This window comes from Protopterus annectens, chromosome 1.part1 (genome assembly GCF_019279795.1).
Source record: "Protopterus annectens isolate FY-2018-M chromosome 1.part1, PAN1.0, whole genome shotgun sequence".
Classification (NCBI taxonomy): domain Eukaryota; kingdom Metazoa; phylum Chordata; order Ceratodontiformes; family Protopteridae; genus Protopterus; species Protopterus annectens.
This window is the reverse complement of record NC_056726.1, coordinates 432,062,846-432,592,845: the sequence shown is the minus strand read 5'-3', so window position 1 is coordinate 432,592,845 and position 530,000 is coordinate 432,062,846. Positions and strand designations below refer to the sequence as shown.

General features: G+C 43.1%; 2 protein-coding genes across 2 annotated transcripts; both read left to right on the top strand.

Moving 5' to 3' along the window:
• The first annotated feature begins 62,183 nt into the window (after nt 1–62,183).
• Nucleotides 62,184–198,808, top strand: LOC122805527 (transcription factor VBP-like). Its single transcript, XM_044075736.1, has 2 exons — nt 62,184–62,553; nt 198,327–198,808. Exons 1-2 carry the CDS (start codon nt 62,436–62,438, stop codon nt 198,653–198,655), a joined length of 447 nt encoding a protein of 148 aa, XP_043931671.1. The 5' UTR covers nt 62,184–62,435; the 3' UTR covers nt 198,656–198,808.
• Nucleotides 198,809–204,943: 6,135 nt separating this feature from the next.
• On the top strand, nt 204,944–463,687 carry LOC122814564 (thyrotroph embryonic factor-like). Its single transcript, XM_044087096.1, has 4 exons — nt 204,944–204,968; nt 205,652–205,960; nt 368,078–368,295; nt 463,176–463,687. The coding sequence occupies exons 1-4, from the start codon at nt 204,944–204,946 to the stop codon at nt 463,389–463,391; spliced, it is 768 nt and encodes a 255-aa protein (XP_043943031.1). The 3' UTR covers nt 463,392–463,687.
• The last annotated feature ends 66,313 nt before the right edge of the window (nt 463,688–530,000 follow it).

Sequence of the window (530,000 nt, the reverse complement as noted above, 5' to 3'; positions counted from 1 at the left end):
CCTAGTTGCTCCAGATCTCATTTGCTGTGTTCCTAGTCAGATGTGCTAGCCATCTTTCTCAAAGCTAAGTAGAAAACTGTTAATTTTAAGATAGTTTCTCTTCAAAATTATTTTTAGTCAAGTTAACCTTTTCTTACTGTCGCCTATTTCCTACCCTTTTCCTTGGTAATTTAATTTTTTACCTTTATTGGCACTGTTCCTCTGTCCTGTCTTTGACATGTCTTTCCTTTCTACTAGTGGCATTTTTTAAAATAACATTACTGGTATTTTCTCCCTTATTTTTTCTATAGGATAGCCTTGTTGCCTTGCTATGTCAGAAAAAGCTAAGTTGGGATTTAAACAGTGTGACAAGTGTGGACGTAAGATGCCTAAATCAGATACACATGTTCGTTGTGTCTACTGTTTGAGTGTGGATCATATTTGAGCTGACTGTGACTTTTGTGCTAGTTTTAGTAATTGTACACTAGCAGAATGTAATAATAAACTTATCTTAAAAGGTTTACTCAAGGCACTTTTTATTTGGAGGCTCTATCAAGGTTAGAGGCCTCACCCCCTCCAAAGACCAAAAAACATAAGGAAAAACATATTACTTAAGGCACCTTTTTCAAAGGCTCTTTGGGTTGGGGGTCTCTCCAAAGACCATAAAACATAAGGACGAACGGATTACTCAAGGCACCCTTTTTGGAGGCTCTGTCTGGGTCGGAGCCCCCCCCCCTCCAAAGACTAAAAAACATAAGGACAAATGGAGTCACTTGGTTCCTGCATCTCCGTCAGTTGTGGAACAGAGTCGGCTCCGTGCTTCCTCTGCGGAGACCTCATCGGCACCAGGCTTTGTGTCTTCTCCCTTGGTGCAGTCCATGATATTCACCCCTATTTCGGCTCCGACCTCGGCACCACTGACGTCGGTGCCGTCCTTGGATCTGATATCTGCTCCGATGACACTACCTGCTTTGGTACCATCACCAGCCATGGTGCCGACAGTTTCTTCGGCTCCATCTGCTCCAAAACTCGAATACCTGCCAAGGACAAGATACCTCCAGTGCAAACTGACACGGTTCTGACAGCAATGTTTTCTCTGTCGGCACCATCCACCCTTGCTGCATCGGCTCCGGTGGAACCGATGCTGTCCTGAAGCAGTGCTTGGACCGTCTGTACCTTGGTATCTAGCCCGGTGCCTGTTTTCTTGCTGGCACCGTCAGTCCACGGCTCCGATGGCTTCCAGTTCTCTTGATCCTCTCCCAACCCTCTGTTTCGGGACCCTGGGCACGGGAATCACAAGAACCCTCTTTTAAGGGAACCCCTTCTCCAGAGTCATCCTCAGAAGATCCCACTGGGGAGCCACCTCGGAAGAAATGGTGCAAGGGGAAGCACCTTGATTCACCGGAGGAATCTATCACTGAAGACACTGATTGTGATGAGGAGGAAGGGTCCCTACGGTCTCCCCCAGATGACATCTCATTCGGAGACCTTCTCAAAATCCTCAAGCAGCAGGGAGACTGGAAGTCCTATAACCCTTCTGAGGAATCGGTGTTCCTGCAGGCCTTCCGTGCCCGGCCATCCACTTCCTAGGTGATCCCACCAGCAGATGACCTTGTTAAAATCATTGTGCAGTGTGCCTGGAAGGCCCCGGACAACGCAGAACCTGTTCCTCGGAGGCCAGACAAAAATTTTTTTCTACACCTGAAGACTAGCCCCACTGGTCCTAGCAGTTGACAGTTGATTTAATGGTCGTGGTGGCGGCCACCAAGAGGGAACTGGCATAAGATATTTACACCGTCCATCCTCCAAACAGAGAGTCCCATACCATGGACAGACTAGGGAAATGGACCTATGCTTCAGCGACATTTGCCATTCAGTCGCTGAACTATCTGACACACTTTACTCGTCTCCAAAGAGACCTAATTTCCGAAATGTCTTCCTCTTTGGTGGGGTACTGATGAGGTGCGTGATACTGTCGCCTCGCAGCTAGCTACCCTTGAATCCATCTCAAACCCCTCGATGCGTTTGATATGTCACACCACCGAGGGGGCAGCTCGAGCTGCCGCATCAGGTGTTGTCATGAGATGTAATGCTTGGATGCGGTTGTGTGAGTTCACATACCCCGTTAAATCTTCCTTCGTCAATGCACCTGTTGCCGAATCTGCAGTTTTTGGACCCAAAGTATGAGACACACTTACACGTCGTGAGAAAGACTGAAAGACCTTGTCTGCTGTGGGCATACACCTTTCCAACCCCCAGAGGTGCTACTCCAGGAAGCAGAAGGCATGAAAATGTGGTTCAAGAAATCCCAAGGACCTTTTTGTGACACTCATGGTGAACAATCCCCCCGGGGCAGAGGGGGCAACTCATAAAGAAGACTTCCCTTTTCGGGGTAGAGGGGGTCTGCATAACCAGGATGCTAGAGATTCTTTTCTCTGGCAGACCTTACCAGCGCTCTTGAGCAGCGACCCGATTGCTTCCCTCTGGAAGCTGTCAGGGGTCGTTTTTCTGTGCATCTACCAGCCTGACCTCTTATTACTACCAATGTTTGGGTGCAGAGAATAATATACAGAGGCTACCAAATACCTTTCGACTTAACTCCCAAACCCGTCAAACGAATCCCTGATGTACCACCCAATCCAATCAGAGGGAATTAGCAGCCTTAGAGATAGAAAAGCTGCTAAGGAAAAGAGTCATCCAACCAGTCCCACCAGACCCGACAGGATCCGGGTTTTAGAAACAATACACCACTGGAAACCAAAATTCAAAGTTCTTCAAAAACACCACAAGGTTCAAAGGAAGACACAGAAATAGCTTATATCCATCTTTATTCTTTCCGTCCTGGTACCTCAGCTGTTCGCCTTCAATGGGATCCGGGTTTTACTCCGGGTCCTTTTTTAGTGCCAAAAATTACAGGGGACTGGAGACCAATCCTGGATCTCAGCCTATTGAACAAATTCATCAAACCTCAAAAATTCCGGATGGTCACAATACAGTCCATTCTTCCCTTCCTAGGGAGGGATAACTGGATGTGCTTTATAGACCTCCAGGATGCTTACTACCATATAAAGATGGATCACTGCTCCCGGAGGTTTCTCCGCCTCTGGCTGGGAGCCAATCGCTACCAGTTCAGGGCACTGCCATTTCGTCTCTTGACAGCCCCCGAGTGTTCACCAAATGTATGGCAGTTGTGGTAGCTCATCTTCTACTACAAGGATTCCAGGTGTTTTCCCTATCTAGATGATTGGCTCCTTACTGCTCCGAACAGGAATCTTCTAGTCTGCAGCCTCTCTTACACTCAAGCTCTCGCTCTCCGCTTGGGGATTACAATCTGCAAAGACAAAATCTCAAATGTCCCCAACAAAGGCACTGGAATTTATTGGAGTGGTCTTTGATACAACATCCTGTCAAGCTTCTCTTCCCCCCTCACAGGCTTTTGAAAATAAGACACCAAATCCAAGACCTTTCTCAGACCTGTGTACCAGCACGTCTTGTCCTGCAACTCTTGGGCTCCATGGCAGCTGCCATTACGTTAGTACCACTGGTGAGACTGCACATGAAAATCCTGCAGTGGCTCCTTTCCGCACAGTGGTCTTTGTTAACTGAACCACATTATACGTCTCGCAAACCGTTGCAAGGAAGAAATGCTATGGTGGATGAAGCCTCAAACGAATCTTTGGTGTCGACCTTTGCAAGGAAGAAATGCTATGGTGGATGAAGCCTCAAACGAATCTTTGGTGTCTACCTTTCTGTTTTCACCAGCCCACGGCCACGGTGACCACGGACACTTCACTGTTAGGGTACGGGGGCATTTCCAGGGAAAGACTGTCCAAGGCACCTGGTCCCCCATGGAAGCCAACTTGCACATAAATGTCCTGGAACTGAGGGCAGTTCTCTTAGTGTTGCAAGCGCTCCATGCATCCCTTCCCTCTGGAACCATTGCAATTCAGTCAGACAACATGTCAGTCGTCTGGTATATCCAACAAGCAAGGCGGAACCAGGTCTTATACCCTGTGTTGGGAAGCCATGAGGATTTGGCACTGGGCAGTAGTTTCCAACTGCTTTGTTATAGCAATGCACATTCCTGGGAGTTCCAAACTTATTTGCGGACAATCTGAGCAGGAATATCCTGATGCCTCACGAGTGGTCTCTCCACCCTGTAACAGCAGATCGGCTCTTCCAGCGTTGGGACAAGCCTTGCTGTGACCTGTTTGCTTCCCCTCTAAACTACAAATGCAGAAGCTATTTTGCCCTGATCCCCCCCCTTCAGGGGAACCACCGAGGGACGCTCTAATGCATGATTGGCCCCCTTGTCTTCTGTATGTCTTTTCCCCCCTCATCCCAAAATTTCTCCAGAAAGCTCAGAGGTTGAGAAGCAAAAAAATCCTTGCCCCCTACTGGCCATGTCAGGTCTGGTTCCCGTTTCTTTGGCCTCGTATGATTCACAACCCGTGGATTCTGGATCATTCCCAAGACCCTGTTATCTCATCCTCAGAGACTGATTCATCTGAACCTGCACAGTCTCAAGCTCACAGCTTGGTTCTTCCACTTCCAATGATTGCCTGACATCCCGTCTCCTGTTCGTGAAATTCTTCTGGCCTTGCACAAACCTTCCGCTAGAAAAGTTTATTCTAGTAAATGGACTAGGTTCTCTATTTGGGCCAAAGACCAGAACTTAGACCCTTTCTCTATGCCTATTCAAAAGATCCTACAATACCAGACTACTCTTTTACATGCAGGAGCCTCAGCTTCGATCATTGTACATTTAGCAGCTGTTGCCAATTCTCATAATGGTTGTGATAATTCTTCAGTTATGTCACACCGCCTATGCAAGACCTTTTTGAAGGGAGTATTAAATGTTAAATCTCCAGTAAAGCCTGCCTTAGAAGCCTGGGACTTGACTCTGGTGCTTCAGTCTCTCACAGGTTCTCCCTTCGAACCCCTTGAAATTTTTGTCATGGAAAACCATACGTCTAGTAGCACTTACCTCAGCGAGAAGAGTATCTGAGCTGCAGGCCTTGAGTGTCGAGTCCTTAGTTGATCTTCCACACAGATAAGGTGTCCCTTCGTACTGACCCTTCTTTCTTGCCCAAGGTAATGTCTGGCTTTTCCATTAACCAATCTATTGACCTGCCGGTTTTCTTCCCTCTGCATTCTAATAGAGGGGAGTACCTTTTGCACATCCTTGATGTGCATAGTCAGCTTCGTTGTTATTTGGACAGGACTAAATCTTTCAGGAAAACAGATCAGTTGTTTGTGGCCTTTGCAGGACCCAGATTGGGTAAACCTGTTTCCAAAGTGACTTTATCCTCTTGGCTTAGAAATGTCATTACCTTTATCTACCAACAGAATAAGCTGTCCTTACCTTCCAGAATAAAGGCTCATTCTACCCGATCTGTGGCTGCTTCTGTAGCTTTTCATTTCAGAGCCTCTATGGATGATATATGTGCAGCAACCACTTGGGCAAGACCTCATACCTTTATATCTCCTTGCAAATTGGATTTGACCTCCAGAGGATGAGCATCTTTTGGTTCTATGGTGTTCAGGAATATCCTTCCTTAGGGCCACCCAGGACTCGGGTAGCTGGGGACTCTATCCTAACTGTAATGAAAGAAAGATTTACAACATCCGATAAAGGAACGTTATGGTAAGATATAACTTCATCTGTGTTGTAGATCTTTGTTCATTCATTACTTTCCACCCTCCTTCCCCCTGCCTGGACTCCTGGTGTACTTTAGGAACTCCTGGTTAGGGTATTTGCTCAGACAGAGCCTCCTACTATCTTTTTTTATTAGTACATCTTTTATCTAGGGTGGACAAACTCTATCTGGAGTAACTAGGAGTGGGGCATTATGAGTAGGACTTAGCTGAGAGTTTTTGGCTTGTGCGAGCTGAGAAATGGCCGTATCAGTTCTGAGGACAGAACCGAGGTCCAAACTGTAATGAATGAACAAATATCTACAACACAGATGGAATGGTATGGTAAGGCATAACTTCTTTTTTCCAACATCAGCATTCACGCCGAACCACTTGCTTTCCCTGAGGGGGGAAAAAGAGACTTGTTGAGCCGTAAGTCAGACAATATAAAATGGGGGAACTGGGGAACACCTTTCAGAGATGCAAGACAATGATTTTAATGTGTTAATACTTTTTTGTAACCGCATCGCAACCTTCAGGTACAGTCTTTCGTTGCTCCAAGTCTACATACCCTGACAACAGAATAGTCTGCCCTTCTTCGACATAGTGACCTTTGTCATCAAAACAAAAAGCCCATATAACATAATATGGGGCACAGTCTGTCCTTGTTCCAAAATTCTGAGCACTCTCATCAAAACGAAATCCTACCACCCCTAATACATAACACAACCTTTGCTCCACAGTTGGACTTAAAAAGTTCTGCAATGCCTTCGTCTCTTCACCCTAAATGGTGCACAACAGCAGACTTTTAAGTGTGGACTGAAGTACAGAATATATATTAAGAGTTATTTCTTTTTATAAGACAGACTCGATTGCTATTTTAAGGGTAAGTAAATTTTATTTTTCAGTTTGTGTCAAAAAACTGCATAACGCACTGGGTCCCATTGCCTAAAACGACTACATAAACCCAGCAAAACTAATTACCAGATTCATCAACCTTAACATACTTTGACAGATTATGTACTTGGTTGAAGGTTCATTTCCTTCTGTAATCTCACATGGAGAGAAGGAGGTTTTGGAAGTGGGTTATTTAACTAGGGAGCAAGTAAATCCTACTGACATTCCATAGAGAAACCCAAACCATTCCATTAAATAACACAATGGTAATTACTTGGAAGCATATGGCTGGACTGCAGGGGTAAGATCCTGTGCATGGTTCCATGTGCAGGGGTAATTTCCATATGTGTCAATCAGTATCCGATGTATGCATGATATCACTGGCATATCTGCATGTCAGTCATTCATCATTTGCATATGACATCACTGCTGTTTGGCACGTCAATCGCACAGTCCATGCCCACTTCAGTCTGACAGTTTTGGGTACTACAATACAATAATGCCGATCAGAAGGTCCGGTGAAAGAGAAAATAGATTGTAGGATGGGACTGGTCTGATGTGAAGCATAAGCATAGCCAGGAATTAGGAATGTTTTAAAGAATTTTTGAACATATGGAGGTTGGTTGATGACTAGGCCTGTCACCTTTCATTGTGGCTAAAATTGAACTTGGCCACACTCCTTACACCCCACATTTTGCCCATTTTTGTCATGTCATATTGCCACGTCAGCTGAAGGCATAGTAAATCTGCCAATTTAAAAACACCTATAGTCTGTTTCTTTTTTGAAATAGAATACCAGAGTTCGCACAGTGTTTTCCAGATTACCAGACAGTCAGTTTGATTTCTGGATAGTCTGGAAAAAAAATGGATAGGTGACAACGGTAGTGATGACCTGATGTTTAGGAAGCGATTTTTCCAGATTTTTGCTATGTGGTTACAGTTCAAGGGAGTGTCTTGCATATGCATATATATATATATATATATATATATATATATATATATATAAATTCTTTGGCTTGTGTATGATAAGGAGTTGTTTATACATTGTGGGGTGTTATTTTCAACACTTGTACTAAAAGCTGAACAGGCTGAAGGATTGTGTATTATTTTGTGTGCTGTGTTAATTGGGTGTATATAAGATGGTGAGAGAGTTCTAAATAATTTAGCTATTTTAGTGTGGTACAGTGGTGGTGTTGATTGGGTTTGTTTGCAGCAATGCATGCAGTCTTGTAACATTGTTCGTGTAGTTTTAGAGAGGTTTGAAGGCTTGTAAGGATGAATGATCCATGTAGGAGTGATGGAGATTATGATATTCTCTTGAGACTTCCATTCTTTGGCAATGTTTGCTCTTAGCTACAGAGGACAGCTGAAGGAGCCATGATCCCCATATATGACTATCCATTTTAATTTAGGGATTTTGCAGAAAAATGTACCTTTGAGCACATTAGCTAATCCTGACATGTCTTATTTATTTACATTAGGAGGGGTTTGTATAGCTGAAAAACATGGGAGCATTCCTGAGGTTTGTGCTAGAGAGTTTAACTGTTCTATAGCCAGAAACTCAAGGTTGATTCTCAAAGCTCTAACCCAAAATGGACTATATAGGATGTGACTTGCCTTTTGTGGAGCCCTTTGCTTGTGATGCAGGCAGAGAAGCATTTTCTCAAAAATGTAAGTAAAGCACCTAATGCTCCTAAGGTTTTTCCAGAAATCCAGTATAGCTCTGTCATCAGGAGGGTCAAGGCCTATTGTTCACAACCAAGTGGTAATCTGCTCATTAGTGCAATGTGTATGATCTCCAAATATATTAACCGGGTATCTGAGTTGCAAGCTCTTATGGTAAATCAACAGTGTCTCGTTTTCCACAGGGACAGTGTTTGTTTGAGAACTAGTCCTTTTACGTCTAAAATAGTATTCAAGTGTATTTTAAGCTGAGCTATCCATCTCCCCTTTTTTCTTAACTGAACCTAAAAATGTGGGAGAAAGGATACTTCATGCCTTTGATGTCCGTAGACAACTCTGATACTGTCTTGACAGAGTTAAGTATTTCAGATCTTCGGATTAATTTCTTCATTTCTTATGAAGGTTAGAAGGGACAAACAGGGTCAAAACGGACTATTTCCATATGGTTGTCTAAGGCTATTACCTTTTCTTTTAATCGCCACAACAAAACTATTCCAGGCAGAGTCAAGGCCCACTCTACCAGGGCCTTTGATTCGTGTATAGCTTTTTGGTAAAGGATGTGTTTTAGAATCTGCATCTTGGTCCTATGTAGAGACGTTTACAAAGCACTATTAAGCTTGATTCTTCTCCAAGTCTAGATCAGGGTTTGTAAGGACCATTCTCCAGGGGATCCTGTACTCTTCACCTTTTACCTTTCAAATGTAGTAAGCTAGTGTAATCTACTCGTATATAGTTATGGCTAGTGCAGCATTGATCAATGTGATGAACATAGTACAGCTGTGTAAGTAAACTTAGCTGTTCAGATGATCACTGCTGCAATAGCTGCTCCCTTCCTCTACCCCCTCTTTTTTGGTGTTTTGTTTATGCCAGGGTGTGGCTGTTTATTTTGTTTTTCCTGGCATAGTCATTCTGGGGCTGAGCCTCCCTCTGTCTATTGGCAGGAAAGCTCTGAAGGACTTGGTGCCCAAACTTGTCTTTTAGTCAGCTCACCTCAAGCTGTCTGACCGTTTTGGTGGCGTTGAAGGTGCCTTGAAGCTTTGGAAGCTGGTTGGCTGTTATATCCTTGGCAGGATGCAACCTTTATAGCTAAGGCTACTGCAGCAGTGATCATTCAAACATCCACTGTTATGGTAAGTTTTCTTAAACTAGTGTACTTTTCTCATGTTGTATCGTATGCTCAGATGGTAATGCGATGGCAGACTGGTTCATAGGTTTATACTAAGCTATCTGCCCTAAGGCATTTATAAGCCTAGCCCAAATTTTTGTGGCTTACGCCACCCCTTATATGAAAAAATACTGTGCCCATTAGTTTGTTGTGCCTCTGTCCAGCAGTGACACAGAGATGATTCCCAGGGTAAACCTACGATCTCCCATCCACAGGTCTAGATTTCTCTTGAACAGAGTCAGCGAGGTGCTCTGCCTCACATGGACCGGGATTTTATTCCACAGCATAGGGAGTCTCTGAGTGATAAATCTATCCCTCCAGCACGTTCTATTTATATCCGTGCTAAGGTTTAAGTCGCTTGCTCTAGTGGTTTTGGTGGATTTGGATTTTTTGAGGTGGAGCATGTCCATTAATTCCGGGTTGGACATGGCCTTGTATGTCAGGCACATGTCACCTCTGAGCAGACGGTATGCGACTGAATAGAGCTGGAGTTTCTTCAATCTGGCAGCATATGACAGATTTTGGAGTCCCTTTATCCTTTTGGTGAGGAACTTTTGGGGTCTCTCCAATTGCTGCAGATGTCGGTGAGATACATCCCGAATGGGGCATTGTACTCGATCATTGGTCTGATAAGTGAAGAGTACAGGGAACAATGACCTCACTAGATCTGGATGTGAATCCCTTCATGATCAGGTGGGCAATGTAGAAGGTCTTTCTAACCACTTTAGCAATGTGAGTGTCAAAAGAAAGGCCACTGTCAACCTGGGTCCCCAGGTCCCTGATAACCTCTTCTGTGCTTAGTGGATTGCCACCTATATGGTAGCTTGGGGTTACCTTGTTTTTCCCAAAGGGTATGACTATACATTTTTGGCGTTTAACTTCAGGCCATGGCTCTGGCACCAGCTATCTGTTTCCATGAGTCCCTTCTGAAGGATATCCGTGTCCGATGCACTTTCCACTATGGCCCAGTTTGCAGTCGTCTGCAAACTTTGTCAGCCAAAGTCCTCCCATGTTGGCCTGTACTTCTGAGAAGTAGATGCCAAACAATAGGGGCCAAGGACCGAGCCCTGTGGGACACCACTTGTGACCGGCTTGGAGTCTGACACAGCGCCAGCAACTCTAACCCTGTGGGTTCTGTCCTTAAGCCAGTTTGCAACCCATCTTGTGACATATGGGTTTACATTTAAGCTGGTAAGTTTTTCTACAATACCCGAGTGGGGTATTGTGTTGAAAGCCTTTGCAAGGTCAAGGTAGGCTGTATGGACTGCCTTTCCCTCATCAATGGCCTTGGTGACTGTTTCGAAGAAGTCGACCAAGTTCAAAAGGCATGATCTTCCCTTGACAAAGCCAAACTGGGTCGGGTCCAGTGTCTGCAAGTCACCTATATCTTTGTTTATGAGCTCCATTATGATCCTCTCCATAGCTTTGCAGACTAGACTTGTTAAGCTTATGGGGTGGTAATTACCAGGGTCCGTAGAGGCGCCGCCTTTGTGGAGTGGGACACAGTTGCCGTACGCCACTCCTTGGCCACGTATCCTGTGGTAAGGCTGAGATTAAACAGCTGCCTTATGTGCGGGTTTAATTCCTCATTTAGCTCGTGTAGCACACAGCCGGGGACACCATCCGGTCCCATTGATGCTGTGTTTTTAGCTTTAGAGAGAGCAGCTTTCACCTGTGCATTTGAGATGTCCGGGAGGCTACACTCGGCTGGGATAGTTATCTCTCCTTTAGGGGGGGGGGAAGAGGGGGGTGAAGTTTGCACTGAACCTGTCTGCCAAGTATGTTGGCAATGTCTGTGGGTTCAGTGATTTTTGTATCTTTTTGGGCTAATTCTGAGCATATCTGGGAGTTTCCACCCAGGTTCCTAACATAGCTGAAAAAGGCCTTATGATTGTCCTTTGAATCCATGGCAATTTTTCTCTCAAAATTGGCCTTAGTTGATTTTATGAGTGCTCGTATTTTTTTACTAATAATGATCAGGGGTGACTTCCCTTTTATGGATTTTGTTCTATCATGTAATAGCTTTCTCCTCTTATTGTAAAGTTTGTTAATGGCTGGGGTCCACCAGACTGGACGTTTGCCCTTTGTGGAAAGAGTCTTGGTTTTATTTGGGATTGCCTGATCCATGCAGTCCTGGAGGTGTTCATAGAAGGCATTTGTAAGGGCTTCCGCAGCTTGGGTTGTGGTTTCCACTGGCTCAGGGGCCTTGAAGGATACCACACCAGTCTTGAGTAGTGTGAAGTTTGCTTTAGAGAAGTTCTTCACTATGGTCTTTTTGTTTGGGGTGGGGGGATGTGGATTTCCAGTGAGATTAGTTTATGATCAGATCTCACCAATGAGGGATATACTTCGGTGTGGAGCATTTTGTCCCCATGTTTGTGACAATGAGATCTAGTATATTTTCTCCTCGTGGGAACAGTGACTAGCTGTTCCATGGCATTTGAATTTATGAACTCCAGGAACCGTTGGGCTAGAAAGTTAGGGCTTGAGTAATGTTCCCAGTCTATATTCGGGTAGTTGAAGTCACCCAATATGATGGTGTTTGGAGATACATTTATACCCTCCAGTGTCTTCAGGAAGGCTGTGTGGGGTTCCTGAGTTTGAGAGGGTGGCCTGTAGCATGCTACAATTTGTAGAGCAGTTTTGCCTATGGTTAGTTGCACCTGGATGGTTTCCGAAGCTTCGTGCGTTGCCACCAACCTGGAGGTGTGGGTATCCTTTATGAATATGGATACACCCCCTCCTTTTGTGGTGTGGTCCGGGTTTTATGACAAGGTTGCGTAGCACTATTGTTTCTTTTCTTTATTTACTACCTCTTTGTTTGTGTTTGTTGTAATAATAAAACTCCTCTCAAAGTAAAATGAATTGTGTCCTTTAGATGACTCTTTAAACATCCCTTTGCTGTTTTAATCATGGCATGACAACACAAGCATTTGCCCTTGTATTTAATGTCCTTACATTCACCGCTGCAGTATTCCTTACTAATGGGTTTCCTTCCATGAAGCCCTCTGTATGGCCAGTTTACAAAAGTTTACCATTGCTTTATGGTACGCTGAACATCGCCTGCACACTCTTTGCGGAAGGTAGGGCATAAAGGTGACATCCAGGCATACCATCCTCAGAACTTTGACACCAGTCTGCATGCTGTTTTAACCGCCGGTCTGTTGCATACATCTGTTTTTCTGTTTATTGGCTTTTCTGTACTCATTGTTTGCTGGAGTCCATACAATTGCGGATAAGTACCCAGTTGGGTTTTTGGTTACTTTTTCCGTTTGTTTAGTGCTGTTTGGGGTTAATGTCATCCAGGAAGGGTATATGCCAGTGTGGGAGACTGATTCCCGATAAAGACCGCAACGATAAGTGTCTTTTTTGCCTTGGTGCTGCTCACGACCATATGTCTTGTTCAATTTGTCAGGTGTTTGTCCCAAAAACTCTTCATAGTAGACTTTCTTCCCTTTCCGTGTACCTTGAGAACCAGCGACTTAAGCTTCTTGCTACGGGTATTATGGATGGCACTTCCTGCCCCGAGGATCAGTCATCTGGGAAGAAGGTGCATAAGGTAAGACCAGAATCTTCACTGTCCAACCTTTGCTGGGAGTTTCTCCTGAGGTTATTATGCACCCGGAGGCTCACCCGGTTGTTTTGTCAGATTCTTCTACTGCAACTGGGTTGGAGGCCGGTGAGGATCTGGCGGGCAGCACGTTCAATGAGGCTTTGCAGGCGTCTGTTGTGGGCATTCAGAGGGAACCACTGTTGACTATTTCCGAGGGGTCTAGTAGGGTTCTGCAGTTTATCTTTAGGGAAGAGGTTCCTACTGCAATTGTGGAATGCTGTCCTGAGTCTGGCCCTTCTCAGGTTTCCAGGACATTTGTCCCTTTGAAGAAGAAACAGAAAATTAACCATGTTTCTTCCACTCCTTGGGATCCACAAAGTGAGTGGCGGGCCTTTACTCAGGGGTTATTTAATTCTTTACTGTCGTTGCGGCCTCCTCAAGGGATTTCAGTTCCTGCTCCTCCTTGGTCCGCCTCTTCCCCTAAAAGGCCCAGAGAATTCCATTCGTCTGAGGTGGATTCTGATGACTCCCCCCTTACTTATTCTGGACAGATTCCTTTTCCTTTAAACTATGGGTCTAAGGAGGAGGACTCTCATACTCTTAATAATCCCTCTGAGGAAATTTCCTTTGGGGACACTATCTCTAGGATGATGAACTTTTTTAAGTGGGATTGTGCCCAGGTTTCAGATATCCATAAGAGGTACTATGAGTTTCTGCAAATGGAATCTCCTAAACCTGCAGCCATTCCTCCTGTCCTGCCTACTTTATTGGATGTTTTTTCCACAGCCTCTAAAGCGCCGGATTCTCTGCCCCTGCTCCCAGAAAGTCTGATAGGTTTTACAGGGTGCCTGATGATTGTTCCTTTTTGTTTAAATGTCCTGCTGCTGACCTCTCTGTGGTTTCTGTAGTCTCTGATAAGCCATCTCATTTGCTTTCTTTGTCCAAGTTATTGCTTTCTGACAAGGACAGTAGGACCATGGATAGGCTGGGTAAGAAAGTTTATACTTCATCTACCCTAGCTTTTAGGGCTATTAATTATCAGACCCATATCTCTAGGTATGCCTTGGCTTTCTCAGGCCTGTCAGGTTCTTTCTGATCTTCCTGACTCTGAGAGTAAATCTTCTGCTCTTTCCTTACTTGGGACTTCCTCTCAGGTAGTTCGTCTTTCTATAAAATGTAGTTATGATGCTGCAGATGCCTCTTCAAGGGCTTCTGCTTCTAGTTTGGTTCTGAGGAGATATTCATGGCTTCAGCTTCAGCCTTTGCCTGATATTAAGACTAAGTTGCTGGATGCTTCTCTGGATAATACTCTTTAGTTTGGTGAAGCAGCTGCTGGTTTATTTAAGTCTCTTCAGGACAAGGGAAGGCTGTACAGGAGCTTAGGCATGTCTTTGTTTCTCCTGTGCCTAAATTTCAATGGAACTACCCTTCTAAGCCAGCCTTTATTCGCAAACAGTCTCCCCCTCTTTCTGAAGGTAAAAACGGTAGTAAATGGGCTCAGACTGCAGGGATTCTTAAGCCTTCCTTTCCTGACAATCCAGGTACTGTCTGACTATCCACCCATTCCCAGCTACATTCCTCTGTCTTTTTGCTTTTCTCTTCCTGTTTGGCTCCAGATAACTTGGGATTCTTGAGTTTTGTCAGTCATTCACCAAGGGTACTTAATGTTCTGGATTTCCAATCCTGCTTTTATGGGCATTCCTCAGCCTCCTCGGGAACAGCTTCCTTTTCTTCCCAGAGGTTTTTCGGGACCTCTTGTCTTAGGGTACTATTCAAGAAGTGCCTGTGTCCCAAAGGGGAAAAGGGTTTTATTCAAGAATATTTCTAGTGCCCAGAAAAGAAGGTACTTGGAGACCTGTTCTAGACCTCTGCCATCTGAACACCTTTCTAAAGGTGCATTCCTTCCGTATGTTATCCCTTCAGTCCCTTTTTCCTCTCTTGCTCCATCAGGCCTTTTTGGTGTCTCTGGACCTCAAGGATGCTTATCTCCATATTCTGATTCTTACTCTTTTTTTTCAGGAAATGTTTGCATTTCTCTGTTGCGTCCTGACAATGTTTGCATTTCTCTGTTGCGTCCTGGCATTTTCAGTTCTGTGCTTTGCCCTTTGGCCTTTCTACTGCCCCAAGGGTGTTCAGCAAATGCCTTGCTCCTGTGATTGCCTTTTGCAGGCTTCAAGGGATCCAAATTTTTTCCTTATTTGGATGACCTGCTTATTCAGGCATCTTGTCCAGTGTTCCTTTTGCAAAATCTTCATTTTACCATTTCTCTTCTTCAGAGCCTGGGGTTCACAAGAAACTTCAACAAGTCTTCCCTAACTCCTTCTCAGGGTCATGTCTTTCTGGGTTGTAGGTTTCAAACGGTCCCAATGCTGGCATCCCTACCTCCTCCAAAGGCATTAACTCTCATTTCTTTCAAACTCTTCTTCCCCTGGGCTCCATTACAGCCAGGGAGTTTCTGAGAGCTCTGAGGTTCAAGGCTTCCACCATTCTGATGCTTCCTCTGGCCAGACTCCACATGAAGAAGTTCCAGTGGTTTTGGAAGTCAGTGTGGTTTCAGCACGTGCATCCATAGGTTCATAGATTAGTACTAAGCTAACTGCCCTTGTGAGCCATTTTAAGCCTAGCCAATTATCCCTTGTGAGACTCAAACCCTGCACCTTGTGTTTGTAAGACAAACACCTTAACCATTAGGTCACCCTCCCAACCCCTCCTCTAGACTTTCCTGTTCCTCTTCTCCCATGTATCAAAGTCGAACTTCTGTGGTGGATTCACCAATTGTCTCTGAATCCAGGACTCCCATTTCAGCCTCTGCTTCCTCTCATTATCTGTTCACAGACACTTCAGATGTGGGATGGGGAGCAACGTTTGGCTCCCTGAGGGTTCAGGGAATGTGATCGCCTCATCAGCAGAAAGAGCACATCAACATCAAAGAGATGAGGGCTCTTCTGCTGGCTCTTCAGGCCTTTCATGTGCTCCTCTTCTCTGCAGGGCCTCTCAAGGTATTCATGGACAATACCACAGTCATGTGGTATATCAACAAACGGGGGTACGGGATCCTACCATCTTTGCCGGTTGGCATTTCTGGTATGGGATCTGGCTATGCAATATCGTGTGACTCTTGAGGCAGTTTACATTCCTTCAGATCAGAACGTTGTGGCAGACATTCTGAGCAGGTCCTTCACTCAATCCCATGAATGGATGCTTCACAAGGATGTGTTTCAACACATTGTTCACCAGTGGGGTACTCCGCAAGTAGATGTCTTTGCCTCCCATCTGAACAGACAACTTCCTCTGTTTTGTGCCAGGTCCCACGTCTGGTATGGAAGGTGGACGCCTGCTCATTTTCTTGGAAGAAGATTTTTCTTTATGCATTCCCTCCCCTTCCTCTCATTCTGAGAGTCCTGTTCAAGATTCAACAAGATGCTCCCAAAATCTTGTTGTTGTCTCCCTTTTGGCCGTGACAGCCCTGATTCCCTCTACTTCTGCATTTTGCCAGGGGCAGTCATCACAAGTTACCTCACAGGATGGATCTCCTCACACAAGACGGGGTGTCTCTCCTCCATCCCCACCTGTCCACGCTTGAACTGACTCTGTGGGTGATAAAGTTTTGATTCCTCATAGACACCTTTTTTTCTGAGGACGTGCTGCAGGTCCTGCAGGAGGCCAGGAAACCTACTACTAGGAAATCCTTCTTATCTAAATGGAAGAGGTTTTCTATTTGGTGTCTTTCTCGTGACCTGGACCCACTTTCTGTGGATGTTTCTTTGATTCTTTCTTATTTGTGTGAGTTGCTCAATGCTGGTTTGGCCTGTTCCTCTGTTAAGGCCCACTTATCAGCTCTTTCTGCTTGTCTGCCTTTAATTCCCCTGTTAGCTTCTAGATTTGAGGCTAAGCAGTTTCTTAAATGCATCCTTAATATTAAACCTCCCAGGAAGCCTATTCCTCCTCCCTAGGATCTTAATTTTGTTCTGAAAAAAATTGACTCTGGCTCCTTTTGAGCCTGCTGTTTCAGTTTTTTTTTGCAACATTGCTCTTGGAAGACAGTTCTTTTGTTAGCTCTTACTTCTGCCAGACGGGTGTCTGAGTTGCAAACCCTTATGGCTTGTCCACCTTTTTTGATATTTCATGAGGACAGGGTGTCCTTGCGTACTAATCCTTCTTTTATGGCCAAGGTGGTTAATGAGTTGTCACTTAATCAGTCCATTAATTTGCCTACGTTGTTTTCCTCTCTCCACAGTCTGACAATGAGAGGGTGCTACATACCTTAGATGTGCATAGACAGCTCAGATTTTATTTGGATAAAACCAAAGCTATCTGGAAGTCTGACCAATTTGTTTCCTTTCATCCTAGGTCTTCAGGTTTGGCTGCTTCCAAGCAAACTATTTCCACTTGGATTTTAAAGGCTATTTCCTTTTGTTACACTTTTTTCATGGCGAGAGCCTTCCTTCTGTAAAGGCTCCTTCCACTAGAGCTGTCGTTTCTTCTGGTGCTTTTCTCGAAGGCTTAGATGCTAATTCTGTTATTGAAGCTGCTACCTGGACTTCTGTGCATACCTTTACCAAACATTACTAGTTGGATGGTGTATCCAGCGCTAGAGCTGGTTTTGCTGCTGTCATTCGTCATGGCTTCTTGGGGGGGGCTCTGCTGCTTCCTCCTCCCAGATTTCTTCTTGAGCTTTTGCATTCTCCCATTAGTAAGGAGTACTGCAGCGGTGAATGTAAGGACATAGTACAGTTGTGTAAAGTGTTACCATAACGGTGTATGTCCTTGCCTTCACCTCTCCAGTATTCACACCCTGTCTCCATCCCCTTAGTCTTTTTACTTTCCTGGCTGTGCAGGTTCTCCTTGGTTTTCCTTGGACTGCTGCTCCTTCTGGGCAATCTGTTCTGAGGGGGGTACGCTTGAATGTCACCTTAATGCCCTACCTTACGCAAGGAATGCGCAAGTGACGTTCAGCATACCTTAAAGGAACGGTAAACTTTTGTAAATTGGCCAGACGGAGGGCTTCATGGCAGGGAATCCCATTAGGAAGGAATACTGCAGTGGTGAAGGTAAGGACATCTACTGTTATGGAAAGATTTTACACAGCTTTACTTTCTTTGTTGTGACACCTGAGGGTGCTACCCTGTAGCTAGTAACATATTACAGTACTGTATGTTTGCCATTCACAACAAGGTAGTTGACTTACTTCAGCTACCATTAGTCTGTATTAACTTCCTGGGAGTTAACTGCACACCTTGTATCTCACTGTCAGCATTTGTACCGAACAGATACATTAATAACTTGTATTCTCTTGTCATACAAAGACTTGTACAACCCAGTCTGAGGAGGCGGTGGTGGTGGACACTTCCTATTGACGGTTCCATTTCAGCTGTAATATCAATTCTCATTTTACTTATTCATGTCAAAAACTTGTTTTTTTTTTGTATTTTATTCAGTTGTGATGTGGGGTGAAATGTGTTGTCTGTAGATACCATTATCTCATGGACGCAGCAGTGAATGTGGTCTTAGCCTAGTATGAACCTAACTGCCCTGGGCAGTTATAAGCCTAGCCCAATTCTGCATGGCTTATGCCACCCCTTGATTTGAGTATACTGTGCCCTTTTTAAGGTTTAGTTTACTGTGCCTCTGTCTAATAGTGACACGGGAGTAATCCCTGGGACAAACCTACGATCCCCCATCCACCTATCGAGATTCTTCTTGAAGAGATTCAGTGAGGTGCTCTGCCTCACATGAACTGGAATTCTATTCCAGAGCGAAGGGAGCCTCTGGGTTATGAACCTGTCCCTCCAGCAAGTTCTGTTTATTTCTGTGCTGAGGTTCAAGTCCCTCGATCGTGTGGCTCTAAGGGGATTTAGATTTACTGAGGTGGAGCATGTCCATTAATTCTGGATTTGACATAGCTTTGTATGTCAGGCATAGATCGCCTCTAAGTAGGCGGTATGCAACTGAGTAGAGCTGGAGTTTTTTTAACCGAGCAGCATATGGCATCTGTTTGAGGCCCTTGATCCTCTTGGTGAGATACTTTTGGGGGTTGTTCTAATTGCTGCAGGTGTCGGGTAAGGTACATCCCAAAAGGGGCATTGTATTCTATGATGGGCCTGATGAGGGATGAATAAAGGGGCACGATTACCTCTCTTGATCTAGATGTGAAACCCTTTGTGATGAGGTGGGCTATGTAGAAGGTCTTTCTAACCACTTTGGCAATGTGGTTTTCAAAGGAGAGATTGCTATCAACTTGGGTCTCCAGGTCCCTAATAACTTTCTCTGTACTTAATGGGTTTCCGCCTATGTGGTAATTTGTGGGCACATTGTTTTTGCCAAAGGGTATGACTATACATTTTTTGGCATTTAGCTTTAAACCATGGCGCTGTCACCTGTTATCTGTCTCTGTGAGACCTTTTTGAAGGATGTTTGTGTCAGCTGGAGAGTTGATTATGGCGCCCAGTTTGCAGTCGCTATAACTTGGTGAGCCATAGTCCTCCCACGTTTGCTTGTACCTCGGAAAAGTATATACCAAACAAGAGTGGTCCCAGGACAGAACCCTGTGGGACGCCACTTGTGACCGGTTTCGAGTCTGACATGGCTCCAGCAACTCTCACTCTGTGGGTTCTGTCTTTGAGCCAGTTTGCGACCCATCTCGTGACATAGGGGTTTATATTTAAGCTGGATAGCTTATCTATGATGCCAGAGTGGGGTATTGTGTCAAATGCTTTTGCAAGGTCCAGATAGGCTGTGTGGACTACCTTCCCTTCATCTATGGCTTTGGTGACTGTTTTGAAGAAGTCAACCAGGTTCAAAAGGCAGGATCTGCCCTTGACAAAGCCGAACTGGGTAGGATCTAGTGTCTGTAGGTCCCCAATGTCTTTGTTTATGAGCTCCATGATGATCCTCTCCATAGCCTTGCAGACTAAACAAGTCAGGCTTATGGGGCGATAGTTTCCAGGGTCCGTAGAGGCTCCACCTTTGTGGAGTGGGATCACTGTTGCTGTACGCCATTCTGCGGGTACATATCCTGTAGTGAGGCTGAGATTGTATAGCGGTTTTATTTGAGGGATTAGTTCCTCTTGGAGTTCATATAGGACGCAACCTGGGACGCCATCTGGTCCCATGGAAGCGGTGTTTTTTGCTTTGGAGAGGGCAGCCTTCACCTGAGCATCGGAGATGTTTGGGAGGCAGCCCACTGCCGTTATAGATAATTGCTCTTTTGGAAGGTGGGGGGGTGGAGAAGTTTGCACTGAACCTGTCTGCCAGGATATTGGCGATGTCTGTGGGTTCAGTGTATTTTTTGTCGTTTAGAATCGACTCAGAACAAGTCTGGGAGTTGCATCCCAGGTTTCTAACATAACTGAAAAAAGCCTTATGATTGTCTTTGGTGTGCTGTGCAATTTTTCTCTCGAAGCTGGCCTTGGAGGATTTTATGAGGGATCGTAATTTTTTGCTAGTACTGATCAGAGATGCCTTCCCTATTAGGGATTTTGCTCTATCATGTAGTAGCTTCCTCCTTCTGTTGTACAGTTTATGGCAGGGGTCCACCAGACTGGATGCCTGCCTTTGGATGATTGGGTCTTGGTTTTGTTTGGGATAGCATGATCCATGCATTCCTGGAGATGTCCGTAGAATGCGTTTATATAGGATTCTGCAGTTTGGGCCGTAGTTTCCACTGGCCCTGGGGCCTTGAAGGATTCCACTTCGGTTTTGAGAAGTTCGCTTTTGAGAAGTTTTTCACTGTGGTTTTCTGGGCTGGGGGTGGGGTCGGAATGTGGACATCCAGTGAAATTAATTTATGGTCTGATCTTACCAATGAGGGATATACTTCTCGTGTGGAGCATAGAGTCCCCATGTTGGTAATGATCAGGTCTAGTATGTTGTCCCCTCTTGTGGGAGTGGTGACTAGTTGTTCCATAGCATTTGAGTTTATAATTTCCAGGAACCTTTGGGCTAAGGTGCTGGGGCTTTGAGTAGTGCTCCCAGTCAATGTTTGGGTAGTTGAAGTCGCCCAATATAATGGTGTTCGGAGAGATCTTCATGTTCTCCAATGTTTTCAGGAAAGCCGAGTGGGATTCCTGACTTTGAGAGGGTGATCTGTAGGATGCTATAAACTGAAAAGCAGTCTTGCCCACTGTTAGTTGCACATGGATGGTCTCCGATGCCGTGCAATGCCACTAACCTGGAGGTGTGGATATCCTTGATAAATATGGAAACTCCCCCTCCTTTTGTGGTTCGGTCCGGGTTTTTGGGCTGAAACGCATGATATGAGGTATAGCCTGGTAGTGCTGGGGTGCTCTCTGGAGCCTTGAACCAGGTTTCTGTCACTGCACATATATTGATGTTCTCCATACTGAGGAGAGCTTCGAGTGCGTGCATCTTGAGGTTAAGACTTCTGGCGTTTAGCAGCATTACCCTTAGTTTCTTGTTCCTTGTGCTGTCTATGGGGGAGGGTTTGACTTTTGAGCCTTGCCTAAAAAAGGCACTATGGGGGCGGCAAGAGCCTTTGCCAATATCCGAAAGGCCAGTGGTGACAGGTGCAAGCCGTCCCTAGCGAAGCAACGTGGCTTGTCGAGCATGTCATCCCAGGCTGACAGACACTGGAACCCCTTTTATTGACACCAAAATTTTAGCCAATTGTTAAAATCGATCATTTTGTCTTTGTACTGTGGCATCATTCTAGGTGAGGGTAAGATGCTGTTCAAGGTCAGGGTCATACCAGCCTGGGCTACATGATCAGAGAGCTCCTCTGTCTCTCTTCATGTAGTTCAGGGAGGTACGTCTCGGGTCATTCACACCAGCATGTACAATGACCGAGACATATTTGTATTTGCTTTGGAGTGACTGGAGTGCTTGCGTTTTGTGGCGGATCCTAGCACCCGACAGGCAGCTCACTGTGACCTTTTCTTTATTCAGCCTGGTGAGCGGGACGTCAGTGTGTCTGGCAATAGAGTCCCCTATTACAAGAGTATCAGGTGTGTTATTCAGCCTTAAGGGCTGTGGCTGCCTGGCACAATGACTTTGTGGGCTATGTGTTGTGCGTGTTTTGTTTTGAGGTAGCATTTGCTTGGATGTCTGCTTTGGAGGTCTCTGTTGCTTAGGTAGATTTTTATTTAGAGCCTCCGAGTATGTTTTTGTGTATTTATGTGTTTGGTTCGCTGATGTGGTGGGACTATGTGATACTGGAATTGTGTTGTGTGAGGTTACCTTCTCCTCCTGACTGGTTACACCAGTTTTGAGATGAGAGAGCTCAGCCTCCAGTTTGGCTAAATAGTTGCATCTCTCACATATATTTGAACCTGTTTGGAGGAGGAGAGGGTTGTCCGTGTACCTGAGACAGTTGTAACATTGCCTCAAAATTCCCAGATTCACTAGCTGGACTGGAGAGGAAACCATTGACTGACCTTTGGACATGCTAGAGTAACATAGGGAAACTGAATTTAAGATGGACCAATAGAGTACAGGGTAATCGTACAGAGTATAAGAGTAAGTAGTGCTTATGGTTTAATAGTGCTAACTTGTAGGATTACTTAATTGGACCAGTGAAGGGCCTTAGGATGAGAATATGGTGTTTAAATTGAGAGAGAGAGCAGTTCTAAGGGAAAAAGTGAAGAGCAGACTTTGTGGAGCCAGGAATAGTTTAAACCCAATTAGGTGGCGCTGCCCGCTGTTGCGCTATGCACAAAAACGTGCAAAAACGCGCACAAGAGGGTTTTAAGAGAGGAAGATGAAGGAGTTTTGGAATTGACCCAAAATGGCCAATAAAACTACAGTTTCAAGTCAGTAACCACTCCCACAGGGGCAGGCAGGCTGCTCAATGTTTTTCACTGCCACTGATTAACAGAGAGACTTCCCTTTAGCCCAAGCAGAAAATGGCCTCACAGAAACTTACAAACAGTTCAAGAACAGCAAGCCTGTAACTGAACTTTTTTAAATCTCAGAAAAGTGGGGAAAAAGCAAGATTTTTTTTGTTTTTTCTTTTTTTCAGAGATAGCAGAGGTTCACAATTATCAACAAGTTATAACAGTGCAGTAAATGACCTCACACAAGAGTGCTAGGCCAAAGACAGATAAAATGCAAGTTTTGAGAAAAAAACTATTTTAAAAATAAGTGCAAACAGGAAATTCAGTAAACAGCTCTAGGTTGTGCTCTAAATACAGTTACTAATGCAGAAATCAAGTTTAACAAGCCAGAAAATGCTCAAAATAGGCGGCTATGCAGAAAAACGTAGCAAATAAACAGAGGAAAAATACTTAATCTCAAAAGTGGCTCCTTTCTTCTCTCAGCGTTTTCTCCACTTGGTGGGTGCTCCACCAACAGCCAACAAGCCTGAAAAGACGCCAAAACCACGAGGCAACCAGATTTTAAGAGAGGAAGATGAAGGAGTTTTGGAATTGACCCAAAATGGCCAATAAAACTACAGTTTCAAGTCAGTAACCACTCCCACAGGGGCAGGCAGGCTGCTCAATGTTTTTCACTGCCACTGATCAACAGAGAGACTTCCCTTTAGCCCAAGCAAAACATGGCCTCACAGAAACTTACAAACAGTTCAAGAACAGCAAGCATGTAACTGAACTTTTTTAATCTCAGAAAAGTTGGAAAAAAGCAAGATTTTTTTTTTTTTTCAGAGATGGCAGAGGTGCACAAGTATCAACAAGTTATAACAGTGCAGTAAATGACCCCACACAAGAGTGCTAGGCCAAAGACAGATAAAATGCAAGTTTTGAGGAAAAAAACGATTTTAGAAATAAGTGCAAACAGGAAATTCAGTAAACGGCTCTAGGTTGTGCTCTAAATACAGCTACTAATGCAAATTATACTAAATGGTTACATCTGACAGACATTGAGGTGCCATGAGTCTAAGCAGTCTGGTTACAATTAGCACTCACTTGTACACACACACATCATGAGTAGAAAGATAGCAGTATAACTACTGATTAACTTGCTGCCTGTCTTCTTTCAGAACCATATTAATTTTGCTTCTCTTTGGAGCCCAGCCTTTATACTTTTCTGTGTTCCTTGCCTTTTTAGTGCAGTAATGTGTGAATGGAGAAATACCCCACATAAATGTATGTAGCCTTTACATTAATTCAAACCCAGTTCTCTGCACTCCTTTCCCTCCAGGATGTGTTTTAATTATTTTTCCATCATTTCAAAACTACTGTTTTAGAAGTACAGTACTCTGCAAAGACATGGTGTTGGGTGAGCCAGTGCTGCTGCTAATCACCCTAGGGAGTGCATGCATATGTGTGGGTGTGCATATGTGTGTCTTGCAATGGGCTGACATCCCATCCAGGACTGATATGCACTCATCATTTGCTGAGACAAGGTCTAGCTGACTGTGACCCTGAATTGGGTAAAGTCATTGTGATAAGAAGTGACGGACTTGCTGTTCATCCATGATTATTCATTTCCCACTCTTGATGTACTGATCGGTGAGGTAATTTCTTACTGTAATATGTCATGTTTTTTTCTTACTAATCGGTACTTTATTACAGAATGTTTGAAGGAGTGTCTCCAGAAAGTGCTTACTTGAATCAGATTTGCATAAGTGCTGCATAGATTTCAGGATTAGCCAAAAGTGAAGGAGTGATGTCAGCAGTCATTCTTTCAAACCTGATTTCCCTAGTTTTGGTGTTTTCCTTTATTCAGATTAAAAAAAACACAAGTAGTAAAATAAAATACACTTCAGCTTCTTCTGGTTTTCTTTGTTCATAGGTTCATTGGTTAGTGCCAAGCTTTTAGGCTTGGCCATTTACTACATTTGAAAATCAAATCCTGCACCTTGTGTCTGTGAGGTAAACACCTTAACCATATATCAAACTCCTGAACTTTTCTTTTTTTTTTTCCCATTGGAAAGTATTTGTTTTATTCAAACTGCTAGGGGTTATCATAGACAATAATCTCAGATTTGACCTACAGGTCAACAAAACCATACAGACCATCAATAAGAAGCTTGGATCACTGTATAGAGACAAACGTTTTTAACCCCACTGGCTAGGACTGCAATTGCCCGATCACACGTACTCTCTACTCTCTTATATGCCTCGCCTGTACTCTCAAACCTCAACAAATCCGAACTAGGTAAGCTGTCCCATAGCTACAATTATATTGCCAGATTCGCCACTGGCTCCACCTATAGAACCCACCACTGCCAGAACCTTAAACAACTAGAGTGGCTAAAACTACCCAGCTTAATTCAATTCAATCAACTCTTAACAGCGGAAAAAATTTTGTACCACCCTGAGGATACCCCCTCACTTAAAAATATTATTATTAAGCGATATAGCAATCTAAGATCCCTACGGTCAGCCGATAAACTACTGGTCCAAACCCACAAAGCTAATAACTCTGCTGGTGAATCCCTGTTTGCCAGCTTCATTGGCAAAACCTGGAATTTGTTGCCAAACTATATAACCCTACAGTCCTCCAAACGTCTCTTCAAAAAAACCTCAACTGTATCTCAAAGTGAATTGGCTATGCCTATGTACCAACCCTGATTAAGTTATAAACTAAAAGCATATTCTGCAATTATCATAACTTGTAACTACATCACCAAGCTGTGCTTCCAATCTGATGTCTCTTACTTTTAATTCTCTGTCCATGACAATTGTGAGTCCCTACTAGGAAATCACTACAAACCCATTGTATATAATCACTTTGTTTTTATAATTGTTTGCTAACTTCTGTGTAATCTATGTAAGTTTATCTTTATGGAGCTTTTCTCCCCGGGCCTCCGCTGAAAATGGACATGTATCCAGTTTGACTATCCCGAAACAAATGTAAAATAAATAAATAAATAATTTAGATCCCTATGCACCGACTGTAAACTTGAAGTTATACATGTCCGTCTGCCTTTAGGAAGAGTAAATGTGTAAAATCAAAGAAAAAATGAATTTTTATTGTTCGTATTTGCAGTCCGGAATTTACATTTGATCCTGGAACATAATTTATTTAATAATTATTTATTTGAATTATGTTAAATTAAAATTCAAAGCCTTTAAGTTTTTTGATCTGAACATAATTTATTTAATAATTATTTATTTGAATTATGTTAAATTATATAAAATTCCAAGCGCTTTAAGTTGATGCGATGTAAAGGAAAGTAAAATCTATCAGCCATCTATCCACAAAACTGCTTCCATAAGAGAATGTTTTTTTCTGCTACCACCATTTTGAGAGTCCTTAATGTGGACTACAGGGGTGACACTTTGGCTCCCATTCCTGAGTTTGGTGTTTGTTTTCCAGGTAATGTTGAATTCTGTTCACTCCTACAGCTTTGTTTTGAAGTAAGAAGAGATCTTCCTCATGAGGCTTTGGAGAGCTGTGGGTTGGGGAGATGTCTTGCTGCTTTGCCACTTGACATCTTGTGCCAGAACTCCTTGAGGTTGGGCAAGGAGTATTAACTGAGCGTGAAGATGCCAGCCACTTGTCAGTCCTCACCTTCTCAGCCATGGCTGCTAACCATTTCCTCTGTGTTGGTGAGTTCTCCTTATCCTGTGCTTCAGTCCATGAGCTACAGTGCAGTTTGAAGGGAAGCGGTCGCTTGCATGGCACTGAAAGGGAGAGGCCTTCAAAGATGGTAAATTCCCTTTAGACTGAGGACAAGCATTTCTGTTCTGCTTGTCAATGCAGAAATGTCTTCAGTCAGAAAGAGCAGGATTTTCTAACTCGGCAAGGCAACACAAGTTTGTTTTTGAGATATGAATTACATCAGACTTTCTGAGCTGTGCCCATAGAATCTTCATGTAATTGTATTTTTTCTGTGAAATGCCTGATTAGGGAGTTTCGAGTAAGGCATATAAACATTTAAACTTATGGCACTTTTGTTTTTGAAACTGTAACAAGAGCAGCATTCTCCTGTTTTAACTGTATTTGCTGTGAATGTAATTATGCAGTTTTAGAGTAGTAAATAGTATCCCATCACAGCATCTCCTTGAGAGATGTACAAAAATATATTACTCAGAGGTGACCAACATGGCATGAGTGCACTCATTCACGTATTCCGGAAGTACGCTCCTCCGTAAACAGCACAATTAACAAAAAACTGAGTGTTATGCAACTCAACGCCAGGAGTTTAAATCTCAAAATGCACACACTTGAAGCACTCCTCAGTATGGAGAACGTCGACATCTGTGCAGTAGCTGAAACCTGGTTCCAAGGCTGCAGAGAGCACCCCAGCACTACTGGGCTACAACTCATACCACATGTTTCGGCCACAGAACACTGACCAAAACACAAAAGGAGGGGGTGTATCCATATTCATCAAGGATACCTACGCCTCCAGGTTAGTGGCACAGCATGATACCTCTGAGATCATCCATGTACAAGTCCACACAGGATGCGCGAAAGACCGCTGCACGGCAAAAGCACATATAAATCCACACAAATGAAGCCAGCAGCCCTGGGTGTCAGCATAAAAATAATTTAATACATAAATCTGGAGGGAAAAATCCCTCAGATAACAAATATACAGACCGGTTTCGGCTCAGCAGAGCCTTCCTCAGTGACACAAGTTTTTTTGTAAAAATCAGCTCACAAAAGTTTCAAACACCATGTATATATATAAACGAAAACCAAAAGCACTGCATGATCAGCCTATCAAAATTGGCAGATCATAATTGGTCATTAAGACCAGGTGGAAACATTGCCCCAAGTTTAATTATCCACTTCCTCTCTTTGGAAGTAAGCAATTCATGCCATTTTGTTTTATCCTGACATTACCAAGAAAAAACAAATAAATATTTGGTCATTAATTTACCAGGTTTGAAACAATTGCCCCAATGCAGTAAAATTTTTTGGAAGAAAGCCTTTCCATTTTGATTTGTTTCTGTTTTTGAAAATTTGACTCAGAACAAGTCTGGGAGTTGCATCCCAGGTTTCTAACATAACTGAAAAGCCTTATGATTGTCTTTGGTGTCCTGTGCAATTTTTTCTCTCGAAGCTGGCCTTGGAGGATTTTATGAGGGATCGTAATTTTTTGCTAGTACTGATCAGAGATGCCTTCCCTATTAGGGATTTTGCTCTATCATGTAGTAGCTTCCTCCTTCTGTTGTACAGTTTATGGCAGGGGTCCACCAGACTGGACGCCTGCCTTTGGATGATTGGGTCTTGGTTTTGTTTGGGATAGCATGATCCATGCATTCCTGGAGATGTCCGTAGAATGCGTTTATATAGGATTCTGCAGTTTGGGCCAGAGTTTCCACTGGCCCTGGGGCCTTGAAGGATTCCACTCGTTTTGAGAAGTTCGCTTTGAGAAGTTTTTCACTGTGGTTTTCTGGGCTGGGGTGGGGTCGGAATGTGGACATTCAGTGAAATTAATTTATGGTCTGATCTTACCAATGAGGGATATATTTCTCGTGTGGAGCATAGAGTCCCCATGTTGGTAATGATCAGGTCTAGTATGTTGTCCCTCTTGTGGGAGTGGTGACTAGTTGTTCCATAGCATTTGAGTTTATAATTTCCAGGAACCTTTGGGCTAAGGTGCTGGGGCTTTGAGTAGTGCTCCCAGTCAATGTTTGGGTAGTTGAAGTCTTCAATATAATGGTGTTCGGAGAGATCTTCATGTTCTCCAATGTTTTCAGGAAAGCCGAAAGGGATTCCTGACTTTGAGAGGGTGATCTGTAGGATGCTATAAACTGAAAAGCAGTCTTGCCCACTGTTAGTTGCACATGGATGGTCTCCGATACTTCGTGCAATGCCACTAACCTGGAGGTGTGGATATCCTTGATAAATATGGAAACTCCCCCTCCTTTTGTGGTTCGGTCCGGGTTTTTGGGCTGAAACGCATGATATGAGGTATAGCCTGGTAGTGCTGGGGTGCTCTCTGGAGCCTTGAACCAGGTTTCTGTCACTGCACATATATTGATGTTCTCCATACTGAGGAGAGCTTCGAGTGCGTGCATCTTGAGGTTAAGACTTCTGGCGTTTAGCAGCATTACCCTTAGTTTCTTGTTCCTTGTGCTGTCTATGGGGAGGGTTTGACTTTGAGCCTTGCCTAAAAGGCACTATGGGGGAAGTGCAAGAGCCTTTGCCAATATCCAAAGGCCAGTGGTGACAGGTGCAAGCCGCCCCTAGCGGCTAACGCGGGCTTGTCGAGCATGTCATCCCAGGCTGACAGACACTGGAACCCCTTTTATTGACACCAAAATTTTAGCCAATTGTTAAAATCGATCATTTTGTCTTTGTACTGTGGCATCATTCTAGGTGAGGGTAAGATGCTGTTCAAGGTCAGGGTCATACCAGCCTGGGCTACATGATCAGAGAGCCCTCTGTCTCTCTTCATGTAGTTCAGGGAGGTATCGCCTCGGGTCATTCACACCAGCATGTACAATGACCGAGACATATTTGTATTTGCTTTGGAGTGACAGGAGTGCTTATGCTTTGTGGCGGATCCTAGCACCCGACAGGCAGCTCACTGTGACCTTTTCTTTATTCAGCCTGGTGAGCTGGACGTCAGTGTGTCTGGCAATAGAGTCCCCTATTACAAGAGTATCAGGTGTGTTATTCAGCCTTAAGGGCTGTGGCTGCCTGGCACAATGACTTTGTGGGCTATGTGTTGTGCGTGTTTTGTTTTGAGGTAGCATTTGCTTGGATGTCTGCTTTGGAGGTCTCTGTTGCTTAGGTAGATTTTTATTTAGAGCCTCCGAGTATGTTTTTGTGTATTTATGTGTTTGGTTCGCTGATGTGGTGGGACTATGTGATACTGGAATTGTGTTGTGTGAGGTTACCTTCTCCTCCTGACTGGTTACACCAGTTTTGAGATGAGAGAGCTCAGCCTCCAGTTTGGCTAAATAGTTGCATCTCTCACATATATTTGAACCTGTTTGGAGGAGGAGAGGGTTGTCCGTGTACCTGAGACAGTTGTAACATTGCCTCAAAATTCCCAGATTCACTAGCTGGACTGGAGAGGAAACCATTGACTGACCTTTGGACATGCTAGAGTAATATAGGGAAACTGAATTTAAGATGGACCAATAGAGTACAGGGTAATCGCAGAGTATAAGAGTAAGTAGTGCTTATGGTTTAATAGTGCTAACTTGTAGGATTACTTAATTGGACCAGTGAAGGGCCTTAGGATGAGAATATGGTGTTTAAATTGAGAGAGAGAGCAGTTCTAAGGGAAAAAGTGAAGAGCAGACTTTGTGGAGCCAGGAATAGTTTAAACCCAATTAGGTGGCGCTGCCCGCTGTTGCGCTATGCACAAAAACGTGCAAAAACGCGCACAAGAGGGTTTTAAGAGAGGAAGATGAAGGAGTTTTGGAATTGACCCAAAATGGCCAATAAAACTACAGTTTCAAGTCAGTAACCACTCCCACAGGGGCAGGCAGGCTGCTCAATGTTTTTCACTGCCACTGATTAACAGAGAGACTTCCCTTTAGCCCAAGCAGAAAATGGCCTCACAGAAACTTACAAACAGTTCAAGAACAGCAAGCCTGTAACTGAACTTTTTTAAATCTCAGAAAAGTGGGGAAAAAGCAAGATTTTTGTTTTTCTTTTTTCAGAGATAGCAGAGGTTCACAATTATCAACAAGTTATAATAGTGCAGAAAATGACCTCACACAAGAGTGCTAGGCCAAAGACAGATAAAATGCAAGTTTTGAGAAAAAAACTATTTTAAAAATAAGTGCAAACAGGAAATTCAGTAAACAGCTCTAGGTTGTGCTCTAAATACAGTTACTAATGCAGAAATCAAGTTTAACAAGCCAGAAAATGCTCAAAATAGGCGGCTATGCAGAAAAACGTAGCAAATAAACAGAGGAAAAATACTTAAAATCTCAAAAGTGGCTCCTTTCTTCTCTCAGCGTTTTCTCCACTTGGTGGGTGCTCCACCAACAGCCAACAAGCCTGAAAAGACGCCAAAACCACGAGGCAACCAGATTTTAAGAGAGGAAGATGAAGGAGTTTTGGAATTGACCCAAAATGGCCAATAAAACTACAGTTTCAAGTCAGTAACCACTCCCACAGGGGCAGGCAGGCTGCTCAATGTTTTTCACTGCCACTGATCAACAGAGAGACTTCCCTTTAGCCCAAGCAAAACATGGCCTCACAGAAACTTACAAACAGTTCAAGAACAGCAAGCATGTAACTGAACTTTTTTAATCTCAGAAAAGTTGGAAAAAAGCAAGATTTTTTTTTTTCAGAGATGGCAGAGGTGCACAAGTATCAACAAGTTATAACAGTGCAGTAAATGACCCCACACGAGTGCTAGGCCAAAGACAGATAAAATGCAAGTTTTGAGGAAAAAAACGATTTTAGAAATAAGTGCAAACAGGAAATTCAGTAAACGGCTCTAGGTTGTGCTCTAAATACAGCTACTAATGCAAATTATACTAAATGGTTACATCTGACAGACATTGAGGTGCCATGAGTCTAAGCAGTCTGGTTACAATTAGCACTCACTTGTACACACACACATCATGAGTAGAAAGATAGCAGTATAACTACTGATTAACTTGCTGCCTGTCTTCTTTCAGAACCATATTAATTTTGCTTCTCTTTGGAGCCCAGCCTTTATACTTTTCTGTGTTCCTTGCCTTTTTAGTGCAGTAATGTGTGAATGGAGAAATACCCCACATAAATGTATGTAGCCTTTACATTAATTCAAACCCAGTTCTCTGCACTCCTTTCCCTCCAGGATGTGTTTTAATTATTTTTCCATCATTTCAAAACTACTGTTTTAGAAGTACAGTACTCTGCAAAGACATGGTGTTGGGTGAGCCAGTGCTGCTGCTAATCACCCTAGGGAGTGCATGCATATGTGTGGGTGTGCATATGTGTGTCTTGCAATGGGCTGACATCCCATCCAGGACTGATATGCACTCATCATTTGCTGAGACAAGGTCTAGCTGACTGTGACCCTGAATTGGGTAAAGTCATTGTGATAAGAAGTGACGGACTTGCTGTTCATCCATGATTATTCATTTCCCACTCTTGATGTACTGATCGGTGAGGTAATTTCTTACTGTAATATGTCATGTTTTTTTCTTACTAATCGGTACTTTATTACAGAATGTTTGAAGGAGTGTCTCCAGAAAGTGCTTACTTGAATCAGATTTGCATAAGTGCTGCATAGATTTCAGGATTAGCCAAAAGTGAAGGAGTGATGTCAGCAGTCATTCTTTCAAACCTGATTTCCCTAGTTTTGGTGTTTTCCTTTATTCAGATTAAAAAAAACACAAGTAGTAAAATAAAATACACTTCAGCTTCTTCTGGTTTTCTTTGTTCATAGGTTCATTGGTTAGTGCCAAGCTTTTAGGCTTGGCCATTTACTACATTTGAAAATCAAATCCTGCACCTTGTGTCTGTGAGGTAAACACCTTAACCATATATCAAACTCCTGAACTTTTCTTTTTTTTTTTCCCATTGGAAAGTATTTATTGTTTTATTCAAACTGCTAGGGGTTATCATAGACAATAATCTCAGATTTGACCTACAGGTCAACAAAACCATACAGACCATCAATAAGAAGCTTGGATCACTGTATAGAGACAAACGTTTTTAACCCCACTGGCTAGGACTGCAATTGCCCGATCACACGTACTCTCTACTCTCTTATATGCCTCGCCTGTACTCTCAAACCTCAACAAATCCGAACTAGGTAAGCTGTCCCATAGCTACAATTATATTGCCAGATTCGCCACTGGCTCCACCTATAGAACCCACCACTGCCAGAACCTTAAACAACTAGAGTGGCTAAAACTACCCAGCTTAATTCAATTCAATCAACTCTTAACAGCGGAAAAAATTTTGTACCACCCTGAGGATACCCCCTCACTTAAAAATATTATTATTAAGCGATATAGCAATCTAAGATCCCTACGGTCAGCCGATAAACTACTGGTCCAAACCCACAAAGCTAATAACTCTGCTGGTGAATCCCTGTTTGCCAGCTTCATTGGCAAAACCTGGAATTTGTTGCCAAACTATATAACCCTACAGTCCTCCAAACGTCTCTTCAAAAACCTCAACTGTATCTCAAAGTGAATTGGCTATGCCTATGTACCAACCCTGATTAAGTTATAAACTAAAAGCATATTCTGCAATTATCATAACTTGTAACTACATCACCAAGCTGTGCTTCCAATCTGATGTCTCTTACTTTTAATTATCTGTCCATGACAATTGTGAGTCCCTACTAGGAAATCACTACAAACCCATTGTATATAATCACTTTGTTTTTATAATTGTTTGCTAACTTCTGTGTAATCTATGTAAGTTTATCTTTATGGAGCTTTTCTCCCCGGGCCTCCGCTGAAAATGGACATGTATCCAGTTTGACTATCCCGAAACAAATGTAAAATAAATAAATAAATAATTTAGATCCCTATGCACCGACTGTAAACTTGAAGTTATACATGTCCGTCTGCCTTTAGGAAGAGTAAATGTGTAAAATCAAAGAAAAAATGAATTTTTATTGTTCGTATTTGCAGTCCGGAATTTACATTTGATCCTGGAACATAATTTATTTAATAATTATTTATTTGAATTATGTTAAATTATATAAAATTCCAAGCGCTTTAAGTTTTGATCCTGGAACATAATTTATTTAATAATTATTTATTTGAATTATGTTAAATTATATAAAATTCCAAGCGCTTTAAGTTGATGCGATGTAAAGGAAAGTAAAATCTATCAGCCATCTATCCACAAATTGCTTCCATAAGAGAATGTTTTTTTCTGCTACCACCATTTTGAGAGTCCTTAATGTGGACTACAGGGGTGACACTTTGGCTCCCATTCCTGAGTTTGGTGTTTGTTTTCCAGGTAATGTTGAATTCTGTTCACTCCTACAGCTTTGTTTTGAAGTAAGAAGAGATCTTCCTCATGAGGCTTTGGAGAGCTGTGGGTTGGGGAGATGTCTTGCTGCTTTGCCACTTGACATCTTGTGCCAGAACTCCTTGAGGTTGGGCAAGGAGTATTAACTGAGCGTGAAGATGCCAGCCACTTGTCAGTCCTCACCTTCTCAGCCATGGCTGCTAACCATTTCCTCTGTGTTGGTGAGTTCTCCTTATCCTGTGCTTCAGTCCATGAGCTACAGTGCAGTTTGAAGGGAAGCGGTCGCTGCATGGCACTGAAAGGAGAGGCCTTCAAAGATGGTAAATTCCCTTTAGACTGAGGACAAGCATTTCTGTTCTGCTTGTCAATGCAGAAATGTCTTCAGTCAGAAAGAGCAGGATTTTCTAACTCGGCAAGGCAACACAAGTTTGTTTTTGAGATATGAATTACATCAGACTTTCTGAGCTGTGCCCATAGAATCTTCATGTAATTGTATTTTTTCTGTGAAATGCCTGATTAGGGAGTTTCGAGTAAGGCATATAAACATTTAAACTTATGGCACTTTTGTTTTTGAAACTGTAACAAGAGCAGCATTCTCCTGTTTTAACTGTATTTGCTGTGAATGTAATTATGCAGTTTTAGAGTAGTAAATAGTATCCCATCACAGCATCTCCTTGAGAGATGTACAAAAATATATTACTCAGAGGTGACCAACATGGCATGAGTGCACTCATTCACGTATTCCGGAAGTACGCTCCTCCGTAAACAGCACAATTAACAAAAAACTGAGGGTTATGCAACTCAACGCCAGGAGTTTAAATCTCAAAATGCACACACTTGAAGCACTCCTCAGTATGGAGAACGTCGACATCTGTGCAGTAGCTGAAACTGGTTCCAAGGCTGCAGAGAGCACCCCAGCACTAGGGCTACAACTCATACCACATGTTTCGGCCACAGAACACTGACCAAAACACAAAAGGAGGGGGTGTATCCATATTCATCAAGGATACCTACGCCTCCAGGTTAGTGGCACAGCATGATACCTCTGAGATCATCCATGTACAACCAACATCAGGCAAATCTGCAATGCAAATTGTGGCCTGCTACAGATCACCCTCCATAACCCAGGACCACCACTCCACCTTTCTAGAGACACTGGAAAACATGACGGTCCTTCCGAACACCCTGATAGTGGGCGATTTCAGTTACCCTACCATTCACTGGGAAAACTACTTGAGTACAAATTCCCAGGCCCAGCGCTTCCTGGAATTCATCAACTCAAAACGCCCTGGATCCAGCTGGTAAACTCCCCTACCAGAGGTGAAAACATATTGGACCTGGTCATCACCAACATGGGTGACAGGTGTTCCACACCGGAGGTCAACCCGTCACTGGTTAGATCAGACCATAAACTAATCGCTCTGGATGTCCACACCCCACCACCACCCCCAACTAAGGAAAACACAGTAAAAAAAACTTTTCTAAACCAAACTTCACCTTATTTAAGACAGAGGTGGTAAGTTTCACAGCCCCCACGCTAAAGGATAACGCTGCCCAATATGCAGAAACCTTTACAAATGCACTCTATGAGCACCTACAAGGTTGCATGGGTCGTGCCATCCCTAGCAAAACTAAGACTCACTCCTCTAAGAGAAGGAAACCAGTTTGGTGGACCCCTGCAATAAACAGGCTATACAATGGAAGGAGGAAACTAGTTCAGAAAAAAGCAAATCCCAAGAAGGAAATATATCCCTGATCAGTATCGGTAAGAAACTTAAGGTCCCTCATGAAATCATCCAAGGCTAACTTTGAAAGAAAAATAGCCAAGGATCAAAAGGTAACCACAAAGCCTTCTTTAGCCATGTTAAGAATCTAAGTGGCAACTCATAGATATGCAGTAAACTACTGCAAAATAGCACAAAATATACTGAACCCACTAATATTGCCAACATCCTGGCAGCCAGATTCAGTGCAAACTTCACCCCCCTCCCCACCTCCAAAAGGGCCCACAACAATACCCGAAAAGTGTAGTGTCCCAAAAATCACAGATACACAGGTGAAAACAGCCCTTTCAAAATCCAAAAACACAGCGGCAATGGGACCAGATGGTGTCCCAGGCTGCGTCTTGCACGAACTACAGAACAAACTAACACCCCACCTAAACACGCTGTTCAAGCTCAGCCTCTCCACAGGCTCCGTGCCCATAGACTGGAGCACAGCAACGGTTATTCCTCTCCACAAAGGAGGGGCCACAACTGATCCTGGTAACTATCGCCCCATAAGCCTGACTAGCCTGGTCTGCAAGGCTGTGGAGCGCATCATCATGGAACTCAATAACAAAGATATTGGGAACCTCCAAACCCTTGACCCGACCCAGTTCGGCTTTAAGGGCAGATCATACCTACTAAACCTGGTTGACTTCTTCAAGACAGTCACCAAGGCCATAGACGAGGGAAAGGTGGTTCACACAGCCTACCTTGACCTCGCCAAGGCTTTTGACACCATTCCCAACACTGGTATTACAGAAAAACTCTCCAGCCTGAACATAAACCCGTACGTCACGAGATGGGTTGCCAACTGGCTTACAGACAGAACTCACACGGTAAGAATAGTGGGCTCCAGGTCCGACTCTAAACCAGTCACAAGTGGTGTCCCGCAAGGCTCAGTCCTGGGACCCCTACTGTTCGGCATATACTTCTCAGAAGTACAGGCAAACACAGGAGGACTATGGCTAACCAAGTTCGCTGGTGACTGCAAACTGGGAGCCACAATTGACTCTCCGGCTGACACGGACATCCTCCAAAAGGGCCTTACTGAGACGGGCACCTGGTGTCAAAGTCATGGCCTTAAGCTAAATGCCAAAAAATGCATAGTCATCCCATTTGGGAAAAACAAAACACCCATGAATTTACCACATAGGTGGCAGCCCCTTAATACAGAAGAGGTAATAAGAGATCTGGGGACAGAGGTAGATAGTAATCTCTCCTTTGACGATGATATTGCCAAAGTAGTTAGGAAATCCTTCTATGTGGCCCATCTAATTACTAAAGGGTTCGCATCTAGAAATAGAGGTTATAGTGCCCCTCTACTAGTCACTCCATTAGACCCATCATAGAGTACAATGCCCTATTTGGGATGTACCTCACAAGATCCCTCCAACAGCTGGAAAGACCACAAAAGTACCTCACCAAGAGGATTGCTGGCCTCAGACATATGTCCTATGCAGCCCAATTGAAAAAACCTCCAGCTGTACTCAAGTGGCATGTCGCTTACCCAGAGGTGATCTGTGCCTGACATACAAAGCCATGTCCAACTCAGAATTGATGGACATGCTCCACCTAAAGAAATCCAAGTCACTGCTAGCCACGCGCTCCAGTGAGCTAAACCTCGCCAAAACAATAAATAGAACATGCTGGAGGGATAGATTCCTGTCACGGAGACTCCCCATGCTTTGGAACAAAATTCCAAATTACATCAGGTAGAGCCCCTCACTAACACTCTCTTCAAGAGAAACCTTGACGAGTGGATGGGTAACAGAAAATACACCCCTGGGATCACTTCATTGGCTCTGCTTGACAAGAGGATCAGTTAATCAATGGGGCGGTGAAAGCTGACACACTCTGGCTCGGTTTATAAATGCCCTCGGGCAGATAGCCTAGTACCTACCTATGTACCTAAATATTACCAACAAATCAAAGCTCTGACCTCATATGAAGTATTTCAGTCTTTCCTGAAGAAATTCTGTGCACTGACCCATTACCTCCCCCCACCTTTCTGCCCTTTTTTTCTACTTCCTTAAAGAAGTAACGCCACTAAAATTGAAATGGTTACAATATTCTGCTACTTAGCCACAGAATCCTAGCCAACCAACTGCTCTTACTCCACCAAGGTTTAGTAATGTGGGTAGTTAGCAGGTAAAATAAACAACAAATAAATCCACAGGGTTATCAAACGTAAGCATTGACTTTGCTGTCCTGAACAAAAGAGTTTCCACTTTTTGCCAAACCTTTCTATCCACAGTTACCCAATGTACTCATTTACAACCTGTAAATGGCTGTAAATTCCATAAGACCTAGATTAACTTTAATGACCTACTCAGCTGAATTATGTAGTATTATCATTTTTATTTATTAATTTCATTTTATTTGCTAAGAAATTAACCAGACATGATTTATTTGCATTACGTACTACAAGTTAGCGAACCAAACATGATTTATGTTGTATTAAGCATGCTAGCAGGCCCCAACTCCCTAGCCTTGCCATGTGATTCTTCACTGACCCCAGCCATCTAATTAATTGCAGGCCACCACTATTGTTTGCTATGTTGCTAAGAAAAACAATTTCAGCTTTTGCTAAAACATTTTGCATCTCATCCCTAAACCCCAGACCTACTTAGGCATGTGTGCCGTTGTTTCATGCCTTAAATGAGCCTTAATTCCATAGCAAACCCTACTTGAAGTATTAACCTATCTGTCATTTAAATTTAGTCTACCTTCAAGTACATATTTTACCCTCTAGCCTGTTTGCAAACTAATTTCCAGGCATTTCAAAAATCTAACTGATTTGAGTTACAAAATTACACAAATTAAAGCCATTACATCAAATAGTAACTTAAGCAGTCTGCCTACATGTTCTTAAACCAAAATGTCTTTAAACATCAACAATATCATAACTAGCAGTTTCTCTGATACAAACTTGTTGTCCCATGTAAATAAAATAGTTTAGTTTAAGGCAAACTGCCCTTGAGTGCCCTCAACTATTTCTGATCCTCTCCAAATGCTCTGCCTTGTGGCTACTTTCCAGCCTCAGCTCCCCAGGCTCTGCCATGTGGCTACTTATAGGCCTCAGTTCACAGGCCAGGCCCCAAATGGCTACCTACAGGCTTCAGTTTCCAGACTTTGCTGTGTGGCTAACTGCAGGCCTTGGTTCCCAGGCCCTGCCATGTGGCTAATTGCATGCCTCAGTTCCTAGGCCCTGCCCTGTGGCTAGCTGCAGGCCTCAGCTCACATGCCCTGCCATGTGATTAACTGTAGGTCTCAGCTGCTAGCAACTAAGCCTCAACCATATCACCACCCTGTGTATAATAATTTTTTTTTTTAACTTGTACAACACTTCCTGTGTTTCATGTATAACCCCAGGCCTTCCAAGGGGCATGCGCCCTAGTTATTTCACCTCCTCCCTCCCCACACTGAAACCGGAGTCCGAGCTGACGTGCCTCAGACAAATGACAGCTTGCTGCGATTGGCTTGCCAGCTGTTGTTTTCAGTCTGTCCACTCCTACTTGAGCTGTTTCTACCATGAATTTTTCCCCCTGTGGGGCAGCATGTCCTCTATTCTGCTGCCTGAGCTGTGACACAGTATGTCTGCTGGGATGGGTCAGGAACTAGGGTTAAGACACTAGAAGTAATGCTCAGTATATATAGATTTTTGAGTAGAAGTAGCAGATGAATGCAGGTCTTTGCCAGATGAAAACAGTTACTGTGGACTAATGACAGACTTGGCTTGCTTTTTTTGGTGTCTTGTTGCAGTATACAGAGATCCAAGAGGAAGGTCATTCAATAGCATGTGGTTTTACAAATGTTGCCAGTATGGCAGTTCTTGGATCCCTGTAGCAACCCAGAGCAAAGCAGCCTCTTTGCTGTTGCACAGTAATTTAATGTATTTGGTCTGCTAGCCACATGTATTCCTTTCTTCGTCTCACTTTAGTGTAGTGTCTTGCACAGTTTATACTCCATCTGCCTTCACCATCTTAATATTGGTATGGTTTTGTCTGCTCCTTATATTCACTGTTTACTTCCAGTGTCTCACCAAAGATTGTGCTGCAAGTATTTTATCACCTTGCCCTTGTTGCTTTTATGCTCGTCTTTGGATTTTTTGCTTAGATGTCATTTTTTTGAAGGAAGCTCACTTTTTTCGCACTCTTTCTCTAGAACAATTGAAAGTGTGTGTCTCTTGTGTTTCCCTTCAGAGTATGTGTTTTTTTTTTTTTTTCATTTTCTTTAGTGGTTTAGTTGGTCAACAGAGTGCCTCAAGAAACTATAGTTGTGTATTCATCCCCTATTTACATAATCTCTGGGTCCCCAATGGGCTGAATTTTATCATGGCACTCATTGAGTTTAAGGTAGAAGAACTAATCCTGACCAGGATGCCCGCCTATTGCAGGTTGTATTGCACTTTCATGGAGCACTTCCACCTGCAAGCAGTTTGGTGGAATGCCAGTTCACCTGTATCCTGCCTTTTGGATGTCTGAAGAAACAGGGATGCTTGGTGAAAAACAACATGGAGAGACAGAAGTTGTGCAGAGTCTACAAAGAAGACACCACAGACAAGAAATGAACAGAAGAAACAAGGGCTGTTAAGAAGGGAACACTAATCGTTCAAGCTGAAAGTCATCCGTAGTAATGTTGCAGCTGTCTTTGAATGATGCTAAGTGTATTAATACAGTAGATAGATATCCGAGCACAAATAGGAAGATGTGTGAAGTATTCCAATAAAGTGGAAAATGTATGCACTTCAGATACAGGAAGGTAGTAACTGATGGTCATAGTGCATGGAAGAGCGTCAAAGAATGATAACATGATATAACCTAGAATCACAGAACAAGGAAGAGATTCAAAGGATAGTCGTGCGAGATAACCAGGAAGCAGACAAATGAAGTGCCAAGGCTTTATGGAGAAACCAGTAGAGTGTTTTGGTTCCACAGCAGAAGGCAGAATGCTGAAAGGCCAAATGCAACTTGTCTGGAGCTAAATGATTAAAGTTGTATGACTGAAACTGTTTTGCGCCCCCCTCCCGCCATTACTCCCAACACCTTCTACAAATGTATCCTCACTCTGAGGTTTCACACACAAATAACATTTTAGTAAGTGAATAGATACTTGTATCACCTTGGAGTAAGAATGTTTTAATAAGGGTGGGGACAAAGGCCAGCTCCAGAAATATGTATTGATGCATATTTTTGGCCTGCTGATGCTATCTTTTGGCTGAGTAATTGCCCCACCCTTATTTATCCATCCTCATGGCTCCCAGTAGGCATACCTGTGCTTGTTAAAGCAATATCCGTTGAGCAGCTTTTCTTTAATTTTTGTCTTGTTGCAGTTTGTCAAAAAAACACCTTGACTTGTATGTAGCGAGCTGGCAGCACACCGCATTTTATTTTTTTTTAATTTTTCCCCACTGTAGTCCAACTGTAGAGGAGTTGTATTTGTAAGTTAGGATGAGATGCGGTGTCCCTCACTTGGAGGATGCATGAACAGATTTTGATTATATAGTTAATCAGCTGTGAGAACACCCCGATAGAGTGATTTAGTACTTAGGGAAGTAGGCCACATATATTTTGTCCTCCTAGAGATAGCTTGTTCAGTATGGGTACTGACTGTCAAGACGAGATATCACTGTCTGTCTCTTCTGCAGTTTTAAAGGGAAACTCTACACACCATTCTTCAGTCATCAGTCTTTCAGAGACTTTGTGAAATTTGGGAAGGAGACTGCAGTCTCCATCTTGTTTGTGCACATTTAATGTCCAGACATTCATGATATGCCTTCATTGTGAGCTTCTGCATGATATACAGCAGTCTTCTGAGGAGAGACTTGAGGGGGGGACTCTAGGGGAAGCTCAAGACTCAGGCTTCCATCTAACAACTGGCTCTGTCATGGTGGCAGGATTTGATATTGCTCTGTATCAACACTTTTGGCTGCACCCTTACCACTTACCATTTGTGCAGGATATCAAAATGTCCTTTATGGATTCACCTTTTAGAGGTCCTCACTGCTAATTTGTCTCAGAAGCTATTTGCTAAGATCAGTGCAGGGGAGGGCAGGCCTTTCATTTATGGTTGTAGGATTTTGCCCTGCACGGTAGTCTGTGTTAGAAGCAGTGGAGACCTTGATTCCTCCAGAACTTGCAACTTTGATGTCTGAAAAATGAATGGAGCTAGTAGAATTATTGAACCATTTCCTCACAAGGACACTGACCCAAATATTTAGGTTATCGGCAATTTGTAGGGAGGCTGCAGGCAGCCACAGGGCATTAAGCAGCAATCCTGATTTCCCACCCTGACCATCCCAAGATGCAGATGATAGGGGGAGATGTAGATCAGGGAGAGATGTCATCTGTGCACAAGCTTAGTTCACTGTTGCATCTAATGTGTGGGTCAGAGAGTTAGTAGACCATATGTTCTCTTCTCTTTCCCCTGCCCTTTCACTGCCCTGGCCAGGCATTCCCTTCAGTTAGAATTAATAGCATGGAAGGGAGGTGCCCATGCTACTCAAGAAAAGAGCCTGCCAAGAGGTCTTATTAGACTAGGAAAGATTCAAGTATTTCTTCATTTTTTTTTTTGTTTTAAGAAAAAAAATACTCTAATCTAAGGTAAATCTTAGACTCAAGCGACTTCAACATATTCATTCAGTTAAATGACACACATTCGTAGTAGATTCAGGGCTGTGCCAGCACTGCAAGTGTGAGGAATTCACACTGTACCAGGAACATGAAATGGTATTTAATTGTATTCTGTTTAAATATTCTTGGTATGATCCAGCAAACCCATAAGCCTGCAGCATAACTCTCGAGACCCCAGAGCTGTCCATTGGCATACAGCCATAACACTTCATACATGACCAGGAAATCTTTGTCATGCATACATTTACAGCCTTAGATACAGAGCTAGTGCGTTTATATCACGTTATCGAAAGATGAAAATAGCAAACGCTATTTCATTGGCCCCAAAACATCTAAACATAAAAATATCGAACATTCAGAACAGCAAATTTTTTCCCATGGAAAAAATTCACTGCTCCGACACACATACACACAACACATACACACAACACAAGCACATCAAACAAACAGCAACCACACACATACACTTAAATTCCTACATCTAATGCTACACTAAACTAGACGTACACTACTATCTACCCACTTACCTTAACCCAAACCCTAACCCTAAGGTCCTATTGCACACTCACCTAACCCGTGCCCTAACCCTAACTCACTTAAACCGCCCCTAACCCTAGTCTGTCACCATTGCACACACGCCTAACCCGCGCCCTAACCCTAACTCACTTAACCTGCCCCTAACCCTAACGTACAAACAATTGCACACTTACCTGAACCCAACCCATAACTTTCCACCACAGCGCTAAGAATAGCGAAGCCACAGAAACGGCCAACCAAATTCTTTCCCGAGGAAATAATTTGCTGTTCTGCAGCTTCGCTATTCTTAGCGTTTGCTGAATAGTGTTCGATATCAGAACATTCAAAGTTTTAATACTTCGATGTTCTGATATAGACCCGAGCTAGCATGCTCTGGGGCTGATGTAATAAACGGCTGTCCTCTTTCATCCAGTTAATATAATTTGAGACAACCACAAATGGCAAAGGGGATTTCTTACAAAAGAACACTACTGCTCAGGAATACAGTTTCTTCCATTTCCACCAGGCTTGCAGTACACTGGAGTATTCTGCCAAGATTTGGGCCGTCCACCACTTAATGCTTGTAGTACCAGTGCTGTCTAACAGCCCCAGACTTTAATTGATAACTCTGATACATTGAAGTTACCAAGTTTTGCTTTGTGTTTCACTGTTGCAGTCATCACATTAGGGTTATCCCTGCCAGGGTAGCCTTCGGCAGGCCCGAATACCAGGGACTTAGTATTTCTGCTTTGGTTGCTGTCGCTTTAGGACTGATGTCAGGAGGATAAAGTAAGGCAGCTGACACCATTACATCAGACTTTCTTGTCTTGGAGCCCAAAGCAGAAGCAGTTCGCATGAGTGCCGGTCGGCCGCTACCTGCGTTTTCGTCTACCGAAATGAAGTTGAAGTCTTCTAAAGCTAAATACCCCACTGGGGATCCTTTTTTCTTGCACTAAACTATGTCGAAAAAAGTTAATTGTCTCGCCTATGGAAAGCAAATACCACACGAGACTTTCACTCTTGCTGCATCACTTGTTTAGGCTCAGACCATGACGTCCCCCATTGTCGCTTCTGTGTTTGTTCAATGCCAGAACTATCCGTCGTCGGGCCCTTATTGTAGCCAGATATTTTCGTTTTCAGTCCTCAAATTCGTCCTCGAATATGGCTTCGGTAAACCATCCGACTGCAGATCACCCAAAAAAGGTAAAGATAAAGACAGAAACAGACCTCACAGGTTCAAGCCTACCGACGACGCTTCCATTAAGCTAGTCGTCAGATCTCGGGTACTCAGGCGCTTTCGCAGCCCCTGATGCTCGCTTCAGTTAATTCACAGGCTGCTACCAAGACCCTTTCGGAGTCCAGTATGCTGCAAAACTCTCCTTTGACTAAGGATCCTGTGGTTGTCTCCACCTTGGATGGGTCTGGAGCCGCTGAGCAGGCATCAGTTTTAGAGGACGTCCTTTGCACTACCGAATCTCAACACAAGCCGACGTCTTCTTTTGTTACTACCGTTCTTTCAAAAACGACCACGTTTCTTAGGCCCATGGTTCGAACCCCACCCAAAAAAATGACGACCCACTCTCAGGTGCTTGAATCCTTGCCTCACTCTCAAATGCTTAAAATGCCGGAAGACCTTATGCTCATCGGGGGAAGCCAAGCTACCTCCTCCAAAAGGAAATTGTATTTGTCCCCTGTAGTTTTGTCTGAACAAGAGTCAGATGATTCTGATGCATCCGAGTATGAAGACATGCAACCCCTTTACACTTATGAGGATTCTGATGCAGAGGACTCCATTCCTTCAGCCTCTCCCCCAGAGGATTTTTCCTTTGGGGAAACTCTGCATACTTTAAGGGACCATTTCCAATGGGAGAGTCAGGACTACCCTCAGTCTAAAAAGAGACTCGGGGAATTTCTAGATCTTCCACAGCACAGACCCTTGGCCATCCCCCCAGTCCTGGATGTTGTGGAGGATGTTTTCCTCAAATCCAGCTTGACTCCTGACGCCCTACCTCCTGCTCCCAGAAAACCACACAGGTACTATAGAGTCCCTGACTCTCACAAATAAATATCTTTTTAAAAATACAACAGCTGACCCTGAGGTCATTTCTGAAGGGCCAAAAGGGATTAAAGCAACCTCTGCTAAGAATCTCACCTCCCCCAGACAGGGATTCCCGAGCTTTGTGCAGGACTAAATCCTTCAGTAAGTCTGATCAATTGCTGGTTAGCTTTACTACAGTGGCAGAAGGCAAAGCCATCTCCAAGCAAACCATTTCCAAATGCATAGCACACTGCATCCATTCTGCTACAAACAACATGGCAAGCATTCCCCCAAGGGGGTCATGACATATTCCACCAGAGCAGCCTTCCTCAGAGGGGTCCCCACCAGAGACATCCTGGAAACTGCCACCTGGACATCTTTTTCACACTTTTTCCAAGCATTACCACCTGCCTCTCTTCTCCAAATCCAGGCCAGGGTTTGCCACCTGCCTCTCTTCTCCAAATCCAGGCCAGGGTTTGCCTCTGCAGTCTTGCAGGGCATCCTAGCCAGCCCCTAGTTTCCTTGACTGCCTCCACCCATTTCCTCAGCTTTTGGAATCTACCCAAATGTGATGACTGCAACAGTGAAACACGAAGAACATAGTACAGTTGTGTGTACACTTACTATGAATGTAGATGTTCGAGTGTCTTCACTGTTGCAGTCCTGGTTTCCCTCCCTCCATCCCCCCTTGTTTCTTTTCGTTACCTTCTTCCCTGTTGTTCCCCTTTCCTTACAAGGGACATATTGGTATTTATATTCCACTGCTGGGGTTCTTCCACCAGAACCTGGCCTCCTGCCTTGGGGGCTCCTGACAGGTTAAGGCAAGAAAAAACTGATGTAATGGCGTCGGCTGCCTTACTTTATACTCCTGACGTCAGTCCTCAAGCGACAGCAACCAATGCAGAAATACTACGTTTCTGATATTTGGGCCGGCCGAGGGCTACCCTGGCAGGGATAACTCTAATGTGATGACTGCAACAAGGAATGCACTCTGACATCTACATTTATGGTAAGTGTACACAACTAAACTTTTTGAAGTTGGGCATAGTGCTTCCAGAGCTCTAATTAGCCCATGTGGCTTGAAGCCTTCCAGAGCCAACTTTTGAACTTTGGCATGGAATTACTGCATGGCAGTTAATCTGCAGAAGTAAGATCTGAAAGTGAAATGTGGACCAGGCAAAAACACTGAGTAGAGCATATTTACTAAAGATGCATGAAGAACTTGCAGAATGTATAAAGATTCTTTGGGTAATATCGTAGTAACCAGTAAGGGAAAAATGCAAAATAGAGATGTGCTATTGCTGACTTGGAAAAGCAGTTACAATACTGAAAAGATTTTGCACCAAAAGGCTGTATGAGCAGTAGTCATAAGTAAGAAATTCCTTCATGGTTTACTTCCAAGTAAGAAACCACAAGGTTTAATGTTCAAAGCTGATAAAACAGTTAATTCCCAATCAACTGAGAAAATGAATAGTTGCTAGGATATAAATCATACCTGCTATTAGTAAAATACAAATAAAGAGCAATAGATGCATTGTTTTTTTCTAGCAGTGTTGACTCAACTCGAACTAGTAATACAAAGTTGTACCACCTGCGTTTTGTGGTATAACAGTTCAAAAGATGAAAGGTTAACTGATTTGCTTCACAGTCATCCTGGTATTGAAGTGCATGTCCTTCCATTGAATGGTTTGGAAATTAACATGTTTAATTACAAACAGGCCATGTGTCTCATATGTGAAGATAATTATTTCAGTACCTCTCAAAAAAAAAAAATAAATAAATAAATAAAAAATAAGACCGACTAACTGCAATAAATTCAAGTGTTGTAGCTGCAATAAGACTTGTATTTTTGAGATGGGGTGCTTGGTGGTGTTCTGTCCAGCAATGGTCTACAATATGAAAGTCATGAATACCGGAAAAAGTGAATGAATGGGAATTCAGATCTATAATGTCCTGTTTACAGCCCACTGGCAGGTAGATAAAATTGTTCGGTGGTGAAGCATGTCATGTAGGAGAGTAGCCAAAGGTTAAGGATGGTCATTTTTAGTTTTTGAATGTAGCAGTACTTCATGCCAGGGATTCACTGCCTTACCATTTCTATAGTTAATGGGTAAGAAGGTTGAAAAAACATTACCTTTATTTCCAAGCATCAGTAATGTTGTTTTTTTCTTTCGGCTTTTCCCGGTTAGGGGTCGCCACAGTGGAACTCCGGTCCGCTAATGATTGGCAGTAGATTTTTACGGTGCCAGCTCAACGCCCAACCTTCAACGAAGGCATGCCCATTCACGCATGTCTTTCGAACGCTACTTGACCGCAGGGAGGACATGCAGACTCCACACAGAAGGCGCTCCAGCCGAGAATCAAATGGGAGAACCTCTTGCTGTGAGGTGACAACGCTACCGCTACACCACCGTGGCTTATTCCAAGCATCAGTAGTTTAACTCTTCATTCCAAGCATCAGTAATGAAGAGTTAAAAATAATTGAAAGAAATTGGCATAAATAGAAATAAACTGCATGAGACTATTAGATTTATAGCTTGGAAACGGAGTAAATATATAAAAGCCGTGGGAATGTATGTAGTCTGAAGCTTATTAGCTGGTCGAGTCATTGAATGAAGATTCTGTGTTTGGTCATGGGGAAGATGGAAACTACTGAATCTCTGATATTTAACACAAAATCTCTGATATTTAACACAAATAACATTGAAGTTCTAGGTCTGAACAGTATACAAAACTGCCAACAGCAGTACAGTCTCAGACCATGAAAATTGACAACGGAGTTGCACAGACAGAGTCTTCACAGTCTGTCACTAAAGTTTAGCTGATATCTTGCAACTGCTGTCCCAAAAGGATGATACAATGCGACATGTAAATAGTCCTGTTAATATTCTAAGTGTAGAACACTATTGAAGGAACTAGAGAGAGCTATATGGACTGCTTGAAAGTTAAAAATAGTTTCTGAATGTGTTTGCATTATTATTATTGTGGTGCAAGTGGTCCATTGTATGCTTAGCAACATAATGTATGCCATCTATCTGTTTGGTCTGTTTATATCTGACATTTCTTTGAACAACCACACACTCAAATTGCAAAACATTGAAAGTTGGTTAAAAGAAAACCAATATAAAAACAAGCGACTTCAAGACAGTATATTAGGGGAATGAGCAAATTCTCGGTCTTTGCTGTACTGTGATCTACCACATACAAATGCTGGCAAGCTTCAATTTTGTTAGAATTAAGTCTCATAAGCGAACAGTAAAAACATTCCAGAGTCTGAATGTTTGGCAAAATGAACGACTGTTTATAAATGGGACCTTTCCTTTTGTTGAACATTTGGAATCGTGAAGGTTTTTGTAATTTGTGTGTGTGTACAAGCTATATATGCAGTAAGGCACTTTAGGGCTTGCATATACAAATATTACCACATATCTAGGAATGCTATGAGGCACGAGATTAAAGCACTTATAAAAATGGATGCCTGTATTTTTTTCCCAGTATGAATTTTTCTAAGTTATGTGTGATAATTATGTTTTTTTGTGTATTTTAACAGTTCCTCTGTCCATTTTGTCTGATAGATAGCTCTGCAGGATTTTAACTTTGTGCAATTTTGATGTGAAATGGGTATCATTTAAGAGATTATTGTTGTGTGCAGTTTAGAAATGGATGGTAACATTACGAGTACTTCACCTGAGTTCTGACAGGTGAATGAGTCCATATGAAGAGACTTGCATATCAGCACAGTGTTTAACTGAAATGCATACTGTTTTCCAGGTAACCCAGCTTCAAAAAGTCTCCGATTAATCATTTTTAGTACTCCAAGAACTGAAAGACACACATGTAAACAGTACTGCTCACTATCATTTTGAAAGTTATTTTAGCCAATGACATGTTTGTTGCAACCCAAAAATATTCCCAAGGGTAATTATTTTGGTGGCAATTCGCAAGAACTGAAAAAAAAACGTGCAAGCAGTGATGCTTCACCCATCATTTTTTTCTTGTTGATTTATCTGATGGTATACTTATTGCCTTTATTTAATTGTGTTTCTTTGACAGTTGATATGTTTTGCATCTATGTTAGTACTCTGTTCATGCAGTGTATACCTTTCATGCACTGTATGTTCAGATTTACGTCTTGGGTCAGAGGTTTTCTACTGCATTTGTGTGTTTGTGTGCTGTAGAACTGCTGATTAAAATGGTTGACATTTTGCTTCATGCTATGCACTTCCTTTCTTTTCCACACTGCTGCTTTTTCTGTTTTGAGGCTTTCGCTTTACTATGGAGTTTAAATTTCATCTTTTTGGATGTAATTTAATATTCCTTATCAGGTAATGCACTTAACATGATTTTTAGTGCTTTTATTACTGTAAAAGTCTTTTCATTTTGTCACGGACTTCATTCCTGTTTTGCTGTGTTCCTTTTTATTATTTTGTATGCAGACTTAATAATTTGAGTTGGGGTTTGTATGTCTGGTGTTTTGGAGTTTTTATTTACTGGCTTGCTTTTTGTTTTTGGATTATTTCTGTGTTTGACAGTTTTTTTTTTCTTGCTAAATCACTTCTCAAGATGGTGGCTCCATGGATGGGACTTCCCGTATGGCTGCACACTGATGAACAGCTTAATTGCAGCTTCTTCAGTGCGAAAAAAACTGAGAAACATCAGCCAGTGATATTGCCAGCTTCTGTAAAATTCAGTTACTGGCTAGTTAGTACACTGCCGGCAATCCAGCAAAGAAATTTAGAGAACCTGAAAGAAAATCAACCAGCAAAGGTGAAGCTAAAATACTGTGTGTTCAGCAAAAAGCAGTTCAGGCTTCAGCTTTGGTATAAGAGATGGCTTCAAGTTTGTTTGTTTATGTCTTTCGGCTTTTCCCGGTTAGGGGTCGCCACAGTGGAACTCCGGTCCGCTAATGATTGGCAGTTGATTTTTATGTACAGGCTTGCCAGGTCTGACGCACAACCTTCAACGAAGGTACGCCCGTTCACGCATGTCTCCACGCAGAAGACGCTCTAGCTGAGAATCGAACCGGATAGCGTCTTACAGTGAGGCGACAACGCTACAGTAGCACCACCACCGCGGGAGATGGCTTCAAGTAATTTAGAGAAAAAAAATAAATCATATGTACTCGGAGGGGATTACAGTATGAAACATTGATGAAGTATGTTTGTTTGTGTCTTTCGGCTTTTCCCGGTTAGGGTCGCCACAGCGGAACTCCGGTCCGCTAATGATTGGTAGTGGATTTTTACGTGACTGGTTACCAGCCCTGATGCACAACCTTCAATGAAGGCATGCCCATTCACGTATGCCTCCACACAGAAGACGCTCTGGCTGAGAATCGAACGGGGCAACGTCTTGCTATGAGACTACAACGCTACCGCAGCACCACCACCGCAGTGTATGAAACATTGATGGAGTATATCAACTCAAATAATATAAGGATGGAAAAATAGAAGATGTTTTTACTAGCTATTTAGATGAACTGATAAAACTGCAAAAATCAGAGGTCAAAATGGAGAAAAGGCTGAGTATGAGATTTCTCAAGAGGAGCTGTTTCAAAAAAAATGGTAGATTTAGAAGATAGGGTGTGCAGAAAAAAAACTGAGATCTGCTGTACCAGAGAAACTGGAAGGAACAACCTATTAATTTTATGAAAGCACAAATAAGCAGGTATGCTGGTATTCCACAACAGGATTTATTTGAAAGGGTACATTATGTATAAGCTAAACCTAACCATGAGAAAGCAGCTAAGACTTGTATTAATAAAGATGCAATCCTACAAGCATTAAGAATTGATTCTAACAAAGCTGCGGCAGAAGGACAAAGTATTAAAAATTGGAAGCTGTAAAGTATTTATGGAAAATGATTATTCACTGTACACCAGGCATAAACAAAGAAAATGATCTTGTCTATCAGGCAGGAACGGCCTTAGGTCAACTGGTGCCCTAGGCAAAAGGGCTCCACGGCGCCCTCCCCACACAACCTGGTGCCCCCGTCTTGGTCTACATGCACCTAATGAATACTGGAAAAGTGCCCCTGATAAAGCAGCGCCCTAGGCAGCCGCTCAGTTGGCTTATGACTAAGGCCGACTATGCTATCAGGGAATGTTGAGAAGCAGGTATGAGATCCTGTTGTCTTGCAGATATTTTTTTTCCTGGACGATTAAAGGCATTTTTGGATGCACAACATGCTTTGAAGGAAAATAAAAAGTTTATCCAACAAAAAGTGAGCCAGTAAACAGGGATTCTGCTTTTCATTCTCCTGACAATAAAGCTCGAAGAGGGACTTTACCAGTGAAACTTTTTTCCAGTGTTCTGAAGGAAATACTTGAGAAATGGTAAAAAACCACAGGAGCTGACTAGAAGAATCAGGTGTACCTTAGACTTGAACCAGAGTCTAGTGTTGGGAGACAGAGGTGAACGGGTATAAGACCAACAACAGTGAAACTAATGAATAAATGAGAGACTATAAAGCATAAATCATGCTTGTGAAACTTGGCTTTGCAAGAAAAAGTGGCTGAGAAAGACTGGACTTTTGCTGACTTTGTTAAACTTGTAGGTTGATTATAAAGCATAAACCCCACCTTATGTCATTAATGTTTAGAAGGATACTAAAAGGGGAAACTAGCTGTTAAGTAAAACAATTTGTTCTTTTTAGTATTTGTATAAAACATTTCATGCTATAAACTGCATGCTATATATAGTAAAGCAGTTTTCTGCAGTTTGTAGTCAGGGGTATTTTAAATGTGGGGGTCTTTTGGTGACTGCCGTATGTGTTAAAGATGTTAAACAAATACTTTTTAGTTGTAAGAAATATAGGCTTTACAGTATAACAGTAGTAGATGGACATGACAAAAGCAAGTTTACTGTGAATTTGCTGCGATCTTGGGCTGCTGAGGTGGTGGTAGGAGTAAAACTACACTGATTTATATTACATGTAGAATTAATTTTGTTTTATGTCTACAAGGGTGAACTTCTAGATTAATGCTGTTAGCTTTAGTTATAAACAAGTAGGCTTGAAAAATAAGACAAAATGATGAAAGCTATGAAAAATGTTAAGTTTCTTACACTTACAAAGATATTGCCCCCCCCCCCCCCCCCCAATTAGCAGATACTCAGTGGGAATTGAAGTCTGCAGCTGTAGGCAGGTGCACATTCTGTTTTGACTGAAATTGGCAAAATAAATCAGACCAGCTTGCACGTGCAGGCAATTAATTTTGACTGTTCTGAACATTCTTTGCTGAGGGCAAATGCAAAAACAAAAGTTACAAAGGCAAGCATTTCCGTGAAAAATAGTTTGAAATTATGGGAAGTGAATAAGATATAGCAGCCTCCCTACCATCTTTAATACTTTAATGCATGTTAATGGAAGGGTGTGCAATTTACTTTTTAGCCAGTGTTTTTTTTTTCCCTTAGGGCTAAAATGTAATGTTTTCTGAAAGCATACAAGGTATTTATCACATGTGGGAGGGGATAGATACTAAAACAGACTGCAGACGGCAATCATTGTAAGTGGGAACACAGGCTGTAATCATGAGCTTTATTGTGGTTAACCATAATTTTAGGTTATGTAATGCCTGTGGGTGATGGTGCACCTGTCAATTTAGGGTAATTGTATTTGGAAGGTTAAACTTCATTTTTGAAGATGTACACAGTTTTTTTTTTTAATTTGTTCTAAATTAATAGGGGATGGGGGTGTTCTAAAAATGAATTTTTCGTTGTTTTAAATAAATAAAAAAAAAAAAAAAAAAAAAAAAATACGTTTTGAAAAATGTGACCGGCTCAAATGGAGATGAGAAGAAACCACTGTTTAAAAGATCAGCCTGCCAAATAGTGTGTGCGTGTAACACAAAAGTTGGAAATACACACATTCAAAAGACTGTCATGTATAATAATAGCTGAGAATAACTTATCATAATGGCTATGCTATCTGTATCATCCTGGAACTTAAATGGCATTACAGATATAGACAAAAGAAGAGTATTGACTAATAGTAAGAAATGCAGAGTGTAAATAGTGCTGTATGACTCCCATTTTGGGGCGAGCACGTAGGGTTGACAAAAGGGCTTTCATAATGGATATTCAGCAGAATATCAGGAACAAAGGAAAAGGAGAGCAATTGAAATAACTGCTAGAGGGAGTCCAATATTGATAGAAAAAGAGAAAAAAGATGATAATGAAAGATTTGTGGTAGTAAGAGGTTGTTGGCAATGGAGGAGGATTACATTGGTATATATTTATATTTCTCCAAAAACTGCTATTAGCAAGCTTAATTTTGGGAGAAATCAGCTTTTATCAGGGAATATTAGTTGTAGGCAAGGACTGCAATTTGATTTGTAATCGTGATGATATATTAGGGGAACCAGGAAGGAAAAATGTAACCAAAAATGGTAGATTTCTGAAGAAATTTATGAAAATATTGGGTATGGAAGATGTGAATTCAGTAGTAGAAACTCTGGCAGAATGTACGTATTTCCCAAGGTACAATAACTGGGCAAGACTAGATAGAAATTATATTTCAGTAGAGCATGTGCATTTAATTGAAAGCTTCAGCACACATCCAATATCTATTTTAGGTTATGCACTGGTAAAAATTAAGATAAAAATGCAGAGTAGTGAAGTAAAAAATGAAACCCTGGCTATTTCCCACCAACCTGTTAAAAAGAGAGGCATTTAAAGAATGAGTAGTAGAATTCATTTGAGAGTTATTTAGGAAGATAGAAGGTTTTATCTAGTGAGTGGGATAAAATGAAAATGGAGTTTAAAAATGTTAGAAATAAAAGATAAAAAGATATGGTTAAGAAGTAATAGGAATTACTTAGTGGGGCTTGTAGATCAATGTACGTGTATTTACCTTCAAGAAGCTATCCAAGTGCTTGCACAAGTGTATAAATATGGAGCACATGCAAGTCTGACTGCCATTTTGTAGTATGCTGTTGAGATGTAAGCATGTATTTATATAAAGTCTGTTTGTTAACCAGTTTGTTTATATTTTATGATGCTGCTATCCATCCTGATGTGTTTCTATGTATTAAAGCATCTAAATGAAATACCCTGCCAGTTTGTCATTTGTGTTAGAGAGGGACATAAAGTAATGGAGAATAAGGGGAATCTCAAAGAACTAGAAGAGGCACAGTACACTGCAGAGTGCTAAAGTGAAAATAAGGTAGTATCTGGATAATATGTGTGAATTTAGAAAGATTGCTGTTAAGCAACTGTTTTTTGAGAATTCCAGAGCATAAAACTTAGCACAATGACTTAGGCAACAGAAAGTTTAAAAAAAAAAAAAAGGAAAAGGGTTGCTACCAAACTTGAGGAGCCTGTAACAAGAAAAATTATCAGAGATCCTGTAGAGGTTTTAAAATATTCTGAAAATGTTATGAAGATTTGCATAAAGCAGAGAAATGTGGAAATCAGGAAAGAGCATGAATGGAAATATTAATGAAAGATTTAATAATGCCAAGATTAGAGTCAGTTGAGACTCCATGGCTAACGGTTAATATAAGAAAGTGTCTAGGAACAGATGGCATTCATGTGGAATTTTGGAAGTTAAGAGGGAAGAAAGTGATAGAAGATCTGGAAACTTTTGTTCAAAGGTATTTTAAAAGGAGGAGAAACACCAGCATCATGGAAGAAAGCTGTGGTTGCAGCATTGCTTAAAGACTGTTAAAAACCCATCAGACCCAGCTTTATATAGACCCTTTTCAATTTTAAACCATGATTATAAAGTGTTACCTTTTCCATTCTTTTAGCTACTATAAACGTGCCCAAAATTGATAGATATGGATCAGTGTGGTTTTGTGGAAGGGAGGCACACATTTGACAACATTAATAAAACAGTAATGATTCAGAGAGAAGTAGAATGTAAGAAGATACTTCTGTTGGTGGATCTCGATGAAGAGAAAGCATTCAGAGGAGTAAACTGAGGATTTTATAGGTTCGTGGGTAAGTATTTGGCTAGGCTTAGGCTAACTGAGGTTAACAGTGTGTTTGATCGGTTCCAGAACTACTTCCATTATGCAAGTAGAATGCATTTTGGTTTATGAAGCTTCTGTGTAAACATGTATTTGGTCAACATTTCTCTCTCCATTTTGTATGCCATACTTTTTAAGCAAATTCATGTTCTTCATCAATGAGAGCATGTAACTGCTGGCAATTAGGGTTACCACCTGTCCCACTTTGCGCGGGACAAGTCCCTCTTTGGGCAGTTATGTCCTGCAAAAAAACTGTAAAAATGGCAAATGTCCTGAGATTTTAGGACAAAATTATTTCCTATATTTTATGTAATAGTTGCATAAAACAGTTATTCTGTATCTGAAACACCTACATGTTATAAGAAACAGAATAAGCAACTAAAATTCTACAAGAATAAGCTTTTATTTAGGCAAAAAAGTGAAGTTCTGTCCTTTGTACTGGCCGTGGGTGTGTTTCAGCCTGCAAAATCTGACGTTTGTACCAAAAATGTCTCACATTGGGCATTTGAAAAGGTGGGCAACCCTACTGGCAATTAACAGTGTTACAATTTGCCCCCCACTCCCTCCATTTTTCTTGTGGTAAACGTTAACTATGACAGATACGTCCAGAAGATTTTTTTTCAATCAGTTCTGCAGATTTTCTTTGTCAAACTCTTAGATCAAGAATCGGGTACAAAGGCCAGAAATCATGAGCAGATTTTAAATATTGCAGTTAAGAATCTTAGAAAGTCGACAGAACAACATGTTTTGCAGCACACATGTCAAGTGTACCTCATTACGAGGAACGTACCTCATTTGACGTCTTAAAAAGTTCATGTTCCTTGAAGTTCCACATTGAAAGGGTCTGTCACACATTCAATGTTAGGAATTTAAGTGAAATCTATGGTAAATGAAAGTGAATTGTATTAATTCATTAAAAGATCGTCTTTATAAGTAAAGCCAGCATATTTTAGCCTCCCTATGACCAAGGGCGTCCGCAGGCAGGTGCAAAGGGGTGCACTTGCACCCCCCTGGAACCGGGCTGGCTGAGAAATTTATTTTAATTAAAAAAAAAAACAAAAAAAAAACGTAGTTTTGTTTTTTTTTTAAAGGGCGTTCCTCTTTAAGAATGCCCTTTGCATCCTGTCCAGTCGCACAGATGCAACAGGTGCTTGCGACCTGTTTTCGTCTTTTGTGTCTGTGCTACTAGTGTGTCAAGTGTAGGTGCGTTTCATTCAGTGTGCTCTGGTACCTAGAGCCGGTTTTCTGCTCTTGGAAATAAAAAATCTCGACCTGCGGATCGCACAGCTCAAGTTCTTGTTAACCGTGTCGGCCCTCGGCAGGATGTAAAAGTGAAGACGAGTTAATGGAAGCTGTTAAAGAAAACAGTGTGTGTTCTAATTTGCGGAAAGATCCTATCTGCATAGTCATGAGGTCTGACCAGAGCCTGCCATTTGAGTAAAGTGTGCATGCTTGTCTGGTGAGTTTAATGAGACCTTGAGACCAACAACAGGGTGAGAGATGGGCAGTTGTAAGAAAGGGATACAAGCTCTGGGCATTTTAAAATCGAATTTGTGTAAAATAAATGCAGTTATGCATTGTTAATGTTGACATGTAGTCTGCTAGCTTTTTAACTTGTGTAAGTTATTCATTACTTGATCTTTCAAGAAAGGACATTAAACTATCCCAACTGATCGCTTCTATGTGTTGCTGATGAAGGATATGTAAATTAAGATACATAAATAGCTTAAAATGTATTTTATGCATATTCCACTTTTGCTCAGTGTACTTTAAGATGTTTGTTTACTGTTAAAATAAGTACTGTTAAACTAAGCACAGCCATAGAATATCTGACTAAAGGTGTTGGAGGTATGTGTAGTTTTTTTTTATGGAGATAGCAAGGCAGGAAGGGCAGTACTCTGTAAACTGCATTACGTTTCACTTGATAGTGACATATGGACGGTGTTTACAAAATAACACTGCTGGGTGAGCTGCTGGTTACTTCCAAAACAAATCACAAAGCTTTAGGTCATTGTATGAAGTAAAAACTAATTAAATGCATATATCTAGTACTTTACTGTAGCTTTCCACTTGAATTGTCTTTTTTTTTTTTTTTGGTACTATTAGTGGTTGAATAAGTTAGCTCTTATTTATAGTGGTTAAAATGATTAGGTGATGCAGACATTAACGTATGCATCTGAATATATGATAAAACTGGTTTTCTGATTAAACATATATATATATAATCTACTTGTGTGCGTACCTTGTCTGTAAAGTAAGTGCTTCGAGATTTCCATTACTATAGTGACCTTATGCATTTTTCCCGACTATAGCTACAAACAAGGCATTTTCGAAGTGTCTCATTGTTAACATGTGTTTTGTAGTGTGACTATGTAACATGCGTGGAAGGCCTAAAAGTGTACAAGTACTGACTACTCAATGCTATTTATGCATTTTTAAATATTCTTTAAATGCAGTAAAAATGCTGCTCTCTTGGTCCATGTATAGCTTTGAGTGGTGGTTTTTAATTTCTGTACTTGCGCTATATTAGAATTTGTGTTGTAGGCCGTGTACACTGCTTTTTGTATTTATTCCTTTTAACAACCTAGATTGTTACATCAGTCAAAACTCAGTGCAAATTATACTACAGCTTTTAAGGCTGTTACGTTTCCAACTCTGTTCTGTGGTGCTGCTGTTGAAACTTTTTTATGTGAGGCTAGAGCATAGTAGCACTGATCAATGCTTAACACAGAGGATTACGATTGGATTTCGGATAATAACTAGCTTGCTATTTGAGGCATGTACCCTATGGCATATACCTCCCTAAGCATCTAAAGCAACTTGAGAGCCCTCAATGTTTCCTCTCTAAAAAGATCTCAGGTCTGTGTACCCTTAGCCATTCTGATAGACTAAATGCTTTGCCCCTCTCTTCAATGTCATACAGACTCCTGAGGGGTGATTTCAGCTTAGACTTCTATACTACAAATGACGCAGCACTCTTTGAACTCCTTCACTTAAAGACAACTAGTGGTAAAGCAAACACCTGCTCTACAGAGAGGGAGGTAGGTATGTGTGTGTGTGTAAGTAAGGGGGGGGTCATACCTCACAATTAACCAGATTTTTGCCTCATATTTTTGGTTTGTTTCTCATAAAATTGTTTTTTTTTCTTGCAAATCACTAAGGATTGAAGTCAAAATATTGGCAGACATTTGAGTTCTAGACTTCATATCCTCAGAAAATGCATACTAATACAAAACGTGTTCTATCCACTTTCTATGGAGGTAGGGGTGTGTATTTGTGTGTGTCATACCTTAGAACTGTAATGATTTTCACAGAATGTCCACATTTTTGCCTCATATTGTTGGTCTGTTCCTCATAAAAATTATTTTTTTAGACAAATCACTGGGATGAGCTAAGGATTAAAGTTGCTAAATAATGACATTTGTTTGAGCTTTAGACTTCATCCTTTAGAAAACACATTCTAACAAATCCTGTTACTGCAGCAACTTTCTAAATGGGTCCCTAGTTTTGGGCCCTTGTCCCAGCATTATAACTAGCTTTGTCCAGATCTCTTGTGCTAAGAGATTGAGAGGTAGTGTGTGTATGTTTGTATGAGTGAGGTAGCATATCCCTCAGCTGTCCGGGTTTTTGCCCCATATTCCCCCTAAAAGGATTGAAGTTGCTAAATAATAACTAGCATTTGAGTTTTAGACGTCATATCTTTTAGAAAAATGCATACTAACAAATTCTGTTATTTTTAGCAATTTTCTAAGTTCATGAGGGCAATATTTATAATCTGTCCCTGTTTGTTTATTTTAGGCTTTGTCCAGATTTCTTGCACTAAGATGAGGGAGGTGTGTGTGAGAGAGAGTGAAATGCCCTAGTTAGAGTTAGCAGGTGGAATTCATTTTTCAAGTGCATTTTTAAGGAATTGTGAGCTTCAAGGGAAGAAAAATTTACTGCTGCTCATGCTGAGTTTGCTTTAAATGTACAACTGTTTTGTTCAGCAAATGGTATCACTATTTTCATCTTGATGTAGAAGGCTATAGGTTCTACTTCCACAGCATGTAGATTTGTATTTTAAGGAGATGGGGTGCTGCAGTCCTGAGTTTATCCTCCTTTAGAGGAAATGCCTAATAACTATGAACTTGTTTTTCAGCTTGCCACCCATTCCCTATTGCAATATAATTGCTTAACATTTTTTTTAATGTAGCATGGGCAATTTATTCTTTAAGGGCAGTAGGCACTGAATTTGTAGATGAAACACTGAAAATAAAGTTTGTTTTCTAGCATCAACCTCTTCATTAGTTTCAGATCTCTTTAATGTGGAATTATTCAGATGAATTTTACTTCTGCAGATATTGTGCATACTGACTGACATTGGTGGATTGTAATGACAGAAGTTTGTGACCTTTTATGGTTGAAATGTTCTGAATTGGGCAGTTTGTCATTATTGGTTCATATGTTTTGTTTCATTGCTTGCTGGAAAAACATTCAAAACTATAAATTTAAAACACACTAACAAGTGGTGATGTATAATAGAATGGATATAATTAAAACAATCTATATATTATAATCATATGTACACTTCTTATGCATGGCTAATCTGGTTTATCACAGTAACAGGAAGGATACTGTAATGTATGAGTCAAGAAATAAAGTCTAAAGCTTTGAGTTAAGCATATAATGAAGTTGTTCACATCACTGATAACAGACCCAGTTAAATATAACTAAGGGTCAACCACACACAAGCAGAAAACACCCAGAATTTCCCTGGCCCACTCAGTAAAACTAATCTTGAAAAAAGAATTAATAATGTGCATATATTAGGGCTGTTGGAATTATCTTTAAAAAGATGACTTGCAACTGTGTCAATGTTGGGATTATAAAGAAATGCTTGATTAAGCATTAATTAAAATATATGCATAATTTAGTGACTGCACACAGTTTAAGTTAAATACAGCTATAATGTGCCATGCATTCAGAGCACAGAATGCCATCTTTCATTTAAACAGATTGTGTTACTGAGAGCTAATCTTGGAAGCCAAGTAACACTAGTGTTATAAACTAATCTGTTTAAATCTATATAATCTGAACACGTTTATGGGACTCAGTTTAGTGCCCTACATGAGAAATACTGAGCTAATAAATACTATTCCCCAGTAGTTGTTTCTAAGTCACTTATAAATAAATAAAACAAGGGGAAGTATTTTGAGATAAAACAAATAGTCTTTATGGTAGGTAAAAAGGAAAACTAGTACCCAAGTAAATAAAAATGATTATTAGCAATGAATGAGAAATTATTTCCAGTATAGAGAACTGAACAGCCAAGCCTTCTTGATCAAATTTCAAAAGGGCTGGCAGCTGAAAGTTCTCTTGAGTTAGTTGCAATGTACATGGAGTATGTAAAAAAACTTATCATGGATTCTTATTAAATCTAGATATCTGTAATCATTGTAGAAGTAAAGCATAAAACAGTATGCATACTGAAAATACTGAACAGTGTTTATGACAACTGGGGAGAAGTAGTGAAGTAATGGGACGCTGTAATGGCTGCGTGGGCAGAGGGGTTGGGGCTACATGGGTGGAGGGGTGGGGCTGCATAGGCGGGGCTCTGGGTTTGCACTCCCCCTGCAAAAAATCCTGCGGGCTCCCTTGCCTATGACCTTCTTAGCTGAAGTCCGTAAGCCATTAGAATGTGTTTCACATTTTGTCCATTTGTTCTACATTATGAGGGCTAGTGTTCCTCATTTTGGAGATGGAAGGTTGAGAGCTATGGCATTAATGCATTTTTTTTTTTTTGAAGCTCAAATGCTTGTCGTTATTTAGTGACTGCAACCGTCAACAATTTGATAGAAAGCCACAAATAAAAAAAAATAGACTTTCTGGGAAAACAGATTTCAGAGTGGTGGGGAAAGCTGTAATGCTCCCATCTGAAATTACAAATCTCTGGATATATGGAGGAGAGAAATATTTTTATTTTACATATTTACATGAGAAACATATGATACTTCGTCCAGTATACTTTTAGCATGGTATTTTTAAAACCGCTATGACTGAAAAGAGTCTTCTGCATTATTTACAACTGTTTTCCTTATTTTGCTGGTAGTAAAGATGCCCCTTCCCCAAAACTTGTTTTGATTAGGTATGTTTGTGCGACAGTAATTATAATTTCGGCGAAACTGAAGTGTATTAACCCACCAGATGCGCAGTAGCAAGCCCCTCCCAAACCCCGCCTGCGAGCATGTTGACTACTCCACCCACCGCTTGGAGCTGTTGACTACTACGCCCACCGCTTGATTAAAGCACAAGGTAATGTAGACCTTGTGCATTATACTCGTATTAAAAAATAAGCAAATAACAGGTAATTGCACAAAAAAGATTACATTATAACATAAAAATGCAGATGTTAGGGTTTATTTTGCAAATTGGGACAAAAGTACAAAGACAGGTACTGTTTGCACAGTTACATGTGAACTTAGGCTAAAAACAGGCAGTTCGTTTTCCTTGTCAGAGCCTTCATCCGGATCCACTGCTTGAGCTTCCTGGTACTCTTTTTGATATGACACTAAAAGTTCAGAAACAAAGTGTCAAAGTCATGTCCGGACTTCGATCGCCACATATACTTGTCTAGGTAACTGGGCACCATAATGAGTGCGCCTGTTAATACAGTATTCGATTATTAAGTTGTTTGTCTTTTCGGCTTTTCCCGGATAGGGGTCGCCTTACTAAGTATTAGTATTAAATGGTAAACGGGTCAAATAAGCACAAGTAATATAGGACACTCTACACTATCTATTCCTTGCAGATGAGTAGAGAACACTCGTTATCATCTTAAGCCAAGAAACTGAACAATTCAGAAAAAAAGATCTTTCTTCTAGTTTCTGAGAAAAACGGTTGTACGAATAAACAACTGGCCCTGCTCCCGAACACAACCGCAGTCTTATCTCTCTGTAGACTGCCGTACTGATATCCATCTGTCTACCATCATCTGCCTGCATTTGTTCCAGTTTAAACTAAATAAAAACAGACAGTTCAGTAACCACTTTTTCAGACCAGACGCACAAAGTGAAACGTATAGTCTGGCGCTTTTGGCTAAAAGGAATGAAAACATTTTAAGAAAAGTGTCCTATATTACTATACACAAAAATTTGGGCTAGGCTTATAAATGCCTTAGGGCAGATAGCCTAGTATAAACCTATGCACTATTATTTGCCCGTTACATTTGCATTGCCGTTGTTAATACCCGCCCTCCGGCATATCAATCACGACAGGCACGCCCATTCCTACGCGAACTAGGAGGTCGGTTAATTCAATTTCGCCATAATTTCTATACATAAAAATGAGGGCGGTGGTTATTTTAAGCAGGGCGTGACTACATAGGTATGCCCCCCCACCCCCCACTTTGCTTCGGCTGCAATACGTGGTTTAAAGTAAAATATTTGTTTCACTCCTTTGTCAGCTTATCTTAAGTGTTGCATGGCTTGATGCGCTTGAAATCAAGCCCTGTTTTTGAATGCTTAATTGAGCCCACCTTCCTCTACACGTGCAATGAATTAAGTTAATGAAGCAGTTTGTCTAATCATTTTCTTGATGCATATTCTGTTACAGTTGCGTTTTGGAATAGTGGGCCAATCAGAAGTCTCGGTACATATATCCGCCCTACGACATATCGGAGGGTGTGCATGTCTAATGAATAATTAAAAAGGTCATTTCGAGGAATATAAGATTGGGCACTGGTAATCGTGTTTATAGATGCTCATTTTCCTATAAATCGATCATTGTGTGATAAGTGCAAGCCTTTTAACACTGGAGTTGTTGATCTTGTAAAGGATTAGTGGACTTCGTTGTGTGAGGATGTTTGGTAGCCAAGGAGAGCAACCGAAAGAGCGGTGTTTGGTGCCTGATAATTTTCCGGTGGTACTGAAGAAGCTGATCGAGAATAACAATATGAAATTTCTGGAAAGCAACCGCGGTGAGAACTGTATTATTATTTTTGAAATTAGTATGGGCGTATTGGCTCTGTAGTGCAGACTGATTGTTGATTTTTTTATAAGGTAGATAGTTTCATTAGGAGTTGCTGACTGCTCTGAGCTGTTAAAACTTGCAGAGCACGGAAACAGGACAGATTCGTGCAGCTGTCCTCGGTTTACCTTCCTGTTTTACGCAAAATGGACGACATAAGCCCTGGAATAAAGATCGTAGAATAATTCTTGTTGCTGTCCCTGGATTCAGCTTTGGAGGCGCACTCAGTCACTCTTGGTAAAACTGAACCATTGTACTTGATATTGGAAACAACCACCAGTTTACTTAGTATTGGAATTTTCAGCTTTGTCAGTGTTTGTATAATATTTAGCGGTTAATTATTCCATAGTACTTACGTTGTTGTTCCTGTCATCATCCCAAGTGTTTTGAGAATGCTTCCAAGAACTGTAGTAAACATTTTTGTGCATAAAGACTTCACCATTAATAACTCAGAGCAACTGCATCACAGTGTTAGGGATCTTGGCTCTCAATCTTCCATCCCCAAAATGAGGAGCACTGCTTCTCATAATGTGGAACAAATGGGCAAAGCTTAAAGCTTACTAACAACTTAAACTAGGAAGGTCAGGGGATGGTTAAAAATGTGCTGCTTCAAATGTAGAAAATGTTATTTTGATGAATTGGGTTCAGTACTGTTTACCATGGATATCAGTTAATAAGTCCCTAACACTCAATGTATGACAGACCCTTCAATGTGGAACTAACATTAACTTTTTAGACGAACGTCCGTCGTAGTGGGGTATGTTAGGGATGGCAGAAAGTGTGCCATAACAGTGACATAGGTTGCAGAATATCTACTTACTGATTTTTTTGGGTTAAAATGTGCTGGAGTGGATGTATTTCCTCTCGTATGCCTATTTATGCAAGTGTGTGTGTTTGTATTTAATGTGTGTTTGTCATATATACATGTGCATGGAAATGCCCATGTATGTATTACACACACATGTATGTGTTAGGAAGGCTTTACCGATCAAATAACTTGTTTTCTTACTAACAACAATGTGATTATGATGTAGGCATCATGCAGTTTGTGTTGAAACAAAGACTTAGATTCTTTGTAACATACTCCTCTTTTACCAAGATTCGGTGCCTGGCACACATTCAGACTAGCTCAGTTTTATAATTCTCCTAGTCAGTGCTGGATGCAAGACTTCTTTATTCACTGGAAATGGATCTTCACATTCAGACTAGATTGGAGTCCCAGGGCGCTATTGATATTTATACAGACATAATTTGCTCTAGCATTTCTTGTTTCTCTGCAGAAAAAAAGAGGTCTTGCACCTAGTTGGACTTTCCAGTTAGTAGAAGCAGTAATTATCTCTACTTCTCATTATCGACAAATGGAAGTTAAATTGAACTTACAAATTATCTGTTTATAGCTTGCTATAGGTCATGTTCCATCTTCTTGAAGGACCATACCTACACCACAGTGCTTTGGTGTGGTCAAAGGTTTGCAGCTTTAGTAATAGTTTTCTTGCACAAATAGTTAACCTGCCAACTATGGGTCAAAATTTTGTTGATCCTGTTTTCATGAACATCAGACTACTTGCACTACTCCTGTAGTATTCTCATACCTGGTTGCATCGTGACACAAATTAGTAGTAATGTCCTTTGTTACCTAAACAAACCACAACAGACACACCTGGATTCAAGGACATAAAAAAAACAAAGCTATTTAAACTGTTAGAACTTTCGAAATTCAACTGCATAATTTTCAGTCCCTGTGTAGCCACAGCTGACTCACCCAATGACTTTTGCTTCTGTGATGCCTCTTCCCTGGCCCAGTAATCATGGAGCCTCATTCCTCACCACTGGCGATAGCTAGGGGACATGTGCACTGGGAGGATGACAAATACACACACAGTAAAGTGCTATTTCCCTTAAGAGCAAAGAGATCAGTCAGTCTGGGGCTGGCTTCTGCCTCTTTCTCCAGATCCCTAGTAAGAATCCCCACTGGCACAGCTATAGGATTGAGATCTCAGCCGAGTGGCCAAGCTAAGACCTCCAGCACCCTCTCTGTCTAACCAGTGCTTTGTGTCCCTGCCCAAGTAGCTCACACACACGCGCACACACACACTTTGCGATTTGATTTGTATACAAGCACAGACACACACATCTGGGAAAGGCTGGCACAGGTTTACTAGCTAGGCCTTCTTTTGCCCAGACTATAAGGTAGTTACAGCTGCCACCAGCCAGCTCTTACTTATCCGCTACTATAAGGTCCTTACAAAGGGTGTCCAGTCCTACTGTGTAATGTTACTATATTCAAATGGTTTGACCAAGTACCAGGCTATTAGGAGAGTGTTGTACAGTGTCACCAAATAGCTACGCAATTACTCTAAGAACTTAAATATGTCTCACAAATATCAGCCACAAAGATTTAAATATATTTAATAATAAATAAAAGAACAAGACAATACTCAGAAAAGAAACACAGTTACTTCAGGGTTCAAAATCATTGGAAATATTTTAAAACAACATTGCAGGACAGTCTCAAATAAATACAGAAAACATCTAAACTAATATTTACTATATTCTTATCTATAACAGAGCTACTATGCCCTAAGTCTTGCTTATAGCAAGTGCAGATGGTGATGATGAGCGGATGTTCTTGCTAGGTCCAAGACAAAATACAAAATGTTTAGTTTCTGTGTGAGAGAGTTTCCAAATTAATATGAAACATTACTGCTGGGCCAGCCTGGATGACATCACTCTGCCACCTGACTTCAGTTCCCAGGCTAAACAGAAACTTAACAAAATTTTCATATCTCTGTGTTAAAAATACATATCTCTCAGATGTTTGCCAGCTCTTGGAAGTCTCAAAACAGTAAAACACTTTACATTTTAAACCTAGTAATTACTTTTCTTTCCAGACAATAGAAAAACTACTAGCTCTAGACATTGTGTCTGCTTCTGCATTGAAACTGAGAGATAACCTCTTCTGTTTATGGCCCAGTTGTAAAATAACTTAACCTCAACCATTCTTAAGTTTTGCAAGCTAGTCTTCTGTGTTCCAGCAGGGTATGCTGTGGTTGCATTCTTGAAGCTCAGTACATAAGGTACAATTATAAATCTTACCAATATTTACAAATGACATAGAATTATTTACAACATTCCAGATAGCTGGGCTGGTAGTGTGACAGCTTCAGCTAATAAGTAGCATAAACCAAGTAGCCTTAGTCAGAACCAAATCTGTTGGAGAATGTAAAAATAATTCACTAGATGCCAACACCAAAATGAAATTATTTTAGTTTGCCAGTGTGACAAAATTCTTTTTACGTCTTCTGTATTCAAGGGAAGTGTATTTTCTGAAAATAACCCAGGAAAGTGAAAATCACACAACTTGTGATCCTTTTTCTCCCTGTTATAAAATATTTATTATAAACCCATTTCAAATAACATTCCATTAATGTACAGTTGTCTTTTTATTAACGACATTTGGTTACCTGGAAAGTCCGACTGGGCATGTACCCAGATCCACAGGAGGCCTGGGGAGAAAAGAGCCAGAAGTACAATAGTAAATTTCAAAACAATAAAATACATAAATTACAGAGACTGTCAGACTAACAAAGAAGTACAGTTTGTATGCATGAATAAAAAAATGAAAACATGAAACAGTGTAATTGACAAGGAGTGTGTAGGTGTGATTAAGAAGTAAGTTGAGCTACTAAATGAGTTGGTAGCATATTTTATTATTGTGAAACCACACACGATGTGTATATGTGTTGGTCCACAAGGTCTTAATAAAGCTCTAAGAGATGAGTGCTACATCTTTTGTGCAGTTAAAGAAGTGGTGTCTGCCATGCCAGTAGTTGTATACTTGTATGCTTAATGCAAACCTTGTTTTATCTCCAGTATGTCTGATATATGTAGGTTATTAAGGAAATTATTGAAGTAGTATAGAATATGAAACGATATTAAACACTGAGTGCATTAAAATATTTTACCATGTGTAAACCTCTTGTGTTCATAGCTGACAAAATGAAGCTGGTGTGGTTGTTCTCCAGCAAGATAAGACAGTTACTTATGGGTCTGTAGTCAGCATGGAATTGGATATCCTTGTGTAAATGGATACAAAAGGAGATGCTTTCATTTGTATATGTCTGTGAAACGTTTCATGAGTTATATTTGAGAAAAGTGTTTTCTTACAGCTCATAGTTTCTAAGTAGTAGCAGTTTGTTTCAGGCAGTACTAAAACTACAGAGAATGTTGTTGTGACTCCACAAGGTTTTTTTTTTTTTTTTTTTTTTTTTTTAATAATGCCCCCCCCTCCTTTGTGTACTGACCATCAATCTTTCCCATATTCAGATTGAGATATTGCTGGGGCAAGAACCATCTGAAGGGGCCATCATCCAGGCATTCATTAGGGAGTTTGTACTGGCATTTCTGCAATGAGAGCATTTTGTTTAAATCCCTAACTTTACCACTGGGTGGGAGGTAAGCTACCCATGTCATGGCAGGGGCTTGTAATGTCCTTCCACTGAGAATTGCATGTTTTGCTACTCTTGTTAATGAGGGCTACCACCAGACAGTAGCTTAGTGAGCCGTTAGCCTCCCCTGACATGCCCACTGCAGTATTGCTCTTCCTAGGGATTATGGCTGTTTGTGTCCTGCTCTGCTGTGCCCCCCGAGGTGCCTAGCCAGTGCCATCAACCACCTGAGCCATTAATCAACCTCAGTTTATCTGGGCTGTAGTAAGGGGCTTATGTCTGTGTACTGGCCGAGACTACAGATGTATGACCTTGTTGTACTGGGGGGATTATTTTTGATATTACTTGGGATGGCGGTAAAATTGGAGCTGAATTTGTTGGCCAGATATTTTGTTATATCTTCTGGCTCTGTGTAAGTGGCTCCATTAACAATCCGTTCTACAGACTGTTGTGTACTGCCTTTGAGGTTTTGGACATGGCTAAAGAAAGCCTTGTGGGTGTCCTTAGCTTTGGAGATTTTCTTTGCCTCAAAATTGGTAGACTTAATTTGCCCTCTTGTTTGTTTAGCCTGATGAGAGAGTTTTTTTTATGTTGCAGGTGTTGTACTTCCTAATTTTTATCTATGACTTTTTTTCCTTTTGTTGTACAATCTTGTCTGGATTCCATCACGGTAGTTTGTTTTTGGTAGGCACACCTGTCTGTATGCATCTGTTAACTTGATTGTACAGGATTTGTTTGCATAGTTCGCATAGACAACTGCGTTATCTGGGTTTGGAAGGACCTGACATTTTATCAGGTAATTACTTGATAATAGGTAGGGTTTAGTTGCGTCACTGCATTGATTTTTATTTTGAAGGAGACTTTCTTATGGTCTGATCTTAACAGAAAGTTACTACACTGGGGAGTTCAGCTTTCTCTCATATTTGTGAGAAATAGATCCAGTAGGTTTGCACCTCTAGTAAGCATATGGACCAACTGGTCCAGGATGTCTGTGTTTTCAAAGTCCAGGAATCTCAACCTGCAAATTTGGGGTCATATAGGATTCCCAGTTTATAGATATAGGTTATAGGCATAGTTATAAGCCCCTTATGAATATAGTATTGGGTTGAATGGTAAATGTCTGCAGTAGATCGGAGTATGAGCTATGGGTTTCATGGGTCATAGAGGGTGATCTGTATCTTAGAAGGATATGATATGGGACTCTACCAGTAATGATTTGGACATGGAGAAGCTGTGCTTCATCCAGTTTGACCAACCTCCACCTTGTATTCCATGCCTGCGTAGTAGCTGGTCTAAATGTGTAGAAGGCATTTTATTCCTGCACAGCTGGGAAGCTCTGTGTAGCTTTAAACCATTTATCTGTAACTGCATAGATGTCTGTGTTCTCCAAGGTGAAGAGTGCTTGGAGGGAGTGGAGTTTCTTGTTTAGGCTGCTGGCATCGAGCAGTAATTCCTTTTAGATTCCCTTGGGTTGATTTTTGCTAAGTTGGAAGGTTTGACAGTTTGGCATTGCCTGAAAAAAGGCACTGTGGGGGAGGGCAGTACTTTAACCAAAATTTGAAAGCCTGGAGGAGACAGGTGCAGGCCATCCTTGGCAAATCAGTGTGTTCTGTTGGCCATGTCTTCCCATGCTGAGAGATATTGTACCCCCTCTGAATGATATCACAAGCTAAGCCAGTTATTAGTCACTCATCTTCGGTCCATATGCAGGCATCATCCTTTGTGAAGGTAGAATGCTTCTCAATGCTGGGCTCATACCAGCTTGGGACAGACAGTCTTGAGAGCTCCATATTGTCTCACTCTCTTTGTATGGACATGTAAGGTATGTCTCTGGTCATTTGTACCTTCAAGGACTGTGATTGAGTCATATTGGTACTTGTGGTTCAATGACATGACTGTGAGTGACCTGGTGGATCATGGCCCCTGATAGGCAGCTGACTGATTTTTTTTTTTTTTTTTTTTCTTGTTCAGCCAGGTGAGCGGGGCATTAATATGTATCACAATGGAGTCTCCTATGACTAGAGTATTGAGTATTGTGTTGGCTTGCCTTATGGGCTTTGTAGTGGAGGCTCCATGGGTGTGGCTGTATGTATGGTGTTTGGTATTTCAGCATAGCGCTTTTGGGTTTGCTGAGAATAATTGAAACATGTTGAGTGTCTGGGACGTCTTTTGGATTTAGGAAGATTTGTTTTTGTGGTGTTGGATTATATATTGGGTGTATATGTGTGGTGGGTGTAGCATGTGCTACTGATAAACCTGATTGCTATTTTGAGTGCTTGTATGTATGTTGTTTTGAGTGTTCTTTTTCTCTACAGGTTTTCATAGACAGACTCAAACACTTCTTCCTGATTCTTCTTTCTAGGCTTCTGAAATTCAAACAGAAAAAAAAAATAAAAACTGTTAATTCAAGAATTTAATAAGAGTTCAAAATAAATAAATAACAGAAGTATTTTAAGTCCATTACGTAATTATGTGAAAAGGTACAACAACCTAAGATAAAGATTAAACTACATTTTAGTTAACCACGATTTTGTAGCAAACATCACCATAATGTAGAATAAAAAAAAATCCTCCAACAAAGAGCTAGACAGACAGACAGACACACATACAAACATTACAATCAAATAATGTAAGCAGTCATGATCTCAACTACAGCTGCTTAAATGAATGCTGCTTGCAGATGTGTAATTACATCTGTCTCATACTATGTTGGTTTATTTAAAGATTAGTTGGTTCTGTGCACATGAGCCAACTGACTGTTTTAGTATGCTGATATCCACCTAAGTGGCAATGGGGGAAGTGCATATCCATGATGTCCGGTCCTTCTAGCTAAACTACAAGGGTGTGGTACAGGAGGGGTTCATATCTGGCTAGGTTGGGTGCTTTTGAGGCTGGAAACAAAAAGTAGGCTATTTAGGGGTCGATTCATGAGGCAAGTACTCCTCTGTGCACAAACTGCTTGCTCTTTGTACATCTGAGTTACTGGGTACAGTGTAGTTTTATTGGGACAATTTAGTTTTTAAAAGCTTGCATCTATATGAGGCCCTGCCAAATTCCAGTAGCCCTCTAGCCAGTAAAACAAACTCACTTTTAACTTTTTCTGTGCGATTCCCATTTCTGGCAGACCAGGCAACTCCCAAGTCTTCTTGATGTAAAAACATACAAAGTTTGGCTAAAATAAAAAGCTTAACAGAAGCCAATTCAACAACTAGCTAAGACAAAGCTGTTACTTGATTTTTTTCAAGCAATTTGTTCAGCAGCAGGGGCACTGTAAAACAAGTGCATTTTGTAGTCTTAAAATTGCAGATAATTGTAGTAAATAATTTGAGAAGCCAACAGCAGTGTACTTAAATGGAATTTTAAAAGTGTTTATTTTAGCCTGAATGGCACTAGATGAAGCAAAAACATTTTGAGTACACAGGCGAGGATGCCAGGCGTTGATGCTCTGTGGGAGTGAACCAAGAGATTCACAAACACACCAAATTTGTAGAGGCAGTGTATTAGTGGGGGTCTGTGGCAATCACACGAATAGGGGAAAACAACACTGTAACAAATAGACATTGAAATACAGCTTTAATTGGGTAAATGATATATGAATATATTAGTAAAACTAAAATGTAAATAGCTGTAGAAGCACAGAAGCACAAATTCAGCAGCAAAAATTACAATACTGCCACTATTGCAGTCCTAATAGTGTAAGGTACCAGATTAGGCAGAAACTTTGCAGTAACGGTGTTTATGGAAAAATGCAGTTGTTGTTTTGTCTTTTCGGATTTTCCCGGTAAGGTGTCGTCACTGCAGAACTCCAGTCCGCTAATGATTGGCAGTAGATTTTTATGGTGCCGAGTTGCCAGCCCGACGCCCAACCTTCAGTGAAGGCATGCCCATTCACGCATGTCTTTCGGAGGCCACTCGACCGCGGGGAGGACATGCAAACTCCACTCAGAAGGCACTCCCCGCACACTAGCTGAGAATCGAACGGGAGAACCTCTTGCTGTGAGGCAACAACGCAACCGCTGTACCACCGCTGCGTAAACCTGTGGAGAAAAATGCAGTTATAAATGAATAAACAACTGCGAATGAAACTAAAAGACAAATGTCCCAGACCAGGTTCAAAATACAGTCAGCTTTTTCAACTAACTCTACTTGTGTAGATAGAAGTGCAGTGCAGTGTATAAATGAGGATTTGATTTTGCAGTTCTCCTAAAATTGCAAATGAAGCTACAAGACTAAGGTCCCAGAATCATTCGAAAACAAGCTAAGAATGCAAACGGATATATTATATATACATTTTTTTTTTAATGCAGAATAGCACAAAAATATTACCACACGGGTCACTGTACGTCCAACTAAAAATATTTAAGCAGAATTGAAACAAAAGCCTGTTTTCTTTCCTTTTGATGAAAAGCTCATGCTCACAGTTCAGACTCTTGAATAAAAGAGCCTGTGTGGGCGTAGCTATCTACTGGTAGGTCAATGACTTTGGGTAAGTTAGAATTTCAGAAACTTTAGCTTTTTTATTTTACAGCGGGTGCAAGGAAAACTGGTTCCATGACAATGTCAGTAAAAAGGGAGGAAACTGCTTACATTTTAAGCAGATTTGCAGGATTGGATACTTACTTTATGGCAAACACTAGTATGGAGGGAATACATTTTGATGATATGGAACAGTTCAGAATGCTTGAGAAGTTGTTTACTGAAATTTAGACAGTTCTTAGCAAACTGGAAAATGTCATGGCTAATAAATTACTCAGAGTTGGTGCAGTCCTGTCCCTGCAACAAGTAAATAAAATGTTGAAAGAGTAGTATTTGACTTTAGAAGTCAGAATGGAGGAAATGGAAGAGAGTCAAATAGATAAGGTAGACAGGGCTAGGAGGGACATCTGAAAGTTCATGGAAAAAATCTGAAGCATTGAGCTTCTGGCAGTCCGATCTCCCTCATAGCTTCATAATGTCAGCATTAAAACAGCCAAGGCGTGTATTTGTGAGATTTGAATTGTATGACCAGAAGGAACAAATTCCATCTTAGTATGCAAGCTCAAGCTCAAGAAGACAAGAGGAAGACATTGAGTATTTTTTGAGCGACTTCTCATTGGCTGCATGCAGGAAGAGAGTGCAGTTTGTAGCATAATTAAATTGGTACAAAGAGAAGAAAAAATGAAATTTGGGTTACCTTTTCCTTGCATTCTTTTAAAGAAAGAGCAGGAAACAAGACTGTTGCAGATGTGTACAAGGGATTATGCAGCAGGAGGAACAACACAGGAGACTGTGACAGAGGAGATCACTTCCTAGGGCAAGACCCTAGTAATGCTGCAAACAATGTACTACATTGGAGCAGTTCGCTGCCTTTAGACAAAGGATGCAGCAGTGGAGAGGGCTGCCTTAAAGGCTAGTAAAGTGCTGTAGACCAGGGGTGTCCAACCTTTTGGCTTGCCAGGGCTGCATTGAGTGAACAGAAATCGTCTTCGGGCTGCATATAAAATATATCCTATAGTTAACTCTTTCGCTGCTGCGGGCAACCAAAGTTGACCTCCTGGCTGTACTGTAGGTGCATTCGAACAATGAGTAAATGTTGATGCTTGGAGCACAACACATTTGTACAGCATATGACAGCAGTTTTCAGGGCGTGAAAAGATTGGAATTTTGTCTTTAAAAAAGATTAAAAAAAACAACATACAGTGAAATGGGTAATAAGGGTTCTCACCCAACAAAAGTAAAGCAAGCTAAAGCAAAATCTCATTTTTCATCAGATCTTTCACTGTCTTTACCCCCCCCCCCAATCTTATTCCATTGATTTAAGGAAGGATTTAAACTCAGAACACAAAGGCTGTTTAATATTAATGGAGAAAGAAAGGTAGTCTGCTAATTTGCTACAGTTTTTATAGTTTGTGAAATTTCTCTCTCTCTCTCTACCAATACCAGTGCTGAATAAAAAGACATAAAACCATCAGTTGACATTGCAATCCAATGTACAATGACTCCTTTCAAATGTTATTTTCTCAGCATCCTATTGTTGTAAAAAATATATTTTAAAAAATAAAAGTCCTGCCCCCTCTATGCTATGGTATTCTCACAATGATCCGTGGTATGGAGTCGGGTGCGTTATATTCCATTTTGCTCAGAGCATTTTGGGCTTTGTCATCAAAACCAAACCTTGCTGATCAACAAGGAAACACCATGATAAGTCAGACACATGCCAATTCTTACAACTTAAATAATATTAGGTAAAGTAGTGAAAAATCATCTCAACTCTTCCTGGCTATGTTTCTGCTCTATAACCTAACCTCTTCACTCTCCTTATATGATTACTAAACTCCTGTGTCTTTTGCTACTAGTGACTGATGATATTTTCTCCTTATCTGTTTTATCTTCACTTTGTTGATACTGGTACAGTAATACTGATCTCTGTTTATACCACTCTGATTGAATTAATTGAATTCTGCTTTAATGTATATTTCCTGCATATATTACTGTAATCAAACAAACTAGATTCCTGATTTTATGTATATATTTTGTGTATGTTACTATATTTACTATCTGTAACACTGTTTCTGCTTCTGTACTAATTAATGTTTATATTTTTTCTGTATCTTGTTGGAGCTTTTCTCCCCGGGCCTCCACTGAAAATGGGCTCTTTTAGGCCCAGTGGACTTATCCCAGTAAACAAATGCATTGCGTACTGACTGTACTTATTTCCTTGCTTCGCTTGAAAGAAAGTTACTGTTTGTCGTTTTTGCATGTAAGTTACCTGTAACACATTGCACTTGTTACCTGACACTTGCTCACTAAAGCAAATATAAGTCAGCACTAAAAATTAAAAGCACTACACCCTCGCTCCCCATTGGCCCTTGTTTTCAATTATAAAGGAATTCCCAGTATTATTCTAGCATGTCCAAAGGTCAGTTGTCAATCTCCTGTCCGGTCCAGCTGGTGAATCTGGGAATCTTGAGGCAATGTTACAACTGCCTCATGTACACAGACAACCCTCTCCTCCTCCCAACAAATTCCAACACATGTGAGAGATGCAACCATATAGCCAAACTGGAGGCTAAGCTCTCTCAACTCAGTACTGGCATAACCAGTCAGGAGGAGAAGGAAACCACACTCACTACAATTCCAGTCTCACATAGACTTACCACGACAGCAAACCAAACACATAACGCACAAAAACATACTCGGAGGCTCTAAATAAAGATCTGCCTAAGCAGCAGAGACCTCCAAATCAGACACCCAAGCAACCGCTACCCCAAAACAAAACACGTGCAACACATATCTCACAAAGCCAGTGTGCCGAACAGTCACAGCCCTTAAGGCTAAACAACACACCTGATACACTTGTAATAGGTGACTCTATCGTCAGGCACACTGACGTCCTGCTCACCAGGCTGAACAATGAGAAGGTCACGGTGAGCAGCCTGTCTGGTGCTAGGATCCGCCACATAACACAAGCACTCAGGTCACTCCAAGGCAAGTACAAATATGACTCTGTCATTGTCCATGCTGGTGTGAATGACCTGAGACATACCTCCCTGGACTACATGAAAAGAGACATAGAGGAGCTCTCTGAGCATGTAGCCCAGGCTGATATGACCCTGACCTTGAGTAGCATCTTACCCTCACCAAGAATGATGCCACAATATGAAGACAAGATGATCAATTTCAACAATTGGCTTAAGTATTGGTGTCATTCAAAGGGGATCCAATGCCTGTCAGCTTGGGATGATATGCACGACAAGCCACGATGCTTCGCTAGGGACGGCTTGCACCTGTCACCCCTGGGCTTTCGGATATTGGCAAAGGCTCTTGTTACCCCCATAGTGCCTTTTTTAGGCAAGGCTCAAAAGACAAACCCACCTCCATAGGTATCACAAGGGATAAGAAACTAAGAGTAATGCTACTCAACGCTAGAAGTCTAAACCTCAAGATGCACGCACTCGAAACTCTCCTTAGCATGGAGAACATCGATATCTGTGCAGTAACAGAAACCTGGTTCAGGACTCCCGAGAGCACCCCGGCACTACCAGGTTATACCTCATACCATGCTTTTCGGCCCCAAAACTTGGACCGAACCACAAAAGGAGGGGGAGTATCGGTATTCATCAAAGATACCCACACCTCCAGGTTGGTGGCAAAGCACGAAGCATCAGGGACTATCCATGTGCAACTAACAGTGGGTAAAACTGCCTTCCAGTTTATAGCCTGCTACAGACCACCCTCCCAAACCCAGGAACCCCACTCGGCCTTCCTGAGAATACTGGAAAATATGAAGGTCTCTCCAAACACCATTATGTTGGGCGACTTCAACTACCCAAACATAGATTGGGAGCATTACTCTAGCTCCAACACCCTTGCCCAAAGGTTCCTAGAATTCATAAACTCAAATGCTATGGAACAACTTGTTACCACTCCCACAAGAGGGGAAAACATACTGGACCTGATCATCACCAACATGGGGACTCTATGCTCCAGACCAGAAGTGTATCCCTCACTGGTAAGATCAGACCATAAACTGATCTCACTGGATATTCACATCCCGACCCCACCCCCTGCCCAGAAAACCACAGTGAAAAACTTCTCTAAAGCAAATTTCACACTCCTCAAAACCGAGGTGGAATCCTTCAAAGCCCCCGGGCCTGTGGAAAATACGGCCCAGACCGCAGAATCCTTTATAAATGCATTCTATGAACACCTTCAGGAATGCATGGCTCATGCAATCCCAAATAAAACCAAGAACCAATCCTCCAAAGGCAGATGACCTGTCTGGTGGACCCCAGCCATAAACAAACTATACAATAGACGGAGGAAGCTACTACATGATGGAGCAAAATCCCAAAAAGGGAAGGCATCTCTGATCAGTATTAGCAAAAAACTAAGGACACTCATAAAATCGTCAAAGGCCAGCTTCGAGAGAAAAATTGCACAGGGCACTAAGGATAATCACAATGCTTTCTTTAGTTATGTTAGGAACCTGGGTGGGAATTCCCAGATATGCTCAGAATTAGTCCAAAATGACAAAAAATACACTGAACCCACAGACATTGCCAACATCCTAGCTGACAGGTTCAGCGCAAACATCTCCCCCCCCCTCCCCACAAAAAGAAAAATATCTATCCCAGCAGAGTGCTGCCCCCTGACATCTCAGATGCTCAGGTGGGAGCCGCCCTCTCCAAAGCAAAAAACACAGCATCAATGGGACCAGATGGTGTCCCAGGCTGCGTCCTACATGAACTCCAAGAAGAGCTAAACCCAAACATAAAACTACTGTTCAATCTCAGCCTTACTACAGGATATGTACCCAGAGAGTGGCGTACAGCAACAGTGGTCCCTCTCCACAAAGGTGGTGCCTCAATGGACCCTGGAAACTATCGCCCCATAAGCCTGACTAGCTTGGTCTGCAAAGCTATGGAAAGGATCATCATGGACCTCATAAATAAAGATATTGGGGACCTACAGACACTGGATCCTACCCAGTTTGGCTTTGTTAAGGGCAGATCCTGCCTCTTAAACCTGGTTGACTTCTTTGAAACAGTCACCAAGGCCATTGACTAAGGGAAGGTGGTCCACACAGCCTGTCTGGACCTCGCAAAAGCCTTCGATACAATACCCCACTCGGGCATTATAGATAAGCTCACCAGCTTAAATATAAACCCCTATGTCACTAGATGGGTTGCAAACTGGCTCAAGGACAGAACCCACATGGTTAGAATTGCTGGAGCCATGTCAGACTCCAAATCAGTTACAAGTGGCGTCCCACAAGGCTCAGTCCTGGGACCTCTCTTGTTTGGTATATATTTCTCGGAGGTACAGGCCAACACGGAAGGACTGTGGCTGACCAAGTTCGCAGATGACTGCAAACTGGGCGCCATAATCGACTCTCCAGCCGACACAAGCATCCTCCAAAAGGGCCTCATAGAAACAGACAACTGATGCCAGAGCCATGGCCTCAAGCTAAACGCCAAAACGTGTATAGTCATCCCCTTTGGCAAAAACAAAGTGCCCACAAATTGCCACATAGGTGGTAATCCATTAAGTACAGAAGAAGTAATTAGGGACCTGGGGACCCAAGTTGATAGCAATCTCTCATTTGACAACCACATGGCCAAAGTGGTTAGAAAAACATTTTATATAGCCCACCTAATCATGAAGGGATTCACATCTAGATTAGGGGAGGTCATCGTGCCTCTTTACTCATCCCTCATCAGGCCCATAATCGAGTACAATGCCCCTTTTGGGATGTACCTTACCAAACACCTGCAGCAACTGGAAAGACCCCAAAAGTACCTCACCAAGAGGATCAAAGGGCTCAAACAGATGCCATATGCTGCCCGGTTAAAGAAACTCCAGCTCTACTCAGTGGCATACCGCCTGCTCAGAGGTGACCTGTGCCTGACGTATAAGGCCATGTCCAACCCGGAATTAAGGGACATGCTGCACCTCAAAAAATCCAAATCCCATCGAGCTACACGCTCGAGAGACTTGAACCTCAGCACTGAAATAAATAGGACATGCTGGAGGGACAGATTCATAACCCAGAGGCTCCCTTCACTCTGGAATAAAATCCCAGTCCAGGTTAGGCAGAGTCCCTCATTGACTGTCTTCAAGAGGAATCTTGATGAGTGGATGGGAGATTGTAGGTTTACCCCGGGTATAATTTCTGTGTCACTGTTAGACAGTGGCACAGTATACTAACCTCGAAAAAGGGCATAGCAAAATTAATTTAAAATGGGTGGCGAAAGCCAAACATACTCTGGCTAGGCTTATAAATGCCCTAGGGCAGATAGCCTAGTATGAACCTATGAATAAATAAATAGTGGGCTTAGTCAGGGTTACACATTGTGCCATGTGAAGGTGACTCTACCATGCTACAGTCTAAACACCAGGCCATGCATTCCTATGGAAATACCAAAGAAACCTGCATCTCCTGAACAGAGAAGAGGAAGGGCAATTAAATATTTCCTTTATACTTTCAAATAACATACATTTTACCTTGTGCAGTATAAATGATGTGAACCTAGTACACTTCTTAATGTTTTTATTGATGTCATATCTCATGTAAGTCTCAGCATACAAATACATTTTAAGGGCTTACCATTTTCCCCATCACAAAGACTCAAAAACGTCATAGCTTCTTATAAAAAGTCGTAGAGGAGCCTGCAAAGAATACTGAGTCTGGATAAAAAGTATGCCTTTTATATTACTGAATAACAAATCAAGGCTTACTGTATATTTGCCCATTTTTTATTTATTTATTTTTTTTAACTCACCAGTTACGACAAATGCCAGAAGGGATGACAACTGTACTTATTATTTTGGGTGATGCAGTGTTAGGAGTATGAAAGATCAAGTGTACAAGTCAAATAAATTGTCTACTCTGCCTTCATTATGAATATTTTCTTTTGCTAATTGTGGTGTGGTGATGCTTGCAGCCAAATAGGACCAAGCTTAAGCTACTATTCTGTTTATCTAGCTGCTTTCAGTATTTTGTTGTCTCATATTTCTATAACACTGGTTGCTGTGGTGCAGCGAAAGAACGTTCAAGGTTCTGCAGGAAGATCTCTTAAGTGCAAGATTATGGGAGTATCTAAGTATATTTAGATTTTAACAATAAGTTTACATGCACAAGAGCCAGAAAAAAAATACTATTTTTTAAAGTGGAAATAGTAGGGCCCATAAAATGACTGACATCCGTTTTGAAAGCACATACTGCGAGCTAAAGATTCTCAGAAAAGTATACTGTACAAATCACAGAAGCAACAGCAGGACTTTATTTGGTTTTTACCTATTAATATAGTTAATGTCCCTTTCAAAGTCAACGATGGCAAATCTGTATCCTGTTCAGTGCGAACACACACGCTGATTCTTAGGTGCAAACACACAGATCCTACTTTGTCGCGAAAAAAAAAAAACGAAACGGGAAAGATGCTTTGGCGCATGCGCACACCAACGTTGCGGTTACAGGTCACGGGAGCAGAAAAAAGTGTTTTGGCACATGCGTACACTGAAGTTCCAGTTAAAGGTCACGGGCAGCATGGAAGAGCTCTGAGGGCTGCATGTGGCCCACGGTCCACGAGTTGGACAAGTCTGCTATAGACATTGGTAAAGGGAATGAAGTACGTAATACTTGCAAGAGGTGTTCTTATGAATGCAAATGGATGGGAGACACAGTTAGATTTTAAACACTGCATCTTTTATTTTTGTGTAGAGTTATTGTTTCCTCTCTTTTGCTGTAAATTTTAAAATGTTGTAGTAGTTCCTTGAATGGAGTATATGCTGTTAAATCTGTGATGATTGGGAATGGAGATGATTATTTAATTTTTTTTTGTAGTGTCTGTATTTCCAACTCTTTCATTTGGACACATGGCCTGTTTGCAGTCATAGTAAAGATGCGACTGAAAAAAATAAATAAGGGTCTGCTTTTGTCATGTTTCTAATTATGTGAAACAAACTAAACTGTGTGGAAAAGAGGATTGGATGACTGGCATTCTTTTGTTTTGTATATGCCACAGAACAGGAAGTACAGTTTTGGTGTAGTAGAACCCATGAGATTCATGCAAGTAAGACAAATTCCTTGAAGCCTCTACACTGTGTTAAAGTCCAGGAAATTATGTCATATGATATGGCTGTTAAAGTACAGGAGTAGGCTGAACACTGAAAATGCAGTCAAGTTTGTTCAGTAGTGAACTGCTGTATTTACATGTAGATTGTTGAAGGGACGTATTTATGGTTAGGATTACAATAAAACTATATAGTCTCCATTTTATGCACTCCTCGAAGTAGTAGGATTTAAAAAAAAAATGCATTTGTGGTGGTCTTTGAGAGGTCACCTCGTTTACTGTATTTTATTGTGTTTTGCTGCATTATGTAGGAAAGACCACTTATCTATTATAGTCTTTGCTTCTGGCTACCACTACTGCCACAGTATTTTTTATTTATTTATTTTTTCCTATTGTTTATAACAGGCGGGGCGGCAACAGTGGTGCAGTGGTTAGCATTGTCTCCTCACAGCAAGGTGCTTTCCGGTTCAATCGTTGGCTGGGGTACTTTCTGTGAGGAGTGTGCATGTCCTCCCTGTGGTTGCGTGGGTTTCCTCCAGGTGCTCCGGTTTCCTCCCACATCCCAAAGACATGCTGTAGGTGGATTGGACTCTCTAAATTGGCCCTAGGCATGAGCGCGTGCATGCGTGGGCGCCGGGCTGGAAATTCAACACTGTAGAACTCTACTGCCAATCATGAGCGGGCAGGTGATCCGGTGTGGCGACCCCTAACCGGGAAAAGCCGAAAGAAGAAGAAGATTGTTTATAACCGGCATAAGTACCATTGTTAATGTGTTTTTTTTTTTTTTTTTAAATTATCATTGCTTATGGGTGTGTAGGTAGTGTTTGAAAAGTATATGTATTAGAGTGGAAGAAAGACTGTTTAAAGGGTCAGTTTGGAGCCAGTGAGAGAGGATGGAACTTTTGATAATAAAAAGAGAATCTAGGTATTTGAATACATTAGAGGAGAGGGTTGTTGGCCAGCAAAATTGGGAAGAAAGGAACGACTGTGAATGATTTTTAGAATTTGGCTGGTTGTTTGTTAGCTGCTGCTGTTGTTGTTGTGTCTTTCGGCTTTTCCCGGTTAGGGGTCGCCACAGCGGAACTCTGGTCCGCTAATGATTGGTAGTTGACTTTTACATGCTGAGTTACCAGCCCTGACACACAACCTTCAACGAAGGTACTCCCATTCACACATGTCTGCATGCAGAAGACGCTCTAGCTGAGAATCGAACCGGACAGCATCTTACTGTGAGGCGACAACGCTACCGCAGCACCACAGTATACGTATAAAAAATTCTGTTGCTGGAAGCCACTGACACAGTGTCTGCAGATCAGAAGTCCTCTGTTGTGAAGTGAAAAGAGAGTTATTTGTAAGTATGTGTAAAAATAGCTTGTAAATAGTTCACTGTGTAGGTAATGTAGAGTCTATGCTAAAATGTTTAAGGCAGTAGGTGAGTGAAGTTTAGAAAAACATGAAAGATCTGTCTAAAAATGTTAAATATTTTTTAAGAATTATAGCAGTGGAAGTATAATGGGACAAAAGATCAGTAGTGAGAGAAGTTAACTTTGGGTGTTTGAAGTATGAAATTATTTGTGGAAAATTCATTGGTTAACAAACCAAGAGCAGTGTAATACTATGCTGAAGGCAATGTAAACTTTGGATAGGAAGTTGTAAGTGACCCAGCTTGAAGAGACTGCCCATCAGAAATGATAAAGCCACACAACTAAATTAACAAAACAACATAAAGCCAGAAGGACCAACACGATGGCGCCAAAATAAAAAAAAGTTTAGGAACACTGTGGAACCTTACCTTAGAGTAGCCTTCAAGGGGTAAAGCAGAAAGTACAAATGCACAGTATATAACCCTAATCGATTCTGCAATTGTACAATTAACCCGAACCAGTAAAAAAAAATTAAATTAAATCTTTCCAATTACATTTATTATTCAGACTTGTGGGAGATAAGGTATTAAACTTTAAAATAAACAAAAAAAAAATAACAAAGATTCTTTATAAAGCAATTTTTTTAAGAAGAGACTGGAAAAAATTTAGAATATACCGTTTCCAAAATATTTCCTTCCAAACCAGAAGGGTCAAAATTATGAAACCTGCTAAAATGTTGGCAATGGGACTGTCAAACTTACTATGTTTGATATATCTAACATGTTCCTATAGTCTTAATTTAAACTTTCTTTTGCTCTCACCAATATAAAAACAGACCACAATGACATTTCAAAGCATGGATAATGCCCTCAGTGTTACAATCATGTCTGTCCACTTTTTTTGTAAAAAATACTATTAATATGTGGAAAAGAGTTCACAATATACTGACGAGCAACAATTTCCACAGCAAAAGGTACCTAGAGAGATGGTAGTTATAGGTGGCATATTGGATAGTGGAGAGAGAATTCTGAGCTTAACAGATCTTTCAAGCTTCTACCAGGTTTGTAAGAAACACAAGGGGAATTATTTAAAACTGTTGATAAATCTTTAAACTTCAGCAAAAAAATATTTACTAAAGAAATTACTTTATCACTAAAAATATTAAAATTGTCAAGTTATATCCTTCTCATATTATCGTAATTTAACTTCTTACCCCCAATCCTAACAGCTTTTTTCAACATCCTCATTTGAAAAGTATAGCAATCTGCAACCCTTCTGTAATAATAATTCATTAAATTTAGTGAGAGCTGGTTGATATGAGCTGGTTGATAAACATTCAAACCATCAACCTCATAGACATTACTGCCTTCTAAATGATCATAACACATATGTAAATGCTGCACATAATTCACATTTACAGTGCTATTTCCTTTATCTGAGGGTTTAGTAACTGGGTTATGTTGTTCAACTAATAATTTCAAACCCTTCCACTCATACTTAGTCAAATTGTAGTATGTAGCATGCTCGTGTTCCATAAACTTATATGCTTTCTCAACTGCATAATTTAACATACTGGAAAAGTGTTTGATCCCATCATGTAGAAAAGGTGGCATAAAGAAACTTTTGTAAGCAATATTATCAGTGTTTAAAGAGCAGTAAGCATTAACATCAGTAACATCCCTCAAGTCTGAAAAACACAAATAAAAACCATCGGCTGTTGCATTATGTTCATGCAGTAATACATTAGATTCACAGTCATTACTAATACAATAAGAATACATCAAATGCCCATCAGAAATTGTATAAAAGGGGATAAGTTTCATCATCATATAAGGGGGATGAATAGAAGCTGGATTGGTTGTTATTGCCAAGGGCATACCCATTAATGGTAGTGGATAATATTGTAGACCCACATTAGTTATTTGTAGAGAACAGTAAGACGTTGTCCTGTTCGATTCTCAGCTAGAGCGTCTTCTGTGTGGAGACGTGCGTGAATGGGCATACTTTCGTTGAAGGTTGTGCGTCAGGGCCGGCAACTCGGCACGTAAAAAATCTACTGCCAGTCATTAGCAGGCCGGAGTTCCGCTGTGGCGACCCCTAACCGGGAAAAGCCGAAAGACACAACAAGGGAATATCTCTGAGATAAGTGCACATTTTTAATGTTTATGTCCAAAAGGAATTTAGAAAAATAATGGTGTCAAGTTAGCCTTTCAGGAGGGAATATGGTTATGTGGAAATTGGAATTCTGTGACTAATGTTGATGAAAGGAGAGGAGGTCCACGCTCTCCTGGCATCTCATGAGTGTTGCCATGTGGAACAGCTTATGAAGCTATTGGGTGTGGGAAACGTTTGTTTTTGCTGAAGAGATCCTTTGGCTATTCTTTTTCTCTGCAGTATAGACAAGTTCTACACTGGATAGAATTTACATGCTTATAAAATGTGTACAATGATGCAGGGCACTTTTTCCCCTCACAGTGTTATGTCATCAGGGGCCATCAGAAATTACATTTATTACATTTAAAAGTTAAGGAAGGGCAATCACTGGAGATTTTCAACTTATTGGCTAAACAGCAAAATATTGGATATTAGTGTAGTGGTCTGTGGAAGAAAGGATTTATGAGAGAGCATCCCCTGCTAGTTAAATGGAATAGACTATAGGCATTTGTATAGGTAAACAAGCAAGGTTTTGCACACCCAAATTGTGGAAAAGGAACACTAATGGTGGGGGACTACTAATTGTGGAGGGGTCTGTGGCTTGGGAGGGGAAGGGGATCAGAGATATGAAAGGAAATGTTGGAAGTTAAATAGCAAATGGACATGATATTGGATAGGTCTGATTTCCTGAAGGGCTTAGACAAGTTTGATGTATTTTTCCTGGGTATTTGAGGGCTTTGGATGTTAAATTACAACAGAGGACCCTGAGCATAATAAGTGGAATTGGGCCAACTCTGAAAACTTATGATAGGAGCTCTGAGAAAGTTGAAGCAATATTTTAAAGACTACTTGAAAAAAAAACTGTATTCTGCAGAAAATGGAGTTAGTGGAGGAGAAGGCTGCAGTTTTTCTGATGGAGATAAATTAAACTTGGATTAGGCCAATTTGTGTGTTTTGTCTTCAAGTTTATGAAGCAATAATGGACCATGCTCTGAGTAAGAACCCCCCCCCCCAAAAAAAAAAAATAAAAATAAAAAAAGATTAGATAGCCTACCCACAGAATTAACAAAAAATGGTTTAGTTTATATGGTGAAAGCTAGGGTAAAGTGTATCAAACACTTAGAAACAAGCAATTGCAGTGTTTGTACCTACGGAGGGAAACGACCAGAGTCTGCCCTCCTGCTATATATAGACTTGTATTGGTTCTTAAATTATCTGTGTGTGTGTTTTGGCACCTAGATTAATGAAATGTTTTCCTAAAATTATATTAGCTAGGGATTGGTATGTGTTGGGGAGAGTGGAGTGGGGCTCTCTATAACATTTTGAAATTTTTGAAGAGGTCCCAACATATCCTGTCAACCTCTTAGATCAAGAAATCTGGACAAAAGCCCCCAAAATAGTGACCATTTTTAAATACTGCTCTGACAAACTTAAAAAGTTGATAGAATAGCAGGTGTTGCATAAGCATTAATTTCCTGAAGTGTGTGAAGTCTGAAACTCAAATGTCTGTCTTTTCTGACTTTAATCTTCAGTGACATGCCAATAATTTGCCAGAAAACCACAATTTTATGAAAAATGGACTAAAATATGAGGCAGAAATCTGTACAGTTGAGAGGTATGTGAAAGAAATTAGGTGGTAGTTATGAGCACAGCTCTCAAAAAAAAAAATTAACATTGTGTGGTTTTATCTATCAAAAAATTTAAATAATTTAGGCTGTTGAAAGACCTTATTAAGTTGTAATGATAATATAGGATTGCTCAGAGGCAGTAAGTAAGACGCACATGGCTCTGTGACCACCTTTCAGGTTAATTAGAAGGATGTAGCAGGGATGTGCCACATTACGTGTTCTGTTTGCTTTCCATTTTTTGTTTTGACGTTTTTATCTCCAGTGTTGCCTGCTGTCCGTTAGCCCACTTTGGGCCAACTGTTCCATTTGCTATCATTCACCAGGATGAGTGGTGACTGGGGGGTGTTGCATCATTTAGGCCACAATCGGGGTTTTTTTTTTCTTTATACACACCCCCTAAAGGGATATGAGTCAGCAAAGCCAGATCACTCTCTTCCCCACACCAGCTGCAGCAAGTGCCTGAACTGCTGATTTCAACCCAGGTGACCAAAGTTCAGTTTGTGCTCTGTGTACACTGGTGGTGTCGGCTCTTTGCTTTATAATTGAGTACTGTGGCAGTCATGGTAAGGAGGAGGAAGATTTCACAAATTTAAGTGGTATGGGGAATTCTGTGGGTGTAAATTTAAACATTGTGCCTTTTTCAGGGATTCCTCAACCTTCTCTCTAACAACTTTCTCATTTCCCAGATGTCCTAGGGTTCCTGGTGAATCAAGGAGCCATTCAACCTATTCCCCCTTCCCAAGTGGGAAAATATTTTTATTCCAGGATATTCGTGGTTCCTTGAAAGGAGAGCACTTGGAGACCTATTCTGGATCTCTCCCTACTCAAGACCTTTATCAAGGTCCCCTCTTTTTGGATGCTCACTCTTCAAACCTTGTTTTCTCTTTTACTACCCCAGGCTTTTCTGGTGTCTGGATTTGAAGGATGCTTATGTTCATATCCATATTCACCCTCTTTTCAGGAAGTTGTTTCTTGGTTTCTTCCTTTCATTTTCACTTCTCTGCTTTGCCCTTTGGACTCTACTGCCCCTGTGGTATTCACAAAATGCCTAGCTCCTGTGATTGTTTTCTGCAGGTTCAGAGGCATTTAGATTTTTCCTTATCTGTGCGACCTATCGCTTCTGGCACCTACTTCCAGTCACCTGGTACATGATCTGGAGTTCACCTCTCTCCTTTAAAGTCTGGGGTTCACCATCAACTTTCAAAAGTCCGTCCTGACTCCCACTCAGGATCATGTGTATTTGGTGTGCGGGATTCAGACAGTACCAATGTTGGCCTCTCTTCCACCTTCAGAAGTTTTGTCAGTGACAACCTTCTCTCAATCTCCTCTTCCTTTGACTGCCATTCCAGACAGAGAGTTTCTTCGGGCCTTGGGATTCATGTCCTCTTCTAGTCTAGTGTTCCTTCTTGCCAGACTAGCTATGCTGAAGCTTTGGTGGTACCTCAAGTCAGTTTGGCTGCAGCGTCGCCATCCTGGATTTCAGTGTACCTCTCATTCCTTGCCTAAGTAAGGAATATGAGTGGTGGATTCAACAGTTTGCTCTCAAACCCGGCCTGCCCTTTCAGCCTCCAGTCCCTTCCCAAGATCTTTTCCCCGATGCCTCATATATGTAATGGGGCATCATGTGATCACCTGAAAGTTCAGGATGTTCATCATGTTACACTGCTGCAGTCATCACACTTGGGTTATCCTGCCGTCAGGCAGTCCCGCAGTCGGCCCGAGTTCCAAAGTCTTGGTCCGGCGTTGGTTGCTTTCTCTTCTTACCTGACGTCAGTGCACCAGGGGTATATAAGATGCAGCCGACGCCATTTTCTTCAGTCTTTCTTACTGCGCGGTGCCCGATGCAAAAGCAGTTCGCAAGTGCCGGTCGGCCGACTCCTGAGATTTTCATTCCGAATCCAGAACCGAAGTCTTCTATAAAGCTAAGTACCCCGTTGGGGAAACTTTTTCTTGTCTCAGACCGATGTCAGTAAAAGTTAATAATTGTATTTCTTGTGGGAAGCAAATAATCATAAGTATTTCCATCCCTGTTGTATCCCATGCCTAGGCCCAGACCACGACGTCACTGGTTGTCGGTTTTGTGCTAGGTTTAACGAGCGCACTATTAAACGTCGGTTTGATTTTGCCCGACATTATTTTGGCAGAAAATTCAATTACACCATGCCCTCGGAACAACCGACGACCGGAATACACAAAAAGCGCAAAGACAAGGACAGGCATCCGAGGCCCAAAACTGACGATGAAGCCTCTTCTAGGCCAGTCACCGGTTCTCCGGTTTTCGGTGAGGCGCCTTCGCAGCCCCTGACGACTGCTTCTTTGGAACCACAGGCCGCCTCTGACTCCCACGTGGAGATGGCTGGGCCTTCGGATACACCAGACTTGAGACCTACCGAGACTAACCCTTCTGAGGGCTCCAGAGTAGCTGAACAACCCGCAGTTTCAGAGGGTGTTTTCAGGCCTACTCAGTTAACCATTAAATCTTCTGCTAAATCTAAACCAAAGAAACAACTTCAGCATTCACCAGCACAGGCCTCCATGCCTAAGAAACAGATGCTCAAAATGGCCGGAAGACCTAATTACTCTGATCAGGGGGTCCCACCGTCCTCCTGATAAAAGGCCTAGACAGGATGCAGACTATGACTCATCCAACCAGGTGTCCATCTCCTCAGATACATCCTCAGACCTAGGATACTCTTTACCCACTTATGAAGATTCTGATGCTGAGGAATCCATTCCTTCAGCCTCTCCACCAGAGGACTACTCCTTTGGGGAAACCTTACATACCATGCGGGAGCATTTCCATTGGGAGGGCCAGGATTACTCAGAATCCAAGAAAAGGCTCAGAGATTTCCTTTTATTACCTCAGCACAGACCCCTTGCTATTCTGTCAGTGTTAGATATTGTGGATGATGTGTATGCTGAATCCAGCTTAAATCCTGATTCTTTACCTCCAGCTCCAGTTAAGCCAGACAGATATTACAGAGTCCCTGACTCTCACAAATTCCTTTATAAAACCCTGTTGCTGACCCTGAAACTATTTCCCAGGGTCCCAAAGGGGTAAAGGCCTCTACAGCAAAAAATCCAGTCCCCTCTGATAGAGATTCCAGGGCATTAGACAGATGGGGAAAGAAAGTATACACATCTGCAACTTTAGCAATGAGAGCACTAAATTGCCAGTTTCACATGCTTAAATGTCAGCAATATTTGATGTCTCAGTTGAAACAAAAAAATGCTTCCAAATTCAGATCTTCCTAACTATAAGGAAATGCAGGATTTATTGCATACAGCTGAACAAGTGGGAAAACGTACTTTGCAATGTGGTTTTGATTCCTTAGAATCCTCCTGTAGAGCAGGGTCCGTCATTAGAAGACATGCTTGGTTAAAAGAACAGACTTTACCAGATCATGTTAAAGCAAAGTTATTGGATGCATCCTTGCAGCAGGATGTTTCATTTGGAGTTGAGGCAGAAGAGGTATTAAAGAAAATGGAGGATAAAGCAAAATCTATGCAAACAGTGAAGGATTTCTTACAGGTTCAGCCACCTCGATTTAGCAGAAATTGGCCAACAAAGAATTGGTCCTTTCCAGTTTGACAGACCTCAAAGGGGCAGATACAGACGTCCAAGAGGCAGAGGTCAACCACAAGGTACTTACAGGCTTCGACAATGCGGTACTTCTACCCAGAAAGAAGGGGAAGACAGGCCTCAACCTTATAAAAAGCAGACCCAATGACTTCCCACTACAGCTGCCAAACATCTCTCTCTTGGCAGCCCCCTTGGGGGAAAAACTGACACTTTTCAGTCACAATTGGCAATTAATCACCAAAGACAAATGGGTACTCAATATTGTGTCTCAAGGTTACAGGTTCCACTTTCACACTCTGCCAAGGTTAAAAGGAATGCCAAATCTGCAACCAAATCAATGGGCAGAGGCTCAAAGGCAAATTACAGCACTCATGGACATGAGAGCTATTCAAAAGGTACCAATACAGGAGCAAGGACAAGGATTTTACTCAAGACTCTTTCTGGTTCCCAGAAAGGACAAAGCCTGGAGGCCCATTCTGGATCTTTCTTCTCTAAATACTTACCTGGATGTTCCAAAATTCAAAATGTTGACACTACAGCAGCTTTTTCCCATGCTGGGCAAGAAAGCTTGGCTCGTAACATTGGACCTCAAGGAGGCATACCTGTATGTCCCTATCAGACAAAATTGCAGAAGATACCTCAGATTCTTAGCAGGTTCAATGCACTGCCAATTCTCTGCACTGCCCTTTGGCTTATCTACTGCGCCCAGTGTCTTTACAAAATGCCTGGCACCAGTAATTGCATTTTGCAGGCAAAAAGGAATTCAAATTTACCCATATTTGGACGACTGCCTTATTCAAGCAGAGAGCAAAGACATTCTTCTAAAGCATCTGGCGTTTGTAAAAAGACTGCTAATTTGCCTAGGGTACACAGTAAACGAAAATAAATCAAAACTAGTGCCCTCACAAGAGATAATATTCCTGGGTGCCAGCTTAAATACAATGGCCCAGATGGCTTATCTCACGCCAGACAAGCAAGAACAACTGACTCAATATTTCCAATTGTTGGCAACAAAGACTCAACTCCCTGCAAGAAAAATTCTGCAGGCCTTGGGTTACATGACATCTTGCATACTACTAATTCCATATGCAAAACTGCATATGAGGAAACTACAATGGTACCTAAAGAGTGTTTGGTCTCAACACTGTCACAGTTTGGAAACAGTAATACCACTTATTCCTTGCCTTCAACAGGAGTTTCGATGGTGGGCTCAAGCCTGTCACCTCAACAAGGGACAGCCTTTCACTCAACCCACAGCCAGGCAAACACTGACAACAGATGCTTCTGATTACGCTTGGGGAGCACACATGGCAGGAAAATGTATTCAGGGCAAGTGGACCACAGAAGAAAGGCATCTTCACATCAATCAAAAAGAGATGCTAGCTGTACAAAATGCCCTTATAGCTTTCAAGGACCTTCTGCATCCAGGACAACTACTACTAAAGACAGGCAACACCACAGTTATGTGGTACATAAACAAGCAAGGGGGCACTCATTCATATCCCCTCTGCAGACAAGCCATGACCTTGTGGAACACAGCTATAACCTATCAAGTTCATCTGCAAGCACAATTCCTGCCAGGAGAGAAAAACACAGTGGCAGACTACTTAAGCAGAAACATCATGGATCCGCACGAGTGGAAATTAAATCCACAAATGTTCAGGATGATAACACAGAAATGGTGGAGTCCGGACATAGATCTGTTCGCATCCCCAATGAATTGCCAGCTACAGAAGTTCTGCACAAGGACTTGCCACCCACAAGCATGGAAAGTGGATGCCCTCTCATTCAGCTGGAAAAACCTACAAGTATACGCTTTCCCACCACTGCCTCTCCTTTCAAAGGTACTCGTAAAAGCCAGACAAAAAAGGGCAAAGATGATCCTGATTGCCCCAGACTGGCCACGCCAGCACTGGTACCCAATCTTAAAGAACTTGGCACAAGGGCCACCATGGATTTTGCCTCAAATCTCACAACTTCTGACTCAGCAAAACAATCAGATACTTCACGGCCAGCTCAAGACTTTAAAGCTGGCTGCATGGCAGATTCCTTACTCAAGCAAACAATGCATCTCTCCAAAGCTGTTATGGATGTCATTCTGGAGGCCAGGAGGCCTAGTACCAGGAAAACCTATTCGGATAAATGGAAGAGATTCTGTGCCTGGAACCAGGTTCACAGCATTGACCCTCTTGTTCCAAATATTCCTCAGATACTACAATACTTGACTGAGATGCTGGACAAGGGCCTCTCTTTTTCATCCATTAAGATCTCTGCCATCTCTGTTCATTACAACACAGCTCCACCAATTTTTTCTCATGCTTTGGTAAAACAGTACCTCAGAGGGGCTAAAAACATAAGACCGCCCCGTAGAGCACCAACTCCAACTTGGGACCTCAACTTTGTCCTGGAAAAATTAACTTTACCTCCTTTTGAGCCAGCTAACTCAGCAGACTTAAAATATGTCTCTTGGAAAAGTGCTCTGCTCCTGGCAATAACCTCAGCACGAAGAATTTCAGAATTACAGGCATTAATGGCAGTGGAACCTTTCATCATTTTCCACCAAGACAGGGTGTCTTTAAGAACAAACCCTACTTTATGCCAAAGGTGGTATCAAGTGTGGCTCTAAACCAAACTATTCACTTGCCAACTTTTTATCCAAATCCACAGAATAAAGGGGAGAGACTACTGCATTCCTTGGACATACACAGGCAGTTACGCTTCTAATTGGACAAAACTAAAGCTTTCAGGAAAACTGAGCAATTGTTTGTATCATATGCTGCAGGAACATAGGGAAAAGCTATTTCAAAACAGACCATTTCAAAATGAATAGGGCATTGCATACGTTTCTGCTATACACATCATGGGAAAACTGCACCTACCAGCATTAGGTCTCATTCCACCAGGGCAACAGCCACTTCAACTGCCTACCTCAGAGGAGTGCCTACCAAGGACATTTTGGAAGCAGCAACTTGGAGTTATGTACATACCTTCACCAAACATTGCCATCTGCCTCTTTACTCTAAATCCAGAGCTGGCTTTGCCACTGCAGTTCTGCAGGGCTTTATAGCCACCCCTGATGCCTTATAGAACCAGCCACCCTACCTCTGCTTTGGGATTCTACCCAAGTGTGATGACTGCAGCAGTGTAACACGATGAACATAGTACAGTTTTGTACCTACCATAAATGTAGATGTTTGAGTGTAAACACTGCTGCAGTCCAGGTTACCCTCCCTCCTCCCCCTCTTACTTACTGTTACTTATCCCTTTGCTGCCTATGGGAAGTATTTGCTGGTAACAAAGTATTTTATTGCTTTCCTTATGTTCATAGGTTCATACTAGGCTATCTGCCCTAGGGCATTTATAAGCCTAGCCAGTATGTGTTTGGCTTTCGCCACCCATTTTAAATTTATTTTGCTGTGCCCTTTTTCGAGGTTAGTATACTGTGCCACTGTCTAACAGTGACACAGAAGTATGTTTTATTAGCAATTTACATTGCCTACCTTTTTGGGGGCACCTGACATCTGGGGCAAGAAAAACTGAAGAAAATGGCGTCGGCTGCATCTTGTATACCCCTGGCGCACTGACGTCAGGGAAGAAGTGACAGCAACTGACGCCGGACCAAGACTTTGGAACTCAGGCTGACTGCGGGACCGCCTGACGGCAGGATAACCCAAGTGTGATGACTGCAGCAGTGTATACACTCTAACATCGACATTTATGGTAGGTACAAAACTGTACTGTCTCTGCACCCCCCCCCCCCCCCCATCAGAGGTCAGGCCATATCAGCATCAAAGAGATGAGAGCTCTAATTCTTGCTATTTTCAAGCTTTTCTCCCCATGTTCTCTTCATGCCCCTTGAAGTTGTACACGGGCAACACTATAGTGATGCAGAATGTCAACAAGCAGGGAGGCACAACATTTTACCTCCTGTGCAGGATGTCTCTTCAGGTTTGGGAGGTGGCTATCCAGTTTTCACACTTTAGGCAGTTTACATTCCTTCAGATCACAGTCTAGTGGCAGACTTTGAACAGGTCCACAACACAGGTTCACGAGTGGATGCTTCACAGAGGTGTATTTCTACCAATTGTCCATCGGTGGTGTAGTCATCAGATCGTTTTGCCTCCCCTATGAGCAGGCAGCTTCCTCTCTTCTGTTCCAGAGTGCCAGAAATTGGCTCGCGCTCCTTTTGAGCTTGCAGATTCTGCTTCTTTGCAATTCCTGGAAGACTTTTTTTTTTTTTTTTTTTTCTGGCTCTTCTGTTCAAAGGGTTTCTGAGCTCCAGGGCCCCATGGCCATTCCTTCTCCTTAGTTTTTTCTCCATGGCTAGGGTGTCCCTTTATACTAATCCTTTCTCTGTGCCGAGAGTGGTGAATGAATTGTCCATGAATCACAGTACTACATCCTTCCTTTTTCCCTTCTCAGTCTGCTAGTGAGAGGATTTTGCATACCTTGGATTTGCACAGACAGCTGAAGTACTGATTGGATAAAACTAAGGCCATTTGTAAGTATGGCCAGCTTTGTTTCCTTTCACCCCATGACATTGGGTTTGGCAGTTTTTAAGCAAACCATCTCCTCCTTGGATATCTTTGGCTATTTTTTTTTTTTTTTTTTGTTATTCTTTTCATGGCAAATCTTTGTCTGCTTCTGTTAGGGCTCATTCCACTAGGGTTGTTGAATCTCTTCTGGTGTTTTCTTCAAGGGATTGGACATGAGTTCATTCTTGAAACTGGTACTTGGTGTTCAGTGCATACCTTTATTAAACGGTATAAGTTCGGTATAGTTTGTAGAGCCAGAACAGGTTTTGCTAGAACCGTGTTATATGGGTCAGTTGAGGTCTGCTCTTAGCCTTCCACCTCCCATTCTGTTTTTTGAGCTTATTTACTTTCTCTAGTAAAGAATATTACAGCAGTGATGTAGAAGGACATAGTATAGTTGTATAAAATCTTTACCATAACAGCATATGTTCTTCCCTTCACTGTTGCAGTATTTTCTCCCTCCATCCCCATCTTGTTCTGGTTTTTGTTTTGGATTTCCTTTTGACTGAGGGTCTCCCCTTTCTCTTCTGCATGTTCTCCTTCTGGATGTGCATGGACTTCTATGTCCTGTAAAGACTGTTCTGTACTGAGGCAGTTCAGTTGTGGGTGACTGTGTCCATATATCACTTTTATGCCCAGTGCAAGAAGTTTTTTGTGATGTACAGTGCATAAAAGATCATAAGGCTGGCCAAATGTCGGGTTGCCTTAAATGGGAAATCCCTTTAGTAAAGAATACTGGAACATTGAAGAGAAGGACATCTACTCTTTTTTATGGTAAGATTTTACACAGCTGTGCTTTCTCCATCTGGAAGGGTCTGTGGTAAGAATATTTCACCAAAATCATTTTATTTTTGCAAACATCAGTCTTTTGCATTGGGGAACAACCCCTACATTGCTCTATGTGAAAGGGACATCCTCTTAACTGTAATATACATTCTCTGAAGTCACACAACAGTGAAGAAAAGGGGATTCTCCACTATTGCCTAAAGTGATTTTGACAAAATATTTTAGCTTTATTGGCGTTCGACTGGTGTGTGTGTGCGCATGCATCCGGATGGCCACAGAAGGAGGGTTAGTTAGGGTGTAGGTGGGATAGCTCATGAATGGATCAGTTGGTGAGTGCCATCAAATGAGTGTGTGGATCTGTGCTCCAAGTATGGGGTGTGTGTGTGTGTGTGTGTGTGTGTGTGTGTGTGTGTATGTCCAGATGGCCACAAAGGAGGGTTGATTAGGGGATAGATGGGATAGCTCATGAATGGGTCAGTTGGTGAGTGTGTTTGCGAGTGCCATCAGATGAGTGTATGTGGGCTCCGCATATGCTGTGTGTGTGCCTGTGTTCTACATATGCTGTGTGCGCATGCGTACCATATTTATGCCGTGTGTGCACTCCACATTTGCCTGTGTGTGTGTGTGTGTGTGTGTGCGCACTCCACATAGGCCTTGTGTGTGTGTGTGTGTGTGTGTGTGCGCGCTCCATGCATGCCGAGCGTGTGCACACACTCCACATATGCCTTGTGTGTGTGTGCACTCGCTGCACGTATGACGTGTGTGCGTGCATTCGCTCGCTCCATGTATGCCGAGTGTGTGTGTGCGCTTGCTCCACATATGCAGAGTGTATGCGTGCCCTTGCTCCACGTATGCCAAGTGTGTGAGTGCGCTTGCTCCACGTATGCGGAGTGTGTGCGCTCTCGCTCCGCGTGTGCCGAGTGTGTGTGCGCTCTCGGTCCGCGTGTGCCGAGTGTGTGTGCGCTCGCTCGCGTGTGCGAGTGTGTGCGCTCGCTCGCGTGTGCCGAGTGTGTGCGTGTGCCGAGTGTGTGCGCTCGCTCAGCGTGTGCAGTGTGTGTGCGCTCGCTCGCGTGCCGAGTGTGCGCTCCGCGTGTGCCGAGTGTGTGTGCGCTCTCGCTCCGCGTGTGCCGAGTGTGTGTGCGCTCTCGCTCCGCGTGTGCCGAGTGTGTGTGCGCTCTCGCTCCGCGTGTGCCGAGTGTGTGTGCGCTCGCGTGTGCGAGTGTGCGCGCTCGCTGCGTGTGCCGAGTGTGTGCGCCCGCTGCCGTGTGCCGAGTGTGTGCGCGCTCTCGCTCCGCGTGTGCCGAGTGTGTGCGCGCTCTCGCTCCGCGTGTGCCGAGTGTGTGCGCGCGCTCTCGCTCCGCGTGTGCCGAGTGTGTGCGCGCTCTCGCTGCAGTGTGTGTGTGCGCTCTCCGCTGCGTGTGCCGAGTGTGTGCGCTCGCTTGCGCTGCCCGCTGCGGTGCCGAGTGTGTGCGCGCGCTCTCGCTCCGCGTGTGCCGAGTGTGCGCGCTCTCGCTCCGCGTGTGCCGAGTGTGTGCGCGCGCTCTCGCTCCGCGTGTGCGTTTGTTTTTGTGCACTCAATGTATGCTAAGTTTGTACTTGAGTATGTGGGTGTGTGTGACTGCAATACCTCTAAACTCCCCTTAATTAACAAACAAATCCTGCAGTACTTGGGGGAACACTAGATACCAAGAACTTTTAAAACATCACTCTTGAGTCACATCAGAAGTTAATAGAACAACAGGGTTTGTAGCACAGAAGACTTTGACATGCTTTAATATTACTCCACTCCATTTAAAAAAGTTAATAGGCTTCTGCTTTTGCAGCACAAAGTATATAATGGACACAGTAGTATGAAACTCTGGCTGGCATTATTCAATGACTTAATGGACTGTGATGTATGCGGGCCATGCTCAAGACTTCTGACAAAGCCGGGGGAACACTAGTTGACACCAGATAGTCTTTTTTTAAATGTTACTCTAATTCACTTTAAAATTTAATATAGCAGTGGGTCTTTCATCATAATGCGTTTTCTAAACAATATCAGGAATGAAACTCTGGCAGTGTTCATTGACTGTAATCACTTGTGATTTACAAGGGAAAGTGCAAAATGAGTAACATCATGGTCATTCGTTTAACTCTGGGATGGATAAAAGGTATGGAGGTGCGTGTCTGTATGTGTTTGGGTGTGTGTGTTGAGGGTACTGAGTGAGGGGGTTGCATGTGCTAATGAAGTGCATTGGGCCCCAGCAATGATTACTGGAAGGGCTTCAGAAAAGACGTGCTTTAAATAGTGAGTGAATGATTTAGATGTGCAGATTAGATGGTAATGTGCTCTTGCCTTGTTGTGGCTATTGCATCTCTGAATTGCTGGTTTCTGAGATTTTGCTGAAGGCCTTTTTTGCTGCAGCCTTAGTGCTCACTGCAGAGCCTGTTTCTGAATCTTGGCTTTGATACTTAAAGGGAATTTAGGGAATTATGCTACTGAGCTGAAAAGTAGAGCAAAAGGCCGCAGATTGGGCAAGCTGCACGGTTTTCTACCAAAAAGTAGACTACTCTGTGTTAAATGAAACAAGAAGCAGGGGTTTGAGAAGCAGACCTGACATTATCAGAAGATGGGAGTGTGCAGAACTAGTGAAGTCATACATATTTATTTGTTTTTACAGTTTGTGTAAATTAAAATGTAAGCCAAATAGGAAGGCAGAAATGAGACTCAAGTGTTGTAAAAGCAGTAGGTATTTGAAGAGTTATGAGGATCCGTGGTACAGGCCAGGCTGCACATATCGTGTATTTGAGTCTTGAAGTAGATGTGGCTGTAAGCCATGTGAGAATTTGTGATGGAAGCAAGACTGAGCATATTGTTTTGTCTAGGGCTTGCAGTGGGTGGGATCATAAACAAGAAAATATTGCCCTGCCTTTAATCCCTTCTGCAGATGTGTTCTGGAAAAGGCAAATCTGTCTGAACATGTAATAAGAACAAGTCTGTTCAAAAGAATTGCACATTGAACAGAATTATGGAAGTGGACTGCTTGTGGAGCTGTTAAATATGAAAATGTATCAGAACTATTGAGATAAGCCCTTGGGACAGATTTTTTTTTGCAAGGAATACAAAGATTTAATGGACAGATTGTAGGATTTAAACTTTGTGAATTGCAAAATGGAATACTTTCAGGGAAACAGCTTGGTCTAGATGGATATGCACAGAAAGCTTTATGCACAGTATTAACTGGGTACCAGGTGGCACCGTTATTTCAGTACAAATGTCTAGCTACCAGGTGGCATCATTATTTCAGTACAAATCTATGAAGTTCAGTCTTTAAGTGTTGCACTTGATGGAGTGAGTTGTCTTAATATTTTAAGATGCTCATGTTTTCCAGTTTAGGAATAGTAAAAAAATAAATAATCCATAGGACACTTGCCATAAGAATAGGACATACAAATAAAACCTGGTGCATTGCCATTGATTCATGCTTCTCCAAGGGAAGTACAAGTACTTGGACATTGAACAGAAGAGGAAGGGAATGGAGAGCTTGGGTGTCTGTAATAAGCAGTTAGAGCAGTATGAGTGAAATGAGTAGTATGGCTTTGCAAAGAAAAACAGTTTGCACTTGCATTGCTTCTTAAAATCTAAAAAATGTGATTGAGAGAACATTTTCCATTACCTTTCCTTACTTCTTACCAGCCGAAGAAGTGTCAAAAGTTTCTTTTAGTAATAGATGCAAATCAGTGTTTCTGGCAAATATATTTAGAGGAAACAAATTGCAATGGTCTGGTTGTTTCTGTTTTGTTTATTGCAGCAACTTTGTAGTAGAATGTTTTGTCATTTGAGTACTAGCTCCCTTTGCTGTGCTGTTTTGGGATTATGTGTAAATCTTCTGCCCTTTTCTGGATACTTTGCATCCTGTTTGATTTGGGAGCATGTTGGACTAGGTATTTACATTGAGTGGAGGTCACAAGAATTGTATTAAGTAGTAGATTTATTGTGTAGTTTGTCGAGTATACTAATCAATAGATCAATCCAAGAGTATTACATACCCAATATCTGGAAAAAAGCTTGCATTCTGCCCCTGCACAAAGGTGGCAAAAATTCCAACATCTCAAACTTTTGGCCAATATCCATTCTCTCCTCCATCTCTAAAATACTTGAAAAATGTGTCCACACCCAACTAATCAACCATTTAATAACATGAACCTACTCACCTCTACCCAACATGGCTTTAGACCAGGCCTTAGCACAAATACAGCCCTCATCTCCTTTATGGGTACAGTAAATCGAGCACGTGATTCAGGTCTGATCGTCTCTTCACTCTTCCTCGACCTTTCAAAGGCATTTGATACAATTTCTCACCCCATTTTACTCTCTCAACTTAATAACCTAGGTGTCTCATTCCCAGCCCTAAATTGGTTCTCTAGCTACCTTTCTGACAGATACCAATCAACCAAATGGCAGCAATCCTCTTCCACCTTCTTAAAAAATCTCCACAGGTGTCCCCCAAGGCTCAATATTGGTCCCCCTACTATTCAACTTATTCATCAACAATTTACATGAGTCACTAATACAGGCTGACATAATACAATATGCAGATGATTCAGCAATTATCTGCACTGCAAAATCCCCTTCTGAGCTTCAACTACTAACCCAAAATGCCTTCACATCCACCAAAAAATGTATGTCAAATCACCTCACTCTCAACCCAAACAAGACCAAGCCGATTCTGTTCATTCCCAAAAAACAACACCCCTGAACAGGGCTGAATTCTCTATCCTCTCCCAAAATAATACCTCCATAGAAGTTGTCCCCAGTACTAAACTGTTAGGAGTCACTATCAATGAAACTCTAACTTTTGAACCCCACATACTCAATAACATCAAAAAGACACACCAGAAACTAGGTACCCTCTACAGACATAGCTATTACCTAAATAACGCCAAAAGAACACTAGCCCCTGCCTTCCTACTTCCATCCCTCCTATATGGTGCCCCCATCCTCACTAATGTACACTCTTCACTAAAAAAACAAACTTGATATGTGCTACAATAAAATTGCTAAATTTGCTACAAATGCTAGATCCTCATCACACCACTGTTCCTCACTGCAACAACTAAACTGGCTTGAACTTCCACTCTATCTCAACTACCTCCACTTAATTACTGCACATAAAATAATATATAAACCAACAGCTTGTCCAGCTGTCTCCTCTGTATTCATTTTGTACCATCCAAACAGGCACCTTAGATCTGAAAACAAAATTTTACTTAGTCAATAAACCTCAACTTCCAGCTGGCCAAATGTTTTACTCCTTCACTACCTCCATACTTTGGAATAACCTCCCAACCTCAATAAACTCCATCTCATACCCTGCTCTCTTTAAAAAGTCCCTCAGGCAACACCTCTCTACCTGATGGTTATGCCCATGCCAAAAATAACTCTTCTTCTCTTCTCACGACTCCCACTCTCTGGGGCTACAGGTATGCACTCTTAGCAGGTCTGCAGCCATACCTATGACTGTTACTACACTGCCTACACAGATTTAAATGCATATAAATAATTATGTATGAAGATACTGGTTTTTTCTGCCTCCCAACCAGTAATGTCTATGGCATCTATATGACATGTTAATATCATTGATGGACTACCATAAAACTGCAATGGAATTGCTAAAAAACTGTAAATAGTGCCACATTTTTGATATTTGTATTTTTATTTCTGTAATGTGGATTTTATGTGGAACTTTTCTCCCTGGGCCTCCACTGAAAATGGGCTCACCTAGGCCCAGTGGACTTTCCCGGTAAACAAATACAATAAATAAATAATAAATAAATTTTAAAATTCTCTGTAATTATAAAATATTAGTTCTTTTGCATGTGTACCAGTTGTAAAGTTGGTATTTGTCCGTGTACATGTTCTATGTAATTGCATCTTTTCCATATACAGTTAAGTGTTTTTATTTCTTTAAAAGAGCTTGGGTTGTAAGATCTGTAATAAAGTTGAAATTAAAGTTAAAGTAGAAGCAACCTCCTGATTGCTTGTTTAATACACCATTATGAAGATGCTGATTCCTTAGGATGTTCTTCGTGTTTCACTGTTGCAGTCATTACATTTGGGTAATCAGCTGGCAGGTTGCCCTCAGTCGGCCTGAATTCCAAAGTCTTGGGTACTGTGTCTGTTGCTGTCTCCTCTTCCATGACATCAGGTCGTCAGGGGTATAAAACATGCAGCCAACGCCATTTTCTTTAGTCTTTCTTGCTGTGCAGTTCCCGAAGCAGAAGTATTTTGCAAGTGCCGGTCGGCCGACTACTGAAATATTCGAGTTTGAGTTTCAGAACCGAAGTCTTCACTAAAGCCAAGTACCCTGTTGGGGAAACTTTTTTTCTTGCTTTTTACCGATGTCAGAAAAAGTTAATAATTGTATTACTTGTGGAAAGCAAATACCTCACAAGTATTTTCATTTATACTGTATTCCTTGCCTAGGCCCTGATCACAACTTGCCTGGCTGTTAGTTTTGTGCTAGATTTAACCAACGCACTATTAAGCGCCGGTATATTTTTGCATCAAAGTATTTTGGAAACTGATTTAACTATGCAGAAGTGTCATTGGATAGCAATCCGACTACCGGAGTACATAAAAAAACACAAAGAAAAGGACAGAGAAAGGCAGTTGAGATCCGAAACCGACGAAGCTTCTCCTAAGCCAGTCGCCGGTTCACTGGTATTCAGTGAGGTGCTTTCGCAGCCCGATACCCGCTACCTGCGAGTCGCAGGCCTCTACCGACACCCATGTGGAGTCCAGCATGCCGCAAGATACTCAAGGTATTGCACTGATGGATATATCTCCCTTGGATGCGTCTGGAGCCATTGAGCTGGCACTGGCTTCTGAGGGTGTATTCAGACCTCAACATTTGTATATCAAACCGATGAAAGCTGCAAAATCAAAGACAAAAGCAACTTCTAAAACCAAACGACATATGAGCCATGTGCACAGGCCTCTATGCCTAAAAAACAGATGATCAAAATGGCTGAAGACCTTATTACCTTGATCAGGGGTACCCATCCCCCTCCTGATAAGAGGCCTAGGCAAGACTCCGATTATGAATCTTCAGATCAGGTTTCTGTTTCTTCAGATTCCTCTTCTGATCAGGAATTCTCTATACCTCCCTATGAGGATTCTGATGCTGAGGAGTCTATTCCATCTGCATCTCCTCCTGAGGATTATTCATTTGGAGAAACCTTGCATACTTTGAGGGAGCATTTTCACTGGGAGAGTCAAGACTTCTCAGAATCTAAAAAGAGGCTCAGGGATTTCCTCCTTCTTCCTCAGCACAGGCCTTTAGCCATTCCCCCTGTTTTAGACATTGTGGATGATGTGTTTTCAGAGTCTAGCTTGACCCCTGACTCCTTACCTCTGTCTCCCAGTAAGCCTGACAGATATTACAGGGTCCCTGACTCACATAAATTTTTATTTATAAACCCTGCTGCTGATCCTGAAACTATTTCACAGGGTCCAAAGCGGGTTAAGGCCTCAACAGCAAATAATCCTACCCCCTCTGACAGAGATTCAAGGGCACTAGACAGATAGGGAAAAAAGGTTTATACATCTGCAACCTTGGCAATCAGGGCCTTAAACTGTTAATTTCATATGCTTAAGTGCCAACAACATGTTATGGGATTGCTGAAACAGAAAATGATGTTGTTTACAGAATGTGCAGAAAATTAAAGAATTGCAGGAATTAGTGCTTGCAGCTGAACAAGTTGGAAAGCGTACTTTGCAATGTGGTTTTGCTTCCTTAGAGGCCTCCTGCAGGGCCGCAGTTACTGGATCTGTGATTAGGAGGCATGCCTGGTTAAAGGAACAGAATTTGCCTGATCATAAAATTGCTAGATGCACCTTTACAGCATGATTCTCTAGTATTAAGGCAGAAGAGGTTTTAAAGAAAATGGAAGATAAAGCTAAGTCTATGCAAACTGTTAAAGACTTCTTACAAGTGCAGCCACCAAGATTCAGTAGACACCGGCTTACAAAAAAACTGGTCCTTTCCTGTGTCAGACAGAGCTCAAAGGGACAAATCCAGACGCCCTAAGGGTTCCAGGTACCATGCGCAAGATTCATACAGGCCAAAGCAATGGGGCACTTCCACCTCCAAATCTGGAGGAGATAAAGCGCAAACCTACAGAAAGCAATCCCAATGACTTCCCTCTGCCTACACCAAGAACGTATCTTTTGACAGCACCCATAGGGGGAAAACTAGCACTTTTTGCTCAAAATTGGCAGTTAATAACCCAGGACAAGTGGGTTCTAAACATCGTATCACAGGGATACAGATTTCATTTCTACACTCTGCCAATGGCAAATGGTTGGCTAGATTTGCCAAAAAATCAATGGGCAGAGGCACAGAAACAAGTTACGTCCCTTCTGGATATGGGGGCCATTCAGACAGTACCAGAACAGGAAAAAGGACAAGGTTTTTACTCAAGACTGTTCTTGGTACCCAGAAAGGACAAGGCCTGGCGGCCAATAATGGATTTAATGATTTTGAACACATTCCAAAATTCAAAATGCTGACTTTGCAGCAGCTTCTGCCCATGCTGGGCAAGAATGCTTGGCTGGTGACTTTAGACCTAAAAGAGGCATACCTGCATGTCCCAATAAGGCAATCGTGCAGAAGATATCTCAGATTCAAGGCTGACTTAATGCATTACCAGATGTTCATCGTGTTACCCTGCTGCAGTCATCACACTTGGGTTATCCTGTCGTCAGGCGGTCCCACAGTCGGACGGAATTCCAAAGTCTTGGGCTGGCGTCGGTTGCTGTCGCTTCTTCCCTGACGTCAGTGCGCCAGGGGTATATATAATGCATCCAACACCATTTTCCTCAGTCTTTCTTGCCGCACTGTGCCCGAAGCAGAAGCAGTTTGCAAGTGCCGGTCAGCCGACTCCTGAGATTTTCAAAGTCGAATTTCAGATACGAAGTCTTCAATAAAGCGAAGTACCCCTTTGGGGAAACTTTTCTTGCCTCAGGCCGATGTCAGAAAAAGTTAACAATTGTATTTCTTGTGGGAAGCAAATACCTCATAAGTATTTTCTTTCTTACTGCATACCTTGCCTAGGCCCAGACCACGACATCACTGGTTGTCATTTTTGTGCTAGGTTTAATAAGCGTACAATAACAAGACGCTTTGATTTCACACAACACTACTTCGGTAGAAAATTTAACTACACAATGGCGTCGGAGCAACAGACTACCGGCGTGCACAAAAAAACGCAAGGATAAGGACAGGCAGCTTAGACCCAAGCCAGACTCCAAGGCCTCTGCTGGACCGGTCTCCGGTGAGGCTCCGATGCAGCCCCTGACTACTGCAGATTTGGAACCAGAGACCGCTTCGGAGCCTTTGGCGGAGAGTGCTAGGCTGACGCAGCCATTTTGTTTAGCCCCTACCGACGACGCTGCAGAAAGAGATGTTGGTGCTGCAGAAACACCTTCGGTTTCTGAAGGCGTCTTCAGACCGACGCTCACCATAAAAACGTATCCTAAGCTTAAGACTCCTATTAAACCTAAAAAGACTGCACTTCAGTCTCCAGTTCAAGGCCCCATGCATAAGAAACAGATGCTTGAAATGGCTGAAGATTTGATCTCTTTAATCAGGGGTTCTCAACCCCCACCCGACAAAAGGCCTAGACAAGAGGAAGATTATGCCTCCTCTGATCAAGTGTCTATTTCCTCAGGCTCCTCTGAGGACCAAGATTACTCCTTTTCCCCTTATGAAGATTCTGATGCTGAGGATTCCATTCCCTCAGCTTCTCCCCCTGAAGACTTCTCCTTTGGGGAAACTGTACACACTATGAGGGAACATTTTCACTGGGAAGGTCAGGACTACTCTGACTCAAAGAAAAGGCTCAGAGAGTTTCTTTTACTCCCCCAGCACAGACCACTTGCCATCCCCCCAGTTTTAGACATTGTGGATGATGTTTACTTAGAATCTAGTTTGAACCCAGATTCTCTGCCTCCTGCTCCAGCCAAACCAGGCAGATACTATAGAGTGCCTGACTCCCACAAATTCCTTTATAAAAGCCCTGTTGCTGACTGATCCAGAGACTATCTCCCAAGGTCCCAAAGGGGCTAAGGCTTCTATGGCAAAAAAATCCTGTACCCTCTGAAAGGGACTCCAGAGCACTAGACAGGTGGGGGGAAAAAGGTTTACACCTCAGCCACTCTAGCTATGAGAGCACTAAATTGCCAATTTCACATGCTAAAATATCAGCAATTTCTAATGTCTCAGTTAAAACAAAAAATGAACACACTCCCTCAACAGTCTGAATTAAAAGAAATGCAGGATCTGTTGCATGCAACTGAACAGGTGGGCAAACATACTGTACAATGTGGGTTTGACTCTTTGGAGGCTTCCTGCAGAGCAGCTGTCACTGGGTCTGTTATACGTAGGCATGCTTGGTTAAAGGAACACTCTGCCTGATCATGTTAAAGCAAAGCTTCTAAATGCTCCCTTACAGCAGGATGTTCTATTTTGAGTTAAAGCAGAAGAAGTCTTAAAGAAAATGGAGGATAAGGCAAAATCTATGCAGGCAAAGATTTTCTACAGGTACAGCCCCCTCACGTCAGCAGAAATTGGCCAACAAAAAATTGGTCCTTTCCAGCTACTGACAGACCACAGAGGGGTAAATACAGACGTCCAAGAGGCAGAGGACAACCACAAGCCCAATACAAAGCTCGACAATGGGGCACTGCAACACACAAGGGAGGAGAAGACAGGCCCCAAACTACCAGAAGGCAAACTCAATGACTTACACCTCATCTGGCCAAGCAACACTCTCTTGGCAGCTCCCTTGGGAGGAAAACTCACACTTTTTTCAGACAACTGGCACATTGTCACAAAGGACAAATGGGTCCTAGACATAATTTCACGAGGATACAGATTCATTTTCCACACCTTGCCAGTGAAAAGAGGAATGCCAAACCTGACAAAAAATCAATGGGCAGAGGCACAAAAACAAATTACAGCTCTCGTGGACATGAGAGCCATTCAACTGGTACCTACACGGGAGCAAGGCCAAGGATTTTACTCAAGACTCTTTCTAGTCCCCAGAAAGCACAATGCATGGAGACCAATTCTGGACCTTTCAATTCTAAATACCTTCTTACAAGTACCCAAATTCAAGATGCCAACACTACAGCAGCTTCTTCCCATGTTGGGCAAAAAAGCATGGCTAGTAACGTTGGACCTCAAGGAGGCATACCTGCATGTCCCTATCAGACATAGTTGCAGAAGATACCTCCGTTTCATTGCAGGTTCAACCCATTACCAATTCTCTGCACTGCCCTTTGGCTTATCCACTGCGCCCAGGGTCTTCACAAAATGCCTGGCACCTGTAATTGCATACTGCAGACAAAGAGGAATTCAAATATACCCATACCTGGACGACTGCCTCATCCAAGCAGAAAGCAAGGACATCCTCTTACAACATCTGGGTTTTGTAAAACATCTTCTAAGTTGCCTGGGGTACACAGTAAATGAAAAGAAATCAAAACTAGTACCCTCACAAAATATGACATTCCTGGGTGCCAGCTTTAATACAACGGCCCAGAAGGCTTATCTGACGCCAGACAAACAACTACAACTGACTCAATATTTCAAAACAATGACAACAAAGACCCAACTCCCTGCAAGAAAAATTCTGCAGGCCTTTGGCTTCATGGCATCTTGCATACTACTAATACCATTTGCAAAGCTGCATATGAGGAAATTACAGTGGTACCTAAAAAGCGTATGGTCTCAACACAGCCACAGCTTGGACACAATGATATCCCTCATTCCCTGCCTACAACAGGAGTTTCTATGGTGGTCACAGGCATGTCACCTCAACAAGGGTCAGCCTTTCACCTTGTCCCCAGCCAGGCAAACTATGACAACAGATGCATCGGACTACGCCTGGGGGGCACACATGGCAGAACAGTGCGTTCAAAGCATATGGACTGCAGATCAAAGGAATCTGCACATCAATCAAAAAGAGATGCTAGCTGTACAGAATGCTCTGACAGCCTTCAAGTACCTATTACATCTGGGACAACTTACAATAAGGACGGACAACACCACAGTAATGTGGTACATAAAAAAACAAGGGGGTACAGACTCCTACCCTTTATGCAGGCAAGCAATGACCTTGTGGAACACAGCACTGGCTTACCAAGTTCAGTTACAAGCTCAATTCCTGCCAGGAAAAAAGAACACATTGGCAGACTACCTCAGCAGAAACATCATGGATCCCCAAGAGTGGAAACTGGATCCACAAGTATTTGCAATGATAACTCAAAAATGGGGCCTTCCAGACATAGACCTGTTTGCCAGCCCCCAAAACTATCCGCTAACAAAACTTTGTACAAGGACATTTCACCATCAAGCTTGGAAAGTGGATGCACTCTCATTCAGTTGGAAAAACCTGACAGTATATGCCTTCCCTCCATTGCCTCTCCTCACAAAGGTGCTTCTGAAAGTCAGAAAGGAGAGACCACAACTGATACTCATGGCCCCAGACTGGCCACGCCAGCACTGGTACCCACTATTAAGGAATATGGCCCAGGGCTCACCTTGGATTTTACCACAAATTGCCCATTTGCTCACACAGCAAAACAATCAGATTCTACACAGCCAGCTCAAAACCTTAAATCTGGCTGCATGGCAAATCACCTAAGCATCCAGCCAGCTCCTCTTTCCCAAGCAGTTATAGATGTTATTCTGGAAGCTAGGAGGCCCAGCACCAGGAAGGCCTACTCGGACAAATGGAAAAGGTTTTGCGCCTGGAACCAAGCTAAAGGCCAAAATACACTTCAGCATCACATGCCTCAGATTCTACAGTATTTAACTGAGATGTTGCACAAAGGACTTTCTTTTTCTTCCATTAAAATCCATGCATCAGCTATTTCAGCCCACTACAACATGGATCCACCCTTATTTTCACATCCACTTTTAAGGCAGTTCCTCAGAGGGGCAAAAAACATTAGGCCCCCCAGGAGAGCACCTACACCAACATGGGACCTCAATTTTGTTCTGGAAAAACTTGCGCTACCTCCTTTGAACCAGCTTTCTCTGCAGATCTACAGTTTTAATCATGGAAGACTGCCCTGCTGCTAGCAATAACTTCAGCCAGAAGAGTCTCCGAGCTGCAGGCACTAATGACAGTGGAACCTTTCCTCATTTTCCATCAAGACAGAGTTTCACTACAAACTAATCCTTCCTTCATGCCTAAGGTGGTTTCCAGTGTGGCTTTAAATCAAACCGTCCACTTGCCCACCTTCTTCCCAAATCCACAGAACAAAGGAGAAAGACTCCTGCATTCCTTGGACATTCACAGGCAACTTTGTTACTACTTGGATAAAACTAAGGTTTTCAGAAAATCTGACCAGCTCTTTGTATCCTATGCTACAGCTTCACAAGGGAAGGCTGTATCAAAACAAACCATTTCCAAATGGATAGGACATTGCATTAGTTTTTGCTATACCCATCATGGAAAACCAGTTCCTGCTACCATTAGGCCCCACTCTACCAGGTCAACAGCTACATCTAAAGCCTTCCTCAGGAGGGTTCCAACCAAGGAGATTTTGGAAGCTGCAACTTGGAGTTCAGTACACACCTTTACCAAACACTATCACTTACCACTTTACTCTAAGACTAGAGCTGGCTTCGCCACTGCAGTTCTGCATGGCTTTCTAGCCTCCTCTAACCCTCTGACTCCTCCACCCATCCTTAGCTTTGGGATTCTACCCAAGTGTGATGACTGCAGCAGGGTAACACGATGAACATAGTACAGTTTTGTACCTACCATAAATGTAGATGTTAGAGTGTACACCCTGCTGCAGTCCAGGTTACCCTCCCTCCATCCCCTCTGATCTAACTGGCTAAATCTCTACAATACCTTCCTGATGTATTTGCTTATAGCTGGAGGGATTTTGTGTTTGTGCAAAAATTTCTTAAATTGGTACTAATTACTGACCACCTTTTTGGGGGCACCTGACATCTGGGGCAAGAAAAATTGAGGAAAATGGCGTTGGATGCATTATATATACCCCTAGCGCACTGACGTCAGGGAAGAAGTGACAGCAACCGACGCCAGACCAAGACTTTGGAATTCCGGCCGACTGCGGGACCGCCTGACGACAGGATAACCCAAGTGTGATGACTGCAGCAGGGTGTACACTCGAACATCTACATTTATGGTAGGTACAAAACTGTACTTTCTCTGCACTTCCCTTTGGCCTATCTACTGTGCAGAGGGTCTTAAAGTGCCTGGCACCAGTAATTGCATTTTGCAGACAAAAAAGTATACATATATATCCTTACTTGGACGACTGTCTCATTCAAGAAGAGAACAAGGACACTCTTCTTTGACACCTGGCGTTTGTGAAAAGGCTTATAACATGTCTAGGGTGCACAATAAACGAAAAGAAGTCACAACTGGTACCCTCTCAAAAGACAACATTCCTGGGTGCAAGCTTGAATACAACTGCCCAGATGGCTTACCTCACGCCAGACAAACAAAGGCAACTGACTACTTAATTCAAACAGATGGTAACCAAAACCCAATTATCTGCAAGACAAATTCTGCAGGCTCTGGCTTCATGGCGTCCTGCATCCTACTGATTCCATATGCAAGACTGCATATGAGGAAACGTCAATGGTACATAAAGAGTTTATGGAGTCAACATTCTGACCATCTGGAAGCAATGATTCCTCATTCCCTGCCTACAACAGGAGTTTCTATGGTGGGCAAAGGCATGTCATCAAAACATGGGATGGGCCTTCACTCTCCCCCCTGCCAGCCAGACCTTAACAGATGTATCAGATTATGCCTGGGGGGCCCACATGGCAGGAAGATGCATTCAGGGCATATGGACCCCAAAACAAATGCATCTGCATATCAACCAGAAAGAGATGCTAGCTGTTCAAAATGCCCTAACAGCCTTCAAGGACTTACTTCATCCAGGACAACTACTGATAAAGAAGGACAACACCACAGTCATGTGGTATATAAACAAGCAAGGGGGCACACACTCATACCTCCTTTGCAGAGTAGCCATGATACTGTGGAACACAGCTTTGACCTACCAAATACATCTTCAAGCTCAATTCCTGCCAGGAAAACAAAATACACAGGCAGACTATTTAAGCAGAAACCTTATGGGTCCTCACGAGTGGAAACTAAATCCACAAGTCTTCAGCATGATAACAGAGAAATGGGGGAGCCCTGACATACATCTATTTGCCTGTCCTCAAAGTTATCAATTGAAAAGATTCTGCACAAGGACTTATCACAGACGAGCATGGAAAGTGAACGCCCTTTCCTTCAGTTGGAAAAACCTATCAGTTTACGCCTTTCCTCCTCTGACTCTTCTCCCCAACGTCCTCCTAAAAGTCAGACAAGAAAAACCAAAGATGATACTAATTGCCCCGGACTGGCCCCGCCAGTACTGGTACCCAATCCTAAGGAACTTGTCTCAATACCCAGCTTGGACCTTACCTCAAAGACCTCAACTACTGTCCCAGCAAAACAATCAGATCCTGCACAATCAACTACAGACACTGAACCTGGCAGCATGGCTGATCATGTAGGTATACAAACACCACCTCTCAGTAAAGCTGTGATGGATGTCATTTTGGAAGCCAGAAGGCCTAGTACTAGAAAATCTTATGCTGACAAATGGAAGAGATTCTGTACTTGGAATCAAGCACAAGGAACTGATACAGCAGAACCAAATATTCCTCAGATATTACAATACTTTAACTGAGATGATTGACAAAGGCCTATCTTTCTCATCGATTAAAATCCATGCCTCTGCCATTTCGGCTCATTACAATACAGAGCCACCAGTTTTTTCTCATCTTTTACTAAAGCAGTATCTTAGAGGAGCCAAAAATTTAAGGCCTCCTAGATCATCACCATTACCTGCATGGGACCTCATTTATGTGTTGGAAAAGCTCACCCTGCATCCATTTGAACCAGCTGCTACTGCTGATATAAAGTTCTTATCATGGAAAACGGCTCTGCTTCTAGCAAATACTTCAGCAAGAAGAGTATCAGAACTACAGGCCCTCATGGCTGTAGAGCCTTTTATCATATTTTACCCAGACAGGGTGTCTCTGAGGACAAATCCTACTTTTATGCCTAAGGTGGTTTCCAGTGTGGGTCTTGACTAAACAATTAATCTGCCAACCTTTTATCCAAGTCCGCAGAACAAGGGGGAGAGATTTCTGAATTCCTTGGAAGTACACGGGCAGCTAAGATTCTACTTGAGCAGGACTAAAGCTCTAAGAAAAACTGAGCAATTACTAATGTCATATGCTGCAGGATCAGAAGGGAAGGGCTATTGCGAAGCGGACAGTTTCAAAGTGGATAAGCCACTGCATCTGTTTCTGCTACTTACACCATGATAAACCTGTGCCCAAGGGCATTAGGTCTCATTCCACCAGAGCTGCAGCTACTTCAGCAGCCTTTCTCAGAGGAGTACCAACCAAAGACATTCTAGAGGCTGCTACTTGGAGTTCTGTTCACACCTTTACAAAGCATTATCATTTGCCTCTCTACTCTAGGTCCAGGGCAGGCTTTGCCACTGCAGTGCTGTAGGGCCTTATCGCTGCACCTAATGCTGTTTAGCTCCAGCCCCCCAACCATAGCTTTGGGATTCTACCAAAATGTAATGACTTGCTGCAACAGTGAAACATGAAGAACATAGTACAGTTGTGTACACTTACCATAAATGTAGATGTTCGAGTGTATTCACTGTTGCAGAACAGGTTACCCTCCGTCATTGATGCATATGTGATATGTGTATGTATGTATGTATGTATATATATATATATATACCCCTATACATTTGTTCTACCTTTTTGGGGGCACTTGACATTGGGGGCAAGAAAAACTAAAGAAAATGGCGTCGGCTGCATGTTTTATACCCCTGACGACCTGACGTCATGGAAGAGGAGACATCAACTGACGCAGGACCCAAGACTTTGGAGTTCAGGCCGACTGAGGGCAACCTGCCAGCAGATTACTCAAATGTAATGACTGCAACAGTTAATACAGTCGAACATCTACATTTATGGTAAGTGTACACAACTGTACTATCTCAATCACTATTTTGTCTGCACCAAAAGTATTAAATGAGCTGTTGCCAAGCAACTGAAGCCTTGAAAGGTACTGCAAAACACATTAGATATGATCGCGTGGGGTTCAGACTTGAATCCTATGTGACAAGAGATTGATAGGCTGTTTCAGTTTAATGAATTGCTTTAATTTCAAGGAATATAATGGAAATTGTTAAGTTCAGGATGATTAGTCTGAAGTATGTGTGCTGTATTCCAACATCAGAAGGCCTGAGACCAAATGCTAAGGCTATAAGACTAAGAATCATTACTAACAGTTATCTTGCAGAATTAGTATCTGAGATAACTATGTCTCTTAAGAAAGCAGTAAAAGCATAATATTCCATTGTAAAGGAGCTTTGAACAGGTAGAGTTTTGAAATGCTTAGTAAACTTGTTACAGGTGTACTGGCATTAAAAATATTAAGATGCATATAAGCAGTTAGACTGGTATAGGAGCTGTCACCTCTTTTGTGTCTATATCATTTACAGATGCACAAAAAGAGGTATACTCAAAATAGAAGAATACATTTAAGGACTTTCTCACATCTTAAAAGTTATCTGTTCTTTAAATTCAGCTGGAAATAGATCACAGAACTTCCCAAAGCTTAATCAGAACGTCTTGGTGCAAGACAACAAAAGTGGAACACAGATAATATAAGGAAATGCCTGTAACAATTGCTCTGTGTAACACATATAGCATAGAAAAGATGCTAAAAGAAGTCAAGATTTGATATGTGAGGAGGTCTGGTTTTGTCAGCATTCAGGACTAAGGCTTGGAAGCACCTTTAGTCAGCTTAGAACCTTAAACTTTCCCAAGCTAGTAGCTCTTCTGCCTTTACTCATAATAAAGTGAAGATATGAGAAGATGCATTTCTCATTTTTGGAAATATTTACGAAATTTTAAAGAATTAAAAAATATTCATGATAAAATGTTAAAATTTAGTTATAGAAGAGGGAGAAATGTAAAAGATATAGTAGTACATACAAAATTTGAGCTACCTGTGCAGAAATTGGTTAAATCTGTACGAAATATAGGCACAGGGGCATGTGGAAAATGCAAAATTTGTATCTAGAATTATTTTCCTGTTATTAATGAAATTCATTATGTCCCAAAGAGAGATTTTTGTTGTACTACAGAAAAAGTGATCTACATTATTAAATGTGGATGTGAAAAATATTATGTGGGCCAAACAAAAAGGATGTTAAAAATAAGAATTATGGAGCACTTGAGAGACATAAAAAACAAAAAAATAGAAAGTCCTTTAGCACAACATTTTATTGAGCATCATAACTCTGAATGCAATAGCATCAGAGTATCTGTTTTAGAACAAGTTATGTTGCAAGAAGCTGGTGATGATAAATTGAGATATGAATTGTTGAAAAAGGAATTAATTTTATTCTGAAATATCAGACCTTAATTCCTACAGGTTTGAATACTGAATGCTGCTGGAAGAGTGTGATTTGAATGCATAATTGTTTGGTACATTGTTAGTATGTAATTGTTTTATTTAATTGATTAATGAATTAATTAAGGTGTGTATAAAAGTTACTTGTTTTTTACTGTGAGATACTCCTTGAAGGCTTTTTGAAGCCGAGGCGCTAGAGAGAGAGAAGCAAGTGGAATAAACGGTTGGATTTACTGGCAGTTGTCTTTTTTCCTGTTGGATTTATACTTCTTTTGGTTCCTGTGTTGTTTTCATCTTTACTCATAATACTCTGCTAACGAGCTTCCTCTGTAGATCTAGTTTGCTGTGCTTACAACTAGCACATGAGAAACTGCCCCGGGCTATGTTTTTGCTATATATTATTCATGTGGGTAAGTTATGAAATTGTAAGCCCTTATTCATTTTTCTTTTTACTCCTTTGAATCAGTTTTTCTTGTCTTGATGCCCAAGTTGGATCCAGCTACAGTTTTGTCTGTTTTTGGCTTTTTTGTCCTGGATTCCTTGGCCTTGGCATCGTTTTGCCACACCTTTCTTATTCTTAGAAGTCTTCTGTTGTTGTTTTCAGTTTCATTGCTGTTATTACCATTATTTTTTGTGTTATGGTTTGTTGTTGTTCTACTTTATATTCTGCTCAAATTGTCTGTTTACAGTCCTTTCTGTATAACTTCTTTTTGAGTTTCATGCTGTTGTTGGCCTGATCAGTCAGATATTTTCTGTACGGTTTATCGTTACTTGATTGATTTCTATATAGGTAGGTGCAAGTGTGAGCACAAAATGTCACCTCAGGGTAAGCATTCTGTCTGTGTATTTTGTTTAAATATTCAAAGTAGCCTTTTTGTGTGTTCTGCTATCGGTGACAGAGAAACCGTTCTGCCATTGGTGAAACAAAAAACTGGATAGTCCCCAGTCCTGATTCTCTGGGCTATTGCTGAGCTTGGCATTTCAGTCTTCAGGGTTTCATAGGTATATACTAGGCTAACAACCAACTGCGGTGGTGGTGCTGCGGTAGCGTTGTCACCTCACAGTAAGACGTCCGGTTCGATTCTCAGCTAGAGCGTCTTCTGTGTGGAGACCTGTGTGAATGGGCATACCTTCGTTGAAGGTTGTGCGTCAGGGCCGGCAACTCGGCACGTAAAAATCTACTGCCAGTCATTAGTGGACCGCAGTTCCGCTGTGGTGACCCCTAACCGGGAAAAGCCAAAAGACACAACATACTAGGCTAACAACCACCAAAGCCGTTATAAGCCTAGCTGTGCAGTCCAACCCAGTTGTGTCCATATGTATCAAGGGCATTTATGGGGAAAGTAGATTAGGAAATTTCTAGAGGTTATGTGTGTGGGGTATGTTAGTTTGGACAGTACTGTTCTTCTGCCTCTGTCAGAGATGTGGTAGGTCAGACCCAGAGTGAATTTCTGATTTCCCATCCACTGGTCAGGGTTGCCCTTAAATAGGGTTAGGGATAGACTGTGTTTCACGTGGATAGGGAGCCATGTTTTATGCCACAAGCAAAATTTAAGTCCTTGGATGTAGTGGTTCTGATGCTGTTTGTTTTGTGGATATGCAAAAGGTCCGTCAGACCTGGATCCGAGGATGCCTTGTATGTTGGGTGTAGATCACCTCTGAGTAACTTGTGTGAGACCGAGTATAGAAATAGGGTGCTAAGATGATCTATATAGGACATTGTGCTTATACTTGATAAGGAACCTTTGTGGGCATTCTGTTGCATATGTCTGGTTAAGTACATGCTGTAGAGAGCATTAAACTCAGTGGGTCTGAGAATGGTTGAATAAAGTGGTACTGTGACTTCCTTAGATCCGGATGCAATGCTCTTACTTAAAAGTTTGGCAACTTAAAATGATTTTCTTTCTACCTTGGCCACATGTTGGTCAAAGGTCAGATTACTGTCTACATTCCTGAATCCCTTACTATTGGATCATCTCTTAAGGTTGTCTTATTGATGGAGTAATTGGCTTGGATGGCATTTTTCTCAAAAGACACTGTAATACATTTCTTGACATTGAGTTTTAGTCAGTGACTTTGCCAGGAGTCATTTGTCTGTATTAGACCCTCTTGTAAAATGTTTGTGTCATGAGGAAATCTATGGTTGTTCCCAATTTGCAGTCATCTGTGAACTTGATCAGCCAAAGACCCTTCACTTTAGCCTTTATCTCCGAGAAATAGATGCCAAATAGGAGCAGCACCAGCATGGAGCCCAGAGGTACCCTGCTGGTGACCAGTCTCTTACTGGAGGTGGTATCACCAGTCCTGACTTCCTGGGTCCTGTGTGTGAGCCAGCTGACAATACAGCAAGTTATGTAGGGGTATATGCCCAGCTTGGTGAGTTTGTCAACTGTACCAGAGTGGAATATTATACTGAGCTCCTTAGCCAGGACCAGGTAGGGAGTAGCTGCCACTTTCTCTTCATGCATTGCCTTGGTGATCTTCTTAAAGAAGTCCACTAGGTTTAATAGGCATGACCTTCCCTTGCAAAACCAAACTGGGTTGGATCTAGTATCTGAAGGTTGCCTATTTCTTTATTGATTACTTCCAAGATAATTCATTCCATGGATTTGCATATTAGGCTGGTCAGACTAATAGGCCTGTAGTTTCCGGGTACCAGGTGGATGCTTCAGTTGGCCAAATATATTGACAGATATTTTGGCTTCAGTGATCAGTCGTGGGAGCTGATTCTTTCAGCTTACCACTCAAAATTGATGCCATCAAATGTAGGAATAGTACTGGAGTCACCCTTGATGTAGGCACTGTAGCCACATTTGCTGCCCTTATTGCCTAGATAGTCTTTGATTTCCATCTGAGACATGCCTTTTTCTAGTACTTTAACCATCCACTATCTTTCTTATTAAGCTAGAGAGGGTTGTTGCTCCCCTTGCAGCATAATTGTCATAGTTCTGGTGCAGTATTCTCTCCATCATCCTTGGACCAATGTTTTCTTAGGCTTACTAGGAAACACATGAGAAGGCACGTGGACTCCAATACCAGAAGATGATGTGGAAGAGATGTTGACTCTCCACCCCCTGGATGACCCCAACTTCAGGGGGGTCTAGAAATGAGGCAAGACCTTTCTCCAGTGCATGCTGAAAAAGGCTTTCCATAGCCCCATTTTTTTCCATAGTGGTCCTCCCCATTCAACAGGATAGTGTGTATGGCGATTTAGGAAAGTGTAAGAAAACCCAGATGTTTTGGTATTTGTCTTGGCTACACTAGATCCTTTGGTCTTCCAAAGATTGGACCTGTTGAACAGAGACTGCCAGGTCAGATTTCATAGTGGTAGCAGCAATCCTTTAACAGGCTCCTACTCTGTACAGTCTTGCTGCCCATCTCTAGGTAAAGACTGGTGATTTTGGAAGCAAGTTTACATGTCCTCTTGAGTATACTGTGAGGGTAGTTAACTGTGTCTCATGCTGTGGCGCTTTGTATCCCTTGCTTGGGACCCGAGCACCACGTAGTTTGGTGGTTTTTTTTGCAGCATATGCTTAAAATGGCAGAAGATTTGATTACTTTAGGTTCCATGCCCCTCCTGATATGAGCCTGCAGCTACTGCGAGTTAAATTCAAAGTATTGAAACTGGCTTTTTTTGTTGGCCACTTCTTGCAAGAAGGGTTTAGGGTTTCACAATTTATGGCCCTGGAGCTCCTCTCTTTTTTCATAAGATAGGGTATCTTTTATCTTAATCCTCCTTCCTTTATTGCTTCCTTAGTGTGGCCTAGTGTGGCCTTAAACCACCAAACTATTCATTTGCCTTTTGCCTAAATACAAAAAATAAAGGGAAAATAATTTGGATTAGATTTACTATACTTTGGATATTCACAGGCAGTTCAGAGAGAGCAGAGAGAGGGACAGAGAGTCAGGACAGTCTTTTTTTTTTTTTGTTGGGTTCACCTGGTTTAGACCTGTAAACCAACAAACTATTTAAAAATTTTTTTCTTTTTTTTTTTTTTTGTTATTCCCATCATGGTAGGAGATTTAGGAGACCTCATTTCTCATTCCACTAGAGCTACTGCAACTACTACTGCCTTTCTAGGGGGTAGCTACAGGAGATATTTTGGAAGCAACCACTTGGGCCACTTGGAGTTTTTCTAAACATTTTCACCTTCCTTCCTCTTTCCTCTAAGTCTAGGGCTGGATTTATATTAATACACATAGCCACAGCAGCTTTATGCAGCCCTAATGCTTTTGCTGCTTGCTTTTTTGCCCTTGTCCAAGTAAGGACTGCAGCAACATAAAGGAGATGAAGAACATAGTATAGAATTGAACATATAACATAATACAGTTTAAGATCCACCATGCTGCGATCCCCTCCCTTCCCCTTCCCTCCCCCCTCCTTCCCCACTATAGTAGTGGTGGGGGTGTTATGGGGTTGGTATGGTTTGGGAGTTGGGCGCCCTTTTTGGGGAAGGTACTCTTTAGGGCCTTCTGACTTTGTTTTAGAAAAATTCTAGGATAGGTTTCTGACATCTGGGGCGCTTTTGGTGGTCATGTCTTGATATGGCGACGGCCATGTGGCTACTTTTGGCGCTCCTTGACCCGGGCAGGGACGACGGGACAGTGGCGACGCTAATATGTGGGACTTCATCAATGTGGACTGCATGGATGGTACATTTAGAACATCTACAAAACTGTACTTTACAAAGAGAGCTGTCTGAGGAGTTGAGCCAGTCACTAGAGTGTCTCCTAATTAGAGACTTGATATTTAAGCTGGAGTCTTGAATGGCAACCATGTCATCTGTTACTAATCTTGCCTTCTTGTTATCTGATAATTTTATTGCTGGTGCAGTGACAGCAGCAGGCTCCTAAAACAGCTTTTTGCCATCATGCCTGGCCATGTGCCACAGATTTTGCCAGTGTTGCCTGTGGTGCCCCTGCACTGGCCCAATAATGGAGTCTCAATCCTCACCACTAGCACCAGTGAGGGACGTGCACATTGGGAGGATGACAAGTACACACACAGTAAAGTACAATTTCCCTTAAGAGCACACCGAGATCACAGCCAGTCTGGGGCTGGTTTCTCCCTCTCTCCAGATCTCCAGGAAGACTCCCGACTGGCACAGCTATAGGGTCAAGGTCTAAGCCGAGCAGTCAAGCCAAAACCTCCAGCACCCTCTCTGTCCAACCAGTGCTTCATGTCCCTGCCCAAGTAGCTGACACACACACACTTTGAAATTTGATTTATATACGAACACATATGCTCCTGGGAAAGGCTGGCACAGGTTCACTAGCTATGCCCTCCTCTGCCCAGACTAAAAGGTAGTTAGCACTTCCATTAGCCAGCTCTTATCAGCTACTATAGGGCCCTTCCCAAAGGGTGACCAATTCTGCTGCATAATGTTACTATTATCCAAATGTCAAGTGTGACCAAACCTAAGGCTATTTAGGAGTGGCCTATACATTGTCCCCAGGTACATATGCAAGTACTCCGTTGTTGTGTCTTTCGGCTTTTCCCAGTTAGGGGTCGCCACAGCGGAACTCCGGTCCGCTAATGATTGGCAGTTGATTTTTACGTGCCGAGTTGCCAGCCCTGACGCACAACCTTCAACGAAGGTACGCCCATTCATGCATGTCTCCACACAGAAGATGCTCTAGCTGAGAATCGAACCGGACAGCGTCTTACTGTGAGGCGACAATGCTACCGCAGCACCACCACCACGGATTCATATGCAAGTACTCTAAGAGCTTGAATATCTCTAAACAAACCAGCCACAATTAAAATGTTTAAATATATTTAATAATAAATAGCAAAAGCACAAGACAATACTCCAATAACTCAACAGTGACAACAAACTTCAGAATCACAGGAAATATTTTAAAACAACATTGCAGGACAGTCTCATATAAATACAGAAAGCATCTAGACTAATCTTACTTTTTTCCTATCTCTCTCTAAGAGAAATCGCTGTACCTAAATCTTACTTAGAGCCAGGCAAATGCAAGTGCTGAATGGATATTTAAAGGTCCAGAGATGAATACAAAATGCACACTCACTCTCTCAGATAGTTCTTAAATTAATATCAAACATTTTTGCTGGGTTATCTCTGTTTACATCATTCTTGTCACCTCTGCCTTTAGTTTCCAGGCTAACAGAAATTTAAAAGTTGGCACCTGTATGGCAAAAATACTTACCTCTTAGAAGCTTGCCTGGAATTGGAAGCCTAAAAACAGATGTTATGTTGTCTATTTCACCTTTGTTCTTGCTGGTTGGGATCGGAGCCTTTCCTCGGCTCCGACTCTGCCATCTTCTATAGCTTGAGAGCTGTTTACTGGCTCGAGGCTACCCCTTATCCCATGATGCCTAACGATAGCTACCCAGATCTCGTTTGCCGCTTCAGCTGCGAGGTGTCTTTTTTCTGGCTCAGGCTCGTATAAAGTTTTTTTTGTATAACTTTCTTACTCTAGAATTCTATATTTTCAGTGTTTTGTTAACGTTTAGTCTTGTTTTTCGTGCTAGCTAGTGTTTAATTGTAGTATCCCTTCCTCTCCTTGTAGAACTCGTTTAACTTAGAGGGTTCTCCCCGCCCCTCCCCCATCCTGTTCTTGTTAGGTTAGCCGTTTAGGTTAGAGGCTTTCCTTCTACCTTTCTTTCATAGGCTAGCCGTTTAAGTTAGAGGCTTTCCTATTTAAAAAAAAAAATCTTTAGCTATAGTCTTGTAGTACAGTGTGTTTTTTGTGTAGACTATAATTTGCTTTGGTAGCTGTTGTATTTGTTGTTTCCTTCTTTCAGGATGTCAATGGAATCCAAAGTGTTTGGATTCAAGAAGTGTGACTCATGCTGTCAGAAAATGTCTCTGACAGATGGGCACACTTCTTGGCGTCTATTGTTTAGGCGCTGTGCACCTGCAGGACTCTTGTTCTATCTGTCATGCCTTTAGTCCAAGAGCCCTGCAGGAGTGTAAGAATAAGCTTATTCTTAGGGGTCTTCTAAAACCCCAGGATTCACCGGCCAAGAGCTCTCAGCCTGTGAAATCCCCTAAATCTACCAAGCCGTCTCCAAGTTCGGAGCCGTCCTCGGTTCAGACTCTACCATCTACTTTGGTACCAGCTGGCACCGATTTCCCCATCGGCTCCATCAGAAACTTCGGAGCCTTCGCGGTGCCACAAGCGGCTGAGGTCCCCTTCATTGGAATCGGTACATTCGGCTCCTCGGTCTCCTTTGCTTCAGAGCGAGCGCAGTCACTGATCCTCTCACTCCTCTCGATCCTTTAGGCTGTCGGATCACGATGAGAGAGTGGTCAGTAGGTTGCTAAAGTCGCAGGCACTTGACAAGATGTTGTCCAGCCCTCCTCAACAGGTGTCGGCTCCATCCACTTCTATCGATGTTCCTCCTCCGACTCCAATGAGTTCGGAGCCGGAGTTCGTTGGGGTTCGAGTAGTGGAACAGTCCGCTCCGATAACTCTATCTTCTTCGGTTCCGACGTCCGCTTCGATCCCCTCGATGGTGCTGTCCGAGGGATCTGGGCGCCGTGGTTCTCGTCTGCTCCGAGGGGGCGAGTGGCATCTGACCCTTGTCCGACCCCGTTCTCCCTCTCGGAGCTTCGGCGCAGGTGAGCTCGGCTCCTACATCGGCCTCGGAGCCGTCTCCCTTGGCGTGGAGAAAGATTCCGATTTCCTTGGAACCGGAACTTTCTCTGCATCGTGGCAGGGACGCCTTCGATGTCATGAGGAGTGTGCTGGCCACCGAGTCAGCTCCACTATTGACCCCACCGGCTCCGTCCCCTGTAGTACCTGTGCCAACCTCTGCTCCTCCTCCAGACCACAAGCGTAGGGAACCGGCGCTCCAGGGCCACCCCATTGGGTGTTTCCTCTTCTTCTGAGAACCTCCCCTGATCATTCCGAGGAGCCCCCTCGTAAAAAGAAGTGCAAGAGGAAGCACATTGACTCCCCTGAGTCTGTCACTTCTGATACAGACTTAGATGATTCGAAAGGGTCCCCGAGATACCCCTCTGAAGATGTTTCCTTCTCGGACATCCTAGAATTGCTTAAGCAAAGGGGGAACTGGAATCCCCTAGCCCCTACCGAGGATGAGTCTGTATTTCTGGATGCGTTCGGTTTCCGACCTTCTACCTCCTGGGTTTCTCCGCCTTTCGATCCACTTATGGCAGTGGTGGCTTGAAAGGCTTGGTCAGCTCCGGATACAGTGGAACCAACTCTGAGGAGACCTGGCAAATTCATCACAGCACCCCAGGATAAGCAGTTCCTTACCAAAGGTGTTCCTGTTGATGCCATGGTGGTAACAGCAGCCACCAAAAAAGAGTTAGCGGAGACCTCTTCGTCTGTCCATCCTCCTAACAAGGAGTCTAGGACCATGGATAGATATAGGAAGCGAATGTTCGCTTCAGCGATCTTTTCTGAGGTCACCGAACTACTTATGTCATTTTACCCGGCTACAGAGGGATCTCCTTAAAGAGCTCGGAGATACCCTTCAAGATCCATCAGCTTAGGGGGCTCAAGCTAAAGTAGCTTCCCAGTTGGCGATGCTTAATTCTGTAGTTAACTCCTCCATGAGGCTCATTTCCTATGCAGCCGATGGTGCGATTAGAGCCGCAGGTACTGGTGTGGCCCTTAGGAGGCATGCATGGATGCGGCTGTGTAATGTTGCGGAACCCTTTCAAGCATCATTCACCAACACCCCATTTGAGGGTTCCTTTCTTTTTGGACTACAGGTAAAAGACACTTTGACTAGGTGTGAGCAAGAAGGCAAGAGACTCTCTGCCGCGGGAGTCCGTTTTTCCACTCCTAGACCGTACCCCAAAGGTCAGAGAGTGGCAAAATGTGGTTCCAAAAATCCCAGGGAGCCTTGCCTGGCACACGTAGCGATTTTTCCTTCAGCGGCAGAGGGGGAAACAATAACAACAGACGCCGCCCTCGTGGCAGAGGGGGTCCGCAGAACCAGGGCAACAGAGAATCTTTCTCTGATGAGCCTTTTCAGCATCCCTGAAGGGTTGTCCGGCTGCTCACCTCTGGAGGCAGTCGGGGGAAGACTTTCACTGTACCCAAAAGCCTGGCAAAATTTAACGCGAGACAGATGGGTACGGTCCATTGTATTTGGAGGTTACAAAATTCCCTTCTGTCAACCCCCCTTACCGTCAAGGAAATCCCTTCCAGATGTTCCACCCAATCTGAAGGACCAAGCAGTAATAGAAGTTTCAAAACTGCTAGAAAAAAGAGTCATCCAGGAAGTCCCAGCAGACCAGCACGGATCCGGAACTTACTCAAGGTTCTTTTTGGTACCAAAAAAAGACAGGGAACTGGAGACCGATTCTGGATCACAGCAGAATAAACGGGTATGTACAAAGAACAAAGTTTCTGATGGTCATGCTATAGTCCATTCTACCCTTTCTGGGTCAGGACAATTGGATGTGCTGGATAGATCTTCAGGACGTGTACTAACATATCAAGATGGATAGGTGCTCCAGGAGATTTCTTCGCTTCTGGCTGGGAGACTGTCATTACCAGTTCAGAGCTCTGCCCTTTGGTCTCACCACAGCCCCCAGGGTGTTTACCAAATGTATGGCAGTGGTCACGGCTCACCTGAGACGTTGAGGATTCCAGGTGTTTCCATATCTAGATGACTGGCTCCTCACTGCTACTACCAGGCATCAACTTCTACAAGCCAGGGACTACACAATCACAATCTGCTCCCAGCTAGGCATTACAGTAAACTTTGAAAAATCTGCCTTGTTGCCCTGTCAATCTATCACTTACATAGGAGCAGACTTAGATGCAAGGCTGCCTCCAGAAAGGGTGTCTACAGTTCGTCAGCAAGTACAAATTCTAATGCAGAGCAAAAGAATCCAAGTCAGGTTCGTCCTTCAAACTCTGGGTTCCATGGCAGCAGCCATTCTTCTAATCCCATTGGCCCGCTTTTACATGAGGATCCTTCAGTGGCTTCTGTTCACACAGTGGTCTTTCCAACAGTTGCCCATGTCTCACATGATCATGATTACAGAAGCATGCAAAAGGCAACTTTCCTGGTGGATGGTCTCCCCACTAGTGTCTCAGGACAAACCCTTCATTCAGCCCCCTCCGGTAGCCACAGTGACCACAGACGCTTCCCTGATAGGGTGGGGGGGGGGGCATTATGGCATTATCAGGGCAGGACAGTCCAAGGCACTTGGCAGCCTCATGAGTACCATCTGCACATAAATGTCCTAGAAATGAGAGCCGTGCTCCTAGCGTTGCAAGCCCTTCAGGACTCTTTTCCTTCTGGGACCATTGCAATTCAAACAGACAACATGTCAGTGGTGTGGTACATCAACCAGCAGGGCGGAACCAGGTCCTACCCCCTGTGTCGAGAAGCACTCAGACTGTGGCAGTGGGCGATTTTCCTCCCAACGTTTTCTGATTGCGACGCATATCCCTGGGAGGTCCAATGTCATAGTGGACAGGCTCAGCAGAGCTATCCTCATACCTCATGAGTGGTCTCTGAATCAGGAAGTTGCGGATCTTATCTTATGCAAATGGGGACAGCCTTGCTGCGATCTTTTTGCCACCCCCTTCAACAGCAAATGCAGCAACTACTTCTCCCTTCTGCTTCCAGCTCACTCACCCAGAGACGCTGTAGTCCACGATTGGCCTCAGGGACTTCTTTATGCCTTTCCTCCGTTTCCAAAACTCATACAGAAAGCAATATCGTTGGAGTGCAAAATGATCCTCATTGCCCCTTACTGGCCTCGACAGATATGGTTCCCATTCCTGCACCATTACCTTCTCGATAAGCCTTGGACTCTGGATCCGATAGCAGACCCACTGATTTCATCAATCAGGCGGGTTGCATTAATCCCTCCAAACTCTCCAGCTCACAGCTTGGTTACCCCACTTCCAACCTTAGCCAGGCTTCCCAGCATTTCCCCGGCTGTACGTGAGATTATCGTCTCCTCTCACAAGTCCACAACCAGAAAAACTTATGCTAGTAAATGGAAACGTTTTTCTTGTTGGGCAGAGGCTAGGAAAGTAGATCCCTTTTCAGCCCCTGTCCACGAAATTCTGGAATTCCTAGCACAACTTTTTCATTCCGGGTCCACTTCTGCTACAATCAGGGTTCAGTTAGCAGCCATTTCTAACTTTCATGTTGGTTTGTCAAATTCAAACATTATGTCTCATAAGCCCTGTAAAGCTTTTTTGAGAGGGACCACTCTCCTTATGCCTCCAGTGAGAGACCCCCTCCTCCTTGGGACCTTAATTTGGTACGTACTACTGTAACTCTGCCCCCTTATGAACCAGCAGCATCCTGCTCCATTAAATTTCTATCTTGGAAGACACTCTTTCTGGTAGCTATTACTTCAGGCACTATGTGTTCGTCCTCCATACTTGGTTTTTCATAAGGACAGGGTTGCTCTGAGGACTAATCCTTCGTTTCTTCCAAAAGTCTGCTCAGAAAATAATTTAAACCAATCTATTTTTCCAGTTTCCAAGGTGACCTTATCCAGGTGGTTGTCTCCACACTATTACTTTCATTTATCAATTAAGGAACAAAGAGTTACCTATCAAACCGAAAGTCATTCTACTAGGGCCTTGGCCACCTCTGTAGCCTTCCAATCTAGGTTGCCCATGGATTCTATCTGTGCAGCTGCTACTTGGGCAAATCCTCTGCCTTTATTTCTCATTACAAGCTAGATATGGTCTCCAGGAGCAGAGCTGACTTTGGTTCCACTGTTCTGAAGAGTCTGTTCCAATGAGCCGCCCAGGACTGTAGGTGCTAGGGACGCTGTCCCAACTAGCAAGAACGAAGGCGAGATAGACAACTTAACACAAAGAAGTTATGTACCTACCATAACGTTCCATGTTAGTTGTCTTCATCTCGCCTTCTTTCTTGCGTCCCACCCTCCGTCCCCCTGTCCTATTGGACTGAGAGGAATTCTGGTTTCACTGGCTGAGTGTTCTCTGGTTTGTTTCCTTTACTGACTTGGAGAGTATGACAGGTATACTCAACCTATTTGTTTGGACAGGTTTATTCCCTGGCTATGTCTGGGGTTAGCTATTTCAAATGAGATCTGGGTAGCTATCGCTAGGCATCATGGGATAAGGGGTAGCCTCGAGCCAGTAAACCGCTATAGAAGATGGCCGAGTCGGAGCCAAGGATCGGCTCCGATCCCATCTAGCAAGAAGGAAGACGAGATGAAGACAACTAACATGGAACGTTATAGTAGGTACATAACTTCTTTTCACACACTTTCAACTTTGAAACCTGTAGTTATTTCTGTTTCCAGACAATAGAAAGACTTTCTAGCTGCAGACATTTTGTCTTCTAGCTGTGGTAAACAAAATTGTAAAACTCTTTACTTGTCAACTTATTTTCTTAGAGTTGTGCAAGTTAACTCTGTTATTTTCCAGTAGGGTACACTCTGGTTACAGTCTTGAAGCTCAACACATAGCATACAGTTTTCTTACATTTGTAGGACAAGCATACAAATCATATCACTATTCACAAATGACATAGAATTTACAAAATTCTAGCTAGCTGGGCTGGTAGCCTTCACAATGCCAACATGACATCTGTCACTCCTTTTGATGAGTTGGTGCTCTTTGACCCAGCTTTTGACTGAACTAGTGAAAATGGAGAAGGAGAGCAAGACCTTTGCAAATGTACTTGTAAAATGTGAAAATACTCCATGTCTGTTCTTGAGAATGTAGAAGAATCTGTGTCAAATTTTAGTTCCGAGCAAACTTTGTTAAAAAAATAAAGGTTCTGGTAGGGATGCCATGCCCACGTCAGCTTTCAGATCAGTTGTTAGCTCAGGGGAAGAAAAATAATCAGCAACACTAGGGATACTGGTACTGTATTTTGGGGGGATCACTCATATCTTTGAAGCCTTGACTGACTGTTGCATTTTGAAAGCAGTCTGGGGCAATCTGCCCCTTTGCTTGCCTGCATGGTTATCCGTCATATGTAGCAGCAAGTGGATCTGGACAGCAGTATGAAAGGCTGTACAACTCCCTTCCACACTTCTCCCTAACCTCAGTGTTTCTTGCCAGACATCTCTCCCTGTCATAAGAGTGCAGCAGGAAAGAGGTGTGAATGACCTGAGACGTACCTCCCTGGACTACATGAAAAGAGACATGGAGGAGCTCTCTGATTGTGGCCCAGGCAGGTTTGACCCTAGCCCTGAGCCGCATCCTCCCATTGCCCAGAATGATACCAAAGTCAAGCAGAAAATTATTGATTTCAACAATTTTTTTTAAGGGATCCACTATCTGTCTGCTTGGGATGACATGATTGACAGACCTCGATGCTTTGCCAGAAATGGCCTGCATCTGTCACCCCTAGGTTTCTGGATACTGGCTAAGGCTCTTGCCACCCCTATAGTGCCTTTTTTAGGTGGTGTTCCAAAGACCAAATTACCACCGTAACTGCTATAAATAAATGCAGTCTGAGGGTCATGCTGCTCAATGCTAGAAGTCTAAATCTCAAGATGCACTCGCTCAAAGCACTCCTTAAAATGGAGAACATCGACATTTGTGCTGTAACTGAGACCTGGTTTTAAATTGGCAGAAAGCACCACTGGGCTACCAGGCATCTGCGCATCATTCCACACCTTTCAGCCCCAGAAAATGGACCGAAGCTCCAAAGGCGGTGACGTCTCCATATTCATAAAGGATATGTACACCTCCAGACTAGTAGCCCAGCATAGCTCATTGGAGGTGCTTCAGGTACAACCAACAGTGGGTAAGACAGCAGTTCAGGTCGTAGCCTGCTATAGGTCCCCGACCATGTCCCAAGACTCTCATTCCACGTTCCTAAGCACTCTGGAAAGTATTAGGGTCCAACCCAACCCTCTCATACTGGGTGACTTCAACTACCCCTCCATCAACTGGGAAAACTACTCATGCACCAGTACACTTGCCCAGCACTTCCTGGAATTCATTAATTCCAATGCACTGGGCCAGCTCATTCTTACCCCTAGAGGAAGCAACATCCTTGACCTGGTTATTACTGACATGGGCAACTGTTGCTTAACACCAATAGTCAAGTCCTCAGTGGTTAGGTCCGACCACAGACTAATTACCATGGAAATACATATCTCACCCACACCACAAGCAAAGGTAATCACCATGAAAAACTTCTCTAAAGCTGACTTTGGGCTCCTAAAAACAGAGGTGGCTCTCTTCACGGCACCCATGCAAATGGAAAATAGGTGCATGACCGCCGATTTATACACTAATGCCCTGTACGAACATGTACATAAATGCATGAAACTAGCCATACCCAACAGAACCAAGATGCTTTCCTCCAAAAAAAAGGAAGATAATCTGGTGGTCCCCTGCCATTAACAAACTCTACAACAGAAGGAAAAAACTGTTGCAGAAAAAGAAGTTCCAAGGTGGGGAAAACTCCCTTATTAGCCTCAACAAAAAGATGAGATCCCTCATCAAAACTTCTAAAGCTAGCTATGAAGGCAGAATTGTGGCAGACACTAAAAACAGCCACAAAGCCTTCCACAGTTATATCAAGAATCTCCACGGCAGTACTCAGATTTGCTCTGAGTTACTATACAATGGTACCTCCTATACTGAGCTAACGGATATTGCCAACATACTGGCCGACAGATTCAGTGCCAACTTTACCCCCCCCCCCCAAAGGACCAATCACAGTACCAGAAGAATGTCAGGCACCCAGCATTACTGCAGCACAGGTTAAAGCTGCATTGTCCAAGGCCAAGAATACAGCTTCCATGGGACCTGGCAATATCCCTGGCTGTGTTCTACAAGAACTACAAAGTGAACTGGCACCACATCTGTGTGCCCTGTTCAATAACAGCCTCACCGCAGGCTTTGTCCCTACAGAATGGCGCACTGCTACAGTCATCTCTGTCCATAAAGGGGGAGCAACTGCAGACCCTGGGAATTATCGCCCCATTAGCCTGATGAGTCTGATATGCAAGGCTATGGAGCGCATCGTCATGGACCTAATTAACAAGGATATAGGGACTCTCCAAACTCTGGATCCCACGCAATTTGGTTTTGTGAAAGGTAGAGCATGCCTGCTCAACCTGGTTGACTTCTGTTGAGTCAGTCACCAGAGCTGTGGATGAGGGCAGGGCAGTTCATACAGCCTACCTTGATCTGGCCAAGGCCTTTGATACCATTCCCCACTCAGGAATTATTGATTGACTCACCAAACTAGGCATCAACCCCTATATCACTAGGTGGGTTGCAAATTGGCTCACAGTACCCACAGTGTGAAAGTATCAGACTCCAAGTCAGACTGCCGACCAGTCATGAGTGGAGTCCCACAGGGATCGGTCCTGGGTCCTCTCCCGTTTGGCATCAACTTCTCATAAGTCCAGGCCAACATGGAGGGACTCTGGCTGACCACGCTCACTGACTATTGCAAGCTGGGAGCATTATTAACTCCCCAAGTGCTGTAGACATCCTACGGAAAGGCCTCATTGAGACCAACGACTGGTGTCGGAACCATGGCCTTAAGCTTAATGCCAAAAAATGTGTTGTCATTCCCTTTGGGAAAAACTCAGTTCCCACTAATTACCACATTGACGGTAGCCCACTGAACACTGAAGGCGTTGTAAGAGATCTAGGGACACAGGTTGACAGCAACCTCTCCTTCGACCACCGCATTACCACTGTGGTCAGAAAGTCTTTCTATGTGGCACATCTCATTACCAAGGGCTTTGCATCCAGGAAGAAAGAGGTAATCATCTCTCGCTACTCTTCCCTCATTAAACCAGTCATTGAGTATAATGCCCCATTTGGCATGTACCTCACTAAACACCTACAACAGCTGGAAAGGCCACAAAAGTACCTCACAAAGAGGATCCTAGGCCTTAAACACATGCCCTACATCGACAGACTCAAACTCCAGTTTTTCTCTGTTTCATATAGTCTGTTAAGAGGTGATCTTTGCTTGACTTACAAAGCCATGTCTGACCCATGCTTGTTAGAAATGTTACACCCAAAGAAATCCCAATCCCTCCACACCAGAATCAACAGAACATGCTGGAGGAACAGGTTCATAACCCGGAGACTGCCCGTGCTTTGGAATAGTCTTCCCATACATGTCAAGCAAAGCATCTCACTGGCCTTTTTCAAGAGAAATCTTGAGTGGGTGGGAAATAGAAAGCTCACCCCAGGGATCACTCCAGTGGCTCTGTGTGATAAAGATGCTGGGAACTAATGGCGGCATGATGCCAGGGCACTTCTGTGGGCTAGGCTTGTAAAGGTTCAGGGCCGTTGGCCTAGTACACACCTATGAACCTAAATGTCTTAAAGAAATAAGCCATCCAAAAGCTCTGACAAAACCAGAAAGGATAAGTTTCTCTAGTTATTTTTAGCTTCAAATAAAGCAGACAACCTTAAACGTATTCTCAACCTCTGTAGTCTAAACCAGTTATCCCCATAGTCCTTCTACATGTGCCTGGTACAGTCCATCCATCTCTGTCTGTAAGGAGGAGAACAGGATGTGATCTTTGGACATGCAGCTTATGTGTTCTCACTTAAAAAATCACCAAGGATTCCTGGAGAGCTCTACACTTCTGAGTGGGAGGCATTCATTATTTGGACTCGTATCCCTAAGTTGTTTTTCAAATGCATGTCTTTCATTGCAGAGAACCAGGGGGCTGCAAGTGGTGAAATATTTCCTTCCCTAGATGGTTGAATGCTAGCAGCTACAACTCAAAACAGTTGGTCCTTGCAAGGGAGTATCTCTCAGTCTTTGGGAATCACAGTGAACACTGTTAAGTTTCCAGTTGGAGCTCTTTCCAGTGCTGGTGATCATCAGGGGTACAGTGGACCCATTATCCTGCACAGCACATCTTCCTTTGAACCATATCCTTCCTTTGTGAAATGTTATGATTAAAGTTCTGCAGGCCCCTTCCATTCTCCCTCGGTATGTCTCAAAGCTTTGGGAGTCATGGCAGCTAGCACTGAAAGTTTGGTGGTGTTAGCAGTCCCATTCTATCCTGACTGAAGGTTTTTATTTTTTTTTAAATCCTCACTTCTATGGTGCCCATTACCAGTTAGGATTGCCACCATCTAAGCTGGCTAAAGTGGGACATAGGGGTGTGGCCAAATGCAACTGCCCACAGTCCCTACCATAACATCACCACAGGAGTGGTGAAGGAGGTGCAGTTTTGGGTACAAAGTTATTACAGCATACTGAAATCTCACAAGCCATTTAAATTATGCAACTTTAACAGTAAAAGTGAAGCATTACTGCAGAAACACACACTTTACTCAGTTGTAACGGTAAGTAAACTTTACAGAAAAAAACACTACTCATATTAAAGTTATGTTTGTTTAAAAAGTAAAAACTCATAAATTCTACTCATTATACTAACCATAACTATTCTGAAACAAGAAAACTAAAAAAATCTACATACCGCTCAAAAGCACACTAATTTTTTTAAACATGTGTAATTGAGTAGGTTTATTGTAAATTAAAGCAAAAAAAAATGCACAAGAACAAAACTACATACTACAAGAAAACTAAACTAAATCATTTGTTTTTAAATGTGTACTTTGTATTTGATTTGATGGTCTGAAGAAGTGCCTGGTTTGAAATATTTGAATAAAAGGCACTTCATTTCATCCAGTAATTTATAGTCATTAGCTCAGCTTTTAACAAGTCCATACTGCGATGGTTTCACACATTTGTCCATTTATTTTTCACCAAAGAAAACTCTTTCCACAAATGCTTTTGATGTTGGCATAAATAATATCCTAGCAATTACTGGATATAGTGCGGTCAGCTGAGGCCCTTCTCTGAAAAGCTTTTCTCTTGGAGATGAGCTTGTGGTACATAATTCTTGCTAAATAGTGCAAATTATGGTCTTCATCTATGTCCCGCAGACTCTGAGCAGTGGTCACACTAAAAACAAACTGCTCAGTTAAAGATAACAAGTGTAAACAAGTAGTTCAGTAAGATCAAACCACTGTTCTAAGTACTTAACTGCTGTCTCCAAGAACACAAAGTCTCTCTCCATTTTGTTAAAGGAAGTGCTGTCTAATGTGTTCATAAGTGCCCTACATTTTCAACCACAGAACGCATCTGCCTGCAATTTTTCCAAGAGAAGAGACCATTACTGAAAATGTTTCCTTGGCTGTAAGTGCTACTTTTGCTAATATACTTGTGTGTCCATTGAAGTCCACAAGAACAACACTGTGAAAGTGCAGATAGTACTGGGACAGTGTAGGCAATGCATTCTTGCCATGCTCATTACCTGAAAAGTACTGCCACGTCTGCTGGGGGGGGGGGGTCTTGTCTTCTCCGTGGAAGAGGAAATGTAACTGGAGCACTGGGAGACTTTTCACTACTGTCAGTGGCTGGTAGCAGTGACAACCACCTTGTTGGCATATGCCTTGAGACTGTCAAATTCCATGTCGACTTTTTCGAAACAGTCACTAGAGCCATTGATGAGGGCAAAGCAGTCCATACAGCCTACCTGGACTTGGCTAAGGCCTTCGACACAATACCCCACTCAGGCATCATAGATAAGCTCAACAGCTTAAATGTAAACCCTTATGTCACTAGATGGGTTGCAAACTGGCTAAAGGACAGAACCCATAAAGTTAAAATCACTGGAGAAATGTCAGACTCAAAGCCAGTCACAAGTGGTGTCCCACAGGGATCTGTCCTGGGACCCCTCTTGTTCAGCATTTATTTCTCAGATGTTAAAGCAAACATGGGAGGGTTGTGGCTGACAAAGTTCGCAGATGACTGCAAACTAGGCGCCATAGTCAATACACCAGCGGACACATACATCCTACAAAAAGACCTCACAGAAACGGACAACTGGTGCCGGAGTCATGGCCTTAAACTAAATGCCAAAAAATGTATATTCATCCCCTTTGGGAAAAACAAAGTACCCACAAATTATCACATAGACAGCAACCCACTGAGTACGGAAAAAGTAATCAGAGACCTAGGGACCCAAGTTGACAGCGACCTCTCATTTGACACCCACTTGCCAAAGTGTTTAGAAAAACATTCTACCTTGCACACCTCATCATGAAGGGATTCACATCCAGATCCAAGGATGTCATTGTACCCCTATACTCCTCCCTCATCAGACTCATGATTGAGTACAATGCCCCATTTGGTATGTACCTCACCTGGCATTTGCAACAGCTGGAGAGACCACAAAAGTACCTCACCAAGAGGATCAAGGGTCTCCAACATATGTCTTATTCTGCCAGACTAAAGAAACTCCAGCTCTATTCAGTAGCATACCGCCTGCTCAGAGGTGATCTCTGCCTGACGTACAAGGCCATGTCCAATTAGGAACTGATGGACATGCTCCACCTCAAAAAATCCAAATCCATCAGAACCACGAGAGCTAAAGACTTAAAAACCACGGCACAAGTATGAATAGGACATGCTGGAGGGATAGATTCATAACCCAGAGGCTTCCCATGCTCTGGAACAAGATCCCAGTCCATGTTAGGAAGAGCCCCTCACCGACTCTCTTCAAGAGAAATCTTGAGTGGATGGGAGATCGTAAGTTTACCCCAGGGGTCACATCTGTGTCACTACTAGACAGGAGCACAGTAAACTACTTCTATTATATAGGGGGACCTTCACTGTGTCACTACTAGACAGAGGCACAGTATTCTAAATCTATTCTGTGCATTTTGTATCATTTTATGGGGTGGCGAAAGCCACATCACTATGGCTTGGCTTACAAATGCCCCAGGGCAGATAGCCTAGTACTAAACTATGAAACTATAAAACTTAGTCTTTCAAGTCTCTTGTCCTTGTAGCAGAACCTGAAAAATTGCTGAAAAGTTTTATCACAAACACTTGCACATCATAAGGTAGTTGTGCTGCAGCTTTTTTGACTGCATTATTAATGTGGGCAGCACAGGTAGCCTTCTGCAGTGATGGGCACTTCTCTTTCAATCACACTGACATTATCCCCATATAGGTTCATAGGTAGGTACTTGGCTCTTGGCCCTAGGGCCTATATAAGCCTAGTGAAAAATGTACCCTGGCTTTCGCCACCCAAGAAAATTATTTTCCTGTGCCCCTGTCGAGCAGAGCCACAAAAGTGATCCCCGGGGTGAATTTCCTATTTCCCATCCAATCATCAAGATTTTTCTTGGAGTGCTAATGAAGAGCTTTGTTTGATATAGATAGGTAGTTTGTTCCAGAGTGTGGGAAGTCTCTGGGACAGCAATCTATACCTCCAACATGTTCTGTTTATTGTGGTGACAAGGTTGAGGTCCCTAGAGCATGTAGCTTGGAGGGATTGGGATTTCTTTAAGTGGAGCATGTCCAACAGCTCTGGGTTTGACATAGCTTTGTATGTTAGGCAGAGATTGCCTCTGAGTAGGCGATATGCGATGGAGTAAAGCTGGAGTTTTTTGAGACGGTCTATGTAGGGCATCTGTTTGAGGCCTGTAATCCTCTTTGTGAGGTATTTCTGCGGCCTTTCCAGTTGTTGTAGATGTCTTGTGAGGTACATACCAAAAGGGGCATTGTACTCAAAAATGGGTCTAATGAGTGCTGAGTAGAGGGGAACAATGACCTCGTTTTTCCTGGATGAGAAACCTTTTGTAATGAGGTGTGCCACGTAGAAGGATTTCCTGACTAATGTGGCAATGTGATTATCAAAGGAGAGACTGCTGTCCACCTGTGTCCCAAGGTCTCTTATTACACTTTCGGTGTTAAGTAGACTACCGCCTATGTGGTAATTCATGGGTACAGAGTTTTTACCAAAGGTGATGACAGTGCACTCCTTGGCATTGAGCTTGAAGCCATGGCTTTGACACCAGGCATCTGTCTGAGTAAGGGCCTTTTGTGGGATGTCCACATCATTAGGAGTTTCGATTTTGGCTCCTAGTTTGCAGTCATCTGTGAAGTTTGTTAGCCAAAGACCTTCTGTGTTAGCCTGTACTTCAGAGAAGTAGATACCAAGTAGGAGAGGACCCAGGACTGAACCCTGTGGTACTACTGGTCACTGGTCTGAAGTCAGTTTTGGAGTCTGCTGCTTTCACAGTGTGGGTTCTGTCAGTGAGCCAGCTGGCAACCCATCTTGTGACATAGGGATTTATACCTAGTTTAGTGAGTTTATCTATAATTCCAGAGTGGGGGATGGTGTTGAAAGCCTTGGCGAGATCTAGATAGGCTGTGTGAACCACCTTAACCTCATCTATGGCTTTGGTGACTGCTTCAAAGAAGTCTGTCAGGTTTAGGAGACATAATTTGCCTTTTACATACCCAACCTGGGTGGGGTCCAGAGTTTGGAGATTACCAATGTCTTTGTTTATAAGTTCCATGATGAGGTGTTCCATGGCCTTGCAGACCAGAATTGTCAGGCTAATGGGGCTGTAGTTCCTGGGGTCCATGGTGACTTCCCCTTTATGGAGTGGGATAACCGTCGCTGTGTGCAATTTACTGGACACAAAGCCTGAGGTGAGGCTATGATTGAACATTGTACTTGGGGTGAGGTGCTAGTTCGTTCTGTAGTTCGTGTAGAACGCAGCCTGGGATGTTGTCAGGTCCCATGGATGCTGTGTTCTTGGCTTTGGAGAGAGTTTTTTTTTTTACCTGTGCAGCCGTGATTAAGGAACTTTGCATTCTTCCGGTATAGAGATGGGCCCTTTAGGGGGTGAGAGGGGGGTTAAGTTAGCACTGAACCTATCTGCCAGGATGTTTGCAATATCTGTTGGTTTTGTTATATTTAGTGCCATTGTGCTGTAACTCCGAGCACATCTGAGTGTTGCCATTGAGATTCTTGACATAGCTAAAGAATGCTTTGTGGTTGTCCTTGGAAACAGTGGCAATTTTGTTTTCGTAACTAGCTTTGGAGGATTTTATAAGGGATCTCAGCTTTTTACTGAGACTGACCAGGGAGTTCCTCCAGTCATGGGATTTTGCTCTTTTTTGCAACAGTTTCTTTCTTCTGTTGTAGAGTTTGTTTATGGCAGGGGACTGCCAGATTGGCTTCCTTTTTTGGAGGATAGCATATTGATTCTGTTAGGGATAGCACGATCCATGCATTTGTGTAAGTGCTTATAAAGTGCATAGGATTCAGCAGTTGTACCTCAGTTGTCCATCTGCATGGGTGTCGTGAAGTTTGCCACTTCTGTTTTAATAAGCGTGAAGTTGGTTTTGGAGAAATTTTTTATGGTGGTTTCCGTAATGGGGGTTGGGGGTGGGATGTGGATGTCTAGGGTGATTAGCTTGTGGTCAGATCTGACCAACGAGGAATTGACCTCTTGTGTGGAACACCGGTCGCCCATGTTGGTAATGACCAGGTCTAGGATATTGCTGCCCCTGGTGGGGGTGTGGATAAGTTGATCCAAGGTGTTGGAATTTATGAATTCCAGAAAACATTGAGCAAAAGAGTTGGTACACGAGTAGTTTCTCCAGTTAATGGTGGGGTAATTGAAATCACCCATTATTAGGGTGTTGGGTTGTACCCTAATATTTTCCAGTGTATCAAGAAGTTAGGAGTGGGAATCCTGGGGCATGGTGGGGGATCTGTAGCAAGCTTACAATTTGGATTGCAGTCTTGCCCAGCGTTAGTTGCACTTGGATAATCTAGGATGCATTATGTTGAGCAACTAGCCTGGAGGTGTGGATAGCCTTAATGAATATGGACATGCCTCTGCCTTTAGTGTTTCGGTCCAGGTTAGGTGGCCGAAAGGTGTGATATGAATTATAGCCTGGTAATGTAGGGGGTGCTCTCTGGAGCCTTGAACCAGGTCTCTGTTACCGCACAAATTTCGATGTTCTCCATTTTAAGGAGTGCCTCGAGTGAGTGCATTTTGAGGTTTAGGCTTCTAGCATTGAGTAGCATTACCCTCAGATTTTGCTTGCTTGTACCTGTTATGGTGGTGAATTTGTCATTTGAACCTTGCCTAAAAAAGGCACTATAAGGGTGGCAAGAGCCTTCGTCAGTATCTGGAATCCCAAGAGCGACAGGTGCAGCCCATCTCTGCAAAGCATCGTGGCCGGTCAATCATATCATCCCAGGCAGACAGGTACTGGATCCTCTTAGAATGACACCAGAAGCTTAGCCAATTGTTAAAGCCAATCATTTTGTCCTTGTACTGTGGTATCATTCTGGGTGATGACAGGATGCTATTCAGGGCTAGTGTCATACCTGCCTGGGCTACAAGATCGGAGAGCTCCTCCTTGTCTCTTTTCATGTAGTCCAGGGAGGTACTTCTCAGGTCATTCACACCAACATGGGCAATGACAAAGTCATATTTGTATTTGTTGTGGAGTGACCTGAGTGCATGCGTTATGTGGCGGATCCTGGCACTAGACAGGCAGCTGACAGTAACTTTTTCCTTGTGCAGTCTGGTGAGTGGAACATCAGTGTGCCTGACTATAGAGTCACCTATGACTAGAGTGTTGGGTACATTATTGTGCCTTATGGGCTGTGGTTGAGTGGCACACTGAGTTTGTGGGCTATATGTCATTTGGGTTGTGTTGGGGGTGGAGGTTGCTTGCGTTTCTGCTTTGGAGGTCTCTGTTGCTTGGGCAGATTTGTATCGAGAGCCTCCGTGAATGTAGGTGTGTGTTTTGTGTTTGTGTGTGTTTTGGTGGTGTAGGTTTTGAGGGACTATGTGATGAGTGTGGTGTGGTGCAAGTGTTTACCTTCTCCTCTTGACTGTCTTGTCCAGTCTTGGGTGAAGAGAGCTTTGCTTCCAGTTTGGCTATATAAGTGCATCTCTCACAGGTTCTGGTGTTGGATGGCAGGAGGAGATGGTAGTCTGTGTACATGAGGTAATTGCTGCATTGCCCCAAGATGCCCAGATTCATCAGGTAGACAGGAGAAAACACTAGGAGCTGACCCTTGGACATGCCTGGATAGGTGCTTATTTATTAAGTACTAAAAATTGTTTTCCTCTAGACAAGTGAGGAAAGTTGAGTGCTGTAGTAATTTGTTGATTTAGTGCTTACGACGAGTTCTGAACAAGTACTGAGCTTAAAGAAACATATTTGAGTGCTAAAACTAAAGAACTGGCTAGTTCTAAGGGAAAATTTGAAGAGCAGACTTTATGGCACTGGGAGTAGTTTAACCCTAGCTAAGTGGCAATGCATAAAGTGTGTGTGTGTATATGTGTGTGTGTGTATATATATATATATATATATATATATATATATATATATATATATATATAAAACAGTAGCAAATGAGCAAACTGATTTAAACAAATAGTTAACCAACAAAAAGCTAAAAACTGCCTCGTTTCTGCAGTCGTCGATCAGACAAGTTCTAACTGCACACTCCAACCGCTAGGGTGCAGGGAAACCTTCTCCAAAAAAAGATAGCCTGGATTAGTGCTTAAGTTATACAAACAAAGCTAGATTCAGCAGGTCTGAATCTAGTCTATCCTACAGAAAACAAGGCGTACCAATTTCAGAAATAAACCGTTCAAACAGGCAGAATAAGCCTTTAACCGGAAACTCCCAACTCAGAAGGGCAGAATCTACTCCCTCCTCCCACAAGAGTGCAGACCACACCTTCTTAATGTAAAATAACTAGCCCGAAGCCCAAGTGCTTAAACCAGAACTAATACACTTTTAGAATAACCAACACTAAGCCTTTAGTCAGCAACTCCCAACTTAGAGGGATGTACGCTACCTGTCCTACCACAACAGTGCAGACTGCAACCTTCTTAATGTAAAACAACTAGTCTGAAGCCCAAGTGCTTAAATCAAAGGCTTAGAATAACAGTTACAATTTAATCAGGCTACTAACAAGCAGTAATAAGTGCAGCAGAATAAATACAATTTAGTACTTTTAAGGACAGGCAGCAAAAGCAAAATAAAGTAGGAAGAAACACAAATACAGTAAAAGCAGATGAATAAAGTGCAATTTTTTATATAACAATAGAAAACGAGCAAAACTGATTTAAACAAATTACCCAATTGACCAGTTAGACGTTGCACATTCGATTCTCACTTAGAGCGTCTTCTGTGTGTCGACATGCGTGAATGGGCGTTCCTTCATTGAAGGTTGTGCGTTAGGCCCGGCAAGCCAGCACGTAAAAATCTACTGCAAATCATTAGCTGACCGGAGTTCTGCTGTGGCGACCCCTAACCGGGAAAAGCCAAAAGACAGAAGAAGACACAATTGACCAGTTAAACTCAAAACTGAGCCCTAATCCAGCTGTCTTCAATCAGACAGGTTCTAACTGCACACTCCTACCACTAGGGTGCAGAGAAACCTTCTCCAAAAAAGATGGCCCGGATCAGTGCTCAAGTTATTAAAACAAAGCTAGATTCAGCAGGTCTGAATCTAGTCTATGCTACAGCAAACAAGGTGGACCGATTTCAGAAAGAAACCGTTCAAATAAGCCTATAACCAGAAATTCCCAGTTCAGAAGGGCAGAATCTAGCCTCTCATCCCACAAGAGTGCAAACCACCTTAATGTAAAATAACTGGGCTGGAGCCCAAGTGCTTAAACCAGAACTAATACACTTTGAGTAACAGACACTGAGCCTTCAATCAGCAGTTCCCAACTTAGAAGGATGCAAGCTACTTGTCCTGCCACAACAGGGCAGACCACAGACCTTCTTAATGTAAAACAACTGGTTTGAAGTCCAAGTGCTTAAACCAAAAGGCTTAGAATAATAGTTACAATTTAATCGGACTACTACCAAGCAGTAATAAATGCATCAGAATAAATTCAATTGAGTACTTTTAAGAAGAGGCAAAAGCAAAATACAGTAATAAAGTAAGAAGAAATGCAAATACAGTAAGAGCAGATGAAGTGCAATTTTTTTTTTGTTTGTAGAGCGGGAGGGAACAGAGCAGATTAAGATACTATAGGGGATGTGCTTCCCAAATGCGCTCTCTGTACACAGCAGAGGAGATGGGACTGGTAGGAGTATCTGAAATCAAAATATGATCTCACTGTTCTCAGTTGAGTGAGCAAATGAGATGGGCCCAGGAGGAGTGTCCAAAAACCGATTTACAGCAGGGGTGGGCAATTCCAAAGCCACCAAAATTAACACCACAACAGGAACAGGGTGGGAGACTAACTGCAGCTAGAGAGCACAATATTTAATGAATCAAATATCTGCAAATATCTAATCTTAAATAAGTGCAAAGAAAGGTATACTTAAAATCAGCTTGTGTCCAGTTGATGTTAGCAGGCAAATCTCAGCAGCCAACAACTCAGCAGATGAGCAAAAATGATTACTAGAAATGTGACCAGCATAGATTTTAATGCAAGCAGAAACCCCAGGCTAAGCTCCAGGGCAAGGAGTGCTTTTCCATAATGTTCGAAATATGTTGTGATATAGCCTGGGCAGATTCATCAGTGTCTTCAGAGAAGTCCAAAAGACCACTCACCACCCCTTCTTCTTTGGAAAAGTACCTCACAACCAGTACAAATAATTTTTATGTTCCCCTTTGTTAGAAGCATCCGATGATGCAAATAAAATGCCTGGTTTCTGAAGATCATGCAGGAGGCATTCCAGTGAGTGTGGTCCCAAAATATTTTCAACAATAGCTTCAGCCTTGGTTCTTCTGCAAGGTAGTTTGTCATGTCTGAGTCGCTGTACAACTGGCTGACCAGTTTTACTGCACAGTCCAATCTGTTTATAGGAAATATTGTGCTTAACTGCATGAAACACCTCTGAGGCTTCTGCTGCAATGATCTTAAGTTCTGGTCCCTCAAGGTTTGTGTTCCTTGTCCACTTTCTCTTTAGGTGACTTGATTTTGCTTGCAGAATAGCAGTCTTATGTTGTTCAGTTGCCTAATGTCATGCGACAATTTCTTCTACCATGGGTCACTAGGAATTCCTTTTTGCATTACCTGCAGAATGCTTTTACTTCATTGCAGTTCTCGATCCAGTCGAATTCTATTTTCCAAACATCCTGCCACTTGCACATTCTCTTGTTGATGGTAAACTGTGCTGAAGCTGTTGCAGTCATCATTATTAAACATATACTTACCTGATATACAACATATTTAGCAAAACTGTGTTAGTAAGGTGCAGTAATATAATGGTACACACAAGAACTGGCTAGACACGCTGGTTCATGAAAGAACTGGTTTGAAAAGCATTGCAGCTGTAAATTGTCATAAAAACACTGGCATGTAGATTCATTGAAGGCATGAGGAGTGGAGCAGAAGGGAGTTAACATTACAAACTAGTAAAAAGGTAGAATAATTAATGATGTAATGGGGAGGACATTTTTGCCATTGAAACTTGACATTAACACAGCTGGTAGAACACCAAATGCATTATGTTTACCACTGAACATCCCCCACCCCTCTGAAAAATAGTTATACACATTTTCACTTCACGGTACTTCTTGCAAATCATCACTAAAAAACAGTCTAAAAATGAATTAGAATGCACAGCAGACCCCCATTTACCTCCAAACACGACAATTAAGAAAAAAAGAAACAGTAAACCTATAGCAGTAATTTATCCAGCACAACAGTGAAATAAAGAACAGGCCCAACAGCAGAATGGCCATATTTGCATTATAATCAAAGCTGTACAATTTAAACTTATTGAAGACAACATAAAAAATAAAATGCACACATTTCTGCAAATTATCCTGAAACAGCAATGACTTGTTTAGGCTCAATTCCAAATGCAACTTCTGAACATGCTCCACCCCCCAAAAAAAAAATAAAGTTGAGCAAAATTTTCCCTTTTAAAAGTACTTCTTGCAAGACATCACTAAACAACTAGTGTAAAATAAATTACAATGCACAGCAGACCTCATGGACCCCATTTACCTCCAAACACCGCATTTAAGAAAAATAGAAGTAAACCTATGGCAGTAATATAACCAGGACAATGATGCAATAAAGAACAGGCCTACACTTTTCCATTTATAAAAGGAAACTATCGTGAAACAGCCACGACAGCATGTACCTAGTAGAGTACAGTAAACTCTCAGTTAACCAGAACTCAAGCAACCAGCAAAAAAAAAAAAAATCGAAGAAATACAGTACAAGATTCATGTGTTGCACTTTCTGGTCCCCTCCCCCCCGCAGAAACATACCTTATGCTTTTATAGTTTGAGTTTTAAAAAGGAAGATAGGAATGAATTCCTGTCACCCCAACCTGAGAACAAATCAAACCAAACAAATAGTATATTAGTCAGGCCTATTTTTAATAGTAACTGTCAAACAACTGGAAACTACACACACACGTTTTATACCTTTTAAAACTGCTACGAGCGGATCTCAAAATAACCACTACACAGATTTAAATACTGCACAGTGCACCCCATTTACTTCTAAACATTAAAAAGTTGAATTGAAATAAAGCACAATATGTCCATTTTTAAAAAGCTACAGGCATAAAATACTACTTGTACTTACTTACCATTACTATCGCAGTCTTTGCTGGGCTAGCTGGCTTCCTTGCTTGAGTAGCTGTCTGTCTTCCCCGGCCCTGCTGGAGTGGCTGGCTTGTCAGCTTCCCTGGGCCTGTTGGAGTGGCTGGCTGGCTGGCTTTCCTGGCCCTGTTGGAGTGGCTGGCTGGCTTCCGTGGCCCAGCTGGAATGGCTGGCTTCCCTGGCCCTGCTGGAGTTGTTAGCTGCCTGTTTGTGGCTGCTAGCATGGCTGGTTGGCTGGCTGTCTCTAGCTGCTGGAGTGGCTGGCATGATGGTTTGGGCTGCTGGAATAGCTGGCTTGCTTACTGACTAGATGGCTGTCTGTATCTGGCAACAAAAAATAAAAAAAGACACATCCCAGTCCTCTATTAACATCTGTAGAACCGCTAATAAAAAAAATGCTCTACAGCCATGACCTTTGTGCAGGGCTCTTCCTGCGTCATGAGTTGTAGTCAATTTCTGTACGATTTACAACACCTGGAGCTAACAAAGAATAGCTGTGCCAGCAGGTCCAGGGTGGTGATATAATCGAATTGCTGTGGAAAAATGGAAGTATTTGTGGCTTTTCCACGGTGACGTGGTGTGACTGAAAAGACTTTGTCCCACTGCTTTAGACAGTGGGCAATGGGATGCGGTAGCTCAACTCGTGAGTGTCCCGCTGATTAACTGGGCATGTGGCAACCATATAACAAGTGGATGGCTGTTCCTTAGAAATTGTGGGGAGAGCAATCAAGGGCAGATGTTCCGAGCAGTCTGGTCCCAGAGACCAGTTTGCACAACTGCATTTTAGAGCCGAGGGTAGTTTTTCTCAATTAATAGGCTTTTCAGGGTCTTGTACCTTGAGGTGCCATTGTAATTTACACTCACAACTTGAGTGTGGTTTGATAAAAGAAGTGGGAATGGTTTTGTTGCTCCCTCCTCTGTTGAGAAGCAGTGAGGGTATGGGGAAAAATCTGTGTCCATGAACAGATTTCTGTTGTTGAACCATTTCCTTACCAGACCGGCTTAGTTGCTGTCTTTCCTCAAAACTCTTGGCTTCTTTTACACAATGCATGACTTCAAGCAAAGTTTAGACACTTATAAAAACGCCATAAGCACTGTTACAAACATTGTGGATGCCACCTGATGTTCATCGTGTTTCACTGTTGCAGTCATTACTCTTGGGTTATCCTGCTGGCAGGCTACCCGCAGTCGGCCTGAATTCCAAAGTCTAGGTCCGGCGTCGGTTGCTGTCGCCTCCTCCCTGATGTCAGTGCGCCAGGGGTATAAAAGATGCAGCCAACGCCATTTTCTTCAGTCTTTCTTGCCGCGTTTTGCCCGAAGCAAAAGCAGTTCACAAGTACTGGTCGGCCGACTGAGATTTTCAAAGATGAATTTCAGATCCGAAGTCTTCATTAAAGCTAAGTACCCCATTGGGGAAACTGTTTTTTCTTGCTCCAGACCGATGTCGGAAAAAGTTAACAATTGTATTTCTTGTGGGAAGCAAATACCTCATAAGGATTTTCACTCTTACTGTATTCCTTGCCTAGGCCCTGATCACAACATTGCTAGCTGTCGGTTTTGTGCTAGATTTAACCAACGCACTGTTAAGCATCGGTTTGATTTTACTTTCCATTACTTTGGCCGAAGATTCAGTTATATAATGCCATCAGAACAGCCGACGACCGGAGTTTCTAAAAAATGCAAGGAGAAAGAAAAGGACAGGCATCCGAGATCCAAAACCAGTGACGAGGCTTACAGAAAGCCAGTTGCCGGTTCGCTGGTTCTCAGTGAGGCGCTTTCGCAGTCCCTTACCTCAGAGCCACAGGCCGCTGACGACTCCCACATAGAGCCAGCTAGGCCTCTGGATACTCGAGGTATTGGACACTCTGAAATCATTCCCTCAGATGGGTCCGGAGCCACTGAGCAGGCATCGGCTTCTGAGGGTGTTTTCAGACCTAAGTTGTATGTAAAACCTACTTCAGCTTCTAAAGCGAAAACTAAAGCAGCTCTTAAGACAAAGAAACAAGTACAGCATTCTCCAGGACAGACTTCCATGCCTAAAAAACAGATGCTCAAAATGGCCGAAGACCTAATTACCATAATCAGGGGTTCCCATCCCCCTCCTGACAAAAGGCCTAGGCAAGAGACAGACTGATTCCTCAGAGCAGGTTTCCATTTCCTCTGACTCCTCTTCTGTACAGGAATACTCTCTTCCTTTCTTTGAGGATTCTGATGCTGAAGAATCTATCCCTTCCGCCTCTCCTCCTGAGGTTTTTTCTTTTGGGGAATCCTTGCATACCATGAGGGAGCACTTCCATTGGGAGAGCCAAGACTATTCAGAATCAAAGAAAAGGCTTAGAGATTTCCTTTTACTACCTCAACACAGGTCTCTGGCTATTCCCCCTGTGTTAGACATTGTAGATGATGTATTTTCAGAGTCTGGCCTTTCTCCTGACTCATTACCTCCAGCCCCTGTTAAACCAGACAGATATTACAGGGTTCCAAATTCACATAAATTTCTTTATAAAAACCCTGCTGCTGACCCAGAAACTATTTCTCAGGGTCCCAAAGGGTTCAAGGCTTCTACTGCAAAAAACCCTATCCCCTCTGACAGGGATTCAAGGGTACTAGACAGATGGGGCAAAAAGGTTTACACTTCTGCTACTTTGGCTATGAGGGCTTTAAATTGTCAATTTCAGATGATTAAATATCAGCAATACTTAATGTCACTGCTAAAACAGAAAATGTTGGCAAATTCTGATTGTGGAGAAAATAAGGAAATGCAGGATTTATTGCATGCAGCTGAACAAGTGGGAAAGCATACATTGCAATGTGGTTTTGATTCTCTGGAGGCCTCTTGCAGGGCCGCAGTTACGGGTTCTGTCATTAGGAGGCATGCTTGGTTAAAGGAACAGGATCTGCCTGATCATGTTAAAGCAAAATTATTAGATGCTCCATTACAGCATGATACCTTATTTGGTGTTAAAGCAGAGGAGGTGTTGAAGAAAATGGAGGACAAAGCGAAATCTATGCAAACAGTAAAGGATTTCTTACAGGTACAGCCACCAAGATCCAGCAGGATCTGGCCTACAAAGAATTGGTCTTTCCAGTGTCAGACAGGCCACAAAGAGGCAGATACAGACGCCCCAGAGGCAGATCCCAGCCCCAGGGCTCATACAGGCCTAAACAGTGGGGCGCTTCTACCTCCAAACGCGGAGAAGACAAATCACAACCATACAGGAAACAGTCCCAATGACTTGCCTGTGCCAGCACCAAGCACTTATCTTTTGGCAGCCCCCTTAGGGAGAAAACTAGCATTTTTCTCTCAAAATTGGCACACGATCACCCAGGACAAATGGGTCCTGAATATAGTGTCTCAGGGATACAGGTTCCATTTTCACACCCTGCCAAAGACAAAAGGAATGCCAGACCTGCCACAAAATCAATGGGCAGAGGCACAAAAACAAATTTCGTCCCTCATGGACATGAGGGCCATTCAGCAAGTACCACAGCAAGAGCAGGGACAAGGATTTTACTCAAGATTTTTCTTGGTACCCAGAAAGGACAAAGCCTGGAGACCAATACTGGACCTGTCTATTCTAAACACATTTCTGGACGTTCCAAAATTCAAAATGTTAACTCTGCAGCAGCTTCTGCCCATGCTAGGCAATAAGGCTTGGCTTGTAACTTTGGACCTAAAAGAGGCATACCTGCTTTTCCCATTCAGAAAATCTTGCAGAAGATGCCTCAGATTCATAGCTGGCTCAATGCACTACCAATTCTCTACACTGCCCTTTGGCTTAACTACTGCGCCCAGGGTCTTCACAAAATGCCTGTCACCAGTAATTGCATTTTGCAGACAAAGAGGAATTCACATATACCCTTACTTGGATGACTGCCTTATACAAGCAGAGAACAAGGACATTCTACTAAAGCATCTGGCGTTCGTAAAAAGATTATTAATCTGCCTAGGGTGCACAGTAAACGAAAAGAAATCAAAACTAGTGCCCTCTCAAGAGATAATATTCCTGGGTGCAAACTTAAATACAACTGCCCAGATGGCTTATCTTATGCCAGACAAAGTGTTGGCAACAAAGACCCAGTTATCTGCAAGAAAAATTCTGCAGGCTTTGGGCTTCATGGCAATCCTGCATTCTGTTAATTCCATATGCCAGACTGCATATGAGGAAACTTAAATGGTACCTGAAAAGTGTTTGGACTCAATATTGTCACAACCTGGAAACAGCAATTGCCCTCATTCCTTGCCTGCAACAGGAGTTTCGATGGTGGGCACAGGCCTGTCACCTCAACAAGGGACAGCCATTCACTCTACCTACAGCCAGGCAATCAATAACAACAGATGCATCAGATTATGCCGGGGGGGCCCACATGGCAGGAAAGTGTATTCAGGGCACATGGCCCACAAGCCAAATGCATCTACATATCAATCAAAAAGAGATGCTAGCTTTTCAGAATGCCCTGACAGTTTTCAAGGACCTACTTCATCCAGGACAACTACTGATAAGGACAGACAATACAACAGTCATGTGGTACATAAACTAGCAGGGAGGCACACATTCCTATCCCCTCTGCAGACAAGCCATGACTTTGTGGGACACAGCATTGACTTTTCAAGTACACCTGCAAACACAATTCCTGCCAGGAAAGAAAAATACTCTGGCAGGTGAACTAAGCAGAAACCTCACGGATCCCCACGAGTGGAAACTGGATCCTCAAGTCTTCAGCATGATGATAAAGGAATTGGGATGCCTAGACATAGATCTATTTGCCTCCCCTCACAACTGTCAACTACAGAGATTCTGCACAAGGACTTCTCACAAGCAAGCATGGAAAAGTGGATGCTCTATCATTCAACTGGAAAAGCCTAACAGTATATGCCTTTTCTCCTCTGCCTCTTCTCCCCAAGGTACTTCTAAAGGTCAGACAAGAGAAGCCAAAAAGTTATTCTGATTGCCTCAGACTGGCCACGCTAGCACTGGTACCCAATCCTAAAAAGCTTGTCTCAAGGCCCAGCCTGGGCATTGCCTCTCATTCCTCACTTACTGACCCAACGAAACAATCAGATCCTCCACAGCCAACTCAGGACCTTAAATCTGGCAGCATGGTGGATAATGTAGCCATTCAGAACACACCTCTCTCTAAATCAGTGATGGATGGCATTTTGGAGGCCAGGAGGCCCAGTACCAGAAAATCGTACGCAGAAAAATGGAAAAGATTCTGTGCTTGGAACCAGGCACAAGGAATTGACACGGCACCAAATATTCCTCCGATTTTACAATACCTAACTGAGATACTGGACAAAGGCCTACCCTTTTCATCAACTAAAATCCATGCCTCTGCCATTTCAGCTCATTACAATACGGAACCACCTATTTTTTCTCATCCATTGCTAAGGCAGTACCTCAAGGGGGCCAAAAACATAAGACCACCAAGGAGAGCCCCAATACCTGCATGGGACCTCAATTATGTCTTGGAAAAACTCACACTACCACCTTTTGAGCCATCCAGTACAGCTGATATAAAGTTCTTATCTTGGAAAACAGCTCTGCTCTTAGCAATAACCACTGCAAGACGAGTCTCAGAGTTACAGGCACTCATGGCTGTGGAACCTTTCATCATTTTCCATCCAGACAGAGCATCTCTAAGGACGAACCCAACATTTATGCCTAAGGTAGTGTCCAGTGTGGCCCTTAACCAAACCATTCATTTGCCTACTTTTTATCCAAACCCACAGAATAAGGGTGAGAGACTCCTGCATTCTTTGGACATACACAGACAACTACGCTTCTACTTGGACAGAACTGAAGCTTTCAGAAAGACTGAGCAACTCTTAGTGGCATATGCTGCAGGATCTCAAGGAAAGCCTATCTCAAAGCAGACTATTTCAAAATGGATAGGCCACTGCATTTGTTTTTGCTACTCACAACATGGCAAATCAGTGCCTAAGGGCATTAGGCCACGTTCAGCCAGGACAGCAGCCACTTCAGCAGCCTTTCTCAGAGGAGTACCAACCAAAGATTTTTTAGAGGCTGCAACTTGCAGTTCAGTGCACACTTTTTTATCAAGCACTACCATTTACCTCTACTCTAAATCCAGAGCAGGCTTTGCCACTGCAGTTCTGCAGGGCCTTATAGCCTCTCCTAATCCTATTTAGGCCCAGCCACCCAATCTCAGCTTTGGGATTCAACCCAAGAGTAATGACTGCAACAGTGAAACACGATGAACATAGTACAGTTGTGTACGTACCATAAATGTAGATGTTCGAGTGTATTCACTGTTGCAGTCCAGGTTACCCACCCACCATCCCCGTTGTCTTTGCTAGGACTTATCTATACTTCTCTATCCTATACAACCTATGTGGTGCATTTGCTTGTAGGTGAAGGAAATGTTTATTTTACTGCATGCATAATTTTTAGCCTACCATTTTGGGGGCACCTGACATCTGGGGCAAGAAAAACTGAAGAAAATGGCGTTGGCTGCATATTTTTACCCCTGGCGCACTGACGTCGGGGAGGAGGCGACAGCAACCGACGCCAGACCTAGACTTTGGAATTCAGGCCGACTGCGGGTAGCTTGCCAGCAGGATAACCCAAGAGTAATGACTGCAACAGTGAATACACTCGAACATCTACATTTATGGTAGGTACACAACTGTACTTTGTGCCTGCGCCCATTCCTTAATTAAACATTCATTAGTCTAATACACCATTGGTTGCACAAACGCCCGCAACCTTTATTCCACCAATGAATAAATGTTTGTTTTTAACAAAAAGTAATGAAAGATTTACATTTTAATTTTGATTACAAGTTGTTTCCCAGGAGAAATTTAACCTGTGAACAATGTTGAACACTAAAGTCCTTAAAAAAATAATCCTAAAGTGGTCATAAGTAATGCAGACAAGGGAGGTGCAGTGGTCCTGAGATTGGGAAATGTATGTGCAGGAAGCGGAGTCAATTATCAGATGCACAATTGTATAAAAAAATGGTGTTTGACCCTACTTTACATTTCAAAAAATATATAGATTCTTTTTTGTCTTTAGCTTTTGAAGAAGGTATTATTACTCAAAGTTGTTGATCTAAACCACAACAGTTTTATATACTTTCTAAAATTCATAAAATCTCAACCCCCCCGGAAGACGCATTGTGTCTGCTTTTATAACTATCTTAAGCCTTTATTAGTAGGAGTTCTTGCCAGGATACGAGACAGTATGGAGTTTCTTAATATAGGTTCATAGGTAGGTATTAGGCTATCGGCCCAAGGGCCTACGTAAGCCTAGCCAACAAGGTTCCCTGGCTTGCGCCACCCAAGAAAGTTATTTTCCTGTGCCACTGTCAAGCAGACACACAGAAGTGACCCCCGGGGTGTATTTCCTATTTCTCATCCACTCATCAAGATTTTTCTTGAAGAGTGCTAATGAAGAACTTTGCTTGACATAGATGGGTAGCCTGTTCCAGACTGTGGGAAGTCTCTGGGACATGAGTCTGTCCTACCAGCATGTCCTGTTTATTGTGGTGACAAGGTTTAGGTCCCTAGAGTGTGTAGCTCGGAGGGATTGAGATTTCTTTAGGTGTGTAGCATGCCCAACAGCTCTGGGTTTGACATAGCTCTATATGTTGGGCAGAGATCACCTCGGAGTAGGCGATGTGCTATGGAGTAAAGCTGGAGGAGGGCATTTGTTTGAGGCCAGTAATCCTCTTTGTGAGGTACTTCTGTGGCCATTCCAGCTGCTGCAGATGTCTTGTGAGGTACATTCCAAAAGGGGCGTTGTACTCTATATAATGGGTCTAATGAGTGTCGAGTAGAAGGGAACAATGACCTCTTTTTCCTGGATGGAGAACCCTTTTAAGATGAACCCTTATATATTATCTGACATGCAATTAGATCAGACTTTGTATACGTGTACTTTAGATATAAAGGCTTTATACACAAATATATCCCATTGGGCTGGTTTACAAGCGGTAGATTTTTGGTTAAATCGAATGGGTATTTATGAACCTGGGTTTAATAACCTTCCTATTATGTTTAACTGAACAGGTTTTGACCAAGAATGTCATATTTTAATGGAGACTGCTATTTACAATTGAAAGGCACTGCAATGGAGGCATCTTTTGCCCCCATCCATGTCGAACTTTTTATGGGATTTGTAGATGAACAATTGACATATGATGACACACACAATATTTTTTTTGCCAGAGATGGATATTTGGAGACGTTGTTTAGATTGCTTGTTAGTATGGAAATCCGATGTTATGTATTTGAAAGAATTTGTCCACTATTTAAATGATAATAAATTATGCTTACTTTTACTATTCTCTATGATGTCCAGCAAGTGTCTTTCCTTGATGTTAAGGTTATTAAACAACTTGATGGTACATTGAATTTCCTTTCAAAATAATGTAGTTTTCAATGTAACACTCTATTGGAGGAAGATAGCTGCCATCCATCTCATATTGCGAATAACATTCCCAAGTCACAATTTCTAAGGGGCAAAAGAATATGTTCTTCTGAAGATGTTACAAAAACATGATAAAGAACTGATGGGACAGATTTCGAGCCAGGAGGTATAATGTTGCAACTATACACCAGGCACAGTGTTTTGCACACTGTGGATAGAACCACTCTATTAAAATATACGACACATTCTAGAAAGGATCATCGGGTTCGATTTATTACCAGTTTTGGAGCCAATACTAGACAGTTTTGTAATTTAATTGATAAATATTGGGACATCCTTTTGACGGACAAAAACTTAGTGAAAATGTTGCCTGCATGATGTTCTTCGTGTTTCACTGTTGCAGTCATTACATTTGGGGTAATCTGCAGGCAGATTGCCCTCAGTTGGCCTGAATTCCAAAGTCTTGGGTCCTGCGTCGGTTGCGGTCTCCTCTTCCATGATGTCAGGTCATCAGGGGTATAAAACATGCAGCCAACGCCATTTTCTTTAGTCTTTCTTGCCGGGCAGTGCCCGAAGCAAAAGCATTTCGCAAGTGCCGGTCCGCCGACTACTGAAATATTCGAGTTTGAATTTCGTAACCGAAGTCTTCACTAAAGCTAAGTACCCCGTTGGGAAAACTTTTTTCTTGCTTTTTACCGATGTCAGAAAAAGTTAATAATTGTACTACTTGTGGGAAGCAAATACCTCATAAGGATTTCCATTTATACTGTATTTCTTGCCTACGCCCTGATCACAATGTGCCTGGCTGTCGGTTTTGTGCTAGATTTAACCAACGCACTATGAAGCGTCGGTATATTTTTGCATCAAAGTATTTTGGAAACAGATTTAACTACCCAGAAATGTCGTCGGAGTACATAAAAAACGCAAAGAAAAGGACAGAGAAAGGCAGTCGAGATCCAAAATCGACGACAAAGCTTCTCCTAAGACAATCACCGGTACTCAGTGAGGCGCTTTCGCGGCCCCTGATATCCGCTACCTTCGAGTCGCAGGCCTATACCGACACCCATGTGGAGTCCGGCATGCCCCAAGATACTCAAGGTGTTGGACCGATGGATGCATCTCCCTCGGACGGGTCCGGAGCCACTGAGCAGGCACCGGCTTCTGAGGGTGTATTAGACCTCAACATTTGTATATCAAACAGACGACAGCTGCAAGACCAAAGACAAAACCAACTTCTACAACTTAAAAAAAAATGACGCATGAGCCATGTGCACAGGCCTCTTTGCCTAAAAAACATTTGATCAAAATGGCTGAAGACCTTATTACCTTGATCAGGGGTACCCATCCCCCTCCAGATAAGAGGCCTAGGCAAGACACTGATTATAAATCTTCAGATCAGGTTTCTATTTCTTCTGATTCCTCTTCTGATCAGGAATTATCTATGCCTCCCTGTGAGGATTCTGATGCTGAGGAGTCTATTCCATCTGCATCTCCTCCTGAGGATTATTCATTTGGAGAAACCTTGCATACTTTGAGGGAGCATTTTCACTGGGAGAGTCAAGACTTCTCAGAATCAAAAAAGAGGCTCAGGAATTTCCTTTTCCCTCAGCACAGGCCTTTAGCCATTCCCCCTGTTTTAGACATTGTGGATGATGTGTTTTCGGAGTCAAGCTTGACCCCTGACTCCTTACCTCCGGCTCCCAGTAAGCCTGACGGATACTACAGGGTCCCTGACTCACATAAATTTTTATTTAGAAACCCTGCTGCTGACCCTGAAACCATTTCACAGGGCCCAAAGGGAGTTAAGGCCGCAACAGCAAAAAATCCCACCCCCTCTGACAGAGATTCAAGGGCACTGGACAGATGGGGAAAAAAGGTTTATACATCTGCAACCTTGGCAATCGGGGCCTTAAACTGTCAATTTCATATGCTTAAGTACCAACAACATGTTATGGGATTGCTAAAACAGAAAATGATGTTGATTTCAGAATGTGCAGAAAATAAAGAACTGCAGGAATTATTGCATGCAGCTGAGCAAGTTGGAAAGCATACTTTGCAATGTGGTTTTGCTTCCTTAGAGGCCTCCTGCAGGGCTGCAGTTACTGGATCTGCTATTAGGAGGCATGCCTGGTTAAAGGAACAAAATTTGCCTGATCATGTTGAAACTAAATTGCTAGATGCACCTTTACAGCATGATTCTCTGTTTGGTATTAAGGCAGAAGAGGTTTTAAAGAAAATGGAAGACAAAGCTAAGTCTATGCAAACTGTTAAAGATTTCTTGCAAGTACAGCCACCAAGATTCAGTAGACAGTGGCCTACAAAAAATTGGTCCTTTCCTGTGTCAGACAGAGCTCAAAGGGGCAAATCAAGACTCCATAAGGGTTCCAGATACCAGGCGCAAGATTCATACAGGTCAAAGCAATGGGGGCTCTTCCACCTCCAAATCTAGAGGAGATAAAGCGCAAACCTACAGAAAGCAATCCCAATGACTTCCCTCTGCCTACACCAAGCAGTTATCTTTTGGCAGCACCCACAGGGGGAAAAATAGCACTTTTTGCTCAAAATTGGCAGTTAATAACCCAGGACAAGTGGGTACTAAACATCGTATCACAGGGATACAGATTCCATTTCCACACTCTGCCAATGGCAAATGGTTGGCCAGAGGCACAAAAATAGGTTACGTTCCTCATGGATATGGGGGCCATTCAGAAAGTACCAGAACAGGAAAAAGGTCAAGGTTTTTACTCGACTGTTCTTGGTACCCAGAAAGGACATGGCCTGGCGGCTATTAGTGGATTTATTGATTTTGAACACATACCTGGACATTCCAAAATTCAAAATGCTGACTTTGCAGCAGCTTCTGCCCATGCTGGGCAAGAATGCTTGGCTGGTGACTTTAGACCTAAAAGAGGCATACCTGCATGTCCCAATAAGACAATCGTGCAGAAGATACCTCAGATTCAAGGCTGGCTTAATGCATTACCAGTTGTCTGCACTGCCCTTTAGCTTATCTACTGCGCCCAGGGTCTTTACAAGTTCCTGGCACCAGTAATTGCATTTTGCAGACAAAGAAGTATACAAATATATCCTTACTTGGACGACTGTCTCATTCAAGCAGAGAACATGGACACTCTTCTTAGACACCTGGCATTTGTGAAAAGGCTTCTAACATGCCTAGGGTACACAATAAATGAAAACACAGCTGGTACCCTCTCAAAAGATAGCATTCCTGGGTGCAAACTTGAATACAACTGCCCAGATGGCTTACCTCCCGCCAGACAAGCAAAGGCAACTGACTACGTACTTCAAACTGATGGCAACAAAAACCCATTCTTCTGCAAGACAAATTCTGCAGGCTCTGGGCTTCAGGGCATCCTGCATCCTCCTGATTCCATATGCAAGACTGCATATGAGGAAACTTCAATGGTATCTAAAGAGTTTATGGAGTCTACATTCTCACAGTATGGAAACAATGATTCCTCTCATTCCCTGCCTGCAACAGGAGTTTCTATGGTGGGCAAAGGCATGTCACCAAAACATGGGATGGCCATTCACTCACCCCCTGCCAGCCAAACCTTAACAACAAACGCATCAGATTATGCCTGGGGGGCCCACATGGCAGGAAGATGCATTCAGGGCATATGGACACCAAAACAAATGCATCTACATATCAACCAGAAAGAGATGCTAGCTGTTCAAAATGCCCTAACAGCCTTCAAAGACTTGATTCATCCAGGACAACTACTGATAAAGACGGACAACACCACAGTCATGTGGTATATAAACAAGCAAGGGGGCACACACTCATACCCCTTTGCAGATTAGCCATGGCACTGTGGGACACAACTTTGACCTACAAAATACATCTTCAAGCTCAATTCCTGCCAGGAAAACAAAATACACCGGCAGACGATTTAAGCAGAAACCTTATGGATCCTCACGAGTGGAAACTAAATCCACAAGTATTCAACATGGTAACAGAGAAATGGGGGAGCCCAGACATAGATCTATTTGCCTCTCCTCAAAATTATCAATTGAAAAGATTCTGCGCAAGGACTTATCACAGACAAGCATGGAAAGTGGACACCCTATCCTTCAGTTGGAAAAACCTATCCATTTACGCCTTTCCTCCTCTGCCTCTTCTCCCCAAGGTCCTCCTAAAAGTCAGACAAGAAAAAACAAAGATGAGACTAATTGCCCCGGACTGGCCCCGCCAGTACTGGTACCCAATCCTAAGGAACTTGTCTCAATACCCAGCTTGTACCTTACCTCAAAGACTACAACTGCTGTCCCAGCAAAACAGTCAGATCCTGCACAGTCAACTACAGACTCTGAACCTGGCAGCATGGCTGATCATGTAGTCATACAAACAACACCTGTCAGTAAAGCTGTGATGGGTGTCATTTTGGAAGCCAGAAGGCCTCATACTAGAAAATCTTATGCTAACAAATTTAAGAGATTCTGTGAATCGAGCACAAGGGACTGATACAGCAGAACCAAATATTCCTCGGATATTGCAATATTTAACCGAGATGCTTGACAAAGGCCTATCTTTCTCATCAATTAAAATCCATGCCTCTGCCATTTTGGCTCATTACAATATAGAGCCACCAATCTTTTCTCATCCTTTACTAAAACAGTATCTTAGAGGAGCCAAAAAATTAAGGCCTCCTAGAAGATCACCATTACCTGCATGGGACCTCAATTATGTTTTGGAAAAGCTCATCCTGCCTCCATTTGAACCAGCTGCTACCGCTGATATAAAGTTCTTATCATGGAAAACAGCTCTGCTACTAGCAATTACTTCGGCAAGAAGAGTTTCAGAGCTACAGGCCCTCATGGCTATAGAGCCTTTCATCATATTTTACCCAGACAGGGTATCTCTGAAGACAAATCCTACTTTTATGCCTGAGGTGGTTTCCAGTGTGGCTCTTAACCAAACAATTCATCTGCCAACCTTTTATCCAAATCCGCAGAACAAGGGGGGAGAGAATTCTACATTCTTTGGACGTACACAGACAGCTAAGAGTTTACTTGAGCAGGACTAAAGCTCTGAGAAAAACTGAGCAGTTACTAGTGACACATGCTGCAGGATCAGAAGGAAAGGCTATCTCAAAGCAGACTATTTCAAAGTGGATAAGCCACTGCATCCGTTTCTGCTACTTACACCATGGTAAACCTGTGCCCAAGGGCATTGGGTCTCATTCCACCAGAGCTGCAGCTACTTCAGCAGCCTTTCTCAGGGGAGTACCAACCAAAGACGTTCTAGAGGCTGCTACTTGGAGTTTTGTTCACACCTTTACAAAGCATTATCATTTGCCTCTCTACTCTAAACCCAGGGCAGACTTTGTCACTGCAGTTCTGCAGGGCCTTATAGCCGCTCCTAATGCTGTTTAGCTCCAGCCTCCCAACCATAACTTTGGGATTCTACCCAAATGTAATGACTGCAACAGTGAAACACGAAGAACATAGTACAGTTGTGTACACTTACCATAAATGTAGATGTTCGAATGTATTCACTGTTGCAGTCCAGATTACCCTCCTGCCATCCCCATGTCATTCTGGAGTTTATCTTTCCTTCTGTATCTTCTACAGCCTATGTGGTGTATTTGCTTGTAGATGAAAGTAAAGTTTATATTGATGTGTGTGTGTGTGTGTGTGTGTGTGTGTGTGTGTGTGTGTGTGTGTGTGTGTGTGTGTGTGTGTGTGTGTATATATGTATATATATCTAATATTTTTGCTACCTTTTTTGGGGGCACCTGACATCGGGGGCAAGAAAAACTAAAGAAAATGGTGTCTGCTGCATGTTTTATACCCCTGACAACCTGACGTCATGGAAGAGGAGACAGCAACCGACGCAGGACCCAAGACTTTGGAATTCAGGCCAACTGAGGGCAACCTGCCAGCAGATTACCCCAATTGTAATGACTGCAACAGTGAATACACTCAAACATCTACATTTATGGTAAGTGTACACAACTGTACTTCTTCAGTTTACTTAAGAAAAGGGAAAAGTGTTGAAAATTTTTTGAATCATTTTAAGAAGTCTTTGTCAACTGTTAATAGGGAACAACAATATATTGAAGGTGTTCCCTTTGTTGGATGTTTCCCATGTGGGCACTGTACTGCTTGTCAACATGTTGTTAACATTTTTTCTGCTAATACATCTATGGTGTTTGATATTAGATGTTTTTCCAATTGTATTTATGAATGGATTACCTATTTGGTTGAATGTCATTGTTTTGCATTTTATGTGGGACAAACATTTAGAGTTTAGACAGTTTAAGATTCGCATTTCTGAGCATCTTAGTGATATTCATGGTTGTAGAATGTCCAATGCTGTGTATAAACATGCTTTGCAACATCCTATTGCTAAATGTAGATTTACTGCTATTGATCGTATTAGCATCAAAGGAAGTAATACACTAGGTTAGCATGATGTTTTGGATTATTAAATTAGGGGCTTTATTTTCTCCTATGTTAAATGATGTGATTAGTGTAAGACAGGAGGTGTGTCTTATCTTTGGTATTTGAGTGAGGATGGGGTTTGTGTTTCATTTTAATGCTTGTGTTTGCAGTGAAGAAGGCTTATGCCAAAACTGATTTGCATTTTTTGTTTAGTTATTGTTTTTACAATAACTAGAGCTTGATATATCACCTATTTTGTGCTGGCCATTTTTATTGTGATTTTTGGCTTTGTTCTTTGGCCAAGAACAGATGCTGTATTTGCATACCTCTGCAGGTTTGTAAATCCAACATTACGCACACACTAGTGAATAGTGCTATTATACAAAAAATAAAAGTGCTTGTCTTGTTAAGTAGTAGCATTGTATGGTTAAACTTCATTGAGTTTCTGGTATCTTCCCTAGAGTATGGTTTCTTAATACAGTGCACATGCATGGAACATGTCCTTACCAGACAGTATACAAATTGAGGGAGTTATGCATCCTACTGTATACATGCACGTGTTTATGCATTGCTATGAGCTAATGGTGAGAAATTATTCTTGAAAAAATTGTTGGTTTATTTATTCATTATTTATTCATTTATAGTGTGTGCTTTTGCAGAGGATACCTGCTTAGGTTCTCCGTTTATCAGAGCACATATTATGATGGCTGCAGTTTTTTTGCAGTTACAGCTGCTGGGATTTTTTTTTCCTCCTCACCTACTGGACTTTTCAATTTGGGGATTCTGGGAATGATGTTCTTCGTGTTCCACTGTTGCAGTCATTACATTTGGGTAATCTGCTGAAAGGTTGCCTTCAGTCGGCCTGATTAACAAAGTCTTGGGTCCTGCGTCAGTTGCTATCCCTTCTTCCATGACGTCAGGTCGTCAGGGGTATAAAACATGCAGCTGACGCCATTAAATCAGTCTTTCTTGCCGAGCGGTGCCCGAAGCAGAAGCAGTTCTCAAGTGCCGGTCGGCCAACTCCTGAAATTTTTGTTTTTGAGTTTCAGAACCAAAGTCTTCAACTAAAAGCTAAGTACCCCGTTGGGGAACCTTTTTCTTGCTCCTTGCCGATGTCAGTAAAAGTTAATAATTGTATTACTTGTGGGAAGCAAATACCTCATAAGGATTTTCATTTGTACTGCATTCCTTGCCTAGGCCCTGACCATGATGTACCTTGCTGTCGGTTTTGTGCTTTATTTAATCAGCGCACTGTCCGCCATCGGTACATTTTTGCTTCTAAATATTTCGGTTCTCGCTTTAATTATCCAGAAATGATGTCAGTTAGCCATCCAACTACCGGAATACCAAAAAAACGCAAAGAAAAAGGCAGAGACAGGCCGTTGAGGTCCAAAACTGCCTACGGCGCTTCTCCTAAGCCAGTTCGCCGGTACTCAGGCACTTTCACAGCCACTGATACCCGCTACTTCTGATTTGCAGGCCTCTACTGAGACCCATTCAGAGTCCGGTATGCCACGAGATGCTTCACATATGGAACCTGCAGATGTCTCTACCTTGGATGGGTCCGGAGCCGCTGAGCAGGCACCTGCTTCTGAGGGTGTATTCAGGCCTACAGACTTGCATATTAAACCGACTCCAGCTTCAATACTAAGGCCTAAATCTCGTTCCATGTCTAACGAACTGACACACAGGCCCCTGTGCCAAAAAAACAAATGATCAAAAATGGCTGAAGATTTAATTACTCTAATTAGGGGTAGTCACCCCCTCCCCCTCCAAAAGGCCTAGGATTGAACTTGACTATGAATCTTCTGAACAGGACTCTATTTCTTCTGACTCTTCTAATGATCTGGATTTGTCCATACCTACTTATGAGGACGCTGATGCAGAGGATTCCATTCCCTCTGCTTCTCCACCTGAGGATTTCTCTTTTGGGGAAACTTTACATAAGCGAGCATTTCCACTGGGAAAGTCAGGATTTCTCTGAATCCAAAAAGCGGCTTGGGGATTTCCTTCTTCCTCAGCATAGGCCTTTGGCTATACCTCCTGTACTAGACATTGTTGATGTGTATTCGGAATCCAGTATGGCTCCTGATTCCTTGCCTCCAGCCCCTAGCAAACCAGACAGCTACTACAGGGTTCTTGAGTCCCACAAATTCCTTTAAAAAAATCCTATTGCAGACCCTGAAACCATTTCTCAGGGCCCCAAGAGCATTAAGGCTTCTAATGCTAAAAATCCTACCCCTTCTGATGGAGACTCTAGGGTGCTGGATTGATGGGGTAAAAAGGTTTATACTTCTGCAACTTTAGCAATCAGGGCTTTAAACTGTCAATTCCATATGCTAAAATATCAACAGCATATCATGGGACTGCTTAAACAGAAAATGATGTTGATTTCTGACTGTGTGGAGAATAAAGATTTACAGGATTTATTGCATTCAGCTGAACAAGTTGGCAAACATACTTTGCAATATGGTTTTGATTCTTTATAGGCCTCTTGCAGGGCTGCTGTTACTGGGTCTGTGCTTAGAAGGCATGCTTGGCTTAAGGAGCAATCTCTGCCTGATCATGTTAAAGCAAAACTTTTGGATGCTCCTTTACAGCAGAACCGCCTGTTTGGCAATAAGGCTGAAGAAGTTCTAACAAAAGATGGAAGGTAAAGCATAATCTATGCAAACTGTGAAAGATTTCTTACAAGTACAACCTCCTAGATTTAGTAGGCACTGGCCTACTAAGAACTGGTCCTTTCCAGCTCCTTCCAGAGACACTCCAGCCAAACCCAGACGTTTCAAAAGCACCAGGTTTCGGTCCCAGGTGTCTTTCAGAACTAAGCAATGGGGTGCTTCCACTTCCAAATTTGGAAACAACAAGGCACCACCCTATGGTAAACAGTCTCAATGACTTCCCTTTAAAATTACCAAGCACTTACCTCTTAGCCGCCCCTTTGGGGGGAAAACTGTCTCTTCATTCCAGAAACTGGCAACTTATAACCCAGAACAAATGGGTGTTAAATATAGTGTCCCAGGGATACAGATTTAATTTCCACACACTGCCAACCCCAAACGGGTGGCCAGACCTGCCCCCAAATCAGTGGGCAGAGGCTCAGAAACAAGTACTTTCCCCCCTAAACATGGGGGCTATTCTACTAGTACCAGAAGAGGAAAAGGGACAAGGTTTCTATTCCAGACTTTTTTCCTGGTACCCAGAAAAGACAAATCATAACACCTTTCAAAATGCTAACTCTTCACCAGTTACTTTCTATGCTAGGCAAGGATGCCTGGTTGGCAACTCTAGGTTTAAGAGGCTTGCCTGCATATCCCAATCAGGGAGTCTTGCAGAAGGTACCTACGCTTCAAAGCAGGCTGCATGCATTATCAGTTCTCTGCACTGCCCTTTGGCTTTTCTACTGCACCCAGGGTATTCACAAAGTGCCTGGCTCCAGTAATTGCATTTTGCAGGCAAAGAAATATTCAAATATATCCATACCTGGACGATTGTCTAATTCAGGCAGAAAACCAGGCCATTCTTCTAAAACATCTGGCGTTTGTAACTAACTTGTCTAGGGTACACCATAAACGAAAATAAATCACAACTGGTCCCCTATCAAAAAATTACATTCCTGGGTGCAAGCTTGAATACAACTGCCCAGATGGCTTTCCTTATGCCAGAAAAACAAATTCATTTGGTGACTTACTTCAAACAGGTGGCCACAAAAACCCTGCTATCTGCAAAGCAAATACTGCAAGACTTTGGGTACATGACCGCATGCATTCTTCTAATTCCATATGCAAGACTGCATATGAGGAAACTTCAGTAGTACTTAAAGTTTATGGAGTCAACATTGTCACAGCCTGGAAACAATGAATCCTATCATACCTTGTCTGTGCCTACAGTTCCTATGGTGGGCAGAGGCCTGCCACCAAAACAAGGGTCTGCCATTCACACCACCCCCTGCTGCACAAACAGTAACTACAGACTCATCAGACTATGCATGGGGTGCTCATCTGGCAGGGAAGTGCATTCAGGGCAAATGGAGCCCAAATCAAATGCACCTTCATATCAATCAAAAAGATATGCTAGCTGTAAAGAGACAGCCTTCAAGGACTACCTTCATCCAGGACAATTACTGATAAAGACGGACAACACCACAGTTATGTGGTATATAAACAAGCAGAGGGGTACACATTCCTGCCCCCTCTGCAGACTAGCCATGGCATTGTGGAACACAGATACCAAGCACAACTACAAGCTCAATTCCTGCCAGGAAAGCTGAATGTTCTGGCAGACGAACCAAGCAGAAATCTCATGGACCCACATGAATGGAAACTGGAGCCATGGATTTTCAACATGTTGACACGCAAATGGGGGAGCCCAGACATAGATCTTTTTGCTTCACCCCAGAACTACCAGTTGACAAATTTTGCACAAGAACTCATCACAAAAAAGCCTGGAAAGTGGATGCTCTGTCCTTCAGCTGTGAAAAGCCTTTCAGTCTATGCCTTTCCCCCTCTGCCTCTGCTCTCCAAAGTTCTACTAAAAGTCAAACAGGACAAACCAAAATTGATTTTGATTGCTCTAGACTGGCCCCGCCAACACTGGTACCCACTCCTGTGCAGTGTATCACACATTTCACCGTGGCACCTGCCTCAGACACCTTCCTTACTGTTTCTGCAGGTGAACCAAAATTCTGCACCCTCGGCTCTAAACACTGAATCTTGCAGCTTGGCTAATCACTTAAATTCCCCTTTAGCATCCCTCAGCAAACCTGTGATGGATGTCATTTTGGAGGCGAGAAGACCTAGTACTAGAAAATCTTATGCTGACAAATGGAAAAGATTCTGTGCCTGGAATCATTCTCAAGGGATGAGCACAGCAATGCCCAGTTTACCTCAGATTTTGCAATACTTAACCGAGATGCTTCACAACGGCCTGTCTTTTTTTCTTCCATAAAAATCCATGCCTCAGCCATTTCAGCTCATTACAACACAGAACCCCCCCCCCTTCTCATACTCTTCTAAAGCAGTATCTCAGAGGGGCCAAAAACTTGAGACCACCCAGGAGAGCTCCAACCCCTGCCTGGGACCTTAACTTTGTTTTGGAGAAACTCACTCTACCTCCTTTCGAGCCAGGTACTACTGCAGACTTAAAATTTCTTTCCTGGAAAACAGCTTTCCTTTTAGCAATCACTTCAGCTAGAAGTACATCTGAATTACAGGCCCTTGGGTGCAGTGGTTAGCATTGTTGCCTTACAGCAAGAGTTTCTCCGGTTCGATTCTGGGCTGGGTGCCTTCTGTGCGGAGTCTGCATGTCCTCCCTGTGGTCGCGTAGGTTTCCTCCGGGTGCTCCGGTTTCCTCCCACATCTCAAAGACATGCGGGTGGATTGGACACTCTAAATTGGCCCTAGGTGTGAGTGCGTGCGTCTTCTGTGGAAGGTTGGGCGCTGGGCTGGCAACTCGACTCCGTAAAACTCCACTGCCAATCATGAGCGGACAAGGTGATCCGCTGTGGTGACCCCTAACCAGGAAAAGCCGAAAGAAGAAGATGGCAGTGGAGCCTTTCATCATCTTTCATGCAAACAGGGTGTCATTCAGGACCAATCCATCATTCATGCCCAAAGTGGTATCCACTGTGGCTCTAAATCAGTCCATTTATTTGACAACTTTCTTTCCCAATCCACAGAACAAGGGGGAGCGGATTCTGCTTTCTTTGGATGTACACAGACAACTTAGATGCTACTTGGACAGGACTAAATCTCAAAGAAAATCTGAACAACGGCTGGTGCATTTGCTGCAGGGGCAGAGGGGAAGGCTATTTCAAAGCAAACCATTTCTAAACGGATAAGCCATTTTATTCATTTCTGTTAAGTACCATGGAAAACCTATCCCCCAGGGGATCAGATCTTATTCCACCAGGGCTGCATCTACTTCAACAGCCTTTCTCAGAGGTGTTCCTACCAGGGATATTCTAGAAGCTGCTACCTGGAGTTCAGCTCATACTTTCACCAAGCATGATCACTTACCAATTTTCTTTAAATCCAGAGCTGGCTTTGCCACTGCTGTTTTGCAGGGCCTTATAGCTGGTCCTAATGCTGTATAAATCCATCCACCCAACCATAGCTTTGTGAATCTACCCAAATGTAATGACTGCAACAGTGAAACACAAAGAACATAGTACAGTTGTGTACACTTACCATAAATGTAGTTGTTAAAGAGTGTTTTCACTGTTGCAGTCCTGTTACCCTCCCACCAGCCCTCTGTTTCTCTTACTATACCTGTACTTCCTTTTACTATGCTTAAAAGCCTTTTTGGTGTATTTGCTTTTGTTTGGAGGTATATTTTTGTGTTTTTAATTATATTTTGCTCCTCATTTGGGGGGAACCTGACATCTGGGGCAAGAAAAACTGATATAATGGCGTCAGCTGCATGTTTTATACCCCTCACGACCTGACGTCATGGAAGAAGGGACAGCAACCGATGCAGGACCCAAGACTTTGTTAATCAGGCCGACTGAGGGCAATCTGCCAGCAGATTACCCAAATGTAATGACTGCAACCGTGAATACACTCGACCATCTACATTTATGGTAAGTGTACACAACTGTACTTTTTGAGTACAGTGAACATGTTGATTGCATACTCATGATTTTGAATGGAAATGAGTTTTTATTGTATAATTGATACTCTCATATCTTACACTACTTCACAGTTTAAGTATTAAGAATGCAGAAATTTGGGGGGGCGTGGCCAAGATGTGCTCAGAATAGCAGCAGTTCTCTTCAGCTCTGTCAGTTTAAAATTTGTATGACAGGAATTTTACAGTAAATCTTATCAGAGAAAGTTACTATCTTCAGTAATAAATTCGTCTCGACTAGCTCTATAACAGCATATAAAAATTCTGAAGAAATTCTGCGTTTTTCCTGTCAATAATACCTTGGATACTTTATCTGTCTTCACTGGCAACAGAATGGCTACCTCAAAAACACTACATCAAGAATCTTCTCTAAAAAAGGACTTACACTCTTTACTCACCAATGTACAAGAATTATCTACCAAACTAGATAAAATGGATTTAAAGATTGAGATCTTTAAAAAAGACTGCACTAAACAAATGGAAAAGATACACGAAGATCTGCAACTTAAAAAATCACAAATTTCAGGTATTGAATTGCACTAAATGACATTGACAGTAGAGTACATAAAGATGAAAATAATATAGACTTCTTAATGAAGCAAAATACATATTTGCAGTCCAAAGTAGATGATTTAAAAAAAAACGGTCACGAAGGAGTAACATTAGAATATTTGGCTTACCAGAAAATATAGAGGGGAAACAATCTGTCAGAGTTCCTGACAACCTGGATCCAAGAAGTACTAGACCTGCCAGAAGCTTTATCCTATGGTATCGAAAGGGCGCACAGATCTTTTGCTTCATCTAAAACAAGTAAGAATAACTCTACTAAATCTGCAATTGTGAAATTCTTATCTTCACGTGACAAAGAACTAGTGCTAAAAACAGCCTGGGCAAAAGCTCCCATTAAATTAAATGACAATACCATTTGTTTCGATAATGATTATTCTCCAAAAGTAATAGCAAAAAGAAAACTTTTCTACCCTTAATCAAAGAACTCAAAAAGGCACAAAGAAAAACCTATCTGTTGTTCCAGGCCAGACTCAAAATTTTTCTACAGGATGGTTTCAAAACCTTTGATGATCTGGGCACAGCTCGTACTTTTATTAAATCCAACAAAATAATTAAAAAGCTAGAAGATATGGAATGGGCAAGTGCAAGTCTTAAAAGATTAGCTGAAAATGACAACTGGAAATCAGTCGAAAGAAATAAAGAAATGCACCATTAATGTGGGACTTTCAATCTAAACATAAAGACTTTAAAGTAAACTCATGGTTGCAACTGCATGTAAGTGTAACATTTTCTCCCTTTTTTTTATTCAGTATTAAATGTTTGTGTGTTCCTGTACTTTATCTTGGTAGTATAAATATGGTATGTTTGGTTATATTCTAGTTCTCTTTTTGTTTTCTTTCTTTTCTTTCTCTTTCTCTTTACTTTGAATGTATTTAAAAATTAATAAGATTGAAAATGTATTTAAAAATTAATAAGATTGAAAATAATCATCTGGTTTAAATGAAAGACAAGGGGAAATGAAAAGCTATTTGTATGATGAGAGAAATAGAGGGGCTTGATTGTGGCTGTTAATGTGATATGTACAATATTAAAGTCGCTGAGCTAGGGTGTGTGAAGGAGGCAAACAGAATCAAATGCAATAGTTGTAACTTTGCAGGATTAATGGGATTGTTTTGTTTAGCGATTGAACATACAAGCGTGAAGGACATTAAAATGTTGCATCTACACTTTAATTTATTGCAGTTAGTCCCTGTGCGATTTGCGCACTTTTTAGCCTTTTTTTTCACTCACCAGCTTTGTCAGATGTTTCACGCGGACCCAAGAGACTAATAATAAAAAAAAAAAGTCCAGCACTGACTGTTCCCACTTTTACTCTGGACAGCATTGAAAACCAGCTCGACAGGCTCCGTTCACTAAAAAAGAAGAAACACCCTGATGACATCATCCTTGATTGTGCGAGACTCTTTTCGTGAACTTTAACCTTCTGGGAAAGTCGCACTGACATTTTAGAACGTTGAAACACGGTTTTCTTCGCAAAAGTGTATGTAAGCACATATAAACAATTTAAGCACTCCCATACATATAACCACATATATAAAACGCAATTAATTTACAGTTATCACCATTTTGTAATTCCCTACTTGCATTTGTAACTATATTTATTATAAAAACTACTTTTAATTACAGAACACAAACCAGATGACGTTTATATGCAATGCTAAAGCATACTGTATATTATAAAGCATATTATAGAAGGATAACATATATAATTATATAAGGATAATATTAATATTAAAGAAATAATACCCCCCTTTTTAACTTCTATCTAATGATTATAATTTAAAGAAACAGTTCTTGTATCCTATCTGGGTTCAAGATAACCAGATTTAAATAGCATAAATGCACACTACAAAACATTAATTGATTTGTAAATGTACTTCCTATAATCTGTACATATACAAAATTACTAAATGTTATAAAAAAATACTAGCATATGACAACCCTGTCTGAAATACTATGTTAAATAGATATATGTATTGTTTTAGTTATGTTTAATGTCTGATGTAATTGCTTAACATCAATTAAACCTCAAGCACAGATCTAGTAATTGAATATACTATACTAAATGTAAAAGTGTATCAATTTAATGAATAGTTTAAAAACAGTGAAGAATATATAATTTTTTACAGACAATAACACTGTTTGACAGTAGCTGAGATATTGTCGCTATTTGAAAGGAGGATAATTTGAGTGGTATATGCTACTTAGATTAGGAGTTTACAACTCCAGGAAGGATACGGGTAGACTTGTTATTATTGATCTTCTGTTATAATGCAGTGTTCGTTTTTTATGACGTTCAAAATAGCAACATATTTTGAGACTCAACAGTTTGTTTATGAATTGATAAATATGTTTTCTAGCATTAGTGGTTACCAGAATGGAATACAAGTGATTTACCTTGTATATCATTTATAACACATAATATAAATGTTTCTTTTAAAGGGTATTTCAGTAAATATTCATGATCTAAATAATCCCTGCAAGAGAGGCAGTTTGCTCAAATATCTCAAAATCCATAAATCACATCTTGCCTTTTTACAAGAAACACATCTGATATCTACAGATACTGATAAGCTAAATAGGGTATTATTCAATTTTAACAAGCTCGGAACATAGTGAAAAGAAAAGAGCAGTAGCGATATTATGGAGTAAATCACTTCCCATGCCTAAAATACTAGATGTATACAAAGATAACAAAGGTATGTCTTGTTTTGTCACAATAGAACTAAATAAAAAATATATACTTTAATAAACATATATTGGATTCCAGGTATTGGTTCAAACACTGTCAAACAGCATTTAAATAAGATAGTCTAGCCAAAGGTAATTTAATAATAGCAGGTGATTTTAATTGTATATGAAATAATGTAGATACTAACACTTCAGTTAAAAGAAAAAAATTCAACTTCAGCTGAATTACTATTGGACTTCATGCAATCGTTTATATCAAAAGATATAAATAGCTTTGCAGATTTAGACTCACTCCTTTACACTCATTACTTCCACAGATATAAAACAAACTCTAGAATAGATAAAATCCTAATATCAAAAGCATTAACAGATGACTTAATAGGTTATTCCATGCCCCTTGTCTGATCACAACTCAATAACTTTTACTAACCAAGACAACTCACACTGTTATAATTAAAATAATACCAGAGGCCTTAAAAGACTTTCTATATGGGAGAATTCTCCTGTGGTATAATAATAAAAGAAAATCCTGGGACAAACAACTATTAGATATACAGTGTAAATTAGATGAGCTAAAACTTAACTTCAACAGTAATATTGATATAATAAACAAAGAGAAAGAGATAAGTAAACTTAAATACAAAATACCTAGAGATATTAAACCACAAAGCAAAGATCAGAACAGAGAAATTTAAATTTATAACCTTCTCAACAAATCCTAGATCTTTAAATATCTTGGCAAGTAAAACTAAAAGACTTTTAAAAAACTCAGCCATATTAAGGAGATTTATTCCTCAAAAAAGAAGAAACTTGTATGTAATATACTCTCTCTTACTGGAATTCAAAGAATTCTTTCATAAGGTAAATCAGAACTCCCAGATAGTAGATTATAAAGATCTGATTAAGGCGTTTATAACAAAGTGTACACAATATAGATTATTAAGAGATCAAACTAATAACATAGATAAACCTTTTTCTTTACAAGATGTACAAAACCAGATAACAAAACTCAAATTATACAAAGCCCCCGGGAATGATGGCATTATCCCAGAAATATATAAATTATTACCAAAATTTGCTTTAAATATTCTTCATAAAGTATTTAACATTTCCCAAAACAACACTGTCATACCCCCTTCTTGGAAATATACCCTTATCTCACCAATAATCAAATCAAATAGAGATCCCATTAAGTGTTCTTCATATAGACCAATCTCTTTATTAAATATCGATTTACAAAATGTTTATGTCCATATATGCTGAGAGATTAAAAAGTTTTTTGCTACTATTAGTAAATGATGATCAAACCGGTTTTATTGTAAATAGAACTACTTATGACAATATAAAAAGAACAATTACTGATAGATTCAACAAAAACCTCAAACAAAACTTTAACTTTAATAGGTTTAGATATAAATTGTGCCTTTGACTCCGTTAACTGGGACTACTTATTTATATTGCTAGAAGAATTGAATTTCTCTGAAAATGTTATAAATCTTATAATAAACCTATATAAAGGGAGTCAGGCATATGTCAAAATTGACACTGCCATATCAGAAAAAAATTCCTATTACAAGAGGGACTAAACAGGGATGTCCGTTATCCCCCCTTTTATTTACATTGATTATGGAACCATGGGCCAGTTTAGTAAGAGATGATGAAAACATTGAAGTTAAATTCAGATATTTCATCTAAAATTCAATTATTTGCTGGTGATATTTTGGTAACAGTGGGAGAAAATTACAAATCTATTCCTGCCATATTTAAAATATTAATAATTTTCAAAAAATATCAGGCTTAAGTTTTAATAACAATAAAACTCAGATCATCCCCATTAATCTAAAACAAAACACAATTCAGCAAAAGTATAAAAAAATGTATACCTCAGAATAATCAGATAACATATTTAGGAATAGTGATTACCAATAATATAAAATATATCATCCAATTAAACTTTAATAATTGCTCAAGTAAAACTGAAGATTCTATAAAAAAATTGAATAGTTTACTCTTTTCCATGGATGAAAGACTTTCTATTATAAAAATGACTATCCTTCCCAAAATACTTTATATTATTCAATCACTTTCATTAATTCCCCCTAAAACAATAATTAAAAGATTTAATTCCTTGATATTGAAATGTTTATGGTATCCTAATAAATCCAGAATCGCCTTACAACATCATATGAATAACTGGACAAATGGTGGCATAAGATTTGCTAATTTGGAATTATAAATGTTATCCTCTATTATTAACAGTCTCTCTTTCTAATCAATAATACATATTCTTCTAAATGGAAACAATACTTAATCTCATTAGCTTGGGACTCTTCTAACAAACTAAACATTCAAAAACACTAATATTAAATAATCCTATTTTTGTGGATATAAAAATATATCTTTACAATACATTCATATAAGTTAAATAAATCAAATTATTTGCTACTCATTTTAAAAACATTTAGGAACTTTATTTTTAAATTTGCTAATTATAAAACATGGATTTTCTTTCTTTTTCCAATTGCATTTACTCAAGGTATATTAACCACAACAGATAATACAAAACTGCTATTATTCAAAGAAAAATAAATCTTATTTATTGGTCTCAATTAATAGAAAAAGATAGACTAAAGTCTATTGACCTAAAACTTGAATATGACATAGACTCAAACTTATGGCTATGCATACAGGAATGTAGACAATATATCATAAACAATTTGGATTCAATGCCCTTACATTTAATATATCCATAACCTAAAATAATTTTATTTCTGACTGCACTTATTCAAAAATATAAACTCTGACAAATGCAAATTAACACATATCTACAGAATACTTAGAATACTTAGAAATTATAGAAGTTTTCACACTGAGAAATATTGGGAGTATTTCAATACAATTAATAACTATGCTCCTAATGATCAAGACAAACAAAATATATTAGAATCAGTCTACTACACTACATCTTCCCTGAAGTGGAAATTATACACTTGGAAATGTATGCATAGATCCTTTATTACATCACACATTCTAAATAAATTCAGTAAGAACATCAATAATTTTTGGAGATGCAAAGAAGTATTGAAAGTTGACTGGTATCATATGTTCTATGACTGCATACTTCTAAAAAAATATTGGGAAGATATAAATAGTTTTCTTCAAGGTTTATTTACAGATAATTTTTTGATTTCTAAATCTTTAATTATATTTAATACTCCAATACATCAGTGTTAAAAAATACAAATATACATTAATATGGACCATATTGACAGTAGCAAGAAAAATAATAATTAACTGGAAATCGGAAACTTCCCCTACATTTCAAGAATTTAAAGTACTTCTTACTGAAGTCTGCGGTCTAGAACTTTTGACCATTAAGTCGAGAACTAATAGAAATATGTGTAGAATTAATGTGTGGAAAAATCTATCAAGACTTGCTAGAAAAATATTGATTGTATATGAACAAATCTATAATTGTTTGATATTTATGTGAACGTCATTTGTAGATAGTTATGTTAGATATAGAATGATGGTTTTCTTTTTTTTATATGGTTAAAAATGGAACATTTTATGTAACTCATTTCTTTATTCAAATTTTAATAAAAAATTTTTATAAAAAAAATGCAGAATTTTTGTACATATAATCCACACAGTTCTCATTCTAGTGAATAAGAGAAAGGGCTATCCAAACAGCAAATAATTTATTGAGAAAGGGAATGTAAGAATATTTCGTTGCCATTTCAAGGAATGTATCTTTCACTAGTTCAACTGTTAATAGCTAAGGGTTGTGAAATAGATTTCCTACTTCAGCTGCATTTTTGTATCACTTTGTATATGCAACCTGTCAGTTATCAGCTTCCTCCTGACTAAATGGCCCATTCGATTTCCATTACCATGGTGAGGATTGACTGGGAGGGGGCCATAATTCAGACAACTGTCAGGGACGGTTTATGATTTTTTTTTCTTTTTACAGTCCTAACATCCTCACGTGAAGTTGGCATTAACATGAGGAAGGGAATGCAGTGGGCTGACAAGGAGGGATGCCCCCTTGCTTGTCCAAGGGGTGTTCTCTTCATGCAGCTGTACCCTCCCTGAAGCAGGGAAGGTGGTCTCTCTCCTGTCTGGGAAAACCACACAGAACCAGAGTTCTCCCAAGTGCACAATATCCATCTTCTACAGGAGAGGCGAGCAGGACATGACCCTTCAGTCCTCTCCATCCCTGCCTGGTTCCCTCCAGTGCAGGGGCTAATTTCATCTGCATTGTTGATGTTGGGAATTGGAAAAGATCTGTGTCACAGTCCAATCCTGACATCTGGTTCCATTTCCAGTGAAGTTTTTTTTCCATGCTTTCCCTTGTCTGTGTTTGTTCTCCATGTGCGGTGGTTTCCTTCCACCTCCCAGTGGCATGGTGATTGAGTGGCTACACTAAGTTTTCTGTATTTGTAAATGTATTTAACCTTTCCTCAGTGGCCTGGTTAATGTCTGTGGACTTGTTCACTTACTAGCTAACCAGCAGGGCCAGGGAAGCCAGCCAGCAAGGTAATTTAAATGCCTAAAAGTCAAAATGTTGATGCAGAAGTAACTGTGATGTAAGTTACAGGAGGCTACAGTATTTACAGGTTATAGAAGAAGTAAGTCTAAACAATGGTAGTCTGCAGCCTGAAGCTGAAATTGTTTCAAAAGGAAGACTGATGTCAAGTTGTGAATAGACTTGTTAGATTCTTCAAATATGAGAATTTAGAAACCCGACAAATTGTTGAAAAGCATTGCATGGACAACAAAGTTGTATTATTAATAATGTCTTTTTCTCATTGTGTATTGAAATAATTGTTTTCATGTAAGCAACCCATAACCTGCTTAGTAGCATTAAGGTAAATTTTAGCAATCTGTGTAGTAAAATATAATTGTTTTTCTAAACTTAAAGTGAAGGCATTTTATATGGATCTATAGCTTTAAGGCTGATGATTAAGCAACAGATTTGCATGTCCTGTGGTATACTTTTTCTGCATTCTGTAGTTTGAATACAGACTTGCAGCAGAGTAGTCCACATTTACTGCATCAGCATGCTGTGTGTCAAGCCGCTTCATGTGACAGTGAGTACATTTGTGCTTATTTGAGACCAGTGCATCTTGGTGGATCCTCTGATGAGCAGCTAACCTAGTATATTCGCATCTGAATTCAGGCCACCGACTTAGACAAATGTTCTAAGTTTAGAAAATTACTTATAAGGTTGGTTTGGCATGTTGATCAAGGGACTGGAATGTGTTACATTTTGTTTATTAAAAGGCTGCTGTTATAACAGTAGTGTTGTTTTTGTTTTTTGAGCAAAGGGTATTAAAGGTGCTTTTTAGAACTTTCCCTCACCTGCTCAGAGCAGTCCACACTTTTATAGGAGAAAACTATTCTGTTTGATTTTCGAGGTGCCAATCCCAGCTGCTTCTCACTCAGCAGCAACTTGCTCCAGTGTATTCTAGAAAATTTCAGTCCCTTATGGCTAAGAGGACTACATCATTAGTAAACAACAAAAAAGTACTGTTCACATCTTCAAACTACTTTCTAAGAGCTTGTTTGTATTTATGTCCGGTTCATGAAAATCACAAACAGGACGTATAGTAAGACATGTCCTTGGCAGAGTCTTGCTCCCACTTTGAGTGTATTTGACTGAGAGTTTTGTCACAGCTCTCTCTCATCCTTCAAGTAGGGGAATTGAGTGGCACTTGGGACCCCCCTATTACTGTAGCATGTCCTAGAATATGTATGCTTTCTCCAAGTCTGCCAAACCCCCCTCCAGTAGCTGTGCAAAAACAGAGAGCTGAAGTTGCCTTTCCAGCATCCTGGCATATAGTCTCCTAAGGTGAAACTGGTATGTATGACTTGTCTGTAGCTGGAACTCACCCCCTCTTTTAAAAATGAAGACCCCCCCATTATTAAAAAATCATGTTAAATGTGACACCCCAGCAGTATTTAGCACCATTTCCAACCATATTTCAGATACTTCCCTGCCTTTCCACAGTGGAATGTCAGTGACATCTGTTGAAATGGATCCAGTTCCACCATCTGCTTCTTTCGCTGTCTAGTCAGAAGAATGCATGTTTATCAGGTTTAGGAGTTCCTTCAAAGTATCCTTTCCACCTTTTGACAGAGTCCCCTGCTGAGATCAGTATTTCTCCCTTTGCTTGAGAACAACATTGGCAGCATCCTTATCCCCTCTTTCTAAGTCTTCTGATGGTTTGCCTGAACTTCTTAAGGCTATCTAAATGTCATTCTGTTATGTCAGTAAACTCCTGTGTCACCTAGATCTTCATTTTGGTGAAAGCTGCAGCTACTCCCAAACTAGCCTGTTATCAGTCAGATCGAAACCCCTCCCCCAAGCAAACACTGTTAGAAAGCCCTTTCCTTTAACCTTACTGCTTCTTTTTTTGCTGCTGTTCCATCAGCTGGTCATAGTTTTACCACTCCTATGTGCACCTGATCTCCTTTTGGCTGCATATTTTTTCCGCAGGAGGGTAACCTGGACTGCAACAGTGAATACACTCGGAACATCTACATTTATAAGTGTACACAACTGTACTATGTTCTTCGTGTTTCACTGTTGCAGTCATTACACTTGGGTAGAATCCCAAAGCTATGGTTGGGAGGCTGGAGCTAAACAGCAATTAGGTGTGGCTAGAAGGCCCTGCAGAACTGCAGTGGCAAAGCCTGCCCTGGACTTAGAGTAGAGGGGCAAATGATAACGCTTTGTGAAGGTGTGAGCAGAACTCAAAGTAGCAGCCTCTGGAATGTCTACTCCTGTACTCCTCTGAGAAAGGCTGCTGAAGTAGCAGCAGCTCTGGTGGAATGAGACCTAATGCCCTTGGGCACAGGTTTACCATGGTGTAGGAAGCAGAAACGGATGCAGTGGCTTATCCACTTTGAAATTGTCTGCTTTGAAATAGCCTATCCTTCTGATCCTGCACCATATACCAGTAATTGCTCAGTTTTTCTTAGAGCTTTAGTCCTGCTCAAGTAGAATCTTAGCTGTCTGTGTACGTCCAAGGAATGCAGAATTCTCTCCCCCTTGTTCTGCGGATTTGAATAAAAGGTTGGCAGATGAATTGTTTGGTTAAGAACCACACTGGAAACCACCTTAGGCATAAAAGAAGGATTTGTCCTCAGAGACACCCTGTCTGGGTAAAATATGATAAAAGGCTCTACAGCCATGAGGGCCTGTAGCTCTGAAACTCTTCTTGCTGAAGTAATTGCTAGTAGCAGAGCTGTTTTCCATGATAAGAACTTTATATCAGCGGTAGCAGCTGGTTCAAATGGAGGCAGGATGAGCTTTTCCAACACATAATTGAGGTCCCATGCAGGTAATGGTGATCTTCTAGGAGGCCTTAAATTTTTGGCTCCTCTAAGATACTGCTTTAGTAAAGGATGAGAAAAGATTGGTGGATGTCCTTCAAGGATGCATCTGCAGTCCTAACAAATGGGTTGCCCTGCCTCAGGCAGCCCTTCAGTCGGCCGGATTCCAAAGTCTGGGTCTGGCCTCGGCTGATGTCGCACTTCACCCGACATCATAGCTGCTAGGGTATAAAGGTATCAGCCGACGCCATTTTCCACAGTCTTTCTTGCCGCGCGGTGCCCGAAGCAGAAGCTGTTCGCAAGTGCCGGTCGGTCAGATCCAGAGATTTCAGCTTACCGAAGAATTCTAAAAAGCTAAGTACCCCGTTGGGGACTCTGTCTTGCCTCAGCCGATGTCAGACAAAGTAAATAATTGTTTAACTTGTGGGAAACAAATACCTCATAAGGATTTCCACTCTTACTGCCTACCTTGCTTAGGCCCAGACCACGACGTATCAGCCTGTTTAGCCTGTGCTTCCTTCAACCGACGGACTCGACGTCGGTCGGAGTTTGCTGAAGAGTTTTTTTGGCTCCACTTTTGCATATAAAATGCCGTCGGAGACTCCGACTACTCATTTAGCTAAAAAACGCAAAGAAAAAGACCGACACTCGCGGCCCGCGGTTTCGGCTGAAACCACGGTTAGGCCTACTGCGAGTGTCTCAGTTTCGGCTGAAACAGAGACCTCGGTTCTCCCTTCGACCGAAAGCATGCCTCCGATTACCAAGGCCACACAGGCCATGGCTGAGTCGGCTACAGAAATTCCTGCTGATGCAGGCACACAAGAGTTGTCTGACACTATTCCGTTGGACATCTCTACTCCTGCACGTGGGGCAGCTAGACCCCCTGCTTCTATGTCTATCAAGGCCTTTTCCAGGGCTAAAGCAGCCAAACTTTCCAAGGCCTTACCTTCAAAAGCTCCCTCTCACAGGCCTACCTCTAGTTCCCAGATTCTCAGCCTTGCTGAGGACCTTATTTCTTTGATCCCATCCTCACCCAGATAGGGCCTCTCAACCCCCTCCTGATAAGAGGCCTAGGACTGAACCCCCTGAACCTCTGACTACTCCTCGGATGGTTCAGATGTATCGGACCATCAGGAAGGCCTGTACTCTCCTTATGAGGATTCTGATGCAGAAGACTCCATTCCTTCTGCCTCACCTCCAGAAGAATTTTCTTTTGGGGAAACCCTACACTGTATGAGGGAACACTTCCAATGGCAGGGTCAGGATTTTTCTGATTCTAGGAAAAGGCTAAGGACTTTTTTACACTTACCACAGCATAGGCCTTTAGCCATTCCACCTGTACTTTCAGTTGTTGATGATGCATACAATGATGCCAGTACTGCCCCTGATTCTCTTCCCCCGGCCCCTGCAAAGCCTGACAGATACTACAGGGTCCCGGATTCTCACTACCACTTGTATAAAGCTCATGCTGCAGACCCAGAAACCATTTCTCAGGGCCCTAAAGGTGTTGCAGCTGCCTCTGCCAAAAACCCACTTCCATCTGAAAGAGAATCTAGAGCATTAGAGAGATGGGGAAAAAGGTTTATACATCTGCTACTCTTTCTGCCAGGGCTTTAAACTGTCAATTTCACATGATTCAGTACCAGGAATTTTTGTTAGATCAACTGAATAAAAAGCTGGCCTCTCCTGAACCTTTAGACCGTAAGTCCCTTCAGGATTTGGTACACAATTCTCAGCAGGTCAGTAATCATTTCTTAAAATGTGGCTATGATGCACTGGAGGCTTCATTTAGATCAGCTATGACTGGAGCAGTGATTCAAGGCATGCCTGGTTAAAGAACAATCCTTACCAGACCATGTTAAGTCTAAGCTCCTGGATGCCCCTATGGAGAAGCGAAGTTTGTTTGGCTCCCCTGCACAGGAGGTTCTAAAGAAAGTGGAAGAGAAAGCAAAATCTGTCCAAACAGTCAAGGATTTTTTGCAGGTCCAACCTCCAAGGTTTAGCAGAAATTGGCCTTCAAAGAATTGGTCCTTTCCAGACACCTCCAGACCACAGAGAGGCAGAAATAGATGCCCAAGAGGCAGAGGTCAATCTAGGGGTGCCTACAGGGGTCATCAGTGGCAACCTGCCAACCAAAGAAGTGCCGCCACAGATGCGACTGCAACCACTTCTACAGGACAAACACAATGACTTGGCTCTGATTCCGCCTACCAGGGAACAACTGGAAGCACCCTTGGGCGGAAAGCTAGCCTTATTCTCAAGAAACTGGCATTGTATTACAGGAGACAAATGGACTTTACAAACAATAGACAAGGGCTACAGGTTTCACTTCCACACTCTACCAAAAAAGAGAGGAATGCCAAACCTTCCACCAAGCCAGACATCAGAGGCTCTAAAACAAATCAACAGTTTACTAAGGATGAGAGCAATAGAAAAGGTACCATCTATGGAACAAGGCCAAGGATTTTACTCCAGACTATTCCTTGTACCAAGAAAAGAAAATCAATGGGGGCCTATTCTCGATTTGTCCGCACTGAACACATACCTCATTGTTCCAAAATTCAAAATGCTGACCCTACAGCAACTTCTTCCCATGTTGGGCAAGGAGTCTTGGCTGGTGACTCTAGATCTCAAGGAGGCATACCTGCACGTCCCTATACGACCAGATTGCAGAAGACACCTCAGATTTCTTGCAGGATCAGAGCATTATCAATTCTCAGCATTGCCCTTTGGCTTATCTACTGCGCCCAGAGTATTCACGAAATGCCTGGCATCAGTTATTGCTCATTGCAGGCTTCAGGGAATTCAAATCTACCCATACCTGGACGACTGCCTAATACAAGCGGGCAACAAGACAAAATTAATAAAGGATTTGGCCAATGTCATACAACTGCTGCAAGCCCTGGGATACACAGTCAACATACAAAAATCAAGACTAGTGCCATCCCAAAGGATAACATTTTTGGGTGCAGAACTGGACACAATAACTCAGATGGCTTTTCTCACAGAGGAAAAACAAAAGCAGCTACCAGTCTATTTCATGGCCTTAACAAGACAAACTCAGCTTACTGCAAGGAAAGTCCTGCAGGCCCTGGGTTACATGGCATCCTGCATAATATTGATCCCACATGCCAGGCTGCATATGAGAAAGTTACAATGGTACCTAAAGAATGTATGGTCTCAACACAGACACAGTCTAGAAGCCCAGATACCAATCATTCCATGCCTGAAAAAAGAATTCCTGTGGTGGGCCCAGGCCTGTCAGATAAACAGAGGACTGCCTTTCCACAAACCACATCCAAGACAGACCATCACCACGGACGCCTCAGACCTAGGCTGGGGGGCACACATGGAAGACAAGTGCATCCAAGGCCTATGGTCACAAGACCAGCTAAATCTACACATAAATCTAAAGGAGATGCTGGCAGTGAAACATGCAATTGAGGCATTCAGACCATTCATCCAGCAAGGACACCTGCTGATAAGGACGGACAATACCACAGTCATGTGGTACATCAACAAACAGGGAGGCACACATTCATACCCTCTATGCCGGACGGCAATGGACCTGTGGAACTTGGCCCTGAATCTCAACATCCAACTGCAGGCCAGATTTGTACCAGGAAAAGAGAATTCACTAGCAGACAGCTTAAGCAGGACTACCACGGATGCTCACGAATGGATGCTGCATCCGGATATTTTCAAAACCATAACAGAGAAATGGGGAAGGCCAGAGATAGACCTGTTTGCCTCCCCACACAACCACCAACTGAAGAAATTTTGCTCAAGAGTATACCACCCACTTGCCTGGAGGGTGGACTCCCTTTCTTTCAGCTGGAAGGACCTGACAGTATATGCCTTTCCACCTCTTCCTTTGATGTACAAAGTTCTACTGAAGATCAGAGAGGAACAGCCAAAGGCAATTCTGATAGCTCCAGACTGGCCAAGGCAACATTGGTACCCGCTACTGAGAAGCATGTCTCGGACGCATTCATGGCATCTACCTCTATGTCCTTTACTTCTAACGCAGAACAATTACAAGACCCTGAATCCAAACTTAAAAACACTGCAGCTAACTGCTTGGAAAATTGCATAAAACAAAATCAACTTGATTTATCTCAGAGGGTCAAGGACATTATCCTGGAGGCTTGCAGACCTTCCACAAGGAAAACATATTCAGCCAAATGGAAAAGATTCCTCATTTGGAGTGCCAAAAAGGGGGAAAATGTCACACTGGCAAACCTAGCACACATCCTGGAATATTTAGCAGAACTGTTCCACAATGGCCTGTCCTACTCTTCCATTAAGATGCATGCATCAGCAATTTCAGCAGAGTACAACATGGATCCTCTGGTCTTCTCTCATCCTCTCCTCAGACAATTTTTGAGAGGGATCAAAAATGTAAAGCCTCCAAGAAAAGCACCTTTACCTGCATGGGATCTCAATTTTGTGCTAGAAAAGTTAACACTTCCCCCTTTTGAACCAGCAGCAACAGCAGACTTACAGTTCTTATCTTGGAAAACTGCTTTCCTTTTAGCAATCACTTCAGCAAGAAGGGTATCTGAGTTACAGGCATTAATGGCAGTGCAGCCTTTCCTTATCTTCCATCAGGATAGAGTGTCTCTGAGAACCAATCCTACTTTTATGCCAAAGGTGGTATCCAGGGTATCCTTGAATCAAGCCATACATTTACCTACATTCTTCCCCAACCCACATAACAGGGGGGAAAAACTACTACACACCTTGGATGTACACAGACAACTGCGCTACTATCTGGACAGAACCAAGAACAGCAGAAAAACTGACCAGCTTCTGGTAGCATATGCAACAGGAGTGCAAGGAAAAGCAATTTCAAAACGGACAATTTCAAAATGGATAGGAAATTGCATTCGATTCTGTTACTCGTTTCATGGAAAGACAACTCCTGAAAATATCAAGCCTCACTCCACAAGAGCTACAGCCACCACTACAGCTTTCCTACGAGGAGTGGCTACCAAAGACATTCTAGAAGCTGCTACTTGGAGCTCCGTGCATACATTTGCCAAGCATTATAATCTTCCTTTATACTCCAGATCCCGAGCAGGTTTTGCAACTGCTGTTTTACAAGGGATCTTAACTACACCATCATTATCTTAGTGCCTCCTCCCCCAGATTAGCTATGGTATTCTACCCATTTGTTAGGACTGCAGATGCATCCTTGAAGGACATAGTACAGTTTTGTACCTACCATAAATGTAGATGTCCGATAGGTATGCATCTGCAGTCAGGATTACCCACCCTCCTTTCCCCTCTGTGGTATTCCTAGGGTACTTACCCCTCTTTTAGCTAGCTGGGGGAATCTATTATGGTGTATTTGTTTGTATGTATATATGTGTGTATATATATATATATATATATATATATATATATATATATTTTGCTTTCTTCTGTTTGGAATTATCTGCATTTATCCAAATTTAGCCTTCCTAGAGGGCACCTGGCATCTGGGGCAAGAAACACTGAGGAAAATGGCGTCGGCTGATGCCTTTATACCCTAGCAGCTATGACGTCAGGTGAAGTGCGACATCAGCCGAGGCCAGACCCAGACTTTGGAATCCGGCCGACCGAAGGGCTGCCTGAGGCAGGACAACCCATTTGTTAGGACTGCAGAAGCATACCTATCGGACATCTACATTTATGGTAGGTACAAAACTGTACTTTCTATATTGTAATGAGCTGAATTGGCAGAGGCATGGATTTTAATTGATGAGAAAGATAGGCCTTTGTCAAGCATCTCAGTTAAGTATTGTAATATCTGAGGAATATTTGGTTCTGCTGTATCAGTTCCTTGTGCTTGATAACAAGCACAAAATCTCTTCCATTTGTCAGCATAAGATTTTCTAGTACTAGGCCTTCTGACTTCTAAAATGACATCATCACAGCTTTACTGAGAGGTGGTGTTTGTATAACTACATGATCAGCCATGCTGCCAGGTTCAGTGTCTGTAGTTGATTGTTCAGGATCAGATTGTTTTGCTGGGACAGTAGTTGAGGTCATTGAGGGTAAGGTCTAAGCTGGGTTTTGAGACAAGTTCCTTAGGATTGGGTACCAGTACTGGCGGGGCCAGTCCGGGGCAATTAGTATCATCTTTGGTTTCACTTGTCTGACTTTTAGGAGGATCTTGGAGAGAAGAGGCAGAGGAGGAAAGGCGTAAACTGATAGGTTTTTCCAACTGAAGGAAAGGGTGTTCACTTTCCATGCTTGTCTGTGATAAGTCCTTGTGCAGAATCTTTTCAATTGATAATTTTGAGGAGAGGCAAATAGATATATGTCTGGGCTCCCCCATTTCTCTGTTATGCTGAAGACTTGTGGATTTAGTTTACACTCGTGAGGATCCATAAGGTTTCTGCTTAAATCGTCTGCCGGTGTATTTTGTTTTCCTGGCAGGAATTGAGCTTGAAGATGTATTTGGTAGGTCAAAGCTGTGTCCCACAGTGCCATGGCTAATCTGCAAAGGGGGTATGAGTGTGTGCCCCCTTGCTTGTTTATATACCACATGACTGTGGTGTTGTCAGTCTTTATCAGTAGTTGTCCTGGATGAAGTAGGTCCTTGAAGGCTGTTAGGGCATTTTGAACAGCTAGCATCTCTTTCTGGTTGATATGTAGATGCATCTGTTTTGGGGTCCATATGCCCTGAATGCATCTTCCTGCCATGTGGGCCCCTCAGGCATAATCCGAGGTGTCTGTTGTTAAGGTTTGGCTGGCAGGGGGGAGAGTGAAGGCCCGTCCCATGTTTTGATGACATGCCTTTGCCCACCATAGAAACTCCTGTTGTAGGCAGGGAATGAGTGGAATCATTGCTTCCAAACTGTGAGAATGTTGACTCCATAAGCTTTTCAGGTACCATTGAAGTTTCCTCATATGCAGTCTTGCATATGGAATCAGTAGGATGCAGGATGTCATGAAGCCCAGAAACTGCAGAATTTGTCTTGCAGATAACTGGGTTTTTGTTGCCATCAGTTTGAAGTAAGTAGTCAGTTGCCTTTGCTTGTCTGGCGTGAGGTAAGCCATCTGGGCAGTTGCATTCAAGCTTGCACCCAGGAATGTTATCTTTTGAGAAGGTACCAGTTGTGATTTCTTTTTGTTTATTGTGTACCCTAGGCATATTAGAAGTCTTTTCACAAACGCCAGGTGTTGAAGAAGAATGTCCTTGTTCTCTGCTTGAATGAGACAGTTGTCTAAGTAAGGATGTATTTGTATACTTCTTTGTCTGCAAAATGTAATTATTGGTGCCAGGCACTTTGTAAAGACCCTGTGTGCAGTAGGTAAGCCAAAAGGCAGTGCAGAGAATTGGTAATGCATTTAAGCCAGCCTTGAATCTGAGGTTTCTTCTGCATGGTTGTCTTATTGGGACATGTAGGTATGCCTCTTTTAGATCTAGTGTCACCAGCCAAGCATTCTTACCCAGCATGGGCAGAAGCTGCTGCAAAGTCAGCATTTTGAATTTTGGAATGTCCAGGTGTGTGTTTAAAATCGATAAATCCAGTATTGGGCACCAGGCCTTGTCCTTTCTGGGTACCAAGAACAGTCTTGAGTAAAAACTTGTCCTTTTTCCTGTTCTGGTACTGGCTGAATGGCCCTCATATCCATGAGGGACGTAACCTGATGTTCTTCATCTCACATTGCTGCAGTCCTTACACTTGGGTAGTCCGCTGTCCTCGGTCGGCCCGAATATCAAAGTATAAGGCTGACGTCGGTCAAGGCGCATTTGACTGACATCAGGACGTCAGGGTACAAATGCGCATGACCGACGTCATATCCTCAGTCTTTTTTGCCGCATGGTCCGATGCAGAAGCAGCATTGCAAGTGCCGGTTGGCGTTCTGAGATTTTTCGATTTCGAAGTTTCAGACCGAGTTCAAAGTTGGCTAAATACCCGTTGAGGAATATTTTAGTTTTTCTTGCCTCAGTGATTTACCGGATGTCAGAAAAAGTCAATAATTGCATTTCTTGTGGGAAACAGATACCATAGAGATTATCATACTTTGTGTATTCCTTGCTTAGGGCCTGAGCACGACGTTGTTGGCTGTCGCTCTTGTGCTAGATTTAATAAACGCACTATAAAGAGAAGGTTGGATTGTGCAAGGTTAGTCTTTGGGAAGCGGTGCAATTATAAAATGCCGTCGGATGCTCCGACGCCCGCTTCTTCGAAGAAGCGCAAGGACAAAGCAGTTAAGTCTAGGCTAGAAGAACCGTCTGTACTGGACGCCGGTTCTTTAGAGGTGTCGGTGGAGCCGGTGGCTCCACCGGAGGTTTCTTTATGTTCCCAGGGTGAGACTTTATTATTGCAAGATGTGGCCTCTCAGGAGGCAAGTCAGGCTGAGGGGGCTTCTCAGGTTACTATACTCCCCTCCCTTCCTAGGGTGGCTAGGCCCTCTCCTTCTGTTTCTAAGGCTTCTCCCAGGGGCAGGCCAGGTTTAGCTTCAGTTGGTGTTACCCCTAGCTCTTCAGGAACCGTGCCCAAGAAGCATATGCTTAAAATGGCAGAAGATTTGATTACTTTGATTAGGGTTCTATGCCCCTCCTGATAAGAGACCTAGGATGGAGCCTGAGCTGGGGGGTTTTGAGCAGGCTTCAGATGTTTCAGAGTCTTCGGCTGAAGACTTGCAGGAGTACTCTCCTTATTCTGATTCTGATGTGGATGATTCTACTCCTCCTGCTTCTCCTCCTGAGGATTTTTCTTTTTCAGAAACTCTTCATTCCATGAGGGAGCATTTTAAGTGGGAAGGTAAAGACGTCTCTGATTCCAGGAAAAGGCTTAGGGAATTTTTGTTTTTACCCCAGCATAGGCCTTTGGCTATACCTCCTGTTTTGGATGTAGTGGAAGATGTTTTTTCAGAGGCTTCTCTTAATCCTGATTCTTTGCCTCCTGCTCCTGTTAAGCCGGATAGGTATTACAGGGTGCCTGAAGCTCGTAAGTATCTTTTTAGGGTCCTAGGGCGGACCCAGAAACTGTTAGCCAGGGGCCTAAAGGTGTTAAGGCTTCTGTTGTAAAGAATCCGGTTCCTGCAGACAAAGAGGCTAGGGCCTTGGATAGATGGGGAAAGAAAGTTTATACTTCTTCCACTCTTGCTATGAGGGCTTTGAATTGCCAGTTTCACATGTTGAAATACCAAAACTATCTCCTTTCACAATTGAAGTCTAAGGTTGATGCTCTGGCAGTAGGTATTGATTGTAAAGAGTTGCAAGATTTAGTACATGTTTCTGAACAGGTGGGTAAGCATTCTTTGCAATGTGGTTTTGATGCTGTACAGGCCTCGTCTAGGGTGGCTGCCACTGGGTCAGTTCTTTGCAGGCACGCCTGGCTAAGGGATCAAAATTTGTCTGAGCATGTTAAAACAAGGATTTTAGATGCTCCTTTACAATCTGACGTGTTGTTTGGTCCTCCTGTTGAGGCAGTTTTAAAGAAAATGGAAGACAAGGCTAAGTCTATGCAGATTGTTAAAGATTTTTTGCAGGTCCAGCCTCCAAAGTTTAGTAGAAATTGGCCTACTAAGGGGTGGACGTATCCTTCTTATGATTCCCAGTCTAGGGGTAGATCTAGACGTGGTAGGGGCAGAGCTCAGGGCTCTTTCAGGCCTAGAACAGGGAGTTCTCCTGCACAGTTATCGGGTGAGGGCAGGGGTCAGTCCTTTCGTAAACAGACCCAATGACCTACCTTTTCAGCTGCCAGAGCCTTCTCGTCTGGCAGCACCTTTGGGAGGAAGGTTGGCACTTTTCAAAGAAAATTGGAGTTTAATTACCCAAGACAGATGGGTATTGGATATCATACACCATGGTTACAGGTTTTATTTCCATACCTTGCCTCCTTTCAAAGGCATGCCAGACGTTCCTCCTCAACAAAGAATAGAGGCTCACAAGCAAGTTTCTCTGTTACTCCAAATAGGGGCCATACAGCCGGTTCCTATGCCAGAAATGGGCCTAGGATTTTATTCTCGCCTGTTCCTAGTACCAAAGAAGGGGAACACGTGGAGACCAATTTTGGATTTATCTACCCTCAACACTTATCTGGACATTCCCAAGTTCAAAATGTTGACGTTACAGCAGCTTTTACCTCTGCTGGGCAAAGATCATTGGATGGTAACTTTGGATCTCAAGGAGGCTTACCTTCATGTTCCTATCAGACTAAGTTGCAGGAAGTATCTGCGCCGAGCTGGGACTTCTCACTATCAGTTCTCTGCATTGCCCTTTGGCTTATCTACTGCGCCCAGAGTGTTCACGAAAGTTCTGGCTCCAGTGATAGCTTTCTTCAGGCTAAAAGGAATACAGATCTATCCTTATTTGGACGACTGCCTGATTCTGGCTCAAGGAAGGGAAGAGCTTCTTCATCATTTGGAATATGTGATGGCAGTGCTAAGATGCCTGGGGTATTCTGTGAACGAAATAAAGTCCAGTCTAGTACCCTCTCAGGACATGTGCTTTCTGGGTGTGAGACTGAATACAGCATCCCAGATGGCCTTTTTAACCCCGGACAAACAAAAGAGTCTATCCCTTTACTTCCATCAGCTATCTCTTCGGTCCGGGCTGACTGCAAGGACAGTCCTTCAAGCCTTAGGGTTCATGGCATCTTGTATTCTGGTGCTTCCCAATGCCAAACTGCATATGAGGAAGCTGCAATGGTATCTCGAAAATGTATGGACACAGCACTGCCAGGATCTAGACACTGTCATTCAAATAATACCTTGCATTCAAAAGGAATTTTTGTGGTGGGCTCAGGAATGTCACCTAAACAAGGGACTCTCTGTGACCCGGCCAGAGGCGAGTCAGATTTTAACGACAGATGCCTCAGACAAAGCTTGGGGAGCTCATCTAAATGGAAAGTGGATACAAGACAAGTGGCCTGCCAGACTACAACATCTACATATCAACCTGAAGGAGATGTTAGCAGTCCAGTTTGCATTAATAGCTTTCAAGGATTTACTTCTTCCAGGGCAGGTGTTGATTCTAACAGACAACACAACTGTCATGTGGTACATCAACAAGCAAGGGGAACGATTCTTATCCTCTATGCAGGCAAGCAATGATTTTGTGGGAGACTGCTCTCAGTTTACAGCTCAATCTTCAGGCAAGGTTTCTGCCAGGAGCACAGAACTCCTTAGCAGATGTGTTGAGCAGACGAATTATGGATCCCCACAGTGGAAATTGGATCCTCATGTATTTCAGAAATTGACAGTGTCATGGGGAACTCCAGACATAGATCTGTTCGCTTCTCCACTAAACCATCAGCTGCCAAAGTTTTGCACAAAAAGGTTTCATCCCACAGCTTGGAAAGTGGACGCTCTTTCTTTCAATTGGAGCAATCTTCATGTGTGTGCCTTTCCTCCTCTGCCTCTCCTCCCAAAGGTACTTCTAAAGGTCAGACAGGACAAGCCAAGGATGATTTTAATAGCTCCAGATTGGCCTCGACAGCACTGGTACCCATTACTGAGAAGTCTGGTACGGAAGCCTCCATGGCCTTTGCCTTCGATTCCACACCTGTTGTCACAGGAGGACAGCCATCTGCTGAATGTCAAACTTCACTCTCTTCACCTAACGGCCTGGCATATTCTGTTTTGAACCATAGAGGGTCTCAACTTCCACAACAAGTTTTGAATGTGATTTTGGAAGCTAGAAGGCCTAGTACAAGGAAAGTGTACGCAGATAAATGGAAGAGATTTTTATTTTGGAGTGCAGCAAAAGATTTTGATGTTTCTGAGCCTAATTTGAGTGTGGCTCTTCAATATCTTACTGAGTTACTGGACAAAGGTTTGTCTTTCTCTTCTATTAAGGTTCATGCTGCAGCAATTTCTGCTCACTATGATTGTGACCCACCATTGTTTTCTCATCCTCTGTCCAAGCAATTGCTTAGAGGGCAAAGAATATAAGACCCCCAAGAGCTCCTACTCCTGCTTGGGATCTCAATTTTGTGTTGGAGAAACTCACTCTACAACCTTTTGAGCCTGCAGCTACTTCTGAGTTGAAATATTTATCATGGAAGACTGCTTTTTGTTGGCAATTACCTCTGCAAGAAGGGTTTCTGAATTGCAGGCCCTTATGGCGGTTGAGCCTTTCTTGATTTTCCATAAGGATAGGTATCATTACGTACTAATCCTTCCTTTATGCCTAAGGTGGTTTCTAGTGTGGCTTTAAACCAAACTATTCATTTGCCTACTTTTTATGCAAATCCCCAAAATAAAGGGGAAAAGATTTTGCACACTTTAGATGTACACAGGCAGTTGCGTTATTATTTGGACAGAACTAAAGGGTTCAGGCAGTCTCAGCAGTTTGTTTCTTTTGCTTTGAGTTCTCAGGGCAAGCCTGTGTCAAAGCAAACTATTTCTAAGTGGATTGGGTTTTGCATTGCTTTCTGTTATTCCCATCATGGCAAGGAGATTCCAGCTGGGATTAGGCCTCATTCCACTAGGGCTACTGCCACATCAACAGCTTTTTTGAGGAGAGTGGCAACCAAGGATATTTTGGAGGCAGGTACTTGGAGTTCAGTGCATACTTTCTCTAGGCATTATCACCTGCCACTTTACTCTAAATCCAGGGCTGGTTTTGCCACTGCTGTTTTGCAGGGCATTTTGGCAGCTCCTGCTTCCTTGTAGTTAGCCATCCTCCCTTACCTCTGCTTTGGGATTCTACCCAAGTGTAAGGACTGCAGCAATGTGAGATGAAGAACATAGTACAGTTTTGTACCTACCATAAATGTAGATGTTCAAGATCCACATTGCTGCAGTCCAATTTACCTCCTCCTTCCCTCTGTAGTTAGAGGCGGTTGTGTGGGTTGGGTTGTACATATTGTGTATATTGTATATATTGTACATATAGTTAGTGCAAGGGTGGTTGGTTGGTTGTTTGCTGTCTTTTGGTTTTGACCTTTATTTTAGGGTCTTCTGACATCTGGGGCAAGAAAAGACTGAGGATATGACGTCGGTCATGCGCATTTGTACCCTGACGTCCTGATGTCAGTCAAATGCGCCTTGACCGACGTCAGCCTTATACTTTGATATTCGGGCCGACCGAGGACAGCGGACTACCCAAGTGTAAGGACTGCAGCAATGTGGATCTTCGAACATCTACATTTATGGTAGGTACAAAACTGTACTTTTTTGTGCCTCTGCCCATTGATTTTTTTGGCAGATCTGGCCAACCATTTGCCATTGGCAGAGTGTGGAAATGGAATTTGTGATACTAAGTTTAGTACCTACTTGTCCTGGGCTATAAACTGCCAATTTTGAGCAAAAAGTACTAACTTTCCCCTTATGAGTGCTGCCAAAAGATAAGTGCTTGGTGTAGGCAGAGGGAAGTCATTGGGATTGTTTTCTGTAGGTTTGCGCTTTATCTCCTCCAGATTTGGAGGTAGAACTGCCCCATTGCTTTGACCTATATGAATCTTGCGCCTGGTATCTTTAACCCTTAGGGCGTCTGGATTTGCCCCTTTGAGCTCTGTCTGACACAGGAAAGGACCAATTTTTGTAGGCCAGTGTCTACTGAATCTTGGTGGCTGCACTTGTAAGAAGTCTTTAACAGTTTGCATAGACTTAGCTTTGTCTTCCATTTTCTTTAAAACCTCTTCTGCCTTAATACCAAACAGAGAATCATGCTGCAAAGATGCATCTAGCAATTTAGCTTTAACATGATCAGGCAAATTTTGTTCCTTTAACCAGGCATGCCTTCTAAGCACAGATCCAGTAACTGCGGCCCTGCAGAAGGCCTCTAAGGATCAAAACCACATTGCAAAGTATTCTTTCCAGCTTGTTCAGCTGCATGCAATAATTCCTGCAATTCTTTATTTTCTGAAATCGACATCATTTTCTGTTTCAGCAATCCCATAACATGTTGTTGGTACTTTAGCATATGAAATCCACAGTTTAAGGCCCTGATTGCCAAGGTTGCAGATGTATAAACCTTTTTCCCCCCATCTGTCTAGTGCCCTTGAATCTCTGTCAGAGGGGCTAGGATTTTTTGCTGTTGAGGCCTTAACTCACTTTAGACCCTGTGAAATAGTTTCAGGATCAGCAGCAGGGTTTCTAAATAAAGATGTATGTGAGTCGGGGACCCTGTAATGTCTGTCAGGCTTACTGGGAGCCGGAGGTAAGGAGTCAGGGGTCAAGCTTGACTCCGAAAACACATCATCCACAATGTCTAAAACAGGAGGAATGGCTAAAGGCTTGTGCTGAGGGAGAAGAAGGAAATCCCTGAGCCTCTTCTTTGATTCTGAGAAGTCTTGACTCTCCCAGTGAAAATGTTCCCTCAAAGTATGCAAGGTTTCTCCAAATGAATAATCCTCAGGAGGAGATGCAGATGGAATAGGTTCATAGGTTCATACTAGGCTATCTGCCCGAGGGCATTTACAAGCCTAGCCCATAGTTTTAATGGCTTCACCTTTATTAGGGAACTATACTATATTTATTATTTTGCTGTGCCTCTGTCGACTGAGTGACACCCCTGGGTATATCTGCGATCTCCCATCCATTGGTCAAGATTTCTTGAAAGGAAGGCTCTTAGGTGCTCTGCCTCAGGTGCTCTGCGATTTTATTCCACAGCATAGGGAGTCTTTGGGTGATGAATCTATCCCTCCAGCATGTCCTATTAATAGCCGTGTCGAGGTTTAAGTCTCTCGCCCTTGTGGCTCTGATGGATCTAGATTTTTTGAGGTGAATAGACTCCTGAGCATCAGAATCCTCATAGGGAGGTATAGATGATTCCTGATCAGAAGAGGAATCAGAAGAAATAGAAACTTGATCTGAATATTCATAATCAGTGTCTTGCCTAGGCCTCTTATCTGGAGTAGGATGGGTACCCCTGATCAAGGTAGTAAGGTCTTCAGCTATTTTGATCTGCTTTTTAGGCTTAGAGGCCTGTGCACATGGCTCATGCGTCAGTTTTTTGGTTTTAGAAGTTGCTTTTGTCTTTGGTTTTGCAGCTGTTGTCGGTTTGATATACAAATGTTGAGATCTGAATACACCCTCAGAAGCCGGTGCCTGCTCAGCAGCTCTGGACCTATCCGAGGGAGATACATCCGTCGGTCCAATACCTTGAGTATATTGCGGCATGCCAGACTCCACATGGGTGTCAGTAGAGGCCTGCGATTTGAAGGTAGCGAGGATCAGGGGCTGTGAAAGCGCCTCACTGAGTACCGGCGACTAGCGTAGGAGAAGCTTCTTCGTCGGTTTTTGATCTCGACTGCGTTTCTCTGTCCTTTTCTCTGCATTTTTTATGTACTCCGGTAGTCAGATTGCTATCCGACGACATTTCTGGGTAGTTAAGTCTGTTTACAAAATACTTTGATGCAAAAATATACTGAGGCTTAATAGTGTGTTGGTTAAATCTAGCACAAAACCGACAGCCAGGCACGTTGTGATCAGGGCCTAGGCAAGGAGTACAGTATAAATGGAAATCCTTATGAGCTATTTGCTTCCTACAAGTAATACAATTATTAACTTTTAATGACATTGGTAAAAAGCAAGAAAAAAGTTTCCCCAGCGGGGTACTTAGCTTTAGTGAAGACTTTGGTCTGAAACTCAAACTCGAATATTTCAGTAGTCGGCAGACCGGCACTTGCGAAATGCTTCTGCTTCGGGCACTGCACGGTAAGAAAGACTAAAGAAAATGGCGTTGGCTGCATGTTTTATACCCCTGATGACCTGATGTCATGGAAGAAAAGACAGCAACCAACGCAGGACCTAAGACTTTGGAATTCAGGCCGACTGAGGGCAACCTGCCAGCAGATTACCCAAATGTAATGACTGCAACATTGAATACACTCGAACATCTACATTTATGGTAAATGTACACAACTGTACTTTAATGAATCCAATAATTTCCTTTGAAAAGAGCATCAGGATTCACTTCCAGTTCCAGATCGAGGGTAGTGTGTGCTCAGCAAATGCCTTATGACCAAGTGACCCATGTAGCCCAGCCTTTCTAAGCCTGATAAAGTTGCACGGAGCCACTTGTAAGATGACTGTCATGCACCTTACCCCTACTCCTAGAGTGGCAGGTATGTATGACTAGACCCTGCCAGTCAAAATTGCTTTTGGGATTTGAAATGTCACCTTACTGTTGGGAGGGAATGTGCATGCAAGATCACATGTTTGAAGTTGACAGGTACCAGTTTGATGAGTCTCCTCTGCACATAGCCCTGACTCTGGAATCAGATTTCTGGAGCAAGGATGTTCTTGTCTGTTTTTTGTAACTGATCTTCAAGAGAGTTGGGGTTAGAATATTCACCAAGCCTCCTGGCTGGATGCCATTCACCTGGAGTTTGTGCTGGTAAGCAAGAGGGCCATCTCAGAGTGACTTGAGATTTGCAGAAAGGAAAATGTTTGTGCATATACTTCTAACAGCCTTTCTGAATATTTAGGCTTCTGAAAGACTGGGAGTCCTGTGCTTGATAGCGTTCCACTTACGGATTATGTTGCTCTGCTGTGAGACTTTAGTGTCATGATGATATTTTATCCCCTCCCCCCACGCACACACACATGTGCTTGTTGTCCTGTAGATGTTTATAGACAGTTTGTTTACTGCACAAATACCATTTCCCCTCAGGAAAATTCCTTAGCCTTGTGTTTCGTTTACTAAGTATAGGAAAGGCAAAAAGGTGTCAAAGCAGTGCTTGTCTAACTGGTTTGCAATGCATAGTGTTTTGTTACAACAAATATGGTCAAACCTCCCTTATCCAAACTACTGTGGTGAGCAGTCTAGATTGGATAACTGGTTAAGTGAATTTCTCATTCTTCAGGTGTGACAGCTCAGTTCAGGAATTATATACTTTTATGAAAAGTACTGCTAAATTGTACGTTTAACTTGCAATTAAAAGCTGAACACAGAAGTGTGAATTAGTTCAAAGAAACATTAATTTGCATAATTTTGTTTGCTAAAATTTGGATTTCTTTAACATTTGGAGTACTAATTACATATCACACATTTGCTGACTAATTGTGTGAATTGCGATTACTGTCAGTTTGAGTGCAGACTCCACCTTGTTTTTAACTGTTCACACAAAGTACAGAATGTGGTAGAATTAGTTGTAGTATGTGTTTTCAACTAGAAGACAAAACACTAATTTTAAGGCCTGTATCACAGTTTAAATTACAGTGGCATTGTTTAACCATAAAATTGCATTTGATATAAAACTTGTTATTTGCTTCTAGTGCAAAAAGAGAGGCATGACATGCAATTATATTACATGCTCCATTTCTGCATTTCAGAGCTGCCTTTAAAGCTGCCACCTTTATATCTCAAGACCTGTTGTTGCCAGTAATATATGTGCAGAGTTGAGACTAACTGAAACCTGCTTGAAGTAACAACATAGAAACTAAAGTCATTGCAAGTGCAGTTTTATATTTAGGATGAATGCTCGACAGAACTGACATTATCGTTCTCCATAGACTGTTATTGAGAAATATCTTTTCTTAGTAAACCTCAACTGAGAAGTGTATTTTCTCAGTAAACCTTGACAAGAAGGTGTTTTGTACATCACTGCTGTATTGAAGAGAACAGAATATTGGTAAGTAAATGTATTCCTTTGAATTACGTTTTTTATCTAACATACCAGAATTCATGCTGATTGTTCTGTCTGGGAATGTAATAGTATGTGGACAGGTTTGTGGTTTAGTTAAAGCCGAAAACTTGATTAATGAGGATTGAGTAAATGAAGCTTTACTGTATTGCAACCTTTTTTCTACATCCATCCACATCAAATGACAAAAGCCTCGCTGTGTAAGAAAAACTGCTAGTTCTGCTATCTTTTTTTTCTGCCTGGTTGAGATGAAATTTGTGCCAGTGCGATTTAATCGGTGGTGCACCTACTTTCCTGGGGCAGGATTTTACTATTGTTGTGATGAAAAGTACCACATTTTAAAGAATTTCTTGCATCAGCAGTATCTTGTAAAAACTTTTTGGATGTATTTATGTGCAGTACTCATTGTATGCTGAACCTTCAGGTGTATGCTTTGTCTGAAGGACATTCCCTCCATGTACTTCTGGTATAGTCATGTATACATGCTGGGAGATTAAATTGTTTCTTCATGGTACATGAGAAGATAGCTGAAGAGATTGTAGGTACTGCCCAGACAGAGAAACTAAAAAGGCAGCCCATTGGCAGAGGTGATGCTTGGAAAAGTACTTGTTGAGTGGTCCCAGCACTACTGGGGCGGAGGGGGGGCAAGTCCTAGGATTATGCTAAGTACCTGATATAATTAATGATCTGATGATATTAATTTTGTTTCCATTCATCACTGATGGGGTTCAGTTCTGAGCCCTCGGAACCGAGTCGGCCTTTTTACCAAGCTCGCACTACCAAAAAAAACTTCTCAAGCTAAGTCTCTACCTAGAATGCCCTTCTCCCTGTTACCTCAGATCTCATTTGCCGCATAGCCGTAAAGCTGGGTTTCAGCCGAGCTCTCAGCTAAGTGGAACTTTATTTGATATTTGTGTGGAAAATTATTTCCTCTCTACTGTACCCATTGTTACCCTTGGTAAACTTTTAAGTACCATTGTTGGTACGGCCTTTCCTCCCTTACCCTTGTGGTATTCCTTCAATACCATAGCTAGTTTTGTCTTTCCTGTCTAATCTATTAGTTTTGGTATTTAGTAAGGTGTTTTCCGTTTTCTCTCCTACATATCACTGTATTGGTACAATTGTGACTTCTTTGAACAGTGTTTGATTTTTGTTCGAATTGGATTATACTGCTGGCCTGTGGTGTCTCTCTATCAAGATGTCTGATAAGAAGGGTACTTCAGGTTTTAAGCATTGTGCTTCATGCAATAGGAAGTTACCTAATAGTGATTCTCACAATGACTGTATATACTGTTTGGGAGTGCCGTACCTTTCGGTGCAGCCTCCGTGTGACATTTGTCAGAGTTTCAGTCAACGCAGTCTTAATGAGCACAAAAATAAACTGATACTGAAAGGGTTATTCAAGTCTCCCTTTTCAGAGGTTGTTTCTGTGATGGAGGTCTCAACTCCTTCTAAAGACAAAAAGAAAGTCCCACTCTGTTCCCTCCTCATCATCGGGTGATCAGGGCAAGCCTGTGAAATCAGAGGTCCCAAAGTTGTCTTCGGAGCATAATTCTACCTCTACAGCTCCGTCTTCCTCTGCTCCAAGCATTTCGTAACCTTCGATACCGGCACCAGTTTTGGCACCGATTGTAGACTTTTACTATGCCTATTTTGACTTTGGCACCTTCATCTTAGGGCACACCTTTGACTCCTTCTTTAGTTACCATTTTGGAACCGACCATTTTGGCTCCGAGTGCTACATCGGCATTGTGCGTTGTACCAACTACATTGGATTTGACTCCTTTACTCCCGGTCTCGAAACTAGAGACTTCGTTGCCAGCAGACCTTGCACCACGGACCCGATACTCCCCTTCCGTAGATCCATTTCTGGGCCAAGCATATAGCCCGTTCATTGAAAGTCCTGACTCTCCGTCCGGAGTATCCACTAGATCCACCAGGAGCCTGTCGGAACAAGACGTGGTGCATTTTGTGGACCAGTTGTTGTTAGCCAGGGGGATACCCACACTTTCTAAGACCCATCCACCTGCAGGACTTGGGTTGGCTTATCCTCAGACTCCATCTTACACTTCTTCAACCATCTCTGTTCCGAAGCCTTCAGCTCCGACATCCTTCTTGGAACCCATCACCTCGGCGCCTAGAGTGCATCTCATTCCTGCTCCAAGTTTACCCCTTTGGCCTTCGGTTCGCACGGAACCGGTCCTTCCTCAGTCTGGGGATTGGGGGATGGGCGCTTCAGCCCGGGGCATGAAGCAGTCTTTCTCCTCCGTTCCATCCTTGGCGCCGACAGCCGCGTCTGCACCGATCCTGCTTGAGGCTGCATCTGTGGGGGCAAGTTCGTCGGAGCGGGGTGTGATGGAGAGGGCTCTTGTTTTTTGTAACATGCCTTTGATGTTGTAACCCCAGTTATCGCCCCCTGAGCTACAGCTGGCACAGACCCCCCCCCGGAATACCGGGCAGAGAAGCCGCAGGACACCCCTGTTCAGGATACCCACTCTTTAGTCCTCCTCAGAGACCCCCACTGTGAAGCCCCCTCGAAAGAGGATGTGCAAGAGGAAGCACATGGACTCACCTGAGGAGTCCTTAACTGAAGACACGGATTACGATGATAGTGAAAGGTCCCCGTGGTCACCTCCTGATGATGTCTCCTTTGGAGACATCCTGGAAATGCTAAAGCAGAGAGGTGACTGGAAGCCCTCCAACCCTTCGTCTGAGGAGTCCGTGTTCCTGCAGGCTTTCCGCGCCTGGCCTTCTACCTCTTGGGTGACCCCACCTGCCAATGAGCTCATCTAGCTCGTCGTGCAGTGCGCTTGGAGGAACCCTGATTCCATTGAGGCGATCCTTTGGAGACCAAACAAAATTCTTTTCCCTCCCGGGGAGAACCCGCATTGGTCCAAAGGGTTACTAGTCAATGCTATGGTGGTGGTGGCGGTGGCCATGAAAAAGGACTTGGCTGAGGAAAGTTCCACTGTCCATCCACCCAACAGGGAGTCCTGGGTGGTGGACAGACTTGGGAAGCAAGTTTTTGTATCGGGGACCCTTGCTTATACGGTCCCTGAACTATTTGGCACATTTTATGAGGCTCCAGAGGGACTTGATCTCTGAACTGTCTGGGACGCTCGCAGGACAGTTGTCTGATGAGGTCAGGGACAAAGTGGCCTTGCAGCTCGCAACCTTGGAATCTATATCTAACTGGTCCATGAGGTTGCTTTCACATGCGACCAAAGGGGCCACTAGAGCAGCGGGTTCGAGCATTGTCATGAGGCATCATGCTTGGATGTGCTTTTGTGACCTCACGGACCCCTTAAAGTCTCCCTTTCTGAATGCTCCCATCAAAGCTTTGTCCCTTTTTGGCTCCAAAGTGAAGGACACGCTAGCCATGTGCGAGCAAGATGGAAAGACCCTGTCTGCCATAGGCCTACGGTTTTCCAATCCTCAACGTACCTTCTCCAGGAATCAGAGGAGTGGAAAAATGTGGCACAAAAAATCTGTGTCCTTTCTGTGCCACATGTGGTGATGATACCCCCAGGGGCAGTGGGGGTAACAATTCTGGAAGATGCCCCTATAGAGGCAGAGGGGGTCCTCGTAACCAGGGCGCCAGGGATTCCTTTTTTGGTCAGTCTTACCAGTGCTCCTGAGGAGCAGCCCGATTGCTTACCTCTGGTTATTTCTCTCTGCACCAAGGTGCCTGGCAATCTATTACCACTGATCGTTGGGTGCAGAGTATCATCACCAGAGGTTACACCATTCCCCTTTCTTGTCAACCAAACCTTCCAAAAAAACTTCCGAATGTTCCACCCAGTCAAAGGGAAGAAGCAGCTTCAGAGATTATAAAGCTGCCTCAAAAGAGTCATCCAACCAGTTCCACCAGACCAGCGTGGATCCAGATTTTACTCCAGATTCTTTTTAGTGCCAAAAAAGACAGGGGACTGGAGACCCATTTTGGATCTCAGCAGCTTAAACAAGAATGTCACCAGAAACCAAATTCCGGATGGCCACGGTTCAGTCCATTCTTCCCTTTTTAAGAGAAAGCGATTGGATGTGCTCGATAAGATTTCCAGGATGTGTATTACCACATCAAAATGGACAAATGCTCCAGGAGTCTGCTTTGCTTCTGGCTAGGGCCAGTCATTATCAGTTTTGTGCCCTGCCGTTCAGTCTTTCTGCAGACCCCAGAGTGTTCACAAAATGCATGGCAGTGGTCACAGCTCACTTGAGACTACAAGGATTCTGGGTGTTTCCATATCTGGATGACTGGCTCCTTACCGCCCCCACCGAGCATCTTCTAGTAACAGCACTGCATTATACTCTCTCTCTCTGGCAGAATTGTTGGGAATAACGACACATTGAGAGAGATCAAACTTTACTCCTACACAACAAATATAATTCATTGAAGCAGTGTTCAATACCCAGTCCTGTCTGATATCCCTCCCAATTCACACACTCCACTGATTGAGAATTCAGCTCTAAGTGATACTCTCTCAAACAAAAGTTTCAGCAAGGGAAGTTCTTCAAGCTCCAGGCTCTATGGCAGCTTCAATTCCAATAGTGCCTCTAGCAAAGCTACATATGTGTATCCTGCAATGGCTCCTTCTTTGTCAGTGGTTCCCAAACTGTCACCCCCTCTGTTACCTGATTCGAATAACCAACTCCTGCAAACAGGACCTCCTTTGTTGGATGAGGTCAGATGTAGAACTGTTGTCGCTCATTTCAATCCCCTCAGCCCAGAGCCATTGTGACCACGGATGCTGATCGGGTGGGGGTGGGCCATATCCAGGGAAAGACTGTCCAAGGCACATGATCCACCTCAGTGGCCAAATTGCATATCATGTTCTGGAACTGAGAGCAGTGCTGTTTGCTTTGCAGGCCTTTCATTTGGCTCTCTCTTCCGGGACAATTGCAATTCAGTCAGACAATGTCACTGGTCTGGTATATCAACAAGCAAGGAGGAACCAAGTCCTACCCCATATGTTGAAAAGCCATGAGAATTTGGCAGTGAATGACTGCTTCCAACCACTTTCTGATAGCAACTCATATCCCGGAGCGCTCCAGCATGATTGTGGACAAACTGAGCAGATGCATCCCTCCTGCCTCATGAGTGGTCCCTTAACCCCGAGGTGGCGACAGAAATCTTCAGCCATTGGGGTCAGCCTTGCTGTGATCTTTTTGCTTCCCCATCGAACAACAAGTGCAGCAGCTATTTCGTCCTACTTCCCCTAGAGGGTGAGTCACTGAGGGACGCTCTAATCCATGTTTGGCCCACGGGACCTTTCTACGCTTATCCTCCCATCCCCCTGATTCCACGATTTCTAAAGAAAGCTCTTTGGTTGAGATGCAAGTTGATCCTCATAGCTCTGTTCTGGCCTCGACAAGTTCCTTCGGCCTCACCTAGTATACCCGCCATGGATTCTGGACCCTCTACCAGATTTGATTACTCACCCCCAAGGGTTGAGTCGCCTAAATCTGTCCAGTCTCAAGCTGACAGCTTGGTTTCTCCACTTCTATTAGTCGCCAGGCAAGCTAATCTCTCCTCGCCTGTTCGAGACATCATTCTGGCCTCTCATAAACCATCCACCAGAAGACTATATCAGGATAAATGGAAAAGGTTCTCCATCTGGTCCAAGGATAGCATGCTAGACCCATATTCAGCTCCAGTAACTGCAGTGTGTCAATACTTGGCTAAGTTTTTTGATAATGGAGCCTCTGTCTCTACCGTCCGAGTACATCTAGCGCCAATTTCTAATTTCCACAATGGTATAGATGGCACCTCTCATTTCTTTACTCCTATGCAAAGCCTTCCTCAAGGGGTCCTTTCATATCAGGCCTTCTGTCAGACAGCCCATGGAACCTCAGTTTAGTCCTTTAGTCTTTGACTCAAAAACCTTTTGAACCTGCTGCGAAGTGTGACTTGAAGTTTTTGTCTTGGAAATCCTTGTTCTTGGTAGCCTTCATGTCTGCCAGAAGGGTCTTGGAGCTGCAGGCATTGTGTATCAAGAAGCCCTAGCTGGTCTTTCATAAAGACAGAGTATCACTTCGGACGAGTTCATCCTTCCTTTCCAAAGTTGTTTCTGAATTCTCCATAAACCAGACCATTGATCTACCTGGGTTCTTTCCGAATTTTGCCAATAGAGGAGAGTACTGCCTTCACATCTTAGACATACATAGGCAACTGAAATTTTACCTAGACAGGACCAAACCTCTACATAAATCTGAACAGCTTTTCATCTCTTTTTCTGGGCCCAGAATGGGAGAGGCGGTTTCCAAGGTTGCATTATCAAAATGACTAAGGGACTGCATATGTTTCATCTATTCCCTTGGTAACGAACCTGTGCCATAACTTAAAGCTCACTCCACTAGATCTATGGCAACATTGGTAGCTTTCTATTCCAGGGGCTTCTATGGATGACATCTGCACAGCAGCTACTTGGGCTAAGCCTCATACCTTTTATCAATCATTACAAATTGGACTTTGTCTCCAGAGGGAGATCTGCCTTTGGCTCAGTGGTACTCAGGAATGTTCTTCCATAAGGGCCACCCATGGACCTCAAAGTAGCTTGGGATTCTGTCCCATCAGTGATGAATGGAAAGAAGATTAACAACATCAGATAAAGAAGTTATGTCTTACCATAATGTTCCATCTATGTTATTCATCTTCTTTCATTCATCACTTCCCGCCCTCCTTCCCCCTCCAAAGGCTCATGGGGATGCTTTGGGTGTAAGTGGTGTCCTAGGGTATTTGCGCAGAAGTGGCCTCGGTTTTACTGCTCTTTCTCTTGCAAACTTGATCTGAGGTAACGGGGAGAAGGGCATTCTGGGTACAGACTTAGCTTGAGAGTTTTTTTTGGCTGACGCAAGCTTGGTAAAAAGGCCGACTCAGTTCCGAGGGCTCAGAACTGAACCCCATCAGTGATGAATGAAAGAAGATAAACAACACAGATGGAACATTATGGTAAGACATAACTTCCTATAAAAAAAAAAAAAAAAAAAAAAAGAAGTGTGTCCCTGTCAGGATTGTGAAGAGTTTCATTGTGTAATACAATGGGAAGTCTATCTGACTTGTCTACAATTAGTGTGGCCTCAAATGTTAGGAAAATAAACAATTTTTTAATTGCTTTTGTTTAGGCATGAAGCAGAGATTTATTAAAACTTGGTATTTCTTGTATTTCTTTCATACACCATTCTTTGTCGCATTGAATCCATGCCATTGCCATGGTTGATGAGTGCCATCATTTCCAACCCTGTTAGTGCCTTCATTCTCACTGTAACTCTCCTGATAGAGCTATGCCATACAGGACAACCTTTTGGTGTGTCTCCATACGCTCCCTAGGGTAGGAATATCTTCTTGGGAATATGATCTCAATCAGCCTTTGATCTGTTAGCTGGCTTAGGGTGTTGATACATAGTGGACTTTGTACCATTTTTGAGAAACGTGACCCCTTTCTAGAGCCTGTTACTTCCTCATGTTACTAACTTATCTTACATATCAGTTTTGTTAGTTTAAATGTCTTTATTTGTCTTCAGGGATGGTAAATTATAACTGCATTTTAGTTTGATTGCTACTTGAGGAGGCTTTGAAACTGTGCCACTACTCATTTTTAAAGTGGAAATACTGCAGACTTTGTGTGAACTTGGGCATACCAGTATTAAGAGATGCCTTCTCTGACATGCATATATACTGTTCTTTATTGTCCTTTCCTGAAAGTAACTTTTATTTAAAGGTAGCTAATGTTTGTGGTACTGATTCCAGGATTTTAAAGTACTTGCTTGTCCAGTTGATTTTTTTCTTTTTCTGTAGTGCTGGTTAAGTTCTAGTTTGTTTTATGTGAGTAAATAGCTGGACTGGCAAACATAATTTCATTCAGTCATTCTATTTACCTACTTCAGTGTTGTGGGGGAGCTGTAGCCTGTCTTTACAGTTGGTTGGCACTTGGTAGAAAAACAATCTTTGCATACATGCACTTCCCCATATACTGTACACACACTACGACATGTCTTGGGGTTGTGGGAGGACACTAGCATTGACATATGGAGGACATGTGCACCCAGTTTGAAAACCAGGCTGAAGAACAAAGCTTTGTAATGCAGTGATGCTAACTATAGCGCCACCTTAATACCCTGTACTGGCAAATGCCTGTAAATACAGAGTGATCTGTTTTGCATTCTTCTAAGATACAGAAAGTGGAATAACTTTTACATTTTTATATTGCAGGGAAAAATGATAAAAAGAAACTAGTGGATGCTGAAGAGGCTGGTAGTCCATTAGAGGCATCTGCGTCTCTCACACCTGCTATATGGGACAAGACTATACCTTATGATGGAGAAACTTTCCATTTGGAGTACATGGACTTGGATGAATTTCTGTTGGAGAATGGAATCCCAGCAAGTCCTTCACAACTTGAGCTAAACCAGTCCGTCGAAAACTCACTTGTTCCTGTTGTGGAACTCGAGAAGAATGAAAGGGTCAGCACACCATCATCTCCTGCCATGTGCACTGCTACTGAAGACCCTCCAAAGGACGGTAGGTCAAATCCGCAATAAAAATGCATTGTGATCGATACTATAATGTTTTTGCTCCTGGCAAATGTTTCCACTGAATAGTTTTAATGTAGATGTAAATAATCGCTTTCCTTTTGAAAGATGTTTCTAGTGTGTACCTCTCACCTCTACATATCCTTTCCACTTTGAGTAATAAAGCAGTCAGAAATAAAGTGAGTATTAAACGATTTTATTCATACAGGTAAAGGCATTAGTGTGTTTGTACTTGTGTCCTTATTCAGACATGGAATGCATAGCAAGCTGGTAATGTACAGTGTCACACACTCGTCAGTTTAACAACCATAGCTTATGTTTGTATTGGCTTGTTCTAAAGTTTGTTTTAAGGATGGATTTTCATTTGGGCTAGAGTACCTATTTAAGAAATACATTTGTATTCCAGTAGGTCCCCACCCCTGTCATCTGAATAAGCTATTTAGAGTAGTTCGATTTGTATCCAGATAAAATGCCTATCTGTACATGCCACTCCATCAGTAGGTACAGATGAGGAAGGAAATACAACAGCTCATCTAGAAAATAGCCATCTAGGCTGTCTTAGCAGACCAGTGAAGATAATTAAATTATTCTAGATTCGCTTTGATCCTCATGGAACCTTGGGACCTCAAGCCCATATTGGAACTTGGTAGTCAGAACATCTTTGTTCCAGAGCACTCCCTTTGCATTGCCATTTTGTGGTCTGTCTTCTGTGTCTATCAAGAAGAATCTGAAAAGGTTTTTTTTTTTTTTCAGTCATCAGGATGCATATTTACATGTGAAAATTTACAGTGCACTCAGGAAATTAATCTACTTCAAAATATGGGCTAGCCAGTGCCTGTTCCAATCCCTGCCATTTCACATCAACCATCTTGGATGTTTACATAATGCTAAGCAGGGCATCCTAGTCATTCTGTATTTGGTCAGTTGGCTTATAGTGTCACATACGTGAACAGTTTCATCTGGCAAAGGAATCTTCTGGTCAGTTTGTTCTCCTGATGGGTGTCATGGGCAGTCTGACAAAGTCTCAGCTTAATCCCGACAGGAAGTTTACTTCATAGGAGTTGTGCTCTTTACCAAAACTTGCAAGACTGGTTTTTACCCTTTGTCAAGTACTTTGTGGATGTTTGCCTCAATGCACTTCTGCTCATGGAAGTCTCAGTTTTGTAATGCTTTTCACCAGGTTACATGAGGATCTTAAAATGAGCATTTTGGTCCTGCTGGTGTCAGCATCAGACTTTCAAGAACAGTCTGGCTGGATTTCCAAACTTGCCCTACCAGCCTGCATTGGTTGTTAGAGCTGTGTAGTCTTCCTCAGTGTATTCTCTTCATTATTCCTACTTAGTCAATACAGATTATTCTGCTCAGCAGGCAGACTGTCTGTAGGATGTCTTCACAGGAATCATTCTTGCACATATAAATGTTCTGGAAATCAATATTTCTGTCCCTTCCAGGCACTCTCAAGATATTTTGTTGTGCAGATGGTCATTGTGTTTTGCCAAAGGTAAGTAAAATGACGCCTGTTCTAAAGGATATCAGGGTGTCGATACAAAAGGAGGCAGCCGACATCACTTCCTCAGTCTTCCTTGCCGCAGAGCCCGAAGCAGAAGCTTTTCATGCACGAGTGTCGGTCGCCAGTTTACCTTTTGCTGGTTTCCGACTACAGGAGTTGAAGTCTACTACAGCTAAGTACACCATTGGGGATCCTCTCTTCTTGACTTAATCGAATGTCAGAAAAAGTTAATAATTGCTTTACCGTGGAAAGCAGATTCCCATAGAGATTTTCATTCCTATTGCATTATTTGTTTAGGCCTTGACTTCTGACCATCGTTCCCAGTGGTGTGATCTCTGTGCCTCCTTTAATCTGGGCGTACGCCCGTCATTAAAATGTCACAGGCCGGGCTGAAGATCTTTGGCTAGGCATTTTGGAGTTTGGCATAAGTTTGTTGAAGTACATGGTGTCCGCACGGTCTTCAGGCTCAGATGTTCGAAGAAACGTAAGTGATAAGGACCATGACAGGCCTTAGAAAGCTTAGTCCCTCAGATGATAATGAGAGGTTAAGTTGGTCGGTCAGTCAAGCGGTAGCCAGTGAGACAATTACCCGTTGCAGTCCCTGCAGTCTGCAGGTGTACAACTGCAGGCCTTGATTGATCTGAGTCCTTAGACCTTTGGCCTTCGTTTTGCCTTCCTGGACCTGTCACTGTCAGCCTCTTCTGCCTGCCGCTAAGCTGACTCCAAAGTGTCCAAGGCCTCCATTTTGTAATTCTGACAGTAAACTTCTTCCTCAACCTCTACTGCAACTTCTTATGGCGTTGCCAGGCCTCCCGAGTCCTTCAGGCCTGCAGGTAAATCTTCCATTCATAACCCTGTGAAAGGCAGGCTCCAGCTTCTTCGTTCCTCTCAATCCCAAATGGTTAAAATGGCTAATGACTTTGTTGACTCTTATTAGGAGTTCTCAGCCTCCTCCTTCTAAAAGGAGTAGGGATGTTTCTCATGAGGTTCCTTTGTCCTGCTCAGGTTCTGATTCTTCCACCATTCTCTAAGCTGATGAAGAGGAATGCTCTGTGGCTTTCTTTCCTTTGAGGATTCAGGCAGAGGAGTCCATCCCTCTGGGCAGCCTCTCCTCAGAGGATTTCTCTTTTTGGTGATACTTAAATACCCCTCAGAGAATATTTTAAGTGGTGAAAGTCAGGAGTTATCCCAATCAAAGAAACGGATTAGGGAGTTTCTGGATTTACCTCAGCATAAGCCTCTTTGCTATTCCTGTGTTGGGAAGTTGATGATGTTTTTCTGGAAAATTCCTGTGGACTCCAAAATTCGGTTCCTCTTTGCTCCCAGAAACCTGACAGTAGATACCTACAGAGTCCCTGATTCTCATCTGGGAGCCTTTCTTTCAGGAATCCATTGGCGGATCCCACAGAGGTAATTTCAGGGCCCTAAAGGAGTTAAGGCCACTGTTACCAGGAACCCTGTTTCCTCTGATAGGAGTCTAGGAACCTAGATAGGTGGGGCAAGAAGGTTTATACCTCCGCCACCCTAGCTGTCAGGGCTACCAATTGTCTATTCTATGCTGAAGTACCACCAGTACACCTTTGAGGCTATTAAGTCTAGGATAGTAAGTGTACCCTATTTCTGGCAGAGAATAAATGCTGACATGTGCAGGATTTTCCACTGAATTCTGCCAGTCTGGTCAGCAAAGCATTCTTTGCATTGTGGTTTTGACTTCCTTGAGGCCTCCAGCAAGACCACACAGCCACTGGGTCCTGTTATTAGAAGGCACGCTTGGCTCCCAGAGAACAGCCTCTTCAGGAACATGCCCAAGGCTAAGCCTTTTGGATGTACTTTGCATAAAGACTGTTATCTTTTTGGCAGCAAAGCAGAGGAGGTACCTAAAGAAGATGGAGGATAAGGCCAAGTCCATGCAAACTGTTAAGGATTTTCTGCAAGTTTGATCCCTAAACTTTAGCAGGAATTACCCTTCAAAGAGTTGGACCTTTCCCTCTGATACCCGCAGACAGAACGCTCCAGGACTCAGGCAACGGGGTTACAAGTCTCTAGGGGTAGGAGGCTAAATCTCCTCTTAAAGGTCTAGGGCGCTTGACAGCCTTCCCACTTCTACAGGGGAAAGCTCCAAGCCTTCATCTCAGTCATCAAACACTCTCAATGACATTTTACAACTTCCACCTGTTCTTGCTTGCGAGAGAGTCCTTTACTTCTCAGCGGCAATTGCAGTTGCAATTTGAAATTTCGTGTTGAAAAATCTTCCTTGCGCTTGCAATCATCACTTATAGCGATAAACAGAATTGCACCAATAACTCGGAATTTGACACAAAAAGCAATTATTGAGCACAGGCCGCCAGTTGTTCTAATCTGGTCTTATGGCTGCGCATGTTCTTCTCCACTGGTCGTTCCACTCTCGTGGAGATATCTGTCCACAGTCTCAACATGAATTGTCCCATCTCAATCATCGGCGTTTTCCCCTCCTCACGGGCCGCCTTGTCCCTCTCGGGGGGCATCACATGGATGCCCGCGGGTGGGATACAGCAATGTCCCGGGGAGCAGTCTTACTAAGCCTGGATACGGTTTAGCGTCAAGCCAACATTCCCAGGACATCAGTAGACGGACACTTCCGTGTCGACATCCAATGGGGCATCCTATCCGTTGTGTCGAGAAGCTCTCAGACTTTGGCAATGGGCAATCTCCTCTCATCGGTTTCTGATAGCAACGCACATCCCGGCTGGTCCAACCTCTTGGCATGGACAGGCTGAGCAGAGCCATTCTCATGCCTCACGAGTGGTCTCTCAATCAATCTATTGTGGACCAGATTTTTTCTGAAGTGGGGCACACCTTTGTTGCGATCTTTTGCTACTCCCCAAAACAACAAGTGCCCGACATTTTCACCCTCTTTCCCTTCCAGGCCAACCCTGAGAGACTCTCTAACCCAGGATTGGCCCCGGGACTTCTTACGCTTTTCCTCCCTTTCCCTTGATTCCACAAGTCATTCAGAAAGCCACCGTTTTGAGGGCCAAGTTGATTCTCATTGCCCCTTACTGGCCTCGACAAATTTGGTTCCCGACTCTGCATCGTCACCTCCTGGTGCGGCCTTGGCATTTGGACCCAGTTCGATCCTTTGATCCACCAGTCGGGTCAGCAGCACTGGGCCATTCATTCTCTCAACCTCACTGCTTGGTTGCTCCACTTCCTTCCCTAGCCAGGCTTCCTATGATCTCTGATCCTGTCAGAGATATTTTAGTAGCTTCTTTGAGAAGTCGTCCACCAGAACCGTATGCTAGCAAGTGGCGGCGTTTTCCATTTGGGCAAACTCCAGGCATATTGATCCCTTTACTGCTCCTGTGCATTCTGTTTTAGATTTCCTGGCTGAAGTTTTTCAGTCAGGATCCTCTTCAACAGTCAAAGTTCAACTGGCGGCTATTTCCAAATATCATGTTGGATTACAAGATCATAACATTATGTCACATAGGCTATGCAAAGCCTTTCTGAGAGGAGTTTTTCTTCTGAAGCCGCCAATAAAACATCCTCCTCCACAATGGGATCTGAATTTAATGTTAGCATCCTTGATTTTACCACCCTTCGAACCGTCTGCATCATGTTCCTTGAAGTTATTGACCTGGAAAACTATATTCTTACTGGCTGTCACTTCAGCAAGAAGGGTTTCCGAAATTCAAGCTCTCTGCATCCGTTCCCCTTACTTGGTTTTTCACAAGGACAGGGTATCCTTAAGAACTAACCCGTCCTTTCTCCCCAAAGTTGTTTCTCAAACTAATACTAATCAATCCATCGATCTACCAGTCTTTTTCCCCAAATTATTCTGACAGAGCTGAAAAAAAGCTACATTTCTTGGATGTCCATCGTCAGCTCAGGTACTATTTGCATAGAACTAAACAATTCAGGAAATCGGACCAATTATTTGTCTCCTATGCAGAAAACAGGAAAGGTCTCCCAGTTTCTAAAGTGACCTTATCCAGATGGTTGTCTTCCACCATTTCTTATGTTTATTCGCTTAGAGGCAAGCAACTACCTTCTAAACCGAAAGCACACTCAACCAGGAGTCTATCCACTTCTGCAGCCTTTCAGGATAGACTACCCATTGATACCATTTGTGCAGCAGCTACTTGGGCCACTCCTCATACCTTTGTCTCTCATTACAAGTTAGATTTGGCGTCCAGAGACAGGGCCAGTTTTGGTTCCACAGTTCTCAAGAGTCTGTTCCATTGAGCCACCCGGGATACAGGTGCTAGATGCAGCGGTCCCATTCAGCAAGAATGAAGGCGAGATTGACAACTTAACATTTAGAAGTTATGTACCTACCATAACGTTCCATGTTAGTTGTCTTCTCTTGCCTTCTTTCTTGCGTCCCTCCCTCCTTCCCCCTGGCCTGGACAGATCTTGAAGAAGTTTCCTGTTCTCAGGTTGTTCCCTCCTGAGTCTTCATTAGAAGTATCCTTTGTTAGGAATTTTTGTTTCCTAGTTCTACTAGGTTACTCTTTAGCAGGGTAGGTTAGCTACCAAACGAGATCTGAGGTAGTCCCGCCCTGCATCATGGGATATAGGGTTGCCACGAGCTGGTAAAAGGAGTTCTCAAGCTAAGAAAGTGCCGATTCGGAGCCGAGGATCGGCTCCGAACCCATCCAGCAAGAAAGAAGGCGAGAGAAGACAACTAACATGGAACGTTATGGTAGGTACATAACTTCTAATTTTTGAGAAACGTGACCCCTTTCTAGAGCCTGTTACTTCCTCATGTTACTAACTTATCTTACATATCAGTTTTGTTAGTTTAAATGTCTTTATTTGTCTTCAGGGATGGTAAATTATAACTGCATTTTAGTCTGATTGCTACTTGAGGAGGCTTTGAAACTGTGCCACTACTCCTTTTTAAAGTGGAAATACTGCAGACTTTGTGTGAACTTGGGCATACCAGTATTAAGAGATGCCTTCTCTGACATGCATGTATACTGTTCTTTATTGTCCTTTCCTGAAAGTAACTTTTATTTAAAGGTAGCTAATGTTTGTGGTACTGATTCCAGGATTTTAAAGTACTTGCTTGTCCAGTTGATTTTTTTCTTTTTCTGTAGTGCTGGTTAAGTTCTAGTTTGTTTTATGTGAGTAAATAGCTGAACTGGCAAACATAATTTCATTCAGTCATTCTAGTTACCTACTTCAGTGTTGTGGTGGAGCTGTAGCCTGTCTTTACAGTTGGTTGGCACTTGGTAGAAAAACAATCTTTGCATACATGCACTTCCCCATATACTGTACACACACTACGACATGTGTTGGGGTTGTGGGAGGACACTAGCATTGACATATGGAGGACATGTGCACCCAGTTTGAAAACCAGGCTGAAGAACAAAGCTTTGTAAGGCAGTGATGCTAACTATAGCACCACCTTAATACCCTGCACTGGCAAATGCCTGTAAATACAGAGTGATCTGTTTTGCATTCTTCTAAGATACAGAAAGTGGAATAACTTTTACATTTTTATATTGCAGGGAAAAATGATAAAAAGAAACTAGTGGATGCTGAAGAGGCTGGTAGTCCATTAGAGGCATCTGCGTCTCTCACACCTGCTATATGGGACAAGACTATACCTTATGATGGAGAAACTTTCCATTTGGAGTACATGGACTTGGATGAATTTCTGTTGGAGAATGGAATCCCAGCAAGTCCTTCACAACTTGAGCTAAACCAGTCCGTCGAAAACTCACTTGTTCCTGTTGTGGAACTCGAGAAGAATGAAAGGGTCAGCACACCATCATCTCCTGCCATGTGCACTGCTACTGAAGACCCTCCAAAGGACGGTAGGTCAAATCCGCAATAAAAATGCATTGTGATCGATACTATAATGTTTTTGCTCCTGGCAAATGTTTCCACTAAATCAGTTTTAATGTAGATGTAAATAATCGCTTTCCTTTTGAAAGATGTTTCTAGTGTGTACCTCTCACCTCTACATATCCTTTCCACTTTGAGTAATAAAGCAGTCAGAAATAAAGTGAGTATTAAACGATTTTATTCATACAGGTAAAGGCATTAGTGTGTTTGTACTTGTGTCCTTATTCAGACATGGAATGCATAGCAAGCTGATAATGTACGGTGTCACACACTCGTCAGTTTAACAACCATAGCTTATGTTTGTATTGGCTTGTTCTAAAGTTTGTTTTAAGGATGGATTTTCATTTGGGCTAGACTAGCTATTTAAGAAATACATTTGTATTCCAGTAGGTCCCCACCCTTGTCATCTGAATAAGCTATTTAGAGTAGTTCGATTTGTATCCAGATAAAATGCCTATCTGTACATGCCACTCCATCAGTAGGTACAGATGAAGAAGGAAATACAACAGCTCATCTAGAAAATAGCCATCTAGGCTGTCTTAGCAGACCAGTGAAGATAATTAAATTATTCTAGATTCGCTTTGATCCTCATGGAACCTTGGGACCTCAAGCCCATATTGGAACTTGGTAGTCAGAACATCTTTGTTCCAGAGCACTCCCTTTGCATTGCCATTTTGTGGTCTGTCTTCTGTGTCTATCAAGAAGAATCTGAAAAGGTTTTTTTTTTTTTTTTCAGTCATCAGGATGCATATTTACATGTGAAAATTTACAGTGCACTCAAGAAATTAATCTACTTCAAAATATGGGCTAGCCAGTGCCTGTTCCAATCCCTGCCATTTCACATCAACCATCTTGGATGTTTACATAATGCTAAGCAGGGCATCCTAGTCATTCTGTATTTGGTCAGTTGGCTTATAGTGTCACATACGTGAACAGTTTCATCTGGCAAAGGAATCTTCTGGTCAGTTTGTTCTCCTGATGGGTGTCATGGGCAGTCTGACAAAGTCTCAGCTTAATCCCGCACAGGAAGTTTACTTCATAGGAGTTGTGCTCTTTACCAAAACTTGCAAGACTGGTTTTACCCTTTTGTCAAGTACTTTGTGGATGTTTGCCTCAATGCACTTCTGCTCATGGAAGTCTCAGTTTTTGTAATGCTTTTCACCAGGTTATATATGAGGATCTTAAAATGAGCATTTTGGTCCTGCTGGTGTCAGCATCAGGACTTTCAAGAACAGTCTGCCTGGATTTCCAAAACTTGCCCTACCAGCCTGCGTTGGTTGCTAGAGCTGTGTAGTCTTCCTCAGTGTATTCTCTTCATTATTCCTACTTAGTCAATACAGATTATTCTGCTCTAGCAGGCAGACTGTCTGTAGGATGTCTTCACAGGAATCATTCTTGCACATATAAATGTTCTGGAAATCAATATTTCTGTCCTTCCAGGCACTCTCAAGATATTTTGTTGTGCAGATGGTCATTGTGTTTTGCCAAAGGTAAGTAAAAATGACGTCTGTTCTAAAGGATGTCAGGGTGTCCGATACAAAAGGAGGCAGCCGACATCACTTCCTCAGTCTTCCTTGCCGCAGAGCCCGAAGCAGAAGCTTTTCATGCACGAGTGCCGGTCGCCAGTTTACCTTTGCTGGTTTCCGACTACAGGAGTTGAAGTCTACTACAGCTAAGTACACCATTGGGGATCCTCTCTTCTTGACTTAACGAATGTCAGAAAAAGTTAATAATTGCTTTACCTGTGGAAAGCAGATTCCCCATAGAGATTTTCATTCCTATTGCATTATTTGTTTAGGCCTTGACCACGACGTTCCCAGGTGTGATCTCTGTGCCTCCTTTAATCTGCGTACTATTCGTCGTCGGGCTAAGATTTTGGCTAGGCATTTTGGAGTTTGGCATAAGTTTGTTGGTATGGTGTCCGCCGGTCTTCAGGCTTCAGATGTTCCGAAGAAACGTAAGGATAAGGACCATGACAGGCCTTAGAAAGCTTAGTCCTCAGATGAGGTTAAGTTGGTCGTCAGTCAGGCGGTAGCCAGTGAGACACCTTTGCAGTCCCTGCAGTCTGCAGGTGTACAACTGCAGGCCTTGATTGAGTCTGAGTCCCTTAGACCTTTGGCCTTCGTTTTGCCTTCCGACCTGTCACCGGTCGCCTCTTCTGCCGAAACCGCTAAGCTGACTCCGGTGTCCAAGGCCTCCATTTTGCATTCTGACAGTAAACTTCTTCCTTCAACCTCTACTGCAACTTCGGCGGTTGCCAGGCCTCCCGAGTCCTTCAGGCCTGCAGGTAAATCTTCCATTCGTAACCCTGTGAAAGGGCAGGCTCCAGCTTCTTCTCGTTCCCCTCAATCCCAAATGGTTAAAATGGCTAATGATTTGTTGACTCTTATTAGGAGTTCTCAGCCTCCTCCTTCTAAAAGGAGTAGGGATGTTTCTCATGAGGTTTTGTCCTGCTCAGGTTCTGATTCTTCCACCATTTCTGCTGATGAAGAGGAATGCTCTCAGGCTTTCTTTCCTTTTGAGGATTCGGGTGCAGAGGAGTCCATCCCTTCAGCCTCTCCTCCAGAGGATTTCTCTTTTGGTGATACTTTAAATACCCTCAGAGAATATTTTAAGTGGGAAAGTCAGGATTATCCCCAATCAAAGAAACGGATTAGGGAGTTTCTGGATTTACCTCAGCATAAGCCTTTTGCTATTCCCCCTGTGTTGGAAGTTGATGATGTTTTTCTGGAAAATTCCTGGACTCCAAATTCGGTTCCTCTTGCTCCCAGGAAACCTGACAGATACTACAGAGTCCCTGATTCTCATCTGTTTCTTTTCAGGAATCCATTGGCGGATCCAGAGGTAATTTCTCAGGGCCCTAAAGGAGTTAAGGCCACTGTTACCAGGAATCCTGTTTCCTCTGATAGGGAGTCTAGGAACCTAGATAGGTGGGGCAAGAAGGTTTATACCTCTGCCACCCTAGCTGTCAGGGCTACCAATTGTCTATTTCATATGCTGAAGTACCACCAGTACACCTTGGAGGCTATTAAGTCTAGGATAGTAAGTGTACCTCTTTTGGCAGAGAGTAAAGACATGCAGGATTTACTGAATTCTGCCAGTCTGATCAGCAAGCATTCTTTGCATTGTGGTTTTGACTTCCTTGAGGCCTCCAGCAAGACTACAGCTACTGGGTCTGTTATTAGAAGGCACGCTTGGCTCAGAGAACAGCCTCTTCCAGAACATGTCAAGGCTAAGCTTTTGGATGTACTTTTGCATAAAGACTGTCTTTTTGGCAGCAAAGCAGAGGAGGTACTAAAGAAGATGGAGGATAAGGCCAAGTCCATGCAAACTGTTAAGGATTTTCTGCAAGTTTGATCCCCTCGCTTTAGCAGGAATTACCCTTCCAAGAGTTGGACCTTTCCTGATACCAGCAGACAGAACGTTCCAGGACTAGCGGTTACAAGTCTTCTAGGGGGTAGGAGGCTACCCCTTAAAGGTCTAGGCGTTGACAGCCTTCCACTTCTACAGGGGAAAGCTCCAAGCCTTCATCTCAGTCAAAACACTCTCAATGACATTTTACAACTTCCACCTGTTCTTGCTTGCCGAGAGAGTCCTTTAGGGGGAAGGTTGGCCCTTTTTGCAGATGTCTGGGCCACTATCACAGACGACAAATGGGTGCTCAGAATGGTGTCCCTAGGGCACAAGTTTTCTTTCCGCACCTTTTCAGCTCCCAAGGGATTTTTGGACGTTCCTCCAAACCAAAGGGCAGAAGTAGAAAAACACATTTTGTCTCTGTCTCATCTGGGAGCAATAGAATCAGTTTCTGCTCAGCAGGTAGTCCAGGGATTTTTTCCAGGCTTTTCCTAGTTCCAGAAAAAGAAGGCACCTGGCATCCTATCCTGGATCTTTCCATAAACTCTTTTCTAGTAATTCCAAAGTTCAAAATGCTCACTCTGCATCAGTTGCTACCACTGCTAGAAAAGGATTCCTGGCTGGTAAACTTGGATCTCAAAGAGGCTTATCTGCACATTCCTATCAGGGAAAGTTGCAGGCAGTACCTCGTTTCAGAGTGGGCGAGCAACATTACCAATTCTCTGTGCTGCCCTTTGGCTTATCTACTGCTTCCAGAGTCTTCACAAAGTGCCTTGCCCCAGTCATTGCTTTTTGCAGGCAGAAGAAAATTCAGATTTACCCATACTTGGACAACTGTCTGATTTCAAGCAAATTCTCAGGAACCGCTATTAAAGGATCTGGAATTCATAAAGACTCTTCTCTCTTCCCTGGGTTACACTCTCAATGTGAAAATATCGAAAGTGGTACCAACCAAGGAGATAACATTCCTGGGAGCGAGTCTGAACACAGCCGCCCAGATGATACATCTCACCCAGGAGAAGCAGACTACTATTTCAGTTTACTTCAAGGACTTGGCAAGCCTGTCCTAGCTCCCTGCAAGAAAATACCTGCAAGCTCCGGGATACATGGCATCTTGTATTCTCATGATTCCATATGCAAGACTGCATATGAGGAAATTGCAAAGGTTCCTCAAGAACATTTGGTGTCAACGCACAGAGGACCTGGATATGATGATTCCTCTGCTTCCATCTCTGCAGGTGTAGTTTCTGTGGTGGGCAACAGCCTGTCTACAAAACAAAGGCATGCCTTTTCGGACACCTCTTGCCACTCAAGTTCTGACTACAGACGCTTCGGACTACTCCTGGGGAGCACACCTGGATGCATACAGGGACTTTGGAACACCCAGCAGATGCACCTGCACATAAATCTAAAAGAGTTGATTGCAGTTCAGCAGGCCTTACTAGCTTTGAAGCATCCTCTTTCTTCAGGGACCCTGCTTGTCAGGACATACAACACCACGGTAATGTGGTACATCGACAAGCGGGGAGGGACTCCCCCTGTGCAAGCAAAGCATGAATCATTGGTCCATGGCAGCATCCCTGGACCTGCATCTCCTAGCTCAGTTTCTTCCAGGAATGCTCAATGTTTTGGCAGACCAGCTGAGCAGGCAAACCCTGGATCCTCACGTGTGGCAGCTGAACAGAGCCGTCTTTTACAGCATCATTCAACGTTGGGGCACTCCTCAGCTGGATCTTTTCTCCTCCCCAGACAACCATCTGCTACCTCTCTTTTGCATCAGACAGCAGCACAGCAGAGCCTGGAAAGTGGATGCTCTGTCCTTCCCTTGGATGTTGCTATCAGTGTATGCCTTCCCTTCTCTTCCCAGAGTATTAGTGAAGATCAGGGATGAACGTCCAAGGATTATTCTCATAGCTCCGGACTGGCCCAGACAGCATTGGTATCCTCTTCTTCGCTGTCTCTCCCATCTTCCTCCTTGGCATCTTCCTATGAAGCCAGATCTTTTGGTTCAGGAAAGAGGAAACATTCTGCATCCTCATCTTCAGTCTCTCCATTTGGCAGCATTCCCTCCCTTTCTTCCTCCCTTTCCCAACAGGAGGTTGACGTGCTGAGGAAGGCCAGGAGGCCCAGCACTAGGAAATCCTATGCTGACAAATGGGAAAGGTTCTCTCAATGGATTCAGGCTAGAGGGGAGTCTGCTTCTCAACCTATACTTCTTCTGATCCTGGAATACCTGGCTGTTTTGCTTCAGGGTGGTCTTTCTTTTTCCTCTATCAAGATCCATGCTTCAGCCATCTCTGCTCATTGTTCTCTTGAACAGCCCATTTTCTCTCATCCCCTGATAAAAATGTTTCTCAGAGGTGCTTGCAATTTAAAACCTCCCAGAAGAGCACCTACTCCAGCCTGGGATCTTAATTTTGTTCTGGAGAAACTCACTATTCCTCCTTTTGAACCAGCTGCCTCTACAGATTTAAAGTTTCTCTCTAGGAAGACCGCCTTCCTCTTGGCTATAACTTCAGCAAGGAGGGTTTCGGAGCTGCAAGCTTTGATGGCCGTGGAGCCTTTTCTTATTTTTCATGCAGGTGGAGTCTCTCTGAGGACTAATCCCTCCTTTATGCCTAAGGTGGTTTCCAGCCTGACTCTTAATCAGTCCATACACCTTCCTACCTTCTTTCCTAATCCTCGCAATAGAGGTGAAAGGATCCTACACTTTATTTTATTATTTTTATTTTATTTATCATTTGTTGACCGGGAAAGTCCGACTAGGTTCCACAGAGCCTGTTTTCAGCGCCCGGGAGGAGAAATGCTCCCAGATGCATGTCTTTGGAATGTGAGAGGAAACCGGAGACCGCGGAGAAACCCACACAGACACAGGAAGAACAAACACACCTACCGAGAACCGAGAGGGAATCCACCCGGAACCCGGGAGAACCCTCTTGCTACAAGCGTAACCACTGCACACACTCTCTTGATGTGCACAGACAGCTCAGGTTTTACCTGGACAGGACTAAGGACCTTCGGAAATCAGCACAGTAATTGGTCAGTTTTTCCCCTGGAGCCCAGGGGAAGGCTATTTCTAAGCAAGCCATTTCTAAATGGATTGCACATTGCATTACCTTTTGTTATTCCTTTCATGGCAAAGCTCCGCCTCAGGGGATTAGGACCCACTCGAGCGGCTTCCACTTCTGCAACCTTTCTAAGGGCTGTCCCTACTAAAGACATTGTGGAAGTTGCCACATGGTCTTCTCTTCACACTTTCACAAAGCTAATGAATAATTTGCCTCTGTTTTCTACAGCTAGGGCAGGGTTTGCACTGCGGTTTTGCAGGGCATTATCTCCAACCCTGGATGCTGTTAGGACTGCAACAGTGAAACATGATGAACATAGTACAGTTGTGTACACTTACCGTAAATGTAGATGTTCGAGTGCATTCACTGTTGCAGTCCTGGTTTCCCTCCCTCCTCCTCCCTTTTTGTGGTCCTCTCCTATTCTCTTTTCCTGAGGTACAGGCTTAATTTATTTGTCAAATTGTTTTTTGGTTTAAGCCTTATTTTCTGGAGGCTCTTGACTGTTATGGCAAGGAAGACTGAGGAAGTGACGTCGGCTGCCTCCTTTTGTATCGGACGCCCTGATGTCCTTTACAGCCGATGACAACAGACGTCATTTTTACATACCTTTGGTATTCTGGCCGACTGAGGGCTACCGGGAGCTGGATAACCCATTTGTTAGGACTGCAACAGTGAACACACTCTTAACATCTACATTTATGGTAAGTGTACACAACTGTACTTTCTAACAGTTCATTTAGACAATAGCCAAGGTTTGATGCCTAAACAAATAGGTATGGAATGAGGTTCTACCCATTGTGCCAGGAGGCAATGAGGATTTGTGAGTTGGCAATCTCATCCCACCAATTTTTTTGTTTGCCACACACATTACCAGTGTTGACAACTCTGTTGCAGACATACTTGGCCATTTTCTGTTGATACTGCATGAGTGAACCCTCAGTTTGGCTGTTGCTAGGACATTGTTCTTGAGGTCGTGATCCCCAATCTTTGATATTTTTGCATGCTCAGCAATCATCAGGAGCTAGCGATTCTTCTCCTTAATGCCTTTCACCAGTAGACATAGCATGGATGTTTTGGTCCAGGCTGGCTTCTGTGGTTGTTCTATGCTTTTCTCCTGTTTTCTCTGATGATTGAGATAGGTCCCTACTCCGGGCCAGCAATCAAGGAGTCTCAATACTCACCACTGACTTTGGTGAGGGATGGTCACTAAGAGCAAAGATGGATTTGTACAGTATTTTCAGATGCAGCTCTCTGCACTAAACACAGTTTCCCTTAAGAGCACACAGGGAGCATGCTCCAGACTTGGGGCTGGACTTGCTCTCTCCAGTCTAGACCCACACAAAACTACACACTGGACCACTTTGGAGCTCTGCGTCCCTGATGTTCTTAGTGTTTCACTGTTGCAGTCGTTACATTTGGGTTATCTTCTTTCAGGTAGCCCTCAGTCGGCCTGATTAATAAAGTCTTGGGTCCTGCATTGGTTGCTGTCCCTTCTTCCATGACGTCAGGTCGTCAGGGGTATAAAACATGCAGCCGATGCCATTACATCAGTCTTTCTTGCCGTGCGGTGCCTGAAGCAGAAGCAGTTCGCAAGTGCCGGTCGGCCAACTCCTGAAATTTTCATTTTCGAGTTTCAGAACCCAAGTCTTCAACTAAAGCTAAGTACCCCGTTGGGGAAACTTTTTCTTGCTCCTTACCGACGTCAGTAAAAGTTAATAATTGCATTACTTGTGGAAAGCAAATACCTCATAAAAATTTTGATTCATACTTTATTCCTTGCCTAGGCCCTGACCACGACGTACCTTGCTGTCAGTTTTGTGCTTTATTTAATCAGCGCACTATCCGTCGTCAGTATATTTTCGCCTCTGAATATTTCTGTTCTCTGTTTAATTATCCAGAAATGCATTGGTTAGCCATCTGACTACTGGGATTCCGAAAAAATGCAAAGATAAAGACAGAGACAGGCCGCCTAGGTCCAAAACTGCCGACGATGCTTCTCCTAAGCCAGTCGCCAGTTCGCCGGTACTCTGGTGCTTTTGCAGCCCCTGATACCCGCTACTTTTGATTCGCAGGCCTCTACTGAGACCCATTCGGAGTCCGGTATGCCGCGAGATGCTTCAACTATAGAACCCACAGATGTCTCTACCTTGGATGGGTCTGGAGCCGTTGTGCAGGCACCGGCTTCTGAAGGTGTATTCAGACCTACGGACTTGCATATTAAACCGTCGCCTCTTTCTTTACTTAGGCCTAAATTTCAATCCATGTCTAAAAACTGACGCCCAGGCCACATGCACAGGCCTCTAGGCCTAAAAAAACAAATGATAAGAATGGCTGAAGATCTAATAACTCTAATCAGGGGTAGCCAACCCCCCCCCCCTTCTAAGAGGCCTAGGACTGAAGCTGATTATGAATCTTCTGATCAGGATTCTATTATTCTGACTCTTCTGATGATCTAGATTCACCCTTACCTACTTATGAGGATTCTGATGCAGAGGAGTCTATTCCCTCTGCTTCCCCTCCTGAGGATTTTTCTTTTGGGGAAACCTTACATACTCTAAGGGAGCATTTCCTCTGGGAAAGCCAGTATTTTTCTGATTCAAAAATGAGGCTTAGGGATTTCCTTCTACCTCAGCATAGGCCTTTAGCTATTCCTCCTGTACTAGACATGTTGATGCTTTCTCGGAATCTAGATGTTCGTATTTCACTGCTGCAGTCATTACACTTGGGTTATCCTGCCGTCAGGCATGTCTGCAGTCGGCATGAGTTCCAAAGTCTTGGTCCGGCGTAGGTTGCTGTCGCCTCTTCCCTGACGTCAGTGCGCCAGGGGTATACAAGAAGCAGCCAACGCCATTTTCTTCAGTCTTTTTTGCCACGCGGTGCCCGAAGCAAAAGCAATTCACAAGTGCCGGTCGGCCGACTCCTGAGATTTCAAATTCGATTTCAGAACCGAAGTCTTCAATAAAGCTAAGTACCCCGTTGGGGGAAATTTTTTCTTGCCTCAGACCGATGTCAGAAAAAGTTAATAATTGTATTTCTTGTGGGAAGCAAATACCTCATAAGGATTTTCATTCTTACTATATTCCATGCCTAGGCCCAGACCACGACGTCACTAGTTGTCGGTTTTGTGCTACATTTAACAAACGCACTATTAAATGTCTGTTTGATTTTGCTCGCCATTATTTTGGGCGAAGGTTTAATTGCACAATGCCGTCGGAACAACCGACGACTGTAATGCATAAAAAGCGCAAAGATAAAGATAAGGAAAGGCTTCCGAGGTCCAAAACTGATGACAAAGCCTCTTCTAGGCCAGTCGCCGGTTTTCAGTGAGGCGCTTACGCAGCCCCTGACACCCGCTACCTCAGAACCACAGGCCGCGTCCGACTCCCACGTGGAGGTGCCTAGGCCTCTGGAGCCTCAAGGTGTTGGGCCAACAGAGATTAACCCTTCATATGGGTCTGGAGCTGCTGAGCAGGCATCTGCTTCTGAGGGTGTTTTCAGGGCTACTCAACTTACCATTACAACTACAGCCAAGACTAAGCCTACACTAAAGACAAAGAAGCAAGTGCAGCATTCACCTGGACAGGCCTCCATGCCTAAAAAACAGATGCTCAAGATGGCCGAAGACTTGATAACTTTGATCAGGGGTTCCCATCCTCCTCCTGATAAATGGCCTAGGCAGGATACAGAGTATGATTCCTCTGACCAGGTTTCAATATATTGTGATTCCTCTTCAGACCAGGGATATTCTTTACCCCCCATGAGGATTCTGATGCTGAAGAATCCATTCCTTCAGCCTCTCCTCCTGAGGATTACTCTTATGGGGAAACTTTACATACCATGAGGGAGCATTTCCATTGGGAGGGCCAGGATTACTCAGAATCCAAGAAAAGGCTCAGAGACTTTTTTGCTGCCTCAGCACAGGCCCCTTGCTATTCTGCCAGTGTTGGACATTGTGGATGATGTGTTCTCTGAATCTAGTTTAAACCCTGATTTTTTACCCCCAGCTCCATTCAAGCTAGACAGATACTAAAGAGTCCCTGACTCTCACAAATTTCTTTATAAAAACCCTGTTGCAGACCCAGAAACTATTTCCCAGGGTCCCAAAGGGGTTACGGCTTCCACGGCTAAGAATCCAGTTCCCTCAGATAGGAACTCTAGAGCATTAGACAGATGGGGAAATAAAGTTTACACCTCTGCAACTTTAGCAGTGAGAGCTCTGAATTGCCAGTTTCACATGCTTAAGTATCAACAATATTTACTGTCTCAGTTAAAACAGAAAATGAGTATAAATGCATAACAACCTGACTATAAGGAAATGCAGGATTTATTGCATGCAGCTGAACAAGTGGGAAAGCATATTTTGCAATGTGGTTTTGATTCATTAGAAGCTTCTTGTAGAGCAGCAGTTACAGGATCTGTAATTCGAAGGCATGCTTGGTTAAAAGAACAAAGTTTACCAGATCATGTTAAGGCAAAATTACTGGATGCTCCTTTGCAGCAAGATAATTTATTTGGTATTAAGTCAGAAGAGGTATTAAAGAAAATGGAGGATAAGGCAAAATCTATGCAAACAGTAAAGGATTTCTTGCAGGTACAGCCACCACGATTTAGCAGAAATTGGCCTACTAAGAATTGGTCCTTTACAGTGTCAGACAGGCCACAAAGAGACAGATACAGACACCAAAAGGCAGATCTCAGCCACAAGGTTTTTACAGACCACGACAGTGGGGTGCTTCAAACCCAAAACAAGGTGAGGATAAGTCACAACCTTACAGGAAACAGTCCCAATGACTTCCCCCTTCCAATGCCAAACTCTTACCTTTTGGCAGCTCCCTTAGGGGGGAAACTAGCACTTTTTTCTCAAAACTGGCAAGCAATCACCCAAGACAAATGGGTGCTGAAAATTGTCTCAAGGTTACAGGTTCCACTTTCACACTTTTCCAAGGCTAAAAGGGATGCCAGACCTGCCACAAAATCAATGGGCAGAGGCACAAATATTACAGCTCTCATGGACATGAGAGCTATTCAAAAAGTACCACAGCAGGAAAAAGGACAAGGATTTTACTCGAGACTCTTCCTGGTACCCAGAAAGGACAAAGCCTGGAGACCCATTCTGGACCTTTCCACTCTAAATATTTATCTGGATGTTCCGAAATTCAAAATGCTGACACTACGACAGCTCCTTCCCATGTTGGCCAAGAAGGCTTGGCTTGTTACTTTGGACCTCAAAGAGGCATACCTGCATGTCCCTTTCAGACAAAATTGCAGAAGATACCTCAGATTCATAGCTGGTTCAATACACTACCAATTATCTGCACTGCCCTTTGGCTTATCTACTGCGCCCAGGGTCTTTACCAAGTGCCTGGCACCAGTAATTGCATTTTGCAGACAAAAAGGAATTCAGATATATCCATATCTGGACGACTGCCTGATTCAAGCAGAGAGCAAGGACATTCTTCTACAGCATCTGGCGTTCGTAAAAAGATTAAGTTGCCTAGGGTACACAGTAAACTAAAAGAAATCAAAACTAGTGCCCTCACAAGAGATAATATTCCTGGGTGCCAGCTTAAATACAACGGCCCAGATGGCTTATCTCACTCCAGACAAACAAGGACAACTGACTCAGTATTTTCAATTGATGGCAATAAAGTCCCAACTCCCTGCAAGAAAAATTCTGCAGGCCTTGGGATTCATGGCATCGTGCATTCTACTAATTCCATATGCAAGACTGCATATGAGGAAATTACAATGGTACCTATAAAGTGTTTAGTCTCAACATTCTCACAGCTTGGAGACGGTAATACCTCTAATTCCCTGCCTACAACAGGAGTTTCGATGGTGGGCACAGGCTTGTCACCTCAACAAGGGTCAGCCTTTCACTCTTCCCACAGCCAGGCAGACTATAACAACAGATGTCTCGGATTACGCCTGGGGAGCACACATTGCAGGAAAATGTATTCAGGGCAAATGGACCACAGAACAAATGCCTCTTCACATCAATCAAAAAGAGATGTTGGCTGTACAAAATGCCCTAACAGCTTTCAAGGACCTTCTGCATCCAGGACAATTATTAATAAGGACAGACGACACTACAGTGATGTGGTACATAAACAAGCAAGGGTGCACTCATTCTTACCCCCTATGCAGGCAAGCCATGACATTGTGGAACGCGGCTATAACTTATCAAGTTCATCTGCAAGCACAATTCCTGCCAGGAAAGATAAATACTCTGGCAGACGACCTAAGCAGAAACATCATGGATCCTCACAAGTGGAAATTAGGAAATTAAATCCACAGGTTTTCAGCATGATAATGCAAAAATGGGGATGCCCGGACATAGATCTCTTTGCCTCCCCACTGAATTGCCAACTACAAACCTTCTGCACAAGGACTTATCACACACAAGCATGGAAAGTTGATGCTCTTTCGTTCAGCTGGAAAAACATAAGCGTTTATGCCTTCCCACCACTGCCTCTCCTTTCAAAGGTACTCCTAAAAGCCAGACAAGACAAACCACAGATGATTCTGATTGCTCCAGACTGGCCACGCCAGCACTGGTACCCAATCTTAAAGAACTTAGCTCAAAGTCCACCTTGGATTTTGCCTCAAATTCCACATCTTCTGACTCGGCAAAACAATCAGATACTGCACAGTCGGCTCAAAACTTTAAACCTGGCTGCATGGAAGATTCAGTAGCCAAACAGACAACTTCTCTGTCTAAGTTATGGATGTCATTTTGGAGGCCAGGAGGCCTAGCACCAGGAAATCTTATTCAGAAAAGTGGTGGAGATTCTGTGCCTGGAACCAGTCTCAAAACCTTGATCCTCTGGTCCCTAACATTCCTGAGATACTACAATACTTGACTGAGATGCTGGACAAAGGACTAGCCTTCTCATCCATTAAGATTCACACTTCTGCCATCTTGGCTCATTACAAGACAGATCCTCCTATTTTTTATCACCCTTTGCTAAAGCAGTACCTCAGAGGGGTTAAAAACATAAGACCGCCCCGGGGAGCACCAACACCAACTTGGGACCTCAATTTCATTTTGGAAAAGCTCACTTTGCCTCCTTTTGAACCAGCCATTTCAGCAGAGTTAAAATATATATCATGGAAAACTGCTCTGCTTCTGGCAATAAACTCAGCACGAAGAGTCTCAGAACTGCAGGCGCTAATAGCAGTGGAGCCTTTTATCATTTTCCACCAAGACAGGGTTTCTTTGAGAACAAACCCTTCCTTTATGCCTAAGGTGGTATCCAGTGTGGCTCTTAACCAAACTATTCACTTGCCAACCTTTTTATCCAAATCCCCAGAATAAGGGGGAGAGACTTCTACATTCCTTGGACATACACAGGTAATTACGCTTCTACTTGGACAAAACAAAAGCTTTCAGAAAAACTGAACAATTGTTTGTATCATATGCTGCAGGATCACAGGGAAAGGCTATATCAAAGCAGACCATTTCAAAGTGAATAGGACACTGTATCCAGTTCTGCTACACACTGCATGGGAAACCTGTACCATCTAACATTAGACCACATTCCACCAGGGCTATTTCTACTGCCACCCTTAGAGGAGTACCTACCAAAGATATCTTGGAAGCTGCAACTTGGAGTTCAGTGCACACTTTTACCAAGCATTACCATTTGCCTCTTTATTCTAGATCCAGAGCTGGCTTTGCCACTGCAGTGCTGCAGGGCCTCATAGCCACACCAAATCCTCTATAGAGCCAGCCACCCAAACTCAGCTTTGGGATTCTACCCAAGTGTAATGACTGCAGCAGTGAAACACGATGAACATAGTACAGATGTTCATCGTGTGACACTGCTGCAGTCATTGCACTTGGGTTATCCTGCCGTCGGGCGGTTCCCCAGCTGACCTGAGTTCCAAAGTCTTGGTCCGGCGTCGGTTGCTGTCGCCTCCTCCCTGACGTCAGTGCGACAGGGGTATATAAGATGCAGCCGACGCCATTTTCTTCAGTCTTTCTTGCCGCGGGGTGCCAGAAGCAAAAGCAGTTCGCAAGTGCCAGTCGGCCTACTTCTGAGATTTTCATTCCGAATCCAGAACCAAAGTCTTCTACAAAGCTAAGTAACCCGTTGGGGAAACTTTTTCTTGCCTCATACCAATGTCAGTAAAAGTTAATAACTGTATTTCTTGTGGGAAACCAATACCTCATAAGGATTTCCATTCTTATTGTATCCCATGCTTAGGCCCAGACCACAACGTTAATGGTGGTCGGTTTTGTGCTAGGTTTAATAAGCGCACTATTAAACGTTGATTTGATTTTGCCCGACATTACTTTGGCAGAAAATTTAATTATACCATGCCGTCGGAACTTCCGACGCAAAGACAAGGACAAGCATCTGAGGCCCAAAACTGACAAAGCCTCTTCTAGGCCAGTCACCGATTCTCCGGTTTTCAGTGAGGTGCCTTCGCAGCCCCTGACGAGCGCTTCTGCAGAACCACAGGCCACCCCCGACCCCCACGTGGAGATGGCTGGGCCTTCGGACGCACTAGCTTTTCAGCAGACCGAATCCGATCCTGCAGAGGGATCCGGAGTACCTGAGCTACCCGCAGCTTCAGAGGGTGTCTTCAGACCTACTCAGCTAAGCATTAAACCCTCTTCTAAGTCAAAGCCTCCTTTAAAAACTAAGAAACAAGTACAGCATTCTCCAGGACAGGCCTCCATGCCTAAGAAACAAATGCTCAAAATGGCCGAAGACCTAATTAGTCTGGTCAGACACAGCTCCACGTGGTCCTGTTGAGTCTTCCTGGCTACAGAGAACTGAAAAAAAGCGACTGCTTTCCTGATTAAGTATCCTGCTGGTTTTTATATTTGTTTTACCTTCTACTGCTTACCTAGAGCAAGCTTTAACTGTTTTCATAGTTATTTACTGCATTTTTTATTATCTGCACTTAAAAGTACATTTTAGTCGAAATTAGTCTAATTCAAGTCGGAAAGTGTTTGTTTGCTGTTTAATTTAATTGTTTGGCTGCCCACTAAAGTGTGCTAGCCTGTACTACTGACACTTATTGCCTTTTCTGCATTTAGCCCGGAGTTGCCACTAGAGCACCATCGGGCAGCGCGGGTTAAACAAGGTTAAAGTATTTCTGGCTCCGTAAAGTGTGCTCTTCATTTTTTCCCTTAGAACTGCTCTACTTGTAATCTAAATAGTCTATTCTCTATCTGTAAAGCTCAGCACTTGTTCCTAAAGCATTTTTTAGTCAGGTAAAGCACTTCTATATTATACAAAGTACTTCACTAGCTTAAAACCCGCTTGAGTACCCACTTCCCTATAGGTCCTTTCTGACTCGGTTACACAGCAAACTTTTTCATTTCTTCTAGCATGTCAAAGAGTCAGTTGCTAGCGTCCTCTCCTGCTCAGCTGGTGAATCTAGAATATTGAGGCAATGTTACAATTGCCTCATGTACACAGACAACCCTCTCCTCCTCCCACAAAACACAAATACATGCGAGAGATGCAACTATATAGCCAAACTGGAGGCTGAGCTCTCTCAACTCAGGACTGGCAAAACCAGACAGGAGGAGAAGGTAACCACACACACCATAAACCCAGTCTCACATAGAACTATCACAACTACAAATTAAACACATAAACACACAAAGACATACTCGGAGGCACTGATCAAAAATCTACCAAAACAGCAGAGGCCTCCAAAGCAGACACCCAAACAACTGCCACCTCATGACATAACACAAGCAACACATAGATCACAAAGTCAGTGTGCAAATCAGTCACTGCCCTTAAGGCCAAACACAATGCCAGACACACTTGTCATAGGTGACTCCGTAGTCAGACACACTGACGTCCCACTCACCAGACTGAACAAGGAGAGGGTCACAGTAAGCTGCCTGTCTGGCGCTAGAATCCGCCACATAACACAAGCACTCGGGTCACTCCACAGCAAGTACAAGTATGACTCAGTCATTGTCCATGCCGGTGTGAATGACCTGAGACGTACCTCCCTGGACTACATGAAAAGAGACATAAAGGAGCTCTCAGATTATGTAGCCCAGGCTGGTATGACCCTGACCCTGAGCAGTATCCTACCTTCACCAAGAATCATGCCACAATACAGAGACAAAATGATCAGTTTTAATAATTGGCTTAATTTCTGGTGTCATTCTAAGGGGATCCAATGTCTGTCTGCCTGGAATGACATGCTTGACAAGCCACGCTGCTTCCAAGGGACGGCTTGCACCTGTCACCCTGGGTTTCGGATATTGGCAAAGGCTCTTGCCACCCCATAGTGCCTTTTTAGACAAGGCTCAAATTCTAAACCCACCGCCCTAGAAAACAATAATGGAAAAAACTAAGGGTAATGCTGCTCAATGCCAGAAGTCTAAATCTCAAGATGCACCCTCAAGCCCTCCTCAGTATGGAGAACATCGATGTCTGTGCTGTGACTGAAACCTGGTTCAAGGCTCCTGAGAGCACCCCGGCACTATCAGATTTTACCTCATATCATGCGTTCCGACCCCAAAACCCGGACCGTACCACGAAAGGAGGGGGTGTATCCATATTCATCAAGGATACCCACACCTCCAGGCTGGTGGCAACTCACGAAGCATCAGAGACCATTCAGGTGCAATTAACCATAGGCAAAACTGCTCTACAGTTTGTCGCATGTTACAGGCCACCCTCTCAAACTCAGGAGCCTCACACAGCCTTCCTGAAGACACTGGAGAGTATAAATGTCTCTCCAAACACCATCATATTGGGTGACTTCAACTACCCAAACATAGACTGGGAACATTACTCAAGCCCCAATACCCTAGCCCAAAGGTTCCTGGAGTTCATAAACTCAAATGCTATGGAACAACTTGTCACCATTCCCACAAGAGGTGAAAATATACTAGACCTGATCATCACAAACATGGGGACAAAATGCTCCACACTGGAAGTATATCCCTCATTGGTGAGATCAGACCATAAACTAATCTCACTGGAGATCCACATCCCGCCCCACCCCAACAAAAGACCACAGTGAAGAACTTCTCAAAAGCCAACTTCACACTTCTTAAGACTGGTGTGGTATCCTTCAAGGCCCCTGAGCCATTGGAAACCAAAACCCACGCTGCTGAATCCCTTACAAATGCTTTCTACGAGCACCTCCAGGATTGCATGGATCAAGCAATCCCAAATAAAATCAAGACCCTTTCCACCAAAGGCAAGCGCCCGATCTGGTGGACCCCAGCCATAAACAAACTTTACAACAAGAGGAGAAAGCTACTACAAGATAGAGCAAAATCCCTAAAAGGGAAGACATCTCTGATCAATACTAGTAAAAAACTACGATCACTCATAAAATGATCCAAGGCCAACTTTGAGAGAAAAATCGCCAATGACTCAAAAGACAATCATAAGGCCTCTATGTTAGAAATCTGTGTGGAAACTCCCAGATATGCTCAGAATTAGTCCAAAATGATACAATAATCACTGAACCCACAGACATTGCAAACATACTGGCAGGCAGGTTCAGTGAAAATTTCTCCCCTCCCCTCCCCCAAAGGAGAAATATCTATCCCAGCAGAGTGTAGCCTCCCAATCATCTCAAATGCCCAGGTGAGAGCTGCTCTCTAAAGCTAAAACACAGCATCAATGGGACCGGATGGTGTCCCGGCTGTGTGCTACACGAACTCAATGAGGAACTAAACCCACACATAAGGCTGCTGTTTATTCTCAGCCTCACGACAGGATACGTACCCGAAGAGTGGCGTACGGCAACTGTGGTCCCACTCCACAAAGGCGGTGCTTCTACGGACCCTGGTAATTACCGACCCATAAGCTTAACAAGCCTGGTCTGCAAAGCTATGGAGAGGATTATAATGGAACTCATAAATAAAGACATAGGGGACCTACAGACATTGGATCCTACCCAATTCGGCTTTGTCAAGGGCAGATCATGCCTCTTGAACTTGGTCGACTTTTTTAAAACTGTCACCAATGCCATTGATGAGGGTAAGGCAGTTCACACAGCCTACCTTGACCTTGCAAAAGCTTTCGACACAATACCCCACTCGGGTATCATAGAAAAGCTCACCAGCTTAAATGTAAACCCATATGTCACAAGATGGGTTGCAAACTGGCTCAAGGACAGAACCCACAGGGTTAGAGTTGCTGGTGCCATGTCAGACTCAAGCCGGTCACAAGCGGTGTCCCACAGGGCTCAGTCCTGGGCCCCTCTTGTTCGGCATCTACTTTTCAGAAGTGCAGGCAAACATAGGAGGATTGTGGCTGACAAAGTTTGCAGATGACTGCAAACTGGGCCATAGTTGAAAATCCATCAGACACAGATATCCTTCAGAGAGGTCTCATAGAAGCGGATAACTGGTGCCAGAGCCATGGCCTTAAGCTAAACGCCAAAAATGTATAGTCATACCCTTTAGTAAAAACAAGGTAACCCCAAGTTACCACATAGGTGGCAATCCATTAAGCACAGAAGAGGTTATCAGGGACCTGGGGACCCAAGTTGACAGTAACCTTTCTTTTGACACTCACATTGCCAAAGTGGTTAGGAGGACCTTCTACATTGCCCACCTGATTATGAAGGGATTCACATCCAGATCAAGGGAGGTCATTGTTCCCCTGTACTCTTCACTTATCAGACCAATGATTGAGTACAATGCCCCATTCTATCTTACCTGACACCTGCAGCAATTGGAAAGACCCCAAAAGTTCCTCACCAAAAGGATAAAGGGGCTCAAAAATATGCCATATGCTGCCCGACTGAAGAAACTCCAGCTCTATTCAGTCGCATACCGTCTGCTCAGAGGTGACCTGTGCCTGACATACAAGGCCATGTCCAACCCAGAATTAATGGACATGCTCCACCTCAAAAAATCCAAATCCACCAGAGCCACAAGAGCAAAAGACTTAAACCTCAACACGGATATAAATAGGACGTGCTGGAGGGACAGATTCATCACCCAGAGACTCCCTATGCTGTGGAACAGAATCCCGGTCCATGTGAGACAGAGCACCTCGCTGGCTCTGTTCAAGAGGAATCTTGACCAGTGGATGGGAGATCATAGGTTTACCCCGGGGATCATCTCTGTATCACTGCTGGACAGAGGCACGGCAAACTAATGGGTATAGTATTCTTCAACCTAAGGGGTGGTGAAAGCCACACAACTCTGGCTAGGCTTATAAATGCCCTAGGGCAGATAGCCTAGTATGAACCTATGATCAGGGGTTCCCACCCCCCCACCTGATAAAAGGGCCTAGACAGGATGCAGATTATGATTCATCCGAACAGGGGTCCATTTCCTCAGATTCACCATCAGACCTGTTATATTCTTTACCCCCTTATGATGGTTCTGATGCTGAGGAATCTATTCCATCAACCTCTCCGCCTGAGGACTACTCCTTTGGGGAAACCTTACATACCATGAGGGAGCATTTCCATTGGGAAGGCCAGGATTATTCAGAATCCAAGAAAATGCTCAGAGACGTCCTATTATTACCTCAACACAGACACCTGGCTATTCTGCCAGTGCTAGATATTGTGGATGATGTGTACACTGAATCCAGCTTAAATCCTGATTCCTTACCTCCAGCTCCACTTAAACCGGACAGATATTACAGAGTCCCTGACTCACACAAATTTCTGTATAAAAGCCCTGATGTCCTTCAAGGATGCATCTGCAGTCATAACATATGGGTTGTCCTGCCTCAGGCAGCCCTTCGGTCGGCCGGATTCCAAAGTCTGGGTCTGGCCTCGGCTGATGTCGCACTTTCCCCGACGTCATAGTGCCTGGGGTATAAAAGCATCAGCCGACGCCATTTTCCTCGGTCTTTCTTGCCACGCGGTGCCCAAAGCAGAAGCTGTTCGCAAGTGCCGGTCGGTCAGATCCAGAGATTTCAGCTACCGAAGACTTCGAAAAAAGCTAAGTACCCTGTTGGGGACTCTTTCTTGCCTCAGCCGATGTCAGACAAAGTAAATAACTGTTTAACTTGTGGGAAACAAATACCTCATAAGGATTTCCATTCTTACTGCCTTCCTTGCTTAGGCCCAGACCACGACGTATCAGCTTGTTTAGCCTGTGCCTCCTTCAACCGACGGACTCTTAGACGTCGGTCAGAGTTTGCAGAGGAGTTTTTTGGAACCGCTTTTGCTTATAAAATGCCGTCGGAGACTCCGACTTCGCATATGGTCAAAAAACGCAAGGAAAAGGACCGACACTCGCGGCCCGCGGTTTCAGCTGAAACCACGGCTAGGCCTACCGCGAGTGTCTCGGTTTCGGCTGAAACAAGAGTCCACGGCTATTCCTACTACCGAAACCATACCTCCGACCACCAAGGCCAGAGTGGCCCCGGCTGAGTCGGTTTCAGAACTCCCTACCGAAGCTAGTGTTCAGGATTTGTCCGACACCATACCTTTGGACATTTCTACCCCTGCACGTGGGGCAGCTAGGCCCCCAGCTTCTATGTCTATTAAGGCCTTCTCCAGGGCTAAAGCTGCCAAACGTTCAAAAACTTTGCTTGCCAAATCTACATCCCAGAGGCCTTCCTCCAGCTCTCCGATCCTCAGTCTTGCTGAGGACCTTATCTCCTTAATTAGGGGTTCCCAACCTCACCCAGACAGGGCCTCCCAACCTCCTCCAGACAAAAGGCCCAGGACTGACCCCTCTGAACCTCACTCCTCAGATTACTCCTCGGATGGATCTGATTTGTCAGACCACCAGGAAGGGGCCTACTCGCCTTATGAGGATTCAGATGCAGAAGAATCTATCCCTTCGGCCTCCCCCCCTGAAGAATTTTCCTTTGGGGAGACTTTACACTCCATGAGAGAACACTTTCAATGGCAGGGTCAGGATTTCTCTGATTCTAGAAAAAGATTAAGGACCTTTTTGCATTTGCCCCAGCATAGGCCCTTAGCTATACCTCCGGTTCTAACTGTAATTGATGATGTGTACAATGATGTCAGTACTGCACCTGATTCACTTCCTCCGGACCCCGCCAAACCTGACAGATGTTACAGGGTCCCGGATTTTCACTTCTACCTGTATAAAGCCCATGCTGCAGACCCAGAAACTATTTCTCAGGGCCCTAAAGGGTTGCAGCCGCTACTGCCAAAAATCCCCTACCCTCTGAAAGAGAGTCTAGAGCATTAGAGCGATGGGGAAAAAAGGTTTATACATCTGCTACTCTTTCTGCCAGGGCATTAAACTGTCAATTCCATATGATACAGTACCAAGAATTTTTGTTAGACCAGCTAAATAAGAAACTATCTTCACCTGAACCCTTAGACCATAAATCCCTTCAGGATTTGGTACACAACTCACAACAGGTCAGTAATCATTTCTTAAAATGTGGCTATGATGTATGACTGGGGCAGTAATTCGTAGGCATGCCTGGCTGAAGGAGCAATCTTTGCCAGACCATGTCAAGGCTAAACCCCATCGATTCTCCAATGGAGAAACAACATTTATTTGGCTCCCCTGCACAGGAGATTCTAAAGAAGGTTGAAGAAAAAGCAAAATCTGTGCAAAGAGTTAAAGATTTCCTGCAAGTTCAACCTCCAAGGTTCAGCAGAAACTGGCCTACAAAGAATTGGTCCTTTCCAGATTCCTCCAGAGCACAGAGAGGCAGAAACAGGTGCCCTAGAGGCAGAGGTCAATCCAGGGGCCCCTACAGAGGCCGTCAGTGGCAGCCTGCCAACCAGAGGAGTAGTGCAACAGCTACCACTACGACAGGACAGACCCAATGACTTGACTCTGATTCCACCTACCAGGGATCAACTGGAAGCACCCTTGGGCGGAAAGCTGGCTTTATTCTCGAAAAACTGGCATTGCATTACAAAGGATACATGGACATTGCAAATAATAGACAAAGGATACAGGTTTCACTTCCATACTTTGCCAGAAAGAGGCGGAATGCCAAACCTTCCACCAAACCAGAAGTCAGAGGCTTTAAGGCAAATCAGCAAGTTACTTCAGATGAAAGCTATAGAAAGGGTACCATCTACAGAACAAGGCCAAGGCTTTTACTCCAGACTATTCCTTGTGCCAAGAAAAGAAAACCAATGGAGGCCTATACTCGACCTGTCCGCACTGAACACTTATCTCATTGTGCCAAAATTCAAAATGCTGACCCTACAGCAACTTCTTCCCATGTTGGGCAAGGAGTCTTGGCTGGTGACTCTAGATCTCAAGGAGGCATACCTGCACGTCCCTATCCGACCAGATTACAGAAGACACCTCAGATTTCTTGCAGGATCAGAGCATTATCAATTCTCAGCATTGCCCTTTGGCTTATCTACTGCTCCGAGAGTATTCACGAAATGCCTGGCATCAGTAATTGCACACTGCAGACTTCAGGGAATTCAAATTTATCCATACCTGGACGACTGCCTAATACAAGCGGACAACAAGAAAAAATTGTTAAAGGACTTGGCCTATGCCATACACCTGCTACAAACCTTGGGATACACAGTCAACATCCAAAAGTCAAGACTAGTACCATCCCAAAGGATAACCTTTTTGGGTGCGGATCTGGACACAATCACTCAGATGGCTTTTCTCACAGAAGAAAAACAAAAACAACTTCCAGATTACTTCATGACTCTGACAAGACAAACCCAGCTTACTGCAAGGAAAGTCCTGCAGGCCCTAGGTTACATGGCATCCTGCATAATTTTAATTCCACATGCCAGGTTGCATATGAGGAAATTACAATGGTACCCAAGGAATGTATGGTCTCAACACAGTCACAGTCTAGAAACCATGATACAAATCATTCCATGCCTTCAAAAGGAATTCCTGTGGTGGGCTCAGGCCTGCCAGTCCAACAGAGGGTTGCCTTTCAACAAACCAAAAACAAGGCAAACCATCACCACGGGCGCCTCAGACCGAGGATGGGGAGCACACATGGAGGACAAACGTATCCAAGGCCTATGGCCTCAAGGGCAGCTAAGCATGCACATAAACCAAAAGGAAATGCTGGCAGTAAGGCATACAATCGAGGCATTCAGACCCTTCCTCCAGCAAGGGCATCTGTTAATACGGACAGACAACACCACGGTCATGTGGTACATAAACAAACAGGGAGGCACACATTCCTACCCTCTATGCCAGATGGCTATGAATCTGTGGAACCTATGCCTGAATCTCAATATCCAGCTGCAGGCCAAATTGCACCAGGAAAAGAGAATACACTAGCAGACAGCTTAAGCAGAACTACCATGGATGCACACGAATGGATGCTGCATCCAGACATCTTCAAACTCATAACAAAGAAATGGGGAATCCCAGAGATAGATCTGTTCGCCTCCCACTCAACCACCAACTGAAGAAATTCTGCTCAAGGACATACCACCCACAAGCCTGGAGGGTGGACTCTCTCTCTTTCAGCTGGAATGCCCTAACAGTATATGCCTTTCCACCTCTCCCATTGATGTACAAGGTTCTACTGAAGATCAGGGAGGAACAGCCAAAAGTCATACTAATAGCTCCGGACTGGCCAAGACAACATTGGTACCCGCTATTGAGAAGCATGTCTCAGGCAAACTCATGGCCTCTTCCCCTATGGCCTCTTCTTCTAACGCAGAACAATTTCAAGACCTTGCATCCCAACTTGAAAACATTGCAGCTAACTGCCTGGAAGATTCCTTAAAGCCCAACCAAACTGTTTTATCTCAGAGGGTGAAGGACATTATCCTGGAGGCTCGCAGACCTTCCACAAGAAAGACATACTCAGCTAAATGGAAGAGATTTCTCATTTGGAGTGCATCAAAGGGCACAGATGTCACAGTGGCAAACCTAGCACACATCCTAGAATACTTAGCAGAATTGTTCCACAATGGCCTGTTTTATTCATCCATTAAGATTCATGCTTCAGCAATTTCAGCAGAATACAATATGGATCCACCTATCTTCTCTCACCCTCTTCTCAGACAATTTTTGAGAGGGATCAAAAATGTTAAACCTCCAAGAAGACCCCCCCCTACCTGCATGGGATCTCAATTTTGTACTGGAAAAACTGACACTACCTCCTTTTGAACCAGCAGCATCAGCAGACCTCCAGTTTTTATCTTGGAAAACTGCATTCCTTCTGGCAATCACTTCAGCAAGAAGAGTGTCTGAGTTACAGGCATTAATGGCAGTGCAGCCTTTTCTTATTTTTCACCAGGATAGAGTGTCACTGAGAACCAATCCTACTTTCATGCCAAAGGTGGTATCTAGGGTATCCTTGAACCAAGCTATTCACTTGCCTACGTTCTTCCCTAACCCACAGAACAAAGGGGAAAACTTTTGCACACCTTGGATATACACAGACAACTACGCTACTATTTGGACAGAACTAAAACTAACAGAAAAACTGACCAACTTTTTGTAGCATATGCAACTGGGGTGCAAGGAAGAGCAATTTCCAAACAGACAATTTCAAAATGGATAGGAAATTGCATTCGTTTTTGCTACTCCTTTCATGGAAAGACAGTTCCTGAAAATATCAGGCCTCACTCCACAAGGGCCACAGCCACCACTACAGCTTTCCTACGAGGGTGGCTACCAAGGACATTTTAGAAGCTGCTACTTGGAGCTCCGTGCATACATTTGCCAAGCATTACAATCTACCTTTATACTCCAGATCCCGAGCAGGCTTTGCAACTGCAGTACTGCAGGGGATCTTAACTACACCATAATTCTCTTAGGACCTCCTCCCCCAGATTGGCTATGGTATTCTACCCATATGTTATGACTGCAGATGCATCCTTGAAGGACATAGTACAGTTTTGTACCTACCATAAATGTAGATGTCCGATAGGTATGCATCTGCAGTCAGGATTACCCGCCCTCCTTCCCCTCTGTGGTATTCCTAGGGTGCTTACCCCTCTTTCAGCTAGCTGGGGGAATCTATTATGGTGTATTTGTTTGTTTGTTTATATATGTATATAATTTGCAAATGTTTGGAGCTTTTCAGCCTTTATCCAAATTTAGCCTTCCTAGAGGGCACCTGGCATCTGGGGCAAGAAACACTGAGGAAAATGGCGTCGGCTGATGCTTTTATACCCCAGGCACTATGACGTCGGGGAAAGTGCGACATCAGCCGAGGCCAGACCCAGACTTTGGAATCCGGCCGACCGAAGGACTGCCTGAGGCAGGACAACCCATATGTTATGACTGCAGATGCATACCTATCGGACATCTACATTTATGGTAGGTACAAAACTGTACTTTGCTGATCCTGAAACTATTTCTCAGGGACCCAAAGGGGTTAATGCCTCATCAGCAAAGAACCCAGTTCCCTCTGACAGAGATTCCAGAGCACTAGACAGATGGGGAAAGAAAGTATATATGTCTGCAACTTTAGCAATGAGAGCCTTAAATTGCCAGTTTCACATGCTAAAATATCAGCAATTTTTGATGTCTCAGTTGAAACAAAAGATGCTCCAGATACAGATCCTCCTAATTTTAAAGAAATGCAGGATTTATTGCATGCCGCTGAACAAGTGGGAAAGCATACTTTGCAATGTGGTTTTGATTCTTTAGAGGCCTCATGCAGAGCAGCAGTTACAGGTTCTGTCATTAGAAAACATGCATGGTTAAAAGAACATACATTACCAAATTATGTTAAAGCTAAATTACTGGTTGCACCTTTACAGCAGGATGTTTTATTTGGAGTTAAGGCAGAAGAGGTATTAAAGAAAATGGAGGATAAGGCAAAATCTATGCAAACAGTGAAGGATTTCTTACAGGTTCAGCCTCCTCGATTTAGTAGAAAGTGGCCAACAAAGAATTGGTCCTTTCCAGTTAATGACAGACCTCAAAGGGGCAGATACAGACGGCCAAGAGGCAGAGGTCAACCACAAGGTCCTTACAGGCCTCGACAATGGGGTGCATTAGGCCAGAAAGAAGGGGAAGACAGGCACCAACCATATAAAAAACAGCCCCAATGACTTCCCACTCCAGCTGCCAAATAACTCACTCTTGGCAGCCCCTTTGGGAGGAAAGCTGGCACTTTTTTATCACAATTGGCATATGATCACCCAAGGCAAATGTGTTCTCAATGTTATTTCAAAAGGTTACAGGTTCCACTTTCACACTCTGCCAAGATTGAAAGGAATGCCAAATTTGCCACTAAATCAATGGGCAGAGGCCCAAAAACAAATTATGGCACTCATGAACATGGGAGCTGTTCAAAAGGTACCACCACAGGAACAAGGGCAAGGATTTTACTCAAGACTCTTTCTGGTTCCCAGAAAAGACAAAGCCTGGAGGCCCATTCTGGATCTTTCTTCACTAAACACTTACCTGGATGTTCCACAATTCAAAATGTTGACATTACAGCAGCTTCTTCCCATGCTGGGCAAGCAGGCTTGGCTCATGACTTTGGACCTCAAGGAGGCATACCTGCATGTCCCTATCAGACAAAACTGCAGAAGATACCTCAGGTTCTTAGCTGGTCCAATGCGCTATCAATTCTCTGCACTGCCCTTTAGATTATCTACTGCACCCAGGGTCTTCACAAAGTGCCTGGCACCAGTAATTGCATTTTGCAGACAGAAAGTAATTCAAATTTACCCATACCTGGACGACTGCCTGATTCAAGCAGAGAGCAGGGACATTCTTCTACAGCATCTGGCATTTGTAAAAAAGTTATTAAGTTGTCTGGGGTACACAGTAAACGAAAAGAAATCAAAACTAGTGCCCTCACAAGAGATAATATTCCTGGGTGCCAGCTTGAACACAACTGCCCAGATGGCTTTTCTCACGCCAGACAAGCAAGGACAACTGACGCAATACTTTCAGTTGATGGCAACAAAGACCCAACTCCCTGCAAGAAAAATTCTGCAGACCTTGGGCTTCATGGCATCTTGCATACTACTAATTCCATATGCCAGACTGCATATGAGGAAACTACAATGGTACCTAAAGAATGTATGGCCTCAACACTGTCAACGTTTGGAAACAGTTATACCACTAATACCTTGCCTTCAACAGGAGTTTTGATGGTGGGCTCAAGCTTGTCACCTCAACAAGGGACAGCCTTTCACTCAACCCACAGCCAGGCAAACACTGGCAACAGATGCATCGGATTACGCCTGGGGAGCACACATGGCAGGAAAATGTATTCAGGGCAAGTGGCCCGCAGAACAAAGGCATCTTCACATCAATCAAAAAGAGATGCTAGCTGTACATAATGCCCTTCTAGCTTTCAAGGACCTGTTGCATCCAGGACAACTACTACTAAAGACAGACAACACCACAGTTATGTGGTACATAAGCAAGGGGGCACTCACTCCTACCACCTCTGCAGACAAGCCATGACCTTGTGGAACACAGCTATAAACTATCAAGTTCATCTACAAGCACAATTCCTGCTAGGAGAGAAAAACACACTGGCAGACGACTTAAGCAAAAATATCATGGATCCCCACGAATGGGAATTGAATCCTCAAATATTCAGAATGATAACAAAGAAATGGTGGAGCCCGGACATAGATCGGTTTGCCTCCCCAATGAATTGCCAGCTAAAGAAATTCTGCACAAGGACTTACCATCCACAAGCATGGAAAGTGGATGCCCTCTCATTCAGCTGGACAAACCTACAAGTATATGCTTTTCCACCACTGCCTCTTCTCCCAAAGGTACTCATAAAAACCAGGCAAGAAGAGCCAAAAATGATCCTGATTGCACCAGACTGGCCACGCCAGCACTGGTACCCAATCTTAAAAAACGTAGCACAAGGACCACCCTGGATTTTGCCTCAAATACCACATCTGCTGTCTCAGCACAACAATCAGTTACTCCACAGCCAGATAAAGACACTAAACCTAGCTGCATGGAAGATACTAGCCACGCAAGCAATGCCTCTCTCTCCAAAGCAGTTATGGATGTCATTCTGGAGGCCAGAAGGCCTAGTGCCAGGAAAGCCTACTCGGATAAATGGAAGAGATTCTGTGCCTGGAACCAGGCTCACAGCCTTGATCCTCTTGTGCCAAACATTCCTCAGATACTACAATATTTGACTGAGATGCTGGACAAAGGCCTCTCCTTTTCATTCATCAATATCCACGCCTCTGCCATCTCTGCACATTACAACACGGATCCACCAATTTTCTCTAATCCTTTGCTAAAACAGTACCTCAGAGGGGCTAAAAACATAAGACCACCCCGTAGAGCACCTACTCCAACTTGGGACCTCAACTTTGTTTTGGAAAAATTAACTTTACCTCCTTTTGAACCAGCTAGCATGGCAGAATTAAAATACATTTCTTGGAAAACTGCTCTGCTCCTGGCAATAACTTCTGCAAGAAGAGTTTCAGAATTGCAGACACTAATGGCAGTGGAACCTTTCCTCATTTTCCACCAGGACAGGGTGTCCTTAAGAACTAACCCAACGCTTATGCCTAAGGTGGTTTCAAGTGTGTCTCTAAACCAAACCTTTCACTTGCCTACTTTTTTATCCAAAACCACAGAGTAAAGGGGAAAGACTACTGCATTCATTGGACATTCACAGGCAGTTACGCTTCTACTTAGACAAAACCAAAGCTTTCAGAAAATCTGAGCAATTATTGGTAGCATATGCTGCAGCAGCACAGGGAAAAGCCATTTCAAAACAGACTATTTCCAAATGGATAGGACATTGCATACGTTTCTGCTATACGCACCATGGAAAACCTGGGCCCAACAGCATTAGATCTCACTCCACCAGGGCAACAGCCACTTCAACTGCCTACCTCAGAGGAGTACCTACCAAGGATATTTTGGAAGCAGCAACATGGAGTTCTGTGCATACCTTCACCAAGCATTACCATCTGCCTGTATACTCTAAATCCAGCGCTGGCTTCACCTCTGCAGTGCTGCAGGGCCTTATAGCCACCCCTAATGCCTTATCGAACCAACCACCCTACCTCAGCTTTGGGATTCTACCCAAGTGTAATGACTGCAGCAGTGTCCCACGATGAACATAGTACAGATGTCCTTCAAGAATGCAACTGCAGTCATAACATGTGGGTTGTCCTGCCTCAGGCAGCTCTCGGTCGGCCGGATTCCAAAGTCTGGGTCCGACGTCGGCTGATGTTGCATTTCTATCCGACGTCAGAGCGGCTGGAGTACATAAGCATCAGCCGACGCCATTTTCTTCAGTCTTTCTTGCAGCGGTGCCGAAGCAGAAGCAGTTCGCAAGTGCCGGTCGGTCAGCTCCTGTATTCTACGATACCGTAGTCATCAAAAAAGCTAAGTACCCCATTGGGGACCTTTTCTTGCCTCAGCCAATGTCAGAAATTACTGAAAAAGTTAACAATTGTCTTTCTTGTGGTAAACAAATACCTCATAAGGATTTCCACTCTTACTGTCTCCTTGCCTGGGCCCAGACCACGGCGTCTCGGCCTGTGTAGCCTGTGCTCGCTTCAACAAGCGCACTCTCAGGCCGGGCGGAGTTCGCTGAAGATTTTTCGATAATTTTGCTTACACCATGCCGTCGGATCTCCGACATCGCAAACTCCCAAAAAGCGAAAAGACCGGGACCGACATCCTCGGCCCGCGTCTACTACCGACTCCACGCCAAAACCTAGCACGAGTGCTCCGGTTCCCTCTGAGACTGTCTCTCCACTGCTCCGAACCGAAGACACCGCATTACCGACTCCGATTCCAGACATTGCTCCGACGCCAGTTATAGATTTTCCTCCGGATACCGAATCCGAGGAAATGCCCGAGACCATTGCTGTAGACAAGGTCACTCCTGCACGTGGAGCTGCCAGGCCCCCTATGGCCATGTCTATTAAGGCCTACACTAGGGCTAAGGCAGCCAGCAAAACAAAGCATATTACTTCTAAATCCTTACCTCAGCCGACTCCAGAGACACAAATTATGTCCATGGCTGCTGATTTAATTTCCATGATTAGAGGTTCACAGGCCCATCCTGAGAGAGGATCCCAGCCCCCTCCTGATAAAAGGCCCCGGGTTGAACCCTCTGACCCTACTCCTTCAGATGAAGATTCTGAGGGCTCTGTCCACTCTTATAGCCAGGAAGAGCTCTTTCAGACCTATGAGGACTCGGATGCAGAAGATTCCATCCCCTCGGCCTCCCCTCCTGAGGATATTTCTTTTGGGGAAGTTCTGCACACCATAAGGGAACATTTCAAGTGGCAAGGTCAGGAATATTCTGATTCTAGGAAACGCCTTAGGACTTTCCTTAAGAAGCCTCAGCACAGGCCCTTAGCTATTCCTCCTGTACTTGATGTTCTGGATGATTTGTATTCTGACTCTAGTGCTACCCCTGATTCTCTTCCTCCTGCTCCAGCCAAGCCAGACAGGTATTACAGGGTCCCAGAAACTCATTCCCATTTATTCAGGGCCCATACTGCTGATTTGGAAACTATTTCACAGGGGCCTAAAGGAGTTTCAGCCTCCACCTCAAAACATCCTTTGCCCTCCAACAGGGAAGCTAGGTCATTAGAGTGATGGGGCAAAAAGGTTTACACATCCACTACCTTATCTATGAGAGCTTTAAATTGCCTTTTCATATGTTACAATATCAGGATTATCTGTTAGAAGATTTACAAAAAACATTAGCTACTCCTGATCCTTTAGACAGGAAGACTTTGCAGGAAGCTGTACATAACACTCAGCAAGTAAGCAATCACTTCCTGCAGTGTGGATATGATGCACTGGAAGCTTCATGTAGGGCAGCTATGACAGGGGCAGTCATTCGTAGACATGCTTGGTTAAAAGATCAACCTCTACCAGATCATGTAAAAGCAAAACTTCTGGATGCACCTTTGGAAAAGAACAAGCTTTTGGTGCAAATGCTAAGGATGTGTTAAAGACCATCGAAGAAAAAGCAAAATCAGTTCAGACAGTGAAAGATTTCCTCCAGGTTCAACCCCCCAGATTCAGTAGGAATTGGCCTTCAAAAACTGGTCCTTTCCTAATCCAGAAAAGTTTCAAAGGGGTAAGAACAGGCGTGGCGAGGAAGAGGCCAATACAGAGGCCCTTACAGGGGCGACAATGGCAGCCAGGAAACCAAAGAAGTGACGAGGGGTTTCACCTGCCCCACAACCACAATCTCAATGACTTTCCTCTACTACCGCCTACCAGGGAACAACTAGAAGCTCCCTTGGCTGGGAAATTATCTCTGTTTGCAGAAAACTGGCACAGACTGACAAAGGACAAATGGATTTTGGACATTGTAGACCGAGGGTACAGGTTTCATTTTCATACCTTACCAAGAAAACAAGGCATGCCAAACCTACCACAAAATCAGAGGGCAGAGGCTATCAAGCAAATCACTCTGCTGACTCGGATGAAAGCAATAGAAAGAGTTCCACAACAAGAACAAGACCAGGGGTTTTACTCAAGACTGTTCCTTGTTCCAAGAAAAGAATCTCAATGGAGACCAATACTGGACTTGTCCGCATTAAACACCTTTCTCATAGTACCAAAGTTCAAAATGCTGACTCTACAGCAACTCCTTCCCATGCTGGGCAAGGGGTCGAGGCTGATTACTCTGGACCTCAAGGAGGCATACCTGCATGTCCATCAGACACAGCTGCAGAAGATACCTCAGATTTCTTGCAGGGCCAGAGCATTATCAATTCTCAGCATTGCCATTTGGCTTATCTACTGCGCCCAGAGTATTCACAAAATGCCTGGCTTCAGTAATTGCTCATTGCAGGCTCCAGGATATACAAATTTACCCGTACCTGGACGACTGCCTCATACAAGCGGACGACAAATTGATGTTGACAAAAAACCTGGATTATGTCATACAATTACTTCAAGACCTGGGATACACAGTCAACTTCTAAAGTCAAGACTGCAGCCATCCCAGCAAATAATCTTCTTAGGAGCCAAACTAGACGCAGCCTCTCAGATGGCTTACCTGACAGAAGACAAGCAAGAGAAGTTAACTTATTATTTCAAAGGTTTAGCAAAACTCACCCAGATGACTGCAAGGAGATTCCTACAGGCCCTGGGTTACATGGCATCCTGCATTCTCCTGGTTCCATTAGCAAGACTACACATGAGAAAGCTTCAATGGTACCTAAAAAGCATTTGGTCTCAACACAGCAACAACTTGGAGGCAATCATACCACTCATTCCATGCCTACAAAAGGAATTCCTATGGTGGGCTTCGGTGAGCCAGGCAAACACAGGTATGTCAGTCAAAACCACAGATAATTCAGACCATGACTAGAGACGCCTCAGACCTTGGATGGGGGGTGCACATGGAAGGCAGGTGCATACAAGGACAATGGTCTCCAAAGGAAGCACATCTGCATATAAACCAAAAGGAAATGTTGGCAGTAATGCATGCCATCGTGGCCTTTCAACACCAACTCCAGCAAGGCCATTTACTGATACGGACAGACAACACCACTGTGATGTGGTACATGAACAAGCAAGGAGGCACCCACTCTTACCCCCTTTGCAGACTGACAATGCAGCTTTGGGAGAAATCACTGAGCCTAAACATCCAGTTACAATCCCAGTTTGTTCCAGGAAAAGACAATGTGTTGGCGGACAGCCTAAGCAGGAATTTCACAGATCCACACGAGTGGAGGTTACATCCGAAGGCCTTCAGACAACTCACTTCGACATGGGGCAAGCCAGAAGTGGACCTATTTGCCTCTCACCTCAACCATCTTCTACCAAAATTCTGCACAAGGACATACCATCCAAAAGCTTGGAAAATAGATGCCCTCTCATTCAACTGGAACTCCCTAGCAATCTATGCATTCCCACCTCTGCCACTGATGACCTCAGTATTACTAAAGATCAAAGCAGAGAAACCCAAGGGAATCATAATAACTCCGGACTGGCCAAGACAACACTGGTACCCACTACTACGGAGCATATGTCACACCAGGAGGTGGGCCCTTCCCCAGTGGCCTCTACTTTGACTCAACACAATTTCAAACACTGCATCCAAATCTTCAGACACTGCAGCTAACAGCCTGGGAGATCCCATAAATAAATTCAGCTTATCTCTCTCCAAGGAAGTTCAGTGGATACTAACAGAGGCTCAAGACCATCCACCAGAAAGGTTTACTTAGCAAAGTGGAAAAGATTCAGCAATTGGAATACCAGCAAGGGACATGATGCATCATTGTTGAACATCCCACTCATCTTGGAATGTTTGGCAGATATGTTAAAGAACGGCCTCTCATATTCTTCCATAAAGATACATGCATCTGCTATTTCAGCTAGATACAACACTGATCCTCCTGTTTTTCTCACCCTTTACTAAGGCAATTCCTCAGGGAATCAAGAACATTAAGCCACCAAGAAAGGCCCCAGTGCCAGCCTGGGACCTCAATTTTGTCCTAGAAAACTGACTCTACCTCCATTTGAGCCAGCAGCTTCAGTTGACTTGCAATTTCTCTCATGGAAGACAGCTTTCCTATTGGCAATTACCTCAGCAAGAAGGGTTTGAGTTACAGGCCCTAATGGCAATACCACCCTTTATTATTTTTCACAGAGACAGGGTTTCATTAAGGACCAACCCTACTTTTATGCCAAAGGTGGTATCTAGGGTTTCTTTAAATCAAGCCATTCATCTGCCTGCCTTCTTCCCCAATCCTGAGAATAAGGGGGAAAGACTGTTGCATACCTTGGACATTCACAGACAACTTCGCTACTACCTGGACAGAACCAAGGCCAGTAGGAAGTCTGAACAACTTTTTATAGCTTACGCCCCTGCAGTCCAAGGAAAAGCAATTTCAAAACAGACTATTTCTAAATGGATTGGGCATTGCATCAGATTCTGTTATTCCTTTCATGGAAAGACTGTTCCAGCCAATGTCAGACCACATTCCACTAGAGCTACAGCCACCTCTACAGCATTCTTAAGAGGGGTGCCTACCAAGGACATTCTAGAAGCTGCTACATGGAGCTCCGTGCATACATTCTCCAAACACTACAATCTCCTCTATACTCAGATCTAGAGCAGGCTTTGCTTGGCAGTCCTGCAGGGTTTGATTGCCACACCATCTTTTCCTAGAGCATTCCTCCTCCCCAGCTAAGCTATGGTATTCTACCCACATGTTATGACTGCAGTTGCATTCTTGAAGGACATAGTACAGTTTTGTACCTACCATAAATGTAGATGTCCGATAGACATGCAACTGCAGTCAATTCCCTCCCTCCATACCCTCTATGCCTAGGGTCCACTCCTATCCCTGTTTCTCTTAGCTGGGGATATATGTTATGGTGTATTTGTTTTATTGCTCATTTATTTGTTTGGAATCCTGTTTTTGTCTTCCAATTTGATTACAGCCTTCCTTGGAGGGCACCTGGCATCTGGGGCAAGAAACACTGAAGAAAATGGCGTCGGCTGATGCTTATGTACTCCAGCCGCTCTGACGTCGGAGAGAAATGCGACATCAGCCGACGTCGGACCCAGACTTTGGAATCCGGCCGACCGAGGGCTGCCTGAGGCAGGACAACCCACATGTTATGACTGCAGTTGCATGTCTCTCGGACATCTACATTTATGGTAGGTACAAAACTGTACTTTTTGTACCTACTATAAATGTAGATGTTTGAGTGTAGACACTGCTGCAGTCCAGGTTACCCTCCCTCCTTCCCCTCTTACTGGCTAGTACGTACCTAGTTCCTCTACCTTTTACTACCTATGGGGAGTATTTGCTGGTAGCTGAAAGTATGTTGTTTGCATTTCTTATGTATGTTTTATTAGCAATTTGAATTGCCTACCTATTTGGGGGCACCTGACATCTGGGGCAAGAAAAACTGATGAAAATGGCGTCGGCTGCATGTTATATACCCCTGTCGCACTGACGTCTGGGAGGAGGTGACAGCAACCGACGCTGGACCAAGACTTTGGCACTCAGGCCAGCTGGGGAACCGCCTGACGGCAGGATAACCCAAGTGTAATGACTGCAGCAGTGTCTACACTTGAACATCTACATTTATGGTAGGTACAAAACTGTACTTTCCTATCATTCCTTGCCTGCAACTAGAGTTCTTATGGTGGGCAGAGGCCTGCCACCAAAACAAGGGACTGCCATTCACTCCACCCCCTGCCACCCAGACCCTAACTGCAGGCGCATCAGACTATGCCTGGGGGGGCTCATCTGGCAAGGAAGTGCATTCAGGGCAAATGGAGCCCAAATCAAATGCACCTTCATATCAATCAGAAAGAGATGCTAGCTGTACAGAATGCACTGACAGCCTTCAAGGACTACTTTCATCCAGGACAATTAATGATAGACAGACAACACAACAGTTATGTGGTACATAAACAAGCAGGGGGGTACACATTCCTACCCCCTATGCAGACTAGCCATGGCATTGTGGAACATGGCCTTGACCTACCAAATACAACTACAAGCTCAATTCCTGCCAGGAAAGCTGAATACTCTGGCCGACAAACTAAGCAGAAATCACATGGACCCACATGAATGGAAACTGGAACCACAGATTTTAAACATTTTGACACGCAAATGGGGGAGTCCAGACATAGATCTTTTTGCCTCACCCCAGAACTGTCAGTTGGACAAATTCTGCACAATAATTCTATCATTCAGCTGGAAGAACCTATCAGTCTATGCTTTTCCCCCTCTGCCTCTGCTCTCCAAAGTTCTACTAAAAGTCAAACAGGACAAACCAAAAATTATTCGGATTGCTCCAGACTGACCTCACCAACACTGGTACCCACTCCTGTGCATAGTGTCACACCTTCCACCATGGCACCTGCGTCAGACACCTTACTTACTGTGTCAGCAGAACAACCAAATTCTGCACACACAGCCTCAAACTTTGAATCTTGCAGCGTAGTTAATCACCTAAATTCACCCTTAGCATCCCTAAGCAAACCTGTGATGGATGTCATTTTGGAGATGAGAAGGCCTAGTACTAGAAAATCTTATGCTGACAAATGGAAAATATTCTGTGCCTGGAACTAATCAAAAGGAATGAGCACGGCAGCGCCCAATATTTTTCAGATTTTACAATACTTAACTGAGATGCTTCACAAGGGCCTGACTTTTTCTTCCATAAAAATCCATGCCTCTGCCATTTCAGCTCATTACAACACAGAACCTCCCCTCTTCTCTCATCCTCTGCTAAAGCAGCATCTCAGAGGGGCCAAAAACATAAGACCACCCAGGAGAGCTCCAACCCCTGCCTGGGACCTCAATTTTGTATTGGAAAAACTCACTCTCTCTCCTTTCGAGCCAGCTGCTGCTGCAGACTTAAAATTTCTCTCCTGGAAAACAGCTTTCCTTTTAGCAGTCCCTTCACCTAGAAGGATTTCTGAATTACAGGCTCTTATGGCAGTGGCGCCTTTCATTATTTTTCATGCGGTCAGGGTGTCTCTCAGGACCAATCCATCCTTCATGCCTAAGGTGGTATCCAGTGTGGCGCTTAATCAGACCATTCATTTACCAACTTTCTTTCCCAATCCACAGAACAAGGGGGAGCGAATTCTGCTTTCATTGGATGTACACAGACAACTTAGATTTTATTTAAACAGGACAAAATCGAAAATCTGAACTACTGGTGGCATTTGCTGCAGGGGCAGAGGGAAAGGTGGTTTCAAAGCAGACTATTTCCAAATGGATAAGCCATTGTATTTGTTTCTGCTATATGCACCATGGTAAAACTATCCCCCAGGGGATCAGATCTCACTCCACCAGGGCTGCATCTACTTCTACAGCCTTTCTCAGAGGTGTTCCTACCAGAGACATTCTAGAAGCTGCTACCTGGAGCTCAGTTCATACGTTCACCAAGCATTGCCATTTACCTTTCTTCTCTAAATCCAGAGCTGGCTTTGCCTCTGTTGTCCTGCAGGGCCTTATAGCTGGTCCTAATGCTGTATAAATGCATCCTCCTAACCATAGCTTTGGGAATCTACCCAAATGTAATGACTGCAACAGTGAAACACGAAGAACATAGTACAGTTGTCCTTCAAGAATGCAACTGCAGTCATAACATGTGGGTTGTCCTGCCTCAGGCAGCCCTCGGTCGGCATTCCAAAGTCTGGGTCCGGCGTGGCTGATGTTGCATTTCTATCCGGCGTCAGAGCGGCTGGAGTACATAAGCATCAGCCGCGCCATTTTCTTCAGTCTTTCTTGCGCGGTGCCGAAGCAGAAGCAGTTCGCAAGTGCCGGTCGGTCAGCTCCTGTATTCTACGATACGAGTCATCAAAAGCTAAGTACCCCATTGGGGACCTTTTCTTGCCTCAGCCATGTCAGAAATTACTGAAAAAGTTAACAATTGTCTTTCTTGTGGTAAACAAATACCTCATAAGGATTTCCACTCTTACTGTCTCCTTGCCTGGGCCCAGACCACGGCGTCTCGGCCTGTAGCCTGTGCTCGCTTCAACAAGTGCACTCTCAGGCCGGGCGGAGTTCGCTGAAGATTTTTGTGATAATTTTGCACACCATGCGTCGGATCTCCGACTCGCAAACTCCCAAAAGCGAAAGACCGGGACCGACATCCTCGCCGCGTCTACTACCGACTCCGCCAAAACCTAGCCGAGTGCTCCGGTTCCCTCTGAGACTGTCTCTCCACTGCTCAACCGAAGACACGCATACCGATCCGATTCCAGACATTGCTCCGCGCCAGTTATAGATTTTCCTCCGGATAATCCGAGGAAATGCCGAGACCATTGCTGTAGACAAGGTCACTCCTGCGTGGAGCTGCCAGGCCCCATGGCCATGTCTATTAAGGCCTACACTAGGGCTAAGGCAGCCAGCAAAACAAAGCATATTACTTCTAAATCCTTACCTCAGCCGACTCCAGAGACACAAATTATGTCCATGGCTGCTGATTTAATTTCCATGATTAGAGGTTCACAGGCCCATCCTGAGAGAGGATCCCAGCCCCCTCCTGATAAAAGGCCCGGGTTGAACCCTCTGACCCTACTCCTTCAGATGAAGATTCTGAGGGCTCTGTCCTCTTATAGCCAGGAAGAGCTCTTTCAGACCTATGAGGACTCGGATGCAGAAGATTCCATCCCTCGGCCTCCCTCCTGAGGATATTTCTTTTGGGGAAGTTCTGCACACCATGAGGGAACATTTCAAGTGGCAAGGTCAGGAATATTCTGATTCTAGGAAAGCCTTAGGACTTTCCTTAAGAAGCCTCAGCACAGGCCCTTAGCTATTCCTCCTGTACTTGATGTTCTGGATGATTTGTATTCTGACTCTAGTGCTACCCCTGATTCTCTTCCTCCTGCTCCAGCCAAGCCAGACAGGTATTACAGGGTCCCAGAAACTCATTCCCATTTATTCAGGGCCCATACTGCTGATTTGGAAACGATTTCACAGGGGCCTAAAGGAGTTTCAGCCTCCACCTCAAAATCGTTTGCCCTCCAACAGGGAAGCTAGGTCATTAGAGGATGGGGCAAAAGGTTTACACATCCACTACCTTATCTATGAGAGCTTTAAATTGCCTTTTTCATATGTTACAATATCAGGATTATCTGTTAGAAGATTTACAAAAAACATTAGCTTCTCCTGATCCTTTAGACAGGAAGACTTTGCAGGAAGCTGTACATAACACTCAGCAAGTAAGCAATCACTTCCTGCAGTGTGGATATGATGCACTGGAAGCTTCATGTAGGGCAGCTATGACAGGGGGCAGTCATTCGTAGACATGCTTGGTTAAAAGATCAACCTCTACCAGATCATGTAAAAGCAAAACTTCTGGATGCACCTTTGGAAAAGAACAAGCTTTTTGGTGCAAATGCTAAGGATGTGTTAAAGACCATCAAGAAAAAGCAAAATCAGTTCAGACAGTGAAAGATTTCCTCCAGGTTCAACCCCAGATTCAGTAGGAATTGGCCTTCAAAAACTGGTCCTTTCCTAATCCAGAAAAGTTTCAAAGGGGTAAGAACAGGCGTGGCGAGGAAGAGGCCAATACAGAGGCCCTTACAGGGGCGACAATGGCAGCCAGGAAACCAAAGAAGTGCGAGGGGTTTCACCTGCCCCACAACCACAATCTCAATGACTTTCCTCTACTCACCTACCAGGGAACAACTAGAAGCTCCCTTGGCGGAAATTATCTCTGTTTGCAGAAAACTGGCACAGACTGACAAAGGACAAATGGATTTTGGACATTGTAGACCGAGGTACAGGTTTCATTTTCATACCTTACCAAGAAAACAAGGCATGCCAAACCTACCACAAAATCAGAGGGCAGAGGCTATCAAGCAAATCACTCTGCTGACTGGATGAAAGCAATAGAAAGAGTTCCACAACAAGAACAAGACCAGGGTTTTACTCAAGACTGTTCCTTGTTCCAAGAAAAGAATCTCAATGGAGACCAATACTGGACTTGTCCATTAAACACCTTTCTCATAGTACCAAAGTTCAAAATGCTGACTCTACAGCAACTCCTTCCCATGCTGGGCAAGGGTGGCTGATTACTCTGGACCTCAAGGAGGCATACCTGCATGTCCATCAGACACAGCTGCAGAAGATACCTCAGATTTCTTGCAGGGCCAGAGCATTATCAATTCTCAGCATTGCCATTTGGCTTATCTACTGCCCAGAGTATTCACAAAATGCCTGGCTTCAGTAATTGCTCATTGCAGGCTCCAGGATATACAAATTTACCCGTACCTGGACGACTGCCTCATACAAGCGGACGACAAATTGATGTTGACAAAAACCCTGGATTATGTCATACGATTACTTCAAGCTCTGGGATACACAGTCAACTTCCAAAAGTCAAGACTGCAGCCATCCCAGCAAATAATCTTCTTAGGAGCCAAACTAGACACAGCCTCTCAGATGGCTTACCTGACAGAAGACAAGCAAGAGAAGTTAACTCATTATTTCAAAGGTTTAGCAAAACTCACCCAGATGACTGCAAGGAGATTCCTACAGGCCCTGGGTTACATGGCATCCTGCATTCTCCTGGTTCCATTAGCAAGACTACACATGAGAAAGCTTCAATGGTACCTAAAAAGCATTTGGTCTCAACACAGCAACAACTTGGAGGCAATCATACCACTCATTCCATGCCTACAAAAGGAATTCCTATGGTGGGCTTCGGTGAGCCAGGCAAACACAGGTATGTCAGTCAAAAAAACCACAGATAATTCAGACCATGACTAGAGACGCCTCAGACCTTGGATGGGGGGTGCACATGGAAGGCAGGTGTATACAAGGACAATGGTCTCCAAAGGAAGCACATCTGCATATAAACCAAAAGGAAATGTTGGCAGTAATGCATGCCATCGTGGCCTTTCAACACCAACTCCAGCAAGGCCATTTACTGATACGGACAGACAACACCACTGTGATGTGGTACATAAACAAGCAAGGGGGCACCCACTCTTACCCCCTTTGCAGACTGACAATGCAGCTTTGGGAGAAATCACTGAGCCTAAACATCCAGTTACAATCCCAGTTTGTTCCAGGAAAAGACAATGTGTTGGCGGACAGCCTAAGCAGGAATTTCACAGATCCACAGTGGAGGTTACATCCAAGGCCTTCAGACAACTCACTTCGACATGGGGCAAGCCAGAAGTGGACCTATTTGCCTCTCACCTCAACCATCTTCTACCAAAATTCTGCACAAGGACATACCATCCAAAAGCTTGGAAAATAGATGACCTCTCGTTCAACTGGAACTCCCTAGCAATCTATGCATTCCCACCTCTGCCACTCTTGACCTCAGTATTACTAAAGATCAAAGCAGAGAAACCCAACGGAATCATAATACTCCGGACTGGCCAAGACAACACTGGTACCCACTACTACGGAGCATATGTCACACCAGGAGGTGGGCCCTTCCCAGTGGCCTCTACTTTGACTCAACACAATTTGAAACACTGCATCCAAATCTTCAGACACTGCAGCTAACAGCCTGGGAGATCCCATAAATAAATTCAGCTTATCTCTCCAAGGAAGTTCAGCGGATACTAACAGAGGCTCAAGACCATCCACCAGAAAGGTTTACTTAGCAAAGTGGAAAAGATTCAGCAATTGGAATACCAGCAAGGGACATGATGCATCATTGTTGAACATCCCACTCATCTTGGAATATTTGGCAGATATGTTAAAGAACGGCCTCTCATATTCTTCCATAAAGATACATGCATCTGCTATTTCAGCTAGATACAACACTGATCCTCCTGTTTTTCTCACCTTTACTAAGGCAATTCCTCAGGAATCAAGAACATTAACCAAGAAAGGCCCCAGTGCCAGCCTGGGACCCCAATTTTGTCCTAGAAAAACTGACTCTATTTCCATTTGAGCCAGCAGCTTCAGTTGACTTGCAATTTCTCTCATGGAAGACAGCTTTCCTATTGGCAATTACCTCAGCAAGAAGGGTTTCGGAACTTTCGGAGTTACAGGCCCTAATGGCAATACCACCCTTTATTATTTTTCACAGAGACAGGGTTTCATTAAGGACCAACCCTACTTTTATGCCAAAGGTGGTATCTAGGGTTTCTTTAAATCAAGCCATTCATCTGCCTGTCTTCTTCCCCAATCCTGAGAATAAGGGGGAAAGACTGTTGCATACCTTGGACATTCACAGACAACGCTACTACCTGGACAGAACCAAGGCCAGTAGGAAGTCTGAACAACTTTTTATAGCTTCGCTGCAGACCAAGGAAAAGCAATTTCAAAACAGACTATTTCTAAATGGATTGGACATTGCATCAGATTCTGTTATTCCTTTCATGGAAAGACTGTTCCAGCCAATATCAGACCACATTCCACTAGAGCTACAGCCACACCTCTACAGCATTCTTAAGAGGGGTGCCTACCAAGGACATTCTAGAAGCTGCTACATGGAGCTCCATGCATACATTCTCCAAACACTACAATCTCCCTCTATACTCCAGATCTAGAGCAGGCTGAGCAGGCTTTGCTTCGGCAGTCCTGCAGGGTTTGATTGCCACACCATCTTTTTCCTAGAGCATTCCTCCTCCCCCAGCTAAGCTATGGTATTCTACCCACATGTTATGACTGCAGTTGCATTCTTGAAGGACATAGTACAGTTTTGTACCTACCATAAATGTAGATGTCCGATAGACATGCAACTGCAGTCGATTTTCCTCCTCCATACCCCTCTATGCCTAGGGTCCACTCCTATCCCTGTTTCTCTTAGCTGGGGATATCTGTTATGGTGTATTTGTTTTATTGCTCATTTATTTGTTTGGAATCCTGTTTTTGTCTTCCAATTTGATTGCAGCCTTCCTTGGAGGGCACCTGGCATCTGGGGCAAGAAACACTGAAGAAAATGGCGTCGGCTGATGCTTATGTACTACAGCCGCTCTGACGTTGGAGAGAAATGCGACATCAGCCGACGTCGGACCCAGACTTTGGAATCCGGCCGACCGAGGGCTGCCTGAGGCAGGACAACCCACATGCTATGACTGCAGTTGCATGTCTATCGGACATCTACATCTATGGTAGGTACAAAACTGTACTTTTTGTACCTACCATAAATGTAGATGTAGATGTTTGAGTGTAGACACTGCTGCAGTCCAGGTTACCCTCCTCCTTCCCCTCTTACTGGCTAGTAATGTGCACGTTCTAGTTCCTCTACCTTTTACTACCTATGGGGAGTATTTGCTGGTAGCTGAAAGTATGTTGTTTGCATTTCTTATGTATGTTTTATTAGCAATTTGAATTGCCTACCTATTTGGGGGCACCTGACATCTGGGGCAAGAAAAACTGATGAAAATGGCGTCTGCTGCATGTTATATACCCCTGTCGCACTGACGTCTGGGAGGAGGCGACAGCAACCGACGCTGGACCAAGACTTTGGCACTCAGGCCAGCTGGGGAACCGCCTGACGGCAGGATAACCCAAGTGTAATGACTGCAGCAGTGTCTACACTTGAACATCTACATTTATGGTAGGAACAAAACTGTACTTTCCTATCATTCCTTGCCTGCAACTAGAGTTCTTATGGTGGGCAGAGGCCTGCCACCAAAACAAGGGACTGCCATTCACTCCACCCCCTGCCACCCAGACCCTAACTGCAGGCGCATCAGACTATGCCTGGGGGGGCTCATCTGGCAAGGAAGTGCATTCAGGGCAAATGGAGCCCAAATCAAATGCACCTTCATATCAATCAGAAAGAGATGCTAGCTGTACAGAATGCACTGACAGCCTTCAAGGAGTACTTTCATCCAGGACAATTAATGATAGACAGACAACACAACAGTTATGTGGTACATAAACAAGCAGGGGGGTACACATTCCTACCCCCTATGCAGACTCTAGCCATGGCATTGTGGAACATGGCCTTGACCTACCAAATACAACTACAAGCTCAATTCCTGCCAGGAAAGCTGAATACTCTGGCCGACAAACTAAGCAGAAATCACATGGACCCACATGAATGGAAACTGGAACCACAGATTTTCAACATTTTGACACGCAAATGGGGGAGTCCAGACATAGATCTTTTTGCCTCACCCCAGAACTGTCAGTTGGACAAATTCTGCACAATAATTCTATCATTCAGCTGGAAGAACCTATCAGTCTATGCTTTTCCCCCTCTGCCTCTGCTCTCCAAAGTTCTACTAAAAGTCAAACAGGACAAACCAAAAATGATTCTGATTGCTCCAGACTGACCTCATCAACACTGGTACCCACTCCTGTGCATAGTGTCACACCTTCCACCATGGCACCTGCGTCAGACACCTTACTTACTGTGTCAGCAGAACAACCAAATTCTGCACACACAGCCACTCCTGTGCATAGTGTCACACCTTCCACCATGGCACCTGCGTCAGACACCTTACTTACTGTGTCAGCAGAACAACCAAATTCTGCACACACAGCCTCAAACTTTGAATCTTGCAGCGTAGTTAATCACCTAAATTCACCCTTAGCATCCCTAAGCAAACCTGTGATGGATGTTATTTTGGAGATGAGAAGGCCTAGTACTAGAAAATCTTATGCTGACAAATGGAAAATATTCTGTGCCTGGAACTAATCAAAAGGAATAAGCACAGCAGCGCCCAATATTTTTCAGATTTTACAATACTTAACTGAGATGCTTCACAAGGGCCTGACTTTTTCTTCCATAAAAATCCATGCCTCTGCCATTTCAGCTCATTACAACACAGAACCTCCCCTCTTCTCTCATCCTCTGCTAAAGCAGCATCTCAGAGGGGCCAAAAACATAAGACCACCCAGGAGAGCTCCAACCCCTGCCTGGGACCTCAATTTTGTATTGGAAAAACTCACTCTCTCTCCTTTCGAGCCAGCTGCTGCTGCAGACTTAAAATTTCTCTCCTGGAAAACAGCTTTCCTTTTAGCAGTCCCTTCACCTAGAAGGATTTCTGAATTACAGGCTCTTATGGCAGTGGCGCCTTTCATTATTTTTCATGCGGTCAGGGTGTCTCTCAGGACCAATCCATCCTTCATGCCTAAGGTGGTATCCAGTATGGCGCTTAATCAGACCATTCATTTACCAACTTTCTTTCCCAATCCACAGAACAAGGGGGAGTGAATTCTGCTTTCATTGGATGTACACAGACAACTTAGATTTTATTTAAACAGGACAAAATCGAAAATCTGAACTACTGGTGGCATTTGCTGCAGGGGCAGAGGGAAAGGTGGTTTCAAAGCAGACTATTTCCAAATGGATAAGCCATTGTATTTGTTTCTGCTATATGCACCATGGTAAAACTATCCCCCAGGGGATCAGATCTCACTCCACCAGGGCTGCATCTACTTCTACAGCCTTTCTCAGAGGTGTTCCTACCAGAGACATTCTAGAAGCTGCTACCTGGAGCTCAGTTCATACGTTCACCAAGCATTACCATTTACCTTTCTTCTGTAAATCCAGAGCTGGCTTTGCCTCTGTTGTCCTGCAGGGCCTTATAGCTGATCCTAATGCTGTATAAATGCATCCTCCTAACCATAGCTTTGGGAATCTACCCAAATGTAATGACTGCAACAGTGAAACACGAAGAACATAGTACAGTTGTGTACACTTACCATAAATGTAGATGTTCGAGTGTGTTCACTGTTGCAGTCCTGGTTACCCACCCTTCAGCCCCCTGTTTTTCTTTTACTATACCTCTACTTTCTTTTACTATGCTTAAAAGCCTTGTTGGTGTATTTGCTTTTGTTTGGAGGTATATTTTTTGTGTTTTTAGTGATGTCCTTCAAGGATGCATCTGCAGTTTTTACAAATGGGTTGTCCTGTCGTCAGGCAGCCCTTCGGTCGGCCGGATTCCAAAGTCTGGGTCTGGCTTCGGCTGGTGTCGCACTTCACCCGACGTCATTGCGGCAGTTCTTCGGGTATAAAGGCATCAGCCGACGCCATTTTCCTCGGTCTTTCTTGCCGCTGAAGCAGAAGCTGTTCGCAAGTGCCGGTCGGTCAGATCCAGAGATTACTACTACGAATACTACCAAGACTTCTATAAAGCTAGGTACCCGTTGGGGACTCTTTCTTGCCTCAGCGATGTCAGAGAAAGTTAATAACTGTTTATCTTGTGGGAAACAAATACCTCATAAAGATTTCCACTCTATTGCATACATTGTTTAGGCCCAGACCACACGTAGCAGCTTGTCTAGCCTGTGCTTCTTTAACCGACGGACGCTTAGACGCCGCCGGACTTTGCTGAACAGATTTTCGCCCGATTTTGCTACATTATGCCGTCGGATTCTCCGACTCATAAATAACCAAACAAAGAAAGGACCGACACTGCGTCAGCGGTTTCGGCGAAACCGCTGTTAAGCAAACCACGAGTGTCTCGGTTTCGGCGAAACCGAGCAAAGCGGTTCTTTCTTCAGCCGATAACTTGCCTTCTACCGAGGCCTCTTCTATCCTGGTAAGCGGCTTCTGAAATCCAACCTTCTGTTACGATTTCACAGGATTTATCAGACACCATTCCCTAGATATTTCTACCCCTGCACGGAGCTGCTAGGCCTCCTCCAGCTATGTCTATTAAGGCCTTTGCCAGGGCTAAAGCAGCCAAAGCATCAAAACCTGTGCCTGCCAAGCCCCCTCTCACAGGCCCAGCACCAGCTCCCATGCTTTCTTTGGCAGAGGATCTCATCTCTTTAATTGGGAGCCCAGCCTCATCCAGACAGGGCCTCTCCCTCCTCCAGAAAGAGGCCTAGAGCAGAGCCCCTGAGCCAGTAGCCACAGATGATTCCTCTGATGACTCAGAACATACAGACCCTCCTGAGGCTTCTTATTCTCCTTGAAGACTCTGATGCTGAGGAATCCATCCCTTCAGCCTCTCCTCCTGAGGAATTTTCCTTTGGGGAAACCTTGCATGCTATGAGGAACAATTTCAGTGGCAGGGCCAAGATTTCTCAGACTCTAGAAAAAGGCTTAGGACCTTTCTACACTTGCCACAGCATAGGCCTTTAGCTATACCTACAGTTCTATCTGTTGTTGATGATGCATTTAATGATGCTTGCACTGCTCCTGATACTTTACCTCCGCTCCTGCTAAGCCCGATAGGTACTACAGGGTCCCGGACACTCATCACCATTTATATAAGGCCCTTTGCAGATCCAGAGACTATCTCCCAGGGCCCTAAAGCTGTAGCAGCTACTTCTTCTAAAAACCCTCCCTCTGAAAGGGAATCCAGGTCCTTAGAGATGGGGTAAAAAGTTTACACCTCTGCTACTTTGTCAGCTAGAGCTTTGAACTGCCAATTTCATATGATTCAATATCAAGAGTTTATGCTTGACCAGTTGACTAAAGCTGTCCTCTGAAGAATCTTTAGATAAAAAGTATGTTCAAGAAATGTTACATAACATACAGCAGGTTAGTAACCATTCTTTAAAATGTGGCTATGATGCACTGGAGGCTTCCTTTAGATCAGCCATGACTGGCACAGTTATCAGGAGGCATGCATGGTTGAAAGAACAGGCATTACCAGACCATGTCAAATCTAAACTTTTGGATGCACCTGTGGACAAGGTTAATTTATTTGGTGCCCCCGCACAACAGGTACTAAAAAAGATGGAAGAGAAAGCAAAATCTGTGCAAACAGTAAAAGATTTCTTACAAGTTCAACCTCCAAGGTTTAGCAGGAATTGGCCCTCCAAGAATTGGTCCTTTCCGGACTCCTCTAAGGCACAAAGAGGCAGGAATAGGCGCTGTAGAGGCAGAAACCAATCCAGGAGTGCCTACAGGGGTCGCCAGTGGCAGGGTAACAACCAACGAGGCACGGATACAGCCACCACCACTACAACAACTCAATCACAGTGACTTGGCGGTGGCACATACCAGGGAACAACTAGAAGCACCCTTAGGCGGAAAGCTAACATTATTTTCAAGAAACTGGCACTGCATTACAAGAGAAAAATGGATTTTGCAGACTATAGACAAAGGTTACGGGTTCCATTTCCATACACTACCAGGAAAGAGAGGAATGCCAAACCTACCACCTTCTCAAAGGGCAGAAGCTCTAAAACAAATATCTCAATTATTAAGAATGCGAGCTGTGGAAAAGGTACCATTTATGGAGCAAGGGAAGGGATTTTACTCCAGGCTCTTCCTGGTACCAAGAAAAGAAAACAAATGGAGGCCTATTCTAGACCTGTCCGCTTTAAACACATTCCTCATTGTTCCAAAATTCAAAATTCTGACCCTACAGCAGCTTCTTCCCATGCTGGGCAAGGAGTCTTTGCTGGTAACTCTAGATCTCAAGGAGGCATACCTGCACGTCCCCATAAGACCAATTTGCAGAAGATACCTCCGATTTCTTGCAGGATCAGAGCATTATCAATTCTCAGCATTGCCCTTTGGCTTATCTACTGCGCCCAGAGTGTTCACGAAATGCCTGGCATCAGTAATCGCTCATTGCAGACTTCAGGGAATTCAAATCTATCCCTACCTGGACAACTGCCTGATACAAGCGGACAACAAAAACAAACTAACAGAAGACTTACAAAGAGTCATCTACCTGCTACAAGCCCTGGGATATACAGTCAATACAAAAAAGTCAAGGCTGATTCCATCCCAAAGAATAACCTTTCTGGGTGCAGAACTGGGCACATCAAAACAAATGGCATTTCTAACTGCAGAAAAAAAAGAAAGAGCAACTTCCTCTCTACTTCTTGGCATTAACAAAGCAGAGCCATATAACTGCAAGAAAAGTGCTACAAGCTCTAGGCTTCATGGCATCTTGCATAATACTGGTCCCTCATGCCAGGCTTCATATGAGAAAGCTACAGTGGTACCTAAAGAATTTGTGGTCTCAGCACAAGCACAGCTTAGAAACCAAAATTCCAATGATCCCATGCCTGAAGCAAGAGTTCTTATGGTGGGCTCAGGCCTGTCAATCGAACACAGGGCTGCCCTTCTGCAAAAGTCAACCAAGACAAACCATCACGACAGATGCCTCAGACCTCGGATGGGGGGCACACATGATGGGCAAGTGCATTCAAGGCCTATGGACTCAAGACCAGCTGCATCTGCACATAAATCTAAAAGAAATGATGGCAGTAAAATTGGCAATCCAGGCATTCAGACCTCTTCTCCAAGAAGGCCAGTTGATGATAAGGACAGACAACACCACAGTTATGTGGTACATCAACAAACAGGGAGGCACACTCATACCCTCTATGCCGGCTGGCACTGGACCTATGGGATGTGGCTCTGAGCTACAACATTCAGTTACAGGCAATTTATGTACCAGGGAAGGAAACATTCTAGCAGACATATTAAGCAGAACTACAGATGCTCACGAATGGATGCTGCATCCGACATTTTCAAAACCATCACAAGAGAATGGGGATTACCACAAATAGACTTGTTTGCATCCCCATTCAATCACCAGTTGAAGAAATTCTGCACAAGGACTTACCACCCACTTGCTTGGAAGGTGGACTCCTATCCTTCAGTTGGAAAAGCCTAACAGCATACGCATTCCCACCACTTCCTTTGATGCACAAGGTGCTTCTCAAGATCAAAGAGGAATGTCCGAGGATCATTCTGATAGCCCCAGACTGGCCAAGACAACATTGGTATCCACTGCTGAGGAGCATGTCCCGGGAACAAATATGGACACTGCCCCTGATCCCATTACTGCTGAGACAGAACAACTACAACATTCTGCATCCAAACCTAAAAACTCTGCAGCTAACTGCCTGGAACATTACATAACAGTAATTAACCCAAATTTATCCCAAAGGGTTAAAGACATAATCCTGGAGGCTCGTAGACCTTCAACAAGAAAGAATTATGCAGCAAAATGGAAAAGATATCTCATCTGGAGTACTGCAAAGGGGCAAGATGTGACACTGGTGAACATAGCCAACATCCTGGAGTACTTGGCAGAGCTCTTTCATACAGGCCTGTCCTATTCCTCCATCAAGATACATGCATCAGCTATTTCAGCAGAATACAGCTTTTCTCGCATCCTCTGCTCAGACAGTTTCTGAGAGGAATTAAAAATGTAAAACCTCTCAGGAAACCTCCATTGCCAGCATGGGACTTGAACTTTGTGCTAGAAAAACTGACTCTACCTCCTTTCGAACCAGCAGCCACAGCAGAATTGCAATACTTATCCTGGAAGACTGCTTTCCTGCTGGCAATAACTTCAGCAAGAAGGGTCTCTGAACTACAGGCATTAATGGCAGTACAACCCTTCCTGATCTTCCATCAAGATAGTGTCCATGAGAACAAATCCTACATTTATGCCTAAGGTGGTTTCCAGAGTCTCTTTAAATCAGGCTATCCACCTTCCTACATTCTTCCCCAATCCACAGAACAGGGGAGAAAAGCTCTTACATACCTTGGATGTACACAGACAATTACGCTACTACCTGGACAGGACAAAACAATAGAAAAACTGACCAGCTTCTGGTAGCATATGCAACAGGAAAAGAAGGAAAACCAATTTCTAAACAGACAATCTCCAAATGGATAGGAAATTGCATAAGATTTTGTTACTCCTACCATGGAAGGAAAACTCCAGAGAACATCAGGCCTCACTCCACAAGGGCTACAGCCACTACCACAGCTTTCTTACGAGGAGTGGCTACCAAGGACATTATAGAGGCTGCTACTTGGACCTCCGTGCATACATTTGCCAAGCATTATAACTTACCTCTATACTCTAGATCCCGTGCTGGTTTTGCCACTACTGTTTTGCAAGGGATCCTAACTACACCATAATCTATTCTCATTTCCTCCTCCCCTAGTTTAGCTGTGGTATTCTACCCATTTGTAAAGACTGCAGATGCATCCTTGAAGGACATAGTACAGTTTTGTACCTACCATAAATGTAGATGTCCGAGAGGAATGCATCTGCAGTCAGGATTACCCACCCTCCTTCCCTCTGAGGTACTCCTGGGTATTTACCAATCTTCAGCTAGCTTGGGGATCTATTATGGTGTATTTGTTTGTATATATGTACATACATGTTTATTTTGTGTGTTTGCTCTCTACTATTTGGAAACTTTGGCATTTATCCAAATTTAGCCATCCAAGAGGGCACCTGGCATCTGGGGCAAGAAACACTGAGGAAAATGGCGTCGGCTGATGCCTTTATACCCGAAGAACTGCCGCAATGACGTCGGGTGAAGTGCGACACCAGCCGAAGCCAGACCCAGGCTTTGGAATCCGGCCGACCGAAGGGCTGCCTGACGACAGGACAACCCATTTGTAAAGACTGCAGATGCATTCCTCTCGGACATCTACATTTATGGTAGGTACAAAACTGTACTTTTTATATATATATATATATATATATATATATATATATATATTTATATATATATATATCTAAATATATATATATATATCTATCTATCTATATATATATATATATATATATATATATATATATATATATATTTTGCTCCCCATTTGGGGGGCACCTGACATCTGGGGCAATAAAAACGGATGTAATGGTGTCAGCTGCATGTTTTATACCCCTGACGATGTGACATCATGGAAGAAGGAACAACAACCGACGCAGGACCCAAGACTTTCTTAATCAAGCTGAGGGCAACCTGCCAGCAGATTACCCAAATGTAATGACTGCAACAGTGAATACACTTGAACATCTGCATTTATGGTAAGTATACACAACTGTACTTTCCCTTTAAGGGGGGTGGACTTTAATATTACATTTTTTTTAGTTATTTAAACTTAAGTTTTTGTGAAAAACAAATACAGTAATAAAAAAGTATTTTTATTGATTGTCACATTATTTTTATGTGTTGTGGTAAAAAGTTGTTTGACGAAATTACGTTCAAGTTCCCAGTCCCAAAAGGTACTTTTCCTTCTTTTTTTTTTTTTTTACTTTCCTGTTTTACTGACTATTGCTGCTAAGCTTCCCTGGGAAACAAGTACCATTTTTAGCTTGACCTTTGAAACTACCAGTCCCTTGATTACACCTTCTAGACACAAAAAGAAAAAATTAAGTAAGCAGCCTTTGCCATCACAGCAGGCCGGTAATTTCCCACAGCAGCAGGTGGGTGACTCTGTTGTGGCCAAAGCTGGTTCCTCAGATATACCACTCATCTTTTTCCTTGGATCCCTCTGGTTTTGTCCATACAGCCACCATGAAAGAGGGGTTAGCCACATCCTCCATGGCTGCTGGGTGCCCTTCAGTGGACAAAGGAGAGCTACTTTTGTTAGTCATGGTGAAAAGGGTAGGGGATGTGCCCTTGCTTAACCGTAATGTTATGCCCATCCCTGGGGAAGCTGTTGCTGGCAATAATGGGTCTGTTTGCCCCAACTTTCCTGTCCAAAAGAGACATTATGTAACTTCTCCTGTGTCAGATTATCTGGAAAGGAGTAATTTACTGTTCTTGGCTTAAGGTCTTGAGCAGGCTATTGACCCTTTTTGTAAGGTGGTTTCTGTTAAAAGTAAAAGCCTTACTGTTTTCTCTGAAGAGTTTCAAGATTTGGAATCTGTAGGGGAATGTAAAGGGATAGATGACATTTTTTCCTTCTCAAGTTTTTGATTCAGATTCTGAGGAGAGTATGGTAACTGTAGCTCTCTGTGAGCGATTCACTTTTTCTGAGACTATTTCCAAAATGTACCAGTGTTTTTATTGGGAGAATGTTGAGGATACTCAGCCCCTTAGAAAATACTATGGATTGCTATAACTGTAATTCCCAGAATCTTCACCTCCCCTGCCCCCCAACACACACACACACACACTACTGTAAGTATTAGTGGATGTGTTTGTCACAACCTGTGGTTTCTCTGACAGCCAACCAGTGTCCATAAGTATGTAGACAGAATGTACAAAGTTCCCCAGACTTTCTGTTTGTATACACTAATCCCAGACCTGACCCAGCAGCTATAGCTTTAGTTAATCCAGCTGCTGCTAAACATTTAAATTCTAATCTCTCTTCAGACAAGGATGGTGAAGCTGTTATGCTTCTATATTGCACAGCTTGTTGGCAAAGGCATTGTGTTTAGATCTAGGGATGTCATTTGTTCCCTTTTGCTCAGCCTTCATTAGGTCAGTCAGTGAATATAATGCCCCCTTTGGCACATATCTATCCAGACATGTGCAACAACTGGAACACCCACAGAGATACTGTACTAAAAGGATGCAAGGCCTAAACAACATGTCCTACATAGACTGATCCAAAGCCCTGTAACTATACTCAGTATCATACAGCTGCTAAGAGGTGACCTGTGTCTGCCATGCAAAGCATCCTCCGACCCGGTACTGATGGTTTTACTGCACATAAGGAAGTCCAGTGGCATAAGAAATACCCTGTGTAGGGATCTAAACCTCTTCTGCAACATCAACAGAATGGTTTGGAGGGACAGGTACATCTCACAGAGAATACCACTGCTCTGGAACAGACTCGCCATCCACATTAAACAAAGTTCATCCCTGCCCAAATTCATGCACAACGTGGATCTATGGATGGAGAGCAACAGATTTTTACCCTAGGACTGCCCCTGTACTACTAATGGACAGAGGCAGCTTCTAAATGCTTTATCCCATATACAGATCCCCTCAAATTATCTATGGTGTGATCCTAGTTATTCTCATAGGGGTAATGTCCATGGGATAGGTAAGGCCAATCTCTAGCCAAATATGGTAGGTTAATTCGAGCACAAAAAGGGAAATTGGTTAGGCTTAAAATGGCCCACAAGGGCAGCTAGCATCATACTTAACACCTTTCCCCAAATTTACAGGTTCAAAGGTATTGCTTTTGCAGCTTTGATTTCAGGCTGATATGTTAAAGTTTATTCAAACTAATTGTGAAAGTATGAGGAGTGTTTTAGCTGAAGTTTCCTCTTGGAAAAATCTACTTTGTGTAGTCTAGTTTCTTTTGCTTCTCAGGTTTCATTGTTTGTGTGTATGATTCTGTTGAAGCTGCTTCCAGGACTGTTGCCAGTCATACTCTTTTGAGTGAGGGTTGTCTGGCTGTTTTCTCAACCTCCCAGAAGATATAAAAAAATGAAATAGTAAATTCTCCTTTGGATAGAAATTTAGATGTTCTTTGTGTTTCACTGTTGCAGTCATTACATTTGGGTAATCCTGCTGGCAGATTGCCCTCAGTCGGCCTGAATTCCAAAGTCTTGGGTCCTGCGTCTGCTGTCGTCGATGCAGCCGATGCCATTTTCTTCCATCTTTCTTGCCACGCGGTGCCCGAAGCAGTTCGCAAGTGTCGGTCGGCCGACTACTGAGATTTTCGAGTTCGAATTTCAGATCCGAAGTCTTCTATAAAGCTAAGTACCCCGTTGGGGAAACTTTTTTCTTGCTCCAGACCGATGTCAGAAAAAGTTAATAATTGTATTTCTTGTGGGAAGCAAACACCTCATAAGGACTTTCATTCTTTCTGTATTCCTTGCCTAGGCCCTGATCATAATTTTCTGGGTTGTCGGTTTTGTGCTAGATTTAACCAATGCACTATTAAGCGTCGGTATGATTTTGCTTTAAACTACTTTGGACGCAGATTTAATTGTCCAGAAATGTCGTCTGATAGCCATCCGACTACCGAATTCACAAAAAAAACACAAAAAAGAAAAAGAAAGACAGCCAAGGCCCAAAACCGACGGCGAAGCTTCTCCTAAGCCGTTCGCCGGTTCTCAGTGAGGCGCTTTCACAGCCCCTAATGACTGCTACTTAGAGTTGCAGGCAGCAACCAACTCCCATGTGGAGTTGGCCATGCCGCTGGAAATTCAAGGTATTGGAGCCTCAGACGCTAATCCTTCAGATGGGTCTGGAGCCGCTGAGCAGGCACCGGCTTCTGAGGGTGTATTCATTCAGACCCAAACATTTATACATTAAACCGACTTCAAAGGCAAAGACTAAAGCACCTTCAAAGGCAAAGAAGCAAACTCAAGAGCCACGTGGACAGGCCTCCATGCCCAAATAACAGATGCTCAAAATGGCCGAAGACTTGATTACCTTGATCAGGGGTTCCCATCCCCCTCCTGACAAGAGGCCTAGGCAAGAGACTGACTGTGAATCTTCAGATCAGGTTTCCATTTCTTCAGATTCCTCTTCTGATCAGGAATATTCTTTTCCCCCCTATGAGGATTCTGATGCTGAAGAATCCATACCTTCAGCTTCTCCTCCTGAGGATTATTATTTTGGGGAAACCTTACATACCATGAGGGAGCATTTCCACTGGGAGAGCCAAGATTTTTCAGAGTCTAAAAAGAGGCTCAGGGTTTTCCTGTTACTACCTCAGCACAAGCCACTAGCCATCCCTCCTTTGTTGGACATTGTAGATGATGTGTTTTCGGAGTCTAGCCTTACCTCTGACTTCTTGCCTCCAGCTCCTGTTAAGCCTGACCGATATTCCAGGGTTCCTGACTCGCATAAATTCCTTTTTAAAAACCCTGCTGCAGACCCAGAAATTATTTCTTAGGGTCCCAAGGGAGTTGAGGCTTCCTCTGCAAAAAAACCTACCCCTTCAGACAGGGATTCTAGGGCACTGGATAGATGGGGAAAAATGGTTTACACATCTGCTACCTTGGCTAGAAGGGCCTTAAACTGTCAGTTTCATATGCTCAAATATCAGCAACATGCCATGGCATTACTTAAACAGAAAATGTTGTTAAACTCTGAATGTGCAGAAAACAAGGAAATGCAGGATGTATTGCATGCAGCTGAACATGTTGGAAAACATACTTTGCAATGTGGTTTTGATTCTTTAGAGGCCTCCTGCAGGGCCGCAGTTACAGGTTCTGTAATTAGAAGGCATGCTTGGTTAAAGGAACAAAATCTGCCTAATCTTGTTAAAGTCAAATTATTAGATGCACCTTTATAGCATGATGCTTTGTTTGGTGTTAAGGCAGAAGAGGTGTTAAAGAAAATGGAGGACAAGGTTAAATCTATGCAAACGGTCAAAGATTTCTTACAAGTACAGCCACCTAGGTTTAGTAGACATTGGCCAACAAAGAATTGGTCCTTTCCTGTGTCAGACAGACCCCAAAGGGGCAGACCCAGACGCCCTAGAGGCAGATCCCAGGCCCAAGGTTCATACAGGTCAAAGCAATGGGGTGCTTCTACCTTCAAAAGTGGAGAAGACAAATCACAACCTTACAGGAAACAGTCCCAATGACTTCCCCCTGTCTGCACCAAGCATGTATTTCCTGGCAGCACCCTTAGGGAGAAAATTAGCACTTTTTTCTCAAAATTGGCACATTATAACCCAGGACAAGTGGGTTCTAAATATCGTGTCACAAGGCTACAAGTTCCATTTCCATACCCTGCCAAAGGCAAATGGCTACCCAGATCTGCCAAAAAATCAATGGGCAGAGGCACAAAAACAAGTCTTATCCCTCATGGACATGAGGGCCATTCAACAAGTGCCAGAGCAAGAGTGGGGACAAGGATTTTACTCAAGATTGTACCTGGTACCCAGAAAGGACAAAGCCTGGAGGCCAATACTGGACCTATCGATTCTAAATACATTCCTGGATATACCAAAATTCAAAATGTTAACCTTGCAGCAGCTTCTGCCCATGCTGGGCAAGAACGCTTGGCTTGTAACTTTAGACTTAAGAGGCATACCTGCATGTCCCAATCAGACAAATATGCAGAAGATACCTCAGATTCAAGGCTGGCTCAGTGCATTACCAATTCTCTGCACTGCCCTTTGGCTTATCTACTGCGCCCAGGGTCTTTACAAAGTGCCTGACACCAGTAATTGCATTCTGCAGACAAAGAGGAATACAAATATATCCTTACTTGGACGACTGTCTAATTCAAGCAGAGAACAAGGACATCCTTCTACAGCATCTGGCGTTTGTGAAAAAACTTCTAACATGCCTGGGGTACACAGTCAACGAAAATAAATCAAAACTAGTACCCTCTCAAGAGATAATATTCCTTAGTGCAAGCTTAAATACAACTGCCCAGATGACTTCTCACAAACAAAGGCAACTGACTACCTATTTCAGAATGTTGGCAACAAAGGCCCAGTTATCTGCAAGAAAAATTCTGCAGGCTTTGGGCTTCATGGCATCCTGCATCCTACTAATTCCATATGCAAGACTGCATATGAGGTAACTTCAATGGTACCTAAAAAGTGTTTAGACTCAGCATTGCCACAGCTGGAAACTATAATTACTGTCATTCCCTGCCTGCAACAGGAGTTTCGATGGTGGGCAAAGGCTTGTCACCAAAACAAGGGACAGCTGTTCATATTACCCCCAGCCAGGCAGACACTAACAATGGATGTGTCAGATTATGCCTGGGGGGCCCACATGGCAGGAAAATGCATTCAGGGAACATGGACCTCAAACCAAATGCATCTACATATCAATCTAAAAGAGATGCTAGCTGTTCAAAATGCCCTGACAGCCTTCAAGGACCTACTTCATCCAGGACAACTACTGATAAAGACAGACAACACCACAGTAATGTGGTATATAAACGAGCAGGGGGCACACATACTTACCCCCTTTGCAGGCTAGCCATGACTTTGTGGGACACAGCATTGACTTACCAAGTACACCTGCAGGCACAATTCCTGCCAGGAAGGAAAAATACTCTGGCAGACGAACTAAGCAGAAACCTCATGGATCCCCACGAGTGGCAGCTGGATCCACAAGTCTTCAGCATGATAACAAGGAAATGGGGATGCCTGGACATAGATCTATTTGCCTCCCCTCACAACTACCAACTAAAGACATTCTGCACAAGGATTTATCACAGACAAGCATGGAAAGTGGACGCCCTATCCTTCATCTGGAAAAACCTATCGGTATATGCCTTTCCCCCTCTGCCTCTCCTCCCCAAGGTACTCCTAAAGGTCAGACAGGAGAAGCCAAAGATTATATTGATTGCACCAGACTGGCCCCGCCAGCGCTGGTACCCAACGTTAAGGAACTTGTCTCAATGCCTAGCTTGGACCCTACCTCAAGTACCGCATCTACTGTCTCAGCAAAACAATCCGATCCTGCGCAGCCAGCTCAGGACTTTAAACCTGGCAGCATGGCGGATAATGTAGTCATACTAAACACACCTCTCAGCAAAGCAGTGATCTATGTCATTTTAGAAGCCAGAAGGCCTAGTACTAGAAAATGTTATGCTGGAAAATGGAAGAGATTCTGTGCTTGGAACCAGGCACAAGGAACAGATACAGCTGTGCCAAATATTCCTCAGATTTTACAATACTTAACTGAGATGCTGGACAAAGGCCTATCTTTCTCATCTATTAAAATTCATGCCTTTGCCATTTTGGCTCATTACAATGCAGAGCCACCAATCTTTTCTCATCCCTTATTAAAACAGTACCTCTGAGGAGCCAAAAATGTAAGGCCTCTAAGGAGATCATCGGTGCCTGCATGGGACCTCAACTATGTCTTGGAAAAACTCACCCTGCCTCCTTTTGAGCCACCTGCTACTGCTGATATAAAGCTTTTATCTTGGAAAACAGCTCTGCTCCTAGCAATAACTTCTGCAAGACGAGTTTCAGAGCTTCAGGCACTCATGGCTGTGGAACCTTTTATGATTTTTTATCCGGACAGGGTCTCCCTGAGGACAAACCCAACATTTATGCCTAAGGTGGTGTCTAGTGTGGCTCTTGACCAAACCATTCATCTGCCAGCTTTTTATCCAAATCCACAGAACAAGGGGGAGGGAATTCTGCATTCTTTGGACGTACAAAGACAGCTTTGATTCTACTTGGACAGAACCAAAGTTTTCAGAAAGACAGAGCTATTACTAGTGGCATATGCTGCAGGATCACAAGGAAAGGCAGACTATTTCAAAGTGGATAGGCCACTGCATTCTTTTCTGCTACTTATACCATGGCAAGCCAGTGCCTAAGGGCATTAGGCCACATTCCACCAGAGCTGCAGCCACTTCAGCAGCCTTTCTCAGGGGAGTATCAACCAAGGGCATTTTAGAGGCAGCTACTTGGACTTCAGTACACACATTTACAAAGCACTATCCTCTGCCACTCTACTCTAAATCCAGGGCAGGCTTTGCCACTGCAGTTCTGCAGGGTCTGATAGCCGATGTCCTTCAAGGATGCATCTGCAGTCATAACATATGGGTTGTCCTGCCTCAGGCAGCCCTTCGGTCGGCCGGATTCCAAAGTCTGGGTCTGGCCTCGACTGATGTCGCACTTCACCCGACGTCATAGCTCCTGAGGTATAAAGGCATCAGCCGATGCCATTTTCCCCAGTCTTTCTTGCCGCTCGGTGCCCGAAGCAGAAGCTGTTCACAAGTGCCGGTCGGTCAGATCCAGAGATTTCAGCTACCGAAGACTTCTAAAAAAGCTAAGTACCCCGTTGGGGACTCTTTCTTGCCTCAGCCGATGTCAGACAAAGTAAATAATTGTTTAACTTGTGGGAAACAAATACCTCATAAGGATTTCCACTCTTACTGCCTTCCTTGCTTAGGCCCAGACCACGACGTATCAGCTTGTTTAGCCTGTGCTTCCTTCAACCGACGGACACTTAGACGCCGGTCGGAGTTTGCTGAAGAGTTTTTTGGCTCCGCTTTTGCATATAAAATGCCATCGGAGACTCCGACTACACATTTAGCCAAAAAACGCAAGGAAAAGGACCAACACTCGCGGCCCGTGGTTTCGGCTGAAACCACGGTTAGGCCTACCGCGAGTGTCTTGGTTTCGGCTGAAACCGAGTCCTCTGTTCTTCCTTTGGCCGAAAGCATGCCTCCGACAACCGAGGCCTCAGAGGCCCCGGCTGAGTCCTACCGAAGAAGCAGGCACACAAGATTTGTCCGACACCATTCCGTTGGACATCTTTACTCCTGCACGTGGGGCAGCTAGACCCCCTGCTTCTATGTCTATCAAGGCCTTCTCCGGGGCTAAAGCAGCTAAACTTTCCAAGGCCTTACCTACCAAGGCTCCCTCTCACAGACCTTCCTCAAGTTCTCAGATTCTCAGCCTTGCTGAGGACCTTATTTCTCTGATCAGGGGATCCCAACCTCACCCAGACAGGGCCTCACAACCCCCTCCTGAAAAGAGGCCAAGGCCTGACAGATATTACAGGGTCCCGGATTCTCACTTCCACTTGTATAAGGCCCATGCTGCAGACCCAGAAACCATTTCTCAGGGCCCTAAGGGTGTTGCAGCTGCCTCTGCCAAAAACCCCCTACCCTCTGAAAGAGAATCAAGAGCATTAGAGAGATGGGGTAAAAAGGTTTATACATCTGCTACTCTTTCTGCCAGGGCTTTAAACTGTCAATTTCACATGATACAGTACCAGGAATTTTTGTTAGATCAGCTGAATAAAAAGCTTTCCTCTCCTGAACCTTTAGACCGTAAGTCCCTTCAGGATTTGGTACACAACTCTCAGCAGGTCAGTAATCATTTCTTAAAATGTGGCTATGATGCACTGGAGGCTTCATTTAGATCAGCTATGACTGGAGCAGTAATTTGAAGGCATGCCTGGCTAAAAAGAGCAATCCTTGCCAGACCATGTTAAGTCTAAACTCCTAGATGCCCCTATGGAGAAACAAAGTTTATTTGGCTCCCCTGCACAGGAGGTTCTAAAGAAAGTGGAAGAAAAAGCAAAATCTGTCCAAACAGTCAAGGATTTTCTGCAGGTCCAACCTCCGAGGTTCAGCAGAAATTGGCCTTCAAAGAATTGGTCCTTTCCAGACACCTCCAGAGCACAGAGAGGCAGAAATAGTCACCCAAGAGGCAGAGGTCAATCAAGGGGTGCCTACAGGGGTCGTCAGTGGCAACCTGCCAACCAGAGGAGTGCCGCCACAGCTGCGACTGCAACCACTTCCACAGGACAGACACAATGACTTGGCTCTGATTCCGCCTACCAGGGAACAACTGGAAGCACCCTTGGGCGGAAAGCTAGCTTTATTTTCAAAAAACTGGCATTGCATTACAGGAGACAAATGGACTTTGCAAACAATAGACAAAGGCTACAGGTTTCACTTCCACACTTTACCAAAAAAGAGAGGAATGCCAAACCTTCCACCAAGCCAGAAATCAGAGGCTCTAGAACAAATCATCAACTTACTAAGGATGAGAGCAATAGAAAAGGTACCATCTATGGAACAAGGCCAAGGATTTTACTCCAGACTATTCCTTGTACCAAGAAAAGAAAATCAATGGAGGCCTATTCTCGACTTGTCCGCACTGAACACATATCTCATTGTACCAAAATTCAAGATGCTGACCCTACAGCAACTTCTTCCCATGTTGGGCAAGGAGTCTTGGCTGGTGACTCTAGATCTCAAGGAGGCATACCTGCATGTCCCTATACGACCAGATTGCAGAAGACACCTCAGATTTCTTGCAGGATCAGAGCATTATCAATTCTCAGCATTGCCCTTTGGCTTATCCACTGCGCCCAGAGTATTCACGAAATGCCTGGCATCAGTAATTGCACATTGCAGGCTTCAGGGAATTCAAATCTACCCATACCTGGATGACTGCCTAATACAAGCGGACAACAAGACAAAAATAATAAAGGACTTGGCCTATGTCATACAACTGCTGCAAGCCTTGGGATACACAGTCAACATACAAAAGTCAAGACTAGTGCCATCCCAAAGGATAACATTTTTGGGTGCAGAACTGGACACAATAACTCAGATGGCTTTTCTCACAGAAGAAAAACAAAAGCAACTACCAGTCTACTTCATGGCATTGACAAGACAAACTCAGCTTACTGCAAGGAAAGTCCTGCAGGCCCTGGGTTACATGGCATCCTGCATAATCTTGATCCCACATGCCAGGCTGCATATGAGAAAATTACAATGGTACCTAAGGAATGTATGGTCTCAACACAGACACAGTCTAGAAACCCTGATACCAATCATTCCATGCCTGAAAAAAGAATTCCTGTGGTGGGCTCAGGCCTGCCAGACCAACAGAGGATTGCCTTTCCACAAACCACAACCAAGGCAGACCATCACCACGGACGCCTCAGACCTAGGCTGGGAGGCACACATGGAAGACAAGTGTATCCAAGGCCTATGGTCCCAAGACCAGCTGAATCTACACATAAATCTAAAGGAGATGCTGGCAGTGAAGCATGCAATCGAGGCATTCAAATCATTCCTCCAGCAAGGACACCTGCTGATAAGGACGGACAATACCACAGTCATGTGGTACATCAACAAACAGGGAGGCACACATTCCTACCCTCTATGCCGGATGGCAATGGACCTGTGGAACCTAGGCCTGAATCTCAACATTCAACTACAGGCCAGATTTGTACCAGGAAAAGAGAATTCACTAGCAGACAGCTTAAGCAGAATTACCACGGATGCTCACGAATGGATGCTGCATCCAGACATCTTCAAAACCATAACAAAGAAAATGGGGAATGCCAGATATAGACCTGTTCTCCTCCCCACTCAACCACCAACTGAAGAAATTCTGCTCAAGAGAATACCACCCACAAGCCTGGAGGGTGGACTCCCTTTCTTTCAGCTGGAAGGCCCTGACAGTTTATGCCTTTCCACATCTCCCATTGATGTACAAAGTTCTACTGAAGATCAGGGAGGAACAGCCAAAGGTAATTCTGATAGCTCCAGACTGGCCAAGGCAGCACTGGTACCCGCTACTGAGAAGCATGTCTCGGACAAACTCATGGCCTCTACCTCTATGGCCTTTACTTCTAACGCAGAACAACTACAAGACCCTGCATCCAAACTTGAAAACACTGCAGCTAACTGCCTGGAAAATTGCATAAAACAAAACCAACCTGTTTTATCTCAGAGGGTCAAGGACATTATCCTGGAGGCTCGCAGACCCTCCACAAGGAAAACATATTCAGCCAAATGGAAGAGATTCCTCATTTGGAGTGCATCAAAGGGAACAAATGTCACATTGGCAAACCTAGCACACATCCTAGAATACTTAACAGAACTGTTCCACAATGGCCTGTCCTATTCTGCCATTAAGATTCATGCTTCAGCAATTTCAGCAGAGTACAACATGGATCCTCCTGTCTTCTCTCACCCTCTCCTCAGACAATTTTTGAGAGGGATCAAAAATGTAAAACCTCCAAGGAAACCACCTCTGCCTGCATGGGATCTCAATTTTGTGCTGGAAAAATTAACACTTCCCCCTTTTGAACCAGCAGCAACAGCAGACTTACAGTTCTTATCTTGGAAAACTGCCTTCCTGCTAGCAATCACTTCAGCAAGAAGGGTATCCGAGTTACAGGCATTAATGGCAGTGCAGCCTTTCCTTATCTTTCACCAGGACAGAGTGTCTCTGAGAACCAATCCTACTTTCATGCCAAAGGTGGTATCCAGGGTATCCTTGAACCAAGCTATTCATTTACCTACATTCTTCCCTAACCCACAGAACAGGGGGGGGGGGAACTACTACACACCTTGGATGTACACAGACAACTGCACTACTATCTGGACAGAACTAAGACCAGCAGAATAAACTGACCAGCTTCTGGTAGCATATGCAACAGGAGTGCAAGGAAAAGCAATGTCAAAACAGACAATTTCAAAATGGATAGGAAATTGTATTCGATTCTGCTACTCTTTTCATGGAAAGACAACTCCTGAAAATGTCAGGCCTCACTCCACAAGAGCTACAGCCACCACTACAGCTTTCCTACGAGGAGTGGCTACCAAAGACATTTTAGAAGCTGCTACTTGGAGCTCCGTGCATACATTTGCCAAGCATTACAATCTTCCTTTATACTCCAGATCCCGAGCAGGTTTTGCAACTGCAGTTTTACAAGGGATCTTAAACTACACCATCATTGTCTTAGTGCCTCCTCCCCCAGTTTGGCTATGGTATTCTACCCATATGTTATGAATGCAGATGCATCCTTGAAGGACATAGTACAGTTTTGTACCTACCATAAATGTAGATGTCCGATAGGTATGCAATTGCAGTCAGGATTACCCACCCTCCTTCCCCTCTGTGGTATTCCTAGGGTACTTACCCCTCTTTTAGCTAGCTGGGGGAATCTGTTATGGTGTATTTGTTTGTATGTATATATGTATATATACTTTTTGCTTTCTACTGTTTGGAATTTTCTACTTTTATACAAATTTAGCCTTCCTAGAGGGCACCTGGCATCTGGGGCAAGAAACACTGAGGAAAATGGCGTCGGCTGATGCCTTTATACCCCAGGAGCTATGACGTCGGGTGAAGTGCGACATCAGCTGAGGCCAGACCCAGACTTTGGAATCCGGCCGACCGAAGGGCTGCCTGAGGCAGGACAACCCATATGTTATGACTGCAGATGCATACCTATCGGACATCTACATTTATGGTAGGTACAAAACTGTACTTTCCTAATGCTATTTCGCTCCAGCCTCCCAACCATAGCTTTGGGAATCTACCCAAATGTAATGACTGCAACAGTGAAATATGAAGAACATAGTACAGTTGTGTACACTTGCCATAAATGTAGATGTTTGAGTGTATTCACTGTTGCAATCCAGGTTACCCACCCGCCATCCTCCTTATTTCTGCTGGAACTTATCTTTACTTTTCTGATCTATACAACGTATGTGGTGTATTTGCTTTTAGATGAAGGTAAAGTTTATTTTGGTGCATGTATGTTTTATATATAAAATGGTGTCGGCTGCATCTTTTATACCCCTGATGTCAGGGAAGGGGCTACGACATCCGACGCAGGACCCAAGACTTTGGAATTCAGGCCGACTGAGGGCAACCTGCTAGCAGGATTACCCAAATGTAGTGACTGCAACAGTGAATACACTCGAACATCTACATTTATGGTAAGTGTACACAACTGTACTTTTTTGGACCCTCTGCTTCAGAAGTTATCAAAAAGTATGATGAGAGAGTTAAGCCGATTCAAGGAATCTCAGATTTTTTGCGGCCTTTCTCTCTAAATATTCAATGGGATTTTTCTCTTTTGTCCAGTTTTGACAAATAAAATGAGCAGTCTCTGCGGAATGTTTGTAAGCAGACGTTTAAAAAGCTGTGGTGGGGATGTTCCAAAAAGAAAGCGGGAATCTTTAGAACAGAGGACTGTCAAATAAGGCAGAATGACTGTTTTAAGGGACCCTAAGCCCCCCTCCCACCGTGCTACTCCCTTATCCCTTCCAGAAAGCCTGAATCTGTATTTCTGTCCTTGGCAACAGATTGTTTCAGGCAAATGTGCTCTGAAGTTGATTTGACTGGTCTACTTCAGTCGGTCGACAGATTAAATTCTTGAAACAACCATGGCTGAGACCCACATGATCAACAATTTTGTTCATGGATCAACTTGAACAACCCAAGTAACACCAGCAAACAAAACATTTTTTGGAGGGGAGCAAGCCTCCCTATACTCCACACATGGGGTGCTGTGCCCCCCACACGGCCACACCCTCACACTAATTATATTTATCAATTGCAAGAGCACATTACACTGGGGGAAAGGTGCACTTTCCCCTAATCACCTGTTAAAGTGCAGTTTAAAATATACACAAATAACATGAATTACCTTTTAGTCTTGAGTCAAGAATAACTCTTCAGTATGTGCAAAATATTTTCTTTTTATTTAAATCCATATACGTCCGCTCTGGGAGACTTATCTTCACAGTTTAAAAATCAATCTCACCAAGCAGCAAAAATACACAGTTTTTATTTCCTTTTCTTATCAGTATCATGCATGCAGATTACTGATGTTGACAAATAAGGTCTCTGCAGACCCTCGTACTTCTCGCTTAGTGCTGCACATGAACACTCAGCAATCATGTTTTTAGTAACAGTTATGTTTTAGAAAAACACAAGCCACCTGGCTTGGTAGTCTTGTTTTTCGACCTTGTATATTTCAGTACCAGTAACATTCTAACTCTCCAACATTCCTTGTAACTACTCATCCCAGCCTGGGAAGGTCAGAGCTTACATAAAACAAAATCTTTTACACTGTGTTCTTTTCTGCTTTCAGAAACCAGTCTTTGTAACATCCCTTAAACCCTTTAGCACTTTATTTACCTTCAGTCATCTGTTAATACACTTGCAGCTTGATATTAGAATGCAGTTGTGAAACACAGAACTACAGTAAGTATTTGTGGTTTGCATAACTATGCATCTATACTACATATTTTTAACATGAACAAATATTAAATAATTCATCAAACATATTTTTGAATAAATTGCAAGTTGATATGCATTTTGTGTAGAATAGTCATGAAAGATGCATTTTTCTCTAACAACCCCATTGTACTGCAATCTCCATGAAAACATTTGACAGACTAAATTGTCAATCATGTGGTTTCGACCATGTTTGTTTCAACAATTCAGTTTGTCAGCCAACTGAAATAGATCTGATCCAGGTAGGATGCAGATGGCAGTGGAAGAAAGTTCCTCTTACCCAGGGGATTCCTCCTCATCCACCAGACCAAACCCTTCACTTCTCTCCTGTCCTTCATTACATGCTGGCTCAGGGGGTAATAGAAACAGTTTCTCTTTCCCAGTTTTGGAAAGGATTTTATTAAAGAATGTTTTTGTGCCGGTGAAAGAACTCCTGGAGACTAGTTTTGGAACTTTCTTTCCTAAGTCGGTTTGGGGTAATGCCCAAGTTCAGAATGCTTTCTCTTCAAAAACTGTTACCCCTTCTTCCTCATTTGAGATTTAGTAACCTTAGATTTAAAAGATGCTATCATCACATTCCTATTCATCCAGATTTCAGGCATTTCTTAAAGTTGTGTGTGTCTGGATCACATTATCAGATCTCTGCCTTATCCTTTGAGCTATCCTCTTCTCCAGGTGTGTTTATAAAGTGTCTAGCTGCTGTCATAGCCCATTTTCAGGCTGCAGGGTATCCACATTTTTCCATATTTCGACTTTAAGTGTGAGGAATCTAGGGTTTGCCATCTTTCGTTGTGGCTAAAACTAGACCAAGACTACACCCTACCCCTCTCATCATCCATAACCCTGCCCATTTCCACCTCTCTCCCATCCATGTTCCACCCATTTTAAGCCATTGTCATGACATCAGCTGATGGGGAATGCCTTCTTTTATCCATTCCTGATGCCTGATGTTCATCGTGTTTCACTATTGCAGTCATTACACTTGGGTTATCCTGCTGGCAGGCGACCCGCAGTCGGCCTGAGTTCCAAAGTCTTGGTCCGGCATCAGTTGCTGTCGCCTCTTCCCTGACGTCAGTGCGCCAGGGGTATAAAAGATGCAACCGACACCATTTTCTTCAGTCTTTCTTGCCGCGCGGTGCCCGAAGCAAAAGCAGTTCGCAAGTGCCGGTCGGCCGACTCCTGGGATTTTCAAAATTGAGTTTCAGATCCGAAGTCTTCAAAAAAGCTAAGTACCCCGTTGGGGAAACTTTTTCTTGCTCCAGACCGATGTCAGTAAAAGTTAATAATTGTATTTCTTTTGGGAAGCAAATACCTCATAAGGACTTCCACTCTTACTGTATTCCTTGCCTAGGCCCTGACCACGACATTACCAGTTGTCGGTTTTGTGCTAGATTCAATAAACGCATTATTAAACGTCGGTTTGATTTTGCTTTATATTATTTTGGCCGAAGGTTTAATTACATAATGCCGTCGGAACAACTGATGACCGGTATTTATAAAAAACGCAAAGACAAAGAAAAGTGCAGGCATCCGAGGTCCAAAACCGACGACGAAGCCTCTTCTAGGCCAGTCGCCAGTTCTCAGTGAGGCGCTTTCGCAGCCCCTGACACCCTCTACCTCAGAGCCACAGGCCGTAACCGACAGCCACGTGGAGACACCGAGGCCTGTGGAAACTCAAGGTATTGGGCCTACGGAAACTATTCCCTCAGATGGGTCCGGAGCCACTGAGCAGGCATCGACTTCTGAGGGTGTTTTCAGACCTTCACAGCTTACAATTAAGCCCACTACAGCTGCCAAGACAAAGTCATCAAAGACACCATTAAAGACAAGAAAACAAGTACAGCATTCTCCACAACAGTTATCCATGCCAAAGAAATAGATGCTTAAAATGGACGAAGACCTAATTACTCCAATCAGGGGTTCCCATCCCCCAACTGACAAAAGGCCTAGGCAAGACACTGACTATGATTCCTCTGACCAGGTTTGTATTTCCTCTGATTCTTCTTCTGATCAGGGATATTCTCTCCCTCCCTATGAGGACTCTGATGCAGAAGATTCTATACCTTCAGCCTCTCCGCCTGAGGATTATTCTTTTGGGGAAACCCTGCACACCATGAGGGAGCATTTCCATTGGGAGAGCCAGGATTATTCAGAATCCAAGAAAAGGCTCAGAGACTTCCTTTTATTGCCTCAGCACAGGCCCCTGGCTAGCCCCCCTGTGCTTGATATCGTTGATGATGTTTTCTCTGAATCCAGTCTGTCTCCTGATTCTTTACCCCCTGCACGAGTCAAGCCAGACAGGTACTACAGGGTCCCTGACTCTCATAAATTTCTTTACAAAAACCCCGCTGCAGACCCAGAAACAATTTCCCAGGGTCCTAAAGGAGTTAAGGCTTCCACTGCTAAAAATCCTGTTCCCTCGGATAGGGATTCCAGAGCTCTGGACAGATGGGGGAAAAAGTTTACACTTCTGCTACTTTAGCTGTAAGGGCTTTAAACTGCCAGTTTCACATGCTTAAATATCAACAGTACCTCATGTCATTGTTAAAACAGAAAATGGTTTCAAATTCAGAAAGTCCTGACAATAAGGAAATGCAGGATTTATTGCATGCAGTTGAACAAGTGGGAAAGCATACTCTGCATTCTGGTTTTGATTCATTAGAGGCTTCTTGTAGAGCCGCAGTTACAGGCTCTGTTATTCGAAGGCACGCTTGGTTAAAAGAACAAAGTTTACCTGATCATGTTAAAGTAAAATTATTGGATGCTCCACTACAGCATGATACTTTGTTTGGTGTTAAGGCAGAAGAGGTGTTAAAGAAAATGGAGGATAAAGCAAAATCAATGCAGACATTAAAGGATTTCTTACAGGTTCAACCACCTAGATTTAGCAGAAACTGGCCTTCAAAAAAATTGGTCCTTTCCAGTGTCAGACAGACCACAAAGAGGCAGATACAGATGCCCAAGTGGCAGATCTCAGCCCCAAGGCTCCTACAGACCTAAACAATGGGGTGCCCCCAAAGGAGGAGAAGACAAATCACAGCCTTATAGGAAACGGTCCCAATGACTTACCTCTACAGATGCCAAGCACTTACCTTTTGGCAGCACCCCTAGGTGGAAAGCTAGCACTTTTCTCAAAAAATTTACACATAATCACCCAGAACAAATGGGTACTGAATATTGTTTCTCAGGGTTACAGGTTCCACTTTCACATGCTTCCAAAATCAAAAGGTATGCCAGACCTGCCACAAAACCAATGGGCAGAGGCAGAAAAACAGATTGCTGCTCTTATGGACATGGGAGCTATTCAAAGAGCTCCTCAGCAAGAACAGGGACAAGGATTTTACTCGACTTTTCTTAGTACCCAGAAAGGACAACGCCTGGAGACCAATACTGGACCTGTCAATCCTAAATACTGGATGTTCCAAGATTCAAAATGTTAACACTACAGCAACTTCTGCCCATGCTGGGCAAGAAGGCTTGGCTAGTTACTTTGGACCTCAAGGAGGCATACCTCCATGTCCCAATCAGATAATCTTGCAGAAGATACCTCAGATTCATAGCAGTCTCAATGCATTACCAATTCTCTGCACTGCCCTTTTTCTTATCTACTGCGCCCAGGGTCTTCATAAAATGCCTGACACCAGTAATTGCATTTTGCAGACAAAAAGGAATTCAAATATATCCCTACTTGGACGACTGCCTTATTCAAGCAGAGAGCAAGGACATTCTTCTAAAGCATCTGGCGTTTGTAAAAAGATTACTAATTTGCCTAGGGTACACAGTAAACGAAAATAAATCAAAACTAGTGCCCTCTCAAGAGATAATATTCCTGGGTGCAAGCTTAAATGCAACTGCCCAGATGGCTTATCTCACGCCAGACAAACAAAGGCAACTGACTCATTACTTTCAAATGATGGCAACGAAAACCTAGCTCCCTGCAAGAACAATTCTGCAGGCCGTGGGCTTCATGGCATCCTGCATTCTACTAATTCCATATGCAAAACTGCATATGAGGAAACTACAATGGTATCTAAAAAGTGTTTGGACTCCGCATTGTCACAGCCTGGAGACAGTCATAACTTTAATTCCCTGCCTACAACAGGAGTTTCGATGGTGGTCCCAGGCCTGTCACCACAACAAGGGACAGCCTTTCTCCTTACCCACAGCCAGGCAGACAATAACAACAGATGCATCGGATTATGCCTGGGGGGCACATATGGCAGGAAAATGTATTCAGGGCACGTGGTCCAAGGAACAAATGCATCTTCACATCAATCAAAAAGAGATGCTAGCTGTACAGAATGCCCTAACAGCTTTCAAGGACCTTCTGCATCCAGGAAAACTTTTAATAAAGATGGACAATACCACAGTTATGTGGTACATAAACAAGCAAGGGGGCACACATTCCTACCCCCTATGCAGACAAGCCATGACTTTGTGGAACACGGCACTGACCTATCAAGTACATCTGCAGGCACAATTCCTGCCAGGAACAAAAAATACACTGGCAGACGAACTAAGCAGAAATCTCATGGATCCTCACGAATGGAAACTAAATCCACAAGTGTTCAGCATGATAACAAGGAAATGGGGACGCCCAGACATAGATCTATTTGCCTCCCCTCACAATTACCAAATACAGAAATTCTGCACAAGAATTTATCACTCTCAAGCATGGAAAGTGGATGCTCTATCATTCAGCTGGAAAGGCCTGACAGTCTATGCCTTCCCTCCGATGCCTCTTATTACCAAGGTGCTCCTAAAAGTCAGACAAGAAAGGCCAAAAATGATCCTGATTGCCCCAGACTGGCCACGCCAGCACTGGTACCCAATCCTAAAGAGCTTGTCTGAAGGCCCAGCTTGGCTTCTACCTCAAATTCCTCATCTTCTGACTCAACAAGACAATCAGATTCTGCACAGTCAACTCAGAACCTTAAATCTGGCAACATAGCAGATAATGTAGCCACTCAGACTGCACCTCTCTCTAAAGCTGTTATGGGTGTTATTTTAGAAGTCAGGAGACCCAGCACTAGGAAATATTATGCAGAAAAATGGAAGAGATTCTGTGCTTGGAACCAGGCACAAGGGCTCAAACCACTTGTCCCAAATATACCTCAGATTTTACAATACCTAACTGAGATGCTTGACAAAGGCCTATCTTTCTCATCAATTAAAATCCATGCCTCTGCCATTTCAGCTCATTACAATACGGAACCTCCTATTTTTTCACATCCTCTTCTACGACAGTATCTCAGAGGGGCAAAAAATATAAGACCCCCAAGGAGAGCACCAGTACCAACTTGGGATCTCAATTTTGTTTTAGAAAAACTCACAATGCCTCCTTTTGAACCAGCCAGCACAGCTGATCTAAAATTCGTATCATGGAAAACTGCTCTGCTCCTAGCAATAACTTCAGCAAGAAGAGTCTCAGAGTTACAGGCCTCAGAGTTACAGGCATTAATGGCTGTGGAACCTTTCATCATTTTTCATCAGGTCAGGGTTTCTGTTAGGACAAACCCAACATTCATGCCAAAAGTGGTCTCCAATGTGGCCTTCAACCAAACCATTCATTTGCCAACTTTCTACCCAAATCCCCAGAATAAAGGGGAGAGACATCTGCACGCTTTGGATATACACAGACAGCTGCGATTCTACTTGGACAAAACAAAAGCTTTCAGAAAAACTGAGCAACTGTTTATAGCCTATGCTGCAGGATCACAAGGAAAGCCTATTACAAAGCAGACAGTTTCAAAATGGATAGGACGCTGCATCCGCTTCTGTTATGTAAAACATGGCAAATCCGTGCCTAAGGGCATTAGGCCACATTCTACCAGAGCAGCAGCCACTTCAGCAGCTTTTCTCAGAGGAGTACCAACGAAAGACATTTTAGAAGCTGCAACCTGGAGCTCAGTGCAACTTTCACCAAGCACTACCACTTACCTCTCTACTCTAAATCCAGCGCAGGCTTTGCCACTGCAGTTCTGCAGGGCCTGGTAGCCTCTCCAAATCCAATTTAGACCCAGCCGCCCAACCTCAGCTTTGGGATTCAACCCAAGTGTAATGACTGCAACAGTGAAACACGATGAACATAGTTCAGTTGTGTACCTACCATAAATGTAGATTTTCGAGTGTATTCACTTTTGCAGTCCAGATTACCCTCCCACCATCCCCCTTTCATTGCTGAGACTTATCTGTACTTCTCTATTCTGTGCAACCTATGTGGTGTATTTGCTTGTAGATGAAGGTAATGTTTATGTTATTGCATGCTTTTTTATGAGCAGAATTTTTAGCCTACCCTTTTGGGGGCACCTGACATCTGGGGCAAGAAAAACTGAAGAAAATGGCATCGGCTGCATCTTTTATACCCCTGGCGCACTGATGTCAGGGAAGAGGCGACAGCAACCGACGCCGAACCAGGACTTTGGAATTCAGGCCGACTGCAGGTAGCCTGCCAGCAGAATAACCCAAGTGTAATGACTGCAACAGTGAGTACCCTCTAACATCTACATTTATGGTAGGTACACAACTGTACTTTCTAACTTGTCTAGGGTACATATTAAACAAAAAGAAATCACAACTAGTACCCTCTCAAAAAATTACATTCCTGGTTGCAAGCTTGAATACAGCTGCCCAGGTGGCTTACCTAATGCAGGAGAAGCAAATTCAATTGGTGACTTACTTCAAACAGGTGGCCACAAAAACTCGGCTATCTGCAAGACAAATTCTGCAAGCCTTGGGGTTCATGGCCCCTTGCATTCTTCTAATTCCATATGCACGACTGCATGTGAGGAAACTTCAGTGGTACTTTAAAAAGTTTATGGAGTCAACATTGTCACAGTCTGTAAACAATGATTCCTATCGTACCTTGTTTGAAACTAGAGTTCCTATGGTGGGCAGAGGCCTGCCACCAAAACAAGGGACTGCCATTCACTCCACCCCCCTGCCACCCATACCCTAACTACAGATGCATCAGACTATGCTTGGGGGGGCTCATCTGGCAGGGAAGTGCATTCAAGGCAAATGGAGCCCAAATCAAATGCACCTTCATATCAATCAAAAAGAGATGCTAGCTGTGCACTGACCGCCTTCAAGGACGACCTTTATCCAGGACAATTAATAATAAAGACAGACAACACCACAGTTATTTGGTACATAAACAAGCAGGGGGTACACATTCCTACCCCCTATGCAGCCTAGCCATGGCATTGTGGAACACGGCCTTGACCTACCACATACAACTACAAGCTCAATTCCTGCCAGGAAAGCTGAATACGCTGGCAGACGAACTAAGCAGACATCTCATGGACCCACATGGATGGAAACTGGAACCACGGATTTTCAACATGCTGACACGCAAATGAGGGGAGTCCAGACATAGATATTTTTGCCTAACCCCAGAACTTTCAGTTGGACAAATTCTGCACAAGAACTCATCACAGAAAAGCTTGAAAAGTGCATGCTCTGTCATTCAGCTGGAAAAACCTTTCAGTTTGCTTCTGCTCTCCAAAGTTCTACTAAAAGTCAAACAGGACAAACCAAAAATGATTCTGATTGCTCCAGACTGGCCTCGCCAACACTGGTACCCACTCCTACGCAATGTGTCACACCTTCCACCGTGGCACCTGCCTCAGACCCCTTACTTACTGTCTCAGCAGAACAACCAAATTCTGTACACTCCGCTTCAAACTTTGAATCTTGCAGCGTGGCTAATCACCTAAATTCACCTTTAGCATCCCTCAGCAAGCCTGTGATGGATGTCATTTTGGAGGTGAGAAGGCCTAGTACTAGAAAATCTTATGCTGACAAATGGAAATGATTCTGTGCCTGGAACCAGTCACAAGGAATAAGCACAGCAGCGCCCAATATTCCTCAGATTTTACAATACTTAACTGAGATGCATCACAAGGGCTTGTCCTTTTCTTCCATAAAAATCCATACCTCTGCCATTTCAGCTCATTACAACACAGAACCTCCCCTGCAGTATCTCAGAGGGGCCAAAAACTTAAGACCACCCAGGAGAGCTCCAACCCCTGCCTGGGACCTGAATTTGGTATTGGAAAAACTCACTCTCCCTCCTTTCGAGCCAGTTGCTACTGCATACTTAAAATTTCTCTCCTGGAAAACAGCTTTCCTTTTAGCAGTAACTTCAGCTAGAAGGATTTCTGAATTACAGGCTCTCATGGCAGTGAAGCCTTTCATTATTTTTTATCCGGACAGGGTGTCTCTCAGGACCTCTCCATCTTTCATTTCTAAGGTGGTATCCAGTGTGGCTCTTAATCAGACAATTCATTTACCAACTTTCTTTCCCAATCCACAGAACAAGGGGGAGTGAATTCTGTATTCCTTTACTTAAACAGGATAAAATCTCTAAGAAAATCTGAACAACTACTGGTGGCATTTTCTGCAGGGGCAAAGGGAAAGGCTATTTCAAAGCAGACCATTTCCAAATGGATAAGCCATTGTATTCATTTCTGCTATATGCACCGTGGTAAAAGTATCCCCCAGGGGATCAGATCTCATTCCACGAGGGCTGCATCTACTTCTACTGCCTTTCTCAGAGGTGTTCCTACCAGAGACATTCTAGAAGCTGCTACCTGGAGCTCGGTTCATACGTTCAATAAGCATTACCACATACCTTTCTTCTCTAAATCAAGAGCTGGCTTTGCCACTGCTGTCCTGCAGGCCCTTATAGCTGGGCCTAATGCTGTATAAATCCGTCTTCCCAACCTTAGCTTTGGGAATCTACGCAAATGTAATGACTGCAACAGTGAAACAAGAACGTAGTACAGTTGTGCACACTTACCATAAATGTAGATGTTCGAGTGTATTCACTGTTGCAGTCCTGGATACCCTCCCTCCAGCCACTTGTTTTTCTCTTACTATATCTTTACTTTTTTTACTATGCTTAAAAGCCTTGTTGGTGCATTTGCTTTTGTTTGGAGGTATATTTTTGTGTTTTAAATTATGTCTATATATATATATATATATATATATATATATATATTGCCCCCCATTTGGGGTGCATCTGACATCTGGGGCAAGGAAAACTGATGTAATGGCGTTGGCTGCATGTTTTATACCCCTGACAACCTGACGTCATGGAAGGAGGGACAGCAACCGACACAGGACCCAAGACTTCATTAATCAGGCTGACTGAGGGCAACCTGCCAGCAGATTACCCAAATGTAATGACTGCAACAGTGAATACACTCGAACATCTACATTTATGGTAAGTGTACACAACTGTACTTTTTTTGTGTTTCACTGTTGCAGTCATTACATTTGGGTTATCTGCTTGCAGTAACCCTCCATCGGCCTGATTAGCAAAGTCATGGGTCCTGCGTCGGATGCTGTCCCTTCTTCCATGACGTTAGGTCATCAGGGGTATAAAACATGTAGCTGACATCATTACATTAGTCTTTCTTGCCGTGCGGTGTCCAAAGCAGAAGCAGTTTGCAAGTGCTGGTCGGCCGACTCCTGAAATTTTCATTTTCGAGTTTCAGAACTGAAGTCTTCAACTAAAGCCAAGTACCCCGTTGGGGAAACTTTTTCTTGCTCCTTACTGATGTCAGTAAAAGTTAATAATTGCATTACTTGTGGAAAGCAAATACCTCACAAATATTTTCACATTCGTACTGTATTCCTTGCCTGGGCCCTGACCACGACGCACCTTGCTGTCGGTTTTGTGCTTTATTTAATCAGCACCCTATCCGTAGTCTGTATATTTTTGCCTCTAAATATTTTGGTTCTCGGTTTAGTTATCCAGAAATGTCGTCAGTTAGCCATCCGACTACCGGGATTCCAAAAAAACGCAAAGATAAAGACAGAAACAGGCCACCTAGGTCCAAAGCTGCCGACGACGCTTCTCCTAAGCCAGTCGCCAGTTCGCCGGTACTCAGTGAGGTGCTTTTGCAGCCCCTGATACCCGCTACTTCTGATTTGCAGGCCTCTACTGAGACCCATTTGGAGTCCGGTATGTTGCGAGATGCTTCAGCTGAGGAACCTGCGGATGTCTCTACCTTGGATGGGTCTGGAGCTGCTGTGCAGGCACCGGCTTCTGAGGGTATATTCAGGCCTACGGACTTTCATATTAAACCGACACCTCCTTTTTCATTTAGGCCTAAATCTCGAACCATGCCTAAGAAACTGACGCCCAGGCCGCATGCTCAGGCCTCTATGTCTAAAAAACAAATGATAAGAATGGCTGAAGATCTTATAACTTTAATCAGGGGAAGCCAACCTCCCCCTTCTAAGAGACCTAGGACTGAAGTTGTTTATGAATCTTCTGACCAGGATTCTGATTTTTCTGATTCTTCTGATGATCTGGATTTGCCCTTATCTACTTATGAGGATTCTGATGCAGAGGACTCTATTCCCTCTGCTTCCTCTCCAGAGGATTTTTCTTTTGTTGAAACCTTACATACTCTAAGGGAGCATTTCCACTAGGAAAGCCAGGATTTTTCTGATTCAAAAAAGAGGCTTAGGGATTTCTTACTCCTGCCTCAGCATAAGCCTTTAGCTATACCTCCCGTACTAGACATTGTTGGTGATGCCTTTTTGGAATCTAGTTTGGCCCCTGATTCTTTGTATCCTGCTTCCAGAAAACCTGACAGATATTACAGGATTCCCAATTCACACAAGTTTCTTTTTAAAAACCCTATTGCAGATCCAGAGACTATTTCACAGGGACCCAAGGGCATTAAGGCTTCTACTGCTAAAAATCCTACCCTCTCTGATAGAGACTCCAGGGTGCTGGATAGATGGTGTAAGAAGGTTTACACTTCTGCAACCTTGGCCATTAGGGCTTTAAACTGCCAGTTTCATATCAACAACATGTTACTGGGTTTCTTAATCAGAAAATTATGTTGATTCCTGACTGTGCTGAAAATAAAGAATTACAGGATTTAATGCATTCTGCTGAACAGGTTAGTAAACATACTTTGTAATTTGGATTTGATTCATTAGAGGTCTCTTGCAGGGCTGCTGTTACTGGGTCTGTGCTCAGAAGGCATGCTTGGCTTAAGGAGCAATCATTGCCTGATCGTAGTAAAGCTAAACTGGTTGATGCTCCCTTAAATCAGGACCGCCTGTTTGGCAACAAAGCTGAGGAAGTTCTTCAAAAGATGGAAGGTAAAGCAAAATCTATGCAAATTGTTAAAGATTTCTTGCAAGTTCAGCCTCCTAGATTTAGTAGGCATTGGCCCTCTAAGAATTGGTCCTTTCCAGCCCCTTCCAGGTCTTCTCAAGACAAACCCAGACACAGCAGAAACCCCAGATTTCAGTCCCAGAGGACAAACAAGACTAAGCAGTGAGGGATTTCCGCACCCAAATCTGGAGTAGTAAGTCTTCCCCCTATGGAAAACTGTCTCAATGACTTGCTTTTAAAACTTCCAAGCACTTCCCAACTGAATGCTCCTTTAGGCCAAGTGATTGGTCTGCAGGCCAAAAACTGGGAACTATTACCCAGGACAAATGGGTTTTAAATATAGTGTCCCAAGGATACAGATTTCACTTCCACATGTTACCAACACCAAGCGGGTGGACAGATCTACCCCCAAATCAGTGGGCAGAGGCCCAAAATCAAGTACTCCCTCTCTTAAGCATGGGGGCTATTCAGTTGGTACCAGAAGAGGAAAAGGGACAAGGTTTCTATTCGAGACTTTTCCTGGTTCCCAGAAAAGGCAATACATGGCATCCTATCCTGGACGTTTCTACTCTAAACACCTTTCTGGTGATTCCAAAATTCAAAATGCTGAATCTTCACCATCTGCTTCCTATGCTAGGCAAAGATGCATGGTTGGCAACACTAGACTTACAAGAAGCATACCTGCACATCCCTATCAGGGAGTCTTGCAGAAGATACTTACACTTCAAAGCAGGCTACATGCACTATCAGTTCTCTGCACTGCCCTTTGGCTTATCTACTGCACCCAGGGTATTCGCAAAGTGCCTAGCTCCAGTCATTGCATTTTGCAGGCAAAGAAATATTCAAATATACCCATACATGGACGATTGTCTAATTCTGGCAGAAAGCCAGGACATACTTTTGAATCATCTGGCCTTTGTTCAAAGGGTGTTGACTTGTCTGGGGTACACCATAAACGAAAAGAAATCACACCTGGTACCCTGTCAACAAATTCTATTCCTGGGAGCAAGCTTGAATACAACTTCCCAGATGGCTTTCCTCACGCCAGAGAAACTGATTCATTTGACAACCTACTTCAAACAAGTGGCCACAAAAACTCAGTTATCTGCAAGGCAAATACTGCAAGCCTTGGGGTTCATGGCCTTCTGCATTCTTCTAATTCCATATGCAAGGCTGCATATGAGGAAACTGCAATGGTATCTCAAAAGCCTATGGTGTCAACATTCACAAGATCTAGAAGAAAGGATTCCCATCATACCTTGCTTACGCCTAGAGTTCCTTCGGTGGGCAGAGGCCTGCCACCAAAACAGGGGACTACCATTCACACTACCCCCTGCTGCCCAAACCTTTAACAACAGATGCATCAGACTATGCATGGGGGGCGACGCATCAGACTATGCATGGGGGGTTCACCTGGCAGGGAAGTGCATTCAGGGCAAATGGAACCCAAGTCAAATGCACCTACACATAAATCAAAAGGAAATGTTAGCTGTACAGAATGCTCCGACAGCCTTCAAGGATGACATTCTTCCAGGACAACTAATGGTAAAGACCGACAACACCGCTGTCATGTGGTACATAAACAAGTAGGGGGTGCACATTCACTGTTGGGGATCCTTTTTTCTTGCACTAATCGATGTCAGAAAAAAGTTAATTTTTTCACCTGTGGAAAGGAAATACCACACTGGAACTTCCACTCTTACTGCGTCACTTGTCTAGGCCCAGACCACGATGTCCCTCGTTGTTGCTTCTGTGTTTTGTTTAATGCCAGAATTATTCATCGTCAGGCCTTTATTTTACCCATATATTTCTGTTTATAGTCCTCGAATTCCGATATGGCTTCGGTAAGCCATCCGACAACAGATATTCTGAAAAAACGTAAAGATAAAGACAGAGACAGACTGCACAGGACCAAAACTTCTGATGACGCTTCCATTAAGCTGGTCCTCAGTCCCCTGGAACTCAGTGAGGTGCTTTCGCAGCCCCTGATACCCATTTCAGTTAATTCTCAGGCCGCTACCGAGACCCTTTCAGAGTCCGGTATGCCACACAGTTCTTCTTCGTCTAGGGATCCTGTGGTTGTCTCTACCTTGAATGGATCCAGAGCCGCTGCGCAGGCACTGGCTTCCAAGGAAGTCCTTCACAACACTGAATCCCAACTTAAACCGACACCTTCTTTCACGGCTACCGTTATTGCAAAAACAACAGAGTTCCTTATGCCCAGGGGTCGAACCACACCCAAGAAACAGACTACCCATTCTCAGGCACCTGCTCCCTTGCCTCAGTTTCAAATGCTTAAAATGGCAGAAGACCTTATCATGCTGATTAGGGGAAGCCAAGCCACTCCCTCAAAAAGGAAAAGAGATCTGTCTCCAGTATTTTTGTCTGAACAAGAGTTATATGAATCCAGTACATCTGACTATGAAAACATGCAGCCCCTCTCCACATATGAGGATTCTGATGCAGAGGAATCCATTCCTTCAGCCTCTCCCCCAGAGGATTTTTCCTTTGGGGAAACCCTGCATACCTTAAGGGAGCACTTCCAGTGGAAGAGTCAAGACTACCCACAGTCTAAAAAGAGACTCTGAGAGTTCCTGGACCTTCCACAACACAGGCCCTTAGCCATCCCCCCAGTCCTAGATGTGGTGGATGATGTCTTCCTTGAATCCAACTTGACTCCAGATGCCCTCCCTCCTCCTCCCAGAAAACCAGACTGGTACTACAGAGTCCCTTACCCACACAAATATCTTTTTTTAAAAATCCAACAGCTGACCCTGAGGTCCTTACTCATGGGTCTAAAGGGATTAAAGCAACTTCAGGAAAGAATCCCACCCCCTCAGACAGGGATTCCTGAGCACTGGACAGATGGGATAAAAAAAGTACATCTCAGCTGCTCTTGCTATCAGGGCATTAAATTGTCAGTTCCATATGCTTAAGTATCAGAAACATACTTTGGAACTCCTTAAACAAAGATTGTCCTCCTTTCCTGCATGGGCAGAATCTAAAGATTTACAGGACTTAATGCATTCTGCAGGTGAACTAACTAAACACACTTTGCACTGTGGTTTTGATGTCCTAGAAGCTTCTTGCAGGGCAGCAGTCACAAATCTGTCATTAGAAGACATGCATGGCTTAAGGAACACAACCCCTGCCAGACCATGTCAAATCAAAATTGTTGGATGCACCCTTGCACAAAGATAACTTATTTGGCACTAAAGCAGATGAGGCCTTAAAAAAGATGGAAGAAAAAGCAAAATCTATGCAGACTGTTAAAGATTTCTTACAGGTCCTGCCCTCTAGGTTCAGCAGGCATTTTCCCTCCTAGCACTGGTCCTTTCCTGCTCCGAGTAGACAGGGCCAGCCTAGGCCCCGTGGAAACAGACCCCCAGACAGCAGCCCCAGGGGTTGCAGAGCTCTAAGCAGTGGACTACCTCCACTTCAAAACCAGGGAGTTGTAATCCACCCTCTTATGCTAAGAACTCAGTGACTCACCCCTTCCCAACCTCACCTCTGCCCACCTTCACATACCCCTATGAGGAAAACTCTCCTTTCACTCAAGCACCTGGGCCACCATTACCAAGGACCAGTGGGTTCTGAACATTGTGTCTCAGGGGTACAAATTCTCCTTCCACACCCTTCCAACCCTAAAAGGGTTCCCAGATCTACCACCAAATCAGTGGGCAGAGGCTCAAAAGCAAATCCATTCCCTGCTCTCCTTGGGGGCAGTAGAACACGTTCCTGCAGAGCAGATAGGCCAAGGCTTCTACTCCAGACTTTTTCTGGTGCCCAGAAAATAGGGCACCTGGCACCCCATCCTCAATCTATCCATTCTAAACACCTTTCTGGTGATCCCAAAATTCAAAATGCTCATCCTGCAGCAGCTGCTACCCATGCTGTCCAAGGACGCCTCGTTAGCCACCCTAGACCTAAGAGGCCTACCTCCACATTCCTATCAGGGAGTCCTGCAGAAAATATCCCCGCTTCAGGGCAGGATCTCAACACTTTCAGTTCTCTGCACTTCTCTTTGTCTTATCTACTGCTCCCAGAATTTTCAAAAATGCCTGGCTCCATCCATTGCCTTTTGCAGACAAAGAAATATTCAGATTTACGCCTACTTAGATGACTGCCTTATTCAGGCAGACAGCCAGGAAAAGCTGCTCAAAGACATGGCCTTTGTAAAGGATCTACTAACCTCCCTAGGGTACACAGTCAGCGAAAAGAAATCCAAACAGGTATCCACCAAAAGGATAATCTTCTTGGGAGCAAGTCTGGCCATAGCATCCCAGATGGCATGCCTTACACCAGAGAAACAAATTTCCTATCAGCTTACTTCTCTCAACTAGCCACCAGGCCCCAGTTTTCTGCAAGGCAAATCCTGCAAGCTCTGGGTTCATTGCCTCTTGCATAATCCTCATTCCATATGCCAGACTGCATATGAGGAAACTTCAGTGGTACCTAAAGAGCCTTTGGTGTCAACACTGTCAAGATCTGGAAACTCTTCTGCCTATTATTCCTTGCCTGAGGGAGGAATTTCTTTGGTGGGCAATAGCCTGCTCCCACAACAAGGGACTGCCCTTCTCCCCACACCCCACCGCCCAGATCCTCACCACAGACGCATCAGACTACGCTTGGGGTGCACACCTGGACGGCAGGTGCATACAGGGCCAATGGAACCCCCAGCAACTCCCCCTGCACATCAAGTCAAAAAGAGATGATGGCTGTGCAGCAGGCCTTGATAGCTTTCAAACCCCTTCTCTCCCCAGGGGTTCTCTTGATCAAATCAGACAACACCACTGCGATGTGGTACATCAACAAGCAGGGAGGGACTCGCTCTTACCCGCTGTGCAGGCTGGCCATGACCCCTTGGTTCACAGCCTCTCCCATGCAAATACACCTGTTAGCACAATACCGGCCAGGCTCTCTCAACTCCCTGGCAGACAAATTAAGCAGAAAGCTCTTGGACCCCCACGAGTGGCAGCTCAACAGAAACACCTTGTTCCTAATAACTCAGAAATGGGGAACCCCAGAGGTCGACCTCTTTGCCTCCCACACCAGCCATCAGCTCAGCAAATTCTGCACCAGGGAGCATCACTGTATGGCTTGGAAATTGGGTGCTCGGTCCTTCCCCTGGGAAACCTCTCTGTCTATGCCTTTCCTTCTCTACCTCTCATTTCCAGGGTACTGCTCAAAATAAGGGAGGAAAACCCAAGGACCATTCTTATAGCTCCAGACTGGCCCAGACAGCACTGATGCCCCTTGCTGCGCACCCTGTCCCTGTTGCCTCCATGGAATCTTCCTCAGATTCCAAACCTCTTAACCCAGAGGGAAGGGGAATTCATGCATCCCCAATTGCAGATACTCAAGTTTGGCAGCTTGGCTTATACCCTAACCCCTGACCAATATGCCATCCTCAGTAAACAGGTTCTGGATGTTATCTGAGCAGCCAGACGCCCTAGCACTAGAAAGTCTTATGCAGATAAATGGAAAAGGTTCTGTACCTGGATCCAGGCTAAGGGAGCAAATATGTCACAGCCCTCCATCCCTCTCATCCTGGATTACTTAGCTGACCTACTACACAGTGGTCTCAATTTCTCCTCTCTAAAAATTCATGCCTCTGCTGTTTCTGCTCATTTTCCCACTGAGCAGCCTCTTTTTTCACACCCTCTGATTAAACAGTTCCTCAGAGGGGCTAGCTACTTGTGCCCCCCAGAAGGGCACCAACACCAGCTTGGGACCTTAACTATGTCTTGGAAAAGGTCAACCTCCCCCTTTTGAACCAGCTTCTTCCGCAGAGCTAAAATTTCTCTCCTGGAAGGCCGCCTTCCTCCTGGCCATCACTTCAGCTAGAAGAGTCTCTGGGCTGCAAGCACTCATGGCTGTGGAACCCTTCATCATCTTCCATGCAGACAGGGTATCCTTCAGAACTAATCCATCCTTCATGCCCAAGGTGGTGTCCAGTGTGGCTCTTAACCAATCCATCCATTTACCCACCTTCTTTCCTAACCCCCAAAACAAGGGGAAAAGGATTCTGCACTCTCTAGATGTGCACAGACAGCTCAGGTACTGTCTGGACAGGACTAAACCCTTCAGAAAGTCTGATCAATTGCTGGTTAGCTTTGCTTCAGGGGCAGAAGGCAAAGCCATCTCCAAGTAAACCACTTCCATAAGAATAGCACACTGCATCCATTTCTGCTACAAACAGCATGGCAAGCCTTCCCTCAAGGGGGTCAGGACACACTCCACCAGAGCAGCCTCCACCTCTACAGCTTTCTGCAGAGGAGTCCCGCTAGGGACATTCCGGAGGCTGCCACCTAGACATCTGTTCATACTTTTACCTAGCATTACCACCTGCCTCTCTTCTCCAAATCCAGGTCAGGGTTTGCCTCTGCAGTCTTGCAGGGCATGCTAGCCCAGCCCCTAGCTTCCTGGACTGCCTGTACCCATTTCCTCAGCTTTGGGAATCTACCCAAATGTGATGACTGCAACAGTGAAACACGAAGAACATAGTACAGTTGTGTACACTTACCATAAATATAGATGTTTGAGTGTATTCACTGTTGCAGTCCTGATTTCCCTCTCTCCATCCCCCTTTCTCTTTTTCTCCCCCCCCTCTTGTTCTCCTTTCCTTACAAGAGACCTGTTGGTATTTATTTTCCACGGATGGGGTTCTACCACCAGAGCCTGGTCTCCTACTTTGGGGGCTCCTGACAGGTTAGGGCAAGAAAAACTGATGTAATGGTGTTCGATGCCTTCCTTTATACCACTAACAACCTGACGTCAATCCTCAAGCGACAGCAACCGACACAGAAATACTAAGTCTGTAGTATTCAGGCCGGCCTAGGGGTACCCTGGTAGAGATGAATTTAATGTGATGACTGCAACAGTGAATACACTCAGACATCTACATTTATGGTAAGTGTACACAACTGTACTTTCCTCATGGGGCATTCACATTCCGAGGATGGTACGTGCAGATGTCATTTTATGACTGACGTTGTCAAAGCAGACATGCGATGTCCCACATACTGGCAGTGGCTAGCCGTCCATTCGTAGGGTAGAACACAACCCATATGTAAAGAGTACTGCAATATAGAAGAGAAGGACATCCATGCTTATGGTAAGATCCCCCCCCCTTTTTTTTTTTTTAAATGACCAGGAGCAATTACCACAAGTTCACTCACAGACTGGATCTACTTGCACAAGAACAGGGGTGTTTATTGTGTTCTGATGCAAAACAATTGCAACTACAGCTTGGATGAAAAAGTCTTATTAGCTTTTAGGCATTTGTTTTGTGAGGACATGCAGCAAGTACTATGGTAGTAAGAAAGCCTGCAACTAGAAAATCCTGTATAAGCAAGTGGAAAAGGTTTTCTAGTTGGTGGCAACAAAGCAAATAGCACACACTCAGGGCTGTTTTTTCTCTGGTTTTATACTATTTGTCAGTTGCGTATCTTGTGGCCTATGTTAATCATCTATCAAGGTCATACCTCTCAACCATACCGAATTCCTTGGTATTTACCGGTTTTGAGAGCTAAATAATGTGGTGCCACGAATTCACGAGTTGCCCCCTTTAATTCCCAATTTTTCTTTATAAGGTGTCCTTTTTTTTTTTTTGTTCAAATAGTTGTGGCTGGGTTTACTATCAAAGTACTGAATGACACATGCCTGTAATTAAATATCGCGACGACTAGAACGTCTACATTCACTTTTTGGAATGCTGAAAATACTGCTGATAAAAATATCAAACCGACACTGAATTTCGACCTTATAACTGCCAAAATACTGCCTGCGGTATATTTAAACATGATTACATGCAATCTTGATGTACACGGAACTTTTCTACTATGCATAAGCACCAAGAAAACATGCCGTTGTCTGTATTACTATCTGCAGCCATCACACTGCCATTAATAAGAGGGATTCAGCTAAATCAGAGCACTAGGTGAATAAAGATTATTATTTAATAGTAAACCTTGTGGCTGATGTCATCACGCATTAGCTTCCTGACAATGAGACACTAAGACTGCATTTACAATATATTAGCATGTTGCCGCACTAATGTTTTAATCTGCTGGTCTGGTAATTTGGAAATTTTTTGGAATGTAACTGTATATACAGCAGGTCAGGCAGCAGCGAGCAAGCAAGCAGGTGCAGATTTAGTGTTACAGTTTGTTTAACTTCTCATCTCAATTCTGCCAAGCGATCAAGCCAAACCCAAGTTGCCCAACTTACTTCTGTGGACTGCAATACAGAATCAGGTCCACACTCTCAGTCCCAGGATGGTGGCTCGAGTTCAATCTCTCCGGTTTCAGGTAAGTAAAAAAAAAAAAAAAAAAAAAAAAAAACAACCGCTATGCCTTAAACTGTTAATGCATAATGGAAATTTTGTGTGTGAAGAAAACAGTAACAGACATTTATATATGCATTCCGTAAAGTGGTTGGCCGGACTGCTGCTTATCGGAATGGAATAACTGAGTAGTGTTTAACATTGTTGCCCTTGCCGTAAACACGCTGTTAAATAACAAATTAATACAACAGTGGATTTCTTAGCTACATAAATCCATTTCCACATTACTGCTGTAATTTACAGCTATTCTAGCCACTTCCTAATTAATAGATAAAATGGATTTCTTGAAACACTTCCACCAATAACTGCAAAGCACACACTGTAAACTTACTTCAGAGTAAAGAACATCTACTACACATCCCTGACTTCAGTTTCAGGCCAGATTCGCCAGCCTTCCACAATAATTGGGAAACCTTAAGTGTGCTGTCACATTTTGCTGGAAAGGAGCCATTAAATAAGTGTGTCCTTTAAGCTGGAAGTGTGTGCATACATTTAAGCTGAAACTGTGCTGGAAACAGGCTGTTCAGTGCTTTTTACATGGGGCCGAGTAACTTCAGCTTTTATTCTTTCTTCCGGTCCATGGTATGCATTGAATTCAAGTAAGTGTGCTGAGCCTGTTACATTTTAAGTTGAAAGAGGCCGTTAAGCTGAAACTGCTGTGCTGGGAAAGGGGGGCTGTTAAGCTGAAACTGGTGTGTGTGTGTGTGTGTGTGTGTGTGTGTGTGTGTGTGTGTGTGTGTGTGTGTGTGTGTGTGTGTGTGTGTATGTAAAACAGGTAATTTATTCCTAAAGGACAACAGGCACTTTATTTGTAGATGAAACAATGAAATATAAAGTTGTTTGCGAGCAGCAACCTCTTCATTAGGTACACATCTCTTTAATGTTGAATTATTTAGATGACTTTTACTCCTGCAGAGATTGTGCATATTCATTGATACTGGTGGATTGTAGACGTTTGAGTAGACTTTTGTGATGGAAATGTTCTGAATTGGGCAGTTTTGTCATTATTGGTTCATGCATTTTGTTTCATTGCTTACTGGAAAAAAAATGCTCAAAACAATAAATTTAAAATGCACTCTTAAACAAGCGCGCTGTATTATACAAGGAATATAATCTAATACAGTCAGGAAGGTGTATCAAAGAACACGTGTGTGTTTCATATGCAAGGGGCCTATGATTTGAAAAAAGGCCATAGGTAATCTTTACCTGCAACTGGCCCGATGCATTTTCCTTTGGATGTGGGTTTCAATGCTGTTTCAATGAATGTGAATTTCAAGGGCAGAGAAGTTTTAATGCCAAGTTTATTTTCATTGTGAGACTGTACAACTTTGTTTAGCAGATGTCTTAGTGTTTGTGTTATAAAATGCAAAATAAAATCCACATAATCATTGTAGAAGTAAAGCAGTATGCACATTACAGTGTTTATGGTAAATGGGGCGAAATAGCAAAGTAATGGGACATTGGAATGGCTGCAGGCCGGGGGATTCTGGGGCCATATTTTGGTTGTCTGTTTGCATTTCAAAAAGTTGATATCCCACAATTCCATTGTAGTGGGTGGGGCTGCATAATTATGTATGCAAATGTTATGCTAATCAGCGTACAGATTTGTACCTATTTTTCATCAGGCTTTGTCCAGATTTTTAATATTTCCAGGTTGAGAGGTATGATCAAGGTTTATTTGTCAGCCATTTGTGCATGTCTGTCCAGTGATCCCTCTTCCTTCTCAGACTTTGATCAAACTGTTCTTGAAATGGGTTTTCTTTGTAAGACCACTTAGAAAGGAGGTAACCCCTTCTTGGGGTCTTAATGTTGTGCTACAGAATTTAACTCTGTCTCCCTTTGAACAAACTCATCAGGCTGATTTATGGTTCCTTACTTGGAAGACTTTGTTACATTTTGCTCTGACATCTGCATGAAGAGTGTTTGATTTGCAAGCTTTTGTGGTGGGTGATCCCTGTTTGGTATTCCATAGAGAGAGGATTACTAACATGTCCTTCATTCATGCCTAAGGTAGTTTGAGTTTACTTTGAGTGAAGCCATCAGTCTCCCTGATTTCTATTTCCTGAGTCAGAATTCAAGGAATAAGGATGCTACGTACTCTGAATGTGTTCATACTCTTTTGGTATTCCATAGAGAGAGGGTTACTAACATGTCCCTCATTCATGCCTAAAGTAGTTTGAGTTTACTTTGAGTGAAGCCATCAGTCTCCCTGATTTCTATTTCCTGAGTCAGAATTCAAGGAGGAAGGAATGCTATGTACTCTGAATGTGTTCATACTCTTTTGGTATTATGTTAACAGAACTAAATCCTTCAGGAAAGCTGAGCAGCTGCTTTTTTCCTGTGAAGGGACAAAGAAAAGAGAACTCGTGTCAAAACAGTATTTCTATATGGTTGTCCCTTGCTATTTGTTTGTTATTCCCACTATAATAAAGCACTTATGGCAGAATCAAGACACATTCCACTTAAAGCGTTGTCTTCTTCAATGACATATTGGAAAAGGGTGGAGTCTAGAAGCATGCTAGGGGCAGCTTTTTGGTTCTCTATATGTACTTTTACTAAGCACTACAAACTGGATTCTTTTTCCAGCTCCATAACAGGCTTTGCTAGGACCATTCTCTAGAGGTTTCTGGATCCTAATTCTTCCGCCTTTCAAGATGTGTAAGCTGTGCTAATCTACCCATGTAGCTAAGGCTACTGCAGCACTAATTTATGATGAACATAGTACAGCTGTGTAAAGTGCTCTTACCAAAACAGTACACGTTCGGTTAAATCACTGCTGCAGTAGCTCCATCCTCCCTCCATCCCACTTCATTTGTATACATTTTTAGCAAGATAAAAGTTATATTTCCTAACTTTACTTTGTTTTCAGGATAGCAGTCTCCCACATTTCTCCTGGTGCGAAAGTCCTGAAGTAATGTAGTACCCAGGCTGCTGTTTTCCTTTAGGAGCTCAAGCTAGCAGCAGTCTGGGTGCCATAGGCTTGGAAAAATGGCCATCTGTTATATCCTTGGCAGGATATATAACCCATATAGCTAGGAGTACCGTAGCGATGATTTAATTTAACCACTGGTAAGAGCACTTGCACAACTGTACTTACCTTCATTATCTTTTTAAACATTAATGATAAAGATAGAATTAAGTCCTACCACCAGTTTAACTCTGTTCACCAACTTTGTCTTTTTTCCACTTCTTCCAAAAACTTAGGTCTCATGTCCAAAGTGCAGCTTATGGAAATGGCAATGTATAGTTCATATGTTTGTCCTACCTTTACTTACTTGTTAGCTGCCATCTTCTTGACCACCCGAAATGTCTGTAGTTTAAGTGTGTGGTACTTCTGTTTTTTAAGTCAACTCCTTTGCTTTTTTAGTTGCACAATCATTTTCCTTTGGAATACTGGAAAAGGTTTTACTAGCAGGTTCTGCCTATGGGCTGTGCCATTGAGAGAAATGACTGGCAGAATCCCCTTGAACTTGTTGGCTCACTTTTTGCTGGATAAACTTTTTTTTTTCTTTCTTTCTTTGCCTGTTCTGCATCCAGAACTGTATTTGCTCCTTCTGAAAAAAGTATTCTGAAGGGAATGAAATGTAGCAACTTGAATCTCACACCTGCCTGTCAACACACTCTGATTACAGGGATATATATACTCCCTTAGCTTCTGCCTAATATACAGTGAATAATCAACGTCTGATTTTTGCAGTTCTGTCAGCTCATCTGAATAGTTACTTAAAGCTTCTACTATTCTTTCAAGCAATTTGTCATTTGATTGTATGTAGTTATCCAGTGTCTCATTTTTATTTTATAGGGTCCTAGGTGTTTACTAGGTTAATGACCACAAGGGCCTTTAAGCCTAGCCGTGCATCCTGAATCTCTTAACAGGTTCTCCTACCCTTGGTAAGTGTAAGGCAAGGGCTTGGGAGATGAAACATTTACAGGCAGCCTGTGTCCATTAGAGTCAGAGGTGCCAAACCAGGGATGAATTTCCTGTTCCCCAACCAGTTGTCCAAGTTACACTTTGCTTCATGGATGGGGAGACTCTTCCAGAGAAGGGATAATTTCTGGGATACATACCTGTCTCTCCAGCAGGTCCTATTTATATCACAGGCAAGGTTTAAGTCTTAAGAATGCTCAATTCTGGTGCTGTTTCTTTTGCAGACAGGCAGATGGACCATCAAAGTGGGTTCTGACACTGCCTTGTATGCCAGACATAGATCTCCCCTAAATAGACTGTAGGAGACAGAATACAGGGTAGGGTCTTAAGGCAGTCTGCATAGGACATGCTACTTAAGCCCTTTATTCTTTTACTGAGGAACCTATATGGATGTTACAGTTGTTGGATATGCCTGGTTAGGTACACATACCAAAGGGGGCATTTTACTTGATGATAGGTCTGAATGCTGAGTAAATGGAACAATGGTTTCCTTGGACCTAAATGCCATACCTTTGTTTATTAGTTGCACAATGTAGAATGATTTCCTCACTGTTGTAGACACGTGATTGTCAAAGGCTCGATTACTGTCTGTGTGTGTCCCCAAGTCACTGACTATCCGGTCGTCTCTTAGGAGTGTGTTGTTAATATGATGGTTACCAGGGGTTGATGACTTCCTGAAGATACTGTTATGCATTTCTTGGCATTTAGTTTTAGTCCACTGCTCTGCCACCAGTTACTTGTCTGTGTCAGCCCTTCCTGGAGAACATTTGTGTCAGTGTGGGATTCAGTAATGGCTTGTTATTTGCAGTTATCTGCAGATTTAGTCAGCCAGGGGCCATTGACATTGGCCTTGACTTCAGACAAGTAAATGCCAAAAAGGAGCAGTTTTAAGACCGATCCCTGAAGGATGCTGCTTGTGACTAGCGTCTTTGTAGAGGTAGACTCCCCAATTCAAACTTTCTGGGTCCTGGCTATCCACCAGGTGACAGTAGGGTTCTACCTAACCTCTTCAGTTTGTCAACAATGGCCGAGTGGGGGATTGTGTTAAATGCCCTGGCCAGGTCACGGTAGGTAGTGTGATCCATTTTGCCCTCATCCATTGCTTTGGTGACCACCTCAAAGAAAGAAGTCCACTAGTTTGAGTAGGCATGCCCTTGACACATAACCATATTGGGTTGGTTCCAGTATCTGGAGGATGTTTCACTGTTGCAGTCATTACAGTTGGGTTATCCTGCTGGCAGGCTACCTGCAGTCGGCCCGAGTTCCAAAGTCTAGGTCCGGCGTCAGTTGATGTCGCCTCCTCCCTGACGTCAGTGTGCCAGGGGTATAAAAGATGCAACCAACGCCATTTTCTTCAGTCTTTCTTGCCGCACGGTGCCCGAAGCGAAAGCAGTTCGCAAGTGCCGGTCGGCCGACTCCTGAGATTTTCAAATTCGAATTTCAGATCCGAAGTCTTCATTAAAGCTAAGTACCCCATTGGGGAAACTTTTTTCTTGCTCCAGACTGATGTCAGAAAAAGTTAATTGTATTTCTTGTGGGAAGCAAATACCTCATAAGGATTTTCATTCTTACTGTATTCCTTGCCTAGGCCCTGACCACGACGTTGCTAGTTGTCAGTTTTGTGCTAGATTTAACCAACGCACTATTAAGCATCGGTGCGATTTTGCATTTCATTACTTTGGCAGAAGATTCAATTATATAATGCCATTGGAACAGCCGACTACCGGAGTTTATAAAAAACGCAAAGAAAAAGAAAAGGACAGGCATCCGAGGTCCAAAACCGACGAGGCTTCCTCTAAGCCTGTCGCCGGTTTTCAGTGAGGTGCTTTCGCAGCCCCTGATGCCCGCTATTTCAGAGCCACAGGCCGCTTCCGACTCCCACGTGGAGCTGACTAGGCCGCTGGAAACTCAAGGTATTGGACACTCGGAAACTATTCCCTCAGATGGGTCCGGAGTCGCTGAGCAGGCATCGGCTTCTGAGGGCGTTTTCAGGCCTACACAGTTATATGTGAAATCAATTTCAGCTTCAAAGGCAAAGACTAAAGCAGCTCTAAAGACAAAGAAACAAGTACAGCATTCTCCTGGACAGGCCACCATGCCTAAAAAACAGATGCTTAAAATGGCTGAAGACCTAATTACTTTGATCAGGGGATGTTCATCGTGTTACACTGCTGCAGTCATCACACTTGGGTTATCTTACCGTCAAGCGGTCCCGCAGTCGGCCAGAGTTCCAAAGTCTTGGTCCGGCGTTGGTTGCTGTCGCTTCTTCCCTGACGTTAGTGCGCCGGGGGTATATAAGAGGCATCCGATGCCATTTTCTTCAGTCTTTCTTGCCGCGCGGTGCCTGAAGCAGAAGCAGTTTGCAAGTGCCGGTCGGCCGACTCCTGAGATTTTCAAATCGAATTTCAGACCAAAGTCTTCAATAAAGCTAAGTACCCCGTTGGGAAACCTTTTCTTGCCTCAGTCCCATGTCAGAAAAAGTTAACAATTGCATTTCTTGTGGGAAGCAAATACCTCATAAGGACTTTCATTCTTATTGTATTCCTTGCCTAGGCCCAGACCACGACGTCACAGGTTGTCGGTTTTGTGCTAGGTTTAACAAACTAACTATTAAACGTCTGTTTGATTTCGCCCGACATTATTTTGGTAGGAAATTTAATTATACCATGCCGTCGGAGCAACCGACGACCGGAATGCATAAAAAACGCAAGGATAAGGACAGGCAGCCAAGACCCAAACCAGACTCCGAGGCCCCTGCTAGGCCAGTCGCCGGTTCTCCGGTTTTCGGTGAGGCGCCTGCGCAGCCCCTGACTATCGCTGATTTAGAACCCCAGGCGGCATCCGATTCCCAAGCGGAGATTGCTAGGTCTCCACAACCTTTATCTTTAGGCCCTTCCGACTCCATGGCTGAAGGAGATTCCGGTGCAGTTGAAACGCCTTCAGTTGCAGAAGGTGTCTTCAGACCGACTACACTCGCTATTAAATCCTATGCAAAGCTGAAAACTCTTTTAAAAGCAAAGAAGACTGTACAGCAGTCTCCAGTACAAGGCCCCCTGCCTACGAAACAGATGCTTAAGATGGCTGAAGACTTAATTACCCTAATCAGGGGTTTCCATCCCCCTCCTGATAAAAGGCCTAGACAGGAGGAGGACTACGCTTCCTCTGACCAGGTTTCAATTCCCTCAGATTCTTCTGAGGAACAGGAATACTCTTTTCCCCCTTATGAAGACTCTGATGCTGAAGAGTCTATTCCTTCAGCATCTCCCCCAGAAGACTACTCTTTTGGGGAAACTTTACATACCATGAGGGAACATTTCCACTGGGAAGGCCAGGATTACTCTGATTCTAAGAAAAGGCTCCGAGAGTTCCTTTTACTACCCCAGCACAGACCACTTGCTATTCCACCCATGTTAGACATTGTGGATAATGTCTATTCAGAATTTATTTATTTAACATTTGTTGACCGGGAAAGTCCGACTAGGTTCCACAGATCCTGTTTTCAGCGGAGGCCCGGGAAGAAATGCTCCAGAAGCATGTCTTTAGAATCTAGCCTTAACCCAGATTCACTACCTCCTGCACCAGCCAAACCAGACAGATACTACAGAGTCCCTGACTCACACAAATTCCTATATAAAAGCCCTATTGCTAACCCAGAAACCATTTCCCAGGGTCCCAAAGGAGTTAAAGCCTCTATTGCTAAAAATCCTGTACCCTCTGAAAGGGATTCTAGAGCACTAGACAGATGGGGAAAGAAAGTATATACCTCAGCTACTCTAGCTATGAGGGCCTTAAATTGCCAGTTTCACATGCTGAAATATCAACAATATTTGATGTCTCAATTAAAACAAAAAATGATCACACAAACAGAGCAGCCTGATTACAAGGAAATGCAAGATTTGTTGCATGCAGCTGAACAAGTGGGAAAACATACTTTGCAGTGTGGATCTGATTCATTGGAAGCTTCTTGTAGAGCAGCAGTGACAGGGTCCGTCATACGTAGGCGTGCTTGGTTAAAAGAACAAACTTTACCTGATCATGTTAAAGCAAAGTTATTGGATGCACCTTTACAGCAGGATGTTTTATTTGGTGTAAAAGCAGAAGAGGTTTTAAAGAAAATGGAGGATAAGGCAAAATCTATGTAGACGGTCAAGGATTTTTTACAGGTTCAACCCCCACGTTTCAGCAGAAATTGGCCAACCAAAAACTGGTGCTTTCCAGCTTCTGACAGACCACAGTGGGGCAAATACAGACACCCAAGGGGCAGAGGTCAGTCACAAGGCTCTTACAAGCCTCGACAATGGGGTGCCGCAACCCAGAAAGGAGGAGAAGACAGGTCTCAAACTATCAGAAGACAAACACAATGACTTACCCCTCAGACTGCCAAGCAAATCCCTGTTGGCAGCTCCCTTGGGAGGAAAACTAGCACTTTTTGCAGACAACTGGCACATCACAAAAGACAAATGGGTCCTAAATATTGTATCTCAAGGATACAGATTCCACTTTCACACTTTACCAAGGATAAAAGGAATGCCAAACCTGCCACCAAATCAATGGGCAGAGGCTCAAAAACAAATTACAGCTCTCATGGACATGAGAGCCATTCAACAGGTTCCTACACAGGAGCAAGGACAAGGATTTTACTCAAGACTCTTTCTAGTTCCCCGAAAGGACAAAGCCTGGAGACCCATTCTGGACCTCTCAGTTCTAAACACATATCTGGAAGTACCCAAATTCAAGATGCTAACACTACAGCAACTTCTTCCTATGCTGGGCAAGAAGGCTTGGCTAGTAACGTTGGACCTTAAGGAGGCATACCTGCATGTCCCTATCAGACAAAATTGCAGAACATACCTCCGATTTATAGCAGGTTCAACCCATTACCAATTCTCTGCACTGCCCATTGGCTTATCTACTGTGTCCAGGGTCTTCACAAAATGCCTGGCACCAGTAATTGTATACTGCAGACAAAGAGGAATTCAAATATATCCATACCTGGACGACTGCCTTATTCAAGCAGAAAGCAAGGACATTCTTTTAAAGCATCTGGCGTTTGTCAAAAACCTATTAAGTTGCCTCGGGTACACAGTAAACGAAAAGAAGTCAAAACTAGTGCCCTCACAAGACATAATATTCCTGGGTGCCAGCTTAAATACAACGGCGCAGATGGCTTATCTCACACCAGACAAGCAAGGACAACTGACTCAATACTTCAAAATGATGGCAGCAAAGACCCAACTCCCTGCAAGAAAAATTCTGCAGGCCTTGGGATTCATGGCATCTTGCATACTACTAATACCATATGCAAAACTGCATATGAGGAAATTACAGTGGTACCTGAAAAGTGTATGGACTCAACACAGCCACAGGTTGGAAACAATGATACCACTCATTCCCTGCCTTCAACAGGAGTTTCTATGGTGGGCTCAGGCATGTCACCTCAGCAAGGGTCAGCCTTTTACCTTACCCACAGCCAGGCAAACTATAACAACAGATGCATCGGATTATGCCTGGGGAGCAAACATGGCAGGACAGTGTATTCAGGGTAAATGGTCTGTAGATCAAAGGCTTCTACATATCAATCAAAAAGAGATGCTAGCTGTACAAAATGCCCTAACAGCTTTCAAGGACCTCCTACATCGAGGACAACTAATAAAGATGGACAACACCACAGTGATGTGGTACATAAACAAGCAGGGGGGCACACATTCCTACCCCCTATGCTGGCAAGCAATGACCTTGTGGAACACAGCACTGACCTACCAAGTTCAACTACAAGCACAATTCCTGCCAGGAAAGAAAAACACATTGGCAGACGATCAAAGCAGAAACATCATAGATCCTCACAAGTGGAAACTAGATCCACAAGTATTCGCAATGATAACTCAAAAATGGGGGAGCCCAGACATAGGTTTGCCTCCCCCCAAAACTACCAACTACGGAAATTTTGCACAAGGACATACCACACACTAGCTTGGAAAGTGGACCCCCTCTCATTCAGTTGGAAAACATTAACAGTGTATGCTTTTCCTCCACTGTCTCTTCTGGCAAAGGTGCTGCTGAAAGCCAGATTAGAGAGGCCACAAATGATACTCATTGCTCCAGACTGGCCATGCCAACACTGGTATCCAATACTAAGGAACATGGCTCAAGGCCCACCATGGATTTTACCTCATATTCCTCACCTGCTCACTCAGCAAAACAATCAGATTCTACACAGCCAGCTCAAGACTTTAAATCTGGCTGCATGGCAAATTACCTAAACAACCAGTCAACACTTCTCTCTAAAGCTGTTATGGATGTCATTCTGGAGGCCAGGAGGCCCAGCACCAGGAAAGCCTATTCAGAGACAAATGGAAAAGATTCTGCGCCTGGAACCAGGCTAAAGGCCAAAATCCCCTTGTCCCAAATATTCCTCTGATTCTACAATATTTAACTGAGATGTTGCACAAAGGACTTTCCTTTTCATCTATTAAGATCCACGCCTCCGCTATTTCAGCTCAATACAACACGGATCCTCCTATATTTTCACATCTATTACTAAGACAGTTCCTCAGAGGGGCTAAGAACATAAGACCGCCCCGGAGAGCACTAACACCAATTTGGGATCTCAACTTTGTTTTGGAAAAACGTACACTGCCGCCCTTTGAACCAGCTTTTACAGCTGATTTACAGTTTCTATCATGGAAAACTGCCCTGCTGCTAGCAATAACTTGAGCACGAAGAGTCTCAGAGCTACAGGCCCTAATGGCAGTGGAGCTTTTCATCATTTTTCATCAAGACAGAGTCACTTTGCGAACTAACTCTTCCTTTATGCCAAAGTTGGTATCCAGTGTGGCCCTAAACCAAACCATTCATTTGCCCACCTTTTATCCAAACCCACAGAACAAAGGGGAAAGGCTCCTACACTCTTTGGTAATTCACAGGCAATTACGTTACTACTTGGATATAACTAAGGCTTTCAGAAAATCTGACCAGCTCTTTGTATCCTATGCTGCAGGATCACAAGGAAAGGCTATCTCAAAACAGACCATTTCAAAATGGATAGGACATTGTATCCGGTTCTGCTACACACACCATGGGAAACCTGTACCTGGTAACATTAGGCCCCATTCCACCATGGCTACAGCAACATCAACAGCCTTCCTCAGAGGGGTACCAACCAAGGATATTTTGGAGGCTGCAACTTGGAGTTCAGTGCACACCTTCACCAAGCACTATCACTTACCTCAATACTCTAAAACCAGAGCTGGCTTTGCCACTGCAGTTCTGCAGGGCCTACTAGCTTCTCCAAACCCTGTTTAGTTCCACCGCCCATCCTTAGCTTTGGGATTCAACCCAAGTGTGATGACTGCAGCAGTGTAACACGATGAACATAGTACAGTTTTGTACCTACCATAAATGTAGATGTTCGAGTGTTCACACTGCTGCAGTCCAGGTTACCCCCCTCCATCCCCTCTGACCTAGCTGAACTTTTCTATACCTTTCTATCCTGTACAACCTTTGTGGTGTATTTGCTTGTAACTGAAGGTATTCCTTTTATTCCTTTTATGTTTTTATTAGCAATATGTATTGCCTACCTACTTGGGGGCACCTGACATCTGGGGCAAGAAAAACTGAAAAAAAATGGCGTCGGATGCCTCTTGTATACCCCTGGCACACTGACGTCAGAGAAGAAGCGACAGCAACTGACGCCGGACCAAGACTTTGGAACTCTGGCTGACTGCGGGGCCACCTGACGGCAGGATAACCCAAGTGTGATGACTGCAGCAGTGTGAACACTCTAACATCTACATTTATGGTAGGTACAAAACTGTACTTTCCCATCCCCCTCCTGATAAGAGGCCTAGACAAGAGATAGAATATGGATCTTCAGATCAGGTTTCCATTTCCTCTGATTCCTCTTCTGAACAGGAATATTCTCTCCTTCCCTATGAGGATTCTAATGCTGAAGAATCTATCCCTTCAGCCTCTCCTCCTGAGGATTATTCTTTTAGGGAGACCCTGCATACTTTGAGGGAGCATTTCCACTGGGAGAGCCAAGATTACTCAGAATCCAAGAAAAGGCTCAGAGACTTCCTTTTATTACCTCAGCACAGGCCCCTTGTTATTCCTCCTGTTTTAGACATTGTAGATGATGTATTTTCAGAGTCTGGCCTGTCTCCTGACTCTTTACCACCAGCTCCTGTTAAGCCAGACAAGATAGTACAGGGTTCCTGATTCACATAAATTTCTTTATAGAAACCCTGCTGCTGCTGACCCAGAAACTATCTCCCAGGGTCCCAAAGGGGTCAAGGCTTCCACTGCAAAAAAGCCTATTCCCTCTGATAGGGATTCTAGGGCCCTGGACAGATGGGGGAAAAAGATTTATACTTCTGCTACCTTGGCTGTAAGAGCTTTAAATTGCCAGTTTCATATGCTTAAATATCAGCAATATCTTATGTCACTGCTTAAACAGAAAATGTTGACAAATTCAGAATGTGCATAAAACAAAGAAATGCAGGATTTATTGCATGCAGCTGAACAAGTGGAAAAGCATACTTTGCAATGTGGTTTCGATTCTCTAGAGACCTCCTGTAGGGTCGCTGTTACAGGTTCTGTCATTAGGAGGCATGCTAAGTTAAAAGAACAGAATCTGCCCAATCATGTTAAAGCAAAATTATTAGATGCTCCATTACAGCATGATACCTTGTTTGGTGTTAAAGCAGAAGAGGTATTGAAGAAAATGGAGGACAAAGCTAAATCTATGCAAACAGTCAAGGATTTCTAGCAGGTACAGCCTCCCAGATTTAGCAGGAACTGGCCTACAAAGAATTGGTCCTTTCCAGTGACAGGCCACAAAGAGGCAGATGCAGATGCCCCCAGAGGCAGATCACAGCCCCAAGGCTCATACAGGCCTAAACAATGGGGTGCTTCTACCTCCAAAAGCGGAGAGGAAAAATCACAGCCATGCAGGAAACAGTCTCAATGACTTTCCCCTGCCAGCACCAAGCACTTATTTTCTGGCAGCTCCTTTGGGAGGAAAACTAGCACTTTTTTCACAAAATTGGCACATGATCACCCAGGACAAATGGGTCTTAAATATCGTATCACAAGGCTACAGGTTCCACTTTCACACCCTGCCAAGGCCAAACGGTATGCCAGACCTGCCACGCAATCAATGGGCAGAAGCACAAAAACAAGTTTCATCCCTCATGGACATTCAGCAAGTACCACAGCAAGAGCAGGGACTAGGATTTTACTCAAGGCTATTCTTGGTGCCCAGAAAAGACAAAGCCTGGAGACCAATACTGGACCTGTCTATCCTAAGCACATTCCTGGATATTCCAAAATTTAAAATGCTAACATTACAGCAGCTTCTGCCCATGCTAGAAGGCTTGCCTTGTGACTTTAGACCTAAAAGAGGCATACCTGCATGTCCCAATCAGACAACCATGCAGACGATACCTCAGATTTATAGCTGGCTCAATGCACTACCAATTCTCTGCACTGCCCTTTGGCTTATCTACTGCGCCCAGGGTCTTCACAAAATGCCTGGCACCAATAATTGCATTTTGCAGACAAAGAGGAATACAAATATATCCTTACTTGGACGACTGCCTTATTCAAGCAGAGAACAAGGACATTCTACAGCAGCATCTGGCATTTGTAAAAAGATTACTAACAGGCCTAGGGTACACAGTAAACGAAAATAAATCAAAACTCGTACCCTCTCAAGAGATAATATTCCTGGGTGCAAGCTTAAATACAACTGCCCAGATGGCTTATCTCATGCCAGACAAACACAGACAACTGACTACTTATGTCAAAATGTTGGCAAAGACCCAGTGATCTGCAAGAAAAATTCTGCAGGCTTTGGGCTTCATGGCATCCTGCATTCTGCTAATTCCATATGCAAGACTGCATATGAGGAAACTTCAATGGTATCTAAAAAGTGTTTGGACTCAACAAATGGACATGTATCCAGTTAGACTAGCCCGGTAAACAAATGTAAAATAAAATAAAATAATAAATAAATTGCCACAGCCTGGAAACAATTACCCTCATTCCCTGCCTGCAGCAGGAGTTTCAATGGTGGGCAAATGCCTGTCACCACAACACGGGACAGCCATTCACCTTGCCCACAGCCAGGCAGACATTGACAACAGATGCATCAGATTATGCCTGGGGGGCCCATATGGCAGGAAGATGCATTCAGGGCACATGGTCCGCAAGTCAAATGCATCTACATATCAATCGAAAAGAGATGCTAGCTGTTCAGAATGCCCTGTCAGCCTTCAAGGATCTACTTCATCCAGGACAACTACTGATAAAGACGGACAATACTACAGTCATGTGGTACATAAACAAACAGGGAGGCACACATTCCTCCCCCCTCTGCAGACTAGCCATGAACTTGTGGAACACAGCATTGAGTTATCAAGTACATCTGCAAGCACAATTTCTGCCAGGAAGGACAAATACTCTGGCAGACGAACTAAGCAGAAACCTAATGGATCCCCACGAGTGGAAATTGGATCCACAAGTCTTCAGCATGATAACAAGGAACTGAGGATGCCCGGACATAGACTTATTTGCCTCCCCTCACAACTGCCAACTTACAGAGATTCTGCACAAGGACTTATCACAAACAAGCATGGAAAGTGGATGCTCTGTCTTTCAGCTGGAAAAACCTAACAGTATATGCCTTTCCTCCTCTGCCTCTCCTCCCCAAGGTACTCCTCAAGGTCAGACAAGAGAAGCCAAAAATGATACAGATTGCCCCAGACTGGCCCTGCGAGCACTGATACCCAATCATAAAGAGCTTGTCTCAATGCCCAGCTTGGACATTACCTCAAATTCCTCACTTATTGACCCAACAAGACGGTCAGATACTGCACAGCCAACTCAGGACCTTAAACCTGGTAGCATGGCGGATATTCTAGCCTTTCCAGACAAACCGCTCTCTAAAGCAGTGATGGATGTTATTTTGGAGGCCAGGAGGCCTAGCACCATTACATTTTATGCAGAAAAATGGAAGAGATTCTGTGCTTGGAACCAGGCACAAGGTATTGACACGATTGATGTCCTTCATGGATGCATCTGCAGTCATAACAAGTGGTTGTCCTGTCGTCAGGCAGCCCTTCAGTCGGCCGGATTCCAAAGTCCGGGTCCGGCTTCGGCTGATGTGTGTCGCACACCCGACGTCATCTCTGTTGGTCTGGTGTAAAAGGCATCACGACGCCATTTTCCCCCCAGTCTTTCTGCTAGTAGCAAGCAGAAGCTGTTCGCTAGCGCCTGTCGGCGTCGATGGCGATCCGGATCTACTTATTACTATACTACTTCACTATAAGTTGGCACTTTGGGGACTCTTTCTTCTGCCCTGCCTCAGCGAAAAAAAAAAAAATTGTTTAAACTGTGTGAAACAAACAAATACCTCATAAAGATTTCCACTTACTGTCTGCCTTGTTTAGCCCAGCCCACGACGTAGCAGCCTGTTCGAGCGTCGCCTGTTCTTTCTTTCAACCGAGCGGCTAACGCTTAGCCGGGTGGTCGAACAGTTTTGAACACATTTGGCAAGACATTAGCGATTATGCCCGCCGATCCGGATCACCTAAACAATCTAAAAACAAGAAGGAGACCGGTCGCGGACACCGTCAAACCGGGGCGGCTCTCGGCGGCAAACCATCAAGGTCTCAAATGGAGTCTGCCGGCTGAAAACCACAAAACTAGAACAAAGTACAGCTGAACCTATTCCTACAACTGAGGCCCCTCTTTTGACACCAAACGACTACAGACGCCCACTACCAACTACTCCCTGAGACCTCATCTTTGTCATCTTCCTGTTTCTACCCCAGCAGCACGTGCGGGTGCTGCTAGGCCTCAGCCAGCCACATTAGGGCCTGCTCCAGTGCCTGTTAAAAAAAGCCAAAGACACTAAAACAGTGCCTGTTAAACCACCACCCACCAGGAGCTCTTCTAGTTCCCCATTTGATACTTTGGCAGAAGATTTAATTTCTTTAATTAGAGGATCTCATTCACCAGACCAGACCCCCCAGCCCCCAGAGAGAGAGAACCTACTGCAGATCCCCCTGAGTGTTGCCACCAACTGGATTCTCCTCTCTCCAGAGGACAGATTTGACCAGCCAGCTCATCCCTTTCAGAAGAATGACAGAAGGGATTGCTGAAGAATCCATCCCAGCTGCAGATTCCACCCAGAAGAATCTAGCTTTGGGAAACAGTTCCAATGGCAGCAACAGGATTTTTCGGACACAGCGCTCCAGCACAGATTCAGAACCCACCCCCTCAGGACTCACAGGATCCTGCTGCATACAACTGTGTTCTCTCCTCTCCAGATTCTCCCTTCTGTGGTGGATTTCAGAGATTATTTACTTTACCCCGGGCCTCCAGACCCATTCTTACAGGGTGCCAGATACTCATCAGATTTCCCAGGGTGCCCATTACTCACCCAGAAACTATATCCCAGGCACCTACAGACCCTGCCACTATATCATTAAACCCCGCTTAATTCAGTCTAAAAGGGGTTAAAACCTCTATCCTTCTGGAAAGGAATGTCACTAGAGCTAGAGCTTAAAACTGTCAGTTTCATATGATACAAAACCACTGTTTCATTACGGATCAGTTAACTGAAAACTAACCACTGATGAATTTAACTGAAAAAGAAACACATATTAGAATCTGTAACAATATACAACAGGTTAGAGAGATGGTAATAAAATGGGCAATGATGCACTGGGAGGTTTATTTAATGTGGCTATGATGCACTGGAGGTAAGAAGAGGATCAGCCATGACAGGCACAAAGTGATAAGTTGATGTGCATGTTTGAAGGAAAGACCTTTGCCCTATGGACAAGAAACAGTTTTGGTAGATGCAAATGGACACAAAAAGTTAATTTGGGAAAATCTGCAAAAGAGGTTAGTTAAAGAGAAAATGGAAGAAAAAGGCAAGGTTGTTCCTACTGTTAACTGGGCAGGTTCAAGGGTCCTTTCCTGACTCCACAAAATTTCAAAGAGGCAGGAATAGATTTCCCAACGAAGACAAACAAAAAAGAAAGACAGAAAGAGGAGAGGAGACCAGTGGCACAGACACAACAGAGGTGCAGACAGACCAATCCACTGGCAACACAACAACAGACACACCCACACACACACAATAGCTACATCAACAGCTGTACAGTGACAATAACCTAACAGGCACAAATAAACAAACCTCTAGGCAAGAAGTTAGGCGAGAGTTAAAAGTATTGGTCAAAGATCTGGCACTGCATAACAAAAATACAAAAAATAGACTTCCAAAATGCATCAAGGTTAGAAACCTTCCACCCACACTTTTCCAAACAAAAGAGGGAAAATAAAACTACTCCAGGAGCAAAACAGAGGTGGAGCCAGCTAAAGTGAGAGCTCCAACATGAGAGCAAGGCCTTAGGTGCCAACAGCACTACTCCAACCAATTCTAGCTCCAAAACTGGAAAAAAAGTCAGCTGTCTGTCCAGAATTCAAACATCCTAATCATAAAACCTTAATTCTGACTGCCATCAAAATGCTGCTCAACCCCAACTTTTCCCAACAAACTTTGGATGCTGGATCATAAGTCATGCTTGCAACTTGGGATCTCTATCGGCATGATCATTGCACCCATTAATTCTAATCTAGTTCAGATTTCACAGACTTCTCAGAGGATCATCAAGCATACGCATCTACTGCCAATGCCTTTGGCTGCTTCACTGTATTCAAAGTACAGACCCATTGCCTGGCATCAAGCAATTGCATTTGCACCCATACCTCACTACCTGGACAAAACTCCAAATAACAACGAGCAAGCAAAGCAAGGGGACAACAGAAAAACAACAACAACAGAACTGGGAACATTCATTGCATTACAAAAAATGGGGTTGAAACTGTCAATGATAAAAGGAAAGGCTGAAACAGAATTGAACAAGGAACAAACAAAGTAAAATTGGACACAAAAAAAAAAAAAAAAAATCTGCCTACTCCTAACAAAAAAAAAAAAAATACTCTTTAGAAAAGCACAAAAGCAACAAAAGCATGATCTAACAGTAACTTCATCAGATCAGATGGTTAAAACAACACCATTTGCCAGAAGAATTTATGGTCCAAACACAGACACAGTCTAGAAACAGAAATCCCACTAAACACACAGACCAACAGAAGAAACTATGGCACCCTGCTATCCATGAGTTCCATAGAGTTCCACCACAGGCCTCAAACCCAGGGTCACCTCCAGAGATATGCCAACAAGGATGATGTCAATGAAGCCAGAACATCACAAGGAAAATGGACAATGTAGACATTAACAATGACATGGGAAACAAAGACATGCAAATCTTGTGGTAAGGATCCAAACCTAAAAAGAAATGCCTAAAAGACCCTATGCAAGATGAACTGGCAAACCAGGGCTTAAAGGGCCAGTCAATGCAGGCAGTTTGATGATAAGGAGTCATGTGGGAAACTCAAATGTGGTACTCAGACAAACAGGGAGAACCAGCTGAATGCCCACATACCCTCGCAGACACATACCTGCAAAGACCATCAGCTACAAAGACAAGTTACAGGCAACCATTGTAACACGACCAACTTCTCAATAGACATATACATAGCATGAACCATCCCATTCCAATCACAAATCAAAGCTTCCATTTCACCTTCAATTCCCATTCAAAGAAATGGGAATCAAGACAGGAAACCCTTTTTCGTGAAAGTCTCTCAATCACCAGCTTGCAAAGGCTCTCCAAGGACACATTCCACCCAAGCATGGAAATACAATGGTCTTCTTCTTTCAATCAGGCCTAATACAACAACATGGACTAGAGAAATTCAACCTGAGGACACAATACTACTGACTACAACTGGATAAACGCCCAAGGACAATCCTGATACATGGAACTGAGGAAGCATCAACACAACAACTAACAACTGGAGCATGTCTCGAAAGGAACTACTATTGAAACTAACACCATCATTTAACTTAACCTAAGACCAACTACAAGACATCCAATCCAAACCTAAAACCTTGCAGATCTTCTGCATGGAGAAACACATAAAGAGAGCTTCCAGATGGCGAATGGAAAGAGTCAGGGACATGAGCACTGAAATCAAAAGGAACTATCAAAGAAAATTCAAAAAGGTTTTCAAAGGTGACTAATGGAACTTCATAAAGATGTGTCCATCACCTCCTCAAACAACATTATGCCAGCTCTCTTCAGGCCTGTCAGCCAGGCCGCACTATTCAGGCCATGCCTTGCTCAGAATCAAGATACATGAGAATCAAGAATTGAGCAGCCTAATTACAATTGATTTTGCTGTTCCAATTCCTCCTTTGCTCAATTAACCCAACTCAGAACCTTTCAAACTACAGGCCTTACTCCTTAAATGGAAATCCAATTTTGCCACTAGCAGCACCTTGGACAAAAGGCAAACACTAGCCCTCACACCTGTCATGGAAAACCGCTTTCCTACTGGCAATTACTTCAGCAAGGAGGGTTTCCGTGCTAACAGGCCTTTAATGGTTAAACCTTGTCTGGCCTTAGACCAAGTACAACCCCTCCTAATCTTACTCCCTACATTTACAGTCCAGGGTAACTCCAGAGACATTTAAGCAGGAAGGAACCCATCTACCTACTTTTCAACCACAACACAAAACAACCTAGGAAGAATACCCACCTTTTTGGATGTGTACATAGAATAGGACTACTTTGGACAGAACAAAAAGAGCAGCATTCCAAACTGGACATAACAAAAATACAAGGAAGAGGAAGGAAATTCTTATTTCTTCTAAACAGGAAACCAAGAAGGAGCATTTTAAAAGCAGACATTTGCTGTTATACTCCCACATGCGAGGATTCCACAGAGCATAAGATGTCAGGCTCTACAAGGCACACATAACACCACAGCCTGAGGTACTCTTGGAGTGGCAATTATTGACATTTAGGAGGCCAGATCCTTGCTCCGTACATTTTTGCTAAGGCATATTGACCCTACTATAGATCAGATCCAAGCAAGCGGATTTAATTTGCGATGTCCGTAAAGGGATCCTGCACACACCCACATCTGCTTTATCCTCCTCTACTAACACTAGCTATCAGTTCTGACCTATTTGTTTTGTAGATAGATGCATCCATGAAGGACATAGTACAGTTTTGTCTGTACCATCCTCTTATAGTACAGTTTCCGATAGCATGCTTAGTCAGATGTCCCATCTGATATCATTACACTTACCCTGTTTTGTTTACTCTATAATATCTAGCTGTTGGGGGAGTCTTGGTCTTATTTTTGTTTGTTGGGCTTCTACATGGGTGGCAAGAAATTGTGGTTATCTGCCATCTGCTGCCTGACATTGCATCTTCATCTGACCTTATTTGGCAAGAGGGCTTCTTATCTAAGAAGCAAGAAATTGAGGAAAAATGGCTGGGGTTGATGCCTTTGGCGCGAACACCAACAGAGATGACGCACCCTCTGACCGACATCAGCTGGCCCGACTCGGACTTTGAACTGCCGACTGAAGGGCTTTTCCAAATATTCCTCAGATTTTGCAATACTTAACTGAGATGCTGGATAAAGGCCTTTCCTTTTCATCAATTAAAATTCATGCCTCTGCCATTTCAGCTCATTACAATACAGAGCCACCTATTTTTTCTCATCCATTACTAAGGCAGTACCTCAGAGGGGCCAAAAACATAAGACCTCCAAGGAGAGCACCAATACCTGCATGGGACCTCAACTATGTCTTGGAAAAACTCACACTGCCTCCGTTTGAGCCAGCCTCTGCAGCTGATATAAAATTCTTATTCTGGAAAACAGCTCTGCTCCTAGCAATAACCTCCGCTAGACAAGTCTCAGAGTTACAGGCACTCATGGCTGTGGAACCTTTTATCATTTTCCATCCTGACAGGGTTTCTCTGAGGACAAACCCTACATTTATGCCTAAGGTAGTGTCCAGTGTGGTCCTTAACCAAACAATTCATTTGCCTACCTTTTATCCAAACCCACAGAATAAGGGTGAGAGACTTCTGCATTCTTTGGACATTCACAGGCAGTTACGCTTCTACTTGGACAGAACCAAAGCTTTCAGAAAGACTGAACAACTTCTAGTGGCATATATGCTGCAGGATCACAAGGAAAGCCTATCTCAAAGCAGACTATTTCAAATTGGATAGGCCACTGCATTCGTTTCTGCTATTCACAGCATGGCGAATCAGTGCCTAAGGGCATTAGGTCACATTCAACCAGAGCAGCAGCCACTACAGCAGCCTTCCTCAGAGGAGTACCAACCAAAGACATCTTAGAGGCTGCAGCTTGGAGCTCAGTGCATACTTTTAAAAAACAATATAATTTACCTCTCTACTCTAAATCCAGGAGAGGCTTTGCCACTGCAGATGTTCATCGTGTTACACTGCTGCAGTCATTACACTTGGGTTATCCTGCCATCAGGCGGTCCTGCAGTCGGCCAGAGTTCCAAAGTCTTGGTCCAGCGTCGGTTGCTGTCGCTTCTTCCCTGACGTCAGTGCGCCAGGGGTATATAAGATGCATTCAACGCCATTTTCTTCAGTCTTTCTTGCCGCGCGGTGCCCAAAGCAGAAGCAGTTCGCAAGTGCCGGTCGGCCGACTCCTGAGAGTTTTGAAGTTGAATTTCAGATCCGAAGTCTTCAATAAAGCTAAGTACCCCGTTGGGGAAACTTTTTTCTTGCCTCAGACTGATGTCAGAAAAAGTTAATAATTGTATTTCTTGTGGAAAGCAAATACCTCATAAGGACTTCCACTCTTACTGTATTCCATGCCTAGGCCCTGATCACAACGTCAGTAGTTGTCGGTTTTGTGCTAGATTTAACAAACGCACTATAAAAAAAGTTTTGCTTTTGCTTTGCACTACTTTGACCGAAGGTTCAATTATACTATGCCGTCGGATCAACCGACAACTGCAGTACCGAAAAAATGCAAAGACAAGGATAAAGACAGGCATCCGAGGTCCAAAACCGACGACGAAACCTCTTCTAGGCCATTCGCCGGTTCTCAGTGAGGCGCTTTCGCAGCCCATGACACCCGCTACCTCAGAGCCACAGGCCGCCTCCAACTCTCACGTGGAGACAACTAGGCCTCTGGAAACTCAAGGTATTGGGCCTATGGAAACTAATCCCTCAGATGAGTCCGGAGCCACTGAGCAGGCATCGGCTTCTGAGGGTGTTTTCAGACCTTCACAACATACCATTAAAACAACAGCCAAGACAAAAGTACCATTAAAGACAAAGAAACAAGTACAGCATTCTCCTGGACAGTCCTCCATGCCTAAGAAACAGATGCTTAAAATGGCCGAAGACCTCATTACTCTAATCAGGGGTTCCCACCCCCCTCCTGAGAAAAGGCTTAGGCAGGATACAGACTGTGATTCCTCTGATCAGGTTTCCATTTCCTCTGATTCCTCTTCAGACCAGGGATACTCTCTACCCCCCTATGAGGACTCTGATGCTGAATAATCTATCCCTTCAGCCTCTCCTCCTGAGGATTATTCTTTTGGGGAAACTTTACATACCACGAGGGAGCATTTCCATTGGGAAAGTCAGGATTACTCAGAATCCAAGAAAAGGCTCAGGGATTTCCTTTTATTACCTCAGCACAGGCCCCTGGCTATTCCGCCTGTGCGAGATATTGTGGATGATGTGTTCTCTGAATCCAGCTTCTCTCCTGATTCTTTGCCCCCTGCACCAGCTAAGCCAGATAGGTATTACAGAGTCCCTGACTCTCACAAGTTTCTTTATAAAAACCTTTCTGCTGATCCAGAAACTATTTCCCAGGGTCCTAAAGGGGTTAAGGCTTCCATTGCAAAAAATCCAGTACCCTCTGACAAAGATTCCAGAGCTTTGGATAGATGGGGGAAGAAAGTATACACTTCTGCAACTTTAGCAGTAAGAGCTTTAAATTGCCAGTTCACATGCTGCTTAAGTACCAACAATATTTAATGGCTCAGTTAAAACAGAAAATGCTTGCAAGCTCAGAAGCTCCTGATTGTAAAGAAATGCAGGATTTATTGCATGCAGTTGAACAGGTGGGAAAACATACTCTGCAATGTGGTTTTAATTCCTTAGAGGCCACTTGTAGAGCTGCAGTTACAGGCTCTGTGATTCGAAGACATGCTTGGTTAAAAGAACAGAGTTTACCTGATCATGTTAGGGCAAAATTATTGGATGCTCCTTTACAGCATGATACCTTGTTTGGTGTTAAGGCAGAAGAGGTGTTAAAGAAAATGGAGGATAAAGCTAAATCTATGCAAACAGTCAAGGATTTCTTACAGGTACAGCCACCTCGATTTAGCAGAAATTGGCCAACAAAGAATTGGTCCTTTCCAGTGTCAGACAGGCCACAGAGAGGCAGATACAGATGCCCAAGAGGCAGATCTCAACCCTAAGGCTCAAACAGACAACGACAGTGGAGCACCTCAACCCCAAAAGGAGGTGAGGACAAGTCTCAACCTTACAGGAAACAGTCACAATGACTTTCCCCTTTGTACGCCAAGCACTTCCCTTTTGGAAGCCCCCTTAGGGGGAAAAACTAGCACTTTTTTCTCAAAACTGGCAAACAATCACTCAAGAAAAATGGGTTCTGCATATTGTCTCAAGGTTACAGGTTCCACTTTCATACTTTACCAAGGCTAAAAGGAATGCCAGATCTGCCACAAAATCAATGGGCAGAGGCACAAAAACAAATTTCAGCCCTCATGGACATGAGCACTATTCAAAAAGTACCACAACAGGAACAAGGACAAGGATTTTACTCAAGACTCTTTCTGGTCCCCAGAAAGGACAAGGCCTGGAGGCCCATACTAGACCTTTCAATTCTAAATACTTAACTGGATATTCCAAAATTCAAAATGTTGACATTACAGCAGCTTCTACCTATGCTGGGCAAGAAGGCTTGGCTCGTTACTCTGGACCTCAACGAGGCATACCTGCATGTCCCTATCAGACAAAATTGCAGAAGATACCTCAGATTCAAAGCTGGTACAATGCACTACCAATTCTCTGCACTGCCCTTTGGCTTATCTACTGCTCCCAGGGTCTTCACAAAGTGCCTGGCACCAGTAATTGCATTTTGCTGACAAAAAGGAATTCAAATATATCCATACCTGGACGACTGCCTCATTCAAGCAGAGACAAATGACATTCTTCTACAGCAGTTGGCGTTTGTAAAAAGGTTGCTAATTTCTCTAGGGTACACAGTAAACGAAAATAAGTCAAAACTAGTGCCCTCACAACAGATTATATTCCTGGGTGCCAGCTTAAGTACAACGGCCCAGATGGCTTGCCTCACGCCAGACAAACAAGTTCAACTAACTCACTATTTTCAATTACTGGCAAAAAAGTCCCATCTCCCTGCAAGAAAAATTCTGTAGGCCCTGGGATTCATAGCATCCTGAATGCTACTAATACCATTTGCCAGACTGCATATGAGGAAATTATAATGGTACCTAAAAAGTGTTTGGACTCAACACTCTCACAGTTTAGAAGCAGTAATACCAATGATTCCCTGCCTACAACAGGAGTTTCGATGGTGGGCACAGGCATGTCACCTAAACAAGGATCAGCCTTTTACCCTACCCACAGCCAGGCAGACTCTAACAACAGATGCCTCTGATTACGCCTGGGCAGCACACATGGCAGGAAAATGCATTCAGGGCAAGTGGACCACAGACCAGATGCATCTTCACATCAATCAGAAAGAGATGTTGGCTGTTCAGAATGCCCTAACAGCTTTCAAGGACCTTCTGCATCCAGGACAATTATTATTAAAGACAGACAACACCACAGTAATGTGGTACATAAACAAGCAAGGGGGCACTCATTCTTATCCCCTATGCAGGCAAGCCATGACCTTGTGGAACACAGCTCTAACGTACCAAGTTCACCTGCAAGCACAATTCTTGCCAGGAAAGAAAAATACTCTGACAGATGATCTAAGCAGAAATATCATGGACCCTCACGAATGGAAATTGAATCCACAAATCTTCAGCATGGTAACGCAGAAATGGGGATGCCCAGACATAGATCTTTTTGCCTCCCCACTGAATTGCCAACTACAAAAATTCTGCACAAGGACTTATCACAAACAAACATGGAAAGTGGATGCTCTTTTGTTCAGCTGGAAAAACCTAAAAGTTTATGCCTTCCCGCCACTGCCTCTCCTTTCAAAGGTACTCCTAAAAGCCAGACAAAAAAAAACACAGATGATCCTGATTGCTCCACACTGGCCACGCCAGCACTGGTACCCTATCCTAAGGAACTTAGCTCAAGGCCCACCATGGATTTTGCCTGAAATTCCACACCTTCTGACTCAACAAAACAATCAGATCCTGCACGGTCAGCTCAAAACCCTAAACCTGGCTGCATGGCAGATTCATTAGTCAAACAGGCAACACCTCTCTCTAAAGCTGTTATGGATGTTATTTTGGAGGCCAGGAGGCCTAGCACCAGGAAGGCTTACTCAGAAAAATGGAAGAGATTCTGCGCCTGGAACCAGGCTCAAAGCCTTGACCCTCTTGTTCCAAACATTCCTCAGATTTTACAGTACTTAACTGAGATGCTGGACAGAGGCCTATCCTTCTCATCAATTAAGATCCACGCCTCTGCCATTTCAGCACATTACAACACGGATCCTCCTTTATTCTCTCATCTAAAAACATAAGACTACCCCAGAGAGCACCAACACCAACTTGGGACCTCAATTTTGTTTTGGAAAAACTGACCCTGCCACCTTTTGAGCCAGCCAATACAGCCGATCTAAAATTTTTATCATGGAAAACAGCTCTGCTCCTGGCAGTAACTTCAGCACGAAGAGTCTCAGAGCTACAGGCATTAATGGCAGTGGAACCTTTTATAATTTTTCATCATGACAGGGTTTTTTTAAGGACAAAAACCCTACCTTTATGCTAAAAGTGATATCTAGTGTGGTTCTTAACCAAACCATCCATTTGCCAACATTTTATCCAAACCCCCAGAATAAAGGGGAGAAACTTCTGCATTCTTTAGACATACACAGGCAGCTACGCTTCTACTTGGACAAAACAAAAGCTTTCAGGAAAACTGAGCAGCTGTTTGTAGCATATGCTGCAGGATCATAGGGCAAGGCTATATCCAAATGGATAGGACACTGTATTCGTTACTGCTACACACAGCATGGAAAATCAGTCCCAAATAACATTAGGCCACATTCCACCAGGGCAACAGCCACTTCAACAGCCTTTCTCAGAGGAGTACCTACCAAGGAAATTTTGGAGGCTGCAACTTGGAGTTCACTGCACACCTTTACCAAGCATTACCACCTGCCTCTTTACTCTACTCTAAATCCAGAGCAGGATTTGCCACTGCAGTGCTGCAGGGCCTCATAGCCAATCCTAACTCTTTATAGACCAGCCACCCAACCTTAGCTTTGGGATTCTACCCAAGTGTAATGACTGCAGCAGTGTAACACGATGAACATAGTAAAGTTTTGTACCTACCATAAATGTAGATGTTCGAGTCTTCACACTGCTGCAGTCCAGGTTACCCTCCCTCCATCCCCTCTGACCTAGCTGGATTTATCTATACCTTTCTATCCTATACAACCTTTGTGGTGTATTTGCTTGTAACTGAAGGTATTGTTTTTATTTTTTATGTATATTTTTTATTAGCAATATGTATTGCCTACCTACTTGGGGGCACCTGACATCTGGGGCAAGAAAAACTGAAGAAAATGGCGTTGGATGCATCTTGTATACCCCTGGCGCACTGACGTCAGGGAAGAAGCGACGGCAACAGACGCCGGATCAAATCTTTGGAACTCTGGCCGACTGCGGGACTGCCTGACGGCAGGATAACCCAAGTGTAATGACTGCAGCAGTGTGAACACTCGAACATCTACATTTATGGTAGGTACAAAACTGTACATGTTCTTTGTCTCACATTGCTGCAGTCATAACCTGTGGGTAGTCCGCTGTCCTCGGTCGGCCCGAATACCAAAGAGTTAGGCTGGCGTCGGTCATGGGCCGAGCTGACGCCAGTACGTAGTAGTACTTGCGCATGACCGGCGCCATATCCCCAGTCTTTCTTGCGCGTGGTCTGAAGCAGAAGCGTTTGCAAGTGCCGTTCGGCGTTCTGAAATTTTCAATTACGAGTTTCAGACCGAAGACCAAGTTGGGCTAAGTACCCGTTAGAAACTTTTGTCTTTTTCTTGCCTCAGTTAATCTGGATGTCAGAAAAAGTTAATAATTGTATTTCTTGTGGGAAACAGATACCTCATAGGGACTATCATTCTCTCTGTATTCCTTGCTTGGGGCCTGAACACGACGTAGTCAGGTGTAGCTTTTGCGCTAGATTTAATAAGCGCACCATTAAACGAAGATTAGACTGTGCCAGGCTTGTTTTCGGTAAGCGGTGTAACTACAACATGCCGTCAGATCCTCCAATGCCCGCTACCGCTAAAAAGCGAAAAGATAAATCTTTAAGGTCTAAACCGGATGAGTCGTCCGTTGCGGACGCCGGTTCTTTGGAACCTACGGTTGAATCTGTGGATCCAGCCGAAGTTTCGGCTGAATCCCAGGGGGAACCTTTACTTTTACAGGAGTTGGCCTCTCAGGAGTTAGGCCAGGCCGAGGTTGCTTCTCAGGTATCTGTAGTTCCATCCTTACAAAAGGTTATTAGGCCTTCTACCTCAGCGACTAAAGGCCATGCTAAAGCTAAACCTGGTCTTTCTGGTACTGGCCATAGCCCTGGTTCTTCAGGTTCTGTTCCTAAAAAACATATGTTGAAAATGGCAGAGGATTTGATTACTTTGATCAGGGGTTCTATGCCCCCTCCAGAGAAGAGGCCTAGGGTGGAGACAGATTTAGAGGGAATGGAGCATTCTTCAGACTACTCTGAGTCCTCAGCTGAGGATATTCAGGATTTCCCTCCCTATTCAGATTCTGATGCAGAGGATTCCTGTCCTCCTGCTTCTCCTCCAGAGGATATTTCCTTTTCTGAAACTTTACATTCCATGAGGGAACATTTCAAGTGGGAAGGTCAGGATTTTTCAGATTCTCGAAAAAGGCTTAGGGATTTTTTGTTTTTGCCACAACATAGGCCTTTGGCTATTACCCCTGTCTTGGATGTTGTTCAGGATGTTTTTTCTGAAGCTTCTCTTAATCCTGATTCTTTACCCCCTGCCCCTGTCAAGCCTGACAGGTATTACAGAGTTCCAGAGGCACATAAATATTTGTATAAGAGCCCTAGAGCTGACCCGGAAACTATTATTCAAGGGCCGAAGGGTGTCAGGGCTTCGGTGGTTAAGAATCCAGTTCCTTTGGATAAAGATTCTAGAGCATTGGATAGGTGGGGGAAAAAAGTGTACACCTCTTCTACGTTAGCTATGAGGGCTTTAAATTGCCAGTTTCATATACTGAAGTATCAGAATTTTTTGTTGGGTCAATTGAAATCTAAGGTGGATGCTTTATCCGAGGGTATAGAGTGTAAGGAATTGCAGGAGTTGGTTCATGCTTCAGATCAAGTTGGTAAACATTCCTTGCAGTGTGGCTTCGATGCTCTTCAGGCTTCATCCAGAGTGGCTCCTACTGGTTCAGTTATTCGTAGACATGCCTGGCTTAAGGATCAAAATTTGTCAGAGCATGTTAAAGCTTGGATTTTGGATGCTCCTCTTCAATCTGAAGTTCTTTTTGGTTCCCCTGTGGAGTCAGTTTTGAAAAAGATGGAAGATAAAGCTAAGTCTATGCAGACGGTTAAGGATTTTTTGCAAGTGCAGCCCCCTAAGTTTAGCAGGAATTGGCCTGCTAGAGGATGGTCCTACCCTTCTTCGGATTTTCAGTCTAAGGGCAGGTCTAGACGTGGTAGGGGCAGGGCTCACGCTCAGGGTTCTTTCAGGCCTAGGACTTGGAGTTCTCCTGCACAGTCTTCTGGTGAGGGCAGGGGTCAGCCTTTTCGTAAACAAACCCAATGACCTGTATTTTCAGCTGCCAGATCCTTCTTTTCTGGCAGCTCCTCTAGGAGGAAAGTTGGCACTTTTCAAACAAAACTGGCATTTGGTCACCCAGGACAAGTGGGTGTTGGAAATAATAAATCAAGGTTACAAGTTTTATTTTCACACTTTTCCTCCTTTCAAAGGCATGCCAGATGTACCTCCTCAGCAAAGGCTGGAGGCTCAGGAACAAATTTCTTTGCTTTTACAGATGGGAGCAATCCAGGTGGTACCTCCGTCAGAAGTAGGCCTAGGGTTTTATTCTCGTCTATTCCTAGTGCCAAAGAAAGGAAACACTTGGAGGCCTATTCTGGATTTGTCCATTCTCAATACCAACCTAGACATTCCAAAGTTCAAGATGTTAACATTACAACAACTTCTGCCTATGCTAGGCAAAGATCACTGGATGGTAACTCTGGATCTCAAAGAGGCCTATCTTCACATTCCTATCAGGCCCAGCTGCAGGAGATTCCTGCGATTTCGGGCTGGTACTTCTCATTATCAGTTCTCTGCATTGCCCTTTGGTTTATCTACTGCGCCCAGGGTGTTCACAAAAGTTCTGGCTCCTGTAATAGCTTTCTTCAGACAGAGGGGAGTACAAATTTATCCTTATCTGGACGATTGCCTGATTCTGGCTCAAGACAAAGACAAGTTACTTCAACATCTACAGTATGTAATGGCAGTTTTAAGGTGCCTGGGGTTTCTGTGAACGAAATAAAGTCCAGTCTAGTACCCTCTCAGGACATGTGCTTTCTGGGTGTGAGACTGAATACAGCTTCTCAGATGGCCTTTCTGACCCCGGACAAACAAAGAACTCTTCACCTATACTTCCAGCAACTATCAGTACTGTCCAGGCTGACTGCAAGGACAGTCCTTCAAGCCTTGGGGTTCATGGCATCTTGCATTCTAGTACTTCCCAATGCCAAACTGCATATGAGGAAGCTACAATGGTATCTCAAAAGTGTATGGACTCAACACTGCCACGATTTGGACACTGTCATTCGGATAATACCTTGCATCCAGAAGGAATTCTTGTGGTGGGCGCAGGAATGTCACCTAAACAAGGGGCGCTCTGTGACCCGACCAGAGGCGAGTCAGATCATAACGACGGATGCCTCAGACTTGGCTTGGGGAGCACACTTCAATGGGAAATGGATTCAAGACACGTGGCCTCCCAAACTACAGCATTTGCATATCAACATGAAAGAGATGTTAGCAGTCCAGTTTGCCCTGATGGCTTTCAAGGGCCTACTTCAATTAAGACAGGTGTTGATTCGAACAGACAACACAACAGTCATGTGGTACATCAACAAGCAGGGGGGAACCCATTCTTACCCTCTTTGCAGACAAGCAATGATATTGTGGGAGACTGCTCTGAGTTTGCACATCACTCTTCAAGCATGGTTTCTGCCAGGAGCACAGAACTCCCTAGCAGATGTATTGAGCAGACAAATTGTGGATCCCCACAAGTGGAAATTGGATCCTCAGGTATTCCAACAGTTGACAGTGGCTTGGGGAACTCCAGACATAGATCTGTTCGCTTCTCCTCAAAATTTCCAACTACCAAAATTTTGCACAAAGATGTTTCACCCAAAAGTTGGAAAGTGGATGCTCTATCTTTCAGTTGGAACAACCTTCACATCTATGCTTTCCCTCCGCTGCCTCTCCTTCCCAAGGTACTCTTGAAAGTCAGGCGGGACAAGCCTTGCATGATTCTAATAGCACCAGATTGGCCACGTCAGCACTGGTATCCTCTGCTGAGGAGTTTAATTCAGGAGCCTCCTTGGCCTTTGCCACAGCTTCCTCACTTGTTGTCCCAGTCAAGCAACCATTTGCTCAATGTCAGAGTGCAGTCCCTGCATCTAACAGCCTGGCGTATTCTGTTTTAGAGCCTGTGGGGTCTCAGCTTTCTCAACAGGTTTTAGATGTCATTTTGGAAGCCAGGCGGCCCAGCACTAGAAAAGTTTATGCTGATAAATGGAGGAGGTTTTTTCTTTGGAGCACAACTAAGGGCTTTGATGTCTCGGTGCCTAATTTGAGTTTTACACTACAGTATCTTACTGAATTACTAGACAAGGGTTTGTCTTTTTCCTCTGTGAAGGTTCATGCTGCAGCCATTTCTGCTCACTATGATTGTGACCCTCCTTTATTTTCTCACCCTTTGTTTAAGCAATTTCTTAGAGGAGCAAAAAAATATAAGACCCCCACATAGAGCTCCTACTCCTTCCTGGGATCTCAATTTTGTGTTGGAGAAGCTTACTTTACATCCTTTTGAACCTGCAGCTACATCTGAATTGAAGTTTTTGTCTTGGAAGACTGCTTTTTTGTTGGCCATTACTTCTGCTAGGAGGGTATCTGAATTGCAGGCTCTCATGGCTGTTGAACCCTTTCTGATTTTCCATAAGGATAGAGTTTCTTTGCGTACTAACCCTACTTTTATGCCAAAAGTGATTTCCAATGTGGCCTTGAACCAGTCTATCCATTTGCCTACTTTTTATGCGGATCCCCAAAATAGGGGGGAAAAAGTATTGCATTTGTTGGATATCCACAGGCAGCTGCGTTATTATTTGAGCAGAACTAAAGAGTTCAGACAGACTCAACAGTTATTTGTTTCCTTTGCTTTGGGTTCACAAGGTAAAGCTGTTTCAAAGCAGACTATTTCTAAGTGGATTGGTCATTGTATTGCTTTTTGTTATTCTCATCATGGGAAGAATGTTCCAGCTGGCATCAGACCTCATTCCACTAGGGCTACTGCCACATCTACTGCCTTTTTGAGGGGGGTAGCTAAGGATATTTTGGAGGCAGCTACTTGGAGTTCAGTTCACACTTTTACTAAGCATTACCATCTCCCTCTTTATTCCAAGTCTAGGGCTGGGTTTGCCACTGCAGTCTTACAGGGCATGTTAGCAGCTCCTAATGCTTTTTAGTTTGCCAGCCTCCCTTTTCCTTTGCTTTGGGATTCTACCCACAGGTTATGACTGCAGCAATGTGAGACGAAGAACATAGTACAGTTTTGTACCTACCATAAATGTAGATGTTCGAGGATCCACATTGCTGCAGTCCTATTTTCCCTCCCTCCTTCCCCTCTGTAGTTTGGGGTTGCTGTTATTCCTTTGGGATAATTGTTATTTTCTCACTGGTGGTTGTTGGGTATTTACTATTTTGGCTCTGGCCTTTCTTTTTTTAAGGCCTTCTGACATCTGGGGCAAGAAAGACTGAGGATATGGCGTCGGTCATGCACTTAAGTACTACTACGTACTGACGTCAGCTCCGGGCGCCCATGACCGACGCCAGCCTAACTCTTTGGTATTCGGGCCGACCGAGGACAGCGGACTACCCACAGGTTATGATTGCAGCAATGTGGATCCTCGAACATCTACATTTATGGTAGGTACAAAACTGTACTTTTCTGCAGGGCCTGGTAGCCTCTCCTTATTCTTTTTAGCACCAGCCTCCCAACCTTAGCTTTGGGATTCAACCCAGTTGTAATGACTGCAACAGTGAAACACGATGAACATAGTACAGTTGTGTACCTACCATAAATGTAGATGTTTGAGTGTATTCACTGTTGCAGTCCAGGTTACCCTCCCACCATCCCCTTTTTACTTTGCTGGGACTTATCTGTACTTCTCTATTCTATATACAACCTATGTGGTGCATTTGCTTGTATATGAAGGAAAAGTTGTTTTTTGTGCATACATGCTTATTGGCATAATCTAGCCTACCATTTTAGGGGCACCTGACATATGGGGCAAGAAAAACTGAAGAAAATGGCGTCGGCTGCATCTTTTATACCCCTGGTGCACTGACGTCAGGGAGGAGGCGACAGCAACTGACGCCGGACCTAGACTTTGGAACTCGGGCCGACTGCGGGTAGCCTGCCAGCAGGATAACCCAATTGTAATGACTGCAACAGTGAATACACTCGAACGTCTACATTTATGGTAGGTATACAACTGTACTTTTTGTATGGCATTATTGATCATCTCCATGATGATTCTTTCCATAGCTTTGCATATGAGAATAGTGAGGCTTACGGGTCTGTAGATGGTCCACCTTTGTGCATAGGGATGACTGTTGCTGTTCTCCATTCATGAGGCATGAAGCCTGTTTGGAGGGTAGTTAAACAGCACAGTAGGCCTGGTACGTCATGTTTCATGCTATTTAGAAGGCACCCTGGGATATTGTCTGGTCCCATTGATACAGTGTTGGCTTTAGAGAGAGCATCAAGGATTTGTTCCTTAGTGATAGCAGGGAGGGGTTTATATTTGATGGTATTTCCTGAGGGAAGGTTGAGCTGGAAAGAGAGGAAATATTTGAGCTGAATTTGTCAGCCAGTAGATTTGCTGCAACTTCTGGCTCAGTATAGGTGGCTCCATTAACAATGAGCTCTGCACACAATCGTGAATTGCTTTTGAGGTTGCAGACATAACTAAAGAATGCCTTGTGTTTGTCCTTGAACTGGGAGGCCAAATTTACTTCAACTTTGGCTTTGGTAGACATTTTGTCCACTTAGTTTTTTTTTGTTTATTATGATGAGTGCTTTTATCATGGTGGGTGCTACACCACCAAATTTTTGTCATGATTTTCTTTCTTCTATTATACAGCCTATTGATCTTGTGATTCCACCAGGGTGGCTTTTTTTTTGTTCTGTACTTGTCTTTGGTGGGTACAGCTGCCAACATGCTAGTATAGTAGCTGCATAGAGGTCGCTATGCACCTACTAACATGCTTGTATAATGTTTCTGTGAACAGATGCACATAGGCAGCAGTGTTGTCAGGGTTTATGAGGTCTTGAAATTGTGCCAGGTTATCACTTAAAAGTAGAAAGTTAGCTTGAGAGTAGTTCTGTATATTCCAGGGTTAGCTGGGGTTCCAAGTTTTATTTTACTTCAGAGAAGACCATTTTGTTGTCTGACCTTGTCAGAGAAGACATTGCACTACAGATGTGTGCAGCACTTTCCCATATTAGTGAGGCCCAGCTCCAGTACAGTTGCATTCCCGGTTGGTGTTTGTATTTACAAAATCCAGGAATCTTTGTGCCTGCACATTTGGTGTCATATATGATTGCCAGTTAATAGGATATCTTGGGGTAATTAAAGTCGTCCATGAATATGGTATTGGGTTGGATGTTAAGTGTTTCCTATAAGTTTAAATACATGGTATGGTTTTACTTGGGGCATAGTGGTATGGGATTTTGCCTATGGTGATTTAAACATGGAGAAGCTTAAATGCATTGTCCTTTTTGACCAGCCTTACAGTATATTTATTTTTCATGTAAAACAAGCCACCTCCACCTTTACTCCCTGTCTGTGTTGTTGCTGTTCTAAAAGTGTTGAAGGCATTGCAGCCTTACACTTCTCCGTAGCTTTAAACCACGTCTCAGTGACCGCACAGACGTCCATATTCTCCAAGGTGAAGAGAGCTTCTAGGGAGTGGAGTTTTTTGTTTAGACGCATAGCATTGAGCTGTAACACCTTTCAATGTTCTTGGTTTTGATTTGCTATGTGGGAAGTACTTTCAGTTTGGCATTGACTAAAAAAAGGCACTATGGAAGAGGACAGTGTTTTAGCTAATATTTGAAAGCCTAGAGGGGAAAGGTGCAGACCATCCCTGGCAAAGCAGCATGGTCTGTTGACAAGTATTGCACCCCCTTATGACACCAGAAACTAAGCCAGTTATTAAAGTTGTTTTGTTTATATTGTGACATCATTTTTGGAGAAGGTAAAATGCTGCTCAATGTTAGGGTCATAGTAGCCTGGGACTAGTATTACGAGCGCTCCATGATGTCTCTCTTCATATAGTCTAGGGAGGTATGTCTCTGGTCATTTTCACCCATATGGTCTATGACTATGTCATGCTCGTACCTGTGGTACAGTGACCTGAGTGCATGGGTAATGTGATAGATCTTGGTCCGTGATAAGCAACTGACCGTGACTTTCTCCTTACTCAGTCTGGTGAGAGGGGCATCAGTGTGTCTCACAATGGAGTCACTAATGACCAGAATGTTGAATTATGGTGGTGGCTTGCCTTATGGACTTAGAAGTTGAGGCTCCATGAGATGTGGCTCAGTGTGTTGATGTGGATGTTTTGAAAGAGTGCATTCGGGGGGGCTGCTGAAGATATTTGATGTGTGTACTTTTAGTAGGTCTTTGGGGGTTTAGGAAGGTTACTTTTAAGTGCCTCATCATATGTGGGTCTACTTGTTTGCTTTGAATTGTGTGTGATGGGTGCAGCGTGTGTACTACTGACAAACTTGTTGATATTAGGAGTGCTTTTATGTGAGAGCTTTGCTTCCAGTGACATTGTGTAAAAAATTATATTGCATACTATATCAGTTTGTTTGAGAATCAAGTGGTTGTCAGTAAACTTGAGGCAATTTCTGCATTGACTCAGGATACCCATATTGACCAAGCTGGTAACGGAGATAGTGGGAAAGTTCATATCCATGGCAGCAGACTTTTGTTTATTAGACATTTGGTTTTAAACACCTATAAATGCATTTAATTTATTTTTCCCCTAAATTACCGGAAGCTCTTTCCTGTATTGAGACTGAAACTTGAATTGCTTTTTGCTGAACAACTGAGTGGCTGTTCCTCACAAGGTTTTTCTTCTCCTTTTCTAGTCTTGTTTTTCCTTTCTCCAGATTTCTGCATTGCTGACTTCCAAGCAGTGTAATGATTAATCAATAACTGAATGTTAGCCAAATAAATTGGTTTTGCTGGATGTTTTCAAAGTTTGTTTTCACACTGCGAGATCTCAAATAAATCTTTTGGTAGTGAGCAGCTGCTGTGGAAGTCCAAACCTTAGCTTACCTCTAAGGCTGTCCTTGCAAATGTTTTCGTAGATATTTCTACAGCTGCAGCTTGGGCATCTGTGCATAACTTCACATAACACTAGAAGTTAGTATGTGGTACTGTAAACTGGATGTGGTATGCAGGGGATTTGTTTTCCTTTTTATTTTTTTTTTAAAGAGAACCACACCCAAAAACTGAGAGAAAATATTTTTTCAGAATAACTTGAACTTCTGTACGTTCTTAATCTCTATGTATAAAAGTAAGTGGCTATTAGTATTTTCTAATTTGTTATGCCCAGTATGGCCTGAAAGGGGGCTGCCATGATTTGTTTTACAGTCAGTGCCATTATCTCCCTCATATCATTTTAGATGGCGAGAGAGGAATCCCTAGGATGAGAGGATCATTTACTGTGCTTTTCCTCTCATCCCTATACAACAGTACTGCGACTGCCTACTTCTGACTGTCATCATCAGTCTGCATTTTTAATTACTTTACTTCCTTCGATTTTCATTTGTGGCGATGTGTGATACAGCATTTTAATGAATGTTTGGATGATAGACTTGAAAGTATAGCTGAGTTATTGTTCTTTTCGAAGTAACAACTCTAGTTCAGTGTTCGTGTGGCATATCTGACCCCACAATGAATAGATGTTACTTGGGGCTGAGATGGTTTGTCTTGCATTTAGTTTTTAATACTGTAGCTAGAATTACAGTCTGTTAGTAATCCTTCTGCAACTCACTGACTTGTCTCAACAAAATACTGTATGCAAACAAAAATGCTATAACAGAACACTAAAAGAAACATACAGTTTTAGAGAAATTAAATGCAAAATCAAATACTTATTTTTTTTCCGTCTGGTACTCCCTGTTTTAATAGTATAACTTGTATTTTCTTATTCATTTGCAAATGAAAACTAAGATTGAAAGCCTTACTTTTGTTCAGACTCCAGGTCACATTGTTTGTCTGAGATGTGATGCTGGCAGTCTGTGACGGATAAGACCCATTTAAATGCCAAAGTTTAAGAGCCATTGCTTTCTTAATGGCTGTGTAATTGGAATAAGTGACCTAACCTAATTACTCTGTCATTCTTAGTAGCCTTCATGATGTAACGGATGACAAGACAAATGCAGGAAAGAAAGGCAAACAGATATAAGTTTAAACCTAAAACAGAATAATTATTAAATGATGATTTTTCTGTATGTGGCATGTTTAGTGCTGCTTTACAGGGAAGGAGAATCACTTTTTGGGAATAAAAACTCAACATTTTGGGTGGGGTTGTTTAAACACCTTTATCAAATTGTTGCGCAAGACACAGGCAGACGTACAAGAAAACAATTACATGCATTATATATTCCGTACAAGTTTTCTTACTTTATAACAACTCTCGTAAATGGCTCAATTCCTGCCTTCCTTTAAACCTCATTCCTCTACCTGAACACTATTTTCATATATTATTCCCACAAATTCCATTTATTTCTATGTAATGTGCTCCTTCTATTTTCTAAAGCTCACGTTTCCTGTTCTTTTATCTCTTCTGCAATATTCAACACTGTGAATGCAGTTAGTTTAGATTTTAATTTCTATTTTCTATTAATTGCATTTTTAGCAGACGATATAAGTATACTTAGTAAAGCTTTACTATGTCTATGCAATTCAAATGCTGTATCCCTGCTCAAAAGAATAATTTCCTTAGTTATATCCATTTTCTCCCCAAGATTTCTGACAGATTATTGTGGGGGGAATTTTTTAAATCTGTCAGCTCATTACAGTCCCAAAAAACATGTTACCAGTTACCTCTTTCTTCAACATCACACCTACAACCCTTGCTATCTACCTGAGGAAAAATATTTGAAGTCTGCTTTGGGTGTAAAATGCCTGTACAAAATTTCAAAGCAAAGAGCCTAAACCTTCTGTACTTTTTGCATACTTGGGGATGCCATACAGATGTCCTCCCATTGTTCCTCTGTAAAATGCTTTTTTAGTCTCTCCCCAATCTTTTATAACCTCCTCTGATTGATATAGTTATTAAGCAATATGTTATACCCTACTGATTATCTCTCTTTTTTTTTTTTTTTTTTTTACAGCAACTTCAGTTCTAGATTTGACTAAAAAAACATACTGCACCAGAGCAGGTCTTTCACTTAGGACTTCCCTATCTCTTTGACTGTACTCCAATACAAATCCCTGCTAGGGAAGACAGTCTCTGACCTGCAGTTCAAACTTCTTCCTGGCCTCATCCCACACGATTATCTTTCCCTCTGGTTATCTGTTCCCAGTACCTTTGTCAGTTATTTCCAGTAAGTTCTGTCTTTCTCTTGCTATTTTTTGTTCCTGTTTGTAAGCATCCCTTTTGGCAAAATCTCCTTTCTACGTTCCCGTGTTGGCTTAGTTAGAATACGTTCTGTAACTTTGATATTTTGTATGGTTGTTGATATTCTCCTCAAGGATATGTATCCAAAAATCCCACTATCTCCTTATTTCTTGAACTCCCCCTGGCTTCACCGTCATCTCTTTTCATTTTGAATTATAACTTTCTACTTGTGTGATGTGTATGATCCTTGACTGCCTGGCTCTAAAATATCTCCTCAAATCAACTTTCTCTGTTGGGAGGATAAACTTACCTACTTAACTCTTGCCGTATTCTTCTTGCAGAAAAATTCCTTCAAATCTTTATTATCCACAGCTTATCCTCTGGTTGATAAAAATATACCTGACCTGCATGTGAAACTAAAGGGATTAACATCATTTTCACTGCTTGTGTCTTACTGTCCATATCTGTGAACAGGAGCTTTCGTTTTTTCAGTTTTTATATTCTTTTTTTTTTTTTTTTTTTTAGTCTCTTCCCACGTATCCCTAGTTGCCATAGCAGAAGCCTTTTTAATCCGTGCTCCTATATACTTCATCTTGTCTTGTCTTCATAAATGTGTATTACTGAATTCATGTGTGGGTACATAATTTACTGTTATACCCTTTTGTTATTATGTTCATTCATTTTATATCCTGAAAAGACTTGAAACTGTATCAAAATGTTCCACGACACCAAAATATCTTTTTCTAGATTTAAGTGCAAAATAATATAATATTGCAAATAAAGCTAATTTTTCGTGGTTACCATAGTAATTATATCCTTGAATTTCTGTGTTCCTTATTTTCTTTGCCATTGGCCCTAAATAAATATAAAACCTATAATAAAAGGGAGAGAGAATGCCCCTGCCTGGTTCCTCTGTTCGAACACAACTTATTGGAAAGGAACCCTCTATTTTAATTCAGATCCCCGATATATCCTACTAATTAGTAAAGGTGGGCAAGTCTGGGATTTTTGAAGAAGAGCCAAGCCAAGGGTCTGGCTTGGCTCTTGGGGCTCAATAAGAGCCGAGCCAGGAGTCGACAGTCACAGCAGTAGCGCTGTAAAAATAACTACACCTGGAAGTCCAGAGGTGATTAAGTTAATAAAAAATACTGCATTTACAGCCAAACAGCATCGACATTGCTAGCATTCACTCAAATGAATGCTGATGGTATGTTGGTCACATTTATTAACAGATCACACCCAATCTCCTCCTCCTCTGTGCCCCAGCTAGAGGTCTGCTCACAAAGATAAGTAGGAAAAATGATAATAACCAGTAGCATACAAGTACACTACTCTGTATACAGGAACAGAAAGGTTGCCCTGGGTTGTGAAAAAAATTTCATTTTTCCCATCTGGTCTAATGATGATTTAGTACACACTTTGCAAGAAATGATTAAAAAGCCCCAAGGTAAAAAATAGATACACTGCCTAAATGGAACAACAAAAAACTTGTGAAATGCTGTCTTTTGTTACCTTTATGCAATAAATCATGTTTCAGTTCTCTTAAATCAAACCACAGTAATAAAAAAAATATAAATATTCTTAATAACCTATTTGGATAAAAAATAAATACAGTGTCCCAGTAGACTGTGCTCCTCCTGAGAGGGTACACCACCTCTGATTGTGAAGTTGCTACAGAATATAAAAATAATAATGGCAAACTTTGTTCGTTGATGGATATGGTCCTTGAACCAAACCAATATTGCCATTTGCTCTCATATATTGTATGCTCCCAAAAGTGATACTGCCTTTCTGTACACTAATTTCTCACTGAGAAAAGAATGAAAAATGTAAGAACTGCTGCACCATTTTGCTATTTCAGCTTGTGATTGGTAAACAAATACATTGCCTCCAACAAGTCATAACACTTTATTTGCCAGCATTAATTATATGATGGCCTTGTACTTGCATATGCAAGATGTCTCCACACCCCTTCCCCAAAAAGACAACCCAGATGTTCTTCGTGTTTCACTGTTGCAGTCATCACACTTGGGTTATCTGCCTGCAGGCAGCCCTCAGTCTGCCCGAATACCAGAGTCTTGGAGTTTCTGCATCAGATGCTGTCACCTCTTTCATGACGTCAGAATGTCAAGGGTATAAAACATGCAGCTGACACCATTACATCAGTCTTTCTTGCCGTGGAGGAGCCCGAAGCAGAAGCAGTTTGCAATTGCCGGTTGGCCGCTTCCCTGAAATTTTCGAGTTTCAAACCCGTCTTCTAAAGCAAAGTATCCCATTGGGGATCCTTTTTTCTTGCTCTAACCGATGTCAGAAAAAGTTAACAATTGTCTTGCCTGTGGAAAGCAAATACCTCACAGAGATTTTCATTCTTACTGCATTACCTGTTTAGGCCCAGACCACGACGTCCCTCGCTGTTGGTTTTGTGCTTTGTTTAATGCCCGAACCATTCATTGTCGGGCTATCTTTGTCACTAAATTCTTTTGCTCTCATTCTCCATATTCCAAAATGGCTTTGGTAAGCCATCGACTACCGATCTTCTGAAAAAAAAAACGTAAAGATAAAGACAGAGACAGACAGCATAGGTCCAAAACTTTCGACAACACTTCTGTTAAGCTAGTCACCTGTCCGCCAGTACTCAGTGAGGTGCCTTTGCAGCCCCTGATGCCCGCTTCTACAGATTCGCAGGCCTCTGCTGAGACCCATTCGGAGTCCGGTGTGCCGCAAGATGCTTCTTCGACTATGGAACCTGCGGATTCCTCTACCTTGCAGTGGTGGCTTGTGACTTCAAATCAAAGGGGGGCTGCAGGAGACAGCTGAATGGGTGGTGCCAACAGGAGGGAGTGTGACCAGTTACAAAAGGGGTGGAGCTATGCTAGAAACTGCAAAAACTGGGACTTTAATTAAATACGCTGCTCTGGGTGTCAAACCATCATTATGAGAGTTCAATCAAAACAATATGAAGTGTAGAAGAAATAAAAATATTTCAATGCATTTGGCTACATGACAGCTTACTTAATGTCTAGATGGAAACAAAAAGGTTGTGAGGCATGAAAAAATAAATTACTTTTTAAATACACTACTAGAATGCCAGTCAAAATCAAGTATAAAAAACAAGCAGCACTCGACTCAAACCACTTCTCCTTGCACTGAATTTCTAATTATAATTTGTATTCAGCTTTATAAAAGTACCAAGTAACATGCTGAAAGTAACAAGCTCTGTGATACTCCCACTTGTAAAAATGTTCTTATCCCAAAAAAGACCTGCTGCCTGACAACAACTATCTACTTTTATGGGGAAAACATGATAAAGTAAAAAATGAACAGCAAACAAGACAGAAGCTCAAGATAAATTTCTTAAAGAATTACTGCAATGGTTATGGGCCACAGATGATAGATTGACATTCTGTTTACTTTACGGATAAAGCCTGCAAAGATGACTGCAAGTCACCAATAAATGTAACGAGCTTCTGAAAATACTGTAATCTTGTCCTTTATTAAAATTACTGTTGTATGCATTTCAGTACACAAGGCTTATACGCTATCTAGTTATGTAAATATTCTCCGCATGGCAACAACAAAAAAGTCTTTCAGTGTTGGTAATTCCTTAACAGTATGCTTATTAAAGCTTGCTTGCATCTTACAATCTCAGACAAGCTTACCTGATGGTCATTAAAGCATTGCTACTTAAACACAGAGCAACAGGCACTGCAACAACATCATGGATTTTCCGAATAAGAAGAAGCATAAATCAACAGTATAAAAATATGACAGAAAACCAGAACATTCTGCAAAATCAAGGACAGATGAAAAGCCACTGTAGTACTTGTGTTACACTGCATAACTGCTCCTTGCCTTGCATGGACACATCCAGAGTCATTACATGGGGTAGTGGGGTGCAACAAGTATGTCTCAATTTGAAATGTCTCGACTGACGGTGATGACACATCTGTCATACCTTTCAACCTCAGAGCAAGAAATCTGGACAAAGCCATAAATAGAAGTGGGATAAAAGCCCAAAAATAAGGATACATTTTAAATATTGCTCGTATAAACTTAGAAAGATACTAGAACTACGTCTTGCATTAGTATGAATTTTCTGAAGAGTATGAAATCTAAAACTGAAATGTCTGTCATTATTTTCTAACTTCAATCTTTAATGATTTGCCACTAATTTGCCAGAAAACCACAACTTTATGAAAAATGGACCAAAAATGTGATGCAAAAATATAAAATAGCCACACAATACAGCTGGGGAACCTGTCAAAGAAGGACCATTTTTTTTTAATATAAGTACTGTTAACTTGAGCATTTCTGAACTTAAAAGGAATGTATAACTCTGATCATTACAATTATTCATTGTAAACCCTCCACGTTTTCTTCCAAATTTCCCATATTGCAGAGGGATTATTAGGGGAGAGCAATATTTTGAGCCAAAATCAGGGACAGTTGAGAGGTTTGGATATACCTAATTCTATAAAGCGATTTATTTATACCTACCTCTCAACCTCTTAACGCAGGAAATCTGGACAAGGGCAAATATGTTGGAGGAATATAAAAACAGTACTAAAAATTGCTCTTGTATAAACTTAAGACGTTGACAGAATAACAGGTCTTGCTTTAACATGCATTTTTCTGAAGGATAGGAAGTCCAAAACTCAATGTCTGTCATTATTTAATGACTTCATTCCTAAATGATTTGAAATTTTATGAGAAACAAACCAAAAATAAGAAGCAAAAATCTGGACAGTTGAGAGGTATAGTTCAGCCGGGGCTGTCTTTGAGTTTGCCACGCTTCCCTCCTCACAAAATCATGGTCGAATGGGGCCTCCCCCCTGCAGCCATTCCAATGTCCCATTACTTGGCTATTTCGCCCTATTTACCATAAACACTGTAATGTGCATACTGCTTTACGTTTGACGATTTGGATTTAATTTATAAGTTTTATTTTACATTTTACAGAGCAAACACTAATAGACATCTGCTAAACAAAGCAATGCAGTCTCACAATGAAAATAGACTTAGCATTAAAACTTCTCTGCCCTTGAAACTCACATTTATTGAAACAGCATTGAAACCGACATTCAAAGAAAGTACATCTGGCCAGTGGCACTCTGGGCTGTTTTCAAATCATAGGCCCCTTGTACAGGAAGCGTACATGTGTTCTTTGATACACCTTCCAGATTGTATTAAATTGTATTCCTTGTATAATACAGTACAGTTGTTAGAGGGGATTTTAAATTTGTTTTGAACATTTTTCCAGTAAACAGTGAAACAAAGTGTATGCACCAATAATGACAAAACTACTCAATTCAGAAAATTTCCATCATAAAAGTCTACTCAAACTTCTACAGTCTACCAGTATCAGTAAATATGCACAATCTGTGGAGAAGTAAAAGTCATCTAAATAATTCCACATTAAAGAGATCTGTAACTAATGAAGAGGTTGCTGCTAGCAAACAACTTTATATTTAATTGTTTCATGTATAAATAAAGTGCCTGTTGCCCCTGAGGAATAAATTGCCTGTGTTGCATTAAAAATGATAAGCTAGTAATATTGCAATAGGGAATGGATAGCAAACTGATAACAGGTTCATGGTTACTAGGTATCTCTGCCAAAGAGGACATTCTTAGGACTGCAGCATCCACCCCCTTTAAAAGTACAACACAGTGCAGTATCAGCAATGCATCTATATACTGTGTGAGTAGAACCCACAGCCTTCTGCACCAAAAGCGTGTACACTGCCTTTTGTGCTGTTAACAATGCAAGCAGACTCGGCATAAACAGCACTAAACTTCTCTTCCCCTGAAGCTCTCAGCTTCTTGTAAAATCCACTTGACACTCAACTGTATCTCTCAACTTTGCAGCGCAAGAAATCTGGAAAAAGCCAAATGTATTGGAGGGAGACAAAAGCCCAAAACTAGGGACACATTTTTAAACATTGCTTGTATAATCTTGGAAAGTTACTAGAATAAAATGCTGCATTACCACCATGAATTTCACTGCCAGGTCTTGAACCCAGGACCCTGTGCACTACAGTCACAGCAACATACCACTATGTCAAATCAGCTGTTTCTTGAAGGACAGGTAGACTGAAACTTAAATGGCTATCATTTAATGAATTCAGTTCTCACTATAGCTCTCAACCTCTTCGCACAAAACAGCTAGACAAAGCCAGTAATGGGTGAATACAGCCCCCAAAATAGGGATACATTTTAAATATTCATCTAATAAACAGAAAATTGCTAGAATAAAAGGTTTTGCGTTATCATGTACTTTTTGAAGAATATGAAGTCTGCAGTTCAAATGCCTATCATTGTTTAGTGAATTCAAAATCCAGACAACCACAGATTTTATGAGGAACATAACAAAAATATGAGGCAGAAATCGGAATAGTTTTCACAAGTGGTGGTGGTAAGGAATTCAAGATCTTGCTACCTGCACCCAAGGTACAGGGCTTGGGTCTGAGTTATTCTCTAGCCACCACCAGGTATATTTCCTGAGGTTTCTCTCTAGCCACCAGGTATATTTCACTGGGGCCTCACACACACACACACACGCGCACACACACGCACACACACACACACACACACGTTAATTCCTTCAAAGTCCCAGCCCTGCAAGAGTAAATCCATTCTGAATTTCAAAGTCCCAATTTCAAGCTGCTATCCAGTACAAGTATATTCCGAATTTCAAAGTGTCAGTGCAAGCTATCCAATACAATACTTCCCATGAACGAGAGCAAGCTACTCAGCCTGCAGATGTTGCAGTCTGATAACTTTATAGATATCTGGGATCTCTGCAGTCTGAATCTGGACTGGTTCACCAGCAGTCCAGATTCCTGTATGCATGCGTGGGAGTTCTGGGAATGCCGAGCATGCATGTGCGGATTTCCAGGACTTTATTTAATTTTTTTTCTTTTCTTTACAGCTGAGGGGTTGCAGTCCTGCAGTCCAATAGCACAAGCCGCCCCTGCTACCTTGGATGGGTCTGGAGCTGCTGTGCAGGCACCGGCTTCTGAGGGTGTATTCTGACCTACTGATTTTCATATTAAACTGCCAACTTTGTTTTCAGCTAAACCTACAGAGTTTCTCAGGCCCAGAGTTCGCACTATGTCTAGAAAACCGATGACCAAAGCACATGCTCAAGCTCCCATGCCACAAAAATAAATGCTTAGAATGGCTGAAGACCTTGTTACTCTAATTAGGGGAAGCCAGCTTTCCCCTGCTAAAAGACAAAGAAATGAGTTCCCTTATGATTCTACAGGCCAGGAGTCCGATGACTCTGACCCTTCTGATTACCAGGACATACCCTTGTCAACCTATGAGGATTCAGATGCAGAGGAATCCATTCCGTCTGCCTCCCCTCCAGAGGATTTCTCTTTTGGTGAAACCTTGCATACTTTGAGAGCATTTCCGCTGGGAATGCCAGGACTATCCTCAGTCAAAAACGAGACTCGAGAATTTTTAGAGTTAACTCAGCACAGGCCTCTAGCTATACCCCCTGTCCTGGATATTGTAGATAATGTCTTCATGGATTCCAGTCTTACTTTGGACCCTTTAGCACCGGCCCCTAGAAAACCTGACAGGTACTACAGAATACCTGATTCTCACAAATTTCTCTTTAAGAATCCTACTGCGGATCCAGAGACCATTTCCGAAGGACCTAAAGGCATTAAGGCTACTACAGCAAAAAACCCTACCCCTTCAGACAGGGATTCAAGAGCTTTAGACAGATGGGGTAAGAAGGTATATTGCTCTGCAACTCTTGCCATCAGAGTTTTGAATTGCCATTTGAAGTAACAGCAACATATTATGGAACTAATTAAACAAAAAATGGTGCTACTTCTAGATGGTGCAGAAAATAAAGATTTACAAGAGTTAATGCATTCTGCAAACCAAGTTAGTAAACATACTTTGCAGTGTGATTTTGATGCCTTAGATGCATCTTGCAGGGCTGCAGTCACTGGGTCTGTACTGAAAAGGCATGCTTGGCTGAAAGAACAGATCTTGCCAGATCATGTCAAAGCAAAATTACTAGACGCTCCTTTAAATCAGGACCGTTTGTTTGGCACCAAAGCAGAAGTTGTTCTTAAAAAGATGGAGGAAAAAGCTAAATCTATGCAAACTGTCAAAGATTTCTTACAGGTGCAGCCACCTAGATTTAGAAGGCATTGGCCTTCTAAAAACTGGTCCTTTCCCGCCCCTCCCAGGCCTTCTCAGTCCAAACCTAGGGGAAACAGACCACCAAGACTACAGTCTCAGGGTATGCAGAGATCTAAACAATGGAGTGCTCCCACCTCAAAAACAGAGAGTGGCAAGCCACCCCCTTATGGAAAAAGTTCACAATGACTTTTCTGTTATCCTTCACAGCCATGCCCAATTACTTGCGCCCCTAGGGGGAAAACTTGCCCTTCATGCAAAAAACTGGATGTCCATTACTCAGGAACGATGGGTTCTAAACATTGTATCCCAGGGATACATATTCTACTTCCATTCACTGTCAACCCCAAGTGGGTTGCCAGACCTTCCTCCAAACCAGTGTGCAGAGGCTCAAAAGCAGGTACTCTCCCTTCTCAATATCAGGGCTATTCAGCTTGTTCCAGTAGAACAAAGGGGACAGGGTTTCTACTCCACACTGTTCCTGGTACCCAGAAAAGAGGGCTCTTGGCACCCTATCCTTGATCTATCAATTCTCAGCACCTTTCTGGTGATCCCAAAATTCAAAATGCTTACACTGCAGCAGCTTCTCCCAGTGCTAGCCAAGGATGCTTGGTTAGTCACCCTAGACTTAAAATAAGCTTATGTGCACATCCCCATAAGGGAGTCTTGCAGGAAATATCTACGTTTCAGGGCAGGCTCTATGTACTATCAGTTGTCTGCACTTCCCTTTGATTTATCTACTGCACCCAGAGTATTCACAAAGTGCCTGGCTCCAGCCATTGCATACTGCAGGCAGAGAAATATTCAGATTTACCCATACTTGGAAGATTGCCTGATTTAGGCGGACAGTCAGGAATTGCTACTTCAGCACCTGCCATTTGTAAAAAAGACTCCTTACTTCACTGGGGTACACCATCAATGAAAAGAAATCACAACTGGTGCCCAGTCAAAAAACTGTATTCCTGAGAGCAAGCTTGAACACAACTTCCCAGATGGCATTCCTTACTCCAGAAAAGCAGGTCTGTTTGACAAACTACTTCAAACTGATGGCCACCAAAACCCAGCTATCTGCAAAGAAAATACTGCAAGCCCTAGGGTTCATGGCCTCATGCATTCTGCTAATTCCATATGCAAGACTGCATATGAGGAAACTTCAGTGGTATTTAAAAAGTCTCTGGTGTCAACATTCTCAGGCCCTGGAAACAGTGATTCCTGTCATAACCTGAATAAGGACAGAGTTCCTTTGGTGGGCAGAAGCATGCAACCACAACAAGGGACTGCCTTTCACTCACCCCTCGCTGCCCAAACCCTGACAGCAGATGCATCGGACTATGCATGGGGGGCTCACATGGCAGGCAAATGCATTCAAGGCAAATGGAGCCCAGGATAAATTCTCCTGCATATCAGTCAAAAAGAGATGCTAGCTGTACAGAATGCTCTGACAGCCTTCAGATACCTAATCCTTCCAGGACAGCTCTTGATAAAGACAGACAACACCACAGTTATGTGGTACATAAACAAACAGGGAAACCCATTTTTACCCAATCTGCAGGTTAGCCATGGCCCTGTGGAACAGAGCCTTGAGCAACCAAGTGCACCTACAGGCTAATTTCTTGCCAGGCAAACAAAATTCACTGGCAGATGACTTAAGCAGAAATCTACTAGACCCACACGAGTGGAAATTGGAGCCCAACTCATTCAAACTTCTAATCCAGAGGTGGAGGACACTGGAGGTGGACCTCTTTGCCTCCCCCGAGAATCACCAATTGAGCAAATTCTGCACCAGGAACCCTCACAACAGGGCCTGGAAGGTGGATGCTCTATCCTTCACATGGGAAAACCTCTCAATTTATCCCTTTACCCCTCCGCTCAAAAGTACTACTCAAGATCAAACAGGACAGGCCAAGGGCAGTCCTTATTGCCCCAGACTGGCCACGCCAGCACTGGTACCCACTCCTACACAGTCTGAAAGCAGTGCCACACTGGCACCTACATCTAACACCTTCCCTGCTGTCTCAGCAGGAGGGACAGATTTTGCATTCACAGTTGCAAACCCTAAACCTTGCAGCCTGGCTTATCCCCTGAATACACCACCAGCAACCCTCAGCAAACAGGTGCTGGTCGTCATCCTTGAGGCCAGAAGGCCTAGTACTAGGAAATCCTATGCTGAAAAATGGAAAGGATATTGTTCTTGGAATCAGCCTCAAGGAACGGACACAGTTGTGCCCCCTTACCTCAAATCCTTGATGACCTAGCAGAGCCGCTACACAGAGGCCTATCCTTCTCCTCCATTAAGATTCATGCCTCTTCCATTTCAGCTCATTACAATACTGAACCACTTCTTTTCTCACCCTCTCATCAAACAGTTCCTGAGAGGGGCTAACCATTTAAGGCCCCCTAGGAGAGCTCCCACCCCTGCCTGGGACCTTAACATTGTGCTGGAAAGCTCATGCTCCCCCCTTTTGAACCTGCTGCTTCAGCAGAGTTAAAATTCCTCTCTTGGGAAAACAGCCTTGCCTCTAGCCATTACTTCAGCAAGAAGAGTGTCTGAGCTACAGGCACTAATGGCTGTGGAACCCTTCATTATTTTCCATGCTGACAGGGTTTTCCACAGGACTAACCCATCCTTCATGCCTAAAGTGATATCCAGTGTGGCTCTAAACCAATCCATCCATTTTCTAGCCTCCTTCCCTAATCCTCAGAATAAAGGGGAAAGGATCCAAAAGAGTTCCCAGATCTACCTCCATCAGTGGGCAGAGGCTCAAAAGCAAATCCTTTCCCTGCTCTCTCTGAGGGCAATAGAGTAAGTTCCTGCACAACAGATAGATAGGCTAGGGTTTCTACTCCAGACTATTTCTGGTACCCAGAAGAGAGGGCATCTGGCGCTCCATCCTCGATCTATCCATTCTAAACACCTTCCTGGTGATCCAAAAATTCAGAATGCTCACAGAAGCTGATTTGGCATAGTGGTATGTTGCTCTGACTATAGTGCAAAGGGTCTTGAGTTCAAGCCTTGGCAGTGAAATGCATGGAGGTAGCACAGCATTTAAACAGGAGTACCTTCACCCTAATAACTCAGAAATGGGGAACCTCGAAGGTCGACCTCTTTGCCTCCCACACCAACCATCAGCTCAGCAAATTCTGCACCAGAGAGCATCACTGCATGGCTCGAAAAGTGGATGCACTGTCCTTCCTCTGGATCAATCTATAGGTCTATGCCTTTCCTTCCCTACCTCTCATCCTCAGGGTATTGCTCAAAATAAGGGAGGAAAAACCAAGGACCATTCTTATAGCTCTAGACTGGCCCTGGCAACACTAGTACCCCTTGCTGAGCAGCCTGTCCCTGCTGCCTCCATGGCATCTTCCTCAGATTCCAAACCTCCTGACCCAGAGGGAAGGGGAATTCATGCGTCCCCAATTGCAGACACTCAATTTGGAAGCTTGGCATATTCCCTAGCCCCAAACCAATCTGCCAACCTCAGTAAACAAGTTCTGGATGTTATCTGTGAGGCCAGACGCCCTAGCACCAGAAAGTCTTATGCTGATAAATGGAAAAGGTTCTCACCTGGATCCAGGCTAAGGGAGCAAATACAGCACAGCCCTCCCTCTCATCCTCTCTTTCTCCTCTATAAAAATGTATGCCTCTGCAATTTCTGCTCATTTTCACACTGAGCAGCCCCTTTTCTCACACCCTTTGGAGAAACAGTTCCTAAGAGGGGCTAACAACTTGAGGCCACCCAGAAGGGCACCAACACCAGCTTGTGACCTTAACTTTGTATTGGAAAAGCTCACTCTGCCCCCTTTTGAATTAGCTTCCTCTGCAGAGCTAAAATTTCTCTCCTGGAAGGCAGCGTTCCTTCTGGCCATCACTTCAGACAAAAGAGTCTCTGAACTGCAAGCATTCATGGCTGTGGAACCCTTCATCATCATCCATGCAGACAGGATATACCTCAGAACTAACCCATCCTTCATGCCCAAACAGGTCTCCAGTGTGGCTCTTAACCAATCCATTCATTTGCCCACCTTTTTTCCTAATCCCCAGAACAAGGGGGAAAGTATTCTTCACTCTCAAGATGTGCACAGACAGCTCAGATTCTATCTAGACAGGACTAAATCCTTCAGAAAGTCTTATCAATTGCTGGTTAGCTTTGCTACAGGGGCAGAAGGCATTTCCAAATGGATAGCACACTGCATTCATTTCTGTTACAAACAGCCTGGAAAGCCTCCCCCCAGGGGATCAGGACACACTCCACCAGAACAGCCTCCACTTCTGCAGCTTTCCTTAGAGGAGTCCCCACCAGGGACATCCTGGAGGCTGCCACCTGGACATCTGTGCACACTTTTACCAAGCATTACCACCTGCCTCTCTTCTCCAAATCCAGGGCAGGGTTTGCCTCTGCAGTCTTGCAGGGCATCCTAGCCAGCCCCTAGTTTCCTAGACTGCCTCCACCCATTTCCTCAGCTTCGGGACGCAGCCCAAATGTGATGACTTCAACAGTGAAATACAAAGAACATATTACAGTTGTGTACACTTACCATAAATGTAGATGTTCGAGTGTGTTCACTGTTGCAGTCCTGATTTCCCTCTCTCCATCCCCCTTTCTTCTCTTTCTCCTTTTATTACCATTCTTTCTTATTGTAATCCTTTCATTACAAGGGACGTATTGGTATTTATTTTCCACTGGTGGGGTTCTGCCACCAGAGCCTGGCCTCCTACTTGGGGGTTCCTGACAAGTTAGGGCAAGAAAAACTGATGTAATGGTGTCAGCTGCCTTACTTTATACTACTGACGACCTGAGTCCTCAGCGACAGCAACCGATGCAGAAATACTAAGTCTCTGGTATTTGGGCCAGCCGAGGAGTACCCTGGCAGGGATAACCCAAATGTGATGACTGCAGCAGTGAAAACACTCGAATATCTACATTTATGGTAAGTGTACACACCTGTACTTTCTTAACACTGGTAGTGGTTTCCAAGCTCTCCAATCTCTTTCTCTCTATGAAATAGGTTTTCCCCCTCTGTGGAAACATGCAAGCACTCTGGAGTAAAGGAAATAATGAACCCCTCACCCTAAAAATGAGCTGCAAATCTTTTTTATAAAATAATTCCTCAGCTACAATGTCTTGCGGTAGTCCTTTACCATGAAAAAATGTTTAAGTATTCTTTCTGTAAATCACTGTGGCATGTGGCCCTGCCCTGCCTGGTATGCCAGCCAACCTCAGTGCTTAGATGTGGAAAGCACTCACAGCCTGCAGTTCTGGTCTGAATCAACAGTCTGCAGTGTCTGAATCAAAAGTCAGCAGTTAATCCAAAAAAAAAACTTGTGATTGTGGCTTGGCTCTTTCTTGGCTCTTAAACTTGATGGATCAAGAGGCGGAAACAAGCTTCTACCCAGGCTCTAGCTTGCCCTCCTCTACTAATTAGCCTTATTATTGTATCAGGGAATGCAAATAACTTCCATTACCCTACTCATAAAAATCCATGTTTACTCTTTTGAATGCTTTCTCTGCATCAAGACCCACCAATAACGGAGGTATTTTCTTACATTTTGCTTCCTTCTGGATCATCGTTGTTCCATTAATGTTGTCAGATGTATTCTTCCCTTCCAAAAAAAAAAAAAAAACACATTGATTCATATCTTTCAATTTTGGCAACACCTCTGCCATTTTTTAGGTAATAGACAAAAACACTTTATAATCATGGTTTAAAATTTAAGTAGGTGTATATGAAGCTGGGTCTGACAAGTGTTCACCCTTGTTGGGTAATGCAGCCATCACAGCTTTCTTTCAAGATGCTGCTGCTTCCTCTCCTTTCAAAATACTGTTAAACAATTTTCCAGCTTTTTATCACTTTTTTTTCCTCCTAACTTTCAAGCTTCCACAAGAGTGCCATATGTTCCTGGAGACTTGTCTACAGATTAGTTGTACATCGCTTTTTTATGTCATTTGCTCCTGTCATGACTATTAGTTGTTGTACCTCCTCTTCCTCTAACCTTGGCATAATTAAGTCTTTTATAAATATTTCCGTTCTTTCTTGGTTTCCACATTCCTCTGCTTTGTACAAATTTTTATAAGTTTTCCAAAGTATCTCTAATATCTTTGTAGGATCTCTGGTTAGTTTTCTTGTCATAGGCTCCCTAAGCATACCTCTCAACCTGGAAACATCAAAAATCTGGACAAAGGCCCATGAAAAGTAGGTAAAACTGCCCAAATATCTGTATGCTGATTAACGTAACATTTGCGTACATAATTGTGTAACCTCACCCACTGCAATGGGATTGTGGGATACCAACATTCAACTGCACATTGAAGAACCAACAAAATATTAATCTCAAAATACAACCAGACCAGTAGTGTTTTATTTATATTAACATTGGGAAAAAAACTGATAAATCCTCCATTTATTATCCACACTAAGCTTCAAACCCTATCTTCGCCTGTATACGGACAGTAGCTTGTTTATTGTACAGGTTTTGGTTCACCATAGCATTGCGCTGGATTAAATAGTTACTGATGATGGATGAATGTACTCTATTAGCAAATGGGCTGCTATTTATCAAATCTGTTCTTACAGTATAATCCAGCATACAGAGAAAAGAACAAGTTTTTCCTGACTAGAGTCCAGTCTGTTAATAAATTGCTTAATCATTTTGTGCATTTCAGTAATATATCTGTGCTTCCTAGTTGTACAAAATGAAATTAATACATACTTGGTTATCTGATTCATTTCTTAAGTCAACATATCTTCTGTCCAGAATTGGCATGACAACCTTTTGTCCAGGTGGGCTTTTATTATGCTGTAAGTGTGTGTCCTGTAATGGACTAGTGTCCAATCCAGAACTGCTTCTTTGCCATATGATAACCGAGTGTTGGAATATATGGATAAGATAAAACATGAGACTGTGGTGTGGTACTTAGTGCAGAAAATTAAGGCTATGAGCTTTTAATGATCTTCACTCAAAAGTGCAGGGTTTGATTGACTCAGCCTGAATTTTTCCAGTGGGTGGCTTGAGCTAGTCTCTTAGACAATACTCCTGCTCCTGGTCTGTGGCTGAAATGAATCTCAGTGGGCCAATCCACTGTTGGAGGTAAACAAACACACAAAAAAATCAGGTATCAGAAAATCTGTTATTCACCCATATACTTAGGCCTGAGTTTGATTTCCCTAAGTCCCAAATTTGCCTACTAATGCAACTCTGAACAAGGTGCTTAATCAGAGACTGCTGCTGGGTCCTCCCTGAAAACAAGCACTTTTATATAGTGGTTTACCTAGTTGACAAAACTGCTTACACCAGACCCTTCTTCCAGACAGCACTCACCAACTTTATCTTGATTAATGACCAAGAAGTAAAAGTAGCATAATTATGTTTACACCCATTGAATTGTATTGTGTTGTACCGCATATGTGAATGTTTACCCATGTGCACAAACACATATTAAGGTAATTTAGCCCACTCAAGTTAAAACAGCAAACAAATGGCACTAAGGTTAGATGAGGCTTCCCAATGCAATGGTACAGTCAAAGCTGTACATTCAACAGGCCACAGATTTGCATTAAAAATGTTGCTGGGTCCTTATCTTAAATATGCAGGATTTTGAAAATGTTATCGCTCCTTTATGCTCTACCACTGTTATGTTCAGTGAAAAAAGAGGCAAGTAGTATGTACATGAGTCCCACAAAACTTAACACCTACAACTATACAACTATAAGGATTGGAATTATTACGAAGTATCGTCGTAAAAGATTCACAAACACACGTGTAGGACTCTGGAAGGAATAGTACTTAGCCACTCACTTTCTATTCCTGCTTCACTAGAAATAATTATGTTCTTAAAAATAACCCAGATAACAGCTTGGTGCAACACAGAGTGCCGTTTCAATGGAATTCTGATCTGCCAGTTGTAGCACCTGCAGAGCTACAGAAGCACTACCTTACAGATTATAAGGTAAAGACTTGGTGTGGCTTCTGGTAATTCGTCTTGAATCTTTAAAGCAGCAAGTTACTCCAGTACAGACCACATTTCTCAAGCCAATGTCCTACTTCCAAGTTCCAAGACATGAACTTTCCTCGTTGATCAATACAGCAACTGAATTATTTTTTTAAAGAAAAGTTGTGCCCATGTAACTGCACCCATTTCTCTTGTTGCGCTGCGCAGTAAACAGTTGGCAGACGGAGTGGTGTTTTGAAATCGCTTTAACAAGGAGTTTAAAATGTCAACTCACCACTCATAATGAAGGTAAGTGGAATCCCATTCCAAATATATTGATTGTTATATTCCACCACTTGTATCAAATATACATATAGGCGTCTCCATAAAATATGTCTAGCCATCCTAATACTAAACTGAAGTCCGTGTTTCTAAAGTTTTGGAATTTCCTGTTCATGTGATGAATTCAGATAAGCAAATGTTGGGTGAGACCTAATCAGTATCAGTTTAATTTTTTTGTCCTCTTGACATCCTAGAAGTAAGTAGTTGGTTTGTTTTTTCGACTACTGTAAGTCAGTAGCTTAATACCAAGAAATGTATAGTTATCCCCGTTGGAAAAAAACATGTACCCATGAACTACCACATAGGTGGCAGGACACTAAACATCGAAAGTGTGATGAGAGACTTAGGGACACAAGTGGACAGTGGTCTCACTTTCGATAACCACATCGCCACAACAGTCAGGAAATCCTTCTGTGTGGCACACCTCATCACTAAGGTCTTTTCATCCAGAAAAAAGGAGGTCATTGTCCCACTGTACTCATCCCTCATTAGACCCATTATAAAGTGTAATGCCCCATTTGGTATGTACCTCACAAGACATCTTCAACAGCTGGAAAGGCCACAGAAATACCTCACTAAAATAATCACAGGCCTAAAGCAGATGCCATATGCTGACAGTCTAAAAAAACTCCAGCTATACTCTGTGGCATATCGTCTACTCAGAGGGCGATCTCTGCTTAACATACAAGGCCATGTCAAACCCTGAGCTGTTGGACATGCTCCACTTAAAGAAATCCCAATCCCTCAGAGCCACACGCTCCAGGGATCTAAACCTTATCACAATGAACAAAACATGCTGGAGGGATAGGTTCCTGACCCAGAGACTCCCCATACTCTGGAATAGATTGCCCATGCATGTCAAGCAGAGCGCTTCATTGGCCCTCTTCAAAAGGAACCTTGATGATCGGATGGGAGATAAGAAATTCACCCCGGGGACCATGTCAGTCGCCCTGCTAGACAGGAGCCCAGAGAAGTAAATATGGTGGGAAGAAATTTCCAGGGAATTGTTATGGCTAGGCTTGCCTAGGCCTTAGGGCCGATAGCCTAGTACCAACCTATGAACCTATTTTAGATGCAGTTCTTATCACATTAGCGATAATGTGTCTAGCTACGTTTGATAAGTCTTACTAGGAAAAACATCATCATGTAATACTTGTTTATGGGAGCGACCTAAGCAACAAAGAAGGTCCAAGTCTAACTATTGAAATAACTGCGCTGAACCTCTCACTAAAAACACGAACCTAGAATATATCGAGTCGGTTTAATTTAGTGCCGAAATAACTAGGCGCTAAAATGTTTTGTGTTGTAATTGCAAAGTTGTAAGTAATTCAGAAATGTTGACACTTTTATTTAAACTTGTAAAAAAAAAACTAATAATTGAAATTGAAAAAACTGGAATTGAAGGGGCTACTTGGGAATTTGTGGCACCCAATTATTTTGCCCTCAAAACTGGTAAATTCCGAGGAATTTGGTACAGTTGAGAGGTATGTCCCTAAGTTTGGCAGCAACCCTTTCTATTTTCTGTTGCCTAAGATATTGAGCTAAATTTTTTTGTGCTTAGTAGTTATCAAATGAGTTTCTTAACATCACTCTTTCCAAACTTGTGCATATTACCCAAAAACTCCCTTATTTTATCTTTAGCTCTCAGCAGTTGCTTCTGTCCTTGTTCTTTGAGATTTGGCTTATTCTCCAGTACTTTAACCTTTGTCAGCCACTCTCAATTTCTTTTACTTCTTAAATAAATATATCTTTCTCTTTTATTTCTACCCAGTTTAACTCCATTTTCATTTACCCACTCAGTAGCTATCCCTTCTGTAGAAATTTATCTTCCCTATTAACTATTGTGTAATTTCCACTACTCATTCCTTGAATTCTTCTCTTTTTAATAAGTAGATGGGAATGCACCAACATCTTATTTTTACTTCATTATTGCACATTTTTATCTTATTTTTTTATTTATGTATGTTCTGAAATAGTTATTGTATGAGTCAAAGTTTTCCATTGAGTGCACATGCTGCCGTGAAATATAAATTATTTTCAGTCTAGCTCAGTTATTGTACTTTGGGGAATTGTATGTAAATTCTGTCCAAGCTCCTACTACTGAGTACGTCTTTCATAAAAATATTTTCATATGTTTCTTCAGAAATCTGCCCTATTTTGTTACATTTTCCTGTACAAGTCCCCCTAATGCATCCTTGTTATTGCAAGTGAAGTTAGAGTCCTCACACCGGGGATCACACCAGCAGCAGTACTAGATAGGGGTCAAGGGTACTAGCTGCTAGTACAAGGGTCTAGGGAACTACTAAAGGGGTGGTGAATACCGCACAACATGGCTGGGCTAATATATGCCTTTGGGCAGATAGCCCAGTACCAACCTATAAACCTATAAGTGGTATTCCCATCTGATTGTTTCCCTCCAGATTTTCTTAAGCTCCATAGTAGCAGTTTTCGGTGGAATACAAGTACTTGCCAGTGTAATCCTCCTACCTTGTCAGTAGCCCCTTACTACCACAAATCTGCCATTGCTGTCTTTTTTTGCCCATCTAGCAACTAGTGTTATTACTCGCCCCTTTCGTTTGTCTCCAATAATTCTGCTGAATGTCCAACCTGAAACTTTTCATTTTTAAATTCACATTCTCATTCTTTTCAAATATCTCCTGCAGTATTGATATTTGCATTCTGCATTTCTTAATCTAATGTAGTACTATCTCGTTTTTGTCTGTACGTGTAAGGCCATTTGCATTCCAAGATTATATGCATAGAGTAGCCATTACATTAAAAGCTATTGTTCCCACTTATTTGTTATACATGACAGTTTTTATTACATGGCAATTTTTTGAATGTATATTTGTTTGTCTTGCATGTATACACAGATTAGATGATCTTTATACAGTTGTTTCTTCTCATCTTCATTAGAGCATATGCCACATTTTTCAAGAGTTTTTTTTAATGAATACCATGTAACAAAAAATAAATAAATTTTAAGGAAACTCCCATCCTATATTAACTAGGAACAAGTACACATAACTATGTGCATTTTCGGGAAAATAAGTTTAACCCTTCAGATAAGGGACAGTTGCCCCCAAATTAACAGCTGTACCCACAGGCTTTAGCCTGACCTAAAATTATGTTTATTCATGCTAAAGAGCATGTTGCAGCCTATGTTTGCAGATACAGTGATTGATGTCCTTTCTTAGATCTGTTGCATTACCAGATGTGAAAAACAGCTTGCATGCTTTCAGAAAACATAATGCTAAGGCTGCTGGGAGGCTACTATCTCTTATTCACTATCAATAATTTCAGACTTCATTTTCACTGAACTGCTTGCTGTAGTACCATTTACATTTCCCTCAGCAGAGAATGTTCAGAATTCTCAAGATTAATTGCTTACACCTGCTGCCAGCTCAACTCCATATAAAATTCAGCAATGAAGAAAAAAATAGCAACTCTGCAGACGCATGAAGGAATATTTGTAAATTTTTGTCAGAACGCAATGTACAAAATTACCCTGGCTGACTGCTTTCAAATGCAGACTTCATTTCTCCCACTGAGAGCATTTGTTAATGGGAGAAAAAAAACAATGTGCTAATACCTGACTGAAACTAATTGCCAGAAGGTGCATTGTCATGTCCTTTGGGAAGTTGTCTACCCCAGGGAACTACCACATTGACAATACTCCCTTAAGAGTTGACCTAGTTATTTGGGATTTGGGAACTTGCGTGGACAGTTACCTAACGTTCGACCAACATGTGTCCACTGCCATAAGAAAGTCCTCTTATATTAGGCAGCCTATAAACAAAGGGGATTTTCACTAGAGCCCACTTTACTCAGCCCTCATTAAGCCAGATGTTCTTGGTGTTTCACTGCTGCAGTCATTACATTTGGGTAATCAGCTGGCAGGTTGGCCTGCATTCCAAAGTCTTGGGTCCTGTGTCGGTTGCTGTTTTCTCTTCCATGACGTCAGGTCGTCAGGGGTATAAAACATGCAGCCGACGCCATTTTCTTTAGTCTTTCTTGGCGAGCGGTGCCCGAAGCAGAAGCATTTCGCAAGTGCCGGTCGGCCAACTACTGAAATATTCGAGTTTGAGTTTCAGAACCGAAGTCTTCACTAAAGCTAAGTACCCCATTGGGGAAACTTTTTTTCTTGCTTTTTACCGATGTCAGAAAAAGTTAATAGTTGTGTTACTTGTGGAAAGCACATCTGTAGTGTATTCCTTGCCTAGGCCCTGATCACAACATGCCTGGCTGTTGGTTTTGTGCTAGATTTAACCAACGCACTATTAAGCGTCGGTATATTTTTGCATCAAAGTATTTTGGAAACAGATTTAACTACCCAGAAATGTCGGATAGTAATCTGACTACCGGAGTACATAAAAAACGCAAATAAAAGGACAGAGAAAGGCAGTCGAGATCCCGATGATGAAGCTTCTCCTAAGCCAGTCACCGGTTCGCCGGTACTCAGTGAGGCGCTTTCGCAGCCCCTGATACCCACTACCTTCGAGTCGCAGGCCTCTATCGACACCCATGTGGAGTCCGGCATGCCTCAAGATACTCAAGGTATTGGACCGGATGGATATATCTCCCTCGGATGGGTCCGGAGCCGCTGAGCAGGTACCGGCTTCTGAGGGTGTATTCAGATCTCAACATTTGTATATCGAACCGACGAAAGCTGCAAATCCAAAGACAAAAGCAACTTCTAAAACTAAAAAACTGACGTATGAGCCACGTGCACAGGCCTCTATGCCTAAAGAACAGATGATCAAAATGGCTGAAGACCTTATTACCTTGATCAGGGGTACCCATTCCCCACCTGATAAGAGGCCTAGGCAAGACACTGATTATGAATCTTCAGATCAGGTTTCTATTTCTTCTGATTCCTCTTCTGATCAGGAATTATGTATGCCTCCCTATGAGGATTCTGATGCTGAGGAGTCTGTTCCATCTGCATCTCCTCCTGAGGATTATTCATTTGGAGAAACCTTGCATACTTTGAGGGAGCATTTTCTCTAGGAGAGTCAAGACTTCTCAGATTCAAAAAAGAGGCTCAAGGATTTCCTTCTTCCTCAGCACAGGCCTTTAGCCATTCCCCCTGTTTTAGACATTGTGGATGATGTGTTTTGGAGTCAAGCTTGACCCCTGACTCCTTACCTCTGGCTCCCAGTAAGCATGACAGATAGATACTACAGGGTCCCTGACTCACATACATTTTTATTTAGAAACCTTGCTGCTGATCCTGAAACTGTTTCACAGGGTCCAAAGGGAGTTAAGGCCTCAACAGCAAAAAATCCTACCCCCTCTGACAGAAATTCAAGGACACTGGACACAGATGGGGAAAAAAGGTTTATACATCTGCAACCTTGACAATCAGGGCCTTAAACTGCCAATTTCATATGCTTAAGTACCAACAACATGTTATGGGATTGCTAAAACAGAAAATGATGTTGATTTCAGAATGTGCAGAAAATAAAGAATTGCAGGAATTAGTGCATGCAGCTGAACAAATTGGAAAGCATACTTTGCAATGTGGTTTTGATTCCTTAGAGGCCTCCTGCAGGGTCGCAGTTACTGGATCTGTGATTAGGAGGCATGCCCGGTTAAAGGAACAGAATTTGCCTGATCATGTTAAAGCATAATTGCTAGATGCACCTTTACAGCATGATTCTCTGTTTGGTATTAAGGCAGAAGAGGTTTTAAAGAAAATGGCAGATAAAACTAAGTCTATGCAAACTGTTAAAGACTTCTTACAAGTGCAGCCACCAAGATTCAGTAGACACTGGCCGACATAAAACTGGTCCTTTCCTGTGCCAGACAGAGCTCAAAGGGGCAAATCCAGACGCCCTAAGGGTTCCAGATACCAGGCGCAAGATTCATACAGGTCAAAGCAATGGGGCGCTTCCACCTCCAAATCTGGAGGAGATAAAGCGCAAACCTACAGAAAGCAATCCCAATGACTTCTGTCTGCCTACACCAAGCATTTATCTTTTGGCAGCACCCATAGGGGAAAACTAGCACTTTTTGCTCAAACTTGGCAGTTAATAACCCAGGACAAGTGGGTACTAAACATCGTATCACAGGGATACAGATTTCATTTCCACACTCTGCCAATGGCAAATGGTTGGCCAGATCTGCCAAAAAATCAATGGGCAGAGGCACAAAAACAAGTTACATCCCTCATGGATATGGGGGCCATTCAGACAGTACCAGAACAGAAAAAAGGACAAGGTTTTTACTCTACTGTTCTGGGTACCCAGAAAGGACAAGGCCTGGCGGCCAATACTGGATTTATCGATTTTGAACACATACCTGGACATTCCAAAATTCAAAATGCTGACTTTGCAGCAGCTTCTGCCCATGCTGGGCAAGAATGCTTGGCTGGTGACTTTAGACCTAAAAGAGGCATACCTGCATGTCCCAATAAGACAATCGTGCAGAAGATACCTCAAATTCAAGGCTGGCTTAATGCAGCACCAGTTCTCTGCACTGCCCTTTGGCTTATCTACTGCGCCCAGGGTCTTTACAAAGTGCCTGGCACCAGTAATTGCATTTTGCAGACAAAAAAGTATACAAATATATCCTTACTTGAACGACAGAGAACAAGGACACTCTTCTTCGACACCTGGCATTTGTGAAGAGGCTTTTAACATGCCTAGGGTACACAGTAAACGAAAAGAAATCACAACTGGTACCCTCTCAAAAGATAACATTCCTGGGTGCAAGCTTGAATACAACTGCCCAGATGGCTTACCGCACGCCAGACAACAAAGGCAACTGACTACTTACTTCAAACTGATGGCAACCAAAACCCAGTTATCTGCAAGACAAATTCTGCAGGCTCTGGGCTTCATAGCATCCTGCATCCTACTATTTCCATATGCAAGACTGCATATGAGGAAACTTCAGTGGTACCTAAAAAGTTTATGGAGTCAACATTCACACAGTCTAGAAGCAATGATTCCTCTCATTCCCTGCCTGCAATCGAGCTGCATAGGGCATCTGTCTGAGGTCAGTGATCCTCTTGGTGAGGTACTTGTGTGGTCTTTCCAGCTGTTGCAGGTGTCTTGTACATCCCAAATGGGGCGTTGTACTCTGATGGGTCTGATGAGTAGAGGGGCACAATGACCTCTTTTGATCTGGATACGAACCCTTTTGTGATTAGGTGGGCCATGTAAAAGGATTTTCTAACCACTTTAGCAATGTGATTATCAAAGGTGAGATTACTATCTACTTAGGTCCCCAGATCCCTTATTATGTCTTCCGTATTTAGGGGACTACCACCAATGTGGTAGTTTGTGGGTACTTTGTTTTTTCCAAAGGGGGTGACTGTGCACTTTTTGGCATTTAGCTTGAGGCCATGATTTTGACACCAGGTGTCCGTCTTAGTGACACCCTTTTGGAAGATATCTGTGTCAGCAGGAGAGTCAATTATAGCCCCTAGTTTGCAGTCGTCTGCGAACATGGTCAGCCATAGTCCTCCTGTGCTTGCCTGTACCTCTGAGAAGTATATGCCAAACAGGAGGGGTCCTAGGACTGAGCTCTGGGGAACGCCACTTGCAACTAGTTTCGAGTCGGACCTAGCTCCCGCAACTCTCACCATGTGGGTTCTGTCCGTGAGCCAGTTGGCAACCCATCTTGTGACGTAGGGGTTTATGGTGAGCTTGTCTAAAATACCAGAATGGGGAATGGTGTCGAAGGCCTTAGCGAGGTCTAGGTAGGCTGTGTGTACCACCTTTCCCTTGTCTATAGCCTTGGTAACTGTCTCAAAGAAGTCCACCAGGTTTAGGAGGCATGATCTGCCCTTAACAAAGCTGAACTGGATAGGGTCCAGTATTTGGAGGTTCCCAATGTCTCTGTTAATGAGTTCCATGATGATGCGCTCCATAGCCTTGCAGACCAAGCTAGTCAGGCTTATAGGGCAATAGTTCCCAGGGTCTGTTGTGGCTCCACCTTTGTGGAGCACAATAACCGTTGCTGTGCGCCACTGTATGGGTACGTAGCCTGTGGAGAGGCTGAGTTTGAACAGCGTGTTTAGGTGAGGGGTTAGTTCGTCTTTGAGCTTGTGTAGGACGCAGCCTGGGACACCGTCTGGTCCGATTGATGCTGTGTTTCTGGCTTTAGAGAGGGCTGTTTTAACTTCACTGTCTGTGATTTCACGGACTCTACGTTCTTCTGGTATGGTTATGGGCCCTTTTGGGGGTGAGAGCGGGTTGAAGTTTGCACTGAACCTGTCTGCCAGGACGTTGGCGATATTGGTCGGTTCAGTGTATTTTGTGCCATTCTGCACTAACTCCGAGCAGATCAGACCATTACCACATAGATTCTTGACATAGCTAAAGAATGCCTTGTGGTTATCTTTGGAGTCCTTGGCAATTTTTCTTTCAAAGCTCGCCTTGGATGATTTCATGAGGGATCGTACTTTCTTGCTGATACTGATCAGGGATGTCTTCCCTTCTTGGGATTTTACTCTTTACTGTACCTCCTGTTGTATAGCTTGTTTATGGCAGGAGTCCACCAGACTAGTTTCCTTTTCTTGGAGGAGTGAGTGTTGGTTTTGCTTGGGATGGCACGATCCATGCATTCTTGTAGGTGCCCATAGAATGCATTAGTAAAGGAATTTGCAACTTGGACAGCATTATCCTTTAGCATGGGGGCTTTGAAACTTTTCACCTCAGTCTTAAATAACGTGAAGTTTGCTTTTGAAAAGTTTTTCACGGTGGTTTTCTTGGCCGGGGGTGGGGGCGGAATGTGGATATCCAAAGTGATTTGTTTATGGTCAAATCTAACCAGCGAGGGGTTGACCTCCTGTGTGAAACACCGGTCGCCCATGTTGGTGATGACCAGGTCCAATATGTTGTCACCTCTGGTGGGAGTGTTGACCAGTTGAACCAGGGCATTTGAGTTTATAAATTCTAGGAAATGTTGGGCAAGGGAGTTAGTGCTTGAGTAGTTCTCTCAGTTAATGTTTGGGTAATTAAAATCACCCAATATTAGGGTGTTTGGTAGGACCTTTGTTTCCCATTATTTCCCGAAACACAGAATGGGGTCCTGGGACATGGTGGGTGATCTTTAGCAAGCTACAATTTGAATTGCAGTTTTGTCCGTTGTTAGTTGCATGTGAATGATCTCTGAAGCATCGTGCTGTGCCATTAACTTGGAGGTGTGGGTATACTTGATGAATATGGATACGCCCCCACCTTTTGTGTTTCGGTTTGGGTTCTGTGGCCGAAATGTATGGTATGAGTTGTAGCCTGGTAGTGCTGGAGGTGCTCTCTAGAGCCTTAAACCAGGTTTCTGTTACTGCATATATCGATTTTCTCCATACTGAGGAGTGCCTAGAGTGCGTGCATTTTGAGGTTTAGACTTCTGGCATTGAGTAGCATCACCCTCAGTTTTTTGTTACTTGTGCTATTTACGGCAGTGGGTTTGTCTTTTGAGCCTTGCCTAAAAAAGGCACTATGGGGGGTGGCGAGAGCCTTGGCCAGTATTCAAAGGCCTAAGGGTGACAGGTGCAAGCCGTCTGTAGTGAAGCAGCGTGGCTTGTCGAGCATGTCATCCCAGGCGGACAGACACTGGATCCCCTTTGAATGACACCAGAAACTTAGCCAATTGTTGAAATCGAGAATTTTTTCTTTATACCGTGTTATCATTTTTGGTGAGGGCAGGATGCTACTCAGGGTCAGGGTCATACAGGCCTGGGCTATGTGATCAGAGAGCTTTTCCATGTCTCTTTTCATGTAGTCCAGGGAGGTGCAGCTCAGGTCATTCACACCAACATGGACAATGACAGAGTCATATTTGTACTTGTTCTGGAGTGACCTGAGTGCTTGTGTTATGTGGTGGATCCTGGCACCCGACAGGCAGCTAACAGTAAACTTCTCTTTATTCAGCCTACTGAGTGGGACGTCAGTGTGCCTGACTATAGAGTCACCTATTACTCGTATGTTGGGTATGTTATTTTGCCATAAGGGCTGTGATTGCATGGCACACTGGTTTTGTGAAGTATGTGATGTTCTTCGTCTCCCATTGCTGCAGTCCTTACATATGGGTATTCCGCTGTCCACAATCGGCCCGAATACCAAAGGGCTAGAACCGGCGTCGGTCATCGGCGCCCGAGACTGACGTCAGTACGTGCCAGTACAAATGCACATGACTGACGCCATAACCTCAGTCTTTCTTGCCGCGTGGTCCTTAGCAGAAGCAGCATTTGCAAGTGCCGTTCGGCGTTCTGGAATTGTCGGTTTTCGAGTTTCAGACCGGGAACCAAGTTGGGCTAAGTACCCCGTTGGGGACACTTTTGTCTTTTTCTTGCCTCAGTATTGACGGATGTCAGAAAAAGTTAACTCTATTTCTTGTGGGAAACAGATTCCTCATAGGGATTACCATTCACTCTGCATTCCTTGTTTGGGGCCTGAGCACGACGTTGTTGGGTGTCGCTTTTGTGCTACTTTTAACAAGCGTACTATTAAACGTCGGTTGGACTGTGCTAGGCTGGTGTTTGGTAACCGTTGTAATTACAGCATGCCGTCGGATTCTCCGACGCCTGGTGCAAAGAGAAGTCTTTGCGGTCCAAACAGGATGAGTCCACTCCGGACGCCGGTTCTGTAGAACCACTGACTACTTCAGCGGCTCCTTCTGAAAGTTTACCTGAGTCTCAAGGGGAGCCTTTGTTACTACAGGAAGTGGCTTCTCCTGTGTTAGGCCAGGCTGAGGGTGCTTCTCTGATGTCATTGGTTCCCTCCCCTCATAGGGTAGTTAGGCCTCCTCCTTCTCAAAGCAAAGCCCTTTCTAAGTCTAAGTCTGCCCCTGCTGGTGCTAGTCCCCAGGGTCCAGCTCCTAGGAAGCACATGTTAAAGATGGCTGAAGATTTGATTACTTTAATTAGGGGTTCTATGCCCCCCAAGAGGCCCAGGGTAGAGACAGAGTTGGAGAGTTTGGTTCAGTCTTCCAATGAGTCAGATTCCTCTGTAGAAGAACTTCAGGATTTCCCTCCCTATTCTGATTCGGAGGCTGAGGACACTACTCCCTCGTCCCCTCCAGGAGATTTTTCTTTCTCTGGGACTTTGCATTCCATGAGGGAACATTTCAAATGGGAGGGCCAGGATTATTCTGATTCTCGTAAAAGGCTAAGAGAATTCTTGTTTTGCCTCAGCATAGGCCCTTGGCTATTCCCCTGTACTGGATGATGTTCAGGATGTATTTTCTGAGGCTGCCCTTAACCCAGATTCTCTGCCTCCTGCCCGGTTAAACCAGATAGATACTACAGGGTTCCGAAGCTCACAAGTACTTATATAAGAGTCCTAGGGCTGATCCAGAAACTATTACTCAAGGCCCCAAAGGTGTTAGGGCTTCTGTGGTTAGGAATCCAGTTCCTCTGGACAAGTATGCTAGGGCCCTGGATAGGTGGGGTAAAAACTGTATACCTCTTCTACTTTGGCTATGAGAGCTTTAAATTGTCAGTTTCATATGCTCAGGTATCAAAATTATTTGCTGGGCCAATTGAAATGTAAAGTAGATGCTTTAGCTGAAGGTATTGAATGTAAGGAGCTTCAGGATTTAGTGCATGCTTCAGACCAAGTTGGTAAGCATTCTTTGCAGTGTGGTTTTGATGCTTTACAGGCTTCTTCCAGGGTGGCTGCTACTAGTTCAGTTGTGCAGGCATGCCTGGCTTAAAGATCAGACCTTGTCAGAGCATGTTAAGGCTCGAATTATGGATGCTCCTCTGCAATCTGATGTTCTTTTGGCCCTCCAGTAGAATCAGTTTTGAAAAAATGGAGGAAAAAGCTAAGTCTATGCAGACAGTTAAGGACTTTTACAGGTTCAGCCCCCTAATTTCAGTAGGAATTGGCCTGCTAAGGGATGGTCTTTCCCTCTTCGGATTATCAATCTAGGGCAGGTCGAGGCGAGGTAGAGGTAGGGCTTCCTCTCGGGCCCTGTTACTTCTAGGTCTTTGAGTTCTTCTACCCCTTCTGCTGGGGAGGGCAGGGTCAGTCCTTTCGGAAACAGACCCAATGACCTGTGTCTTCAGCTGCCGGACTCTGCCTTGCTGGCAGCTCCTCTAGGAGGAAAACTGGGACTTTTCAAAAGGAATTGGCATTTGGTTACCCAAGACAAATGGGTATTGGACATAATAAATCGAGGCTACAAATTTTATTTTCACACATTCCCTCCTTTCAAAGGTATGCCGGATGTGCCTCATCAGCAAAGACTGGAAGCACAGGCACAAATTTCTTCTCTGCTTCAGTTGGGAGCAATACAGGAAGTACCTTCTGCAGAAAGAGGCACAGGGTTTTATTCCCGTCTTTTCTTAGTGCCAAAGAAAGGAAATACTTGGAGACCAATTCTGGATTTGTCCATTCTAAACACCTTTCTGGAAATTCCAAAATTCAAGATGTTAACACTGCAACAGCTGTTACCTATGCTGGGCAAAGATCACTGGATGGTGACTCTGGATCTCAAAGAGGCCTATCTTCACATTCCTATCAGGCCCAGTTGCAGAAAATTCCTGAGATTTCGGAATGGGAATTTGCATTATCAGTTCTCTGCATTGCCCTTTGGCTTGTCTACTGCGCCCAGGGTATTCACAAAGTCCTGGCTCCAGTAATAGCTTTTCTCAGACTAACAGGAATTCAAATTTATCCTTATCTGGACGACTGTTTGATTCTGGCTCAAGGCAAGCACAAACTTCTTCAACATCTGCAGTATGTAATGACAGTTTTAAGATGCCTAGGGTATTCTGTGAACGAAATAAAGTCCAGTCTAGTACCCTCACAAGAGATGTGTTTTCTGGGTGTAAGACTGAATACAGCTGCTCAGATGACATTTCTTACCCTGGACAAACAAAGAAATCTTCACCTATACTTCCAACAGCTATCAGTAATGTCCAGGCTGACTGCAAGGGCAGTCCTTCAAGCCTTGGGGTTCATGGCATCTTGCATTCTAGTACTTCCCAATGCCAAACTGCATATGAGGAAGCTACAATGGTATCTCAAAAGCGTTTGGACTCAACACAGCCACGATTTGGACACTGTCATTCGGATTCTACCTTGCATTCAGAAAGAATTTCTGTGGTGGGCTCAGGAATGTCACCTAAACAAGGGGCTCTCTGTGACCCAACCAGAGGCAAGTCAGATATTGACGACAGACGCCTCGGAGTCAGCCTGGGGAGCTCATTTCAGAGGAAAATGGATTCAAGACCTTTGGCCCCCAGAGCTACTTCACTTGCATATCAACATGAAAGAGATGCTGGCAGTTCAATTTGCTTTGGAAGGATTCAAGAGCCTACTTCAACCAGGACTGGTGTTGATTTGAACAGACAACACAACTGTCATGTGGTACATCAACAAGCAGGGGGGAACTCATTCTTACCCTCTTTGCTGACCAGCAATGCTGTTATGGGAAACTGCTTTGAATCTGCACATCACTCTTTGAGCACAGTTTCTGCCAGGAGCACAAAATTCTTTAGCAGATGTTCTGAGCAGACAGATTGTGGATCCTCACGAATGGAAATTGGACCCTCAGGTATTTCTTCAGTTGACCATGGCTTGGGGAACTCCAGACATAGATCTGTTCGCTTCTCCTCTGAATTTCCAACTGCCACTGTTTTGCACAAGGCTGTTTCATCCAAAAGCCTGGAAAATAGATGCACTATCCTTCAGTTGGAGCAACCTTCACGTGTATGCTTTTCCTCCTTTGCCTCTTCTTCCAAAGGTGCTGTTGAAAGTCAGGAGGGACAAACCTTGCATGATCCTTATAGCACCGGATTGGCCTCGTCAGCATTGGTACCCTCTGTTGAGGAGCCTAATTCATGGAACACCTTGGCCATTACCACAGATTCCTCACTTATTGTCTCAGGAAAACAATCATTTTCTCAATGTCAGGGTGCAATCCCTACACCTGACAGCCTGGCATTCTGTTTTAGAGAAGGAGGGCCTTCAGCTCCCTCAACAAGTTTTGGATGTTATTTTGGAAGCCAGGCCCTAGTACTCGAAAAGTTTATGCTGATAAATGGAAGAGATTTTTTCTTTGGAGTTCAGCTAAAGGCTTTGATGTCAAATTGCCTAATTTGAGTTGTACATTGCAATATTTGACTGTTTTATTGGACAAGGGTTTGTCCTTCTCTTCTGTAAAAGTGCATGCTGCAGCTATTTCTGCTCACTATGATTGTGACCCTCCTTTATTTTCACATCCATTGGTTAAACAGTTTCTTAGAGGGGCAAAGAATATAAGACCCCTGCGGAGGGCTCCTACTCCTACCTGGGATCTTAATTTTGTTTTGGAAAAGCTGACTCTGCCTCCTTTTGAACCTGCAGCTACTGCTGAATTGAAGTTGTTGTCTTGGAAGACTGCTTTTTTAATGGCTGTTACTTCTGCTAGAAGGGTATCTGAATTACAGGCCCTCATGGCAGTGGAACCTTTTCTGATTTTTCACAAGGACAGAGTTTCCTTACGTACTAATCCTACTTTTCTGCCTAAAGTGATTTCTAATGTGGCATTGAACCAATCTATACATTTGCCTACTTTTTATGCTAACCCCCAAAATGAAGGGGAAAAAGTTTTGCATTCTTTGGATGTACATAGGCAGTTAAGGTATTATTTGAGCAGAACCAAAGAGTTCAGAAGATCTCAACAATTATTTGTTTCGTTTGCTTTGACTTCACGAGGGAAAGCTGTCTCGAAACAAACTATTTCCAAGTGGATTGGCCATTGTATTGCTTTTGTTACTCTCATCATGGAAAGGATGTTCCAGTTGGGATCAGGCCTCATTCTACTAGGGCTACGGCCACCTCTACTGCTTTTTTGAGAGGGGTAGCTACTAAAGACATTCTAGAGGCAGCTACTTGGAGTTCTGTACATACCTTTACAAAGCATTATCATTTACCTCTTTATTCTAAGTCTAGGGCTGGGTTTGCCACTGCAATCTTACAGGGCATGTTAGCAGCTCCTAATGCTATTTAGTTGGCCAGCCTCCCTTTTTTTCCGTTGCTCTGGGATTCTACCCATATGTAAGGACTGCAGCAATGGGAGACGAAGAACATAGTACAGTTTTGTACCTACCATAAATGTAGATGTTCGAGGATCTCCATTGCTGCAGTCCAATTTTCCCTCCCTCCTTCCCCCCTTTGTCTTTTTAGGTTGGGGTTTGGGTGGTGTTTTTTGCATTCTGACGTCTGAGGCAAGAAAGACTGAGGGTATGGCGTCGGTCATGCGCATTTGTACTGGCACGTACTGACGTCAGTCTCGGGCGCCGATGACCGACGCCGGTTCTAGCCCTTTGGTATTCGGGCCGATTGTGGACAGCGGAATACCCATATGTAAGGACTGCAGCAATGGAGATCCTCGAACATCTACATTTATGGTAGGTACAAAACTGTACTTTTCATGGTTTGTGTTGGGGGGTGGAGGTTGCTTGGATGTTTGCTTTGGGGGTCTCTGTTGGTTTTGCAGATTTTTATTTAGAGCCTCTGAGTATGTTTTCATGTATTTATGTGTGTTTTTTGCCAGTGCTGGTTTAATGGGTCTCTGTGAGACTGGTGGTGTGATGCATGTATTTCCCTTCTCCTCTTGACTGTCTGATCCAGTCTTGGGTTGAGAGAGCTTAGCCTCCAGTTTGGCTGTATAATTGCATCTCTTGCATGTATTAGTGTTTGGTGGTAGGAGGAGGGGGTTGTCTGTGTACATGAGGCAGTTGTAACATTGCCTCAAAATGCCCGGATTCACCAGTTGGACTGGAGAGTACACTTGAAACTGCCCTTTGGACATGCCTGGATGGGTACAGTGAACTGTTTTACTGGTTGGCTGGTAAGGTCGAATAAAGAGCCTTGTCCTTCTGTACAGTACAGGAAGGTCTAGTGCTAGGGTTTATAAGTGCTTGCTATAAGTTTTGAGCAAGTGCCGGGCTGAGAAATGAATATCTTGAGTGCTTAAGTTGAAAGCTTGTCTAGTTCTAAGGGAAAAATTGAAGAGGAGACTTTGTGGAGCCGGGAATAGTTTTACCCTGGCTAACCGGTGCTGCCCGGCACACAAAACTGTACAAATAGGGTATTTATAGCAAGGAAATGAAAGACATAGAAATTAGCTCAAAATGACCAATAAACTACTAATTTCTGGGCTGAAACCACTCCTCCAGGGACAGATAGGCTGCTCAAAGCTCCCTCTCTCACAGTGAACAGAGAAACTTCCTTCTATCCAAGTAAGGTATGGGCAAACACAGAGATTTGTAACACAGCCCTGAATTCAGCACTAACCTGAAAACTGGACTGTACTAGCTTAGAAAGGCGGGAAACAAGTATATATACATTTTTTTTTCCAGAAAATAAAGCAGATACACTCACAAAAAACACTTTAAATGCACAGAAAAGGATACTTATTGTTATATATTACAGATCAGAGTTGTAGTCTATGCCTCTTGTAATAAAGTAGGAAGAAACACAAATACAGTAAAAGCAGATTAATAAAGTGCAATTTTTTATATATATAAAACAATAGAAAATGAATAAACTGATTTAAACAAGTTACCCAGTTTAACCAGGAAAAAAAGCACAAAACTGAGCCCTGTTCCAGCAGTCTTCAATCAGACAAGTTCTAACTGCACACTCCTGCTACTAGGGTGCAGGGGGAACCTTCTCCAAAAAAGATGGCCTGGATCAGTGCTCAAGTTATGCAAACAAAGCTAGATTCAGCAGGCCTGAATCTGGTTTATGCTACAGCAACAATGTAGGCGCAACAATTTCAGAAACAGTTCAAATAAGCAGGCACAATAAGCATGTGACCAGAAATTCCCAGCTCAGAAGGGCTGAATCCAGCCTCTCCTCTCACAAGAGTGCAGACCACAAACCTTCTTAATGTAGAGTAACGGTCTGAAGCCCAAGTGCTTAAGCCAGAACTAATACACTTTTAGAATAGCAAACACTGCCTTCAATCAGCAGTTCCCAGCTTAGAAGGATGTAAGCTACATGTCCTGCCACAGCAGTGCAGACCACAAACCTTCTTAATGTAAAACAGCCTGTATGAAGCCCAAGTGCTTAAACCTTATTATTCATTTTATATGAATTTATGAATTTCAACAAGTTTTTCTTATGAAAACATCTTTATAAAGTTTTTAGGTTTCAAGTTTTGTATATGAGAATTTATAGGTATTTTCATATTTAGATGCTTGTGTTTTTTATTTCATGTGGTAGTTATAACACATGAGAATTGAATTGATTTTTCTGCAGTAGCACTTTATTATTACAAGATCATCATACTATAATTTTATGCATTTTGAAACATCAATGGAAACATGTAATTGCATATATTTTTAAATATTTTTAAATGTTGTATACATATGCCCTATGAATTCTTACAAATAGTTATATGTATAGCATTTTCAAATGGCATTTTAAATGACTTCTTTCACAATTTTAATCTTGATGTGTCTTTAAATTTTGAAACAATTTTAATTAATTAATTGATGGTAAATGTTATATATACTGTGTTAATTGGATGTACTGATTGTCTGAAGTCGAGAATTTGACGAAAACGCATACCGTCTGTTATCAGAGGATTAAGGCGTTTACACGTTTTTATGGCTGGCTTTAGCCTTGTTCACTTGTTTTTGGAATAAAGAGCTTTGGCTGACCTCCTAGTGGCGAAAGTTTCGTTTTGTGACTGCCTTTTGACTCAGCTTAAACCAAAAGACTTAGAATAACAGTTACAATTTAATCAGGCTACTACCAAGTAGTAATAAAGCAGAATAAATAAAATTGAGTACTTTTAAGAAAAGCAGAATAAAGTAGGAGGAAAGGCAAATACACTAAAAGCAGATGAATAAAGTGCACATTTTTTTTTTTTTTAAGTGCAAGGAGAGAGGAAGTTAGGAACCTAAGTGGGCTGGTCTTCTCAAACCTTCTTTCTGTATTAAGTAGAGTGAACACTAGACTCTGAATATGATCTCACTGTACTCTGTTAAGTGAGCAAATGAGATGGACATAGGAGGATTGTTCTAATACAGACTTACAGGAGGGGCGGGCAATTCCAGAGACACCAACACAGGAACAGGGAGGGAGGGCGGTGAACTAACTGCAGAGAGACACACAGCACACTGTTCAGAAACACAAAATTAGGAAACAGAAAAAATGAAAATACAGTACTTTTAAAACTGCAAGTTTGTACTCAACAGAAGGCTAAAATACACTACTGCAAGTTTCACTTAACTTCAGCTTCTAATGCATATGTTTGTAGCCAAGCAAGTCTCTCAGGAGTTGAGCATAAAATAATTCCTCAAACATTGTGGCTAGCATTTAAAGAACAGAGGACTCCCTCTAGGCTATTAAATATCAGATAACAAAGAAGGGATACCACCCCCTCTTATAGCAGACAGACACACAGCACACTGTTCAGAAACACACAGTTAGGAAACAGAAAAAATGAAAATACAGTACTTTTAAAACTGCAAGTTTGTACTTAACAGAAGACTAAAATACACTACTGCAAGTTTCACTTCAGCTTCTACTGCAGATGTGTGTAGCCAAGCAAGTCTCTCAGGAGTTGATTTTACTTTTATTGCTAGTGAATTTTAGGAATTCATTAGTTTGGTTGATGTACATTAAAAACTTGTCTAAAACATCTTTTTGGCTGTCCCACAAAATAAAAATATCGCCACTCTTCTTTGGCTTCTTCTAAGTTCTGCAAAATCTTTCTGAAAAGCACTTTTTTACTTAAGGCCCCAGTGTAGGACCCTACTCCTCCATCGGATTTCACTGTCTTACTTCAAAGTTTGACCCAAAGTTCATTTGAACCTTCAGCCAAATCAGACCTAAATTTTTTTTTTTGTTCTGGAAGACCATTTCCCTAGTTGCCACTATGTCAGCCTGATGAATATCTAAGCTCCAGGCCCTTTCCTCCAAGCCTTATTACCTGATTTTTCATAAGGATAGAGTATCTTTACAGTCTGACCCATCCTTTTTACCTAAAGTGACTTCTGAGTTTGACATTAATCAGGTCACTAACCTTCCTGTTTTCTTCCCAAAATTTTCCACTAAAGGTGAATATACACTGCATCTTTCGGATGTACACAGGCAACTTTGTTTTTATCCTCATTGAGCAAAAGATTTCAGAAAGTCTGACCAGTTGTTTGCCTAATTTTCTCATAAAATATTGGGGCATGGCAGTTTCCAAAGTTACTTTATCCAAATGGTTAACCGATTGCATATCCTTTGTCTATAAACAGAGATGGTTGTCTTTGTCTAAACTACAAGAGCACATTCAGCGATATCTGTGGTGACCTGTTTGGTCAAGAACTTCAGTAGATGACATTTGTGCAGCTGCCACTTGGTCTGGTGCTCATGTCTTTATTGCTCATTACAAATCAAATTTGATTTCTAGGATCTGCTTTTGGCTTCACAGTACTTCAAAATATCCTTCCATGAGGACCACCCAAGGTTTGTCTAGCTGGGGACTCTGTCCTGACTGTTCTGAGAAACGAATGAAAATGACAACTTCAGATACAGACGTTATGTACTCACCATAATGATGCATCTGCGTTATCCATTTTCATTCTTACTCAACTTTCCACACTCCTAGTCCCCTTCCCTTTCTCTCTGGAGGACACACGATGAAAGAGTTTTGGGAATCCATCGTTCCCTGTTTGAGCTGCAGTTATATCTGTTGTTGGTTCTTCTCAACTGATTCTGTATAGAACAAACTACTGATAATGTGGGCAACAAACTTGATCTGAGGTATGTTGGGTTGTTGGGGCATTGCGAGTAAGGGATGGGCTCGAGAGTTGGATCCATGAATCTAGTGAAATTAGCCGAGTAGGATCTGAGGTCATATCCGAAACCCATCAGTTGAGGAAGAATGAAAATAGTTAACTCAGATGCATCATTATGGTGAGTACATAACTTTTGTTTTACTTATGGTTACCTGTTCTGTTTTATCCAGCCTTTTAATGCCCTTCTGTACATTTAAAATGACACAAAGTGGGGTATATGATTTACAGTCCATCCAGAAGTTTAACAGACAACAAAATTACAGTATTTCTCAGCCACTTTTTCTTGCAAAGCCATATTCACAAATGTGGTTGATGCTTTTATAGTGTCCCATTTATTCACTAATTTCAGTGTTGCTAGTTTTCTTCTTGATCATCATCTCCCAATCTCCCAACACCAGACTGTGGTTCATTCCAAGAATTTCCTAATTCTTCTAGTCAACTCATCTGCTTTATTTTGTGTGTCTCAAGCATTTTTTCTTTGGAACAATGGAAAATGTTTCACTGGCAAAGTCTCTGTGCGAGCTTTCTTAGAGGAATGGGAAGTAGAGTCCCCGTCTTGCTGACTCACTTTTTATTGGATGAACTTTTTTATTTCCTTCTTAGCCTGTTCTACATCCAAAGATATCTTTGATCCTCCAGAAAAAACTATTCTGAAGACAGCTGATTAAATCTCGACATTCCCTGATTGTTGGGATAAATTTGCTTCTCTTCTGCCTGGTGTAATTGGATAGTTATTTTCCACAAACAATTTTTAATGCTTTTATTTTCTGTCACAGTTTTGTAAGGATCAGTGCTTTCAGCTGGTATGGTTGTATCATGGTTGTATCTTTAGTAATGTAGGTCTTGGCTTCTTATGATCAGGTTTGAAGCATACAGTGTATGTGCTATTTCAGTTAAATCCTGCTGTGGAACACTAGTCCAGGTGCTTATTTGTATTTTAGTAAAGTTGATAGTCTATTCCTTCATTTTCTCCAGTGCAGCAGAAAATCTTAGCTTTTTTTCTCTGCTCTGTGGTTCACAGGTTCATAGGCAAACACTAGGCTATTAGTCTGCAGACTGATTCATTCTAGTCAGTAACCAGAAGTCAGAATCAAACCCTGCACTTTGTATTTCTGATGTAAAGATGTTAACTGTTATGCTAACTCCTTCCCAGAATTTCTACTTGTATCCAGATTTATATCACTTTAGATGTGACAGAAGCCCACAGTCTCTGGCTTTGGAGGCCAATGCCATGTCAGTTAGGCCACTGGGAAGTGACGGTTTTCTTACTGTACCGCTTTTGAAATGGCTGTCCTTGAGAAGCTACATACACAGCCAGGATTTTCTTCATCTCGGCCTCAGATTTTTGCAGTTTTGTGAGATTATCTAAGTAGCTAGTTAAAGCTTCTATTTTGTTGAGTCTTGTTGTTTGAATTGATAGATTCAGTCTGTGTTTCATTTGTTTTAATCTTCTCTGAGTACATTTGATTTATTTTTCCTCTGAATTACTGGAAGAAATCTCTTGTACCAAACTTGAATGTTGAACTGCTTTTTGCTGTACAGCTGCAGGATTCTTCCCAACCAGTGTTTTCTCTTCACCTTTTCTGGTTGATTTTCTTTCAGGTTTTCTACATTTCTCCTTTGCAGGCATTTAGACAGTGTACTTACTAGTCAGTAACTGACTTTTACCCAAACTGACAGATGTTCTTCGTGTTTCACTGTTGCAGTTATTACATTACTTAGCTTTTAGTTGAAGAAACAAAGCTAGATTCATCAGGCCTGAATCTGGTCTATGCTACAGCAACAAAGACTTTGGTTCTGAAACTCGAAAACGAAAATTTCAGGAGTCTGCCGACAGGCACTTGCAAACTGCTTCTGCCTCAGGCACCGTGTAGCAAGAAAGACTGATGTAATGGCGTTGGCTGCATGTTTTGTTCCCCTGATGACCTGACGTCATGGAAAAAGGGACAACAACTGACGCAGGACCCAAGACTTTGTTAATCACGCCGACTAAGGGCAACCTGCCAGCAGATTACCCAAATGTAATGACTGCAACAGTGAATACATTTGAACATCTACATTTATGGTAAGTGTACACAGCTGTACTTTTTACTGGCTCTTTTTCTCAGTTTCTGTTTTCACACCAAATGAGGTGAAATTAAGTTGTTGATCAGTTTGCAGGCATCTTGGAAGTCCTCCAAGGGATTTCTTTCTTGATCACCCATGATGTTATGTTTGCAACTTGGTCCTAGTGATTTAAGTGGCTGGATAGGGTCTTAGCAATAGATCAGGATGATCCAAGTCCATCCTCTTCAACACACCTATCCCACTGAATTCTAGAGTAATATAGATAGAAATCTGCAGAAACTAGCTAGTGCAAGACAAGAATGGGAGGAGACAGAATTTTATAAAGTTTTGGTGTCGAGTTGACCTGAACCTGCAGTTAAGTCTTAGATGAATGAGATGAACTCCAATTCTCTAAATCTGTTGTTAAGTATATAACTTTTGTTTATATAGTGGAGTAACATGGACATTGAAAGTCAGTGCATTTCCATTTTCATTCACAATTGTGACAATTACACATTTTTTTCCTTAATAAATACTTATAAAAACTAATCTATTTTTTATCTTCTTTTAAGGTTCCAAAGAAGTTTGCAGAGAGGCTGCTAACCCAATTGATCCAGAACAGATTGAAGTGTCGGTTAATTTCATACCTGATCCTGTAGACTTGATATTATCTAGTGTGCCTGGTGGTGTACTGTTTGATCCTCGCAAACACAAATTTTCAGAAGATGATCTGAAACCACAACCTATGATTAAAAAGGCTAAAAAAATCTTTGTCCCAGAAGATGCAAAGGTATGCATGACTTCATTCCTTTGGCTGTTTTGATATATTTGGCAGTTTAGCTCTGAGAACTAAGGCTGTGATCTGCTAATAAACTTCAGCCTCTAGTTTTGGGTTCAAGTTCCTCAGTTTCCTCTAAAAAAAAAAAAAAAAAAAATGCATATGTGAGGTAGTCACATAAACCGCGTTCCTGGGTTACCTGTGAAAAAAAGATATTTGTGCTTACTAGACTTACCTGTTTAAATTGAATAAAATTAGATTTTGCTAACACAGACAGAATTTCTTTACAATTAGTACTGCCTCAGACTCCCTTACTTTTCTGTAAACCTTGTAACATAGCCAGATTTCATGCATGAATTGTTTCTCTGTACTTTTGTGCAGCTATGTCTGTACCTATTGTGCAGACCTTTTAATACATAGTGTTGTTAATTTTTAGAGGTATTTTCCTGTGGGTAGCTGTTGGGCTCTTGCGTTTTTAATATCTTCCTCTTAGCACAGTTCAGCATTTTCTCTTGTTCCTGTTATCATTGATGTTTGCACCTCTGGCCACTACATAAGATTCTTTGCTTGGAGTAGTATGTTCAGTCCCTGCAGTACACTTTTCTGCCACTTATGCATTTTCATCTTAATACTTGTCATGTGAAGGTTTCCATGTTCATTGCCTAAAGCACCTAAACCTTTTAGGGGCTTGGTGGTAGTCCGCTCACTGGATGGCACCTGCTCTGACGTTATTTCTGTTGTCTGAGAAAGAAGCATGGCATAATGTATTTCCACCTGGTCATTTGTAGGGAGAGAGGTTTGAGGCCTTGTCTGCTCTAGGACCAGTACTCTATGCTTGGTCTAGAGAGCTGAGTACAGTGGGTAATGAAATCTTTGGACTTGGAATGCCATACCCTTGCTAATGAGTTGTGCAGTATAGAATGATTTCCTTGTAGTAGTATGGTCAAAGGCCAGGTCACTTTCTGCATATGTTCACAAGTTCCTAACTGTTGGGTTTACTGTTAGGTTTTTATTGTGTATGTGGTAATTTTCAGGGGTGGGTGGAGGCTTTCAAAAATATATTGTTTTCAGTTTGTTGCATTCAGTTTTATACCGTGGCTCTGGCAATAATTAGTAGATTATGAAAAAAACTCTCTTAGAAGATGATATTGTTTTTGGGAGACTTTGTAATCGTGCCACCCTTGCAGTCTGCAAACTTGGTCAACCAGAGGCCTTTAATGTTAGCTTTGACTTTCAAAAAGTAGATGCCAAAAAGGAGCTGCCTCAGCACTGGGCCCTGAAGGGACCCTGATGGTGACTGGCCTTTTTGTGGAGGTAGAGTCCCCTAGCTCAGGCTACTCCAGCTTGTTTTAGCTTGGTTTTTGGTAGCTACCATTTTATGGGACCTATGGATTTTCCTTAGTAACTGAGCAAGAAGGATAAGGAACGATGGATAATCCCTTCCCACTCTCTTGTGGAGCCTGTCCTGAAAAGTGCCTTAGCCTGAAAACATACAGATTTGGCTCTCTTTTCCCAAAAACAGCAGGTGCCTTCTGTAACCCCTACAGCAGCAGTGAGGGATATCCTAAATCTTCCATGGTAGAATGTGGTGTTGTTTGTTTTGTACAGCATTGTCCCCATAGAGGCAAATACATTTCTTCCTTCTAAGAAGCTTTGAATATGGTGTGCAAAAAGACTTTCGCTTCTGCCACCTTGAGGCTTGGGTCCTGTATTTGTCTGTTACCTCTCCAGGACCTATTTCTTTGTAGTGGATTAGACTTTTAAAAGACTGGAAGACCTTCCTGAGTTTGAAATTAGGGAAGTTTTGGACAAAAGCCCTTAGCCTGGGCTTTCTCTTAGCTCTCTGTTTTGGTCTTTGTTGACACTGGCTAGGTCAGTGGGTTCATGGACTGTTCTTGATATGTAGTGCAAGAGAAGCAGCTAGCAGCAAGTGCTAGGCAAGTGCCAGTCAAGATAGTCCCAAAAAAACAAAATGAATGCAAACAAATGCACCCTTATTTACCAAAAAGTTATAATCCAATTTTAACGCTTAGAAGCTAAGAACAGACGGTTTCATAAGTAGGCTTTTCTCATACATTGTAAAATCAAATTGGATAAGAAGCTCTTATATATCATCAAATAAATCAACTACATCATTCATTCCTTCATATAATAAAAAAGATAGATATAATATTGATACAATACAAAGTAATGCAGTCTTAAAACTAACATGCATCTATACATTGATTATATATCTAAATATCAAATATGTATAATATATATATATAATAAAAAAATCCTAAGCAGTCAGATGCTGAAAAAAACACAAGAAAGCAATGGATGAATAAATGTGCAATAAATAAGAAATAAAAATTACTTAACAAAGAAATCTTAATTTATCATTTAAACCAGGGAAAAATCTGTAGTTTAATAATCCACCTTCTCTCTTTTGTGTGTGAGAAAATATGTGCATCCCCTGATAGCCAAAAAGCGGTCCCCATTGCCAAAGATCTGATTGTCGGTGTGAATCTTTCGATATTCATCCAAATTGTTTGTTTGTTTGTAGAACAGAAATTACAATAATGTCCCGTTTTTAGTACCACGAAAATCGTTCAAAATTCAGTCGATCTCTGGCGATATAAGAGCCGATATAAAAGCAAATGCATAACCTCCTGGCCAGAATAGACTGTCATGTTGAAGCTGCAGTGTCATATGATCAGGTGCCATATAACCTGACCTGTATTTTATAAATGATCACAGTTGTTTTAAATGTAGTTACCAGCTACAATGGCGCAGGCTTAAAGTACCAATGAGTTATTCTCGAGTAAGTTCCTTGATTGTAAAATTATCATGCTTGGTGTTTTTGCCGTTTGGTTGTTCGACTCAAAATGAGAACACAAGAAGTTTCTGAGTTCTGTAGACCGATGCGAGCTCCTAAAATATTTTAAAAAGGGTGTTTGTGGTATGTTGTCAAAGTTATAATTGATATTATTGTAGTGACTACTGTTTGTTTGGAAATGGTTCAGCAATCATTGTCTGAAACCATTATTAAAAAACGTTTTTGCATTTCCAGCAGTTTGTCTGAGTATCCTATCCACCCAGATGGACCCATCAGTCGATCATTTATGATGAGTATCCTGGACAAAAATCTGTTCCTGATTCAGTTTGCATGTTTGGTGCAGCTTTCCGCGATATGCATATTCTTCTGATCTTCCATCCTCCAGGATTTTTGTAATCTTGTTATATATGTTCAGCATGGAAGGTATCCGTATGTAAAGGGTATTGTACGAAAATTTTTTCAAAATTCCGCCTGTCACGTCATGTTAATTTGTAATTTCAAAATTTGCATGGTTCAAATTAATCTCGAGAGAAACCGCTTTCTTCTTCTGTTTGTTCACCCATCTGTTTCCTTTCAATATTCCCAGTTAGAAATCTTGAAATCATTCGCATGTTCATTAACGTATGCCTAGTCGTCCAGGTAATTCCTCCATATATTTATTTCGTAAAATTTATAATTATTGTTGGATGGTGTATGATGGTCCTTGATGATGGTGTCCTCCTATTGCGTCAATGAGCAAAAGATATCAGGTTGGCTGCACACTTTCTTTTGTTGGTAGCAAAAGTATGAATAATTGTATAAGGAGCCACAAAAGAGAGCCATTCACATTGCTATTATTCAAGATAGTTGACATATTATTGAGTTTCATTCAATTAGATTATGCACTTTGGATTATGCTAGATAGATATGTATAAGAGAGGATACCAGTAAAAGGTGGCTGGAATACTTTCGATACCTCAAATGTACACCAGTAGGAATGCTGATTCTTAAGTATCCTGTAAACCGACGCATTTATCTCAAAGTTGGTTATAACTCTTCGGTCAGATGAATTTAATTCTGGCGGAACAAACTTTGATTGGATGATACTTTAGGTCTACCAGACCTGGAGATGGGATATTATTGTAGTTTTGGTCAAATACTTCCATTCAACATCCCGGATAACTTTTTAAACCACCTGAGCGATGGAGGAGGGCTATTCTTTATATTCACTCACCTGGAAGACCTGTACAATCGGCTCTGAGAGGATACACTGGAATATTTGAGAACTGAAGACAAATGGGAAAATTACAGATACGAAGTTGGATGCGGACTGCGCGGATTAATCTTTGGATAATTCTTGATAATTGACCATGGCCACTTCGTTCACTTATCTGCTGAACCATTTTATCTGCTAATAAAACTGCTGCTATGCATCTGGTTACATCCAACTTCTGCTGCTGATATATTCCAAAACTTCACTCTTCTCAAACGCCAATGCGCGCCATGTTGCGAAATTTCAATTGGAGGGCCAAAATGATTTTGCCAATGATTTTTGTCCAACTATACCTCCACAAAATATCAATTTAGAGAATCACGGGTGATATCTCTACACATCATCTCAGCTCCATACATGGATATGATTTGAACAAATTCCAAGATGTAGAAGGGTTATGAAAGAGACTCCTAGCCTGAAAACCAATGATGTGGTGGGATAACCTCTTCCAGTATATCACTAAAAGCTGATAAAATCAGACTGCAAAATTTGAACCTTGGCTCTCCAGGCTACTGCAAGCTGTCTCAGTAGAAAAATTCAAGGCACCATTTTGAAAACAACAAACACCAATCATGCGCCATGAGTGGAAAGGACACATAATGCTGTGATAAACTCAAACCAATCGTTTCTGCAAACAATAGTCTGGTGGGAGGAGGCTTTTACAACAAAAAAGATTTTTTCGTTACAAACAACAAGCGTATGCGACTCACCAAACTTCAATTGCAGCAAACTCTGGATTCGTAATTTAGTTTTATACATCGGCGCTTATCTTTTATTTAAGCCGTCGGGCTGGCAATCATCGGATCGCTCGTCCAGAGATTTTTTGGTTACAAAGAAATTTTGGCTTTCAGAATGGCGCAGGAATTGCACAAGCATTGACGTTACTGCTGGTCGCACAGATTTTTACAACAAGTGATAGATTTCTTTGGTCGGAGATATCCCGTTGTGCACCGGATCTATAACCGACTATGACAATTGAGCAAATGACATTATTAGACTTAATTATGATTTTTTTTTTAGGGGGTGTTTTTTTCTTGATGTTTTCCATGTATTTTATTTCATTTTTTAAACATTTATTCTGTGCTTGTTTTGTTGACTGTTTTCCATATGACTCAGTATTTAGATGATTTTTTATGTTGTAACTGCATTTCTGTATTTTGTCGCCTGATTATATTCATTGTTTAGATGCATTTTAGTTTAATGTATAGTTAGGCTGCATCTTAAACTATAACATCCTTTGTTTTTGATACCTATGAATATCCTCGAATTTATTGAATTATTCATTTTAATTTGACTTTCAAAGTGCTTTTTTTCATAACTATTCATTTGGGACTGTTCTTGATATGTCTTCCAAGGTGATCTCTCCTTTAGTAAGACTTCCCAGAACCTTTAGAAGGGGAAACTAGCATTTACTGTTGTGGAAGATCTTTATAATGCCTCCCTGGCTTTTTCCTTTTCTTTAAGCTGAGATTCAAAGAATAACTACACCAGCATAGAAGTGACTGTATTCACTACCCCATAGGACAAGCCTTGTGGGTATCTTGTTGTCTGAGCTTGCATCAGCATGTCACTGGATATGGATGTCTTTTTATATAAATTTCTGGGGCCCCTCCCAGAAGGTTCCTTTTGCTTACTGTACTTCAGCTTCAGTTCTTTTGTAATGTTTCATCTCTTTTCTTCACCTACTGTTAACAAAAGTGCTAAAAGTGGTAGTGGAGGCATTTCAGAAGATGACTGGCTCCTGGTAGTTTTATTAAGGGAACTCCTGAAATAGTGATCCTAGCTTGACTACTTCTGTAGTTGCAGGCCCTGGAGGTCTGCGCAGACTGTGAAGAAGTACTGTCTAGTTCCAGCTCAGAGGTTTGCTGCCATTGAGGCAGAATTGGGCATTTCTTAGTATTTGTCTTTCTTACAGATGAGAAAGACCCAGTAAGTTATGTACTTGGCAGAGTGAGGACACTATGGAGGATCTGTTCTTGTACCCTTTTGTCAGTTTTGGGCCTTATTTAAACCACAGTCTTTACACACGCATGTGAACATGCTGCTGTTGCATCATATGGTAAGGTGTAGGTATCTACAAAGCTGTCATAACTTTGCAGACCTTCATTTGAGGTTGATTCCTTGTCACCGAGTTTGAGTATTGAACCTTCCTCACCTGTCTGTATGTGGACCTTCCCTTCCTGGAGCAGTACCACCTTAACAGATCCTTGCATCTGAAGCTTCACTAACATGTCATGGAGTTCATCTGGGCTTTTCTTTTGTTCAGGAAAAAATACCCCCCCCCCCTCCATTCCATATAAACCAGTTGGCTCTATGGGCATTTCCTGTCCATAAAACAGAGATCTCAGACTTGGACCTATGAGCCTGAAGCAGCCCTCGAGCTAGCATAATTGTGGAAGAGACAAATTATTATACTACATTCCTAGCTGTACTTGACTGCTTTTCATTTGGAGATTGTGGCCCTCAGCTGAGTGTGACCATAAGGGCTATATGAGGACCAGCATTTTGAGTTTGAGACCCCTGCCTCAGTTTCTGAGGTTTGACAACCTTGCTTTGAGGTGGTATGTCAACAAGCAAGAAAAGCATGTTTCTACTTGTCTGTACAGAGAGGACGTGGACCTGCCTGTGAATCATAGACTGATCCCCTCTGACAGCTGTTCATTGGGGAAGAGAATATGTTTGCAGACTCGTGGAACTGGAGTTCAGACCTCTTCTGGTATTGATGATGAGGGAGTCCCTGTCTGGTCAGGATCTTCTGGGAATGGTACACACCAGGGATGAACCTGTTTACCACAGGGAATAATCTTTGTTAAGTTCATTATTTCTCCCACCTTTGGTGGGAAGGTCTTTCATCAGAACACATCATTATTGCCCTGTTGTAACTGAAAAAGATTTAGTTTTAGGCTGTCATGTCCCTGTCATTACAGGAAACTTGTACTGTTCAAGCCAGGGCAGTCCTCCTCCTTGTACAGATTATCAGTGAGTGTTTTCAGTAGTCCAAGGCTGCAGATAAGACTTCCACTCATTTAATGCACACTACTAAATGAAAGAGGTTCTTCATCTAGATGGAGAGGTATGTTCTGCCATTTAACTTGTTTAGCTTGTAGAGCCCTGCTTTGTCTCAGATACCTGTAGGACTTTGGCCTCAGTTATTCCTTTTCTTAGTCATGGTACATGTTTCTAACATCTGTTTACATCAAGATCTTGTGAAAGGTAGAATTGTGGCCTAGTCCAAAGTACATAAAAGATCCTGCATCTTCATCTGCTTTTGAAAAACATTTCTGTTCTTGGGACACAACTTTCATGACTAACAGGATTACCTTTTATTTGAAAAGCTAAGTTGGGAGTCTAAAATTAACCTCTCTGAATAATCTGTCTTTTATGGCCACCTCCTTTTGCAGAATGTCTAAGCTGCAGGCTCTTTTCCAAAGAGAATCTCATTTGTTTTTTAAAAGGTTCTGAGGTTCTGGAATGAGCTTTCTTCTGAAAGTGTTTTCAAAACTGACCTTAAACCAATTCATTAACTTGTTTACATTGCAAGGACATAATCTGGCATAGGGAAAGGACTTTTCATGTCTTAGATGTGCTCTTCTCATGTAGGTTTTAACTGAGAAATGGGTACAAGCCTCACTTACTTTATAAGGTGCTGGATCTGTACTGACCAAACAACCTTTGTGCAGGTGAGAGTGTTAATTGCATTGTCTTTTGCCAGCAGCAGTGAACTGTGTTTGAAAACTCTGATATAAAAGACCAGTCTGCCAGAGGAGTGTTTTCTTCTAGTTCTCATTTCAAAAATATCCCCATTTATCATACCTTTAACAGGAGTTATTTTATGGATTTTCGATTTCAATAGTCAGCCTTCTTTGCCATTTTGCTTTAAGATTGATCTTTTTGAACCTGAGCCCTTTACCTTCAGAAATGTATTGCCATCAAAGTGCACTTTTCCTTTCAGGCTTCAAGTGATCATTTGGCTACAGGGTTGGGCAGATAAGTACCCCTTTGGGAATACCTTCCACTTTTTCAGTCCTTGTGAAGAAAAGTCTGCTTTTTCTGTTAGACATTCTAATTTAAAGCTAGGACTTGAGTTTTTAGTGGATGCCACAAAAGGTTTTACCTGCAAACATGCATTTTTAGTTAAGATTCACCTTTTGGGAAACTCTCTTCAAAGTTTCATGTTTGATGATTAAAAAAATACTTTTTTTTTTGCAAAACTATAATTAGGGGTTAGGACTTGAGGTTTTGAGGATTGTCATTAAAAATTTTACTTTAAAACGTAAAATTTCCTGTCGGGTTGTACACAGACTCTCTAAGGAGCTGCTACTTGCTTGTCAGGCACTTTTTTCAGTAGAGCATGAACCAGGCTTTGGGCTGTTTGGTCCTTTCACCTTCTTGTGGATCAGGGAGGTAAGCCTTTGGTTTTCAAGCCAGCTTCCTCTTTGCCTCTTGTCATCGACTGGCAACTCTGTTGTGACCATTCAGATGTTTTTGACTGGTTAATGATTTCTCTGTTCATGTGTTGTTGCTCCTCAAGAAGCCTGCAAGGACTGGAAACTGACACATTCTCTGCAGTTCTTCAGCTGTCCTCTTCGGGCAAGGGAGAACCACACTTGGTGTTGGAGGAGAGAATGGACAATGCTGTATCATGAAGCTGACCTAAAAAAACTTGATTCCTGTGGAAAGGAACTAGCCTTTGCTTAGTCATTTTCTGGAGATTCTGTCTGGAAAAAAAAGCTCGGCATTTGTAGGTTCATGGGTGTGTACTAAGCTAATGACCACTAGGGCCTTTTTAAGCCTAGCCATGCACTCCAAATCACTGACAAGTTTTGGTACCCTTGGTAAGTGTAAGCAAGGCCCTGTTAAACATTTATAAGTGGGGGCCTGGGAAATGAACCATTTACTGGCTGCCTGTGTCCATTACAGGCATAGGTGCCAAACCAGGGATGAATTTGTTGTTCCCATCCATTTGTCCAAGTTGCACTTGAATTGGATTAGGGAGGAACTCTATAGGGCTAGTGTCTGCGATACATACCCGTCTCTTCAGCAGGTCTTATTTATATCACAGACAAAGTTTAAGTCTTTAGAAGAAATAATTCTGGTGCTGTTTGTTTTGCAGATATGTAGGAGGTCCAGCAGGGTGGGGTCTGACAATCCTTTGTATGCCAGGCATAGATCTCCCTTCCACAGCTTGTAAGAGACGGAATACAGATAGGGGTTTGAGGAAGTCTGTGTAGGACATGTTACTTATGCCCTGTATTTTCTTAATGAGGAACTTCAGTGGACATTCCAGTTTGTTGGGTGCGCATGGTTAGGTTCTTTTGAAAGCTGAATACAGTGGAACAATTACCTTGTTTTGTGTTCTGACCTTAACCCGAGATGATATGACACTAGGGTGTGTGCAGTATGCTTCCCATATTAGTGAGGGTCAGATCCAGTATGTCTGCACCCCTCTGTGGCATATTGACAAGTATGGGCCATGGTGTTTGTATTTACAAAATGGAGGAATCTCTGTGCCTGTATATTTGGTGTTGTATATGATTTCCTGTTAATAGTGGGGTACTTAAAGCCCCCCATAAATATGGTATTGGGATGGATAGTGAGTGTTTTCAGCAAGTTTAAATACATATTACGGGTTTTCTGGGTCGTAGAGGGGGACCTATAGCTTGCAAGGAAGTGGTATGGTATATATATATATATATATATATATATATATATATATATATATATATATATTATTTTATGTAAATGTGGACACATCCACTATTAGTCCCTGTTTGTGTAGTAGCTGGTCTAAATGTGTGGAAGGCGCTATAATCTTGCACTGCTGGTGTGTTTTCAGCAGCTGTAAACCATATCTCAGCAATGTGTATAGATGTCTGCATTCTCTAGTGTGAAGAGAGCTGGTAGGGAGTGAAGTGTCTTGTTTAGACTCCTAGAATTGAGCAGTAACACCTTTAGATTTGCTTGGTTTTGATTTGTTATGTCGTAAGTACTTTCAGTTTGGCATTACCTAAAAAAGGCACTCTAGGAAGGGTAGTGGTTTTGCTAATATTTGAAAGCCTAGAGAGGAGAGGTTTAGACCATCCCTGGCAAATCAGTATGGTCTGTTGATCATCTCCTTCTATGCTGACAAATGTTGCACTCCTTTAAAATCATACCAGAAATTAAGCCAATTATTAAAGTACTCTTTGTATTATGGCATCTTCCTTTGGGAAGATAAAATTCTGCTCATTGTTAGGCTCCTACCAGCCTGGGACACATTTGGAGAGCATCATGGTACCTGTCTTTATATAATCTAGGGAGGTATGTCTCAGGTCATTTACACCCACATGGACTATGACCTGGTCATACTGGTACTTGTGGTCCAATTAAATGAATTACTGGCATAATGTGGCAGATCCTTGCCCCTGATAAACAGCAGACCATGACTTTCTCCTTACTCAGCCTGGTGAGAGGACATCAGTGCGTCTCTGTGGTTGGAGTTTCTAGGAACTAGAATATTGGTTTGTGTGGTGACTTGCCTTATGGGCCTAGAAGTAGAAGCTCCTTTAGACTTTCCAAGATGGTTGCACACTAATTAACCTCTTAACTTCACTTCTTCCATTGTGAATAAACAAGGTGAAAGACAAGACCCAGGAGCTCTGTCATGTGTAGTAAATTCAGTTGTTGGCTAATAAGTCAAAGAATAAACTGAGCGAGTCTGAAAAAATCAACTAGAAAAGATGAAAGAAAACACTGACTGGGAAGAATCCTGTAGCTGTTCAAAAAAAAAAAAAATAAAAAAAACAAATAGTTCAAGCTCCAGATTTGGTGCAAGACATAGCTTCCAGTAGTGTAGAGGAAAAAAGTCAGTTAAATGTACTCAGTGCTTATTAAAATAAAACACTGAAGGAATGTATCAACTCAAAAAGGGGAAAAATGAGCTATTCAAATGAGATGATAAAACTGCAAAAATCAAGAGGTTGAAACGAAAAAAAAAAGCCTGTCTTAAGTATGAGGCTGTTCAAGAAGAGATGTTTCAGAAATGGGAAAATCTGAGATTTTCTGCTGTACCCGAGAAACTAGAAGGAACAAACTATTAATTTTATGAAGGCAAAAATGAGCAACTGGGCTGGTATTCCACAGCAGAAAGTATTGATTGAAAGGGCAGGCGGTGTGTATGCTTCAAATCTGGCCATAAGAAATCAGCCAAGACCTGTATTAGAAAAGATGCAAATCTGCAAGCAGAAACAGTTGATCTTGACAAAACTGTGGCAAAAGGGCAAAGTATAAAAAGTTGGAGACTGTATTGTGTGTTTGTGGAAAATGATATTCACTGTACACTAAGCAGAAGAGAAAAAATTGTTCTAGTAGTTGGGGAATGTCAAGAAGCAGGTGTGAGATTCAAGCTGTTGTATTATCTGTTTTCAGAACATTTTATTCCTGGAGGATCTAAGGTGCGGAACAGGCTAAGGAGGAAAGGTCTGTCCAACTAAAAGTGACCTGTCAAACAGAAGGGTACTCTGCTTCTCATTCTTCTGTAAATAAAGTACACTGAAAGACTTTGCCAGTGAAACATTTTCCACTTTTCCAAAGGAAAATGCTTGAGAGACAGAGAAGTGCACAGTAGTTGACTTAAAGAATCGGGAGTACCTTGTAATTGAACCAGAGTCTTTAGTTGGGAGATGGAGATTACCAGGAAGACCAACACAGAAATTAGTGAATAAATGTGAGACAACAAAGCGTCACTCATTTGTGAAATATGGCTGTATAAGAAAGCGGGGACTTTTTGTTGACTTTGTTAAAATTGTGTTGAACTGAAAGGCATTTGCATCACTTCATGTCCTTAATCATTGGGAGGACACTGAGGGGAGGGGAAGAGGAAGGAAAAAGGTAACCAAGTAAAACATTTATGTTCTTAACAGTATTTCTATAAAATGTTTCAGAATATAAATTCCATATTTTATAGTAAAACATTTTTAGTTCTTGTATTTGATAAAGTAAACAGATATCTTTTTTCTTTTTGTTTTTTGTAATTCTTTTTAGAATTAATTGTAGACATTACAATGAAAAAAAAGGCTAGACAAGAGCATCTTGAAGTTATATTGGGTTATTGAGATGGGGGATGGGGAGTAAAAGTACAGGAATAATAATTTGTAGAGCTGATATGTTTTTGCATAGGTGAATGTCTGGATTAAGACCCTTGGATTAATATAGTAACATGCTTTGATTAGAAACAAATAAATATGAGAACATTGAATATAATGAAAAAGTTTTTCTTTCGCAGAAAATGTTTCTGCTTGTCTTTAGAAGCCTGCAGCTGAGGGCTACATTTTTTTCTCTTGCATTACTATGGAGACAAGCTGATAGTAGGGCAATAAAATGCCAGAACACTGGTTTATTTGAGGCTAAAGTTAACATTTCCTGAAAGCATGCAAGTTGTTTTTCACATCTGGGAGGGGAGTAAAGATAACAAAAAGACAGCTTCCAATTTGTCTGAGTAGAAGCACATGCAGTAACATGCATCTTAGCATGGATAACCTCCGTTTTAGGTTAATTAAGGCCTGTGGTTGCAGCAGTCTATTTGGAACGGTTGTTCCTGTTAGGAAGGTTAAACATAATATGTAGATGTACATAGTTTTGTGTGTTTCTAAAAAGTTAACAGGTTATGGGAGTGTTCTGGAGTGTGTTTGTTTTCTTTTTATTTGAGGGTATTCATTAAAACAAAAAATCTTGTAAACTGTCACATAGGGTTTAGTGTTGATTATAAGAAAAAAAAATAGAAAATGTATAAAGGATTAACCTGCCAAACATTAGTGGGTGCATGTATAACAAAAGAAAAAAATGGCTGGAAATGGATACCTGTAAAATAGGTGGGAAGAATGACATCATACTGATGACACTTTCCGTATTATCTTAGAGTGTGAATGGTCTCACAGGACAAAAAGGAAAGAATATTTAATTTAGATTTAAGAAATGCAAAGTGCAAATGGCATTGTTACAGGAGACACATTTGGAAAGAACCGAACATGTGAATTTGATAAAAGATTTCAGAATGGATATCTTGCAGAATATCTGGAACAATGGAAAAGGGGAATACTTCTATTAATTGCTTGAAGAGCTCCAGTAGTGATAGAAGAGGGAAAACAAGATAATGGCAGATTTGTGGTAGTAAGGGGCTACTGGCAAGGGTTGAGGAGATTATGCTGGCATGTGTGTGTGTTCCACCTAAATCTGCTGTTGTGGATCTTAAAATAATTTGGGGGAGTATTACTTGTATGTGGGAACTGGAATTTGATTTGCAACAATGATGGTATCTGGGGGGGCTAGAAAGGAAAATTTAACAAGAGGGTAAATTTATGAAGAAATGTATAAAAGTATTTGTCATAGAAGACGTGAATTCAGGAGCTGGAAATAATGTACATATTACTCCTTAAGGTACAGTAACTGGACTAGACAGAAATTATATTTCGCAGGAACATGTGAATTTAAATGAAAACTTTAACATACATCCAATAACCATTTCAGATCATGTGCCAATAAAATAAGATAAAAATACAGGGTATTGAAGTAAAGATGACACTGGTGCTTCCCCACCTACCTGCTACAAAGGGAGGAATTTAAGGAATGGGTAGTGGAAATTATTTGGGAGCGAAGGGAAATGGTGGAGTTTAAAAATAGGGTAGAAATAAAAGAAAAAAGATACTTGTTAAGAAGTAAAAATAATTATTTAGAGATCTGATAAAAGGTTAAAGTATTACAGAATAAGGGGAAACTTGCAGAACAAGAAGAGGCACAATTGCAATGTGCTAGAGAGAAAATAAGAGAGTACCTGTAATATGTGTGACTATAGAAGGATTGCTGTTAAGCAACTTTTTTTTTTTTTTTGATAACTCCATAGCAAAAAAACTTTTAACACAACAACTTGGGCAACAGAAAGTAGAAAGTGTTGCTGCCACATTTATGGAGCCTATAACAAGAAAAATGACCAGAGGTCCTGTAGAGGTATTCGATATTTTAGAAAAAATTGTATAAAGCAGAAAAGTGGGGAAATCAAGAAAAAGCACAAATGGAAATATTGATTAAATACTTGTATGCCAAAGTTAGAGGTAGATGAGGTTCAACAATTTGACAGTTAAGATAGCAGGAAATTATTATTTATTATTTTTATTATTTTACATTTTTTGACCAGGATAGTCAAACTGGATACATGTCCATTTTCAGCGGAGGCCCGGGGAGAAAAGCTCCAAACATACATACAAAAAATAAAATAGTTCCAATATACATATAATGCACAGTTAACAGTCTCAGGTTCAGACAGTAAGATTATGCATACAATTGTGAATAATAATTTGAAGTAATTGACTAACAAGTTAGAACGCAACTAAGATTGAAAGAAAGAAAAGTTAACACACACTGATAGGGAAGACGTTGGTCAGGATTGGAACAAGGGCATGACCATTGTGTTGTTAGATACTGTTTAAGACTCTTTTTAAATTGGGTCAGGGAGGATTCTAGAGTAAGGTTAGCAGGAAGTGAGTTCCAAATTTTACCAACCGAGTTGGCAAAGTTTCTAGCTGAGTTGTTGGTTGTAGATATTTGGACCAGTAGTTTATTAGATGAACGGAGTGGCCTAGGATTAGTATAGGAGTTGATAAATGTGTTTGAGTGAAGGAGTATTTTCGGGATGGTTTAGAACTTTGTGTGCCACTTTAAGTTGGTTGTACTGAAGTAGGCTATGCAGTTCAAGCCAACCAAAATGATTTAGGTTGACAGTGGTGTGTTCTGGAGGGCATTCCACTGGCAAATCTAGCATTGTAGTTATAGCAGTTAGCTTATTAAGTTCAGCTTTATTCAGTTTAGTGTCTACCACAGCAAGGTCTGGATAGCTCTGAGCACAGAAAATAAAGTCCTGAGACCAGCAAAGCCTGGGATATGTACTTTGCTTCTCAAACATTTTGGAAATATAGAGTATATTTTAGAGCATTTATTATATAACTGTAATTGCCTTAATATTGCTACAACTCAAGTGCTCTAGGTTGCACTGCATCTGAAGAGTTTGTGTTAGCTGCCTTTCTGTATATATAGACTTCTCTGTATATGTAGACTAGCTACTTATTCTACTGTGTTACTGCCTCTTAAATCATTTTTCAGTTGTGCACTTGCCTTGCTTCATTTAAAAAGTTTTAAATTGCTAATTTTGCAGAGTTTTAATTGCAGTTACTGTTTAGGACTACACACTCAAGTGTGTTAGCCTTTTCTGTGTTTATTTACTGTATTATTGCATTGTTTAGCCTGTTTCAACAAAAAATATATATATAATATCTTGTTTGCTCGTTTCCCACCTTTTCTAGACAGTCCATATCCCAGGCTTTGCTTGTCTCAGGACTTTATTTTCTGTGCTCAGAGCTATCCAGACCTTGCTGTGGTAGAGGGAAGTCCTACTGCCTACCAGTGGGACTGGTGAGCATCGTACTGCCTATCTAACGCTAGCGGAGTGGTTTCCAGCTCTGAAATTGTAATTTTATTAGCCTTTTTGGGTTGATTTCTATCCCTTTCAACTTTCTGGCATAAAAACGCGTGTGTTTGCACATTTTTCACATCGTGCAGCACTACGAGGCTACAGTTAAACTATTCCAAGTGCCAGAAAGTCTGCTCTTCAAATTTTCCCTTAAAACTAGCTGGTTTCTCAGTAGTAGCACTAAAATCTGAACCCCTGTGTCTAGCACTTGCTCTAGAACCTGCTGGAAAGCACTAGGAAGCCTGAAACTGATACAGGCACTCAGCTGTCCTTGTGAATAAGGAGAAATTAATCATAGGCTCTAAACAGCCTATAATTGCAAAGTACCTTGCAAAGGTAAGGGAAAACAGCTCTTAAACTTTACAAAAAAGCACCTAAACAGGCATGTCCAAGGGTCAGCTTCCGGTGATTTCTCCTGTCCACCTGGTGAATCTGGGTATACTGGGGCAACTGCCTCATGTACACAGACAATCCTGTCCTCCTACCACCCAACACTACAACCTGCAAGAGATGCACCTACATAGCCAAACTGGAAGCAAAGCTCTCTCCGGTCAAGATTGTGCTAGACAGTCAAGAGGAGAAGGCTAATACCTGCATTACACCTCTAGCAACTCATAGCCCTTCAAAACCCACACCATCAGCACCCACACATAGCAACACTAAACCCACATATGCGGAGGCCCTTAACATTAACCTGCCCAAGCAACAAGGACCTCCGAAGCTGAAACGCAAACAAACACCAGTCACAACCAAAGTGACACATAGCTCACAAGACCAGTGTGCCACCCAACAACAGCCCCTAAGGCAAGACAATGTACCCAACACTTTAGTCATAGGTGACACTATAGTCAGGCACACTGATGTCCCACTCACCAGGCTGAACAAGGAGAAAATTACAGTCAGCTGCCTGTCGGGTGCCAGGATCCGCCACATAACACATGCACTCAAGTCACTCCACAACAAGTACAAATACGACTCTGTCATTGTCCGTGCTGGAGTAAATGACTTGAGATGTACCTCCCTGGACTACATGAAAAGAGACATGGAAGAGCTCTTGGATCATGTGACCCAGGCAGGTATGACCCTAGCCCTGAGTAGCATCCTGCCTTCGCCCAGAATGATACCACAGTACAAGGACAAAATTATTGACTTCAACAATTGGGTAAGCTTCTGGTGTCATTCAAAGGGGATCCAGTATTTGTCTGCCTGGGAAGACATGATCAACAAACCACGATGCTTTGCCAGAGATGGCCTGCACCTGTCACCCCTTGGATTCAGGTTACTGGCTAAAGCTCTTGCCACCCCTATAGTGCCTTTTTTAGGCAAGGTTCAAAGGATAAAACCACCACCGTAACAGATACAAGCATGCAAAATCTGAAGGTAATGCTACTCAATGCTAGAAGTCTAAACCTCAAAATGCACTGTCTCGAGACACTCCTAAAAATGGAGAACATCGCTATCTGTGCTGTGCCTGAGACCTGGTTCAAGGCTCTAGAGAGCACCCCTGCAATACCAGGCTACAATTCTTACCACACTTTTCGGCCACAAAACCAAGACCGAAACACTAAAGGTGGAGGAGTGCCCATATTCACCAAGGATATTCACGCCTCCAGGCTAGTTGCCCAACACAATGCATCTGAAATTCTCCAGGTGCAACTAACACTAGGTAAGACTGCAATCCAAATTGTAGCTTGCTACAGATCCTCCACCAAACCCCAAGATTCTCGCTACACCTTCCTAAACATACTGTAAAATATTAAGATACAACCAAACACCCTAATACTGGGTGATTTCAACTACCCTGCCATTAATTGGGAAAACTACTCGGGTACCAACTCCTTTTCCCAACGATTCTTGGAATTCATAAATTCCAACGCCCTGGATCAACTTATCCATTGTCCCACCAGGGGCTCCAATATCCTAGACCTGGCTGTTACCAACATGGGAGATAGATGCTCCACACCAGTGGTCATCCTCTCATTGGTCAGGTCTGACGATAAGCAAATCACCCTTGACATCCACATCCCACCCCCACCCCCCCAGTAAGGAAACCTCCTTAAAAAACTTCTCCAAAGCCAACTTCATGCTACTGAAATCAGAAGTGACAAACTTCACAACACCCACGCAGACGAGATCTGGAAGTTTGACTGCAGAATCCTACACTAAGGCACTGTACGAGCACATCAACTCATGCATGAATTGTGCCCTCCCAAATAGAACCAAGATGCTCTTCTCCAAAAAAGGAAGCCATTCTGGTGGTTTCCTGCTATAAACAAAATATACAACAGAAGGAAGAAACTCTTGCAGAAAAGAGGAAAATCCCAGGATGCAAAAACTCCCTCACCAGCCTCAGTAAGAAGCTGAGATCCCTCAAAAGCTAGTTACGAAAATAAAATTGCCAAAGACAACCACAAGGCATTCTATACTTATGTCAAGAATCTAAATGGCAGTGCTCATATCTGCTCTGAGCTACAACAGAATGGCATTAAATATACTGATCCCAAGGTTATTGCCAATATCCTGGCAGATTGATTTATTGCCAACTTCACCCCCCTCTCACCCCCTAAAGGGCCCATCTCAGTACCAAAAGATTGCCAAATTCCAATAATCACAGCCACACAGGTAGAAACAGCACTCTCCAAAGCTAAGAATACAGCATCCATGGGACCAGATGACATCCCTGGCTGTGTACTACATGAACTACAAAATGAACTGGCACCCCACCTAAGTGTCATGTTTAATCATAGCCTCACCTCAGGCTTCGTGCCCACTGAGTGGCACACAGCTACAGTTATCCCGCTCCACAAGGGAGGATCCGCCTTGGATCCCGGAAACTACCGTCCCATCAGTCTGACAAGCCTGATCTGCAAGGGCATGAAACGCATTATCATGGAACTTATAAACAAAGACATTGGCAACCTTCAAACACTGGAACCCACCCAGTTTGGGTTTGTGAAGGGCCGATTTTGTCTCCTGAATCTGATTGACTACTTCGAATCGGTCTCCAGAGCTGTGGATGAGGGTAAGGCGGTCCACACAGCCTATCTGGATTTCGCCAAGGCCTTCGACACCATCCCTCACTCTGGAATCATAGATAAACTTACTAAGCTGGGCATAAATCCCTACGTCACTCGATGGGTTGCCAACTGGCTTACTGACAGAACCCAGACTGTAAAAGTAACCGACTCCAAATCCAACTCCAGACAAGTGGAGTACCTCAGGGTTCAGTCCTGGGACCACTCTTGTTTGGCATCTACTTCTCTGAAGTACAGGCCAACACTAAGGGAGTCTGGCTAACAAAGTTTGCAGGTGACTGCAAACTGGGAGCCGTTATTGAATCCCCAAATGATGTGGATGTTCTACAAAAGGGCCTTACAGAAAGAGATGCCTGGTGCCAGAGCCATGGGCTCAAGCTTAATGCCAAGAAATGTATAGTCATCCCCTTTGGAAAAAAACATGTACCCATGAACTACCACATATGTGGCAGGACACTAAACATCGAAAGTGTGATGAGAGACTTAGGGACACAATTGGACAGTGGTCTCACTTTCGATAACCACATTGCCACAACTGTCAGGAAATCCTTCTGTGTGGCACACCTCATCACTAAGGGCTTTTCATCCAGAAAGAAGGAGGTCATTGTCCCAATCCCTCATTAGACCCGTTATAGAGTATAATGCCCCTTTTGGTATGTACTTCACAAGACATCTGCAGCAGCTGGAAAGGCCACAGAAATACCTCAATAAAAGAATCACAGGCCTAAAGCAGATGCCATATGCTGACCATCTAAAAAAACTCCAGCTATACTCTGTGGCATATCGTCTACTTAGAGGCGATCTCTGCTTAACATACAAGGCCATGTCAAACCCTGAGCTGTTGGACATGCTCCACTTAAAGAAATCCCAATCCCTCAGAGCCACACGCTCCAGGGATCTAAACCTTATCATCACAATGAACAAAACATACTGGAAGGATAGGTTCCTGACCCAGAGACTCCCCATACTCTGGAATAGACTGCCCATACATGTCAAGCAGAGTGCCTCATTGGCCCTCTTCAAAAGGAACCTTGATGATTGGATGGGAGATAGGAAATTCACCCCGGGGATCATGTCAGTCGCCCTGCTAGACAGGGGCCCAGAGAAGTAAATATTGTGGGAAGAAATTTCCAGGGAATTGTTATTGCTAGGCTTGCGTAGGCATTAGGGCCGATAGCCTAGTACCAACCTATGAACCTAAGTTTGTCTGGTTGGTGGCTGAGCAAATTAACGTGGAGTCATCCACGTATTGAATACAGGTTGCATCTGGGATAACTGTATGGAGGTCATTAATAAAAATAGAAAATAGGAATGGTCCTAGTATAGTGCCCTGGGAGGCTCCTAGAGTGTTAGGTAGAAGGCTAGATAGTTTGCCCTGCCAAAGGACAGCCTGTTGTCTACCACTCAAATAAGATTTGAACCGTTGTAGAGCAAGATTATCTAAGGAAATGGTTTCCAGTGTGTGGATGAAAAGTTGCTGGTTAACCATGTCAAAGGCCTTGGCGAGATAAAGAGGGCTGAGGAAAGTTTATTGTTATTTCAGTTCTGGTTTATGGCATTGGAAAAAGAAAGGAGGGCTGAGGTGGTACTATGATAAGGCCTGAAGCCATGCTGAGTGTTCGCCAGCAGATTGTTCTGAGTAAGATGGTGCAACAGTTGTTTGTGGATACACTTCTCCATGATCTTGGCCAAGGGTGAAAGAATAGCTATGGGTCTGAAATTGGACAGTTCAGGGAAACTGCCACCTTTATGAAGTGGATGACATGGGATAGTTTCCAGATGAAGGGTTGGTGGCTGAAATGACGTAAAATGGTGATATATAACCAGTCTGCAGGAAATTTTCCAGAAATAGATGGTATTCTAGTGGAGGTTTGCAAACTAGGAGGGGAGAAAGTGATAAAGATCTTGAAGGTTTTGTTTAACAGCATTTTAAAAGGAGAAAGAGCACTGACATCTTTGAAAAAAATCTGTGGTGGCTAAAATACCTAACGATTGTAAAGACCCATCAGACCCAGCTTCATGTAGGGCTATTCAGTTTTAAACTATGATTATAAAGTATCTGTAACAGATTAAAAGAATGGCAAAGGTGTTGGCAAAATTGATAGATATGGATTAATGTGGTTTGAGGGGAGGCAAACATTTGACAACATTAGTAGAACAGTGATGATCCAGTGGGAAGCAGAATATAGGAAAATACCCCTGTTGCTGGTGGATTGTGATGCAGAGAAATCATTTGGCAGAGTAAGCTGGGATTTTGAGTTGGGTCAATGGAAATATTAGTATTTCCCAATACAATAATAATGTTAATTAGGAGGATGTATGAGGGATCAGAGACAAAAATCAAAGTAGGAGGGTTCCTGTTTGATGAGCTGCATCTAAACAGAGGAACCAGGCAGGGGTGTCCTTTTTTCCTTTATTTTCCATATATTTAGAGCCATTGGCAAAGAAAATAATGGAGTCAGAAATTTAAGGATGTAATTGGTATGGTATTCAAGAAAAGTTGGCTTTATTTGCAGATGATATTATTTTGTATTTGATAGTATTATTTTGTATTTGATAGATCCAGAAAAGGACACCTCAGTGTTGTGAAACATTCTGAGATGGTTCCCATTTTTATTTTTGGATATAAAGTTATTGAAAATAAAACAAAGGTTATGGCTGTAAACTATGTACGCACACATGAATTGGTTCAGCAATACCCATATTCATGGAGGCACAATAAGATGATGCGTTTAGGAGTATGGGTTAAAAAGGATTCTGCTATGTGAGCTAAGGATATGTGGGAAGAGACAAAAGAGAATGTAAAAACTGAGAAACTGACAGCCTTTGCCTGTGGATATGGATAGCAAGATACAAGCAGTAAAAATTTTTTAGTCCCATCAGTTTTTGTATACTGGTGTATTTTTATCAACCAGGGGAGGAATAGTGGATAGTAATTAGTAGAGTTGAAGGGTTTTATCAGTGAGGGGAAGAGATAGTCGAGTAGGATAGGTTGATCCTTCTGATAGAACAAGGAGCTTTAGGATTACCTGATTTGAATGGATATTTTAGAGCGGCACAGTTAAGGCTGTTATACATAGCACAAGCAGAATGCCATGGTTTGAAGTGGAAAGTGATGATGCTGAAGCAGGGGGGCAATTAACAGAAAAAGGAAAAAGTGTGATTTTGGCTCAGATCTTTAAGGAGAATAATGACAGTCATACAGAATATTATATTCGTAAAGTAGGAGAAAGTATATCAAGAACTATGCCAACATGGGAATGTAGAAAGGAGATTCTGCTGATAGAGATGACTGCAATTAGGGGTAAAGAGAGTAGGCAAGAGAGGGCTGGAATTTATGGAGGAAGCTGGCAAAGGAACCAGGGTATTAGGAACAAATAGAGAGGGGAGGGTAATAGAGTGGGAAGAGGCCAGGAAGACACTTGGACTGCAGGCTACAGATTGCCCTCCCTTCCAGTGATTGATATCAAGAGTTTAGAGAATGAGATAGGGATAGGAGGATCTTAAATGAAAGGTGCACTGGTTGAGTTTTTTTAGTTGCATCTAGAACAGAAGCTGGTATTAAAGGGCTGATTAGTAGGGCATATAAAATATTGCGCGATAACTCTAAGAAAAAGAGGCAGTCAGAAAAGATTATGAACAGAGATTATTAAATAAGTATCTCAAAGAAACAATGGGAGGACGTATGTTTGGCTCCCAAGTATGCAACAAAATCTAGTAGATATAGGATTTTTGACTGGAAGTGTTTGCATAGGTACTTGTATACCCCAAGTAGACACCAGTAATTTTTCCTCAGGTAGATGGCAAATCCTGGAGATGTAATGGTGAAGAAAGAGATACCTGGGAGGATATGTTCTCAGAGTGTAATGAGTTGGCAGACTTTAAAAATTCCCTACAGAGTACTCTATCAGAATACCACACAAGTAAATGAGTGTTAGCAAGTTTTATATTTTAGCTGGAATACAGGATCTGAATTGCCTAGACATCACAAGACCTTCAAGTTTAATTCTGTTTTCTATCGAAATAATGACTAGAAAATGGAAGTCAGAGTCAAAACCAAACATATTGTATCGGATATAAAATAACAGGGAGTGGGATCTTTAGAAAAGGGTAGGGGTGGTTTAAATAAAAAATGGAAATTGTGAGAATACATGCAGAAAGACGTTTTGGAGGAAGATTGAAATTTACTGTTTGTGCGTTTTCATCTGTTCGTTCCAGAATTTGGTTTGGATCTGGTTGTTGCAACTCCTCGGAAGCCTAGTCTGCCTTTCTGGGACCTCAATTTTGTACTTTAAAAATTTATTTGAGCTCATTTTGAGCCTGCTTCTTCAGCTTCCTTAGAACATTCTAGTTGGAAGACTGTTCTTTTGGCTGTCACTTCAGTTAAGTGTGTGTCTGAGCTTCAAGTTCTCATGGCTATTCCTGTTCTTTTAATTTTCCACAGAAACAGGGTCTCTCTTCGTGCCAATCCTTTTATATCCAAGGTGGTTAGTGAGGTGTCCCGTAATCAGCCTATTCATCTTCCTTCCTTTTTTTCATTCTATGCAGTCTGCCAGTGAGAAGGTTTGTCATACCTTGGATTTGCATAGACAGCTCAGATATTATTTGATAAAACTAAAGTTATTCGCAAATCTAAGTAGCTTTTTGTTTCTTTCCATCACAGGACTTTGGGTTTGGCTGTTTCTAAACAGCCTGTTTCCTCCTGGATTTCTTTTTGTTGTTCTTTTCATGGTAAATGTCTTTCATCTTTGGTAAAGGTGCATCTTACTAGGTGCTTTTTTCAAGGGTTTGCATGCCAGTTCCATCCTTGAGGCTACTACTCGGTCTGCTGTTCATACTTTACTAAGCATTACAGATTGGATGTTATTTCCAGGATTAGAGCAGGCTTTGCCAGGGCTATCCTGCATGGGTTTGTAGAGGGCTCTTCCGTGCCTTCATCTTCCCAAGCTTCTTATTGAGCTTTGTGCCTTCATCCTCCCAGGCTTCTTGTTGAGTTCTTGTACTGTCCCTTAGGTAAGGAATACTGCAGCAGTGACAAGAAAGACATAGTACAGTTGTGTAAAATGTTACTGCAACAGTGGATGTCTTTCTCTTCACTGTTGCGGTATTCCCTTTACAGTTCTGTAAAATGTTACTTCAACAGTGGATGTCTTTCTCTTCACTGTTGCGGTATTCCCTTCCTCCCTCCTACACCCTCTGTTTTAGCTCTTGCCCTTTAGTTTTCTTGCCCTCCTGGCTGAGGGGTGTTTCATCTTCTGTTCCTCCTGGGGCTTTTTCAGTTCTGTGTGTGTGTGTTTGTACATTACCTTTTTGTCCTATGCCTTGGACAAGGAGCATACGTGTGATGTACAGAGCCTGTAAGTACTAAAGGTTTTGGTATACTGGCCAGACGTTGGCTATCCTTGGCAGGAGATCCCTTAAGTAAACAATACTGCAACAGTGAAGAGAACATTTATTGTTATAGTAAGAATTTACATAACTGCATTGTTCATATATATATGCAGTGTTTTATACTTTATAAAGCAGGATTGCTTTCTGTTCTTTTTACTAGGTCTGCACTTTGACTTTAGTTCTGTAGGGGGGCGAGAATTTATTCTGCATTTCTTAGATCTTGAAATGTTTTATTAAGCAAAGAGGTGATGAAGGTTCTTTTCAGTTTTTATCTCTACTTTAGGTGTCATCCACCTGTTATAATACTGAACCCAAAATCCTGAAAACTACAACAAATTAGTATCCAAAAGATGCATTCAGAATCCTGAATAATACTGCTGGATGTTTACATGAAAGCAAATGCAAGACAGGAACCCGTGAAATGACCATAAATAAGCAGTGCTTTTACTGGGGGGATGGCCAGCTCCTGGCACCTCCACAGTTCCCTTAACAAATATTCTAAATAGATAGTTGCACAGATGTTCTTTGTGTTTCACTGTTGCAGTCATTACATTTGGGCTATCTGCTTGCAGTAGCCCTCAGTCGGCCTGATTAACAAAGTCTTGGGTCCTGTGTCGGTTGCTGTCGCTTCTTCCATGACGTCAGGGGTGTAAAACATGCAGCCGACGCCATTACATCAGTTTTTCTTGCCGTGCGGTGCCCGAAGCAGAAGCAGTTCGCAAGTGCCGGTCGACAGACTCCTGAAATTTTTGTTTTCAAGTTTCAGAACCAGTGTCTTCAAGTAAAGCCAAGTACCCCGTTGGGGAAACTTTTTCTTGCTCCTTACCGATATCGGTAAAAGTTAATAATTGCATTACTTGTGGAAAGCAAATACCTCACTAAGATTTTAATTCGTACTGTATTCCTTGCCTGGACCCTGACCACGATGTACCTTGCTGTCGGTTTTGTCCTTTATATAATCAGCGCACTATCCGTCGTCTGTATATTTTCGCCTCTAAATATTTCTGTTCTCGGTTTAATTATCCAGAAATGTCGTCAGGTAGCCATCTGACTACCAGGATTCCGAAAAAATACAAAGGTAAAGACAGAGACAGGCCGCCGAGGTCCAAAGCTGCCGACAACGCTTCTCCAAAGCCAGTAGCCAGTTCGCCGGTACTCAGTGAGGTTCTTTCGCAGCCCCCGATACCCGCTACTTCTGACTCGCAGGCCTCTATTGAGACCCATTCGGAGTCCGGTATGCTGCGAGATGCTTCAACTGTGGTACCCGCGGATGTCTCTACCTTGGATGGGTCCGGAGCCGCTGTGCAGGCACAGGCTTCTGAGGGTATATTCAGGCCTACGGACATGCATATTAAACCGACGCCTCCTTCTTCATTTAGGCCAGAATCTCGAACCATGCCTAAGAAACAGATGCCCAGGCCGCATGTTCAGGCCTCTGTGCCTAAAAAACAAATAAGAATGGCTGAAGATCTTAACTCTAATCAGGGGAAGCCATCCTCCCCCTTCTAAGAGACCTAGGACTGAAGTTGTTTATGAATCTTCTGACCAAGATTCTGATTTTTCTGATTCTTCTAATTATCTGGATTTGCCCTTATTTACTTATGAGGATTCTGATGCAGAGGACTCTATTCCCTCTGCTTCCCCTCCCAGAGGATTTTTCTTTTGGTGAGACCTTACATACTCTAAGGGAGCATTTCACACTGGGAAAGCCAGGATTTTTCTGATTCAACTCCTGCCTCAGCATAGACCTTTAGCTATACCTCCTTTACTAGACATTGTTGATGATGCCTTTTCAGAATCTAGTTTGGCCCCTGATTCTTTGCCTGCTGCTCCCAGAAAACCTGACAGATATTACAGGGTTCCTGATTCACACAAGTTCCTTTTTAAAAATCCTATTGTGGATCCAGAGACTATTTAACAGGGACCTAAGGGCATTAAGGCTTCCACTGCTAAAAATCCTACCCCCTCTGATAGAGACTCCAGGGCGCTGGATAGATGGGGTAAGAAGGTTTACACTTCTGCAACTTTGGCCATTAGGGCTTTAAACTGCCAGTTTCTTATGTTAAAAGTATCAACAACATGTTATTGGATTGCCTAAACAGAAAATGATGTTGATTCCTGACTGTGCTGAAAATAAAGAATTACAGGATTTAATGCATTCTGCTGAACAGGTTGGAAAACCTACTTTGCAATGTGGATTTGATTCACTAGAGGCCTCTTGCAGGGCTGCTGATGTTCGTGTTTCACTGTTGCATTCATTACCCTTGGGTTATCCTGCTGGCAGGATACCCGCAGTCGGCCTGAATTCCAAAGTCCTGGTCTGGCGTCGGTTGCTGTTGCCTCTTCCCTGACGTCAGTGCGCTAGGGGTATAAAAGATGCAGCCGACGCCATTTTCTTCAGTCTTTCTTGCCACGCGGTGCCCGAAGCAAAAGCAGTTCACAAGTGCCGGTCGGCCGACTCCTGAGATTTTTGTAATTGAATTCCAGGTCCGAAGTCTTCAATAAAGCTAAGTACCCCATTGGGGAAACTTTTTTCTTGCTCCAGACCGATGTCAGAAAAAGTTAACAATTGTATTTCTTGTGGGAAGCAAATACCTCATAAGGATTTCCATTCTTACTGTATTCCTTGCCTAGGCCCTGATCCCGACATTGCTAGTTGTCGGTTTTGTGCTAGATTTAACCAGCGCACTATAAAGCATCGGTACGATTTTGCTTTTCATTACTTTGCCCGAAGGTTTAACTATATAATGTCGTCGGAACAACCGACGACCGGAATTCATAAAAAGCGCAAGGATAAAGAAAAGGACAGGCATCCGAGGTCCAAAACCGATGACGAAGCCTCTTCTAGGCCAGTCGCCGGCGCTCAGTGAGGCGCTTTCGCAGCCCCTGACTCCCGCTACCTCAGAACCACAGGCCGCCTCCGACTCCCACATGGAGACAACTAGGCCTCTGGATACTCAAGGTATTGGCCCTTCGGAAGTCAATCCCTCAGATGGGTCCGGAGCCGCTGAGCAGGCATCGGCGTCTGAGGGTGTTTTCAGACCTACACAACTTTATATAAAGCCTACTTCAGCATCCAAGACAAAGTCTAAAGCAGTTTTAAAGACAAGGAAATAAGTACAGCATTCTCCAGGATAGACTTCTATGCCTAAGAAACAGATGCTCAAAATGGCCGAAGACCTAATTACTTTGATCAGGGGTTCCCATCCCCCTCCTAAGAGGCCTAGGCAAGTTACTGAATATGATTCCTCTGATCAGGTTTCCATTTCCTCTGATTCTTCTTCCGAACAGGGATATTCTATTCCTCCCTATGAGGATTCTGATGCTGAATATTCTATTCCTTCAGCTTCTCCTCCTGAGGATTACTCATTTGGGGAAACCCTGCATACCATGAGAGAGCATTTCCACTGGGAGAGCCAGGATTATTCCGATTCTAAGAAAAGGCTTAGAGACTTTCTGTTACTGCCTCAGCACAGACCTCTTGCAATTCCTCCTGTTCTAGACATAGTAGATGTAGTTTCCGAGTCCGGCCTGTCTCCAGACTCTTTACCGCCTGCACCTGTTAAGCCGGACAGATACTGCAGGGTTCCAGATTCCCATAAATTTCTATATAAAAACCGTGCTGCTGACCCAGAAATTATCTCACAGGGTCCCAAAGGGGTCAAGGCTGCTTCTGCTAAAAATCCTATCCCCTCAGATAGAGATTCTAGGGCTCTGGACAGATGGGGGATAAAAGTCTACACTTCTGCTACCTTGGCTGTAAGGGCTTTAAATTGTCAGTTTCATATGCTCAAATATCAGCAATACTTAATGTCTTTGTTAAAACAAAAAATGTTGACAAATTCTGAATGTGCTGAGAACAAAGAATTGCAGGGTTTATTGCATGCAGCTGAACAAGTGGGAAAACGTACTTTGCAATGTGGTTATGATTCACTGGAGGCCTCGTGCAGGGCCACAGTCGCAGATTCTGTTATTAGATGGCATGCTTGGTTAAAGGAACAGAATCTGACTGATCATATTAAAGCAAAATTATTGGATGCTCCATTACAGCATGATACTTTGTTTGGTGTTAAGGCAGAAGAGGTGTTGAAGAAATGGAGGATAAAGCTAAATCAAAGCTAAATCTATGCAGACAGTAAAGGATTTCTTACAGGTACAGCCACCCAGATTTAGCAGGAACTGGCCTTCTAAGAATTGGTCCTTTCCAGTGGCAGACAGACCACAAAGAGGCAGATTCAGATGCCCTAGAGGCAGGCAACAGCCCCAGGGCTCATACAGGCACAAACAATGGGGTGCTTCTACCTCCAAAAGCGGAGAAGACAAGTCACAGCCTTATAGGAAACAGTCCCAATGACTTCCCTCTGCAAATGCCAAGCACTTATCTTTTGGCAGCTTCCTTAGGGGGAAAGTTAGCACTTTTTTCACAAAATTGGCACAGGATCACCCAGGACAAATGGGTCTTAAATATAGTCTCTCAGGGCTACAGGTTCCACTTTCACACCCTTGCAAAGGCAGAGGCACAAAAATAAGTTTCATCCCTCATGGACATGAGGGCTATTCAGCCAATGCCACAACAAGAGCAGGGAAAAGGATTTTACTCGAGACTTTTCTTAGTACCAAGAAAGGACAAAGCCTGGAGACCAATTCTGGACCTGTCTATTCTAAACAATTTCCTGGACGTACCAAAATTCAAAATGTTGACTCTGCAGCAGCTTCTGCCCATGCTGGGCAAGAAGGCTTGGCTTGTAACTTTGGATCTCAGAGGCATACCTGCATGTCCCAATCAGACAATCTTGCAGGAGATACCTCAGATTCACTGCTGGCTCAATGCACTACTAATTCTCTGCACTGCCCTTTGGCTTATCTACTGCGCCCAGGATCTTCACAAAATGCCTGGCACCAGTAATTGCATTTTGCAGACAAAGAGGAATTCAAATATTTCCCTACTTGGACGACTGCCTCATTCAAGCAGAGACCAAAGACATTCTACTAAAGCATCTGGCATTTGTAAAAAGATTGCTAATTTGCCTAGGGTACACAGTAAACAAAAAGAAATCAAAACTAGTACCCTCTCAAGCGATAATATTCCTGGGTGCAAGCTTAAATGCAACTGTCCAGATGACTTATCTCACGCCAGACAAACAAAGGCAACTCATTTCTTACTTCAAAAACATGACAACAAAGACCCAGTTATCTGCAAGAACAATTCTGCTGGCTCTGGGCTACATGGCATCCTGCATTCTACTAATTCCATATGCAAGACTGCATATGAGGAAATTACAGTGGTATCTAAAATGTGTTTGGACTCTACATTGCCACAGCCTGGAAACATTAATTACTCTCATTCCCTGCCTGCAACAGGAGTTTTGATGGTGGGCACAGGCCTGTCACCACAACAAGGGACAACCATTCGCTTTACCCACATCCAGGCAGACATTAACAACAGATGCATCAGATTATGCCTGGGGGGCACACATGGCAGGAAAATGTATTCAGGGCACATGGCCCACAAACCAAATGCATCTTCATATCACTCAAAAAGAGATGCTAGCTGTACAGAATGCACTGACAGCCTTCAAGGACCTACTTCATCCAGGACAACTTCTGATAAAGACGGACAATACTACAGTCATGTGGTACATAAACAAGCAAGGAGGCACGCATTCCTACCCCCTCTGCAGACAAGCCATGATTTTGTGGAACACAGCATTGACTTATCAAGTACACCTGCAAGCACAATTCCTGCCAGGAAGAACAAATACCTTGGCAGACGAACTAAGCAGAAACCTCATGGATCCTCACGAGTGGAAACTATATCCACAAATCTTCAGAATGATAACTGGGAATTGGGGATGCCCAGACATAGATCTATTTGCCTCCCCTCACAGCTGCCAGCTACAAAGATTCTGCACTCGGACTTATCACGAACAAGCATGGAAAGTGGACGCCCTTTCATTCAGCTGGAAAGCCCTCTCAGTATATGCCTTCCCTCCTCTGCCTCTCCTCCCCAAGAGGCTTCTAAAGGTCAGACAAGAGAAGCCAACAATGATCCTGATTGCCCCAGACTGGCCACGCCAGCACTAGTACCCAATCCTAAAGAACTTGTCTCAAGGCCCAGCCTGGACATTACCTCAAATTCCTCATTTGCTGACCCAACAAAACAATCAGATCCTACACAGTCAACTCAGAACCCCAAGTCTGGCTGCATGGCGGCTAATGTAACCATTCAGAACACACCTCTCTCTAAAGCAGTTATGGATGTTATTTTGGAGGCCAGGAGGCCCAGCACCAGAAAATCTTATGCAGAACAATGGAAGAAATTCTGTGCTTGGAATCGGGCACAAGGAATTGACACGCTTGTTCCAAATATTCCTCAGATTTTACAATGCTTAACTGAGATGCTGGACAAAGGCCTATCCTTTTCATCAATTAAGATCCACGCTCATTTCAGCTCATTACAATACGGACCCACCTATTTTCTCTCATCCACTGCTAAGGCAGTAAGTATCTCAGAGGGGCCAAAAACATAAGACCTCCAAGGAGAGCTCCAATACCTGCATGGGACCTCAATTTTATCATGGAAAAACTCACACTACCTCCTTTTGAGCCAGCCAATACAGCGGAGATAAAATACTTATCCTGGAAAACAGCTCTTCTCCTAGCAATAACTTCAGCAAGAAGAGTCTCAGAATTACAGGCACTAATGGCTGTGGAACCTTTTATTATTTTCCATCCGGACAGGGTTTCTCTAAGGAGAAACCCAACTTTCATGCCTAAGGTAGTGTCCGATGTGACCCTTAACTAAACTGTACATTTACCTACCTTTTATCCAAACCCGGAGAATAAGGGGGAGAGACTTCTGCATTCTTTGGACATACACAGACAGCTACGCTTTTACTTGGACAAGACGAAAGCTTTCAGAAAGACTGAGCAACTCTTAGTAGTATATGCTGCAGGATCGCAAGGCAAAGCTATTTCAAAGCAGACTATTTCAAAATGGATCGGCCACTGTATTCGTTTCTGCTATTCACAACATGGCAAATCAGTGCCTAAGGGCATTAGGCCACATTCTACCAGAGCAGCAGCCACTTCAGCAGCCTTCCTCAGAGGAGTACCAACCAAGGACATTTTGGAGGCTGCTACCTGGACTTCAGTGCACACCTTCACAAAGCACTACCACTTACCTCCTTACTCTAAATCCAGAGCAGGCTTTGCCACTGCAGTTCTGCAGGGCCTCATAGCCACTCTTAATTCTATTTAGGCCCAGCCACCCAACCTCAGCTTTGGGATTCAACCCAAGTGTAATGACTGCAACAGTGAAACACGATGAACATAGTACAATTGTGTACCTACCATAAATGTAGATGTTCGAATGTATTCACTGTTGCAGTCCAGGTTACCCTCCCACCATCCCCCTTTCATTACTAGGACTTATCTGTACTTCTCTATTCTATACAACCTATGTGGTGTATTTGCTTGTAGATGAAGTTTATGTGCATGCCTTTTTATAATCAGAATTTTTTTAGCCTACCCTTTTTGGGGGCACCTGACATCTGGGGCAAGAAAAACTGAAGAAAATGGCGTCGGCTGCATCTTTTATACCCCGGGCGAACTGACGTCAGGGAAGAGGCGACACAACTGACACCGGACCAGGACTTTGGAATTCATGCTGACTGCGGGTAGCCTGCCAGCAGGATAACCCAAGTGTAATGACTGCAACAGTGAATACACTCGAACATCTACATTTATGGTAGGTACACAATTGTACTTTACTGGGTCTGTGCTCAGAAGGTATGCTTGGCTTAAGGAGCAATCTTTGCCTGATCATGTTAAAGCTAAATTGTTGGATTCTCCCTTAAATCAGGACCGCCTGAGGAAGTTCTTAAAAAGATGGAAGATAAGCTAAATCTATGCAAACTGTTAAAGATGTCTTACAAGTTCAGCCCCCTAGATTTAGTAGGCACTGGCCCTCTAAATATTGGTCCTTTCCAGCCCCTTCCAGGTCTTCTCAAGCCAAACCCAGATGCAGCAGAAACCCCAGGTTTCAGTCCCAAGGGATACACAACACTAAGCAGTGGGGATTTCCAAACCCAAATCTGGGAGTAGTAAGACTCCCACCTATGGAAAACGTCCTCATTGACTTGCTTTTAAAACTTCCAAGCACTTCCCAACTGAATGCTCCTTTAGGCGGAAAGATTGGTCTGCAGGCCAAAAACTGGGAAATCATTACCCAGGACAAATGGGTTTTAAATATAGCGTCCCTAGGATACAGATTTCACTTCCACAGGTTACCAACACCAAGCGGGTGGCCAGATCTACCACCAAATCAGTGGGCAGAAGCCTAAAATCAAGTACTCTCTCTCTTAAACATGGGGGGCTATTCAGTTGGTACCAGAAGAGGAAAAGGGACAAGGTTTCTATTCGAGACTTTTCCTGGTACCCAGAAAAGGCAATACATGGCGTCCTATCCTGCACCTTTCTACTCTAAGCACCTTTCTGGTGATTCCAAAATTCAAAATGCTGACTCTTCACCAGCTGCTTCCTATTGCTAGGCAAAGATGCATGGTTGGCAACACTAGACTTAAAAGAAGCAAACCTGCACATCCCTATCAGGTAGTCTTGCAGAAGATACCTACGCATCAAAGCAGGCTTACATGCACTATCAGTTCTCTGCACTGCCCTTTGGCTTATCTACTGCACCCAGGGTATTCACAAAGTGCTTAGCTCCAGTCATTGCATTTTGCAGGCAAAGAAATATTCAAATATACCCATACCTGGACAATGGTTTAATTCAGGCAGAAAGCAGGGTCATTCTTTTGAATCATCTGGCCTTTGTTCAAACGGTACTGACTTGTCTGGGGTGCACCATAAACGAAAAGAAATCACACCTGCTACCCTGACAACAAATTATATTCCTGGGAGCAAGCTTGAATACAACTTAACAGATGGCTTTCCTTACGCCAGAGAAACGGATTCATTTTACAACCTACTTCAAACAAGTGGCCTCAAAAACCCAGCTATCTGAAAGACAAATGCTGCAAGCCTTGGGGTTCATGGCCTCCTGCATTCTTCTAATTCCATATGCAAGGCTGCATATGAGGAAACTACAATGGTATCTCAAAAGCCTATGGTGTCATCATTCACAGGATCTAAAAGCAAGGATTCCTGTCATACCTTGCCTACACCTAGAATTCCTTTGGTGGGCAGAGGCCTGCCACCAAAACAGGGGACTACCGTTCACATTACCCCCTGCCTCCCAAATTTTAACAGACGCATCAGACTTTGCATGGGGGGCTCACTTGGCAGGGAAGTGCATTCAGGGCAAATGGAATCCAAGTCAAATGCACCTGCACATAAATCAAAAGGAAATGTTAGCTGCACAGAATGCTCTGACAGCCTTCAAGGACCACATTCTTCCAGGACAACTAATGGTAAAGAAGGACAACACCACTGTCATGTGGTACATAAACAAGCAGGGGGGTACACATTCTTACCCCCTCTGCAGACTAGCCATGATATTGTGCAACACAGCCTTGAGCTACCAAGTGAATCTACAAGCTCAGTTCCTGCCAGGAAAACTAAATACACTGGCAGACGGACTAAGCAGAAACCTCATGGACCCACACAAGTGAAACTGGAACCAAGGATTTTCAACATGTTGCCAAACAAATGGGGGATCCCAGATATAGACCTGTTTGCCACCTCCAGAACCATCAACTAGACAAATTTTGCACAAGGATTCCCCACAAGCTAGCTTGGAAAATGGATGCTCTATCCTTCAGCTGGAAAACCTATCAGTTTATGCCTTTCCTCCTCTGCCTCTGCTCTCCAAGGTACTACTAAAGATCAAACAGGACAGGTCAAGGACAATTTTAATTGCACCAGACTGGCCTCGCCAACACTGGTGCCCACTCTTGCGCAGTCTGTCACGCTTGGCTCCACGGCACCTACCTCAGACTCCTTCCCTGTTGTCTCAGCAGGAGAACCTGATTCTGCACCATCAGCTGCAAACCCTGAACCTAGCAGCCTGGCTAATTACCTAATCTCTCCTTTACCATCCCTCAGTAAATCGGTGATGGATATCATTTTAGAGGCAAGGAGACCTAGTACTAGAAAATATTTTGCTGCATAATGGAAAAGATTTTGTATCTGGAACCAGTCTCAAGGAATGAACGCAGCAGTGCCCAATTTACCTTACATTCTACAATACTTGACTAAGATGCTTCATAAGGGCTTGTCCTTTTCCTCCTTCAAAATTCATCCCTCAGCCATTTCAGCTCATTATAGCACAAGGCTTCCCCTCTTCTCTCACCCACTGCTCAAGCAGTTCCTCAGAGGAGCCAAAATTTTAAGGCCACCCAGGAGCTCCAACTGCAGCCTGGGATCTTAACTTTGTCTTGGAGAAACTCACTCTTCCTCCTTTCAAGCCAGCTGATACTGCAGATTTTAATATTTCTTTCCTGGAAAACAGCTTTCCTTTTAGCAATCACTTCTGCAAGAAGGGTATCTGAATTACAGGCCCTTATGGCAGTGGAACCTTTCATCATCTTTCATGCGGACAGGGTGTCCCTCAGAACCAATCCCTCCTTCATGCCCAAGGTGGTATCCAGTGTGGCTCTTAATCAGTCCATTCATTTGCCTACCTTCTTTCCTAACCCACTGAACAAAGGGGAACGGATACTGCACTCTTTAGATGTGCACAGACAGCTTAGATTCTACTTGGACAGGACTAAACCTCAAAGGAAATCTGAGCAACTGCTGGTGCATTTGCTGCAGGGAGAGAGGGGAAAGCTATTTAAAAACAAACCATTTCAAAATGGATAGGCCACTGCATTAATTTCTGCTGTAAGCACCATGGAAAACCTATCCCACAGGACATCAGGTTCCATTCAGCCTGGGCTGCATCTACCTGTACAGCCTTTCTCAGGGGCTTCCCTACTAGGGACATCCTAAAAGCTGCTACCTGGAGTTCTGTACATACTTTCACCAAGCATGATCATTTGACAATTTTCTCTAAATCCAGAGCTGGTTTTGCCACTGCTGTCTTGCAGGGCCTTATAGCTGGTCCTAATTCTATTTAAATTCCTCCTCCCAACCTTAGCTTTGGGAATCTACGCAAATGTAATGACTGTAACAGTGAAACACGAAGAACATAGTACAGTTGTGTACACTTACCATAAATGTAGATGTTCGAGTGTATTCACTGTTGCAGTCCTTGTTACCCTCCCTCCAGCCCCCTTTCTTCTTTTGGCTATACCTCTACTCTCACTTACTATGCTCAAAAATCTTTTTGTTGTATTTGCTTTTTTGTTGGAGGTATATCCTTGTATTTATAGATTTAATTGCTTCCCATTAAGGGGGCACCTGACATCCGGGGCAAGAAAAACTGATGTAATGGCGTCAGCTGCATGTTTTATACCCCCTGATGACCTGACTTCATAGAAGAAGGGAGAGCAACCGACGCAGGACCCAAGACTTTGTTAATCTGGCCGACTGAGGGCTACTGCAAGCAGATAACCCAAATGTAATGACTGCAACAGTGAATACACTCGAACATCTACATTTATGTTAAGTGTACACAACTGTACTTTCCAAGGTCTAGGGGCAATGAAGAACTTGGTTTAATTGGAGTACATTGCATACTTATTTCCATGATATGTTCTATTCATGTTTTGTATTTGATTCGTGTAAACAATAAATATTTTTTCAAGATTTTGAGTGGAAGTGTCTTGTATATTTCGGGGCAAGAAAAACTGATGTAATGTGATGTAAAAAAAGCAGAGTGGTGCTTCACTTGGTTAATGTTTTACATTATAATCCATGTTTCATTTATGTTTCTGTATGCATAGTTTCACAGGTTGTAATGTACAGTAAATCAAGTGTATGTTGTAAAGCTTTAGAACAGTATTACCCATATTTATTTTTGTAGATGGTTAGGCTTGCAGTTTTGGTATTTTATCTGACAGATGAGCAGTATGTTTGTGTGTAGTCAAGAATATTACATACACCAGTTGCTTTTAAACCCATTTATTCCTACAAAGAGCCAAGGGGGTAAGATTAGCTAGTAGTGTTTGGTTGGAAAAGAGGAAGTCCATAATCTGTTACTGATAGCATTTGTGGAGACCAGACTCTCCTAGATGATCTACACACACAATTTCCCAACAACCCTATCCTGTCTCACAATCTCCAGTTCTCTTTTTACTGTGCTTTGTGTATGTTACAGAGGAAAAATATCCCCAGCTATCCCCTGCATTTTTTGGCTTTTAGAATTAAAATTTTTGGTGTGTGTGTGTGTGTGTGTGTGTGTGTGTGTGTGTGTGTGTGTGTGTGTGTGTGTGTATACAATGTTTTCCTCTACTTCTCTTTCTTCTAATTGCTTCTGTCATGAACAATTACTTTTGCTCCAGTCCTTCCTCTCAAAAAGTTTTTGTCTGTTTTATTTGCATTTTATGTAATCTCCAACTGTCTTGCAACATCCATTTTTCTTTGTAGGAAGTATTTCTGCAGTAGGGTTATTCCACCTACCTTACAAGTATACTCATTAAGTTGTTTCAAAGACACCAACAGTAGATGTTCTTCATCTCACATTGCTGCAGTCCTTACATATGGGTAATCCGCTGTCCTCGGTCGGCCCGAATACCAAAGTATTAGGCTGACGTCGGTCATGGGCGCTCAGATCTGACATCAGAGCGTCAGGGTATTAAAGCGCATGACCGACGTCATATCCTCAGTCTTTTTTGCCGCATGGTCCGATGCAGAAGCAGCGTTTGCGAGTGCCGTTCGGTGTTCTGAAATTTTCGTATTCTGAGTTTCAGACCGAAACCAAGTTGGCTAAGTACCCCGTTGGGGAATATTTTTGTTTTTTCTTGCCTCAGTTAATTCCGGATGTCAGAAAAAGTGAATAATTGTATTTCTTGTGGGAAACAGATACCGCATAGGGATTACCGCTCTCTTTGTATTCCTTGTTTGGGACCTGAGCACGACGTAGTCGGGTGTCGCTTTTGTGCTAGGTTCAATAAGCGCACCATTAAACGTAGGTTAGATTGCGCTAGGCTTGTCTTGATGGCGGTGTAATTATAATATGCCGTCGGATCCTCCGGCGCCCGCTAGAAGCGCAAAGACAAATCTTTAAAGTCCAGACAAGATGAGTCGTCCGTTCGGACGCCGGCTCTTAGAAACTACGGTGGAATCTGTGGATCCAGCCGAGGTTTCAGTTGAGTCTCAGGGGGAGGCTTTAATTTTGCAGGATGTGGCCTCTCAGGAGTCAGGTCAGGCTGAGGGGGCCTCTCAGGTTGCTGTTCTCCCTTCCTTGCCTAAGGTGGTTAGGCCTTCTCCTTCTGTCTCTAAGGCTCCTTCTAAAGGCAGGCCTGGTTTGCCTTCCACGGGTGTCAGTCCTAGTTCTGCAGGGTCTGTGCCTAAAAAACACATGCTTAAAATGGCAGAAGATTTAATTTCTTTAATCAGAGGTTCTATGCCCCCTCCTGATAAGAGGCCTAGGGTGGAGCCAGAGGTGGAAAGTTTAGAGCAGGCTTCAGATTACTCAGAGTCTTCGGCTGAAGACATTCAGGATTTTCCTCCTTATTCTGATTCAGACGCAGAGGATTCCACTCCTTCTGCTTCTCCTCCAGAGGATTTTTCTTTTTCAGAGACCCTGCATTCCATGAGGGAACATTTTAAATGGGAAGGCCAGGATTTTTCAGATTCCTGAAAGAGGCTTAGGGAATTTTTGTTTTTACCGCAACATAGGCCCTTGGCTATACCTCCTGTTTTGGATGTTGTTCAAGACGTTTTCTCCAAGGCTTCCCTTAATCCAGACTCTGCCTCCTTCGCCAGTTAAGCCAGACAGGTGTTACAGAGTGCCTGAGGCTCATAAATATCTGTATAAGAGTCCAAGGGCTGACCCAGAAACTATTAGCCAGGGACCTAAGGGTGTCAGGGCTTCTGTTGTAAAGAATCCAGTTCCTATTGATAAAGAGGCTAGAGCTTTGGATAGATGGGGTAAGAAAGTGTATACCTCTTCCACTTTAGCAATGAGGGCTTTGAATTGCCAGTTTCATATGTTGAAGTATCAGAATTTTCTTCTTACTCAACTGAAATCTAAAGTGGATGCTTTGGCAGAGGGCATAGAGTGTAAAGAATTACAGGATTTGGTACATGCCTCTGAACAGGTGGGTAAGCATTCTTTGCAGTGTGGTTTCGATGCTTTACAGGCTTCTTCCAGGGTGGCTGCCACTGGTTCAGTTATTCGCAGGCACGCCTAGCTTAAGGATCAGAATTTGTCAGAGCATGTTAAAACTAGAATTTTGGATGCTCCTTTACAGTCTGAAGTTTTGTTTGGTTCTCCTGTGGAATCTGTCTTGAAGAAAATGGAAGACAAGGCTAAGTCTATGCAGACTGTTAAAGATTTTTTGCAGGTGCAGCCTCCTAAGTTTAGCAGGAATTGGCCTACTAAGGGATGGGCTTATCCTTCTTCTGATTCACAGTCTAGGGGTAGATCTAGACGTGGTAGGGGCAGAGCTCAGAGTACTTTCAGGCCTAGGACATGGAGTTCACCTGCACAATCTATAGGTGAGGGCAGGGGCCAGTCCTTTCGTAAACAGGCCCAATGACCTGCATTTTCAGCTGCCAGATTCTTCCTGTCTGGCAGCTCCTTTGGGAGGAAAGTTGGCACTCTTCAAGCAAAACTGGCTTTTAGTCACCCAGGACAAATGGGTGTTGGACATTATAGACAGAGGCTACAAGTTTTATTTCCATACATTGCCTCCTTTCAAAGGCATGCCAGACGTTCCTCCTCAGCAAAGAGTAGAGGCTCACAAACGGATTTCTTTACTTCTTCAAATGGGGGCTATACAGCAGGTCCCTCTGTCAGAAGTGGGCCTAGGATTTTATTCTCGCCTGTTTCTAGTACCAAAGAAAGGAAACACTTGGAGACTGATTTTTGGATTTATCTATTCTCAACACATACCTAGACATTCCAAAATTCAAAATGTTGACGTTGCAACAACTTCTACCTCTGTTGGGCAAAGATCACTGGATGGTAACTCTGGATCTCAAAGAGGCTTATCTTCATGTTCCTATCAGGCCCAGTTGCAGGAGGTACCTGCGTTTTCAGGCTGGGACTTTACATTATCAGTTCTCTGCATTGCCCTTTGGCTTATCTACTGCTCCCAGGGTGTTCACAAAGGTTCTGGCTCCAGTGATAGCCTTCTTACGGTTAAGAGGAATACAGATTTATCCTTATTTGGACGATTGCCTGATTCTTGCTCAAGACAAGTACGAACTTCATCATCTACAGTATGTGATGGCAGTGTTAAGGTGCCTAGGGTATTCTGTGAACGAAACAAAGTCCAGTCTAGTACCCTCTCAGGAAATGTGCTTTCTGGGTGTGAGACTGAATACAGCTTCCCAGATGGCCTTTTTGACCCCGGACAAGCAAAAGAACCTTACTCTTTACTTCCATCAATTGTCTCTACGGTCCAGGCTGACTGCAAGGACAGTCCTTCAAGCCTTGGGGTTCATGGCATCTTGTATTCTGGTGCTTCCCAATGCCAAACTGCATATGAGGAAGCTACAATGGTATCTCAAAATGTATGGACACAACACTGCCAAGATCTGGACACTGTCATTCAAATAATACCTTGCATTCAAAAGGAATTTTTGTGGTGGGCTCAGGAATGTCACCTAAACAAGGGACTCTCTGTGACCCGACCAGAGGCGAGTCAGATTTTAACGACAGATGCCTCGGACAAGGCTTGGGGAGCACACCTCAATGGAAAATGGGTGCAAGACACGTGGCCTGCCAGACTTCAACATTTACATATCAACTTGAAGGAGATGTTAGCAGTCCAATTTGCATTAATGGCTTTCAAGGATTTACTTCACCCAGGGCAAGTGTTGATTCTAACAGACAACACAACTGTCATGTGGTACATCAACAAGCAAGGGGGAACCCATTTGTACCCTCTTTGCAGGCAAGCAATGATTTTGTGGGAGACTGCTCTCAGTTTACACCTCAATCTTCAGGCAAGATTTCTACCAGGAGCACAGAACTCCTTAGCAGATGTTTTGAGCAGACAGATAGTGGATCCCCACGAGTGGAAATTGGATCCTCGTGTATTTCGAAAATTGACAGTGATATGGGGAACTCCAAACATAGATCTGTTCGCTTCTCCACTAAATTTCCAGTTGCCAAAGTTTTGCACAAAAATGTTTCATCCCACAGCTTGGAAAGTGGATGCTCTATCATTCAGTTGGAGCAATCTTCATGTCTATGCCTTTCCACCTCTGCCTCTCCTCCCCAAGATACTCTTGAAGGTCAGACAAGACAAGCCCTCCATGATATTAATAGCTCCAGATTGGCCTCGACAGCACTGGTACCCTCTGCTGAGGAGTTTAGTACGGGAGCCTCCATGGCCTTTGCCTTCGATTCCGCACCTTTTGTCACAGGAGGGCAATCATTTCCTCAATGTCAGGATTCAGTCCCTGCGTCTAACAGCCTGGCATATTCTGTTCTAGAACCTGGAGGGTCGCAGCTTCCACAACAAGTTTTGAATGTTATTTTGGAGGCCAGAAGGCCTAGTACAAGGAAAGTTTATGCTGATAAATGGAGGAGATTTTTAATTTGGAGCAAAACAAAGGGCTTTGATGTTTCCAGGCCTGATTTAAGTGTTTCTCTTCAATATCTTACAGAATTATTAGACAAGGGTTTGTCTTTCTCCTCTATAAAAGTTCATGCTGCAGCCATTTCTGCTCACTATGACTGTGACCCTCCATTATTCTCTCATCCTTTGTTTAAGCAATTTCTTAGAGGGGCAAAGAACATAAGACCCCCACGTAAAGCTCCTACTCCTTCCTGGGATCTCAATTTTGTGTTGGAAAAACTTACTTTACCTCCTTTTGAACCTGCAGCTACTGCTGAGTTAAAGTTTTTGTCTTGGAAGACTGCTTTTTTGTTGGCCATTACGTCTGCTAGGAGGGTTTCTGAATTACAGGCTCTTATGGCAGTTGAACCCTTCCTAATTTTTCATAAGGATAGGGTATCTCTGCATACTAATCCTACTTTTATGCCTAAAGTGGTTTCAAAGGTGGCCTTGAACCAATCAATTCATTTGCCTACTTTTTATGCAGATCCCCAAAATAAAGGGGAGAAAATTTTGCACACTTTGGATATTCACAGGCAGTTACATTATTATTTGAGTAGGACTAAGGGGTTCAGACAGTCTCAGCAGTTGTTTGTTTCTTTTGATTTGGGTTCTCCGGGGAAACCTGTTTCAAAACAAACTTATTTCTAAGTGGATTGGCTTTTGTATTGCTTTTTGTTATTCTCATCATGGTAAGGAGATTCCGGCTGGAATCAGACCTCACTCCACTAGGGCTACTGCCACTTCTACAGCTTTTTTAAGGGGAGTAGCTACTAAAGACATTTTGGAAGCAGCTACTTGGAGTTCAGTGCATACTTTTTCTAAACATTACCACCTTCCTCTTTATTCCAAATCTAGGGCTGGGTTTGCCACTGCAATCTTACAGGGCATTTTGGCAGCTCCCAATGCTTTATGGTTTTGCCAGCCTCCCTTTACCTCTGCTTTGGGATTCTACCCATATGTAAGGACTGCAGCAATGTGAGATGAAGAACATAGTACAGTTTTGTACCTACCATAAATGTAGATGTTCGAAGATCCACATTGCTGCAGTCCAATTTACCCTCCATCCTTCCCCTCTGTAGTTTGGAATGGTTGTATGATTTGGGTGGTAGCTGTTATTTGTACATGCCTTTTGGGAAGTGTTCTATTTTTGGCTGTGGCCTTTCTTTTTAGGGCCTTCTGACATCTGGGGCAAGAAAAGACTGAGGATATGACGTCGGTCATGCGCTTTAATACCCTGACGCTCTGATGTCAGATCTGAGCGCCCATGACCGACGTCAGCCTAATACTTTGGTATTCGGGCCGACCGAGGACAGCGGATTACCCATATGTAAGGACTGCAGCAATGTGGATCTTCGAACATCTACATTTATGGTAGGTACAAAACTGTACTTTTCATAGTACTACCGGTTCTAAATTCTAGTAGGCAGCTTGCAGAAGGCATCACTTAAAGCTTCAGGGGAATTAATGACAGTCAAGTCTGATGTCCAGTTCAGAAAAGGGTTTTGTATCTTTTGATCTAGAAGATAAAATGTGTTATTTTAAAATGGTTATTGTTGATGTTCTTCATCTCACATTGCTGCAGTCCTGACACTTGGGTAGTCCGCTGTCCACGGTCGGCCCGAATATCAAAGTATAAGGCTGACGTCGGTCATGGCGCTTTTAACTGACGTCAGGGCCAGGGTACAAATCGCATGACCGGCCAAATCCTCAGTCTTTTTGCCATGGTCCGATGCAGAAGCAGCATTGCAAGTGCCGGTTGGCGTTCTGAGATTTTTCGATTTAGAAGTTTCAGACCGAGTTCAAAGTTGGCTAAGTACCCCTTTGGGGAATATTTTAGTTTTTTCTTGCCTCAGTCATTTACCGGATGTCAGAAAAAGTTAATAATTGCTTCTTGTGGGAAACAGATACCGCAGAGATTATCATACTTTGTGTATTCCTTGCTTAGGGCCTGAGCACGGCGTTGTTGGCTGTCGCTCTTGTGCTAGATTTAATAACGCACTATAAAGACGGTTGGATTGTGCAAGGTTAGTCTTTGGGAAGCGGTGCAATTATAACATGCCGTCGGATGCTCCGACGCCCGCTTCCTTGAAGAAGCGCAAGGACAAGGCAGTTAAGCCTAGGCTAGAAGAACCGTCTGTACCGGACGCCGGTACGACGTCTCATCAGTCCGGGCTGACTGCAAGGACAGTCCTTCAAGCCTTAGGGTTCATGGCATCTTGTATTCTGGTGCTTCCCAATGCCAAACTGCATATGAGGAAGCTACAATGGTATCTCAAAAATGTATGGACACAGCACTGCCAGGATCTGGACACTGTCATTCAAATAATACCTTGCATTCAGAAGGAATTTTTGTGGTGGGCTCAGGAATGTCACCTAAACAAGGGACTCTCTGTGACCCGGCCAGAGGCAAGTCAGATTTTAACGACAGATGCCTCGGACAAAGCTTGGGGAGCTCATCTAAATGGAAAGTGGATACAAAACAAGTGGCCTGTCAGACTACAACATCTACATATCAACATGAAGGAGATGTTAGCAGTCCAGTTTGCATTAATAGCTTTCAAGGAATTCCTTCTTCCAGGACAGGTGTTGATTCTAACAGACAACACAACTGTCATGTGGTACATCAACAAGCAAGGGGAACATTCTTATCCTCTATGCAGGCAAGCAATGATTTTGTGGGAGACTGCTCTCAGTTTACAGCTCAATCTTCAGGCAAGGTTTCTGCCAGGAGCACAGAACTCCTTAGCAGATGTGTTGAGCAGACGGATTATGGATCCCCACGAGTGGAAATTGGATCCTCATGTATTTCAGAAATTGACAGTGTCATGGGGAACTCCAGACATAGATCTGTTCGCTTCTCCACTGAACCATCAGCTGCCAAAGTTTTGCACAAAAGGTTTCATCCCACAGCTTGGAAGTGGATGCTCTTTCTTTCAATTGGAGCAATCTTCATGTGTATGCCTTTCCACCTCTGCCTCTCCTCCCAAAGGTTCTTCTGAAGGTCAGACAGGACAAGCCAAGGATGATTTTAATAGCTCCAGATTGGCCTCGACAGCACTGGTACCCATTACTAAGAAGTCTAGTACGGAAGCCTCCATGGCCTTTGCCTTGATTCCACACCTGTTGTCACAGGTGGACAGCCATTTGCTCAATGTCAAGCTTCACTCTCTGCACCTAACAGCCTGGCATATTCTGTTTTGAACCATAATGGGCCTCCACTTCCTCAGCAAGTTTTGAATGTTATTTTGGAAGCTAGAAGGCCTAGTACAAGGAAAGTGTACGCTGATAAATGGAAGAGATTTTTATTTTGGAGTGCAGCAAAGATTTTGATGTTTCTGAGCCTAATTTGTGTGTGGCTCTTCAATATCTTACTGAGTTACTAGACAAAGGTTTGTCTTTCTCTTCTATTAAAGTTCATGCTGCAGCAATTTCAGCTCACTATGATTGCACCCATTGTTTTCTCATCCTTTGTTCAAGCAATTTCTTAGAGGGGCAAAGAATACAAGACCCCCTAAGAGCTCCTACTCCTGCTTGGGATCTCAATTTTGTGTTGGAGAAACTCACTCTACAACCTTTTGAGCCTGCAGCTACTGCTGAGTTGAAATATTTATCATGGAAGACTGCTTTTTTTTGGCCATTACCTCTGCAAGACGGGTTTCTGAATTACAGGCCCTTATGGCAGTTGAGCCTTTCTTGATTTTCCATAAGGATAGGGTATCATTACATCTAATCCTTCCTTTATGCCTAAGGTGGTTTCTAGTGTGGCTTTAAACCAGACTATTCATTTGCCTACTTTTATGCAAATCCCCAAAATAAGGGGGAAAAGATTTTGCACACTTTGGATGTACACAGGCAGTTCGTTATTATTTGGACAGAACTAAAGGGTTCAGGCAGTCTCAGCAGTTGTTTGTTTCTTTTGCTTTGAGTTCTCAGGGCAAGCCTGTGTCAAAACAAACTATTTCTAAGTGGATAGGGTTTTGCATTGCTTTCTGTTATTCCCATCATGGCAAGGAGGTTCCAGCTGGGATTAGGCCTCATTCCACTAGGGCTACTGCCACTTCAACAGCTTTTTGAGGGAGTGGCAACCAAGGATATTTTGGAGGCAGCTACTTGGAGTTCTGTGCATACTTTCTCTAAGCATTATCACCTGCCACTTTACTCTAAGTCCAGGGCTGGTTTTGCCACTGCGGTTTTGCAGGGCATTTTGGCAGCTCCTGCTTCCATATAGTTAGCCATCCTCCCTTACCTCTGCTTTGGGATTCTACCCAAGTGTCAGGACTGCAGCAATGTGAGATGAAGAACATAGTACAGTTTTGTACCTACCATAAATGTAGATGTTCGAAGATCCACATTGCTGCAGTCCAATTTACCCTCCCTCCTTCCCCTCTGTAGTTGGAGGTGGTTGTGTGGGTTGGGTTGTACATATTGTGTATATTGTATATGTATTGTACATATAGTTAGTGCAAGGGTGGTTGGTTATTTGTTTGCTGTCTTTTGGTTTTGACCTTTTGTTTTTAAGGTCTTCTGACATCTGGGGCAAGAAAAGACTGAGGATTTGATGCCGGTCATGCGCATTTGTACCCTGACGTCCTGACGTCAGTTAAAAGCGCCATGACCGACGTCAGCCTTATACTTTGATATTCGGGCCGACTGTGGACAGTGGACTACCCAAGTGTCAGGACTGCAGCAATGTGGATCTTAGAACATCTACATTTATGGTAGGTACAAAACTGTACTTTTCCATTGCACAGTCAGAACCAAATTAGTGTTTAAACTGTTGTGAGTCTAAAGAATATTAGCAGTTTTAGTTTTGGATGTCTGTAATTGTGGCTTCATCAAGGTCTCTTCACTCTGCATCTCTTCCTTTTCTTTTTATTTTTGGTGTTTCTTGGGATATCATTCAGCCTTCCTGGCTGCTAGTGCCCATCCTCTCCGTGACTTACAGTGGTTTTGCTGAGGGTCGGCCCTGGATCCTTGGGTCTCATCTATCTCTGCATCTGTCCTGTGGGGTGGTTCTTTATATGCCCCGCCCACTCCCTGCATCACCTCCCATGCTTGTGGATTATGTCTGAGGGCAACTCTTCATTTGGAGCACACCTCACCTAAGTAAATGCAATCAATGAACATTCCCCCACCCACCCTGGGATGAACACACCCATACTTCTCAGCTGCTTCATCAGTCATTTGAGCTGCTAATCAAACCTTGATCAACTGGGCCATAATCAGGGCTTTATTCCTGTATGTAGCCAGAGCATCACCATCTATTCATTTTTCTGACTGATAAGTTGGCATAAGTGATTCTGAAAGCCCAGTGTGTGTGTTTCAGGGGCATTTCTCAAACTCCTTCTGAATTGGAATCACTGAGAAGAATAATTGTCTTTCCCGACTGGAGTTTTTTCTTTTTTTATTTTTTAACCAACAGTCATTTTTGCATCAATGCCTGATAACCGTCACATTTTCCTTCAGATACCACACTGTCAGAAAGGCGACTATATCCAGGGAGCTTTTATTTTCTTGCCTACATCCTGGCAATGAGAGTTTTTAATAACCTAACACTGCCCCTGTTAATGACATGAGCACTTCCATCACTGCAAGGGCTGCCTCTGCCTTCGTTTCCATACATGCATGCTCCCCCAGATGCATCAGCAGGGGCTGCTGTCTTTTGCTGGGGCAGCCATGCCTATGTCTCGCTGGCACCAGCTCCATGCAATATGATAGGCCTCTGAGGTCCAGCCAAGGCCCTGTCATCAAAGCAGTGGCATCTATTGTCCACCCCCTTTCCCAGGAAAGGTATGCCTCATCCTCCCTGTCTGTGAGATAAAGTGCCTGAGTAACTAGCCAAACTCCGGTCACTTGGGCTGTAGTCAGGGCTTTATCCTTCTACACCACCAGCACAGGCAGTAGTGTCAGGCCTCTTAATTCTTCCTGTACAACACAGGTTCCTCCAACAGGGGCCATTTATTTTCTGATGCTTACCCCATGGTATTGATGTTGTCACAGTCTTATTTGGAAGTATTGAATGGGAAGTAAAGTGCTTGCAGAGACATTTCTATCTGAATGTTCTGAATTTCCTCAATTTGTTAACAAATCTGGAGGCTACACAGATTTCCTTCCAGTCTTTCCCAGTTTAAATGATCCCCCAACCAAATGTTCCTATTTTTTTTTTGTACAGGCTTCAAAAAAAATGCTTTTTTGCTGCTGCATAGCAATGGCAGCTGTGGTGACTCCCCTGTTAATCTTGTTACTGATGCCTTTTCCTATTGCAGTAGTTTGCTTTCCTCTATCTCTGCTGACTCTTATTAAACTTCTATACCTTTTCACTAGTTTCAGGTAGTCATAACCAACCCTGTCTTCTAGGTCATATATCTGTTTAGATCTATCCCAAGAAAGTATTCCCTTTGCTGTTCCAGATGCTTCCAGCAGTCTTCTTTTACTGCTTGGCTATTAGTTTCCTGTATGGTATTTCTGTCCAGATATTGTATCAGAAGATGATTTTCTGCCGATCTCTTTGCGTACAGAATTTAATATATATTTTTGTTTACCACATTACCTTTCAAAATGGTAATTTTAAACTTCTCTGGTGATTATGCCATAGAGCCAAAATGTTACTAAGCTAAACCTCTTATCAAACAAATGAAGCATATCTTTCCATCTCACCTTATTATCCCAACATTGACATAGCTGTAGTTAGTTATCTCAACGGTATGGCTTTAAAGTACTTCAAAAGGTTCAGAGCTTCTAACTTTTTATACTGTAGCGGCATCATCAGTTTTTCCCAGGCTGCTTACAGCTTGTATTTATTCCACACACATTCCTGCTGCCTTTTTTTAAACCTGTCTATAAACTTACTGTAAGGGTTTGAAAAATGCCTGTGCTAGATGTCATACTAATGACATTGTAAATAACTAGATAGCTTGAATTTTTTGTAAATGCATAATCACATGAGGCTATCTGTTGAACTTGTGTTATATTAGCCAACTATACTCCAGAATATTTTATCTTCCTATCTTGGTTGACCTAATCTTCCTATCTTGGTTGACCTAAACTTCCAATTTCCATCAGCAGACGTCACTGGTGTATCATTAGTTGGGTCAGCTAGAGTGATCAAAATATCATCTACAAACACTGACATTTTCATTGTTGTCCATTGTATTCTTGCCCTTTATTTAACTTCTCAAATTTTTACTGTTAAAGGCTCAAGATAGAGAGAAAATAGTACTGGGGACTTGGGGCAGTCCTTAGTAGTCCTCTTTGTCAGGCGGAATGAACAGGAAGTGTTAGGCCAGATGTTCATCGTGCATACAGCTGCAGTCGTAACAGATGGGTTATCCTGCCGTCAGGCGGGTCCTCGGTCGGCTGAATTCCAAAGTCTAGGTCCGGCGTCGGTTGTTGTCGCTTCCTCCCTGACGTCAGTGCGGCAGGGGTATAAAAGAGGCAGCCGACGCCATTTTCTTCAGTCTTTCTTGCCGCGCGGTGCCCGAAGCAGAAGCAGTTCACAAGTGCCGGTCGGCCAGCTCCTGAGATTTACGAAAGTATTTCAGCCGAAGTCTTCTTGAAAGCTAAGTACCCCGATGTCCTTCAAGGATGCATCTGCAGTCTTTACAAATGGGTTGTCCTGTCGTCAGGCAGCCCTTCGGTCGGCCGGATTCCAAAGTCTGGGTCTGGCTTTGGCTGGTGTCGCACTTCACCCGATGTCATTGCGGCAGTTATTGCCGACGCCATTTTCCTCAGTCCTCTTGCCGCGTGGCGCCCGAAGCAGAAGCTGTTCGCAAGTGCCTGTCGGTCAGATCCAGAGATTACTACTACCGAATACTACTTCGAAGACTTCTATAAAGCTAAGTACCCCGTTGGGGACTCTTTCTTGCCTCAGCCGATGTCAGAGAAAGTTAATAACTGTTTATCTTGTGGGAAACAAATACCTCATAAAGATTTCCACTCCTATTGCATACATTGTTTAGGCCCAGACCACGACGTAGCAGCTTGTCTAGCCTGTGCTTCTTTTAACCGACGGACGCTTAGACGTCGCTCGGACTTTGCTGAACAGATTTTCGGCTCCGATTTTGCCTACATTATGCCGTCGGATCCTCCGACTACGCAAATAACCAAAAAACGCAAAGAAAAGGACCGACACTCGCGGTCCACGAGTCTCGGTTTCGGCCGAAACCGAGCAAGCGGTTCTTTCTTCAGCCGATAACTTGCCTTCTACCGAGGCCTCTTCTAACCTGGTAGAAACGGCTTCTGAAATCCAACCTTCTGTTGCGATTTCACAGGATTTATCAGACACCATTCCCCTAGATATTTCTACCCCTGCACGTGGAGCTGCTAGGCCTCCTCCAGCTATGTCCATTAAGGCCTTTGCCAGGGCTAAAGCAGCCAAAGCATCAAAACCTGTGCCTTCCAAGCCCCCCTCTCACAGGCCCAGCACCAGCTCCCATATGCTTTCTTTGGCAGAGGATCTCATCTCTTTAATTCGTGGAGCCCAGCCTCATCCAGACAGGGCCTCTCTCCCTCCTCCAGAAAATAGGCCTAGAGCAGAGCCCCCTGAGTCAGTAGCCACAGATGATTCCTCTGATGACTCAGATCATACAGACCCTCCTGAGGCTTCTTATTCTCCTTACGAAGACTCTGATGCTGAGGAGTCCATCCCTTCAGCCTCTCCTCCTGAGGAATTTTCCTTTGGGGGAAACCTTGCATGCTATGAGGGAACAATTTCAGTGGCAGGGCCAAGATTTCTCAGACTCTAGAAAAAGACTTAGGACCTTTCTACACTTGCCACAGCATAGGCCTTTAGCTATACCTCCAGTTCTATCTGTTGTTGACGATGCATTTAATGATGCTTGCACTGCTCCTGATACTTTACCTCCGGCTCCTGCTAAGCCCGATAGGTACTACAGGGTCCCGGACACTCATCACCACTTATATAAGGCTCCTTTTGCAGATCCAGAGACTTATCTCCCAGGGCCCTAAAGCTGTAGCAGCTACTTCTTCTAAAAAACCCCTCCCCTCTGAAAGGGAATCCAGGTCCTTAGAGAGATGGGGTAAAAAAGTTTACACCTCTGCTACTTTGTCAGCTAGAGCTTTGAACTGCCAATTTCATATGATTCAATATCAAGAGTTTATGCTTGACCAGTTGACTAAAAAGCTGTCCTCAGAAGAATCTATAGATAAAAAGTATGTTCAAGAAATGTTACATAACATACAGCAGGTTAGTAACCATTCTTTAAAATGTGGCTATGATGCACTGGAGGCTTCATTTAGATCAGCCATGACTGGCACAGTTATCAGGAGGCATGCATGGTTGAAAGAACAGGCATTACCAGACCATGTCAAATCTAAGCTTTTGGATGCACCTATGGACAAGGTCAATTTATTTGGTGCCCCCGCACAGCAGGTACTAAAAAAGATGGAAGAGAAAGCAAAATCTGTGCAAACAGTGAAAGATTTCTTACAAGTTCAACCTCCAAGGTTTAGCAGGAACTGGCCCTCCAAGAATTGGTCCTTTCCGGACTCCTCTAAGGCACAAAGAGGCAGGAATAGGCTCTAGAGGCAGAAACCAATCCAGGGGTGCCTACAGGGGTCGCCAGTGGCAGGGTAACAACCAACGAGGCACGGATACAGCCACCACCACTACAACAACTCAATCACAGTGACTTGGCGGTGGCACCGCCTACCAGGGAACAACTAGAAGCACCCTTAGGCGGAAAGCTAACATTATTTTCAAGAAACTGGCACTGCATTACAAGAGAAAATGGATTTTGCAGACTATAGACAAAGGTTACAGGTTCCATTTCCATACACTACCAGGAAAGAGAGGAATGCCAAACCTACCACCTTCTCAAAGGACAGAAGCTCTAAAACAAATATCTCAATTATTAAGAATGAGAGCTGTGGAAAAGGTACCATTTATGGAGCAAGGAAGGATTTTACTCCAGGCTCTTCCTGGTACCAAGAAAAGAAAACAAATGGAGACCTATTCTAGACCTGTCCGCTTTAAACACATTCCTCATTGTCCCAAAATTCAAAATGCTGACCCTACAGCAGCTTCTTCCCATGCTGGGCAAGGAGTCTTGGCTGGTAACTCTAGATCTCAAGGAGGCATACCTGCACGTCCCCATAAGACCAATTTGCAGAAGATACCTCAGATTTCTTGCAGGATCAGAGCATTATCAATTCTCAGCATTGCCCTTTGGCTTATCTACTGCGCCCAGAGTGTTCACGAAATGCCTGGCATCAGTAATCGCTCATTGCAGACTTCAGGGAATTCAAATCTATCCCTACCTGGACGACTGCCTGATACAAGCGGACAACAAAAACAAACTCACAGAAGACTTACAAAGAGTCATCTACCTGCTGCAAGCCCTGGGATATACAGTCAATACAAAAAAGTCAAGGCTGATTCCATCCCAAAGAATAACCTTTCTGGGTGCAGAACTGGACACATCAAAACAAATGGCATTTCTAACTGCAGAAAAGAAAGAGCAACTTCCTCTCTACTTCTTGGCATTAACAAAGCAGTGCCATCTAACTGCAAGAAAAGTGCTACAAGCTCTAGGCTTCATGGCATCCTGCATAATACTGGTACCTCATGCCAGGCTGCATATGAGAAAGCTACAGTGGTACCTAAAGAATTTGTGGTCTCAGCACAAGCACAGCCTAGAAACCAAAATTCCAATGATCCCATGCCTGAAGCAAGAGTTCTTATGGTGGGCTCAGGCCTGTCAATCAAACACAGGACTGCCCTTCTGCAAACGTCAACCAAGACAAACCATCACGACAGATGCCTCAGACCTCGGTTGGGGGGCACACATGATGGGCAAGTGCTTTCAAGGCCTATGGACTCAAGACCAGCTGCATCTGCACATAAATCTAAAAGAAATGATGGCAGTAAAATTGGCAATCCAGGCATTCAGACCTTTTCTCCAAGAAGGCCAGTTGATGATAAGGACAGACAACACCACAGTTATGTGGTACATCAACAAACAGGGAGGCACACACTCATACCCTCTATGCCAGTTGGCACTGGACCTATGGGATGTGGCTCTGAGCTACAACATTCAGTTACAGGCAATTTATGTACCAGGGAAGGAAAACATTCTAGCAGACATATTAAGCAGAACTACAACAGATGCCCACGAATGGATGCTGCATCCGGACATCTTCAAAACCATCACAAGAGAATGGGGATTACCACAAATAGACTTGTTTGCATCCCCTTTCAATCACCAGTTGAAGAAATTCTGCACAAGGACTTACCACCCACTTGCTTGGAAGGTGGACTCCCTATCCTTCAGTTGGAAAAGCCTGACAGCATACGCATTCCCACCACTACCTTTGATGCACAAGGTGCTTCTCAAGATCAAAGAGGAACGTCTGAGGGTCATTCTGATAGCCCCAGACTGGCCAAGACAACATTGGTATCCACTGCTGAGGAGCATGTCCCGGGAACAAATATGGACAACTGCCCCTGATCCCATTACTGCTGACACAGAACAACTACAACATTCTGCATCCAAACCTAAAAACTCTGCAGCTAACTGCCTGGAACATTACATAACAGCAATTAACCCAAATTTATCCCAAAGGGTTAAAGACATAATCCTGGAGGCTCGTAGACCTTCAACAAGAAAGAATTATGCAGCAAAATGGAAAAGATATCTCATCTGGAGTACTGCAAAGGGGCAAGATGTGACACTGGTGAACATAGCCAACATCCTGGAGTACTTGGCAGAGCTCTTCCATACTGGCCTGTCCTATTCCTCCATCAAGATACATGCATCAGCTATTTCAGCAGAGTACAGCTTGGATCCTCCTGTCTTCTCGCATCCTCTGCTCAGACAGTTTCTGAGAGGAATTAAAAATGTAAAACCTCCCAGGAAACCTCCATTGCCAGCATGGGACTTGAACTTTGTGCTAGAAAAACTGACTCTTCCTCCTTTCGAACCAGCAGCAACAGCAGAATTACAATACTTATCCTGGAAGACTGCTTTCCTGCTGGCAATAACTTCAGCAAGAAGGGTTTCTGAACTACAGGCATTAATGGCAGTGCAACCCTTCCTAATCTTCCATCAAGATAGAGTGTCCATGAGAACAAATCCTACATTTATGCCTAAGGTGGTATCCAGAGTATCTTTAAATCAGGCTATCCACCTTCCTACATTCTTCCCCAACCCACAGAACAGGGGAGAAAGGCTCTTACATACCTTGGATGTACACAGACAACTACGCTACTACCTGGACAGGACAAAAAACAATAGAAAAACTGACCAGCTTTTGGTAGCATATGCAGCAGGAAAGGAAGGAAAACCAATTTCTAAACAGACAATCTCCAAATGGATAGGAAATTGCATTAGATTTTGTTACTCCTACCATGGAAAGAAAACTCCAGAGAACATCAGGCCTCACTCCACAAGGGCTACAGCCACTACCACAGCTTTCTTACGAGGAGTGGCTACCAAGGACATTATAGAGGCTGCTACTTGGACCTCCGTGCATACATTTGCCAAGCATTATAACTTACCTCTATACTCTAGATCCCGTGCTGGTTTTGCCACTGCTGTTTTGCAAGGGATCCTAACTACACCATAATCTCTTCTCATTTCCTCCTCCCCTAGTTTAGCTATGGTATTCTACCCATTTGTAAAGACTGCAGATGCATCCTTGAAGGACATAGTTCAGTTTTGTACCTACCATAAATGTAGATGTCCGAGAGGAATGCATCTGCAGTCAGGATTACCCACCCTCCTTCCCCTCTGAGGTACTCCTAGGGTATTTGCCAATCTTCAGCTAGCTTGGGGGGGATCTATTGTGGTGTATTTGTTTGTATATATGTACATGCATGCTTATTTTATGTGTTTGCTCTCTACTATTTGGAAACTTTGGCATTTATCCAAATTTAGCCATCCAAGAGGGCACCTGGCATCTGGGGCAAGAAACACTGAGGAAAATGGCGTCGGCTGATGCCTTTATACCAGAATAACTGCCGCAATGACGTCGGGTGAAGTGCGACACCAGCCGAAGCCAGACCCAGACTTTGGAATCCGGCCGACCGAAGGGCTGCCTGACGACAGGACAACCCATTTGTAAAGACTGCAGATGCATTCCTCTCGGACATCTACATTTATGGTAGGTACAAAACTGTACTTTGGGGAAACTTTTCTTGCCTCAGATCGATGTCAGACAAAGTTAATAATTGCATTTCATGTGGGAAGCAAATACTGCGTAAGGATTTCCACTCTTACTGTATACCTTGCTTAGGCCCAGACCACGACGTCTCGGCCTGCCGTTTTTGTGCTAGATTCAACAAACGCACTGTTAAGCGTCGGGCGGAGTTTGCCCTTCACTTTTTTGGCAAAAAATTTAATTATATTATGTTGTCGGATTCGCCGACTCCAGTTTTGAGCAAAAAACGCAAAGATAAGGGCCGGCATACGAGGTCTGCACCACCTACTGATACCACGCTAAGGCCGGTTCTCCAGTACTCAGCGAGGCGCCTACGCAGCCCCTGAGTACCGATGACAATGCATTGCCGGTGTCTTCAGTACCTGAGGTCGCAGGCTCCTCGGCCCCCATTCCTACTACAGATACCGACGCCACTCCTGGCGGGGAAACTCAGAATTTAGACAGGCCTGCCATTTCTCAAGAGGTCTTCAGGCCTTCCTCCTTCTCAATTAAAGCCTTCACTAAATCTAAGGCAGCCATGAAAACCAAAAAACAGGTTCCTCAGACACCCTTTCAAGGCACCATGCCTAAAAAACAGATGCTTAAAATGGCTGAGGATTTGATTACTCTTATCAGGGGTTCTCAACCCCCCTCTGACAAAAGGCCCAGATTAGAGGAAGACTACCCTTCCTCAGATCAAGCTTCTATTACCTCAGAACTATCTGAGGACCAGAATTGTGCCTATTCTCCATTCGAAGACTCTGATGCAGAGGAGTCTATTCCCTCGGTCGCCCCCCCCCCCCCCCCCGAGGACTTCTCTTTTGAGGAAACCCTGCATACATTGAGGGAACACTTTCACTGGGAAGGCCAAGATTACTCAGATTCCAAGAAAAGGCTCAGGGAATTTCTTCTGCTCCCCCAGCATAGGCCTCTGGCTATCCCTCCTGTTTTAGATATATTGGATGATGTGTACACAGAAGCCAGCCTTAATCCTGATTCTTTGCCTCCAGCTCCTGTTAAACCGGACAGGTATTACGGGGTTCCTGATTCTCACCAGTTCCTATATAAAAGCCATACTGCTGACCCAGAAACAATTTCACAGGGTCCCAAGGGAATTAAGGCCTCTATTGCTAAAAACCCATTACCTTCAGAGAGAGATTCCAGATCTTTAGAAAAGTGGGGGGAAAAGGTGTACACCTTGGCCACTTTAACCATGAGGGCATTAAACTGTCAGTTCCATATGTTAAAGTATCAACAGTTTTTGATATCTCAGCTGAAAAGCAAGATGACACAACCAGAACAACCAGATTTAAAAGAGTTGCAGGATTTGTTGCATGGTGCAGAGCAAGTGGGTAAACATACCTTGCAGTGTGGTTTTGATGCCTTAGAGGCCTCATTTAGAGCTGCTGTTACGGGGTCTGTTATACGTAGGCATGCTTGGCTCAAAGAGCAAACCTTACCAGATCATGTCAAAGCTAAATTATTAGATGCACCTCTTCAAAAAGATGTATTGTTTGGTGTTAAAGCAGAGGAGGTGCTAAAGAAAATGGAGGAAAAAGCGAAATCAATGCAAACAGTGAAAGATTTCCTGCAGGTACAGCCTCCTGTTGCAGCAGAAACTGGCCTTCAAAAAATTGGTCCTTTCCAGCCACGGACAGACCTCAAAGGGGCAGATACAGGCATCCAAGGGGTAGAGGGCAACCTCAAGGATCTTTCAGAGCCAGACAGTGGCAAGCACCAACCCCAAGAGGTGGAGAAGATGGATCACAGTCTTTTAGAAAACAGACACAATGACTTCCCCCTACACCTGCTAAGCAAAGTTTTAAGGGCAGCACCTTTGGGCGGAAAACTGACATTATTCTCAAAAAATTGGCATATTGTTACAAAAGACAAATGGATTCTGGACATTATAGACAGAGGCTACAGGTTCCACTTTCACACCCTTCCGAAAACGAGAGGCATGCCAAACCTGCCACAAAATCAAAGGGCAGAGGCACAAAAACAAATTTCAGCTCTCATGGACATGAAAGCAATTCAAGAGGTACCTGCAAAAGAACAAGGTCAAGGGTTTTATTCCAGACTATTCCTGGTACCAAGGAAAGACAAAGATTGGAGACCTATCTTAGACCTATCCATCCTAAACACATATCTACAGGTGCCAAAATTCAAGATGCTCACATTACAGCAGCTTCTTCCCATGCTGGGCAAGGAGTCTTGGCTGGTAACATTGGACCTCAAGGAGGCATACCTGCATGTCCCTATCAGACAAGATTGCAGAAGATACCTCAGATTTCTTGCAGGTTCAACCCATTACCAATTCTCTGCATTGCCCTTTGGCTTATCTACTGCAGAGTTTTTACGAAATGCCTGGCATCAGTAATCGCCTTCTGCAGACTACAAGGGATACAAATCTACCCATATCTGGATGACTGCCTGATCCAAGCGGACAGCAAGGACATACTACTGCAGCACCTGGTGTTTGTAATAAAACTGTTGAACTTCCTGGGATACACAGTCAACAAAAAGAAATCAAAACTAATACCCTCTCAACAAATAATTTTCCTGGGTGCCAGCTTGGATACAACCACCCAGATGGGCCTACCTCACGCCAGACAAGCAAGGGCAACTGTCTCAATACTTCAGAAAAATGGCAACTTACACCAGGCTAACTGCAAGGAAAGTCCTGCAGGCTCTGGGATTCATGGCATCTTGCATCCTACTAATCCCATGTGCAAAGCTGCATATGAGGAAACTTCAATGGTACCTAAAAAACTTATGGTCTCAACACAGCCACAGCTTGGAAGCAATTATACCACTCATTCCATGCCTTCAAAAGGAATTTGTGGTGGGCTCCAGCTTGCCAAAGAAATACAGGTCTTCCTTTCTGTGTACCTCAAGCAACTCAAATCATCACAACAGACGCCTCAGACTACGCCTGGGGAGCACACATGACAGATCAGTGCATTCAGGGAAAATGAGCACGAAAGGAGAAGCTCCTTCACATCAACCAAAAGGAAGTGCTAGCCGTGCAAAAGGCTATTATGACCTTCAAAGACCTACTGCATCCAGGCCAGCTATTGATAAGGACAGACAACACCACAGTGATGTGGTACATAAACAAACAGGGGGGAACTCATTCATACCCCCTGTGCAGGCAAGCCATGACCCTATGGAACACAGCACTGGAATTGAAAATTCAACTACAGGCACAATTCCTGCCAGGGAAGGAAAACACACTGGCAGACAACCTAAGCAGAAATATGACAGATCCACACGAATGGAAGTTGCATCCTCAAATTTTCACAAAGATAACTCAGGCATGGGGACAGCCAGACATAGATCTCTTTGCTACCCACAGAAATTGCCAGTTGAAAAAATTTTGTTCAAGGACCTATCATCCACACGCCTGGGAAGTGGACGCACTTTCCTTCAATTGGGCAACATTGACAGTCTATGCCTTCCCGCCTCTTCCTCTGCTGCCCAAAGTTCTATTAAAAGCCAGAGCAGAGAGGCCGAAAATGATTCTCATTGCTCCAGACTGGCCAAGGCAACACTGGTATCCGCTCCTGAAGAGCCTGACACATTCCCCACCATGGATCCTTCCTCTAGTCCCCCTTCTGTTGTCCCAGCACAACTACAAAACTCTTCACAGCCATCTCAAAACTCTAAATCTAGCTGCATGGAGAATTCCTTGATTTCCCAACAGTTTCTCCTTTCCAAGGAGGTGCAGGATGTCATCTTAGAGGCCAGAAGACCTTCTACTAGAAAGGCCTACTCCGCCAAATGGAAACAATTTTGTGCCTGGAATCAAAAGAAGGGACAGAATCCTTGGGTAGTAAATATACCTCAGATTTTACAGTACCTAGCTGAGATGCTAAACAATGGACTTTCCTTCTCCTCCATCAAGATCCACGCTTCAGCCATTTCTGCACAATACAACACAGATCCTCCTTTATTCTCTCATCCTCTCTTAAGGCAGTTCCTCAGAGGGGCAAAGAATATAAAACCCCCAAGGAAACTACCAGTCCCTGCTTGGGACCTCAACTTCATATTGGAAAAGCTGACCCTTCCTCCCTTTGAGCCAGCTTCTTCATCAGAGTTACAGTACTTGTCATGGAAAACAGCCTTTCTTCTGGCTATCACCTCAGCTCGCAGGGTTTCGGAGCTACAGGCCCTCATGGCTGTGCAACCATTTATCATTTTCCATCAGGACAGAGTTTCCTTACGAACCAGCCCTACCTTTATGCCAAAGGTAGTATCCAGTGTAGCTTTGAATCAGACTATCCGCTTACCTACCTTTTATCCTAATCCACAAAACAAAGGGGAAAGACTACTACATTCCTTGGACATTCACAGACAACTTTGTTATTATTTGGACAGGACAAAGCCATTCAGGAAATCTGATCAACTCTTTGTGTCCTATGCTACAGGTGCTCAAGGAAAGGCTATTTCCAAACAGACAATTTCAAAATGGATAGCCCACTGCATATGCTTTTGTTACTCATTTCATGGAAAAACTGTGCCTGCATGCATCAGATCCCACTCCACCAGAGCCACAGCTACCTCTGCAGCCTTCCTCAGGGGGGTCCCTACCAAGGATATTTTGGAAGCAGCCACCTGGAGTTCAGTGCACACTTTCTCTAAGCACCATCACCTCCCACTATACTCTAAATCTAGAGCGGGCTTTGCCACAGCAGTCCTGCAGGGCATCCTAGCCCCTCCTAGTTCCACTTAGTGCCTACCACCCTTACTTAGCTTTGGGATTCTACCCATCTGTTATGACTGCAGCTGTATGCACGATGAACATAGAACAGTTTTGTACCTACCATAAATGTAGATGTTTGAGTGCTTATACAGCTGCAGTCCAGGTTTCCCTCCCTCCAACCCCTCTTAGGACAGGCCTTATGACAAACCCTTTTCATATAACCTTTTGGGGTACTCTTTTATGGTGTATTTGCTTGCAACTACTGTTTTTGATTTATCAACATTGCATTTTTGCATAACATTATGTTTGCCTTCCTTCTGGAGGTACCTGGCATCTGGGGCAAGAAAAACTGAAGAAAATGGCGTCGGCTGCCTCTTTTATACCCCCTGCTGCACTGACGTCAGGGAGGAAGCAACGACAACCAACGCTGGACCTAGACTTTGGAATTTGGCCGACCGAGGACCCGCCTGACGGCAGGATAACCCATCTGTTATGACTGCAGCTGTATGAGCACTCGAACATCTACATTTATGGTAGGTACAAAACTGTACTTTCTCACCCTACTAGATGATCCTGTATAAATCTGCTTGAAAAGTTTACAAAAATCCACAGGAAATCTACATTTTCTTGTAGAATTGACTTTCAAAAATACCCATTCAGCTCCATTATTTTTGTGTGTGTTTATGTTGAGGCAGTGATTACTGGAGGTTTACCCAGCAGTACCAGGTGGGATGTCTGTAATATATTGTCTGACGCCTGATGTCTTCCCAGAAACAAACAGTCCTCTAAATTAATGAAGCCAATAATGAATTTTGTCATTCTTGTCAATAAATTTCCCAAAATAATTTATAATCTTGATAAAGGAAGGAGATGGGTTAGTATGAGAATGGCAGCAGCAAGGCCTTTCTTTTTAATGTAGTCATCATTATTGCCTCTGTTCAAGTAGATGGAATTTGATGAGTTTATAATATGTCATTTAAGAACTTTTCTAAAGCTTCCAACACTTTCTGTCCTCTGTCTCCTAGGTGCTAGGTATTCTTTTATAGTCTACTTGTCAACCTCATCCTTTATCATTACCGTAGCTCTTTCCAGCCTTTGCTGCCCTAGTTTTTATGCTAAAGGTTTTTGCACCCAAGGTAAGTTATCAACGTAGACTTTTCTAAACTCTGCCTTTCCTTCTAAGTATTTTAGTATTTTCTTTTTTGCTTCTTCCCTTTTCTATATTTTCTTGTAGTCCAGGCTTTGATTAAAGTTCCTAAATTTGTGTATTTATATCAGTTTATTTACTGGGAAAGCCCTTTGGGTCATAAAATCCTTTTCTGCAAAAGCTTAGGAGAGAAGCATCAGCAGTTTTACATTTATTGAGCATGTAATTACATTGCAACAATGGAGATAAAATGTTTGCTTTTGGAAACAGAGTAATGTATTCTTTTCCCCAAACGTAGTTAGTTGATCTACACAGGGAAATACATTTACAATATCTAACAAATTATATTGCATGAAGGAGAAATGAGAGAAGAAAAATCCACTGTTGAGCAGCATGAAAAAAGGCCGACTTAGATGCTGTGTAAAGTTTTATATTATGAAAATAAGATCATAAACGTGTTAGTGATTAAGTAGTGTTTGTAAGTACCAGGGGTCTGAATGAGAAGCTGTGAGAAAGCATGCAGGATAGGTGGATTTAGAAAGGGGATCATCTTGCTGCATTTGATGAATAGTTATCAACTTGGCTGGTGGTTGGAGAGGAAGTATTAGAATGAGTAGTGACCTGTAGCTTGGAGTTAGAAGAACCTTTGTCTGAGAAACATGAGTATTGGCCAATCCAGTTAGAAAAGAGAGATGATTTTAATTGAATTTTAAATAGTTGGGTTAATGGATTCATAGATTGATAATGGAGGAGAATTCCAGAGTTTGGCCATATTACATGACTAAAAGGTTTTGCTATGAGAGTTGGTAACTGAGGATACAATAACCAGAGATTTTTTTCTAAGAAACCTAGGTTGCAAATACCACGTCATGAGAGACTTAAGTGCTGATCATCTATTAGAGTAGTGAAGATTTTTGTGAGCTTATTTCAAGTGGATTAATTTGATGAATTTGGGGGACTCAAGCCATTGAAGTTGCTTAATTGAGTCATAGTGGTGAATTTGAGCAGAGAAGCTTGTAGCAAATATGTCAGTGTTGTATGTTTGCTCTAATTTAGAGAGTTGGGTTGAGTGGGGGTTGGTAAAAACAGATGCTGCATATGAGAGGGTTGGAAGTAAGAAGGATGAGGTTATATGTTTTCTGCTGTTGTCAGCAAAGTATTTTTTGTCCCTGTATAGCATGTCCAGTTTTTAGTATTTTGGTTACTTCCTAAGTGTGTATCAAATTTCACTTGGTCATCAGTTGGTATTCCTTGTAGTTTGGTTTGGGAGACTACATGATTTTTGATGCCATTTACTGGGATTACAGGTAGTTTGTTTGGTGTTATAAAGGGGTTTGTTGGTAAAGAGCATATTGACTCATAGGGGTATTATTGAAATGTAGATACAGATCATTAATGAGGATGTTGAATAGTAAGGGTCCAATAATGGGGCCTTGTGTCACTTCAGCAGATGGAAGTAAGAAAGTTGTGGCTTGCTGCAATTTGACACTTTGACACCTGTCGGAGAGGTAGGAGAGAAACCATGAGAGAGAGAGAGTCAGAGACCTATGTTATAGAGCTTGTATAGAAATTCTCTGAGGGACCATGTCAAATGCTTGTTAGATCAAGGAAAATGAATGAAACTATGTTGTCATTTCTGTGGTACTGTGTAGTGTTAATAAAATATAGGGTAGTATCTGTACTGTGAATGATGAAAATTGTACTGTGTTGGAGATAGGAGGTTTTGTTAAGAGTTAACGATTTGGCTTGGAGTGATTACATTTTTCTAGGATCTTGGGCAGTGAGAATAGAATATAACAGCTGTGTGTCTGAAATTCTTGATTTAATTGGAATAATCACCTTTTTGTAATAGAATGATATAAGATTGTTTTCAGATGTTAGGAACGTATGACTGTTGTATGGATTTGTTGATGAGGATGGATATTGGATAGACTTTGTTTTAGCCGCTATTTTGAGGTGTTCATAGGAGAGATTGTGTGAGGAAAACATTGTTGGACATAACTTAAGAAGATATGATTACATTTTACAAGTCAGGGTAGATAAAGGATTATGGTTTGTGGACTGTGTTGGGAGAAAAGGTGCATCATACATAGGGGTAGGTTTGATAAGGGAGGCAGTAGAGGTAATGAAATGAGAGCTGAAAGCAGTAGCAGTGATGTAGTCTGATTCATTAGAGTATGGGTTGGGTTGGGATGGTTTGCCTGGTTTGATGATAATATTTTTGGGGTTCAATAGGATTGTAGAGAGCCAGAGGTTATCTTTGTTTTCCAAAGAAGCAGTCTGATGGGTTGTGATAACCAAGGGACAGGATTGATTTTTTTTTTCTGATGGGAGCTTGTGCATGTAATATTGTTAAAAATGTTTTGTTAAAGTGCCTAACTGCTTTATTCAGAGGCATTATTTTGGTATGCTCCACTTATACTGTGCTGATGTATTACTGAAAGTGTAATTTTTAAAAGTTAGTGTGGTTTCTTGCACAGCTCTTTAATGTTGGCTTGTTAGTGGATGAATGGTTGTGAATGGCAAATGTGGAAGGATGATCACTCACTGTCTGGGTAGTATTTGTGAATTGGAGATGTTTTTAGGATAGTGTGTTAGTATCCAGTCAGTGATTGCTTCATTGATGGAAGATTTGTGGCGTAGTTATTACTTGAGTGAAAGAGTAGAGATTGTAGAGGTTATAACAATGTTTGAGTTGAGTGGCATTTTCTAGGGTTTACGGGTAATCCAGTTCGTATTAGTGTCACCTAATGTTTGTGTTTCATAAGTTTTATATTGGCAGAGGCCCAATATAAGAAGTCCTTGATTATAGGTACTAGTCATCATTATTGCTTTCAAGTAATTTGTTTTGGCTGTCCAAATCAGCGTTGAAGCTGTTCAGTAACTGATTCTTGGAAGTCCTCCTTTAGCCTGTGCAGTTTCTCACTTCATTTCCTGGTTATTTCAGGAAATAGATTCATGTGTTTATAGGCAAGTACAAGGCTTGCTGACCCTGTGGGCCATTGTAAGCCTGGCCAGTTTGCCTTCCGAAGGTGAGAATCATCTCTGTACCTCATGCCTGTGAAGTAATGATGTCAGTCATTTTCCAATCCCCAAACCCATGTTTAAACTCATGATCTCTGGTTTACAAGACCAATGCTGAAGCCCCTGAGCTGCAGAGCCACACAAGATTTTATCATCCAGATGGTACTTGAACTCACAATCCCTGACTTAGGAGGCCAGTGCTTTATTCATTAGGTCACTGGGCCCCCAAAGAACTCATTTAGTTGACCAATTCACCACCCATCAAACTGCTCAGATCTTGGTAATGTACCAGAAATCTTCAGTATTTTTTATTACCCTCCCTGTATCACTGAACTGGTAAAAGCAGCATCTGAGCATTATAATTAAAAATCTTCAGAGGAAATGCTCAGTGATTTGCAAGAAGTCCCACATTCTGTTGTGAAATATATGCTGTATGTGTTCTAGACCAAATATGATGACTTTGAGAATGCATTAAGTCTGACCCCTTGTTAGCAACTCAACTGTATTTGCTAGCCCAAAAAAGTAATATAGTTTTTATTTCCATCTTGTATATCATTGGCTTTGACCAGAGTCACCATCACATAATCTTATCACTAAAATTGCAGTTCCTCTATCAGAAGGAACACACACTCATAAGTTCATTGGAGATTACTAGGCTAATGGCCAAAGAGCCCTTCCAAGCCTAGTCATATTTCACACGTTTCCCAATTTTAATTTGCTAGTTGAAGTTCACAGAGGTGTGAGCCTATGCTATGGTTATGCAATACCGACTGCCTCTGTCCATGAGGGGCATGGGTACCACCCCAGGAGTAAATTTACTCAATTGTAAAAGTACTCAATTGTATTTATTACTGCTTGGTGTAACTCATTCCAAGCCTTTTGGTTTAAACACTTAGGCTTCGGACCAGTTGTTTTGCACTGAGAGGGTTTGTGGTCTGCACTGTAGTGGCAGAACAGGTAGCTTACATCCTTCTAGGTTGGGAACTGCTGATTGAGGGCTCAGTGTCTGTTATTCTAAAAGTGTATTAATTCTGGTTTAAGCACTTGGGCTTTCAGGCCAATTATTTTACATTAAGAGGGTTCATGGTCTGCACTCTTGTGGGAGGAGAGGCTGGACTCTGCCCTTCTGAGCTGGGAATTTCTGGTTAAAGGCTTATAGTGCATGCATATCTGAACTGCTTCTTGCTGAAGTTGGTGCGCCTTGTTTGCTGTGGCATAGACTGGATTCGGGCCTGCTGGATCTAGCTTTGTTTGTGTAACTTGAGCACTAATCCAGGCATTCTCTAAAGTATTCAATTGTATTTATTACTGCTTGGTAGTAACTTGATTAAAGTGTAGCTATCATTCTAAGTCGTTTGGATTAAGCAGTTGGGCTTCAGACCAGTTGTTTTACATTAGGAAAGTTTGTGGCATGCACTGTGATGTCAGGACAGGTAGCTTTCATCCTTCTAAGTTGGGAACTGCTGATTGAGAGCCCAGTGTCTGTTATTCTTAAAGTGTATTAGTTCTGGTTTAAGCACTTGGGCTTCAGGCCAGTTATTTTACATTAACAAGGTTTGTGGTCTGCACTCTTGTGGGAGAAGAGGCTGGACTCTGCCCTTCTGAGCTGGGAATTTCTGGTTAAAGGTTTATAGTGCCTGAATATTTGAACTGTATCTTACTGAAATTGGTACACCTTGTTTGCTGTAGTATAGACTAGATCCAGGCCTGCTGAATCTAGATTTGTTTATATGCTTGTTGTTTGTTTGCTTGTTATTTCCCTGGAACGCTAATTCCACCTAATATGCGGCTTCTCAGCGCTTCTGTGGATCACTAGTGATATCTGCATTGCTTACTGTACTTATTTCCTTGTTTCACTTGAAAGAAAGTTACTGTTTGTCGTTTTTGCATTTAAGTTACCTGTAACACATTGCACTTAAGTTACCTGGCACTTGCTTACTAAAGCAATTATATAAGTCAGCACTAAAAATTAAAAGCACTATACCCTCACTCTCCACTGGCCCTTGTTTTCAATTATTAAGGAATTCCCAATATTATTCTAGCATGTCCAAAGGTCAGTTGTCAATCTCCTCTCCGGTCCAGCCAGTGAATCTGGGAATCTTGAGGCAATGTTACAACTGCCTCATGTACACAGACAACCCTCTCCTCCTCCCAACAAATTCCAACACATGTGAGAGATGCAACCATATAGCCAAACTGGAGGCTAAGCTCTCTCAACTCAGTACTGGCATAACCAGTCAGGAGGAGAAGGAAACCACACTCACTACAATTCCAGTCTCACATTGACCTACCACGACAGCAAACCAAACACATAATCACACAAAAACATACTCGGAGGCTCTAAATAAAGATCTGCCTAAGCAGCAGAGACCTCCAAAGCAGACGCCCAAGCAACCGCTACCCCAAAACAAAACACGTGCAAGACACATCTCACAAAGCCAGTGTGCCGAACAGTCACAGCCCTTAAGACTAAACAACACACCTGATACACTTGTAATAGGTGACTCTATCGTCAGGCACACTGATGTCCCGCTCACCAGGCTGAACAAGGAGAGGGTCACGGTGAGCAGCCTGTCGGGTGCTAGGATCTGCCACATAACACAAGCACTCAGGTCACTCCAAGGCAAGTACAAATATGACTCAGTCATTGTCCATGCTGGTGTGAATGACCTGAGACGTACCTCCCTGGACTACATGAAAGAGACATAAAGGAGCTCTCTGAGCATGTAGCCCAGGCCGGTATGACCCTGACCTTGAGTAGCATCTTACCCTCACCAAGAATGATGCCACAATATGAAGACAAGATGATCAATTTCAACAATTGGCTTAAGTACTGGTGTCATTCAAAGGGGATCCAATGCCTGTCAGCTTGGGATGATATGCTCGACAAGCCACGATGCTTCGCTAGGGACTGCTTGCACCTGTCACCCCTGGGCTTTCGGATATTGGCAAAGGCTCTTGCTACCCCTATAGTGCCATAGTGCCTTTTTTAGGCAAGGCTCAAAAGACAAACCCACCTCCATAGGTATCACAAGGGATAAGAAACTAAGAGTAATGCTACTCAATGCCAGAAGTCTAAACCTCAAGATGCATGCACTCGAAACTCTCCTTAGCATGGAGAACATCGATATCTGTGCAGTAACAGAAACCTTGTTCCGGGCTCCCGAGAGCACCCCAACACTACCAGGTTATACCTCATACCATGCTTTTCGGCCCCAAAACTTGGACCGAACCACAAAAGGAGGGGGAGTATCGATATTCATCAAAGATACCCACACCTCCAGGTTGGTGGCAAAGCAGGAAGCATCAGAGACTATCCATGTGCAACTAACAGTGGGTAAAACTGCCTTCCAGTTTATAGCCTGCTACAGACCACCCTCCCAAATCCAGGAACCCCACTCGGCCTTCCCGAGAACACTGGAAAATATGAAGGTCTCTCCAAACACCATTATATTGGGCGACTTCAACTACCCAAACATAGACTGGGAGCATTACTCTAGCTCCAACACCCTAGCCCAAAGGTTCCTAGAATTTATAAACTCAGATGCTATGGAACAACTTGTTACCACTCCCACAAGAGGGGAAAACATACTGGACCTGATGATCACCAACATGGGGACTCTAGGCTGCAGACCAGAAGTGTATCCCTCACTGGTAAGATCAGACCATAAACTAATCTCACTGGATATTCACATCCCAACCCCACACCCTGCCCAGAAAACCACAGTGAAAAACTTCTCTAAAGCAAATTTCACACTCCTCAAAACCGAGGTGGAATCCTTCAAAGCCCCCGGGCCTGTGGAAAATAGGCCCAGACCGCAAAATCCTTTATAAACGCATTCTGTGAACACCTTCAGGAATGCATGGATCATGCAATCCCGAATAAAACCAAGACCCAATCCTCCAAAGGCAGACGTCCTGTCTGGTGACCCCAGCCATAAACAAACTATACAATAGAAGGAGGAAGCTACTGAATGATAGAGCAAAATCCCAAAAAGGGAAGGCATCACTGATCAGTATTAGCAAAAAACTACGGGCACTCATAAAATTGTCTAAGGCCAGCTTCGAGAGAAAAATTGCACAGGGCACTAAGGATAATCACAAGGCTTTCTTTAGTTATGTTAGGTACCTGGGTGGTAATTCCCAGATATGCTCAGAATTAGTCCAAAATGACAAAAAATACACTGAACCCACAGACATTGCCAACATCCTAGCTGACAGGTTCAGCGCAAACTTCTCCCCCCCCTCCCCACCAAAAGGGCAAATATCTTTCCCAGCAGAGTGCTGCCCCCCTGGCATCTCAGATGCTCAGGTAAGAGCCACCCTCTCCAAAGCAAAAAACACAGCATCAGTGGGACCAGACGGTGTCCCGGGCTGCGTTCTACATGAACTCCCAAGAAGAGCTAAACCCAAACATAAAACTACTGTTCAATCTCAGCCTTATTACAGGATATGTGCCCAAAGAGTGGCGTACTGCAACAGTGGTCCCTCTCCATAAAGGTGGTGCCTCAACGGATCCTGGAAACTACCGCCCCATAAGCCTGACTAGCTTGGTCTGCAAAGCTATGGAAAGGATCATCATAGACCTCATAAATAAAGATATTGGGGACCTACAGACACTGGATCCTACCCAGTTCGGCTTTAAGGGCAGATCCTGCCTCTTAAACCTGGTTGATTTCTTTGAAACAGTCACCAAGGCCATTGACGAGAGGAAGGTGGTCCACACAGCCTACCTGGACCTCGCAAAAGCCTTTGATACAATACCCCACTCGGGCATTATAGATAAGCTCACCAGCTTAAATATAAACCCCTATGTCACTAGATGGATTGCAAACTGGCTCAAGGACAGAACCCACATGGTTAGAATTGCTGGAGCCATGTCAGACTCCAAACCAGTTACAAATGGTGTCCCACAAGGCTCAGTCCTTGGACCTCTCTTGTTCGGTATATATTTCTCGGAGGTACAGGCCAACACGGAAGGACTGTGGCTGACCAAGTTCGCAGATGACTGCAAACTGGGCACCATAATAGACTCTCCAGCCGACACAAGCATCCTCCAAAAGGGCCTCATAGAAACAGACAAATGGTGACAGAGCCATGGCCTCAAGCTAAATGCCAAAAAGTGTATAGTCATCCTCTTTGGCAAAAACAAAGTGCCCACAAATTACCACATAGGTGGTAATCCATTAAGTACAGAAGAAGTAATTAGGGATCTGGGAACCCAAGTTTATAGCAGTCTCTCATTTGACAACCATGTGGCCAAAGTGGTTAGAAAAACATTTTATATATCCCACCCAATCATGAAAGGGATTCACATCTAGATCAGGGGAGGTCATCGTGCCTCTTTACTCATCCCTCATCAGGCCCATAATCGAGTACAATGCCCCTTTTGGGATGTACCTTACTAGACACCTGCAGCAACTGGAAAGACCCCAAAAGTGCCTCACCAAGAGGATCAAAGGGCTCAAACAGATGCCATATGCTGCCCGGTTAAAGAAACTCCAGCTCTACTCAGTGGCATATACCGCCTGTTCAGAGGCGATTTGTGCCTGACGTATAAAGCCATGTCCAACCCGGAATTAATGGACATGCTGCACCTCAGAAAATCCAAATCCCATTGAGCTACGCACTCGAGAGACTTGAACCTCAGCACTGAAATAAATAGGATATGCTGGAGGGACAGATTCATAACCCAGAGGCTCCCTTCACTCTGGAATAAAATCCCAGTCCAGGTTAGGCAGAGTCCCTCATTGACTCTCTTCAAGAGGAATCTTGAGTGGATGGGAGATCGTAGGTTTTCCCCGAGTATCACTTCTGTGTCACTGTTAGACAGAGGCACAGTATACTAACCTCGAAAAAGGGCATAGCAAAATAAATTTAAAATGGGTGGCGAAAGCCAAACACATTCTGGCTAGGCTTATAAATGCCCTAGGGCAGATAGCCTAGTATGAACCTATGAATTAACCATTACCCATCCATTGATCTAGGTTACGCTTGAAGAAGGTCAGTGAAGGGCTTTGCTTTATGTGAATGGGAAGTTTGTTCCAGAGAAGGGGGTAGTCTCTGAGAGACGTATCTCTCTCTCCAATATAATTTATGTCAGAGGCTAGATTAAGATCTTTGGAATGAGTGCTCTTTGTGCAGCTGGATTTACAAATGTGCAACATTTCCATCAGGGCCGAATCTGAGACTGCCCTGAAGACCAGACACAGATCACCCGTTAGTGGTCTGTTGGAAATGGAATACAGTGATACGGCCTTCAGTCTTTCTGCGTAGTACTTTTTTTTTTTTTTTATACCCTGTGTTTCCCAGGTGAGAAACCTCTGGGGTCGATTCAGCTGTTGCAGATATCTGATGAGGAACATGCAAAAGGGTACATTGTACCCAATTACTGGTCTGGTGAGAGACAAGTACAATGGAATTATAACGTCCTTTGATCTAGATGCTATGCCGTTACTTATGAGTTGGGCTAAATAGGACTTTCTCAACACTGTGGCACACACGGTAGTCAGAGTTCAGATTACTATCAACCTGAGTACCTAGATTACATACCACTAGGTCTACTCTTGGAGGGGGGGTGCTGTCAGTATTGTAACTAGCTGGGGTATTTGCTTTCCAAAAGGGAATAATTAAACATTTTTTTTTTTTGCCTTTAGTTTCAATCCATGGATGTTTTTCGTGTTTCACTGTTGCAGTCATCACACTTGGGTTATCCTGCCAGGGGTAGCCGTCAGTCAGCCCGAATACAGAGGCTTAGTATCTCTGCATCAGTTGCTGTCGCTCCAGGACTGACGTCAGGCCGTCAGTGGGCAGCCAACACCATTACATCAGTCTTTCTTGCAGAGGAGCTCAAATCAGAAGCAGTTCGCACAAGTGCCGCTCGGCCGCTACCTGAGTTTTTGTTTCTGAATTGAAGTTGAAGTCTTCTAAAGCCAAGTACCCTGTTGGGGATCCTTTTTTCTTGCTCTAACCAATGTCAGAAAAAGTTAACAATTGTCTCGCCTGTGGAAAGCAAATATCACACCAAGATTTCCATTCTTACTGCGTCATCTGTTTAGGCCCAGACCATGACGTACCTCGCTGTTGGTTTTGTGCTTTGTTCAACGCCAGAACTATACGTCGTCAGGCCCTTATTGTAGCTAAATATTTCCGCTCTCGATCTCCATATTCCGAAATGGCTTCAATAAGCCATCCGACTACTGATCTTCCAAAAAAAACACAAGGATAAAGACAGAGACAGACTGCACAGGTCCAAAACTGCTGACGACGCTTCCGTTAAGCTAGTTGCCAGTTTGCTGGTCCTCATTGAGTGCTTTCGCAGCCCCTGATGCCCACTTCTCTGGATTTGCAGGCCACTACTGAGACCCGTTCAGAGTCTGGTATGCCATGAGACTCTTCTCTGACTAAGGATCCTGCAGATGTCTCTACCTTGGATGGGTCCGGAGCTGCTGAGCAGGCATCGACTTCCGAGGAAGCTCTTTGCACTACCGATACTCGACACAAACGGACTTCTTTCGCGTCTTCAGTTCTTTCTAAAACTACAGAGTTTTTAAGGCCCAGGGTATGAACTACGCCTAAAAAAACGACGACCCAAGCTTAAGCACCTGCTTCCATGCCTCAATCTCAAATGCTTAAAAGGGCGGAAGAACTTATCTTGCTTATTAGGGGAAGCCAGCCTACCCCTTCCAAAAGAAAGAGATTTGTTCCCAGCAGCTTTATCTGACCAGGACTCCGATGACTCTAAGGTTTCTGAATATGAAGACATGTAACCTTTGTCTGCTTATGAGGATTCAGATGCAGAGGAATCCATTCCTTCTGCTTCTCCTCCAGAGGATTTTTCATTTGGTGAAACCCTACATAGTTTAAGAGAACATTTCCAATGGGAGTATCAGGCTATCCTCAGTCCAAAAAGAGACTCAGGGAATTCTTAGATTTACCACAGTACAGACCTTTAGCCATTCCTCCTGTCCTGGATGTTGTGGATGATGTTTTTATGGAATCCAGTTGAACTCCCGACACCCTTCCTCCTGCTCCCAGCAGGCCTAACAGACATCATAGAGTCCCTGACTCTCACAAATTTATTTTCAAGAATCCTACTTGGGACCCAGAGGTCATCTCTCAAGGACCTAAAGGAATAAAAGCAACCACAGCTAAGAATCCCACCCCCTCGGGCAGGGATTCCCGAGCTTTAGACAGTTGGGGTAAAAAAGTATACACCTCTGCAACTCTTGCCATTAGAACACTAGATTGTCAGTTCCACATGCTGAAATACCAGCAACATACTATGGAACTCTTTAAACAAAAAATATCTACCTTTCCAGCTTGTGCAGAAAATAAAGAATTACAGGAGCTTATGCATTCTGCAAGCCAAGTTACTAGACACACCTTGCAATGTGGCTTTGATGCCTTAGAAGCATCCTGCAGGGCAGCAGTCACAGGTTCTGTACTTAGAAGACATGCTTGGCTTAAGGAACAAACCTCGCCAGACCATGTCAAATCAAAACTATTGGCTGCACCATTGAACAAAGACAATTTGTTTGGCACCAAGGCAGAAGAGGTCTTAGAAAAAGCTAAATCTATGCAGACAGTTAAAGACTTCTTGCAGGTCCAGCCTCCGAGGTTCAGTAGGCATTGCTCCTACAAGCACTGGTCCTTTCTGCCCCCCTCAAGACCAGCTCAGACAAGACCTAGGGGAAGCAGACCCCCCCAGACAGTAGTCCCAGGGAATGCAGAGATCTAAGCAATGGCGTTCCTCCACTTCAAAAACAGGGAGTGCTAAGCCACCCCCTTATGGAAAGAACTCACAATGACTTTACACCTCCAACCCTTACCTCTGCCCACCTGCTTGTGCCCCTCGGAGGAAAACTCTCCTCCCATGCCAAAAACTGGGCTTCTCTCACCAACGACCGATGGGTACTCAACATAGTGTCCCAGGGATACAAATTTTATTTCCACACTCCACCTACCCCAAAAGGGTTCCCAGATCTTCCTCCAAACCAGTGGGCAGAGGCACAAAACCAAGTCCATTCCCTCCTCTCCATGAGGGCAATACAGCCTGTTCCTGCAGACCAGATAGGCCAAGGTTTCTATTCCAGGCTTTTCCTGGTACCCAGAAAAGAGGCCACCTGGCACCCAATCCTCGATCTGTCCGTTCTAAACACCTTCCTGGTGATAACCAAAATTCAAAATCCTCACCCTCCAGCAGCTTTTTCCTATGCTATCCAAGGAAGCTTGGTTAGCCACCCTAGACCTAAAAGAGGCTTATCTACACATACCAATCGGGGATTCCTGCAGGAAATATCTAAATTTCAGAGCAGGGTCTATGCACTTTCAGTTCTCTGCGCTTCCCTTTGGCTTATCCCCTCCCCCCATTGTTTTCACAAAATGCCTGCCTTCAGCCATTGCTTTTTGCAGACAAAGGGATATTCAAATTTGCCCCTACTTAGACGACTACCTTATTCAGGTAGACAGTCAGGAAAAGCTGTTACAGCACCTGACCTTTGTAAAGCACCTACTGACCTTCCTGAGGTACACTATAAATGAAAAGAAATCCAAACTAGTACCCTCTCAAAAATTTGTATTCCTGTGAGCAACCCTGGACACAGCATCCCAGATGGCGTTCCTTACTCCAGAAAAACAGGCCTGTCTGACAGGCTACTTCTCTCAACTAGCCACCAGAACCCAGTTATCCACAAGGAAAATCCTGCAAGCTCTAGGGTTCATGGGATCCTGCATTCTACTCATTCCATATGGCAGACTGCATATGAGGAAACTTCAGTGGTAACTAAAAAGCCTTTGGTGTCAACACTGTCAGGACCTGGAAACTGTCATACATATGATACCCTGTCTAAGGAAAGATTTTTTTGGTGGACAGCAGCATGCAACCACAACAAGGGTCTTTCCTTCTCAAAACCCCACGCCACCCAGACCCTAACCACAGATCCACCAGATTATGCCTGGGGTGCACACCTGGACGACAGGTGCATTCAGGGCCATTGGGGCCCAAATCAAATACATCTGTATATCAACAAGCAGGGAGGAACTAACCCTTATCCCCTCTGCAGGCTCGCCATGACCCTTTAGCACATGGCTTCAGCCATGCACATTCACCTGCAAGCACAATTCCTGCCAGGCTGCCAAAAATCTCTGGCAGACAACTTAAGCAGAAACCTCCTAGACCCACACGAGTGGCAGCTAGACCACAGCACCTTCAACCTTGTAACCCAGAAGTGGGGCACCCCGAAGGTGGACCTCTTTGCCTCCCACAACAATCACCAGCTCAGCAAATTCTGCACCAGGGAACCTCACAGCAAGGCCTGGAAAGTGGATGCCCTATCCTTCCAATGGGTAAACCTCTCAATCTATGCATTTCCCCCTCTACCTCTACTTTCAAGGGTACTACTCAAAATAAGGGAGGAAAAACCAAGAGCAATCTTGATTGCCCCAGACTGGCCGTGCCAGCACTGATACCCACTGCTGCGCAGTCTGTCACCCCTGCCATCATGGCACCTACCTTAGATTCCCAACTCTCCTGACCCAGCAGAATGGAAAATTCATGCATCCACAATTGCAGACCCTGAACCTGGCAGCCTGGCTTATTCCCTGACCTCTCCTCCAGTTGCCAGTCTAAGCAAGCAAGTCCTGGATGTTATACGTGAGGCCAGACACGCCAGCACTAGAAAATCCTATGCGGACATGTGGAAAAGGTATTTCACCTGGATCCAGGCTAAAGGAGCTGAAACAGCACAGCCCCTCCCTACCTCTCATCCCTACTACACATGGGCCTGTCCTTCTCTTCTATTAAAATTCATGCCTCTGCCATCTGTGCTCATTACAGCCCAGATCCACCTCTCTTTTCTCACCCTCTCATCAAACAGTTCCTAAGAGAGGCTAACAATTTAAGGCCACCCAGAAGAGCCCCTACCCCTGCTTGGGACCTTAACTTTGTGTTGGAAAAGCTCACACTACCTACCCCCTTTGAGCCTGCAGCTTCAGCAGTTAAAATTACTCTCTTGGAAAACAGCCTTGCTTCTGGGCATCACTTCGGCTAGAAGAGTTTCAGAGCTACAAGCACTCATGGCAGTAGAGCCCTTCATCATTTTTCATGCTGACAGGGTCTCCCTCAGGACTAACCCAACTTTCATGCCTAAAGTGATGTCCAGTGTGGATCTCAACTAATCTGTTCATTTGCCCACCTTTTTCCCTAACCCACAAAACAAGGGGGAAAGGATTCTGCATTCTCTAGATGTGCACAGACAGCTCAGATTCTACCTGGATAGGACTAAATCTTTAAGGAAAACTGACCAATTGCTAGTCAGCTTTGCAGCAGGGGCAGAGGGCAAGGCCATATCCAAACAAACAATCTCCATATGGATAGCACACTGTATCCATTTCTGCTACAAATACCATGGGAAAACGCCCCCCCCCCCAGGGGGTCAGGACACATTCCACCAGGGCAACCTCCACCTCTGCAGCATTTCTCAGAGGGGTGCCTACCAGGGACATCCTGGAGGCTGCAACATGGAGTTCTGTTCATACCTTCACCAAGCATTTACCACCTCCCTATCTTCTCCAAATCCAGGGCAGGTTTTGCAACCGCAGACTTGCAGGGCATCCTAGCCAGCCCCCAGTCGTCTTGACTGCCTCCACCCTTTTCTTCAGCTTTGGGAATCAACCCAGGTGGGATGACTGCAACAGTGAAACACGAAGAAATTAGTACAGTTGTGTACACTTACCATAAATGTAGATGTTCGAGTGTATTCACTGTTGCAGTCCTGGTTTCCCCCTTCCCATCTGCCTTTGTCTCTCTCTCTCTCCCTCACTCCTTACAGGGATTTTTAGTATTTACTTTCTACTGGTGGTGTTCTTCCACCATAACCTAGCTCCGTATTTGGGAGCTCCTGACATTTGGGGCAAGAAAAACTGATGTAATGCCGTCAGCTGCCTGATTTTATACCACTGACGACCCAACGTTAGTCCTGGAGCAACAGCAACTGACACAGAAATAGTAAGCCTCTGATATTCTGGCCGACTGAGGGCTACCCCTGGCAAGATAACCCAAGTGTGATGACTGCAACAGTGAATACACTCGAACATCTACATTTATGGAAAGTGTACACAACTGTACTTTCTGACACCTGTCATTTGTCTGCATTAATCCTTTCTGCAGTATATCACTATAATTAGGGATTCACTGATTGCCCCCAGTTTGCAGTTATCCACATACTTGGTCAGCCAAAGGACTTGACTTCTGAGAAATAAATACCAAACAAGACAAGGCCTAGTACAGAACCTTTGGTCCTGCCAGCAGGATAACCCAAGTGTAATGACTGCAACAGCAAATACACTCGAACATCTACATTTATGGTAGGTACACAACTGTACATTTGTGATTTTCCTTGGCTAGGGAGGCTAATTTTGCTTTATGTTTTGCTTTTGAGGACTTGACCAGATCTTTGATTTGTTTGTTTAGACTAGTGAGGGATTCCTTCTTCTGCTGAGCATATTCATGCTTATTGTTGGACATTAGTTTCTTTCTTTTGTTGTGTAGCCTGTTTGCACCAGGAGTCCACGAGGGTGGCTGGTTTTTCCGGCAGGACTTGGGTTTTATCTGGCCTGATACTGCCAATTCTGTCCCAACTGCTTAAGTGGCTGTACAGGGCATTGGTGTACACCTCTGCATAGGATTCTGTGCTTTCTTTGTTTGGGAGAGCTTTGAAGTTTCTTATGCTGTCGCTTAGTAGGAGGTAATTTGTGTTGGAGACCAGCTTTGTTTTTGAGGTTGCTGGGGCATCTGGCCTTGCATTAATTACACAGGAGAACATTTTGTGGTCCAATCTCACCAAAAAGGACATTACATGCGGGGGGGGGGGGGGGGGACAACACTCCACTCCGCCATGTTAGTGAGGACTTTGTCGAGGATATTTGAGACCCTAGTGAGTGTGCTGACTAGCTATTCCAGAGCATTTGCATTGACAAAAGTCCAGGAATCTCTGAGCCTGCATGTTAGTGGTTGAGTATATTCCCAAGTCAATGGTAGGATAGTTAAAATCACCTATGAGTAAGGTATTGGGCTGCATGGTGACTGACTCCAGTAAGTCCGGGTACACTGTATGTTTTTCCTGGTTCATGGTGAGGGACCTATAGCTGGCAATGATGTAGGTGATTTTGCCTGTGGTTAGTAAGACATGGAGTAGCTTGAGAGAGCTGTACTGTTTGCCAGTCTTGAGGTGTACTTATCTTTATGAGGATGGCTACGCCTCCTCATTTGGGTCTTTCTTGCTTAGTTAGTGGTCTGAACATATGGAAGGCTTTGTAGCCTTACATGGCTGGGGTGCTTTTCATTGCTTTGAACCATGTCTCCGTGATTGCATAGACATCAGCATTTTCCAAAGTGAGGAGTGCTTCTAGAGAGTGCAGATGTTCTTCGTGTTTCACTGTTGCAGTCATCACACTTGGGTTGTCTGCCTGCAGGTAGCCCTCATTCGGCCCGAATACCAGAGACTTGGTATTTCTGTGTCAGATGCTGTCGCTGCAGGACTGACGTCAGGTCGTCCGGGGTATAAAAACAGGCAGACGACACCATTACATCAGTCTTTCTTGCCGAGGACCCCGAAGCAAAAGCGGTTTGCAAGTACCGGTCGGCCGCTACCTGAATTTTTGTTTATGAATTGAATAATCCTGAAGTCTTCTAAAGCTAAGTACCCTGTTGGGGATCCTTTTTTCTTGCTCTAACCGATGTCAGAAAAAGTTAACAATTGTTTTGCCTGTGGAAAGCAAATACCTCACAGATATTTTCATTCTTACTGCATCACCTGTTTAGGCCCAGACCACGACGTACCTCGCTGTCAGTTTTGTGCCTTGTTTAACGCCCGAACCATTCATCGTCTGGCTCTTTGTCGCTAAATTCTTTCGCTCTCTATCTCCGTATTCTGAAATGGCTTTGGTAAGCCATCCAACTACTGATTATTCTGAAAAGACGTAAGGATAAAGACAGGGACAGACCGCATAGGTCTCCATATTCTGAAATGGCTTCGGTAAGCCATCCGACTACCGATTATTCTGAAAAAAATGTAAGGATAAAGACAGAGACAGACCGCATAGATGTCCTTCAAGAATGCAACTGCAGTCCTTACATATGGGTTGTCCTGCCTCAGGCAGCCCTTCGGTCGGCCGGATTCCAAAGTCTGGGTCCGGCGTCGGCTGATGTCGCCTCCTCCCCGACGTCAGAGCGGCTGGGGTATAAAAGCATCAGCCGGCGCCATCTTCTTCAGTCTTTCTTGCCACGCGGTGCCCGAAGCAGAAGCAGTTCGCAAGTGCCGGTCGGCCAGCTCCTGTGTTTTCAGTAACTGAAGTCATCAAAAAGCTAAGTACCCCGTTGGGGAACCTTTTCTTGCCTCAGCCGATGTCAGATAAAACTTCAAAAGTTAATAACGGTTTGTCTTGTGGTAATCAAATACCTCATAAGGACTTCCATTCTTACTGCCTTCCCTGCCTTGGCCCAGACCACGACGTCTCGGCCTGTGCTGCCTGTGCTTGCTTCAATAAGCGCACACTCAGGCGCCGGGCAGAATTTGCTGAAGACTTTTTTGGCGAAAAGTACGCCTATATCATGCCGTCGGAACAACCGACAACACATATTTCCAAAAAACGGAAGGACCGGGACCGACACTCTTGGCCCGCAACTTCCACCGACACCACGCCAAAACCTACCGCGAGTGCATCGGTCTCTTCTGAGGCGGTAATTCCACCGCTCCAGACCGATGACACAGCTTTACCGTTCTCTTCGGCCCTGGAGCCTTCCCCGGTACCGGTTGCTGATTTTCCTCCAGAAACCGAAACCCAAGATTTGCCTGAGACCATACCGGTGGACAAAGTCACTCCAGCACGTGGGGCAGCTAGGCCTCCAGTGTCTATGTCCATCAAGGCCTACACACGTGCTAAGGCTGCCAGCCAGGCTAAGTCTCACCCTCCTAAATCTTTTTCTCAGGGTCCCACTTCTGATAAACAGATCATGACTTTAGCTGCAGATCTAATTTCCTTAATCGGAGGCTCCCAGGCTCATCCTGACAGAGGTTCTCAGCCGCCTTCAGACAAAAGGCCTAGGGTTGAGCAGACAGATACCCTTTCCTCAGATGAAGCCTCTGGTGACTCAGACCATGCAGATTCCCAGGAAGAGTCTTTCCAGGCCTACGATGATTCTGATGCTGAGGAATCTATTCCTTCTGCCTCTCCTCCTGAGGATATTTCTTTCGGGGAAATTCTCCACTCCATGAGAGAGCATTTTCAGTGGCAGGGCCAGGAATTCTCCAACTCCAGGAAACGGCTTCGTACCTTCCTTAAGCTACCCCAGCACAGGCCTTTAGCTATCCCACCAGTGTTAGATGTATTGGATGATGTGTACTCAGATTCGAGTGCTTCTCCTGATTCTCTCCCTCCTGCTCCTGTCAAGCCAGACAGATACTACAGGGTTCCTGAAACTCATAAACATCTCTTTAAGGCCCATTCTGTTGATCTAGAAACTATTTCCCAGGAGCCCAAAGGAGTGGCCACTTCCACGGCCAAAAATCCTTTGCCCGCAGACAGGGAATCTAGGTCCCTGGAGAGGTGGGGCAAAAAAGTTTATACCTCAACCACCCCTGCCATGAGGGCCCTTAATTGCCTATTTCATATGTTTCAGTATCAGGATTTCTTGATGGATGATTTGCAGAAAAAGTTAGCCTCTCCTGAGCCTTTAGATAGAAAGGCCTTGCAGGATTTGGTTCATAATACACACAGCAGGTTAGCAATCATTTTCTTCAGTGTGGTTATGATGCATTGGAAGCTTCATGTAGGGCAGCTATGACAGGGGCCGTCATACGTAGACATGCTTGGTTGAAAGAACAGGCATTGCCAGATCATGTTAAAGTAAAGCTTCTAGATGCACCTCTGGAAAAGCACAAGGTATTTGGTGCGTAATGCTCAGGATGTGTTGAAATCATTTGAGGAAAAGGCTAAATCAGTGCAAACAGTCAAAGATTTTCTCCAGGTTCAGCCACCAAGGTTCAGCAGGAATTGGCCTTCGAAGAATTGGTCCTTTCCAGACACTAACAAGTTCCAAAGGGGAAAAAGACAGGCGTGCCCGAGGGAGAGGGCAATACCGAGGCTCCTACAGGGGACGCCAATGGCAACCGACTAATCAGAGAAGTGGCGCAGGGACTTCTACTGCTCCACAGGGACAATCACAATGACTTGACCTTGACACCGCCGACCAAGGCTCAAAGAGAAGCACCTTTAGGCGGAAAATTATCCTTATTTTCAAAATATTGGCACGTTTTAACAAAGAACAAATGGATTCTGGACATAATAGACCAAGGTTACAGGTTCCACTTCCATACTTTACCAACAAGACAAGGCATGCCAAACCTGCCACAAAATCAAAGGGCAGAGGCACTCATACAAGTTTCAAAGCTGCTTCAAATCAAAGCAATAGAAAAGGTTCCTCCTCAGGAACAAGGCCAGGGATTCTACTCAAGACTGTTCCTTGTTCCAAGAAAAGAAAAGCAATGTAGACCTATACTGGACTTGTCCGCTCTAAACACTTTTCTCATTGTGCCAAAATTCAAAATGCTGACGCTACAGCAACTTCTTCCCATGCTGGGCAAGGGGTCTTGGCTGGTTACTCTGAACCTCAAGGAGGCATACCTGCATGTCCCAATCAGACACAGTTGCAAAAGATACCTCAGTTTTCTTGCAGGGTCAGAGCATTATCAATTCTCAGCATTGCCTTTTGGCTTATCTACTGCGCCCAGAGTATTCACGAAATGCCTGGCATCAGTAGTTGCACACTGCAGACTCCAGGAGATACAAATATACCCTTACCTGGACGACTGCAAGCGGACAGCAAGCAAGCCTTGACAAAAAACTTGAATTATGTCATTCACTTTCTACAGGCTTTGGGATACACAGTCAACATTCAAAAATCAAGACTACTGCCATCCCAACAAATAATTTTTCTAGGAGCCAAACTGGACACAAAATCACAAATGGCTTTCCTCACAGAAGAGAAGCAAGGACAATTACCAGATTACTTCAAAAGCCTAGCAAAGCTCACCCAGATGACTGCAAGGAAAATCCTGCAGGCCCTGGGTTTCATGGCATCTTGCATTCTACTGATTCCACTGGCAAGACTACACATGAGAAAACTACAATGGTACCTAAAAAGTTTGTGGTCTCAACACAGCCACAACCTAGAAGCAATTATCCCACTCATTCCATGTCTACAAAAGGAATTTTTGTGGTGGGCTCAAGCAAGCCAGCTAAACAAAGGCATGTCCTTCAACAAACCTCAAACAAGCCAAACCATTACAACAGATGCCTCAGATCATGGATGGGTGCGCACATGGAGGGCAGATGCATTCAAGGGCAATGGGCACCCCGGGAAGTGCATCTGCACATCAATCAAAAAGAGATGTTAGCAGTAATTCATGCAATCGAGGCCTTCGGAAAATTTCTTCAGCAAGGTCATCTGCTAATAAGGACAGACAACACCACTGTAATGTGGTACATAAACAAACAGGGAGGTACTCATTCTTACCCCCTCTGCAGACTAACAATGACTCTTTGGGAAAAGTCCCTGAAACTGAACATACAGTTGCAATCCCAGTTTGTTCCAGGCAAGGACAGTGTTCTGGCGGACAGTCTAAGCAGAAACATCTTGGACCCGCACGAATGGATGTTGCACCCAGACATTTTTTCACAAATAACTCAGGCATGGGTGATGCCGGACATAGATCTCTTTGCCTCGCACCTCAATCATCATCTGAAGAAGTTCTGCTCGAGGACACACCATCCTCAAGCCTGGAGAATGGATGCTCTCTCCTTCAGCTGGAACTCTCTAACAATCTATGCATTCCCACCTTTACCATTAATGACCAAGGTGTTACTGAAGATCAAAGCAGAACAACCAAAAGGCATTTTGATAGCTCCAGACTGGCCAAGACAGCACTGGTATCCATTACTAAGGAGCATAACTTGCACCAAGCCATGGCCCCTGCCTCAATGGCCTCTACTTTTGACTCAGCACAATTACAGGACGGTTCATCCCAACCTGCAAACTCTGCAGCTGGCAGCTTGGAAGGTTCCATAACTTCTCCCCATATCTCTCTCTCCAAGGAAGTTCAACCGATCTTACTGGAAACACGCAGACCTTCCACCAGAAAAACTTGTTCAGCCAAATGGAAGAGATTTAACATCTGGAATGCCAACAAGGGTCAGGATGCATCAGTAATGAGCATCCCACAGATACTAGAATACTTGGCAGAAATGCTACATAATGGACTTTCATATTCTTCCATAAAGATACACGCTTCAGCAATTTCAGCAAAATACAACAGTGATCCGCCTGTGTTTTCGCATCCTTTGCTAAGACCGTTTCTAAGAGGGATAAAGAATATCAAACCTCCCAGAAAACCACCAGTGCCTGCATGGGACCTCAACTTCGTGTTGGAAAAATTAACTCTTCCTCCTTTTGAGCCAGCAGCAACTTCAGAATTGCAATTCCTCTCCTGGAAAACAGTTTTCCTGTTGGCTATTACCTCAGCAAGAAGAGTTTCGGAGATACAGGCCCTCGTGGCAGTACCTCCATTTCTCATTTTTCATCAGGACAGAGTTTCTTTAAGAACCAATCCTTCATTCATGCCAAAAGTGATATCCAGGGTGTCTCTAAATCAAGCAATTCACATGCCTACCTTCTTCCCTAATCCTCAAAATAAAGGAGAAAAGCTGCTGCACACTTTGGACATACACAGACAACTGCGCTACTACTTGGACAGAACAAAGGCCAACAGAAAATCTGACCAGCTATTTGTAGCTTACGCTGCTGGAGTGCAAGGAAAGGCAATTTCTAATCGAACAATTTCAAAATGGATTGGACACTGCATCAGATTCTGTTATTCTTTCCATGGAAAAGGTGTGCCAGCCAATATCAGGCCACACTCCACCAGAGCAATAGCCACCTCCACAGCCTTTCTAAGAGGGGTGGCTACAAAGGACATTCTAGAAGCTGCTACATGGAGCTCCGTGCATACATTTTCCAAGCACTACAACCTGCCTTTATATTCCAGATCCCGAGCAGGCTTTGCTTCGGCAGTCCTGCAGGGCATTTTAGCTACACCATCTTTATCTTAGAGCCTACCACCCCCAGCTTGGCTATGGTAATCAACCCATATGTAAGGACTGCAGTTGCATTCTTGAAGGACATAGTACAGTTTTGTACCTACCATAAATGTAGATGTCCGATAGATATGCAACTGCAGTCAGGTTTTCCCTCCCTCCTACCCTTCTGTATATTCTCCTTTTGGGTCCACTCCCCTTTTTCAACTCAGCTGGGGATATCTGTTATGGTGTATCTGTTTATTACTGTTGTGTATGTCTGGAATTTTTTATCCAGTTTCTAAATTTAGCCTTCCTTGGAGGGCACCTGGCATCTGGGGCAAGAAACACTGAAGAAGCGCCAGCTGATGCTTTTATACCCCAGCCGCTCTGACGTCGGGGAGGAGGCGACATCAGCTGACGCCGGACCCAGACTTTGGAATCCGGCCGACCGAAGGGCTGCCTGAGGCAGGACAACCCATATGTAAGGACTGCAGTTGCATATCTATCGGACATCTACATTTATAGTAGGTACAAAACTGTACTGTCTCCGTATTCTGAAATGGCATTGGTAAGCCGTCCGACTACCGATTTATTCTGAAAAAACGTAAGGATAAAGACAGAGACAGACCACATAGGTCCAAAGCTGTCGACAACGCTTCCGTTAAGCTAGTCGACAGTCTGCTGCTACTCAGTGAGGCACTTTTGCAGCCCCTGATGCCCACTTCAGTGGATTCGCAGGCCTCTACCGAGACCCATTCGGAGTCCGGTATGCCGCGAGACTCTTCTTCGACTATGGAACCTGTGGATGTCTCTACCTTGGATATTTCCAGAGTCGCCGTGCAGGCACCGGCTTCTGAGGCATTTCTTCGCTCAACCGAAGTTCGACTCAAACCAACGACTTCTTTTTTAACCAAAACCACCGAGATTCTTAGGCCCAGAGTATGCACTACGCCTAGAAAATCAATGACCAAAGCACATGCACCTGCTCCCACACCACAAAAACAAATGCTTAGAATGGCAGAAGACCTTATTACTCTGATTAGGGGAAGTCAACCTTCCCCTGCTAAGAAAGAGACCATTCCCCTACAGCTTTTACAGACCAGGAGTCTGATGACTCTGAGATTTCTGATTATGAAGACATGCCCTTATCTGCTTAAGAGGATTCAGATGCAGAGGAATCCATTCCCTCTGCCTCCCCTCCAGAGGATTTTTCTTTTGGTGAAGCCTTGCATACCTTAAGAGAGCATTTCCACTGGGAATGTCAAGACTATTCTCAGTCCAAAAAGAGACTCTGAGAATTCCTAGAGTTGCCTCAGCACAGACCTTTAGCAATACCCTCTGTCCTGGATGTTGTCTATGTTTTTATGGAATCCAGTCTTACTCCTGACACTTCCTGCTCCTAGGAAACCAGATGGGTACTACAGAGTACCTGACACTCACAAATTTCTTTTCAAGAATCTTACTGTTGACCCTGAGGGTTGGGAGGGTGGCCTAATGGTTAAGGTATTTGCCTTACAAACACAAGGTACAGGGTTTGATTCTCACAAGGGATAATTGGCTAGGCTTAAAAATGGCTTGCAAGGGCAGTTAGCCTAGTACTAATCTATGAACCTATGACCCAGAGATCATTTCCCAGGGGCCTAAAGTTATCAAGGCTACTACAGCCAAGAATCCCACCCTTCGGACAGGGATTCCAGAGCTTTGGACAGATTGGGTAAGAAGGTATATACCTCTGAAGCTCTTGCTATTAGGGCATTGAATTGTCAGTTTCACATGCTGAAGTACCAGCAGCATATTATGGAACTTATTAAACAAAAAGTGGCAACCTTTACAGACTGTGCAGAAAATAAAGAATTTCAGGAGCTTATGCACTCTGCAAGCCAAGTCAGTAAGCATATTTTGCAGTGTGGCTTTGACGCCCTAGAAGCATTTTGCCGGGCAGAAGTCACTGGATCTGTATTGAGAAGACATGCTTGGCTCAAGGAACAGACCTTGCCAGACCATGTCAAATCAAAGTTATTAGACGCTCCTTTGAACAAGGACAGTTTGTTTGGCACCAAAGCAGAAGAGGTTCTTAAAAAGATGGAAGAAAAAGCTAAGTCTATGCAGACTGTTAAAGAATTCTTGCAAGTGCAACCCCCTAGATTAGTAGGCATTGCCCTTCCAAACACTGGTCCTTTCCAGCCCCCTCCGGACCTTCTCAAACCATACCCAGGGGAAACAGACCACCCAGACTGTAGTCTCAGGGTATCCAGAGATCTAGGCAATGGAGTGCCCCCACCCCTAAAGCAGGGAGTGGCAAGCCACCTCCTTACGGAAAAAACCCACAGTGACTTCTTTACTCCACTCCTCAGCCCTGCCCAATTGCTTGTGCCCCAAGAGGAAAACTTGCCTTTTATGCAAAAAATTGAATGTCCTTCACACGGGACCACATTGTATCCCAGGGGTACAAATTTTATTTCCATTCCCTGCCAACCCCAAGCGGGTTTCCAGACCTTACTCCAAACCAGTGGGCATAGGATCAAAGCCAAGTAGCTTCCCTGCTCAATATCAGAGGTATTCAGCCGGTTCCAGTAGAACAGAGGGGGTCAAGGATTCTACTCCAGACTCTTCCTGGTACCCAGGAAAGAGGGCTCTTGGCACCCAATCCTGGATCTTTCAATTCTCAACACCTTCCTGGTGGTACCAAAATTCAAAATGCTTACCCTGCAACAGCTTCTTCCTATGCTAGCCACGGATGCCTAGTTAGTCACCCTAGACTTAAAAGAAGCCTATCTGCACATCCCCATAAGGGAGTCGTGCAGGAAGTATCTGCGTTCAGGGCAAGATCTATACATTATCAGTTCTCTGCACTTCCCTTTGGCTTATCTACTATGCCCAGAATTTTCACAAAATGCCTGGCTCCAGCCATTGCATACTGCAGGCAGAGAAATATCCAAATTTTCCCGTACTTGGACAACTGCCTGATTCAGGCAGACAGACAGGAACTGCTGTTGCAGCACACAACATTTGTGAAACATCTTCTCACTTCCTTGGGGGGGGGGGGGTACACCATCAACGAAAAGAAATCAAATCTGGTACCCAGTCAAAAGATTGTATTCCTGGGAGCAAGCTTGGACACAACATCCCAGATAGACAGACTTGTTTTTCTGAAGTGAGGAATTCTGACAGGCTACTTTAAACAAATGGCCACCAGAACCCAGCTATCCGCAAGAAAAATACTGCAGACCCTAGGGTTTATGGCCTCATTTATACTGCTAATTCCATATGCAAGACTGCATATGAGGAAACTTCAGTGGTACTTAAAAAGTCTTTGGTGCCAACATTCTCAGGACCTGGAAACAGTCATTCCTATCATACCCTAAGGACAGAGTTCCTTTGGTGGGCAGAAGCATGCTACCACAACAAGGGACTGCACTTTTCTCAACCCCACGCCATCCAGATCCTAACCACAGACACATCAGACTATGCCCGAGGAGCACACATGGACGGCAAATGCATTCAGGGCCACTGGAACCCAAGTCAGATTCATCTGCATATCAGTCAAAAAGAGATGCTAGCTGTGCAGAACATCCTGACAACTTTCAGATCCCTACTCTTTCCAGGACAACTGCTAATAAAAACACAACAACACAGTTATGTGGTACATCAACAGGCAGGGAGGAACCCACTCCTACCTACTCTACCTGTTAGCCATGACCCTGTGGCACACTGCCTTGGACATGCAAGTCCATCTGCAAGCTCAATTCCTGCCAGGCAAACAAAACTCACTGGCAGACGACTTAAGCAGAAATCTCCTAGACCCACACAAGTGGCAATTGGAGCCCATCACCTTCAACCTTCTGCTCCAGAAATGGGGGATTCCAGAGGGGTGGATCTCTTTGCCTCCCCCAACAACCACCAGCTCAGCAAATTCTGCACCAGGAATCCTCACAGCAGGGCCTGGAAAGTAGATGCCCTAACCTTTCAGTGGGTAAATCTCTCAATCCATGCCTTTCTCCCTCTGTCCCTTCTCTCAAGAGTATTACTCAAGATAAGACCAGACCAAGGACAATTCTGATTGCCCTGGACTGGCCATGCCAGCACTGGTACCCACTCCTGTGCAGCCTGTCACTGGTGCCACCATGGCACCTACACCAGAGCCCAACCCTGCTCTCTCAGCAGGAGGGACAGATTTTGCATCCACAACTGCAAACCCCAAATCTTGCAGCCTGGTTTATTCCTTGAATTCTCCCCCAGCAACCCGAAGCAAGCAGGTGCTGGACGTCATTCTTGAAGCCAGAAGACCCAGTACAAGCAAATCCTATGCTGATAGTGGAAAAGGTTCTGCTCCTGGATTCTGTCTAAAGGAGAGGACACAACTCTGCCCTCCCTGCCTCTAATCCTGAATTGCTTAGCAGATCTACTTCACAAAGTCCTGTCCTTCTCCTCCATTAAGATACATGCCTCAGCCATTTCAGCTCATTACAACACTGAGCCACCTCTCTTTTCACACCCTCTTATCAAACAGTTCCTGAGAGGGGCAAACAACTTAAGGCCACCAAGGAGAGCACCCGCCCCTGTTTGGGACCTTAACTTTGTACTGTAAAAGCTCACGCTTCCCCCCCTTTGAACCTTCTGCGTCAGCAGACTTAAAATTCCTCTCTTGGAAAACAGCCTTGCTTCTGGCCATCACTTCAGCTAGATGAGTGTCTGAGCTTACACGCACTTATGGCTGTGGAACCCTTCATTATTTTCCATGCTGACAGGGTTTCCCTCAGGGCTAGTCCTTCCTTCATGCCTAAAGTGGTGTCCTGTGTGGCTCTCAACCAATCCATCCATTTGCCAACTTTCTTCCCTAATCCTCAAAATAAAGGGGAAAGGATCCTGCACTCCTTGGACGTGCACAGACCGCTCTGATTCTACCTTGATAGGACTAAGCCCTTCAGAAAATCTGACCAGTTACTAGTAAGCTTTGCAACAGGGGCAGAGGGTAAGGCCATTTAAAAACGAACAATTTCCAAATTAATAGCACACTGCATCCGTTTCTGCTACAAACACCATGGGAAACCAACCCCTCAGGGGGTCAGAACACATTCCACTAGGGCAACATCTACCTCTACAGCATTTCTCAGGGGAGTCCCTACCAGGGACATCCTGAAAGCTGCTGCCTGGAGTTCAGTACACAACTTCACCAAGCATTACCACCTGCCTATTTTTTCGAAACCCAGGGCAGGTTTTGCAACAGCAGTCCTGCAAGGCATACTAGCCAGCCATAACTCTTCTTGACTGGCTCCACCCCACCCTTCTTCAGCTTTGGGAATCCACCCAAGTGTGATGACTGCAACAGTGAAACACGAAGAACATAGTACAGTTGTGTACACTTACCATAAATGTAGATGTTCAAGTGTATTCACTGTTGCAGTCCTGGTTTCCCTCCCTCCAGCCCCCTGGTTGTTCTCTCTCTCTCCTCTCTATGGCGATTACTCACCCTTTTCAGGGGTATTGGTATTTACTTTTTACTGGTGGTGTTTTCCCCACCATAACTTAGCTCCCTATTTGGGGGGCTCCTGACATTTGGGGCAAGAAAAACTGATGTAATGGTGTCAGCTGCCTGTTTTTATACCCCTGACGACCTGACGTCAGTCCTGGAGCAACAGCATCCGACGCAGAAATACTAAGTCTGGTATTTGGGCCGACTGAGGGTTACCTGCAGGCAGATAACCTAAGTGTGATGACTGCAACAGTGAATACACTTGAGCATCTACATTTATGGTAAGTGTACACAACTGTACTTTTCTTGTTTAGACTCCTGTCACTGAGCAGCAGTACCTTGAGTTTTTCAAAAGAAAATTTTGTTACATTGGGAGGTTGGTTACTTTGACACTAACTATCCACCCCATGGTGCTTTTTTTAAAGCCTTCGCCAGTATCCAGAAGCCTAGAGAAGACAAGTGTAGATCATCTCTGGCAAGACAGCATGGCCTATCGATCATGTCCTCCCTGGCTGACAAATATTGAATCACTTGGACTGACACCAAAAGTTAAGCTAGTTGTTAAAGTTGATCATTTTTTGTTTGTATTGTCACATCATGCTAGGTGAAGTTAGATTGCTACTCAAGGCTAGGCTCATACCTGCCTGTGACACAGTCTGAGAGCTTAATCATGTCTCTCTTCTTATAGTCCAGAGAGGTACGTCTCAGGTCACTCACACTGTCATGGACTATGACAGTCATACTGGTACTTGTGGCTGAGTGACTTGAGTATTGTGTGATCTGACGGATCCTGGCACCTGAGAGGTAGCTAACTGTAGTCCCTGTCCTTCTCCATCCTGGTGAGGAGGACATCATTGTGGCTGACTATTGAGTCTCCTATGACAAATATGTTAGCTTTAGTGGTGTTTTGTTTTATGGTTTGTTGAGACACAGATGTGTGTATTATTATGTATTATGGTGGTTGTTTGCTGTGTTGTGTGTATTTCTGGTTTCTGAAAGCAGCATTTGGTAAGTCAGTAGTGAGTACCTCCGCAGATGTGGGTTTATGTCAAATCCTTATTTAGTGTGGGAAGTGATGTATTTGTGTATGTGTGTGGTGACAACCTGTTTGGCATTTGATTTGTCTGTGTCGAGAATATTGCCTCCGTCTTCTTAGTATAACTATATCTGTTGCATATAGCGTTTGTTTCAGAATTAAGTGGTTGTCAGTATAAATGAGACAATTGCTATATTGCCTCAGGATACCTTTTTCAATTAGCTACAGAACTGGTAGGAAACTGCCCATCCATGATCTCAGGTCCTTACTGTGGGTTTTATCGGGAAAAAGGAATGGATTAATTAAACTGAATTGTGCTAGTAGCACAGACGGAGAGGGAACTATACTTTGTGTAATCCAAGGTTAACCAACAGAGCAATGTTGCTTTGCCCACAACTTAATTGCTTCTAGAGCAGCAGAGAGCAGGGTATGGTTTTTAGTGATAGTTATTCTAGGGAAATTTTATCTTCAAGGAGGTTGCATCTGTATAGGGCACTGCTAACTGCCACTGCATGGAGAGCGCCCTCACTCAAATGCAAGCCTTATGTACAGGCAAACAGGAACAGGTTTTAAGCTAACTACTAATCAGGAAGGCACACAATAAGCCTTCCACCAGCAATCCCAATGTGGATAGGGTTTAGATCAGCTCATTCCTGCAACATGAGTGCAGAAAAAATCTTTTTAGTGTAAAATGGCTGGTTTGGAGCTCGGGTGTAAGAAGACCACACAATCTAGTTACAACAGCCTTGACTAGCTGATGCAGTGTCTTTAAGTACTTAAACCAGCAGTAGAGCAGTACTTTTTCCCCCCTGTGTTGATGAACCATAATTTCTGCTAGTAGGCTCCTTAGATTCATCTGATGTATATATCAGGGTACTAAAGACATTAGCTAGGATAATTTGTAGACCCAGCCAGTAATTTCCTAAGAACTTAGTATTTGCACTGTTTGCCACCATATTCCTTCTGTTTTATCAGAGGAGATAACCTAGCTAAAAGCATTGCTATCCCAGTGTGCATCATTCTTCTAGAAAGAGTAATAATTAACAGTTGCTAACTGAAACCCAGTCTATTCAGTTTTTTGTGCTTTTGTTAATCTAAGTGCATTTCTTTAAGAGCTGCTACAAGAGGTTTGGCTTGTAGGTAAAGGAGAGGATTCTTGACCTTTTAACAGGATATGTTGGCCCATTCACATACTAACAAAGTACTTATAAGCTCAGTCATAAACATGACTGCTAGGTGCTCATGTTTGTATTGATCCCAGACATTTTAAGGCAGTGGATGCATATGCCACCTTTGGAGTATTAAAACATTTCTTAAATTTTTCTTTTCTTTTTTTTTTTCACTAGATCATTTTTGCCCCATGTGCCTGCTGACCCCCAAACCTCCCCTGATGGAACTTGAGCCCATTCACTCTCCCAGTAAGGCTGAGAGCTTACTGACAGAAGGGCCCTCATTCAAGCAGACATGAGACTAGTTTGTGGCATTAATGGTATCTCAGAAATGAGGGCATATTGTTTAGGATGTAATTCTTCCTCCTGCCTGGGGAACAAACAGCTTGCATCACTGCAGTGAGGATGCCCTTCATGTATGTGTGCTTCCGTGTACCCTTGATGAGGGTTGCTTCATGCACATTGGTCATTAAATACCCATGATTTATTGCCCCACTTCTGAAAGGTAGTGGGCATTGGGTGGACCCTCCCTAGATGGGTGTGCCCATATTATTATGCCAACAGAAGCTAAAGCTGCTAATTGAACTGTGGTTTCCTAGGTAGCAGTTGGGGCTTCATCCCACTCCACTACTAGAGTTGACCCCTTCTTAACCATTTCAGCTTAAATAACTTTACACACAACTGTGTACAGATATTAAAAAAAAAAATTAGGATGCATCTGCTTTTGGTTATGTCCATTCTCATCTCACACCACATGCAGTCCAGTTGAAAAGAATTGTCAGTGCCCCCTGCCCCATGAGATCCTGCACATATATGCTTCCTGCATTTCTGTTACTATGGCTCATCTGTGTTAATCTGCAGATACCTTTCCTTGGATTGGTGTTGCAGTAATACTAACGTATGGGATTTCCTGCCAAGGATGGACATTATGTCCAGCCAGCATACTAAAGCTTGTATCTTCCTGTTTCTCCGTATTTCTGACATATGACCTTGTCCCAAAGGAGGCGAGAAGTACGTAAGGGATGCATGGGTGCATTTTACCTCAGATCTTTCTCGCCACCAGCCCGAATGTTGAACTATCACTTCAACTTCGGTCTGTCAGACATAAGATCCATGCCTCTTCCTTTGCTGCTGGGCAAATAAGTATCCTTGTCAGGGATTTTTCCTCTTTTTTTTTAGTAATTGTGCATAAAGATTTTACACGTCATTCAGGAGAAGCAAATGTGATTGCAAGAGGCAAATTCCTCAGAAAGACTGTCATTCAAAGTGTCTTCTTTTTTTTTTTTTTTGCTTGGGTGCTAAACATAGATGTAAGTACAGTTCTGTTTATCAGTCGTTTTAACCTAAAACTGTATGTAGCCATTTGTTTTCATTGAACAATTACCTTGAGAATAGGAAGTTTAAGGATCTTGTCCAAGGTAAAATGGCCTCTGAGTCCTTGTCTTCTGATGTCCCTCAGATGCCAACCTCTTGTTTTGGAGACTTTACTGGATGATTTTTCCACTGCTTCTCTTAATCCTGAGTGTCAGCCCCCTGCCCTAAAGAAACCGGACAAGTTTTACAAGGTGCCAGACTCTGAAATGTTCTTATGTATGAACCTTACCTCAGATCCAGCTGTTATTTCCCTTTCCACTGAAGAGCTTATTAAACTCCTTCCTTCCCGTAATAAAGACAGCAGGGCTAGTGGTAGCGCAAAAAGGCATATATTTCTCCCACTCTGTTTTAGGGCTATCATTTTCCAAACCCATATGGTCAGATTCCTTTTGTGTTTTCTGGGTTACTTTGGCAATATTGTGTCAGATTTAAAGGACATGAATACTAAACTGAGTGTTCTTTTTAACTCAGTTTTTCAGGTTGCTAGGCGTTCTGTTAAATGCAGCTATCATGCTACTTGTAGAGCAGCTGCTACTGGGTCTGCTCTTTGTAGGTTTTCATGGCTCAGGCTGCATCCTTTACATGAGGAGGCCAAAATTAAGCTTCTGGACTTCCCAATAGATAAGGCAACCTCTTTTTGGTTCTGTGGCTGCAGAACCTTTCAGGTCTCTGCAGGAGAAGGGTAATCATCAGAAAATGTGAACAACTTTTTGTTTCTTTCCTGGACAAGAGGTTGGGTTCTCGTGTTCCCAAGCAGACTGTGTTTGTAAGGCTATTTCCTTTAGTTACTCTTTCCTTGGCAAGCCGGTACAGGCCCTAGTTAAAGCACGTTCCACTTGAGCTGCAGATTCTTCTGGAGCTTTCTTCAAAAGCAAAAGTATGGATTCTAGATCTACCTTTGATGCAGCAACTTGGTCTTCTGTTCACACTTTTAGTAAGCATTACAAGATTGATGCATTCCCTAGGACTAAAGCAGGGTTTGCTAGGTCTGTCCTTTAGGGTCTTACAGACTATAACTCGGCTCAGTCTTCCTGCGCTCTTTCTTCATAGACAGATTTGAGAATCTCCTCTGTATTACAGCAATAATGCAATAGTGATCCAAGAAATGCAGACCTCCCAACTGTACCTGTTTTGGAGTGGGCTAGCTAACTTGTGTTCATCTAGATCAATAAGTCATTTTTCAGTCCCATTTATCTATTCAGGCAGCCCACAGCATCCTTTATATATTGAAGAAGAAGCAACAGTATTAACCCAGAATGTTGACCGTCTGGATTTTCATCATTAATGTAGTCTTAAATGCTCACATAGTTTAAGCCTATGACTTTGCTTCATTAAATGTCAGTTCTTTTAAATAATTTTGTCCAAACTCTCTCTCTTTTTTTTTTACTGTAGGTAGGAATTGCATAAGTATAGGGTAAAGCTCTAGATCCTGAGAAAAACTTTGTAAACAAGTCAGGATGTTTAACTAGTTAGTAAAGCACAATTCACATGCATTTTCCCCTCGACAGCTATTTCTCAGCAGGAATAACACATAATGAAGAAAATGAAACTGGACCTCCAGATCTTCCACTGCTTTTCCACAACACCATTTCCTCTTAAACATTCTCACTTAAATCCTATGACCCCCCCTTTCCCCACCTCCTTCTTACCCCCAAGTGCATGTTATGTAAAAGTTGCATACACTGCTGTGTCTTAACAGTGCAGCGGTTACAAAAATCAGTCCAACAAGAAACCTGCTTTTTCATTCAGAAGCATTTTAATAGTTTTTGCAGTCTGACAACTATTTGGTGTAACTCAAACATACTATGATCCATTCTGGTTGATGTCCTGTTAACTCGGGTCTTTCATTTCCTCTCATTCCTTTTGTAGAATCCTCTGACTCCATTAGTATTTGTTGCAGTCTGTTTGTTTAGAGTGCATCGTATTCCATTAGAGACATTCACTTGTTAAGTGGAGAAAATAGGTCCAATGCCAGTCTTTTGAGTCTCTCAATTTTTGGGATTTCCCATCTCATTTTACCCAGTCCATTATTGCAGAGAACCTGCATAGGGGTAGTCACCCTCAGTTTGTAATAGAACCAAACTGCTCTCTTTCTCTTAATGTTTAGACATCTACAACAGTCACTGTCTTGTACCAATCAGGCCAGGTCATGTAGCCTGCAGTGCTACCCTGCTTATGCACAGGCAGAAGTAGCAACTCTCTGCTTCAACTGTGATCCATAACCTCCCAAATGCATGCTGCCCTTTACAGCTCTCTCTCTCTAACCCCCTTACAAAAACACATTGACATTAAGGTGTTGATGCACAAGGGTCTATATTAGATCAACAAACACACAAATGTTTGAATCTGTAAAGGTCGACCGTTATAGATCAAACATTTACGTGTTCGAAAATCTTTTAAAAAAAAAAAAAACTAAGTAATAAATGCATAAACCAAAGGGTGTAGGCAGGGGGGCAAGCGCCCCTGCACCCCCCCCACCCCCCTACTTAAATATACCAACTCCAAGATTTTGCTACAGTGTAGTGAAGGGGACATTTCCCATTTCCGCACTGTAGTGCACTGATGTGCGATCTCGGAGTTGGTATATTTAAGTAACGAGGTAATGGGGTGCAGGGGCTTAACCTGCTAAAACACTTTTCTTAATTTTTGATTTCTTTATTGGGTTTTTATTACATTTTCGAACATTTAAATGTTCGATCTCTAAAGGTCGACCTTTAGAGATTCGAACATTTAAATGTTTGTTGATGTAATATAGACCTGATGCACAAATCACTGTGCCTGCTAACAAACCTGTTCTCTTTTGTGAAGTATCAGGTAGAGCTGGCACAGTAGGGGATTGCTGTCTGTTGTGTCAAAGGCCAGAACGACAGCAGGGGAGATGCATATGAGTATTTATCACAGGAAAATTATGTTACTGCCTCCCACCCCCTTAGGTGTGATGGTATGTTATGAATGAGATTCCAGGGCAGAGTGGAAGGGCATTGTGTACTGGCAGTGAATGTCAGTTGCAGGCTCAACCGTAACAGCAGCATGTTTTATATTCTGTGAAGAAGTGCATCTCTAGGCTGTTACAGCAACAGTGGTGAAGTAATTCTTCAACCTTCTTCCCATTCTGTGTGTGGTGTTGTGAAGTAATTCCATTGCTCTAGCATTTGTTTGATATATTCCTCTCTTTTACATTTGCTTTGAGATGTGGAACATTATTTACAATGGCCATTTGTTAGTCTTTGAACTGCTGTTGGCTTTACAGTCCACAGTGTTGTTGGCTGTAGTGTTCACCATTGAGTTTACCCTGGTATCTTTGCAGGGCAAACCATATTGTTTGCTTTCATGGTGAGTGTGTACCTGTATTTCTTAAACAGTTGGAGTTATGTTTATACAGAATCTGATACCCATGTGTCCTTACTCCATATGGCATTGTGGCCTTCAGTATTTGGTAAAAAGTGTCTTGTATACATAAGATTCATTTGTATTACATGTTGTGGAATTGCGTTTTGTTGCATTGGCTTTCCTCTAGTGTTTGGGGCAGTAACTGTTTATGCGGATAAGGTCAGTGGGGTTGCTTGTTGCTGCTGCCCTCAGTGTATATTGCATAGTAGACTGGTTGTTCACATCTGTTTCTATCATTAAGTTCTCCACCATGCAGGTCGTTGACATTCACTTAGGTCAGCACAGCAGCCCCATCTCAGTGGAGGGCCTACATTTCCCTGCCTCTAACTTTTTGAATATTGCCCATTATGATTTTCCATTTGGTACATGGGCACACTCTAGGCTACTCATAAGATACAGAAAAAATGACAAATCTGTTGTAATTATGCCCAGTCATTCTGTCTAAGGTAAGGTAGTAAGTCAACGTGGTACTGCTGAGTACTCAAGGAGTCATTGTAAAATAAGTTTTAATCTACACTGATAGGAAAATAGCTTATTAGATACATAGACTGTAGCTTTGCTTGTATCCCTACATGGCCTTGAAGTGTATTTGCTTCTTGGAAAATTATATAGTGTTTTTTAAAATTATAAATTTGTACTCTTTTAGGATGACAAGTACTGGTCAAGACGGCGAAAGAATAACGTGGCTGCTAAACGGTCCCGTGAAGCAAGACGACTGAAGGAGAACCAAATCACAGTTCGGGCTGCTTTTCTTGAAAAAGAGAACTTTGCCTTGCGCACAGAAGTGGCTGAACTCAGAAAGGATGTTGGGAGATGTAAAAGTATAATCTCTAAATATGAAGCCAAATATGGACCACTGTAAAATAAAATCCAGAAATGTGTCATTGGAGTTCAGCTTACATTGTTATAACATAAAAGTGCCTAACAGTTCCTAATCTGTCAAAGCACAAGGCATATGTCTTTGTGCTTCCCTTAATGTTACACTGATGCTAGCAGCAAGCGTTGCTGTGTTGTGTACTTCAGATAACGTGTTACATTATCTGGTGGTGGAAACTGTGGGCATTGTGGATTTTGCCTGATGGCACTTAACATTTCCACCAAGATGGTCAGGCTTCAGTAAGCATCACTTAGAATCCTTTACTGGGTTCATTTTATTGGCCTGACACATTTTATATATATAAATATATATATATATATATAAATATATATATATATTTATATATATATATATATATTATATATATATATTTTATATATATATATATATATATATATATATATATATATATATATATATATATATATATATATATATATATATATATATATATATATATATATATATATATATATATATATATATATATAAAATTTTTTTTTTAATTGGGAACTACTTGATATGGAAAATGTGTAGATATCTTATTGTTCACTCTTATGGGCAGAAACAAAGTTGTATGTGATACTGGTTCAGCACTTGCATTGCATATTATTTTCTAATAGAAATATAAAACTTTCTGAGGTGAGCAGCGAAAATTTGACAAATTACAACTTTTTCAGTATGGTTCAGATTCTTGCTGATGTTTAGATACCTTAAAACATTCAGAGTTTCTTGCCACAGTGCATGGCTCAGTGCCTCATTGTAAGAAAAGAAAAAAATGTTATTTTTCAGATGGCAGGAATTGTATGTAAACCCTTTTGAATCATTCATGGATGGTGTCTTTCTAGTAACTAAATGTTACTAATGGAGTTTTGGTTCAAGGATCAGTTTTTATGTATGTTGTATGACTGGGGATTTTGGTAGTGAGAGAAAAAAAATTATATGTTAAGTTGAATGTTAGTTTCCACTAACTTTATCCTGATGCTAATTTACTTTTTTATTTCAAGTGTTTAATACATGCAGTTTTGTCCCCTTAAGGTTTTCCCTTGAAAACCAAAGCATACATGAGCCCTGTAATAGGGAAAATTGTAGACCCCCAAGTGAAATGAAGAAAAGTGTCTGATAACCATGTCATATCCCTTTTTTCAGTGTGATCTTTCCTTCAGCCCATAAAATGTAAAGGACTGAAAAGTCACATTGTAACTCTTGAGTCTGCTCACATTTTTAAACTATTTGAATTGACGATAATTTTTTATTTTGTATTTGTTCTGTAAATTAATTTTGGATAAAGTATATAACTGCTGCTTTAAATAAGTGAAAATAGATTTAATTTTATGATTTATTGAGGAATACACAAATGTGATTTTACAAAAGCATATATCTGCTGTGTTTCTTTAAATCATGTATATCATCTTGGACATTTCTAGCATTATAATATATGTGTAACAAAGTAATTAAAGGAAAGAAACATTATTACCTAAAAAAGCAATCTGAAATTGCATATATCTAAACATACAGACAAGTGAAGACAATCATTTTTGCCAGAAGTGTTTAGATGCCTTTGTTTCCATTTCTGGCACTGTTTTCAGCAAAATGTGATTATACAGACAAGTTTATTTGGATGTAAAAGTTTTTGACCTGACAAATCCCACTCATCTGCTGTATTTGTACATTTTATGATAGGATTAACATTGTAAGAGCTTACTGTTTATGTAAGTGTTTTAATGGATAGAATTTATGACTGAATGCTTTCTTCTTCTTCGTGGTTTCCCTGTTAAACCATAGTGTGGCTTTTATTTGTTATATAGAGTAAGGAACTGATTTACTTAAGACAGAATAGCAACTTGAAAATATCGAGGTAAAACTCATAAGAATAGCTGTCATTAAATGAGGTGGTTGTTAACTCGAGAAGTGCACAAAATGTTGATTTGTTTCAGTTTGTTTAAAAGTGAACTAGATAGTAAACGGCAACCATATTGTGGTTAAATTGGCATGGTTTGCTGTATTTATGTAACTTTTAAGTGAAATAGCCCTTCGTGGAATTTTTTCAGCCACATCCTTGACTACAGATGCAGGGGTAGATACAATGTATGTGGATGCTTTGTAGAAGCCAGTCACTATGTGTTTGGGGGAAGGGAATAGAGTACCCAGGGAAAATCCACACAGACATTGGAAGAACAAGCAAGCTCTTCTGATTCAGTGACTGGAGATGTCAGATGAACTGTAGACCTTGTGCTGGTTTACTTATTCTGATATTGACCAAAACAAGTAAAAAGGTTATACAGAAAAAAACACAAAAGCAAAAACAACAAAAATACCTTTGGGAAGCCAGATTCTTCACTGTGTAATTCCTTAAATTTCCTGTGAAGGAGGCCTTTGGGAAATATGCAAATGATACCTTAAGGACATAAATATTTCCTGCCACATGGCTTCTGAATGCCCAATGACTTCTGTAAGTCTTTATTAAGGTGTTAGGCCAATGTATACATGACATGTTTCACCCTTTTTATGGACTCATCAGATGCATGTTGATGTGTGCATTAACTGCTACATTTTCTGCACCACTGTAGGCCCCTTTTAAAAAAAAAATGTTTTATTTTCCATTGTATAAAAAGAATGAAAAAGAATAAAATACAAACAAATCACAGATGTGCCTTGTTGTCTAAGATAATACAACATAAACATAACAGTTAAAATGTTGGCACTGGTACAGCAAGCATCCTCTTCGTTTGTTAATGATGCAAACATCTGGAAAACTTGACATAAGTTTACTTCTGGTGCATATGAACTGTTTTGTACCACTTTCACAGAAAATGCATGTATCCATTTATCATCAAAGTATCTGGTATTGCCTACTACTTAAGTCAAGTGGTAAGTTAAAGTGCTGCATACCAGTGTAAAAAGGCATCCTTCAAAAACCTTGCTGACCTGCACCATGACACAGGGGATGGCTTCCTGACTGTGCCCCAAGCAGTCTGGGTTTGACTCATGACCCCATCACTGGATGAGCTACGCAGGGACAAGTAAGAGTGAAGTGGTGCTGCCCGCTTGTCTCTCACAAGGAGGTGGAGATCAGAAAGCCCACTGCTCCTGCCTTGTAGGGGTGGCAGAGAAATGCCTGAAGGAATTGCCCCTTGTGGAAGTGAGGGGATGGCCTCAACTTATGTCCATTTGTATGCCTCACAGGGTGTGTGTGATAATGAGAGAAACAAAAAAGAAGAAAACTTTGAATCATCCCTAAGGGCTGGTTGAGTGAAGGCCCCTCCCGGCCAACCCTCACCCCAGTGCTGAGGAGTGAATGATCTGATTACCCATGGAGGGGTATAATGGTTAACAGAAGTGGCAGAGTGCAAAAAATCCACCTAACCTTACAGTACCATCAATCCAACGAATAAAATGAAAAAAGTCCTGGACACCACTGTAGGTATAAAAATTCTTTATATATTCCACACAACACGAAGGATGAGCACTTTCGTCTAATGACTAGACTTCATCAGATAAAAGCACTGATACAAATTACAACTTGTATACATAAAATCTCATTAAGTAATTACACTCAATTAATATTTAAAGGAACATATCTAAAAACCTTATACTTTAGATATGTTCCTTTAAATATTAATTGAGTGTAATTACTTAATGAGATTTTATGTATATAAGTTGTAATTTGTACCAGTGCTTTTATCTGATAATCTAGTCATGACTAAGCCATCCTTCGTGTTGTGTGGAATATATAAAGAATTTTTATACCTACAGTGGTGTCCAGGACTTTTTTCATTTTATTCGTTGGATTGGTTTGGTTTTATTCATTATAGTACTTATAGTACCATCAGACAGGTGGCAACTCTGGCTGGCCTGCCTACCATAGATAACTCCAGTGCTGTCACCGCCAGTCCTGCCATCTATATAAAAAAGAAGCAACCAAGAAAAAGTACAAGGGGCACACAACTGTTTGCAGGGAGTAAAATAAAAAAACTGTGTGATTTTGCACTTTTATCCTTTTTATTATATGGACTTCAGACTTAAAAACTACACCTTACCAACCATTTTGTTTGTATATCACATGATTTGTATTTGTTTAATCACGTGATGTTATTGTCATGTGATGGCAAACCCCATCCTAAAAACACAACTCCCAAACAAAACACAATTAAGAGCTAAAATAAATCAGTCATTTAGACAGTCATGTACATCTTGTCAAAATAAATAACTTGCATCAACCGTTTCAAAATGTGACAAAGCTATTTCATAGCTTTGAAGACTGCATCTTTAGTACCAGATTAAAGTAAAACTTTTATTTGTAGTTCTGGGAAAATTTAAACAAGTAATAGGGTAGGCATTTGGGAAACGTACTAAATTTACTATGGTTATTGAGGTTCGACTCGAAAATTCTACCTGGGTTAAGTGTTTTTGATATTGATATAATGCGAAATAATTAGTAAGTTCTTTCTTGGAATTTTTAAAAGTTTTTTGGTTAGTATCAGATAGAAATAATCATTTTGTTTTCACTGACTGAAATGGACTTAAATCTATCTGATTAGTTGGAGGAGCTGAGAAGTAATTTTATTTAGGATATTTACTTGCATTCTTAATTAGCTGCAAGGGCTGTGAGACTACTGCTAGTGTGTGACTACATTGGATTTTACGTACCCACCCAGTCCTCATTGGGCTTTTAAACTTGATTTTTTGAGCTCCCTGCCGCTGCTGTAAGTTTGACTTTGGAAGATCCTCTCAGTCTCCTTTCTTCTGCTCATTCTTCTGGGCAATGCAAGATCAGACTTGGAAATCCCTCCTGTATGATTCTTTGATTAAGTTGGCCTGTGTCTCATATCATGCCACTAAATGCACAGTACAGTGTTGAAACCATTAATCACTGTCTGTAACATGTGGGATTGGACTATCATTTACTGAAAACCTAGGAACGGATTCTCGGGAATCAGCTTGAGAGTGATGCTTTTGCTTTGCTCCATGTTAGAGAAGGAGCATTGGGGCATTATTTTCTAGCCTTCCTTGATATTGCCAATCACCAGAAAACCTAAAATTTGCTTCTTAGAAGTCAATTTGGGATTAGCGCTACTGCTTTGCTCCTAGCGAGAGAAGCAGCAGAGGGACATAGATTCCTGCTGGTCTCTGGGCAATATAGATGGGACTTCATTGAGTGGTCTGGTTTCTGTTTTGGTGAGAACCTCTTCAATGCCACTGCATCTTGACTTTCTGTTGATTCTAGCAGCTGTAGGTTCTGTTCAGTGGGCAACTTCTGGGTTAATACTACTTCTCACAAAGCAGCCTGGTATTAGTGCTACTCTTTTGCTTCTAGTGAGAGAAGTAGCAAAAGATCATTAATTTCTAGATGTGTGCAGCAGTGTTGGGACCAATGTTATTGCCATTACTGGACAGCACCTCCAGTAGTTAACTCCAAATTTATAGACTGCACTCCCCTTTTAGTCCACATTATGAAGCACCTGGAACTATAGATTTGCACTTTCCAGCATTCACTATTGCACTTTCCAACATTCACTATAGCCAGCTTGATTGAAGTAGGCATTCTGAAACAATGTAGCAATTGTCTCATGTTTACTGGCAGTCGCATACTACTTAGACAGTGTGTGAGAGATGTAGTTCTGTAATGTTTTGGAAGCAATGCTTTCACATGAAGCCACGACATAACACACAGGTTGCCAGTACAACACTACACCACATTTAACCAATTACACACAGCTCTTAAAAGTACTCTATCTAAAACACAAAGGCCTCCTAAATGTAACTTAAGAAATAAGGTTCCCCTCACCAACACACAACGCAAGGCAGCACCTTTCCATCATCTCCAAGATACACACAGACTCATTTAAAAAGCCCATAAGGCAAACCTTCATACATTACAATATCCTAGTCATAGGTGACTCTCTAAAGAGGCATATACTGATGCACCACTTACCAGGGTGTGCAAGAAGAGGGTCACTGTTGTTTGCCTGTTGGGTGCCAGGATTTACCACATGACATATGCACTCATGTCCTTCCACCACAAGTACACATATGACACCATCATAGTGCACATGGATGTAAATCACTTGAGACCTCTCTGGACTATATGAAGAGACATGATGGAGCTCTCAGAATTTGTCTGAGGGAAGTATAAACCTACACTTGAGCAGCATGCTACCATCACTAGGAACAATTCCACAATGCAAACAAAATGTTATAGACTTTAGTAGTTTGCTTAGCTTCTGGTGTCATTCTAAGGGGTACAATATACATCAGACTGGGAGAAGATGGTAGCCCTAACTGCTTTGCCAGGGATGGCCTGCACTTTTATCCCCCTCCCCCCTTGGCTTTCATATATTGGCTAAATCCTTGTCCACCCCATAGTGCCTTTTTAGGCGACTTTAGTCTTCTAAAACATAGTAAAACAGAATTCAGATAACATAAAGGTACAACAGCTCGACACTAAGCCTAAAAAAGTTCTACTCCCTACAAGTACTCCTTACCCTGGAAAACATCAATGTATGCATTGTCACAGAGACCTAGTTCAAGACTCAATTTTTCCCCTCCAGATGCCTTAGACAACATAAAGACCCAGAACTCCTCCATGTCCAATTTATTATTAAGATGAACCCTTTTCAAGTCATAGCTAACTGTAGGACCCTGTCTTTGTCCCAGTCAGCCCATACCTCCGGCCTAATAAGTATGGATTCCCTATGCATTAAACCAAACACCATTCTCCTAGGAGACTTCAACTACCCTTCCACTGAGTAGGAGACTTGTACATCGTCAAACATGTATAAACAGAAATCTCGGAACTTCATGAGTACAGAATCTCTGAACTAGTTAGTCCACACTCCAATAGGGGTGATAAAATCTTGGACTTGGCCCTTACCAGTATGGGGAAGCTTTGTTATTCACTAATTGGAATTTTCTCCCTGGTCAAATCAGACCTCAGATTGTTCACATTCAACCTGAGACTGGAGACAAAAGCATCATCCAATGCCTAGGGTTTCCGAGACTGTGTCACCACTAATCTACTAAAATTGAGTGGTGACCTGGCTAAATTCAAAAGCCTATCCCAGCTTGACAACCCCAGTGTTTATGCGGAATCTTTTACTGCCAAAGTAGCTGTATAGATGCATCTGTCCCCCTCAGAAGTAAAATTAATGCCAAATTTAAAATAAACCACTAACTTGGAACCCTAATGTAAACAGGCTGTATAATAAAAGAAAAAATAATAATTGCAGACAAAATAAATAATTCTCAAGATGCCAATAATGGTCTTGCTAAACGTAAGGAAATCTGGACTCTGATCAAATCGAGCAAAGCCAGGTATGAGATAAACATAGCCACCCAGGTGAAGGGCAACCACAATGCCTTCTTTAGAAATCTCTGAAACAATGGCCAGCATAAGGATATCACTTACTCAGACCCACAGCATATAGCCTCTTCTAGTGGACAAACATAGTTTTCTCCCACATTTCCTAAGAACATGTCCTGAAGGAGCTATCCATGGCCAAGAACACTACTTCTTTGGACTAGATAACATACCAGGCTACCTTCTGGTCAGTCTGAAACATGACTTGTCAGACCACCTAGTTATTCAATGTCAGCTTCCAAACAGGCTTTGTGCCGAGTAAATGAAAGACAGGAACAATCATCTCCCTTGCATAAAGGTTGGATATCGACAGACCTGGTTAATTAGACTCATAAACCCTTCTCACCCTCATCTCTAAGGCTATGGAAAGGATTGTTATGTAATTAATAAATAAGGATGTAGTTAACTTCGTTTCTTGATCCAGGCCAGTTTAGACTTGTCAAGGGCAGATCCTGCCTGGTTGTCTTGTTCAAGAAGTTTATTGAAGCAGTAGATGAGGGCATATCTGTACTCGCTGCATATCTACAATTTGCAAAGGTGAATCAACATCATTCCACACTTTGGTATCATATATAAACTTTGCCAGCTAAATATAAATCCCTAAGTAACTTGTTAGATAGCAAACTGGCTCACAAACAAAGCCTAGAAAGTAAGGGTGGGTGGCTGTACCTCCTCCAAGACTTGTCACTAATAGTGTACTCCAGGCTTCAGACCTTGGGCCACTCCTTTTTGGTGTTTCCTTCTCTGGGGTCAAAGCAAATGTTAAGGGTTTAAAGCTTACCAGATCTACAGATGGCTGTAAAGTTTGTGCCATGATAAATTCCCCAGAGGACACACAAATCCTCCATTTTAGAACCATGGACTAAAACTACATGCCAAGAAATATGTAACTGTATCCTTCAACAGGCATAACTTCTGTTATAGCTGTCACATTGACCATACACACTTGAAAGCTGATCCTGTAGTTGTTGAGCTGTCCGTGGATACATGGTGATGAATTGTAAGTAAGACTTTTTTCATTGTACACCTTGTATCAAAATGTGTAGCATCCAGGGATGTAATCATTCCACTGTACTACGCTCTCAACAGGTCAGACTTTGAATGTAATATCCCATTCAGTATGTACCTGTCCAAACATTTGTGTTGAGTGACCACAACACATTTTTACTCAAAAGTCGAGGGCTAAAATCACAAAACCTATGCAGGCCATTTCAAAGTTTTGTCCCTCTTCTCAGCATCATACAGGCTAATAAGAGGTGGCTTCTGCCTTGTGTGTAAGAGCCTCAAGAGACCCTATCCTTTCAGACCATCCCAATTAAAAAAGTAATATCAGCACATTGTCACAGCATCCCGATTTTTGCAACCAGTTGTGAATCTCCAACCTGCCCCCATGGCCTGCTCACAGGCTTGAATTGATAGGGTGGCAAGCAACTCTCCCTTCTGTGCATCATTAGTGACCTCCTCCAACTCTGCTGTCTCACTTCCATCCATGTGACGCTAGTGGTTTGATGTTTTTCATTTAGATGTGATAGAGGTGTGTAGCAGTAAGTAATGCTGCATGGGCCTTTAGCTGTAATGTGTGTTTTTGAATTCATATTTTGCCCGCAGTCCACTAGTCTGTAAGTTAAGGATTGTTTCAAGTCTCAGTTCATGCACCGGGTGGAGTCCTGCTAGTTGTGTAACAGCAGAATGGTTACTGGTATAGGTCGTATTGTTTGGAAATTGGATTTTTGTCTCCACATTTCCTGTGTTTGTCCAGGTAATTGTCTGTTAACTGCTGCTTTTTCCTTTGTTGCTATCTTTGTCTCATTCCCAGACCAGCTGTTATCAAACGATGTTAAGTTGTCAATCTCGCCTTCTTTCTTGCTGGATGGGTTCGGAGCCGATCCTCGGCTCCGACTCGGCCAATACTAAAGCTCGAGAGCTATTTTTACCGGCTCGAGGCTCCCCTATATCCCACAATGCTAGGCGATAACTACTCAGATCTCGTTTGCCGCTTTAGCTGCAAGGTGCTTTTTTCTACCGGCTTTGCAGGTTAGTTTAATTTACTTGGTAAATTTCTCTAAAAACCCCTAAGTTTTTATTCAAATAGTGTAGTTGTTGTCCCCTACGTTACTATCCCTTTTAGCTTAATCCGGGTCCCTTTTATTCCCTCTTTTGTCCTGTTAATTTATTAGGCCTTTGGGCCTAACCTTTATTTCCCTTAGTCAGTTAGTGTTTTTCTTGTGTCTGTGTGATTGACTTAGTTTTTTGTTAAAGGGGTGTATCTGGTGTGCGTCTGTGTTTTGTACTTGATTTAAGATGTCTAAAGACACCAAGGTCTCAGGCTTCAAGAAGTGTGACTCGTGCTGTCAGAAAATGTCTCTGACAGACGGTCGCACTTCTTGTGTATATTGCCTGGGACCTCTGCACCTGCAGGACTTTTGTTCTGTCTGCCATGCATTCAGTCCAAGAGTCCTGCAGGAGCGCAGGAACAAATTAATACTTCGAGGCTTGTTAAAGCCTGAAGGCTCTGCGACCCAGTCTTCGTCGGGGAAGCCTTTGAAGCCTTCCAGGCCGTCGGCTCCAGCTTCAGAGCCTTCGACCGGAGGCACCAAAACTGCTTCGACATCGGCTCTGGCTGGAGCCGATGTTTCCAAGACTCAGTCTGTTACCTCGGCTCCGGCTGGAGCCGAGGGTTCCAAGACTCAAATGGCTCCGATAGTGGTATCGGAGCCATCTACTAGAAAGAGGTCAAGGTCCCCGTCCCTTGGCTCCATTCACTCGGCTCCGGGATCCCCACTTCTGTCGGAGCGGAGCCACAGGTCCCATTCCTCTCGGTCCTCCAGGCTGTCCGACCATGACTTAGAGAGGGTGGTTAGTAGACTTTTAAAGTCTCAGGCACTAGCCCAAATGCTGAATAGCCCTACTCAACAGTCAGTGGCTATACCCATCCCATCTTCGGTTCCTCCTCCGACTCCCTTGAGTTCAGAGCCAGAGCTTCTGGGAGCCGTGACTGTCGGCATGTCGGAGCCGATTCCCCACCTTTCAGCTTCGTCGTCGGCTCCGATCTCCTCTTTGGAGGGATCTGGGTGCCGGGTTTCCCTCGTCGGCTCCGAGGGGGCGAGTGGCATCAAACCCTTGTCCGACCCCGTTCTCTCTCTTGGAGCTTCGGCGCTAGTGAGTTCGGCCCCATCGGCCTCAGAGCCGTCCCTCTCGGTGCCGGGAGGAGTTCTCGTCTCTTCGGAGCGGGGATCTTCGGCCCGGCCTGATCGGGGCACCTTCGAGGTCATGAGGAGTGTGCTAGACCCTGTGTCTGCCCCACGGTCGGCTCCCTCAGCTCCTCCCCCTACAGTGCCTGCGGTAGTCTCTACCCACTCTCTCATTCCAGACCGTAGAGACCCAACGCCTCAGGTTTCCCCATTGGGAATATCCTCCTCTTCCGAGGCTTCCCCTGATCCGGCAGGGGAACCCCCTCGGAAGAAAAAATGCAAGAGGAAGCATATTGACTCCCCTGAGTCTATCACGTTGGATACCGACTTGGATGAGTTTGAAGGGTCCCCACGGTCCCCCTCTGAAGATGTCTCTTTTTCTGACATCCTTGAAATCCTTAAACAGAGGGGGAACTGGTCCATCCTCAACCCTTCCGAGGACGAGTCGGTTTACCTTGAGGCGTTTGGTTCTCGCCCTTCCACCTCCTGGGTGTCTCCTCCCTTCGACCCCCTCATGGAAGTGGTGGCAAGGAAGGCGTGGATGGCCCCTGATACGTTGGAGCCTACCCCACGGAGGTCGTCAAAATTCATCACAGCTCCTATGGAAAAACAATTCTTATCTAAGGGCATCCCCGTTGATGCCATGGTGGTGGCCGCAGCCACTAAGAAGGAATTGGCTGATCCTTCAGTTACCTGTCCATCCTCCTAATAAGGAATCTAGGACTATGGATAGGTATGGTAAGCGGATGTTTTCCTCAGCGACCTTTGCTATGCGGTCGCTGAACTACTTGTGCCACTTCACCCGTCTTCAGAGAGACTTGCTCACAGAAATGGGTGATGCTATAGAGGATCCAACAGCTGAGGGATTTCGAGACAAAATGAACTCCCAGTTGGCAACCCTAAATTCGATCGTCAACTCCTCCATGCGGCTTATCTCCTATGCGGCTGATGGGGCGAGTAGGGCCGCAGGTACAGGCGTAGCTTTACGACGTCACACCTGGATGTGGCTTTGCAACTTTGCAGACCCTTTCAAGGCATCCTTCACCAGTTCCCCCTTTGACAGTTCAGCTTTGTTTGGACCTCAGGTGAAGGATACTTTGACCAGGTGCGAGCAGGAAGGCAAGACTCTCTCTGCTGTGGGAGTCCGTTTTTCCACCCCTTCCAGACCATATCCCAAGGGTCAGAAGGGGGGAAAGATGTGGTTTCGCAAACCACAGGGAGTCTCGCCTGACGCACGAGGTCAGTTCCCCTCTAGAGGCAGAGGGGGGAACAACAATAGACGCTGCCCTAGAGGCAGAGGGGGTCCTCAAAATCAGGGTAGCAGAGAGACTCTTTCTGACAAACCCTTTCAGCATCCCTGAGGAGCTGCCCGACTGTCCGCCTTCAGAGGCAGTCGGGGGAAGATTATCACTGTACCCAGAAGCCTGGCTTTCTCTCACTCAAGACAGATGGGTACGGTCGAGTATATCCGAGGGTTACAAAATTCCCTTTGTCCACACCCCATATCAACCAAAAGGGCCCCTTCCAGACGTTCCACCCAGTCTAAGGGAACGGGCAGCGCTAGAAATATCAAAGCTGCTGTCAAAAAGAGCTATCCAGCCAGTCCCGCAGACCAGCAAGGATCCGGAATCTACTCCAAATTTTTTTTGGTACCAAAAAAGACAGGGGACTGGAGACCAATATTGGATCTCAGCAGACTAAACAAGTCCGTAAGAAAAACATAATTCCGGATGGTCACGCTACAGTCCGTTCTACCCTTCTTGGGTCAGGACAATTGGATGTGCTCAATAGACCCTCAGGATGCGTACTATCATATCAAGATGCACAGACGCTCCAGAAGGTTCCTCCGCTTCCGGCTGGGAGCCAGTCACTACCAGTTCAGAGCCCTGCCCTTTGGTCTCACTACAGCCCCCAGAGTGTTCACCAAATGCATGGCAGTGGTCACGGCTCACCTGAGACGACAAGGATTCCAGGTGTTTCCATATCTAGACGACTGGCTCCTTACCGCCACCACCAGGCGTCAACTTCTCCTATCCAGAGACTGCACCATTCATACTTGCAAAGCTCTAGGCATTTCCATAAATTTCAAAAAATCTGTCTTGTCGCCTTGTCTGTCTATTACCTTCATAGGCGCCACATTAGACACAATTCATCTTTCCGCAAAGCTAACAGAGCAAAGGGTATCGGATATCCGCAGACATGTTCAAATACTTCTTCAGTGCAACAAAATCCAAGCCAGGGTTGTCTTGAAGGTATTAGGTCTCATGGCGGCTGCCATTACACTCCTTCCCCTAGCCCGTTTTCACATGCGGATCCTTCAGTGGATGCTGTTTTCTCAATGGTCCTACCAACAGCTCCCAATGTCTCACAGCATTTTGCTGACCCAATCGTGCAAGAATCATCTTTCTTGGTGGATGTTCTCACCTCAAATTCTTCAAGGCAGATCCCTAGTTCCTTCCCCCCCCGGTCACCACGGTGACTACGGACGCCTCCCTGATCGGGTGGGGGGGCATTATCAGGGCAGGACGGTCCAGGGCACTTGGCAACCTTTCGAATGCCACTTGCACATAAATGTCTTGGAGATGAGAGCAGTACTTTTAGCGTTGCAGGCCCTTCAGGACTCTCTTCCCACCGGGACTGTTGCAGTTCAGATGGACAATATGTCTGTAGTGTGGTACATCAACAAACAGGGCGGAACCAAGTCCTATCCGTTATGTCGAGAGGCACTCAGACTTTGGCAGTGGACGATCTCTTCTCAGCGGTTTCTGACAGCAACGCACATCCCCGGGAAGTCCAACGTGATAGCAGACAAGTTGAGCAGGGCCATACTCATGCCACACGAGTGGTCTCTCAAACAATCAGTGCTGGAAGAAATCTTTCAGAGATGGGGTTGACCTTGCTGCGATCTTTTTGCAACTCCCCGAAACAGCAAGTGTCCCGATTTCTTCACCCTCTTCCCTCTACCCGGCCAACCCACCAGAGATGCTCTAGTCCACGATTGGCTATGGGGACTTCTGTATGCCTTCCCCCCCCTTTCCACTGATCACTCAATTAATTCAGAAAGCTACCACCTTGAGAGTCACTTTGATCCTCATTGCTCCGTACTGGCCTCGACAGATATGGTTTCCGTTCCTGCATCGTTACCTCTTGGAACAGCCTTGGCATCTGGACCCAGTGCCAGATCTTTTGACCCATCAGTCGGGTCAGCTGCACCACTCCCTCCAATCTCTCAACCTCACAGCTTGGTTGCTCTGCTTCCTACCCTAGCCAGGCTTCCTCTAATTTCCCATTCAGTCCGTAACATCCTTATAGCTTCCCACAAGTCTTCTACCAGAAGGATTTACAATAGCAAGTGGAAACGTTTTTCCTTCTGGGCAGCAACTAAAAACATAGACCCTTTCACCGCGCCTATCCAGTCTATTCTAGACTTCCTGGCAGAGCTTTTTCACTCAGGCTCTTCTTCGTCTACTATCAGAGTACAATTGACGGCCATATCTAACTTTCACGTAGGCCTTTTGGACTCCAACATTATGTCCCATAAACTTTGCAAAGCCTTTCTCAAAGGTATCTTTTTGCTCAAGCCCCCAATCAGAGACCCCCCACCTCAGTGGGACTTAAATTTAGTCCTGGCTTCCTTGATTCTTCCCCTCCTTGATTCTTCCCCCCTTTGAACCTGCGGCTTCCTGCTCTCTGAAGTTGCTCTCATGGAAAACCCTTTTTCTAGTAGCCATAACATCAGCTAGAAGGGTATCTGAACTTCATGCTCTTTGCATTCATCCTCCGTATTTAGTTTTCCATAAAGACAGTGTGTCCCTCAGGACTAACCCGTCCTTTTTACCCAAAGTTTCTACTGAGGCAAATCTAAACCAGACTATCGATCTTCCAGTTTTCTTCCCTGATTATTCAAACAGGGCAGAACAAAAGTTACACTTTCTGGATGTTCATCGCCAGCTTCATTTTTATTTAGACAGAACAAAACAGTTTAGGAAATCTAATCAGCTCTTCCTATCTTATGCGGAAGGGAAAATGGGCCTTCCAGTTTCTAAAGTGTCCCTATCTAGATGGCTGGCCTCTATAATTACTTTCATCTATGAACTCAGAAGTCAAAAGCTGCCATCAAGACCTAGAGCTCATTCAACCAGGGCGTTAGCTACATCGGTAGCTTTTCAGGCTAGACTGCCAATAGATTCCATTTGTGCAGCAGCCACATGGTCTTCTCCTCATACCTTTATCTCACATTACAAATTGGATGGCCTCCAGAAACCGGGCTAACTTTGGTTCCACCGTCCTCAAGAGTCTGTTCCGATGAGCCACCCAGGTTAAAGGTGCTAGGGACGCGGTCCCATCCAGCAAGAATGAAGGTGAGATTGACAACTTAACATTGAGAAGTTATGTACCTACCATAACGTTCCATGTTAGTTGTCTTCTTCTCGCCTTCTTTCTTGCGTCCCACCCTCCATCCCCCTCGCCTGGACAGACCGAAAAGATCATTTGGGATCTTCCTTCCCACATTTTTCAGCCACCTCTATTGTCCCTTTTTGGTAACTTTAGACGTAGGTTTATATAGAGGTGGTCTTTTCTCTTTCTCCATCCCTTGGGGACCAGAGCTGCTATTGTTTTAGCTATCAAACGAGATCTCAGTAGTTACCGCCTAGCATTGTGGGATATAGGGGAGCCTCGAGCCGGTAAAAATAGCTCTCGAGCTTTAGTATTGGCCGAGTTGGAGCCGAGGATCGGCTCCGAACCCATCCAGCAAGAAAGAAGGCGAGAAGAAGACAACTAACATGGAACGTTATGGTAGGTACATAACTTCTCATTTTCATATGTCAGTGACAGGCAGCTAGTAAGGATCCCATCCAGCTCCTTGAATCCTAACATTCCTGTAATAATTGTTATCAGTAGGTTAAGAAGGGGACTTTGATTTTAAGCCTTTTACTAATTTTGCCAGTTAGAAGGTTGTCAGCCATTCTTTGTTATATATGGCAAACTATTTATAAATACTCGAGTTGAAAATAACAGGCCTGTCTTCTAGACTGGGAATGAGAGTTTGGACTATACACTCCCTCCACCTGATGTGTGATGTTTGTAATTTATGATGTTCTTTGCGTTTCACTGTTGCAGTCATCACATTTGGATTATCCCTGCCAGGGTAGCCGCCGGCCCGAATACCAGACACTTAGTATTTCTGCATTGGTTGCTGTCTCTTCAGGACTGGTTGGGAGGTTGGCCTAATCGTTAAGGTGTTTGCCTTACAAGCACAAGGTGGGGGGTTCGAGTCTCACAAGGGATAATTGGCTAGGTTTAAAATGACTCGCAAGGGCAATTAGCCTAGTACTAACCTATGAAGTCAGGTCATCAGTAGTATAAAGTAAGGCAACCGACTCTATTACATCAGTCTTTCTTGCCGTGGAGCCCGAAGCAGAAGCAGTTTGCATGAGTGCCAGTCGGCCGCTACCCGAGTTTTCATCTTCCGAATTGAAGTTGAAGTCTTCTAAAGCTAAGTACCCCGCTGAGGATCCTTTTCTCTTGCACTAACCGATGTCAGAAAAAGTTAATAATGGTCTCACCTGTGGAAAGCAAATACCACACAGAGACTTCCATTCTTACTGCGTCACTTGTTTAGTCCCAGACCTCGACGTCCCCCGTTGTTGCTTCTGTGCTTTGTTCAATGCCAGAACTATCCGCTGTCGGGCCCTTATTGTAGCCAGATGTTTTCGCTTACAGTCCTCGAATTCCAATATGGCTTCGGTAAGCCATCCGACATCAGATCTACCGAAAAAATGTAAAGATTAAGACAGAGACAGACCGCACAGGTCCAAACCTACCAACAGCACTTCCATTAAGCTAGTTGCCAGTTCTCCAGATCTCAGTGAGGCGCTTTTGCAGCCCCTGATGCCCGGTTCGGTGGATTTGCAAGCCACTACAGAGAACCTTTTGGAGTCCGGTATGCCTCAAAACTCTTCTCTGACTAAGGAACCTACGGTCATCTCTATCTTGGATGGGTCCGGAGCTGCTGAGCAAGCATTGGCTTCCGAAGAAGTCCTTCACACTACCGATTCTCGACACAAAACGACCGAGTTTCTAAGACCCAGGGTATGAACCACACCCAAGAAACCGATGACCCACTCTCAGGAGCCTTCTTCCTTGCCTCAGTCTCAAATGCTTAAAATGGTGGAAGACCTTATTATGCTGATCAGGGGAAGCCAAGCTACCTCCTCCAAAAGGAAAAGAGATCTGTCCCCTGTAGTTTTGTCTGAACAAGAGTCAGGTAAATCTGATGCATCTGAATATGAAGACATGCAACCCCTCTCTACTTATGAGGATTCTGATGCAGAGGATTCCATTCCTTCAGCCTCTCCACCAGTGGATTTTTCCTTTGGCGAAACCCTGCATACCTTAAGGGAGCATTTCCAATGGGAGAGTCAAGACTACGCTCAGTCTAAAAAGAGACTCAGGGAAATTCCTAGATCTTCTACAGCACAGACCCTTGGCCATCTGGATGTTGTGGAAGATGGTTTTCTGGAATCCAGCTTAACTCCTGACACCCTCCCTCCTGCATCCAGAAAACCAGACAGGTACTATAGAGTCCCTGACTCACACAAATTTCTTTTTAAAAACCCTACTGCTGACCCTGAGGTAATTTCTCAAGGGCCTAAAGGAATTAAAGCAACCTCTGCTAAGAATCCCACCCCCTCAAATAGGGATTCCCAAGCACTGGACAGATGGGGTAAAAAAGTATACACCTCAGCTACTCTTGCTATCAGGGCACTAAACTGTCAGTTTCATATGCTGAAATTGCAGCAACATACCCTGAAACTCCTTAAACAAAAAATGTTTTCCTTTCCTGCTTGGGCAGAATTAAAAGAATTACAAGAGTTAATGCATTCTGCAAGTCAAGTAACTAAACACACCTTGCACTGTGGTTTTGACACCCTAGAAGCTTCTTGCAAGGCAGCAGTCACTGGATCTGTAATTAGAAGGCATGCATGGCTTAAGGAACAGCCCCTGACAGACCATGTCAAATCTAAATTGTTGGATGCCCCCTTGCACAAAGATAGCTTACTTGGCACTAAGGCAGAAGAGGTCTTAAAAAAGATTGAAGAAAAAGCAAAATCTATACAAACAGTTAAGGATTTGTTGCAGGTCCAGCAGGCATTGTCCCACCAAACATTGCTCCTTTCCTGCTCCCAGTAAGCCAGTCCAGTCTAGACCCCAGGGAACCAGACCCCCTCCAGACAGCAGCCACAGGGAATGCAGAGATCTAAGCAGTGGACTAGCTCCACTTCAAAACCAGGGAGTTCTAAGCCACACCCTTATGGTAAGAACTCACAATGACTCACCTCCCCCACCCCCTACCTCTGCCCACCTTCTCTTACCCCTAGGAGAAAAACTCTCCTTTCACACAAGCACCTGGGCCACCATTACCAACAACCACTGGGTTCTGAACATAGTGTCTCAGGGATACAAATTTTCCTTCCACACCCTTCCAACCCCAAAAGGGTTCCCAGATCTACCACCAAACCAGTGGGCAGAGGCTCAAAAGCAAATTCTTCCCCCTGCTGTCAATGAGGTCAGTAGAGCACGTTCCAGCAGAACAGATAGGACCAGTTTTCTACTCCAGACTTTTTCTGGTATCCAGAAAAAAGGCCACCTGGCACCCCATCCTCAGTCTATCCATTCTAAACACCTTCTTGGTGATCCCAAAATTCAAAATGCTCACCCTCCCAACAGCTCCTTCCCATGCTCTCCAAAGACGCTTGGCTAGCCACCTTAGATCTAAAAGAGGCCTACCTCCACATTCCTGTCAGAGAATCATGCAGGAAATATCTTCGTTTCAGGGCAGGATCTCAACACTTTCAGTTCTCTGCACTTCTCTTTGGCTTATCCACTGCTCCCAGAATTTTCACAAAATGTCTGGCTCTGCCATTGCCTTTTGCAGACAAAGAAATATTCAGATTTACCTATACTTGGACAACTGCCTTATTCAGGCAGACAGCCAGGAAAAGCTGCTCAAACACCTGGCCTTTGTAAAGACACTAATAACCTCCCTAGGGTACACAATCAACGAAAAGAAATCCAAACAGGTGCCCACACAAAGGATTATCTTCCTGGGAGCAAGCCTGGACACAGCATCACAGATGGCATACCTTGCACCAGAGAAACACATTTTCCTGACAACTTACTTTTCTCAACTAGCCACCAGGCCCCAGCTGTCTGCAAGGAAGATCCTGCAAGCTCTGGGGTTCATGGCTTCTTGCATACTACTCATTCCATATGCCAGACTGCATATGAGGAAATTTCAGTGGTACCTAAAAAGCCTTTGGTGTCAACACTCATAAGACCTGGAAACTCTTCTACATATAATTCCTTGCCTCAGAAAAGATTTTCTTTCTTGGGAAACAGCATGCTCCCACAACAAGGGACTGCCTTTCTTACAACTCCCCACCGCCCAAACCCTCACCACAGACTCATCGGACTATGCTTGGGGTGCACACCTGGAAGGCAGGTGAATACAGGGTCAATGGAGCCTGCAGCAAATCCCTCTGCACATCATTCAAAAAGAGATGATGGCTGTGCAGCATGCCTTGATAACCTTCAAGCCCCTTCTCTCTCCAGGAGCTCTCCTGATCAAAGCAGACAACACCACTGTGATGTGGTATATCAACAAACGGGGAGGGACTCGCTCCTATCTTCTATACAGGCTGGCCATGACCCTTTGGCACACAGCCTCTGCCATGCAACTACACCTGTTAGCTCAATTCCTATTAGGCTCCCTCAACTCCCTGGAAGACCAATTAAGCAGAAATCTTCTGGACCCACATGAGTGGCAGCTGAACAGAAGAACCCTTCACCCTAATAACTCAGAAATGGGGCACACTGAAGGTCAACCTCATTGCCTCCCACACTAACCATCAGCTCAGCAAATTCTGCACCAGGGAGCATCACTGCATGGCTTGGAAAGTGGATGCCCTGTCCTTCCCCTGGGTCAGTCTATCGGTCTGTGCCTTTCCTTCACTACCTCTCATCCCCAGGGTACTGCTCAAAATAAAGGAGTAAAAACCAAGGATAATTCTTATACCTCCAGACTGGCCCCGGCAGCACTGGTACCCCTTGCTGTGCAGCCTGTCCCCACTGCCCCCATGGCATCTTCCTCATATTCTAAACCTCTGCACTCTGGATGTGCACAGACAGCTCAGATTCTATCTAGACAGGACTAAATCCTTCAGAAAGTCTGATCAATTGCTGGTTAGCTTTGCTACAGGGGCAGAAGGCAAAGCCATCTCCAGATGGATAGCACACTACATCCACTTCTGCTACAAGCAATGTGAAAAGCCTCCCCCCAAGGGAGTCAGGACATCCTCCACTAGAGCAGCCACCAGCTCTGCAGCTTTCCTCAGCAGAGTCCCCACCAGGGACATCCTGGAGGCTGTCTCCTGGACATCTGTTCACAATTTTACCACACATTTACCACCTGTCTCTCTTCTCCAAATCCAGGGCAGGGTTTGCCTCTGCAGTCTTACAAGGCATCCTAGCCGGCCCCTAGTTTCCTTGACTGCCTCCACCCATTTCCTCAGCTTTGGGAATCAACCCAAATGTGAAGACTGCAACAGTGAAACACGAACATAGTACAGTTGTGTACACTTACCATAAATGCAGATGTTCGAATGTATTCACTGTTGCAGTCCTGGTTTCCCCCCCTCCATCCCCCTTTATTCTCTTTCCTTACAAGGGACATATTGGTATTTATTTTCCACTGGTGGGGTTGTTCCACCAGAACCCAAACCTATCTCCTACTTGGGGGGGCTCCTGACAGGTTAGGGCAAGAAAAACTGATGTAATGGCATCGGCTGCCTTACTTTATACTACTGACGACATGACATCAGTCCTGAAGTGACAGCAACCGACACAAATACTAAGTCTCTGGTATTCGGGCCAGCCGTGGGCTATCCTGGCAGGGATAACCCAAATGTGATGACTGCAACAGTGAATACACTCAGACATCTACATTTATAGTAAGTGTACACAACTGTACTTTGTACTTTTCAAAGGTAGAATTGGAATTCAATTTATATGTAAATTTGTTTTGTTTTTCCCCAGACCTGACCCTGTTAACGTTGCTTTAAACTATTATTTTTTCTTCATTGGTTGCACTGCATCTGTTAAGCATTTGGGTTGGGGGTATTGTATGTTGAGAGTTTTTAGAAGTGTGCTTTATTTGATAAGCTGTAGTAGCAGAGGACTGACTTCTGCTCAGCAGTACCTAGTTTGGTGGGGGAGTTGTTAATGGGTTAGCCTTGGTCACCACCAGTGGTCCTAAATATTTTTCAGTTTGATTAAATTATGACATGGCATTTTGAATCCAATAATTAGTAACCCCAGTAGCTGTATCGTTCAGTTATGGTAACTGCTAGAGACTGTCTTTCATTATAACCTGGTTTGTACAGGGGATACCCTTAATTGCTCCCATGATCACCCCCTGCACCTGCAAGTCTCTATTTAGTGTAGCTGTGGTTTCCCGTTTGAGGTTGCTAATTATGCCTTTGTCATAATTTTTTTTCATTCATTAGTAACTGGTGCTGTTTAGACTAAAAAAACAACTGAGCATCATGCACCCTGTTGGTTATATACTTTAGTTGGAAACCTTATCAGTAGCTCTGCTGTTTAAATTAGATGTTTCACCAAACAAAATTGGTACATGGCTTCTTTGGAGATTTGTAATATCTGGCATCAGGCAGGGTCTTATTTGAATGCAGTGATGAGATTATAAGGTTAGGGGTACATCTTTGTGAACCTTTTTCAAGTTGTTAACAAAACAAAATGTAAAAAGGTCACACAGGAAAAACCTTCTAGGCAAAAGCATCCAAAATGACAGTGGCAAACCAGAGACTTCATTGTGTAGTACCTTAAACGTTCTATGAAGGATGCCTATGAGAAGAATGTTAATGACCCTTTAAGGACATAACTGTTTTGGGTATGTGACTTCTGAATGCCCACTGACTTTTTCCACAATAAAGGCTTATAGAAAAGTTTGTCAGCATTCAGAAGCAGAATAGCTGAAAATTTCCATGCCCTTAAGGGGTCTTTTGCATATTTCCCATGGGTTTCCTTCATAGGAGGTGTAAGGTGAAGTTTTTGCTTTGCTATGGTCTTTTTGGATGTTTTCTTTTTTTTTAATTATTGTTTAATACTGTGTGTGGGCATTTTAACAGCTCACTGATTTTTTTTTTCTCATTGTGAACCAGGCACATGACAGGCAGTTGGTTATGGAGTTGTGTGTTATTACAATGTGGGTAACAAAACATTTTACTTCTATTTTCTTCTTCAGCAGTTGGAATTATTAGTAGCATTTGATCATACTTGTATTCATTTTCTGGAAGGGTGTAATTTAGTGCATATACTTGATTGAGCAATAGCTAGTGAAAACATGCTCAACCTTTTGGTGGTGGTGGTGCCAAATGTGGGTCCCAGAATGAAGGCATAATCCCTTTGCTTTAGTAGATTAAAATGGTTAAACTATTTTGGAAAAGATTTTTGACATTTGTTTGTCTAAATTTAGACTATTTTCTTTTTGTCACTGCTGCTGGTTATCTAATCCTTCATATCCATAAGTTTTAATACTTTGTCAGATGGTAGCGTTCTAATCTTGTATTTTCAGCATTTCATGGTATAACTTGTCCAGGCAGGTCACTGTGTTCATAAACACATTACACAATCCAATAGTGTACAGTATAATTTTGCTTTCTGTATTGTAAAGATACAGGTTTTGTTTGGGTAGTAAAAGTTATGTTGATGTAAATTTAGATATGAGACTATAATAAAATAAAAATATAACTTAAATGTGTCCTGCTTGTGTGTGCAACTCTTCCTTGTCCATGAATATGTATAATTTATGCTACTCGAGTATCCCTGTTTTTAATCAAATTTCTGTGATTTTACAAGTCTTTGTTCCTAATTTTATCCTCTTGATGTTGTGGAGTATACCAGAGGCATAAATAATAGGAGAAACTGACTCTTGATGTTCTTCCCTGGTTCACAAATCCAGAAGCTTCACATCAAAAGATGAGAGAAACTTTGCATGAAATGGTTTAACCAGTATGGCAATTCATAACCAGCTTTTTGGAAACGTATTTATTTCAACCTAGTTAGTTATCCTAAGCAGCCGATGAATCCAGGTGCTATTTCAGTTCAGCCGCATTCTGGAGCTAGTTCACAAAACATATTGCCCTGACTTTCCTGTCTCCTAAGCTAAACTATCGTACAGCTTCTCATCTGAGGGTCCACTACTCTTAGAACTTGAGAACCCATTCCCCTTCATATGCACCACATACAGTATTGTTAAAAAGACAATCAAAAGTCCTCCTAGGAAAATGCTCTCTCCCTTCATTCAGAATTGTGGGGCCATAAATTTGCTTTAGTAAGATTAGAAGTGCCACTGTGCATAAGAGTCAATGAACATCTCTACAAAAATGCAGCCTGCCATTGTAAATAGCAGCTAGTTTAAATTTTCTACGTACTTCTGAAAACCACATTAAGATCAGCCAACATCAGGTTCTTAAGTCACCCTGAGGACAAAGCACTGTGCATGTTTTAGAAATCCAGTGATTTAAATCCTGTATGCACAACATTTCAACCTTATAAATCCCACTGGTGAATGTAACTGTTTTTGTATAGCAATAACATTATTTATAAGCCTGCTAAAAAAAAATCTAAATCTATTCCAAGCTTCTGTAAAGAAAATTTGGATGTAAAACTCACTATATTAAATGTAGCCAACTTGATACAAAGAAACCAGTGCACCGTTGTCTTTTAATGTTTCAGTGTAAGTATAGAAAACTTCCATTTTTTTAAATCTTCTTCATACAGCCTTGTAGCACTGAATATTACCAACTGAACATAGCCATGCTAGTGAGGACATGCAATGTTATCCAGAAGGCTGCTGAAAAGGTCAAGGCTTTTGATTGTTTATACCATCTATGTGACATAAAGGAATATTAGAAATACTGCTTGAAAAACATCCAGTGCCAGTGATTTAGAAACTGCTCTGTAAATTGATTAATATTTGAGGATACACTGCTAAGTTCAACATTTAAAGTCGCATTAATAACAGTAGGCATAATTGTTTTGAACGTTAATTGGCAAAAATCTTCCAAAAACAGAACTTTCAAGAAATTGTCCAAAGGTTTGAAATGTCCAAGTTCGTAATCACATATAAAGCAGTATTAATGACTTGGGTCTGTGTTCTTTCCTTTACTCACATCTCCGGACCACATAATACAGATCCCAGAAGATTCATTTTCAAATAAACTTTTTTATGCTAGGGACAATCCTACTACAGGCCCACACCCTCTGTAAATGATATATATACCAACTCCAGGATTGCACTGCAGAAGGGGAAAGAGTAAATCCCAATCTGAGCTGTACATAATCCCCAAGAAACAAATACAACTAATTTCTGCATGCAGAATGCAACCATGAAAAGTCTCAAGTAGCCAAGTCCCTGCTGACAGATGTATAAGTATTAACAAAATTAACAGCCACTGACATAAAAAAAAAAAAGTTTTATTAATACTTGAATTATACTCTGTCCCTGGCAAAGAATTGAAAGAATTTCCTTTTCCATCACTTGTGGTCTGTACAATAATTAATTTGGATGTCTAGCTCCTCTCAAGTCGCAGTCCACTCCCAACTGAAAGATGCAAACACTCTGCAGCAGATTGTGAATTGGTTTTCTCACTCTAGAACAAATCAGCTTTAGAATTAGTGAAAAAGCAAAGTTTTGCTTGACGTCCTTCCTTTGTTTCCAAATAGCCTTAGAGAAGTGTTAACTATTGCATTAGTGATTTTCAAATAAATTGTGATCAACAAAAAAAGTCTTCCTCTACCATACCACACTACCATATTTGCCAAAGTAGCTGTTCTGACTCCTGGACACAAACTGTGTCAGTATTACTGTTAGTTTACCAGTGGCTTTGTCTAGAATCAGTGTTGGTAGTATAAATGGTTTCAGTTTTCAGTGACTTAATAGGAAAAAATAGTCAAAAACCTAACTTTCTCCACCTCAAAATTCAAACAGTTCAGCTGTACTATTTCTGGGACTTCAGTCAACCTGATTTGTGTTTTTTTTTCTATTGATATGTGCCTTATCCCCCGGTAGTTCCAGTTATTGTTCATTAGGCTACATTTGTTTTATCCTCCAGTAGTACCAGTTATTTTCAGTAGATTGCATCTGTTTTATCCTCCAGTAGTACAAGTTATTTTTCAGTAGGCTGCAACTGTTTTATCCTCCAGTAGTAAGTTCTTTTCAGTAGGCTGCATCTGCTGACATCTTTCCTCTGATTTGTCTCATATTTCTTAACTTCATATGTCACTTAGGCCAAATGTCATCATACTACTTGCTCAGAAACACACTTCATTGAATTATTTAGCATACCTCAGCAATTTAATGGAAAGTTTGGTCTTCCATGATAAATTCTAATGAAAATCAAACCATGGTTTCAGGATGCCTATCTTCATTTTCCCTATCCTGTTCAGGGAAACATGCAGCCATAGTTACAGCTTTTTTTTCCCACTAAAATTATCTTTGATTTTTAGACAAGACTTGATACTTCTGTTTATATTAACCTCCGAAGAGCTTTTTTTGTTTAATCTGTTAATAAAGCCAATGGAGTGATAAAGAAAGATGACTCATTTTCAGCATTGCAGGATCTCCACTGTAGATCCTTTTTTGAACGTGTTCTGAAGGTAGGGAAGATTAAACTCTAATCTCTTGTGTGTATTTGGTAAGAGCGTTTAATTTGGGTAATTTTCTGAGAAGACTAGTAGAAATTTGGTCATGCTATTTAATTTTACTAATTCTGTAAGAACGTTGAATATTGTGGACATCATTTTAAACTTGTCATACTCCAGGTATACTTAGAAGCAGTCCATCTCTGCATGCAGAATAGGGAGTGGAATGCCTATGTGTTTTATATTCCACTTAGATGATGACAAAAAGCTTCCTTATTTTACCAGTGCATATAAACATGTTTGTCTTGTTCCAGAGATGCTAGAATTGTTAATAGTGTATTTTTAATGATTGTAAGGTGTATTCCACTTGCCTGCCCAGTGTCTCTCAAAAATTCTGGGCCATCAAACTTAGTTGGGACAGGTTAAGCATGTTGGCATTATTCACATAAAAAGTTTGAAGTTAGAATAAAAAAAAATGTATAACTGTTTGTTTTCTGTGAAGAAGTTTGTAGCATTGTTTGATGACTGCAGGCCTCATTTGGTTTGTAGCAACGTAATACATGTGAGACATCCCTGCACTGGCCCAGTAATCAAGAAGCCTCAATCCTCAGCACTAAGACCAGTGAGGGACGTGCACATTGGGGGGATAACAAGTACACACACAGTAAAGTACAATTTCCCTTAAGAGCAAACAGAGATCACAGACAGTTTGGGTCTGGTTTCTCTCTCTTTCTCCAGATCCCCAGTAAGACTCTCCATGGGCACAGCTATAGGGTTAAGATCTCAGTTGAGTGGTCAAGCCAAAACCTCCAGCACCCTTTCTGTCCAATCAGTGCTTCGTGTCCCTGCCCAAGTAGCTGACACACACACACACACACACTTTGAGATTTGATTTATGTACAAACCCAGAGACACTCCTGGGGAAGACCGGCACAGATTCACTAGCTATGCCCCCTTCTACCCAGACTATAAGGTAGAAATCACTGCCACCATATATACAAACTCACAAACACTCATGAGGAAGGCTGACACAGGTTCACTAGCTATGCCCCCTTCTGCCCAGACTATAAGGTAGAAAACACTGCCACCAACCACCCTTACTTATAATCTACCAAAAGGCCTTTACAAAGGGTGACAATTACTGTGTAATGTTACTGTTATCCAAATGGTAAGTGTGTCCAAGACTTTAAGGCTGTTTGAGTGGCCTGTACAGTGTTACGAAATGCATGCAAGTACTCTTAAGAGCTTAAATATCTCTAAACAAAACCAGTCATAATTTTTTGTTGTTGTTGGGTCTTTCGGCTTTTCCCGATTAGGGGTCGCCACAGCGGAACTCCGGTCCGCTAATGATTGGCAGTAGATTTTTGCGTGCCGAGTTGCCAGCCCTGACGCACAACCTTCAACGAAGGTACGCCCATTCACGCATGTCTCCACACACAAGATGCTCTAGCTGAGAATCGAACAGGACGTCTTACTGTGAGGCGACAACGCTACCGCAGCACCACCGCAGTAAAGGTGTAAGTATATTTAACAATAAATAATAGCAGGACAAGACAACACTCAGAGTTCAGAATCACAGGAAATACTTTAAAACAACATTGTAGGACAGTCTCACATAAATACAGAAAACATCTAGACTGATCTTACTATTTTCTTATCAATTTCTAATAGAAATACTATGATCTAAGTCTTACTTACAGAGCCAGGCAAATACAGATGAGAAGTGCTGAAGCTGGATATGTTCAGATCCAGAGACAAGTACAAAATGCACTGACTTTCTCTTTGAGATAGTTCTTAAATTAACAATACACATTACTGTTGGGTTAGCTAGATGACATCACTATTTGACACTTGTCTCTAGTTCCCAGGCTGAACAGATACAAATAGAATTTAACATGTCTCTGAAAAATATGTATCTCTTAGAAGCTGACACTTATCTCTTAGAAGCTTAACTGGAAGTCGTAAAACATCACTTTTACATTTTAAACCTAGTAATTATTTCTGTCTTAATACAATAGAAAGGAACCCTAGGTGCAGACATTCTCTCTCCTAGCACTAGCTATGGTAAACACAATTGTAAAGCTCTTTACTTATTTTCTCAGAGTTTGTATGTTCCAACTTCTAGTATGAAAACATACATTTGCACAGGCATATAGACCATATAAATTTCTGTTCTTTTCCAGCAGGGTGCACTGTGGTTACATTTTTGAAGCTCAGCACATAACATACTGTTTACTTACATTTGTAGACAAGCCTGTGGATCATATTAATATTTACAATGACATAGAATTATTTACAAAATTCTAGCTAGCTGGGCTGTCAGTCTTTACATTTCTCCCCCCCACGAGAACTCAAACTAGTTTTTCAAGTAACCCTTGAGAAACGTTGCTTGAGAGGGTTGAGTCTGTCTGGGAATACCTTACCTCATTCCCTGTCTTGAGAGCCCATCTGCGTGGCATTACTAACCCCACTGTGGTGCTGCACTGAAATATATGCTTGCAATCCTAGGCTCCACCTTAGTAACTTGTCATTTTGCTGGCTGGCTCGATGTAGCCATGTTAAGAGATTGTGACAGTGAATTTCCTTCCATACAGATAAGTCTGATGTTTTTGCAGTGCCCACACTATGGCTAGACATTCCTTTTCTGCAGCTGCATAGCATTCCTCCCTGGGTTGGAGCCTATGATTGAGATAAACCACTGAGTGCTCTTCTCTCTCTGAAGAAGTCTGGCAAAGTACAGCTCCCACCCCATGGTTCAAAGCATCCATGTGCACAACAAATTCTTTGCTGTAATTTGGACTAACACCAGGGGGTCCTCCCAAAGCTCCTTTAAGCTTCTGGAATGTTTGCTCATATGCTGGGGTCCACACTACCTTGTCTGGCCTGTTTTTCCTTGTCAGGTCTGTGAGGGGAGTAGCTGTGGTTCTATAACTGGGGTTGAACTTTCTGTAGTACCCTGCCATCCCTAAAAATGCCTTCACCTGCTTTTTGGTATCAGGTGCAGGCCATGCCTGAATGGCTTCTACCTTGGCAGGTTCTGGCCTGATCTTACCACTCCCCACTCTGTCCTAGGTAGGAGACCTCTGCCATACCCACCTAACATTTGCTGGGCTTAATGGTCAACCCTGCCCTCTGTAGTCTGCCCAGCACCTCCCTGACATGCTGAGGTTGCTCTTGCCAGTAATGGCTGTAGATGGCAATATCATCTAGGTAAGCAAGGGCAAAATCTTCTGCATCTGCCAGGATATGATATGCCAGCCTCTGGAAAGTCACAGAGTCATTTTTCATCCCAAAAGGCATCTTTGTGAACTCATACAACCCAAAAGGAGTCACAAAGGCTGGCCTCTCTCTAGCACTGGGAGTCAAAGGCCCCTTCCAGTAACCCTTGACAAGATCAGTGGTGGCAAGATACTTAGCCCCACCCAGCTGCTCTAGGGGTTCATCTGTCCTAGGCATGGGGTAGGCATCTGTCTCTGTGTGACCATTTAATTTCCTATAGTCCACACAGAACCTGGTGCTGCCATCCTTCTTCAGTGCCAACACCACTGGGGAGACCCAGGGACTGCTGGACTCCTGAATTACCCCTAGTTCCAACATTTTCTGTATCTCCTCCCTCAGAGTCCATTTGACTTTCTCAGGCACACTATAAGGGGTCTGCCTAATAGGCCTTTGGGGTCCTGTGTCTACATGGTGCTGCACCAGGTGGGTGCACCCTGGTTTCCCAGTGAACATGTCCCCAAACTCTTGTAACACTGCTCGGGTTTTTCAAACCTGGGTAGGGGATAGCTGCTGGGACAATGTTACCCCTTCCACTAATGTGTCAGTCCGAGCCTCACCGAGGAGATCAGTTACCAGATCTCCCTCAGACTCCTCCTGCAATCCACTGCAAATACTCAGCACAACGTCATGGTAAGGTTTCATCATGTTAACATGGTACAATTTGTGCCTCTGCCTAGCAGTTCTACCATGTAGTTAACATCACTGACCTTCCTTACCACCTTGTAGGGTCCCTCCCAAGCTGCTTGCAGCTTGTTGTGTCTGACAGAAATGGAAACCATTACCTGCTGCCCTACAGCATACACTAGCTCAAGCATTCCTGTCATACCAGACCTTTTTCTGCTTTTGGGCTTCTGCCAGGCTCTCCTGGGCCAAGCCCATGACTTCTCTAAGCCTTGTCCTGAGGTTTAGGACATATGCCACAACAGACTCCTCGTGGAATTCACACTCACCCTCCTATTCATCTTGAATTAAATCTAGAGGTCACCTTACCCTATGCCCATACAACTCGAAGGGTGAAAAACCTGTGCATTCCTAGGGAACCTCTCTGTAAGCAGGCAACAGATGGTACAAATATTTGTCTCAATTCCTCTTAAACTGGTCTGCAAATGCCCATAGCATGGTCTTGAGTGTAGAGTTTAACCTCTCAACAAGACCATTAGTCTGGGGATGGTAGGGGGTGGTCTTTAGGTGCTTCACCCCACAGTACTCCCACAGACAAGCCAGCAGGTCTGACATGAAATTGCCACCTTTGTCAGTCAGTGTTTCTCTTGGGAAACCTGCCCTGCTGAAAATCTCTAACAAAGCATTTGCCACTTTTTCTGCCCCAATGGAGGACAGAGCCACTGCCTCAGTGTATCTTGTAGCATAATCTACTAGCACTAGGATATACTTTTTCCCTGTGGAACTCTGGGTACTCAGAGGACCCACAATATCTATAGCTACCCTCTGAAATGGCTCCTCAACCACAGGCAAAGGCATCAAAGAAGCTTTCACCTTGTCTTCTGCCTTGCCTACCTTTTGGCACTGCTCACAGGTCTTGCAGTACCCTGTTATATCTCTGGAAATCCCAGGCCAATGGAAGTTCCACATAATACGTCTCTTTGTATGTTTTATGCCCATATGACCTGCAAAGGGAATACCATGGGCTATGGCTAGAAGTGCCAGATGGCAGGCTCTGGGCACTACCAACTGCTGTATCCTGTCACCCTCTAGCCGTCCCTCAGAGGTCCACTCTCTGTACACTAACCCTTTGTCCCAGTGTACAGATTCCCCCTTCTGTTGGGAATCAGGTGCCTCACTAGCTACCTCTCTCAGGCCTTGAATTGTAGGGTCTGAGAGCTGAGCTTGTCTCAACTCTCTCTTTGTAACCCTTCCCAGCTCCCCTTCCACAGGAAGTGTGGTATCCTCTGATAGCAGTGCCTAACTGTCAGCCTGAGTAAAACTACTCACCTTGCAGTCACTCTGTCCAAGGGAACATCAGTACCCACAAGCACCTGTGGCTCACCTTCAGTCTTACTGCTACACGGTAGCTCCCTCCCTGAAGTAATCACCTCACCAGTCCTGGCTGCAAGTGTGCGGTCTGTCTGGGTCTCCCCCCGACTACCAGACCCACATGTTTGTCTCCAAGCCTGACTGCATGTAACTGCTTGAAAACATGGTACTGCATCATCAAAACCATTCCCTTGCAGGACATCTGCAGGTAAATCCTCAAACACACCTACTTGCTGGTTTCCTTTTCCACTCTCCCAGTCAAAGTGAACCCTAGCCAAAGGTATTTGGAATGGGGTCCCTCCTAAAGCTCTGACTGGAGTAGACTTCCCAGGCAAGTAGTGCTCCTCTGTAACCATTGCAGGCTTCACAATGGCTATGTCAGAGGCTGTCTCTCTCTCTCTCTCTCTCTCTTAGCAATGGTTTCTTTGCCATTCGCTAAGATAGGATATAACCTTTGTGGAAGTTTGGTACCCTTGTCTCAAGACAACCTACTGTTGGCATTTTGTCATTTCCACGTACTGGCTGTCCCACCTTTTGTTTCCCACCTTGCCTCCTTGGAGATCTGTATGCTACATGGCCAAACTGGTTGCATTTAAAACATTTATCCCTAGGTCCTGGACATGTACCTGGACTAGTGGCTTCCCCTGCTTACTGGCAGATTCTGTTGGGGGCAGTCTGGGCTGCCCACCACGGGTTCCCTTAGACCCATAAGCAGCACTGGGTGTCCCTTTCCTGTGCAGTGATGCCCTACTTGCTAGGTATAGGTCTCCCTTCTTCCCCAACTCCTCTACAGTAGCACATTGTCTATCAGCTAACCAGATTCTCATGTCATCAGGCAAAGTGCTAAGAGCTTGTTCCCTCACGAAAAGGTCTGCCAGCCCTTTAAAAGTGATGACCTGACATCCACTCACCCACCTATGAAAATAACTTCTTAGTTCAGCAACATATTCACACACATGTTCATCTGCCTTGCGTCTATCCTCACAGAACTTTTTTTCCTACAAGCTTCAGGTGTTAGCTTAAAAAATTCTAGCAAACAATTCTTTACAACATAATTTAGACAGTCATTATCAGACAGTTTGGACAGAACAGTTACAAGTTTACCATAGAGTAAGGGGGTCAGGAACCGTACCCAGAGCCCTTGGTCAATATTTTACTGTTTACATACCCTCTCAAACATATGAATGAAATAATCAAAATTATCCCCTCTGTAAATTGTGGAAGAAATGTACTGACCTTTGCTGCTTCTGGGGTTCAGTTATTCCCTTCCTTGTTACCTCCATAACTCTGGCAAAGAGTCAGGATCTCCTTTTCTTGTTACTCTACCTTTCCTTCTCCTCAACTTCCAGGCATAGCAGTTTCTCATTTATCTCAGTCTCTAGACAACTCAGTCTCTCTCTGCTGCCTCTATTTCCAAATGCTTGGCCTCTAGCTCAAGTCTCTTTAACTCTAGATGGATTTTTAAGTCCTCTGTGGAAAGGTTGAGCTGCCCATTCTCTGAGAGTTGTGCATCTCCATGGCCAGTTTGATCATCCTCCTGGTTGCTATTCTCTGATGCAGCTGTGACTAAAGCTGCAGTCATATCTGCTTTAGTCAGGTTTCCATGCAGCAGTCCTTTAGCCTGGTACATCTCAGCCAACTGGCTCCTTGTTAGCTTGCCATACTCCTCTGCTGGCATACTTGCCTGCTCCCCCTGACTAAGCTAACAAAAGAAATAAAACAGTTGTGATATGAACTTGGAATGTTCACTGCATGGCTGATTTAGACTACAAAAACACCTTAAGTGATCACTGCACACAAGCTACAGGAATTCAATATCCACACCAGGACAAGTCAATTAATGTGATGTGGCTAACTCAGAACTACCAACCAATTAATATTTCATGTAGATATCCTACCAATGCCAAACAGTTAATATGTGATGCCCCTGCACTGACCCAGTAATCAAGGAGCTTCAATCCTCACCACTAACAGCAGTGAGGGACGTGCCCTTTGGGAGGATGAGAAGTATACACACAGTAAAGTACAATTTCCTGTAAGAACACACAGAGATCACAGTCAGTCTGGGGCTGGTTTCTCTCGCTTTCTCCAGATCCCCAATAAGACTCCCCACTGGCACAGCTATAGGGTTAACATCTCAGCCGAGTGGTCAAGCCAAAACCTCCAGCACCCTCTCTGTCCAACCAGTGCTTCCTGCCCCTGCCCAAGTAGCTGACACACACACACTTTGAGATTTGATTTATATACAAACACACACTCCTGGGGAAGGCTGGCACAGGTTCACTAGCTATGCCTCCTCCTGCCCAGACTATAAGTTAAGAGATCACTGCCACCAACCACCCTTATTTAGCTACTAAAAGGCCTTTACAAAGGGTGACCAATTTTACTGTGTAATGTTAGTATTATCCAAATGTGTCTAAGACTTTAAGGCTATTTGAGTGACCTATACAGTGTTACCAAATACATGCAAATACTGAGTTTAAATGAAACCAGCCACAATTAAAATGTTTAAGTATATTTAATAATAAATAACAGAACAAGACAATACTCAATAACTCAATACAGTGACAGAGTTCAGAATCACATTAAATACTTTAAAACCACATTGCAGGACAGTCTCACATCAATACAGAAAACATCTAGACTGATCTTACTATTTTCCTATCAATCTCGAAGAGAAATACTATGATTTAAGTCTTACTTACAGACCCAGGCAAATACAGATGAGAAGTGCTGAAGATGGATGTGTTCAGATCCAGAGAGAAATACAAAATGCACTGACTTTCTCTCTAAGATAGTTCTTAAATTAATAATACACATTACTGCTGGGTTAGCTAAATGACATCACTGTTTGACACTTGTCTCTAGTTCCCAGGCTCAACAAATACCAACAGAATTTAACATGTCTCTGTGAAAAATACTTGTCTTAGAAGCTTGCCTTTAACTGGAAGTTGTAAAACAATCAACACTTTTACATTTTAAACCTGGTAATTATTTGTCTTAAGACAATCAAAAACACTCTAGCTGCAGATATTCTGTCTTCTAGCTATGGTAAACACAGTCGTAAAACTCTACTTATTTTCTCAGAGTTTGCAAGTTAACTCTGTATGTTTCAACTTCTACTATGAAAACCTACATTTGCACAGGCATATAGTCCATATACCTTTCTGCTCCTTTCAAGCAGGGTGCACTGTGGTTACATTTTTGAAGCTCAGCACATAACATATAGGTTACTTACATTTGTAGACAAGCCTATGGATCATATTAATATTTACAATGATATAGAATCATTTACATAATTCTAGCTAGCTGGGCTGGCAGCCTTCACAACATTTTATAAGGGAAGGAGTAAAATTGTAGGGCAAATTCAGGGACGCTAATATGCAAGATAACAAGAATGGGGAAATAGAATTAAATGGGTCAGCATTTAGCTGATTGGAATGGAGAGTTCAAACAAAATAGCAGCTGTGTCTGTAACTGAGCCTTGTTTTTGATAAACCAGATGTTCATCGTGCATTACAGCTGCAGTAATCACATATGGGTTTTCAGCCGGCAGGCGGTCCCTCGGTTGGCCGAATTCCAAAGTCTTGGTCCGGCGTCGGTTGTTGTCCCGTACTCTTCTGACGTCAGGAAGGCTAGAGTATAAAAGACACAGCCGACGCCATCTTCTCCAGTCTTTTTTGCCGCGCGGTGCCCGAAGCAGAAGCAGTTCGCAAGTGCCGGTCGGCCAGCTCCTGAATTACGAAAAATTTTGGAACCGAAGTCTTCATTAAAGCTAAGTACCCGTTGGGAATTTTTCTTGCCTCAGACCGATGTCAGAAAAAGTTAATAATTGTATTTCTTGTGGGAAGCAAATACCGCATAAGGATTTCCATTCCCTTTGCATACCTTGTTTGGGCCCAGACCACGACGTCTCGGGCTGTCGCTTTTGTGCTACCTTCAATAAACACACTATCAAGCGTCGGGCGGAGTTCGCCCAGCACTTTTTTGGTAAAGCGTTTAATTATAAAATGTCGTCGGATACTCCGACTACCGCTATGTCTAAAAAACGTAAAGAAAAGGACCGCCAGACGAGGACCGCGGTCTCCACCGACACCACGCCGAAGCAGGCTCCACGTGGTCCGGTTCTCAGTGAGACGCCTTTGCAGTCCCTGACTACCGACGACACTCCCTCGGCGGGGTCTTCTGTACCCGAGACCGCTGGTTCTTCGGCCCTTTCCCAGACTACAACCAAAGCTCCTGCTTATGTCGAGCCTACCAATGTGGATAGATCTACATCCACCCATGGTGTGTTTAGGCCTTCATCATCTTTCTCTATCAAGGCCTTCACTAAATCCAAAACAGCCAAGCAACATACTAGGCCTGCTACACAAGGCCCAACACCTGGGCCCACGCCTAAGAAGCACATGCTTAAAATGGCTGAGGACCTTATCACTCTTATCAGAGGCTCCCAGGCCCCTCCGGACAAGAGACCCAGAGTAGAGGAGGATTCTCCTAATTCTGACCAAGAATCCATCTTATCAGAACATTCTGATGCTGAAGAACACTCTTATTCCCCTTTCGAGGATTCGGATGCAGAGCAGTCTATTCCTTCTGTATCCCCCCCTGAGGATTTTTCTTTTGGGGAAACCTTACACTCCTTGAGAGAACACTTCCACTGGGAAGGCCAAGACTTTTCAGACTCCAAGAAAAGGCTTAGGGAATTTCTCTGGTTACCTCAGCATAGACCTTTGGCTATTCCTCCTGTTTTGGAGGTATTGGATGATGTCTACTCGGAGGCCTGCCTTAATCCTGATTCTCTGCCTCCTGCACCAGTTAAGCCAGATAGGTATTACAGAGTACCTAATTCTCATCAATTCCTCTACAAAGGCCATAATGCAGACCCTGAGACTATTTCTCAAGGCCCTAAAGGAATTAAGGCCTCCACGGCCAAGAATCCACTCCCTGCGGAAAGGGAATCCAGATCTCTAGAAAGGTGGGGTAAGAAGGTTTATACCTCGGCCACCCTAGCCATGAGGGCCTTAAACTGCCAGTTTCATATGATTAAATATCAACAATTTCTGTTATCACAATTAAAGACCAAAATGTCACAGCCTGAACAACCAGATTTAAGAGTTGCAGGATATGATGCATAGTGCTGAACAAGTGGGTAAGCACACCTTACAATGTGGTTATGATGCCTTAGAGGCCTCCAGCAGATCGGCCGCTACCGGTTCAGTCATTCGCAGACATGCATGGCTAAGGGAACAAAATCTGCCAGACCATGTGAAAGCAAAAATTCTGGATGCACCTTTACATAAGGATGTTCTTTTTGGTGCTAATGCTGAGGATATATTACGCAAAATGGAAGAAAAAGAAAAATCTATGCAAACTGTCAAAGCTTTCTTACAGGTTCAGCCACCACGGTTCAGCAGGAATTGGCCTTCAAAAAACTGGTCCTTTCCAACCACTGACAAGCCCCAAAGAGGCAGATACAGACGCGGAAGGGGCAGAGGACAAGCCCAAGGGTCCTATAGAGGCAGACAATGGCAATCACCAGCACCAAGAGGTGGTGACGACAGTGCACAGCAGTACAGGAAGCAGACTCAATGACTCCCTCATTTCCATGCCAAGCAAAATTCAACTGGCAGCACCTTTGGGAGGAAAACTGGCTCTATTTGCAAACAATTGGCATATTGTCACAACAGACAAATGGATTCTGGACATAATAAACAGAGGGTACAAATTTCATTTTCACACTCTTCCAGAAATGAGAGGCATGCCAAATCTACCACAAAATCAAAGGGTAGAGGCACAACTACAAATTGCAAAGCTCCTAAACATGAGGGCTATACAAAAGGTACCTACGCACCAACAAGCACAAGGTTTTTATTCAAGGCTTTTTCTGGTGCCAAGAAAAGGAAGCGACTGGAGACCCATACTGGACTTATCCGTTCTAAACACATTTCTTCTCGTGCCAAAATTCAAGATGCTCACATTACAGCAACTCCTTCCCATGCTGGGCAAGGGGTTTTGGCTGGTAACATTGGACCTCAAGGAGGCATACCTGCATGTCCCAATCAGACAAAGTTGCAGAAGATACCTCAGATTTCTTGCAGGTTCAAAACACTATCAATTCTCTGCATTGCCCTTTGGCTTATCTACTGCGCCCAGAGTATTCACCAAGTGCCTGGCATCAGTGATTGCATACTGCAGACTTCAAGGGATACAAATTTACCCTTATCTGGACGACTGCCTGATCCAAGCAGACAGCAAACTCTTACTTATGAAACACCTGGCATATGTGACACGCTTACTGCTTTCTCTGGGATACACCATCAACAAGGAGAAATCAAAGCTAACACCCTCTCAGAAAATAACCTTCCTGGGCACCAGCTTGGACACAAACACCCAGATGGCTTACCTTACACAAGAAAAACAAGGGCAACTATCTCATTACTTCAAAATACTTGCAAAAAGTACCAGGCTTACTGCAAGAAAAATCCTGCAGGCTCTGGGATTCATGGCATCTTGCATTCTTCTTATCCCATGCGCAAAGTTGCACATGAGGAAACTTCAATGGTACCTAAAAAATCTATGGTCTCAACACAGTCACAGCTTGGAAGCGGAGATTCCAATAATTCCCTGTCTTCAAAAGGAATTCATATGGTGGGCCCAAGCATGCCAAATAAACACAGGCCTCCCATTCTGCAAGCCTCAAGCTACACAAGTCATAACCACAGACGCTTCAGATTACGCCTGGGGAGCGCACATGAAGGACAGGTGCATTCAGGGCAGATGGCCCCAAAAAGAAAAGCACCTTCACATCAATCAAAAAGAAATGCTGGCAGTAATAAATGCAATCTCAGCGTTCAGAGATTTCCTGCATCCAGGACAACTACTCATAAGAACAGACAACACCACAGTAATGTGGTACATAAACAAACAAGGAGGGACCCATTCATACCCCTTGTGCAGACTAACCATGACTCTTTGGAATCTAGCTCTGGAAAGACAGATAGAACTTCAGGCACAGTACCTGCCAGGAATGGAAAACACACTGGCAGACACTCTGAGCAGGCATATGACAGACCCTCATGAATGGAAGCTACATCCACACGTATTTACAGAGATTGTTCAAGCGTGGGGAAGGCCAGATATAGATCTTTTTGCCTCCCACAAAAATCATCAATTAAAAAGGTTTTGCTCAAGGACCTTTCACCCAAAGGCCTGGAAAGTGGGCTCTTTCCTTCACATGGACAACTTGGTCAGTTTATGCATTCCCACCACTACCTCTACTGCCCAAGGTACTTTTGAAAGTAAGGACAGACAAGCCGAGGATGATACTGATTGCTCCGGACTGGCCGAGACAACACTGGTATCCACTCCTGAGGAGCCTAACACACACTCCTCTGTGGCCCCTGCCTCTAACACCTCTACTGCTGACGCAGAACAATTTCAAAACCATTCACAGTCAGCTGAAAACTCTCAGTCTCGCTGCATGGAAAATTCCTTAACATCACATCAGACACTACTCTCCAAAGAAGTGCAGGATGTCATTTTGGAGGCCAGAAGACCATCTACTAGAAAAGCTTACTCCGCAAAATGGAAGCAGTTTTGCTGTTGGAATGAAAAACGAGGGCAGGACCCTAGAAAATTGAACCTACCTCAGATTTTACAGTACCTAGCTGAACTTTTGAGCAATGGACTTTCATTTTCCTCAATCAAAATACATGCCTCAGCAATCTCTGCAGAATTCAACATGGATCCTCCTTTATTCTCACACCCACTCCTCGACAGTTCCTCAGAGGGGCTAAGAACATAAGACCTCCAAGGAAACAGCCAGTGCCAGCTTGGGACCTTAACTATGTACTGGAAAAATTGACATTACCTCCCTTTGAACCAGCTGCTTCAACAGAATTACAATATTTGTCCTGGAAAACAGCTTTTCTCCTGGCCATCACTTCAGCTCGTAGAGTATCTGAGTTACAGGCCCTCATGGCGGTGCAGCCATTCCTCATATTCCATCAGGACAGGGTTTCCCTTCGTACCAACCCTTCCTTTATGCCTAAGGTGGTATCTAGGGTAGCCTTAAACCAGGCCATACACCTTCCTGCCTTCTACCCTAACCCTCAAAACAAAGGAGAACGGTTGCTTCACTCTTTAGACATCCATAGGCAGTTACGTTATTACTTGGACAGAACCAAACCCTTCAGAAAATCTGATCAACTACTCATTTCCTATGCTGTGGGGGGTCAAGGGAAACCTGTTGCTAAACAGACCATTTCCAAGTGGGTTGGTCACTGCATACGCTTTTGTTATTCCTATCATGGAAAGCTTGTCCCTACTGGTATCAGACCTCACTCCACTAGGGCCACAGCCACCTCCACAGCCTTCCTCAGAGGAGTGCCTACTAAAGATATCTTGGAGGCAGCCACTTGGAGTTCTGTACATACCTTCACAAAACACTACCATCTGCCCTTATACTCCAGAACAAGAGCAGGCTTTGCCACTGCAGTTTTGCAGGGCATTCTAGCTCAACCCAGTTCCGTATAGTACCTACCACCCTATGCATAGCTTTGGGATTCTACCCATATGTGATTACTGCAGCTGTAATGCACGATGAACATAGTACAGTTTTGTACCTACCATAAATGTAGATGTTAGGGGCTATTACAGCTGCAGTACAGGTTTCCACCCTCCTTCCCCACTTGGTAAGACCTTGGGGTCTGAATAACTATTCATACCTGCTGACTGGGTTATCCTGCTATGTTTTATTTGCTTACTTTTGTGTATTAGACTTATTTATGTATTGCCTTCCTTTTGGGGGCACCTGACATCTGGGGCAAGAAAGACTGAAGAAGATGGCGTCGGCTGTGTCTTTTATACTCTAGCCTTCCTGACGTCAGAAGAGTACGCGACAACAACCGACGCCGGACCAAGACTTTGGAATTCGGCCGACCGAGGGACCGCCTGCCGGCTGAAAACCCATATGTGATTACTGCAGCTGTAATAGCCCTCGAACATCTACATTTATGGTAGGTACAAAACTGTACTTTACTAGTAAGCTTTTTTTTTTCTGCTGGTCAATTGAAGTAGTTGTGCTTTGTTCATTTTTAGATTTCAGAATAAAATGTACTTCTGCAAGGCACTTTCTTGGTTCCCAGTGATTTTTGGCAGAGCAGGGAGGTTTTTCTGAGTTGTTCTGTAGTTTACTTTGTGGCAACACTCTGTCCTTACTTGTATATTTGTGTCTCTCCTTATGTTATATCCACACTTGTGAAAACAGAATTATTTTTCATGATTTTGCAGAAACAGTTTCCAGATTCTTAGTTTCATAGGCCTATACAAGCCCAGCCAAAAAGGTACCCTGGCTTTTGCCACCCAAGAAAATTATTTTCCTGTGCCACTGTTGAGCAGAGCCACAGAAGTGATCCCTGGGGTGAATTTCCTATTTCCCATCTAATCATCAAGATTTTTCTTGAAGAGTGCTAATGAGGAGCTTTGTTTGATATAGATAGGTAGTTTATTCCGGAGTATGGGAAGTCTCTGGGTCAGGAATCTATCCCTCCAGCATGTTCTGTTTATTGTGGTGAAAAGGTTTAGGTCCTTTGAGCATGTAGCTAGGAGGGACTGGGATTTCTTTAAGTGGAGCATGTCCAACAGCTCTGGGTTTGACATAGCTTTGTATGTTAGGCAGAGATCACCTCTGAGAAAGCGATATGCGACGGAGTAAAGCTGGAGTTTTTTGAGACGGTCTGCATAGGGCATCTGTTTGAGGCCAGTAATCCTCTTTGTGAGGTATTTCTGCAGCCTTTCCACTTGTTGTAGATGTCTTGTGAGATACATACCAAAAGGGGAGTTGTACTCTATAAAGGGTCTAATGAGTGATAAGTAGAGGGGAAAATGACCACTTTTTTTCTGGATGAGAAACCTTTTGTGATGAGGTGTGCCACACAGAAGGATTTCCTGACTACTGTGGTGATGTGATTATCAAAGGAGAGACCACCTGTCCACCTGAGGTTGTCCCAAGGTATCTTATCACACTTTCGGTGTTAAGTATACTACCACCTATGTTGTAGTTCATGGGTACAGAGTTTTTACCAAAGGGGATGACAATGTGCTTTTTGGCATTTAGCTTGAGGCCATGGCTTTGACACCAGGCATCTGTTTCAGTGAGGCCCTTTTGTAGGATGTCCACATCATTAGGAGTTTCGATTATGGCTCCTAGTTTGCAGTCATCTGCGAACTTCATTAGCCAAAGACCTTCTTTGTTAGCCTGTACTTCATAGAAGTAGATACCAAACAGGAGAGGACCCAGGACTGAACCCTGTGGTACTCCACTTGTCACTGGTCTGAAGTCAGATTTGGAGCCTGCTACTTTCACAGTGTGGGTTCTGTCAGTGAGCCAGTTGGCAACCCATCTGGTGACATAGGGATTTATACCTAGTTTAGTGAGATTATCTATAATTCCAGAGTGGGGGATGGTGTTGAAAGCCTTGGCAAGATCTAGATAGGCTGTGTGAACCACCTTACCCGCATCTACGGCTTTGGTGACTGCTTCAAAGAAGTCTATCAGGTTTAGGAGACATGATCTGCCTTTTACAAACCCGAACTGGGTGGGGTCCAGAGTTTGGAGATTAGCAATGTCTTTGTTTATAAGTTCCATGATGAAACGTTCCATGGCCTTGCAGACCAGGCTCATCACGCTAATGGGGCTGTAGTTCCCAGGGTCTGTGGTAGCTCCCCCTTGTGGAGTGGGATAACTATCGCTGTGCTCCATTCAGCCGGCACAAAGCCTGAGGTGAGGCTATGATTGAACATAGTACTTAGGTGGGGTGCCAGTTCGTTCTGTACTTCATGTAGAACACAGCCTGGGATGTTGTCTGGTCCCATGGATGCTGTGTTCTTGGCTTTGGAGAGTGTGGTTTTTACCTGTGCAGCCATGATTACAGGAACTTTGCATTCTTTTGGTATAGAGATGGGCTGTTTAGGGAGTGAGAGGAGGGTAAAGTTAACACTGAACCTATCTGCCAGGATGTTGACAATATCATTTGGGTCTGTATATTTCGTGCCATTGTGCTGTAACTCAGAGCAGATCCGAGTGTTGCCATTGAGATTCTTAGCATAGCTATAGAATGCTTTGTGGTTGTCTTTAGAATCAGTGGTGATTTTGTTTTCATAACTAGCTTTGGAGGATTTTATCAGGGATCGCAGCTTCTTACTGAGGCTGACCAGGGAGCTCCTCCACTCATGGGATTTTACTCTCTTTTGCAAGAGTTTCTTCCTTCTGTTGTACAGTTTGTTTATGGCAGGTGACCACCAGATTGGCTTCCTTTTTTTGGAGGATAGCGTCTTGATTCTGTTTGGGATAGCACGATCCATGCACTCATGTAAGTGCTTATAAAGTGCAATTGTGTAGGATTCAGTAGTCGTAACTATTGTCCATATGCATGGGTGTCATGAAGTTCACCACTTCTGTCTTAAGCATGAAGTTGGCTTTGGAGAAAATTTTTACCATGGTTTCCTTAATGGGAGGTGGGGGCAGGATGTGGATATCTGGGGTAATTAGCTTATGGTCTGATCAGACCAATGAGGCATTGACTTCAGGTGTGGAACACCGGTCACTCATGTTGGTAATGACTAGATCTAGGATATTGTTGCCCCTGGTGGGGGTGTGGATAAATTGATCCAGGGCATTGGAGTTTATGAATTCCATAAAGCGTTGAGTGAAGGAGTTGGTACATGAGTAGTTTTCCCAGTTAATGGTGGAGTAGTTGAAGTCGCCCATTATTAGGGTGTTTGGTTGAACCCTAATATTTTCCAGTACATCAAGAAAAGAGGAGTGGGAATTGGTGGGGGATCTGTAGCAAGCTACAATTTGGATTGCTGTTTTGCCCAGAGTTAGTTGCACTTGGATAACCTCGGCTGCATTACGCTGAGCAACTAGGCTGAAGGTGTGGATATCTTTAATGAATATGGACACACCTCCGCCTTTGGTGTTCCAGTCCAGGTTACATGGCCGAAAAGTGTGGTATGAGTTATAGCCTGGTAGTACAGGGGTGCTCTCTGGAGCCTTGAACCAGGTCTCAGTCACTGCACAGATATCGATGTTCTCCATTTTAAGGAGTGCCTCGAATGAGTGCATTTTGAGATTTAGACTTCTAGCATTGAGTAGCATCATCCTCAGTTTTTGCTTGCCTGTTCCTGTTACGGTGGTGAATTTGTCATTTGAACCTTGCCTAAAAAAGGCACTATAGGGGCGGCAAGAACCTTAGCCAGTATCCAGAATCCCAGGGGTGACAGGTGCAGGCCATCTCTGGCAAAGCATTGTGGTCTGTCGACCATGTCATCCCAGGCAGACAGATACTGAATCCCTTTAGAATGACACCAGAAGCTTAGCCAATTGTTGAAGTCAATCATTTTGTCCTTGTACTGCGGCATCATACTGGGTGATGGCAGAATGCTACTCAGGACTAGGGTCATACCTGCCTGAGCTACAAGATCGGAGAGCTCTTCCATGTCTCTTTTCATGTAGTCCAGGGAGGTATGTCTCAGGTCATTCACAGCAACATGGACAATGACAGAGTCATATTTGTACTTGTTGTGGAGTAACCTGAGTGCGTGAGTTATGTGGCGGATCTTGGCACCCGACAGGCAGCTGACAGTAACCTTCTCCTTGTTTAGCCTGGTGAGTGGGACATCAGTGTGCCTGACTATAGAGTCACCTATGACTATTGTGTTTGGTACGTTGTTTTGCCTTATTGGCTGTGGTTGAGTGGCACACTGAGTTTGCGGGCTATGTTTCATTTGGGTTGTGTTGGGGGGTGGAGGTCTTTGTTGCTTGAGCAGATTATTACTGAGAGCTTCCACAAATGTTTTTGTGTTTCTATGTGTGGATTTTGGTGGTGTAGATTTAGTGAGACTATGTGATGAGTGTGGTGTGGTGCAAGTGTTTGCCTTCTCCTCTTGACTGTCAAGTTCAGTCTTAGTTGGAGAGAGCTTTACCTCCAGTTTGGCTAGATAAGTGCATCTCTCACAGATTGTAGTGTTGGGTGGTAGAAGGAGAGGGTTGTCTGTGTACGAGGCAATTTCTACATTGCCCCAAGATGCCCAGATTCATCAGATAGACAGGAGAGACCACTGGGAGCTGACCCTTGGACATGCCTGAATAAAAAATTATTTTCCTCTAGATAAGTGAGGAAAGTGACTACAAGAGCTGTTTTTCTCTAAGCAAGTGAGGAAAGTAAGTACCAAAACTGTTTTTCTTTAAGTAATGAGGAAGGTTGAGTGCTGTAGTAATTAGTAGGCTATTTAGTGCTTACAACAAGTTCCAAACAAGTGCTGATCATGAATAAGCAAATTCAAGTGCTAAAACTAAGAATCTATATCTGGACTAAACTAGTTACAGGAAAGGGAGGAAACAAGTGCAAATGTGAGCTTTTAAATCAGAAAGTTGAGAGAGATGGAAAAACTGCCCAAATGGCCAAAATAACTAATATTTCTGGGCCAGAACCACTCCTTATGTGGTAGATAGGTTACCTAGTGCTAACCACTCCCACTGATAAGCTTTCCAACACAGAAAGCTTGGGGGGGGGGGCTCAGAAGCTTACATACAGTCCTGGAATACAGCAAATCTGAATCTGGACTACACTAGTTACAGGAAAGGTAGGGAACAGGCTTAGATTTATATATATATATATATATATATATATATATATATATATATATATATATATATATATATATATATATATATATATATATATATACAGAAAAGTAGCTAAAACAGCAGTAAAAACAATTCAAATGCAGTGCAAGCTAGCACACTTGAGTATGTGGCAATGTTAGACCAAACAGTTTAAAAAAATGCAATTAAATTAAAAATGACTGAAAACAAGTGCAGAAGGAGTCTATTAGGTAGAATGAGGTAAAGAGATGGGACTGGGGGGGAGTGTCCCATCCCAGATCAAATCTACAGTGGGGACGGGCAACTGCAAAAGCCTCCAAATTTAAACAAGACAGGAATAGGGAAGGTGGGTAGAGGAAAACCAACACCTTCAGCAGAGATTTGAAAAACTATACAGTGAAGCAAAAATAGCAGTGCACAACTCTGAAGTCAGCCAGCAATGATATAAAATTAGTCAAACAACAATTAGCAGTACACACCTCTGTGGTGCCAGAAAAATATACTTAGTTCTGTATATCTCCAGATAGTTTGAAGAGCACTCTGTCAGGACACAGGAAGGCTCCAGCAATGATATGCAGGCTGTTACTAAGAGGGTCTAATTTTATGCAAGTAATCCTTGAGATAGATAACACACCTTTGTTTTATTTTGTTTAATTAGTGGACTGTACCCTTTGGGGCTGTTTTCAGCCATAGTCTAGTTACAGTAATCCGAAGTTATGAAAATACAAGCATCAATCAGCAAAGGTAGTAGTTAAGATTGTGAAATAAGTCGGGTAGACAGGTTATAAATGCAGAATATTTACTATTGCTGCTTTGTAAGGTTGCGATGTTGCCTGTGGCTTTCAATATGGTTTTGATGTTTGAATTCCAAAAATATAATTCTTAGTTTTTCCTTTTACAGGTCTCGCATGATTGCACTCATCCTGTGCAAAGTAATTGAATGTTCTGATTTCTTTTTGTTTCCATTGAAAATAAGTCAGGGTCATTAAAGTTGAATTGAACTACCTGTGTGTGTCATATTCTTAGAGCCTTGGACTTATTAATATCTAACATTTGTGGAAAATACCTTGCTGCTCTATCAGTACATTTATGAGATTGGGGACTCAAAGCCATTCCAGGCATCAGACTCTGTTGCTTGGGATGTTACCACGCTGGTGACATCTTCCTTAGCACACAGGAGATTAGGCAATATTGCAGGTTATAGGTTTCCACCAAAACTCTTCCTCAAGCATTCCTGTAAGTGCAGCACTAAACATAACTGTACTCACTGTTGTTTTGTGTGTTTGAACATTCTCATGACTGTGATTTTGCTTCATTCTTGAGATCCTAAATATTTGTATACATCTTAAGAAAAAAAGGTGTTCAACATTTAGAGTACTTTTGCAGTACCCTAAGCCATATGGGTTATTTCCTGCCAAGGGTATAACCAGTGGACCTCTTTCAAAGCATCAGGGCACCTTCTATGCATCTTAATTGCTGTATGGTTTGAGGGAACTGCATAAAAACAGTGTTTAAGGCACCAAAAACGTCATTGTTTTCTTGCTGCAAAGTGAGCTGCCTGTGCAGTCTTTGTGGAACTGATGGTCAGCTAGTGATATTTTAAGGCTGGGGCAGGTAAGTACCCCTCTGGGGAAAACCTTCCACTAGATCATTTTGTTTCTCAGGAAAACTGTACTTTTATGTAAAATAATAAATTTTATGCTAGGAAATGTTTTTGTTATGGACTATCATGTTTGGTAAAGGGATTTTCACTTTAGGAATGTGTTTGAAAAAACTGTGTAAAAATATATATATTTTCTACATTTTTATGTTGAATGACTCTATAAGGGGAAGAATACTGTTCTTTTGGGATTGTTTTCTGTCAGTAGGTTTACCATCTAACCCAGGCTCTACTAGCCACCTTTCGGGCTTCTTTCTTGACTTAACTGCAACCAAAGGCTAACCTGCAACGAAAAACAAACACTAAGAAACCATACAGTGATATATAAGGATATCAGCAATCCATAGCTACACACACAAGTCTTTATTATCCAACACAATACACAGCTTGAGAGCTTTCATCAGTATAATGACTTTTTTTTCTGCAAAAGGAGTCATTATACTGATGAAAGCACTCACGGGGCAAAGGATGACCATTCTTGTTAGTTTCACGGGAAGGTGCAGATGATGTTTTACTGCATAGCCATGCTAAGGTGCCTGATTCCTAGGCTAGTGCCCCTAACATGGATCGGTCTTTTTCTTTTAAAAGAAAGCATAAAGTTAAGAATGTTTCTTCTACTGTACTAACTATGCAAACACGTTTCACTCTGTTTTTTCCCACAAACTCTACACCACCTGTGTATACAGATGGGGAAATTTTACCTGACAAAACTAACAAAATGATAGGGGCTGCTGTCGCTCTCATACATCAATATGTGGAAGAGGCTGAGTGTGGTGAGGATGAGAATGCTGATGACCAACCCACAGTGAGGAGAAGGAGAAGAGTGTACAGACCCAGGGTAACCTACCAGGGGCTACATGAGCTGGAGATAGTGGAGCACTGTAGGGTGGACAGGGACATCCTATAGCAAATTGTTGAGCTGTGCCGGCCACGCCTCACACACAGAACCAACAGAGGGGAACCCATCCCAGTGGATACCAAGGTATATTTAGCCTTAAGAATACTAGCCACAGTTGTCTTCCAAAGGCCAACTGGGGATATCATGGGGATTTCCCAGGCATCAGCATCCAGGGTACTCCACCAGTTCCTGTATGTCATGTCAGCACATGCCAGTGAGCACATATATTTCCTCAACACCTGTGAGGCGTTGACCAGCAGTATGCATCTCTTTCAGCAAACAGAATACCCTGAGCTAGTGGGTGCTGTAGACTGCACGCACATATACATCAAAGCACCACCTGGCAAGCGGGGTAGGGTTTATGTAAACTGTAAGGGCTTGCCCTCCATCAACTGCCAGGTCATGTGCGATGTCCAGGGCATTATAAGGAACGTGTGTGCTGGCAGCACTGGAAGCTATCACAACTCCCACATCTGGCATATGACACAGCTGTACCAGGATTTGCCAGTGGGGACATCCCATATGGCCTCCTAGTATGGGATGCTGGTTAAGCACTGGAGTCATGCCTGATGACACCCATCAGAAATGCACACACACCCGAATAAGAATTCCATAATGAGGCACACACACAAACGAGAATCATAATAGAGCATGTGTTTGGGATGCTCAAGTCACGATTCCAGTGCCTGGACATATCTGATGGAGCCTTGCAGTACTCTCCAGCTACATGTACACAAATTTTCATTGTATATGCCATGCCACACAATATGATCCTGCAGAAACAGCTGCAGCAGGAACAGCACGGGGCAGGGCCACACAGCCCCCCACCATTGCCACAGCCAGCACAGGCACAGAGTGACTTGGAGGAGGAACAACCTGAGCCTGTGTGCCCAGTATGCCCAGGCTTTTGCAAAGAGGCAATGCATAGCACATACACTGACCATGGTAGGAACCCAGGGAATGACACCTCACTCTGACTCGCACATACAGTAAAAGGGATACCAAACATGACATTACCTGTGCTTTACCATGTATAGGGAGTGTACTATGTGCATCCGACATAGTCAGCCCTCCAGCACCATCCTCAATACTGGCACAGCCACAAGAAACACACTGTTCCTATCAGTTGCTGAATGGAGTAGTATGTTCTGCACGTTGTAGCTATGGTATGGATGTGAACATGCAAGGGAATCGGGTGGCTGAATGGGATGGCAGCAGATAGTGGACACCTATATGGGCAGCATGAAATCCATAACAAATACTGGTGTCAACAAAGTAGGCAGTACTAGGCAAGGTGACAAATCCCACTGCAGTACATGTTGTGGCCCAAATGTGTGTCCATAGGACACACACATGCATGTCAGTGAGGTTCACATACCCAACAATAGCCTCAGCCAGCAGGACAGGTGTAGATGACCATAAAGAAAGTCTGTGCTAAGGCCTCCAGTTAATGGCAATGGACAACAGCCCCCCTCCAGACCTACACAGACAGACTACAACAGGTCAGGCAGTTGTATGTTAGTTCTGCAGGGTATGAAGTCTGAAACTGAAATGCAGGTCAATAAAACCTAAGATCTATACTCTACTGATATGCCTCTAATCTGCATGATAGGTCAGAATACAAAACGAAATGGAAGCCAACAGAGTACCTGAAATACCAGTACAGTCATAGCAAATGTTTACAGTTGTCAGGTGTGCACCCCCACAATACTATGTAGAAATGCAGTAACATGTACGAGTGGGGTTAATACCAGTGGAGCACAGATTACCTGAGCTGGCCCAATTTACGGGATAGATTGTTGCATGTGTACAATATGCAGGGCTCTGTGTGTTAGATTGTGTGTTGTACATTGTGTGGAAGTGGTCAGCATGTAGGCATGGAGGGTTGTGTCCCTGTGGCCTATGGCCAGTACTGTCAATGACAGGGCCATGTTCTGACAACTGCAGTGCCAACCACAACGCATCCCAGCAAGACCCGATTCAGCAGTCATCCATACTCATTGTTCAGATGTCAATATCTGTCACCATCTGAAAGATGGACATGCCATGAATGTGGGCCCAAACATACACACAGTACACAGGTGGAAGTACCCTAGACGGAGTACATAAAATGTAACTGTCAACTGCACACACCTTTGGAATTTTACATACAGGTTAGCAGCACATTAGTTGTCTGTGTAATATGGAATACTGATGTATTCTGGCCAATCACTGGCATACCACAAAATCCACAGTTATGAAGTAATGAGAGACTGCCTATGTCCCCGCACAAGGCAGCATAAGGGGAATGTCCCAGGTATATCTGAGTCAGCTGCAAGAAGCCTCCATATCACACACACAGTCTGCTCACCCCACCATCATCCACAGTTTATCACAGGTCAAATCCCTGCTGCTGGAAATGAGTACAGTATAACCACCACTTCTCTATGGGAATACCCACAGAATGCAGCATGCTGAGGGGGTGTGCCATGCAGGTGTTTCCCTAGCTGTAAGCAGCACTCTGCCAGCATCCAGACCAATGGATTAATATGGAGAGGAAATATTGCAATTAACACCTCACACACTTACCTTGTCACCCCAGGGGAATCCAGTGACTCACAGCCTGGGACTGTAGGAGTAACAGAATGCACTGGCCTGCAACAGATGGCCTGCATCACTACCAAATGCCCTACAGTCCTCTGTCAAAGGCCTGTGCCTCACTCATACTGCCAATGTATGTTATCTCATGGGGTCCCAACTAACATAACACAGTCCACAGAACGCAAATGCAAGGCCATGTTGACCAATCCCAGTAGCATGCCCACCATGTCCTACTGCATGAACTGTGGACTAACCCCTAAATAATGTTGGGATGAAGGGATACTTTGCAGATATCACTCACATAATGTTAGGAAGAGAGTAGAATAACAGAGTGGGGGGGTGTAGAAGCTTGGACACCATGGAGTGTGCGAAGTCTGAAACTCTGATGTGTGCCCATACTACCCCTGCCTGCAAACCCAGTAATAGGTGGCTACAAACCCGCTCATAAACCACAATGTGAAGGGGAACTGACCAGATATATGAGCCCTGCCTCTGGGTGACCTGGGTGAATCTGTACAGCTGAGAAGTATGGCCATGCAGGATATGGCCATTCTGTTATGTCGATAGATGTACAAGCAGGAGATCCTCAACCACCACAGTACCAAGGTGCTTGGACCATTTACACAGATCCATCAGCAAGTGTCTGTAGCTACCTCTCCAAAATGGCATGAGTGTGCAAGAATATGTAGGCTGCAGGCCACAATACTGGACATAGCTTCATTCATCTTGTATTTCCCAGGAAATAACTGTGAGCAAATAAGTATATCTGTCGGTAGTTGATGACATAATATATCACAGTGTAAAACAGTACATGTCTGAATATCTCTGCTAACACCAATCATGTAACACAAGCAGCACAGACAGCAATAGTTACAGTATCCCGCTGTCTTTCACACATTGTAACTCCATATTGTCAACCTATCTACAGATATCCTGCAGAAACAGATTGCTAGCTGTAGGTGTAGAACACAAAATCCTGTACAACCTACCTGGAATGGATTCACACACTCGGTACAGAAGGTCATACTGGGCATGCTCCTCACTTTGAAAAATGAAGCCCATGTCTGACAACAAAATACAGAAGGTCATACTTCCAATACTTAGAGAAATGAAGCCCATGTCTGACAACAACAGTGGACTATACATATCTGTCAGTCGCAGATGTCTGTGCACACACATCACATTGCACACCATTCGTGCTTTGCACACACATTGGATAGGAATACTCACACATATCCAAGGCCAACACACTATAATAGGTCAAACATACACAGAGATGTGGGGAATAGAGAGGCAAACAATGACAAAGAGATTGCCATCATGAGACCTGTCCCACCCACCACACATCCAATTGGCCAATATCACATCATGTGCCAATGTCAATCACTGTAGACATTTGCTTTTGGTAGCCCTCAGCCCTATAGTGTATGTGGTGCTTCTGATAACTGTGTAACATGATAGTACAAATCAGTATTCATCTAGCATTTGCATACCCAGTCCTGTCAAATGTAAAGTTGTGTGTTTCCAGTGGAATGGTTTATGGCTCATTCATACACACTGCACTTCCCATAGCCTATGTTAGCACTCATGCTGATGTCAGTCACCTTGAAATAACCCTCTGGCCAGTTAGCCCCATAATCGCCGTGGTGCGTGTGATAACTGCGTAATGCTATAGTGTAACATACTAATTAGGTAAGAGTTCTAATCCCAGACATGGCAACTGTGACATGTGTGTGTGTGTGTGTAGATATTAATGATTTTGAGGCCATTCACAGTCACTATACCTCCCATTGTCCTACTTTAACAAGCCTGCTGATGTCAGTCACCTTGAAATACCCCTTTGGACAAGGGCTAGCCCTATAAGCTCCATGGCACATGCGATAACTGTGTGATGCTATAGTGTAACATACAGTTAGGTAGGAGGTCTAATCCCAGACATGGCAACTGTGAAACTCTGTGTGTGTGTGAGAGAGATTAATGGTTTTGAGGCCACTCACAGTCACTACACCTCCCATTACCCTGATTTAGCAAGCCTGCTGTCAGTCACCTTGAAATACCCCTTTGGACAATGGCTAGCCCTATAAGCTCTGTGGTGTGTGTAATAACTGTGTAATGCTATAGTGTAACATACTAGATAAGTAGGAGTTCTAATCCCATACATGGAAACTGTGAAACTGTGTGTGTGCAGAGATTGATGATTTTGAGGCCATTCACAGTCACTAAACCTCCCATTGCCCTACTTTAGCAAGCCTGCTGTCAGTCACCTTGAAATACCCCTTTGGACAAGGGCTAGCCCTATAAGCTCTGTGGTGTTTGTGATAACTGTGTAATGCTATAGTGTAACATACTAGTTAGGTAGGAGTTCTAATCCCAGACATGGCAACTCTGAAACTCTGTGTGTAGATATTAATGGTTTTGAGGCCATTCACAGTCACTACACCTCCCATTGCCCTACTTTAGCAAGCCTGCTGATGTCAGTCACCGTGAAATACCCCTTTGGATAAGTGCTAGCCCTATATGCTCCGTATTGCATGCGATAACTGTGTAATGCTATAGTGTAACATACTAGTTAGGTAGAAGTTCTAATCCCAGACATGGCAACTGTGAAACTGTGTGTGTGTGTGTGTGTGTGTGTGTGTGTGTGTGTGTGTGTGTGTAGAGAGAGAGAGATCAATGATTTTTAGGCCATGCACAGTCACTACACCTCCCATTGCCCTACTTTAGCAAGCCTGCTGATGTCAGTCACCTTGAAATACCTCTTTGGACAACGGCTAGCCCTATAAGCTCCATGGCACGTGCGATAACTGTAATGCTATAGTGTAATATACTAGTTAGGTAGGAGTTCTAATCCCAGACATAGCAACTGTGAACCTGTTTATGTATGTGTTTGTAGAGATTAATGATTTTGAGGCCATTCACAGTCATTGCACCTGCTATTGCCCTACTTCAGCAAGCCTGCTGATGTCAGTCACCTTGAAATACCCCTTTGGACAAGGGCCAGCCCTATAAGCTCCGTGGCACATCCCATGAATGCAGAACAATGTAGTAGCAGTAACTACACAGGTATGGGTTTGAATCTCATCTGTGGCAAGTGTTTTGTGTGTACATATTGCATTTGTGTACCTCAAAGATTTTAGCCCCATTTACAGCCAGTACACATTTCAGAGCCTGACTTTAGCAGTCCTGCAGATATCATCTGCCTTACAAATACCTGTTGCCAACCCTAAACCATGTCAGGTCAGTGGCGCATGTGGTAAATGCATAACATAATGGTCCATAAAGATTGTTAGAGGCTTGAACCTCACTCCTGGCAAATGTAAATGTGTGATTAAGGTAAAATTATTTTTGAGATCTCTCACCCACTACATCACCCAATGCCAGTATTTACAAGGGCTGGTGATGTTCCTCACCTTATTAGTACCTTGGGACAAAATCCATCCTATAAACTCTGTAGCGTGTGCGATACATACCGTACACTGTAGTAGCAATACATAGGTAGGTAGGGGTTTGAAATTCAGTACTGGCAAGTGTGTGTGTGTGTGTCTGCCATCAGTATCCTGTGTGGAGGTTGCTGTGATTGTGTAATAACAGGATGTATTGTGGGGCAGGTTTTGCTAAATTATTATAGTGAGGACCTACTATATGTCACAATGTCCGCCTGACAAGGACAACGGATGTCAAACACCAGAGAGGCTGGTGTAGACAATTTATAGTCCTACATGTGACATTATGGATTGATGAACAATATAAGCAACCCTTGTATTACTCAGAGAACACTCTCTACCCATGTCTCGTACACAAACACACTTGGCTAGACAACAACCACTATATTGGTAGTTCCCTGCATATTGCTTCACAGATAGTACCCACAGTGTAATTCCAGTGGACTACATGACTGTTGACTACAACAGTGCCACTGACATCAGAAAGTACTGTGATGTGTAACATCTCCTGACTGTGTGTCATCCAGCAAGCAAAAGAACATGGCACCCTGTTCCATCCCTACAATAGGCAAATAAATGCTTACAGTGGTCCTTTTGCTATGTTCCCCACTGGATGCGTGCAACAACTGTAGAGTCTGCAACAAAGGGAATACCATGCCTTATACACATGCCCTGTATGGACAGATGCCACTAACTCCACTGAATACCTGTATCATGCTGTCAATGTAGGTGCAAGCATGACCTCATTTCCATAGCCAGGTCGCCACAAAAGAGGACAGGAATGCTACATCAGAAGATAACAATTTGTACACCCAACATGCCCCACAGACCTCAAGTACACTTCCACATGTCAAAGAACATGAGTGTGGGATGTGCACAACCCAGACACTGTCCATGTTATGGAATATAGATCACATACATGGGAAGCAGTGCACATCACTGGCCACACATAATAGTAACCCAGATGAGTGGATGGTGAATACAGTACCCACCTGTGGGGACCACTCCAGGGACTACACCCCTGAGCCACACTGGAGACCATTCTCATGTGGCCTGATGCCAAGGTATTCCCTTTGCCTAGCCTTGTACAGCTGTAAGGCCCATTCACCTACTACACACCTGTGAAGCAATGAACATATGCATCTCAGTACTGGCAAGTGTGTGTGTGTGTGTGTGTGTGTGTGTGTGTGTGTGTGTGTGTGTGTGTGTGTGTGTGTGTGTGTGTGTGTGTGTGTGTGTGTGTGTGTGTGTGTGTGTGTGTGTGTGTGTGTGTGTGCATGTTTGTGCAGATTAATGATTGTGAAGCCATTCACAATCACTACACCTCCCATTGCCCTACTTTAGCATGCCTGCTGTCATTCACCTTGAAATAACCCTTTGGTCATGTATCAGCCATATAAGCTCTGTGGCGCTTGTGATAACTACATAATACTGTAGTGTAGCAAACTAGTTAGGTAGGGGTTCTAATCTTGATCCTGCCAACTGTGATAATGTGTGTGTTTCCCTGACAGAGTGTGTGTGTGTCTCCATTGACACCTGCTTTTGTGGACATTTACATGTACTACACTTCCCTTATCCCTCCTTTAGCACTGTTGCTGATGTCACTCACCTTCAAAGGTACCTTTGGACAGCTCTCCAACATGTAAGCTCCATGGCACATGCAATAACTGCATAACACTGTGATAGCAATAGATAGTCAGGTAGAGGTTTGAAACTCAGTACTGGTAAGTGTGTGTTTGTGTGTGTGTCATCAGTATCCTGTGTGGGTGTTGGGGTGATTGTGTACTGACAGGATCCATTGCAGTGTGAGTTTTGCTACATCATTATATTGAGGACCTATATGCCCCATTGTCCACATTACAAGGCCAGCAGTTTTCAAACACTGTAGAGGTTGTTGTAGACAATTCTCACCCATAAATGTGTACAGCCATGTGTAATTACTATGTGACAGTATGGATTAGCAAACAATATAGGCAACTGTTATAATACCAAGATACCGCTCTCCACCCACGAATCATACACAGTCACACTTGTCTCTTACTCTCTTACAGCCTTCCTTTCTTACTTTGTCTCACTCTCTCTCTCTTTCCCTCCCTCTCTGGTGGATGTGGAAAAGTACATCTGTTTTGCATAGGCAGCAGCTTGAGTTTTGTAAGAAATGCTCATGACCAGCTGATGGCCTGTGCACGAATTGCAGTCCCCCACTTGCTAATTGCATGTGGAACAGCTGTGGTATCATTCCTATAGCCAATTGCATGGAACACACTCCTATAACTAAGCACATCATGTGGGTGTTGGCCCTTTTCCTTCACTGTGAGCAGGACTTCATGTGGGTGTTTGACAAACAGCATCATAGAGGGTAGTTGGAAATACCTCTTACAACATACAGTGTGGAGAAAGGCCAACAAACAGGAGGCGGATGTTCCAGACATGGGGACAGAATGTAAGTATTGCTTTTCTACATTTGAATTAATGTTGATTTAACAGGGTTTGTGTTGATATGGCTGTTCTACATGATTTCAAGTCTGGCATGACAAGTGTTATGTGGTTGAGGAAACTCTCACCTGTAGGGCTACCTGCAGTTTGTCCAGTGTTTGAAGTCTTACATGTGTTGTGTTACTCACACATTTCCTATCTTTAGAAATGTAGTAGCATACTCTGATGATTGCAGTCAGTACATGGTGACACCCATGTGAGTTACTGACTTCATATTCCTCAGAAGAGATATGTCACAACAAACCCTGTTACACCAGGACATTTCTCAGTTTATCACAGCAATATGTCAATATTGGCCCTGTGTTTGTGCCTCCATCCCCCAAGTCCATCACCCTTTGTCCATATGTCATGCAGTAAGAGGTGCATATGTTCAGTACATCATACCTGATAATAAGCCAGTGAGATATCTGACTGCTAGACATGTTTTGTATAGTAGGCCTTATATTTGAGGACAAAACCTGGATATTCTGTTGTAATGTGTACAGTAGTGAGGTCTGTGTACTTATGGTGATTATTGACAGAGTGTGTATTGTGAATATGTTAATTGGCCTGTGTACAGACTGTGGTAGATGTCATTATTCCTGATCCTGTTCTATCTGATGTTGCATGCTGTTCCAGTTTATGGTACCCTATCAGCGTACATGTTTGTAGGGCCAGACTGACACATCTCATACCACAGTCAAGCATCAGACTACACTGTGTATTGGCCCAGTATGTAGGGTTACTGTGTGAGTGGCTCATATGATGGTGGTTTTGTTCACACAGTCCATATACTGTAATATTACTTAGGCTTACCATAATGTGACTGTGTTCAGATTGGTTGTGGGTATGCACTTTCACACTGGTGTCTGTTACTCCATGCTGTTACATGCCTGTAGTGCCTGCTATATTTGCAAGTACATGTGTATTCCCCCATAGGAAACTTGGGTCAATATTGTGGCAGTCTACCTGTATTTGCATAGTGCTTTGTGACATGCCTAGTAGCTCACTGTATTTACCTAGTGTGATGTTATGTCCAGATATTTGTCAGATGTACTGTTGCCTGGCCACCATAACTGTTGTGTATTTCTGACAAAGCAGTGGGATGCTATAAAGATGTATGTCACTAACTACTGTAAAGTATGTGGGGTTGGGACCTCTGCTCCTCTGGTTAATATGTGTTAGGACAAACAGAAGTGTGTGAATGCATCAACTGTGTGAGCTTATCTGTTCCACTATTTTTTTGCGACATCCCCATTTACATGGCTGTAAACATCCACTTTGTCAGGCTTGGTCCACACTTCTTGCACCAAGAAGTTCTGTGAATACCTCTGCACTGACCAGATTATGTCAGACTGTCCACGTTTATTGGTCATATCTCTGCAGTATCCCACAGGATCATTACTCTGATTTGTGTGCTACTTCACTATGATGATCTTATAATGTCTGTCAATAACTGATAGTGTATATGTCAGTATCAGAATACAAATATACATATATATATATATATATATATATATATATATATACACACACACACACACATATATATATATATTATACAAACACACACGCATATATATATATATATATATATGCATATATATAATATATATAAATATATATATATATATATATATATATATATATATATATACATATATATAATATATATAAATATATATATATATATATATATATATATATATATATATATATACATATATATATATATATATATATATATATATATATATATATATATATATATATATATATATATATATATATATATATATATATATATATATATATATATATATATATATATATATATATATATATATATATATATATATATATATATATATATATATATATAGATATATATATATATATATATATATATATATATATATATATATATATATATATATATATGTATATGAGAACTGACTGGCAAATGCTAACATTTCAAGGGAATCATATAATGGAAATTCATTCCATCAAAACAAGTAGCAGATGTGTAAATGCCCACTTCCTCACTGTATAGCTGTACAGCGATACTGGAGTTGGTATATATAGTTGGTTGTCGATGTTGTGGACAGAGCCACCCTCATTGGGGCTATTGTTGTATCTCCCCGCTTGGCCTGCTGTAATACTGTACAGTTTATGTTAACAGGTTAAGTAGTTGTCACTCATACTATGTGCGGCTCTACACCACCCCACACCCTCCAAAGTGGGGGGCTGTGCCACCCACACCAGCTCACCTATGTTTACCAACTCTGGGACTGCACTACATTGGGGAAGGAGACATTTACCCTGCCAGTGCCATTGTCAATGACATTAAAGTAGCAGACTGATTATTTACTGATGTGATGTTTTGCCTATTTTGTCTTGGTGGAATTACATAGGCTAAAATGGGTTCACTGCAAAATTAAGTACATCCATGTGTACAGTATTCTCTGAGTATTGCATCAACACCAAAGCCTCTGTGTGTGTGTGTGTGTGTGTGTGTGTGTGTGTGTGTGTGTGTGTGTGTGTGTGTGTGTGTGTGTGTGTTATACACAAACATGTGGTGTGTGCCATCCAGTCCACTTATCATTGTCCACTGTAGAAGGGCTGCTGACATCAGCCACCATGCACTCACCTGTATACACCCCTCTGACCTATCAGCCATGTGGCACATGCAGTAACTGTTATACAGACCCATTACTTGTGTTCAGCTGTACCCAGGATATGATACAGTCAATATGTCACCACAGTGCCATACCCCTTGTAGGAAACAACAACAGACCAACATCTTGCTGACACATAGACACCTACAACACAAACTGAATATATTATGGAGACCACTATAAGTCAGTGTTAATAACAGCTATAATGCATCAAGGCTGGACAGCTACACATCCTGACATGTAAGCATTAAACTTTCCTGCTGAAAACATGTTACACAGCATTACATTGCCACAGTACATTCACCTTGTGTATCAGAACCATATAAGCCTATCCCTGCATTGATGGTATGGATGACAGGGATGTGGCACAGGTATCATCATATGCACAGGGTGTGTTGTGGGTTTGTCAGAGACCTAGGCTGAGCCATTTGGTTGACATCATGTGTGTGTGTTAGGGGGTTTCATTATTAATTGGACTGTGCAGATTTGGTGTGTGTAGGTATGGAGGTGCCTAGCTGTGTTGGTGATGTGTGTATGTGTGTGTATGTATGCGCACAGTTCGGCCATGTGGCTGCCCTATACAGGGTTTTTTTTTGGACAGCTGCAGACCATACATGGTGGGGTGTGCAGTTCACCATCTCCGGCCATGGACATGAGAACTGTGCCTGCCAGGGGTTCCATGGGCACTACCAGGTACAAAGCCAGATATGGTACTCTCCCCTGATGATGACAAATGTCCGCTGGATCTGGGTCTCTGCTGGGACTGGCCAGGGCAACGTGCACATGGCCCTGCTGTGTTCTGATGTGGAAAGTACCCCCCTGCAGTGCTGGTGCTGGTACTGCCCCTACAGGAGCGGCTGTGACTTGCTGCATGTCCACGTAGACCTCCACCTGTTGGTGTTGCTGACCTACTTCAATGTGGCTGTCACCCTACTCCCACCATATGCTCTAACACAGGCATTGCATGATTGAGAATTCCCACCATCTCACCCAACCATCTATCGAGGACCTCTGCAAAATAACGGTGGACACCTGCAAGATCATGGATGTGGTCAATAAAAGCAGAATGAGTAGCCCTCTGGAGCCTCAGACCCATCTGGTATAATATTCCATATGTGCCTGTGCTTCCATGACAGCCCGAAAGATGTGTCTGGTGACACCTGCTGTGGCACTTCTGCCAGGGGCATGATGGCCAGCAGCCCTCCTACGAGCACCCCTGTACATCTGCCTGTGTGGTACCTCGCCGGTCATCCGGCTATGGCTGCTGTGTACAGACACACTTGCCATAATCACCACAATGTCCTGTCCCATGCCACTACCCGCCAACTGTCCCTCATCTATGGTCACTGGTGATGCGGTATGTATAGGCAATGTGACTGTGTGTGGGGATGGGGTGGATAACATTGGGATGTCAACCGATGGCACAGTTTCAGCCCCTGACAACCCCTTCTGTGCCTCACCATACCTAGCATCATTGTTAGAGTCTTTCTGGACACTAACATCAGTTTGCCTGCAAGAGGGACCCTGACCCACCTCACCACCTGTGAGGGGAAAACAGAAAATGTACTTTAAGACCTGTATGTCATTGCTTACCTCTACACATACGCATGCACACACACACACACACACACACACACACACACTTACAGGTGAGGTGGCACAAAGATATTACACAGACCTCTCATTACCCAACTGTCAACATGCATGACATATGGTACTCAACAGCATGCACTGCAGCTATACTCAATCCCTGTTACCAACATTATACATCTCTGTGATGCATGAGTTGTGTTAGTAGGTGATGTCCCTTCCCCTGGAACACACTGCACCCATGTACTCAGTATTGCTGTGCACCTGTTCAGCACCCTGGCATGTACTGTGCAGCATACCTTACAAGTGCACACACCATTGCTGAATGTGTATATGTGTGGCAGTTATGTTTGCTCTGTTGCTCACAGCCCCTATGTGTTTGTCTGACACATACCTGGGTTGATATGAGGACAGATGTGAATAGTGAATGCCTGACATCTGATTTGCAGATCTCATGATCAGTAGTGCATGTATGAGCAATAAAATCCAATTACACTGACAGCCTTCGAAGCTTACTGTGGCTATGAGGAGTGTACACACCCTTATTGACATGCCACCCTCTTCCCTGATATGCCATGGGGACACAATACTGCATATGTTAACATTACACACACCTGATATGTGACATATGACCTGTGCAATCAAATGCAGTATCAAACAAATGCATCAGTTGTGCAGATGTTGATTGAGATGCATACAATATGTGGGTTGCATAAGTATGCACACCCTTAACACGATGGTTTGTTGCAGCACCTGTTAAGTGAACTACAGCAGTCACTACTCCTGGAAGGGGTATACTAGCATGGCCCATCTTCACTTGCCATTATTTGGTCACCCTGCCCTACAAAGGTCCCCCAATTCTGCCAGATTGCAAGGTCAGCTCATGTGCACAGCCCTTGGAGGTCACACAGTACCTTCACTATTGCTGTGGAGTCAGGGTTATGTCTGGCACAATGAATTGACCTTGACTGTGTTCAGATACAGCCATTCTTACTGAGCTTTGGATGTATGCTTCAGTTCACTGTTGTGTTTCAGGATGACATCCCTCCCCATTCTCAGCCTTTTTTGCAGATGCTTGACAACTATGGCCCACACATGAGTGTCACTTTGCAGTGTCCCAAATTCAGAACACCATATCTACCAGCCTAGTTGCCGCTAATGAACAGCAGACCTAAAGGTGTACACTGGCACCAGCAAAGTACAGATGGGGATAGTGGGCTTGAGGTGGAGTGAGGTGTTGCTTGTGCAGTACATGTATCTTTATTAATACTGTCTGTAGGTTTCAGCCTTGGTCTCGGTACACCATTGCACATTGTAACACATGCCTTTGGGAGACTTGATGTTATGCATATGCTACCTGTAGAGAGCCCTGGATGATGTCTCCTGTGGAACAACTCCCCCATCTGGATTACCCTAACCCATAGGCCACACTTATGCAGAGTCCAGGTAATTGTCGACACAGGTACTGCACAGGCAGTACTTGCTAGACATATTACACATTCATTGCTCATGTTAGGATCACATTACAGGTGGTAAAAGTTGTGGAATGTGGTATTGTGATATGCCGTTGTCTAGATCTGTAACAGTTGCCATTGTAATAGTGGTATATACACTGTTGTAGCCACTCTATAAGGGTAATGTTTCAGACTTGTCCCTACTGTAGGCCATTTGTCCCACCATTACGTTCATCTCTGTCCACACATCATGCACAGACAGGTTGTTAGTTATACTGCAGGACTCTTACATACCCTTTAGATATGCCACCATGGTGACCACTGTGATGCAGTGCAGTTAACAGCAACAATAAGTGAACATGTACAGCATGCATATGGGTAGGTGTGTTAAATGTGTGCATGGCAAATACCATGGCCATAACATGGCCGGTGTATTGACAAACCTGAACAAAAGACCTCCATGCTCACCAGCTACAGGCTGCTGTCCCAGAGGTATATCAGAGGGACCTACATAGTTGTGTGAGAGATATGATGTCAGTAGCCACACCTGTGGGATTGGTACAGGGTGGGAGCAGCATTTCATTGCATCAACAGTACAAACCCACAATACTACAGATTATGCACATCTGTTCATTACTACACTGCAGCGACAGACTATGTTATCTGACATATGCATGAAGATACTTTACAGATGAAGATAGCTAAGCAGCAGTGGTCTACTAATGTGTCCTGTGGCCTTACCTGCACACTATTCGTCCATTGTGTGGGTAGCATCCACCTCCACAATGCTATCTTCAGGTTCTTGACTTGGCTGGCGGGCAGGTGCACCAAGGCTGGTGAGGAGATCCTCAACATTTGTCAGTGGGGGCTGGATGGAATGACCCCCACCTGTGGCTAGCTGGTCCCACCTAACTGCAGCAGCACGGTGATGGGCATGCTGGATAAGGTCAGTGCAATGATGTTGGACCTGCTCATAACTGTGGTTATGCAGGCCAACATCGTTTACCCTGTGGATGAGCTTGTTCAACAGGGCAGTCTTCTCCTGCAGATCATGGGCTGTACTCCCAAAGAGGGTTTTGTGGTGATGCACGATAAAGTTGATAAGTGTGTCATTCTCCTGTGGAAAAGCAGGAAGCCACTCTCTAGACATGGTACCTGGAAGACATAAACAGGAAAAAATTTCTGAGGACCTCATACTGCAAGGATATAACAGCTGTTAATTGACATCCCCCCACCATATTTGCCAAAATAATTTGAACACACACATCAATGGGTATGTTTACACCAAATCTACTGCTGGGACATATATCCTATTGTGCAAAAAAAATGAAATGTGTTTCTATTCATGTTCCATGTTGAAACACTATCATTGGTGGCCTGTTGCTAACAATGTAACCTGCATGCCATTGTAATGGCCACTGTGGTACCATATATGCATGTGTTCTGTTTGCTATGCAACTGTTCCAAATCTGCTGTTTTGGGTTAATGGGAATATCTATGCATGCTGTTATAACTAGTCCTGGATTGTGTTGACTATTACTACCCATATATGTTCTAAAACTGCAACACAATAACATGTTTGGGAAGGCTGTTCCCAGCAGAACCACCCCTCCCACCTCATCTGGCTGTGGCACCAGGCCACAGCATGTCTGGGACCCAACCCGGGACCTCCTCATATGCTGGTCCTGCACTACCTTCAGGTGGAACCACCTCAGGGGATGGTGCTTGTCCCCCCCTGGGAGGACACACAGTTCAGGGTCTGGTATATAGGGAGCTCTGCAGAGAATTGGGGGATCTGCTACACCACCTTGAGGCCATCATGACACAATTAGTGGTTCAGCCTGCCCCTCCTGCTCAGCCCCCAGCACATCCACCTTAAGGGCTGTAAAGGTGCAGTGGTAAATGCCCATGGGTGGGGACCTCAGTCCCACTGTTTCCATTTGGGGCTCATGGGCTTCCAATTTCCAAACACCCCTCCCCGTCCAAGGTGTTTACCCACCACATGTGTCATATACTGCCCCTGTATGCTGTCTTGTCTGTCTTGTTTGTCTTCCGAACCAACCTACCTCCCCAAATATACCTACTATCCTTCCCTAACATCCCACTTTCACCTTAACAAAATTTCACACCATACATAACTGTCCATTTTGCACCCACTTACAACTCCTTACAGGTGCCTTAATCACCTTGTATCCAACAGCCCTTGTTCTGGCCAGCAAATAAATTATCAGCCCTTGAAAAAGTGTAACCCAGGACCCAGCACACCATAACCACATCAATTTACGGGTTTACTGTTACAATGCCGATGTAGCATTGTACGCCTATGAACTATTCGAACTACAGATATGTGTGCAAGCTATATAATCGAACGTTACATACGCAAATGTACTGTGCATTCGCAAATATGAACGTTCAATTATGTACAGGGATCGTGGTACAGTGCGGTAAGGGAAATACATCCCTTTCCTCATTGTAGTGCGATCTTGGAGTTGGAATATATAGTTAGGGGGTGTGTGGGGGCGCAGCCTCCCAAAGGGGGGTGCAAGGGGGCTTGCCACCCTGCATAAACGGGATGTTAGGTGTACTAGTTAGGGAGCAACGGCAAGGCTGGAATTGCTGTTATGTGCCGTAAAATGTCGTGTTCGACATTTTCAGCATTAATAGCTGATTTTCAACATTAGGGCCGTTAGGTAAAGTGTAGTTTTGTCAACATAGTTCACTGTTAAGTATCTTTTTTTTTTTAACTTCGATATTTTAATAGTAAACCCAATTTACCAGTAAGCCATCTGAGCTGCAGCTATGTGTGATGTGTTCTCAAACATATCATGCAGCACAGTCATTCAACAGTTGGGAAAAAGTTATGTGTGTGTATATATATATATATATATATATATATATATATATATATATATATATATGGTTTATGTGAATGACATGTATGGTCTGCTGAAAATCAGAATGTCGTGCACAAAACATAAATGGATGGGATAGTTGAACACACTTATCCGAATACAGTAGTGCATTTGCATAAGTGTATTTGACTATCTGCATGGAGATCGCGGTACAGTGGGGATTGGAAATTCATCCATATCCCCACTGTAGTATGATCTTGGAGTTAGAATATATTAGTAGGAGGTGCGGGGGGGGGGTGCAGGGGCCTGCAAAAATGTAATATGTCATATAGTAGTCTGATTTATATCAGCTCTTATACGGCTATCACATGATGATTTTGGCCACAATGTCGACTGAAATATGTCGATTATTTGGGTCGACATTGTGGCTAGTCGGAATGTTTGTGTTCGGGTTCGAACAAACAATAGTAAACCTATATATATATATATCTATATAAATATATATATATATATATATATATATATATATATATATATATATATATATATATATATATATATATATCCGTTTGTACATATGAGGACATACATGTCTCTCTCTCCCTCTCTCTCTCTCTCTCTCTCTCTATATATATATATATATATATATATATATATATATATATATATATATATACAGTGCATTCAGACATCAGGTCCACAATCTGAACCTCCTTCCTCCACTGCTGCACTGTTCTGCCTTGCTACAAAACAGAGGATCACATGTGGACACAGCCTAACATGGGGGATGCGTATATAGGGGCAGATCGTAGATAAGCCTGTTACAAACCTATGAAATTTGTGCATGATACAGTTCACATTACCATGACTGTTCTGAAGGTGGTGGGGTGTGAAACTCATGTGTCTATCATGACTTCATTACTTCCATCTTCATTCATATTTTCCAGACTAACATACATGTTTGGAGGAACAGAGCAAACACTATTATGGCTTGCATCTTGTCATTCTATACAGATCCGCACAGTTGACAGTATGGCCCACTGCCTACAGGGCCAGATGCTATGTCTATAGCAGTTGTTCAGCAGGACATCATTGCAGCAACAAGTCTTGATGGTACATATAAATCTTTCAACGTAATCTATTGCATTATTAAAGACCAAGTACTACATTCAATTATGTGCATACATGTTTCACATACCTGTTTCATTATTGTGCTCTCTTCATGTACCATTAGAATATCTTCCTTGGTTGTTTTTTTTTTTGAATTATTTTTTTATAGTTATTGTTTTTTTCTCTCTCTCCACTACAGGGATCAAGCTGGTTTGAATAGGTTGCAGCGTGGCTTTTGTAGATGATGCTCATGATCAAGTGATGGCCTCTGCACCAATTGGTTTTCCCCACTTGCTAATTGCATGCAGCCAGCTGTGTAGTACTTCCAATAGCCAATGTCATAGCAACCCACTACTATAAATGACTACATCATGTTGGAGTTGTCCCTTTACCTTTCCAGTATGGAAGACATTCTTCCTGTGTGTGTGCAGCAGTGTTACAGACAGCAGGTAGCAATACCTCTTACAACAGGACTTGCAGACGCAGGCAAACTACATATTTGTATAAGGTTCCAGACCTACAGACAGTGTGAGTATTGCTGTTATGTGCATTGAATAATGCTGGTTTCACAGCGTTTGTGTGTACATGCTAATTTTGCATGGAATGCGGTCTGTCTGCATAGCTCTCAACTGTGGGCCTATCCACATGATGGCCAGAGGATTGGCTGTTATGTTTTGTCTGTTCACCACACAGGTCTTGTCTCTGACATATCAGTGGGATTCTCTCCGTTGATTGCTGTCGGTACATGACAACATCCATTTGTGTTTCTGACTTCATATTCCTGAGTAAGGGTATGCTGGAACCAATCCTGTAATACCAGCAACTTTCACAGTGTATAACAGCAATATTGCAAATATGGCCCTGTGTTCCAACCTCTGTCCTCCACATATATACCAGGCTTTGTCCAGATGTCATGCAGTAAGAGGTTGTTAGGTAATGGCCTATCATTATTTAGTGCTGACATTCCTGCTGTCATTCCAGTGATGTTGTGGACTCCCACACAAATTGTGGGATAGGGTCCATATATATGAGGGCAACAGCTGGACAAAACGTGTGTGACCTTGTACAGTCCAGAGGTCAGTGTATGGAGAACACTGTTATATGCCCTTGTAAAACATTTGACGGGGAAGGGATATTACATGTTTTTAACCTAGGCTGTTACAACATGTAAGGGATATTAGTAGTAAGAAACATTAAGGTATATGGCTGTACATTGTCATATGTTTCCCCATGGGAACAGTGGTGGGCTAGAGCGTACTGTCTTACACACAGTTCTGTTTGTCAGTGTGATAGTGACATTTTAAGTTAAGCATTGTTATGTAACAGATACATTTACATTGTGACAGCTAATACTTTTCCCCCTAGGGATTGAGTACAGAGTGTAATTTGAGGCTGCTGAACTACATCTGTAATTATAAGTGTTGACTGGTTTTTATTTTCAAGGCAAGTGTTTTTTTTTACTGTTGTACTACTTGAAGGCCTTAGCTAGGACAGCAAAGTATGTTATGTTTTTCAGATTACTGTATCAAATGTTTTATTTGAGAGCTGCATTAATCAGTTATTATGTATTGCAAACACCTAACTGCTATGAGAAATGGCATAAACAACTGAAATAGTACACAAACATTTGTATGCA

Excerpts from the sequence above, each read along its gene's own strand:
- LOC122805527 (XM_044075736.1), top strand. The coding sequence starts at position 62,436 with ATGTTTGGTAGCCAAGGAGAGCAACCGAAAGAGCGGTGTTTGGTGCCT. Across the intron at positions 62,554-198,326 it reads ATTTCTGGAAAGCAACCGCG|GGAAAAATGATAAAAAGAAA; the intron begins GTGAGAACTGTA and ends TTTATATTGCAG.
- LOC122814564 (XM_044087096.1), top strand. The coding sequence starts at position 204,944 with ATGTCTTTATTTGTCTTCAGGGATG. Across the intron at positions 205,961-368,077 it reads TGAAGACCCTCCAAAGGACG|GTTCCAAAGAAGTTTGCAGA; the intron begins GTAGGTCAAATC and ends TCTTCTTTTAAG. Across the intron at positions 368,296-463,175 it reads TTGTCCCAGAAGATGCAAAG|GATGACAAGTACTGGTCAAG; the intron begins GTATGCATGACT and ends GTACTCTTTTAG.